Source organism: Ahaetulla prasina, chromosome 2 (assembly GCF_028640845.1).
Source record: "Ahaetulla prasina isolate Xishuangbanna chromosome 2, ASM2864084v1, whole genome shotgun sequence".
Taxonomy (NCBI): domain Eukaryota; kingdom Metazoa; phylum Chordata; class Lepidosauria; order Squamata; family Colubridae; genus Ahaetulla; species Ahaetulla prasina.
In genome coordinates, this window is record NC_080540.1 from 179,106,501 (window position 1) to 179,583,669 (window position 477,169).

The 477,169-nt window shown below is 40.9% G+C and overlaps 3 protein-coding genes across 9 annotated transcripts; 2 read left to right on the forward strand and 1 right to left on the reverse strand.

Moving 5' to 3' along the window:
- Window positions 1-76,829: 76,829 nt before the first annotated feature.
- PDE4A (phosphodiesterase 4A) lies at window positions 76,830-400,324 on the forward strand. Of its 4 annotated transcripts, none has more exons than XM_058166089.1 (15): window positions 76,830-77,507; window positions 336,523-336,708; window positions 338,368-338,404; window positions 339,248-339,321; window positions 343,319-343,368; window positions 346,488-346,600; window positions 375,703-375,796; window positions 380,800-380,978; window positions 384,221-384,319; window positions 385,456-385,620; window positions 386,600-386,699; window positions 389,011-389,165; window positions 393,392-393,514; window positions 394,588-394,770; window positions 396,423-400,324. In XM_058166089.1, exons 1-15 carry the CDS (start codon window positions 77,209-77,211, stop codon window positions 396,780-396,782), a joined length of 2,217 nt encoding a protein of 738 aa, XP_058022072.1. In that variant the 5' UTR covers window positions 76,830-77,208; the 3' UTR covers window positions 396,783-400,324. The 4 variants fall into 4 exon arrangements, with proteins under 4 accessions (XP_058022072.1, XP_058022073.1, XP_058022074.1 ...); XM_058166090.1 differs by lacking the exon at window positions 76,830-77,507 and adding an exon at window positions 306,677-307,164; XM_058166091.1 differs by lacking the exon at window positions 76,830-77,507 and adding an exon at window positions 334,687-334,958.
- An 8,527-nt stretch (window positions 400,325-408,851) lies between these two features.
- KEAP1 (kelch like ECH associated protein 1) lies at window positions 408,852-424,801 on the forward strand. Of its 4 annotated transcripts, none has more exons than XM_058169533.1 (6): window positions 408,852-409,070; window positions 415,922-416,585; window positions 420,199-420,884; window positions 421,556-421,761; window positions 421,986-422,162; window positions 422,992-424,801. In XM_058169533.1, exons 2-6 carry the CDS (start codon window positions 416,043-416,045, stop codon window positions 423,156-423,158), a joined length of 1,779 nt encoding a protein of 592 aa, XP_058025516.1. In that variant the 5' UTR covers window positions 408,852-409,070; window positions 415,922-416,042; the 3' UTR covers window positions 423,159-424,801. The 4 variants fall into 4 exon arrangements, with proteins under 4 accessions (XP_058025516.1, XP_058025518.1, XP_058025519.1 ...); XM_058169535.1 differs by having other exon boundaries at window positions 408,946-409,019; XM_058169536.1 differs by lacking the exon at window positions 408,852-409,070 and adding an exon at window positions 409,080-409,470.
- SPC24 (SPC24 component of NDC80 kinetochore complex) lies at window positions 424,783-430,590 on the reverse strand. Its single transcript, XM_058169537.1, has 4 exons — window positions 430,343-430,590; window positions 426,342-426,434; window positions 425,523-425,599; window positions 424,783-425,058 (listed from the first exon to the last, which is right to left on the reverse strand). Exons 1-4 carry the CDS (start codon window positions 430,576-430,578, stop codon window positions 424,952-424,954), a joined length of 513 nt encoding a protein of 170 aa, XP_058025520.1. The 5' UTR covers window positions 430,579-430,590; the 3' UTR covers window positions 424,783-424,951.
- Window positions 430,591-477,169: the final 46,579 nt, after the last annotated feature.

Consider the following 477,169-nt stretch of genomic DNA (forward strand, 5'->3'; position numbering starts at 1 on the left):
CGATATCTAAGGGGCTGCCACAAAGAACAGGGAGTCTGCCTATTCTCCAAATAACCTGAAGCAATGAGGCAAGAAGCAATGGCTAGAAATTAACCAAGGAGAAAAGCAACCTAGGACTAAGGAGAAATTTCCTGACAGTTAGAACAATTAATCAGTGGAACAAGTTGCCTTCAGAAATTGTGGATGCTCCAACATGGGAGGTTTTTAAGAAGATGTTGGATAACCATTTGTCTGAAGTGGAGTAGGGTTTCCTGCCTGGGCAGTGGGTTGGACTAGAAGACCTCCAAGGTCCCTTCCAACTCTGTTATTCTGTTATTGTTAGGCTTCCTTTCACATACCTCTTTCTACTTTAAATTGGCAATTGCATTTTGGAATTAGGACACTATCTTCATTGCAGTTTCCAATTTCTCACCACCTTTTTAGTACTTAATACACTTTAGTATAATGAACATCAGAGCAAGAAAATAATAGAAGAAATGGGTAGTCATCACTATTGACAAAAAGTGTTCAGATGGAACCTCAGAGATGGTAGTGTGACCTCAATTCAAATCCAATGCAAGACTATTCAGTTCTGTGCCCAAATTATGGATACAAAAGAAATGGAAGCTAAACAGTTCTGTAGTGATTTGCAATGTCTTGTTGACACAACACCCTAACCTACCAAAAAGGCATCATTACTGATTATAGGAGATGTGTGAGAGACTGTGGAATGGAAGCAGAGGAGGAGGAGGAGTGTGATTTAAATGAGAAGAGGCAGCAGAACCCAATGTGAAAGGGCAGGAGAAGGACAGATTCCAAAGATACTCCACCTTAATTAATTTCTAGAAGTCTGACTGAGAATTTACTTTTACATTTCCAAAGATTATATTTTTACCCCGGGCTATCTTTAAGGATGCTTTTCTGAAATCTGTGTAGCTCTAGCTTCTGTGGTTTGCCAGATGAAGGGGGCTCCACACTAGAATGCTAAAGTTGCAGGTTAAAAAACAAGTATCTGGAATAAGGAAAAATGTGCCTTAGTGTTTGAAATGAATCAGGACCCAACAGGTAATAGAGTTTTGATTTATGGTAAAAACCTTCTTCAGGAACCAGAAAGATGACCCTGCACATGAAAATGAATGGATGGACAACACCAAAATCAAATTGATTATATTCTTTGCAAACAAAGATGGAGCGCTTCTATTCAGCGAGCTTCAGATTGTGCTTCAGATCGCTAATTTTATTTATTTATTTATATGGCCACCCATTGAACAATAAGTGAGTCTGGGCAGCATACCATATCACACAAAACATCAACAATAATGATAAAAATATAAACACTCATTATTAAAATTATTTTTAAAAATTAACATATACAGGTAGTCCTGGACTTACGGTCACAATTGACCTGAAAATTTCTGTTAAGTGAGACATTTATTAAGTAATTCCCCCCCCCCCCCATTTTATGACCTCCCCCATTCACTTGCCACAGTTGTTCAGTGAAATCACTGCAGTTGTTAAGTTAGTAACCTGGTTGTTAAATGAATCTGGCTTCCCCATTGACTTTGCTTGTCTGAAGGTCGCAAAAGCAAATCACATGACCCGGGGGCATTACAACCATCATAAATACGAGTCAGTTGCCAAGCATCTGAATTTTGATGAACCGACCATGAGAATGCTGCAATGGTCGTAGTGTGAAAAATGGTCAGGCATGACTTTTTTCAGTGTCATTGTAACTTTGAATAGTCACTAAATGAACTGTTGTAAGTTGAGGACTACCTGTACAAGAAATAAAAGAAGTGGTAGATGTACCAGGTGAATTCAGAAGAAGGCAGAGAAACCCAAAATCACATTTAATTAATAATACCAAATGTGCAAGGGAATTCTGAAATGTATTGAAAGATATAGATCTCAAAGATTGGATAGCTTTTAAAACTCTTCCTTTTAAAAGAATTTGTATGATGACCAGAAACAACAGTTGAAGTAGAATATGAAACATCTATTTGTTTCATAATTGAGAAAGGTATTGTGCCAAAGTTATATACTGTCATTTTGTTTATTGAATTTACACAGAAAATATATTGTGAGAAATGCTGGACTAGAGAAATAGAAACTGGAATGAAAATTACTAGAATCATTGATGATTTCAGATATTTGGATGATAACATTTGGTGCCTGGAAGCAAGGCAGATTTAAAGAATATAGTTTTAGAACAGAAAACAGTACAAGCCACCAGATGCTCATATTAAAAAGAATCCATAAGATTACATCAAAATGCAATGATAACCTAAATCAAACAGGCAAAGAAGTTAAAGTGGAACAGATTTTATCTTCTTAGCCTCAAAAATTCACAGAGATGGACACAGATATTATTTATTCATTTACATTTGCTATAAAAATAATTGCTACCAACCTGCCTTCCATTGAGGACCTGTATACTGCATGAATCAAGAAGAGGGCCATGAAAATATTTACAGATCCCTCACATCCTGGACACAAACTGTTTCAACTCCTACCCTCAAAATGACGCTATAGAGCACTGCACACCAGAACAACTAGACACAAGAACAGTTTTTCCCCGAAGGCCATCACTCTGCTAAACAAATAATTCCCTCAACACTGTCAAACTATTTACTAAATCTGCATTACTATTCATCTTCTCATCGTTCGCATCACCCATCTCCTTCCACTTATGACTGTGTGACTGTAACTTTGTTGCTGGTAATCCTTATGATTTATATTGATATTATTGTTTCCTGATTTCTTATTTGTAGCCTATGATTATCATTAAGTGTTGTATCATTAAGTGTTAAATTTGTACCCTATGACCATTATTAAGTGTTGTAAGTGTTGTACCTTGACGAAGGTATCTTCTCTTTTATGTACACTGAGAGCATATGCACCAAGACAAATTCCTTGTGTGTCCAATCACACTTGGCCAATAAAAATTCAATTCTATTCTATTCTATTCTATTCTATTCTATTCTATTCTATTCTATTCTATTCTATTCTATTCTATTCTATATAGCTGCCCACTCTGAGACACTCAGGGCAATTTATAATAACTAAAAACAATAAAAAACAGTAAAAAAATCATCACATGAAGATGTTTGCTATTTAAGAGGAAAACTATATCAGAGCTAGAAAAAAATATTAACACGCAGAGACATTACTCTGGCAGCAAAATTGCATATTTTTAAAGGGGGCATGCTTTTCTTGGTTGTAACATACAGCTATGAAAACTGGATCAACAGAAAGACTAAATCAAGAAAATGGATCACTTTGAAATGTGATGTTGGAAGAAATTGTTGAAAATATTTCTGACCGTAACAAGAGTTAATCATTCAATACTAAAAACAGACTACTTAAAAAATACGTTAAAAAATACACTAAAGCTTAATATTTTGGACACATAACAAGAAGAATAATTGGAGAAGACCCTGATATTTGGAAAAAACAAAGGCAACAAAAGACTTATGATACATTATCTCTGATAATATTAGCAGCATCTTAAAGAATTCTGTTCATGCTGGGAGGACCTGGCTGAGAAATGGTGCGTATGTAAGTCCCATAATAGTAAGTTTCTGAATAAAGATTGTCTTCGACTTTCAACCACTTGTTTAGTGATTGTTTGCAGTTACAACGGTGCTGGAATAAAGTGACCTGCAACCAGGCCTCACCCTTGGCAACTGGCATGTATTTATAATGGTTGCAGAGTCCCAGGATCCGGTAATCATCATCTATAATCTTCCCAGTTAGCTTCTGACAAGCAAAGTCAAAGGAGGAATCTGGTTTCACTTAACAACTGTGACAAAAGGTTGTTGGGCCGGGTTATTTACGGGACCGCCTACTGCGACCGAATACCTCCCACCGTCCCGTGCGCTCTCACAGAGAGGGTCTCCTCAGGGTGCCGTCAGCGAGGCAATGTCGTCTGGCGACGCCCAGGGGAAGGGCCTTCTCTGTGGGGGCTCCCACCCTCTGGAACGATCTACCCCGGACTTCGTCAGCTGGACCTTGGACCTTCCGCCATGGGCTTAAAACATACTTATTTAATTGTGCAGGACTGAGCTAGATTTTAAATTTTGGGTTTTAAATTGGGTTTTATTTCTATTTTTAATTGGACGGGCTTTAGAATAAGTTTTTTAAATGTTTTATATTGTATTTATATTCTATTTATCTGTTTTTAGTGCCTGTAAACCGCCCTGAGTCCCTTGGGAGATAGGGCGGTATATAAATATGATTAAATAAATAAATAAATAAATAAATAAAATGAGGTGTGATTCACTTAACAACTGCCTTCCTTAGCAGCGGAAATTATAATCCAGTTGCCATAAATTGAGGATTACCTATATCAAAGGGCAAAGTTGCTAGGTCCCAAGTTGTTTAGAGTCTTTATTGCCAGGAGCAAAACACTAAATATTGCTTTTCGGATAATAGCTGAACCATGCTAGGTAACTAACCAAGTTACTTCAACAGAGGTATAAAATATACATGACCAGGTGTAGCAACACATATAATCATGCAATTCTGCAGCAGCAACAGGTTCTGGCCAAACTTTATCAGATTACTATATTGCAAACATCATATATAATAATCCAAATATGAACACATTCATTACAATACTCAGGTCACAGACCATAACAGAATGTAGCTGTTATATCAACTTAAGTTGGTTAAAAAATGTTCTTGACCATAGAAATCACTTGGACTTTCAGCATGATATTGACTGTACTTTAAATATCAATGTATCCAGTATACAGTTCACCAATTCAGCATCTCCTTATTCAAATGTTATGGAGAAATAGAACTAAAGGTTAGCCACATATTGATGATCTCTCATCCTGAAATCACTAATAGCTGCATAACAGCTTCAGTTGTGCACACTTAAAAAGGCAAACATGTAAGACACAAATAATTGCTAGACTTAGTAATTTGGATAAATTCAGTATGAAATGGTGATGATGATGGTGGTGGTGGTGTTGATGATGATGCATCACTAACACTGGAGTTACTTACAACTATGATTACAAGTTAGATCTTATGGATAGAAGAGAATATTTATACCTCAGGGTCAAACTAGGAGGTCCTTGGTATTCTCTGAACTTGTTGGTTTTATTACAGACATTTCATTACCAAACTAGGTAACATCATCAGACTTGCAGATGAGCGAAGGAGCCATTTGTCTGACTTTGGCATGGTTTCCCTCCTTTTTTTAATTGCTTTTAATTGCAAAAGTTTCAACAAAGGGACAAAAGCAAAGAATAAAGCAAGAAAACAAAAATAAATAAATCAAACAACCATAGTTTTAGACTGATTAATCACCTAATTCAAATTATCTTGAATTAAATGCAAATCAGATCATAATTTCATGTGGTGTGTAAATCCAGAACAAAATCCTGTATACAGTATTAACAAATTTACAAACTTTTTGCTCTCATCCAGCAATATTAAATATTGACAAAGTCAACAGAGGGAGGGCAAAATGTTCCATCCCCTGTGGGGTTATTTATTTGGTGAGGGACAGTGGGATTGGTCACTGCTGCTTTTATTACACGGGAGGTTCATGGAAATGGCTGTATAAGTATTCTAACCAGAGTGCAACTCTAAAAAATAAAAAATAAAGCCTCCCAGATCAAGCTGAGGTCCTGGAGGCTTCATGGGGATGCCCATGGGGTTTTCTTGGCAATGATATGGTTTATTGATTTAGTCATTTGACCATATCAAAAATATAAAATAACCAGTGCAGTCTTAACTAATGATATAAAAAAAGGTTCATTCCCTGCAAAAAAAGTAAGACAGTTACTCCCAAGTGCCCCAGAATTTCTTAGTTTTTAAATACGAATCTAAGTAAGCAGCCTTTTCTGCAGAGTACACTTTGCTGTCGAAAAAGAATGTTTCCAATGTCTTCCCTCTGAATTGTGCGAGTTTATTTTGTCACTGTATTGACCAGCAGTGACAAAGTATTGTCCAAAGCGGATTTTCAGTGCTATTCAGTGGTTTCAGAGAAGGATCAATCTGAACTGAGAGTACAGGTATTGGAGGAAGTGTAATGATTGGGGTGGGTGGTGGGTGGGGTTGTCTTGTTTGCAGTGGCTTTAAAGGGTCTTACTTTTGTGAATGTATAATAGGAATATCGACTGCAAGTGTACATTAGTACATATACTTTACTGATTGCCAATGGCTTTGCGGCCATGCGTGTTGATTTCTATTGACGGTTTATATCTTCTTGAATTGCTGCATTACTTCAGGGGATCTCTGCTTGGTTTTCAAAAAGGTGATGGAGTAGAGGTCAGTCTCACCCCTGTATGGGATAAATTAGGTTAAGAGAAGGCCCCCAGGCATTCAGAGTTGAGTAGCAACTCTGCCTCTCCAATCCTAGTCCAGCACTTTAATTGTTACATATCATACTAAGGTTCATATATACAGTGCATACTGTATCATATACAATAATAGATTCATGTAAATAATTGGGGATGGATAGATTCCTACCCATTCTGAGAAAATTGAAAATGATTGTAAGTGTTCATAATGAGTTCATTTTCCATGCACCTCTTCTCCCACACCCCTTCCATCCATGATGATCCCTTAACTTCAATTTCACTGTCTGTGAAGCTTTTCACAGGTTAGCCAGCCACTAAGTGGCATAAGTGTTTGAACCTTCAAAGAATGGGACATGAAAACAACAAGGCCCTCAGACAACCTGTTTCTTTTTGTCACAGATTCATTTGGTGGCTCAGAGCAGTGTTTCTCAATTTCAGCAACTTTAAGATGTGTGGACTTCAACTTCCAGAATTCCCCAACCAGAGTTGAAGTCCACACATCTTAAAGTTGCTGAGGTTGAAAAACATGGGCTTAGAGCAGGGGTCTCCAACCTTGGCAACTTTAAGACTTGTGGACTTCAGCTGGGCACAAGTCTTAAAGTTGCCAAGGTTGGAGACCCCTGTCTTAGAGCATGCTCTACATCCTTTTGATCTCAGTTTGTAAAATGAAAAGAATACAGCCAAATCCAGAAGGCTACTATTAAAGAGAGCAACTAGTTTATATATCACATTTATGTTTCAAGTCATAATTTACAGAATAGTATAGTTGAATCCCTTTCATGGATTACTGCCTTGTCGTGGCGATGGGGCTTGCGTAGCTCAATGAAGCTATGAGCTATGCAGTACAGGGACACCCAAGATGGACAGGTCATAGCAGAGAGTTCTGACAAAACGTAATCCACTGGAGAAGGAAATGGCAACCCACTCCAGTATCTTTGCAATGAAAACCCCATGGACAATACAAAAAGGAAAAAAGATATGACGCCGGAAGATGAGCCCCTCAGGTCGGAAGGTGTCCAATATGCTACTGGGGAAGAGCGGAGGGCTAGTACTAGTAGCGCCAGAAAGAATGAAGCGACTGGGCCAAAGCCGAAAGGACGCTCAGCTGTGGATGTATCTGGTGGTGAAAGGAAAGTCCAATGCTGTAAAGATTTTTTCTCCATAGGAACCTGGAATGTAAGATCCGTGAATCAAGGCAAGCTGGATGTGGTCAAACAAGAGATGACAAGACTGAACATCAATATCTTAGGAATCAGCGAACTAAAGTGGACAGGAATGGGTGAATTCAGATGACTATCAGGTATACTACTGTGGGCAAGAATCCCTCAGAAGAAATGGAGTAGCGTTCATAATCAATAAAAAAGTAGGAAAAGCAATACTGGGATACAATCCCCAAAATGACAGAATGATCTCAGTCTGAATCCAAGGCAAACCATTCAATATCACAGTAGTTCAAGTCTATGCCCCAACCACTGGTACTGAAGAAGATGAAATTGACCGGTTCTATGAAGCCCTACAGCACCTGATAGAATTAACACCAAAAAATGATGTCCTTATCATCATGGGAGATTGGAATGCTAAAGTAGGAAGCTAAAAGATAACTGGAATAACAGGCAAGTATGGCCTTGGAGTACAAAATAAAGCAGGGTGTCAAGGTTCCAGAAATACCTCTTCTGCGTAAAAGAAACTCGGAGGCATTTCTTTTCCAGAGTTCTTTACTAGCATGAGGAGACTGGCACACGATGAGTGCAATTCCAAAACTGAAGTTCCGGATTCTTTTCCCAGTTATACAAACCCCAAGAGTCCCACCCCCCTGACCCCTTTGATGGTCACATGGTCCCACGTTCTTCCAGTTCATTCGAATATCTTCTTGCCACTCTTCCTGCAGATGTGAACACCATCCGACCTTGACCGCTTGAAGAATGTTACCATACCCCTCAACCCCCCTCCTCCCCTCAGGGGAAAAATGTGGCAGCGTCTGGAACCCTAAAGTCTAATATGGTTTCCAGGCCTGACACAGGGCACAGGCTGATAGAATTCTGTCAAGATAATACGATGGTCATAGCAAACACTCTTTTCCAACAACCTAAGAGACGACTCTACACATGGACATCACCAGATGGTCAACACAGAAATCAGATTGACTATGTGCTCTGCAGCCAAAGATGGAGAAGCTCTATACAGTCAGTAAAAACAAGACCAGGAGCTGATTGTGGCTCAGATCATAAGCTTCTTCTTGCAAAATTTAGGCTTAAACTAAAGAAAGTAGGGAAAAGCACCAGGCCACTCAGGTATGAACTAAATCATATCCCTGATGAATATACAGTAGAGGTGATAAATAGATTTAAAGAATTAGATCTGATAGACAGAGTGCCTGATGAACTATGGATGGAGGTTCGCAACATTGTACAAGAGGTAGCAACTAAAACCATTCCAAAGAAAAAAAAAATGCAAGAAAGCCAAATGGCTGTCTGAGGAAGCTCTGCAAATAGCTGAGGAAAGAAGGGAAGCGAAAGGCAAGGGAGAAAGAGAAAGATACACAGTTGAATGCAGAACTCCAGAGAATAGCTAGAAGAGATAAGAATGCATTCTTAAATGAACAGTGCAAAGAAATAGAAGAAAACAATAGAATAGGGAGGACCAGAGAGCTATTCAAGAAAATTGGAGATATGAAGGGAACGTTTCATGCAAAGATGGGCATGATAAAGGACCAAAATGGCAGGGACCTAACAGAGGCAGAAGAGATTAAGAAGAGGTGGCAAAATTACACAGAAGAACTATACAAAAATGAGCTTAACATCCCTGATAACCATGATGGGATGGTCACTAACCTTGAGCCAGACATCCTAGAATGTGAAGTCAAATGGGCCTTAGGAAATCTGAGCAACCACAAAGCTAGTGGAGGAGACAATATTCCAGCTGAGCTATTCAAAATCTTAAAAGACGACGCAGTAAAAGTGCTACACCCAATTTGCCAGCAAATTTGGCTTGAAACTCAACATTAAGAAAATTAAAATCATGGCATCCAGCCCTCTCAATTCCTGGCAGATAGATGGTGAAGAAATGGAGGTAGTGACAGATTTTATTTTCCTGGGCTCCAAGATCACCGCAGATGGGGACTGCAGCCAAGAAATTAAAAGACGCTTGCTCCTGGGGAGGAAAGCTATGGCAAATCTAGACAGCGTACTAAAAAGCAGAGACATCACCCTGCCAACAAAAGTGCGTATAGTCAAGGGTATGGTTTTCTCAGTTGCAATGTATGGCTGTGAAGGTTGGACCATAAGAAAGGCTGAGCGATTGTACTGTACACTGGTCAAATTGTGGGAATTATTATGGAAAATAAAAAACTTTTTAATACAAAAGAAAGGCTGAGCGCCGAAGAATTGAGGCCTTTGAACTCTGGTGCTGGAGAAGACTCCTGCGAGTCCCTTGGACTGCAAGGCGAACAAACAACTCAGTTCTAGAGGAGATCAACCCTGACTGCTCTTTAGAAGGCCAGATCCTGAAGATGAAACTGAAATACTTTGGCCACCTAATGAGAAAGAAGGACTCACTGGAGAAGAGCTTAATGATGGGAAAGATTGAGGGCAAGAGAAGAAGGGGACGACAGAGGTGGCTGGATGGAGTCACTGAAGCAGTAGGCATGAGTTTAAATGGACTCCAGAGGATGGTAGAGGACAGGAAGGCCTGGAGGAATGTTGTCCATGGGGTCGCGATGGGTTGGACACGACTTCGCAACTAACAACAACAACATAGTTGGAAGGGACCTTGGATTACACGAATTAGACACAATTTGACAGATTTCACAATATGCTAGGTATAGATGATGTGTACAAATAACAATGGCTTAGTGTGTGGTGTGAACCCAGAAATTGTAATTCATAAAATGTAATTAGTGAAGATTTTTCAAATTCATGATTGGCCTTTCAGACCACATTTTAAGTACACAAGTTCTATCTGCCTGATTATCTTTCTGTCCTTGAATTCTGTTTCCTCTGCCCATTTTTAAAATTCTTATTAGAAACAACAAATTTAGAATTGTGACACGATATGCTTATAAATCTCATCTTGTTAGTTAAAGAGCAGTGACATAAAAGATTAGAAATAAAAAGAGTTCTTGTCCTGGAGAAAATCTTATTTTAAAACAACACAACTGATTAGCATTAGGAACTGGCCCAGAGCAGTGTGCTTGCCAATTTCACAACACTTTTGGAGTGATTTCGCTGTCTTGCATTGATCTGATTTAATTGACCAGTTAAAACAGTACAGTGTTCAAGAACACTTAATGGAGTTAACAGCTCCACTCTGACCATAGTTTATTGTTTAAAAATAATTTCCTGAAGTATACAGCTTGGTCAGGGAGGAACTAATTTTTGAGGCCCATTTCTTAAATCAAAAAGAGAGGACGCTGTAGAAGCAAGGCAACCATGCAGAAGTCTGGCAGTGACAGGGGCAGGAGACAGCTGTTTCAGACTGTCTCCTGCCCCTGATGCAGCTGTCAATCCTGGAAGCCTCATTTCTTGCAGACACCTTTCTCCATACAAAAGGAAGGGTGCTTTCTTGCTTCTTACATTTGCAAAAGTGGTTCCATTCTTGCTTGTAGATGAGTGATGTTATTGTCAAGGGGAAAGGATTGAACCATAAGCAAGATACTAGGGGGAATCTCCATGCCCCTTCAGCAAAAAGGTTGACTCTTGCCTGCATAGGATTATGCATCTCCTTCTCTCTCTCTCTCTCTCTCTCTCTCTTCCTTGGCTCAGCAAATTATAGTAATAGTACAACAATTTGAAAACATTGGGTGGGTAGGTATGGGACACTGGTAATGAGGCTCAGTTGGGCTTGAGTTTTTCCTTTCAGAAAGGGCAAGTTCTACTTTATGGACTTTTTAATAGACTTTCATCAGTCTGTTTTAAATCAGTGGTTGAGTGTTTGACGTAATAACTGTTCTCATAATTGCCGCAAAATGACTTTTTTAACAAGAGAGGTGTTAAGGGTAGAGGGAATTTATCAGGAAAATGACCCACACATCCTATTTCATTGAATACAGCTTCTTCTACTCTAGAACCATTCCTAGTGTTAGCTGTGAAATGTGAATATTCAATTCTCGTCCCTTCAAAGACCATTCTCCATATGCGAAGTTCTAAGTGCCTTACTAGAGGGCTTAGTTTTCTTTTGATCCAACATATGTTACAATTATAATTATTTGTGTTATTTGAAATGTACCAGCAGATATTACAAAACTGAAAACAATCCCTCTTTTGTTACAGGCCCCAAGTATTTGGGGAGAAGATCTGTTGTCAAATCCTCTTTAGAATTCAGATCAGAGATCTGAACAGAGATCAGAGCAGAATTCTATAACCTCATTTAATTCACCCCCCTCATCCCCTCCCTCCCTCCCCTCCTCCTCTCACCCAGAGAGAGAAACAAAGAAGCTTAGAAACTGTGTACTAGCAAAATGAACATACCTATAACTGGAACATTCCCCCATGCAAAGGTTGTTATAAATAGAAGCTCCAGACCCTTGACATTTGACTGATTGTCCTTCCCCAACCTATCCTATTTGTATTTGGTCATCAGCTCCTCTCAACCTTAGCTCAAGTGGGAATAATTGGAGGTATAACATTTTAGCACATTCAGAAGACATTAAGTGGAGGGAGGATGATTTTTCACGCGTAGAAGAATTTTTTGCCATGCTGTGTTCTAACCACAATTTAGTGTTGGCACATAAGTTGCACCTCTCTCTCTCTCTTCCTTGGCTCAGCAAATTATAGTAATAGTACAACAATTTGAAAACATTGGGTGGGTAGGTATGGGACACTGGTAATGAGGCTCAGTTGGGCTTGAGTTTTTCCTTTCAGAAAGGGCAAGTTCTACTTTATGGACTTTTTAATAGACTTTCATCAGTCTGTTTTAAATCAGTGGTTGAGTGTTTGACGTAATAACTGTTCTCATAATTGCCGCAAAATGACTTTTTTAACAAGAGAGGTGTTAAGGGTAGAGGGAATTTATCAGGAAAATGACCCACACATCCTATTTCATTGAATACAGCTTCTTCTACTCTAGAACCATTCCTAGTGTTAGCTGTGAAATGTGAATATTCAATTCTCGTCCCTTCAAAGACCATTCTCCATATGCGAAGTTCTAAGTGCCTTACTAGAGGGCTTAGTTTTCTTTTGATCCAACATATGTTACAATTATAATTATTTGTGTTATTTGAAATGTACCAGCAGATATTACAAAACTGAAAACAATCCCTCTTTTGTTACAGGCCCCAAGTATTTGGGGAGAAGATCTGTTGTCAAATCCTCTTTAGAATTCAGATCAGAGATCTGAACAGAGATCAGAGCAGAATTCTATAACCTCATTTAATTCACCCCCCTCATCCCCTCCCTCCCTCCCCTCCTCCTCTCACCCAGAGAGAGAAACAAAGAAGCTTAGAAACTGTGTACTAGCAAAATGAACATACCTATAACTGGAACATTCCCCCATGCAAAGGTTGTTATAAATAGAAGCTCCAGACCCTTGACATTTGACTGATTGTCCTTCCCCAACCTATCCTATTTGTATTTGGTCATCAGCTCCTCTCAACCTTAGCTCAAGTGGGAATAATTGGAGGTATAACATTTTAGCACATTCAGAAGACATTAAGTGGAGGGAGGATGATTTTTCACGCGTAGAAGAATTTTTTGCCATGCTGTGTTCTAACCACAATTTAGTGTTGGCACATAAGTTGCACCTCTCTCTCTTCTCTCCCAAATCTTCCCAATGAGGATATGTAGCTGGTGGAAGAATACCAGAGCACCAATAGGTAAGATCAGAAAATGGGCTTGCCACCAATTTTATAAGACCAAGTAATTAAAGAAGTACAATTGGAGGGCAAGGAAATGCTTAAGGGAAATCATGCATCTTTGCTTTGAATATAGACAGTCCCTCAGGCAATGCTCTCACTTCAATGTGCAGTGAAACAGAACAGATGAAAATTGGAAAAACACAAAGCACCTTTAGAACCAGAAAGGAAGGCAACACGAGTAAAGGTGAAGGTTAAATACAAAGTCAGGCTTCATTTTCTGGAGTCACAGATTTTGTTATGCATTGTAAATATTTCCAGGCACAGAAGAGTTTGCATCATTGGATGTCACCATTGTTAATGGAATATTATTTAAGAAATTTCGATCTGACTGTCACAATTCCTTCTTTCATCATTTAGTTAATTTATAAAATACGGGTGAAGTAGACATAAAAATAGGGCCTACTACTTCAATCAAAATAGAGCAATTCTTAATGTGAAAGTATAGCATAGGTTTATCCATATTAATTAGGAAATTATGGAAGCACTATAATGTCTGATGTCTAGTGGCGCGATCCCATGAATTTTCATTTGAAGGAGCCCTTTTGGACAAAATAGGTTGGAATACTATTTTGAGAATTGTGCTATTAAATTATTGTTTATGTTTCAGCCCATTGGCTCCCTAACACTGTAACTTGGAATTGCAGCTGCCTATCCAAGAGTAAGTGAGAAGGCCCCTGCTTAAATTGCATATATTTAAGTGCTATGATTATACAGTTTACTTTTAGGACCATAATATGTTTATACATGAATATTACATCTAAGGTTAATTTAAGATAACTCTGTACCATCCTTTAGATGTAGCATCTAATTGGGCAAGTCCATTGTGGCAATTATCCGAATAGTTCTCTTAGTATAGTATCACAAGACTTTCTTGTTTTGCTGCAATAGATGGACATAATTAGTCCCCCGGATTTAGAATTTTTCATTGATTATGTGTCATCCAGTCCTTATAACTACATAGTCAGACTTTCTCCATGACAATGTGTCCCAATGTGTTCCAATGTGACCCCAACGGTCCTTCTACAGTAGTGTACCATCACCACTGTAACAGAATCTATTTACCTAGCTGAGGGATTCCCTTTTCTCTCTCTCCCTCCCCAGAGAGCTACGACTTCACATAATAATTTGAACCTGATCATTTATGCCCAAGGGAATTCTCTGGATTGATTTATTCAATAATCCATTTGTTTGTTTTCATGGCTGTTTGTGGTATTTATCAGTAGTCTCCAACACCAAAGTTCAAAAATGTTCAATATTCTTTCTGTCCTGCTTTAACTTTCGTTTCCATAGAAGATCATAGGAAATATGATTGCTTGTATTAGACTGATCTTTGTAGACTTAGATACTTCATTCCATCTTTTTCAAGGCTTTAAGGCTGCTCTACCAACTGCTAATATGTGGTGTGGGGTGTTTTTTTTTTTGGCAGCTTGTTTCTTTACTGCTGATGGTTGATCCTAAAAGGCAGAAGTTATCCACCACTTCAATATCTTCATTGCCAATTCTACAAAAGAAAAAAGACAGTTGCTGCTGGTTTTGGAGTTGCATCTCAAGCAAAAAGTGTAAAATTAAAACCAGTTCCTAGACATGCACTAATAGGCATGCAAAATGGTGTTCAGTTGTGTTTAATGACTTCCAATTGTGCTTCTTCACAGAAGGGCTGCTCTGCTAGATCAGCAATCATCAGGGTGGGGCTCGGAAATAAAATATTTAAAATGCTAATCTGATCCCAACTATATTTCCCCTGCTTGTTGTATTCATCTCTGGAGGAAACTTAGCTGAGGTTTGCTAGGGCTCTAAATATCTGAAATCCCATCAAAAAGTATAAACTTCTTTCTTTCTTTCCTTCCCTTCCTTCCTTCCTTCCTTTCCTTTATAGAAGCCCAAGGACACTTTGGATCCCAACTGGTGCAGCCGTTCTTATACCTCCTCCAGCATGTTGGGCTCTGATTTACGTCGGGGACGGAGACGCCTCTCCTCCAGCTTGCAGGTCCCTCCATGGAAACCCATAGACAGAGCACGCTCACCAGAGCCAGACAACATCCAGAGGCCAACCACTCTGCCACTCCGCATCCCTCCCCGCATCTCTATCACCCACGCTGACCCAAACAGGTAAGACAAGACAAGGGGAAGAAAGGCAATGAAGCCGGGGCAGTATGGCAACCGGAAGGTGAACATACCAATAATATGCCACCTGGAAGACAGAGAAAAGCAATAGCTTTGCAAGTAGAAGAAAGCTATGAGAGAAATGATGTAAGGGGTGAACCAGTGTACAATGAACCAAGAAGCTGATTCCCCCCCACCTTGCATTGTGTCAAATTCATGACCACAATCTGGTGTTCATGTGATCCTCCGTGTCTGCAAATGGCTGTGAGAAGGGCATGTAGATAAGAAATTCAAAGGCATGTTATGGCAGAAATATTGACCTATGGCTTGATTGTGGTAATAAGGGTCCAAAATGTTGTGGCTAACTGTCCACTGCACATCAGTAGGTTTTCTCTAACTACAGGTAAGGTAGGACCTGGGATGCTTGGAATACTTTACCTGACTCTGTGGTCTCTTCCCATAATCCTAACAGCTTTAACCAAAAACTTTCTACTATTGACCTCACCCCATTCCTAAGAGGACCATAAGGGGCGTGCATAAGCGCACAAACGTGCCTACCGTTCCTGTCCTATTGTTTTTCTTTTCTTCTTCCTATATATGTTTATATGTGTATATACTATATAATCTTTTTGTATGATGTTGTGACAAAATAAATAAATAAAATAAAATGTTAAGACTGCCTTGATTTTCAATATCAGTAGTGGCTCATGCTTGCAAAGGAGAAATCCTCTGAGTTGCTTCCTCCTTTTGGGCTAAGTTATCCATCACCGAGAGTAGATAGGGGACTTTCTATGGAGAGTACTGAGCAGTTTGGAGAATGAGCCAGAGAAGTTGCGGAGTTGAAGGAGAAATATTTTGTTCCTGAGAGAAATACAAGGCACTAGGACAGGGGTCTGCAAACTTGGCTCTTTTAAGATTTGTGGACTTCAACTCCCAGAGTTCCTCAGCCAGCTTTGGGAGGCTGGGAGTTGAAGTCCACAAGTCTTAAAAAAGCCAAGTTTGCAGACCCCTGCACTAGGACACTATCACCCATGACTTGGGGATGAGATTGGGGAGGGATGTTTTTAATGCATTGTGCGTATGTTAGAGTTTACACTTGCTATGTTTCCTTACCTGAAAATGATAGAAAGTGGTATTTTCAGTTGTCAGCAATTGTGGCCAGAGGGGTCTGCAAAAAAAAAAAAAAAAAAGAACAGGGAGTACAAGCTGTCACTTGTGCTGTTGTGTCTTCTTCTGTGAGCCTGGAGTGGTTTTCATGGCTGCATGAGCTCCTTCTTGGGCTGTTATGCTACTTCCTCTACAACAGGGGTGTCCAAACTTGGTCCCTTTAAGACTTTTGGACTTCAACTCCCAGAGTCCCTCAGCCAGCAAAGCTGGCTGAGGAACTCTGGGAGTTGAAGTCCAAAAGTCTTAAAGGGACCAAGTTTGGACACCCCTGCTCTACAAGATAATAAAGGTAATAGAAGCTGTGATGCTGTTTAGCCAAAGTCAGGTTCAGAATCATTTCTATAGTCGGACACTGTTATTCTCCCCTATTGCACATGGTAGGGTTTTTTTAATTCAGAAAAATATTTGCATTTTGAATTTATTTTCCCCTGATTATTATTCAATATCCACTGAAGTGCAGACTTGAATCTTGCATCAACCTAAAATCTTTGAACAGGTAGAGATTGTCTACAAGAAAGTAACTGCAGGGCATCCTACCTTTTCCAGCTGTGCTATTTCTTGCCATCATTATAAATGTAGATAGATTTCATGTTGCATAAACATTTTTATAGTAACTGCCATCTGCTAATAAAATCCAAATAAATAAAATAATACGTCTGAAGTTTTAATTTCTAGTTAGGTATAGATGCCTAGTATTCTCAATCTGGCAAAGCATTAGTTTTGTTGAGCATAAACCTTCAGCTTCCAACTCTTTTATAAGTATCTGAAGGCAATAATATACAATTTAAAATATATTTTCAGGTGTTCAGGATGAAAAGGCCTATGAATGTTTGTGAAAGAGAGATTTCTGTCCACTCTTCCAAATATATGTATCATTTCAGACTGCTTGGAGGTTTAAAACCCATGCAAAACTTTTTAAAATGATTAAATTATAGTGCTGAACACAGACAAACCCCAAAAATCTCTCATTATTTTAGGGATCATACAGGGTGATATGGCAGGAGGCAGTCCCTGAGAGATCTTGAATCTCAGCCTTTTCAAGGTGAAGATCAACAGTAATTCTTGAATTGTGCTTAGAAACAAGAAGCCCAGAAGTGGGGTAATATGAACATTATATTATTAGTAATTATTAAATGTCTCAATTATAAGCCATGAGTGTTTCAGGGGTGTGAAACTCAAGGCCTGGGGGCTGGATCCAGCCCGCAGGGTGCTTAGATCCGGCCCGCATGTTGCTTAGATCTGGCCCGTGGGGCTGCCTTGGAAACAACGAAGGACTGGCCTGCAGTGCCTCTGCCAGTGAAAACAGAGCTCCGTTTTTGCTGACAGAGGATTGCAGGAGGCCGTCACAGCCGAAAATGGAGCTTAGGAGCCTGTTTTGTCTGGCAGAGCACACAGGCCACCACAGGTGCCCCCGATATGAGTGACGTCAAGCTGGCCATGCCCACTCTGGCCCCCCTAATGTGGCCCTCAATGAAATCGAGTTTGACACCACTGTTCTAAAGGGACTCTTCTTCCTTGCTCTTTTGGAGAATGCTGATCTGATTTAAAAACTACTCAGGGATTCTTTGAATGAATATTAGAAAGGACATATAGGCTTCCCTGCAATACAAGTCTGCTACCTGTTCACTGCAGTGTTGAACAGTGGTGTGCATGGTGGTTACTGGGTGGTTGCTGGCAAGGATTTTGGACCAAGGCCAAAAGGCAGGCAGAACTCCCTTGGCACTGCTTGCCTCTGTAGTAGAAGAACCTTCCTGCCCCATTCACTTTCTGGTCTACGTAACTTCCTAAAGTTTTGGCCCATATCTTATAAGACTGCTGGGCCCTGTAATAATGTAGGGGTGAATCTTTGCTTCTGTGATCCACATATCACTTTTCAATAGCCAATAGCGATAACATCCCTTCGCAGGTATAGTGGATGCATGCATCCTATGCTTCATTTTGTGGGTGTAGTAGTTTGATGTGTTTGCTGGCATTATTGTAGGTATCTGCCCATTAGGCTTCACTTCCAACTTCCATGGTGCAATGGTGCTACCTAATTGGCCAGCTCAATACACTACATGTTTGAAGGAGGGGACATTAGTATGCTCCAGCAGCTTCTGCAGTCATAGTAATTCTATGGCAGTTGCAGGAGAGGGAGATGACAGGGTTCCCTTGAGCATCCTTGCTCCAAATCGTAAGTATTCAGGCTAGACAGGGTAGGAGCTGTTTGGTTTGTACTGATTATAGATGCAATATCACTGACATCTTGGAAGACAAAATGAGATTGACTGCAACAGGATGGCTGTCTTGCAGTGAGTTGGCAAATACAAATCCCCCAATTTCAATTCAAGATGGGAAGGGATTAAGTTGAATATCAGATCTCCAAATGTTAAGCAGAGAACTCAAGCTCTTTAAGTACACTTTCTGATAATCAGAGAAATGTTGTTTTCATTTTATCCCATGGTGAAAGGAAATGGGAGCCAAAAAATATTTACATTTACATAATTCAGTGGCCATCCTGACATTGATATTTTAAACTGTTGTTACATACAAGTGGACTTTAATTTTTAAAGACCGAAAGAGATATGTTGCATAAGTATTCCCCTTGCACGACATATTTAGTCTCAATTTTTTAGTTTCTTGTTTAATTAGTAATTCATTCTCATTTTCCATTCTCCCTCTCCCCGTTGTTTAGGCATTTAAGGATATACTCTTGCTTCTCTTTAAAAAGTAATGTGTAATGCATGTTCTCCTGTATGCAAAAGAGATATTGGTGGAGTTATCAAAAGGGGAAAAAACGAACTGGTTTGAGCTTTGTTATTTTTTTTCAGCCAGTTGCTAGGGAAAGTAAGATTGTGTGGTTTTCTTAGCGTTTTAATGATTGTTCTCCTCCATTCTAGAAAGTATGGGATGGAGAGTAACAGTAACATAGTTGGAAGGGACCTTGGAGGTTGTCTAGTCCAACCCTCTGTTCACGCAGGAGACCTGTTCTAGGGATTCGAACTGCCGAACTGCTGACCTTTCTGATCGACAAGCTCAGTGTCTTAGCCACTGAGCCACAGGTCTGGGGCTCTAGTCAGGATGGGAACGTCTCGTTTTAGGAACAGGTTGGTATCAGCTCTTTATTCCAGAAGAGCAGACAGAGGGGCTACTGCATTGGATTCTTTGTGCAATTCATTGTAGCCAGTCTCAATCTTAGTAGGGCTCCAAGTAATTTATTGAGAAGGAACTTATCTAGAGAAAAGGAGAGCCCCACATTCTTAGACATGGGGATAGTCTTAAATCAGGATTTTTTCTGGGTAATCCATCAATGGCTCTTACAGGCAGACATTCAGACCAATTACATATGAGCTAGATTAAATACCTAATAACCTGAGCCTACGTGCATTCATCTTTGATTGTGGCACGATGGTGCAGCCATACATTTACTCCAAACATGCTTCGGTTTGTTGAAGCCCATATTTATCTCTTCTTCCTCTTATCATTAAACATGTATCAGAGCCTTACAGTTAATCCAGGGGGATTTGTGATGAAATTGGGCTCTGAAGTCCCAAAGCACACCATCTGGATAAAGTGGCTTATTCAGATCAGAGATATAAAATTCCTTCTCATGGAAATCCTCTTTAAAACCACCTTCATCTCTTAACCAACCTCTCCTCTTTTTCAACCCGCCTGCAAGAGGGGCTACCATAATCCTGTTGATGTTTTTCCCAGTATTGTAGATAATCTCCCCGTTTGCCACTTTCCTGGCAAATCGGAACAGAGGCCAGGAGACTTACAGGAAAGTCACAATCAGTTTAAAGAACTTCACATTATTTCTGAATTACAGAGCATCCTTCGACTTCTCCAATGTACATTGACTTCTGTGAATTAGAATTGCAGTGCCAGCAAGGAAGACTGAATTTTCTGAAGCACATTTCTGTATGTCTGTTGATTATTTCTGTGTTATAATGGAAAATTGTCTGAAACACTGGACTTTCCACTACATAAATAGAATGTATATTAGTAATGACACTTGGCATGTATATCACATTGCAAAACAGTCAGACAATGTATACGTTCAGGTATTTGTTAAACACCTGAAACCCCCACTCCCATTCCATTTTCACATCTACTTTTAAATAGTGGCAGTTGCTTGTCTGTTAAGGAAAAACAACATGCTCAATAGAGAATCACACTGCAGTAATGGTGCTGGTCACCTACAATGTTTAGCACAAATCATTTAGGAGTATTTATTGGAAGTGATTCTGAATTATGAATGAGGAAGAGCCCACTTTAAACTCGCTGTTTCTATTAATTCACCAGGTGACGTAAGTCCAGTCAGCATTCTCTCATCCCATCTGCAATAAACAGATAAAAATAATCTTACGGGATTATTGTGCAACTATTGTGGAAGTGTATCTTGAAGTTTATGTATTTCCTCATTCATCTTGAAATGTCTTGAAGGTAACTAAAGCAGAAAACCTTTCTGAGTTGCCCCTTTGTGTTGAACCTACTGTTGTTAAGGTTTAGCCTTACTTATAGGAGCTGACCAGTCTGACAATCCAAACCTCTTGGCTCACTGGAATGACATATTTCTAAGTAAAAGTAGGATGCCCTTGTCTGAGATAGATTAAAAATCCATCAGTGGAGTATGCATATATTTATCTTTGATTGTGGCATGCTAATCAGGGGTCAACCTATTTTCCAAAGCACCAGAAGGCAAGACAAGAAACAATGGATGGAGACTAATCAAGGAGAGAAGCAACCTAGAACTAAGGAGAAATTTCCTAATGGTGCGAACAATCCATCAGTTGAATGGCTTGCCTTTAGAGATTGTAGATGACCCATCACTGGAAGTTTTCAAGAAGAGACTGACAGCCACTCATCTGAAATAGTATAGAGTCTCCTAGAGGTTGGACCAGAAGACCTCCAAGGTGTTGTGTCTTGCCCGCTCTCACCGCAGCCGGGGTCTGCTTATCTGCTTCCGAACGCTGAAGAATGTCCTCCCGGCCCCAGCCCTGGCTCCATGCCCAGACAAGCTGAGGAGGGGGCATCTCCCGGCCCCAGCCCTGGCTCCATGCCCAAGCAGGCTGCAGAGGAGGGAGCACCCCCCGGCCTCAGCCCTGGCTCCATGCCCAGGCAAACGGAGCAGCTAGACCCCTCCCCCTCCTCCACAGCATGTGAGCCTGAGGAAAGTTTATTTCCAACAGCTGCTGATTGGAGTGACCCTCGCATCAGAAGACTGGATAGGCGGAGGCAACAGAAGGAAGGGAGGGGCAGGCCTTAATGAGTGCTGAGTCATGGAGCCACACCCCATGGCCTATATAAAGGATCTGCTTTCTGGCAGTCTCTGAGTCAGGCAAAGTCGAACTTATCTTGCTGAAGTCACTTTCTCGTCTCCTGCCTGCTCTGAGGACTTTGCTAGGACTTTGGGCAGAGCTGCAGAGGCAAGCCTGATTCGGATTTCCCTGAGCCGGCCGTCAGCGGAGGAGTGGGACACGACACAAGGTCCCTTCCAACTCTATTATTCTATGTTCTAATGCAAGCATTTATATATGAATGACTATGGCTCTTCCTCATTTGAGACCTCCCCCTGATTGGTTGCATCTCAATTAGAAATCTTCATTGGTCTTTTAGCCAAGAACTGAACTGAGGAACTGTGCCACACATTGGTAGCTTCAGAAAGGATTTAGACCCCAAAGCATGTGCAGGATATGTGTTCTTTATGAAAGAAGCATTTCCACACCTTGTGAAATGTACTCTATGAGGCCAACCATCGGTGCCATTGTCTTGTTAAGTGTCAAAACTCCATGTGGCAGCAAGCTCTATTTGCAGCTTCATTCACAATCTTCACATCTCTCTTACACTGCAGATGTTGTTGTCTGATCACCCATGTCACGTTTCAGTACACAGAGATGGATACTGCAGTTGAAATAGCTCAGTTGGAACTATTTCTGGCTTTGACTCCTCCAGTGTTGACAACAAAAAAGATAGCATTCCGGTCTAGTCAATAACAGTTCCGGCAGGATTCGTGCCTCTTGATCCAATACTATTCTTTAACTGTGCTGAGGCATGAAGGTTTCACGGTTAAGATGGTGATTAGGAATAGTGGGGTGCATTTGAATTCCAGGTGTAATGCAATAGAGCTTGGGCCTTAATTCAGCGCAATTAAAGTAGGTAGCGGCTGCTATCTTTAGTATTCCCTAGTGTGCTAGAGGAGGGATATTAACGAAAAGCTTATTTTTAGCAGGTTCTTGGATTTTTGAAAAACCATATAAATAGTTTTGTTTAGGGGGAGTTGTCCCCAAGAGCCCTATTAGGTGAGGCAGCCTGATGTGCCTAAGGAGAATGGCATTCATCTGCAGCCCAAATTTTAGGCTAATCCAATAGCGATGAAGTTTTTAGCACCAGGGAAATAGAGTCTGGCTATCACTTTTTGCAACAGGATAATTTCCCATATACAATATAACTACTCAAAAATTACAATGAATTAAGTCAATGTGATATATTCCCATGGAACCGGGCACAGTACAGCACTTCAGCCTAAAACTGCTAACTTATATTCACTGCCTGAGGATATACGGTCATTTTTAAGATCATGAATTATTAGCATAGGGTGACATTTGCGTATCTGATATACAAATATAATCACACACACAAACACACAAGCGTGTGTGTGTGTGTGTGTGTGTGTGTGTGTACACATACATACGTATATAGACTAGAAGATTTATTGGGAGAAATAGATCTTCGTTGCTTGGGTATTTTTTAGAATGAAAGTGGTATTTCCAGCAATAAAATAAGAAACTGATTATAAAAGGTTAGTGTTATATTGATAGCTACTGTAGAATTTTCTGTCAGGCCGTTAATTTCAAGGGCTCCCCCCCCCCCAATACATAGGCAACTATTCTTTTTTTAAAAAAATCATTTTTATTTTACAGGGTCTTTAAGATCAATATGTTAGAGCCAGTTATCTATTGTAAAAAAATGGAAGATGTACCGTATATACTCGAATATAAGCCGATCCGAGTATAAGCCGAGGTCCCCAATTTTACCCCAAAAAACTGGGGTAAACTGGGGACTCGAGTATAAGCCGAGGGAGGGAAATGAGGCAGCTACCGGTCAGGGAAACCCTCCCTCCCTCAGCCGAGAAGGCTGGCGGCTCCCCCGCCCCGCCCTCTCACTGCACCGGCAGGGCTTCCCCGCGCTAATGCAAAAGCCCGCCAAGTTTGCACCATCCGGTATAATGTGAAAAAAAGAAGAAAAAAAAAAAAACTCGAGTATAAGCCGTATATACTCGAGTATAAGCCGAGGGGATGTTTTTCAGCACAAAAAACGTGCTGAAAAACTCGGCTTATACTCGAGTATATACGGTAAGTTATTTTGGCTTAGCAAACACAAATAATGTGTATTTATCAGAAGTATATAAAACCATTTTATGTGATACAGGAAAAAAAATGAGGTGATGCTTTCTCTTCTCTTTCATAATCCTGGAACTTGAAGTCATGAGATGAATCTGGTAGGACAGGAGATTAAGTACAATATACAGTGGTCGTTGCTGCCAGAACAATATATTCAGGACCACCATAGTTCGTTGAATAAGCCATAATAACCTTGTTTAAATAAAATATTTAATTAAAAGAGATAGATTCCAACTTCTTACTTACCCAAAAAACAAACCAAATCCATTTCTGTTGTATTTAGTGTGGTATTTGAACTAAGACTTTAGCCTAGGTAAAGAATATTAACCACAATCTATAGTCATAGCTTCTTCTAGTAATCTAGTCTGGCTATGGATGTATCACAGTTTGGTCTGAACCTGGAAGAATGGCTGTCTAGAATTAGGTGCCTATTAACCCTCTCAGAAAATGATACTGGATATAAGAATACAGTAGTTAAAATGTGTCCTTCACTCCTGGACTGTGTGCACTTAGTCTTTTAAAACCTCAAAAGATTGATTGTGTGTCGTCAAGTCATTGTCAACTCCTAGAGACCATATATGCTGTTTCCCTGAAAATAAGACCTATCCTGGAAATAAGACCTAGCATGTTTTACACATGTGCCTAATATAAGCCCTATCCACAAATAAGCCCTATTTAAGAGGCTGTGTAGCCAGCTGCCCATCTATTCCATCTGGTTGCTCGCAGTGCTGTGGTCACGAGGCGGGGGGTGGTGAAGCTGCCCTAGGCGCCCCGCACCAGCTTACCTCAGGGCCCCTGCAGCCAGGCTATCCACGCTCTGACACCTGCCTCACATCCCAACACCTGTCTCACTGGGAGCCATGTGCAACAGGAGCCCACCTGGCCACCAGCCCACTTCTTCTGCTTGCTCGCAGCCGCAACGGAGCTGGAGACTGAGTTGTGTGCTGGTGCCGCGGCTGCAAGGTGAGGCAGGTATCGGGGCATGGGTGGCCTGGTTGCAGAGGCCCTAAGGTAAGCCAGTGTAGATCACGTGGGGCAGCTCCACACACACACCCCTACCTCTTGGTGGCTGCACTGGCACCCATGCGGCCTCCTGTCCTGCCGTGAGCAAACAGAAGTGGATCTCTCATACATGTGAAAACAATAAGACCCCCCACCAAAAATAAGCCCTAGTGCTTTTTTAGGGGCCTAAAAGAAAATAACATCCAGTCTTATTTTTGGGGAAACATGGGGTAGATATATATTCTCTATGACAATCTATCCCTAGCCTGCTACGGTCACTGAGTCCATCCACCTTGCTACTGGTCATTCTCTTATACCTTTCCCAGCATTAGAGCTGGTGGTGGTGGGGAATCAAAAGATCAGGAAGAGAATTAGTATTCTGTCCCTCACCTCAGCATGCAGGTGATCTGATCCCAACCAGATACTGTACATGCTTCTACTTTTTGTTTAAACACCAAAGCAAGCCAAATGTTGAAGCGTTAGCCAGTAATTCACCATAACAATGACTGAAATGTTGCCAGCCACTGCTAGCAGTGATTTATCACATCAGGTGGCTGAAGTAAGAGGTTTCTTTTTTTAATCCATTGAATGCGGCTTGTGTTTTTAGTCTAACCTGGCATACAGGATGATTTTGAGGTTAAAATTAAGCATGCCTTGGAGGAAGAGATAAAAATGTTAATAACTTTAATAGATGTCATGAGAATGCCAGTGCACTTTCTTTCCAATTTCCTGAGCTTTGTCTTCCTCCCGCCCCCATAAGTCTCTCTTGTCACAAAACTTGCTCTACTTAAACTTCTGCTAATAAAGGTCCTTGGTAAAGAATGCCCCTCCCCCCCTCCCCTTTCCTGTTGAGAGATCGGGGCTGCCTTGAAATTATAATAGTGATGGATTAAATAAAGCATTTGGTATGCAAGGCCATATGAGATGAAATGTATGACATCACCTTTTTTCACTTGCTTTTCTGGCAAGTGTACTCATTACTGAATACAAAACAAGCACATTTTTCTGAGTAGCAAAAGTTACCAATCCTGGCTTGCTTTTGGGGTTCTAGGGTCTTCCTTTTTAAAATAATAATGTTATTGAACATTACAATTAAAAAGAGAAAGAACGAATGCAAATTAAAAAAAGATAAAAGAATAAAAAGAAAAATTAGAAAGTGGAAAAAAGGAAAAAAAATAAAAATAATATATTAAGAAAAAATGTATAAAGAAATGGCTTTCCCCTTCATCATAAATATGAACAATTTTAATAACTTATCACCTTCTCTTAAAATATAATAAATGATCTCTTCTTCCCACGTGTCATCTCTTATCGATAAACAAAATTATAAGTCTTCATCATTTAGTCATGGTTAGCAAAAATCCATTAAGCATTGCCCCAAGGCGAGATGGCAAGCAAACAAATTAAATAAATAAGCATAATAAATAAATTAAGTTTTAGCATATCTATTAGAACTTTGGTCAAATAAATCACCTTTATATTCCTTCCTTTCATTTTAAAAAATCTTGATCCTTAACCCCTCAAATAATGTCCTAAAACTTGATTTCTTCTCATTTTTTCTTTACCCATCTCACAAAATTCTTCAAAACTTTAACAGAACTCTTTTGAAAATCCAATATAATTAAACTATATCAAAAAACTTCAAAATTATGTTTTGAAAACCTTCAAAATACATACATACATACAAACAAACATACATACATACATACATACATACATACATACATTATTCAAAGTGGATTGGTGGATGATCTCTGGAGGGCCAGGGATAGGGGTTGTTCCTCTGCCCTGGTCCTATTAGACCTCTCAGCGGCTTTTGATACCATCGACCATGGTATCCTGCTGCGCCGGTTGGAGGGATTGGGAGTGGGAGGCACCGTTTATCGGTGGTTCTCCTCCTATCTCTCCGATCGGTCGCAGACGGTGTTGACGGGGGGGCAGAGGTCGGCTCCGAGGCACCTCACTTGTGGGGTGCCGCAGGGGTCGATTCTCTCACCCCTCTTGTTCAACATCTATATGAAGCCGCTGGGTGAGATCATCAGTGGCTTCGGTGTGAGGTACCAGCTGTACGCTGATGACACCCAGCTGTACTTTTCCACACCGGGCCACCCCAATGAAGCTATCGAAGTGCTATCCCGGTGTCTGGAAGCCGTACGGGTCTGGATGGGGAGAAACAGGCTCAGGCTCAATCCCTCCAAGACAGAGTGGCTGTGGATGCCGGCATCCCGGTACAGTCAGCTGCAGCCGCGGCTGACTGTTGAAGCAGTCATTGGCCCCAATGGAGAGGGTGCGCAACTTGGGCGTCCTCCTGGATGAACGGTTGTCCTTTGAAGATCATTTGGCGGCCGTCTCCAGGAGAGCTTTTTACCAGGTTCGCCTGGTGCGCCAGTTGCGCCCCTTTCTAGACCGGGATGCCCTATGCACGGTCACTCACGCCCTCGTGACATCTCGCCTAGATTATTGCAATGCTCTCTACATGGGGCTCCCCTTGAAGGGCATCCGGAGACTGCAGTTAGTCCAGAATGCGGCTGCGCGGGTGATAGAAGGAGCCCCTCGTGGCTCCCGGGTGACACCTATCCTGCGCAGACTGCACTGGCTACCTGTGGCCTTCCGGGTGCGCTTCAAGGTGTTGGTGATCACCTTTAAAGCGCTCCATGGCATAGGGCCGGGCTATTTACGGGACTGCCTTCTGCTACCGAATACCTCTCACCGACCCGTGCGCTCTCACAGAGAGGGACTCCTCAGGGTGCCGTCAGCTAGGCAGTGTCGTCTGGCGACACCCAGGGGAAGGGCCTTCTCTGCGGGGGCTCCCGCCCTCTGGAACGAGCTCCCCCCAGGACTTCGCCAACTCTCGGACCTTAGAACCTTCCGCCGTGAACTTAAAACACACTTATTCAGGTGCGCAGGACTGGATTAGATTTTTTAGCTTTTAAATTTTAAATTTTAAATTTTATACTGATTTTAATTGGTTTTATTATTTTTAGTTCAATTGGCCGGCTAAATATTTCATTTTAAAATTTATTTTAAATTCATTGTCTATCTATGTATTTTAATATGGCTGTACACCGCCCTGAGTCCTTCAGGAGAAGGGCGGTCTAGAAATTTGATTAATAAATAAATAAATAAAATAAAAGCAACATTTTTCCATGGAAAGGATTTTTTATAATTAGCAAATACATCTTGTTTCAAATCCATCTGGAACCTATTTGTAAGTTTCCAAAATCAATATTCTTTTTTTTTTTAATTCAAAAAGTTTTACAGAAATTTTTTTTTCATGCTTTCCCCCCCCTCCCCTCCCTTCACAACCCCTTCCCCCGACTTCCCGGAACGAGCACAAGGTATAGTTAAAAATAAAACAAACATAAAAAATTTATGTATAGCACAAGGGTGTAATAATGTATTTTCTTTTTGTTTGTTTGTTGCAAAAAAGTAATAAAATAAAAAAAATAAAATAAAACAAACATATGCTAAAAAAATTTTGTCCCAACTTAATTATACCCCTACAATCATCAATTCCTAACTTCCGCCGAAAACAATCAAAAATAATACATCATAATCATTCAAAAACAGTCTGATAACTTTTAGTCTGATATCTACTTTGAATATAGTCAATCCATTTTTTCCATTCCTTTAAGTATCTTTCTTGCATATTGTCTTTCAAAAAGGCTGATATCTTCGCCATCTCAGCCAAATTGGCAACTTTCAATATCCATTCTTCTATTGTAGGTACTTCTTTTTTCTTCCAGTATTGTCCTATTAGTAATCTTGCTGCTGTTATTAGATTTAAAATCAATTTAGTCTCAATTACTGTACAGTCTGTAATAATTCCCAACAAAAAAATTATGCAGGAACTTTATCTTCTTTTTCAAAACATTTTGTAAAATCCACCAAATTTTTATCCAAAAGGCCTTTATATCCTTACAAGTCCACCAAATATGATCAATATTCTTAATCACTCCTCTGCTATTTATTCTCCCTAAAAAAGATTTTTTAAAAAAAATCTTCCAATTGTACTTAAAATTTATTTTACTAAGGATTGAGAGAAACTCATCTAATTTAGCTGCCTAAGCTGCCTTTCTGAAGGTTCCTAATATCTGAAAAGCATTTTACAAGCAATTTCAAAAAAGCGATTAAGAAAGTAAGTATGCGAATCCTGTTTCCTTAATTTCCATAAATTGCCAACTGCAATTTAGACAAAGATGGCAATCCTTAATCTCCCAGAGCTGAAAAACTGCTGGAGGCTGCTGTCATGTAGTCTTCTTGTGAGGAGCAAATCTCTGAAGCACTTGTGGGTGATCCCAAGTCCTTTCCTTGTTGGAGCGGAACCCCGAAAAGCTGAACCATTTGCTGTTTCTTTATTCACTACAGTTGTTGACTACTTTCTCAACATTTGCCATTTCTTTATTTTTCTCTATTTTCTTTACTAAATTTATTTTATATTCATTGTCTATCTATGTATTTTAATATGGCTGTACACCGCCCTGAGTCCTTCAGGAGAAGGGCGGTCTAGAAATTTGATTAATAAATAAATAAATAAAATAAAAGCAACATTTTTCCATGGAAAGGATTTTTTATAATTAGCAAATACATCTTGTTTCAAATCCATCTGGAACCTATTTGTAAGTTTCCAAAATCAATATTCTTTTTTTTTTTAATTCAAAAAGTTTTACAGAAATTTTTTTTTCATGCTTTCCCCCCCCTCCCCTCCCTTCACAACCCCTTCCCCCGACTTCCCGGAACGAGCACAAGGTATAGTTAAAAATAAAACAAACATAAAAAATTTATGTATAGCACAAGGGTGTAATAATGTATTTTCTTTTTGTTTGTTTGTTGCAAAAAAGTAATAAAATAAAAAAAATAAAATAAAACAAACATATGCTAAAAAAATTTTGTCCCAACTTAATTATACCCCTACAATCATCAATTCCTAACTTCCGCCGAAAACAATCAAAAATAATACATCATAATCATTCAAAAACAGTCTGATAACTTTTAGTCTGATATCTACTTTGAATATAGTCAATCCATTTTTTCCATTCCTTTAAGTATCTTTCTTGCATATTGTCTTTCAAAAAGGCTGATATCTTCGCCATCTCAGCCAAATTGGCAACTTTCAATATCCATTCTTCTATTGTAGGTACTTCTTTTTTCTTCCAGTATTGTCCTATTAGTAATCTTGCTGCTGTTATTAGATTTAAAATCAATTTAGTCTCAATTACTGTACAGTCTGTAATAATTCCCAACAAAAAAAATTGCGGCAGGAACTTTATCTTCTTTTTCAAAACATTTTGTAAAATCCACCAAATTTTTATCCAAAAGGCCTTTATATCCTTACAAGTCCACCAAATATGATCAATATTCTTAATCACTCCTCTGCTATTTATTCTCCCTAAAAAAGATTTTTTAAAAAAAATCTTCCAATTGTACTTAAAATTTATTTTACTAAGGATTGAGAGAAACTCATCTAATTTAGCTGCCTAAGCTGCCTTTCTGAAGGTTCCTAATATCTGAAAAGCATTTTACAAGCAATTTCAAAAAAGCGATTAAGAAAGTAAGTATGCGAATCCTGTTTCCTTAATTTCCATAAATTGCCAACTGCAATTTAGACAAAGATGGCAATCCTTAATCTCCCAGAGCTGAAAAACTGCTGGAGGCTGCTGTCATGTAGTCTTCTTGTGAGGAGCAAATCTCTGAAGCACTTGTGGGTGATCCCAAGTCCTTTCCTTGTTGGAGCGGAACCCCGAAAAGCTGAACCATTTGCTGTTTCTTTATTCACTACAGTTGTTGACTACTTTCTCAACATTTGCCATTTCTTTATTTTTCTCTATTTTCTTTACTAAATTTATTTGCTGACCATCTCACTTTCATGTCATTTCTTCCCCAGAAAGTTGGTGTTCTCAGGTTTTCCTGTGTAAAAAACTGGAGAAAATTCTGAAAGGAGCTATAATAATTGGTACAGGCTTGCTGAGAAATAGATGTATAAGTAGTACTCCTTTAGCATGTACCTGTATGAGCTATTTGTTAAACAAGGACTATCTTTAGACTGCCTCCTTATAGGAGTTTAGGGTGAAATCTTCAAGGTCAAGTGTTAAAAATAAGCATGAGGACATCCAGCACCCAACAAGGAAGGAGTTCTTTACACCACACATCTAACTTATAGAACATAAAATTAAATGTGCGGCTGCCAATTGAGGTGTCGGTCACCAATTTAGACGTTCCAAAAGAGGAGAGCAATGTGCTGTTTGAGGAATACTGGAATTGAAGTCTACACATCTTAAAGTTGACAAGTTTTAAAAACACTAAACTTGATAAGTTAGCAGATGATCTGGTTGTCACTATCTACTAGTTTCAGTGTTTACTATATCCTGAAGATCAGATGCTGGGAACCAAGAAGTTACCTAACTTAGACAACAGCCAGTCCTGACCAACAATTCATCAAGTTAGCTTTTTAAAAGGAGAAATAGCTGTTGTGACCCAGGCCCAAGTAGGTAGTAGTAGAGGCAATCAGTTCAAAAATAAACAGACTTTATTAGAACCGCTGAGAATTAACTCCTTCTCAGCGTAGTCCAAACTAAATCAAAGCAAATTCTTCACAACACAATTCTTCAGTCTTATCACCAACCTTGGTCTAATTAGGCAGACTGCCAAAGGCTTTTCTTGGGAAAAGTTCAAAAGCAGAAGACACCAACAAGAAATAAATGCAGTAAGACAAGAAGCAATTCTATCAACGTTGTTTTCCAGCAAAGAGCCCAAATGCCGTTGCTGGTCTTTTAAGCCTTATGGGAGGGGCCAGTCATCTCTTGGCCCTACTCCCGAATCATCCTCTTTGCTTTAGCTGCTCTTGCCTTCTGGCAGCTCTTCTCATGCGTGCATTAGGAACAGGCTCCTCCTGTTCATCTGCCTCACTACTGTCACCCTCTGGAAGCTCTGGAGTCCACATATCACTCCCAGATGGCCCTGGCCCCAACTTTGCCTCCGACGTAGAGCCCTCATCCGGGCCTTCCCCAGCCTCCAGGACTGGCCCATGTTCTTCCTCAACCTCATCGCTGTCCGACTCTGTTGCCAGCTGCACAGGCTGCTGGCGGACCACAACAATAGCGAAGTAGTTACCAATCAGGATGTTACCCACACATCTTTTTTAAAAAGTGATTTTTCCCCCCGAAAATTGTTTCCCTAAGAAAAAGATAGTGAATCGCAATAATGGTAATAAGACAGAGGTTCTTAAACATTGGGGCACTAAAATTTCAAGCAAGGTTGAAGTTTTCCATCATCCTGATACCAAAAACTCAGGAATCTGTCCCAAATAATACAATTTAACTAAAGTAAAATGGAAACCTTTGAGAAATGCAGTGCTTTTTGAATGGAAGACTGACAGGAAAAAAATCTTCCATATAAAGAACTTTCTTTGAGCTGTATGACATTTCTGGATTACAAAAGGTTAGAAAATGTGGTACTTTATGCAGAGAACTGAAGAAATGGGGAGAACGTGCATAAGTGCACAAACATGCCTACCGTTCCTGTCCTATTGTTTTTCTTTTCTTCTTCCTATATATATATATATGCTTATACCTCCTAACATTTACTCATATATATGTTTATATACTATATAATCTTTTTGTATGATGTTGTGACAAAATAAATAAATAAATAAATATCCCACTTGAGTATTGATAACAAAAATACGAGTGCTTAGAGATTATTTTTTCCTTATAGACTTTCTTCCCCCTCTTTTAACATTGCTGTTGTTATAATTAAACCAGTTTTAAAGACAGGGTAAGGGAATTAGCTACAATTCTATACAGTATAGGTAAGGGTCAGAGTTGGGTTTTCAGCAGGTTCTGACCAGTTCTGGAGAACCGGTAGCAGAAATTTTGAGTAGTTTGGAGAACCAATAGTAAAAATTCTGACTGGCCCTGCCCCCATTTAGTCTCTTCCTCCCAATTCCCAGCTGACCAGGAGGAAATGGGGATTTTGCAGTAACCTTACCCTGGAGTGGGGTGGGAATGGAGATTTTAAAGTATCCTTCCCCTGCCACGCCCGCCAAGCCATGCCCACCAAGCCATGCCACACCCACCAAGCACACCCACAGAACCAGTAGTAAAAATTTTTGAAACCCACCATTGGTAAGGGTGCTTCTGCTTAGAATTGAAATGATATTTTGTACTCAGCATCCTACTGAACTAACTAGTAATATGCAGAGATAATATTTGAGAGAAAGTTAAATTCTTCACGAATGAAGGCAAATTCTTCGTTAACTTCTTCATTTAAGTGCTTCAGTCCCAGTATTTTAAAACTACTTTGAGCTGAGATATAAACTCACATTTTAACTCATTCTGCCTATATAGGCTGGCTGTCCAGAAAGTCAATACTCCAGTCCCTTCAAGCTCTGCTTTTTTTGCACAATCAAACCTGATTCCTGTCATTTGCCCTCTTGAGCTTTCCTTCCAGCTATGCCTGAATACGCCAGCTTCTCCAGGAAAAAAAGAGAGGTCTTGGCTTAGTTGTGTGTGTGGGAGAATTTAACAAGCAGTTCTCATGACCTGGCTAGATAATGCCACAATGGGGCAGTGCTGTTGCCCTCCTCTCTGTGTTGGGGAGTTTTCTGAATACACCTAGTTGGCCACTATGTGTTCCAAACCAGGAAGAAGTCAACATCCGGTTGTCTTTTTCCCAAGACGCTCAATTTCTGCCAGACTATAGATTGATAATACAGGTGCAGTGCAATTCAGGGGACTTTTCTTAGCCAAAGACAGACAGTACACTTTTACATTTAAGTTGCAGGCTCATTAAGCAAAGTTAGCATTATGCTAAGTGCCACTGTAGAAACGAGGCCCAAGATGCTACTCAAAAAATAGAGGCAAGCAGCAAAATGTGATGTATACGAGTCACATTTGAGGTGCTTACATCTTGTCAGCACTTGTTCCAAATGATAAGTTGGAGTAAATGGGTGGTGGATAATAACCAGGATTTTCAGAAATTTCCTTGTACCTAATTACAAAGCCTTGCTATCTCGTTTTACCAACGTAACTCTCCCAGAGACAATGCACACTTAATGTAGCCCAAAAGTTAATTTAATCATCGCTTGTGAAGTATCAAGTTGTAAAGGGAAACACAAATCCCAATGTGTTGAAGAAGAAATGGATTCTACCAGCTATTGTGTCTATCTTTTGATAGATAATTTGTATTTGGAAGCTGAAATCCATCCATCCATCCACCCATCTCTTAAGACCTGATTGTGCCAGCAAGTCTGGGAATTCTAGGGCACAGAGGAGCTTATGAGATGGCTCCATTAACATCCCTTTCTTGTTTCCTTGTTTGTTTTTATATTTAATAATGATAGTGGGTTGTGAGTTGGTTGTTATAAATTGTTGTGTTCTATCACTGGAGATTTTTAAGAAGAGATTGAACTGAAAAGTTTGTCTGAAAAGGTATAGGGCAGTGGTGGTGAACCTTTTAATCACCGAGTGCCAAACAGGTCTGTGCTTTGCGTGCACACGTGCCATCCGTGCTAACATGCGGTTCCTCCCCATGCACTGAGTGCACAACTGCACCATCTGTGCATGCGCACAGCTTTTACACCCCCCCACCATGTGCTGCGCATGCAACCACACCATCTGCACATGCACACAACTTTCACGCATGCGCCCCCACTGTGCGCTGCACAAGCAATCGCACATGCACATGGTTTTCACACAGGCAATGCACACATGTGAACACCATCTGTGCATGCGTGCACTGCACACCAGTACTCTCATGTGCATGCACAAATGCGTGCGCATGTGCAGAAGAGCTCCGAAGATCAACTGGATTCCCTGAATTGCGTACATGCACACCGGAAGCACCAGCTGGGGGCACATGCATGCACAGCTGCAGGTGAGTTGGGCGATAGCTTGGGTGCCTGGAAAAATGGCTCTGTGTGCCACTTCCGGCACGTGTGCCATAGGTTCGCCATCATGGATGTAAGGTCTTCTGCTTGAGCAGAAGGTGGGATTAGAAATCCTCAAGGGTCCCTTCCAATTCTATTATAATTCTGGTTTTATATATTCATTTATAGCTTTGTCATAGTGTATGCCACCCAGAATTGCTCTTGGTGAGATGGATAGATCAAATAGGCATGTTGAGTCTACTGGAGACTTATACATTAAAAAAATATATATCCAGAATTCACTGATACGACCTTGGGCAGATCTAGGTTCTGTTAGGAGGAAAAGGGGCTGTATGCCAACTGTAAGTTGCCTAGGGAGGCAGTGCGTGCTCTTTGCTCTATGAACACAAATTATGCAGTGAGAAAACTGACTGGTAATTGTTTGTTTGCAATGTGACTCCCAGTTTTTGTGGCTAGTTTTATATGGATCTGAAGTAACTAGCTCCCAGGTTCAACAAGCAGGCACAAGCATTAGCCCCATTTAAAGATGAGAAAAGAGTCTGGGAAACTGTTGCCCATTTCAGAAGTTTGCCCAAGGAACAGTGATTTATAATGGGCTTGTGACTGTTTGGATAACTGCACAAATGTGACAAGTCTCCTTGAACATGACAAATAGCTTTGTGTTGCAAAGCTCTTAGAAATGTTGGGCAGGCAAGTGAAATACAAGCTCTGTATGTTTTCCCCCCTTTCTCTGGTGAACTTAAGTGGAACCCAGGAGCACCAGGACCCAGATTGTTGGGGGCAATATGCTGACTCTGTAAACCGCTTGGAGAAAGGACGGTAAAGCAGTATGTAAGACTAAGTGCTATTGCTGTTGCTATCTGATCAAGATAAATCACGTCTTTAAACCTGCAACAACTCCAAGAACTGTGGTATTTACTCCAGAAGGGCTGAGGCAACTGGCCAGGAGAATGTTGTAATCTTATTGGCATGCCTCTAAGATTTTTTTAAAATCATAGTTTAGCGTAGCACAATCTGTAAGCCCAATCTGTTTGACAAAATAGGCTTAGGTAAGCCATGGTTTTACACAACATGTGGACCCAGCCTTTATGCCTTCAGGATTAAAGGTAATCATCCTACTATGCCCTTTTAGATCTTGTGAGTGATGGAGAATAAGCACCCCCTGGATTGTGAAGACCTGATTAACATACCAGGAGCCTGGCACTCCCTCTACGCCAACAAGGGAGCAGGACCTCCTGCCTGCTGATAATTAAATTTGCCTACCTGCCAAATTCAGAAAGTTCCTCTGGACAATGTAAGCCTCAGAGCTGGAATCAGCATGGTTGACCAGGCTCTGGCCTGGATTTGACCCGTATTTGGCACTATGGTCCACTCCATGTAACCAGTAACATTACCTTTCTCTCCACCTTTTGAAAATAGGAAGGGCTTCTACTGAATACAATTTACCAACATGATTTACATGATTTATTTATCATGATTTACACATGATAACTGTGTACATTTATGGCACAGGAGATTGGGGCATGCGAGCTGCAGAATGCTACAGAAGGTGCCAGATCTAGCTGAGGATCATAAGCCAAAGCCAAAGCAGTGCAAGATATACTTAGATTGCACTGTTTATAAGGAGGCAAAATGCAGGGTGTATCCTGTGAGTAGGAAAAACTCAAGGCAAGCAAACAGAGTTATACCTAGGAGACCTGAAAGGTGTAATAAAAGTATATCTTCTGAGTGGTTCACTGCAAGTGGGGTTGGAGTAGGTAGTATTTGTAATGAACCCAGTAAGTACCAAGAGATATGATCATGGTCATTGCCTAAAGAAAAACAAGATAAATGGAGGAAGTTAAAGAGAATGTCAGGCAGACAGATAAACCAAACTGAGGAAACTGAACTAGTGAAAAGAGAAAGTGAAGGTATTCAACCAAGAGATGGTGAACAGGGTGTAAGGTAGGGGTGAAATGTAAAATTTGTTACTATTGATTCTGTGGGCGTGGCTTGGTGGGGGGTAATGTGACTGGGTGGGCATGGCCCCTGCCCCCTCCACCCCAGCTGAGCTGCATGATTATTAGAGGTGTTTTTTTTTTAAAAGCATTTTTTCTACAACCTCTTTGGCTGAAGAGGTTGTTAAAAAATGCTTTTAAAAGCCTGTGAGGATCAGGCAACTCAGCTGGGATCGCCAGAGGAAAAAAAGCTTTTAAAGGGTTCTGACGATCCCAGCTGAGTTGCCTTATCACCAGAACCTTTTAAAAACATTTTTTTATAACCTCTTTGGCAGAAGAGCTTGTAGAAAAAATACTTTTAAAGGGTTCTGACGATCCCAGCTGAGCTGCGCAATCATCAGAGGCTTTTTTCTTTACTTTTAAAAACATTTTTTCTACAACTTCTTCAGCCAAAGAGCTTGTAAAAATGCTTTTAAAAGGTTCTGGCGATCAGGCAACTCAGCTGAGATTGCCAGAGGAGCCTTTTAAAAGCTTTTTTTTACAACCTATTCAGCGGAAGAGGTTGTAGAAAAAATGCTTTTAAAGGGTTCTGATGATCCCAGCTGAGCCCCATAATCATCAGAGGCTTTTTTTTTTACTTTTAAAAGCATTTTTTCGGCCAAAGAAAAAATGCTTTTAAAAGTAAAAAAACCCAAAACCCTAATAATCACGCGGCTCAGCTGGGGCGGAGGGGGGCAGGGATTTTTGCTACTGGTTCTCCAATCCACCCGCCGCCATCGCTACCGGATTGGGTGATCCGGTCCGAACCGGGAGCATTTCACCTCTGATGAAATAATGAGACAGAGTGTACTTACGTTGATTTGATTCAGAGGCCTGAAACCTGCTTGTTTGATGCTCAGTCAAGATTCCCTTAGAACAGTTGCATTGATTGTTTTGTTGGCTCAGAAACATGATACTTCCTCCCTCTTGAAGGCCTGCAAAAACACCACTCAGAGGGAGAAAGTATCAGTAAAGGCTTGGAACTTCTCCAATGTTAATACTTATAATTTAAAATAAGGCACTGAATGAAAGTTATATTTCACATATTTTTGATGTAGGAGGTTGTGTTTATGTGTTTCATCAAATACAATCAATGCTTTGGTAGGGCCAGGCCTTGGTAGAACTCCCTATCCTATCTTCAGAAGACTTTCTGCTTTTGGCCTGCATTTTATTTTTCTTTAGCATCTGGAGATATTTCACTACTTAGCATTGTAAGAAGCCATCTAAGAATATGCTTCTGAAGTACGTACTGACACTGAGAACATCTTATGTTTTGCTCATTAGCAGCCAATTCTATACAATATATATTTTTAAGTCTTAGATGGCTTAGTTTGTACATGATATAAAGGCTTAGCAGGACTGGGTTCTTTTTCTCTAAACCTGATGGGGAGCCTCGCCATTGTGATTTAGGTCAGATGTCTCCGAGGTCACTGTGACTTATTCTAGGTACCATGGTTTAAGAATTCAGCTGAGCAGCCACTGAATTCCAATTATTCATACCTCTTCTGAGATTCATGTTTAAGACAGCAGTCAGAAGAGGAACAGAACTGGATTTTTGGGGCATAGGGAGAGGCAAAGAGAAGAGTATGGTTTCACCTTTGTTCACCAAAGCATTCATTCACCTTGTGTGGTCAGATAAGGAGAATAGAAGCATGACGAGTGAAACTGAAGGTCTTGGGGAAAGTGTATTTATCTCAGCTTTATGAGAATCAGAGCCAGCACATGCTGGTTCCAGGATCTGGGAGATCTCAGATCAAGATTCTACCATCCGCAATTGCACCAAGCTCAGGCCAAGACAGGAAAATAGCCACCAACATAATCCTATAACATCTACCCTTAAAGAGCTTCATTGGCTGCCCATAAACCACCAGACCCAAATTAAGGTACCGAGTCAAGAATAGTTTTTAAAATTTTAAACATCTAAGACCCAAAAGCTGAAATGATCGTCTTCTCTAGGACCATCCCAGATCAGCTGAGGAGACTCAGCTCATGGTCCCACCTAGGAATGCAAGTAATCCGTGCCTTATGCCCAGCATTGAGCCCAAAATTTATGTTGCTAAACAAGATAGTTGTTAAGTGATTTTTACCCCATTTTATGACCTTTCTTACTACAGTTATTAAGTGAATCATCACAGTTGTTAAGTTAGTAACACAGGTGTTAAGTGAATGTGGTTTCCTCATTGTCAGAAGGTCTCAAAATGACCTTCACATGACCTTGGGAGACTTGCAACTGTTAAAATACATAAAATACAGTTGCCAAACACCCAAATTTTGATTGTATGTCCATGGTGATACTGCAACAGTTGTTGAAATGACCTTTTTAACATGGATTTGTGGTTTTGTTGCTTTGTTTAGCAAGCTGGTTTTGATTCTGAGTGCTGAAATACTTATTCTTTGATTGGAATATTTATTTCATTGTTACTTCTGTGTATGCTTCTGGACATCTGATGTAAAAATATAATTTAACACAATATAATCTTCATGAACTCCCAGTAGTCTGCTATCCAATAGGCTTGGTGATAGTGCAAGATGAATGCTCTTAAACTATTCATTTAATTGTTAGGTACAGGAATTGTTGCTTGCCTTTGCCCTTGGATGAAAACTGGGTATGTCAGGTCAAATGATAAATCTTTTCAGAAGCTTTTTCATGCCATTTTCACACCTGTGTCACATAGTCAAGAAATGCATGGAATTATCCCACGATATTTGACCCAAAGACATCAGCCAATGCTACCCAGTTTATATTATAGTCATAATGACATTGTCATGCATGTGTCATTCTTTTCCCTCTCTTACCCCCCTGCAGCTATCCAGGGGGCCTTCAAATGTGTTGGAGTAGAATATTTGTCACTCCTGACTGACACTGATGGGTTTTTTAGCTGAATCCTTCTGGAAACCTTGAACCAGACTGATTCTCACAGATGGATAAGGAAAGTTCAGCTCCAAGCTCTGATGAAAGGCTTTCTGACCAGGAGCATCTATTTAAGTGCCACATTCTCTGAGTAAAGAGATTTTGTTTGGGTACCAGCTCAGTCAGAATGATGAGATTGTTGTGTTCCCCATCCTGGCTGTAAAGTGCTGTAAAGATTTCTCATTTTAAAGCAGTCCTGGAAGAGAAAGATTGGGGTGAAATACATCTACTAGCTAAAAGTCACTCTCTGAGCTCCCTAAACTGATTGGGAAGTGAAATGTCCCCATTTCTTTCTAGTCTAATCCTTGAGTGAACCATCTTGTCTCTTGTCTGTCACACGGTTGATAAAAACTTTCTTGGTTTTATCCAGTTGTTTGATCTCATTTTCCTTGCCGTCTGTATATTCATTTATTACTCTGGATAATTCAAAGAGCTTGATCTTCCCAAATGAGGCAGATAATTCCTACTATTTCCTGAACTTTATGCACATACCAGAAATTCCTCATTTTTGCATTCCAGCACAGCAGAAAACCATTGATTTTGGCAGCTGCAATAACATGCGTCCAGTTATGTATTGTGTCTGGAGAATTTAATGGGAAAATGTTTTTATTTGCCAACATGCATAGTGAGGATCAATGGTGGGTTGCTACTGGTTTGCCCCGGATCGGGCGAACAGGTAGCGGTGGCGGTGGGCTGCTCCGCCCATCCATCCAGACGCTTCTGTACATGTGCAGAAGCGTTGCGTGCACGAGTGAACCGGTAGAAAACTAAATTAAAACCCACTACTGGTGAGGATGTGTGTGCTCTGTTTTATTAGATAGTGCAGCTTTGACATAGAGTGGTCTTTCTTAACCTGTGTTATTGGATCAGGTGGCTGGGGGTGATGGGAGTTATAATTAGACACATCTGGGCAGCACTAGGTTTGAGAAATAAACTGGGTTGAACTTTCAGGAAAACTTGGGAAGACTGTAGTTGTAAACGTATAAGTTCTAAAACCATATTAGTTTAGGAGTACCTTGGGCCAAGTTGAGAATGAACAGTTGGGGAGGATAGGAGTGAACAACTATGGCAAAATTTGAAACCTGCAATTTTTTTCTGGCAAATGCAGATTCTGTTTCAAGCCCAATTTCCTTGCCAGCACTCTTCTCATACAGCCCCCTATGGATATTTAACTGAATCATCAACCACATACCCCAAACAAAGGGAATGGGTTAAACTTTTATTTCAGTGCTGTAAGAAAAAAACAATTGTTAATATGGTGAGCAGCTGTTAACTCAGCTTGGCTGTCTTCCGGACATGAAGTAATAACAAGAGAGCAAACAGGTTTATTCTGGCATTAGCTTTGATAGACTGATCCACTTCGTCAGCCAGATGTAGTCAGCTTGCCACAACAGAGTTGTTAGCCTTTAGAAAAACTTTTTTGATTATGTTGCAACAGCTTCCTGTTTGAAAAAATTAAGTCAGTAAGGCTGCAGTTAAAGGAATGTGTCCTTTGGATTTCCAAGGACCATACTTGTGAACAGATCTATTGAAGCTGGCACTCGAAATAGCCCACCGAGTTTGAATGCATTTTAAAATTGGTGATTACAGATATATGTCATACAATCAGTGGTGGGTTGCTCCCGGTTCTGTCCGGTTCTATAGAACCGGTAGTAAAACCGGCGGGAGGCTCTACCCACCCACCCCGACATCATCAAGGGGCTTCTGCACATGTGCAGAGGTGCATGAGCGCCCGTTGTGCACCGGTAGTAAAGGTAAGTAGAACCCACCCCTGCATACAATGATTATTAGTATTTGTATATGTTGGTGGGTTTGACTATAAGCAAGACTGCCATACATTTTATGCATAATAATTAAGCTATCTGCATGTGGTCCCTCTTATTTGATTCGTCCCTTTTGAACACCTTGGCATCCTGTTTCCCTACCTAATATTAGAGCTGTACAAATGCTATGAATTTGACTCCAAAAAGATGTTTTGAAGCATGTGGGAAGATGAACATAGCACAGATGTTCACCTCTTTAAAGCAGCCATCTTTTTCTCCAGAATTGCCTGGATGCCTTTTGCACAATCCCAACAAAAGATGTGGCTGATGTAACATGTGGCTGACACGTGTCCTCGTGTCCTTTTGGAGACTGAATCCAAAGCATTGCATAGTTACCTAATATGCACTGTTTTACATTGCATATCTGTATTTTGTTGCTGAATTGCCATGCATTACTTTGGATACCATGTCAATGTAAGAGATTGTTTGTATGTTCAAGCTGACTTTGTTTTTTTGCTCCTCAGTTCATTTACATTCTTTCAGGGGGTGGACCTTGTTTTTCTGAAGCTGAGTCAGAATGTTAGATCATCCAACACAAAATCATCAACTGTTTGGCAACACTTTGCCATTTTGTCTCAAGCATAATTTTTCCTTAGCACTGCTACCTAATTTTCCACTAGGTTTTAAACTTGAGCGTTTGCAGGCAAGCACATGGTCTACCTACTGCTGAGTTCAAATGGTCATCCAAGAAAAAAAAAGTGTTTATATACCGTAATTTGGATTTCTGTATCTCACTAAACTATAAATATACATGGGGGGATGAGTCATATAAAGCAGGGGTCTCCAACCTTGGCAACTTTAAGACTTGTGGACTTCAATTCCCTGAGTTCCTCAGCCAACATAGCTGGCTAAGGAACTCTGGGAGTTGAAGTCCACAAGTCTTAAAAGTTGCCAAGGTTAGAGACCCCTGATATAAAGGCCTCACAGATTGTATTAAACGTTACTTTATTAACCATGATCTGTTGACTAAGCCACAATTGATGTGAAGTATTTGATAGATGAGATCACAGCATTATGTATGATCATGGTTATCCTGAATTCAAAAGAGATAACACTTCAGTTGAATTGCTGTGCCTATATTAAGGCCTACAGTTTATGGAATGAAATTAAGAGGGTGAGTTTTCAGATCCTTATTTTAATTTTTCAAAAGCTTCCTTAATCTTCTTGAATGCCAAAGTCTGCATGAAAAACATAAACTGCAAGAAGTGAAAATCTTAAGGATATGGCATTCTAACACCCTAAGCAACTGGATTTTTCTTTAGAGTTGTATTTATATTAAATTATATTATTATATCTGCCACTTATAATATTAAATTATATTACTATATCTGTCACTTTTAAAAAAAAATATTAGTTTATCAGAATATAAAATACAAAGGAAAACGAAAATAATGAAAACTAAGGGAAGAAAAGGGGAAGAGAAGAAAATGTGAGGTAAAAGCGGAAAAAGAAAGAAAAAGGCATGGACTTCTGACTCTTTAGCACAGTAGAAGATAATAACATTCCAATCTCACCATATATACCAGCTAGTTCTCTAACAATCAACCTGTCTAATCAGCAAAACCAAAACCAAACTTTCAAAGTCTCACAGGTTGGTTATTGCAAGGGTCACCTTATTTCCAGGCCTAAAGAATTTTTGCTAGGGAGGGGTATCTTATCCTGGATATAATAATAATAATAACAGAGTTGGAAGGGACCTTGGAGGCCTTCTAGTCCAACCCTCTGCCTAGGCAGGAAACCCTACACCATCTCAGACAGATGGTTATCTAACATTTTCTTAAAAATTTCCAGTGTTGGAGCATTCACAACGTCTGCAGGCAAGTTGTTCCACTTATTAATTGTTCTGTCAGGAAATTTCTCCTTAGTTCTAAGTTGCTTCTTTCCTTGATCAGTTTCCACCCGTTGCTTCTTGTTCTACCCTCAGATGCTTTGGAGAATAGTTTGACTCCCTCTTCTTTGTGGCAACCCCTGAGATATTGGAACACTGCTATCATGTCTCCCCTAGTCCTCCTTTTTATTAAACTAGACATACCCAGTTCCTGCAACCGTTCTTCATATGTTTTAGCCTCCAGTCCCCTAATCATCTTTGTTGCTCTTCTCTGCACTCTTTCTAGAGTCTCAGCATCTTTTTTACATCGTGGCGACCAAAACTGGATGCAATATTCCAAGTGTGGCCTTACCAAGGCATTATAAAGTGGTATTAACACTTCACGTGATCTTGATTCTATCCCTCTGTTTATGCAGCCCAGAACTGTGTTGGCTTTTTTAGCAGCTGCTGCACACTGCTGGCTCATATCTAAATGGTTGTCCACTAGGACTCCAAGATCCCTCTCACAGGTACTACTATTGAGCAAGGTACCACATATACGGTACCTGTGCATTTTGGTTTTTTTGCCTAAATGTAGAACCTTACTTTTTTCACTGTTGAATTTCATTTTGTTAGATAGCGCCCAATGTTCAAGTCTGTCAAGATCCTTCTGTAACTTGAGCCTATCTTCTGGAGTGTTGGCTGTTCTTGCCAGCTTGGTGTCATCTGCAAATTTGATGAGTTCCCCATCTATCCCCTCTTCCAAGTCATTGATGAAGATGTTGAAGAGTACTGGGCCTAAAACAGAGCCTTGGGGTACTCCACTGCATACTTCCCTCCATGTGGATGTAGTTCCATTGAGGACTACACGTTGAGTGCGGTTGGTCAGCCAGTTACGAATCCATCTGTTGGTGGTGCTGTCTAACCCACATTTTTCTACTTTATCTAGTAGTAGGTTATGGTCTACTTTATCAAATGCTTTACTAAAGTCCAAGTAAGTTATATCGACAGCATTCCTCTGGTCTACTAATTTTGTCACTTTGTCAAAGAATGCAATAAGATTGCATATACAGAGATTGCATATACAGAGCCGCGATGCTCTAGCATTCTGCCAAGTGATGAACAGTTTCTCCCTTTCCCCCTTTGGATCTGCTAAAGGACATAACAAAACATTACAGACTTTGTTTAGAGGCAAGTCCATTTATGCAACTGTAGTCTCAGGCTTTCTCTGTGCTGTGTTTCAGGCCACAGAACATTTCTTTTCCACTGGAAAAGAGAAACAGCTGCTGTAGTTTGTTCAGAGGACTGATTGAGTCATTCCAAAGCAGAAGCTCAGGCTCCAGGATAAACGTTGCCTCTGGCCCCAGAGGGACAATTTAAAACAATTCCCGTTAGCAGAGAAGTGGAATGATGCTAGAAAGCCAGCAACTATATTTCTAAAGCCAATGAATTGCTATTGAAAAAAAACCAAACAAGCATAACTAGTTTTACTTCTTCAACAGTTTTTTAAAAAGCAATTCAGTATCCAGTTGTAGAGTTGGGATGGCATTCAAAGGGCCTTCAGCTTTTTTCCTAGCATAGTCACTCCACTTAACTCATGGCATAATCATAGCTTATATTTGCACATCCTGGAGGAAACTGTTGTTTTCCTTGTTAACAGGCGTGCAGTCATTTTACTTTTGATTGTGTGTGCTGCAAATGGAGAGGTAGCTGTGTCGCTATTCAAGAAGTGAGTTTCCAAGAATTACTGTGCCCTGTGTTATGTTGGTTGATTTGCTGTTTGTCTGTAGCAGTCCACTTGATCTCTCCAGTAGGAAAATAGCATGTGTGAACCATGCCAATTGAGGTATGCTTCCTTGTCATTTAACAGTGCCACAGTTCCCACAATACATTTAATAGATCAATATGCTAATTTTAACCAGGATTCATTTTCTTGCATATTAGTCTATCGGAACCCAGCCAATTTTGAAGTTCATGATTATGGAGACACAAAAAATGTAAGAACTCAGCCAATGTGTAAATTTAGCCATTGGGATTTGGACCATTATTTATGGATCAGCATAAAGCGAATTGTAACTTGATTAATCAACTGAAGAAGGTCTTAGGTGATGTGTAGATCCAGTAATAAAGTTAGTGATCGGGTTCATATTTTGCACATATCTTGGGTTTGGATCATTTGCTTAATCATGATTTAACTAAACCAAGTTCACGAAGCCAGCTTAAACTAATGTGTGAACTCAGCCAAGGTGATACAGTGATTAAAGAAGGAGGGGAGTGTCAAATTGCCCAACAGCTCACTGAATAAACTTTAGTTTATCAGACTTTCTGTCTAATGTGCCTGACAGGATTGTTATGAGGATAAAATAATAGAAAAACATAAATGGTACTAATTGTATTTTTTTTAGAGAATAATGGCAGGATGTGTGTGTGTGTGTGTGTGTGAGAGAGAGAGAGAGAGAGAGAGAGAGAATACAATAAAGCAAATAAAATGGCAGCAAAAGTTTGCAATTGAAACTTTATTATATTCTAAGAAAGCCTTTGAACTTCACCACAAACCTTAAATGGCATCCCTGCCATTGGCAGAAACAAACGTTCTAATGCCAGAGCTGTTAAAAAGAAATCCAGATGGTCCTTTAAAGTTAATTAAAAGAAGCTCTGGAATAATTTGTGTTGCTAGTTGAACAGAGCTCCTTCTAAGAGCTTAACTTCCTTGCAAGTTAAGTCAATAAACAATGCATGCCCTGTAAGAGCTTGGATGAACTTAATTAAACTATAGATTTCACAAAAACAATGTACTACCAGTGTACATTACATGTCATTATAATACCAATTTGATTTAACTCTAACCCGGAAGTCATATGTTTTAGTTTCAATTTTCCAAGTGGAAATCTGACGAAGCTTATTCTTTTGCTTTTAGCTTTGAATGCCCCATCTCACTCGAATGCTGCAGGAAGTAAACAACATTTTGGCAAGATTTGCTGGCTGCTCAAAAAAGAGCCGTGTGGGGTCAGGTCAAGACTTAGTTGTAACACAAAGAAATTATGGGTTTGTCTGATGTATAGATGTTTGAGGATGAAATCTTTAGAAATCACACACCACTTAGAGAAACTGCCAGTTTATATGTAGTAGCTTGCCCTACCAATGTTGGTGGGGACATAATTTTTCTCCTTGGTAGTTCCTTGATTAGGATATTGTTTTCTGCTTATTTGTCAGGTGTTAATCCTTGCTTATCTGGCTGGAGATGATTCCCTAGTTTTTTGGAGAATACAGTAGTAGCTGTATATTTTCCAGGAGGGGAAAATATCTTCAGTGTTGCAAGCTCATTTAATGTAGCCATACAATAAAGAAAGGACAAGTACGCTTGCCTGTACTACCTCAAAGGTCTAACTGGATGAAAGTTCACCTAACTGGCTTCCCATCTACCTTCTGCAGGAAATGCCTGACATCCAAGGAATTTCTTGCACTAGGAGAATACTGGTAAGACTTTGTGGCTACAGCAAACCTTTTCCCATTGAGAAGGAAAAATATTACTTTCATTTTGGCTTCCTGTGTCAACTTTCGCTGTCCTGTCTAGAAATACCAAATACGATCTATGTCCCTATGGTGCAAAATCACCACCTTCCAAACTGCCAACAGAAGAGGCAGAGCTATTACATTTGGCTGCAAAATAATAGGGTGCAGCAAAAAGCACCTCTACTGCCATCTAGAGATGTTTGGATTTTTGAGGCCCTTGCCTGGAGGACCTAACAGAGAGTAGAATACTGTACCAACTGCCCCAAGAAGTGTTGAAAAGCCCCCACCAGTCCACCCCCAGGAGAAGGAAATGTTTCATGATCCTGACAAAGGAAACAAAGCCTTTAATGAGGGAGAAAGGCAGTCATTGCCCTCCACTACAAAGCTTTGCACAGGGACATAAGGGGAACTCAGGAGAAAAAGGGATGGGGTGGAGTGGAGTGAGAGGAACCCCACCAATAACCCAGGAGATGCAATCAATCTTCAGAAAACAGGGCAGCAGTCTCTAGAGCAGTGATGGCGAATTTATGGCACGCCTGCCGGAAGTGGCACACAGAGCCATCTCTCTGGGCACGCCAGCCATCGCCCGTTGCTCTTTCGGGTTCTGGCGCGCAGATGCTCACTAGCCAGCTGGTCTTCGCATGCTTGGGAGTGCCGGAAACCAGAAAAGCAGTTTCTGGTGCATGTATGCACGCTGGTCAGCTGATCTTCATGCAAGCATGCGTGCCAGAAACCGGAAGACCAGGTGACTGGCGCGCATACGCACACCAAAAACCAGAGGCTCAGCTTTTTGGCGCTCCTGCATGTGCGTGCCAGGGAGCTGCTCTTCCAATTTTGGGTGTTCCCCTGTGCGGGTGCTCCCGTTTCGGCACTCAGTTCCAAAAAGGTTCGCCAATGTTGCTCTAGGAACCCTCCATCCTCAGCAATGCTCGGCATCCATGGTATGCTGCCAGATAGATTTGCTTGGAATTGGTTGCATTGTATGTGGAAAGATGTGTGAATGTTTCAACAACTTAAGCCCTAAAGCTGTGTTTGTAGAGTATGCTGGCTGGGGAAATCTGGGAATTGGAGCCCACCCATTTTAAAATTGCCAAGTTTGAAAAAGACTACCTTAGAGCAGGGGTCTCCAACCTGGGTCCCTTTAAGACTTGTGGACTTCAACTCCCAGAGTTCCTCAGACAGCTTTGCTGCCTTAGAGGTTCCACTGATAGTTTCTTCTCATTTGTGTCACTGCTGGCTGTAAATGCTGGCAGGAGGGACATATGCAAGCAGTTAGATTGGCTTCTGCAGCCAGCCGGAATTAGGAAGGCTTCATCAAATGGCTGCCAGGATTCAAGAGTGGCGAGCCAGTTTTCCCCCTCCGCCAGACATTATTTGTAATCCTTTCTTTTCCTCTTTCCTTCTGCGGGATTGGGATGTTTGCACAATATGATTGTCAGGAGGGCATTTTAATCCAAAATAAATCCGGGGGCTCTGGATTAAAACTGTTCTTCTCTACCTGCACAACTGATAGGTATGTTCATATGACACACTAATCCCTCTCATAAGACCACACCTAGAGTACTGCATCCAGTTTTGGTCACCACACTATAAAAAAGATGTTGAGACTCTAGAAAGAGTGTAGAGGAGAGCAACCAGGATGATTAGGGGATTGGAGTATAAAACATGAAGAATGGTTACATGAACTGGGCATGGCTAGTCTAGTGAAGAGAAGGACCAGGGGAGACATGATAGCAGTGTTCCAATATTTTAGGGGCTGCCACAGAAAGGAGTGGGTCAAGCTGTTTTCTAAAGCTCCTGAGGGCCAGACGGAATAATAGATGGAAACTGACCAAGGAGAAATTCAACCTAGAAATGAGGAGGAACTTTCTGGCAGTGAGAACAATCAACCAATGGAACAGCTTGTGTTCGGAAGTTGTGGGAGCTTCATCACTTGAAACTTTCAAGAAAAAATGAACTGCCATTTGTCAGGAATGGTATAGGGTTTCCTGCTTGGGCAGGGGGCTGGACTAGATGACCTATTAAGTCCCTTCCAACTCTGTTAATCTATTAATAACCCAGTTAACCATAACATGTGAATGCAGTCAGTGGACCTGTTCACTAGACCTGTTCACCTAGATTGAAGAGGTCTGTGGGTGTCATAGAGACAGCCTACATCAGTGAGGAAACCTTGGAAACTGAAGGGGTTAATTTTAGTTCCAAACTAGCTTTCTCTGATCTATCAATTAATCTGAGGTTAACAGTCTCTTCTCTCTTCCATGTGTCTCTTTCAAAAAGATAGTGTCTGAAAGCCTCCCAGCATAAATGGGCTTCCCTAGGCCCTCCAACACTGCAACGTTCATACAATGTGCTGAACCAGTTAGTTAAACTAGGAGCATATTGAGGTTGTGCTAAGCCAGGGGTGTCCAAATTTGGCAACTTTAAGATTTGTGGACTTCAACTCCCAGAATTCCTCCTTTGCTGGCTGAGGAATTCTAGGAGTTGAAGTCCATAAGCCTTAAAGTTGCCAAGTTTGGACACCCCTGTGCTAAGTTTTGATAATTCTTCATGAGGGTGAGCATATTATATGCAAACACAAGCAGTGTGCTTAGATTACAGATCAATGTATTGTGCAAATCCAGAAAAATATTGTGTAAATACAGTATCTTTCTTTTTGTACATTTTGTCCATCCTGAAAACATACGAAGGGTGACTAGAGAATGGTAAATTCCCCCAAATCTGCCTGTGTCCAGACTGAGCCCGGCTATGTTTTAGGAGGAGGCAGCACATCAGACTATCCCAGCTTCTTTTTTTTTTTTTGGAAAGCTTAATGAATTAAACAATGACATCCTAATTGACCGGGCTGTTAATTAGTGCTGAATAAGCTAAATTGAAGAAAAAACAGCTTCTTCAGTCAGCTGTGTCACACAGTGTCTTCCTGCTTTTGAGATTCCTCCATTTACATGCATTATTGTCTAATAATGGGATTAAAACTTTATTGGAGTCTTGTCATAAGTGTTGTTGATATCTGGTAGCTGCACGTTCTTTGCATGTTAAAAGGGAGAGAGAGAGAAAGCGAGAGATGGATTCTGCTTGGAGTATAAGTGATAGCCAAAGAATAGCTCTCATGGATCAGGGGTGTCAAACTCGCGTTGTCATGGCAGTGTCACATGATGTATTGTGACTCCTCCCCCCTTGCTAAACTGGGTGTGGCCAGCATGTGACGCATCGGCCCACAGGTGGGAATCCCTGCGTCAACTTTTTTGTAGATACAGGATATCCTATTGCAAGTAATGATGGTGACTGTGAGTATAATTCAGGATCTGTCAGTCTCCCATATCTGAGGATGTAATGCCAGCAGCCATGCCCTCTTAATCTGTTGTGTTCCTTGTCATCCCATATCATTTGGAGTGGCGCAGAGTCTTGTATTTGTATGAAAAGAAGAAGGTTATCTATTTTCCCCAGCTCAGCAAATGTCTGGGGCAATGAACCATAAGAAGTTAAAAAGGGGAAAGAATTTAGCTATTCTTAATATAACTCTTTTCTATAAAAATCAGATGTTACTTGGCTTTATAAGCAAATGCGGAAGATCCAATTAAATAAATGTCACTGATGTTATTTGTTTCTCAATGGTCCTGAACAGATTGAGGCTCTAGATTGTCGTGTGACACTGCAAATATCCCAGGCCTAAGCTTGTTTTCCTGATTTCTGCAGTTCCCCACCAAAAAACAAACAAAAAAAGTTCCATGGGCTGAAGACAATGGTGGAGTTCTACAGATAGGGAAAATCTCAATTATTCCCCAAAATGGATCTTTTTTCAAGAATGGGCTGTTCTCTCCACTATCCCTTGCCCAATCTTTCATATTCATTGCTAGTCTCTGGCCATCTCCATCCCTCATTCTCAGCATTTATATTGATTATTGCAAGTTGTACGGATGTCTCCAATACTACTCAGGTAGTACAAGATCAAGGAGCAATACATCTGTTGTGGCTGCATTTGACTGAATATCATTCTTTTATCCACTGGTGGCAACAAACAAACAGCTTCCATTAGCTTAGCTGCACTTTTACAAAGCCATTTGTTGGCTTCTTTGTCTACCAGATGTTGCATTGGTTGAAGTGAAGATATGGGGGGTGCGAGAGAGAGAAACTCACAGGACTGAATACCTGGCTCAGGAGCAAAGGCTGTTCTTAATGAAAAATTGACTGTAGGTAAGGGGGGGCAGTTTCTCAGGCTTTAGTGCAGGGGTCGGCAACCTTAAACACTCAAAGAGCCACAAGATTTTAACTGGAAGCCCCCGTTCAATTCTGGAGCCAACTGGAAGTCCAGTTCCTCCATCATAGTCTCCTCCTAGCGCAGCATCCTTTTTCCTCTGCTGATTGGAAGTCCAGTTCACCCACCATAGAGTCTTCTCCTAGCATGGCGTCCTTTTTCCTCTGCCGACTGGAAGTTGGTTTCCCCACCATAGAGTCTCCTCCTAGTATGACATCTTTTTCCCTCTATCTGTCCTAACCAAAAGCCTTATCAATTGTGGAGCCGACCAGCAACAGGGAGCCGCAGCAGAGGGATGAAAGAGCCACATGTGGCTCCAGAGCTGCCGGTTGCTGACCCCTGCTTTAGTGTATCTGATTTCTTTCCTTTAAAAACATTTTTTTTGTTTCCTTCTATTTTCTTTGATAGACATACCTTGAGAAAACTGCCCAGTACCTAACTAGTTTGGACTCATCTTGGAAATTAAGCATAGTAGCACTGATTAGTACTTAGGTAGATCTCCAGGAGATATCAAGACTGTAGGCTAGATGTGGGTCTTGAAAGAGCTTCTTATTTGAAGAAGGAAATGGCAAATCTCTTCCATATTATTGCCAAAAATCCTCACAAGAGCCTGTCCGTGAAGTCTTTGGGAGATTCTAACCCTTGTCTCAAAGAAGATTTTAATTTATACTCAGGGAAACTAAATTTGGAAGAAAAAAACTTTTCTTTGGCCAGGTTTTGGCCATCGTGCCTGCTTACAGCGCTTCCATTTGGATTATAAGTGACTTTTTCTGCAAATTGTGAGTGATGGTCCAAGGCTGGATCCATGTTGAGTAGATCCATGTTGAGTAGATCTAAGTAGATCATGTTGAGAAGTACCTTACTACTTCTTTGCATCAGTTCCATCTTATAACTCCATTCTGCCTAAGCTGTATATCTGACTTGAGAAAGAAAATTCATAATGCATTTCACTGACTCATGACATACACTCTTTTGTACATGGAGAGTTATCTCCAGGTTAGAAATTGTGATTAACACAATAACCCTTGGCTGGTCCTGCCGCAGCTGCAGCTGAAGTGATAACAAGAAAATTGATTTTAATATAACTTTGGCGAGGTAGATATTTTTCTTGAAAGGCCCTATGAATAGGAAATAGATTTTCCTTTCCCCACTCCCCAGTAGTGTTCAGCTTCATTTCTTCTTATGAGTGATATTTCTTCCTAACGTAGTTGTCTTTTTCTTTAACCACAACTCTTCCCTTTGACTATTTCAGGTTATAAAAAGCTGTTTCAAGAGTTTTCCATATGATCCTTTTTGATTTTCTAAATCACTTCTGTTCTGACCTAGGCTTCCTTAGAAAGTATACAGCACAATCTTAAGTATACAGCAAACCTCTTTTATTCAGACAGCTGTGAATTATTGTCATTCACAGTCCAAAAGGCTTCTCAAACAGTCTTTCAGGGGAATGTTTATAAACACCCACCTTATATCCCTTGGAATGCTGCTGGAGAACTAATTGCCAAATGCAGGGCAAGGCCAAACTTAGCACAGAATCAAACAGAACTTTCCAAAGCTTTAACCAACCAGATGAACTAATTGCGTCCTGCAAAAGCTCATGTCCCGTTCGCTCCTCTTTTATGTCTTGTGGGAGGGGCCAATCATCTCCAACCCTTACTCCCAAGTCCACCCTGTTTTTTTAATTATTCTTATTTTCTGGAAGCTCTGCGCATGCGCACACTGGGAACAGGCTCCCGCTGTTCTGCCTCGCTGATGTCAGACTCCGGAGGCTCCAGAGGCACCAAAGAACTACCAGATGGCCTTGTCCCCTCTCTGCTTCCAACTCAGAGCCCTTGTCTGAGCCTTCCCCAAACTCCAGGACTGGCCCATGTTCCTCCCCAACCTCCTCACTGTCCGAATCTGCTGCCAGCTCTGCTGGCTGCTGATGGGCCACAACAGTTTCTAGGATCTAAATTCCCCTCCTTCAGAGCATCTCATTTTTGCATTAAGTATTAACAGCATCTGCTGCTCCCCATTTCCTGCATGGAAGAAGTATAATAAAACTGCAGATGTACAGGACAAAGGGGAAGGTAAATAAATCCTTGAATGAAGCTTTATTCTTGGTGACTACAAGAACACCTCCAGATAGTTAAATTTCCTTGGCACTATAACTTCTTTCAGAATTCTTGTGTTGTCTAGTTCTTAGCTTACTGATCATCACCCATCCAAAAACTAATCAACCTGGCTTAATTAATTTAGAAGCAGTTAAGGTTGCCTAGGCATTTCCACTCATTGTGGCCATAAGAGCAAAGATACTACACCAATCCAACCTGGCCACACGTTAGCAACATTGTTTATTCAGAAACTTTCCCCTACCATTCTAATTTTATGCTAAAAATATCACACTACGAACATCTTGAGAAGAATGCTGCTTAATGTTCTTAGCAGAAAACTTGCTTTCTTTTACATTTTCAATACTACTGAAAAAACCCACCCACTTTTGATACTCATTTTGCAACCTTTACAGAAAATGTTTTTTTTTTGCTTATTTAAATTACCCTTATAAATCTTCATTTCTCTTTAATTACCTTAATTTGCCTTCATGTCTTTCTCATTATTTTACCATGTGGCCGATTGCTTTTATTATATTATTGGTGTTTTTATAGATTTTCTGGTATTAACATGAATGTTATACAATTCTAAGTTGGAGAATAATGGCTAATTCAGGAAGGAATCAAAAATAACAAAGCTGAACAGTGTAGAAGAAAGTGACTATTCACACAAACAAAATATGCCAAGTTCTTGTCAATCATCCCAGTAGACATCGTTCCCAGCAATGGAAGGCACCAATAAGTTTAGCTACTGCATATTTTCCTTCATAACTCACGTAAAAGTGGCAGAATGACTTTTAAGAATAATGTAAAGCTGGCAGATAAAGGATGAGATTTAGAATATTTTTGGAAGTCTGCTCATATTTTTAGAGGTATCCTGAAAAACAGAGGCTGCAACCAACTCTGAACTCTGCTGGAATATGATCAGTCATCAAAATAAACATGTCCCCATTTCAAGCTCTTTGCTCTCTCCCCTAATGGAAGCACGATATTATTAAATCCGGTTATTATTTATTCATTCTTAGGTGATGTCTGAACCACGGCTGCTAGAACAACTCATTTATAAGGGCAGATAAACTCTGCAAATATTGGATGTATTCAGCAGTGATACCTCCCTCACAGATATTAAAGCTAAGGGCATGCAGACTTAAAGCTCTTTTTTCTCCAGTTAGTTTTATAGGTACTGTCTAAGATTGTGCTGTCTGCACCAAATGGCTGCCTGGATTTTAATATTTTCAATTCAGCCTCCCACATCTGGCTCGGTATTAGTTTGCAAAGGCCTCCGAGCTATCAGGCTGCCAAAGCTATATGCAAAACAGTGCCTCTTGTTCTTTCAGAAAGCACTGCTTTTCTGGTGTGCATGTTTTAAGGACAGGCAAGGTAATTTAGAAATGGAATCAATTCTCACATCATAATTGTTGGAAGCTGCTGTTAGAAGTTCAGCAACAGCTAAAGGGTCAAAATCGATCACATCTCGTTTAAGAGAAAATTAATATAGATTGCCAATGTACAAAGTAGGGCAGCCATCACTGGGCTGCAAAAATCCAGATAGCCACTAGATGGCAACAAATGTGAATAGAAAGCAGTAAAGAATCTTTTGGACATAGAGGAGTGATTCCTCCTCCATCCACCTCCATCCCCCACCCCAATTCTGGAATCTTCTTTTTGTGCTCTATATCTTGGCTTTGACTTTTCCTTTCCTTCCCTGACCTCTGAGGAATCCTTCACCTTTCTAAAATAATGGAACATGTACCACACCCTAAACCACAATTATTTGTTTGTTTATTCATAACACCCAGAAACTTAGTTAAATTTCTGCGCTAGTGGTTATGGCAGCACATATCACTGCCAATCTTATGGGGGCTAATTCACCAGCTGAAGAAAAGAGTCACTTTCTTTTGATAAAGTCTTATAGCAGTAGAATGCTTGCAAGGCTTCCTGAATGCATTGGAGAGACAGGTGGTGTTTGATCACTGCAGATAATGAATGGACCCCTCCCTCCCTCCTTCCCTCCCTCCCTCCCTCCCTCCCTCCCTCTCTCTTTCTCAAAATAAACAAAAGATGCCAATCAAGATGTGTTCCTATGACATGACTGAGTGGAGTTAGTTTAAGCCTCAGCATGACTCTGTTTGGGGTTACATCTAACTCCCAGAGGTTATTTGAGGAATGGAATAATTAACTTATTTTGGGGGGTTCCCGCAACACATTAATACTGACATCGATCCAGTTAAGAATATTGAGGAACAAGCCACTGTAAATCAAGAGAGTGCTGTGGCGCGACAGCTACCCCAATACCTGGATGAAGATGTCTATCTAGACCCATTCCAGTCTGGCTTCCGACCCGGATACAGCACGGAGACAGCTTTGGTCGCATTGGTGGATGATCTCTGGAGGGACAGGGACAGGGGTTATTCCTCTGCCCTGGTCCTATTAGACCTCTCAGCGGCTTTTGATACCATCGACCATGGTATCTTGCTGCGCCGGTTGGGGGGATTGGGAGTGGGAGGCACCGTGTATCGGTGGTTCTCCTCCTATCTCTCCGACTGGTCACAGAGGGTGTTGACAGGGGGGCAGAGGTCGACCGCGAGGTGCCTCACTTGTGTGGTGCCGCAGGGGTCGATTCTCTTGCCCCTTCTGTTCAACATCTACATGAAGCCATTGAGTGAGATCATCAGTGGCTTCGGGGTGAGATACCAGCAGTACGCGGATGACACCCAGCTGTACTTTTCCACCCCGGGCCACCCCAATGAAGTTGTTGAAGTGCTGTCCCAGTGTTCGGAAGCCGTACGGGTCTGGATGGGGAGAAACAGGCTCAAGCTTAATCCCTCCAAGACGGAGTGGCTGTGGATGCCGGCATCCTGATTCAGTCAGCTACAGCCGCGGCTGACTGTTGGAGGCGAGTTACTGGCCCCAAAGGATAGGGTGCTCAACTTAGGTGTCCTCCTGGATGAACGGCTGTCGTTTGAAGATCATTTGACGGCCGTCTCCAGGAGGGCCTTCCACCAGGTTCGCCTGGTTCGGCAGTTGCGCCCCTTCCTTGATCGGGATGCCTTGTGCACAGTCACTCATGCACTCGTTACCTCTCGCTTGGATTATTGTAATGCTCTCTACATGGGGCTCCCCTTGAAGTGCACTCGGAGGCTTCAGTTAGTCCAGAATGCAGCTGCGCGGGTGATAGAGGGAGCTACTCGTAGCTCCCACGTAACACCGCTCCTGCGCAGACTGCACTGGCTACCTGTGGCCTTTCGAGTGCACTTTAAGGTTTTGGTTATGACCTTTAAAGCGCTCCATGGCTTAGGGCCTGGGTACTTACGGGACCGCCTGCTGTTACCACATGCCTCCCACCGACCCGTACGCTCTCATAGAGAGGGACTTCTCAGGGTGCCGTCCGCCAAACAATGTCAGCTGGCGGCCCCCAGGGGAAGGGCCTTCTCTGTGGGGGCTCCCACACTCTGGAACGAGCTTTCCCCGGGTTTACGCCAAATACCTGACCTTCGGACATTCCGTCGCGAACTGAAGACACATCTTTTCATTCGCGCGGGGCTGGCTTGAATTGAATTTTATCAATTTTAAATTTTTCTATTAATTAATTTTAAATGGGGTTTTAGTTTTTTATATATTTTAACTTTTCAGGCTAGTTTTAAAATAAGTTTTTTAATTTGCATTTTAAATTGTACATTGTATTACCTGTTTTATTTTTGCCTGTACACCGCCCTGAGTCCTTCGGGAGAAGGGCGGTATAAAAATCAAACAAATAAATAAAATAAAATAAAATAAATAAATAAGATTATGATTAAGGTTGAGTGGATGGCTAAGGATGAGTAGTCATCACTCATCAGTCAAATTAATCAGATTGTAGTTGATAATTAGTTTGGCAGGTTATCTGAGCCCAGTTACCCAGTTTAGTCTTTTGGGAAATGTGGAATAGCACAGGAGCTTTGGCAGAGCAGACCGTTCTGCAGCAATGCTTGTGCTGCAAACCCACTTGCTTTTTCTCCTCCTTGGGTGTGTTTTGAATAGATTGTGGAAATGATTGGCTTTTCCACCAGCTGATAGACAGAATTATTTTTGTCTTACCATTGTCCAGTAGAAAATGTTCTCCAGTGCAATTTGCCAATATTCTGACCAAAAAGAAGGGGAACCAAGAAGCTAAAGTCTGATTTACCATGACATTAGGGGTCTTGTTTAAGGCATTTGTTTGGGGAATGCCTTATCCAAGGTTACTCCTAAGCCAAGCTTCGTTTGTTGTGCAAATGCAGTTTTATAGTTAACAGTATTCTCCCCTGACAGAAATCTGTGCAGTTCAAGAGAGGAACAGAAACTTCTATCACACTAGCCTTTGAAGACCTGTTCCATATCTGTTCTATATGAAGCCAAAGACAGATCCAGTTTTCTGACCTTCTTGTGGGTTATAGCATAAGATATGTAAATCAAATCAGCATCATAAAAGAAGAAATGCTGAAGATAAATCCATGCAGCAGTTTCTGAAATCTCTTTAGCTGTTGGCGATAGATCTCGTATGTTCCATAGATTGAAATGAATTTCTTAGCACTGGCTCAAATGCTGTGCAGCTCTGAATATGTATTAATATTCCAACCTCTTCAAAAAGGTTATTTTAAAAAAATCTACCCTTATACAAAGCCATAATGTGGTTTAGAGGATTATTCCCCCTAGTTTATTATATGGAAAAACCTATCACTGCTGGCAATTTTTAAGAGCATCATTCCCCATTGGCATATTGTCCTTCAAAATTAATAGAAGCCATTGTGGAAATCCATTCTATTCCTGCATGGTCTTCAGGTACAAAAACACTGTAAAGTAAAAGATCTTTGCTGTTTGAGAGTATTTCAAAATTGGTAAATATACATCTTGGTTTTGGAGAGCTGCCTTGATGATTAATCCCTTAAAAAAACCCTGCTGTTTGTCCTGCATTTTCACTGTCACTTGGCTTCTGTCCTGTTATCTGCAACTTGTTCCATTCTCTGTGATGTATCAAAGAGACCTTTTTTAATTTTTCTCCTCTCCAGAATTTTTTTTCAGTCGGAAATCAGTATTGACCAGCAGCTGTTTTTGTTCAATGCTGCCTGTTTATCATAAAGGATCCATGGAGACCACTTGATGGTCAATATCTTCCAGTCATATAAACCTTGATACAGATAAGCTAAGAGTCACATTTTAGCATGGAAAACCAAAGCTGAAAGGCAATAATGATTCTGAGTGAAACCAAGGGAATCTTGAAAAATGCAGATTTTGAGACTGGAACTTGTGGAATAATTAGTGGCGATTGCTATTTGGGACAAGGTGAAAAGAAGACTGCCCAAGAAATCCCCTGCATAAAAGTGCCTTCTGTTCTTTTTAAAAAATAAACCATGTTTCAATTTTTGCATTGTCCTGTTTTTAAGGACCATTGGGTTATTGCTGGTAGTTCTAGTTAGGCTTTCTATTGTTATTTGTAAATTTCTCAATATGACAGTATAGAAAGAGAATACAGTAAATAACCAGCTATGCCTTTCCAACCATAAAACTTGTGTTAAGCCAACTAACCATGTTATGACCTAATACAATGAATCTGAAAGCACGTGGACAATATGTGCTGGAGTTACTACTGACTGAACAAGATCTCTAGCATTTGGGAGTAGCTGTCCAGGTTGTAGTAGCCCAATAGTTTTAGTTGCTTGAGGAAGAGGAGAAGATAGCATTCATCTTGGAATCCCATTGAACTGGCAGATGTATCTTGTCTTGTTGAGACTGTTTGGGATGAACTTGACCCTGTGACTCCTGAGGACATGGACAGGTTGTTGGGGAGGTTGAACGCCACCACATGTTTACTGGACCCATGCCCCTTCTGGCTGGTGCTGGCCAAGCAGGAGGTGACACGAGGCTGGCTCCGGGGGATTATTAATGCTTCTCTGTTGGAAGGGGTTTTCCCTGCCGCCTTGAAAGAGGCGGTGGTGAGACCCCTCCTCAAGAAGCCTTCCCTGAACCCAGCTGTTTTAGGAAACTACCGTCCAGTCGCCAACCTTCGCTTTGTGGCGAAGGTTGTAGAGAGTGTGGTGGCACGTCAACTACCCCAATACCTGGATGAAACTGTCTATCTAGACCCATTCCAGTCCGGCTTTCGGCCCGGATACAGTACGGAGACGGCTTTGATTGCGTTGGTTGATGATCTCTGGAGGGCCAGGGACAGGGGTTATTCCTCTGCCCTGGTCCTATTAGATCTCTCAGCGGCTTTTGATACCATCGACCATGGTATCCTGCTGCACCGGCTGGGGAGTTTGGGAGTGGGAGGCACCGTTTATCGGTGGTTCTCCTCCTACCTCTCTGACCGGTCGCAGACGGTGTTGGCAGGGGGGCAGAGATCGACCGCGAGGCGCCTCATGTGTGGGGTGCCGCAGGGGTCAATTCTCTCGCCTCTCCTGTTCAACATCTATATGAAGCCGCTGGGTGAGATCATCAGTGGTTTTGGGGTGAGGTACCAACTATACGCTGATGATACACAGCTGTACTTTTCCACCCCAGGCCACCCCAACGAAGCGGTTGAAGTGCTGTCCCGATGTCTGGAAGCCGTACGGGTCTGGATGGGGAGAAACAGGCTCAAGCTCAATCCCTCCAAGACGGAGTGGTTGTGGATGCCGGCACCCCGGTAGAGTCAGCTGCAGCCGCGGCTGACTGTTGGGGGCGAGTCACTGGCCCCGATGGAAAGGATGCGCAACTTGGGCGTCCTCCTGGATGGGCGGTTGTCTTTTGAAGATCACTTGACAGCCGTCTCCAGGAGAGCTTTTTATCAGGTCCACCTGATTCGCCAGTTGCGCCCCTTCCTTGACCGGGATGCCCTATGCACGGTCACTCATGCTCTTGTTACCTCTCGCTTGGATTACTGCAACGCTCTCTACATGGGGCTCCCCTTGAAGAGTACCCGGAGGCTCCAGTTAGTTCAGAATGCAGCTGCGCGGGTGATAGAGGGAGCCGGTCGTGGCTCCCATGTAACACCACTCCTGCGCAGACTGCACTGGCTACCTGTGGTCTTCCGGGTGCACTTCAAGATTTTGGTTACTATCTTCAAAGCGCTCCATGACTTAGGACCGGGTTACTTACGGGACCGCCTACTGTTACCGATTGCCTCCCACCGACCCGTGCGCTCTCACAGAGAGGGACTCCTCAGAGTGCCATCCGCCAAGCAATGTCGGCTGGCGGCCCCCAGGGGAAGGGCCTTCTCTGTGGGGGCTCCCACCCTCTGGAATGAACTTCCCCCAGGGCTTCATCAACTACCTGACCTTCGGACCTTTTGCCGCGAGTTGAAGACGTATTTATTTATTCGCGCAGGACTGGCATAGAAATTTTTAGCAGTTTTAATATTTTGATATAAACTATTTAGGGTTTTTATGGTTTTAAATAGTTTTAATCTGGCCTAATATTGAATAAGATTTTTAATAATTGTTTTTATTATGTATATTATCTACTGTTTTAGTTTGGCTGTGAACCACCATGAGTCCTTCGGGAGAAGGGCGGTATAAAAATCTAAAAAATAAAATAAATAAATAAATAAATAAAATCTTACTTCCACGCTGGAAACACAAAAGGCCAGTTGGGAATGGCTGAAGAAAAGCTGTCTTCTCCAAGCCAAATGGTGGCTGAACAGAATAAGCAGAGATTGTGCAGACTCTCCTAACAGAAGTGGTTACCTTAGTCTGGCAAATCTTATATGTATTGAGGTACTGATGTATTTATTTAAATTTAAAACACCCATCCATCTAGCATAAGCGACTTTGGGCGATGAATGATGACTACCAAAAAGGTCAATATAATAATAAAAATGTGTATGTATAATAATAAATATATATGTGGGCTTGCTTGCAGCAGTTCTTTCACTCCTGGCTGAAGACTATTCCCTACTGCTGAATTATAAGCATCATCCATCCTCAGTCGACAGCATGAAATTTGCTGCCTCTGTTCCCTCTCCTGTCTTTATTTCTCTGTTCATAGTCATCACCAAATGGAGCTTCTGTGCAGCGTGTGGAACAGGCGAAGTGATTGGTTGAATCTGCTCACTTTAGCAGTGCTGTTTCTCCATTCTCCTCATCCTCCTCATCAACTGGCGGGACAAACAACCACTAACTTCACTGCTACAAAAGGAACAGGAAAAGTTTCTGTCAATCATCTCCTGTCTTTTCCTTGTGCCCTCTTCTCCTTCACTCCATCCTGTCACAACCTCAGTTGTACAAAGTGATTTTTTTACAAAATTCTATTTGAGCACCAGCATAATTAAGACTGGTTTACACACGCCTCTTTCGTGGGTTGGAGATGTGATGAAGAAAAGATCATGAGGATCGAGCAGAAAAAAGATGCTGCCAGGGCATTTTGAGCCATAATTAGGTGCAAATGGAAAAAGGCCATTTCCCCAAATGTGATCCATGACATCATCTTGAGTTATTCAAGATTGTGTTATCAGTGTTATCAAAATAATCAGATTATTGTGTTATCAGTAATGAGGGCAGATGATCGTCTCAGCAATGACTGGGTGATGCTATACAGTAAATGACTCTTTGGGAAATAGCCACATCAAAATAAATTTGATACTGAATAAGAAATCATCTGTTATTTCTATAGTTTATAGAATTTTAAAAATTATTTCTCATGGAAATATTCCCATTCGAAACGCTGGTTAGATTCACATAGGCCGTTTTCCCATGATCCACTTATTCATGGTTGACATATCCATGACTTGCTCAATAATCACATGAGCCGAATGTAGACTAAGTTAAATGCTGGCTAGTTTGCATTTCAAGATAAATATGGTTTGTATGAATTCTGTCAATTGCCTTAATTCAGTAAATCAACAGTTATGTGCATGCAAGCATTGTACTCTGTTACTTAGAAAATGTGTGACCCCAGCCAAGTGTCTGTCAACAAAACCCCAGGCAAGGAGAATTTATCCCATTGATCGTAAGTTGCTTCAAATTGTTGCCATGCAAATTCTCTCAGCTACTATTGCTGCCACCTTTTGCTTCATTTCCCCTCCACAATGACCTTTGCTGGCATCATAAAACTTGGTTAAGCATTCAACAAACAGCATTTCTTCATTTGTGAGGAGAGATTTATTACTTGCCTGTATAAGGTGCCTATATAAACAAATTCTCAAGTTATCAAATACTTAAAAGAACAATTCCATGCAAAAAAAACCCTAAAACTATAGTAGTGAAGCAACTTGGTAGAAATACAAAGAATAGAATAGAATAGAATAGAATAGAATAGAATAGAATAGAATAGAATAGAATAGAATAGAATAGAATAGGAATTTTTTATTGGCCAAGTGTGATTGGACACACAAGGAATTTGTCTTGGTGCATAGGCTCTCAGTGTGCATAAAAGAAAAGATATGTTCATCAAGAATCATAAGGTACAACACTTAATGATAGTCATAGGGTATAAATAAGGAATCAGGAACCAATCAATATCAATATAAACCGTAAGGATACAAGCAACAAAGTTACAGTCATACAATCATAAGTGGGAGGAGATGGGTGATGGGAACAATGAGAAGATTAATAGTAGTGCAGATTTTGTAAATAATTTGACAGTGTTGAGAGAATTATTTGTTTAGCCGAGTGATGGCGTTGGGGAAGAAACTGTTCTTGTGTCTAGTTGTTCTGGTGTGCAGTGCTCTATAGCGTCGTTTTGAGGGTAGGAGTTGAAACAGTTTATGTCCAGGATGTGAGGGGTCCGTTTGAGGGGTCAAAGATTAAATCACTTTGATAAAATGTAATATAAAGTGTATCCAAAAGGAAGAACAAGAGTGAAAATCACCAACATGAAGGAGGCATTTGGATTCTAAAAGTTACATAACTTTATTTAAAGGCCTTAGGGTGGGGGGTTGGAAGCGGGACCAAAAACTCTCTCAACTTCATGATAGAAAAACAACATTGATGCTGATCTAATAAGAGAACCCTCACTGGAAAGTTCTTTCTTTATTAATCATACTTTGGCTTTTTTGAAAATAATTTCTGGAGAACACTTGATGGGGATGTCCACTACATGTAATCCTTGCTTAATGACCCTAATTGGAACTGGCAACTCCATCACTAAGTGAAGCAGTAATTAAATGAAAAATGACGTGCCATCTACCTGTTAGCAACAGTAATTCCGGCAGTCCCATTAAGTGGGACTTATACATTGTAAGCCGCCCTGAGTCTTCGGAGAAGGGCGGGGTATAAATGTAAAAAAAAAAAAAAAAAAAGTGAGGCCTCACATGACCATGACTTGTGACCTCCTTCTGGCTTCCCCATTGATTTTGCTTGTGAGAGAAGCCTGCTGGGAAGGTCAGAGATGACGATCATGTGATTGCAGGGATGCTACAATGGTTGTGTGAGGACTAGTCATAAGGCACCTTTTTCAGTGCCATCATAATTTCAAACCGTCACTAAATTCTAAAGTCATTATGTGAAAATTACCTGTGCATAATGAGGTATCTATATCGAAAGGTCAGCAGTTCAGCGGTTTGAATCCTCATAAAGCCGCATAATGGAGTGAGCTCCCATTACTTGTCCCAGCTTCTGCCAACCTAGCAGTTCGAAAGCATATAAAAAATGCAAGTAGAAAAATAGGGACCATCTTTGGTGGAAGGTAACAGTGTTCTGTGCGCCTTCAGCATTGAGTCATGTCAGCCACATGACCACCGAGATATCTTCGGAAAGCGCTGGCTTTTCAGCTTTGAAATGGAGATGAGCACCGCCCCCTAGAGTCAGGAACAACTAGCACATATGTGCAAAGAGAACCTTTACCTTTATATATGGAAAGCTTTATAGATGACAACAGATATTTTCAATTAGACTGAATAATGCTGAATTTGTATCTGAGTTCAGATTCTGTCCGAAATTTTCCAAATATCCTTAAATAATTTGTTACCTTTCAACCACAGATGGGAATATCACTAACCTCTTTCATGCTCTGTGAATTGCAAGGCATGTCTACATGAAGATTGCAGCTCTAGGCCCACTTAACTGGGAGTAAATCCTATTGGATTCAGTAATTATTAATTCTAAGCAAGTATGCATGCATTGAATTACCAAGTCTTCTACAGATAATACATAAACAGCTAACAATAAAACAGAGTTCTCAAAAAGGGAGTATGTTAATAGAGGAGTGATAAAGGAACTCAAGAACAATGTTGAGGAAGAAGAGACAAATTGTGATAGTTGATTCCCTGCTGAATGAAACTAAGGTCACAGTAGAGGGACCTGATACGATATTGCAGAGGTCTTTTAGGTATCCATTTCCAGGATGTATTGACATGCTGCTGAGATTCTTCAAACTTACTTATTACTTCCTATAGATTCATGTGGAATATACAACTTTGCCCAAAGAGACAATGAGGGTTTGGACAAAAAAGTCAATGAACTGAGAGGATGAATAGTTTTTTTTTCATCTGTTCTTTCAGATGGAGGTCCCAGCATCAGAAAAGAGAATGGGGTCCTAGAAGTGAACAACTGGCTATGTAGATGCTGGCATGGCAAAGAGTTGGGACTCTTGGTCTGCATTGTATTTATATGAAGGTTTTCTGTCAAGAGGTGGGCCATATTTCATCAAGAATAAGAAGAATGTGTTTAGCAGTCATCTTGCCAATTTTATCAGTGCTAAAAAGAAAAGGTGGCAAAAGCCCCAAACTGTACACTGCCAAAAACTGGAAGCCAACAACAGAGCAGATGAAAATAGAAGCATGAGGACTGAAGAGGAACTTAAAGATTGGCAGGAAATTTCAACTCAGTGGTTGATACCACTCACTACCTCAGACATTTCTATTCCAGTGCAGAGAATATGGAAATCAAATTGGGAAAACCTGAAAACCTAACTCTGAAACTTGGTGAAATGATGCAGATATTCAAATACAGCTTTGAAAGGCTACAATATATTCAAAAAGAATGTACTTCCCAGAAAGGAATGGGATGCTGATGTACACATAAAGAAAACATGTTTGCACAGAAATTCATGAATCAGAGCATGGAAACCTTGTTGAAAGAGAGTGGACAAGAATAAAAGGCAAAGATACAGAAGGAATATTGTTACAAAGTTTATCATAAGCTGCTTGGGCAGATGGAGGATATGGAGGATACTTTTATAGCTCTGATGACTAAACGGTTAAAAAGATACGTCTCAACTCCCCTGACATATGCTGGAAATCTAAACCTTCCAAAAGTCTAAGATCCCACTAAATTTCCCCTCTCATGCCAACAAATTTGTTTGATAGAAGCTGGAAAGGAGGAACAAAGGAATCTGCTGTCCTGGATCTAATCCACACTAACTGGGAGAAATTAGTTCACTAAGTGAACATAATTGAAATCTTGTGAGAAAGTGAGCTTGTCATCCTTCAAGTTCATGCAATCAAAATGAGTAAGTCTAAAGAACAGTCAGATTTGTGTACTTTATTTCAGAAGAGCGGATTTTAATGAACTGAGGTGGAACATAGGTCAGGTCTTGAAATTACAAGAAGGGAAAGGAAACCTTGCAAAAGTCCAAATAGAAGAAAAATGTGGACATCTAAAGAGAGAGGTGTGGGTACACATAGAGCCTTTTAAGATGCTGCAAAGGAAATATATGTGAGAAATGCTCAAAACAACAACAAAAGGCTTTTTCAGGTACATCACAAAGTGAAGGAACAACAACAAAAGGCTTTTCAGATACATCATAAACTGGAAAAAGAAGAAGCTGTGGGTCAGTTGCAAAAAAAAATGGTGAATTAGTTGATGGATGGTAGTGAGAAGGCACTACTCTTTACTCGTATTTTATGACTGTCTTCTCTCAAAAGGAAACAACCCTATCTGGTTATCATTGTGCCACTAATAGAAGGAGGAAGCTGAAACTAAAACAAGGTGAGGATAAAAGAATTGCAATTTGAATGATTGAAGTCTTCAGGCCAGATGAATGACACCTTAGGGCACTGAAAAAACTAACAGAGGTGAATACAGAACTATCAAAAATGATCACACCATAATCTTTGAAAACTCCTGGAGAATTGGCAATGTCCTAGAAGACTGGAGGAGAATTTGTTTCTACCTGGAAACAAACAACCTACTTTCTAATAAACAATTTGGTTTCAGAAAAAAATTATCATGTAACTTACAACTTCTCCACTGCAAAAATATACGGACTACTAATCTTAATCAAGGCAAAGCAATAGATGCAATCTACATAGACTTCTGTAAAGCTTTTGACTCAGTAGTACATGATAAACTTCTCCTAAAACTAAAATCCTACGGCATTTCAGGGCCTCTTCACAATTGGATAACTGCTTTCCTGTCAAACAGACAAAAAGTGGTCAAAATTGGCAATGCTCTATCAAATCCTGTTCCTGTCAAAAGTGGCGTTCCTCAAGGCAGCGTTCTTGGACCAACGCTCTTCATACTATACATAAATGATCTCTGTGACCATATCTCAAGTTATTGTGTTCTCTTTGCTGACGATGTCAAACTATTTAACACCACCAACAATACCACTACCCTTCAAAAAGACCTTGACTTTGTATCCGATTGGTCTAAAACTTGGCAACTCCAAATCTCAACCAGCAAATGCTCAGTCTTACATATTGGAAAAAAGAACCCAAACACTAAGTACAAGCTTGATGGACACTACCTTACAGATGACCCCCACCCTGTTAAAGACCTTGGAGTTTTCATATCAAATGATCTAAGTGCCAAAGCCCACTGTAACTACATAGCAAAAAAGGCTCTAAGAGTTGTAAACCTAATTTTACGCAGCTTCTTTTCCAAAAACCCTACACTACTAACCAGAGCATACAAAACATTTGCTAGACCTATTCTTGAATACAGCTCACCTGTCTAGAACCCATACCACATCTCTGACATTAATACAATTGAACGCGTCCAGAAATACTTTACAAGAAGAGTTCTCCGCTCCTCTGAAAATACCAAAATACCTTATACCACCAGACTTGAAATCCTGGGATTAAAAAACTTAGAACTCCACCGACTCTGACAAGACCTGTGTTTAACACACAGAATCATCTATTGCAATGTCCTTCCTGTTAAAGACTACTTCAGCTTCAATCACAATAATACAAGAGCAAACAATAGATTTAAACTTAATGTTAACCGCTTCAATCTTGATTGCAGAAAATATGACTTTTGTAACAGAGTTATTAACGCTTGGAACACACTACCTGACTCTGTGGTCTCTTCCCAAAATCCCAAAAGCTTTAACCAAAAACTGTCTACTATTGACCTCACCACATTCCTAAGAGGACTATAAGGGGCGTGCATAAGAGCACAAACGTGCCTACCGTTCCTGTCCTATTGTTTATAAAAATAAATAAATAAATAAATAAAAAACAAAAACAAATATCATCTCCATCCTCAGAAAAAAAGAGGAGAAACTGACAAATTGCAGTGTTGTCGGCTTAATGTCTGTATTGGTTGAGGTTTTCAAACAGAATTAAATAGAATGTTTGTGCATTTGGGTAGCAATGCAACGATTATGTGTCACACAGTCACTTTTCAGAGTGATATGGGCAGCATATGAATTTAATAAATACATAAAATTAATAAGAGTAGCACATATTTGTTACAAATAAGTCACGCCAGAGTAACCTTATCTCCTCTGACAGTTTCTAGATTGGGGGAAAGTTGTGGACATAGTGTTATTTGCCAGCAATATGGGCTATTTAATATCTAGTTAGATGGGTTATCACTAACTGACTGATTGCATCCAGGGAGAATTCACAAATGGCTCCCCATGAGTATGAAGGTTAGTATCTAGTTGTGTGCCATGGGGCACTGTCCTAGATCTTGGGCTGTTCAACGTTTTGATTAATGACCTGGATGATGAGTTTGAGAGGATTAGTATCAAGTCTCCAAGTGGAACAAAACTAGGAGAAGGAATGGATAACACAGTTTAGAAAAGAAAAATAAACATTTAAAAGAGCTATACTGGCTTGAATAGTAAGTCCAAATGAACAGGATGAGGTTTAATAGGGAGAAATGTGAAGTCCTGCACATGTATAAAATATAGCATTGGCTTGGCAGGGGTACATATAAAGAGGACCTGGATGTTCTAGTAAATCACAAGTTGATTATGAGCCTGTAAATGTGATGCAGCCGCTAAAAAAAAAAAGCAAATAATATTTTTTAATGTATTAGGAGAAATAGTCCCATTCTATCCATCCTTGGCAGGTTTATTTGGAACAGGAGACCTGTTCCAGACACCCTAATTAAAAAAATAAAATCACATGAACAAAATGAAGTGAATGCAGAGGAAGGCTACTAAAATATGGTGAGGCAACTGGAAACCAGGTCCAGCGAGGAACAGTTTAAAAATCTGGGCATGTTTTAGTTTGCAGAAGGAAAGACCTAAGAGAGGTTTAATAGTCTTCAGATATCTAAAGGATTGTCACACTGAAGAATGTGGGTTTATTTTTATTATTCCCCAACCGGAAAGTAAATTCTGTTTTGATATTACGAAGAATTTCTTGACAGATAAAACCAGGTTAACACTTGCATCATAATGTACAGGTAGTCCTTGGGGATTAGGAACTCTGTTGCTAAGTGACAGGATCATACAGTGAAAAAAATCATGTGAAAATTTTATTTATTTATTATTTATTTATTTTATTTAATTTTTATACCGCCCTTCTCCCGAAGGACTCAGGGCGGTGTACAGGCATAATAAAACCAACAATACAATATACAAGTTTAAAATACGATTTAAAAAACTTATTTTAAATTAGCCCCATGATTAAAATTTACCATGCTAAAAAACCCCGTTTAAGATTAATAAATTTACAATTAAAATCCCAATTTAAGCCAGCCCCGCGCGGATAAAAAGATGAGTCTTGAGTTCGCGACGAAATGTCCGAAGGTCGGGTATTTGGCGTAAACCCGGGGGAAGCTCGTTCCAGAGTGTGGGAGCCCCCACAGAGAAGGCCCTTCCCCTGGGGGCCGCCAGCCGACATTGTTTGGCGGACGGCACCCGGAGAAGTCCCTCTCTATGGGAGCGTACGGGTCGGTGGGAGGCATGTGGTAACAGCAGGCGGTCCCGTAAGTACCCAGGTCCTAAGCCATGGAGCGATTTAAAGGTCATAACCAACACCTTAAAGTGCACGCGGAAGGCCACAGGCAGCCAGTGCAGACTGCGCAGGAGCGGTGTTACATGGGAGCTACGCGTAGCGTAGCTCCCTCTATAACCCGCGCAGCTGCATTCTGGACTAACTGAAGCCTCCGAGTGCACTTCAAGGGGAGCCCCATGTAGAGAGCATTACAGTAATCCAAGCGAGAGGTAACGAGCGCATGAGTGACTGTGCATAAGGCATCCCGATCAAGGAAGGGGCGCAACTGCCGAACCAGGCGAACCTGGTGGAAGGCCCTCCTGGAGACGGCCGTCAAATGGTCTTCAAACGACAGCCGATCATCCAGGAGGACACCCAAGTTGCGCACCCTATCTTTTGGGGCCAGTAACTCGCCTCCAACAGCGGCTGCAGCTGACTGAATCGGGGTGCCGGCATCCACAGCCACTCCGTCTTGGAGGGATTAAGCTTGAGCCTGAAAATGTAGACTTACGATGGTTACTCTGGTTGCGGTCATTAAGTGAATTGTGCATTGTCCATATTTCTGATATTGCAAATAGATTGCATGATTATGGGACACTGCAACCATCATAATTGCACACCGGTTGCCAAGTGCGTGAATTACAATCATGTGACTTTGGAGATGCTACAACGGTTGCAATTTCAAGGACCAATCACAAATCTCCTTGTTCAGTATTGTGACAACTTTGAATGGCGACTCACTGAATGAATAGATGCTTAATGAGGTTTACCCTTAATATGTTCCCCTGTGCCAGGGACCTTCAAACAGAGACAGGATCACCATGTCTCACTTAGAATGCCCTTCCAAACCTGGAGTGTGAGAGAAATGGAGTTCACAACCTATGTGGCCTTTCTGGAAACGAAAAGTTTAAAAAGCTGAAATAATTTCAGTAATGTGACTGGCTGTATAATGTCAGGGCATGTCATTCCGTCTGTGAGATTTCAATAGCCACAATAAAGTGAGGGTGAAGGAGGAAGATAAAATATAGGTCTCCTTTTAATTTGAAACTTTAAAATTTAATTGAAACCTAATGACTTTTATTGGACAAAGAAATGCTCCAGGTGGGCACAAGATGGCACCAAATAAAATAATTCTGTCACGTGCAAAGAATCAGGTCCACACATTAAGTTTTAATTGAACTGATCTATTGCTTCTGCCTGTGCACAAGAATCTAGTCAACTAACTGTCAATACTAAATTGGTGCTAGTTAAGAATTAGCAGAATTCAAAAGGGGGCTGGATTTGGATCGCTGATGGGAACATAATTACTCTAGCTCAGTGATGGCTAACCTTTTCCAGACCGAGTGCCTAAGCATGTGCAGAAATGCGCGCATGGACCCCCAAAACGCAATGCCTGCAGAGCCCCGTTCATGTGCCTGGCCTGGGCATGCGCAGCAGAGATCCAAAGACCAGCTAGCCGGCAAGAGGTGCACGCTCATGCACGGTGGAACTGAACTGGGGTGACGGCTTGTGTGCCCACAGAGAGGGTGCCTCCATGCCACTTCTGGCACACGTGCCATAGGTTCACCATCATGGCTCTAGGTTGTTCCTCTCGACTCCGTCCCCGTGCTCTGCCTCCTCTTCCCCTACAAATTCTGTGTAAAGTGTTAGACTGTAATTATGTAGTTCATGAGAAAATCATAAATATCTTCTTGTGTAACCTTAGTAACCTAAGGTTTGATTCAAGACTGATACATCACAGTATTTTCTAAATCTGTATGACGAAATAAGAACGTTACATTGAGTTTCACCCAGAAAAAAAGGGGAAAAGCTAATGCAAATTCCTACTAGTCTTTTTTTTTACTTATTTTATCTTATGAATGAGTAGTTTACATTAACAATAATCTGATTTGAAGTTACAAAAAACTAGTACCGGTTTGCACCTGTTAGCTCGTTGAGTTTAACACTTGCAAGTTTCTATTCTTAACTCAATATAACACATATTTTGGATAGTCTAGAAGTTTTTCTGTGCTGCTATGTTTTTTTTTCCTTTCTGAAGGAAACAGAACAGTATTGGGAGGGACAGCATGCAGGAAATGAAATTGTTTTTAAGTGCATTAGGCCTTGGCAGGTTTTTTTTTTTTTTTTAACCAAAGCATGTAATCAGAGGGTGGGGTATTCTGTTTTTCTTCATTGACAAAAAAAATCACCCAGTTTAAAATTAGCTTTTTCTCAAGCCGTGTGCTGTGCAAGATGCTTCTCTAACTGTTGGCTTGTGAGACAGCTTAGCAGGCTGCGGGCTCTACTTATAGATCTTCCTAGCTAAGTCAAGCTAGGTTGCATCTGGTTTCTCATGTAGTCTGTGTGCAGTGATGCTGAACTAGGCAATTAGCTTCTTATTCCACATCTGCATGAAACTTCAAAACAGTTCTGAGGTTTATAAAATAGACCTTGAATAAGCATTTGGCTGCCATGGTCCATCAATGCCTTGGGAATGCAAAACAGCATTGGGTTTCATACCATATAGAGGACCTGTCCTGGACATTTGAATATATTAGTGCAGATGACCCAAAGATGATATTTTTTTTAATTATAGGACTTGATTTCTTTGTCAGTGCTACTGTGCATTGTTTTCTGCAATAATATTTTTATTTGTGAGAATAATTAAGATGGGTATTACAGAAAAGATAATTGTTTTACCCTATTCTGAGATGAAATTATCCACTAATGTTAAAAGAATTTTCGGCCCCTTCTACTTCTACTTCTGTCCATTTTCTACAAGGCTTCTGGTTTGTAAATGTTCAGTGTAAAAGTCAAAAAGTCACATTTTTGGCATGGGCTCCATTTTCCTTTTCAAGCTCCCATTTCTGACGTCACATTTAAGAAATCCAGGAAGGCAGGATGTACATTAATCAGTTCATTCACTAAGGCATGGAGTATAAGGTTCAAAAAAGACTTTGTGAAAGCAGTAAGTGTTAAAAGGAAATGAAAAGCAGTACTCTTTACATGCTCAAGAGACAATTCAGTTGCTCCACTTACATCCTTTTTGCAAGCAGCCTCCTGACTTATTTCCAGTCCTCTTTACTCCTTTTTCTCTTTTTAGTCCTTTTCCCAAATTTACTTGTAGCTGGTTTCACCTCATTTTGTAGAATTTATACCTATTGATTGTCAAGGCTTGAGTCGCATCTTGAGTTACATGCATTGGTTATCATGAACTCTGGAGAACAAAATTATATTCTCAACATCTATTTTTGTCTGGAAGGATAAAAATAGCTTCCATAAAGCACATTCTGGAACAATTTATATTGTCCCCTTACCATGCAAACCAGCTATCCTGTGTGGGCTCTTCTTGTCTAAAGACAAGCTGAAAATGAAGCTTTGGGTGTGTTAAACTGCCATAGTAGTGCTATGTCTGTTGGGAGTGTTACAATAAACCAGTGGTGATAGGAAACCGTCTTTTGCTTCCAAGCCCTTAAAGCAGAGACCAGTTTGCACAATTGCGAGAAAGACTGCCTTTTCTTTAGAAAATGCCTTTAATCAGGATAGCGAGAGAGAGAGAGAGAGAGCTTTCTTATGCTGGATAAAGGCTTGAGTACATAGCCATCTGTATGGTCTGTAGAAGTAAAAACGGAAAATCTTCAGAAGGGGTATAAGAGATGCTAGAAACAAATAATAGAGATGGTTCCCAGGGGTGGGGAATCTATGCTAATCTGCTGTTGTAGGACTAGAATTTCCTGCAGCCCCAGCCAGGATATTCAGGATTATGCAAACTGTAAACCAGCAAAATCTGTAGGAAATCAGAGCGGAGGCCTCTTCTTAGTGCTTTCCTGCTCTGTGCTTTCCCACAGGAAGATCTGAATGGCTGCCCTGGGAATAATCTGCTGGGTGAGTCAGCTTGATCGGCTCCATTTTTCTTCTGCCCATGTATAGGCATGAGAGTGATCAGATCCATGGATTTCTCTTGGCCAGGGTATTTTAGGAAGGATGCTAAAAGAGAACTTTCCTGTCTGGTGCCATAACACCACCACCACCACCACCACCACTCCTCCTCCTCCTTTTCCTTCTTCTTCTTCCTTTATTGTCATTGTATACCCATACAATGACATTCACATAACACCCAAAGACCAGGCCCAACACACATAACAATCCCAAACACACCCACCCATACAAATTCCCTGCCACTGAATCACCCAAACATCCACACAACAGACCAAGTAATGCTGTCCAACAGGTGATGGTGGCCCTTTAGTTCATTGTTGAGTGCAATTATAGCTCTGGGATAAAAACTATTCAGAAGATGTATGGTCCAAACTTTAATTGTTCTGTATCTTCTACCAGAAGGCAACAGTCCAAAAAGATTGTAAGCAAGATGGGAAGAATCTCTGAGAATGTTATGCACCTTCCTCAAACAGCAAGATGCAAAGATGTCATCCAGGACTGGTAGCTGGAGCCCAATGATATTCTGGGCAGTTTTAATAATTTTCCCAATTTACAGTTTGGGAAAAGGTGGTCCCTAGTTTGATCTGCTGGAATAGATATTGTAATCCCAAGAAACCAAGTACAATTTACATAAGTTTCCTTTTTTGTTTGCTTGTTTTTATCCTACAGGAAGTACTGCATTTATGGTTACAAATATAAAACATATATTTATAAATATAAAAGAGTCATAAAGAGATGTTGTGCTATTAGCAGCCATTTTTACCCTATAAAATAGTTATGGTGCAACCATCTACTGCAGGATGCCTGCTATAAAGTAGCCACTGATGTCACCACAGAAAGCCACAGCCCTCAACTATTTTAGACGCTAACAAAAGGAGTTTGGAGTGATTCATTTTAAAAGAAAAAGGAGAGTGTGGCTGAGTTCACACACAGCATAGTTCACACATCCTAGTAGTAACTAAGTTCTCAAAGTAACTAAATCAGAAATACACAAGTACATTATACCTCAACATCCTGAGGGAATAGAGTCCTAAATAGAGTCCTAAAATGGGCAGCTTTCTCTCTGTCGCCCTCTTCTGTCTTTGTTTGGTAGAACAGATTTTCCTCAATGTGGTGCCTTCCAGGCACTTAAAACAGATGAGCTGGAAGGGACTTTGGAGGTCTTCTAGTCCAGCCCCCTGCTCAAGCAGGAAAACCTATACCATTTTAGGTAAGTGACTGTCTAGACTCTTCTTAAAAAACATCCAGTGATGGAGCGCCCACGGTTTCTGCAGGCAAGCTGTTCCACTGGTTAATTGTTAATTTAGGAGTACAGGTACCAGAATTTTTGTTAACTCCGATAACACATATCCGACATTCCACAAACGAACCAGCAATGACTATGATGATTTAACTCATATAGATTTCACAGAAGACAACGGTGGAAAAGCTCTTCACAACTTAAAACCATCGCTTTCTATTGGACCGATGGACTATGTGCATACTTCTTAAAAAACATCCAGTGATGGAGCGCCCACGGTTTCTGCAGGCAAGCTGTTCCACTGGTTAATTGTTAATTTAGGAGTACAGGTACCAGAATTTTTGTTAACTCCGATAACACATATCCGACATTCCACAAACGAACCAGCAATGACTATGATGATTTAACTCATATAGATTTCACAGAAGACAACGGTGGAAAAGCTCTTCACAACTTAAAACCATCGCTTTCTATTGGACCGATGGACTATGTGCATACTTCTTAAAAAAACTTTCCATTAATACAGCAGAACCCCTAAGTATTATCTTTGATAAAGCTTTCACTACCAGTTCTCTTCCCAAACTTTGGTCACTAGCCACAGTCATCCCTATCTTCAAAAAAGGAGACCCCAGCTTAGTCGAAAACTACAGACCGATCTCCCTTTGCTGCATCACCTGCAAAGTCATGGAATCTATCATCAACCAATCATTACCTCACACTTAGAAACTAACAACCTACTCTCCAACAAACAATTTGGTTTCAGGAAAAAAATATCATGTAACTTACAACTTCTCCACTGCAAAAACATATGGACTTCAAATCTCGATCAAGGCAAATCAATAGATGCAATCTACATAGATTTCTGCAAAGCTTTTGACTCAGTAGTACACGATAAACTTCTCCTAAAACTAACTTCCTATGGCATCTCAGGACCCCTCCACAAATGGATAACTGCTTTTCTGTCTAACAGACAACAAGTGGTCAAAATTGGCAATGCTTTATCAAATCCTGTTCCTGTCAAGAGTGGCGTTCCTCAAGGCAGCGTCCTTGGACCAACACTCTTTATACTATACATTAATGATCTCTGTGACCACATCTCAAGTAATTGTGTTCTCTTTGCTGATGATGTCAAACTATTTAACACCACAGACAACACTTCTATCATTCAAAACTACCTTGATCATCTATCCGCTTGGTCTAAAAATTGGCAGCTCCAAATTTCAACCAGCAAATGCTCAGTCTTACATATAGGAAAAAAGAACCCAAAAACTAAATACATACTAGATGGACATTACCTTACAGACGATCCCCATCCCGTTAAAGACCCTGGAGTTTTCATGTCAAATGATCTAAGTGCCAAAGCCCACTGTAACTACATAGCAAAAAAAGCTCTAAGAGTTGTAAACCTAATTTTGCGTAACTTCTTTTCCAAAAACACCACACTACTAACCAGAGCATATAAAACATTTGCTAGACCAATTCTAGAATACAGCTCGCCAGTTTGGAACCCTCACCATATCTCTGACATCAATACAATTGAACGTGTCCAGAAATATTTTACAAGAAGAGTTCTCCATTCCTCTGAAAACAATAAAATACCCTATCCCACCAGACTTGAAATCCTAGGCTTAGAAAACTTGGAACTGCGTCGCCTTCGACAAGACCTAAGCTTAACTCACAGAATCATCTATTGTAATGTCCTTCCTGTCAAAGACTACTTCAGCTTTAATTGCAATAATACTAGAGCAACTAATAGATTTAAACTTAATGTCAACCGCTTTAATCTAGATTGCAGAAAATATGACTTCTGTAACGGAATCATCAGTGCTTGGAACACTTTACCTGACTCTGTGGTCTCTTCCCATAATCCTAAAAGTTTTATCCAAAAACTTTCTACTATTGACTTCACCCCATTCCTAAGAGGACCATAAGGGGCATGCATAAGCGCACAAACGTGCCTACCGTTCCTGTCCTATTGTTTTTCTTTTCTTCTTCCTATATATATGCTTATACCTCCTTATATTTACTCATATGTTTATTTACTATATAATCTTTTTGTATGATACCTACATATATTGTTGTGACAAAATAAAATAAATAAAATAAATAAAATAAATTGTTGTGCTGGGAACGCTGGGAGTTGTAGTCCCAACGCATTTGGAAAGCAAATGCAGTTTTATACCCGCGTAGACGGCGCTTTTGGAATGAGGAGTCTGCAGTTAAACGCCGCCTGTAGACGCTCATGGGCACTCTGGTTCTTTCAAATATTTCCCTGCCATGTTGTCCTAACTTATGAGGGGGAAATGAACGTGCAAGCAGGGGGAGAAGAGGGGGCGACGCTTTGCTTTTTGGGGCAAGGGCTGGGTGAGAGCTCCTTCGCCAAGAAGCACCGTTCTTCCTCGGGGAATTGCGGACGTCTAATAAAGCGCACGCCCACGCCTCTTCAGCTTTTCCAGGCGGGTGGGACCAAGCGGGCGATAGGCGACCCCCGGTGCTTCCCCTCCTTCTTCGCTAGTTCCTCCCACCGCCTGCACGCCCCACAGCCCCACCGGCGGCGCGCTTCCCCCTCCCTTCCGGAGGCTCTCGTTGGTGGCGTAGTCGCGCGCGGGGGAGCGGGAGGGACGCTCCGTCGGCTCCAGGCGCGAGCGTCTTTTGCCACCGCCGCAGCCGGAACGCCAGCAGAAGTCGCTCCGGAAAGGCTGCGAGTTGCTCGCTATGAAGCGGGCGCCCGGACAGAACTCGAGAGCGGCTCGGGACTCCCCCAGGGAGCCCAACTAGGCATGAGGGCGATATTCTGGCGGAGTTTGTAACCTGCCGCGCCGCTTGAGGGAAAGGGCGGCTGTTCGCTGTCAGTCCTCGGTCGGGGTCTGCAGCCGCGGCTTAGACTGCCTCCTGCCTGTCCCGGGCGCGGTTTTCTTGGCTCGGACCGAAGCCTACGAAGAGGATGGAGGCGCCGCCGCCGCCCTGCTCGAAGAAGAGCCTGTCCCTCTCGCTGCCGGTGCCGCGGGAGGGTCAGGCCACCCTCAAGCCGCCCCAACACCTTTGGAGGCAGCCCCGGACGCCCATCAAAATCAAGCACCGCGGCTATTCGGACACGGAGCGGCACCCCCACCGCCAGATCGAGAGAGCGGACGCCATGGACACGAGCGACCGTCCCGGCCTGAAGAAGTCTCGCATGTCCTGGCCGTCTTCGTTCCACGGGACCACCACCACCAGCGGCGGCCACAGCCACGGGGCCAAGCGGTGGGTGCAAAGCGCTCTTACCACGTGCGGGTGGGGGGTGGCGGCGGGGGAGGAGCCCAGGTACTCGGGAATAGCCAAGGGCTGAGCCCGGAGAGTGCGCCGCGCTGTGGGATTTGTATCCGGATTGAGACGCCTTTTGCTGCTGTTTATAACTAAAGCGGTTCGGTTGTCTTCGCTTGCCGATGCCCTTTCCTTCACCGCTCGCCGCTCTCCAGGTATAGCCAGGACGCTGTTTCCTCGGTCCCGCAGCTTGCTTGGCAACTCTAAAGCACGCCCTTCCCTCTACCTGGAGAGCTGGCCCGGCCGCCTTCCCTCCGTCCTCTCGACACCCACAGTCCTCGCAGCTGCCGCGGGCAGAGCAAACAATGTAATTGCTTATTGAGGCGGAAAAAGCACTCTCCGGTTGCTTGGAAAAGATACGCATGGGACAGTTTGCAGAGCCTGAGTGAGCTTAACCCTCTCTGAAGTTAGCAACCTGTTTTGCTTCGGAGTTTGCCAGAGTGGCCCGGTGCTTGAGGTTCCCACGCAGAGCAAATGAGATGTTCCTCATTTGACTATCTTAACACATAGAGACATAGATCCTCTCAAGTTCCCAATCTTTCATTCACCTGTTCAGGAATCCAGCAGTTCATAAGAACAATAAGGTGCTGTTTGATAAGGGTTTTCTGTGGAATGGAAAGCTCAAGCTCACTTTCTCAATCCAATTGCCTGTTGATGTTTGGGTAGAAATTGGTGTGGAGGCTTGGAAGGCAAAAGATTGCTGTTTTGGGTTGTAATACATCTTACAAGCCCAACTTCATGATTTGACTGTGAAATGCAAAGAGAGAGAGAGAGAGTGTGTAGCAACAGCAAACCTGTAACACATTTTTAGAGAGAACTGTGGGTATTATTGAAGTGGTGCTTCCCAGTTATTAACCAGTGCCTTGCGGCCCTTTTTCTATGTATCGAGGCATCGTGTGATGGGTCATTTTAAATGCCTTACAGGGATGTTAAATGCACCTCAAGTTTGGTTTTCCCAATTTTTGTCTTCCAGCATTCTGAGTTTTAAAAGATAATATGCTAAATCCTGCCTTTATCTATGTGTCAGAATTCTTGCTGGTTTGGTTCACTGACTGCCCTCTCCCACAATATGCAGTTTCCTTTTAAATTCTAATTAACATTTTGTAACAGAAAGCAGAAGGGTGGGGGGGAAGAATGCTGTTAAATAAAATTTAAATCTGAAGGAACAAGTTGGTATTACTATTGGTTGAAGCATTATGTGAGGTTTTCAGCTTTATAGACGGTTTATAATAAGTTGACTATTAGTGTCAGTGAATGTAAGTGTGCTGGTTAAATAAGTATAATAAGTAGATATATTGTTTGGCTTACAGTTGTGCTGAACTCAGAAAGCAAGCATCTTTTCACTTCATTTCAACATGCTAATCTTCCTAGATTGAGCAGCTGTAAAGATCTGTTTTGTTTTGTTTTGTTTTGTTTTCTAGTCATTTTTGGATGCTTGGGGGATTACTAAGGCACACATACTCACCAGTGGTCCTGAAAACATACTCCAGACTTCTTTACAAATCCTTGGGTTTCTATGGCTGATATTTAAGAATCCATCAGCATGTGGGCGTATATTGAAGAGGTAAAAGATAGAAACTTCAAAAGCCTAGGCTAGATCTATAAGCTAACAAGCTGAAGCAATGTTGCTCAAGTGTACTGTAAGCACCAGGTAGCCAGAAGAACAGTTATTTGACTTATAGCATATGTCTTTTTATTTTAGGGTGTGTTTTTTTTAATGAATTCCTATCTTGTTTGATTTCAACAAGTTCCATTTATATTCCCACAAAATCGGTCCTGTGAGCAGTTTATGTTGAGAAAGAATAACTGGCCAAAATTTACTCACCAAATTCCATGTTTCAATTAGGACTTGAAAGTTGATTTCTCCTAAAAGTGCTACATCTGAGCTGCAAAATTCGAGGCATCCGCTAGATGGCAGTAAAGACATAATGCTTTCTATAGCTCTTTCCTGACATCTAGTGCCTATCTCAATTTTTATAGGCAAGGTCTTGTAGTAAAGTAAGAGAACTATCATATTTCCATAGAGATTTACATTCAAAGGTGAGTCTTGGAGAGAGTTCTCCCAACCTATTTCTCCTCAATACTCTGAGGACAGTTGCCTTCTCCTTATATGTAAGCAAAGTATGCATAATTTGCTTAAGTCTGATCTGATGAGTTTCTCATAGAGACTCTGCTTCAAAGAGTCCTTGATCTAAGGATGAAAAACTTCTTAAATATGTTCAAGCATCTTTTCCATACAGGCAAATAGAAGCTTCTGGAGTTCTATGGCCTTTAATTCCAGTGATACAAAGAAGTCAGCCAGCCAGGCAGGCATGTACCCAAAACTAACTTCTATGTAATCTGATTGTAGTAGTGGGAGGAGATAAGACATAATTTTGTAAAAAGCCCAAGAAAATTATTCCATTGGTCTCCATGCTTCCTTCCTTTCTTGAATTTCTTACTGAAAATATTTACTGCATGTTTATTCTGCTTTTAAGACAGTGTTTGTGCTTGTTTGCCTTTGAGTTAGTGATGACTCCTGGCAACTATAATTCACTGCAATTTCCTTGGCAAGATTTTGGAAGTGGTTTGGCCTTGCCTTCTTCCCAGGGCTGAGAGAGGGTGATTGGCCCAAGTCACCCAGTAAGTTTGGTGTCTAAGGCAGGACTAGAAGTCACATCTATTGGTTTCTAGCCTGATGCCTTAACCACTATACCAAACTGGTTCTCATTAAGTCAGTTACTGCTCCAAAATTAGCTAATATTAAAAAGATAAAATGTCTAGATAAAAAAGCAAGATGCCACAAGGTTTCTTTTTCTCTGATATTTCTGCAAAATTTTTGTAAGCATATAGAAAGGATAGACTCTAATAATAGGTTTCAGTAACTTTTTGAATACTAGCATTCACTTGTAAAAAGGTTCTACAGGTAGTTCTTATGTTTACAGAGATACACCTGAACATACGAAGACAATGCTAATGTGACCCAAAATAGATGTATAAAATTCACCAGCCATTAGTGGATGGAGTATAGGATTATATGTAAACCCCCCCTAAATTAGCAAAACAATTACATTGTTCAAAATGTAACTCAAACATGTGCAAATTAGTTACTAAAATCCAGTTTTTTTTTAATGTGGATTGACTTGGTACATAACTTATTTTTTTAGCATATCTACATACAGGTCACGTATCACAGTATAATATTAGACTGCAATTGCTTCACTTATATTTTGGAATGCCTTAGGCATTTTGCTAGACTTTGCAAGCTTGGAAGTACTAAAACAAAAAAAAATGTTTGTTTTTTTTTAATGTGGTTCTGTCTTCCCTTTCTATCGCCCTCTTCAAGCAGAGATCTATTTTTCCCTTTTCTCCTATATCTTTCCAATATCCTTTTAAGCTACCCACCTCTGCTAGTACATCTCTCATCTATGTGGGGATTGGAGGTGGGAGTGGGAAATGGAGGCAACAGTATGGTCTTTTGGGGGGGGGGCGGTATATGTAAAAAAGTCTTTTGAAGCAGACTGCTAACTTCAGACATCCATTGCCCACAGACAATCATTAGCTGTAATAGAACAGCACTGGCATTATAAATGTATGGCTGTGAGAGTAAAGGGAAATTAAAAATCCTTGTAAGTTTCTTTTCAAGTGAACTTCATTTCAGATCTCAAATGAAGCCTATCAAAAGCGTTCTCATTCTGCTATCTCTAATAACCTTTGATTAATATTTTTAATATAATTAATATGTTATTTTCTAGCATGGCTCCACCATTTTAAAGAATTTGGGGAAAGTACAGCTCTCTGAAACGTTCACTCTTCTTTATTATATTAAGTTTAGCATTCAAAATTCTCAAAATAAGATTTCTTGAATAGCCTTCTATATATATCTGATCTGTATAAACTGGTACCCTGACATATAGAAAGAAATATATATGAAACCAAACATGAAATCTGATAAAAGCAGTATTGTTATCATACGGATTTTGCAAATCCTTCCTTTGTTCTCTGTTTTTTTAATACGTATAGGTAGAGAAGGCGAGAGAGAGAGAATTGCTGAACACTAACACATTTACCACTCATGAAACTTTTTAACTATGTGACACCTTGGCTGAATCATACAATAAAACTGCAGTTCATGAAATTGCAGTTTATTTTTGAAGAATTAATTAAAGCTGTCACCAGTGCTGATGTATTCCAAACGGAGATTTAACAAAACTTCTTCCAACCCCTGCAGTCAGGAAAAGAGCTATATAGGAACATGAAATGGCTAGAATATCATGGAACAACCATTGTCGTTCCCTATGAGTCATAGGGAGTAAGGGGAATCCAGTTAGCCTTTTGCAAGACCTGTTTGTTTCCTCCAGCATTTGGGCCAGGCGGTTAGGTGAGCCGGGCTGCAGATGTGGTTTTTTTATGATTAGGACTTATTGTGTACCTCAGGCATCATGAATCAGTTTTGTAGCTGCTGTTCCAGTCCTTGTACCCTGCCCAGAATTAACTCATGTGAGATGGGGGTCCGTATAGTTTAAGCAATAAATTCATCCAGAAAGCTGTTGATTTTGATCTTAACAGTATCTGCAAAACTCCCAAGATGCTTTTTGAAGCTTTTATTGAGATGCTGCTGTTCACAATAATATGGCAGGAGGTTACCCTGAAAAAAAGCCTTTATTGGAGTAGCTTTTTCAGCTGTGAAACACTCTAAGAGATCTACTGAACATGTTCATCAAATGCATTTAGTCTAAGAACTTCTCCCAGCTAATGATTTTGTTATTGCAGTATTTTCCTCCTTTCCCATCTAAATTCTTGGGGCATATTATTTACTTGCCCATTTGTCTGTCCAGTTTGTGAGATGGCCTAACAAAGGTTCAAAATATGACAATATGGGAAAAAAGAATAAAGCATTAAAATAAGCCACCACAGGATCAAACAAAGATCTTATAGCATTACAGCAGGTCCAACATCTGGGAGAAGAACCACAAGTCCTCAGGACTTTCTTAAAGGGTAGCAGGGTGGAGCTATTAACATCTTTGGGGGAATGGGATCAATTGTGGCATAAATTGAGGATTACCTATAATATTCTTCAAATGTTTAAATGTCTGCTTTATCACATATTCTATTTTCTAGCCTTTTTTTTCCTTGTAGGCCTATGTAAATTTCCAGCCGTTGGCTGTAATAAGAAATGTATTCATTGAAAGTGGAGCTCTGAACGCAGAGATATTGTATGAAGAAAATGTCTTCTAGCAATGTACAGTATGCTTAAAATAATCAAGCATAATTGCTTAAAAAATATCTGCAGCAGTATGATAAGAAATTTTTGTATTGCCCCTGAATTTGTAAATGTGGACTGAAAGTGACTGAAAGCTGTAGCATTCACATCATTGAATTGGACTTCTCAGTTCTCATACTTTAAGATACAACTTCTGATCGGCTTTATTGCAATAGAAGGTAGCGATCCCTTGGTAAGACATCTTATGTGGTTATCTATCAATATTGCACAATATCTTGACGGATTACTTGTTGGTCTACGGAGGCTGCAGCTTTTCATTGCATTGTTATATAAAGTATGATTCATGCATGGATGAAGACTATTTTAATACCTTTGGCCTGTAGGGAAAGAGAGAACATCAGATATTTTATAAACCTAGTCGATGATTGCCAGTGGCAAAGCATTTTTTTTGTGACACTCTTAAGGACTTTGAAGAATCCACGGTTCTGCTTGCAAAAATTGTAGTATTCCCACATGCAAATTCAGAAGCTGTTGCTTGATTCCAATATTTTACAGAACAATGAAAAGAGTCTGGAATAGTCTGTTACTTTAGTCTTTGAGTTGGAAAATATGTATTTACTTAAAGTTGTTTTATGGAATATAGAAGCAGTCCTTGGATTGGGGAGCTGCATGAATGTTGGAGAAACCAAACAAAGAAAAACAAATGCTTAAGAAATTGAGGGAAAAAGCATTGAACCTGCGGTTTTTCTTTTCCTTCCTTGTTACCTTGAACCTAGGGAGATTGAAAGAGTGTTGGTTCTTCCATTTTTAGTGCCCTATACACATTACCTCTGCCTCTATGGAATTGCTTTGTTATTTTACATTAACCAATAGTAAATCACTCTGTGTGGCTCCTTCGATAGAATTCTTAATTATTGATAGGTTGATTATATGCCATTAAGTTAATGTCGACTCTTAATGATCACATAGATAGATTTTCTCTATTGTAATCTGTCCCTACCCCTGTCCTTCAAGTTTTTCAATGGTGCAGCCATCGCCTCTTTAAGGGAGCCCATAATATAAGGATAATTTAAGCCTAGACATTTGTGCCTCAAGAGAAAAATGGATTGATTTCTTCAATTATGAATTTGTTTGCTTCCATGATGTTCCATGGTTCTCTTGTATTCTAGAGTTCAAAAGCAATTTGAAGTTTGCTTCTTCAAAGTCCAACTTTCACATCCATAGAATGTCACAGGGAATATCATTGCTTGCATTACTAAGTTATAAAATACAGCAATATATTCAATTGAGTGTAGAGGTATGATCCCAGTACTGGATATGAGCCATTTATTAGTGTGATACAGTAAAAGAAATATGGTTTATTAACAGGTTATTTAGCAAGGGATTGATTGGAATGACGAATGCTTAGATCAAAGGCTGGGAGTATTCTAGTGCTTCATTGTTGTTTTTTGTTTGAAGGATGAAGGTGAAGGTTGTACATGATGATTAGAAGGAAAATTATTTGATTTCCTGCCTCAGACTCTCAAATAGCTTATGCCAACTTTTGAGGTGCTGTTTCATATAATGTAGTTTAAACCTTCTAGTTGAGTCACACTTTCTTCCTAAAGATTCCCTGTGTTGAATCTTTAATATGGAATGATAATTTTTTTTTACCTACTGACATATACTCATTTTCTCTCCAGCTATGGAAATTTGACACTCACCAGGACATAGGCAATCAGTGCTGAAAGAGGTAATTAGGTGACAAAGCTGTATGGTTGAAGGAAAATGACAACAACACATGAACTGAAGCTGGAAGGAAGATAAGAAATTGATTCTCTGTAAAGACTTTGGTATTTAGGACTCAGGTTTCAGGCTTGCAAGACACAAATTTGTGTGACATTTGCAGATTTAGACATTATTATTATTAGGATTTATTCAAATTTCACAGAAATGAAATCCAGCTGGTCAAGCCATTTCTAGATTCAGGAGCAGTGAATCATTTCTAGTTTCCAAGGTATTGTGCCCCTTAAGATCACAAAGCACTGCCGTCAAAACTGTTGCTTTAGGTTAGCTATTTACCTGGTTTTTAGTATCTTTCAGGTTGGAAATATTGTTGGGTGTCTTATTCCAAGTCCCTTATGTAAAAGCTATTAGCCGAGATTAATTTAACTCTTAAGCCCTCCAATGTGAAAAACCGCACAGGCCCACAAATTGAAAAATGAATTCAAGCTATCAAATCTGTTCTTCCTAAAGTAGTCTGGAAACTGAATAAACTTCATATCTATCCATTCAGATCACATTTTTTAATTTAAAAAAAAATTAAAATGCACTTTAATGTATACACAAGCCTACTGTAATTAAAATCTATTTCAATTTAAGACCACAAGTAGAAGAGTCATAATAATTCATGTAACTTCTTTTTTGCTATAAATGGATAAGATTGGTGAATTGATAAGACTACATCTATTAACTTTGTTATGATGTATTTTGCAATTTTAACCAGACACTACACAGTATAGAGTAAAACTGGTTTTAGCAGTGAATAGTGGGCAAAATATGCCAATGTCATATGGCACTGCTTTATTTGCTGTATCAATACAGAGACGGTGTGATTTCTTCCATCCTTGATTTTAAGGAAAGGTGGTCTGGTATTCAAAATTAAGAATTTGGATTCTTAGAGACTAAAATGAGGCAGAGTTCAAAGGCTATTGTACTTTTAGATAGGATATTTCAATTCAACAAGTTAATAATAATAATAATAATAATAATAATAATAATAATAATAATAATAATAATAATAATAATAATAATAATAATAATAATAATAATATTATTTTAATTTGTATACCGCCCTTCTCCCGAAGGACTCAGGGCGGTTTACAGCCAGAATAAAAATACAGCAATACATACAATATTAAAACAAACATTAAAAAACTTATTAAATTTGGCCTAATATTAAAATACAAGTAACACTAAAAATTAATATAAAATTAAAACCCCATAAAATCAGCTAAAAATTGAAATTAAAATTCAAGCCAGTCCAGCAAGACGAAACAAATAAGTCTTAAGTTCGCGGCAAAAGGTCCGAAGGTCAGGTATTTGTCGAAGTCCAGGGAGAATCTCGTTCCACAGGGTGGGAGCCCCCACAGAGAAGGCTCTTCCCCTGGGGGCCGCCAGTCGACATTGCTTGGCTGACGGCACCCTAAGGAGTCCCTCTCTGTGAGAATGCACAGGTCGCTAAGAGATACAAGATGGCAGTAGGCGGTCACGTAAATATCCCGGTCCTAAGCCATGGAGCGCTTTAAAGGTGGTAACCAATACCTTGAAGCGCACCCGGAAGACAACAGGTAGCCAGTGCAGTCTGCGCAGGATGGGTGTTACATGGGAGCTCCGAACCGCTCCCTCTATCACCCGCGCAGCTGCATTCTGGACTAACTGGAGCCTCCGAGTGCTCTTCAAGGGGAGCCCCATGTAGAGAGCATTGCAGTAATCCAAGCGAGAACTAACAAGAGCATGAGTGACTGTGCATAGGGCATCCCGGTCCAGGAAGGGGCGCAACTGGCGAATCAGGTGAACCTGATAAAAAGCTCTCCTGGAGAGGGTCGTCAGGTGATCTTCAAACAACAACCGCCCATCCAGGAGAATGCCCAAGTTGCGCACCCTTTCCATCGGGGCCAATGACTCGCCCCCAACAGTCAGCCGCAGCTGCAGCTGACTGTACCGGGGTGCCGGCATCCACAGCCACTCCGTCTTGGAGGGATTGAGCTTGAGCCTGTTCCTCCCCATCCAGACCCGTACGGCTTCCAGACACCGGGACAGTACTTCGATAGCTTCGTTGGGGTGGCCTGGGGTGGAAAAGTACAGCTGCGTATCATCAGCGTACAGTTGGTATCTCACCCCAAAATCACTGATGATCTCACCCAGTGGCTTCATATAGATGTTGAACAGGAGAGGCGAGAGAATCGACCCTTGCGGCACCCCGCACATGAGGCGCCTTGGGGTCGATCTCTGCCCCCCTGTCAACACCGTCTGCATCCGGTCAGAGAGGTAGGAGGAGAACCACTGATAAACGGTGCCTCCCACTCCCAACCCCTCCAACCGGCAGAGCAGGATACCATGGTCGATGGTATCGAAAGCTGCTGAGAGGTCTAATAGGACCAGGGCAGAGGAATAACCCTTATCCCTGGCCCTCCAGAGATCATCCACGAACACGACCAAAGCCATCTCCGTACTGTATCCGGGCCGGAAGCCGGACTGGAATGGGTCCAGGGAAGGCTTCTTGAGGAGAGGTCTCACCACTGCCTCTTTCAGGGCAGCGGGAAAGACCCCCTCCCGCAAAGAAGCACTTGTAATCCCCCGGAGCCAGGCTCGTGTCACCTCCTGCATGGCCAGCACCAACCAGGAGGGGCACGGGTCCAGTAAACATGTGGTGGCATTCAACCTTCCCAGCAACCTGTCCATGTCCTCGGGAGTCACAGGGTCAAAACCATCCCAAACAGTCTCAACAAGACAGGTCTCGAAACTCTCGCCTGGATCTACCCAATTTTGATCCAATCCATCCCGAAGCTGAACGATTTTATCGTATAGATAACCGTTAAACTCCTTGGCACGCCCTTGTAATGTGTCCTCCCGCCCCTCCTGTTGAAGGAGAGAGCGGGTAACCCGAAACAGGGCGGCCGGGCGGTTATCTGCCGACGCAATGAGGGAGGAAACATAGGAACGCTTCGCATCCCTCAATGCCACTAGGTAGGTCCTACTATAGGACCTAACTAGTGTCCGGTCAGCCTCAGAACGGCTGGATCTCCAGACACTCTTTAGGCATCTTCTCCGGGGTTTCATCTCCCTCAGCTCCTCGGAGAACCTGAATCCTACGACCCCACTTAACATAGAGGGATTCACAACCAGCTATCTGAGGCACAGTGGTCTCCCTCGGTTCCAGGCTTTCCTTGATAATGACCGCCACCCCCCCACCCCTACCTTGGGCCCTTGGCTGATGGAATGCTCGGAAACCTGGTGGGCACATCTCCACTAGGGGGACCCCCCCTTCCGTGCCCAACCATGTCTCTGTAATGCCCATAACGTCCGTGGTCCCCTCCTGAATTAGATCTGAAATCAGGGGGGCTTTGTTAACCATGGACCTTGCATTGCATAACATCAGCCGGAGGCCCAAGTCCTAAGTACTCTGGCCACTCGGGGAACGGGAAAAATCTGGGGGGCCAGAGCACGCGATCGCTCTCAAATAGCGAGGGCGTACCCCCAAAATCTGATATGACCCCCCCTTCCGCCATATCTGCCTCTCCCGCTTACCATATTGATAGAACAACCCTGATAGACTGGAACAGAACCCTCCCCCGTCATCTATTTTAATATTTCTTTCCCTAGTCATTACTCCTAGTAGCTTTTTTTCTATTTTGTTTGCTATGAATCCATAGTTTAGTAACTGACGTCTCCTCTGACACTCTAACAAAATAGCCTTTTAATTGGTGTCATTCACCAATAAGTCTCATTCTGCAAATAGTGAATTTTCTGAGGCTGAATCAATGAACCCTAATTAAACACTTTATTGATAATTTCATATGTCAAAATGAGTCTTGAGTATACAGTTGGCTTCAGGTTATTATTCAACTGTTGTAAGTTGATTATGGAAATGTTGGAGAAGGGAACCTATAAAGTGGAGTTGCTGTCCATTCTTACAGATTACATTTCTCATGATATCTCTTTGGAGATGAAGAAAGCGGTAATCAAAATCCATGTGGACATCATCTTATTCATTCTTTCTCAGCCCTCAAAACAAAACAAGCCATTGCTCTCTTTGGGTACATGTTTTTCTAGATGTAATGATTCCTATCAAAAGCATTTTTAGTCAAGTTATATTTAAGGTTAAATTGGCAAAACAAAATAAAAGGACAAAAAAATGGAAATCTTGATAGCCTTGAGCTGTCAAGGTGATTAAGAACCAAAGGCAATTATTTCTGGAAAAACAACCCTTTTTTAACTTTTAAAATTAAAAGGGAGTTAATTAGGAGTTAATTTTCCCCTCCATTGGAATGTTCTTCAGCCAGATTCTAAGCTCATTTCTGAAACAGACCCAGGGGGGAATCTAATGGAGTAATCTGGAATTAAAAGACATTTTGTATCAAAATAATATTATTAAAAACAAGGTTAATATGATTTGATTTGAAAGAAATGGATAAAAATCAGATAATTTCTAATAGCGGTACTCTGAAAAATGGACTATAATCAGGCTGTCCTCCTCTGAGTTTAGAACCTCTGAATCTGATCATCCTATTTTTTTATCAGGAAAGAGAAAATACGGAATTTAGCTCCAGGACTGAATTAAAGCTTTCTCCACTATGGAAGTATGTTCAGGAATGGGGAGAACTGTGAATCCACTGTCCATCCCATCATGGGCAAACCATTATTGAGGATAGCTAAAAGGAAGATGTGCAACAATGACTTTCCTCTTTTGATGCTGGAGCTCTTTCTCCAATCTCAAAATAAGGTATCAGAAATGCAGATGGACTTTTTTTTTGGAGTTTTTCCAAATGACCCCTAGAACTGCAAATCTGACGTAGTATGAAAGAATAATGCAGGTAGTGCTTGACTTGCAACCATTCCTTTAGTGACTGTTTGAAGTTACAATGTCACTAAAAAAAGGGATTTAGGACCATTTTTCACACTTATGACCATTGCAAGTGTTGTGGCCTGTCGGCCACCAGCCCTTCCAGCAGCCAAATCAGAGGAGAAGGTGACGTGGGAGGCAGGGTCAGCATTAAGGCAACCTGAGAGCTCCCAGTGGAAAGTGGGAATGGAGCTGTCAGAGAGAGAGAGAGAGAGAGAGAGAGAGAGAGAGAGAGAGAGAGAGAGAGAGAGCGCGAGCCAGGCCATCCATCAGCCCTCAGATGGAGAGTCAACAGCCCCCAATTGAAGTCAATTGTCATAAGCTGAAGATCATCTGCACTTGGAAATGCAAAATATGTTTTCTGAAGTATAGGATGACTCTAAAACATGATGGGAGCAGAACAAAAGGAGTAGTGTTTAAATAGATATAACATGGACCAAGAAGCATTTCAGTATAGATATTGAAGATTCTACGAAATCAGAAATACAACTTTTAGTACCTGCTTTAATATTATGGCTGAATGGTATATAAGTCTGGATAAAATAATAAGAATTAGATGGAGATGTCTCTCCAAAATGGAGATAATTGTCGCATCTTATAGAATTGCCCATTCACAATATATTAGAAATTAAGAAACAAGAATAAAAAATGCTCTCATATTTTTTATAATTGCAATTACTTAGCAAATGAGTTGTATAAGATCATTAGACGGAATTTGATAATAATATCGGACATTAAAAATTATACCTATCACTCTACCATAAAAAGAATGCATGAATAAAAAGTACAATTTTTGTAACAATATATATATATATGTTTTAAAAAGGAGATTCTGTAAAATGGAACAAAGAGAAAATTGACTACCTTTATGGATTCCTACAAAAGAAATATAATTTACAGAAAAATACAACAATATTTTTCAACAGTTTGAAGATGCTGAATTCATCTTTTTGCTGATTTACATGAATGTTAATATGCAATTTCTTAATCGTTGTTTTCATTTTCTGCATACATCTATATTTACAGATTTGTGCTTTTAGTATGTGCTTAACAGTGATACTCAATATGTAATGATCAATCATACTGTAAACTAGACAGCTCTCCTATCCTTTACATCTTTTCCATGCATGCTTTTATGGTACAGACCCAAGCTAGTGTTTGCTATTTAGGAAAGATCTTAATACTTTGGGATTTAACAAATGTTTCTCTTATGGAATACTTTCCATGTGAATGTATTTTCTGAGAACCATTGAACATCTTCTTCATTGCAGAATGGGTTTCTATATAGTATACATCCTGATCAGTAGTGGGTTCTTCTTACCTTCGCTACCAGTTTGGAACCAGGACCGAACCAGGACCACTGCACCGAACCGGGGCAAACCGGTAAAAACCCATCATTGGTCCTGATCTTGCAGTTATTGCAAAGTGCTCTACCAACATGCCTTGGATCTTGTTTTTATATGTTCCTATTTCCATATGAATAAATATGTTGCAGAGAGGTAAATAAGGTGGCAAGCTAACTGTCTTTAATTGCAAGGGTTCTGCAGACCACAATCCTATTTACAAACAAAGCAACAAACTGCATTTCAGCAAGATATTTGTCTCATTACCTCTGCAGGGGTAGGTGTTGTCTTAGGCCTTTTTGTTCTGCCCATTCCACTATACTTAGTTTTGGCATGAGGGTAAACTAATATTTTAAGTTGGGGTCATTCACATTTCTTGAATCTTTATTGATTTTGTGAACAATAGGCTGCAGAACAAGAATAATAAGGCTATTTTAAAAACCTCTTAACTCTTAGAACAAATTGACCCTTTCTTCCTGGACACAGGAAAAGAATTTGGTAATTGTTTCAAGTTCTGACTCTTTTGCATTCTTTAATTATGGAGTTGGGGCGGGATTTGCTTCTCCAGGTACTTTTCTTGCAAAGGTCACAAAATATGGGCAAGTATGTTTCCTGCCTCTGGTGTGTGACAGGAACACTTTTTTTAATTGCAGGAAGGGTAAGGTTGCTGAGAAGAACATACATTTGCTACATTATTGCTAAGTGTTCTAAGTTCTGCACCTCTTTCAACTTCTCGGTATTGCTGTCAACGAAGGCTAAATCACAGGAAGGTGGAACTGTAGTCTTATATTCAATATAATATATATATTCAATATAAAATAATATATTTAATATAAAAATAATTCAACACAATTTTAATATTTTTTTTTTGTTTTCTGAATATTAAAACAATAAAATACTTTTAAGGGCTGCACTCGAGCTGCAGAAATCTCTATGACCAGTAGATGGTGGCAACGTATTAGAAATGTCTGTATTGCGTGCTATCACCTAGTGGTTATCTGGAAATCTACAGTCCACAGATGATATTTAGTATTTACCCATGTAAGGCTATATGTTGCATTGTGTTCAACTGTTTGCAGAGGTGGGCTGCTGCTGGTTTGCACCAGTTCAGGCGAACAGGTAGTTAAGATTCTGTGCAGTTCGGGCGAACTGGCAAATCCCACCACTGGCTGCCCCCACCCCTGCTCTTTTTTCGGCCTGTTTTCTAGGCTGTTTTTCAGCCATTTTGGGGCCTTTTTCAGGCTGTTTTTTGGGCCATTTTCAGGCCATTTTTGGGGCCAAAAATGGTCCTGAAAATGGCCCCAAAATGGTCTGGTTTGGGGCCACTTTTTGGGCTGCTTTTGGCTGTTTTCAGGCCATTTTCCTGGCCGTTTTTGGCCCCAAAACAGCCCGAAAAATGGCCAAAAAACAGGCAGGAGTGGGGCCAGCCAGTGGTGGGATTAGCCCCAACCGGCTGAATCCTACCTATGCCTTTGAGGCGAGTGGCCAGGAGAGAGGGGCTGGGTGTGTTGAGTGACATCACCCACCCAGTCACATGACCAATTGGCCATGCCTACTGAGCCAGAGAACCAGTTGTTAAGTTATTCAAGTCCCACCACTGACTGTTTGGTTTTAAGAGCTGACCTAGGCCAAAGAATGCAGCTCTGTGCAGGCAGTTCTTTGGGGTTCCTATGGAGGCCCATGTTACACTCCTGTTCCACGAGCTGCACTGGTTGCCAGTTTGCTTCTGAGACCAAGGTGTTAGTTATTACCCTTAAAGCCCTGCATGGCATGGGTCCAGGCTATCTGAGAAACCATCTCATCCCAATGGAACTAGTCTGCCCCACCTATGCTATAAGAGGCCTGTTGCAGACTCCATGAACCAAGGAACTCTTCTGGCAGGATCCACAATAAAAGCCTTTAAATTATTATTATTATTATTATTGCTGTGGTGCCCACCCTCTCTGCTCTAATGGGTGAGTGGCACCTTGGAGGTGGTTAATGCATTGGACAAATCACATCTCTTCCCCATGTGCCCTTCGCTCTCTTCCTCCCATGTTGGTTAACTGAATTTTAACTAAATCTTAAATTTATGATTTTTATTAAGCATTTTATATTTAATTATGTGACTATACGCCACCTAGAGCACCTCACCAAGATGGGCGAGATACTCATTTAATAATAAATAAATCAAGTAAAGCTATAAATGCTTTATATAAAGCCCACTGTAACAACATTGCCAAAAAGGCATTAAGGGTTGTAAACCTAATCTTGACCAGAGCATACAAACATTTGCTAGACCAATTCTCGAATACAGCTTGTCTGTCTGGAACCCCCACTGCATATCAGACATGAATACAATTGAACGTGTCCATAAATATTTCACAAGAAGAGTCCTCCAGTCCTCTGCTTGCAACAAAATATCTTATGCCACCAGACTTGAAATTTTGGGTGTAGAAAATTTAGAACTACGCCGCCTTCGGTTTGACCTAAGCATAGCTCATAAAATCATCTGCTACAGTGTCCTACCTGTCAATGAATCTACAGCTTCAACCATAACAATACACGAGCACACAATAGATACAAACTTAAGGTAAACCGCACCAAACTCGATTGCAGAAAAATGCGCAAGCACCAGCTCAGATATATTCCTGAGCCAACATTAAAAAAAGATGCAAAAAGTCTTAGGTTAAAATGTATGATGAACCACAGCAGCCAGTATCCTTAGCTAGCACAGTCAAAGGAGGGAGATGCTATTTCAGAAATCAGGAGAGCCCAAGCTTGTCATTCCTTGTTAAAACCAAGCATTAAAGGATGCAGTTCTATGGCCACTGAAATATAGGTGAAACATCATTCCAAGCCTCGATTTTTAAATAATCCACACTGTTTGGGTTCACACTTTATAAGGATTGACAACATGGCATTCATGAGTATCCCAGCATGAGGGGTCCTTGGTGCTCTCTGAGCTTTCTTGTTTTCTTGCAAATGTTTCTTTACCCAACTAGATAACATTGTCAGTGCTAGTCTAATGATGGTATCCAGTTTGGTTATTGAAAGTCTGTAAGAAAACAACCAAGCTGAAAGAGCACCAAGGATCCTCTTTTTCAAGGGTCCTTGGTGAGCTACAAATATTCTCTTTTATGGGTATCCTTGTGTGATGGCAACCCCAGATGGTGTTTATGGAAACCCATAAGAGGTTTTCTGAGGAGTGTTAATAGCGTTGTGTAAAACTGCCCAATATCTTTGAATCCCTGACTCATATCCAAACTTATATATCATCATGAACCATAATATTTCAATAGCATATGGCAGTGATTCTCAACCTTTTCTTCACCATAGACCCCCCTTTAAATACCTTTTGTGGCCACAGACCACCAAGACTCAAGATTTAAATCATAACATTTCTTCAAGCCTTTGCAGATCTTGTGATGACATCATGGAACTGTGGACTACAGGTTGAGAACCAGTGGCATATGATATTTCCCAACCAAAACACATTATGACATAATATGATGTGTGCAGTGGTGGGATTCAAATAATTTAACAACCGGTTCTCTGCCCTAATGATTTCTTCCAACAACCAGTTTACCAAACTGCTCAGAAAGTTAACAATCAGTTCTCCCGAAGTGGTGCGAACTGGCTGAATCCCACCACTGGATGTGTGGATATAGGATTGGAGAGACATTTCTCTTTCATCTGGGGAGGGGCAGGGGATCAGATCTGCAGTGTCATCCTCTGCCAGCTTCCACATCTGGCTGTTCTAAACTGGGAGAGTCCTCCAGGAAGACAGAGTGGGAAATGCAGAGGGTAGCTATGAGAGCAGCTTTGGATCTCTACAACATCAAGTTTTAAGAATCCCCTCTCATGCCCCAATTATTGAGCTTGCAATAGGAAGAAAAATTCCTAAACCAAAATAACAAAAATCTAGAAGAGGGTAACAACGATCTTTTCTGACATTTGTCCTGGTTTGTTCATGATATTCAGTGGATTCCTCTTATGGAGCACTTAGGCTGTTTTACAATGTTCTTATGTTACATAAACCACATGTCTTTGATCTGCATAAGGACAACATTAAGCAAATCTGGGATGGATTTGTTGGGAATGATTTGCAGATGGAGTAGATGATAGTGTGGTGGAGTTCAACATATCCAATATGCCTCATTTCACATTTGACTAGCTAAGTGGAAAACAATGTTTATTTGTTTTCACATTATTTTTGCAGAATAAAGGACTGTCTTTAAAAAACATCAGGGGTGAGAGAAAGTGAGAAGCAGATGTTATCTGCTGGGCATTCTTCAAGGTTTTGAAGTATTTTTATTGCTTTTCCATCTGATTCTTGAAATACACATACATACACAACTCTACATTCATTTGTCATGGCTAGACCACAGTTAGCTGGTTGCCTTGGAATTTTAGGAGAGCAGGAGGCTGTGTTGGGAGGTGTGTAGTCACCTCATCATTGTTAGTATTTCCCACACATTGTCTCTTTTTTAAAAAAAAAAAGCTATGGAACCTACAGGATTTTAGGCAAATAACCAATTGTGGAGAGACCCAGCAAAATTAAGCACTAGTTAAAGTCTTGTGTCAACGTGCTTCTTTCACACCTTGTTTACAACTAACTCTGTGCTGAAAACATTCAAATCAGCATTAACCTATAGATTGGTTCATGAATCATGTTAAACCACAGAATATCTTGACCACTGCTTGATCAACAAGCCACAGTGTCCTAGTTTATATGTAGCACTAAATTATAAAATAAGGTTTACACAAGCAATGATTGGATTCATGCATCATTCCAAGTCAGACCGTAATTAAGTTTTGGTTTAGCATGTGTGAACCAGCCATGATCTAAATTGGTCCAAGTAGGAATATCTTGGTAGAATCTTAATTTGGCCATGTCATTGTCCCAGGATTGGCTCACAATTCAAGACAAAATCTCAAATGGCAAATTCTACTGAACTATTAACTTTTGTGTTTTGCCTATTTTCTTAATAAGATTCAGCCATCCTATTCCATAATGTAGTTATTTGATGTACAGGACAAATACTCTATTGAGAAATACAGTTTCTTAAAGTTCATGCTGCTCTAAAGGGAAGCCAGATAACCTGGCAATTAGACATTTGTTTTGAGGCTTTCAGATAAAGACAAAGAGGTTAATTATCAGCATGCAATTCCCACGCCAGTTATGAAGAATTTTTTAAAGAAGAGATTGTACAGCCATTTATCCAGAATGGCATGGGTCTCCTGTTTGTGCAGGGGGTTGGACTGGAGGACCTCCAAGGTCCCTTCCAACTCTTTTATTCTGTTACTACGTCCAAACCTAATTTAAAAGTAAATGGCTGTAAGCATATTTGCTTAGTCCACATACATTAAGCCACAATACTATTCATCTGCATGGAGACAACCATCTGTTTATCAATCATGGTTTATGACTTATTATATTATGTGAACATAGCCATCTGGTGTTAATTTAATAAATTAAGAATAAAACAATTCACAGTTTAGCATGTGTCAATCTAGATCATATTTCCTATTTCAACTAGGCCAGAGACTATTCAGAAAGTAACCAAATTAGAGAGGGTTGTATTTTATGTTTATCCAATTAAGCCAACCCATTATACACCTGCACTCAGAAAAGCAGGACCCAGCATAAACTGGAACAATGAAGGAAAAACAATACCTCCTTCAAAGAGCAATTAAAGAGGAAACAATAGCCTAATCTAGGTTGATAGGATAGTTATCATATATAAACTGCCAGCAAACTATACCACCCCATGCACCAATGATTTACCCAGCCTAGTAATAAAATCTTTGCAAGAAGATTAAGTTCAGAGATACAGACAACCTAACAATTCAATCCTGAGCTACATGTATTCACCACTATTGTAACCAAACTCAATTACCAAAGGCCCTCAAAGGATTACATTTTTCAAGCTCATTTTTATTTTCAAATGAAACTTCGCATGCATGAAATCGATATTAATAAAAATTTGACCTAGCCCAGTACAAAATGCAGGTTTCTGGGAAACCGATTCCGTCTATTTTGTTCTTGTTGTATCGTGTCCCTTTTGGCATCTGCAATCAGTGTTGCTTTAAGAACTGACTTCATGATGAGGCATTCTATTGAATTCAACTACTTTTTTTCCCCTATTCTTTGAGGTTACATTAGTTTTTCCCTATATCAAGACTGCAGAAGCGGCCTTGTGGACTTGAGGAAAAGCCTAACTAGTGCTGTGATTTTTGTCTCATGATAAATGGGCAAAGGCCTCAAAATATTAAGAACTGGCAATCTTCCCCAGTCTGGTGCCCGCTACAGATCAGCCTTGCCAGGCATTTAAGATGCAAAGGCGGAAAACCTTGCTTATGTTTTTAAGAATTTAAAGTTTTATTTATTTATTTATTTATTTATTTATTTATTTATTTATTTATTTATTTATTTATTTGTCAAGTACATATTGGATAATATATATATGTAAGCATGAATTGAATAATAAAATGAATACAATTAAAGGGAACATTAGGACAGGGAGGGTAGGCACGCAGGTGCACTTATGCACGCCCCTTACAGACCTCTTAGGAATGGGGTGAGGTCAACAGTAGCCAGTCTAAGGTTAAAATTTTTGGGGTTTGGGGATGAAACCACAGAGTCAGGTAGTGCCTTGCAGGCATTGACCACTCTGTTGCTGAAGTCATATTTTCTAATCAATGGCTCAATGGGTACAAGTGTTAATTGGCTCCCCTCAAAGATATTGTTTAGTATAACCCCCCCCCTTTTTACAATTTTGTATATCCACTATTATTCTCAATGAAGAATATCCTGAACAGGCTTTAAGGAATCTGTCTTGCAATATCTTTTGGAAACTGTAAATTTAACAATTTGCCTGTGAATTAAGGAAAGAATTAAGGTTGCCTTCCTCAGTCCTACTGTAGTGCTCTTCAGGCTTAGGGTTATAGCAGGGTTTCCTGACCTGGGCAACTTTGAGATGGGTGGCCTTCAACTTCCAGGATTTTTAACAATGGTCATGCTAGGTGGGGAGTTCTGGGAACTGACATTGATACAACTTAATCTGTCCAAGTTGAAAACACTGGGCTACAGGAATTGAAGCCCAGTACTTCTCAGGGTTTCAGATTGGGGGAAAATTCAGGTATGAAGCCTTATCTTAAGACAAGGTGAGAGTGGTATCTACTGGAGTCACCATTGTTTTTCTGTTGGTAATAACTGTATTCATGAATGGAAGTAGTAATGGAATTATGTATGTGGCTGCAGGTAGTCCTCAAATTTAAACCACAACTGAGACCAAGAATTTATGTTGTTAAGCAAGGTGGGTGAGTCGCACCTAATTTTATGGCTTTTTTTGACATGATTGTTAAACAAGTCATTGCAGCTAAGTGAATCATGTCATTATTAAGTGAATCCAGCTTCCCCCCATTACTTGCCAGAAGGCAGCTGGGAAGGTCACAAATGGCCTTGGGGATGTTGAATTGTTTGAAAGTGAGAGGACCTGTTTGTTTGTTTATTTATTTATTTATTTAGAATCGAATAGAATCGAATCGAATTTTTATTGGCCAAGTGTGATTGGACACACAAGGAATTTGTCTTGATGCATATGCTCTCAGTGTACATAAAAGAAAAGATACGTTCATCAAGGTACAACATTTACAACACAATTGATGGTCAATATATCAATATAAATCATAAGGATTGCCAGCAACAAGTTATAGTCATACAGTCATAAGTGGAAAGAGATTGGTGATGGGAACTATGAGACGATTAATAGTAGTGCAGATTCAGTAAATAGTTTGACAGTGTTGATGGAATTATTTGTTTAGCAGAGTGATGGCCTTCGGGAAAAAACTGTTCTTGTGTCTAGTTGTTCTGGTGTGCAGTGCTCTGTAGCGTCGTTTTGAGGGTAGGAGTTGAAACAGTTTATGTCCAGGATGTGAGGGATCTGTAAATATTTTCACGGCCCTCTTCTTGATTCGTGCAGTATACAGGTCCTCAATGGAAGGCAGGTTGGTAGCAATTATTTTTTCTGCAGTTCTAATTATCCTCTGAAGTCTGTGTTTTTCTTGTTGGGTTGCAGAACCGAACCAGACAGTTATAGAGGTGCAAATGACAGACTCAATAATAATATTTATTTATTTATTTATTTATTTATTTATTTATTTATTTATTTATTTATTTATTTATTTATATTTTTATACCGCCCTTCTCCTGAAGGACTCAGGGCGGTTTACAGCCATATTAAAAACAATTTTTACAAACACTAAAATAATTTAAAATGAAATATTTAAATTTAGGCTGACTCCTTAAAACCCATTTAAAATTCCCAATTAAAACCGCTGAAGGCCACTTTTTTCAGTGCTGTTGTAACTTTGAATGGTCGCTAAACATATGGTTGTAATCCAATACCTGTATTATTCACAGAAAAGAAAAGCTGCTCTTTATTGGGAACTAAGTATTTATAGCTAAATTCCAGCAGGGAGACTTCTGGTTACACGCAGAGATTTGTAATTTTGGAAGAGATTAGAAATCAGTTTGGGTTCTTTTTTTTTAAAAAAAAAATCCCTTTCTGAATTTGAAATAATTATGAGGCCAATTATAAGATCAATTATAAATAAAACTAATTATAAGACAGCACCATCTTGTGGTGTCTGCCATAGCACCAGACATGTGCCAGTTTTGCTAAAAGCACAGAGAACTTGTTCTTGCATAGGTGAGAAGCGCTGTAAATGGTTCAATGTGGTCTACTCATTAAGAGATGCAATATATCAAACAAAAGGTTTCCTAGTTCCATTTTCCTTTTCATAGCCTTAGGCTATGCTTCTTGGCTGAAAATGCCAAGCAGATTTATTTTGCTTTGATATACTGATGCACTTTTCATTAAAGTAGCTGCAGAATTAAAAATCAAAGCAACACAGCCTTTTATATAAGATCTGGATGGAAACTTTCAGAAAACTGTGATCATGCTGTTCCCCTGCCTCACACTCAGAATTTTACTGGAGATGAAGAATTGATAAGTAAAATAATATTGTGTTTTTCACTTTGGGGTGGGGGTTGGGCTTATGCTCTCTCCTCTCAAAAATCTTTTCAGAGGGAAAAGGAAGAAAAGCTGCACAATAGTTGGTGATTAGTAATACTCATCCTGGAAACACCAAAATACCTTGTGAAGACTCAGGGATGGATTAAGTAAAAGCATTCAGAAGCACAAACTGCTATCAGATCCTTTCTCCCTGTTGGTTAAGTTCTTTTATCTGGTAGAGCATTTATTAAAGCAAATTCACACCCTGACTGATTCAATCTTCAGTGTCAATAGTGTAATCACTTGCAAGTCATGAAATTCTAAGTATGTTATAACTATACTTGTTCTTTTCTTTTAAAAAAAAATGAGATATTTTTCTCTCTCTCATAGAAAGACCTAAACAGATCAGATCCCTTAGAATTTACAGTTTGGCTGTAGAAATTTTATTTCACTACCTCACAAGTTGGGGCAGAGATCTTTTTAACTCCAGACTCATGGTCCAAAACACTGTTCCCATCCAGCCCTGCTTTCTGGTATCTTAAGTACAGGTCATCCCTGATTTACAACCACATTTAGGGCCAAAATTTCTTTTTGCTAAGTGAGTCGTGCCTGATTTTAAAAACTGTAGTTATTAAGCGAAACTAGTTTCCCCCATTGACTTAGGGCCGCGGTGTGGCTCAGGCTGTAAGATAGCCTGTTATTAAACACAGCTGCCTGCAATTACTGCAGGTTCTAATCCCACCAGGCCCAAGGTTGACTCAGCCTTCCATCCTTTATAAGGTAGGTAAAATGAGGACCCAGATTGTTGGGGGGGGCAATAAGTTGACTTTGTATATAAATATACAAATAGGATGAGACTATTGCCTTACACAATGTAAGCCGCCCTGAGTCTTCGGAGAAGGGCGGGATATAAATGTAAAAAAAAAACCAAAAAAACCAAACAAAACAAAAAAAACCTTTGCTTGTTGGAAGCCCGCTGCGAATGTTACAAATGGCATACACATGACCTGTTGTCATGTATAGCAACATGACAACATGTTGCTGCAACTTGTTGCTGCAACTTATAACATGCAACTTGTTGCTACAACATGGTGCTGCAACTATCATGAATACATCCCAATTTCCAAATGCCCAAATTCTGATCACAACCTGGGATGTAGCAACAGTCATAAGCATGGGGATCAGGATCTTTTTCTATGCCATTGTAACTTCGAACTGTTATTAAATGAATGGTTGCAAGTCAAGAACTATCTCTAGTTGGTTTACAATCTTCATAGATAATTCACTTTTCCTTGTCTTCCAGCCAGTAATTTTGGAATTTGATTTTTAAAAACATCTAGCTAACTTTTCTGGTTAAATAAAAGCTAGAAAGGAATGCTGCTTCTTGCTTTGGGGAAATGGAAAATGATAAGTGTATTTCATCATAGAAAGTAACTGTATAGCCATAATATAAATCAGAAGTGCATCAGTGGAGTGATACACATTTTTCTTGTGAGTGGGCTGTATAGTGTAGAAATTAGCAAGAACTGCAGAAGAAAGATAACACAATTTATGGAAGATAATTGAATTGTAGGCTTAAAACGGCCAGTGCTTTAAAAAGGAAAGAGGATAAACCTTTGCCTTCATATAAAATCCCATGCAAATTGAAACAGTGGATATGGAGATGGGATTAGTATAGGAAGATAGCAGATTCAGCAAGCCTTAGGAACAAAGAAGAGACTTTGCACCGGCAAGGATCATTGGGCCTTCAGAATTCCCCTTCTCTGAACCCCTTGTGATGTTTTTCTCTCTCCCTCTGCCTCCTAAGGGAGGGGATTTGCTGTTTCAAATTGACGGCTGAGTGCATTTTGTCGATTTGACCTGTGATTGCTTGTATTGATGAAATGTTTAGCACCAACAAAGCTAGCAAACCATAGCACATTGCTGGTTGACAGTGTTTTCACCTTTTGCTAACAAACTTCAGTGTGAACTCTAAAACAGTTTTAGGTCTTTCCATTTATTTATTTTTTTGTCCCCTCACAAATTCATGAGCATTAATGTTTCAGGATTTCATTAACACTTGCAAAAAGCCATCAGAACTATTACCAGCCACCACGTCTTACCTGTGACCCCTTGGCACCAGATGGCTTACATATATATTAGAACGAATTGGCATAAATTAAACTCAGCCTCAAAAAGCGGGTGGGATTTTTCTAAATTTGGAAGAAACCTTTGGGGCAGTTAGTAAATGCTATGGTGCCAACCCTGAAAATGCCCTGTGTTATTTGGAGCATGGGTCTCCAACCTTGGCAACTTTAAGCCTGGTGGACTTCAGTTCCCAGAATTCCCCAGACAGCTTTGCTGGCTGGGGAATTCTGGAAGTTGAAGTCCTCCAGGCTTAAAGTTACCAAGGTTGGAGACCCCTGATTTGGAGGGTGCAAGGGGGAGGTTACTTGTAGAGCAGAGCCATCCCTTGCCTATAGATTCACTTATGTGGAGTTTTGTGTGAAAGGATTTCTTAGAGGATGAAGATGTTTAACTGTGGGTTTCTGAGGACACACTGGAAAGGAACCTCATAGCTTGCCGAGGAAGCAAGGCAAGAGGGAAGATCCTGCTCCAACCACTGCCATACTCCACATCAGTGGTGGGTTTCAATTTTTTTTACTACCCGTTCTGTGGGTGTGGCTTGATGGGCATGACTTGGTGGACGTCGCAGGGGAAGGATACTGTAAAATCTCCATTCCCATCCCACTCCAGGGGAAGGATACTGCAAAATCTCCATTCCCTCCCCACTCCAGGGGAAGGTTAGTGCAAAATCCCCATTTCCTCCCGATCAGTTGGGACTCGGGAGGCAGAGAATAGATGGGGGTAGGGCCAGTCAGAATTTTTACTACCGGTTCTCTGAACTACTCAAAATTTCTGCTACCAGTTCTCCAGAACTGGTCAGAACTTGCTGAAACCCACCTCTGACCCACATGCTCAAAGGCAGGAATATGGTAGCAAAGCTAGGACTTTCCTTTCCTATATAATCCTATAATGTCAATTCTTCATGCTGTCTCACTGTAAATTGCTTGGGCCTCACTGATTCTCTTAGTTGTGGTCCTTTTCAGACATGTTGGTATGTAGATTGCCACATTTCCCTCAAGCTGAGAATCAGTGAAAAGCCTCTTTTGTCCAAATTGTTCCAGGGTAAACAGCAAGAACAGATTCGATAGTAATGATCAACAAAAAACAAAACAAAACACTCTGAACTCTGTCCTACCTTCCTTTCTCAAAACATATGGATGAAAATAAAATTGGATTTATCAACAAAAGGTTTTTAAAAATACAGTCCTGCTGATATAAAAAATGACTTGTGAGCTACCATGCTGCCATCAAAATGAAAATTAGAACTTTTTAATATTTTTGGAGAAGAGTTTAAATGGAAAATATTGACTTTTATAATGTTGATGTGAAAGAACCACCAGAGAAGCAATTGGTTTAAAATTGATTTTTTTACAAAGCATGCAGAGTAGTAGTAAATTAGTAGCTTTATTAGAAGTTTCTGGTAAAATTTGTGAAATGGAAATTAATATTGTTCTAGAGAACTGACCAGCCAGCAGCAGCTGCTAGGTCAGTTCTGTGATTCTAATGCTTCAAAGATTGCAGTGAAGAAGGACCACAACTCAAGAACAAATCAAGAGGACCTAGGAATATCTGGATTCCTGGCTGTCTCCTACTTTCCCCATTTGTATGGCAGATATGCAACGCAATAAGAAATGTTGGCTCAGCCTCTTCCTTTCTCCAGTGCCTGGGGTATATATAACTTATACCAGGGGTCTCCAACCTTGGTAACTTTAAGCCTGGAGGACTTCAACTCCCGGCTTTCTGGGAGTTGAAGTCCGCCAGGCTTAAATTTGCCAAGGTTGGAGACCCCTGACTTATACTGCTTCTAGCAGCTCCACCAGTGCTGGTAACAGATCGCTGCATGTTACAGCTCAGTGACTTCTGGAGGCCATTGCTTTCCCTCACCTGCTATAAGCTTCTACATTGCTTACCTTTTTAAAAAATGCTGGTATTTACGATTTATTTGAAGGAGATGTTTAAGAAGTTTGCAGGGATATTTTGACTACGGGCACTATTCAGAGTTGGTTTTTGATGGGATTTTATGGGCCTGTGCTTCCTATACTGCTGGCACTGAGCTTCGTCCTTGGGATGAACAAAAGCCCTTTGTAGTGAACATAGGAAAAGTGCTTGCAAATCATCCAGTTTCATGGCCAGTGCTACATTCTACCTTCAGGAACCACGGACATTTGCATGTGTAGCAACTAATCAGTGGGCCAGAAAGTCGTAGGACCAGTGCCAATTCCTATGTACAGTAGTCTGTGCTGCTCTCCTTCTGAAGTACCAAAAGCCACATGATAAAGTCAGAAGTCACTCTTCATTTTCCCTCTATCCATCCCACGCTTCTTTCCAACGTAAGACTGAAGAGGTTAAATTCTTATATCTCTGTTGATATAAGAATAAACCAGTTGGATACTCTGCAACAGAGGCTGAGCAAAATGAATCATTGAACTGTTACTGAATGAGGCAATTTAGACTTCTGGCTTTTCTCCAGAGTTGAAGAGTCACGGAGTTTGTAAAACCTGGAACAATCTGCTTATAAACTTTATGATTACTTTCTCTCCCCCCCTCCCAAAAATGAATATGAGTCTAAAGAAGACAATCCCCTGATAAAAGAAAATAAATGTATAAGACACTCCCTCCCCCAAAACACACACACACACACATACATACATACATACATACATACATACATACATACATATATACATACATACATACAGATACATTCCCTCTCCAAAAAGGGGGGACATCTAACTTTTTATTCTAAAGCTTCAGCTAGAGCAGGAGTGTCTGTCCCATAGGGTCGGTTATATCAAAGGACCGGCCTGTGGTGCCTCTGCCGGCCAAGTCAAAGACGCGTTTTTGGCTGGTAGAGTGCTGCTGGAGTCTGGGGAGGCCGAAAACGGACCACGCAGAGGTACTGCAGGAGGACTGGATTGGACTGGATTACAATTATGTGGCCTCAAGTAAGTGCCTGATCTGGATAGAAAACAAGCAATATCCTATGTTAATACTACAGTTTAATGCCAGATTTTATATATTGTAGGTCCATTCAATCTACAATCAACAATCTATAATTGACAGCCATTTCTATTTACTATCCTGGAAATTTACCTCTGCTATTAGATCTTGTATTATCATGTTATTTATGCTAATGCATTTTTATTATGACAGTGTTTCCCCGAAAATAAGACCCTGTCTTATATTTTTTTGAACCCTGAAATAAGCATTTGGCCTTATTGCCATGCACTCAAAAGCCCTATTGGACTTATTATCAGGGGATGTCTTATTTTGGGGGAAACAGGGTAGTTGAATAATAAAAATACAATAGTATAAATAGCTTTTCTGCCTGGAAAAGCAATTTACTATTAAACAATAGAATATACATTTAGAAATAAAAAGTTTAGTGGAGTATGAAGAATAAGTAATAAATGTTTGCCAGTAATATCTGGTAGAAGAGACAGGAAAATGGTTATAGTAAAGAATTGTGGAAAGAAGGCAAAAAAGTGCATCTCTAGCCTGTGTCAAATGCCCACCATGGCCACACCCACCATGACCACACCCAACCCAGGTCACACATAACCTGGCCTTCCAAGGTCAAACACAACCCTGATGCGGCCCTCAATAAAATCAAGTTTGACACCCCTGAGCTAGAGTAATTATATCATGAGATTCTCTTTCCCCAAAAGTACACATGTAACACACTTACATGTGTAGCTTTAGAGTAAAAAGTACATACAGCTATGTATATACATACATATATGTTATGTATGTGTTAGAACCCACATTTCAAAAAAGGCAAAGTTAGTATGTGAGAGAGAAGAACACAGGAAAAATATTAAACAGCAATTCAAACAACTCAGAAGTCAATTCTCTGTAAAATAATGCATCCACTTTTAAAATTTTTTAAATTTTAAACTTTTACACTTTTAAACTTTTACACTTTTTTTTACATTTTTTTACACTTTTAAACTGCCGTTCCTGTCTTATCGTTCCCTTCATTATATCCAATTACTATAGTTGATGCATAATTTTAATTATATATATATAATTAAATATATATATATATAATATATATATATATATTCTTCAAGATATGCTGTTTTATCTATGACATTTGTTTTTGTATACTGTTGTGACAAAAATAAATAAAAAAAATAAAAAAATAAAAAAACTCTCAATCCCCCAACTGCACATACCCACGTTCCCATCAGACAAGCTACTCTCAAATGCAGAAGCACGCTAATACATGTGTGTCCATACACACATAGGCACACCCTCCTGTCTCTTTCTAGTAAACTGCAGGAAGTGTTGTGGTCCACTAGCAGCCTGCGGAGCTGGCAGCAGAGTCGCACAGTGAGGAGGCTGGGAAGGACAATGGAGTCCTGGAGTCAGGGGAAGACCTGGATGAGTGCTCTGCGTTGGAGGCAGAGATGGGGCCAGGGCCATCTGGGAGCAATGCGCAGACTCCGGAGCCTCCAGAGGCAGACAGCAGAGAGGCAGAGGAACAGGAGGAGCCTGTTCCTAATGCACGCATGCGAAGAGCTGCCAGAAGGCAAGAGCAGCTAAAGCAAAAAGGATGACTCGGGAGTAAGGCCAGGAGATGATTGGCCCCTCCCATAAGGCTTAAAAGAGGAGCAAAGGCTCTTGGGCTCTTTGTAGGAAAGCAACGTTGCTACAATTGTTTCTTGTCAGCGTCTCCTGTTTCTGAACTTCATGGGGTTCTTGCCAAGAAAAGCCTTCGGCAAGGTGCCAAAGAAGACAAAGGTTTGTGATAAGGCTAAAGAACTTTTTCTGAAGGACTTTGTTTTGGAATTAATTTGGACTAAGCTGAGTAACTCTCAGCTGTTCTAATAAAATATGTTAGTTTAGGACTGATTGTGTCTGGTAATAACTACTTGGGCCTAGGTCACGACAGGAAGTAAGAAAAAAAAAGATGGAGATAGATTGAGGGGCACCTGCTCTGAGAAAACAAGAGAAAGAGGGAACAAAACCGGAATGGAGATAAAGTGAAGGAAGAAAGAAGAGGGATGTTAGAAATTATAAAAAAGATTATGGAACAAAGGTTTAGCAAGCTGTGGTTATTCTCTGTTGGAAGTTTAAGCTGATAGAACAAGAAGTTTTAATTAAATATTCCAAAAGCTAGAAAATTCCTTGCACTTTTGGTAAGCACTAGCCATTTTATTTTGTTTTGTTTTTTAAAAGAATATTCCATTTAGTTATATAACCTTTTAGTTGTGACATTTAAAAAGTAATATATTAGAAACAGAACTGTCCTACACATTTTATCCTTGATTTCTTTTGTCAGAGAAATCTTAGTTCAGGTTTTACTTCAACATTGCTTTTGTTCTTGGGTTGCCTGTTGTATTATTCAAAGGTCTTCCAAGAAAACATATTCTTCATAATTCAGTGATTCTTCATAATTCTGATTGCCTAATTAGGCCATTAGGAGCTGCCCCAGCAAAGCCATTCTTTTGTCTTTGCATCTCATAGTTGTATGTTTTGCAGAGAAATTGTATATTTTGATACTTGGTACATCCTGTTATTACAATGTCTCACTTTATAAAAAATTAATTCTATGGAACACATTAAAATGAACCAGAAAAAAGTTTGGTTAGAAACTAATGAATTACATATTAATTAATCCTTCAATTCATCATGAATACATAATATAACTCAGAACAGGTGTGTAATATTTTGGAGGCCAGGAGTCATAATTGGCCATAAATTAGAGATGGCGGCAGGAAGAACCTATTCAAAAGAAGTAAATGATATCAGGAGAAAGACTAAATTTGATTATTAGAATTTCATATATTTATTATAATATAACTTTTTAATTAAGTTTGGTATGATTCCATCCCGTGTATTACTTCCTTCCAGGCATTTTTAAATTTGCAATTTTAATTGCAAGCTTTAGGGAAGTTGAGTGAGCTGTACCCAGAATTTATTATCCATGGAATCCAGGGCTAGAGGCTGAGCCGCTTTGTTCTGATGTAACCAAGTTTCTTTATTGCTTCAATAAGGCCTTTCCAGCTTTGTGTTATACAGGTGTCTCCAAACTTGGCAACTTTTAAGACTTGTGGACTTCAACTGCCAGAATTCCTCAGCCAAGTTGCCAAGTTTGGAGATCCCTTTTCTAGTATATTGAAATTGTTTCCTATCAGCATGCTTTAGAAGTACCTAGTTAATCCAAAATATAATTTCCACTAACCTACCTTTTGAGTAATTTTTGAGTTCTGTATTTAATCTAGCGCTACCTGCCTAATTTAATCAATAGATTTATTTTTGGTATCTAATATGGCTTTTGTCAGCCTGATACCCTTCCAATATGTTGTAATTGTTGGTGACACCTAATGTGTCACCTAATAATGACACCTTTAAGGCTGCTGCACCCCTTTTACATCCTCCTGGGTTTCATTTCAGTGTCTTCCCCTCTCCATCTTTTGCCCTGCTCTAGGTGGCAAATGCTATTTATGGACCTTTTCAGCATTCCTGTCCTAGAAAGCTCTGCCTCTTGATGGATGTCTGGCATCTAAAGCTGTTATCTGTGTGGTTTTAATCTAAGTGTTCCCCGTGCCACCTTTAAGCCTTACAATATTGCTGCTGTCCCTGCCATAAATTTGTATGAAACACGATGATGATCAGAGAGAAGCTAGATTTTCTTTAGCAGATACAAACTAGGTAATTACCTTTGGATTTTACATAGCTCCCTAGATTCCTTTCAATGTTCAATAAAATACAGATTAAGATTTATTACCATTCCTTAGATAAAAGCATGTAATCAACAAATCTGAGTTGGAAGAATTGTAGAATTCAAATGTTAGACTTTTAGTCATACAACAGAATTAGAAATGACTAGGTATAATTCCAGCTGTTAATGATCTAATCAGTAATGCTGGGCATATATAATACAGAACATCAATAGCTGCATAGCTGTTTTTGCCTAATTTTAAGCCATAGGATCGGTTTGAATCCCTAGTGCCGCGTAACGGGGTGAGCTCCCGTTACTTGTCCCTGCTTCTGCCAACCTAGCAGTTTGAAAGCAAGTAAAAAATGCAAGTAGAAAAATGAGGACCACTTTGGTGGGAAGGTAACAGCGCTCCATGCGCCTTTGGCGTTTAGTCATGCCGGCCACATGACCACGGAGACGTCTTTGGACAGCGCTGGCTCTTCGGCTTTGAAACAGAGATTAGCACTGCCCCCTAAAGCCAGAAATGACTAGCATGCATGTGCAGGGGAACTTTTACCTTAAGCCATAAGATGTTAATTCACCAATGCATTATTGGTATTTTATATATAGCCATCAGGCTTCAGCATAGTTATTTGGGTTTTTTGTTTTTCTGGACAAGCTGCAGAGTTTACTAGGTGAAATAAAGTAGCATCAACTTCAGAATATAAATAGAACTACATAAATTCTCCTAAATCTGTTTCAGCTACCTAAATTCTGTTTCCCCGTAAATAGCATTGTGGATTCTCCAAGCATGAATCAAAGGGGCACTTGAGAAGAGCAATGGCAAACAGGAATGCTTTCACACGTTTTCTGTCCCCCTGTCCCAGGATAGTCTCCAAGAGAGCTGTAGGTTGGGTTCATATGCAGCACATGGGTAGAATTCTTGAATTGGCCATAGTGATTAGTTCATAATGCTAGGCATCAAAGGCTAGTTTACAACCCACATTTGTTGGATTCATAAGTCATGCTAAATCAATCACATGATAGTTTAATGTGATGGTTCATCTTTGGAATGGATAATTATTGATTTGTTTATGAGATTTATTAACCTCCTCATGCCAGAGCTCAAGGCAATGTTCCAAAAAAAACACAGTGTTAAATAATAATAAAAACATCATTTTAAGCACAAACAGAAAATAATGGCCCAGATTTTCTTCTAGCCACTTAATCGCCAAAGGCCTTCCAGAAAATCCACCCTCATAAACCTATAGAGGCTATAAGAGGGGGATATTTTTCCTCGGGTTAGCTGACTCGAAGGAAGAGAGTAAGGCACTGAGAACATAGGCCTCTGCCTCCCTTCACATCATATCTCTTGAGAGGAGGGGGCCTTCAGTAGGTATTCCCATTCACCCAGCACCCAGCAGATTCACTTCAATCCATGGTGCCATGGTTAGAGTACAGTACTACAGGCTACTTCTGCTGATCACCTGCTGCCAGCAGTTTGGCAGATCGAATCTCACCAGGCTCAAGGTTGACTCAGCCTTCCATCCACCCGAGGTCAGTAAGATGAGGACCCAGATTGTTGGGGGCAATATGCTGACTCTGTAAACCATTTAGAGAAGGCTGTAAAGCACTGTAAAGTGGTATATAAGTCTAAGTATTACTACTATTGCTATTCTCTCCCTGTATGTATAAAAAATGAAGCTCACAATAAGATATACTTAGTCTAAAGGGTTAGAAAAGGCATTGTGGACACAATACTGTTATCTGCTTGTTTCTTGAAAAACACTGAGTGGTGTGTGAAGGATGCAGGGTATGTAAAAAGAATAAAATGACAGCAGGTGCCATGTGAGAAGCAATTCAAAATTACCGGAAAAACTTTCAAGATTGGATTTGGCACAGGCTTTGAGAGAACAGGCATTGGGAATGTAAGGGATAGTTGTCTTGGCATCTGTGCTTGACTGATATTATGGCCAGGTGTTTGGATACATGAGGATGAGGGGGCTGCAGTAATGCTTATGGAGTCAAGGGGTGCCACTGAGGCTGTGTCCACTTTGCACACAAGAGTACATTAAATTGAAACCAGGAGGTCAAGGCACAATGTTGCATGATGTCCACATCTACCCCCTTTCCTGTGATTGTAATCTGTACCTGTATCCCATTTTACAAAAAAATCGATATTAGGGCAATTTTTTAAAGTTGCAAATATAAACAGCAGTGCAAAGTACCCATTTTGCTGGCAAGATATTCCTCATAATTGCACAATAAAACATTTTGGGCAAGCACTAGGGGTACTTTGCAACAAGACATCTAAATGGGTTTTCTTTGATTACTTATTCCTGGAGAGGTGTTCCCTCTGAATTTCCTTTCAAATTGGAGACTTTTGGTATTTTCACATCTTCTGAGTAAGAAAGGTAGATGTTAGTAGGATTGTTTAGGATATTACTTTGACTCAGGCTGTTTGGTGACAGTTTGATTTTAAGCAGTGGATCAGATGGTTCTATAGGGCTCTTAGATTCTGCTCCATTGGTTAGTGCTTGATAAGAAGAACAGTAACATTAAATAAAATATCTAAGGCAATTTGTGACTCTTCTCATCCCTAGTTGGTGTAGGAGCACAGTCATCACCCTTTAAGGCCATGCTTAATGATACCTTCGGAATGTCTACCAGGCAATAATATTCTTTGTAGACTTTTATGAAAAAATTAATGCTGTTGAAATAAAAGACTAAACAGCATGAGTGAATGAATGAATAGGGAGATCCAACAAGAGTTTGAAATCTTTTATTCATAAAACTGAGAACACAGGAATGAAGGAAAGTTCTCTCATCATCTACAGTGGATATACCATGCTTATCTTCCTCCCAGAGGAGGGTACATATAGGTGGATTGTCTTTCAGGAAGAGAAGGTGAAAGTAGTAGAATCAAAAGGGCTCAAGAAAAATGTTGCTACAGTGTAAAACATCAGGGAAGGTAAGATGTTCCTGAACAGGATACCTGAAGCCTCTCAGGAGGGACAGAGAAGTGAAGGCCAGATAACACAAAGAGAAAGATAAGTGGAAACCAATGGATCAGATACTTTTTTATGGAACTGAAATTCTCTTTCTAGAAGATAATATTAAGCCTCTGAGCAAAGCCTTATGAACACCAGCTTCATGGAATGGACTAGAAGATACCAAAGCATCCTTGAATCAAAGGAGCCCAAGAACCCTTTTGAGGAAGCGGAAGCTGGTTGTGGTGAAGGAACAGTTCTTTCAGTGTATAGATTCAATATGACATCAAGGGAAGCAAGTTATCTTCCAAGAACTCATATGCAGGATAGACTGCCAAGACTCTTCAAACCTTCCAATAACTATTCCTTCATCCTGATTCAGGTTGGACAAATTATACTGGAAGAAACTATGAGGACTTGGGAAGAAAGGTGAAAGAACTGCACGTACTTTCATCAGCCCTTCTAGCTGAGGGCCATGTTGCAAGAAAAGAGAACAGGATCCTGAAAGCAAAGAAAAGCGTACATAGAAGATGCCACTGGCAAAGAAAAAGTTAAAGGTTAAATATTGAGGCTTCCAAGAAATGCCCAAAGCAAGGCGGGGGGGAGGCTTTTTCAGGTGTTCCAGAAACAAAGGGAAAACAAGAGAATGTAAGTCTCTTGCAAAAAGAAAGAGTGAATTGGTCAGCGGGTGATAAGGGAAAGGCAGAATGTGTTGACTCATAATTTATGTTTCTCTTCTCTTAGAAAGGAAAGTAAAATCCCTAGCTGGCCATCACTGTACCGCCATTAGAAGAGGGAACTGGAGTTCAAGATAGATCAGGTAAGGGCAACTTTGATAATTTAAATGAGGGCTCCAGGGCCAGATGAACTGCACCTTAGAGTACCAAAGTAACTAAAGAGTTATATAATCTTTGAGAGCTCTTGGAGAATTGGCAATATCTCAGAAGATTAAAGGAGAGAAAATGTCACCCCAATTTTTAAAAAAAAGGAAAGGGAAAGGCAGAAAAACAAGGAAATTACAGACCGGTCAGTTTGGCATCTATACCAGGCAAGAATTGCCCCATTGGAGAGATGGGCAGCATATAAATCTAATAAACAACTAAAGATCCTCAAACAGATTATTAAACAGCATGTTTGTGAGCACTTGAATAGTAACACAAAATGTGACACAGTGTTTAAGGCACGAGGCTAAAGACCGGGAGAGTGTGAGTTCTAGTCCCATCTTAGACATGCAGGCAGCTTGGGCCAGTCCCCCTCTCTCAACCCTGGGAAAGTGGCAATAGCAAACCACTCCTCCCACCAAAAAGTGCCAAAGAAAACTGCTGAGACTAGGCAGTCACCAGGAGTCAAAAAGCTCCACAAACTGTCAACTAGTGGAAAAAGTTGTCCCATTAGGTTCTCCTTCAGTGGAGATTTTCAAACAGCGTCAAGACCTGGAAGAGACTTCAAAAGCATTGATCTAATATTTTCCATGTGTGGTTGTATTAGGAGGACACAATTGTTGAGTTGAATTTGAAAAGGATTATCCTTTGTACTAGGATTCATTAGATGCCTTTCTTTCAGGTGTAAAAATTGATCAAGCTGCAGTCGCTTTCAATTGATCTGAAAACACTGAGAGCTCACAAAGAACATCTTGATCCACCAATCCACAGCTACTTTCCATTCAGCTGAACTATAGAAGAATGGAACCATTAGAAGAAGCAACATTATCCAGTCGATGCCCTCTCTCCCTCTTATTGTAGAATAACAACAATCCATCTGCATTCAAAAGAAATAAAACAAATATCTAACTAACCTGTCTTTCCTCCATGTTTTTCACATAAATATAAATTTGTCTGGTAATTTGCGGGGAAAAAACTTGAGAGATTGTTATAATCGGAAACTTCATGACAGAAGATTGATTATAAAAGTATAAACAAAAACATGAACATCCTCCAAAGACTCTGCAGATATTTTGCTGCCATTCTCAGTTGCATTTAAGTGTTTGTGTTAGTTGTAAAGAGGAATTGCTAGCATGCCTGCAATTTTGCAATGGAGTGCTTTCCCCAGTAATTATGAAAATAATTACATGTTGCTCAGATGGCTAGTTAATGGAATGGGAAAAAGTAAGCTCCTGATGATAAATGTAGAACTAGGTAAGCTATAACAGGTTGCTGAAATATCTGGGACGGTGGGGGAGTAGTGACTGGCTTGAATCCAAGAGAAGGGCAGAAGCAAGACTTTGTATATAAACACATAATCTGCAGAACTAATGCAAAAGAAAAGACCAGCTTTGCTATGTTTCAAATAAACTCTAGTAGAGAAATAAATTGATTCCTTTCCCCCAAATAGACAATGAGATAAATCAGGTCTGGAGCCAATCCCCAAGGGATACGGAGCTCCCCTATGTATGAGAATGAGAGGGAATATATAAACTTTGACAAGTTACTTCTGCAACATTTTCTGTTGGACTTGAATTTTCATTGCCACCTCCTGTTACGCCTAGAAACTCATCACCATCTACCCCAAGTCAAGCCTGTACAATATAAATAAGCTTCATAACAGGATAGCATTCTTCAAACTGTATTCCCTTACAAAGTTACTTATAAGAATGGATGGCAGAGTTAGCATATGCCCCAAGACCGACGACTCAATCTAGGAACAGCTTTATCGCAAGAACAAAATTCTTGAGGGTACACAAGAATGAAATTGAATTAAAAGATGGAGGAAGGACATCATTGAGGAAAAGGAATAACATTAAAGGAGGATATGGCTGAAGGATATGACCTCCCTTATACTACTTGAAGGACTCTGAATATGAGAGTTGAGAATTGGAGTGCCTAAAAGTAAAACCAATATGTGGAGACTCTTAGTGGATAACAACCACTATGTAAATGTGGAGAGATACAGAGCCTGGCCTGGAAACATGTGCCCATGATGATGATGATGATGATGATGATGATTTTTGGCTAATGGCCAAGAAGGTGGCTTCATTCTGGCATTTTAAAGTTTGATCTAGGAGGAGGCATAAAGTATTTTATAGTAAAGAGATTATTTATTAGAACTGCAGAAAAAATAATTGCTACCAACCTGCCTTCCATTGAGGACCTGTATACTGCACGAATCAAGAAGAGGGCCATGAAAATATTTGCAGATCCCTCGCATCCTGGACATAAATTGTTTCAACTCCTACCCTCAAAACGACGCTATAGAGCACTGCACACCAGAACAACTAGACACAAGAACAGTTTTTTCCCGAAGGCCATCACTCTGCTAAACAAATAATTCCATCAACACTGTCAGACTATTTACTGAATCTGCACTACTATTAATCGTTTCATAGTTCCCATCACCAATCTCTTTCCACTTATGACTGTATGACTATAACTTGTTGCTGGCAATCCTTATGATTTATATTGATATATTGATCATCAATTGTGTTGTAAATGTTGTAAATCTTTTCTTTTATGTACACTGAGAGCATATGCACCAAGACAAATTCCTTGTGTGTCCAATCACACTTGGCCAATAAAAATTCTATTCTATTCTATTCTAAACAACCCTATTATAAAGGCTAAATACAGCAGCCAACCATTTAATGAAGTTTTCCAGATTCTTGCTTGCAAATGTAGCAAGCCCTAAAGATAACCAGCATACCATTTTCAACCTGAGGCCACCAATTGTATCACTCATTATATAGAGTTTAGTCTTGGCCTTCTTCTTTTTGAAGAACAGTTCTTCAAATAAAGGGCAGGATAAAACTCTACATACAGGAGAGACAAGCAGAATAAATGAATGAGGAAGTTAATTCATCATATCTATTGTGACACAGAAGAAAGAGCTAGAAATTGCAATTACCCTTTAAACCAGGGGTGTCCAAACTTGGTCCCTTTAAGACTTTTGGACTTCAACTCCCAGAGTTCCTCAGCCAGCTTTGCTGGCTGAGGGACTCTGGGAGTTGAAGTCCAAAAGTCTTAAAGGGACCAAGTTTGGACACCCCTGCTTTAAACCAAAGTAAACCATAGCACACAGCACCTCTGTAGCCAAAGAATTCTAATCATCAAAACCCAAGGTTAAAATTTCATTTATTTCAGTTTAAGCAAAAAAACCAAAAGTGGTTTCCAAGTAGAAGCTAGATAGTCTTTTCTTTAATCACGGCAGTCAGTTTTGCAGTCAAAGCAGCCATTAAACTCACCATCCATTCTTCCATTGTTGGTATTTGTGAGTCCTTCCATTTCTGCACATAAAGAAGTCTTGCTGCTGCTAACATTTTTAAGAACAAAATTCCTCCCCCCCCCCCCATTTGTCCATAAAACCTAAGAAAAAAAATCTCTGGTTTCAATTGTATAGTCATGCGTTTCATTCAGTCATGCATTTCTTAATTAGCAATTAATCTCCTGCTGCAATTCACAGGCGTTAGAGATTCAGTTCTAATCAGAAATGGTTTTCCTCTAATAATAAGCTGGAAGTGGGAGAAATGTTCACGATGCCTGGTTTGCATTGTAGATGTTTATGTTCGTGCCCAGACTTTACATAGGCATATTTATGTATGTACATATGCAGTATATATATATTTCCCTGTTTCAATATAATCATGTAAACTCTGATAAATGGATATGCAAGTCTCCTGCATTTAGAATTCTAAATGCACTTCCATAGCACACTCAGGTGTACCTTTTCCCACCCACAGAAGCCTTGAAAAATCTATTTGGCATCCACATCCTCTAAAGCAGACAAGCTAGCTATTGAAAAGAAAAGCAGACAAGAGATCTCTGCCTTTGCCACAGGCAAACAAAAGTTATAGGAGATCCAAGGAAATGTTTTCTGTCTTTTTCCTCCCCCTGCACACTCTCAGCAGTACTACTCCCCCATGTTTGCAGCCTCTTTTCCTCTGGCACTGTGCTCTTGTTGGCAACATGGCAGTAGTCATAAGAATAGTCACTGATAATAACTCCTTTACACTGCTTTATATTGAACCGCCCCCCCCAATCCAGTGTTGCTGAAAGATTGTGTACAATTGCTAAAATATGCCTTCCCAACCTGCTGGATCAGGGGGTTGAAGGAAGCCTTCTTTATTTAGCATGGGCTTGCCATTATTTGTTAATTTTCTTTAAAATACTTGCACTCAGTTTTCCCTGTGAGCCATCTTTCCTGTTTACCAGACTTGATCTTAGACATTGCTTGAAGTGGCTCCAGCCAGACACCAGGCACTATGAAGTGGATTTAATAAACTTTGGGTGACCAAGCAAAGAGCCGGTTTTTCTTCTTCCAGCTCTGCAAAATGACATCAGTTATGAATAATGCATCTTAACTTGCTTATCACTAGAACCAAATACACAAGGAGTATAGTTCTGAGGATTATATTTTTGGAACTAAATATTCTGGGAACCAGTTTAACAAATTTCTCACCTTTGGTGCCCCTTTATCTTATTACCTCCTCTTCTTTCTAGCTCTGTTTTTCCTCCAAGCTTCATCTTAAAATCTTCACTTGTTTACCATCCATTTATTTGATTTTGTTCCCTCCCTGTATGTGTCCTCAGAACCGCTAAAAACAACTTTTTGTACACACGCAGTGGTGCTAAAAAGCTGTTTGCTGCTTTTCTTATTTGGAGGACAGAACCCTGCATATTGATAGATGGAAGGTGGTTGAATAATGTGAATGGACAGCTTCTGATGTGATCTTTATTTATTGATGCCCAGCTAAGTATCAACACTTGTCTGATTTTCAGAAACTAAGGAGGTGTCAGTCTCTTTGCAGCAAAACACAGTCAGGGAGGCAAGAGACACAGAGTTTCTTCAATTAGGTTTAATATCCAGCAATAAGGTACTAGGAACCAGAATCCTGGAAATCGACTGTACAGTCCCCCTGCTTTCATTTAGGAGCAAATTCATTAAGGTGGGGTCTGTGCTTTGTTTTAACCTCTTTTTCCCCACTAAAGGACTGAGAGCCCCTTTCCCAGGCGGATCTGACACAGAAATATCTGTCAGTGATGCTTTGAAATATTCTTTCTTTCTCTTCCTCAGCAAGTTCCCTTATAGAACGTTTGCTGTGGTTAGTCCAATATTGTGTAGTTACCAAGAAAACTAGAGGGGTATGTGCAAGAAATCACTGGGAGTCGAGCATGTTTCAGCAAAGTCCATCCTTTTAATGTATTGATAATGGAAGTTGGAAAACAGTTAGGAACTATAGTTGAGTGGAAATATGCACCAAGGCAAATTCCTTGTGTGTCCAATCACACTTGGCCAATAAAAAATTCTATTCTATTCTATTCTATTCTATTCTATTCTATTCTATTCTATTCTATTCTATTCTATTCTATTCTATTCTATTCTATTCTATTTGAGTGATTTGGAAGAAAGAGGTTAAACCAGAACCAGATATATTTTTTTCCTTTTCTTTCAGTATTCATAAAAACTAATGAACTTCAAACCATTAGAAGCATGATGGTGTCGTATTTTTCACTTATAATTTTATTACTGCATAATAGAGTCCTTTATGCCTCTGGGATATATTTGAAATGATTGAATAGGTTCATGACTCCCATGGAAAGGTAGGAGTTTTGTTTTGTCATATTCAAGGACGACGGTTCCAGCACAGTCTCTTTTTTGATATGGGAATTTTCCATTACATGAAGTGGTCCACCCCAGCCTGCAATTCAAAGGATGCACTATAGGGGGAAAAAGTTTGTCTTCAGAGTGCTTTGAGGACCCTGATAGTACTATGAAACTTCAAGCTGACAGTGTTAAATGAGTCTTGGGTGCAGGTATAACTGGATCATGCCCAGATCCCAGAGCATTATGGGGTGGAACTGTGCTGGATTCTGAAAACAATGCAATTTCTATCTTACTCTTCTTACCCTCTATAACAAGGGTCTCCAAACCTGGCAATTTTAAGATTTGTAGACTGGCTGAGGAATTCTGGTAGTTGAAGTCTTAAAGTTGCCAAGTTTGGAGAGCCCTGCTCTATTAACAATGAATATCACAACAGAAAGGAGAGTCCAGGAGGTTTCTTGCCCAAATCTCAGATGTTTATCTTCACCAAGCTTCCCAGTACACCTTCTTAATAAATCAGTCTTCCCTGCCCTGCTGGGAATTTGTTTCTTTATCAAATTTCTATGCCACCAATCCAGTAAAGGCAACTCGGGTGTGGTGGTAAAGACTCAGTTCAAAAACCAGCAAAAGTGACTTACTTGGTATTTTTCATATTGAAGGCAGACAAACTCAATTCAATTTTTAAATGTTCCACTTTACCTGATGGCATGGGGAAATTGAGTTTCATGAACATCCCCTTTTTGGATACTGACAAAACTAGATAGCATTGGCCATTATGTCTCTGACATGGCTAGGTAACTAAATAATGAATACGGGCTGGAATATTTTTTTTTTTTTAAATTGCCAAAATAATGTCCCCACTCTGCAAAATCTACCTATAATCCAAAATAGATAATTAAAGCAAAAAGCTAGCCTTTCATAGCTCTTGAAATGGGTTGGACAATGTGTGCAATGTGAATTTTGGGATTTAAGAGCCGAAAATTTTATTCAGGAAAAGTGGTGTCAGATAAGCCTGGAAAATAATCATATATTGCAGGATAAATGAAATAGTCTTCCCCTACGCCTTGACACGCATCTCTCTCAGTTAATATTGTTGATCTTATTTGTGAAAGGTACTATTTTTTTCTTCCTTATTTAATTCTTTCTTGCTGAATCCCAGCAATTCTCTTGAAACAATAAGAGAACAATCAAAAAATTCATACCTTGTAAGGCAAAATCAAATCCTGTTACGGAGTAGTATGCAGCCTTGCTTCCTTTTCTATTAGACATTATCTGTTACATGTGAGCAAATAATTCAGGTCAAGCTAGCAAAGAAAGAATGTAATCCAGGCTGTTTTATGTCTGGGTAAATAAAGGTTTAACATGAGTGAAACAGCCACTCTGAAGCTGATTATTAAATTTCCTTCCTTACTCAAGCACTCAGATCACAGAGCTGGAAGAAAGGGTCCTAAGGGGAGGAAGTCAAGTGAGGTCCCTGAACTTTTAATGAAACCTGAAAACTCTTGTTGCTTACCCTTCCTCCTTTCATCTGCCCCCAACTGCATCAGCTGAATTGCTTTGATGTCAGAGAATGCCAATACGGATTTCACCCTATCTGTGGATTGCTTCCGTTGGATTTACTAATGGAAATGTATTTTGGGTTGCAGGGAAAACTCACACATGATAGCATGCTATTGCCTGGCAGAAAGTGAAGGATAAGAAATGAAAGACTGGAGGAGAGGCCACTAAAATATCTGATTGCATATCTTATTTTCTGATTAGCAATTCCCTGTTCCAGTGGCTGTTACCATAACTTTGGCCTTTTACAACTTGGTATGTGTATTTTCCCCCCCAGTTGACTAAGATCAGGGCAAGTTGCACTTAAAAAAGGGAAACAAACATACATACATTTTTTCTAGATTGAAAATTACTCCTCCCGTGCTTTTTTCCAAACCTGTGCACATTCCCCATCCATCTGGAGTGGGATAGTCCTGAGATTTTTCCTTTTCTCTTACCCATAGCAATGCTTGCATCCCAGTCTCATAATATGTAGGAAGGTATCAATGCAGTTGGCCCCTCCTTGTTCTGATAAGCAGTTTATGTATCCAGGATAGCAGATGTATTGTTCCTAACAACCATTATTGGTGTCAATCTCTCTACAAAGCTGGGAATCACCAAGGTGATACAATTGTATCCCTAAAGTTGTGAGTGTCCTTTACTTCTGCAATAGTATAGTTACGTTTTGCTATATCCTGATCCTTATATTGGTAATATCAATTTTATCAATACACTATTATCCTGATAGTGTAATTGAGCCTTTTTATTCTGTCTCATGGATTGGCAGAGGTACTGTGTTGTGTTGGCAGACTATCAAAATCAGACTCTATACTGTTGGTTTCCTGTTGTGCTCTGAAAACGTTCAGTGAACATTTCAACAATTTCTTCTCCCACTACATCTGCTTTTTTATTTAACTAGATTGCATTTGGGAAGATGAAAAAATTACGATGGATCTGACCTGTGCTTTCAATTAATACCTTGTGTGTCAAGGGGTATTATTTTTTCTCTTAGCTGAAACTGACAAATCACTAGAGACCGACAGCCAATACCTTCTTGCTTGGAACTACGTGACCATTTTTGAATGACAGCATAAACATAAACCATGTTTGATGAGTTTGGGACTCTCGTGATTGTGATGAAGGGTGCCATGTCATTTCTGTTTTAATTGGATATCCCTGTTGCAGGATATGTTTTGCTTAGCAGCCAGATACATATTAAATACCTGATTACATGGTAATTAGTGTGTTTGATGAAAGACACACATTAAGAAGCTCTAAGATTAGTTGGCTGTTAGCAGCAGAATAAAAACTCTTCCTTGGAGTTTCCTCGTTTGTAGGATTGGTAGGAAAACAAACATGACAGAGACTGTAGCTTTTGATTAACTGATGGTGTCAAGGCTTAGCACTGTTTTGCTATATTTATCTCTCTAGCTATAGATGTATCAAACTAATTAACAAATGTATACATATGTATACAAATGTATACATTGCTGCAATAGTAATTTTGCAGCAATGTAATAAAAGAGAGATGGAAAACAAGTCTGGAAAATCTGTGATAAGCATAAAACAATCTCCCAAAGTTTGATTATATTTTTTGAAAGATTTCTTTTTTGGATTTCTGTCAAACTACCTGACTGCCTCAACCTTAATTCAGAAACTGACAAATAATAGGTATTGACAATGCCTTGCTGTAGATGACTATAAATGTCTCTTTTAGTATATGTAATTCTTTGTCAGCTTGATGTCTTGATAAATTGTAGCTAGAGATGTGTCCAAAAACAACCTGATTTAAAGTATGTTTAAATCAGATTTATCCAGATTCAGTTTAACTATCCTGTTGATCTTGACCTATTATTGCCTCATTTTGGATTAAATCTGAAACTAATGATTTCAGGTTCTAGCTCCAGGGATTGCAAACAATTCTCATTAAACATACCCTCCAATGTATGCAAAATGTTGTTTTTATATTAAAGTCATTTTAAGGTAGAAGAAAACTAATTTTACATTATTGAAATCAATCATTCACTGTCCACAAGAATCAAATATTCAACCTTATGGTGCTAGTAATCTTATAAAGAGCCAATTCCAATTTCATCAACTTCCTCTAAGACTATTTATTGGCTAAGGATCTACAATTGATGTTTCCAAAAACTCCAACACTATGCAACTTAAAAAACAGCAATGGCAGCTGGAGCATATTTATTTATTTCACACACACTCACACACAGATACACCCACACCTCTATATAACTCCGCCCATCAAATTTCAAACGTTTGAACTGAATAAATTATTAAGAAACACTCTTGAGACAAAAACAAACTTAGTTCTATGAAAGTTTAAAAATTAAGTTTCTGGTTGAATTGTTCCAAAACATTAATATTAAGGGGGGGAGTGCCTAGTTTCCTCAGAATAATAATAATAATAATAATAATAATAATAATAATAATAATAATAATAATAATAATAATAATAATTATTATTATTATTATTATTATTATTATTATGTGTGTGTGTGTGTGTGTGTGTGTGTGTGTATTATTTAATTTCTATACCGCCCTTCTCCCGAAGGACTCAGGGCGGTTTACAGCCAGATAAAAAACACAATGTAAACATACAGTATACAGCTAAAACCAATTTTAAAAAACCTATTCAATTTGGCCCATTAATTAAAATATACCTTAAAACCATAAAAAAACCCATTAAAATTACTAATAGTTTTTTATTTTATGCCAGTCCTGCACGGAAGAATAAGTACATCTTCAGCTTGCGGCGGAAGGTCCGGAGGTCAGGGAGCTGTCGAAGTCCTGGGGGAAGTTCATTCCAGAGGGTAGGTGCCCCCACAGAGAAGGCTCTCCCCCTGGGGGTCGCCAGCTGACATTGTTTGGCTGACGGCACCCTGAGGAGGCCTTCCCTATGGGAGCGCACGGGTCGGTGGGAGGCAAACGGTGGCAACAGGCGGTCCCGTAAATACCCCGGTCCTAAGCCATGGAGCGCTTTAAAGGTGGTGACCAACACCTTGAATTGCACCCGGAAGACCACAGGCAGCCAGTTCAGCTTGCGCAGGAGAGGTGTTATATGGGAGCCACGAGTAGTTCCCTCTATCACCCGCGCAGCTGCATTCTGGACCAGCTGGAGCCTCCAGGTGCTCTTCAAGGGGAGTCCCATGTAGAGAGCATTGCAGTAGTCCAGGCGAGAAGTGACGAGGGCATGAGTGACCGTGCATAAGGAATCCCGGTCTAGAAAGGGGTGCAACTGGTGGATCAGGCGTACCTGATAAAAAGCCCTCCTGGATGTTCTTCAAAAGACAACCGTCCATCCAGGAGAACGCCCAAGTTGCGGACCCTCTCCATTGGGGCCTATGACTCACCCCCAACAGTCAGCCGCGGCTGCAGCTGACTGTACCGGGATGCCAGCATCCACAGCCACTCAGTCTTGGAGGGGTTGAGTTTAAGCCTGTTCTTCCCCATCCAGACCCACACGGCCTCCAGACACCGGGACAACACTTTGACAGCTTCGTTGGGGTGGTTAGGGGTGGAAATGTACAGCTGTGTATCATCAGTGTACAGCTGATACCTCACCCCAAAACCACGGATGATCTCACCCAGCGGCTTCATATAGATGTTGAACAGGAGAGTCGAGAGAATCGACCCCTGTGGCACCCTACATATGAGGCGCCTTACGGTCGATCTCTGCCCCCCTGCCAACACCATCTGCGACCGGTCAGAGAGATAGGAGGAGAACCACCGAAAAACAGTGGTTCAACACAAACTTACCCATTTAAAAAAACAACAACAGTTCAACAGTAAACTTCTATTACAGTAAAAGAATCAAACTTAAATCTGTGCCAGTAAATAAGTTTATTGATGTAACCGCAGGCTATAACATAGGAATGCCATAAAATACCAATAAAAGAATAAAACAGTGAAATTAGAAGAAATAGAAGTATTAGATGTATACAGGTTACAAATAAGTAAAGCCAAAGCTACAACTAAAAACTTGAGCATTTCTGTCTAAGTTTAAATGACCGCAGAGCAAAAGTATTAACTTGGTTGATGACCGATGAAAACACATCTCTAAGAAGATAGCTCAGTTTTTCAGAGTCAGAGCCCTTGAGTTCATCTACCATTAAAAACCTGATCCCATTGTAAATGAGTCAGTGGAGGACATAATGGATAATGTCCTCCATTTGACCAAAACCACAAGGACAGAGGGAACTTACAAAATCTCCCTTTGAAGTATGCAGAGGCCAGGGTCTGTTTTTTATGATACAGGTATCAAGATGAACATGTGAATGATACTAGATCTGTGACTCAGTATTTAGTAATCATGCAGCATTAAGTGCAGGTATTGAAATTGATCTCCACTCAATAGAATAACAGAACTGGAAGGGACCTTGGAGGTCTTCTAGTTTAACCTCCTTCCCAAGCAGGAGACCCTATATCATTTCAGACAAATGGCTGCCCAGTCTCTTCTTAAATGCCTCCAGTAATGGAGCATCCAAAACTTCAGAAGGCAACACATTCCACTGGTTAATTGTTCTCACTGTTAGGAAATTTCTCCTTAGGTCTAGGTTGCTTCTGTCACTGAAGTCCTGTACAGTACAGTGATTTCAGTGGGCATCATTGTTCTGGTGTATGATTACTTGAGAGATAGAGGTTCCTTGCAATGGATCCTTTTTAAGCCATTTTGTGCCCCAGCAAATAATAATACCTACATGATTTGGTATTTTAGGACTTCTTGATTGGTTCCTAGGGTGTTGGAGAAATCAAAGCATGTATCTTGTCCTCCAGCTCTCGGTCATCATTTTATCTGTAAGCCTTATCAGCTGGAAATTTAGTTGAGGAGCCCCTTACTTCACAGTATTTGCTGGTGTCAGATAAATAAGTTACAGTCTTGTAAACCCCAAAGAAGATTAGCTTCCGTTTTCATTGATGGCCATTAGCATGCAAAGAAAATGTAGAGGAAATCAGTCTGTTACTGGTTCTTTAACTCTGTGGCTTATCAGTGAGGCGGACAAGGGAACTACTAGGTTAAAAAAGAAATACAATTTTCTCCTGTTCTGTTTGCTGTGCTCAAGTCAGAATGCCACCTCTTCATTTCAACAACTTATTTTATGCTGGTAAGTATTTGTATTTAATTTGTTAAGTAGACTGTATACATCTTCAGTACCGTACTACTTTACATCACTGGTGAGCTGTTGCCAGTCGCTCTTGGGACTGATGTTTTTAATAATATTCTGGAGGTGCCAGGACTCTTCTGCAGACAAAAACATAATATTGCAGCACCAAGCAATAAACATCCCATTTTAAATTATATTTGTGATATTTTTACAGTATCCCACCACCAGTCAAGTCTCCAGCTGAGTAGCAGTTTCATTTACTTATTTCGTACATCTCTGCAGTTTGCTGTTCTGTCTTGCTGAGATGGTTTCTGAAGATTATGAAATAAGCTGTTGGTCAGCTCCATCGCCTTGTATACTTTATAAATCTCTCTGTGTGAGAAATATCAGGTGCTTGCCTAGGTTTTAGCACTGCAAATTGAGGGAAGGTTTATGAAACGAAGGGTAATATGTTGTGATTACATTAATTCTTTTCTTTATGGATGTTTAAAAGCAGCACAGAAATTTTCCACAGTCCCTCCTTTGGCATTCAGTTGTGTGGACATGGATGTTGTTTGTTTATCTATTTAATCAGCAATATATAGGCTCAAATTATTACAGTAATGGAAGAAAAGATCCAGGTTACTCCTTTACAAAGCAGAACTGAATCTTCATGAATGTCTGAGATTTTCAAAGCATCTGTCAATTGAGGCAGAACTAGCCTCGGTGTCAGGGTCTAGTACCTGGCCAATGCAGTTGAATAAACATGAAGTTCACCTAATCCAAGCATGAAAGGACAAGATTGGTATTTTCCTTTCTTGTCACTATGAATCTTGATACACGGTCAGGTATTTTTATACAGTCAGATGTAGTCCTTGATTTACAACAGTTCATTCAGGAACCGTTTGAAGTTACAACAGTACTGAAAAAAGTGACTCATAACCATTTTTCACATTTACAACAATTGGCGCATCCCATGGTCACATGATTAAAATTCAGACGCTTGGTAACCTACTCATATTTATGACAATTGCTGTGTCCCGGAGTCATGTTATCCCCTTTTGCGACCTTCTGACAAGCAAAGTCAATGAGGAAACCAGATTCACTTAACAACTGTGTTACTAACTTGAAAACTGTTGTGATTCATTTAACAACTATGACAAGAAAAGTCACTAAATGGGGCAAAATTAACTCAACTGTTTCACTTAGCAACAGAAATTTTGGGCACAGTTGTGGTCATAAGTCGAGGACTACATGTATTGCTCTCTGCTATTGTCCTTGTCCTAAATTGCCCTTCCTCCCCAAATCCAATTAATTCTGACTCTCTACATTTCATTTGTGCTGAATAAGTAAAGGCATATTAAAACAAAAATAATGTTAATTGATGTAATCAATGTAGTCTTCCTTTGCTTGCTCATTCCTCCATTAGCCTACTTCTGTACCCTGATTTTAGGCTGTAATCCTCTTGGGGAAAGGATCTGATACACTTGTTGTTTGCGACGTGTCAGTCTCAGATGCTGCTCCATAAACAAATAATCAAAACAATGTCTTGAATAGCTTAATTAGAATATTCAGTTTATCAAAAGACTGCTTGCATTCTTTCCTTTCATTCATTTATTTTTATTATTTGGAAGGTAAATACAGGTAATTTCAAAGAAAAAGGATTGATATACACAAAATGGATAAAAATAAAAAACAATAAAACACTACAGTAATAAAAAAACTACTTGGTTACAGATTATATTCTTCCCACCTATTATGCCCCAACTGATACAGCAATTGCAGTCAAGATATTTATAAGCATTAGGAATTGCTTCTGATCTCTGTTTAAATTACAAAGAAGAAAATGCCTCAGGAGATTACTCAAATTTTTGCACAAAAGTACATGAATGCTGTTTTAAAACAGCAGATTGAGACCTCTCTGGTTATAGAAAGGAAGCGAATCCAAATATTGAAGATGTATCACCAAGGTTGGCTTTTTTAAAAAAAATAATTTGCATCCCTGACAGCCATATTAAGAAACAAACAAAAAGAAGACACCAAGGAAAAATTTCATTTGCCTTGGAAACAAAAAACAAAACAAAAACATAATTATAAAGACAATATCAGAAGTTTTATATAAAGAATTAACTGCTCAGGACTCTTTGGACAAGGAACAAAAAGACAGTGCAAACAAAGAAGAAGGGTAATTCAACATAGCAGCATTGAGCTGAGTTCCTAATGGAGACTGCACTGATGTGACAAAATGCAAATGGACTAAATTCACCAAATAAAAAAAAGGGGGGGAGGGTTAGGGTTAGGAGAGGGACACCTTCAGCAAACCCAGTGAAGAAAATTGTGATATTATTTGCTTACCAGAAACACATATACAGACAGACCAATTCAGTTTGTTAAAATAGGAAAAAATTAGGACAAGAATACTAAGCTACAGAAAGACTTAAGGGAAATGGAATAGCAATTTATCTGAAGTTCAAGGAAGTATGGTAGCTGCAACACAAGTTTTTTTCCTGTCCTGCTTTGTTTTTGAGGTTTTTTTCCAGAACTTCTAGTTATTTTAGGCAAAGAGAGCATGGCTGAGGGTGCTTTTCCATATGCAGCACCAGCATAGAAGCAACAAATTAAAGATAAAGCAGGAAGATTTCTGATTCTGAAATTAAGAAGACACAATTATAAAGCTGGCCTCCATCTATACCCCAAACAAAAATAAATAGCAATTTTTAATAAAATACTTTTTTCAAATGATCGGATAAGTTTTAGGGGGTGAATATGAAATCATGAAAAAAAAAGTTTATCTCAAGTTATAATTTAGGGGAAAGTTGGTATAATAGTTTTACAGATGGAACTTACTCCATCAATAATCTCAAAAATAGATAAATGATGTAAGAAAAAGGTTACAATGTTTCTTGTTTATCACATTTCCAGTAAATGGTACTTTTGTTTTTTAAAAAAAGTCCTGGAGAGAAATATACAATATTATACAGAGAGAGAGAGAGAGAGAGAGAGAGAGAGAGAGAGAGAAGGAAGTGAAACCTTAACTATGTCTACAAAGAATTGTTCCAGGATATATAAACAAAAAATATATAACAAATATGGCACAACAGGAAAAGAGATACGGTAATTTGTCAGTGATAATAAGACTGGGAAATTTAATATAGAGAACATGCACCAATGAAAAAATTCACAGCTTATATTCTCAATAAAAGCTTACTTAAATTTAAGCAAGAATGTTGTGTGTATGTGTGTCTGGGTAGGCTTAGATAATTACAGTTTCTGAGAAAAAATATTGATGAAAAACATTCCTTTCTTTTGAAGTGTTAACAGCTTTTTGGAAAGTAAACTGTTTGGGTTTCTAAAGGCAATTGGCTGCCTGGCACTCATACACGTTCGACCATTCTGATTTGCTCTGGCATAGATGGGATTAAGAAAGGAAAGGGGAGGGAGGAAGGAAGGAAGGAAAGGGGAGGCATTATTTTTATGCCCTCAATTTAAGCTCTATCATTCTTCAGACTGTTTAGTCATTTATGAAAAGAAATTCATCCAATTTTAAGTTGGACAGGAAAAGAAAATGGGTGAAACATTTATTTTTTTTTGCCTGCCAACAGATTTGCCAGCTAGTAGCTTCACTTCCCACAGATATTATCAGCCTGTGGAATAAACTAAAAATAGATAGGATGAAATCCAATGGAGGCAAGAGACCTCCGGTTTATTTTGTGAATGAATGTCCCAGTCTTGGAAATTGCCTTAGGTCTCTTTGTGCCTTGCTATTCTTCATCTTCAAGAGATGTAATCCCACTCTGAGCCCAGACTGAGGCACCTGCCAAATGACTGAAGCTGCATCAGGAGGGAAAATGCAAAGAGCTGGAACTGTAGCTCAATTTTTTGTTCAAATTTTGCTGTTCGTTGACTAAATGAACAGTGTTTCATTTATTTAGTACGTAGTTTTTCTCCTCTGAGCTGCTTTGCAAGGGATTTGGAGAACCATGTGCACTACTAACTTGCAAAGCAGGTCAGGCTACTAGACGGCTCTCTTTCTCATACATTTCGAAAGTAGATATGCTATTACCATTGACATGTTTTATAATAATTAACAAACCTCAGCCAGGACATATGAGAATCCAGACCTAAATGGCCTTCCTTTAATCTTCTTAAGAATGAGGTAAATCTGTTGATCATGTGGCCTGGCACCTAAGTAAGAAGGCTAGCCAAAGGATTAAATTAATTCCTGCTTTCAGTTCATTGCATTTAATAAAAAATCAAGTAGAGAAGAATAAAAAAAAAGGAAGTTGTTAGAAATAGAACAAATTTAAGCTTATCAAGAACTTTAATCTTTCAGGATGCTTTCAGGAAGAACAGAACAACAACAAGAAGAAATTAGGTCTGGACCCGTGACCCTTGTTCATGCAGTAAGAAGGAATGCAATGTTACTTTCTGCAAACTGATTTTTCCAGTTGTATTGGATTATGGCAATCATCCTCCGGTCATTAGTGAAGGCTATCCCAATTAACCTCTTTATGAGTTGTTACTGTACAGCAGCGAAGGAGTTTACCACCCCAATGACTTTCTGAGCCATTGGGAGTATATATTGAGTTTGTACCATGATAAGCAGACCCAAGACAAGGTCTCAGACTAATTCACTGAAGAAGGAAATGGCAACTGACTTTTGAGTATTCCACCAAGAAAACCAAATGGAGTTTTGCAAATGGGATAATATTCACTTGTTCTGGAAGATAAGCCCCTGGGTTGGAAAATCTCCAGCAAGCTACTGGGAAAGACCAGCGGGCAAGTTTAAATAACCTTGATGCTTATAGTGTGGTTGGATTTATACCAAGAATACAAAAAGAAAGTCTGATACTGCGAATATATGTATGCTATTAATAGATGGAATGTCAGAACCATGTACCAAAGCAAACTTGATGTTGTCTGAGAAAAAAATGTCACGACTGAACACTGACATTCTAAGAATCAATGAATTGGAATGGACTGGAATGGGTCACATCAAATCAAGGAAGCATATGATTTATTGTAAAAAAAATGAAGAAGTCATTATTAGTAAAAGGTTGTCAAAGTCATTGCTTGTATACAAGCCACAATGGGAGTCCAAGGCAAACCAATCAATTATGATGATTCGTTTGTATGCTCCAGCCATAAATGCAAGAAGAAACTGGACAGTCTGTGGTGAACGTCAGCATCTTGTTGACACTACAACAAAACAAGATCATTACATTAATTATTGGAGACTGGAATATTAAAGTTGGAATTGAAATAGAATCTGGAAAAATGGGGAAATTTGCTAGATGAATGAAGATACAGATTGATAGATTTCTGCCAAGAAAATTAAATACTTATACCAAATGCTTTCTTCCAACAATCTAGGACACAACTCTACACATGGAGATCACCAAAATCAAACAAAGCTTGGAAGCAAAGATGGAAAAACCATTTCTAGTTAGCAAAAACCAGGAGCAGGTGCTAACCATGGACTTCTTGAAAAATGGCAACTGAAGAGAACAAAAACAAACTAACAAGGTAGAACTATATCAGTATTCCACACAATTATTCAGTGAAAGTAATTAATAAATTTAATATATCAGATCGGTCTGTGGAATGTCTGAAGAACTCAGCTGAATTTTGGGGCATCAGCAATGATGAAGCAAATAAAATAATGCAGTAAGAAAAGAATATCAAATGACTATTTGCTGATTCATTGATAGCTAAAATAAGCTATAAGCTAAAGCTTTTTTTAATAGCTAAAAAAAGCCAGAAAGCAATAGAGGCAGAAGAAATTTCCCCCCAATTTAAATGTGTCCTAGAGAAGAGCAAAAAGAGACGAGGAGTTATATCTATATTGGTGAAGCAATATAAAAAAACTGCCCAAGGAGCTGCTGATCCAATTCTACAGAGGAATTATTGAGTCTGTCATTTGCACCTCTATAACTGTCTGGTTCGGTTCTGCAACCCAACAAGAAAAACACAGACTTCAGAGGATAATTAGAACTGCAGAAAAAATAATTGCTACCAACCTGCCTTCCATTGAGGACCTGTATACTGCACGAATCAAGAAGAGGGCCGTGAAAATATTTGCAGATCCCTCGCATCCTGGACATAAACTGTTTCAACTCCTACCCTCAAAACGACGCTATAGAGCACTGCACACCAGAACAACTAGACACAAGAACAGTTTTTTCCCGAAGGCCATCACTCTGCTAAACAAATAATTCCATCAACACTGTCAGACTATTTACTGAATCTGCACTACTATTAATCGTCTCATAATTCCCATCACCAATCTCTTTCCACTTATGACTGTATGACTATAACTTGTTGCTGGCAATCCTTATGATTTATATTGATATATTGACCATCAATTGTGTTGTAAATGTTGTACCTTGATGAACGAATCTTTTCTTTTATGTACACTGAGAGCATATGCACCAAGACAAATTCCTTGTGTGTCCAATCACACTTGGCCAATAAAATTCTATTCTATTCTATTCAAAATAATAGAAGATAAGAGCAAGAGATTTATTTAAGAAAATTATAGAAATCAAAGAAAGCTTATACACTCAGTGCTGGACCCAGTGTGCAGTCTGGATGTCCCCCTGGACTCATGATTCCTGCTCAAAGAGCAATTAGCAGTCATGACTAGCAGGAGAGTCTTTGCTTTTTGTTGTGCGCCTGTTAGGCCTGTTCCTGGATTGGACAGTTATTCATGCCCTTGCCACCTCTCAATTGGATTACTGTAATGCATTCTACATGGGGCTGCCCTTGAAGAGTGTCCAGAAGCTTCAGCTGGTGCAAAATGCAGGCAACTGTGTGCTTCTAAAACAGCACAAGTTATGCCTCTGCTCCATAAGCTGCATTGGTTGCCAGTCTGAGTCCAACTCATGTACTGGTTTTAAACTCTAAAGCCCTTCGTGGCACGGGTCTGGGTTATTTGAGGGACTGTCTCTCCCTGTTACATCTGCCTGTCCCATCAGATCTAGCAGAAGAGGCATCCTATGATTCCTGTCTCTCTACACTTGGTGGATCTGAGAAAAAGGGCTTTCTTTACTGTGGAGCCTGCCTTATAGAACATTCTCCCCCCTGAAATGCTCTGAAAAGCTCCATCTCTCCTTATTTTTGAGAGGTCCCTCAAGATTTGGCTTTGGCATTGGGCCTGATGTTTGAGAAGACTGGGGACATCTTGAAGGTGGATCCTTTGCTGATCTCTTGTGTTTATCTTTTTTGCTTAATACAACTGTTGTGATTATTGTTTTGATACTTTTTTTTTTGCTGTACTCCATTCAGGATGACTTCTAGTGAGATGGATGAGATGCCATATAAATTTGATAAATAAGATGATGCAGTTGGAAGTGCTACTTGCAGTCTGCAACAGGATTGGAAAACATGCTAGTCTGCCCAGGAGACTGGAAAAGACCAGTTTATATTCTAGTGCAAAAAAAAAAAAATGATTTCTAAAGAATGCTCAGACTATTGAACAAGTGTACTTCTTTTTCACATGCTAGTAAGAAAATGCTTAAAATTCTGCAATCTAGATTTCAAAAGGACAAAAAATGAGAACTGTCATATATGCAAGGGGGATTCAGAAAAGGCAAGATCACATTACTAATATCCAATGTATTATGGAAGACAAGATATTCCAAAAAAGTTTTTTTGCTTATTGATTATATTAAGGCTTTCATTTCTATTCTATTTTCTATTCTATTCTATTCTGTTCTGTTCTGTTCTGTTCTGTTCTGTTCTGTTCTATTCTATTTCATTTGGATAAATCATCATAAATTATGCATAGCTCTTACAAATGGATATGTACAGGTAGTCCTCGGTTTATGAGCATTTGTTTGGCCACTGTTCAAAGTTATGACAGCACTGAAAAAATGGTTTATAAGCAGTCCTCACACTTAGGACCATTGCAGAGTCTCTGGAACATGATCAAGATTTGGGCACTTGGCAACTGGCCGGCATTTACTGCCACTGCAGTGTCCTGGAGCCACCAGATTGCCATTTGCAACATTTGCAACTGCTCCTGACAAGCAAAGTCAATGGTGAAACCCCGATTCACTTAGTGACTGTTAGATCCGAGACCGGCCCAATAAGGACAGAGGCGAGGCTGCCTTAAACTCCAACTTTATTGGCCATTAACAGAACAGAGACAACGCTAACCTTTCAACAACTCGTTAGAACGCTTCTGAGGAGAAACGCAGGCAGTTGACAGCTACATAGAAGTAGCTGTCAAAATGGGGAACCAATGACGGCTCTTCCTGGTTCCCGCTCTTCCTTGTTGCTTGCGCCTCCACCAATCAGCACGCGGCTAATCGGCTTTGCTGAGGCAGACAGGACGTAGCCGCGAGGACTTAACACCCCTCAACCCCCGGATCGCGCATGCGTAGTCGGCCAGATACGCTGGCCGGCGTCGGCTCCGCCCCGAACGCCTCAGTCCTGGGAGCGGAGTAGTTGAGGGAGGAGCTGGGGACCAGCTCTGAAGGATCGTTGGCGCGGATGTCGGCGTAGGAGGAGCCGGGCCTTCAGAGGTTGGACCCAATGGATGAGCAGGTACGTCAGCCGCCGAGAACGCCCCGGGAATGTGTGTCGATGGCCGGTTTGCCGGGAAGTTCTGGGGATCGAGTGGCCTTATTATCGGCGAGGCCTGCTCGATTGGTGGCTCGATTTGTGTGGTGGCCTCGGCCTGAGTGGGCGGCTGAATTTGTTGTCGTTGTTGGCCCACCTCCTCGGTTGTTCTGCATCTTAATTGGTTGATGTGTCGCCGCCACACTCGTCCGTCTGTGAGCTGGACCCTATAAGAGTATGGTCCAGTCAATGTAATGATGTGCCCTGGTAACCACTTTTCATCTTCCCCATAATTCTGCGCAAATATAGGATCCCCCAGACTGAACGCTCGGGCCCTTATATTGGGCTCTTGGAGCTTCTCCGGCATGTAGGTGGGGTGCAACCGGTCAAGCACAGTTCTCAACCGGCACCCCATTAGCAACTCTGCCGGGCTCATCTTGGTGACCTGGCACGGGGTGGTATGTTGGGCCATCAAATACCTATTTACATTTTGTTGCCAGTTGGAGGTGCCTAAACGGCCTAAAGCCTCCTTGGCTGACCTTACGGCCCGTTCTGCCATTCCATTCGCCGCCGGGTGGTAAGGGGCCGTGGGGGCATGCCGCACCCCATGGATTGCTAGAAATTGGAGGAACGACGCTGAGGAGAATTGAGGCCCATTATCCGTGACTAACACGTCTGGGAGACCGAACGTTGCAAACAACCTGTCTAGGATCCGGACTATAGTGTCTGTGGTGGTGGATTGCAGTAGGAATATTTCAACCCACTTAGAATACGCGTCCACCACCACCAAGAACGTTTTTCCTAGAAAAGGACCGGCGAGATCTAAATGGATCCTTGCCCACGGTCCCCGGGGCATCTCCCAATCCCGGACCGGCGCAGCAGGGGCTACAGCCCTGGAGCCCTGGCATTGCTGGCAACGTCCAACCCAAGTTTCTATGTCGTGGTCTAGCTTCGGCCACCAGACATAGCTGCGACCTAGGGCTTTCATTCTCCCTATGCCCGGGTGGGCCATGTGTAGGCATTCTAACACCTGAGATCGTAGAGCCGGAGGGACCACCACTCTGCTCCCCCAGAGTAGGCACCCCTTATGCACTGACAATTCCCCTTGTCTGCGGGTATATGGTAGAAACTCCGGCCCCACAGCTCCTTGCGGCCAGCCCCTGCGGGCCCAGTCGAGGACTTGCACCAGTACCGGGTCCTTGGCGGACTCACGGGAGACATCCTGTGCGGAGATGGGGGAGTTAGACTCCTCTATCAGAAGCACCGGCAGGGCTGGGGCTGGGTCGACGACCGTTGCTGGGAGGGGGCAGCGGCTGAGGGCGTCTGCGTGTCCTATGGCGCTGCCTGGCTTGTGCCTCAGTTGGTATGAATACGCCGCAAGGAATTCTACCCACCGCGACATGCGCGGTGACAATATTTGCGGGGTTGCGCGGTCACTGGCTAGTAACCCTAACAGGGGCTTATGGTCAGTGACCAGGGAAAAAAATCGGCCATATAGATAGTCGTGGAATCTTTTGATTCCTGCGACAATTGCAAGAGCCTCTCTATCCAGCTGACTATAGTTTCGTTCAGCTGGAGAGAGAGTGCGCGAGTAGAACGCTATGGGTGCCTCCACTCCATTTGGGAATAGGTGGCTGAGAACAGCCCCAACCCCAAATGGCGAGGCGTCGCAAGTGAGCGTTAGGGGGAGCTTCTCATTGTATTGCACCAGGACAGCGGAAGATGTTAGGAGCCGTTTGACAGCTTCGAAGGAAGCTGCTGCGGCTTTAGACCAATTCCAAGGTGAGCCTGCGTCTAGGAGGCAATGGAGTGGCTCGGCCACCGTCGCTTTGTGGGGAAGGAATATAGCGTAGAAATTTAGGAGGCCTAAGAACGCTTGGAGCTCGGCCTTAGAAGTGGGCGTGGGGGCATTTCGGATTGCTTCGACCTTGAGGCTGGCGAATGCATGAGCATCCACAAGGAACCCTAAGAATTCAACTTGGGGCACTCCGATCCGGCATTTGTCCCTCCGTAGCTTCAACCCGCCTGGCGGAATCATTCTTACAGCCTTTACCTTGGTGACTAGTTCTGGGAGATCCTTCCCTGACACCAGAACGTCATCAAAGTAAGGAATAACGCCGGGGAGGCCATAGAGCAACCGCTCCATGAGTCCCTGGAATATCCCTGGTGCCACACTGACTCCGAATTGGAGTCATGTACACTTGAAAGCTCCCCGGTGGGTGACGATTGTCTGCGCGATGGCTGTCTCCTCATCCACCGGAAGCTGTTGATAGGCCTGTGCCAAGTCTAACTTTGCAAAAACTCGGCCCTGTCCCAGGGAGTGGAGCAAGTGTTGCACCACTGGGACAGGGTACGGGTTGGCTTGGAGTGCTTTATTGATCGTCCCCTTGTAGTCCGCACAGATCCGTATGGATCCGTCCGGCTTCAGGGGGATTACAATGGGGGTTTCCCACTTAGCATGATCAATGGGAACCAAAATGCCCTGGGCTATCAATTTATCCAGTTGTGCATCTACTCTCGGTCGGAGTGCTAAGGGGACCCTTCTCGGCTTCAATCGAACTGGCTGCACCTGGGGGTCAAGCTGAAGGGACACTGGGGTTCCATTATATTTACCCAGGCGTCTTGGCGTCAGCGGTCGCTGGCCAATGCTGACGTCACATCAAGGAGTGTGGTATGGACCCCTGCCACATTTAGGCCGAGGGCAGCGAACCAGTCCAGCCCTAGGAGGGTTGGCAGGTTGCTTCTGACAACGATCAGGGGTAAGGTGCCCTCGAATTTCTTGTATGCCACCCTGAATCTGCCCATGCCCAGGGTTGGGATCAATTTCCCCTGATAGTCTCGCAATGTCACTTCACAGGGCTTGAGAGTTCTCTTTTCCAAGCGTGGAGCGAGACGTTTCAGGGTGGACCAGGCGATGAGGGAGCGCGACGAGCCGGTGTCCACCTCCATGTCGCATGGTGCCCCTTCGAGCCGCACCGTCAAGTGTATTTTGTTGGTTGGTGCAGTGGAGGCGGCAAAGCTGACGACTTCGTCAGTAGACTCGGAGGCGGTGAAACAGGCCCGTTGACGTGCCATCGGCTTCCGGATTGGCTTTTGTGACTTGGGTCGCTCCGGGGCATCGTTGCTGGATGGCAGGGCTGCCCTGCACACTCGCGCTAGGTGGCCTCGTTTCCCGCAGTGGCGACATACAGCTGCTTTGAATTTACAGTCGCCTCTCGCGTGGTCTCCTCCACACCCCAAACATGGGTTAGGCAGGTGCTTGTCGGGGACGTCCCCTCGTCGCCTTGGCCGTAGATGTAGGCGGCGGACGTCTGCTTCTTCTTCCGACGAGCTCCCTTGAGTAACATCTTCGTGGTGGACGCCCAGGGGGCGATCGCTCGTTAGGGATCCCCTTTGGTGTCGCTGGAGCTCTGCGGCCGAATCATCGGCCAATTCCGCAGCTCTGGCCTCAGATAGGGCTGTGGAAAGGTCGACATCTTTTCGCACCAGGAGACGCCGTTGGAGTCTCACGTCCCGGACGCCACAGACCAACTGGTCTAGCAACATGTCATCCAGAAAATCTCGAAACTCGCAGTGGAGGGCGGCCGATCTTAAGGAAGCCATGTATGCGTTAATCGTTTGCCCTTCCTTCTGTACGCAATGCGGAACGCGTGCGGCGGGCAATTCGGGACGGGGCGGGAGCATAGTGATTTTTCAATTTTTCCACTAGTGCTTCCCAAGTCAACTCAAACACTAGCTGTGGGGCGGCGAGAGCTCGCGCGGTACTAAACACTTCGCTGCCGCATGAGCTTAGGAAATAGCCCCGTTTCCTCGCGCCGGACAGATCCGTGAGGTCATTGGCGTGGAGGAAACATTCGAACCTCTCGATATACTCGTCCCACTTCTCGGAGGAAGGGACGAACGGAGGAAAGGTTGGCAACGCACCGGCCATAGCTGTTCAAGTCGTGAGGTATTTTGCTCTGTCTGTAGCTCGGATTTAATGTCGGGATGATCCCATCCTCGTCGCCAGTGTTAGATCCGAGACCGGCCCAATAAGGACAGAGGCGAGGCTGCCTTAAACTCCAACTTTATTGGCCATTAACAGAACAGAGACAACGCTAACCTTTCAACAACTCGTTAGAACGCTTCTGAGGAGAAACGCAGGCAGTTGACAGCTACATAGAAGTAGCTGTCAAAATGGGGAACCAATGACGGCTCTTCCTGGTTCCCGCTCTTCCTTGTTGCTTGCGCCTCCACCAATCAGCCACGCGGCTAATCGGCTTTGCTGAGGCAGACAGGACGTAGCCGCGAGGACTTAACAGTGACCACAACAAAGAAGATAATAAAATCAGGCACAGTCATGATAACTCACTTAATGACCATGTCACTTAGCAATGGAAGTTCTGGTCCAAATTGTGACTGTAAGTTGAGGGCTACCTATACTTTGGCGTCTCCTTTGCCCATTGAAGAATTTGTATGATGACCAGGAAGCAACAGTTGGAATGGAACCTTGTGCAATTAAATGTATTTTCATATTACCGTGTAAATTAGCAATCTCAGATGCTGTTGTGTCTTCTCTTTCCACCATATACATCTGGCAGTTCTTATTCCATACATGGCTGAAGTCTATACAAAATCCTGGGCATTTTCTTACTAGTAAGATAAATGTACTGGCCTTTTTGGTATTGGAATATAAATCGAACACATCCATTCCTTTGATCCATTCCCACTGCTATGTTTTTGAAACTGATTACAGACTGCTAGTAACACTTAACTGCATCGTGATTTTACAGAGTGTGGATTGGAGGCTATTATAAGGATTTTGGAAAATAAGGTTCATCGGATTTGGGGAAAGGGGAATAAAGTATTTCAGATTGGCTGGGAGCTGTATAAATGATAACTTTTACTTGTTCCTTTCCGTTACACAGTGTTTGGAAACCTGTCTTTTGATTGTGAAGATTGTGCCATGTATGGTTACAGTAGCTGCAGACCTTTGTAATTCTTTAGAAATCTTACGTTTCAGGCTTCATGGTAGCTTCAAAAAAATATTGTTTACATGATACCTTTCATAGTATTAGTCGTGGTTTACTCCATTCTTGTATATAATTTTCCCCTAACAATAATTACCATTTAAAAGAACAAAAAACTGCAGCCGTTCGCAGTCTGCTATATGAAGATGGTGCAGAAACCTAGTTTTGGAATCACAAATTTATGAAGAATCTACAGATTTTTTTTCCAGATTATGTTGCGGAAAAAAAGTACCTAACCAGTACCTGCTTGAAGGATAAATCAGGGGTGAAATTCACTTACCTTCCCTACCCGTTCACAAATGTGTGCACGCCACATGCGCAGAGGCTTAAAATCATTGCAAAAAAGTGACACCATGACGTTCAGGTGGGTGGGCGGAGCCTCCCACAGCCTCCGCTACTGGTTCGCCCGAGCCGGATAGAACTGGCTGAATTTCACACCTGGGACGAACCCCATTCCAGTGCCAGAATTAAGTTAGTGAGGAGGTAAAATCCCATCAAACTCCATGCCTTCCAGACCCATATGAAGACAGAAATAATTCATTGGTACTATACCATTGCTGCCCCAAAGCATTGTATTATATTCTTAATCCTGATTATTCCCTTTCCTAGGAAGCACTTGGAATAAAAGCATATGCAGGTCTGAGGTGGAGCAAAGGAAAAGCAATCTCTCTTCTGAAAGGGAAGCACATTCCAGCTGCGACATGTTCCACGAATTAGCCAGAAAGTACATCATTGTCATGCACCTACCTGGACATAATCCAAGGGCAATTTACAACTACAAAATGTACTTATAATGTTGCCTTGCAAGGTAGAAAATAAGCGTCTGAATAATTAATTATTTTGTGCCACCTAAATGATTCAAAAGTGAATTAATTTAAATAAGTCAAAAATGAATTCCCTCACTCCCAGCAGTATCCCAACATCTATAGATCACATATTTCTGGCCATACCTGCTGTGTTGCTAACCTGCAGCACTGGAGTAAACATCTGATTAAATATGCTTAAAATATTTTGCTTACAAATTCTTTTTGCAACTGAGAAAACTAGCAGCCTTTAATCATTGCTCCCAATTTATCCTTGCCTGGATTGGGATTGTAGTAGAAATGTACTTTTTAAAAAAGCATCCCAAAGTTTCTAAATAGGAGGGGATAGAAGTGATCCAGAGAGGCCACTATGTGGAATGGAAGGAGTTGCAGTTAATGAAGTTTTGGGGACAGCATTTGGAGTTTAATAAATGAAATTGCATTGCATCTTGGGAATAATCAAGGTGCAGACACAACATATTTTGCTTCAACTCCTTTTTTTGCTTTCCACTTTGCCATTCTTTAGAGCTAATGAATGTACAGTTGAGTTTCAAGCATATATACCTTTGCATCTTTTAAATAGGTAATTAATTTTGCGCCTTATAAAGTGCTGGAAGAAATGAAACACGCTACTGACATACAATACCTAGCCTTATCATGCCTTCCAGCAAACTTCTGTTCCTACACAGTTTTGTTAAGGTTTGTTTTCAAAACACAGGAAGAGGGCTCAGTGTTGAATAGTAATGCTAAATAATGTATTTTCCTACCATTCTATAGATGTATTCCCTACATTACAGGTGGGCCCTTCATCCATTTAAATTGTTCAAGATAGTTGTTTCAGCAGAGCCACTAGCTACCTTGATAACCTTGGAATTTAACGGTGGTTCTCTGCTAACAATCCTGGTATTGTATATTAAACATAGAACATTGGTTCAATTTTGGTAGTACTATTTTCTCTAAAAATGATTTGAGCAGTATGCTCAGTTCCAGGAGAGTAAAGCTGGAAAGCATCCTGGAAGTTGAAGTAGGCAGTATGTATATATTTTATTTCAAGTGTTTCATATAAGTCACATCCATAAAGAGTTGAAAGTCAATACAATTCATTTAGTGACCGTTTGAAGTTACAACGGCAGTGAAAAATGACTTATGACCATTTTTCATACTTACAACTGTTACAGCATCCCTGCGGTCACATGATCAAAATTCAGACCCTTGGGAACTGACTCACATATATGACCACTGTAGTGTCCCGGGATCCTGTGATTGCCTTTTGTGACCTTCTGACCAGCAAAGTCAATGGGGAAGCCAGATTCACTTAACAACCGTGTTACTAATTTAACAACTGCAGTGATTCACTTAACAACTGTGGCAAGAAAAATCGTAAAATGGAGCAAAATCCACTTAACAAATGTCTCACTTAGCAACAAAAATTTTGGCCTCAATTGTGATCGTAAGTTTAGGACTGTATTATCCCCAAAGTGTAAATGGAAATAAGGACAGGGAGGCAACTAAAAGTGATAAGAGAGAAGGTTTACTAAAATGTCCTTTTTGCATTAGAACTAAAAAATGATGAGAAACAGGGAATTCTGATCTTGCACACTTAGTGGCTACATTGTGCAGCTCAAATGTGTGCCTTGAGCTGGTAATGATTCTCTCTGCATCTACATCAATCAGACTTATTGATTCTTGAAGTTCTGGAAACTGCAGTTGGTTTCAGCTGTCCTTATATAGAATAGTGTGAAATTCTATGCCTAATGCATGAACATATTTATCTGGGAGGAATTCTAATTTTTTTCTATCTCTACAATTTTGCAGGGATAAAAAAAAAAATCCTGCTGCATAAAGTTGCTTCTAAAGGGGAAGAGACCCAACTTGGACTTAAGCAGATACTTTACACAGAAAAAAAGGTCACTTGTTCAGTCCCTGGCCTTTCTCATTTTAAAAGAGTAGGAACAAAGAAGATGTGGAAGAGCTTTGCTAAAGTTCTGAAGAGCTGCAGCCAGGCAATAAAAAAGCCAGAAGTGGCATAAAGTGGCATAAAACATATTTTGCTAGGAGTGTATCTCATGCTCTGCAAGAAGAAACATACATACTGGCAGGGAGTTATGGGGAGAAATCACATACTGGCAGTAGAGAACACAGAGGCAGCTACTCCTCATTGCCCCTAGCTTCTATGGGTCACAATAAATACTGTTCATTTGTCTCATACAAATGACATTATCTTTGTTTGACAAACATGGGAGAAAATGTAGCTACCAATAAGATAACACAAGTTTTTTTTTTACATTGTATCAGCATCAAATACCTGCTGATGTTACTCATTCAGAAATACGTTGGCTTCTAATATTTTAAGAAGTTTTGTCTGCATGTTTTTCCCAGATTGTGCTGGCAAATAGTTAGAAAAGAAGTCTGTGAATGTGAGGAGTTAATTTTCCCGAGTTTCTATTATTGAGGAAATTCTACTTTATACTTTTCACTTTGTTTAGATATATTTTCTTTTAACAATTATTCTATTCAAATGCAGCAATTGTTTATTATTTAATAATGGTGTAAAGGGGAAGGTAGAATCTATTTATGTTTGCCATTGTTCTTGATAAGATGCAGCTGACTAATTTATTCATAAATATAGTAGCATTTTTATGGAGGCGTCATAAGAAGTTGGTGGTTGTCTTCTTTTTCTTTTTCTTTAAATAACTTTTCTATGAAACAGTTGCTTGTGGGAATGTTTTTCTCCTAATCTTCCTCCTGAAAGGGCCCTCTCCAGTGTTAATGATTAAGCTCTGCTTGCTTTTTTCTTATCATTTTACAACAGGACCAGGAATTGCAAATGAAACTCACTTTTTAGCAATTACAACTGGAAAAATAGCTTCTCATAGGGCTAACCTGATATCTCATCATTTTTTGAGGAAAAAAGAATCTGAGAAAACCCCTGTAAGCTCTGAATGAAAAAAAAAATGAAGCTCAAATTGATTGACATGTCACGGAGTATTCCTTAAACATCCAGTATAAGGCTCATGGAATCTCAGAGGAGGAATAGATGTGATATTTAAATATCAATTTAAATTTAAATTTAAATTTAAATATCAATGTGAATATATTCTGAGTATATGCCAGTGCACTGTATGTACTTCCTACAGAATGGGAATGGAATAGCATAGCATAGCTCAAGCTTACTTGGCATAACCTGGCTTTTGGTCCCATTTGTGATATATTAGTGCAAATGTGTCAAACCTGATTGTTACTGCCCTTACTGATAGCAGGTCATGCTGCTTCTGGAATGGCTGCAATGTAGTTTCTAATTTAAAATGTTATACAAATAGCCTCAATTGACTAAAGGTAGGATGGATGGCAGAGGTCAGTCTCTATGGACTTATCTTGTGACAACCATGTCATACAAAATATTGCAACCTGACATGTAATAGAAGTAACTGCAAGTTTAAATCAGAAACAAAGAAATGAAAAAGATGCATTCAATATGTTTCTGAAGCTAAAGTGTGTGTGTATCATAAATTATGAATTGGTGTCATCTAAACAGTGGGTGCATATGAAAATAGGAAACTAGTTTATTGTTTTTATGTCATGTCTTGTGAATGGTGATAATGGAAGAACTAAGAGAAAAACTGCAACATGTAGGCAATCCGTGGAAAGAAATGATTCTGCTTTGTATCATGACTTTTTTTTTTATTTGCATTTATATCCCGCCCTTCTCCGAAGACTCAGGGCGGCTTACACTATGTCAAGCAATAGTCTTCATCCATTTGTATATTATATACAAAGTCAACTTATTGCCCCCAACAATCTGGGTCCTCATTTTACCTACCTTATAAAGGATGGAAGGCTGAGTCAACCTTGGGCCTGGTGGGACTTGAACCTGCAGTAATTGCAAGCAGCTGCTGTCTTACCAGTCTGAGCCACCAGAGGCCCTAATGGATAGAGGACTTAATGGGTAGGAACAAAATGAGAGTCCACAAAAAGTGGTTGGGCCACTTGGAGCCTCAAGAATAAATGAGAATGTTTACAGGAGAACATATAAAATGTTCTTTAGTGAAAGAAACTGTAGCTAAAGTAGAATAACTGCAGGAAGAGAAAGAATGAGTCCTGTATAAAAAAGTATTAGAAGACTGACCACCCAATAAAATGAATAGAAAACGGAGAAATGGAAGAGAGTTAAAATGAACTGTGTTAATGTTATATAATATGCATATCGAGAAAAAGATAGAAGAGTAAGAATTCAGCAAGGGAATGAGAGTGATATGCCAAAATACAGAAGTGAGTACTATAAATTTTGGTGTCCAAGAAAATTTGATTAGAAGGAAGTCATGAATGCTGCAAGATTTTTAAAAAAAAAAACAAAGTTACAGATGCAGACATTGCAATTGAGGAAATGTTAAAATAATGGATACCTATTTATCTGGAAACTGTGTAACATTTAATGTGTGAAAACTCCAGTTATCTTAACAATTTTAAGAATGCTGTTATTCTGTGTTCAAGGAAAAGGTAGAAAGAGTATACGCCAAAACTATAGTGGTTAGTTTGAGGGAAGTTATTTGGCTGAATTTTGAACAAAAACTACCAAGAGATAATGAACAAAATTTGAGAAATGGAGTGTAATTTTACGCCAAGTATAGCATTACAGAAAATGTGTTTGGCCTTTAGCAGGTCATTGGGAATGAGTGAAGTTTATGTTTGATGATTTGCAGAAAGTGAGTTAATAGATTGGATTTTGGTATGTTTTATGCAAACATGGAATTGAAAATCGGGTGCTGCCATAAGCATAGTATATTAAAGCATGCATATAAATAAAGGAATGCTTAGTGAATGGTTTAACTTGAATAGAAGATAAAGATAGAGCTGTGAGATGTTCCCTTCATTGTTTTCATGTACTGTATAAATGTGTAATGAATGCTTATGATATTATAGGTGTGCTGGCTTGGGAGGAAATGCGTATGTATATCTGCATGCAGGTGATGCCATGTTGTTGTTAGAGAATACAAATGATTTACAGCAAATATTATGTTATATGATGCAATGAAGAGCATGGCTTGGAAAGTTAAATATATATCAGTATCCAAGGTAGTTGTGCTTAACACAGAAGTAAATTATGTGTTATATATAAATAAGGAAAAACTAAAGCAAGAAGATGCATCTTTGTTCTTTGGTAGAATATTTAATGAAGATGAAAAAGTGGATTGAGAAATTGAATAATGGTAGTAGAAAGGTAATGCATAGTTTATGGTCTATTTCAAGGAATGAATGCTTGTTGAAAGAAGTAAAAGTGGCTATGCCTAAGTGCATGCTTCTGTCTATATTGTTGTGTAGAAGTGGGATTTGAGTGTGTCAGGAGACACATAAAATAAGTTGAAATGCAGTGATAATAGGGCCCTTAAATTGTGTATACTGTAAAGCAAAGAGACATACAGCCAAGCATGAATAGATGCTGAATGAATGTGGGTGGCACGCAAGAGTGACCAGCACAAAAAAAGTACACTGAATGTAGGATTGTTCATATAGAGGTAATCAAAGAAGAATCAGGTTGCAAAACGAATATTTGAAAGAAAAAGGAAGGATTGATAAGGAAGGAGAAAACTGAAAAAGTAGTGGATGGATGGAGTTGGTGAGATCCTGAAAAAGAGAATCGTGAAAAGCTTAAAAAATAGAACGAAATGTTTGAAGTACTTTATAGATGTGGTGTAAGCAACATTTGTTAGCAAGGATAAGAAAATATGGACAGGTATAGTGAAATTATTGTATATAAATTTATTCCATTTGTTTAATTTCATGTTGTTTCCTACTTGAGGAGTCCTTGATGTCTGCTGAGCTTGATTTTCTATTTGGAGATGTTTCATTACCCAACTAGGTAACATCATCAGTGTTTCTTTGGTGAAGCTACCTAGGTGGGTAAAGAAACATCTGCAAATAAATAACCAAGTTTGGAGAGTACCAAGGACTCCACAATTCAACCCTGAACTACAGATACTTTTTTCTATTGCTTCCTATTTTTTATTCTTTTTCTACACTTTTCATAATGTTGCATATCGCATAAGGGAATAGCATGATGGATATCTATGTATGTATGAAAAGATTCTTTTGAATAATTAATGTGAATCAGCTGAGTGGTTTGGGAAGGGTTTTTGCCTCTAGTGGCTCCCAAGCTTCCAGGCTGGAGATGTTGATCTTAGTCCTGGCATTTGCAGAGGTTCTTGCATTTGAGTAGCCATCTGCTTTACTGACGCAAGTGCCAAGACAGGTTGTTCTGTGATTCTCTGTGTATTGTTGGGTTGCCTTTTTGGAGATGCAAAATCTTCTGTGTTCTGCATCTATCAATTTTTTTATAACAGATGTTGCAATGTGGCATTAATCCAAATCTTGACTGTATGGCAAATGGATTTGTTACTGATTGAAATTCTGAGGCACAATGGAGAAGCTACATTCAAGGGCTGCCCCAATGATTAAGTAATTGAATAACCTTCCAATAAAATTAATTCTATTATTTTAATGCAAGCTTAGTGCAAGTGGAGGAGGGAAGCTGGTACATAAGCATCTTTAGGGGATATTATTCAGCCAAGCAATTAATGTTTATATTTATCATTTTGTTCCACGCATAACAGCATCTTGACTCAAGCAAACAATATGGAATTCAGCTTACAGGGAATAAATAAGCATGATTTCTAAGGTAAAGCTATACTGCTTATATATCCATTTTATAAAAAGCACGTACCACCTCTGTCTTTTGAAATGTGCCCTTCAAAAATCCAAGAGGAAGAGAGGTTCCAAGGTTGCTTGTATTGTACATGTTTTATGGATAGGTAAGAACTGTCATAATACAATAAAAACATACAGAAGTGTCCCTTCAGTTTATTAAACTCCTATGGCATCAATAATATCTAATCACAGAATATCCATCAATACTAACTGAACCTTCCTGCAGAAGACATCCAAAAGCAGCCTACTGACCCCAACCCAAAGGCCTCTGATGTGGAAGAAGCCACGGGTGAGTGGGCAGAACTTATAGGAACATATGAGTCAAGCTTTTTGAAGGAGAGGGGATCCCAGAGGAGCACATAGCCATGGGGCTGGTTAGTTCTCTGAAAGCCCTCCCACTGCCTTTTAACTAATTTTTGCTTCTCCCTACATTTTTAACTTTTTTATATACTGTTTTATATTTTAACATTTTATTATGCAACACCCAGAGTCCCTCTTTGAAGGAGAAAGGTGGTTCAGAAATGTGAAAAATAAATAAATAAATAACAGTATTGATATTTTTGAACTTTGGTGTTGGTGAGGGCTCCTGAGAATACCACGGGCAACCAAGAAAACAGGCAAATGGATCATCAAACGAATGAACTCCCTTGAGGCACGAAGGGCAAGGCTCAACTTTTCCTACTTCAGACACATTGTGTGAAGACCTAAATCTCTAGAGAAGGCTCTAGAAGTCAACAATGACTTGATGGCACACAATCAATTAATCAATTTAAACTGAAATACCAGTGCTTGGAATTACGTATAGAGGTCAGCAAAATGGTGCAATTGCTTAAGAATAAGAAGTTACTATCTGTGGAGTCATTCTACATTCTCAGTCCAGCAGTTATTTTCTCAGCTTAGAAATCATCAAATGCTACTCCAAATGCAATACTGTAGTACAAAAATCTTGAGTTTACTCAGATATTAAAACTGTTCCTAGGTTATTTCTGTATGGGTAGGATGTGATGTGATATGATATATGGTGAGATGATTTGAACTATTATGATAGGCCTCGCTTCATGACTCAAATTGGAATTGGCAACTAAGCAAAACAGTTGCTAAGTGGGAAATCATGTGACTCCACCAGAAACAGACAAAAGTAGCTAGTTTCAAGAAGGAAGGGGAGAGGGAGGTAGAGGTGCAAGGGGAGAGGAGAGGAGCTTTGGATTTCTTTTGCAGCAAATATAAGTACAATTACAAAACTATCTCTTGTTCTATGATTACAAAAAGTAAAACTCACTTTTTTTTATTATCCAAGCTTTTTTCTAATCATTAAAATTACAAATCATAAGTGCATTTTTTTCTGTTTCACGCAGAAAGTCTATAAGGAATATTTAGGACTTCGCCAACTTCCTGACCTTCGAACCTTTCGCCGCGAGCTTAAGACACATCTTTTTATCTGCGTAGGACTAGACTAGAATTTTAAATTTGGTTTTAATGGGGGTTTACTATTTATTGTGGTTTTAATATTCGGCCGTATTTAATAAGTTTTTTAAATTGGGGTTTTAACTTGTATTTATGTTTATGTTTTACTTGGCTGTAAACCGCCCTGAGTCCCTTGGGAGATAGGGCGGTATAAAAATATGATTAAATAAAATAAATAAATAATAAAATAATCAGCCATAAATATTTTTCCTCCATAATAAAATTTAAAACACTGCTAAAAAAGAAAATATTTTCATGATGTATCAGTATCAGACTTCCTCTTCTAAGTTTCCTTTGTGAAGACATTAAAAGTTATTAGTGCCACCACAAAGAAGTACCTACCTTGAAGTATTAAGCATCTGGCACTTCAATAAAATGTACATGGAATAAAGTATACAGGAACCTCAGCTAAGAAAGGTGTCTTTTTATGTTATAATAGCCTGCATCAGTAAAGACTCTGAACAATATTTTGATATTGAGCAAATCCAGGAAAAGCAGTAAACAATGCAATAGTATACACTAGTGCCTCATAGTATACATTAGCACCACTTTTTAACTCAGAAATCAATGCACCAATTTTGGCTTTGTTTAAATACTGTACATTAAAATAAATATTTGTTTATACTGAAAATCTTTGTTAATCAAAGGCTCTTGCTTAACAAAGTTGGTTAGTACTGCCTCACTCTATGGAAGTTTGTCGAATTGAGAAGCAATTATTTAATCCTCAGTTAGGAGATTCTATCCATTAATTGAAGAAAATAGTTTTAAAATGTAGCACAACATGACAGTCCTGTCTGGGGTTAAGGTGCTATCTCTAATCATTGACATTTAGAGTAATAAGGAACTTATTAAATGTTGAGTCTGAATCAGGGAAAGGAAATTGCATTCTAGAAGTCTCATTAATACTGACAGTGTGGTCAAAGAAACATCTGTCAAGAAAAGGCAGAGAAGAGTTCAAAGGGGACCAGCAGAAATGAAGTGAATTGAACATATTGTAGGCCCAAGCCAGTTTAATTTATGGAAAGCTAAATCATCTTCATATTTTCATTTCATATAAACAACAAGTATGGAGCCAGCATGTTTCAGTGGATTCAATTTAGCTTTCCAGGAGCAATACTTTTGAAGTGTAGTGTAAGAAACATACATGCTGCTTATGAATGTATGCATTTGGAAATCAGCACGCTGCAAAGCAAAATGTCAATTCCAAGAACAATCTGAATTTCTATAGACTCGAGAGGCATTGGTAGAAGGTAAAATGATGGATCTTCCACAGTTGAATGTTTTACTTGCAAGTATGCCTCTCTACTCAGCTTTACCACATGACATGCATACGTGCATACCCATCATACTATTCCTTTTCAGAGTAAGCAATGTTCTGTACATCAGTGTTTCTTAATCTTGGCAACTTGAAGATGTATGGACTTCATCTCCCAGATTTCCCCAACCAGCATAGCTGTTGTGGAATTCTGGGAGTTGCAGTTCTCACATCTTGAAACCACCAAGGTTGAGAAACACTGCTGCAGAGAATTAAGAAATACTGTAGTATGAATAAGCCAAAGAAATTAGAGACACAAGATAAGAAAAAGACACTTGTTGAAAATGTGGCCATACAAATTGAACAAATAGATAGATAATAGATAACTACTGCTAATTTATATCAGCACTACATCTCTCCACATTTTTCCTAACAAGCTATTTTTGCTTCTGTTATGTCCCTGTGCTACTTCGTACAATGCATTCTGTTCCTTAAACTTCACCTCGCTCTCTTTCAGGATTTCATCAAATCTATCTAATCACAATTTCTTTGTTTTTACCCTTTCTTCTTATGTTTGTTTTGAAGTTCAGCCCTCAATTCATTCTCTCTGTCAGACTTTACCCAGACCAATTTTTCTAATTTAGGAGGGGTGCAGCCAGAGAAACAGAACTCTTGATAAAATAATTTTATTGCAGATACTAGAAAATTCAATAATAATGCAAAAAAAACAAAAAAAAAAAAACACAAAAAACCAAGCTGTTGCAAAGTGTAAATTTGTGTGTGTGTGTGTGTGTGTGTGTGTGTGTGTGTGTATCTAACTATCTATCTATCTATCTCAGCTCTAGGGTTCAAATCTTAGTTTAGCACCAATTGAGATCTGTTCATTTCTTGTTATGAAAGCCAGTTGATATTTTCCTCTTTCTAGACCTTATACACTCTATTATACCACATTTGCTACTATTATATAATTTGCTGAATTTCTTCATTTAATTATGTGTTTAATTTGTGGTACCTATTCATTTGAGTCTATCTTGCTTTATAACATATCCTTCTATTTCTTCATTGGTTTATTAGAATTTTTATATTCCTTAACTGCCCTATTCCCATTTTTATGAAAGTGTGTTTTAAAAGAATAAAAACAGTACAAATTCTTAAAGAGAAAGGTAAGGAAAGTAAAGAAGTATAATAAGTAAGTGAAAAAAGTACAAAGAGATAAATAGAAAAGAGAAATTAAGAAAATAAAACATTATAAAGAAGAAATTGTTTCCAATCATCTTAAAGCAGTTACATTTGTATTGTACCTTCTTTCTCTAAGGTTACAACACAATTTCCATTTTTAATAGTCTACTCTTTCTAATCATCAAACACATAAATCACAAGATCATTTTTTTTCAGCAAAAAGTCCATAAAAGGTTTCCAATCACTATTACAAGTAGTCCTCGACTTACAAAACAGTTCATTTAGTGACCGTTCAAATTTACAACAGATCTGAAAAAAGTGACTTATGACCATTTTTCATACTTGCAACCATTGAGCATCCTTATGGTTACATGATCAAAATTCAGATGGCTGGCAAGTGACTCATATTTGTGATGATCACAATGTCCCGGGGTCATGTGATCGCCTTTTGTGACCTTCTGACAAGGAAAATCAGTGGAAGAGCTAAATGTGGGGTCTGCAAACTTGGCTCTTTTAAGACTTGTGGATTTCAACTCCCAGAGTTTCTCAGCCAGCTTTGCTGGCTGAGGAACTCTGGGAGTTGAAGTCCACAAGTCTTAAAAGAGCCAAGTTTGCAGACCTCTGAGCTAGATTAATTTAAAAACTGCAGTGATTCATTTAACAACTGTGGCAAGAAAGGCCATGAAATGGAGCAAAATTCATTTAACAGATGTCTCACTTAGCAACATAAATTTTGGGCTCAATTGTGGTGTAAGTCGAGTGCTATCTGTCTAGTTATTGTCCTTTGTCTAATCAAATAAATCAATTTTTGCTAATTCTGTCATCTTCATCCATCAATTTTGCCATTGTGGGGTATTTTATAATCTTTCCATTCTTTGTGTATATAATAGTCTCGCAACAGTCATCTTATATAAAAACAATCTTCCATAGCTCTTTTCTAATTGTCTATCCATTAGAGCTAGACCCCAAAAGAAGAGCTCTAGTTTCAATTGAATGTTAATCTTCAAAATTCTTTGCATCACCGTATGTATTTGAACCCAACATTTTCTGGTTCTTTTGAAGGCCCACCAGGCTTGATAAAAAGACTTAATGTTTTCTATATCTCCAACTCTTATTCCATTTTTAAAAGGCAGTGGGCAAAATGCTACTCTTACATGCAAGCAATGCTCAGACAAGATACTGTCTACAACCCATTGCCTTTCTGCTAGTATTTGCATTTCTATTTTGATTTTCTTGCCATTTATAAATACATGCATTCTATTTTCCCTTTCACAACTGTTGGATACATTAAATTTCTGTTTCATACTCTTTGTTGCATCATACCACAACCATCTGTTATTTGCTGCAAATTAATTTGGTTTTCTTCCAGTCGTGTGGCAGTATTTGTATAAACAAGTACACCTATGTTAACGTTCCCAACCAACATACATCTGACTTACCCCAAACATTCTTTATAGTTGTATCCACAAATACATTAAATATTTAAGAAACATTGCACATTCTTATTTGGTTTCTTGCTCACATTTGTTTCAGTGCTCACATTACTTGAGCATTCCATTGATTCTTGTTCACAATTCAGGAGGAGTCTGATACCACCTTTTGGGGTTGATAGATGTTAATAATTGGCATAAGCTTTCATGAGTTACACTGAAATGAAAGCTTATGTCTTTTAATAATATTTGTTAGTCTGAAATGGTGCTACTAGAACCTTTGATTTCTTCCTGTTCAGATTACAGCTATCTTATTCACACATTCCCCCACCACCACACTTGGGGGATCTTTTTTCTCATAATTGCGATATCCATAATGAGTAGAAAGTTTAACAAGAAGGGAAAAAACACAGCAAACTTAGACTTTGGAAGGTAAATTCTGTGACTGATATCTATCATGCTTAAAGACTGGAACTTGTAAAACTAATTATATATTTGTGCATGTATAAGAAGGAGCATGGGAAAAAGTTGTGTTCTGCATTAATTTGCATTATGGTGCATATTTGGGGGGGTGTCTTTTCTTGCCATAATTGTATATGGTTTGCTGTATGCAGTTGTTTCTTCTCTTGTAGCAAATAAAGCATTGTGAACATGTTCATATTAACTTTCCAAAGCGTTGCTTGGGGAGAAATATTTGCAGATTGATTCTCCTTTATTCAGGCTGTTTGAGAGAAAAATGTTGACGCATTTCCTTTATAATATGCAATACTAGGAGCCATTATCCTGATCTTGTTTATAAGGTGTAACCATGGGTCAGTACCTATGTACCTATTCATTTGTCTCCAGTGTACCAGTTTCACAAAGAAGCTATAGTTATAGCTATAGATTGCTTATTCTAGATATAAGCAATCTCGAACAGTTAGAAATATATCTGATTAATTAGGTTACACAGGCTATTGCAGTTTGTCAGCTGGGTTTGCTAACCATTCTGCTATGGTTTTTCTGCTGATTTTTCCAGGCCATGTCATTTTAGTGAGTAAATCCTCCTTGACCTATGTTGACTGAAAAAGCTAGCAAATAAAAATATACATCTCCTGTTGACACTGTTGGTCATAATCATGGCTAGGTTCTTTAGCCTGGTATGCTCATGGCCAAAATAGCCAAAAAGGTAAATAAATATCTTTTATTTATGAATAAGTAAAGGGTAGGTGTTCCACAAGTACAAGATGGAAGACCCTTAGGAAGGGAAGAGATAACTTTATATACAGTTTGAACATTGGAATGGGTTTGGAATGCTTTATTTCATTGCATAGCATAATATAAGTCATAAACCATCTAGAGAGCATGCTAACCCATTATATGCTTGGCAGGATCATTTAAATAAACTTCCCAAGAACTGTGGGTGGAGAATTTGGAATGTTAATGAGAAAAAAATGTCATAAGGTTACTTAGAGTCCATGAAGAGACAAACCAGATATCAATCAACACTGAAGAGTTCTCTATCTAATCAGAAAACAAACACACTCCTATCCTATTCTAGTCTGGAGAGCAAAGATAGTTTATCTTGCAATTTGGGAATGTTGTATCAATCAGTCCATCAGTAGTAACAGAGTAAAATGTTTTCTACATTCCATTCTACAATGTTTTGATAAACTATTAACATTACATTTAAAAGTGAGGAAAAATAAGTCAAAATAGAAGAAAACCCACACTGCTTATCAAATATAACAATACTACAAAGTCCATGTGGTGTAGCCCTCAATATCTCTTGATTCTTTGTGAAGCGAGGTGAAAACCCAGCTGGATGGGTAGACTTTTTTCTAGCTTTTTGATACCATGTATTTATTTTGGGCTTTGACTGCTATTGCTGGCTGGGAGATGATGGCAGTTAAAGTATGGATTCCAAGCATGACCCTAATAAATAACTGGGAAAAGAAACTTACGTGTTTCTTTAAAGGGTAAAAAAAGGAATAATGCACACAAGCTTTTCTCTGAGCTCATTTTGAAAGGACTGTGAAGCTGAAGGACAGCACAAATTCTATGCATTATTAAACCAGCACTTTACCCAGGGTAACTGACTAAACTACAGCTGGTTAGATTCATATAATAGGCCTAAACTCTGACTATAAACCACAGTAATTAGGTTATTACAATATTCTTTACCAAAATCAAATTAAAACCGTATGTCAGCTTAACCTGTGTGGCAAACGAAATCAAAGCCTGTACTCAGAAAGATTAAAAAGAAAGAAAAGAAATCAAAATAGATTCCCATTTCCACCTAATGTGTTCATTCTCTTCTGCTAAAAAGAAGCAACTTGAGCCCTCTGTTTTACTTGTGCAATATATTGTCTTTAGCATGTCACCCTTTGATAGTGAAGGTCCAGGTTTAATCCCTGTTTAGGAATGAAAACTTGTTTGAATGAAAACTTGTTTCCTAACCAATCTCTATCTCTCATGCAGATGGTTCCATAAGGGGGTCCCAGGGATAAAACAGTGAAAGGAAAAGGAAAAAAAGATAGAACAACTTAAGCCTCTGGAAAAATGGCAGGATATTAACATATGAAGTAGAAATCTACACTGCTATTCTACCCATCTTTGAAGTGAGGACTTAGGTACATTTCCTTTGCTTTTTTCCCCTCAACATTTTCTCCCTATTCTAGGCAATCATATATTTTGGGTACTTCATGCTTCTGTTCCTCACTTTATATTAAAATATCATTAACTGCAGTAGATTTTACATGTCTGATTATTTTCCTTCACATTTGACAAAACTGGCAATCCTTTGTGTTCTAAAAGAGCTCTGCAGAGATTTGACTCAGCCGTTGCCACAAATGGAGCTCTGCAAAGATTAATTGTCTTCCTCTGCTTTTGATGGATGTAGAGGAGGTAATTTTGGTGCCGTTATAGACGTTGCTTAATCTCTCTCCCTCTCTGCTATTCCAAGTGTTGGATGAGTCACCTGCCTCTATTAAAAGTGATTCACATTTGTTTTAAAAACGCCTGGATAATATCCAGTTTACTAGAAAATCCCACACCAGCCGGCATGATGCACTCTCATAGCCTTCCAAAAATAGCTGCTGACAAGAAGGCCAGGCACTGATATTTCCCCAACGCCCCCGGCTTTGCTGCTGGCCTGTCAAAAGTGCCGGAAAGAGATGGTGTTGCATCCTATGGATTTTTATCTTTTTTTTTTAAAAAGCCTTTCTTTTACAAAAGTTCCACTGTCTCAAAGGGTTGCTAATGCTATTGACTGATTGTGTGATTTTCGCCAAATAAATTTTTGGTTGAGCCTTCTCCCTACAAAACTTTTTTTCCCTTCTGTCTTCTTTTAAGGACAACCATAGCAACATAGGAACAAGTCCTGTCATCATTTCAAATCAGGGAGGGGGAAGAGAGCTGCCATTCTGTTTTTTGAAAAGTGTGGGATGCATTATCCTTTTGGAGCCTCAGCCATATAATTGTATCAAGTAACTGGGCTGCTACGTGCTATTCTGCTGGTACAAAAACCCAGTTTTGAACTTTAAAGTTACCTTATTGTTGAACAGATTTTCATGGACAGTGTCCTGTTTCATTTCTTAATAGAGGCATGATAGAATTATATATTTATGGAATTGAGGCACTGTGGTAAGAAATTAACATCACTGTCAAAATGAAGAACATATTGGCTGAGTTCGTGTAAACCAGAATATGGTTTATTTGATGTTGACTTAAAATGCTGTGTGAATCTACTCTTTTTTGGATTTGGCATGTGATGCTGATCCAGGAAATTAAAGTTTATTCATAAATCAGTAAATCCAAGCACTGACATCTGGGAGAGTGCAGTTAGTTTTACAGCTCGACTTAGATTTGGAACCTAATGTTTTGATATCTGCAGTTTTATATGGCAATAGCGATAGCACTAAGTGTTGTATACCGCTTCATAGGGCTCTCTAAGTGGTTTATAGAGTCAGCATATTTCCCCCTAGAATAACTAGTCAAATCTGTGTCTCTTCCATTTTGCTTTCTTAAAGGCTGCCCCAAATTGGTGGAAGATGTGGGAAGTTCATAGTCTTTATGGTAAAATTATCCTCTGTTCCAGTTCTACCAATTCCTTGTGGATTTGCAAGAAATTGGATGGTACAATTGGATTGTAGGTCCATTATAAATGTACACAACACATCTACATATATTTTATTTTTCCCTCTCCTCAGATAAGCTTGATTAAAATATTGTGGCAGGTTGTAGACAAGCTGGCTGGGTGACTCTGTGCCAGTCACTGTCTCTCAGCTCAAGCCACCTCAAAGGGTGATTGATGTGAGGAAAATAGGAGGTAAAGGAGTATTAGATTTCTTTGCTGCCTTGAGTTGGGCAGGATAACCCTCCCCCCTTAAAAAAAAAAGCCTTACACAGGGTGTTTGTCAAACATAACTGGAAGAAACTCAGCCACAAACAAATATTTTGGAGGGGTTCATCCTCCAGCACTTTATTGGCCCCTTGGAGAGAGATGAGTAGCCCAGTGTCTTGTAGGAGAAGTCAGCTTCCACCAGATTATGGATATGGAAAACAACTTTCTCTTTTTGCTAGTGTAGCTAGAGGGAAATAGAGAGCAAAATCTCAAAAGAGTAGATGGAACGTGCATGACATTGTAAGGATAAGCAGATGTTATCAACAACTCAAAAGTTACTGTTGAAAATAGTCTTGATTGTTGAAAAGCTCTGTCAACATTGAAATTTTTGATAGTGGATCAGGGAAAGGGGGAAATTGTTTAGTACTTAATTTCTAGCCTCTCCTTTCCATTTGGGTGGTTATTAAGTTTACAACTAATAGTACTTCACTCATACTTTTCGTTAATATTGTTGTTTATTTATTTAACAATATTTATTGTTTGAAAGTATAATACTTATACTTTCTTCTGTTAATTTTGCACAATAAAATTATTTTTAAATGGTTTTTATTGCTCTTTGACTGTTGGAAATGACAGTGTAAAGCATCATGTATGGTGCTACTCTGCAAGCAAAACTTCTAGAAAAGTGCTTACTAACAACTCCATTTTGGTAGAATTCCAGTTAATATGTTTGGGGTTACAGTCTAAAAGAGGCTGTGGATTTCAGCGTATACCAACCCATATAAGAACTCTTGTTATCTCCATGTGTAGCTGAAACTGCACTCGGTTTATGCTTTAATTCCAAACTTCAGCCAGGGCCTTCATAGGAAAAGCACATTGCTTTGCCCTCACACCTATTGATTTTAGCATTTAGCTGCATATTTTAGTCATACCCAAGTTCCACCACCTTGAGTTATTTATAAAAATAATAAAGGAAGGATATGGATGGATGGATGGATGGAAGGAAGGAAGGAAGGAAAATGTTATGGCGTCAGACACATTATTATCATCCTTTAAAGAAAGAATAAGTTTATTTTCTCCAAAGTTGAGAAACTGAAGTGGTTTAAACTATCAGTATTCAAATATTATACTTCTCACTATAATTTGGATGTTAGCTAGTTTTTGTAAATGGCATATTAGTTACTTGTTGTGTTAGCATGTTTTCACTAAATTTCACCATTGTAATTGTTTTGCTTTCATAACTTTTCTATTATTATTATTATTATTATTATTATTATTATTATTATTATTATTATTATTATTATTATTATTATTATTATTATTATTTACACAAAATGACAGTATACACAGCGAACGAGATAACTATGCTGGATTTCGTATCACAGATCACTAGTCAAACACTTCCCAAGCGTTTAGGACTGCGTGATGTATCGGCGAATTATGCGAGCAGATCCCAGTATTATTATTATTATTATTATTATTATTATTATTATTATTATTATTATTATTATTATTATTATTATTATTATTAAAATGTACATGCCACACAACTTGTAAAACTCTGGATGGTTACAGACAAAAATGCAAATACAAGGGGAAAAAATACAACCAATGAAAAAATGAAAAAGTAAAGATAAGAAAAATTGTACTATCTTGTGATATATAGCTAGGAATAGCGCTGAGCAAAATTTGGCATCCATTTTTATTAGACTCTTCCCTAATAAACAATGTTACACATGTTTAAAATAAAATCAGTAAAAATAACTTAAAAATTTAAAGCACATATCCTCTAATTTATGTTTGAGTAGCTCCATTTAGTAAGTTTAAATACCTTTTTGCCCCCCTTTAAAAACAGGAGGATGAGAAGAAATATAGAACATAGAATCATGGGGCTGGAAGGGACCTTGGAGATCTTGCCCTCGCCCAAGGCAGGAAATCTTATTCCAAAAACAAAATCAGGGAACATGGTGCTTCCTGATGTTGTCTCTTGAGGCTTGCCAATCAGTTGTCACAGGTGTCCTGGAGACACCATATTTCTCAGAGCGCAGTCTCTCAGCAGAACCCTTCCCTCAAAAAAGGGTTCAGTCTCCTTCATGTTGAACTCTCTTCCTGATAGTTTCATGGACATGTTTAGTTTTTTGTCAGTGATATGGAAATATTTTCTTTTATTTCACTTTTTTTTTTTTTACATTTATATCCCGCTCTTCTCCGAAGACTCAGGGCGGCTTACACTATGTTAGCAATAGTCTTCATTCTATTTGTATATTTATATACAAAGTCAACTTATTGCCCCCAACAATCTGGGTCCTCATTTTACCTACCTTATAAAGGATGGAAGGCTGAGTCAACCTTGGGCCTGGTGGGACTAGAACCTGCAGTAATTGCAGGCAGCTGCTGTTAATAACAGACTGCATTAGCAGTCTGAGCCACAGAGGCCCAGAAGTAAAGAAGGATTCACTGGCAATTTTCCATTTAAGTCTCAGCCTTGCTTACCTTTCTCTGATGAATCAAAATCAAGTTGCTGCATGCATTTTGAGACCAAATAACCAAAATAATTTGGTTTTTCCTCTGACACTTTTCCCCCCTACCCATAGAAGATTTCTTTTGGCTGTGTTCCTTAATGCAGATTTTCATTTTCTTCCTGTTCTGGAAGAGTAAATTTTATGGAGCCAATTAAGGGCAAAGGTAATAGATGATGGCAAATTAACAGCCTTAGCCAATTATCTTTCACTTATAGGATCATATTCCCCTATATGAGAGTTTTTATTATCCTTATCCAGGACTTTAGGAATATATTATTTGCTTGAGCGAATGGTCAGGAGCTGTAATGGAATGTGTGGATGGTCCTGGGGAATGAGGGGAAGAGATGCTGCCTAGAACAGGGGTCTCCAACCTTGGTCCCTTTAAGACTTGTGGACTTCAACTCCCAGAGTTGAAGTCCACAAGTCTTAAAGGGACTAAAGTTGGAGACTCCTGTTCTAGAAAACAACCAGATCAGAGAGTCAGGAGCCCCCAGTGATTTAATGGTCAGAGAAAGAAACTTAGGAAGGACTCGTCTTAATGGATCAAGCAGTTAAAAGTGGTGGCGGGAACTTTCTACTTTCAGGCTTGCAAGTTTCTATTAATGTATCCTTGCGTTAAAATAGAACTAATTCATCAATTGTGCTTCCTGTCTGGCTTACCTGGGAGGCTGACAGGAGGAGCATTGCAGAGAGATTCAAGCCTTTCTAAATTCATTTGGATTCACATCAGAATACACATGCATCTACAAATAGCAATTTATTCAAATGATTCAAAAATGATTTTGCATTAACCAGAAAAAAGAAGTTGATATGAAGAACCTGCTGCTGTGTTACTTTTCTTGTTTAGTTCTCTGTATGAAGGCTGAAATCTTTCATTTGCTTGTCTGAAAATAGTTAGATCTGTGAAATTGGGCTCCTGAATGCATGGATAAAATGCTTGGCATCTTGACCAGTCACATAGCTCTTAGAACGGCATTCCAAAATATTTTATCCTATTTATTTATCTTATCAATTATCTTCTCTGCTTTAGTTTCCCTCAACCTTGGAAAGTATAATCATCTTTTCTACTCCATCCTCTACTCACACCATCATGCCCCAAAGTATATGATATTTGATTGCTGATTGGCGCCTTGTGGGAACACCTGGCCTTCATTGGATTTTAGCATTTAGCTGCATATTTTAGTCATACCCAAGTTCCACTAGGTTTGTTTGCCACCTTGAGTTATTTATAAAAATAATAAAGGAGGGATATGGATGGATGGATGGATGGATGGATGGATGGATGGATGGATGGATGGATCAGCTGGTGGTTCTCGCAGTCAATAATACTCTTAGCAGTTATCTCCAAATGCATAAACCATAAGATTTCTATCATTCTTTGAACTCAGTTTTCATAGACATGGATTAAGATTAAATCATTTACTTAAAACTATTTAGAATTTTCTTGTCATTATTTTTAAAAGTACTTCTTAAGGAATTATGCTTTTTAATTCTTATCCTTGATCTAAGTTTGCCATTGCCCTCTTCCTGCTGTTCTTCCTGTATCCAACACATTGTCCATTTGTATCTATTCTTGAGCCTAAGAAGACAAAACCATCTACCATCTTTGCCAACCATTTTTATTACATTACGTTTGCCACCTAGGTCTTCTTAATATTTAATGATGTAGATAAACTTTGGTAAGAAGCTTTTCTAATTCTTTCTAAGTGGATTTGTCTGAATATCCCAAAAGTGATTTCCTCTGTCATCTTTTCCAATTCTGCCATTTTTGTAGTATATTTTCTATATCAGTTAAACAGATACACTCCCTTTTTGGAACACTTTACTTTTCCCAGATTCAGTTCTTTCGGATACAGAAGATCAGAAAGATCGTTGTTCATTTTAAAGATGCCTCAGAATAATAAACTGTTCTTGGACCACCCATTAGACTTAATATATTCCTCATTCTGGTGTGATTTGTGGTCTCACTGTAATCTGTTGGCTATATATGGTTCTATTCTTCTTTGCAATCTTTTTAATAAAACTTGATAAATACAATATGAGAAATTAAGGCAATGATTTAGTAAAGCACACATTCTCTTACATCTCCCTTTTTCCACTTTTTTTAGATGCACCATTCTTTTCCAAACTCTGGGCCATACAATCTTATTCTATAGAGCTGCTAGTGCTTTCATTGTCTCATTGCCTACTGCTTTAAATATTTCAATGGGTGCTTATCTGCCTTGGCTTTTTGTTATTTGACAATGGTCTTTTTGGTCTCTTATCGGTCATACCTCATTTTCTAGTGAAAATGATTTTTGAACATATTATTTCTTAGCAAAAATTTCTGTCTTTAATTCTGTTTGTAATGGGTTTTCATCTTCCTTTAACTTCATATCCCATTATCCTTGGAGGACACAGATGAGTATTCCTAGCTTAGATTTAAATGTAATTTTGTTAAAAATATCTCTTATTTTATTTTTCTTATTATATTCTGTGGGGGCAGTTGGGCTACTTTTAATAGCTTTAGATTACCGTCACCTTTGTTATTTGTTTCTGTCATGCAATGTCTTGCTATTCTTTTGGCCTTTGATAGCAATAGCAGTTAGACTTATATCTTCACTGTGCATTATAGCCCTCTTTAAATGGTTTACAGAGTCAGCATATTGCCCCCCAAAAATCTGGGTCCTCATTTTACTAACCTCAGAAGGATAGAAGGCTGAGTCAATCTTGAGTCGGTGAAAATCAAACTGCTGGCACTTGACAGAATTAGCCTGCAGTACTGCATTCTAGCCACTGCACCAGCTTGATGGTAAATTAATGAAATATTATTGGTAAAAAGTTATTTTCTGTTCTTGACTTAAGATGCTTTTCTTCATTCTTCCTGGCTTGATTTTGAAAGTATGTATTTGGTCATCCTATGTTTCTTTAGTTGCCCAAGTCTAATTTTTTACTTCAAAATTTCCTCAACTTTTGTAATAGTTTGCTTTGAAAACCAGTCGGATCTACATCTCTCTTCATCTCTTTCCAAACTCTGTAGGTTGCTATTTGCCGGTTGTCCATACATCATTGTATCTGTTCCTTCTATATCTTTCTGGTATATCTATTCTCATTATTTCTGAAAACACAAAATATATATTTGACACTAAAGCTTAATGTTGTGTTTCATAGTGTGCCCTTGGAGGTGCCATGGTTGATAGTTTACATTTCTCCATCATCTTTCACATTTTGTGGTTGATTGATTTTGATGTCCACCTAATAATGTACATGTGCAGAGATTAGATACTGGGCAGAAGTTGTCCAGTTTGGTGGACAATAGACTTAAGTTGATATTACACCTGCATAACATTGATGTTTATGGGATAACTACTAATACTAATAGATACAATCCAGTCATTAACTGGCTGTAGGGTCTCCTGTTTGAGCAGGGGGTTGCACTAAAAGACCTCCAAGGTCCCTTCCAGCTCTATTCTGATTGATTGATTGAAATTATGATTCTGAAATGCCACTGGATGTTTTAGAGTTGCTATTAGATGCACAGGTTTCAGAGAATCTAAAAGCTCATGCTCAGTTCTTGTTCGGGATATATGTTCATATGAGACGAGCTTCCCTGCAGATTTGCTTCTCCCAGGTCTGTTCTTCATCTGATAAGTATTGGAAATACAGATAGTCCTTAACTTACAACCATTCGTGGCACTGGAAAAAATGACTTATGACTATTTTTGATACTTATGACCATTGCAGCATCATGATGGACACATGATCAAAATTTGGGCATTTGGCAACTGACTCATAACGGTTGCACTGTCCCAAGGTCATATGATCACCTTTTGCTACCTTCTGACAAGTAAAGTTAATAGAGAAGCCATGTTGCTAACTTAAGAACTGCAGTGATTCACTTAACAACTGTGGCAAGAAAAGTCATAAAATGGGGCAAGATTAACAAATGTCTCACTTAGCAGCAGAATTTTGGCCTCAGTTGTGGAAGTAAGTCAAGGACTACCCACAGCTGAACAGGCCACCCATTGGTGTCTGTTTCTTCTGCTGTTCAGAGCAATTGCTGGGCTGGATGGTTCATTTCACCATCTCCATGCAGTAAGTGCACTGAGAAGAGAATGGAAGGGTAGCTATCTTTGCCATAGTAAGATACTGAGTAGAGGAAAAGAGAATGGGAAGGCCTTGAGGTAAAATCATTTTTGCCTATCCTTCTTCAATCTAGACCAGTGTTTCTCAATTTCAGCAACCTTTAAGATGTCTGGACTAACTCTGAGAATTTCCCAGCCCCCCCTTAAAGTTGCTGAGATTGAGGAAAACTAATCTAGAACTTCTCTTCGGAATCTAATCTAAATAAACACCACAATAATGGTATCTCTCATCTTTCCTTCACTTAAAGTACTGAGAAAGCTCTCCCCTTCTGCAGTGTTTCCTGAGTGAGAGATTTGCTCACTACATTGTTTGCATGTTGCTTAGAAACCACTGTGCTTAATTTGAAGCGAAGGAATATGGAATTTCGCCCTGTGTTGTTCAATTTGATCTGTGATGGCACATTTATAAGGGAAGGGAAGATCTTGTCTTCCTCTTGCAGTGGTAGCCTTTGTTTGTGTGGTTTTGTAATGAAGACAAATTACCCTCTAGCACAACATCTATTCAATTAGGCTAAATGATACTTGGCCTCATTAACTTCCAGGCTCAACCGAGCTCTGAACGATGCATATAAGGAAAGCACTCTTTGGTAACTTTCCTGGGCAGCAGGAATCTCTACTCAGTTGTTGCTTACTCAGAAGAAGAAAATTTATGTCAGGTTTGACCTGAGTCGCTCTCTTTTAGAAAGCAGTATTAGAGTTTAAGGCTTTTGATGTTCCTTGCAGACAAATGGGCACAATTTATTTAATGCCATTCACTATTGTAAAGGGTTTCACTGTTCTGGGAAACGGGATTGGAAAATTGCTAGTCAGGGTGCAGCCAACTCATGTTCTCATATTCCTGCTGCTGCACTTTCCTGCACTGATTGCAGTCCTAAAACAGACTTTGCCCTGAAAACTTTTATGATACTTTTATCACCAGAGGCATGAGCAGATATTAGTACTTTCGTGACCACAGTTAGGACTAGCAACTCAGTCATTAAGCAGAGTGGTCACTAAGTGAAACCCCAACTTTGCTTATGATCTTATTTCAACTTTCCTGTGTTTTACAGACCTGTGAAGATTGTAAATGTGAGAATTTGTCCTAAAATTTCTTTTTCATCACTGTGGTAACTGTGAATGGTTGCTAAACCAGGCAATCACTAAATGAGGACTTCCAGTAACATAAACCAGACACAAAAATATTGGAGTCACATAGGCCCCCCAAAGCCTTTCTACCTCAATGTTTTCTTTTTAAATGGACAGAGAAAAAGAAGTATTAAATCCCATATGGAATAATACTGTGAAGTATGTCTAATTAATTGAATAAGATCTTAAATACAATTACATGTAACCAAATTAGGTTTTTATTCTAGATTCATCCTCTTTTTTTGGCATTACAGTCACCACAATTATGTCACCCAAAACCCATGATAGGCCTCAGCTTGAAGAAATGTGCAGATTCTTGAGGCTCATTTCCTGACTCACATTGGTGTGTCTGTTTTTTGTTTTTTTTTTAAATATCAGAGCAAACTTTATTAGTCTTTGCTTTAAGGGTATTAAATGTTGAAGGAAAGCAGATTGCTTATTTCAATTTATTGCTCTCATCCTTAACAATAAACTAAAACAGAACACAGCATTTAACAATAGGAAATTCGCTATTTCAAGAAGCCATGTGTTTGAAAATGGATTGCCAACCCACTTAACAATGTTTGTATATCCAGATTCACAACTACATTTGGCAGCAGATATTGCAAATGTAACCACCTTCTTGGTCCCCCCCCCCCAGTTCTCATTTTACAATATTTGAGAACGGCTAGTTCAGAATTTTCTTTATAGTGGAATGGGTGGGCTGTTTCTAGCAGAGTTGGAAAGATGACAATGCAAGCAGTAATTGCAGCCTTAAAATATAAATTATATTTTATTAATATATTGAAAATTATATTGTTCCTGATCATTCATAGCAGGCTGGAACAATTTTAAATCACCACTCAATACAACACTATAAATAAAAATGCAGCTCTCGTTCTATATATACTCCTAATGTTCTTCCTATGTCACAGCTTGCATCATCTGAAATGCAAGAATAAAAAAAGTCTCCATAATTTGGATACCAGAACATACCTTTCCCTTTTGCACACAAATGCCTCTGAGTCTATTAAAGCTGTGGGTTAAAAGATCCTCCAAAGTGAAATGTTTCCCAAGTATATGAATAATTCAGAACAGGGATTTATCCAGTTTGTAATCCTCATTTGTCAATTTTGCAAATCTATACTACAAACTGGGTGCTATTTTGCCAAAAATTCTTCAAACGTGAAGTGTTAAACAAGGGTCTGCATATGCTTGTATGTCCTACCAGATGTCCACATCTTCTTTATAAATGTGTACATTCACATGTAAAAGTGCGCATCCTTTAATAGGGTTGTGTGCAATTCTTGGAGAGTTCTGATCCACAGAATGGCCAACTGTTGGACACAACTGAATGGCTGATGATGATGCAGTTTGTCCAAAACAATTCTGAAAACTATTTGCAACTGCACAGTAGCACACGCATAGTATTTATTGGCAGCTCTTTTCAAGTATACTGGTGCTCCATTTGTATGCTCTATGCTGTGAAACAAATTTTCTGAATTATTTCCAAAGCATTGTCTAATCCTACTGACAACTAAGTCCTTGATCTGTCTTCACCCATTATCAGGCCTCCAGATAAACAACCTTTTGAACTATTTGTCTTCTCTATGCCTGAGAGATATCTCCCAATTGCAGCAGGTGATTGTCTGCCACCCAGATGTAAAATAGTCTAATAATTCCTGTATATATTTGCTTAAGAAGCGGGGCAGTTGTTCATTTTTTAAAAAGTGGTTTCCTATATGGGTAGGTTAATTCAAGGGCAGGTTTGGCTCAAGGTCAGGTAAAGATAAAATACAATGCCCTTGAAACACATGATCCACAAGCATGTAGTTCTATTAGCGATTCAGGTGCCAGCAAGCATAAGAGGGCTGTTAGAAAACAGATTGATTTTTTCCAAACAGTTATTAATATAGTAACAAGTACCAAATTAGCTGAAGACAGTTTGACTAATAACCTCATTTCTGTTTTTGATTAACAAACATTGATCGACTCAGAAAATGTTAAAGAAAAACAGAAGAAAAACGTTTTTCAAAAGTGAAAATCAGAAAATATACAATAAAAGCAAAACACAGTTTGACGTGGCTTTACTAAAAACTAAATATGTTGGTGATGATTTGTTCATACAGGATTCAATCAGGATTCAAGCCTAATTTGATGGCACCTAGCTATGGCACATCTTCACTAGCAGAAAAGTTTGTTTGACATGATGCAAAGAGAGAGAGAAAGATGCCCAAGTGTTCAGAGATTATTCTCCCTCTCCTCAAATTCACTAGGTCTGATACTTGCTTTGTCACTATGAGCCAACCAAGAATTGTGGACTGAAATAAACATTGGTTTGATAAAACAACATTAATATGATCCAGGGTTGATGTCTGACTGGCTCTCTTAATGGTTAACTAGAGTTTGCTTTGCAGAAATTTGCAGGAAAGATTGAAATTCATGCCTAAAAACAAGCCACTTCTGTGGAAAAAGCTAAAGGGAAGGGAGTATGAGACTGTGGATGTATCTTTTGGACTTTGCAGCTCTGCTAATGCAGGAATTCTCAAATTGGAAGTGGGTTACAGAACTTTTTTCAAACTGTGCAGGGGAAGCAGGAGTGCTGTCAAAACCCGCTTCTACTTTGTGAAAAGCCATAAGCATAGAGCAAAGCCCAAGGCAAGTGTTGGCAGCACTCATGCACTGCCAGTAAAAACCTGGTATCTTGTATAGGAAAATGGGGAATAAAGCCTGCAGCAAATTTTAAAAGATTTCCGATCCCTTGGGGGTAGCCATCTGCCAAAAGTTCCACCCGTCTTAATATTCCTGTAATTGGCAGATAGCTGGTGACTTCCACCATGGTGTCTAGAAGCATATCCAGTCTTTGTAAAAGCCAATATGTCATTGTTTTTATCCAAATTATCATAAGTATCTAGCCTTTCAAAATGGATTGGGGTTGCCATGTCATGAAGTTTGAGAACTCTGGTGCTGAAGTATTCTGTGAAAATTCAACTAGTATCTTAATCGGTTTCCCAAATCACTAAATATAATTTGTTTGGGTGCCCTCCAAATTCTTCCGAGTACCCTCTCTGCAGTATGGGGGTCCCTATTTCTTAATGCAGCCTTCCCATTCCTGGCCCTTCACACAAGTGGCTCAACCTTAAGAATTCCCAGCCAGCATGTTATTATCCCCTTTGGGAGGATAGTTTTAAGTGTAGATAGTAATCTGTATGTTCTCTCCGCATTTTAAAAAAAATAACAATGACCTAGTTTTCTTCCTCTTTAAGATTTTGAGGAATTAATGTAGCCTGCTGTTAAATGTTAGAAAAACCACTATGTATAGATATTGTCAAAACTAGGATGCTGTGAAGTCTCTAACAGACTATCACTATATAATAATACATCATTTCTCCAACCTCCAAAGACTAAATCATTAAAAAATAATCTGCTAGTAGGTGTGTTTATTAGGAAGCTCCACTGAACATTGTAGAATTGGCTCCTTCTGAATAAATATTGATTGATTGATTGATTGACTACATAACATAACATAACATAACATAACATAACATAACATAACATAACATAACATAACATAACATAACATAACATAACATGGGCCGTGGTGTGGCTCAGGCTGTTAAGAAGCTGTAAGAAGCCTGTTATTAAACACTGTGTTATTAAACACAGCTGCCTGCAATTACTGCAGGTTCTAGTCCCACCAGGCCCAAGGTTGACTCAGCCTTCCATCCTTTATAAGGTAGGTAAAATGAGGACCCAGATTGTTGGGGGGGCAATAAGTTGACTTTGTGTATAAATATACAAATAGAATGAGACTATTGCCTTACACAATGTAAGCCGCCCTGAGTCTTCGGAGAAGGGCGGGATATAAATGTAAAAAAAATAAATGAATAAATAACATAACATAACATAACATAACATAACATAACATAACATAACATAACATAACATAACATAACATAACATAACATAACATAACATAATAACAGAGTTGGAAGGGATCTTGGAGGTCTTCTAGTCCAACCCCCTGCCCAGGCAGGAATCCTACACCATTTCAGACAAATGGCTATCCAACATTTTCTTAAAAATTTCCACTGTTGGAGCATTTACAACTTCTGCAGGCAAGATGTTCCACTTATTGATTGTTCTAACTGTCAGGAAATTTCTCCTTATTTCTAAGTTGCTTCCCTCCTTGATTAGTTTCAACCCATTGCTTCTTGTCCTGCCTTCAGGTGCTTTGGAGAATAGCTAGACTCCCTCTTCTTTGTGGCAACCCCTGAGTTATTGGAACACTGCTATCATGTCTCCCTTAGTCCTTCTTTTCATTAAACTAGGCATACCGAGTTCCTGCAACCGTTCTTCATATGTTCACATTTAGAAGCTGCCCATCTCCCAAACAGAGCAACTGTAAATATGGTATATAGAGAATTACTTTGCCAGTCATTGGAGTGCAACATCATGACTTTCTTTTTAAAAAAAGACCTTCAATGTTTTAGTACAATATTGTTTAGATTCTACTATGTGACAGCACTCCTGTATTCCTATTTTGCTCACTATGAACTGTCTTGAAATTGTTATAGTGCTTCACTTTCTCTATATTGATAAAAAGAGGTATAATTCCATTACTCTGTTTCTCATTATTATTAAACTCAGGCTAGTCAGTTATGAAAGAAGATTCGAAAGCAGAAACCAAAAAGCACTTCAGAACTTTGATTTTCCCCACCTTATTATTATAATTTCATATGGCAAAATAATATCCCACTTCTTGGGATGGGAGTGAGGAACGCATTCTGATTACATACTGATGTGAAGGCAATTTATAAAACTAGTTTTCTTTGCTACTCTCTGCTTGCACTGTTTTCTCTCTCATTTCAAAGCTGTTCAAGATGGTGCCTTTTGGTGTTGCTGAGCCTATTATGGTGGATAGTTTAGGGCAGGGGCCTCCAACCTTGGCAACTTTAAGCCTGGAGGACTTCAACTCCCAGAATTCCCCCGCCAGCAAAGCTGGCTGGGGAATTCTGTGAGTTGAAGTCCTCCAGGCTTAAAGTTGCCAAGGTTGGAGATTCCTGGTTAGGGAAATGTAGGGATGGTAAGATAGGAATCACATTCAATCCAAAAAGTCATCCCTAGTTAGTGTATATTTATTTTTCACTGGAGGGACTATATTGGGTGGGTTTTAATTTTTTCTACTATTGGTTCTGTGGGTGTGACTTGGTGGGCGTGGCAGGGGAAGGATACTGTAAAATCTCCATTCCCACCCCACTCCAGGGAAAGGATACTGCAAAATCTCCATTCCCTCTCCACTCCAGGGGAAGGTTACTGCAAAATCCCCATTTCCTCCCAATCGGCTGGGACTTGGGAGGCAGAGAATAGATGGGGGTGCGCCTAGTCAGAATTTTTACTACCGGTTCTCTAAACTACTCAAAATTTCCGCTACTCGTTCTCCAGAACTGGTCAGAACCTGCTGAAACCCACCTCTGAACTATATCTGAACTATATGGCATAGGGCCGGGCTATTTACGGGACTGCCTGCTGCTACCGAATACCTCTCACCGACCTGTGCGCTCTCACAGAGAGGGACTCCTCAGGGTGCCATCGGCGCGACAGTGTCGTCTGGCGACGCCCAGGGGAAGGGCCTTCTCTGTGGGGGCTCCCGCCCTCTGGAACGAACTCCCCCCAGGACTCCGTCAACTTCCGGACCTCCGAACCTTTCGTCGCGAGCTTAAAACTCACTTATTCATCTGCGCTGGACTGGGTTAGTTTTAAATTTATGGGTTTTTATGGGTTTTTATCCTAAATTTTTAATCTTGGCCAATTTAATAAGTTTTTTAATTGTATTTTAATCGTATTTCTTTTGTATTACTGTGTATTTTTTATCTGGCTGTGAACCGCCCTGAGTCCTTCGGGAGAAGGGCGGTATAAAAATTTAAATAATAAATAAATAAATTAAATAATAAATAAATATCCTCTATCTCAGGGGTCTCCAACCTTGGCAACTTTGCAACTTGTGGACTTCAACTCCCAGAATTCCTCAGCCAGTGCTGAAGTCCACAAGTCGTAAAGTTGTCAGGAGACCTCTGCTTTATCTTTCATCTCTCAAACTAGCATTTCCTTTTGCCCAGTTTCAAACTGGGCTATCATGATCTTATTTCCTTACTGAGGAAATGTTTTGGAATACAATTTTGTTGATATGTTACTTACTATTAAGGAATTTCTGGGATGCAACATTTCATATTGCCTTCACACAATTTATTCTGGAACATGGATCAGATTTCGTGGTGCAGAGAACTTTTCTTGCATTTACCCCCATTTCAGCCCACCAGAAGGAATGTTTTGTAAGTCAACAAATGTACACAATTTGACTGATCATGCATCATCATGTCAGGGGGACACATAGCTAGATTTTCTCCAGGATAATTTGTCTCCAGTCTTGTCCTTCAAATCTTCCAGTGATGTCCTACCTTGAAACAGGAAGCACTGAATGGCTACTGCTCTCTGCATTCAGTATTGGTTACTTGAGATATGGGCCGTGATTGCCTCAAGGAAAAAACCTGATGGTATTGCAGACCTCCAATTTCTATACTGACAGGTAGGATCGTTCTTTAAGGCAAAGTCTGTTAGCCTCTTATCGTAAGCATTACATGAGCAGGAATAAGAAGAAATGACAGTGCGGTGCCTTAGAAATGTAATCATTCTGCTTTGATGAGAATGGTTCAAGAAATAGTAGAAGAATGGGACTTTTCAGTCCTAAAAAGTAGCAGGATCTACTCAGCTTTAGTTTTCTCTTGCAGAAGGGCTTCAGAGACTCAGAGAGCATGTGCAGCTTTTTGCTTAGCATTAATAGATGACTTATGACAGCCTGGCATGTGTTTTGGTTTCCCTATTAATTATGCACTTTCTTCATGCACGACTTCTTTGTCTATGAAGAGGTGAGAACAGAAAGGTGTATGATGGGTGCTGGCAGCCTTTCAGTTCTGGGAAAGGTATCCTGAGTTTTGTCTCCCATCCTCTGGCTTCTTTCTCAACAGGACTGCTCTGTTAAAGGTAGTGAACTTTGTCTTTGATGCATGATATCCTAGCTAAGGTTACATGATTAACTTTTGTTACTATCGCTAAAAGTCCACAAGAAGCCTATGGCTGAGCTATTAATACCAGTTTAATTATGACTGAACATGGATCAGTAAAACAGGTATGGGTTTAATTTTCCCCTTGTTTAATCTACTTCCCTTGAAGAAAAAGTTCTTCTCCCCAAATATCTCTGTGAATTGTGTATAGGTGTAAATCCTTTGTATATGAGTCCTGCTGAAATTTAACTCTTGTTGGGGGCAATAAATATACTGACATTGTAAACAACCCAGAAAGTGCTGTAAATTAAAGCAATGTGGAACAATATATAAATCTAAGGGCTATTGCTAAATGCTATTAAGCATTGGTAGGAGTTCCCATACTGTCACCTGATTATCATCCCATTCAATGGAACAGCTAACTCTAATTTCCCCTTCAAATGAACTGATAATGTTAAAGTTCACATATTTTCATCACATACAAACATGTACCTTTGGATAATTTCCCCCAGTAAATAAATAAAATGTTTTGATTTATTTGTTTAACTGGATTCTCTTAGGTTCTTTTTATCTAATTTTAAAAAGTGTGGAAAATAAATCATGTTTTAAGGCATATTTATGCAGAAATATTGAAAATTGAAAAAGGTTCACAAACACTTTTTCAAGCACCATTGTACTAACAGTTTTCATTTTTCCTCTCTATATTTTTCTAACCTTCCAAACCATCCTGCTTCCATTGCATCCATATATCACTTCATATAGTGTTTTCTCCAGCCACATATTCTCTATCCATATTCCCATTTTAAATAACACACTGCCGATATAAACAAATCCATATACTTGCTCTGTTGTTTACCATTTATTTTTAAATTGTATTGCATTTTCTATATCACACAATCACTTTAGTCTGGGATACATTAATTTTCAGGTCCAATATCCCTTGCAGTATTATACAGTCCATCTAATTTTTCCTGCAAATTATTTGAGATCTTTGACAATAGCGCAACATTCTCTCTCTCCCTCTCCCTCTCTCTCTCTCCCTCCCTCCCCTTCTCTCTGTGTCTCTCTCTCCACAGCTTGTCTTGAAATAACATATCTCTAACATCACCAGTCTTCCTTTTATTACATTATATGCCACTAATACGTGAAAGATATAAATGAATAGTTGTCTTATTCCCTGCACAATGCTGAAGCATCCCATTTATTCTCATGCATCTTTTATCCCATGATATGCTGCTTGTTTCAGCAGCAAACATTCAGCTTCATAGTCAAGTAAAAAATTTTCAAGCCTATTAGTTGTATTACATTATTTTTTAAAATCAAGACATTTACTATATTTTTTCATATTCATAAATTTCTCAGTAAAAAGCCCAAATCCTTCCTTTATAGAAAACTCTCTTCCATAAAGCCATAGAGTACAACATTTCTCAAATGTTGTTCTTTGTCACCTTTTGTATCTTTTCAACCAGAATTCTGTCAGACAACTTCTCACATGTGTTTTCAGTATTCTTACGTTTCCCTTTCAATATATTGGAACAGCATTTGTCCATTGTTGAGTCTTCTCAACCATGTTAAAAAAGTCACACAGCCTCTCCACAAGCAAACCACATCCATATTTTAACATTTATCGAGGTACAACTGCTGCCACACAAACTTTACTGTATTCTGAGAGCACTTATGTTTTCCTTTTAATCACTTTTTCACTTATAACATTTATCCAGTCTTGAACATATAGTACTTCTACCATTTCTAGTCAAATCTCTAAATTAATCCTTCTATCACTTCAGTTTTGTCCCAAATCATTTCATTTTAACTCTTACATTACAGTGAGAGTTAGGAGTGATTCCCATACATCATCTGATCTCCAAATGCTCTCTTAACAGCTGTTTCCTGCATTTGCTTTGTTCATACCTGCTGCACCGAAGTATTTGTTGACTGAGGCACAACTTTTGTTTGGAGCCCAGTTGGGACCCTACAATTCCTTCACTCTTTTAAAGAGGCTGCAAACAGAATTCTTAAAGAACGTAATTCCCTTTAAGTAAGTGAACTGCTATGGTTTCTGTGCAATCCTATTGATGGGAAATGAAAGTGCATGCATAGCTCTTAAATAGCACAGCAAAGATTTGATGTATTGACCTTTTTAAAGTTGACTAGACATTGATTTATTTAGTTTATTTATTAATCAAATTTATAAGATTGCCCTTCTCATGGAAAGCAACTCTGAGCATCATACATACCGTAAAACAGTAAATAAATAAGACAATAAGTTAGTTTAAACCATGGTATAATCATTTTTAAAAAGAATTAAAATTATAAAATAAATATCTAAGCTCAATTATGTTTCCCAGCTCAGAAGAGTCATAACCAGGTTAAGATTTAATGTCCTTCCAACAGCTGCTCTGTAGGATGTTCTATCTGAACAGAGATTTTCCTGAGTGGAAAAGGAGTTTTTGAAACATTAACCCACTTTGTTTATGGCGGTTCTCAGTATCCAAGCCATTGTTGTCCCAAACATGCTTTTTCAAGAGGGAACTGCACTTTCTTGTTATTCTTTGAAGACGTTTCACTTCTCACCCAAGAAGTTTCTTCAGCTCTGGCTGGATGGTGGGGAATGGAAGGATTTATACTCCTTGCAGACAGCTAGTCATTTGCATTCTTTTAGAGAGTTGTTGAGGACATTTGGAGGTTTATCTGTGTCTTCAGGATCACCTGAGTAGTGCAAATGGGTGTGGAACAGGGGTGAAATGCTCCCGGATCGGACTGGCTCGCGCGATCCGGTAGCAATGGCGGCTGCTGGTTCGGAGGACCGGTAGCAAAAATCCCTGGCTCTGCCCCCCCGCCTCTGCTGAGCCGCACCATCAGCAGAGGGGTTTTTTTTTAACTTTTAAAAGAAGTTTTTGCTTCAGCCGAAACATGCCTTTAAAAGTAAAAAAAAAGCCTTTGAGGATCCCGCCCCTCAGCTGATATCAGCAGAGACTTTAAACTTAAAAAAAAAATAAAGTCTCCTCTGGCGATCTCACCTGAGTTCCTCATCAGCAGAACCTTACTTGTACTCTTACTTGTAGAAAACATGTTTTCTACAAGTAAGAGTAGCGATTCTAAGGCACTTACCTGATTACTGATGAACGCATGGCCACAGCCCGAAAGCAGTTTCAGTTTCAGCCAGACAGAATCAATTGCTAAGCTAATCTATTTCCTCGGTGATCAACTGGCTGGCTTTGCTGGCTGAGGAACTCTGGGATTTGAAGTCCAAAATAAAATAAATAAAATAAAATAAAATAAAATAAATAAAATAAAATAAAATAAAATAAAATAAAAAATAAAATAAAATTATAATATAATATAATATAATATAATATAATATAATATAATTATAATATAATATAATAAAATATAATATAATATAATAAAATATAATATAATATAATATAATATAATATAATATAATATAATATAATAAAACAAAACAAAACAAAACAAAACAAAACAAAACAAAATATAAAAAAATAAAATAAAATATTTGTGCAGCTTTCTGAGATTTGGTGTGTTTCTGTAGTGTTTCACTCTAACTACACAGACACACAAAATCTCAGAAAGTTGTATGTGGCATTTTGTGTGTGTGTGTGTGTGTGTGTGTGTGTGTGTGTGTGGTGTGTGTAAAGTGTGAAAGTTGGTTTTTGAGTTTTTTGTGGTTGTGTGAAGTATGAAGTGCAGCTGCTTTTACATTGTGTGTGAGTCAGTTGTGTTGTGTTGTGTTGTGTGCGTGTAAAGTGTGAAAGTTGGTTTTTGGTACCTCTTAATTGTTTTTTATACTTTGTTTATTATTTTTATTATTTATTGTTATTGGCCATGCCCACCCAGTCATCTGACCATTAAGCCACGCTCACCAATTAAGCCACGCCCACAAAACTGGTAGGGAAAATTTTTAGATTTCACCCCTGGTGTGGAGTATTTATGAAGTGGTTGTTTTGTTTCCCCAATGTACAGATCTGCAGATCAGTGAGATGTCTGTATATTGGGGAAACAAAACAACCATTTCATAAACACATGGCACAACATCAGAGAACAAACCCATCAGGACAAGATTCAGCAGTCCATCTAATTGTCCATTTAACAGACAAAGGCCACTCTTTTGAATATAGCAAAGTCCCTATTTTGGACAGAAAGGACCGCTGGTTTGAAAGAGGGGTCAAGGAGGCCATCTATGTCAAAACTGAACAGTTCTATCTCAACAGAGGAGGAGGGATACAACATCATCTATCTCCAGTCTACAATACAATCCTTTCAGCAGTTCCAAGAAGACTGCACACCCATTTACACTACTCAGGTGACCCTGAGGACACAGATAAACCTCCAAGTGGCCTAAACAACTCTTTAAAAGAATGCAAATGACCAGCTGTCTACGAGGAGTATAAGTCCTTCCATTCCCCACCATCAATAAGAGCTGAAGAAGCTTCATGGATGAGAAGTGAAATGTCTTCAAAGAATAACAAGAAAGTCCAGTCGCTTTTTGAAAAAGCACCTTTGGGATGAACCCCCTTTCTTTTATATTACTCTTGCTGTGAAGATTCAAGGTTGCAGTTAGTAATATCCCATGTAGTCAGATTTCCAGGCTATCCAGTATAATTCCTACTGTCCAAACAATGTGATTTTATTTCTCTTAATGCAGCTAAGTTTTGTTTTATTGTTTATAAAGCATGTCACACTTTAACCGCATCAGTTTTATGATTATTGGGTTTTACTGTGGCTTTTATGTGCTGTCTCACAGTTTGTTTTGTTTTTCTGTTTTTGTGTGGATCTATGACAGCAATAAAGTATCTGATTTTCCCCTGTCTAGCTTATAACCACCTTTGTTTTTAGTAAGGTGACATCATTAGCCAAGTAGCCTGCTTATGGTTAAGTGGCCTATTAGGTGGACTTTTCCTGAGCAAGCTTGCAACTTAGTGCTCATTGAATCAGATATGCTGCGCTTAGCTGTGATAGATAGAGCCCACTCTTCTTGTGGAACCTCAATGAATAGTACTGCTATCTGGCATACTTGGTGGATAAGCAAACAAACTGTAAAAGAAAGCACACTTTTATCAGCAATGTCAAGGTACAAGAGGTAAGATAGATTGTCACTTTGCTGTCCATTACCATAAAACAGCATCCAATTCTCAAACTGATTATCTTATTCAGTACAGTACCGAGTCTTGTATTGTTGATCAGGCAGGAGGGAAGCCTTGTTAGCAGTCCCTCTCTGGCCTTCCTGTGCCTTATCAGTCTCACCGCTTCCAGAATAATAAGAAATCACATGCTTAGTTGCAGGTTAGACGTAGCATCCACAATTCTTACTGTAGATTTGCTTGTTATTCAGAGCCACTATTTTCCTTTCTGTGTTCAGTTCCAGCTGAACTGTTTACTTTGGGTTCCTATTCCCAGTTTTTTGTCATGTTTTGTGGTATTAGCCTTTTATAGAGCATGCTACTATTAAAAAAAAATATAACTGGATATATTCTACCTTCCTTTTTACAAGTTCCTATGGAGAAAGAAGCCAGGAAAAAAAATCCCTTTCAAAAATTAAACTAGATTTAACATGTTAAATTTCTCCCATAAATACAACTTTCCCTCCTTCATTGGAGCAAATGCTACAGAAACTGAGTTGAGAGGCATGAGCTGTAATAAAGCCGCTTGGAAACAGGGAAAAATTACCATCCTCTCTGTTGTAGCCTGGGCAGCATTGGAAAGGTTAGCAATTTGTGGCATGTAGCCCTGCCCAAGCAATTTGCAACGAGCGTTGTGCTGGCTTTCTATTTATATTTCATATTATCAAGTCCATTTTGCTTTTCCGCTCTCCTGCTCAAGAATGAAGAGAATTAACCCTCCGAAAAGGCTGTTTGGTTGTCTGCAATTTCTTCTCTCAGACACTTCCCAAATAAATGCCCACTTTGGCTGCCTCCTCCTGCAGTAGGCTGTGATAGCACTCAAAATACATCATTTTGCTGTGTGGTATCACATTGAGGCAATCCGCTGATTGCAGTGTAAGCACAGGAGTGAAAAGGCAGGGTATATGACTGTTGATGATGGAAGTGGTTAAATATGATGATAATTCAAGAAACAGAAGGGCTGAAATTGTAAAATTGTGTCTTGGGCAGCTAGGATTAAAACAGTACAAAAACAATCTGCAAAGTAAAAACATGATACAATTGAGACCAATTCTCCCGTCACTTCATATCAAATAATTACAGATGAGCTCAACTACCACTTTGGCCCAATGGCCAGAGAATAGCTAGGTCTTCAAAGTCTTGTAGAAGTCCAAGTCTTCTTGGAGGAAGCTGTTCCATTCAACAGGTGCTGCAACACAGAAAGCATGCATCATGGGTCCTGTCAGATGACTTGACATTACGGAGAAAATCTGAAATGTATTTAACTTGTCAAATCTCACTGGCTTCCTTAGGAGATTAGCAGTCCTTGAATTACCCAGCCTGAAGAGCTTACAGATAGTAACTGACACCTTGAATTGCATCCAGAAGCCTATAGGAGCTAGTACATGTCACAGAGCAGTAATATTACATGATCATATCGTGCCACAACCATAGGTATCCTACCTATAGGTAGGCTACATTCTGAACCAGTTGCAACTTCCAAGTATCTTCAAGGTCAGCAATATGCCCTATGTAAATTACAGGGCAATAACCAAATCAGGAGGTGACTAGAGCATGAATGACTGAGACGTAGACCACCTAACTATGGATAGCATGTAAATAGATTTGTCCAGAGGCCTCACAACACCTACTCTTGAGCAGGAGGTAAGATTCCAAGAGGGACCCCAATTGGGCACAAATATTGTCTAGGAAAGTGCAATCCCTCTCCGGAGCTAAAGATGGAACATCTCCAGATCTTCAATACTCATAATCAATCAACATTTTTTAGGTATAAACTGAAGCCTGATTGTCCCTCTCCAGATCTCATAGCTTCCAGACATTTGAAAAAAACCCTTAAGGACATCATTTGATTGGCTGATACCAAGACGTATAACTGAGGATCTACCTTCACTTGTTTTTTCTTTAGGATAAGCATACCCACAGTTTTCCTCATAGGGCTTAATCTCCAGACCATCACCATCTTGGTAGGCTTCCAACTTGGTTTCAATTTGTCGCTGTCTTTTTTGAACAGTGATGTTAGAACTTCAAATAAAACAAGTAGAGTAAAATAATCATTTCCTGTGATCTGGACTCTTATGCTCCTCTTGATGTATCTGAGGTAGCATTTACCTTCTTAGCAGCTGCATTCCAATGCAGATCTCTGCCAAGCCAGATCTTCCCTATTTTATATGCTTCCTTTACATTTTTTTCTACACAAATACAGAACCTAACATTTCCTTCTGTTAAATTTCACCCTATTTCAGCCCATTGCTCAATCCTGTCTGGATATTTTTGAATCTTCTTTTTCTATTCTAAGATGTTAACCATTCCTCCTGTGTCATGCAAATGTGGTAGACATCTCTTTGACTCCCTGATGCAGTTCATCTTATAATTGATAAAAATATCAAACAGCACAGAACAGTATGGAGCCTTATGGGACTTCACTCAATAGTTCTGTCCAAGTTGAAGTAATTAATGAGCACTCTTTGGGTACTGTCATGCTATGTTTCTCATAATAGTATCATTTAGCCTATATTTTATTGTTATACTAAGGAGGGGGTCAAAAGTGAGTTTGTTGAATGCTTTGCAGAAATCCAGGTATACAATGGATGGCATCTATTAAGCTAATAACTCTATCAAAGTTACATGCAACCAACCATGCTGGTTTCTCTTAATTATAGCATAGCTATACATAAAGTACATACTTCTTGGTAATTTGTTTGAGGATCTTGTCCTGAACAGACATTAAATTGAGACATCTGGAGACTCTCAGATCCTTCTCCTTCCACTTTCCCTTTTTGATTATATGAAAATTGTGTGGAAAAACTGCTAATGCAACCAAAACCTGTCTTTCCTCAGTGGAAGTAAAGTTTAAGCTTGGGTTTTCCATGCTAAATTTCAACCTGAAAAGCTTGGCCTGGCCTTCTGTTGACTTTGTTTCATTTATATCATTTGTTTGTTTCATTATGCTTCAGTTTTTTACACAGTTGCTGAATTTATACCCAGCATGCTTAATTCTAAACCTAGTTAACAGATGCTCTGTTTATATATCATGCTGTGCCCAAACAAATAAACTGTACCATCATTTAGTATAATATCCTGGTTGACAAACCATGCCATGGCGATAGCTGAATCCACACAACCTTCTAAACGATAAATCACTTAACCTCCTTTAGAATAAAATAAAATGTGGAAAAGGGTTAGGATTTCCCCATTTTTGCATCACATAGCAAAAAGGTTGTTTTACATGGCCATGTGATAGTTAAGCTGTAAGGTTGACCAAGTCAGTGGCTACATTGCTGCACATGTCTATTTCTGTTTCTCCCAGTTCATGCCAGACGCATAGTCATGTTTCCTAATGTGCTTCATTATTTGTTGTAGTATAATTGCCAACAGAAATACAATGTGTAAGGAAAAAGCACAGGACTGGATACAGATTGTAGCCAGAGCATGCTGGTTGTAGAAGTAATTAGGAAAAGAACAGCCTCCTCTGAGCCAAAGTATCTTGCACATGCTTTATTTTGGAAGAGAAGAGAGAGAGCTGCTAAATTCCTATCTGTCTCTAACATGGTTGCTTTTAAAGGATAGAAATGGGAGCAGTTTGTCTACCGCAGGCTTCCTGCTTCCATTCCCATCTCTCAGGTGGGAAGAGTAAATAAATAAAATGATCCTATCCATTCCTGTGACTCAATCACCCTTCCTGATTGAGAGGGTGTCATGGAAAAGTTGTTCACCCCTCAACCCACCGTTAGGATTGGTTTTGTCACAATGTTTTATATGTGCTTGGTAAGTGTAGCTTGTTTAATCAACCATGCTGAAAGGAATTCACAGCTGGAATTCTGTTTATACCTACCTATAAATCAGCTATAGAGCCCTTTGTGAAAGAAGTCTTGAATCTCAAGAAGCACAAATAGGCTGGGAAAGAGTCTGGACCAGGGGTCTCCAATCTTGGTCCCTTTAAGACTTGTGGACTTCAACTCCCAAAGTTCCTCAGCCAGCTTTGCTGGTCTGGACAATGAGGATAGGATAGATAATTACGAGAAGCGGAAGGGCATTGCTTGCCTGCCAAATAAAGAAGCTATCATTGAATCCACTGCCTAGAATGACACACAATACAAGTTTGTCTTGAAGCCAGACACCTTTTCATTCTGTCCTATCAGGATGTTTGTTTATCACGCTTGCCAAATCTTCCAGTGCAAGAAACAAACATCAATGTGTCCCTTAACTGACATCTCACTCTCAGAGGAGACTGGATATCCTGCAGTGAAGTCATATCTGAATTAGTTTCGATTCCCCAGAAAGCAGCTCTTAGATATGATTTTTTAATGGAGTGAAGAAAAGCTCCAAGGCACTTGGAATAAACTATTTTCAGTTGTTTTTCTTGATTTCTGTGATTGCCATGGAAAATCAATTTGCCCTAATAATTAAGCCCAAAAAGAAACTTGTCTTTCTGCCTTTGTTATTGTTCTTTGCCATCCTGACGAGTTTGACCTTTGTGGTTTATAAAAGGAAACCTGGCAAAGAGATTCAGACAGCACCAATGGGAACTACTGCGAAACTGAGCGTGAACTGGAGCCCTATGTAGATAACAGTTGGTGGCTCCTGATAGTAGCCAGTTTTCTCATCTTGAAGAAATTAACAGGGTCTTTTTTTTTTAAAAAAAATAATAAATCCTTTTACTAGCCCAAATAACTAGATTTCAGTTAGTAAATATATCTCTAATTTGACACATTTCTTTGCTAGCACGGTTGCTGTCACAATTCTGCCTGTGTCTGGTTTCTGTCAGTATATCTTGCATTAAAATTTCTAAAAATACCAGTCATTTGGATGCTTGCTGTGCCTGGTCGTCTCTCGGGAAGTATAGTGCTGCTGTCTGTAGAAACTGCATGATTGTTTAGGCATCTGTAACCAGAGCAAATATTATATATCGTTTTTGATCAATGTTGGGATTGAGAAGCATTCATGGCTTGGCTTCCCAGTTTTAGCATTCAGATGCAGTGAAGACAGCTCTTTGGAGAGGAGGGGCAGCATCTATGAAAACAAATCTAGTGTCTGCCACATGGAGGTGGGCCCCTTTCCTCATGAGTGGTTTTCTGTCTCTTCTGTAGTTTCACAATACAGCAGCGGCCAACAACAAAGCAACCCTGCCCGGTTTAGATGGGACACCCTCGTGTTCACTTCCACAAAGCATGCCAAGAATCATGATAGTGATAGCAAGACAGGATAGTTGTTTGCCCACAACCGCAACCTCAAAGGTCTGAAACTGCTTTTCGTGAAAATTGTTTGGATGGTGTAAAAGCAGTAGGGACAGTTTTCACTCCACATTTGATAACTGATTGGTTAGGAAGAAGCAGTGAGAAAGAAAACAAAATGGCAATAGACAATCAGGCAGATCAGCAGGGTGGCAAATAGCCAAATGTGAAACAGATATATAACATTTATTGTAGTTTAACAGTATGGGAGGAGAGCTTTTTGGTTCATATTATTACAAAAAGCATGCGTAATAGTTTGAAAAAAAATTTTTTAGGAGCAAATACTTCTGCAACTTGAAATGTGATTTCCAAAATCTGGATATTTTTTTTAATGTTGTGTCTCTTCTTGGCCTGGAGTTGGAAAACTGAATATAAGCAAAACTTTGCTTCAATCTCTATTACAATTGCCATCCAATTAACAGTTCCAGATTAGATCTCTCACTATCCTCTCCATTATTTTCCTTTCTCATAAGATGGTGGTTATCAAAAAGAGTTGTGTGCCACAGCTCCTGTGAAATTCAGAGGGTGGGCTGTTGTGATTTCCAGGCAGGACAAACTTTGCACCTCTTTCCAGCCAGGTCCTGTCTAATGTCTTATGAATCCTCACTGATCCATATTGAATTTGGCTGCTCCTATTTACGTTTGCCTGGTTGTTGGAATATTCAGTTCAGAACAGGGCTGGCCCTTTGATTTCATGTGCTTCCCTTGCGTAGCATAGCAATCTGAAGTGCCTTGCATCATTTTGTTTCTAAATCCAATGTACATTATGTAACATTATGTAACATTAATATGCATTAAATCCCTAAGTTTACTACTGCATCCTTATATATACTTTTATATGATAAGTCCTATAAATTAGTGGTTGCAGTGGCTCTGTGTTCCTCAGCTGTGGAACTGATGTTTGGTCAAGATTTGTGGATCAAAGATAGAATATTTTTTTTTAAAAAAAGATGTAGTTAAATTTATGTTTATTATGGCAGAGAATCAGTCTTAGCATCCTCAAAACCAGTAGTCTGCCTTAGATAACAGACAAAGTCCTCTTAATAGGTAAGAACTGCTTCTACCTAGGATCCTTGTTCATTGTGATCTGACACTGATGACTGCTTTCTTCTTCCTGTTTTCCACTTGGCACCGAGTGAGGTTTCCATTAATTGCTCAGGCTGATAGAACTAAAGGCAGGACTGGGCCACTTTGTATGGGTATAAGGCCATGATGGCAAACCTATGGCATACGTGCCCAAAGTGTCATGCAGAGAGAGCCATGTTGGCTGGCATGCGCGGCGTCACCTGTTCCTCTTTCAGGGTTCTTGCACGCAATGATCAGATGGCCTTTTTGCATGCAGCAGTGCCGGAAACTGGAAGAGCTGGTCTTCCATTTTCCTGCATGAGCATGCACACCGGCCAGCTGATCGTCATGAGCGCATGCATGCCAGAAACCTGGAAGACAAGCTGGCCAGCGTTCATGCGCTCGCTGTAAACCAGAAGTTCATTTTTGGGTGCACGCATGCGCCATTGGCAGCTCCTGTTCCAGGTTGTGGCCCAGACGTGCAAAGCGCTCTCTCTCCATTTTTGGCACTCGGTGCCGAAAAGGTTCGCCATCACTGGTATAAGGCAATTCTTGCTTGTGGAATTGTATCCTTGACACTAACATTGTATTCTTGACATCCTTGTATCAGTTTGCTTGCTTGCTGAGTACTGCTCCTTGACACTATAGTTGCTTCCGTGAACCTGCTTAGAATCTTTACACTAGCCTGGTTTCACATTCGTTGTCTGTCAGTAGGCAGAAGAGACTCTGAGTGATAAATGCCACCAGGAGAGAAAGTGAGAAAAGAGAGAATATGTCTTTTCAGTAAGCAAGGGGCTTTCTTGCCCATGACTGATTTCTCAGCAGAGCAAGGCTGCATATTTACCATCGCTCACTTTGATCAATGGGGCACCGCTCTGGGAATTTGTGCTGTAGAATTCACTCAGTGTGACTTTTAGCATCCCCAGATGCTCACATGCTGAGAAATCTGAATCCATCACCAAATAAAGTTTTTTTAAAATGTTTATTTCTGAAGGCTAGCAGAAGACATGATTTTCTTTTTTCTCCCCTTGTAAATGACCATATTAATAATGGGCAGGCTTTCCTTATCAATTGAAACTGGGGAAACCCTTCCTTCCTTCCTTCCTTCCTTCCTTCCTTCCTTCCTTCCTTCCTTCCTTCCTTCCTTCCTTCCTTCCTTCCTTCCCAGAGTATACATAACATTTAAGCAACCATTGAGGAAAGAGGATCAAGTGCGTAGCTTTTCTCAGTCTCCTAAATCCTGGAAACAAAATCCTGCTCAACTTCAGTAGTGGAAGAAGGAATGGCTCTGAATGATGGAGGCATTCCTAAACTTCCTTCTGATTTGTGCAAGTTAGTTTTCGGGGAACCAATTTCAAACCTGAAAAGAAAAGTCACTCTGAGACAACATGAGTTTGCTCACTCAAGTAAGATTTTAAATGTGCAGAATTGGTAATGCTGTAATCATCAAGTATGATTAAGTATGTAATCATATTACTAACCTAGAGATATATCTTTGGTGGGGAGCGGAGCAGGGGCTTTGGAAAGTTGCACCGATTAAATACAGTTTGACTTGATTGACTTGATTCAAAAATTGTGCAAAGCCATGTTTTGTCCACCATAATTCAGTGAATACATTACTGTTGCCTGAGTCAATGCAAAACATTAATTCAAGGTTTACAAACCACACTGACTGGGCTTAGACACTACCATATGCTAAGCCTAACCTAAACAAAGCATGCAATGACTTAGTGCAGAAATGCCCCATCATTTGGGGCAGAGAGACTATTTAGAAATTTGAAAACTAGTTGTGAATGCTATGGCTGCCATGGAGTCAGATGGACATGCATTTAAGATGACTGTGCAATGGTGACTCCATGTATAACATGATATATGAAGCAAGCCTCTATATAATTAATTTGCTTTTCAGTCACATGAAAAATTACAGCTTGGGAGCCATTTTTTAGAGGGCCTCTGGGGCTGCAAAATATTCAGGGGAAGAATATAGCCCTGAGTCCTGACAGTATGTAGCTGCTGTAGATCCTGAATCTAATAGCCACCATTTGTTATGCAGAAGAAAATAATAAGATTAGCATTGTAATTTTTTTTTTAAAAAGTTATACAGTGATTTTAAAAAATAAAGAAAAAAGGTTGTTTCTCAGGAGTTCCATATTAGGCTGAGACGTCACTGCAGTCAGTCACCCGCTGCTACTCTCTTGGAGATCCCTTGAGGATGGATAGAAGCAGCTGAAAGGAAAACCAGGGGAAGGAGGACATAAAGAGAAGGCAATCATTGCAGCTGCAAGTGGGGTTAGCTTTTGCACCTATTCATGGATTCAGCTCGGTCTTTAAACCGATGTTACTACAATCCATAATTTAAAATTGAAATTGATTTGAGGGCTTCAATGTCCACTGTGGTTTAGAACTACCGGTATGTTGCTTTTCAGTGTCTATCACTTTCTTGCTCTCTTTTCAAACTCAGAGGCCTCTGAAACTAAATCAACCATTTGAACAGAAGTGTTAGAGCAGGGCTGTCAAACTCGTGACCTGCTGGCCGGATACATCACACATTGGCACGCCCACGCCCGGTTTAGCGAAGGAGGGAAAACTAGTCATGATACGTCACGTGACACCGCCGTGACAGCATGAGTTTGACACCCCTGTGTTAGAGCAATTGTAGCATCACAGTTAAGTATAGTTAGTACAATATGGTCTGCCGACTCTCCTCAAATTTGTTTGTCCACCAATTATACAGCATAGTAAGGCATTGCATTTAACCAAGAATAATGCTGTTTGGCATATTGCATCAGATGAGCCCAGCCACAAATGGGTTTTTCAGAAACCTCTCTAGATAGGAGGCCTATCCGATTTAAAAGCAACTTCTGTAGATACTATAAGTGAGCTATTGGGAAAATTTAATTAGTGTCAACCTAGTGCAACTCAGAATGCTGCTGGCTCTTAAGATAGCAACCAAAGTTGGATTAGATACCAGATCTTTAATGGCTGGAAGTAACCTTGTGCCCACCAACAAATTACTAGAGTCTAATCTATTTTAAAGAGAGCCAGTGTGGTGTAACAGTTAAGACTTCAGGCTACAGACTGGGAGATTGTGAAGTGTAGACCCGTCTTAGGCACAAAGCCAGCTGGGTGACCGTGGGCCAGTCATACTCTCTCAGCCTTAGGATGTAGGCAAGGGCAAACCACTTCTAAAAATGTTGCCAAGAAAACTGTAGTGTAAACCACTAATTCAATGTCACTCCCCCCCCCCCAGCAAAAATATCTATTTTTAAAATTAAACCAAATCTAGTTTATATTTTAAACCATGCTTCTGGGAACTACATACTGTAGATCCTAGAAGTATTTTTGATAGAATAAAAAAATTGGGAGGTGGCTGCAGACTATGTCTTCACTTTGGGGCAATCCTTGTTTTGTGATTGATCTTGCCTATCCTCTCAACAATTCTGGAAGAGGGCTCTCACAGATCCAAAGTTACCCGCTGGCTCCATACGATCTATGTTTTGGACTATCCTTTGAAAGCTGGTAAGAGTGTTTAGCTCTACTCTTGGTCTTTCAGTTAGAACAAGCTGTTCCCTACAGTTTCCAGCCTTCATCTGAGACTAATTGTCAATTAACTAAAAGAGAAATTAGGTACAACACAGACGGTCAGGTCTGTGTGTGGTAGTAATCACTAGAGTATGGACTGGAATAGACTGTTGAGGAAAGGAAGCCTTATTCTGACCGTGTCCAGGTTAGCATAAACTCTGTGCTTCCCTTTGGAGAATCAACATATTCCTCCGTAAAATGAGGAGGAAATGTAAACCTTTTCAACACCTTTTGCAGGTATTTTGCAGGCTGTCATTGTTATATTCTGAACTTTATTACCTACATTGTACATGGCCAATATAGTTTAATGATAAAAGGCTCTGTGCCCAAGCCACTTAAGTCCTTTATCAAAAAAGCCATGTTTCATTGTTTCTAAACCAAGCAGTTTTGCATATTTTGCCTAGTTTGTCCATATCATTTTTATCTGTGTTGCTCTATTTATCACACTGTCTGCGGATGTTCAGTCACTTCCATCACTTATACTCAATTCTCTTGCATTGTATAATCATTGCAACAGTTTGTCTTTAGAAGTTGTGTGTGCTTCATCACTGAAGGTCTTTAAGAAGAGACTGGAGAGCCATTGTCTGAAATGGTATAGAGTCTCCTACTTGAGCAGGAGGTTGGACTAGAAGACCTTTAAGATCCCTTCCTGCTGTATTCTGAGTGATGACCTGATGGATATCATTTTTCCAGGATGGTCTGTCAATTACTATTTCTTTCAATTCTTGTAAATTTTTGAGCATCAGCAATAATGGTATCTAGCCTCCTTATCTTCTGTCTCTTTTTTTAAAAATTGCCTTTGATTTTTCCAATTTTTAATACTGCTGTTTCACAGGCTAACTATAGATAATCAGGATTCTTTGTATGATTGCAAATATTCCAAGGTTCAGCTCTGATAGAATTCCAAGCTGACATCAGACACAAATGAACCTGTAGAGCATGGGTGTCAAACTCGTGGCATCATGTTGCCACCACATGACATTTCACAATGTTTTTTCCCTTCACAGAGCTGGGGTGGGTGTGGCCTGTGCGTGATGCATCCGGCCAGCGGGCCACTGATTTGACATCCCTCCCCTAGAGAAAGAAAGACTATTGTCCACCATTGATTAGGAAATATAAGCTCTTATTTTTTTATGCATTTTTATGCATTTTTTTTCCCCAAATTCAAACACTCACAGGGGAGAAATTGAAAAAGTTGAGAATTTAGGGTTGTTTTTTATTCCTTATGGGGAAGAGACAATCTGTGTGAAAATTTCTCTTGTGAATCCACATATTTCATTTGCTTTTTATGCCATAGTTGAAAGATTTCATATACTGAAAGATTTATATGACTCATTTTATATGAGTTTTACATGCTTTATACGAAAGGTTGTGCTTGTTTTCTTACTCCTTACTCCAGGCAACATCCATGTTTCTTAATATGGATGAGAATTACAGTACAGAATCAAACTTTGTTTTGCTTCTTAGTTTTGAGACAAAATGTTGGAATCTTGGCTCTCAGGTCTTCTTCTACACCCGCTCTCTTATTTTTAGTTGCCTAAGTTTCTGTTATAACAATCTGTCACATTTCAGATCATAAGACTTGGGTCTGTATTGATGCCTGGTGCTTTCTTCAAATAGCACTCTCTTTCTCTCTCTCTCTCTTGTTCTCATGTTGCTTGTTACAGAGGAATCAGTGAGTTGCTAGATGTTATTACAGAGACATCTTCTGATTATACCAGTAGAATAAATTGTTTGGATTTGAAAGGCGGCATAACACTATATAAAACATCTGCAGGAACTTTCAAGATGGACAGTTTCTAACATTAATATCAGAACATTCTGCCTTTTCCTACTTAATGGCTTTTTTCCACCAATAAGAAAAGAGACATAAATAGTAATGGGAGTATCTGGGCCAAGCTGTCTCTTACAATTATATGGACAAGGCTAGGTGATTGCTCAATTAAACCTTCATTTTGGAGTTACCTATATACCTTGTTTATATGCTCAGCACTTCAGGCTTCTGTTAATTGTAGCTTTTAACACATTTTAATTAAAGCTAGAAGAAATGTGTTCCATTTCAGTGTTTCCATTTCTCTTCTCTTCTAAACTGCTGAGGCAATGATCAATACATCATTAGTTAGTGTCTGGAGTACTGGGGAGAGTTTGGTGGGGGTGTGGAAGGAAAGCCCGACTGTGAATTGATGGCTTCTTTGCAGATATACCCTGCCCTCTCTTTGTTGCCTTTATCTAGCCTTAAAGCCTGTCATTCTGGGATGGGAAAGCTATTCATTTTTTATGGCCTATACCTCTGTTTTCGGTCCTGACTCCTGAAGGTGATGCCCAAGTTCCAGGTGAAATTTAAGTGTTGCCCCTCTAGCAGAATGGAATCATAAATGATTTGCTGGATTGTTTGAGCAAGAAAGTTATTCTTCCCTTTCCATAAGAGATCCATAATTTTCTCTCCTGATAATGAGTAAGGTAAGTTCCATACCTTATTCTCATGAATATTATGAATGTTTTATGAAAAGAATGGAATTATAAACTTTTTGAAGATGCTGTGGAATTTCAGATCAAGTGGTCTGAACAGTGTGCTGGACTTGAGTTTTGAGACAGAAGAGCCTAAAAAATATGCTTTAAATCTGCTTGTTTTCTCATTGCTTTGCACATTGGTTAAAGTACCAGGGGTGAAGTCTACTTACCTTCCTTACCAGCTTGGAGGTGCACACGCCGTACGCATGTGGTGCACATGCGCATGCGGACCTTCTGCGCATGTGCAAAACCTTCTGCACATGCGCAAAACCTTCTGTGCATGTGCAAAACTTTCTGCGCATGTGCAGAAGGTAAAAAATATTACTTCCTGGTTAAAACCAAGAAGTAATGACACCCGGGCGGGTGGGCGGAGCTTTGCTTCTCCATTGCTACCAGATCACCAAACCACTGGTCATGATTGCTACCAGATTGCGAGATCCAGTCAGAACTAGGAGCATTTCACCCCGTTAAGTACACATTTTTCGATGTTTGTGAATCTTTACTAGGAAGAGATGGGAAGAAGTAGAAATTAGAAGCAGGCAAGGGCACCTACTGCCAACGATTATGAAACTGTCTCATTAGTTCAAATCGATACTCCAAATTCACTCGAACCCCTTAACTTTCCTTGTGCCTTTAAGCATGTGAACTCACACTGCTAGCAATACCAGTAGAAGCCCAGTTGGCAGGATCCTTCTTTTATGCAACTCTTACAGCTATAATTTAATGGTCACAGACCCCTTGATTTTCTGTCTGGTAGTTTATTTCTATTGAACTACCTTTTGTATTTATTCTGCTCCTCTACTGATAATACATCATGACTCATTGTTAGGGCCTGTGTGAGCTTTCAAGATAAAACCTCTCTCACAGTCATCTTCACTGCTAGTGACTCCATGGATGTTTCCCTGTTCATTTTTGGCAACAGCTGAGAAGGGCTTTGCCAAGGTCTTCTGGAATATTTTTCGATATCCCAATCTTGTTTACAGTCCCTTTTGGACTCCAATCCAAACACTAACTCACCCACCCTAGTGCTAAAGAATATTTCTGCTTTACATCGCTCACGTCATCATTTTTTTAAAAAAAAGAAATTCCTGTTCACAAATCCATTACTTACTTGTCCAATCTTTTTTAATTCTACAGTTTCCTGACATACCTGGTTTCCTTCTTAACTCAAAGAATATAGTCTTTCCGGAGCGGATAAGAATTCTTCTATTAGATCATTTCCTCATTTCCTGTATTTCTACTTCAACTCTCTGCCCTTATGATCCTAATTTTCCCTCATGCTTCCCTTTCTTATCCCACTGACTGCTTTTGCCATTTTCTTTAGCCTGTTGAGCTTTCTACTGCACAAAGAACCTACCCTTTTATTACCCAGCCTCCTGCCCAAATCTTTTTGTCCCTAGGGCTTTGGTAAAATTTAAAGCATAGGTGAATGATACTATTCTTTTCCTTGCAGAAAATGAATCCCAGATATTCAGACTGTTTGTTGGGCTCAGTCATTCTCAGAGAGGTTGTTATTCTTATCCAGCAGTAATGGAGCCTAGGCAATAAATAAATAGACACTATTCAGAGGTGTTAGTACAGTCTGGAGATAGGTATTCCATTTAGAGTCCAGTTGCATAATAATAATTGCAACAACTAATACTACAATTGCTGAGCCTTATAACAGCAGCCCATTTTTGCTTGTCAGAATTTAAATTTCAGTATTCATCCACAGCCAGAACAAAACATCATATAAAACATAAAAACATAACAATTTCTTCAGAACGTTTGGTGAAAATTGGCTCCTCCACATGGCAGCACTAAAGTGCTGCTATCCCACACAGGAGCTGGCAGAAAACTAAAATGGCCTGAAGAAGTGCCAATTGCTCTTCCAATTCAAACTCAGCCTCAGCAGTGACATAGGATTAGTGGTTCTCTCTGCACTGGAAGCAGGGGGAAGAGAGCATTAGAGAGGAGGATGTCTCCTTTGATGCCAGCAAGTGGCAACAGAAGACCCATAGATTTCTGCTATGCCAGTCTTACAGAGCATTTATTCCCTGGGATCAGAAAATTGGAAGCACCAGAGCCATTCTCCATATTTTTCTCTCTTTCCTTACCCTGACACCTATGGGTGTAAGAAACAGCAAGAGGAGAAAATAGAGAAAGAAGGTTGCTACTAATTCTCCAGGCAATAGAAAATATCTGGTTTACCTCACTGAAGTTCCAACCATTTTTCATGCTTTCAGACTTCCAGAGAAGAAATGCTGTTTTGATGACATCTCCATGGTAAATGGAACGGCCAAGTACATCACAATAAAGAACTGGCAAATAGGCTGGCTCTTCAGAATACCTCTCTGGACAAGGAGAGGTCTTGAGATTCCCCATAAATGCTCCAGACAGCTGCTCCTTATGAGGAGACCACAAAACAATGGTTTCTGAGAAGATTTAAGAGTTCTGGAAGATGAGGGAATGCCATCTTCTCCCAAACCATGATCGGCACATTTGAAAAAACAATAAGTTGGCATACTTATTTACTTATCAAGTTTATATGCCATTCATCTTGTGGTTCAGGACAGCACTGAGGGTCTGATGCTTCTTTTTCTAAACACTTTGGGAAATTGCTTGTTAAGTGCATTTTAGCAATGTTTGGATCAAGAGACTTTACAGGACTGGCTGAAATTCTTCAGTCCTCAGCAAGAGAAGTTTTAAATTTTAAGTACAAGTTTAAGAACACAAGATTTTTTTAACAGAGCAGAAGGGTGGTTAAAACCTTGATTTCCAAAAGTTGCAAATGGAGTAAGGGTCCAGGTAAATTTGAAATAAGACTTTGGAATTAAATACAAAGAATCTTTCCCATACACACAATATCAACTCTGCTCCTTCAAGGATGTCTCGTTTACCATGAATCCTCACTGGACATGTCTCCCCAGAGTAATGTTTTAAAACAGGGGTCTCCAACCTTGGTTACTTTAAGACTTGTGACTTCAACTCCCAGAGCTTTGCTGCCTGAGGAATTCTGGGAGTTGAAGTCCACAAGTCTTAAAGTGGCCAAGGTTGGAGACCCCTGTTTTAAAATATCTGAAATGAGCCTGATAACAGCCTTGGTTTTTAGCACTTTCTTCATTTTGCCATTTACTTCCTTTAAGCAGTAATGAACAGAGAAGGGATCACCACCTGCAGAGCTTCTTCTTTTTTTTAATGACAGAAATAGAAAAGTTCATTCATACCAGCACCCCTGAAATGTCAACTCCTGCTCATTGTTATTCAGAGGAAGGAGTTCTTATCAGCTTGATGTCGCTACTGGCCACTTGTGTAACATTTATCAGGCATAGAGCAATCTGGCTGTTTTCTTCAGTCAGTATTCAGTCAGTATTACAATTGATCTTAGCTCACTGTGACAACAGTGGCCAGCGTTCTGATTAGATGGCAATGGGTACTTCAGTAGTTATTTTCCAAACAGAAGGGAAGCTTAATATTTGAAACTTCCAGATTTGCTCATTTGCCGTGGAAACTGGTGGAATCTGTCAGCTGGGATGCTTTTCTGTTTCTACATGGGGCTGTGTAAAGTCCCCTTTTGTTTATGGGCTGTACACTTTCCTTGTGTGACTAAAATTTGAGGTGACAATAATTATTTGCAAAGCTGTCTGTGGCCTGGGACCATGTGAGGATCTCACTGTGCGTATATGAACCTGCCTGGATCTTTCTGAAAAGCCTCACTTAGTGTTATAAGGTTTCCATGAGGAAAGGAGATGGACTTCTGTGTGATTGATCTATGGGTGCTGCATAGGACATGCATGTATTTTTAATGCACCTTAGTCAGAATTTTCTGTTTTAGAGAAAGGGATGGCCACTTCTAAATTTTATGCTTTACTTTACCTGTTACTTGAGGATTATATCCTATTGTTGTACACTTGTGCTTTGTATAATATTATTTTAATTGTTTACGTCATGAGAAGATTTTTCGCTTCAAAACAAACATCACATTATTTTAATCAGAGAACTTCTTCTGCACTTCTATTGACTTTTAGAGGAATCTGCCAAAGTTTCTACAAGCTACATCTCAGCCAATTGTATGAAAATTGCATCTGAAGCAGTGAAATATTTGCTGAGCTTTCAAAGGGACATAACTCTCCCCTTTCCCTTCCTACGCAATCTATGTCCTATGCAAACATGCTTTGTTTCTGAGGATGCTTCAGACAATCTGTTGCCTCTTTCTTCTTGCCTTGCTACCCCTTTGTACTCTCAGCTTTTGGATGGTTGATTTGAGGACATGGTGAACTGGCACTTGGCAATTATTTCTGTTAATGTGGAATTGCTGATTACATGGTTTTGGATCCTCTCTCATACCGAGGGGTTGTTGGAAGAGACACTGCAGAGGAAAAGGAAACAGTTTGTTTCAATGTGTACCAGGTTCAGGAATGAGATGAAGCTCTTTGTCAAATTAGTCTTTGTATCAACTATTGTATCCAGGAGAGACAACAGTGCCACAGCCAGGGGATGCAAGTGTTCCAGGTCCCTGCTTAAATTTTTTTGTGTTTTGGATTTCAGCAGAACAGAGTTCAGGATGGTCTTTGTGAAGATACTTAAACACCTTCCTCTGATCTGTACAGACTCAGAACCTTTACAGTTTTGTATATTAAAACTTGGGGGGAAATGTTGCTTTTGGTTGAGAGGCTGTCTCAAGTAATCTTTTTGTCATTTCCAAAGGTGTCAGAGAACATGCTTTTGCATTGCTCTCTGGACAGAGTATCTGCAGAGCAGATGATGTATTAGTACATCAATACAAAGAAGGAAAAATGAAATTTTGAATGAAAAGATTGAATGCAGTTCCAGACTATACAGCAAAGATTTTGCTGGATCATAGGGTGCCTGAGATGCTGCTAAAAACAGATTTGTCAGAGGACTCGAACCTGGGAAGAAGAGCGGGGGAAGGAGGGAGAGAGAAAGAGAATAGCAAACTACCAAACCCCTAAATGGCAGTGACTCATGCTGCGCCATGCAGGGAGTGGGGAGGGAATGAGCTTTTTAGTTTGGATTCTTTTCTTTTTTTCCCCCCCTGGTTAGCTAAATAGCACCCAGTGGCTTATGACAAAACGGATATTCAGAAAGAACACGTGCTAAAAAATATCGCCCATTTTCTGGGCTCAGGTGTGCCTTTGCTGGATTTAGGGGATGTGGAAAAGTGAAAGCTCATTCTGTTGCACAATGAAATATTCACCAGCATCCATCTTTTAATGGATTCCTGTAATCACATTTGGAAGGACACCAGTAATATTCATTTGCACACTTCAACATGATTAAGAATGCCATAACTGTAAGTCTATAAAATTCTCAGAGATAATCTCTCTATTGCCATGAGAAGGTAAACCAGTGCTGGTAGCTATTCTCTGATTAAACGTTTTCTGAAGTTAGTTATATAGCCCTATTTGAAACAGTATTAGAATACCACAATGATGTGGCTATAATAAATATTGAACTGGTTGCCTTGTTTCCATTTGCAATTCAGAGCCAGACTAATATTCTGTTTGCAGTTGTGTCCCACCTGATGTGTGAAGACATCAGTTCTAGTTTGATAACTTGAGCTCCTACTCCTCCTTCTAGCAACTTGTATTCAGAAAAAACATAGTTACAACCTGAATATTCCATTTATGTAGCATTGCTAAAACATCTGCTGTCTTAGGTGACAATTTAAAAAAAAGCTATCATTCCATTTGCAGCACATGCAACGTTAGAGGTTTTTTATTCCATTTTTTGTTGTAGTTCCTTCAAGTGTTATTGTCATGAAAAGGGAGTGAGTTTAATCTGAAAGAAAGACCGATACCTGAGTTTTTAGTAATGTCAGTATTTTTGTTAAAATTATTTATTTGGTTCTTCTTAAAATCACATTTATGTAGAAACACAATTACACATCTACCTGAAAATATCCTTAAGGGTTTGATTTTATAATATTTGAATTAATCCTAATTCTGTTATTTCCCTAGAATATGGACATGAGTTGTTGTTGGGGCTATTGTGGCAAATCACTATTGTTTCAGCCAGGGGTTGAAACAATGAAGTTTATTCTGCCTCATCATAGCTACAGAATTACTGATATTTGATGAATTTGTCTAGTCCCCAATCATATCTCAAGAGTGGGTCCTTGGTGCTCTCTGAGCTTGGTTGTTTTCTTGCAGACCTTTCATTACCCAAAGTAAGTAAAATCATCAGCACTGACGATGTTAACCTGATTTGGGTAATTAAATATCTGCAACAAAACAAGCAAGCTCAGAGAGCACCAAGGCCTCTTCATTTCAACCCTGCGCTACAAATATTATCCTTTATTGATTGGTGTATTGACTATGTATAAGAAGCATGGATTCTTACTTATCTGAACCCATGCTAATGGCATGTGTTTATGTTGCATTGTATATTTTAATAGTGCTACACATGACTGTGAATGTGTAGTTTTCAATGATGGGAGTCACATCATGCTCCTAGGAGACGAAATGGCAACTTGAGAAGGCTGGTGGGCAGCAATATGATTGTGAGGAATAGGGTCAGGAGTACTTAGTAGGTTCCAGAGGCTACAGAACTTCAGGCAGCACCAAGGACAGCTCCAGGACATACCTGCCGTTTAACAGCATTGTCATCAAGATAGGGGTATTTCTTAATAACTTGCTCAGAAATCTAATTTCAGATTACAATCCAAGGATGATTTTACCTGTGTCAGAGTGGGGAGTATTCAAAGACTTGCTTCTCTTCAGATGGGCTTTGGAGTGTGTGATGTTGCTGAATCGTCACTGGCAATGCCTGACTCAAGCGATGTGATTGGGCAACTTCAGACCTTTTGTATTGTTGATCCATGTTCAATATAATTGGATCCATTCATGAAACATGTACATGCTTGTATTGTCTAATTTAGAGTTACCAAATAAATCATCATTTGTCTGGAATGTTATAGGGTTTTCTGCTTGAGCAAGGGGTTGGAGTAGAAGACCTCCAAAGTCCCTTTCGACTCTGTTGTTCTGTTATCTATGAGAAAATGTTAAAGCAATAATCTGGACTTGCTACTTTAAAGTATTAGATCTTGTCAGAGCTTATAGAATAATTTGTGAATCAAGTATGCATCCTAATCTGTTAGTCTTCCATGCAAATCAAAATAGTGCCCCAAATCAACTACTTGATATCATGCAACACATGCAAAATGCATAAGGTGAGCAGTAATTTTCCTGGATATGTATATTTTTTAAAAGTAACCTTTGTGGCTGGAGGCTGCACTTTCTTCTCCTATTATTTTTGGTGGCTGGAGAACACAAGGAGTAATAAAGTCATACAAGGGAAATTCCAATTTTTACTCTATTTTTTCAGTGAGGTTTTTAGCAGTTTATGTGAAGGTTTAAATTTATTTATTTAAATTGATTTCTTACTGATAATTGGCAGGAAACCATGACATTTGCAAGTTACCACCAAGTTTTTGTACTACAGTCACAGGAGTGCTTTGAAAAACATCAAAAAAGGAGGATTTCAGTGGTCACTTGAGGTCTGCAAATTGTTTTCTGTCCAGAATATTTCATAGATCGGAGGGTGCAGACATAACACAACAGAGCCGAAATAGTCTAGTGGCTATCAGATGGGACCTACAGTAATTGTTCTAATTAAGTTTTCATTGAAACAAGTACTAAAAGATTTAAATAATGCTGCCAGTTATAAAAGACTGAGTGGTAAATGTTAGTTGTTGATGCAAAACCCTGTTACATAAATATTGGAATAATATATTACAAGTTTTAAATGCTAACTGCAAATTACAGTTTTATAATTGCTTTAGAACTCTTTAATTTGAAGTTTATCAAATATGTCAGTGAATTAAATGCACACACTTCTCATTTTTATCAGCTTTTATCATCTTGGTTTAATTCCAACTCCAGTTGTAACTCGGTTGTTGAAACAATTTACTTCTTGAACATCTGTGCTATATCTCTACGTGAATTGTGTACAGCAAGCATTCCCAAGTATGTTTTTATATCAGAAGTAGAAAGTCCAAGTGTTAACCCTTGCTAATGAAATTGCACAAGTCATCTTCGGTTTAGGCAGAAGAACATTTCAGGGTTGGTCTCTGTATGTTCGGAACTTGATTCAGCATTTGTGCTGCTTTGTTATTATCTTGTTAATTTTCTCCCTTTTATATAGGGCTTGTTGCTTGACATGGTTTGAACATAAGTCTCTCTCATTGGCTGGAATGTAGGACAAGAATCTCTTTTACAAAACCAAAGAATAATAGTGAAAGAAACATTCTGATGAAGAACAAGCTCAGTATTATCCCGAAATTGCCAGTGTATCTGAGCTTTATTGAATTCCATTGCTTTCCCCAAATTAAGGTTGAACAGTAGAAGTAGCCATTCTCCATGTTTTCACATCCTATATATCACATTGCTGTAGTGCTCAGATCCCAATAGCCTTAACACACAGGAGCATCCACCATTGCAGAATTGTTACATCATCTTCTAGGACTCCTATGCTGCATTCTGTACGGGGACACAGAGATACTGGGTTTTTAACATTTATGTCTCATTTATGAAGGGTCCTTTGTGCTCTCGGAGCTTAGTTGTTTTCTTGCAGACCTTTCATTACCCAAACTAGGTAACATCATCAATGCTAGTCTAGTCTAGCACTGATGATGCTACCTAGTTTGGGTAATGTAACATCTGCAAGAAAACAAGCAAACTCAGAGAGCACCGTGGACCCCTCATTTCAACCCTGAGCTACAAATATTCTCCTTTATTGATGTCTCATTTAATATAACGCAGTAGGAAGATTTAATTCCTAATGGATTAGTTTTTGGGCAAGCCACATCATTTTATTGTCTTGTGTGAAACTTAGCTCAAATCCCACTGACCCTTCAAATCATATTCTTGTGATGTCAGTTTTGTTAATTCTCAAGCAATAAAATTGAGACTAAACTGTGTAATTGTAGACTATTTGACTATAACTTGACATAGAAAAACTCCCTCTATATAGAAATCTAATATGTCAAGAAAAAGGTTAAAATCTTACTTCCTTAACAACAACACATGCATGCATAGACACACAAATACACAATCTGAAGTGGTACAAACCGGCACATTTTTCTCCTTGGTGTGAATTAGTTTCTTATCTAGCCTTGCTATCTCAGCAAACTATACCTCAGCTGAACTTTTTCATTTTTGATCTCTCAGTAATTTCAGATGTCCCTGTTTCTCTTCCATTGTATTAGATTGGTTGTTTGAGGCATAGATAGTCATCAGAATTTCTGGGATGTCTCACACACCATCAAAATACGTTTTGCAGTTTCTTCAGTAAGTGATATTTCCATGTACCTAACAACTATTCTCTTCAGTTTGGAAATACCAACTTTCTTAGAAACAGAGAGCATATCTGCATTTGGAGAAGAATGTAATTGTATTTCTGGGGCAGGAAAACCCAAGAAAACAAGATTTTCAGCAGCTAATAAATCCGAAATCATTCTTTCTGGAGAGATTTATAATCTTTTGAATTACTTTTTAACATTTTTAACAGCAGAGGTGTCCAACTTTGGCAACCTTAAGACTTGTGGATTTCAACTTGGTTAGCTGGGAGAGTTCTGGGCGTTGAAGTCCACAAGTCTTAAAGCCGCCAAGGTTGGACACCCTTGGTTTATAGGACCATAAGTTCTGTTCATGATGAACAGCCAATAGCAATTTAATTGGTGGCTCCTATATATTTTTAATATCTTACTCTGAAACCAGAATGTTAATACTTGCTATTTTTTTTATTTGCATTTATATCCTGCCCTTCTCCGAAGACTCAGGGTGGCTTACACTATGTTAAGCAATAGTCTTCATCCATTTGTATATTATATACAAAGTCAACTTAATGGTCTGAAAAAGTCTCCAAACTGTTTTGACTTTGAAAGAGTTGTGCACCTCCACAAGAATTTAAACAAAGCTATTTGAAATGCAACACATTTGGAATTCCTTAGATTAGAGTTATTGGGTAAATCAGTCTTCCCTAATTAGCTGCCCTCCAGAAGTATTGGATTATAACTGATTTCATTTCCAGAAATTAGAGCTAATGACTATGCTGGTTGGGGGATAATGGAAAACCAAGAAGAAAAGGCTGATGTAAAGGATAGTAAGAAAGACAGGTGAAGATTGTAGAAGATGGAGAACATGTTAGTTTATAAGGCTCAAAAGATTGGCTGTTTTACAGGTGTGCATCCTGTCTGCTGCTTCTTGCCCTTTTGCGTATATGCTGAATAACAAGTATATTGTTCTCTTGCCTTTAATCAGCTAGACAATAATTCTCATTCTCATTCTGACTTATGCATTTCTGGGGGTGCACAGTGGTTGGTTCCAAAGATCCTAGCCAGGAAAGAGGCATGGTATTGTTTTTAAGAGTTTTTCTACTTGCCAGCTCTCAGCAGACATGGACATTCAGTGCCTTCCAAAGAGCCCTGAAAGTACTTTTGCTTCTCTGAAGTTGCCTCTGGAGTTACTGAGCTGAAGTTGTAAGCAAATTTGCCTTTGGGAGGCTGATTTCTTGGGGAATTTCAAACTGTGCCAAGCAGCTGTGGGGAAGTTGGCTCTAGGGAATGGTTGTTCCTCACAGAATATGCAGTGCAGATCTTGGAAACTTCAGGAAGGAGAAGAGGCGTTCTTCCTTTGTGGGAGAAGGGGGGAGGGGAACCTGTCTGCTTCTCATGGCAACAGGCAGGGATCAATTGCTGTGCAGCAAGCTGAATATTACATACTGTACATTTTAAATAGATTAAAGATACCTATAATTTCTGATTTGAAGGCCTAACTCCCAGCCGTTTCTGACTCTGTAATAGCTGGCGATGGGGCTTTGCTGTTTCTCTCCCACTCCAATGTTTGATGGCTTTCTACTCAGGTTCCCTTAGGCTGCAATAGTTTTGTGGTGAGATGTCATTTCTTCTAAGTATTAGCATTTTGGCGTGGGAAATTTGTTTCTGTATCTATTCCAGCCCTATGGAATTGTGAGCTCTGAGCAGAATGAATTTTGAGCATACAAGCATACATCAAGCATACATACAAGCCCTGGTGAACTGTGCCTATGTTGTTACAAACAATGATCAGCATAAATGCCATACACTCATCCAGGTTGCCCATATCTATAGTTGTAGGAATTGCTTTGGAAATAATGAACTGGGAAAACACAAGGAAAAACTGCCTTTTGCCATGAATCAATAGGCTGTTTCATGGGCAGCTATTAATTGTTGTGTTTGAACACTGAGATCTTGAGCTTCCATCATGTTACATATACTTAATTGGTTCAGTGTAGTTAGATGGTACCTAGTGCAGTAACCTTACTCAGTGCCTGAATGATGCTGTGGAGCCAAGAAAGGATGCAATTACAGTAATAACAAAAGCATAAGTGATAATTTCTAAAAAATCTGTGTGTGTCTATTTCACTTACTCAGATAAAACTGGGAAATGTATTTGTAGAATAGGAAAAAGAGAAGTGACTAACAGGACTGCCTCCCACCCCACCCTTACCCATTCTATCTTCATTTATTGGTATGCTAGGAAATAAGCAAGGTTTATTATAATCTAAATCACTGTAAACAAGTTTATTTCTCAGTGGAGCAACATGTTTATAGTATTCTATTAAATCATTTTAATAACTAAGTGAAATTGAATAATGCTTATAATAAAGAATGGCACTCATGTTCTGATTAGGGCCCACCCTTCTAGATGGCAATTTTCAGGATTTATAGTGAAGAGCTGCATTACCCAGGTAGATATGCTGGGGTTATTTCAGAAGGTCCTTTATCACATATTACAGTTTCCACTTCAAAAACCAATGCTGAAATTCTGCAGCATAGAAGAAGAGGATAGGAAAAATGAATTGAAGGCACTGAAACTGCAGGTAGTCCACTCCATCTTAAAAAGTCTGCTGTTTTTGATTCATTTGGTAGCCATTGGCCCAGTTCCTAGAATCTATGTCTTCTTCCAGATGAGCTGGAACACATCTCCATTTATAGTATCATCTGGCAGATTGGAGTACATGGATTGCCATTACCTTCTTCCAAGAATCTAGCCTACAACCTGGATATGTTCTGGTGGTCTCCTACCCAATTCCTAACTAAATCCACCACCGCCTTACCTTTCAGAGATCAGCTCAGGTTGGCTGGGCTCTGCTACCTAGCTAGCTAGATTGAGCAAAGAAGTTCTTAAGAAGGAAAAACACTCACTGCTCTTTAATACCCCATAGGTTCTGGCTTAATGGATGACTATTGAGATATAAAAAGGTATAAGATAATTTCCTCTCCTGGTTTGTGTCCAGAGCTATGGACTTGTTGGCTTTAAAACTTTCAGGGAGAGATCCATGCACTCCTACAAGTGGACCGCGGTGTGGCTCAGGCTGTAAGAAGCCTGTTATTAAACACAGCTGCCTGCAATTACTGCAGGTTCTAGTCCCACCAGGCCCAAGGTTGACTCAGCCTTCCATCCTTTATAAGGTGCGTAAAATGAGGACCCAGATTGTTGGGGGGGCAATAAGTTGACTTTGTATATAAATATACAAATAGAATGAGACGCCTTACACAATGTAAGCCGCCCTGAGTCTTCGGAGAAGGGTGGGATATAAATGTAAAAAAAAAAAAAGTGTTTTTCCTCCTTCTTATCTGTATTGCAGACTTACCTGCCACATGCAGATGCAGGATTATTATCCCCAAACAATATCTTCATAAACGACTTAGATGAGGGAATAGAAGGGGAACTTATCAAATTTGCAGATGATACTAAGCTGACAGAAATAGCCAACACCCTAGATCAGGGGTGTCAAACTGGTGGCCCATAGGCTGGATGTGTCACATGCAGGTCATGCTCACCCAGGCTCCGCAAAGGCAAGAAACATCACAATACATCGTGATACGTCACATGACATGATCAAGTTTGACACCCATGCCCTAGATGATAGAGTGAACATGTTGTGACCCAGGTTCCTGGACCCAGACTCCTGGACTCGGATGATTCAGAAAATGAGGGAGAAGACCTGGCAAGCCCTGTTTCTCTTGAGCCCTCTCCCTCCCTGGCACCCACTCAAAGGGAGGGGCCGGCAAGGCCTGATTCTCCCGGGCCTTCTTCTGATTTGGCAACGCCCCAAGAACAGTTTTGGAGGGACGCAAGATTACGAAGGCTTGATCGACGTGCGCAGCAGCGGAAGAGTTGGGACAAAGCCAAGTCATAATTGTCATGCAGTGACATCTGCAGAGACTATAAATAGGAGGCGGGACTTCCTGGTTTTTTGTCTCGGACAAAGCAATGAATTTGGCGCGAGCTAACTATTTCATGGAGGGAAGAATATATTCGTGAGTAATTCTGGCCTTATCTATAATTTCCTCGTTATCTCCAGAAACTTGGCAGGCCCGTGGGTAGACGTGGCCAGGACATGTATCTATGTAAATAAAAGGAAAAAAGGAAGGCCTCTGACGGACTCTTTGCTGGGAGTATTGGGGAAGGAAACAGAACATTTTGTCCAAGACCTGACTAAAACATCTTCCACCAAAGATGGATCAGCAGCAGGTACAGCAGCAGTTAGAGCAGCTACAGCGGCTAATCAACAGCTCCAGCAGCAAGTGGCTCACTTGGCAGGCCAACTTGCTGCCAGGAATGTGCCTGCAGCCCCCCATCCTCCCACCTCCTCCTCGTCGCAAGTGCCCGATAACCGTGCGGATAAGTTTTCTGGGCAGCCTGAGATGTTCCCGACCTTCTTGGGACAGTGCCAGCTCTACATGGCTATGAGGCCAGAGGATTTCCCAGACGACCGGGCTAAGGTGGCCTTCGTGATTAACCTTCTTTCCGGCTCGGCTGCTCGATGGGCCACGCCCTCTTGCTCCAGGACAGCCCCTGCTGGCGGACCAACAGCGTTTTGGCAGCACCTCGCACCATGTATGAGGACCCGTTCAATGCTGACGGCAACCAGGCGCCTTAAGGAACTCCGTCAAGGGAAACGCCCCTGCAGGAGTACATCGCAATTTCGTCTTTTGTGCCAGGACTCTGACTGGAATGATGCAGCGCTGGTGGACGCGTTCCAGGAGGGACTCTCAGAGGAATTGCAAGACGAGCTGGCCCGCGTGGGCGCGCGGACCCTCGACAACTTGGTGCCTTTGTCTCCGCCTCGATGCCCGTCTGCAACGGCGACCGTCCCGTCGCACCCCGGGACCCTCCGTCGACATCTGCACCCCACTTCCTGCACCACCAGCACCCAGGGTCGCCCACGTTTTGTAACCGCTGCGGAAGAGCCCATGGAGTTGGGAGCGCCAGACCTCGCCTAACAGCCCAGGAGCGGAACCGAGGCGCCAAGGGGATTGTGCCTGTACTGTGGGAGCCCGCCACCGCCGCTTCTTGCCCCAGAAAGCGGCGGGCACGACGCCGTCCCCGAATCACAGCGTGACCAATCGGAAGCGGGCAGGCCCGACCTCGGGAAACCCTAGGTCGGGCACGTACTAAGCCCCACTGGACGTTGCGGAAGTAGACTCTGGGCCCCTCGGCATCTGATTCTGGACACACGGATATGGTTGGGGAACCAGTCGGACGGGCTCCAGGCGCATGCGCTGGTGGACTCAGGGCCACAACAAACTTTATGGACCAGGCCTTTGTGACCCAGTTTGCGGTCCCGTGGTTCCGTGGACCCTCCGATGCGGTAGAGACAATTGATGGGCGAGAACTGGTGTCCGGCCCCATTAAATTCGCCACCCAGCCTTTGCGCCTGGCTATTGGGGACCATGAGGAGGCGATCCAGTTTTATGTCACGGCGGACCTTCATTTTCCCTTGGTCCTTGGGTTGGCCTGGCTTGGACCCACGATCCTCAGGTGGCCTGGTCGCGAACGCCATCTCTTTCCCGAGTCTGCAGTGCGTCGATCACATCCGCCACACCTGTGCCGGCCAGAACGCCCCACCGCTGCCATCACCTTGCCTCCTGAGCTGACGGACTTCGCCCGGCGTGTTCAGCGAGAAGGAGGCGGACCGACTACCCGCGCCGGCCCTACGATTGCCCGTGGACCTTCTGCCCAACGCACCACTGCCTGTGGGACGCCTGTATTCCATGTCGGAGCCCGAGTTGGCCGCCTCAGGGACTTCCTGGACAAAAACCTGGCCCGAGGGTTCATCCGCCTTCAAAGTCCCTCTCGGCCCCGGTCCTCTTTGTGAAGAAGAAGACAGGGACTTGCGCCTATGCTGTGATTACCGCGGCTAAACGCCATTACGGTGCGGAATCGCTACCCCTGCCGCTCATCCGGAGCTACTGGAAAGGTTGCGGAGGCCACGATCTTCACCAAGCTCGATCTCCGGGGCCTACAACCTGGTGCGGATACGAGAAGGAGGCGAATGGAAGGCGGCATTCGGCACCCGATACGGACACTACGAATACACTGTCATGCCATTTGGGTTGACCAATGCTCCCGCCGTTTTTCAGCACTTCATGAACGACGTGTTCCGAGAAATGTTGGATCGGTTCGTGGTTATCTACCTCGGCGACATCCTGATTTACTCCCGGTCCAGGAAAGCCACCTTCGACACGTCAGTCTGGTTCTGCAACGCTATGGAGCAACAACTCAATGCGAAGCTGGAGAAATGCGTCTTCTTCCGGACTTCCATAGAATTCCTCGGGCATATCATCTCGCCCGAGGACATAGCCATGGACCCATGTAAAGTAGAAGCTTTGTGTAGCTGGGAAGCCCCTCGTCGGGTGAAGGATGTTCAGCGCCTACTGGGCTTCGCCAACTACTACCGGACCTTCATCCCGGGCTTCGCCACACTGACAGCTCCACTTACCCAGCTCCTCAGGAAGAAGGTTGCATTCCGGTGGGGTCCCCCGCAGCAAGAAGCATTCACAGCCCTCAAGAAAGCCTTCGTCACGGAACCCGTCCTGAGGCATCCCGACCCGCTCCGGCCTTTTGTGGTGGAAACAGACGGGAGCGGCGTGGCGCTGGGAGCGGTGCTGCTACAGGCTCCGACGAATGGTGGCACACTTTTCCCTGCGCTTACTACTCCCGGAAACTCAACCCTTCCGAGCGCAACTACACTATCTGGGAAAAAGAGTTGCTGGCTATCAAGGCTGCATTCGAGGCTTGGCGACACCATCTGGAGGGGGCCCGACATCAGGTGGAGGTCCGAACGGACCATCGGAATCTCGAGCACCTCACCACAGCTCGGAAGTTAAACCAGCGGCAGATCCGGTGGTCGTTGTTTTGCCCGGTTCAACTTCCGCGTGACCTACATTCCCAGCGGTCACAACCGGAGGGCGGATGCCCTGTCCCAAGCCAGAGTACCTCTGCGCCAAGGACCCCTTCCTCCACGGACAGTGCTGCGGCAGAAGCCTTGGCGCAGCACGGGAGCCAGTGGACTTGCGGGCCCAGGTGCGAGGCGCAGCGCCAGGACGCCTGGTCGCAGCAAAGGAGAGCGGAGGTGGGCCCCACGTCTCCTTGGACCTTGGAGGAGGACTTACTCAAGTTTCGGGGGCGATTATATGTGCCCACAGGACCACTCCGAGCCCTCGTCATGACCCAGTGCCACGACAACCCTGCAGCAGGACATTTTGGGTTCTTCAAGACCCTCCACCTGGTGACACGGACCTTTTGGTGGCCCAGTGCGGCATGATATACATGCCTACGTGACATCCTGCGTGCCGTGCCGGCAAGCCAAGACCGCCACGGGGCCCCTCCCGGCTCCTCCAACCCTTGCCGACACCCGACAGACCCTGGGGCGATCTCTATGGATTTCCTGACAGACCTGCCGCCGTCCTCTGGGTTCACCACGGTGCTGGTGGTGGTGGACATGCTCACCAAGATGGCACACTTCATCCCATGCCGCGGACTGCCCACAGCCGCAAAACGCCCGCCTCTTTCTGCAGCACATCTTCCGCCTCCATGGTCTACCGGACAGGGTGGTTTCGGACCGGAGTTCAGTTCACAGCCCGCTTCTGGAAGAGCCTGATGGCGCGTTGGAGGTGCAGGTATGTCTGTCGTCATCGCACCATCCGGAGACCGACGGGGGTACAGAGAAGGTCATCGGTATACTGGAACAGTATCTCCGTTGCTTCATCAACCAGCAACAGGACAACTGGGCCGACTACCTGTCTCTGGCGGAGTTTGCTTTTAACAACTCTCAGCACACCTCTACTCAGATGTCCCGTTCTTTGCCAATGTGGGGTACCATCCGCGGCTCTTCCCTCTGGCACCACCGGACTCTCCTGTTCCCGAAACGCAGACCTTCCTGACGGAATTGCATGCGGTCCAACAGTTGGTACGTCAGCAGCTGAATCGGGCAAAGGAGGACTACAAACGGTCCGCTGACCGCTCCCGACGGGCAACGGCCCGCTGGCAGTTGGAGACCGGTGTGGCTCTCACCAAACACCTCCCGTCCGACCGGCCGGTAAAGAAGTTGGACCACCGATTCATCGGCCCGTTCCCTGTCGAGGCAGTCATCAACCCGGTAGCCTACCGACTGACCCTGCCACGATCCATGCGGATCCACCCCGTTTTTCACCGGTCCCTTCTGGTTCCTGAGGCCACACCGAGTCCCCTTCGGTGCCCAACAGCACCCGTCACTGTCGCCGAGGACGGGTCGGAGGAATACGAAGTCCACAGCGTACGAGACTCTCGCTGGCTAAAGGGTCGTTTCCAATATTTGATCGCGTGGAAGGGATACGGGACTGATTTCTCCTGGGTAGATGCCTCCGACGTTCATGCCCCTGACCTGGTGCAGGCCTTCCATGAGCAGAACCCAGCCCGACCGCATCCCGATCGTCAGCCCCGGGGGAAGGGCCCTGCGGTGAGGGATAGTGTTGTGACCCAGGTTCCTGGACCCAGACTCCTGGACTCGGATGATTCAGAAAATGAGGGAGAAGACCTGGCAAGCCCTGCTTCTCTTGAGCCCTCTCCCTCCCTGGCACCCACTCAAAGGGAGGGGCCGGCAAGGCCTGATTCTCCCCGGCCTTCTTCTGATTTGGCCACGCCCAAGAACAGTTTTGGAGGGACGCAAGATTACGAAGGCTTGATCGGCGTGCGCAGCAGCGGAAGAGTTGGGACAAAGCCAAGTCATAATTGTCATGCAGTGACATCTGCAGAGACTATAAATAGGAGGCGGGACTTCCTGGTTTTTTGTCTCGGACAAAGCAATGAATTTGGCGCGAGCTAACTATTTCATGGAGGGAAGAATATATTCGTGAGTAATTCTGGCCTTATCTATAATTTCCTCGTTATCTCCAGAAACTTGGCAGGCCCGTGGGTAGACGTGGCCAGGACATGTATCTATGTAAATAAAAGGAAAAAAAAAAGGAAGGCCTCTGACGGACTCTTTGCTGGGAGTATTGGGGGAAGGGAAACAGAACAGAACACTGGACCCTAACTAACTTGAACCTTAGTGACTTGAACACTGGGCCCTAACTAACAAAATGAAAAACAATGTGGTTTTGCACTTAGGCAAGAAAAACCAAAAGTACACATATAGATTGGGAGAAACCAGATTTCATTGCATCTGCCTTCACTATGGGGGATATCTGACAGCTAATGGTGCCTAAACCAATCTTTTTCAAGGTGTGAGTGTGTAGTTGAGGCAGATCGAATATCCTTTCTTGTTACATCTATACAGAATATATTGAAAAGCTCAAAATATTGCCAGGGCCAGATGGCATCCACTCAGGGGTCCTTAAGAAATTAGGATGCTGATCTCCTGGCAAAAATATGTAACTTAAAGGCTATCATTGTGCTTCAGGATTGGAAGATAACCAATGTAACTCCAATTTATAAAAGATAATCTGAGGGGAATTTTGTAAATCACAGGCTGGCTAAATTAACATCTGTTCCAGGCAGACTGGCAGCAATCGGAATCAAAGATAAACTCTGAAGTAGATGAGCATTTCTTTTTGAAGTGGAATCGCCATGACTTAAAGGAGTAGATCTTATCTCATTATAAAGCAGGGGTCTCCAACCTTGGTCCCTTTAAGACTTGTGGACTTCAACTCCCAGAGTCCCTGGCAAAGCTGGCTGAGGAACTCTGGGAGTTGAATTCCACAAGTCTTAAAGGGATCAAGGTTGTAGATCCCTGTTATAAAACCCATTCAAGTTGTTTGGATGTATGAAAGTTAGGTGAGAGGAGATGATTCTGTTGAGATTGTAGACCTGGACTTTCAAACATCTTTTGACAAAGTCCCTCATCAAAGACAATTAGATACCCTGAGGACTCGTAGCATTGCAAGAAATGTCCTCCAATGGATTGGTGAAGGTCTGAACAATTGAAAATAAAATATAAAAATAAACAGGCAATTTTTTCACAATGAAGGGATGTAAAAAGTGAGCTCTGGCAAGGATCTGTTTTGAGCAAGTGCTATTCAACTCATTCATATATGATTTGGAGTTGGGTATATCCAGCAAGGTAGTAAAATGTACAGATGATACAAAGTTATTTAAGGTTGTGACGAGCCAAATGAAATATGAAGTATTCCAAAGGGATCTCTCCAAGTTTGGTAACTAAATACTGAATGGCAAATACCATTGGAAGGCCAGTCAGTAAGTATGAAACAAAGTATGTCGGAATTAGACATCCACACTTTGCTTAGAAACTGAGGGGGGAAGAACTGTAAGTTCAAGTAACTGCCCAACTGAAATCATAAATGAAATCATCTACACAGTGTGCAGTGGATGCAAAAAAGGCAAATTCAATTCCATGCCTAGAATCTTTAGAAAAGAGATAGGCAGCAAATCAGCTAATGCACGTACAGTATGTCAGTGGTGCAACAACATCTAGAAAACAGGTAATCCTTTGTACAGGTAGTTCAAAGTTACAACAATGCTGAAAAACTGGACTTATGACCAGGCCTCAAATTTCTGGCCATAGCAGTATCCCTGTAGTCATATGATCAAAATTTAGGCCAGTCCACATTTGCCTGCGCCCCCACCCCCACTGGTGGCATCACTTGCCAGCACCCTAATGCCAGCCCATGGCACCCACTCCTGCCTATGGTATCCACCCATACCCTCTAGCAACTTGCCTGTGGCAACTCTCCCACCTTTAGTCCCCCCCCCATTTCTCACCTGCTGGCCTGCTTGCATGAGATTCCTGCTTCTTCCCAGACCACATCACATGAGTCCTCAATGAGCCATGCAGGTTACGATAGCAACTATGACTGATGTGCTTGCTGTTGCTAAACAATGCAGTCACATGAAGTCACGCTTTACAATTGCATTACTTAGTGACAGATATTCTGGCCCCAATTGCCACTGGAACCAAGCACTACCTGTACTATGCACAGTTCTGGCCTATGAGCTGACGAGAGAGCCATATAAACATGCTTCATAAATAAATACCGTGATGCTGGAGAAAGAAGAGAAAAGGGCAAATAAGGTTATCTGGAGGACTGAACATTATCCATATGAGCACAGAATGTAATGGCATAGAGGAAAGACTCTTATGAGAGATATTATAGAAATTTATAAATTATGCATGGGTAAAGAAAGAATACAATGAGAAGTTTTTCTTCATCTCCCGTAATACTAGAAGAAGAGGTCACCCAGTGAAATTAACTAGTAGAAGTTTGAACACTGTTGAGAGGAAATATTTATACAGTGTGGAATATACTGTCACAAGATGTGGTGTTGGCTAATTTAGATGGCTTCAGAAGAGGTTCAGACACATTCACAGAGGGCAGAGCTACTAACTGATCCTCAACCCTATGATTGGATGCTTCCTCCAGACAAAGGGACAGTCTATCTCAACATAGATGCATGCATGCATTTTCATCTCTATTTGTGGGCTTCCCTCATACATCTGGAGGGCCACCATGTGAGAAAGGATGCTAGGTCTGATCTAAGAGGTCTAGTCTTATAGCTTTAAGTTTTCTCCACCCCTGGAAGACATTCACAACTCCATGTCACTCTTTTCACCTTTGGGGTGACTGTTGGAAGGCGACAGGATACATTTCAGCAATTGTCCACCTGCTTGCAGTTTTCACAGCTGAGGAAGAATTGAAGAGATGGAGTTCTACTGCAAAAAAGACTAGGTGTTCGGTTGTAAGCATAGAAAAAGATATAGAGAGGGATGGGTCAGATGAGACTGCAAACCCTGGTCCCTTGATTTAATATTATCATTATGAAATGTCTACCTTGGTTTCTCACCGGGTTATAGATAATCCATCCATCATACCTTTTATGTCCTCAGAAATCCTTCCTCAGTTGTTTATAATCCCTTCAGCAATTTATTTAGATAGCTCTGTTGTAAAGCAAGAAGGCAGGCTATAGATGAAAAGTCCTTTGGGCTTAGTAAAAGGGAAACAGGCCATAGACTGGGGGTTGAAACTTAGCCTTTAGTACACAGATTTTAAGAATGATAGCTTTGGTACTCAAGAAATACTTTGTATGCAAGGTCCTCCACTTGGGGCAAAGGAAGATTAATGACAGAGATCCTGGACGTCCCTTTCTGATCCATATACAGAACTCAAAAAGATCATTGATCCAAGACTGTTTTGAACACCAGGACAAACAACCTGGTGTCCTGATTCCCCTCCCTCTCCTTCAATCTTTTTCTGCTGGACATGCTGGCAAATATTTTGAGGAGCTGAAGACTTGACTTTGGGCACTGGGAACTGACTACAGATGAAAGCTAGGAAGACAACACTATTGGCCAGCACTGCTGTTGTCAAGGTGTGCTCAGATTTATGTGTTGTTATACAAACAACAGCATCCTGCAGCACTTGAAATCTGACTGACTTAATGGGGCATGCAGAGTCACGGATTGACTCAGATGTTACCATGCACCCCCTTGAATTTTGCAGTGAAAAGACAAGGGCCTCCAGTATGATTAAATTTCATGGCCTTTTGACTGCATGGATTACAATTCTGCTTCTGTTTATCTCGTTCTCAGATCTATGCGCACACATGCGTATGTGCACATAGTATCCTCCAGCTGAGGATTACATTCCATGCTTGGGTTGAGATTGCTCTAGTTCTTCTCGTGTGAGTTTCTGCCATATAAAATGGTTAATTTTTAAGCAACATCCTTGGCTCCCTTTACCGCAGTACCTTAGCGTTGCTACTTCCCTTTGCTTCTCTGATGATGAATTATAGCATCCTATACAGGTAATCCTCAATTTACAACAGTTCATTTGGTGACTGTTCAAAGTTACAACAGCTCTGAAAAAACTGAGTTATTACTGTTTTTCACACTTCATTGTAGCATCTCCATAGTCAGATGATCATAATTCGGGTGCTTTGCAACTAGTTCATATTATGATGGTTGTAGTGTCCCGGAGGTCATGTTATCAGAATAGAATAGAGCTGAAAGGGACCTTGGAGGTCTTCTAGTCTAGCCCCCTGCTCAAGCAGGAGATCCTATACCGTTTCAGACAAGTGGCTGTCCAATCTCTTCTTAAAAAACTGCAGTGATGGAGTGCCCACGATTTCTGGAGGCAAGCTGTTCCACTGGTTAATTGTCCTCACTGTCAGGAAGTTTCTCCTCAGTTCCAGGTTGCTTCTCTCCTTAATTAGTTTCCATCAGTTGTTTCTTGTCCTGTCCTCTGGTGCTTTGGAAAATAAATTGACCTTTGTGATAGTCCCTCAAATGCTGGAATACTGCTATGATGTCCCCCATTCCATCTTTTCTCTAGACTAGCCAAACCCAAATCCTGCAACCGTTCTTCATATGTTTTAGTCTCCAGAACTTTAATCATCTTAGTTGCTCTTCTCTGCATTTTTTCCAAAGTCTTAACATCTTTTTTGTAATGATTATCTTTTGTGACCTTCTGAAAGCAAAGTCAATGGGGCAGCCAGATTCATATAATAACTGATTTACTAACTTAGCAACTGCAGTGATTCACTTAACAACTGTGGCAGGAAAGGTCATAGAATGGGGCAAAACTCATCTAACAACTTGCTTAACAACAGATATTTTGTCTCAATTGTGGTCGTAAGGATTACTTGTACTTGGTACCAGGCTGGAAACTGGAAGGCAATGAGTTCTAGTCACCTTTTAGGCTCAAAACCAGCTGGCTAGTTTTGGACCCATTACTCCCTTCCAGCAGTAGGAAGCAGGCAAGGGCAAATGACCTCTAAGGAAATCCTTGAAAACTGTAGGGGGACGTTCACAGGACTCAAAACTCAAAGGCTCAAAAATCAGGACTCATGATTCAAAGGCGCCCCTCAAATGTGGGGCGCATAGAATTAGGTAGCTAGACTGAGACTCTTTCTCACACTATGCTTTGGTGACTCTTAAAACAGACTTACATTAGGTGAAGCAATCTTGGTAGTTGTCAAGCTCCATGAATATGGGAAGATTGAGGAAGAAAGAACTATAGAGACTTTATTAAGGTACCTTTAATGCAAGAAAAGGACAGAATCAAAGAAACTGCAAGAGAAATGCCAACCTTTGTTTGTGGTAAATTCATTAAGGTGGAGTCTGTCAGAGCATTTTGAATAGTTTTATTTCCAGGGTTTTGGCCACTTGATAAACTTGCTGTTTAAATCCTAAGGTGCCAACAGATTCTTCTGCTATCTCTTGATTGTTTAGTCCTACTTTTCCTTCCTAGCCTCTTCAACGTTTCTCACAGTAATTTTAGGTAAGTTACTGAATGGCTGAGTTGGGGGCTATGGCTATTTTAATTGCAGCAACTCATAGTATTAGATTCTTCCCTTTTCTGATATACCCCATCTAGTTGTTAAAACAATCACCTGCTTTCCTAGTGCCATTCTTGCAAAAGCACAGTAAGAGAAACTTTTAAAATCATTTGCAGATAAAAGGAAAAAAAACTTTTAATTTCATTCCTGCTAATTACTGTATTCACCAAGAATCTCTTCGTCTTGCTTGAGAGAAGGGAGGGGTAAGAACAGAGAACATAATGTTGAGTTTGACACTAGAAAAGATAGCCTATTCTCTCCTGCTGGTTAATTACTGATTTAGCTGTATTTGTCTCTTGTTCTGAGGAGGGAGAAACAGGACAAAGGGACATAGAATTTATGCTTTCTGTCTGATTGCTGGAATTAAGAAAAAATACAACAGGAAGACCAATAAATTTAGTTATTTGAAGGATTATGTATTCTGTATGGGAAAAATTGGTGCAGTATTTCTCTGGCAATGAGAAATATATTACAATCACACCACGTAGTAAGACAAAATGAAAACGCACCAAGAATATGCCTGCTTGTGCCTGAATGGTTCAGCTAGGAAACATTGCTTTGATATATTGCGTATTGCATTATGTGCAAGATACATCTCAGGCTGCCTAAAAAGCACCCTATAAACAAGATTAGCCCAAAACATGGATTATACTTTCCAGAAGTATAAATATAGCATTAAACAACAGTTCTTTTTGTGGGGGGGGGGGACACAGGGCCAACATGGATAAGTAGGCTTTACTTCAACAACCATTGTGATGCTGAATAAGGCCATAGAATATCCCAGGAGCCTGGGTTCTATAGAATCCATTTTGAAACTAGATTTTTAAAGGAATCTTTCATCGGCTCTCACATCCTGCCGCAAGAGTCTAGCCAAGAAGGACTGATCCCTGGAGGTAGGTTTCAGAGCTTTCGGTAAATGGTAAAACAGGTTTGTTTTAGATCCGAGACTTCCCTGATTGAAAGAACTACTTGGGAAGCTTCTTGGGAAGCTGACTGAAAGAGTTTGCCCATGAACCCCTTGGGTGTGTCTCTTGTTTAGGGGACACAAAAGAGGGATAGGGAAGCTGAGGTTTCAAGTCGCCTTGTACCTGTTTCCTCAAAACAGGCCTTCCAAAAAATGCTGAAAAAAAGAAAAAAAAAGTCCATCCCCTTGACATTTCTATTTCTATTGGTGATGCCCATTTTGCTTGACATTAAAAGATTTTGCAAAGGTCTGCCAAAATTTAAATCCCTGACTCCCGAAAAGGCAGAGGGTCAGCACCACGATTAAACAGTGGCTTTTGATGGTGCTTACTACAACCTCCCACTTCAGTGAGGTATTAAAGTCATTTCTCAGGGCTGCCAGACGCTCCATTAATAATGGATTGGCAGCATGAAGAGTCTGTTTAGGATGGATGTGCCAGTGACAGCGGCAAAAACAAACAGAGGCAGAACTGGGAGGAATATGTTTAACTTCTTGATTCTAAATGTACAATGGGGGGGGGCAGTGAAGATGCTGGGAGGACAGCCATGATTGTTAATGTGCCACACTGAAGTACCAAGTAGCAGGTGGGAGTCAGAGGTAGACTTCAAACATCTGAACATGTTTTTAGTTATTAATATTTAGCTAGCAACGTTACTGCTTGTTCAATGCTGTCAGTTGCTCTTGACGGTTCTACATATTGCAATTTTACAATGAAAATGATGTAAAAGACGGCCTAAACATAGATTGTGAAAATTGTGCAGGAGCTGAATTTTCACCATGCCCTTTAAGTTCAAGCTGTTCTGTCAGGCTAGTTTACTTCTGATTGTGAGAGGATGGATGGTTTGAAAAATGCCTGGCATGAGGAACTCTGGGGACGTAAAGAGATTCTGCCATTCTGTCGCCACACCTTGTATGTTACCAGATCAAATAACTTATGAGATATTTCATTACCAAACTAGGTAACATCATCAGGGCATTGATGATGTTACCTAGTTTGGTAATGAAACATTCACAAAGACACCACCAAGCTTAAAAAGCACCAAGGACCCCACAGTTCAACCCTGAGATACAAATATTTTATTCTATCAGTACTTGCACTTATATTGGGTTAGTTTGAGAAATTAACCCATGCCAAGGAGGAAGTACTAATAAGCAACTCATATTGGACTTTAAATTGAAAATATTTCATTTTGCCTATCAGCTTCATATTGCCAGTCAAAATTGTCTAGACTACTTGGGAATACATAGATTATCTGGGGGAAAAGTCTGAAATAACCAGAAAGATGATACCTTTTTTTTTTCAAGTTCAGGGGTTACTCATGAATACATTTATATACCTGGATGGTTTTAGCTAAATACCCATCAAAGCATTAGTCCTTCAAATACACCTTCCAAAATAATTTTGGCTGCTTACACTAGACAATATCTAGTGTTCCTCACTCTCCTGAGCTGTTAGAAGGGAATTGACCATAAATATATAAAGATAAATTGCAGATCACTGTCTGATTTAAGAGCAGTTTAGGATCTTAATTAAGACTTTCAATTTTCACACAATTATAGGGAGCGTGAGGGTATATTTTCTGTCCCATTAGCAACTAATACTATCTCTATTTATGAGCCAATGTAATGTTTGTCCCTGTCAGAATATTATTCTAATTCTACTAATCTAATTTATCTGGCTATGAGGCAGGAGTCTGGTGAAAGATATAGACATCCACAGTGTATCCTTTTGGTTCTGGGCAGTCAAAGTTGAATTAAAAAAAATGTTTTTAAATTCATTATTAATTTTTTAAAATAACATTTTTAAACCATCCATCTTCAAACATATAGAGTCAATATTATAAATAAAATAAAAAATTACGTTCTCATCAAGTCAGAAAGAATTCCACCTGTTTTCTCCTGCATCCTTTCTCCTTTCACCTCTGTCGCCCTCCTTGGTATTTTTTCTTCTTTTGTTTTCTTCCTTCTGAGAGCATTTAGAGACTGCACATGGAGGTTGCAGAGGAGGAGTGGCAATTGAGGGAGAATTATGTACCTCTTGCCCACCAAAAGTTCCCTACAGCTGTCTTTCTCTTTATTACATCTCATTCTGCCAAAATGGCGTTCGCTTAAGTGGCAAGCATATTAGGATGAGGTTGGTAACAGAGATATAATGATTTGTTGAACAAGTAAGTTTATTGTTGTAACCATAACATAGTGTCATAACATAGTGTGCCATAAAGTGCAATAAAGATAACAGTAAAATAGTAAGATTGTAAAATAAAGTAATGAAAGAGTCATAAATTACTTTGTTGTTGAAGACTCATTCTACCATTATGTCTGATTTTGCAAAGATGTAATTGCTTAAAAAAGAAAGAAAGAAAAACTTTCATATATTTCTCAAATGTGTATCTCATTCTAGCAAACTAGATGGCCCTAATTTTGATTTCTTAAGAACTCCTTCCCCACTGTGTGAATTATCATATGTAACAAACTCATTTACTGTGTTAGAAGGGCATTTTTATTATCATGTATTATCTGGCATGTCTGTCTACTGCATTTTGCAACCTTAAGGAGCAGAATTGTTGTTGTTATTATCCTGTCTCTAAGTGCTCTTGTGCTGATCTGACAGAGATTACTTAAGTAGTCAAAACATCTAAAGCACTTTCTATCTGCAGTAGATCAGATTAAAAAAATATATCTTCCCACTCTTTCCCTGGCAAGGCAAAGTGGCCATATTTGCTTACTTGTATTCTGGCATGCTATGAAGCAGCCAAGCATGGGCAGATAAACTTTTCTTTTTCTTTAAAAAAGCAGAGTTTTGCAAACAGCAGAACAGGGGGTTAAGAAATCAACCCAAATATCCTAGTTGGATGATTGGACCAATCAGGATGATAAAGAAATTGGAAGAATAGCAGTAGCTGTCCAATGTGGACAAAGTTACAAACCTGGTGAATAATAATGCTTCTCCCAAAAAGTTATTCAAATGAAGTTTCTCTCTTGCTTAAATGTAGTATCTGGAACAAGGAGTCACACTGCATGCTCCTGCTGACAGATTGGCTAAATTATTTGCTAAAATCTCACATAAAACTCAATCCATTCTTTTCCAAACCCATCTACTTGTCCTTCTTTTCATGGTATCATATATCCCTCCTTTGTTTGATAAGCCATTCCCCTCAGTTCCACATGGAATCAACTGAGAGAAGGTCTTGGAGATATCGAGGGAATAAAAGAACATCTATCTTTGTGAAACACACAGATGCACCATTCCAAACAATGAAAACTTAAACTAGATCAGTAGGAACATAAAAGAGTTCGTGAAAAATATGCCACAGTAAAATACAGAGGAAATTCTTTCTGGAGAGGTATATCATATCCTTTTTCGAAATATCTGAAAGTTAAATTTAGCTTTCAGCCCATTGTCTGACTGCAAATAAACTTGCATCTGAATCTGAAATACCAGATTTGTTGTGGAATGTGTTTAACAATTAACAGTAAATACCTTGACAGAGCAGTCTCTTTGGCTAAACCTGGCAGATAAAATACATCCTTCTGTCAGTTCCTGTGAAGTGTGCGGAGGTGTAAATTGATAGAGGATGTTGGAAATAATTCAGTTGCAAGATGTTCAAGGAGCTGCAAGTTCATATTTTCCCATATGTTTGGAAGAGCAAAGAGCCTCTGGCTGTTTCCTCTGAGAGTTTTTTTGTTGTTGTTGTTTTTTCTTAGACAGGTAGGAACAAGCGCAGACTTAAATCTCTGGCTGTCCACCTTCTTTTAAACAGATCATAAGAGACAGAAGGGATGCTATCCACAAAATTTCTCGGCTTTGGCTGGGATTTGATTAATACAGGAAGCAAGGATTCTATCAGAGAATGCAGTCCTTTAATGGTGAGAACTAGATGTTGCAGGAAGACAGCTGAGAAAGTTCTCATGGACTCTTACCAGCAGTTCGACAACACCAAGGCTTAGTACTCCATAAAGAACTTTTATTGAGGGCTTTATCTGTGAACACTGAACTACCATATTCCATGATTTCTTCTTTTCAGATGGTTAGTGTTGCCTTCATAGGCATATTATGTTTGTTTGTTTTTTCTTTTGAAGAGTATTTTATTGGGTGAATTATTTCCTCTGCTTTGAAGTGGCATAACCTGGGCACTTATTACCTTTAGAAAAAAAAATAGATTTAGGGAGTCGAGGTGAGCAGATGTTTAAAAGTTTGTACAGTGTTAATAAAGCAGATAGGAAGATATCAATCAATACAAGACAGGATTCCTGGCAATGCTGAATAGTGGGGTAGCTTCAGAAAAAACAAAAGGAGCTGCTTATTGATTCTGAATTTAATAACAGCAGCAAGACTGTTGATTGGACAATACTGGAAGAAAGAAGAAATACCTACAATAGAAGAATGGATACTGAAAGTTATTAATTTGGCTGAGATGGCTAAAATCTCAGCTTTTTTAAAAGACAATACGCAGGAAAGATATTTAATTGAATGGAAAAAATGGATTGATTATCTACAAAATAGATATCAGATTAAGAAATATCAGATTGCCTTTGAATAATTAGAAATTTTATGTAATGGGGAGGGGGTCGGGAGATGAAAAGCTTTGGATGTGGTTACTTGGATTGGAAGGGAAAATTTTATTCTATGTTTGGTTTATGTACAACAATACCTTGTGATTGACCCGGGAAGCCGGGGGGGGGGGGAGGGGGGAAGGGGTTTTTTTGGGAGGGAGGGGGGAAAAAAGGGGGGAAAATGTATTTGTTTTTTAAAACTCTTTCAATAAAAAAAAAAAAGGAGCTGCTTATTCACCCAGTTCTTGTCCTAAACTATGGAGTTAGCTGTCATAACACCTCCAGAACAATAAGGAAGTTATTTCAGGCTGTTGAGTTTGACTTCTTATCATAGTGAAAAAACAATGAGATGTAGCATTAATCTTCCTAATAACAGGTTCATACAAAAATTAGTTGTTCAGGTTTTAAATCATATTAAAATAACAGAAGCCAAATAAATAATTGAAGCCTGGAAAAATAAAATGAACATGAAAAAAGAACATGAAGAAGGCACCAGATGAAAGGTGGGGGGAGCTCCTACTTGGTAGCCTCTTTTCACAGCCAGGGTGCCTCCTGCTCCTTCTAGAAGGCAGAAGCTGAACAGGAACTTTAGATCCAAGCCTTCTCTGAATATCATCCCTACAGAGATCCGATTGGCCCCAACTCTGCCAGCCTTTCATAAGGCCTGGAAAACATGGTGTGGTAAACCTTGCAGTAGCTATACTGATTGTTATTGATGAATGTGACTGCCTCCCTCTGAGGTTTATGAATTTGTAACTTTTATTATGGCTTTTTTACACTTTTTATATTGTTTTTGATTGATTGTATTGCTTTTTTTCTATCTGTTAATTGCTTATAAGTAATTGCTTATAAGTTGTCCAGAGTCTTATAGACAGTAACTATATAAATTGAAAATAAATTTGTACTCATTCCTTCATTTACTCATTCACAGGGTGAAAGTGACATGTTAAATCATCAAGCTGTCTAACCCCTTGCTCAGTCAAGGAATCCAAATTAAAGCATCCCCCACAAATGATAGTCTACCCTCTATCTGAACACTTTGAGTAATTGGTTTCATTGTCCAACTGCTTTTGCTGTTAGGACTTTTTCCCCCCCCTATCATTCCATTAAGAATGTGCTTTTCTGTGTCTTAAATCCATTATTCTGTGTTCTACACCATGGAACTAAAGAAAAACAGGTCTTGATCTTTTTCTGTGTGATCCTCTTTTGAGTATTTCAGAAGCAAAGTATTCCCAATGCCTTCGGTCTTTCTTCAAAGGATTTTATTTTTAGTCCCTTGATCATTTCGGGTGCTCTTTACCAACCTTTCCTTTCACCTTATGTTTTAATCCTACCGCTTTCTTTTACTCTTCCCAGCTGCCTTGTGAAACATATAGACTCTTATTGGAAAAAGATTCTTTTTCTTTGTGGCCTGTTAATATTTTGCCATCTTTTACTGAGAAACTGATCTAGTAATTATTTTTTCTTCTCTGAATTCTGAACCCTTTTTTGCTTTTCCTTGCCTCTTTTGCCAACCTCAGCGCATTCTTAACTTTAGCATTCCAGATACAATTTCTGCAGTTCTCCTTTTGTTTTGTTTTTTAACCTCCTCTATATCCATTTTTTAGTTCTTTAGTAGCCTTTTCATGTTGCCATGTTAACTTCTATTAACTCCCATCCATCTTGAGCTTTTTTCCTCTTATGCCAAGAATCCCAGTTATCATTGCTGTGAGTTTATTAAAATCCACCTTTTAGTCAACCAAGATACATATTTGACTCTATTCCTATACTAGCTTTATTTTTTTTTTAAAAAACCCAAAAGCAGCCTGACTTAATCACTTTCCACAAGGTTTGTGGTACTTCTATTGCTTCAACTTTTCCTCATGACCATAATAATGGGCCTTGTTTCTGTCTTTGAGTCAAAAGGAAAATATATTGTCATAAATTACACTGTCCTCACAGGCTATCTTTTCTGTGCATCAGCAGTTCTGTTGTATTACTACCCTTCCATAACTTAATGCAACAGTTTGAGGTAGTGCTAAGGCACCAGGCTAGAAATGAAAGACCATGAATTCTAGTCCTGCCTTAAGTACAAGGCCAGCTGGATGACTTCGATCCAATCATGCTGCCTACGAAGGTGGCAAGGGCAAAGCACCTCTGAAATCTTGCCAAGAAAACTGCAGGGATTTCTGTAATCTCACTACATCAGAAATTCCAGCCTGTAGTAACCTAGATGGCCTTGAAATGGCAGCACAATAGAAAATGGATATCAAACTTCTCCCCTATATTCCCCCACCTTCAAATGTCTGCCTAAGTGATCAGAAAAGTCAATTTACCGAAGAATTCAAACCAAGGAGCTGGCAATGCATCTAGATATTTCTTAGCACAGTAAGTAAAACTTATTTTAAGAGGGATGAATGAGCCCACAATTTTATGTGTCAGTTAATATTCATCCAAGAATGGTCAGTTCACTTGACCCTTCCTCCAGCCTCTGAAGGAGAAAGTTAGAAGGATTGTGCTGGGCAGAGTTTGTCTGCCAGCAAATTTGGGGTTAGTCGAATTCCACATTAGTATTACTTCACATTGGAAAATGTATAGTTTGGTTTTAGAAGCATTTCAAAATATTTTTTTTCATTGGTTGGTCAGTAATATATACCAACAACAATATTGTTTTTACTTGTTCCTCCATCTATTTTTAACCCAGATGTTCTCTACAACACTGCCAAATTCATTCACCTGGTTTTCTAAGCAAGAGTGAAATACTTCTAACAGTTCCTCTTTCCTCCCAATTGCTTCTGTTCTTTTTAAATAGGTTGTATCTTTCAACTCTATTATCACGCCAAAGGCAGTGGAACATTGTTCTTAAACATTTCCTAAGGTATAACTGCGAATTTAATCCTACACGAAACAGGACATAGGAAAACTCTGAATTCTCTTTCAGTATGTATTGGAACATGTTTGCCCACAGCTAGGAGCTTCTCTCCTCTGGATGCAATGCATAGGCAAGCAACTATTTGATTTTTGTACTTAATTTTTATAACATTCTATCAAGCATCTTTTTATAATCGAAATCCCAAGCCGTTGTTAAAACAACTCTATTTAATGGATTAAATCAAGCCGGATTGGCTTTTCATCTTTTCGATTCCTTCTCTCAGTGCTTTATTCTTTTCTGTTGAGCAGATGGTTGCATTTAAAGCTTAAAATCCTGCTTTTAGGGCTGCACCCAGATCTGATGGAAAGATGTGTGTGTCCAGTAATGCAATGATTGAGCCAGATTGGATGCCTCAGTGCTGAAGAATTTTGAAACTGGACAGCATGGATTAATTTGTAACATTTTGTAACTTTAGCTTACATCTGATTTAGCCAGTCATTGTGCCTGGGGAGGCCATTTTAATAGCTGTGCTCAAGTGAAGCGGAAAAGACATTGTCAATATGCAAACACTAAAAAGAATTTCCTAAGAAGGCAGAACCTTCTGCAGTGCAGAATTGAGGCTGCAGGCTCCCTTGGGCTCGTTTCAGTTCTCTGAATTTCGTTTGGATGTAAGAACAGGGAGAGGTCTGAAAAAGAAAAGAGTGTGTCAGATGTGGATGGGCACCTTATCCATCCTCCTGCCTTATTTTCCATGTGTCCCCAAAGGAAAGAAGCCCTCAGCTGTAGTTCATAAATATGCTAAACAGGGAAGGGAAACCAATGGGGTTATAATTCCTATCAAGAATTAGGGCCAATCATTTAGGGAGCTCACCTATTATCTAAATAGCCTTCATCTTACTTGGGGTCCAGTTTAAAGCATTGTCAGGAAACGCTGTAGACTTTCCTTGAATACAGTGATTACAGATCTTATCAATTCACAGGCATCTGCTTTTAGTGTGGAGTCATTCTGACTACTTTGAATGTTTTTCTAAAATCTGACATCTTAGAGATTAATTCTATTTTTCTGTGTCTAGAACCCCGAGACACTGAAAACAAGTAACAGATTTCTGTGTTGAAATTTTTCTTCAGTATAATATCATTTTCCCGCTAATCTATTTTACAAGTCTGCTGTGGATAAATGATCTGAAATGTTTCACCTTTATAGTATCATCACATGAAAATTTGCATCTCTCACAATCAAGTTATTGGGTTGGTGTGAGTTAATTTTAATAATTAGATTCCTTTCTAAAAAGATACAAAGCAGAATAAATATCCCAAAACATGTGAATGGATAAACTCATGGACCGCACTGCATACTCCAACTGGGCTATCCTTTTTGCATGTGAGAATTCAAGTATGAGATTGTCATGATGTCTGCATTCAACCAACGTCCTTAAACACCTTTTAATATTTTTTCTTGTTAAAATGAATGGTTATTTACATATGAATTGATTTTGTGGTTCAGTCTGTATGACCTTTCATTCTTGTTTGAAATCTTTCAGTCCTATTAAATGGTAGAATATCCTTAATAATGTTGGGGGGGAGGAGGGGTAAATTACATAAAATGTAATGTTCTAATTTAAGCCCTGAAGAAGAATAGAGTATTCTAAGGGTTTAAACATAGCGCTGTTAAAATGTTGACTGAAGCAAAAAAACTATTTCTCATTTCATCTTTACTCTTATTTTCTTTATGATTTGAGCTCAGACAGAATGTGCCTGGCAATGCCTGTGTCTCTGGTTTCTTCTGCAATTATAAGGAAGTCTTTGTATGCATGATTGAGTTGCTGACACATATATTCTGTTTGATTCTATATTGCAGTGCATGCAGATCTTCTGCATATATTTATCATGTACAGTTAAGCAATGTATCTAGCTGTATCAAGTGTGGCAATTATTGAATGCACGCTTGAGTTTCTGGAAAGTTACGTTTACAGTGCTGAGCAATCTAGTGTGAAGTGTGACATATGGTGGTCAAGGAAATACCTGTTTTAAATCTCTATCTGACAATGGAGAAAAAGAGAGAAGATATTCCCAAAGACTGGTTGAACCATTAAGAATGGACTCTCATGCTTTATTTAGGTAGCATTTAGAAGTAACCGCTAAGAAAAGGCTTTTCAGTTTTCTCTTTCAAACACTTCAGCCATATGACCAAAGTGGTATTGAATCAAATTGTTTAACACCCTGGCACCAAAGTGCCCATGCTGCCTAGAGCTGGAATGGCTGTAGTTCCAGTATGGGCACCTGGTCACTGTGGGGAGGATAGAGAAAAGCATTTGCCCGCTTCTGAGATTCTCACTACACTACTCTTGCCAGAATTGAGAAAAGGTTTTCTACATCAATCCTCTCCTAGTGCTTCTTATTGTTAACTCCCCATAAAACTTTAAAGGCAGTGGGACAGGTTGCCTAGGTCAGCAATGACAAAGGAATGGGAGAGGTGGAATGGGACTGTCGTACACTTGACCATGCCTGCTTGGCCACCTTGACCATGCCTGCTTGGCCACCAGGGTTCCTCCTCCGGCCATTCACTCCTAATGTTTCTCCTTGGCTGACACATCCCTAGATGTTCGCCCCAGCCAGTGGGCCCCAACACCCCCCTCTCGGATGACATACTGTTTGTCCTGGGCTTTTAGCCCCCCAAGACACTTAGCCATCAGCCAATCTGGCTGCCAATGCTGGCAGCCAGAAGCGCCCGTGTAGAAGGGGAGGGGGTGGAAGCTCCCCTGTACCTGATCGTGCTTCCCTGATAACAAACAAATGGGAAGGGAAGAGCAGGGGTGGGGGCAGCAGGCTTCATCCAAAGGAGTTTTTGTTTCAGGTGGGAGAGGGTATTTTTTTATTTATTTATTTATTTATTAATCAAATTTCTAGACCGCCCTTCTCCCGAAGGACTCAGGGCGGTGTACAGCCATATTAAAATACATAGATAGACAATGAATTTAAAATAATTTTAAAATGAAATATTTAGCCGGCCAATTGAACTAAAAATAATAAAACCAATTAAAATCAGTATAAAATTTAAAATTTAAAAGCTAAAAAATCTAATCCAGTCCTGCGCACCTGAATAAGTGTGTTTTAAGTTCACGGCGGAAGGTTCTAAGGTCCGAGAGTTGGCGAAGTCCTGGGGGGAGCTCGTCCCAGAGGGCGGGAGCCCCCGCAGAGAAGGCCCTTCCCCTGGGTGTCGCCAGACGACACTGCCTAGCTGACGGCACCCTGAGGAGTCCCTCTCTGTGAGAGCGCACGGGTCGGTGAGAGGTATTCGGTAGCAGAAGGCGGTCCCAGAATAGCCCGGCCCTATGCCATGGAGCGCTTTAAAGGTGATCACCAACACCTTGAAGCGCACCCGGAAGGCCACAGGTAGCCAGTGCAGTCTGCGCAGGATAGGTGTCACCCGGGAGCCACGAGGGGCTCCTTCTATCACCCGCGCAGCCGCATTCTGGACTAACTGCAGTCTCCGGATGCCCTTCAAGGGAGCCCCATGTAGAGAGCATTGCAGTAATCCAGGCGAGATGTCACGAGGCGTGAGTGACCGTGCATAGGGCATCCCGGTTCAGAAAGGCGAACTGGCGCACCAGGCGAACCTGGTAAAAGCTCTCCAGGAGACGGCCGCCAAATGATCTTCAAAGGACAGCCGTCCATCCAGGAGGACGTCCAAGTTGCGCACCCTCTCCATCGGGGCCAATGACTCGCCCCAACAGTCAGCCGCGGCTGCAGCTGACTGTACCGGGATGCCGGCATCCACAGCCACTCTGTCTTGGAAGGATTGAGCTTGAGCCTGTTTCTCCCCATCCAGACCCGTACGGCTTCCAGACACCGGGACAGCACTTCGATAGCTTCATTGGGGTGGGTGTCATCAGCTGGGTGTCATCAGCGTACAGCTGGTACCTCACACCGAAGCCACTGATGATCTCACCCAGCGGCTTCATATAGATGTTGAACAAGAGGGGCGAGAGAATCGACCCCTGCGGCACCCCACAAGTGAGGTGCCTCGGAGCCGACCTCTGCCCCCCTGTCAACACCGTCTGCGACCGATCGGAGAGATAGGAGGAGAACCACCGATAAACGGTGCCTCCCACTCCCAATCCCTCCAACCGGCGCAGCAGGATACCATGGTCGATGGTATCAAAAGCCGCTGAGAGGTCTAATAGGACCAGGGCAGAGGAACAACCCCTATCCCTGGCCCTCCAGAGATCATCCACCAACGCGACCAAAGCCGTCTCAGTGCTGTAACCGGGCCGGAAACCGGACTGGAACGGGTCTAGATAGACAGTTTCATCCAGGTGCAAGGGAAACTGATATGCCACCATACTCTCTACAACCTTCGCCGTAAAGCGAAGGTTGGAGACCGGACGATAGTTACTTAAAACAGCCGGGTCCAAGGCAGGCTTCTTGAGGAGGGGTCTCACCACCGCCTCTTTCAAGGCGGCCGGGAAGACTCCCTCCACCAAGGAAGCACTGTAATTGCCTGAGCCAGCCTCGTGTCACCTCCGGGGTGGCCAGTACCAACCAGGGGGGGCACGGGTCCAGTAAACATGTGGTGGCATTCAACCTACCCAACAACCTGTCCATGTCCTCGGGAGCCACAGGGTCAAACTCATCCCATAAAATATCACCAAGACCACCCTCGGACGCCTCCCCTGAGTCACTGCAATTTTGGTCCAGACCGTCCCAAAGCTGAACGATTTTATCGTATAGATAACCGTTAAACTCCTCAGCACGTCCCTGCAACGGGTCATCCCGCTCCCCCTGGTGAAGGAGGGAACGAGTCACCCGAAACAGGGCGGCTGGGCGGTTATCTGCCGACGCAATGAGGGAGGAGGCGAGCAACGCCTCGCATCCTCAATGCCACTAGGTAAGTCCTAGTATAGGACTTCACTAGTGTCCGATCAGCCTCGAACGGCTAGACCTCCAAGAACTCTCCAGGCGCCTTCTCTGGCGCTTCATCCCCTCAGCTCCTCGGAGAACCAAGGAGCCGTTTGGGACCCGCGCCGGGTCAGAGGCCGCAAAGGCACGACACAATCTAAGGCCCCGCCGCGCCCGCTCCCAGGCCGCAACCAGTTCCTCAGCCGTGTCGTGGGCCAGACCTTCAGGAAGTGGCCCAAGTCCGTCCGAACCTCTCCGGGTCCATCAGGCGCCTGGGACGGAACCAACGTAATGGCTCCGTCTCCCTGCGGTGTTGAATGGCGGTCAGAAAGTCCAGGCGAAGAAGAGTGATCTGACCATGACAAAGGTTCAATAGCTAATTCCTTCAAATCCAGATCTCTCAACCACTGACCAGAGATAAAAATCAGATCCAGAGTGCCACCCCAATGTGAGTAGGGCCATCAACTACTTGAGTCAGGTCCAAGGCCGTCATGGAAGCCATGAACTCCCGAGCAACTGTCGATGACGAGCCGGAAGATGGCAAGTTAAAATCCCCCATGACTAAAAGTCTGGGGGTCTCAACTGCCACCCCAGCAAGCACCTCCAGGAGCTCGGGCAGGGCAGCTGTCACGTAGCAAGGAGCCAGGTACGCGACCAGCAAGCCCATCTGACATCTATGACCCCATCTCACAAAGAGGGATTCGCACCCGCAATCTGAGGTACTGTGGTCACCATCGGCTCTAGAGTCTCTCTAATCACAACCGCGACCCGACCACCCCTTCCCTGGCCCCTCGGCTGATGAAATGCTCGGAAACCCGGTGGGCACATCTGAACAAGGGGCACGCCCCTTTCTGGGCCCAACCAGGTCTCCGTAACGCCCATAAGGTCCGCGGCACCCCCCTGAATAAGATCGTGAATTAGGGGGGCCTTATTGGCCACGGACCGTGCGTTGCATAACATCAGCCGAAGGCCAGGGCCCTGAGGATCCTGACCATCCGGGGAACGGGAGAAGTTTGGGGGCCCGGGGCGCGCAACCGCCTGCAAACATCGAGCGCGCACCCCCCTAACACGATATGAGCCCCCACTTCCGCCATATCTGCCCCTCCCCTTACCGTGGAAATAGCACCACCTCAACCAATGGAACACCGACTCCCCATGACCTCGGACCCACCAACCCCGCCACGAGCATGCGAGGAACTGACTCCCCGACGGGTTTCCCCAACACCCACCCATTCCTCCCACCCCCAACCCAAGCCCGTCGGTTTCCTCCCCTTAAAATCCCCTTTAAAACTCCCCTTAAAAAGTCTATTAAAACAGCCAATTAAAAAACCCCTAAGCCTCCTATTTTTCGCATGCCACCTCTCGGGACTCCAAAGCCCGTCCTCAAGGTGGGCCCTCGATAATCTGGAGGGCCAAACCCGCGAGAGAGGGGCATCTCGCAGGGCAAGTAGGTCAGCCGCGGTAAATGTTCGCATCACTGAGACGGTCCGGCCAAGGCCATCCTGGGCTGGTCAAGTTGGCAGCAAAGGTCAGAACAGATGGTAAAGTGACCATGACCAGTCTGTCCTGATGGGAAACAGTTCGAGGTAATCCATGTGAGGTAGATGATAAACCGCTGACTCAGTCAGTTCACCACCCCAGACAAACGACCTGGGGTGGGCTAAGGAAGAAGGGGAGAGGAACGATGGTAGAGATGTTATAAAGATGGTAAATAGTGGAGGGGTGTCCGCTAGGCCCGCGGGCCTTCCTCCAGCGCTGCCAAATATCCGCACCACTAGGGCAAGGTCACAGCCACCCTGGGCCTATCGGGCCATCCGCCACTTCAAAACACCGGGGCAGGCCGCCGCCGCCTATCGCCTCCGCCAGGCCATCGCCACCGGGAATGCCCCGTCGCCACCGCGAGCAGGCCACTGGAGTTCCCCTAATTGAAAGGGGACACCAGTCGCCCAACCCGCCAGCAGACCCAGGGCTCACCGGCGCCAACGCCCGACAGAGAGGGAAAGGCCAGGCCGCCGCCCTCGCCACCGCAAGTTCAAAGAGGCCGATGAAGCCCGGGCGGCCCTCTGGATCTTCATTGGGGCGCAGCCCCTCCGGGGCTCCTCCCATCGCCACCGGAGACGCCCAAACTCCAAACCCATCTTCGAAACTGGCCAAGTCTTCCCGGCAGGAGTCCAGGGGGCGCTACCAACGCCCCCCCACCCCCCGCCGCCGCCGCCGCCGCCGCCGCCAGACCGCCGAAAAAGGCTGGCGGCGGCTCGGCAGGCCGCGAGGCCGCCAGGATTACCTCCAAGGCGCCGTGACTCCACCGTGACTCCGGGGCTCCTCCCAACGCCCCCCGGAGTCGCACAGCGCCCAGCCACCCTGTTTTCGGGTGGCTGGATCTTCCTCCATCAGGGCGGGGGGCCTATGATGGTATTAAGGCCCCCCCAGACCCAAAAAGAGCCCGGAAAGGCTCGTCGCCGCGCCCCCGATCAGCAGGGCGGCGCCATCTTGGACATGCGCAGAGAAGCCTCCACTCCACCTCTGACTCCCTTGTCACCATGGGGCAATTATTGATACTCATTCTTGATCTCTCATTGTGAGAGTGATCCAGGGAACCTGTACATTCAGATGACATTAATAAGAAGCCAAGAAAAAAAGATTAAATCTCCCTTAAGTTGAGCTTAACATGCCCATTTTTTTCTTGGTAAGAATATTATATGGCATTGGCAACCATTGCTATTTGGGAGTTGGGTGGAGGGTCTTTCAGACTTTCCGAGCAAGTTCACAACTCTGGAATTTTGGGGGGAATCACCCATCCAAGAATTAATTTTTAGTTGTTTTGAGGTCAGCTAAGATCAACCACAGCACTGAAAATTATTTAGCAAAGTTTGCTAGATTCTGATCTTCGCTGTCTGCTTTTCTGCTATTTTAGCTATTTCAATGTTACTTTGCACTTTTGTTCTTTGTAATTGGCTGTTTTTATTTATTGCAAGTTGCGTGTAGTTATTCCTTTTATTCTAAATAAATATGTATGGTATATATTAATAATAAATTTATCAAATTTGGTCCCGGTGACCAACCCATATTGGATCCAGCGATTTTATTCTAGCACACATATATTTGCCTTCATTTGTAATAAAAAATAAGCTTAGCCAAAGGCTTGAAAATGTTTATTTATTTATTGTTTTCATTTCCATGTCTTCCTCTTCTCAGCTGCTCATATATATAAATGGGCAGAGATGAAATAACCAGTGTTTTTATTAAGCATTTATTCATTGCTCTGGCAAGTTTCCTTATACCGCCATTGTATTTTTGGGACAGAATCCAACAGAATAGAACAATTCTGTAAATAAACATTTTCTTACCATAGTCTTAACCAGATACTTGGAAGCATGAGCTTCATTGTGTCAATTTTGGATGTGAAGCTAGTGTCCTTTTAAAAGTGCTGACTGCATTTGAGTTGAGATTATTTTTCCTTATCTCTCAGAGCACTAGACCTGCTGAAGACTGATATCTTGCAATCTCCTCACAAGGAGCAACTGTCTGGAGCACCTTTGGGTGATCTCAAGTCCTCTCCTTATCCGAGAGGAGTTATGAAGAATTAGTCTGCTCGCCAGGTCTTCATTCTTACGTGGTTGTTGGCTCCACTTTTTACCCAGGCTGTCTTCGGTTTCTCATTTCTTCTCAGGAAATTCAAAATTATCAATATATATTTATACTGTTTATATGAGAATGCTAAATTATCAATATATATTTAGGTCAGGGTCACATTCCCTCTAATTCAGGGGTCTCCAATCTTGGTCCCTTTAAGACTTGTGGACTTCAACTCCCAGAGTTCCTCAGCCAGCTTTGCTGGCTGAGGGACTCTGGGAGTTGAAGTCCACAAGTCTTAAAGGGACCAAGGTTGGAGACCCCTGCTCTAATTCTACAGAGCCCTGGTAAAGAGACTTAGGAAGTCAAAAAACAATACACCAATTCCTGATAGCATGTGCTCACTTAATAAGCACAGGAAATTATTATAATGCCTGTTATAATTTATGAAATGTTACAACTTACCTGTGCCAACTTTTCAGGGTTTAAAATTCCATTCTTCTCAGCTGGGCCTTATCTCCACAGCAACCACTGTGAGGTGGAAGAGGCATCTGGAAGCCTTCTGAGCAAAATGAAATAAGAACTCTCCAAGCATGTACCTCTGAAAAATGTTTCTTCCATTTATAATGCAAGTACTGTACCCAAGAGATAAATATTCTTGGGGCACTGATTTGATTAATCTTAAGACTTTTATTTTAACCAATGTGGGGTTTTTTTCCTGAGCCCTGAAGCTGTTGCTTCATCTGTTGGGGCTCTTTGATGCATCTTCTTTTAGTATTCAGGTGCCAGCAGTCAGCCTGTATCACAAACACAGGAAGTCAGTGCTGAAGAGGCAAAGCTATAATGCTGTTTGCCATGTACAGAATATGGTCCTTAAATCTCTCATAGGTTCATGTTATTATGCAATCAAAATAACCACTCTCTCTTAGGCTCAATTTTTGTCAAAATCCAATCCCTTATTCGTTTTAAAAGCAAACTCTTTGACAAGGATTAGGGGACACATGATAACTGTCTTCCAGTTCTTGAAGGGCTGTCATAGGAAAGAAGGGACTGACTTATTCTCCAAAGCACCAGAGGGCAAGGTTAGAAGTAGTGGGTAGAAGCTTGTTAAAGAGAGATCCCACCTAGAAGTAAGGAGATATTTTCTGACAGTGAGAATGATCAATGGAATAGCTTGGCTCCCAGAGTTGTGGTGCTCTGTTACTGGAAGTTTTCAAAAATAGACTGGACAAACATTTGACCTGGATGTTATAATGTCTCCTGCCTTGAGCCAGATGTGGGACTAGAAGAGTTCTGAGGTCCCTTCCAGGTCTAGGATTCTGGGTTCTATGAGAGAAACCTTTCCCAGCATGGCATGTTTGTTTCCAAATATTTTTGAGCCATAACATTGTTTTATGCAAATTAAACACTGCCACAAATGTTTTTATGTACTGCATAATAACTATTTGAGATGCACCAAGCTGAAAGCTTAATCTCATTCCATATAGAAAATAATATATATGCCAGATCCAGGGGTGGCATTTTACTGGTTCGGACCTGTTCGGGTGAACTGGTAACTCCGACAATCAGCTGGGACCAAACCGGTTCGTCCCAGTGATCAGATGTGCCCACCCGCCCACCCGTGCTATTTTCCTAGCTTTATCCTCTCAGCTGATTCGCACAGCAGAGCAAATTGCTATGCCTCAGCTGTGTTTCTCCTCTGAAGAAATGCGGAAGTGAAGATTTCTTTAAATTGTGCACACACATAAATCACGCTATCACTGAACTGGTTGTTAAAGGGGGGGGGGATCCCACCACTGGCCAGATCTCTCCCTACTTTCCCCTCTCCTACTTAGCAGCTTTTGTTTGCCCTTAATAGTCTCACATGAAGCTTATAAGGTTAAAAAGGTGAATTTCTGTGCTTGGGATCTACCACTTGCAATTTGCCTATTGAGTGCCACAATGCCACATGCAGTATATCAGATGTAATTCACACAGGACTGGAAGAGATGCAAGCCAACATTGGAGATAGCTCACCCCCTCTTGACAGGTCTGACTACAGAGCAATAGCAGAAGTTTTGGTTTTGTCAATCTGTCATTTAAATTTAGAATAGAATAGAATAGAATTTTTTTATTGGCCAAATGTGATTAGACACACAAGGAATTTTTCTTGGTGCATATGCTCTCAGAGTACATAAAAGAAAAGATATCTTCATCAAGGTACAACACTTACAACACTTAATGATAGTCATAGGGTACAATTAAGCAATCAGGAAACAATATCAGTATAAATTTCCTAAACCACCAGGAATTATACTAGGTTGTGATGGATAGGTCCATTATTCTGGCAAAATTAAAAGTTTGGAATCTCTTCCAGCCTGCAGCAGAATCTAAGTTGCTCAGGCAATGGTTGAGATTCTTCCTAAATGAAAGAGGTTCACCCTCCTCCGCCTTTAATATTTTATTAAACATTATTTAATATATAAAATATTAAAATGTCTTAATAATTAATAAAGCTAATTGCTTTACGATTGAGCCCAATAGTTGTTCAAATCTTTTTTGAGGTTATTGTAACAGATTGCATGACTGTTTCTTTCATTTGAAAACATTTGAATGTAGCAACTAGTAGTTAGTTACTCAAGGGCTTTGTCTACATTAAAGGAACCAAAGATCATGGAAATTACAGTTTGTTAACCATAGACTGTAAGTGTTAAGGAGCTTCAGGTTCAAATGCCATAGACACAAGGCTCATCGGTTTATTTTGAATCAATTCTTCTTGGTTCAAAACAATACCACAAGTAGTGTATAAATGAGCAAATGTGGAGTTAGGAAAAAATATGTGTGCCAGCCTGAATTCTGTGCAGGAAGAGAAAATTAAACAATAATCAACAGTTTTCAGAATTTCTTTGGCATTTTTTAATCTCTTCTGATCCTTAGAGAGAAGACCCAGAAATCAAGGGAAATCTTATTCTTCCCATTTTGCAGTTTTGAATAACAGCTGTAGCTGTAAAAAAAAAAAGTCTTGCCTAAGGCTACCTAACCAATTCAGAGCAGAGGTAAGACTGGAAGCCAGCATTTTCTGACTGATGGCCCATTCTTGTTCCGCATGTTGTGTCAGCCCTCCCAAAGTTAGCAACCTTTAGATGTGTTGGATGACAACTTCTATAATTCCTAGCCAACATATTATTTAAAGAGCATCAAGTGGAGAAAGGCTCCACCAGTTCTCTCGGGGAACTTCATACAATTCAATGCTAACTCTTGGTGTTCTCAGCTCTTGCTCAGACTGAACTCTACGTGGGCTTCTGCAGCATTCAGTCCCGGCAACTTTGTGCTTTCTAAATAAGGACCAGAGCCAAATGTCTACACAATACCTTCTTGTTAAAAGAGCGATTGGGACACTGGCCTTGAGGGACCAGGTCAGACCTGAAGTATCAATAATTTATGCAGAAAAATGCCAACATCCCTATGTTTCATTTCATTAGCATTCTTTCAACTGCCATATGTAGCTCTGCATTGGTCCAGGGGGATCTATTGCTTTGGTAAATTGCGCCCTCAGCATCAGGATGGGCAAAACCTTTTGTATGTTTCATGCTGTTTAATAGCTCATTAGTTCTGCAAGGTAGCAATTTTCTTTTTTAGATGCAGAGAAATATTGGGGGAGGGGATGGAAAGAGAGAAGAGAGAAATCACTGATGGGAAAATCATCCCCTTCTTATCCATTCTTTTGTATTTATCATAATACTTCAGAATTACTTGCAAGCAAGGAAGTTAAAAAAAATATGTGCCAAGTAAAATTGTTGCCTCCCAGGCAAAATTTTCAAAGTTCCATTATGATGGGAATGCCCTTTGTTAAAATACAATTACTCATGCCTCCAAACAGGTGTTTCTTTTAATTTATCCGAGTTCTTTTTTATTTTTCTTTGATTTATCCTACCTCTGTTTTTAAATGAACTTTTCTGTTTGGCTTCTGCCATTCAGAAAAAGTCTGCCACGAATGTATTAAGGCATTGTTTAGAATCTAATTCTGCCAGTCTAGGAAAGGAAAAGAAATGTTCACAGGGTTTAATTTTACTTCTAGACTCCGATTCAGCAGAAGTCTTGTTAGACTCACTCCAAAGGACAGCTAAAGAAGAATCTTTATTGCTAACCAGAATGGAGTCATGATGAACAGCTGATTGTCAGTTCGAGGGTGTCTGCAGCATTTTACGCCCTATTATTGCTGCCTCCTGGTTTTCCCATTTTCAGTGAACTCTGCCTGGCCTTCATGCCCTTGAAGGCAGAGCACTGGTTGGTCATTGACCTGACATCTCTGTCGTGAGAACTGCTGCCTCTCAGATTAGCTTTCACAGATTCAAGGGAACTTATTTTCTTTTCGATGTTATTGACTAAATAGATATATTTGCATTTGTTACACAGGGAATAAATGCAGGATTTGAAGAGCAACAGCTAAAAGATGATAATAGGCCTTCATCGCCATTTTCCTTGCAGAACCGTCCTTAACTCTAGACTTTGTTATGAAAGCATCTGAAACATGTAATATACAATATCCATTCATCTGTTTGTGTTAGCAACTGCTGATTTCCTTCCAAACAAACACATCAGAATTCAATCAGTCTAATGTGTGTGCTGAGAAGTAAGGGTGGGAAATTATGAACAGCCTACTGATTTTTTTTTTTTTTGGGTATGTATCCATCTCATTGATCTTGTTATACACATATTTAATAGCAGCAGCGTCTATAGATGTTAGGATGGATGACAAATGTCAGAGCTGTATTGTGTTCGTCTTTGTCATTATTTTCACCAGCTTTTCCAATGCCAAAATAGAATAGAATAGAATAAAATTTTTATTGGCCAAGTGTGATTGGACACACAAGGAATTTGTCTTGGTGCATATGCTCTCAGTGTACATAAAAGAAAAGATACGTTCATCAAGGTACAACATTTACAACACAATTGATGATCAATATATCAATATAAATCATAAGGATTGCCAGCAACAAGTTATAGTCATACAGTCATAAGTGGAAAGAGATTGGTGATGGGAACTATGAAACGATTAATAGTAGTGCAGATTCAGTAAATAGTCTGACAGTGTTGATGGAATTATTTGTTTAGCAGAGTGATGGCCTTTGGGAAAAAACTGTTCTTGTGTCTAGTTGTTCTGGTGTGCAGTGCTCTATAGCGTCGTTTTGAGGGTAGGAGTTGAAACAGTTTATGTCCAGGATGCGAGGGATCTGCAAATATTTTCACGGCCCTCTTCTTGATTCGTGCAGTATACAGGTCCTCAATGGAAGGCAGGTTGGTAGCAATTATTTTTTCTGCAGTTCTAATTATCCTCTGAAGTCTGTGTTTTTCTTGTTGGGTTGCAGAACTACAAGCCTCTGTAGAGTCTAAACAGGATTTTGTTTATTTTGGCATTGAGAACTGGTATATCAAAATAATAAACGAAATTATGGTACAAATGTCTGATGATCCCTCTGCAGGCCTGTGAATCTTTGCGGTTTCCTCATTTGTGGTCCAAATATTAGAATTTTAATTAATTTTTGTCCCATTTTAGATGCATTGCAAGTTGGTCTTACGATTTCACGTTAAAATCTCAATCCTCTGCTATTTAGCAATATCACTTTCAGGGATTTTCTGTCCCCCCACTCCCCCCATCAACATGTAATTCCTAACTGTTTTATTGCTTGTAAAAGGAAAGACGTGACAGAAAGCAAGGGGGGCGGGGAGACATTGTGTCACACACTAATCTGCCAGTTTTCTTCTTTTCTGTCTCTACTTCCTGGGTGAGACACCCCAATTCAGCCAGTGTGGTTGGAAGAGTTTCTGCTTGCCTATTATTAGCATCAGTTTGGGATCATTCTCATAGATCTATATCTGGTTTAGTGGTGGAAGTTAAACGAGGCCATACTTCAAAGCATAGGCAAGTAAGAGGCAGTTTCTGATTCCTTAGTAAGTTATTGATTCCCATTTGCTTCATTTCAGCCAATTACATTTTGCCTCCAGCAAGAGCATGTGGAGAGGGAAAGGGAAAAACACAGAGGAACAAAATGAAATTTCTCAAATTTATAATGAGGTAAATTTCAAATGATTGACTCTTCCATTGGAAGGAGAGTGTTATGTTAGCTGGAGCAAAACAGCAGCACTCTATAAACGGGAGGAAAGGATTATAAATAATTCTGTTATTCAGTTTTAGTACCTGCATGGACAATGTCATGATGAAGCTTAGAACCTAGATGGCACTAAATTTTAATTGTGTCTGGGTGGAATGTGGAGTTTCTTGTTTTTCTTGTCTTATTTAAATCAGACTGTAAAATTTTAATCTAGTTTATTTATGTATGTATCCTAAAGCTAAATTTTCAGTGCTACAGAACCCCTAGCAACTGGAGGTGGGCATGTTTTTGATGCTGGAAACATACTTGATATCTTTGGATTTCCAAAGACTATAGGAGTGGGAGCAGGATTTTAAGAGGATTTTTCCCCTTTGGAGAGATTTAGGAGCCAGACTTACTTTAATTTTTTTTAAACTATGTTAAGGCTACTTTAGGATTTACAACACAATTTGCTAATATTTATTTATTCTATTTATTTATTGAATTTCTATTACCGCCTCATTTTTAGGAAAGATTTCTTAAAAGGAAGCCATTTTGTAGCATCTGTGAATAAGTGGACTACAAACGGGGCTTTATATCTGTGAAATATATTTCTATGGAGCCGGAAAGAAAAACCTGCTTGCCTTTAGTGTAGCAGTTCAAACCGTAATCCATATAAGTAGTCATATTATCAGTTTCTTCAAACAGGATATCTAGCATAATAGGAATGCAATGATATTGATACAATAGCATTATTAAAAATGGGCAATCTTGGTGACTGGGGCCACATTTAACAATTGGGGAGTGGAAAGGACCACAGTAGATAAGAATATGCAGAGCAAGGATAGTCATGTTATTCATGTGAGTCGAGCTGGGATTTTCTGTTTAATTCTGTGGGTTTGGAGAAGTTCTCTTGTGGGAAGGATAGTGTCAGCATTCCCGAAAAACCCCTCGCCAAGTAAAAACTCCAAAGTACGCATCTTTAAAGTTTTTTTACTAGCAAAGTTCTTTTGCTTTATCCCCCTTCCAAATATCGTTTTCACAAGAGTCCTGACTTCAAATGGCATCAATTGCTTGAGTGCCACATACTTTGGGGAAAAGGAAGATATGATACTATCTAGGTCAGTGATGGCTAACCTATTTGCCATCATGTGCCAAAAGTGGGAGAGTGCAGGGGTGCAAGCACATGTGTGCCCACACCCATAATTCAATGCCCGCCCATGCCCGCCCCCACTGGTTTTGGCATGCATGGTGGGCCAAATAGGCCCATTTTTTGCCCTCCCCAGGGTCCAGAGGCTTTCTTGGAGCCTGGGGAGGGCGAAAACGGCCTTCCCCACCACCCCGGAGAGCCTCCGGAGGCTGGAAACAGCCCATTTCCCAACTTCTAGTGGGCTTGGAAGGCTCATGCTGGAGCTGAGCTAGGGCAACGCTCGTGTGCTCACAGATATGGCTCCGTGTGCCACCTGTGGTTCGCCATCACGGACCTAGGTGGTAGTAGTGGTAGAAAAGAGGCATTGGCAGGATATTCAGCATTCAGCATATAATGCCAGCCTTAATGGTCCTTCAGCTTTAACGTTCCCAAGCCTTTATCTACCTTCATCAATTACTTGCACTGATTTCAGTTATTTGTATTGATCTACATTTACTGATTCTGTAGTTAACTAGTGATGAAATCAGAAGCTCAAAGGTTGCACATAAATGCTTTGAACAAAGGTTCTCCATCTGGATGAAGAAAAGGTCACAAGAAAATCTGGCAACAGAAGCTGGAAAGAATGAAAAATAAAATACTGGGTCCATAAACTCCTTGTTATCACTGCAATTCCAGACACTCTGCAATGTCCTCTACATTTCACTAAAACTGTATAGTATTTCAAATATACGTCATTTGTCTGGCACATCATTATCCAAGCTTTCCAGAAGAAGAAAAAATCTCCCAACAACCTGATTCCAAAGCAACTAGCAAAAGGAAACAACTTTTACTCTGACTGTATATACTTTGAAAATGAAACAGAGGGCTTGTGCATAGCTGGATTCAACATCAGGAGACCCGTCATTGGTTCTCCTGGAGACTTTTTGGTTTAAAAAATATAACAGAAACCAAAGAGTGGGAAACTGAACTGAGACTTTCGCACTGAGGTAAACTGCTGCTTTGGCATTTCTTCCTTGTGGTGTTTTTCCAGTCAACATCCTCCTTAAACTACCCACCCACCACATATTTACCCCACAGAAGAAACGTATCAGTATTGATTTGCTTTGATTTGAATATTGCTTTGTGACAAAGAATGTTCAACTTGACGAACTCTGCAGCCCAGCATCCTGTTGGGGAGGCAGGCAACCTCCAGCAGAGAGCTCTACTTACCCTCCTAAATATTCAAACTAAGAGAGGTTTGAAAGCTGCTTTCAGCAGATCGGTATATTTCCTTTTTTATTTATTTGTATTGCACCTTTACTATTTTTACAAATAACTTAAGGTGGAAAACATTCCTCCTCCTACTTTTGTCCCAACAGCAACTCTATGAGGTGAGTTAGGCTTAGAGAGAGTGAGTGACTGGCCAAAATATTATGATATATTATGGTATATAATGTTATGTTACGTCATGTCATAATATGATGGACAAAGCTAACTCTCCAGTTTACTGGCAACAATTGTGAGCACTGGGCACAAAGACATGTGTTGCATCCAGCTGTGTGGTGCAAGGGTGAAAAAGACGTGGATTTTTCCAAGGGAATCTTTTGCATTGCTGCAGGAGCACTGGGGGAACCACCAATTTTAGAGACACAGTATTCTTTGCGTAGAGTTCTGCTCAGTGCCTCTGACTTTTAAATATGCACACTCCTACGCATAGAGTTTTAAAGTTATCATTGTTCAGAAGGAATCAGAGTACAACTTACTAGTGTGTTTCAATCAACTGTTTTCAAATACAATAAATTCACTGCTTCCTACGCAAAGCATTAAAGAAGCTTTAGAGCTGCTGCTTCAGGTTCTGTAGCCTTTCCTGTCCCTACAGGGCTTGTGATTTATGGGCTCAGCCTCAGCTCCATCCTTAGGATCTTTCAGCCACTTTGACATCAGTAAAACAATTGATTGCCTTCCCTTCAATGCAAGCATAAAGTCATATTTTTTGTACTGAAGATGCTTTGAGAGGATGGCTGTGTTAATCACTGCATGTCCTCCTCTGCTTCTGTTCCCCTCCTCCTGCCTTGGAGTCATTCGCTGTAATGAAATGCCTGGCATTGCCATCATTTTGAAAAAGTGAGAAGGCAGGCAAGAAACACGAGCAGGACAACTGGGAAATCCTGCTCTAGGAGATAGGAGGAGAATGCCTATTAATTTTTTCCACACAAACGTTCACCCTTCTTGCATAGCTTGACCCATAATTGGGGATGTCCACAAGGTGTGGTCAAATATGGTGGCTATGGGATCAAAGCCCTGCCTGTTTTTTATGTGTGATGCACGTAAAAACCAGATGGCACTTTGATTACACCATCACGACTTCCATCTTGACTGTTTGGGACACATCCTGAGGATATTTCTGACCATAAGGATGTCTGTATGAACTTCCAGGGCCCCCCTCTTGAATATCTGTCTATCTTGCCTGAGCTGCTGGCCTTATTCGTTGTAAAGCTGGCTGGTCAAAAAGGCATGGAGGGAGCTTGCCTTCTTTCAGTCCCACAATCACAAATCATCCCTCAAAATGACAGGTTCTCATCTTGACTTTGGAATGGCAGAAGTCTAATACAGTCACCTTTGGTAGATTGCCTTGTTTATATCTGCTCTTTTAATCCTATCCTTTGTCAAGGCAGAAAGGGTGGGAAATCCTACTGTATCCTTAAAAGGTAAAGGTAAAGGTTCCCCTTACACATATATGCCAATCATCCCAGACTTTGGGAGGTGGTGCTCATCTCCATTTCAAAGCTGAAGAACTAGCGTTGTCCGAAGATGTCTCTGTGGTCATGTGGCCGGCATGACTCAATGCCAAAGGCACACAGAACGCTGTTACCTTCCCACCAAAGGTGGTCCCTATTTTTCTATTTGCATTTTGTTTATATGCTTTCGAACTGCTCAGTTGACAGAAGCTGGGACAAGTGCCCCGTTACACAGCACTAGGGATTCAAGCAGCTGAACTGCCGACCTTTCGATTGACAAGCTCAACATCTTAGCCACTGAGCCACCATGTCCCTCACTTTATCCTTACAGCAGCCTTATAAAGGAGATTAAGCTAAGAGGCTGAGTAACAGTCACAAGTACTGATAGTCTTCGATTTACAACCACATTTGAGCTCAGTTTAGGTTGCTAAACAAGATAGTTGTTAAGTGAGTTTTTCCCCATTTTGAGACCTTTGTTGCCACAGTTGTTAAGTGAATCACTGCAGCTGTTAAGTTAGTCACACGGTTGTTATGTAAATCTGGCTTCCCCGCTGTCTTTCCTTGACAGAAAGTCACAAAAGGTGGTCACATGACTCCCGAGACCCTGCAACTGTCACAAATATGAGCTAGTTGCCAAACATCCAAATTTTGAGGGTGCTGCAGTGGTAGCAAGTGTAAAAAACTCATTTTTTCCCTACCGATGTAACTTTGGTCACTAAAAGAATGGTTGTAAGTCTTTTGGTCCAGTGCTTCCATCTCATGCCCTTCAGCCACGTTGGATGAGAATTCTGGGAATTGTTCTCCAATCAACTTGAAGACTAGTGTGCTCTTGGTGATCTTTCCCTAATGCTGCCATTAGGTCATAGTGTTACTTGAACTACCTGCAATCAGTTCAAGATTATTCAATCATTAATATATTGTTTTCTAATATTTTATTTGAAATCCCTTCTCCTCCTCTCACCTTCTGTCCCCCCCCCCCACAACACACTCCAATGGTAGAGAAGAGGTTTTGCATGCTGAGTTGAAAGATGACAAAGATGTCCTGAGGGAAACCAGCAAAACCTGTTCCATTATTTAGGGCTCAAGCACTTCTCTCAAGTGCCTGAACATCACAGAAGCCATCACTGAGTGAAATGTCAGATTCTATCCCCAAGAACAGTGATTCTTAACTGTACTCTGAAGACCACAGAGGTCAACCAGTTCTCTGTTGCAAATTCCCCATGTTTATCCCCAGCCTGTTTTCCCCTCAGCTTCCTTCTCTCCAAGTTCATCATCAGTCAGCTGGTTCACAAAAATGAATCAATGGCTGAAAATGAGTTCTCTGTAGGATATGAGGAGCAATGGCAGAACTAAAATTCAGAATATTGACAACTATTGACAACAATGGTCTTGACAGTAGCTACTGACTGTGAACAGACAAGTACTGTGCTAAGTTGAACTGTGATCTTTCAGAAGCAATCTAAAAAGAAAAGTGTGAATATGAAATACAACACTGACTTTCTAAAAACAGGATTTCAGATTGATGATCCTCTCAACTCTAGCACCAGAGAGGTTTTCGTTGAAGAACATTTTTACCACAAGTTTATGCTAACTGTTGTTATTATTATAGCATGAGATGCATAAAATAATTCAAATGGTAAATAAATATCAGATTTCTGATTTTTTAGGAGCGGTTTAAATTTAATTTAAAAGGATCTTTAAAAATGGAGATGAAGGGAAGGCATATTCAAATACAACTATAACCTGTTTAGGAAGGAACACAATGTATACTTGACATGTAATGAAGTAGGATATATGTACATTTGTATATAGATCCAGAAATACATTATATTATTTATTAATTTGAATTAGACGTAAATGTTAGAAACCAGAGCTATTGAGCAACGTCCATTGTTTTTGTTTTTAAAACTTGAATTATTAATAAAAATCTTTTTTTTAAAATACAACTATAACTATAAATGTGAACTCCTTTGTACTTAAAGACAGGGGTCTTTGTCTACCGGATGGCTCCCACAATTTCTGAGTGTTTATTTTGTGGTCCCCAATTGCAGAAAGTGTGAGAAATGCTTCTGGAGAATCTCAAGTTTAAAGTAGATCTTTGAGAGCTATGTGGGAAGAAAGTCTTTGAAAGTTAGCAAGCAACAGTACTTGTCCAAGCTGACATTGGATAAGGCAGTAAGTATTCCAGCTGTCTTTCATGGCATGGGAGAAACATTGTATAGAGACAACAACTGGGTATCATAGTCTGCCTAAATTCATTTACGTTTCCTGACCAACCAGAAGAAGAGAATGGCTGGGCCAGAGGAAACCTCCCCATTCAGCCCCTGTCCTGTGCGGAAGTTATAAAAAAGCTGCCCCTCAGAGCCAAATTTTTCACCCTGGTTGCTCTTAGGGGAAAGTAGGATGCTAGCTGTCTATGACTGATGAAAGAAGGATTAACAACTCCTTTCTATTGCTCATATCTTTTTACAAACTCTCATCTCCTTATGCGCAGCAATTAGGCTTGCAAAAAGGCTTCCATTATCTTTTGGGATGGTTTTGCTTACTGTTCTCTGTCTATATAAATGGATGGGTACATATAGTGAAGGAGAGGAAGGAATTGCCTTGCCCACTTCGTGCTTTAACTAATCCATCTTGGCACTTTGTCCCTTGAATTCCAAGGCCCGTTTCTTCTGGCTCCAGAGGCTACAGAGAGGCACTTGGGCTCCTCTTGGAGATCAGGCTATATAAAGATAGGAGAGGCCAAGCAGGCTGGAGGCATGTCCCTTAAAGCAGGGGTGTCAAACCTATGTCACAGCAGCTTCACGTGATGTATCAAGACTTTTTCCCCCTTCACTAAACCAGGCGTGGGCATGGCCAGTGCATGACGCATCCGACCTATGGGCCAGGAATTTGACAGCCTTGCCTTAAAGGAACAGTCCTGAGGAAGGTTTGTGAAGGTGGGTGGTAGCTGTTAATAGCGTACTGGAGCATTTTATGAATGCTGAATTTGTGCATGTTATAAAGTTGACTTGACTGTGCCTGCCTGCTCTGAAGTGCGCATAATGCAATTTGTATGACTGTCAAGCAGTTATAAGAACTGTGAGCTCCAGATGACCCCTTTAATGCCCAGATTTCACAGCTATTAAGTCACTTGAGGCATCCATCCCATCATGTGTTATTTCTCCTGTTGAAAGTAAAAGGCTGTAATGTGTGACTCCCTCTTCACACTTTGCCACACATTCATCATTTTTTGCATTTATAGATTCCTTAAAACATTTGAGTTGCCTCTGAAACATGCATCTCCAAGATCTACTTGACCATTATACACGCATTGACTTAAGCATTTGTTTGGCATCTTCTGTTGCCCAGGTGCCATTTCATTGCAAGTAATTTCAAGGCAAGTGATACCATTTCAAAGCAGCTTCCTCTTAAGAGAAGGCACTAGAAGATCTAAATTGAAAATGAGCAGGTAATACTCTAGTTCACAGGTGTCAAACTTGCGGCATCACATTGCCATCATATGACATATCACAATGTTTTTTCCCTTCACGGAATTGGGGTGGGTGTGGCCTGCGCATGAGGCATCCAGCCCAGGGGCCGCCAGTTTGACACCCCTGCTCTAGTTGAAACAAGCACACTAGCTTCTATGCTGATAGGCCAATAGAACACAATCTTTCACCATCCAGCTATCTTCCAGATTTATTGGATCAGAACTCCCATCCATTATTGGACTGTTGGACTGATCTGGAAGGCATCAGGTTGGAGAAGCTACTTTGAAAACTAAACATTTTATGCAGGACAGTCAAATCTAAACTACTAGTTTCCAGCAATCTTCCCGTAATGGAATGTGTGGCGGACAAGGGAAAGAAATGCTGCCTAGGAAACAATCAGACAAAAGAGAGCAACGAGTTCCCACTGGTTTAAAAGTCAGAGAAAGAAACTTAAGAAGGACTTCTCCTAATGGTTCAGGAAGTTTAGTGGCAGAGGGAAGTATGTACCTCAGACTTGCTTTACAACAAAATAGAATTAGCTTATCCAATTGCATTTCCTATCTGGCAGGGCTGACACTATCCAATAAATCCAACTGATAATTAGGCAACTGGGAACAGGTGTGACTGGCTGATAGGCAGCAACTGTTTCTTAAAGCAAGCCTCTAGTTATCTCAATGCTAGCAGCTAAACCGATATTGCTTATCAAAACTGGAAAATGCATGGGAGCCATAATAAAAGGTGGAACTTTCCTATCACAGTGCCTTCCAAGTATATAAATGGCCAGACAAAATAGTCCTTCTGTCCAAGGTGCTGATCAGGTCTACATCAATGTTTATTGACTTTCTAACCAAAATTGATCTTTTTATCTTAATGTTTACAGACAGGAATACACTTAAGAAGCAAGCAAAACTGATTGGTGCAACACACCAAGCTCAAGCAAGGCACAGCTTGCCAAACTATAGACATAGTGGCTGTAACTGGCTATATAACTATTTCTGCACAGAATTTGTAGGAGGAGAGCTGTGTTAGTCTATGGTGGCAAAAAGAAAAATCAGGAATCTGATAGCACTTTTTCTGACTAATAATTGTCATTAAAAGGCATAAGCTTTTGGGAACTGCATCTCATTACATCAAGTGCATAGAATGGCTAGACTGAGGCAGGTCCTAAATAATAAATGGGATAATAATCACTGGTGTGCCGGGGATGGGTATTAAATCCAAAATACTCCAGAGCATCCAATGTTTAAATCTCTTATAGTCATAGAGCTTTCTGCAAATATGTCAGAATGCTTTGAGGGAGATGGGCTTGTCCTCCCAGGAGAGCATCACCTGAGCACAGGGGAGAATTGTTTTATTAATTTCTAATGGTTTTCTGTGGCTTCCTTGAATTTGATTTGTACTTTTCTCAAGCTGCAGGTGCCCATTAATGTACAAAACACTGTTTGAGGTGCTTCTGGGTTGAAAGAATTAACCAGTGACATCACCATTTCTAGGGGGATGTCCTTGGGGCCTCCTTTCATGTCCCTATCAAGGAGCTGGAGCAAATGACGGGAACTCACCCTGCCACATAGCAGCACTCAAGTCTCAAATGCAGTTTTCCTAACCTCCAGCCCAGTGTCCTAACTCATATGAGCCACTGTACTGCAAACTGCAGATTAGATATTTTGGCTAAGGAGGATACGAGTTGTAATCTTACTACATCTGGAGACTCCAGGCTGGGAAAATTTGGGTTTACAATATTTTGGTAGTTCACAATACATTTAAGAACAACACTTAAAGAAATCTAGATGATGTTTGCAGACTTCCTACACCAGAAGCTCCATTCTTTTCCTGTAGTCTTGACTGCAATATGTAGCAATTTGGTAAACGTAATCAAGCTTAATAATAAAGACATGTACTTGAGCACAGGCTTGTCATTATAATCATTATTTTTTGTGAAAGAAAGCCAGACTGATTTCTTCTTTGTTTCTGTTTACTGTTTTCTTGATTCTCAATTCAAGTAAAAGCTATTTATAGGAACTTGCATGTTTTTATTCTAAGTATTGCTGTTTACGCACTGTCTGCATGAAATTAGCACAGATTTACTAATTTCATTGTAGGGCCTGCCATAAACTGGCAGCTCAGTGCAAATCAGGATGTTTTTGTTTCAGTCAAGCGGTTTCTGTCCGGGAGATCCAACACCTGAAATAGGGCAGGCTTTCTTAATCAGGTATGTTGTGACTCCCACAGCTTCAGACAGCTCTAGGCTGGGAAAGGTTGCTCTATTATTAAAAGAGGTCAACCCTAATTTAATTTGGAAAAGTTGGAATGTGTAGAAAAGGAGAAAGGGACAATTTCATTCATTCCTACTGCCTGGAAGAAAAAAATTCAACTTTCTTAACTTGTTTGAGCCAGGTTGCCTGCTTTTCTTTGAGGAGGTTTGTTATGTCTTGCTATTATTAGCTCAACTACTCCACAACCAGCAGAGCCAATGAAAATGCAGTTCCAAACCAGGTACACAAATAAAAGTTAATGATTGAAATAGTTAGCGCCTGTTGTTGGTCTCTTGCTTTGATTAGACTCTCTTGTCCTGTCAGTCAGGTGAGTTGTCCGTAGTTGACGACAGAAGATGAGTTGTATTAGTAATCTGTCAGCCTACGCAGCTCCTTTCTCCTTCCTGACACCTTGTTACATATTTCATCCAAGTGTTAAGGATTTCATAACTTAGTTTAATTGGACTCTTTCTATAAAGTAGAAGTCACTAATTTTGGGGGGCCCTGGGCACATTTGGGATTTCGAGAGGAGTCCCATGAAATGGTTATCCTCATGGTTGTCTCTATGGGATCCAGAGGCATTGATGGGAATACAGGTCATGCTCAAGGCTGCTCTTCTGCTTTGCAGCAGTCTAGATCCCCATTCATGTTTGTTTCCAGATGAATCTATAAAAAGTAAAAATAAGCATGGCAGGCAGCTAGGCAGACATCAAGGAACTCAGGAATTGATACAATATACTGCATGTTGGCTCCAAAGGAGTGTTCTGCTGAAATCATAAGCCCAGAGACATGTTTTCACAGGGAGTTAGCATTCCTGTGGCTGAAAGAACTGGGAATGTCCTAGCCTTTCCCCAAACACCATGTGCCTGAGGGAAGCCGCTCTATTGCTTTACAGTCTAGAAGTTAAGGCCTCCTGGGCTCCTCACCAACTTTAAGTCATAAGATTCAGGATGGCACAAGGAAAATAAAATCTTTCCTCTTAGCTTCTGAATCCAGGGATTGGGCTGAACCTTACATTGTTCTTGGGTGAACAGCATTATAAGCCTTTCCATAAAACTCTTTTTAAAGGCTAGAAACAAAGTCCACTTGGGATTAATGCAAATATTCAGACTCTGAATTCTTGGGGAAGAAGAGGAGGAGAAGGAGAAGGAGAAGGAGAAGGACTAGTACCTTTGGAAGCCCAATCAATGCCTTGCCAAGAGAGAGTGCATGCAGGAAGAGAACCATAGATGTCATTGAAAATGTAGATAACTTGTCTGTCTCTTTCCCTCAGTTTTATAACTAGGAGTTGTTCAGTATAACTAATGGGTAAGAGACTCAGGATTGGTAAAAGAAAACAGCACAGAGTTCAGTTATGGAGCTTGCAACCACTAGATGTAAAGAAAATTGGACAAATCCATAGAGGAAAGAATTTATCAATGCCTTCTGAATCATATGTTGTTTCTTCACTGCTAGCTGGTAGAAAGCCACTAGATATTACCATACTTACAAACAGCTTGAGACTTTTTACAAGTCTATTTTGTTTGCAAGTCCAAACGAGTGTAAAAGTAGTCCTTATTTTACATAAGTGGCAACATTGCAGTAAAAATTGATGGCAATACGGTTGGCCCATTCTCCAGAACTGATATGACATGTTTCTCCATCTTCCCAAAGAAGCATTCCATTGAACTTTGGGTGGTGGCCTTCTTCCTTTCCTTATAGATAATATGGTCATAGCAGTGGATTGCACCTTGGATAACTGCAACACTTTGGTAAAACGCTTTATGTTAGGGTCCTACATGTCAAGCAATGAAATTGCTTTCTCAGTCAAGCTCTTCCTCTTGTTTTCACTGGCTTTCCAACTCCATGATGTCTTTGTTGGAGAGGTCCTCTGAGTGTGCAGCTAACAGCTCATCAAAGTCCTTCCCCAAGTTGAACTGAACTGAACTCCTCGATGAAGGCAACCAAGTTGTGACCACCCCCTGTGACTATCTGTCCCCCACTTCAAACCTTCATAGGTGATGGACAAACTGAGGGTATTAATGTTTCCACACCCCATTTAGGTTCACAGGGGCAACCTCACACCAGACTGCATCAATGTTTTTGACAATCTTGTAGATGTCATATGACTCCTGAGGTCATCTGGGAATCTGCTTCTATCTACCTGCTTCTATCTACCTGTCTAAATGTGGGTGTAGATAATGGTTTTTTTGAAAGTTGTTATCATCCCCTGTTCTATAGGCTGCAGGATGGAGATGGTATTCAAACCTGATACACACACTTTACATGTGAGTGGAAATCATCCAGATAAGATGGATGACCAGGATATTATCCACAATTAGCAAAACCTTAAACTTGATGTTTTTCTCATGGTAATAACTATTTCTGGAATGAAATGGTGGAAGAATCAGACTTCAAAGATGAGAAGGGTGATCCAGCTTTCTTGTTAGCCTTCCACACAACAGGAAGTGAGCTCTTTCAAGTGTTCTTAAAAGCTCATTGATACTCAGAGTGGTAGACTAGCAGCAGTTTTAGTCTCAGAACAGTAGAAGTATTGTTGCCTAGCATCACAGTTAGCTTATCCTTCACAGATTCGAAGCCTGGCATCATCTGAGCCAAGGTAGTGCAGTGGTTAGAATGCAGTACTGCAGACTACATCTGCTGACTGCCGGCTGACTGCAATTTGGCAGTTTGAATCTCACCAGGCTCAAGGTTGACTCAGCCTTCTATCCTTCTGAGGTCAGCAAAATGAGGACCCAGATTGTTGGGGGCAATATGCTGACTCTGTAAAACGGCTTAGAGAGGGCTGTAAAGGCACTGTGAAGCAGTATAAAAGTCTAAGTGCTATTGCTATCTTCTCCTCCTTGCTGATGTAGGTTCTATCTAGCATTTCTCCCAAAAATATTCTTCCAGTCTGAATATTTGTTGGGGCAAATACACTTTCATTGATAATTTCCTTGGCTTGAGGATTTCCAGGAACTCCTTGGCTGCATCTCCATCTGCACTCACCATATCTCCCCTCACTTTCATATTGTGCAAGTTCATATGAGCCTTAAAACACAGGAACTACTCATTTCTTGCAACAAATATGTCTTCAGCAGTGCTTTCACCAGCTTTCTGTTGCAAATCATGAAAGAAGCTCTTAGTCTTCTTCTGGATTGGCATTAGACTAAACGGCACACATCACTGATGCTAATATTCAATCCACATGGTGGGCAGCATCTCCCATCCCTTTTCCTGTTCTCTTGCCTATTATCATGGGAAGACACTGAACTTTTCCCATGTCCCATCATCTTTGTTTTTGCTCTTAATGATATTTCCAGTCATGGACTGGTTCATGCCAACAGAGCATGTCATCTTCACCATCTTCTCCCCACCTCTGTTCTCTTCAATATTCCACTTCCATCTGCATTGTGATAGAGTGGCACTTCCTTGAGCTGCCACTCTCCCTATTATCACTCTGGAACTTTATTGCAAACATTCATAGTTGTCAAATACTATGCATTTATTTATAATTTATTTATTATACTTATGCGTGCATAAGCGCACCAGCGTGCCTACCGCCCCTGTCCTAATGTTTCCTCTATTTGTCTCTATTTTATGTATCCAATCCATGCTTATAGTTATATATATTACCTAATACATTCTTGACAAATAAAATAAAATAAAATAAACACAGCTAAAGGGTGAACATTACTGTTCTGTTTGCAGGTAGATGAGAGAAGGTGGGAAAGACTTTCCAGGGTGCTACACGCCAGATATTAACACTTGCCCACCTTTTCCTGATTTCTGGACCTTCTAGGATGGACTTGTGGACAGATTTGTTCATATCAGTGAAACTCAACAGTTTTAAAGTAGAATAATATCTATATATAAGGTTATCTTCTTGGAAGCTTTCTGAAAGGAACTTGGTTGGCCACTGAATGAGACTGAAGGCAGGAGACCCATCAGCCTGATCCACCAAATCTCTGTCTCAGGTCTTACTATTAGCTAATGAGGTTGTAGCTGCCTTGAAGAAGAAAAACCACCTCTCTGCATGTTTGTATGTCTTCTGTGACTCAGCCACTGCAGGTTGGAGCCTAAGAAACAGCTGCAGGGTCTACTCAATAAATCATCACAGCAAGTTGTACCCTTGGAAAGCAATGACATGACCTTTGTAGTGACAAGACAAACAGGAGCCCCAGTTTTATCTGTCAAACTGCATCATTCTCAAGGGAGGCAGCAGACGCGGCTTTTGACTGCAGTGGAGATGCTATGCACGATGTGTTTGTTGTCTACAATGGAAAGGCGGGGGGGGGGGAGAGAGAGAGCCTGAGGCCCTTGCTTCTCCTGACCAATCTGCATTTATTGATTACTTGAAAGAAGAGGGGGGGGAAACCCACAAAGCTATTGTAGTGAATTGGAAGACAGTCTGCTTCTGGGGACTTTGTCTTCCGAGAATTTTGCATTTAGATCTTTTCCTTCTTCCCACTAACTATGTTCAGTTCCAATAAAAGGTCCCCAGTAATAAGTTCGGCAAGTGCAGAGATTTCCTATTCATCAGTGCAGAACATCCTCTGCTAAACAATACGTGTCTTGGGAAAGCATCATTTGAGGAATAATTTTTTAAAATCTCTTTTCATTGGTCTTTGTTTAATTAGTTGGAGAAGACAAATGGGTTGAATCTTGCCAGAACCATGAGAGAAATATTTGAAGAAAGACTGTAAAGCAGTATTTAACCACATGCTTTATATGGAAAAGCATTTTCCTGGCATTTTTAGTTTCAAGAATTTTCAAGAAGGGCTCTCCCTTCTACTCCCAATCAATCTAAATTAATTCCGATGGTCAGATTTGGCATGCAGTTTCTTCCTACTAATGATAGAAGTTAGAATATATAAAGTTTTAGATGGAGAGTTGCTGAATTCAGAATTCCCAAATCTAGATGTGATGCCTCTTGCCTTGTAGGATGAATCTGGGGTCAACTAATGGTGGGATGACAGGTTAATGACATAAAAATGTTCTTTTACCTTACATAGAATAAGCCCTTAAGAATGATTGCCAATTCAGCAGGAGGAAAACATTTCCTAACATTCATGGGTAAGACTATCATGAGTCCTACTTGCAAATGCTTTGTTTTACCTCCAGAAAGCAGTTGCTGGAGCACAAAACTAGCGGTGTCATCCCCTGCTTCTGGGCTTCCCACAGGCAGATAAAATATAGCACTGGTCTGATCTGTCAGGACTCTTCTTCTTGAATAAGCCAATGCAGAAAGTCTTCTTTTTCCCACATGACATGGATCTGTGTCATGAGAAGCTAGATTTTTTCCCCCCCTGCAACCATTAAATGCAGATAGCTATAAGAGTAAAGTCATTTGTCTCATTGTGTCGATACTGAGCATCACTGCTCACCTTCTAAGCCTGATGATAAGGCCATGCATGCAGGAGCAATAGAAGGACAAATGTCCATTACTGATCAGGTTGGCCAACCATTTAGTCCTCTGCTTGTTCCCTCTCCCTTGTTCCTGTCTACTCACCCGGAATTCCCCTGCAGTGACCAGATATCTATCAGTTCTTTCTTCTGGCTGTCCTTAAACTCCAGACGAGCTGTGAGCTGAGAATGGAAAACTGCTATTTGTGCTAGTGATGAGTCAGAAGACTTGTAGATTTGTCAGCAGCTGCCAGTTCGATACCTATATTAAGAGTCTCTTTCAATTCTTGGATGCTGTTCCTATCAGCCCCTGAAAATATTGGACGCTGCTGAGAAGATCGTCAAGTGAGAAGACTTGCACCACAGAGGTAGATGGCCAGTGGCAGCTGCCTAGACCTGCACACCGCCTTGCAATCATTCTTCCCCATTGGAATTAGAGTTGGGATTGCATATGCATTTCTTTCCTCTGGAGCTCTGCCATAAAACGACTGCCCTCAGCCTGTAGTTGCTGCTTCAAAAAAAATACTGCATTTAAACAGTAGCCCTTGCCCATCCCTCTCCAAATAGAGGAATTACAGCTGGCTTTCGAGGAGAGATCAGGTACTGGGAACCACCCTCTTCCCTTTTTATATCTGATTAGGTGACTATTGCTTAAGCAGGAGTGAAAAATAGTGTCTGACTAACCTGCCAACAGGATTGCATCCTGTCAGAGGAAGAAAGAGGAGGAAATCACTGTAGGTTAAAGAAAACAATTTGTCTTTTCCATGCTACCTCAGAAGAGAAAATATTATTGTTCATGGACTGGATATTCCTGTACTTAAGAAACATTTATATATCTGCTTTCCATGACAAGCCAGGGTACGGCTGAAGCCACAGATATAATAAAGCCCTTCTATTTTTCAAACAAGCAGAGCTTATACATATGAGGGCCTTCATCACATTTGATGTAGAGACTGAAGCATAATTAAAGACCTTTTTATTTTCAATTTTGTTATTTACTTAAATTTTAAGAACTCTTTGGTTGCAAAATACATTTGGCATATTACTGAAGAACACAGAAAACAAAGTTATCCAGGAAACCATTCATCTATGTAACCAGTATCATCACATATGGACAATGCAGAGGACATGTATGTTGGGCCATCCCAAGAGGCAAAATCTGACAGGAAGTTAAGCCTTGGAAGGGTTAAGACTATTTTTCCCTCACTTCTAATCAACTTAATGGGGTTTGTGCAAACTTTCAAGTCCCATCACTGTCTGGTTAAGGCTTTTTGTTCACTATATTTAGACTCCTAGTTTACAGTTACTAAAACTGAGTCATATTTGACATTTTGCTGCTCACTCACTCAACTTTGAGAAGTCCTTCTGGAGTTTTTATGGCAGTGAATTTGCCAGTGCACTATTCACCCTGACGCCAGATAATTTATTAACAAATATTGAATCCAAATAGAGAGCCTTCTGATATACATCTAAAATGACCAATAATCTTGTTGGGTTTTTTTCTGTTCTTTTCTGCTCCTGTTTTCCTGTTCTTTAAATGCCCATCTACAAGAGGATCTATCCACAAGCTATGGTGCTAAATTTGCTTAGGAGTCTTCAGTGAAGCTCTTTATATGAAATTACATTTGAACAGGTTACAGACAAGATAGACAGGGCAATTATGTCCACACGCATTAGGAAGTCTACAGGAGGGTTCATGCTGCAGTTTGTTCAAGCGAAATTAGAAGCCTGCTAACTACCAACTTTCCCAATCATAGAAAGATTTTAATTTACAATCAGAATAACAGAATGACAGAATTGGGAGGGATATTGGAGGTGTTTTAGTCCGATTCCCTGCTTAAGTAGCAGACCCTATGCTATTTCAGACAAATGACTGTCCAATCTCTTCTTCAAAATCTCTAGCAATGGAGCACCCACAACTTCTGAGGCAAGCCTTTCCACTGATTAAATGTTCTCACTCTCAGGAAATTTCTCTTTTGTTCTAGGTTGCTTCTCTCCTTGATAAATTTTCATCTGTTACTTCTTGTTCTCCTTGTTACTTTAAGCTTTGCTGGCTGAGGGACTCTGGGAGTCCACAAGTCTTAAAGGGACCAAGGTTGGAGACCCCTGCTTTAGAGCACAGCCCTTTAGATTTTGGAAGACTGCTATCGTATCACTTCTAGTCTTTCTTAGTCTTATTACATTAGATACACCCAATTCTTGCACCCATTCTTCATGTGTTTTAGTCTCCAGCCTCCTAATCTTGTTTCTTGCTCTTCTCTGCACACTTCTAGAGTCTCAACATCTTTTTTTGTATCTTAGTGACCCAAACTGGATGCAGTATTCCAAGTGTGGTCTTACCAGTGCGGTATAAAATGGTACTATCACTTCATAGGAGCTTGATACTATCCCTCTGTTGACACAACGTAGGACTGCATTGGCGTTTTGGCAAATGCAGCACATTGCTGGCTCATATTTAAGTGGTGGTCCATTAAGACTCTTAAATCCCTCTCACAGTTATTGTTGTTGAATCACATACCACCTATTCTATACCTGTGCATTTGGTTTTTCTTGCCTAAGTGGGAAACCTTATTTTTCTCACCATTGAATTGCATTTTGTTGGATAGAGCCCAATGTTCAAGTCTGTCAAGATCCTTGTGGATCTTGAGCTTATCTTCTAAAGTGTTGGCTACCACCCCCAGCTTAGTGTTGTTTGCAAATTTGATGAGTTCCCATTCTACCCTATATCTAGATCAGAGGTGGGGAATGATGGCCCCTTTATGACTTGCTGACTTCAGCTCTGGGAAGTTAAAGTCCACAAGTCATAAAAGGGCCGTCATTCCCCACCCCTGATCTAGATCATTTATGAAGAATTTGAAGAGTACTGGGCCTGAGACAGAACCTTGGGATAGCCCACTGCTTACTTCCCTCCGTGTCGTTATTTTTTTAAATTATTATTTATTTGATTTTTATACCGCCCTTCTCCCGAAGGACTCAGGGCGGTGTACAGGCAAAAGTAAAAACAGACAATACCTTATAAAACTTATTATAATTGGCCTAAAACTTTAAAATATATAAAAAACTAAAACCCCATTTAAAAATTAGTAGTAGAAAATTTAAAATCAATAAAATTTAAGCCAGCCCCGCGCGAATGAAAAGATATGTCTTCAGTTCGCGGCGAAAGGTCCGAAGGTCAGGTATTTGGCGTAAACCCGGGGGAAGCTCGTTCCAGAGTGTAGGAGCCCCACAGAAGGACCTTCCTGGGGGCCGCCAGCCGACATTGCTTGGCGGACGGCACCCTGAGAAGTCCCTCTCTGTGAGAGCGTACGGGTCGGTGGGAGGCATGTGGTAACAGCAGGCGGTCCCGTAAGTACCCAGGCCCTAAGCCATGGAGCGCTTTAAAGGTTGTAACCAAAACCTTAAAGTGCACTCGAAAGGCCACAGGTAGCCAGTGCAGTCTGCGCAGGAGCGGTGTTACACGGGAGCTACGCGAAGCTCCCTCTATCACCCGCGCAGCTGCATTCTGGACTAACTGAAGCCTCCGAGTGCACCTCAAGGGGAGCCCCATGTAGAGAGCATTACAATAATCCAAGCGAGAGGTAACGAGCGCATGAGTGACTGTGCACAAGGCATCCCGTTACAGTTCCATTAAGGACACATACTGAATGTGGTTTATCAGTCAGTTATGAATCCATCTGGTGGTGATGCTGCCTATTCCACATTTTTCTAGCTTAACCAGAAGTAGGTTGTGGTCTACTTTGTCAAATGCCTTACTGACATCCAAGTGAATGTGAAATCAGTTCTACACATTTGATCTTAGCTAAAAGGCCAAGAAATGATATCAATTCAACATTTCAACAGAGTTACTAAGAGTTGGGTGGCCATAAAATTCTTCAATAAATAAATAAATAACATAGGCAAATCAGAATTAGGACAACAGAAGTAATACAAGCAGCTAGCATGCATGGCAGTTTCTTTTATACATTGCTCTTATTCAACTTAGGTTTAATGCCCAAACAGAGGTTATGTTGAAAGTTTTTGAAAGCTCAGTGATAATCATGACAACTGGAATGTTTTAACAATTCAGAAGCCTGAAACAATTTCACTTTTCTTCTTGGAGATTAAATTTTGTTTATTTTGTATTTCTCTCTAGTATATAATTTTTGAAATATTTTTTTTACATACAATATCTCCAAATATTGTTGTATTTGTGGTCAAAATTTAGACCAGTTTTATTTCTTTTACTTTTCTAATGATGCTTTTTCAGTTTTCAGTTCCCCGGAACTTCATACTTAATGTTGTGCACAGACATAAAGAAAACAATTGTACACTTCATACATGTGTGAGCTGTGAATACAATAGAATAGAATAGAATAGAATAGAATAGAATAGAATAGAATAGAATAGAATAGAATAGAATAGAATTCTTTATTGGCCAAGTGTGATTGGACACAAAAGGAATTTGTCTTGCTGTATACACTCTCAGTGTACATAAAAGAAAAGATACATTTATCAAGAATCATAAGGTACAACACTTAATGATAGTCATAAGGAACAAATAAGCAATCAAATCATATTAGGAAACAGTCAATATAAATCGTAAGGATACCAGCAACAAGGTTACAGTCATACAGTCATAAGTGGGAGGAGATGGGTGATAGGAACGATGAGAAGATTAATAGTAATGCAGACTTAATAACCAGTTTGACAGTGTTGAGGGAATTATTTGTTTAGCAGAATGATGGCATTCAGGGAAAAACTGTTCTTGTGTCTAGTTGTTCTGGTGTGCAGTGCTCTATAGCGTCGTTTTGAGGGTAGGAGTTGAAACAGTTTATGTCCAGGATGTGAGGGGTCTGTAAATATTTTCACGGCCCTCTTTTTGACTCCTGCAATATACAGGTCCTCAGTGGAAGGCAGGTTGGTAGCCATTGTTTTTTCTGCAGTTTTTTCTGCAGAAAAAATAATTGCTACCAACCTGCCTTCCATTGAGGATCTGTATACTGCACGAATCTAGAAGTTTGAAGGTTTCTACTGTTGATACTGTGTTTTCTAGTATTGTAAGAGGTGGTAGTATGGGAGGGTTTCTCCTAAAGTCCATCACTATTTCTATGGTTTTGACTGTGTTGAGGCTAGTCGTTCAACCTCCCATCTATATGTGGATTCATCATTGTCTCAAATGAGACTGATCACTGTTGTATCATCTGTGAACTTCAGTAGTTTAACAGATGGATTGCTTGAAATGCAGTCATTGGACATTAGAGAGAAAAGAGAAGTGGAGAGAACACACAGCTTTGTGGGAGCCCTGTGCTAATTAGCTTCACCTGCTGCTTCCTGTCTGTCAGGAAGCTTATGATCCACTTACACTTACTAGCAAACCTAGGGGATCTCTCTCTTTCTCTCTCTCCCTCTCTCTCTCTCTCACACACACACACATTGGCCAAAAGTGGTGAGGCTAAATTGGCCCAAAGTGGTGGCCCAAAGGAGAGAAGAATTGGTTAGGAACCCATGGCCTAGTAAACCAAAATATTTATATTCACTGACCATATCTCAAGAGACAATAGGGCTAGCGTGCTTATCTAGTAGGAAGGGATAAATAATAAATTAATTCCAGATGAGTTTATGGAAAGTATTCCAATGCCATGCTATCGTTTTTACTGGTTCTGGCTTTTTCTTTGCAATGGTTTGCAATGCTGTAGGCCAAGGATATATAAACTCTGCTTCTGCTTTTGCTCAGAACTGCCCAACAAGATGCCATTGCTTTGCTGGCAGCCCATTGTTTTTTTACCTGATTAGCAGTGAAATCATCAAAAAGAAAATCAGCTGATATGAAACTAACATATAGTGAAAAAGAGTTACCTACAATAGAAGAATGGATATTGAAAGTTACTAACTTGGCTGAGATGACTAAAATCTCAGCCTTTTTGAAAGACAATACGCAGTAAAGATATTTAATTGAATGGAAAAAATGGATTGATTATTTACAAAACAGATATCAGATTAAGAGATAACAGATTGCCTTTGAATAATTAGGCTGTATTATTTTATGTAATGGGGGGAGTTAGGAAATGAAAAGACTTGGATGAGGTTAATTGGATTAGAAGGGAAAATTTTATTCTCTGTTTGGTTTATGTATAACAATACCTTGTGATTGACCCGGGAAGCTGGGGGGGGGGTGAAGGGGGGGGAGGGGTTTTGAGGGGGGAGGGGGGAAAGGGGGAAAAATGTTTTTGTTTGTTAAAACTTTTTCAATAAAAAAAAGAAACTAACATATAGTGCTACAATTCTAGGAATTTAATGCACAGAGCAGTATAACATTTTGCCCCCTGCTGCTCTGGATTTTGTAGAATGAGGTAGGTGAATCTTGGTAATATATGAAAACTTTAACATGGACCCTTTTGGTAGACTACAGGGAACTTTGAATTTTGGGAGACAGTATTCCTTTAAATCAGTTCACCACAGATGATGGATTTTGTTTTTGTTGGAAGGATGGTCTGCTTTCTTATATGCAGATGGAAGGATACTCTTGGAAGGCAATTAAAATGGTCAGAAAGTAACATATATTAAGCTGGAGACCAGTGCCTTCAGGACAGCGTTCTTTGAATCTGCTTGAATTCAGAGTGGAAAATGCACGTATCCTATTTGGACAGGCTGGGTGGACCTGCAAAGAATGGGGAAGATGGGGTGACCATTCATGGTGAGCTTGATAAACTAAAGCAGAAAATTACTTTTGAAGTTCAGCAGATTTTCTATACACGAACAATCTGTACATTGGAGCTGAGGAGAATGGAAACACAAAAGGACAAGAAATTGCTCTCTTCATACGCCATTGGAAAAACGTACTGGGATGGACAAATTCAGTCCCTTTTGTCGTGATCATCCTGTCATGCGTAAAAGTAAACTTTGGCTCCCCAGCAATTGCTTTGTGCTGGCAGAAGCCAGCTGTCGAACAAAGCTGCATTGTCTGTGTTTCCTCATCAAGGATTGAAGCCTGGGCTGAAAGAGCCCAATGGGAGACGTGTCTCAGGATCTCCTGGAGGCTAGCCCTCCTTCCATAGGGGAAAGCTCTTTAACTGACACTTTCTTAATGCTTCCAATTGCTTCCAGAACAATTGCACACCAGAACAACTAGACACAAGAACAGTTTCTTCCCGAACACTGTCACTCTGCTAAACAAATAATTCCCTCAACACTGTCAAACTATTTACTAAATCTGCACTACTATTAATCTTCTCATCGTTCCCATCACCCATCTCCTCCCACTTAGGACTGTAACTTTGTTGCTTGTATCCTTACGATTTATACTGACATTGATTGTTTCCTGATTGCTTATTTGTAGCCTAGGACTATCATTAAGTGTTGTACCTTAGAATTCTTGATGAACGTATCTTTTCTTTTATGTACACTGAGAGCATATGCACCAAGACAAATTCCATGTGTGTCCAATTACACTTGGCCAATAAAAAATTCTATTCTATTCTATTCTATTCTATTCTATTACCACCATAAGATTCATGAAGGAAAAACAATGTGCAGCGACTGAGCAGATACAGCTACGCTTGCTTTGGGGAAGAAAAATGAAAGAGAAAGAAGTGGGGCAGGATTGGATGGGGTTTCAAACATTTGTTTCAAACCTGCTAGCTAGAGGCAGTCTTCCCTCTCCCACCTGCAGCATTCTTCTCAAACCTTCCCACTTCTCTATAGATTTGTTTATCACCCCATCCTCCTTTATTTACCCCAGCTCTCTTTTTACCCCATCCTCTGGAGGGGAAAAGGGAACCACGGAAATAATCTGTAATTTAAGAAAGGATTTTTGGATTTGCAGCCAATCCACATAGAGAGAAAACAGTGTTTTGTTACAGAAGAAGGAATGGAAAATCTATGTGAGGTTTGTATGTTAAAGTCAAGTCCAAAGCACCCTCTGCTGGTTGATAATTTTACTTCTAGTAGTCCAAATCCCTGCTTCCATACTCTGACACAAAATTACTTCTCAATGTTTCTGGACTGCCCTTCATCCAGGTAGCCATTCTGTTTTATCCTTGTTTATTTTTACTGAATGTTTAGATGATATGCTAGTTTACTTTTTTGCTACAATGGATGGTGCTTTGATTCTCCATTTGTTTTCTTTTTTTAAAAAAATCTATGCTGTGGTGTGGTTTATCTCTATGTGTGTATGTATTTATTAATCAAATTTATATAGCCACCCATCTTACTGAAGTGATTCTGAGCAGCAAACGACAGTGGATAAAAAGATAGAAAAACAGAGAATACTACTATGAGCCACCCAGAATCACTCAGCAATGAGAAGCTCACCATATGAATTTAATAAATAAAAAATAATCGTATAAAATGTAATCAATATCCTTAAAACCCAAATACAACCAAGGCAGGGGGAGAATATGAAATAGCTATCTCAGCAGTTGGAGCCACCTACACCAGGGGTCTGCGACCTTAAACGCTCAAAAAGCCATTTGGACCCATTTCCCACAGAAAACACCAGGAGCCAATAATTTAACAACCAGTGTGACTGGGTGGGCGTGGCCAACTCAATATCACTTAGTCCCACCCAGTCACATGACCCCCCTAGCCACACCTATCCAGCTGGTCATTAGGACAGAGAACTCCCAGCTACCTCTTGCCACACCCAGCCTCAGGTGTGTTGTTCACCTTTTCTGCACCCTCTCTGTCTGTCTGTCTCTCTGTTTCTCTCTCTCTCTCTCTCTCTCTCTCTCTCTCTCTCTCTCTCTCTCTCTCTCTCTCTCTGTCTTTTTTCTCTCTGTCTTTTTTCTCTCTCAGTTTCTCTAATGCCACTGCTGTTGCCAGGGGCAAGTGGGGCAGAGTCACATTGTAGCTCCCCGTAGTAATGGGCTCCACGAGGAGGTAGGGACCCTGTCTCCCCCATTGTGAAGTGCGCTAAATTCCACTGTCTGTGCAAGGCGCTGCGAGAGCAGCAGGCAGGCCATGCAGGTGGCAACAGCTCCGAGCCTGAAGCGGTGGGAGGCAAGGGCTGCCTTGACCGCAAATATACCACGACGAAGGCAGTATGCTGTTGCCGCACAAAGGCAAGTACAAGGGCACTTCTCTCCCACTCTGAAATATGGAGCAAGTCTCCATCCCCTGCCATCACCCTTACCTTCTCAGGCCAGGTGAGGAGTGACTGGGAGGGGAGGAGGCAGCCAGTGGTGGGATCAGCTGAGAGGGAGCCGCAGCAGAGGGCTGAAAGAGCCACATGTGGCTCCAGAGCCACAGGTTGCCAACCCCTGACCTAGATTAAAGTTTCTGGTTCCTTGGGAGCTCTGGGCATAGACAGATCATATAGCATATAGCCAGATGGGCCCAGTCTAATTTCAGAAGGAAGGATGTTCCATAAAGCAAGCATAATACTGTATGTAAGCCTCAATGGGATCCATACATTTCAATTACCACCTGTAATTTATTTATGTACCTGTTTGCCTACATACCTACCTACCTGTTTTATATTTCTCTCAGTTACAATGTCAGAGCATCAGGCGATGTTAAGATGTACTTCATCAATCATAAAATAATTAAAGCTGTATATTTTAGTAGAAGCGAGAGAATCTAAAGGTCTGCAATTCCTCCATCTGCCCCCTTTTTTGAAAAACAATCTTGACCTGATACTACTACTACTTCTTCTTCCTAGTGTTATGCCCATGCTCTGGCTCGACCTGATACTAACTATGTGAATTATTCAGATAAGGTCACCTAATGCTTATATAAGTCTAAGCAAAGTACCCAAGGGAAATGTTGTGTTCTTCATCCCCAAAAAAGCATTGTGAAGAAATCCTCCCCAGTTGGGTACTTTCTAAATGCTTTGGATTGATGCCAGTTTTCTGCTTCCCTAACAATATGGCAATAGGCATCTTGGCTGAGGCTAATGGGGATTATAATGTAAAAGGATCTGGAAGCCACCTAGTTAAGAAGAACTAGTTTAGAAACTTTCCAAAATTGGTCAGCCTCACACTCTGGAATCATGGTTGGATCACAGCCTGGATCCTGCAAATCTGAAGCCAATGGCTTCCTTTGTTGTGACCCGCCAGCTGCCAGACTCGGACAATGAGGTTGGGGAAGAGCTTGGGCCAGTTCTGGGGCCTGGGGAAGGCTCTGATGGATGCTCAGCATCCTACACTGAGATAGAGCCAGGGCCGTCAAACATTTTCCAGCCACTAGAGGGGCCTTTGGAGGCTGCTATGAGGGAGGAGGAAGAACAGCTGGGGCCTGTTCCAGATGTGTGTATGCACAGAGCTGTAGGAGGGGAGAACAACTGAAGACAAGGAATTGACTCGGGAAGCAAGGCATATGTGGATGCTGAATGATCCCTCCCTGGGTGGGGAATAAATAGAAAGAAAGGGGAGTGATTATCGTAACAGACAACAATTCAGATTTCTGAAGATTTTGCTCATCGTGTTTTGTGCCACAGAGACTGCTTGCCAGAACTTAATTTGCAGTCTTTTGGCTGGGAGTTCATGGCCTGGCAATTATCTCAAGGAACTGATAAGGTCTGTTACTGCAGTTAACTCGTTGAAGGATTATTGCCTGGACTTTTCGGTGTTAATTCACAGGAGATAAATAAAGAGGGTTTTTTTGTGACAAGGAGTCTGTTTCTTGTTTCTGCTAAGGCTGGGTCAGAACATCCTTGTTCCTGTTAAGAAAAGGAGAAGAGGGAAGCTTCATAAGGAAGCAATGGTCTCCATGTGCCATTTCTTTTTTTTTAATGGTGAGAATTGAAGGCCATAACAACAACAACAACAACAACAGAGTTGGAAGGGACCTTGGAGGCCTTCTAGTCCAACCCCCTGCTCAGACAGGAAACCCTACACCATTTCAGACAGATGGTTATCCAACATTTTCTCAAAAATTTCCAGTGTTGGAGCATTCACAACTTCTGCAGGCAAGTTGTTCCACTTATTGATTGTTCTAACTGTCAGGAAATTTCTCCTTAGTTTTAAGTTGCTTCTTTTCTTGATCAGTTTCCACCCATTACTTCGTGTTCTACCCTCAGGTGCTTTGGAGAACAGCCCCAGTCCCTCTTCTTTGTGGCAACCCCTGAGATATTGGAACACTGCTATCATGTCTCCCCTAGTCCTTCTTTTCATTAAACTAGACATACTGAGTTCCTGCAAGCGTTCTTCATATGTTTTAGCCTCCAGTCCCCTAATCATCTTTGTTGCTCTTCTCTGTACTCTTTCTAGAGTCTCAATATTTTCTTTACATCGCAGCGACCAAAACTGAATGCAATATTCCAAGTGTGGCCTTACCAAGGCATTATAAAGTGGTATTAACAGTTCACTTGATCTTGATTCTATCCCTCTGTTTATGCAGCCCAGAACTGTGTTGACTTTTTTAGCAGCTGCTGCACACTGCTGGCTCATATCTAAATGGTTGTCAACTAGGACTCCAAGATCTCTCTCACAGGTACTACTATTGAGCAAGGTACCACATATACGGTATCTGTGTATTTTGCATTTTTTTTTAAACTGAATACACCTAGCCTAGATGATGAACAATTGAGAAGTTGAATTCTGTTTAATTATTTGAACAGGACTACCTTTAAGAGGTCGTTCTTGTGGCTTTATTCTATGGAGCACTACAAGGAAGGGAATAAAAATTAGAAGCTGTTTTTTAAATCATTTGTTCATTTAATGTGTCATATTTTGAAGCCATCTAACTCCCACCTGACTTTACAAACTATAAAACGCACATATACAAAAGAAAAAAATATGCAGCAGGCAGTAAAATATAACTGGCATGTGGAAGGAAGCCACAATAAACACTGCCTGTTTCCAGTTCACCCATTATTTAAAAAAAAACAAAAACTATCCAAACAACCTAGTCCCAGGCCTGGACAAGCAGCCAGATCTTTAAGGATTGCCTGAAGGGAAGCCAAGTGAGACTGTGTGGATCTCCAAGGGTATGCTGTTCCACAGTACATACGTACCTACAGAGAATGGCTGCTTTCTGGCTCCCAATAAATAGCACTGTTTAATGGACAGGACCTGGAACAGCCAGGTCCTGTTGGAGCAAATAGGACAGGCAGAAACTGCCAGAGACAGACTGTCCCCGATGGGTAAAGAAGAGTTGTAATGAATGGTGAAAGATACCACACCAAGAAATCACTAGTGAAAGTCATTCAAAAGTAACATACAAGCTTAAGTTTGATCTTCAATTAGGCTGGATTATAAATCTGGATAGGGAGCATTGACAATCTGTGCCAGGGTTTAAAGAGTCCATCAAGAGTCTGGATGTTTTCCTTCTTAGCTGAACTATTTAAAAAGAGAAGGGATAGCTCTGTCTTTTTTTCAAATAGGTAGAAAGTTATTTCCTGACTGGCTTAGAGCAAAGTAACCAACACTCAGGACTTTGGCCCTGGAGATCCAGAAAACATAGACTAAAAATTAGTGGAAGCTAGATGCAAACCAGAATCTAAAATGTTTTAAATTGAAAATTATATGAATTGTGGTACTTTGGTAATTGAATTCCTATTCAATCTTCAACTTCTTTTAATTCCCTAAACTTGATATACACAATAAAAACTTGCTTTTTAGCTGAACACGGCTCTCCTTTTCATTCTGAAAAGGATTTCAACTTTAGTACACCTCCTACACTGGTAGGTTGCTCCCGGTTCTCTCCAGTTCTTGCGAACCGGTAGTAAAAGCAGCAGGAGGCTCCGCCCACCCACTCTGATGTCATATTTGGCGATCTGCACATGCACAGAAGTTTCTGCGTATGTGCAGAAGCGTGTGCGCGCTCCCATTGCGAACCAGTAGTAAAGATAAGTAGAACCCACCCCTGACCTCCTTCCCTTTGATTAAGCGGAAGAAGAAAAAAAGCCGAGGCAGGAGGCTTGCAAACTTTCTTCTCAGTAAATCAATGCAAAGAGGACTTTCTCTAGAAAAAAAAGTGGATGGTGGCATTATAGCATTTTCCAAATAGATCTCCCCAAGGAGTGGTAGGAGGTTACAGGAAGGGTCTGACTGGGTGAAGGATCTAGAGATGCCTAGGAAAAGCTAAGGGGCCCAGTCTACCACAACTCTGTGTTTATGGGTAGGCATGTGCTGCAACCACACTCCATTAGATGTGGCAATTTTTCTGGAATAGTTTGCAAGGTGTGGAAAGTGGGTGGAAGGGAAATGGGGGCCTGACATGATGAAACACTTGATTTCTGCTTTGAGAGCTCAAGGGGATGCATGTACCATTCTGACAGCTTCCAGCCACCATACAATCTTTAATCCCCACTTCAAGTACATCTCCCTTCTTTTACATACTTGCAACTGAAGCTTTCCTCAAAAGAACTTCATCTCTCTTCTGGTTAGATTTAGAAGGAAGGTAGGCTTTTGTACTTCATCAAGCTGAATTTGCATAACTTCACAATTTATAACTTCTGATGGGGAGCTAATTATCTGTTTGGATAGAGCACATCTGCTCCATTGATTCTATGACAGCAAATTTGCTTGGAGGCTGAAAAAGCAATAAATCCTGTATTGGCTCACAACTGACCAGGAAAAAAAACCCTAGCTTTTTGCCTATGGTAGCCTCATTCATGACCAGCCATACAACTTCCGTCTGCAGGGCTGACATCAGGATATAATTCAGCCCCTCTGGATCTGGCTTTTGCAGGACCCAAGAACGTCCCCTTATTTATCTAACAGGAAAATTATTCTGAATTTAAGTGTCTTGCTAGGGTTGATTAGAATGATTAGACAAAAAAAGAAAAAAACATTAATTTGCTGGGTTTCCCAGACAGCTAAAGAGAGGTTCCAATTTTTAAAGTTAAAAAATTGTAGGGAATGAAGAAGTTCGGCTTCTTCAGAAGAACATGACCAGTGCCCTGCTGGATCAGACTTCTGGTCCCTGTAGCCCAACAGTCTGTTCTCGTAGTGGCCTACCAACTGCAGAAGGAAGGCCACTAGTCTCTCAGCAGATGGCCTTCAGAAGTAACCATGCTGCCAGCAAGGCTAACGATCATTGATCCCCATGACTTCCCCAGATTGGTCCCACTCTTTTTGAAGCCGGTCAAGCTGGCAGCCAATACCACCTCTTACGCTGTCAAACTCCGATCTTGAATTATGCCTTTTGTTAAAAATATAATTTTGTCTGTCCTGATTCTTTTTCCTTCCTTTCAGGTAGACTCATTTAGACTCAAGACTAATTTCTACTATGCAAAGCATATATGAATGAACATGGTGCCATTACTTTAGGGCTTCTGAATTGGTAGAGCCCAAACTCCTGGGAGATGACAAGCCCTTTTTAGGGTGTCACAGATAAGACAGACTGCTAGTCCATGAAGAGAAGATAGGAAGAATAACTGGCTTGGATAGGCTGCTCTTTTAAAGGAGGAGAAGTCCAAAGGTAGCAATAGATTTAAACTTAAAGTAAACCGCTGCAATCTTGATTGTAGAAAATATGACTTCAGTAACAGAGTTGTTAATGCCTGGAATGCACTACCTGACTCTGTGGTCTCTTCCTAAAATCCCCAAAGCTTTAACCAAAGACTACCTACTATTGACCTCACCCCATTCCTAAGAGGTCTGTAAGGGGCGTGCGTAAGAGCACCAGCGTGCCTACCGTTCCTGTCCTAATGTTCCCTTTGGTTGTATCCAATTCATATGGTTATTTCATGCTTATACTTATATATATTGTTGTGTTTGACAAAATAAATAAATAAATAAAAATAAATAAATAAATAGCAATAGCACTTAGACTTATATACCGCTTCATGGTGCTTTACAGTCCTCTCTAAGTGGTTTACAGAGTCAGCCTATTGCCCCCAACAATCTGAGTCCTCATTTTACCCACCTCGGAAGGATGGAAGGCTGAGTCAACCTTGAGCCTGGTGAGATTTGATTTGGCAGCCAGCGATCAGCAGAAGTAGCCTGCAGTACTGCACTCTAACCACTGCGCCACCGTGGCTCAGACAGAGCTGCAGGCCTGCCCAAGCAGTGCAGGACTTGCAATCACCTTCAGATCAGTGCTGAAATCTTCCCTGGTTTGGCACCGGTTTGCTGCCTGTGCATGCACGGTGTACGCCAAGCACCTGCTGTGCACGTGCATGTGCAGTATGCACCAAATGCACGCTGTATGCACATTCATGCTCACTGCACACTGAACGCACACTACACATGGGCACATGCACAATAAGCGCCAACACGTGCTTTGCATAGAAAAAGGAGGCTTTGGAAGGTAAGTAGAATAGCGAGCGGAGGAATATCTGTGCCACACGATTCAGATTCACTAGAAAGCAGAATTTCCTGCTTTTTAGCGATTTTAAATCACGTGGGACAGCTGATTGCCGGAAATACCGATTCAGAGGAACTGATAGCTTTTTTTTTACTACCAGTTCGCCCAAACCGGTAGTTCTTATCACTACCGGTTCACCCGAACTGGTGAGAACCGGTAGAATTTCACCGCTGCTTCAGATGTTCAACCCTTCACACAAAGCTGTCTGAACTCTGTCCAGTTCTGCCTGACAAACCAGCAACTACACCACTGCGCTTCCACTTCTTCTGATGGCCAGTTTCTCTTAGAGTTCAGAAAGGCAGAAGGCAGCAGCACTCAGGGAGTCTTCCTGAAGCCTAAGCGCTGGAAGTTTTTCTGTCCTGCCACTCGGCACCATCGCCAGAGACACACACACCCCTTGGATCTGGTTCTGTGGTGTGCCTGCCTATTCGCATATTATGCAAATCTAGGAAATGAGTTTTCAGTAATTGGATTACGAGTGTTACATAAGCACAGTAATTGTGGCCATACCAGTCTACATTGCCAGAGATGAGTTCTTTTTTCAAAGAACCCATAAATTGCAGCAACTTAGTTTGCCAGCACTCTTGGGTGGGAATGGGGTTTCCCCCCACGCACCCCACAACTGTGTGGCCTTAGATCCTTTAGCTGCAGGTGTTGCAAATGAGCACAGCAAGAGCTGTGAAGAGGCTAGACAAAATTGGAGGGCAAGAAATGAGCTTAGAGTAGGCAATGGTCTGGCTGTAGTGGGTGGAGCAGAAATCCCTCTGTACAGCTTCCTTACCTCTGCTGGACTTCTCTTAGGACAGAAAAGCTGTGAGGAAGAGGAAGGAAATGTTTGCTTGACAACAGAATCTCGTTTTATAGGCATAGCAGCTTTCTGGCTTCCAGTTTTCTGCACCAACTTCTCCTGGGCTCCATATGGGCTACCAGGAACTGGTTTCTCCCTCCAATCTGTTCTTTCCCAAATTCAATCTCCTCCCCTCCCCGCCCACCCACATATCCAGACCATTCTCTCTTATCAGCCAGGTGTTGCATACTGGATCCGTGTCTCCAAAACTCAAAGCCCATATAGCTCTTGGAATCTTGCAGGCGGCCAGTCCCACTGCCTGGACAAGCAAGAAGTAGAACAGAAGCTTTGACAGGGCTCCAGTTTTGTATTTGCAGAGGAGATTTAAAGAATACAGTAAGGAAGCCATTCAGACCTTAAATATAAATTGGTTTATTTCTACTAGAGCATCTTAGTTTTATTTATGGGGGAGGGGGCCGCAGACGTATCATTTTAGGGGATCTGGCACTACGAAGTTGAGAACTCCCTGCATTAGTTAAAGAGAATCCTCTTTAGCATTGGAGCTGAAGGAAAGCAATGGTTTAAGCCCGAGGCTGATGAAAAGAAGAGCAGCCAGACTGACTGCAGAAAAGGGTCGAATCGTGGTAAGAGCAAAGTCCAACGAGGGAGACAGGATGCTCAACAGTCATCCCTGGGGACATATTCAAAGGATACCATTAAATCCATTTCTTCCTTTCTGCCCCCAGCTTCCCCCTTCTTTTTCCCTTTTACACAGAAACAGCTTTATTCTGGTGGCTCTAGGTTTGTAAAACAGTCGGCACCCTGTGACAACAGTGGCTCAGCCCTCCCATTCCTGGGTTAGATGCTACCTTTCCTGTGGTTAAAGATTTCTAGGGTCTCTGCCTCCCTAATCGTGAGCTGTGTTCCTAATTAAGTCACCAGAAAGACCGAATAAAGAGAAACAAAGGAGACACCTGTTTCTCCTAAGCATCTGTGGAGATGCTAATTGGAGGGAACCAAGAGTGTTAATTGTAGAGTACAAAGCATCGTCAGCTTGGCACAAATGCTTGCTTTGTTGCAACACCCAAAATCAAGTTTCTTAGCTGGATTTTGACAGAGCTGCCTTTGTGCCTGATGGAAAGCATGATCAGTCACTGCTGTCCTGGTGACCAAGAACTTGAGCAGTCACCATTTCCAGTGAATGCTTGTGCCGAAGGAGTGAAATCCAGGAACTGGTTCGAGTGCCTTAGTGAAAAAAGAGCGAATGTGGGGTGATCAGGATGGACATAAGCACACAGAGAAGAGGACTAAAGCAGCAAAGAAGTAGTTATAATGGAAAAAATCTTGCAGTTTCAAGTACAAATAGTTTAATATAAGGAGAAATACCTCAGAAGAGCAAGCAGCCATTGGCCACAGTTTCCTCTGCCAGCTATGTTCACCATGCTTCAAAGTTTTGTAAATTTGGCATGAAATGTTTTTCCTCCTTAGAGGCCAAGAAGACGTAAATGGGGGTCACCTCTTATTTTATCCCTATGGGTCCAATCCTACAAAGTTGGCTACATTGAGTGAGGGTGACTAAAATTATCCAGTGAATTTCATGGTGATCGAATGGGGACTTGAATCTCACCCCAAATGTGGCACAGGATGGTTCTGATGACCAACCTCTAGATTAGGGATTAGAATAAAAAACTCAGCAGTTTCAGACGAGGACTGGATTTCTGATGTGATGTGCATAATACAATGCCTTCTGTTTACCTTGTCCTCTTTGGACCAACATGCCTGTTTTAGCATCTGGTTTTATTTATTTATTTAATTATTTGATTTTTATACCGCCCTTCTCCCGAAGGACTCAGGGCGGTGTACAGGCAGAATAAAACGAACAATACAAAATACAATTAAAACGGAATTTAAAAAACTTATTTAAATTAGCCTGAAAAATTTAAAAATTTACCATACACTAAAAAAACCCTTTTAAAATTAATAAAATTTAACATTTAAAATTCAATTTAAGCCAGCCCCGCGCGGATAAAAAGGTGTGTCTTCAGTTCGCGGCGGAAAGTCCGAAGGTCAGGTATTTGGCGTAAACCTGGGGGAAGCTCGTTCCAGAGTGTGGGAGCCCCCACAGAGAAGGCCCTTCCCCTGGGGGCCGCCAGCCGACATTGTTTGGCGGACGGCACCCTGAGAAGTCCCTCTCTATGAGAGCGTACGGGTCGGTGGGAGGCATGTGGTAACAGCAGGCGGTTGATTTTCTCCTTTCTCTTGCTCGACATGGTGGTACTGCTTGCCCTGCTCCTACATGTTAAATGATGTCCCAACTTATATCAGAAGCGTAACTTAGTTCTCCAAGTCAAAACCTACTTGCTTGATCAAATACAAATCAAGTAGCTCGAAAATACGGAAAGCTTGGAAAGAGTTCGTGGGTTCAATTTAGTGCCTAGATTCAGATGAAGCAGATTCAAGAAATCCACATTTATTTTTCCTAAGATTCTCTTAAACATTAGAATGCTTGACTGATAACTAGCCTTACACATTTCCCGTCATCAACTTAGCCTGGCTACTGCCGTGCGGGTAATACAGAGAGACAATCATAATGAGAAAAATTAGTCAAGGGTGATTTAACTACACCCAAGGCTCTTGGGTCATTGGTTTCTTTGCTTCTTCAAAAGATGCTTCCTTAACAAATGAACTACTTCTGGCTCTCCTGGGAATCTGTTCTAATGTGTAATGCATTAGTGTCTTTATTTGGCTTCCTATAATTTGTTATCACTTGAGAAATTCAGTTTAAGTGCTCATTAAAAAATGTAGCATAGACTTCAGGTTTTCCCAGGGTATCTTTTTAACTGTTAGAAGGGTGCTCCAGGGTCCATATAAATGTGGAGGGTGGGGATATATGTCAGTTGATCTGATTAAAAAAAACCAGAATGGTGTTACTTCCATAACTGTAAGCAAAAGAATGGCATGCAAAACCCATCATCTGACTTCATTTTTTAAAGGGAATAAAAATAAACATGCTCAACCCTTAATGCATCAGCTTCAGTATTTCACAAAGGAAAATAAGGGTGCTGTTATTACAATTATCATCCACCTAAATAGCTCAGTCTCTTACCACCACAAACTAAATTTTCTTAATGAAAATCAGTTCACAGTCTAAATTAATCCAGAATGCATGGCTGATACCTATGTGAAAGCTTTATTATGTGTCATAACAAAGGTACTACATGACTTCAGTATTTTTGTTGCAACAGCCTAACGCCATTTTCATTTTATGTGATGTAAAATGAGATTATTGTTGTTCTTACTGTCCTTCAACAGAGAGAAAAGAAGCAAACAATACTAGATTATCCTACTTACCGAATTTCTTAGGGCATGGGTTGGCATCTCTGAGGAGCAACATGCATCTAATTCCTCATCCTCTTACTACAATGTATCTGTGTATCAGTGTCAGGATTCCAAGTAACATACCCATAGCAAACAATACTCTGAGGCAGGTAGATTCCTCAAAGAATATGTTTATTGGATATGTCAAACTGGTACAGGCTGGTGAAAACCAACTCTGAACATTCCCACAGTTTTCACCTAATTGAAAGTAAAAGTTGTCACTTTTCCAAAACAACCAGTCACATGGCCCAATCAGGATACAGTCCAGTTGCTAGGTGACATCAGCCCCCACCTTCCAAACACCTCCAGGAATGTCCTTGGTTCCCAAGAGAAAATATTTTGTTTTGATTATAATACCCCAACTATCTCTATTCCCACCTCCCTATCCCTCAGCTGCAGTGTGTCAGCACTGATGTCTAAAAATGGCCTCAGTCAAACCAGCTTCACAGTTGACATTAAGATCCAAAATAAGAACTCTTTAACACTCTTGAATGTTTCTTAATCTCCACTCTTTTAAGATGTGGGGAATTCTGGAAACTGAAATCCATACTTCAAAGTTGTTGAAATTAAGAAATACTGCTTTAACCTGTAAACTAATGGCTGGCAAATTGATAAGATAGAAGGCAAATGAAACACTGAGCATTCCTCTGAAGGGACAACTTTTCCTTCCTTATTATTCCATCAGCTCCTGCCTCCTAGATGCCAGTACAGTTTTCAAATTATACCTGACAATACCAGAAATATCCCTTCCTGGTTTTAACCATGCTGAGGGAGGGTTAGGCATGAAAAGAGAGAGGGAGAGAAGAAAGGCTGTCTCTTTCTTATGGGTTGTTTATCCAAAGGATTTGTTTACATAGATAAGAACCTTCTTACTGATCTTTTTCAAAATAAAGCCATTATCTTCTTGACCTGCTGTTTCCTTTCTTCACACATTTAATTGGCAACTTTTGCTTAAGAGTGGCAGACTAGATGAGTTTTGTGCCTGATCGAGTACAAACCATCTTAACAGTGTATCTCAGGCAATTAGGTGAAACAGAAAATGTGAGCTTTCTGCGAAGTAGAGAAACCCTCAAATAAGAGAAACGTTGGGTTGATATCTGGTTCTAGTCCCTAAAATGGTTGGTTTGTTTTTCACAATAATAATAGCACTTAATAAGTGCTATTTCACAATAATAATAGCACTTAAACTTATAAATGTATGTGGAGATTCTCAATCATCCAGTTGTCCCAAAGGTGCTTTCTTTCAAAAGGCAACTGGACTTTCTTGTTTTGCTAGAAAACGTTTCACTTCTCACCCAAGAAGCTTCTTCAGTTCCAACTGAATGATGAAGGATGGAAGGGTTTATATTCCTTGCAGTCATGTGGTCATTGGCCTTCTTTCTGAGAGTCATTGAGGCCACTTGGAGGTTTATCTGTGCCCTCAGGATCACCTGAATCCTGTAGTCTGCTATTTTTTCCTGGAAATCCTTTCATACTCCTGCATGATTCGAAGGGCAGTCATCCCAAAGTGCATAGCTAAATGTCTTCTAGCAAAACAAGAAAATTCAGTTGTCTTTTGAAAGAAAGCACCTTTGGGTTAAATTTATATACCACTCTACAGTGCTTTATTTACAGAACTCTCTGAATAGTTTACAATGTCAGGATATTTCCCCCAACAATCTGAGTCCTCGTTTTACCGACCTTGGAAGGATGGAAGGCTGAGTTAATCTTGATCCTCTTGGGATTGAACTGGGCAGAGTTAGCCTGCAATACTGCATTCTAACCACTGCGCCACCAGGGCTCCAACCCAGCTCATGGTGGGTAACTTTCTATTGATTTTAAGAGACTTTGGACACCATGTAGGTGTAGATTGCCTATGGATTTTTGTGTGTGTGTATATTAATAATTTATATTGCATTTTAGGTGCAATATTGAACCTCATTATTTCAATAACAATAAAAATATCAATCTCATCAGCTTTCTTCAATATCGCTTTAAAAACGTGTGGCTGATTTAGAAAACAAATAATTTTTCCTAAGCCTCAAACTGTTCTTAAATTTCAGGAGCAGGATTCACAGTGATCAGAAAAATCAGCTAACAAACGTTTTAGCAACAAATTGTTTTAAGAACAGATTTTATTATAAGCAAATGACCAGAAAAACCAACAAATGTCAAGCATTCTGGGATAAATTAAACTATTTTTAAACATTTTGCTGATGTTAAAATTCATAGCTGTAGTGAACTAAAATTATATTATTACAAGAGGTCCAGTAAATGCCAATGCTTAAATTGAAAATATGAAAAGTTAAAAAGTTGTAATTAGCATAAGAAAAATTGTACAGATGTTGCTTTATTTCTTTATTAAAGTGATTGATATGATCATCCATCTCAAAATGTCACTCTGGGCTGCTAACAATGCAATACAAACAAACCTACAACAGTCACCAAGAGCAAATCCAATAAACCACAATAATAACCTCCCAGCAGCCCCTATGTGTGGAGAACCTCCAGGGCTTCACGGTTTTACAAAAGGCCAATAGGGCTGGGACCAATTAATCTTGCCAATGTAAATGTGTTGAAAAAGATACGATGGGATAAATATGGGAAGTCCTTTGAAAATCAGCCAATTACATTAAGGGTTGTTTTTTTACCTACTTATGCATAGGAATACTAAATCATTAATTTAGATCTTCTTTTGTCTGCATCAAAATGGATTGTGTTAAGAAGGGCATCTGAAAATTTCTTTGCCAAGATAAACAGGGAAGTCAGAACATAACCTAAAATACAGTACTTATACCTTTGTCACTATGACCCTGTGCCATCAACTCAAGTTTTTCATATTCATAAGGTGAACCAGACAAGATTCCAAATTTATGTATTAAGTAAGATTAAGGATAAAGTGTTCTTTGGCACTGAGTTCATTTCCAACTTGGTTGGCATTGTAATTGGAACAGAAGGATTTTTTTTTGTTTTGTTTACATTTATACCCCGCCCTTCTCCGAAGACTCAGGGCGGCTTACAATGTATAAGGCAATAGTCTCATTCTATTTGTATATATTTTTTTTTTTACAAAGTCAACTTATTGTCCCCCCAACAATCTGGGTCCTCATTTTACCTACCTTATAAAGGGTGGAAGGCTGAGTCAACCTTGGGCCGGGCTCGAACCTGCAGTAATTGCAGGCTCTGTGTTCTAATAACAGGCTTCTCTATTGCCTGAGCTATCCCGGCCCGGATAAGGTTACTACCAGCTCAACAGTGATTTTCCCTTTGAAACAATGGAATGAATTATTGATACCGTACAGTTAGGGAAGGCAGAATTAAATTATGTATTTTTGTTGAAGATGCTGATACAAATAGGACCCCCCCCCAATTACTAAATAAATTGTAAAGTAAATAAAGTGAAGTAAATAAAGATGCTGCTAGCTATATGTTTAGCTGACAAACTGTCAGATTTGATAATCCAGGTATGGACAGTGCAGATAAGGCTGAACAAGCTACGTCTTGTTTCAAGTTACAGATAATGATGACAATGAAGTGCCACGAAGCCAGTCTGATCTCTCCTCAACCTGGTTGTTCAGGTCTTCAAGCGAAACACCCATTACTGTTGCAATTGAGTCCATCCACCTTGTGGCTAATCATCCTCTTTTTCTTTCTCCTTTCACCTTTCCCTGCATTGATTTCTCAGAAGAGCTAGATCTTCACATAAGGTTTCTAAATTGTGATAGTTGGAGCCTGGTTGTTTGTGCAAGTAATACCTCTGAACTGATTTGTTCTACGATCCCTTTATTTTCATAACTATCCATAGTATTTTTAGAAGTCATCTTCAGAGTTTAAAAGCGTCAATATACATTTTATCCTACTTTTTCAAATCCAATTTTTACTTCTGTAGATATCACAGAAAAAATCTTTGCCTGTATAACTTTGAGCATAGATATAGACACATCTTGGTATCTGAATATCTTTTCTATCTTTTTTTTTTTTTTTTGGTACAGAGGAAATTCTTATTTCTTCTGTACCAAGTGCTAGTCTGTGGTTATTTCTTGATTTCTGGTTCCTTTACTATTGACAGTCAATCCTAAAAGGCCAGCGCTACCTACAATATACAAGAGGCATGGTGGCTGAGTGATTAAGATGAGGGCTTGTTGACCAGAAGGTTGGCAGTTTGAGACCCAACTACCATGTGACAGAGTGAGTTTCCATTACTTTACTCAGCTGCTGCCAATCCAGGAGTTCAAAAACATGCAAATGCAAGTAGAGAAATGGGTAGCAGTGTACTTATCAAAGGTAACAGTGTTCCATGTACCTTTGGTGTATAGTCATGCAGGGGAAACTTTTACCTTTACCTTTTTAATCCACAGTATTGTTATTATCAATTCTATTGCTGCTTGCTGTTGTTATTAGTTTAGGCTTAATTTTAGTTCCAACTTTTCCTGTGCTCTTTGACTTTCATTGCTAGAACTTTTTTAGATTATTTGCATGTTCAGCTGTCAGAGTAGCATAATCAGCACAACACAAGTTATTAATGTTTCTTCCCCCAAATTTAAAATCATATTCATCTTCTTCTAATCCATCCTCCCTGGATTAGAATGCCATGGATAGCTCTGAAAACAACTGTATAGTTAGCATGTAGGTTAAATAAATAAGGAAAGTGTTTTCAGCCTCATCTCACTTCTTTACCAATCTGAAGCCAGTCTGTTTCATTGTGTTCCACTTGGACTATAACTTCCTGACCTGTGAGTAGATTTTACATGAGGACAGTGAGATGTCCTAGAATTTCCATTTTCCTAAGTACATTCCACAGCTTGAATGTAAGCAGCAAGTATGTAAGCAGCAAGTAGTCAAAGGCCTTTAAACTGACTTTAAGATTCTTGGGCCTTCTATTATCCAGCATGCACCAATGATAATGTCTCTTGTTCCTTGGCTTTTTCTAAAGTTGCCTTGAATATCTGACATCTCTTTTCCATGTAGGAATCTCCTCTGCATTAGATCAGGGGTCTCCAACCTTGGCCACTTTAAGACTTGTGGACTTCAACTCCCAGAGTTTCTCAGCCAGCAAAGCTCCTGCATTAGATAATTGTTAACGTTATTTGGTAGCAGGCGAAGTTAAGGCTCTTGTACAATAATTTGCATATAAACTAATATTTTCATTTTTCCAAATGTTCTGACATAGTATATAGTTAGAATTGCATATATTCTTTTTCTTCTTCCCATATTTCCATAGATAATCTATCAGTACCTGCAGCCTTCCAGCTTGGTAATGACCAGACTGATGATCTATCTTTGTGTTGTACTAGAACTAAACTTCAGCTTTAAAGAATTGCAGTGTAGTCTTCCCCTCTTTGTTTGATTTTTTTTAAAAATCAGTAACTATCTGTCAACTGGTGTCTCTTTCTGTAAAATTCAAGTTGGAACCTCCCTCTGAATTTGGGGACATTTTGGAAGACTTTGCTTGTTTTTTCGTGTCTCTCTTCATCGTTGAAGTCTTCACAGATGTCATTCTAATACTGCTTCTTGTCTAAAAGCTTTCTGAAATTTCTTTGTTAATTTTTTTCCTAAGACTTTTATCTTTTTTGTCTGGCTTGTCTTCTATTTTTGACAGTTTCCACTATTTGTTCTGACCAGTTCCTTTTTTTCTGCTTCATAGAATGATCCTCACAAGAACAGGCCTCAATCCCTTAGTATGTGTATTCTTCCTGTGTATGGTAGAAATGTTCTCTTAATGACAGGATTTGGCAGGAAATCCAAAACAATATTCCTGTTATCATGATTGTTTTTTGGATCCGTGGAGGATTCTAGTAGAAATGGAATAAACCCTCCCCCCCCCAAATTGATTTCCTAACCACAATTTCTGTAGCAGATTGTGGTTAAATATTGGAAAGACCATTCACATTTGTTTAAAAGTCCTTGCTCTTTGATACATTCTTTGGAACATAACCCTTACAGAGAAAATTACATATCACCTGGAGATTATTAAAAGCTCATCTACCAAAGATGTTTTTGAACAAGTTTTCCAAAAAGTAGTTCAAGATTATAAGAAGTTTATCTGCCTTGTCTATTTTTAAGAGTTTTAGACTTTTTAAATAAAGAAAAAAAATCATTGGGTTGGAAGAAATTGATAAATCAGTATCTTGCTTCATTTCATTTTCCTAAATCATATAGTCCAATTACCCTTTCCTCCTTCATATTTCCAGCATTAGCATTCTGGCTTCCAGCCACATCTTGCTTGCATGTTGTGTTGATTTCAGGCTGAACTTGGTCATAAAGCTCATCCATTTCCTCTTTTGCTTTACTGGTTGGAGCAAGAACTTGGAAAAAAAATAAGGGCTGCCCATTTACATATCTTATTCAGTCACTGATCACATTGTACCCAAATACAGTCCTCCCTTTATGCTTCCTGACAATGAAATAGCAATAGCACTTACACTTATATACTGTTTCATAGTGCTTTACAGCACACACTGAGTGGTTTACAGAGTCAGCCTCTTGCCCCCAACAATCTGGGTCCTCATTTTACCAACCTCAGAAGGATGGAAGGCTGAGTCCACTTTGGACCAGTCAGGATCGAACTCCTAGCAGTCAGCAAAGTCAGCCTGCAATGCTGCATTTTAACCACTGCGCCGTCAGGGAATGACATTCCCTCTTTCTTTTTCATGTCATAAATAATGAAAAGTATAACATTCTGATTGAAAGTGTCCAGTCAATTTACTTTATTGGCACCTAAGGTATTAATATGTAATCATTTTAGAATAGAGTATAGAATAACAGAGTTTGAAGGGATCTTAGAGGTCTTCTAGTTCAATTCTCTGCTCTCGCAGGAGACATTATGCCATTCTGGATAAATGAGTGTCCAGTCTCTTCATTTCATTTTTCACTGTGTTGAGTTTTCCTATGTCCATGTTTCTTATGTGTCCCCCGCTGCCTCTGCAACTTCAGATTTTCTTTTCTTGCATGGCAATATCATCAACTAGACATCTCAAAGGCTTTAATTTAGCCACCTCATAAACACCATTAGTACACTGAGAGATCCTCAGCTTTTTTTTCAGTAGCTGTCAGCACCTCTAGAAAGAACAGACCAAGGAATCAACTCCACAGGAAGGCTGTAATATAACTCCATAGGAGATTGGCTATAATAAGAAAATCTTGCAAGTGTTTACCTCCTGTCCGCCTTATGCTCCAGTGAATCAAGGAGGCATCTGCCTGAACCACTTCCAAATATCATCTTTTTTGTCAGGGTTTAAAAGAATCTTTCAACCTCCTTTGCTTGCATATTTATACCAAGTCATCTCCCTTACTCTTTAGAGCAGCGGTCACCAACTGCTGTTGGTGGTCCGCAAGAAAATTTTGGTGGTCCGCAGAAAAATTATTTGCATTTTTTTATATTGCACTAAATCAGGGGTCCTCAAACTACGGCCCCTGGACCGGATACGTGTAATGAGCATTTGTGTTGCTGCAGAAAGTCTCCCCCTTTGGGGTCTTTTTGTGAGGGTCAGAGGGGGGCATAAATTCAAACTTGGGGTCTGCTTCAGCCTCCTGGTGCAGGGCTTTGGCAAAGGCTGGAGGGAAGCGCCACTCGTGGCGAAGAGCCGGAGGGCCTTGTTCCAGTGGGACTGCATCGCGGCCTGGAACTGACTGACTATCTCAGTCCACTGAGCCTCCAGGCGCTGGTACCTGGCCTTGCACTCCCGCACGTCTTCCCTCTGCTTGGAAAGCCTATGCTCCTAGTCCTCAGTGAGGTGCTTCTGCTGAGCCTCCTTCTCGGTCAGATCCAATTTGAACTGAGCCAGCTGTTTTGCCAACTCTTTCTCATGGTGGCTGCTTAGCACCAGCAATTGTTTCCCAGGTGGGGAGGCGAGGAATGGCTGGGAAGGGTGAGTAGAGGCCAGCAAGCCCCACCCTCAATGTGAGTGACATCAAGTTGGCCGCGCCCACCCAGTCACTTGACCACCTAGCCATGCCCACCCAGCTAGTCATTAGGCAGATCATATTAGTGGTCCATGGGATTTAAAATTATGAATTTAATGGTCCTTGAGGTCCAAAAGGTTGGGGATTCCTGCTCTAGAGTAGCATGTTGAGTGCCATCAGACCTCAGGACCCCATCATCCACCAACATATTGTCAATCATTTTATATTTCATATTTTATAAATATTATAAATATCTGCGCGGAAGTTCATTTGTTTCTTTTTATTGAAGCACAGGAGGGGTTCACCATTGCCTTCTCCCATGCAGTATGAATTGATGCCTTCTCCATTTTCACTGACGCCCAACATAAGTGCCTCCTTGCTTTAGCTGGACAGTCAGGATGACCTTCATGCCTTGGGTGACCCTGCTGGGAGTAGTGTCTATACCCTTGTTGTATACTTCCAATGTTCTTTTTCCATCCTCTCAAGAACAGCTGCTTTACACCACAATGGGACAGCACAGCAGGACTTAGAGGGGAAGGGAGTTGTAAACACAAACATCTAAGTGCCTAGCATCAGCAAATCACTATCATTGTGCTCTTGTTGATCTGCTGCTGATCTCTCAGAAATCCACAAGCAGATCCCTTTCTTCTTTTTGCCTAACCCTAATAAAAAAATAAAAGTTACATTCTATAAATTAGTTTTTTCCTGCAAACAAGCAAAGATTGTTTGGCTGCTCCTGCCCAAACTACAAAGCATTATTTCCTCCTCTCCTTCTGATATTCCCATTGACATGTTTCAAATTAGAGGCTGTCATATTGATTCATCTGACAGACCCATCTCTGTAGCTATAAAGTGCTTGTAGATTTAAACTTAATTTACAACCATCACGATAAGCCAGGCTCTCTTTAGTTTACAGTAATGGAAAACATAAAACAAAAACAATTGCTAATAAAATGTGCATGATGAGAACTAAAGCTATTAAAAACACAGTAACTCAACATTGGTCAATTGTTGAATCTCCCATCAGTTACCAAAACAGTAATTTTTAGAAGAATAACAATTTTTGGGTCAGTTTGATGTTCAAGGAGAAGCTATTCAATAATGTAGAACCTGCCTTTGAAAAACAGTGGGTATATAGTAAATCTCTTTTCGATCTACGTTACAGAGTGATGAAAACTTGATAAACTGATTTCCCTTGCTCACTGACTGAATTCATAATAACTTGCATTAGGGTGGTAGAGACATTTTTGTAATCAGTTAGATATGTAAATTTGATTCGTTCAGTTTAGGCTTAGCATATGACATAAAGTAACTGCAGTTTATTTCATAAATCATAATTAAATAAACTATGATTTATCTTGTGTAAACCCAATCTCTCTTTCGCCTTCTCTGAGCCAGAACCATAACATTACTTGTGCATAAACATGTGATGCCACGGTTGAAGTTCTGAATTATAGCTGATTTCAGCATGAAATCCATGATCCCCTGCTACACACATAAATTGGCTTGGGTTTAGTTACCATCTCTCAACCCAAACTATTCCACAAGAAGGCAGGATTGTATATGTAGTATAAACCTAGACAGTAATGGACATTAACAAATATGTATATTAGCCATTTTCTCTAGAATTCTTTAAATGGAAGGGAATTACAAAAACATTACTATAGCAAAAGTATTGAGTCTGAATTGGACTTAGACATTGAACTAAGCATGGTTTGTTTTCTTTTTTGTTGAACAATCTTGCTCATACATAAACAATGCCTAAAGCAAACAAATCACATTACACCTTAGCGTGTATACAAACATGCCACAGAAACTTAATAATCTGAGGCAGAATCATTGATGGGGGTGGAGGGGAAGAATCTATATAGATTACCAACTGGAAAGTTTTCATTTTATGAGCTCACCTTTTATAGCCTTTCCCAATATGGTGTTCGTTAGGTTTGCTAGGGTTTGCAACCACAATTCCCACAATTGGGTATTCTGGGATTTATAGTAAACAGATAGTACAACAGACTTGGAGGGCATTCCCCACTCACTATGCTTCCAAATACTTCAGAACAGTTAAAATACAAGCAGAAATTCAGCAGGCAAAGTTGTACCACTGTGATAATGGTTAAACCTTTTGCATATCAAATAAGTGTTTAATGCACAGAAGCTTTCATCAGGAAAATAAATCATCCAACCAAGCCACTCCGTTCTACTGGGTTTGAACCTTAGATTGCTTACCTGCTATGAGAGTGCAGTGGTGAAGATGTTGAACTGGGAAAACCAGGCCCACGTCAATCTGGCTGGATGACCTTGGGCCAGCCAGCCTCTCTCAGCCCAGCGTACCTTCACTGGGTCACTGCTGTCAAAAACAAAGAATTGGAACAAAGAAATTAAACACATTCTTGCTAAGAGCCACATGGGGCCTGATTTGTTGGTTGGTTTCTTTGAGCCCATAATTTAACTTTGATTTCTTTTAAGAGATCTTATCTGTCTTCATTTTTAGTCATGGTTTGCCGTGTGAAATTAAGTTATGCATTAAGAAAGGAAGGAACTGAAGGAGAAAAGAAAAGAAATGAACTGCTAAAGAAAATAAAGATGGCTACCAGTTGTTATCTCTGTATTATTGTTATTCAGACATTTAGTTGGACTAGAATCAACCGTTTTCCTTTCACCACTTCACAGTAGCAAAACAAGTTATCTATCCCATCTAAAACTCCCTTAGTGCCTGCCAAGTCTTTGCCCCTTTACAGTTTCTAAAAATTATTTTAATTAAAAATATATTAAAGCTGCCAGGCTATAAAAAGGAAAGGATAATTAGTATTATATTTATTTGCAGCAATGCCTTTGGTTCCACCAGTATGGTGAAGAACATCCTGAGCTCATTGGTTAATTTCTGATAAAGATCTGTTTTGGAAGGATGATGCCCACTATGGTAGCCATTTTGTGAACCATCCAGTTTCCAAGGTGGGTTGTTTTGTTAAAGTTTGCTCTGAAAGTTTCCCTGAGTCTCTGTCTCAAAGCCTTTGCCTCTGGTTGGAAGGATTGCCTACCCTACAATTTCAAGCCATTGCTGTGCTTTTCTCAGAGATCGAGAATTATCAAATAGGTTTTTGGATAACAAGATGACTCACATGAAAGAAGAATATATAGCCTTTAGAGTTGCACAAAAGCTTTCTGCAAGATCTAATTAAGATTTCTGGATGTCTAGTTATCATACCTGGCATTATCACCAGTCTAACTGTTGTAAATTGTATTTTTTTTATAATTGTACACACTTTTTGTGCACAAAATGATCTTGAAAGCATGAGACAGTTTTACTCTCATACAAGTACACCATATCTCCAATCGAGCCCATTCCAGGAATTTCCTTCAGTGACTTTCCCTGAACATTTCTGGTATCACACCTGTTGCTTCAGCAGCTGTCTGAACCTTAGTGACAGCACAGTGGACTCACAATAGCAACATGTGATGTCATAAAGTGGAAACAATCCAATACCCTAGCATAAATAATATACATTCCATGCGGGAAAGGATTCTGGACTCAAGCAATCAGGTAAAAACACAAACGGGGCAATGTAATAGTTTAAAAATCTGCCTGAGAGGGTGAAGCTCAAAGGAAATGGAGCTGTCCTTTGTTGTCCTATTTAAGTTGGCAAGAACTAAACACCCTGAAGGCACCCAATTCACCACAGATTTGTCTTTTCCAGAATTGCATTCATAGGATTGGTTGGCAGAATGCACTAGGCCAAAATGGTTTGTTTGCTTAAGGCGGACTATGTAGTGTGAATCCAGCCATTGTAGTTTATAAATTATATCTTATACATTTATACAAGTTATTGTCTGATTCTTTATGAACCCATAAACCATAGCACATCAGGCTCCTCCTGTCCTCCGCTGTCTCCCAGAGTTTGCCCAAATTCATGTTCCTTGCATTGATGACACTATCTAACCATCTCATCCTCTGCAGTCCCCTTCTCCTTTTGCTTTCAATTCTCAACATCATGGTCTTTTACAATGAGTCCTCCCTTCTCATTTGGTGGCCAAAGTACTTGAGCTTCAGCTTCAATATCTGACCTCCCAAGAAACAGGCAGGGTTGCTTTCCTTGAGGATTGGCTAATTTGATCTCCTTGCTGTCCAAACGATTGTCAAGAGTCTTCTCCAACAACACTATTCGAAGCCTCAATTCTTCGATGCCTAGCATTCCTTATGGTCAAATTCCCACAGCCATAGATTGCTACTGGGAAAACCATAGCTTTGACTACATGGACCTTCGTTAGCAAGGTGATGTCTCTGCTGTTTTAATATACTGTCTATGTTTGCTACAGATTTCCTCCCAAGGAGCAACCATCTTTGCTTAAGCTCCCCGAACTATGGTTTATTCACTAAACCATGGTTAAAATGTGCATAATACAATATGTGATCCAAGTCCTAATCATTCTCCTATTGTTACATTTGGGAGATTCGAGTTATTGATGTGGTATATTTCTACAGTGCTTAGTCTAGAACAGTGCTTCTCAATTATTTTCTGTCATGCCCCCCTAGGAAGAAGAAAACATTTTTCGCGCCCCCCGCGAAAATATGACGAGGCATATGTAGCGCTTGACTTCACTGTGACCACGGTGGGAGACGAGGAAACGCGCCCCCCTTTACGGAGCCTCGCGCCCCCCCGGGAGGCGTGCCCCACTATTTGAGAAGCACTGGTCTAGAAAGCCTTTGATAAACACTAACTGAATTTGCATACAGTTTCATGATTTCCCCAGTACTTATGCATGGGACTGAGTTCAGAGAGATGTGTAACATACTGCACATCACAGAGCACATACAAATTTATATGAGGTCTGACTGCACCATCGCATAAGGGTCAGTAGCAGAACTCTTCCTGTTCCCATTGTCCTTGCAGTCAAACTGAGGTCTGATCTTTTCTCATGCTGTTGCCACTTGGAACGAGAAATCAAACTTCTGCCACCTCTGGATCTACATCAGTGGTGGGTCGCCATGGATTGGGCGAACCAGTAGCGGTGGCAGTGGGAGGCTCCGCCCACCTGCCCAGACGCATCTGCACATGTGAGAATGCAAACGTGCACACGCCCACGAATGAACCGGTAGCAACGGGGTTTGAAACCCACTACATGCTCAGAGTGTATTCAGTCCTTTAGCTCCGAGCTAAAGTTCTGAAGGAGGAAAGCTTGTCCTCTTGCCCCTCTCAATTGCAACCAGCCGTTGTGTGGCTGGCCGGCCTATTGTGCTGGGAGGGCCAGGAGATCAAGATAAGCCTTAGTGATTAGTTCAAGTGACATATCAAAGAAGGTGAATTTGGTACCAGTCCCCCTGGCCAGCTCTTTCTGCCTCTGGCTGTTTTAGGCTGCTGTTGGGACATTTGTAATCAGCTGAGACTCTCTTGTGCAGGATTGCTGGGTCTCTCTATTTTTGGGAAGCCTCCTTTCATTCGCTCAGGGAGTCAAATGATAAAGCAGCACTGTGCTATCGAACAAAGCAATTTTTTTCTTTGAGAGGCTGGAAGAGGAAGGCGCGTATGAGACAAGCTGGATTCAGAAAACAGCAAAGAAGAAAACTCTGCCATCTGAGGCTCAAAAGCCTGCAGCAGAGGCGGGTTTCAGCAGGTTCTGACCAGTTCTGGAGAACCGGTAGCGGACATTCTGAGTAGTTCGTAGAACTGGTAGTAAAAATTCTGACTGGCCCCGCCCCCATCTGTTCTCTGCCTCCCAGGTCCCAGCTGATTGAGGGATTTTGCAGTAACCTTCCCCTGTCACGCCTACCAAGCCATGCCCACCAAGCCATGCCACACCCACTAAGCCACACCCATAGAACCGGTAGGAAAAATTTTTTTGAAACCCACTGCTGGGCTACAGCTATGATTGTACCTTCTTGTTCCTTTCCCCCAGCTATGAACTGAAACAAACAAACAAAAAACATATGTCTGCAATGCTCTCTCCTGTTATTGCTACTCCAACATGACTTTGGGTCTCAAAAGAGAGTCTCCTGGTTTATTGAGTCAAATAGGAAAGCCAAGGGAATTCCACAATGGGGTTGATCTACACCAGGGGTGTCTAAACTTGCCAACTTTAAGACTTGTGGACTTCAACTCCCAGAATTCCTCAGCCAGCTTTGCTCCAGCTGGCCTCTTTCTAATCCAGCTGCACAACGATCCAAAGTTGGGAACCTGACTGGCCTGTCTGTGAACTGTGGGACTTGCAGGAACATTGCCCCAAAGACTGAGCTGGGCTATGAAGAAAAGGCAGAATTGGCCTAGTATTCCTGAGACAGACATTACAGAGGATGAGGAGGCTTTTCTGCCCAGCAATTCCGGCGACTTCAATGGAACCCAACTTGCCCCTGGCAAACTGTATCCCTCCCACCCAACTCACCTCAATTCCTTAAAGTCCATTCTCCTTCCAACCTTATGAAACTAAAGCTGAGCAGAGGCATCTGGGAGTTTCATCGGAGGCCGAAAGTTGTAATAGGGTAAGGAGTTCCTTGCTGCTAGGGAGTAATGGTTTCATGTAAGGCAGGAAGTCTGGTTGCCCAGAAATTTAAGCAGAGGCTGCCCTTGCTAACATTTAGAGGGAGAAACAGCTGGGGATTCCAGCGCCATTAATTAGACTGCGATGTAAAAAAAAAATCTTTAATTTTAAAAAAGAGCCATGGCGGCGCAGTGCTGCAGCCTATTTCTGCTGACTGCCGGCTGTCTGCAATTTGCAGTTCAAATCTCACCAGGCTCAAGGTTGACTCAGCCTTCTATCCTTCCGAGGTCGGTAAAATGAGGACCCAATTTGTTGGGGGCAATATGTTGACTCTGTAAACCATTTAGAGAGGGCTGTGAAGCGCTGTGAAGAGGTATATAATAAGTGCTATTGCTATTGCTATTCTGAGAATACTGCAAATCGCTTTGTTATTGTTGCCAAGAAAAGTGCATGGATAAGTCCTGGGCTCAGTTCAAAGGTGCTTCAATTTGTCTGAGTCCAAAGGCCTCTTGTTATGTGTACAACAGCACACCCAAGATCTGCATTCAAGAAACCCAAAGGCTCCACCCATCCTCATCTCCACAAAAGCCCTCCACATTGTGATTCTGGCCTCAAACAGAAACCCAGAAACTGGTATCAGTGTACTTAGCCTTGGCTTTGTTAGGCTATCTTGTTTTTTGAAGGGGATGTGATTTTTATTGGCACAGGTTATTTCCTACAGTTGAATTATTTGATTATTTAAGAGAACCGGGGAAGAGAATTCAGAGAGGGGAGTTGCATGACTTCCATTATTTCAGTTTTAGGGTTTACCACTATCCAGACAATACAATCTATTCAAGGGTGCACCCAGAAAGAAATGAATAGGAAAAGAAGGATAAGAGTGGTGCATTTCAAGGCACCCATTCACTGACGCAGGTTTCTGTCTGGTGTGCTTGGTTACCTTCAACCTTCTGCATCTGTAGTCAAGGAAGAGCCTTTGACATCCTTCTCTACACCTTAAGAGGATGCTGGAAGCATCATGTACTTCGACATGAGCAGAGAAGTGTTTCCCAGCATTGCAAGTTATAATAGTCTATCCCTGAAGCTTAGAGTGCACGTTCCTTTAATGCTACATCTATGGACTGCTACTTTCTCTTAAGCCAACCCTGCATTATTAAATCGTGTGATTCAGGAAAGGCACTTGGAAACAGAAGAAAAACAATTATAGTGTTATTGGAAGGGCATTGCCTGTATATTTCAGATAAATGCTAACGAATGTAGGAGAGATGAGGATCGGCAGATACTGATAGCCATGAAAAGACAAGGGAGACTTGTAGATTTCAGTCATGTCCTTCCCCAAAACCATTTTATAGAGGTCCCAATGGGTGCAGATATTTCCAGGGGAATGAATGCTGAGAGTCGGAAAGCCACTTTTTTTTTTTTACAAGATTATAGAAATAACCTTTGTAGAGAAATGTTGGACCTGTGGCATGCACTTAGATACCAAAGATGCTAAATAGGGGGGAAATTTTGACTGAGGGAGGAGGGGGATATCGCAAAGAAGAGGCAATGTATTGCTGATCTAGTCCTGTGTGGCCATGAATGCATCCTGTCTTGCCTGCTTCTAACAGCCCAGTCTTTCTGTAAGATATTCCTCCAATTATACATCAACACCCCCCCAGAAGGATTGAGAAAACTCTTGATCGTAAGAGCCCTCTTGAATAGATGGGAACTTTGGAGCTGAGATTCATGAGGACCTTTTCCAAAAGAGAACCACAGATCAGCCCAGAGATAATCTGTATGGGGCTAGAGGGACCTGCACAACATCCTTGTACAGTCATGTGACAGCACAGTGTTTCTTTGGAGTGGGAACGAGAATGAAAAATTGAGACTTTTTCTCTTTTTTGCTATAATGCCGATCTTTCTGAAAATGCTGTTAAAATAGGCTTGTATCAACACACAACTGGATTTCTGAGTGTCGCCAAAAAAATGCTTGGTTGGATACACCGAAAACATTACAATGAAAGTGTTCCTTTACTTTCAGTTCACAGTAGCCTGGAATTCTGCTTGGTTAGTGCATATTTTTCAGTATATTTTCTCTGTAATGTTTTCAGGGTCTGTGCTTATGCTTTTCTGACAAAATGCAGTATATTATCTTAATGATGCCTTATACTGAAACATAGTTGAAGAATTAGTGTGTGTGCACTAAATAGAACATTCTTAAAGCCAGGGGAATCAGAATAATCATCTTTAGCAACTCACCTTTTCCTTCTCTTTTTTACATGAATATGCTTTTGCTCAAAACTGATGTAGCTCTTTCTCTCCAGGACAACAGTAAAAATTGCCCACATCTGAGTTCTCTGTCCTGTTACTAATAGGTAACATCACATCCTTTGATGGACAATAGCACTGACTTTGTGGAAGAGTCTGGCCAGTAGTAATCTTACCAAGGAGGACTGGATTCCTGTATCAGTTGTGCTTCTAAGAAAAGGTGTAAAATAGCACTTCAGGCATTGTGTTGAGACAAGAGAGAGTCTCAACGCCAGAGTTGTCAATGCCTGTTTCATATGTTCAAGTACATGGTATAATATTTAACTTATCCGGTTATTCTTCACTTAGCTTTCATCCCACTGTCTCACTGCTCTTCAGATCTTTTCCCAAGCTGTCCATAGCTTGTTCCAGCCTTCCTTCCTTTACCTTTTCCTGGGCTACTCTAACCTCCCCCTCTCACTTGCTGTCTATATTGCTGAACTGCCCCTCTTTAGAATATATCAGCAAAGTTCCTCACAACTTTATTTATGCTATTTTCCATATTCCCCCCCCCCCCCGTTACCTTGCAGTCAACAAACAGCATGGTTATACTAACCCAAGTTTTTGGAAGCAACATCTCTCTTGAAAGTTCTGGGTCAGCCTTTCCCAACTTGATATCCTTCAGAAATGTTGAGGTGGCAACGTCTAGAGTTTCCAATCATCATGGAAAAATCTGGAAGTTCTGAACTCTAGAATTAATGGTGTTTCTCTGCTTCATCTGGCCGGTTCTTTGCTGCCCTGAATGAGTCATACTGCTTTCCAAAGTTATTCATATGCCTAGCATTGCTGAGAACAGTGATCTTAAAACCCAACAGCAGAATGAAGTTGGGTAGCTGAGTAGGTCATTTTCCATCAGCTGTTTTTAAATCCTTCTGTATATACTGTATCAGAAAGTTCAGAGGTTTCAGGATGGAGTATTGTGATTAAAGAGACTCTCAGATAGAGCATCCGTAATCACATATTTATTTTCTAGTTCCCAGTATGTGAAATAGCCACAAAAGTGCTCGGTTCACAGTTATATCACAAATAGCAGTACAGCTGCAGCCTCCATATAAGGATTCCTGGTGTGTATGTTATAACATGTTCCTCAACGCTGTCAGTGGTGAAATTCAAATTTTTTTACTACCGGTTCTGTGGGCGTGGCTTGGTGAGCTTGCTATGGCTTGATGGCTGTGGCAGGGGAAGGATATTGCAAAAACTCTATTTCCTCCCCCCTCTGGGGCCAGCCAGAGGTGGTATTTGCTGGTTCTCCGAACTACTCAAAATTTCCGCTACCGGTTCTCCAGAACCTGTCAGAACCTGCTGAATAGCACCCCTGCCTCAGGGTTTCTCTAAACATAATTTATAATAATACCAGGCTGCTTGCTTCATAGAGGAAAGAAATCTGAAAATACAACTTTATCGCTAGTATTTGTCAACAGCAACTTCAATTGATGCCTTATAATTGAGAAGGATGCCTCACTGAACTGAATGGCACCAATTCATAGGTTAACTTAAGGATACAACTTGGTATGAAGAGTTTACATTCCAGATCACCTATCACTCTGCCATTTTTTTACTGCTATTTTTGTTCTCTGTATACACACACACACACACACACACACGTCCAAAACCATAATGGAGAGAAAGATGGAAGAGCCATATAAGGATTTTGAGCAGGTAAGGACATCAAGCATTCCCTGGAGGCACCTTATAAGCCTATTCTCTTGGAGCTGGTAACATTGTTAAATGCCTCTTTCCTTCCAGAATATTTCAGTTCAGAGCAAGGTCCTTGTGTTGTCAAAAGCAAAAAACCCTGTAAGATCGATTGTTTCTTTAATGAATGGTGAAGATGCTATTTTTCAACAGAGAGAAATGTCACTGGGTTTCTTGCATATATTTGCGAGCAATTTTTCACATTTATTTCAAAACTATAATCTTTTCTAAAAAGTTGGCTTTTAAAATGTAACTCGGACGCTTTATTACTGCCTTGAGAACAACACTACAAATGCACTACTAAGCAAACAACACAGGAACATTCTCCTTGCTCTAAAGGAGGCACTGCCACACAACCTGAATAGGAAAGGCATGCTTTAAGCATTGATGTAATGAAAAACACTGCCCTTAATAGCATCAGGAACATCAATGGCATTTAAAGTTCTCATCTGCAAATACATAACAAAGAACATACACATTCTGAGCTGTTCTACTGTGGAAATTGATATAAAAGTATTATTTTGCCATTGTCTTTCCTTTCATGGACCCCAGCACTAAAACACAAATTAGTGCCTTTCAGAAATGGCTGGCTGGTTTTCTGCCCATCCGGAGTGGGCTCTATTAAAAGGGGGAAGGAGACAGGGGAGAAATGCTACTGGTTCAGGGTGGTTCTCCCAAACCGGTAGTGAAAATGCTACTGGTTCATTCAAACCAGTAATAGAAAAAATGTTTTAAAAAGTAAAAAAAAAAAAGTTCCCCTGATTGCGCAGCACCGCTGATCATCTGAACCTTTTTTTAAATACTTTTTAAAGCGTTTTTTTTTTACTACCTATTGCCCGAACCTTTTTTTTAGTGTAAAGTGTGATAGTTTGTTTTTGAGCTCTCTGTGACTCTGTGAGGTTCCTGTTTGTTGCAGGGGCCATTTTGTGAGAAGTCCAGCTGATTTTGCATTGTGTGTGAGTCAGTTGTGTAGCTTTTGTGTTATTTTTGTGTAAAGCGTGATAGTTGGTTTTCCCAGTCACATGACCACCAAGCCACACTCACCCAGTCACATGACCACTTAAAGTCTTGGGAGTTGGAAATTTGGTAGCAGCTTCCGAGAATGTGTGCTATGCATTTACATAGCCCTGTGCATCCCAGAGGAGTCCTATTAGTCCGGATCTCATAAGAGCCACCTACATAAAACCCTTCCTGGGTAACCCCAGGAAGTAACCGTGCCATGGCCACTTTCCTTCAGTTTCCTCCCCATTGGGCTGGGCTAGGCCTGTGCAAGAGGCATCTGAGGAGTATCTCCCCCACACCTTCTTCAAGAACTAGACTGATGACAAACATTGGTGGGTAACACCCATGGTGGTTTCCACAGGAACAAAAGAAAAGTTTGGGAGAGAGAGAGAGAGAGAGAGAGAGAGAGAGAGAGAGAGAGAGAGCGCACAGCCCACTGGTTACAGCCACGTTGTTCCATGCTGATGCTTCCCCCACAATCATTCATTATACAAGGCTGAGAAATGAGCTGAATATTGAACCAGTGGAGTTTTGGGAAAACTCCATCACACCCACTTCCCCACTTTTTTACCCCAAGGACTTGCTAATAAGATTATAAGAGCCAATTCGGTGCAGTGGTTAAAGACACCAGACTAGGAACTGTGAGCTCTAATCATGCCTTAGATACAAAGCCAACTGGAGGACCTTGGGCCAGTCATTATCTCTCAGCCCCTGGAAGGAGGCAATGGCAAATCACCACTGAAAAACCTTGCCAAGAAAATTGCAGGGACTAAAAATTGCTAAGAATCGAAACTGACTCAAAGATGTGCATGCATGGGCATACCCGCGCGCGCGCATACACACACACACACACACACACACAATTTGTAATGTAATCTTCTTTGAGTTAAGCTTAGCTGATCACTTCATTGGCACAGAAATCATTTACAATTGTTGGATGATGTTTTAGTGGTCTCCTATCTTGATACTTTATTTTTTATTGTAACAGTTGTCTAATGTCAATTACCCATCGATTAACAAGGTCCAATGATGCTTACCTTTCAGAGATTAGCCAATATCAATTTTGTGCTACTCCAGCTGTAGATACCCCTGGTGTAGGATAGCACCTTCTCATCATACATCACATAAAGCCTTCATGTGGTTTGGGTTTGACTTAAAGTATTAAGTGAATCCTGTTATTATGGTCGATAAATGTAGAGAGCCACAAAGATGATTTTGGAAAAACTATGCAGCGGCATTTATTAAAATATATTTTAAGCCTGGGAAATGAAGGCAATATATATCTTTTATTAGAATTTTCCAAACAATAAAGGATCCAAAACAAAAAGATTAAGAAAGAAATGAAAAAAGAAAGACTAAAAGAGAAGAAAACATAAAATTATTCCTCCCACTCTTCCTTCTGTTGAATGATTTCCATCTTATTCTTTCCTCTTCCTCTATGGCTCTTTTTAATCCCCAAACTTAGAAATAATCACTTCAATCTTTTCTCCTTTCAACAAAAAGTTCATATAAAGTTCTCAGTCTTTTAAAAAAAAGTTTTTGACATTCTTTTCTCTGACTAAAATCCTCACCTTTGCAATTTCAGCCAAAATCCAACCTTCTACTGTGGGAGTGTCTCAATTAACTACTGTAGAATTCCAGCCATTCTTGGAGACTCTTTCTCCAGACCTGCCCTGCCTCAAAGGTCTGGTAGGAGACAATGATTATGGCTCACTATTTTGTGTGAATCCAGCCATGACATTTCTTTAATAGATCACAGTTAAATAAGCTATGGCCCAGGACAAAATGTGAACTGAGTGATAAACACAGCATTTGACTGAAAAAATCCTTTTGGTCTCACAACAGGCTGAAAGGAAGCAATTTAACTATTAAAAAGTGCCAGTAGAAATTTTCCTCTCAAAGAAAAGGAGAGCTATTCTGGGAACAGGGAGAAATTTGGAGGTTTAAAAGCAAGATATGTCCATCTGGAATCACTTGTGGCATACCAGCAGTATTCATGCATTGCTTACTTGGATCTAAAGTACATTCTTGTCACCTGTTTATAAGTTATCCTGAATGACCCTAAGATGTTCAGCAGATACAATAGCAAATTCTACTCTAAGATAATGAAATACAAAGATTAGGGATGTCCCCTAAGTGCCTAACCTGCATTTGCTGTATGAGTCACTCCAATCAATTTCTTGGCAATCATTTACTCCTTATGGCCACTAGATGGCAGTGGTACCCTTTCTCCAGGATATTTGCTGCTTTTCTTAAGAAATTTTCTTAGCCATTTACTGCTCCAGAAACAAGCAAGGGAAAGAACTGTTTGACCAATAAGGTGTCGAGAACGGATGGAAAGAATATACAGAAAAGCTGTATGCCAGCAACAAAGAGGCTCAGCCTCCTCAGGATGATGTGGAAATGGAAGCAGTAATAGAACCAGTCATTTTTCTGAGGAAGAAGTCAATTGCCAAGCATGGCCCCAGCTGTTGATAGTATCCCTGCCAAATTGTTGAGGCCTGTACCACCCTTTTGCCAGAAAATTAGAGAAGCAAACACATGGCCACAGGATTAGAAACAATCAGTATTAATTCCATTTCCAGAGAGGGTAAGTTCAACTATTGTCCCTCACACTAGCAAGATCCCCATTAAGGTCATACAATAACATCTGGCCCAACCATCAAAAAGGAATTACCAGACATTCAAGCTGGCTTCAGAAGGGGTCATGGCATTTGGGACCATATTGCAAATCTATGCCAGATCATGGAAAAATCTCAAGATTAAAGCAAACTGCTTTATTGCCTACAAGAAAGCCTTTGATTATGTCAATCATGGCAAACTATGGATAACCCTAGAAGGCCTGGGGGTGCCAGCACATCTGGTCAAATTGGTGCCGTCACTGTACACAAATCGGGAAGCCCCAAGGCTCACACCATATGATAGCAATGATCGGTTCAAGACAGAGAAAGGAGTGCAGCAAGGTTGCATTGTTTCATCTTTCTTATTCAACCTGTATGTCAAAGTGGCCGTGAGGAAGCTGGAACTTGAAGAATAAAAAAATCAGAGTAAAGATTGGAGGAAGGAACATAAGTATCTCTGATAACGCTGACAACACAACTCTCGGAAACCAACAAAGCCCTGGAACATCTGATCAAAAGATTGAAAGAAGAAAATTAGAAAATTAGACAGTTCCTGAACATCAAAAAGACCAACTCACAACCACTGTGAGGAAGGGAAAAGATATTAAAATAACAAATTGACAGTAAAGAGATTGAATGCAAGCAAGAATCACAGATTGATCAAAGCAGGGAATGCAATCCAGAAAAAATGCATCAACACAGTGGTGAAATTCAATTTTTTTTACTATCGGTTCTGTGGGCGTGACTTGGTGAGCATGGTGTGGCTTGGTGGGCATGGCAGGGAAGGATACTGCAAAATCCCCATTCTCTCCCCACTCCTGGGGGCAGGAAATTCCAAAATCTCCATTCCCACCCCACTCTGGGGCCAGCCAGAAGTGGTATTTACCGGTTCTCCAAACTACTCAACATTTCTGCTACTGGTTCTCCAGAACCTGTCAGAACCTCCTGGATTTCACCCCTGATCAAGTTTTACTGGGCCGCAGAGCAATGATGAGATTGAATCTAATATGGAAAAACCTGGCAACTTAAATGCAGATTAGTTTGTGCTGTTGTGTTTCCCATAGCTACCTTCAGTTGTGAAAGTTGGACCATGAAAAAAGTAGGCAGGAGGAAAATCGACTCATTCAAGCTGTGGGGTTGGAGAAAGCTCCTGCGCATTCCCCGGACAGCAAAAGGTGGCAAGCAAGCAAGCACTGGAGCATATAAAACCAGACATATCGCTGGGAGGCAAAATCTCAACATTCTGCCTTACTTATTTTGGCCATTTCATGCAATCAGACTCACTGGAAAAGACAGTCATGCTTGGAATGGTCAACAGTAAAAGGAAATGAGGCTGCCAAAAAATACAGTGGCTGGATGCCATCGAAAATGACACCAACCAGAGCCTAAAACAACTGAAAAGAAAAAAAGAAAACCATAGGAAATCAGAAAATGTGGAGAGAACTGGCCCATAGAATCCTGAGAGTTGGACATGATTGAATGGATATCATCATCATCGCTACCAGTTCACTCGTGGTCATGCACATGTGACGCTTCTGCACAGGCGCAGATGTCTGGCTGGGTGGGCGGAGCCTCCCGCTGCCGCTACCAGTTCAACCAATCTGGGGCGAACCAGTAGCAACCCACCACTGATCATCATCATTTCTTAACAAAGCTGGCCTTGGAGAGGATTTAAGGGGAAAAGGCAGAAGTGGGTTTCTACTGGTCCGCCCACCCACCTGGACATCATCACGGAAGCTCTGTGCATTTGCAGAAGGTTCTGCGCATGCACAGAAGTACCACGCACAAGAGAAGCAAGCGCACACATGTGCGCACTCACAGCTCCAAACCGGTAGTGAAGGTAAGTGGAACCCATAGTGGGAAAAGGGTACATGGATTCCTTCTCTGCCAGAGTTTCTTCACTTCTCTCCCCCCCCCCATAGATCTGACACCTCTTGAAATTAAACAAAACAAATAAAAACTGTAGGTGTTTTGCTGCAGACTGGAAGGAATGTCTGAGCAATGGCAGACAATTTTAACCAAGCCCAGAAGTGGGCTGTGAAGCTGACAATCTATTTCAGAAACAGCCTTGATCCTGAAATGAGATTGATTAGTTTGTAATGAGCTCTGTGGCTGAAGGGGAACTTGAATTAGTCCAAATCCAGCATTTTAGGATCCTAGTCAGCACATGACTCTCTTCACTTGCTTGCATACTGCTCTCTCTCTCTCTCTCTCTCTCTCTCACACACACACATTTACCTAAGTTGGCAGCCCTATCCCTGATAGACTAGAAGAGGAAAAGGGATTATCATTTTTTCTCAAAGTCCTCCTCCAACAGGACCCATTGCTATACAGCTGCATGACATTTAAGTGTGAAAGGGAATGTAGTTTTAAGAAACATCTCGATTGTACACTCAGCCTTTTGCATCAGAAGAGAAAGCAGCAATGCATAAGCCTAACCCATCTGCCCTTTATCAGCTCTTAAGCTGCAGTTGGAGCTCTTAGTGGACAACCAGTTGAATATGAGTCAGCAGCGTGCAGCAGCCGCCAAAAAAGCCAATGCAATCCTAAATTGCATCAACAGAGGGATACAATCAAGATCAAGCGAGGTACTAATACCACTCTATAAAGCCTTAGTAAGACCACACCTAGAATATTGCATCCAGTTTTGGTTAGTTTTGGTCAAAAAAGATGTTGAGACTCTCAAGTGCAGAGAAGAGCAACCAAGTTGATTAGGATCTGGAGACTAAAACATATGAAGAATGGTTACAGGAATTGGGCATGGCTAGTCTAGTGAAGAGAAGGATCAGGGGAGACATGATAGCAGCGTTCCGATATTTGAGGAGCTGCCAAAGAGAGAAGGTGGGTCAAACTAATTTCCAAAGGACCTGAAGGCCAGACAAGGAATAATGGATGGAAGCTGATCAAGGAGAGATTCAACCTAGAAATAAGGAGAAATTTTCTGACAGTGAGAACAATCAATCAATGGGATAGCTTGCCTTCAGAAGTTGTGGGAGCTTCATTACTGGAGACTTTCAAGAAGAGACTTGACTGCCATTTGTCAGAAATGGTGTAGGGTCTCCTGCTTGGGCGGGAGGGGGGGTTGAATTAGATTTACAAGGTCCCTTCCAACTCTGTTAATCTGTAATCTCTGCAGGTTTTTGTCAGTCCTTATTTCAGTTCCGTTGCCCACTTTTGAGAGGTGATTTTCTCTTGAGCAATTTAGTAGAGTGAATGTGTTTGTATTCATTAGATGGCTTTGAATTCCTTCTCTGTGCTTCCCAAAAAGTAGTAATTATGGTAGGCAAGATTGACAGAACAAATAAACAGCCAGTTTAGTCACTGAATTTGGAAAGCTGAGAAATTCCAGTTGGTAATTTCTGTCTTGGTATAATTGTTAATTATGTTTTTTATGTTTTATTTGGAGAGCTTTGGCATCACCTGTCAAAGCTCATAATTAGATCCTAGCTAATTTTGTGCATTTTTACTGAGGTAGCATAGCAGTTATAAGTATGAAAATATGCTAAGGTAAAAGAATATTTAGTGCTGAAATTGTTCAAATGTGGGAATGAAATCTGTGCATATATGTAGCTTTCAACATTTACCAACATATAATGGAATCTTTTCCTGTAGAGATTTGCCTGCTTATAACAAAAGTCTTGGGACTGTTGTAGGCTTCATATAGATTTCCGGGTGGTTGGCTCCTGCATGTAGTGAGCTGTTTATTGCTGGGAGGGGAGGGAATTGTCATTGCAAATCTCTTTTCTTCCTAGAGAATGTGTTCTTAAACAAACTTTCTAAGAGGAAAACAGGCTTGCAACAACTAATTTTTATTTTTCGAATAATAATTAAAATTGATTTTTAGTCTTGGTTAGTGTGTAGTAGTAGACTATGTCCATTAGAGGGCAGTACAATCTCATTTGTGTACCAGACCTCTGGTATTTTCCTCTTCTTTTATTCTGTTCAAAATTTGAAAGATCTGTGTTATGAGATATGGGTTTTTGGGAGTGTTTTCCTTCAGGTGTCATTTCAAAGGAAACCCTAATACGTCTCTGCCAGAAATTCGGTTTTTTTCTGTCTTCCACTTCCAGACATTAGGGGTGTGGGTGTGGGTGTGGGTGTGGGTATGGGTATGGGTGAGAGAGAGAGAGAGAGAGAGAGAGAGAGAGGCAGAGAATCCCCTTCTAAGTACCCCATCCCTGAGAACTAAAGGTTACTGCTGAATTTCAACCTCAGGATGAAGGAAATGCTCCAAAGCAAATATTTTGCAGCTCTGTAGAATTTGTGGAATGGTAAACTCATCCCAGGCTTCTCTGTGGGTGTGTAAAACCATTTGTTAGATTTTTAACCTGCTTTTCTCTAGGAGGAGTAGAGCACTTTCAGTGTTGTTTTGTTTTATCCCCACAACAATTTTGTGGCAAGGTAGCACTGTGAGGGCCAGAGTCATCCAGTGACTGTCCATGGCTGGATTAGAACCTGGCTCATTCCTGTCCAGTATCTTAATTGCTATGCCACATTGGCATTTTCTTCAATTACCCCTAAAATAAGGTTGGTTTACAAGTTCTGGTTATTAAAAACTTGAACCTTGCTCAGCATTAACTATGAAGAGAACTAAGTTCTGTCCTAAAGCTTAAGAGTTCCCAGATCTCGGCTGCAAAATGTACAGAGGAGCAGTAGGTGGCAGCAAAGAGTATTGTATTTTGCTTTTTAAGAGTGTTTTATTGAATGCATATTGTTGTATTGTTTTGTTTTTAACATTGCAAGCTGCTCAGAGTCACTTTGTAACAAGATGGGTTGCAAAATAGAGAGAGAGAGAAAGATGATGGCTGGATGGCTGGATGGCTGGAATAAAGAAACATACTGTTGTGTCTTGCCCGCTCTCACGGCAGCCGGGGCCTTCTTATCTGCTCCCGAACACGGAGGAATGTATGCCTCCCGGCCCCAGTCCTGGCTCCATGCCCAGACAAGCTGAAGAGGAGGGAGCACCTCCCGGTCCCAGCCCTGGCTCCATGCCCAAGCAGGCTGCAGAGGAGGGAGCAACCCCCAGCCCCAGCCCTGGCTCCATGCCAAGGCAAACGGAGCAGCTAGACCCCTCCCCCTCCTCCATAGCATGTGAGCCTGATGAAAGTTTATTTCCAACAGCTGCTGATTGGAGTGACCCTCGCATCAGAAGACTGGATAGGCGGAGGCAACAGAAGGAAGGGAGGGGCAGGCCTTAATGAGTGCTGAGTCATGGAGCCACACCCCATGGCCTATTTAAAGGATCTGCTTTCTGGCAGTCTCTGAGTCAGGCAAAGTCGAACTTATCTTGCTGAAGTCACTTTCTGGTCTCCTGCCTGCTCTGAGGACTTTGCTAGGACTTTGGGCAGAGCTGCAGAGGCAAGCCTGATTCGGATTTCCCTGACCCAGCCGTCAGCGGAGGAGTGGGACACGACACATATCTTATTAGACTCTTTGCTGCCATCTGGTGGTTCCCCCAAATTCCTACACCCCAGATCTGGCAGCCCTAATAAATGTACATTTATTGAGCAGTATTTATGAAGTAGCCCAATTAAAAGAACCATAGTCTATAGACTGACTGCATGCAGGCTGGTTATTTATAGCACTATAGGGGCCTGATGGTTATGGTGTCCTATGAGCAAAGGTGCCAGAGTACAAGATATAGAATTGTGTTTGAAACTCCTGTAGTTGAGTTAAAATCTGTGAGGTTGTGGAGCTCGGGGAGGAGTACTCCTTTTAAACCATTCCTACCATTGCTGTAACAAACAAAAGAAAAGGGTGGGGAAAGAGCTTTGGTCAAGAACAAAAAAATGAAGTGTCCTTCAGTCCCATAGCAATGCTTCAGTTCAGGCGATTTAGTCCAGGACTATTTCAAACTTATCCACAGGTGTGGGAGGGGCTACCCCGCAAACCTGCTACCTTTCAGTAGTTGGTGACAGAAGAGGACAGGATTAAGAATGAGGAGCTACAGCTGGGCATAGTGCAAAGTTTCTAGTCCTGATGTTTGCTCCCGTCCCCTTTTTTTTTAGTTCAGGAAGGGATGCTGTATACTGTATATATACTCATAGAACCATAGGGCTGAAAGTGACCTTGGAAGTCTTCCAGTCCAACCCCCTGCTCAGGCAGGAGACCCTGTACCATCCCAGGCAAGTAGCTGTCCTGTTCTTTTCTCGAAAGCCCCAGTGATGGAGCACCCCACAACTGCAGGGTGCAAGTCGTTTCTCTGATTATTTGTTCTAGCTGTCGTGAACATTCTCCTTCATTCTAGGTTGAATCTCTTTTTGTAAGTTTCCTCTCATTACTTCTTGTCTTACACTCGGGTGCTTTGGAGAAGCTGACTTTTATGAGCTGATTTTTCAGTTATTATTAGCTATTAATATTAGCTGTTAGCTGGTGTTTTTTTTTCCAGGGGCTTCAGGTGGAGCTCTTAAAAGGCCGTCTCCTGATGTCCTTATGCAGCAGGGTTTGCATACGGAGGGCTCCTCTGCTTTCCTTCAGGGTGCTTTTCGTTCTATTCCAGGACATTGTGTTTTCATCAGTGGTGGGGTTCAAATTTTTTTACTACCGGTTCTGTGGGTGTGGCTTGGTGGGTGTGGCAGGGGAAGGATACTGTAAAATCTCCATTCCCTCCCCACTCCAGGGGAAGGTTACTGCAAAATCCCCATTTCCACCCAATCAGCCGGGACTTGGGAGGCAGAGAATAGATGGGGGCAGGGCCAGTCAGAATTTTTACTACCGGTTCTCCGAACTATTCAAAATTTCCACTACCGGTTCTCCAGAACTGGTCAGAACCTGCTAAAACCCACCTCTGGTTTTCATTGTTAAGTGTTATTTTGCAAGCTGGGCATTTTCCTATAACCCTCACAGGTGCATACATTTAATCATGTCAACTATGAAAAGATCTTGACATGAAGAACGGAGAGATCTTTGAATATCTCAGGATCTGTGACTATCTCTTATTCTATGTGTCTAGAAAGCCAGTTAATTTTGGTGCAAGAAAATGCACTTTCTCTACATTTACGAAGGCAGAACTTCATTGTGATCCCATCTCATATTTCTATGCTACTAAAACTATCATTATCATGGTTTTTACCTGGGCAAAAGTTTCCCAGACAATCTCACAATACCTTTCTCCCAGCAGCAACCATTTACCTGAGAGAAGGGAGGGAGGGGAGGGGAGGGGAGGAAGATTTCTGATGCTCCCTGCCAGTTTCCCACAAAAAAACTGGAGAAGCTGGTAAGAAATCAGAAGTTGCTCCTGCTCCCCCTGGCTTTTTGCCCACCCATGGTTATTCTGTGTCTCTGTTTGTATAAAGAAATATCTCTGAAACAATGACCTCATGGGTCATAGGTTGTCTAGTACCCTCTAACCTTCTTAATGGCTTTAGTCAGTTTCATGCATACTATCGTTGAATACCATTCCAGCATGGATCGGATAACCTTTGTGATGGTTCTTGACTTGCCTTCAATGGCGATGATATAGGAAGAATCAGATTTGATCTAACGAGCAAAGACCACACAAATGTTCTCCCAGAAACAAGTGAAAGCAAATTTAGTCCAAGACATGTTTTTGTCAAATAATAATTATTAGCAATGAAGGACATCATATTTTCTACTTTAGTTTAATTGTTCTTGCCACTCCCTGGTTTTACTTTTATGACTTTTAACAGAAAATACCCTATCTCTTGGCTATGAGATTTAAGAAAACAACTGCAGTAAAATCATCATGTTGTGTTCAGCTAATATATGAAATGAAGATGTTGTTTCATTCTTCCATCTCCCATGACCTATGAGGTCTCAGCCAAACAGATGCTGCTGTGGTTTGCTTTTTCCCACCCACTGCAGCTGGCTATCTTTGGGGACCACATCAGAAATTTCTTCAGGAAGGCCAGCCAAATTGGAGGTTTTTAGATGCTGCCTTCTGCAGTCTAATGGAAACAGAAAGGAGGGGTCTGTGGCTGGGTCTTTACATTAGATACACCACACGGTTCATGCTTCCATGCAAGCAATCTTGTATTTTTCAAAAAAACAAAACAAAAAAAAACATTGCTTTTCTTGGAACATTAGTTTTTATTTTGAAACAGAGAAAATTATTTCTGTTGATTATAGATGAACATTTAAGAAATATGTCTGAATTCTGCAGCAAGATCTTTGAAATGTCTATGGAGATTCTCAGTAATCCAGGTCGTAGTTGTCCCAAACGTGCTTTTTCAAGAGGCAACTGGACTTTCTTTGTTTTTCCTTAAAGACATTTTGCTTCTCATCCAAGAAAGCTTCTTAATTCTCCTGGCTGTAAGGACAAGCACATCACATAGCAAATCATTTTGGCCCACCAGTGTTTCTTTGTTTAAGGCCCTTTATGGTGAAAAATATATGCAAATCAGTCCCACAAGCAAAATCAGTGCTGCAGGCATGTAATAATTGATTTCAAACATACAATACGATCTTGAAACAGATGTTCCAGTTCTCAGTTTTTCTATTCATTCTTTTAGAAGGAGAATTGGATAACATTTTTGGAGAGAAATTTGGTGCACACGTGTGTATTAGCTTACTACTTTCTACCTGGGAATCTTGAGGACAACTCTGAGACCTTGCAAGCAAAAAATGTTGTTGTTGTTGTTGTAAGTGAGGGATTCCGCTGATTTTATTCCTGCAACAATCAAGTGGATTCAGAAGAGTGGCTTTCCTAGTCCTCCAATTAAATCTGTGGTCAAGAGAGGATTTCCCCAGTCCAGTTTTGATGCATTTGTAGCAAACATGGAGAAGAAGGACCCACCAAGCATGACATCTTCACGATGCTCTAACATCTAAACATTCCATGCCTGTACTAGCTTTAATGGCCCTTATTCCAAGCCTGTGTGCACCCCAAACTAGAATCCCAAGGATTCCCTCTTACAGGGGTGCTATTGCTGCCTTTAGGGTGTGAGCATTTCTCTGGCAACCTGCCAAGAAATTTCAAATAGAAATGAGTCAGAGAGGCCGTTTGACCTTGCTGTTTGTTCTCTAATGTCACACAGAGATCCATTGGCAAGTCCTAAACTAATCCAGTATTGGTATTATGGCTGAAATATTTGAAATGGAAACAACGGGTTTGTTTGTTTTCTACACTGCCGGTCTCACCAAAATGAATCTTAACATATGCTGAGGCCAGCCTCTGACCTTTCCCCAAGAGTGGGGGAATGAGGCACGGCATTAAACTTGGTTCATCCAAGGTCAAGGGACAGCAGCCACTATACCTCCTTGCGACCTAGAAAGGGTTTCTTCCTTCTGCCGAAAGATGACGGGGAATTCCAGAAAGGTTGAGCAATTTAAGAGAACTTACAGTTCCCCTCTACCTGATGTTATCAAGACTGTTGAGCACATTGGCAAGGGAAGAGATTGGATGCTTTAAGCCAGCCATGACCTGATCCCTACCCTCCTACTCACTCATTCCAAGACCCATGTAACCTGCTGTGGGCCGAAGCTTCAGTGGGGGTGGATTAAGGAGCCAGAAGTTTTGTATGTTTTTAAGGGAGAGAATTATGATGCACAATGAAAGGAAGTGACTCGCTAAGGTTCACAGAGTGACTCAGGGGCAAAGCCAGGAAGTGGAGTTAATGCTGATGAGCCGGGGGGGGGGGAATTGCTTTCATTTTTTGTTCTTAGAATCAGGAAATAATTCTCACTCTCCGTGACATTTGACCCTGAGTTTAGGGTTACATAACCCCTAACATAGATAACGTTAGATAAAGGATATCTATAATCAGCACACATTAAGAATTTGGAGAGCTCAGAAAGAGTCCCCTCTGATCACCTCCGCTGTCCTGTTTCCTTGTGCCACCCCTTCCCATCTGCCAAGGGAAACTTCACAAATTATTGCCTTAGACCTGGACCCGCATTGCCCCTCCCCGCCCTGCTGTCTTCCTCCCGGTTGAGGAGGAATCTCAATCTGCAAGTTTTCAGCTTTGCAGGGATGGGGCTTCAAGGCTTTTTTCCACAGAGGGTATAAATTAAGCGGCTTGCATACATTCACCCACACACTCCGGCTAAGCCAAGCCAAGGGCACTTCCTGTGTTTCAGGGGCCAAGTCAGCTCTGAGCATAGAGACACCAACCTCTGAGCCAGCCCACCCAGGTTGTCTCTCTCTGGCAGGAGTTGCAGGATGGACTACGGGAGTGGGAGCTCTGAGTTGGGTTGCTGCATCCATTGTTTGCCTCTTTTATTAGCAAGCCTGCAATCTGGATGCACAAAGTAGTAAGAAATAGAAGCCAGTAAAAATGATGCCTGCAGGGCAGCCGAGTAAAACGGTGTGCTAAGCGGAAAGTGCTACCATTAGCACTTCTTAACTGCCTAGGAAAAGAAGAAGAGTTTGGAGGCAGCATCAGCATCAAAGTCAGCACACGATAAAGGTATAAAAGACTTGGAAAGGACCTTGGAGGTCTTCCAATCCAATGGCCTGTTCAAATAGGAGACCCTACACCAGGGGTGTCCAAACTTGGTCCCTTTAAGACTTTTGGACTTCAACTCCCAGAGTTCCTCAGCCAGCTTTGCTGGCTGAGGGACTCTGGGAGTTGAAGTCCAAAAGTCTTAAAGGGACCAAGTTTGGACACCCCTGCCCTATACCATTTCAGACAAATTGTTGCCCAGTCTCTTTTTAAAAACCTCCATTGTTGGAGCGCCCACAATATCTGGAGGCAAGTCGCTCCATGGGTTGATTGTTCTCATCAACAGGAAATTTCTCCTTGGTTCTAGATGGTATCTCTCTTTAATGATTCCATCTGTTACTTCTTGTTCTGCCTTCTGGTGCTTGGAAAATAGGTTGACCTCCTCCACTTTATGACAGCCCCTCAAATATTGGAAGACTGATATCCTGTCCTTCTCTTTGTTAGACTAGACATACCCAGTTCCTGCAACATTCATCATACAATTTGGCCTCCAGTCCCCTGATCTAGAAAACAGAGAATCCTCGACTTACAATAGTTCATTTAGTGACTGTTTGAATAGTTCATTTAGTAGCTATTAGAAACTGAAAAAAAGTGGTGTATGACCATTTTTCACACTTACGACTGTTGCAGCATTCCCTGGTTACATGATCAAATTTCAGATCCTTGGCAATTCATATTTTATGATGGTTGCAATGTCCGGGGGAAACATGCTCCTCTTTTCCAATCTTCTGACAAGCAAAATTGATGGGGATGCTTGTCACTTAATAGAATTTAACAACTGTGTAACTAACTTAACTGCAGTGATTCCCTTAACAGCGGTGGCAAGAAAGGTCATAAAATGGAGCAAAACTCACTTAACGACTGTCTCGCTTAGCAACAGAAATTTTGGGCTCAATTGTGGTTGTACGTTGAAGACTACCAGTCCTCATCGTACCATGATCAGTTGTAGAACCATGATCAGTTGTCTTATTAGAATGCGGGTTTAGGTGGTTACAGAGTCTAACTAGCAACATTTGAATATCTGAAAGGCTGTTATCTGTGGCCAGCCATATATTTTCAGAAAACTTAAGAGAAGATGAAGATCTCCAGTTTCTGTTACTGAACAGAATTAAATTTACAGTTAGGACATGAGGATCTCCAACGTTGGTCGGAGCCAGGCAGGTTCCATTTATTTGTCACCATTGGATGATTGATATCTGAGACACCCTCCTCCTTCCCTCCGACTATTTATTTATTTATTTATTTATTTATTTATTTTGTCCCACAGTATATATAAGCATAAGCATGAAATAACTATACAATATATAAGCATATCTATATATAAGCATAAGTATGTAATAACTATATTAATTGGATATAATGAAAGGAAACAATAAACTACACAGAGTGGGGATTTGCTGGTTAGAACAAAGTGTCACTAGGATGTGATTTGACAAAGAGGAGGCAAAGAATCTAGTGTTTTTGTCCCCGTGTAAGGGAAAGGTGCACCTTGTCCCAAGAGAGTGGGTAAACTAACCCTGTAAGGGCCAGCCTCATCCATGTACTCGCCTCCATAACCGGAGGCACAGAGGGAACCTTGTGGCAGATGGATTCCTCTTGAGGAAGAACTTGGTGGTCACTCTTCAGTAAATAAGTGGGTGGGACATAAGGGAGGTATGTTTCAAAACATGAACTGGAGTATTTCGTTCATGACCCCAGGAAAACAGGAGACATTCCTTCCTTTTCTTTTTCTCTGATGCCTTTTCTTGATTTGCTGTTTTTCCCATGTGCTTTTCTGGGTTTTACTTCATAAAGTATATGCATTGTGGCAAGGAGGATTTTTTCTTTTGCATCAGGATTCTGGATTACATGTGCAGTTTCATCTCTCTGCCAACAGTTGGGTGCTTATTTATAACTATTGTTTTCATTTACTGATTATGACGTATGCGATTCCATACATAGAAAGCAGCACATCCAATTCTTAGCTGCGAGACTGGCCATGGCCTTAAGTGGCTTTTATAAAAGATAAATCTATGGAGGACAAGGACCTAACAATGCAAGAATTCTCCTTTTTGGAGATGGCAGAATTCAGAATGCCAAGCCCTAAGGGCACAGCTTTCCCTTTCAGCTAGACACTGCCCACAGAAGTATGGCCAGTTAATGTTCGAAACAGATTATGAGCTACGTTCTCACTCCTCTTTATTTTTAATATTTGTAGGCATACTTTAAAATAAAGCCTTTTCTTATTGTCTTTAAGCTCAGTAATATTCCAAAGCATAAAACAGCAATAAAGATTGCATCATTATTGCTCTTTCAATATTCTGACTGTGCATATATATAAAAATATAGCTATTGTGCTAACTAATGGCAATTCAATGTTTAACTAATAAAGCTTTGCAGCTTTGTGCAAAGGCAAAAATATAGCATCTGTCTGTAACTATTTAAAGCAGCCAAGTCCTGGGAAAAGATGTGGCTGTTTTAAAGTGCTACAGATTTAGAATAGAATAGAATAGAATAGAATTTTATTGGCCAAGTGTGATTGGACACACAAGGAATTTGTCTTGGTGCATATGCTCTCAGTGTACATAAAAGAAAAGATACGTTCATCAAGGTACAACATTTACAACACAATTGATGGTCAATATATCAATATAAATCATAAGGATTGCCAGCAACAAGTTATAGTCATACAGTCATAAGTGGAAAGAGATTGGTGATGGGAACTATGAAACGATTAATAGTAGTGCAGATTCAGTAAATAGTCTGACAGTGTTGAGGGAATTATTTGTTTAGCAGAGTGATGGCCTTCGGGAAAAAACTGTTCTTGTGTCTAGTTGTTCTGGTGTGCAGTGCTCTATAGCGTCGTTTTGAGGGTAGGAGTTGAAACAGTTTATGTCCAGGATGCGAGGGATCTGCAAATATTTTCACGGCCCTCTTCTTGATTCGTGCAGTATACAGGTCCTCAATGGAAGGCAGGTTGGTAGCAATTATTTTTTCTGCAGTTCTAATTATCCTCTGAAGTCTGTGTTTTTCTTGTTGGGTTGCAGAACCGAACCAGACAGTTATAGAGGTGCAAATGACAGACTCAATAATTCCTCTGTAGAATTGGATCAGCAGCTCCTTGGGCAGTTTGAGCTTACTGAGTTGGCAGAAAGAACATTCTTTGTTGTCCTTTTTAATGATGTTTTTGATGTTAGCTGTCCATTTGAGATCTTGCGATATGATAGAACCCAGAAATTTGAAGGTTTCTACTGTTGATACTGTGTTGTCAAGTATTGTGAGAGGTGGAAGTATGGAAGGGTTTTTCCTAAAGTCTACCACCATTTCTACGGTTTTGAGTGTGTTCAGTTCCAGATTGTTTTGGTTGCACCACAAGGCTAGTCGTTCGACCTCTCGTCTGTATGCGGATTCGTCATTGTCTCGAATGAGACCAATCACTGTTGTGTCATCTGCGAACTTCAGTAGCTTAACAAATGGATCATTGGAGATGCAGTCATTGGTATACAGAGAGAAGAGAAGTGGGGAGAGCACACAGCCTTGGGGGGGCCCTGTGCTAATTGTACAGGTATTTGATGTGATCTTGCTTAGCTTCAGCTACTGCTTCCTGTTTGTTAGGAAGCTTGTGATCCACTTACAAGTCTGTAAACCTTTAGATGGTTTAGCTTAGTTAGAAGAATGTCTGGAATGATGGTATTGAATGCTGAACTAAAGTCTACAAAAAGGACCCTTGCATAGGTCTTTGGAGACTCAAGATGTTGTAGGATGTAGTGCAGAGCCATATTAACAGCATCATCTGTTGATCTATTTGCTCGGTATGCAAATTGCAAGGGGTCTAAGAGCGGATTCGTGATGGTTTTCAGGTAGGAAAGCACTAGCCTTTCAAAGGTTTTCATGACTACAGATGTTAGAGCAACTGGTCTGTAGTCATTCAGTTCCTTGATGGTGGGCTTCTTGGCACTGGGATGATGGTAGAGCGTTTGAAGCAAGAAGGAACATAGCACATCTCTAGTGATTTATTGAAAATATGTGTGAAGATGGGGGCCAATTGGTCAGCACAGACTTTTAAGCAAGAAGGAGTTATCTTGTCTGGGCCTGGAGCTTTTCCTGGCTTTTGTCTGTGAAATAGGTCCTGCACTTCCTTTTCTGTGATCACTAGGGGTTGTGAACCCAATGAAATGGGGTCAGTTGTAGGAGGCTTGGCTGTTGTTGGTGTGTCTGAGATGGGGTTGTGGAGATAGGTGGCTGTAGTTTCCTTTCAAACCTGCAGTAAAACTCATTCAGGTCATCTGCCAGTTGTTGATTACCTTCAGCCTGGGAAGGAGGTTTGCCATAGCCGGTGATATTTTTAAGAGTTTTCCACATGTTTGCTGGTTCATTTGCTGAAAATTGATTCTTTAGCTTTTCAGAGTAGCTTCTTTTTGCTGCTCTTATCTCCCTTGTTAGTGCATTTCTGGCCTGATTGTACAGCATTTTATCACCTTTTCTGTAGGCTTCCTCTTTGGAATGTCGTAGCTGCTTAAGTTTAGGTGTAAACCAAGGTTTGTTATTACTGTGTATTCGCAAGTTCCTTGTAGGTACACATAGGTCTTCACAGAAGCTGACATATGATGTTACAGTATCTGTGAGTTCATCCAGGTCTGCAGAGGTATCTTTAAAAATATTCCAATCAGTGCAGTCAAAACATGCCTGTAGCTTTAATTCTGATTCCTCCGTCCAGGTTTTCACTGATTTAATTATTGGTTTTATGGCTTTAAGTCTTTGCCTGTAAGCAGGTACAAGGTGAATCATGCAATGATCAGAGTGTCCTACAGCTGCACGTGGTAAAGACCGATAGGCATCTTTTAGTATTGTGTAGCAGTGGTCTAGAGTATTCTTGCCTCTGGTGGGACAATTGACATGCTGAAAGTATTTTGGTAGTTCTTTCCTTAAGTTTGCCTTGTTTAGATCTCCCAAAACAATGGCCAGTGAATTAGGGTGTTTGGCTTCAGCCTCCATGATTTGGTCAGCTAGAGTTTGTAATGCCTCGTTTACGCAGGCTTGTGGTGGGACATAAACAGCAATTAGAAGAAATGAGGAAAATTCACGAGGCGAATAGTATGTGCCCTGTTTGCATTCTCAAATGTTGCACAGTGCCAGAGATGGCCAGAATGCTCACCCATCAGTTTTAAAATGTTGAGAGAACCTTCCTAATTTGGGGAAGAGCAGATGGTAGGTCTCTCACTGAAGGGTTGATTTGCTGTAGTGCAAACTATTAAGAATGTTTATATTCTTATATATATTTATATTTTCCTGATTATCAAGTTGGATACTGCAAAAAAAAAAAAAAAAGAGGAAAGAATGACCTTATTCTTTTTTCCAAACCAAAATATAGAGAATTGGAGTTACTAAGTAGAGAGCAGTGAAATCTGCACATGCTTAGTGGCATTTTAAGCTTGGTATCAAAAAAACAAGTAAAGAAAAGGAACTGATAAGCTCCATATTCAACTTTGGCTGTAACAGTTGGCTGTGGAATCTGGGTCGAAGGAAAGGGGTCCCACAAGGGGATTTCTTTCCAAGTAAGAACAAGGAAATGTGTCTTCTCACCTATGGTCTGTTTATGGGGACCAAGACTGCTTTTCCGGTATGCCAGGCTTAAGTTGGAAGGGGAGGGGGAAAGGGATGGGCCTCTGTAGGCAAAACACGCGCCGTCTCCTGAGTTTACCAACTTTCTCCCCATAGCACCCTGGCGGAGGACAGCGCGGGGACGCTTTTCCCGCGGGAGGCAAAAAGACGATTGCGCCTTCCGAGATCCGGGAGTCTGGCGCTCTCTCTGCGCTTCTGACCACTTTTTCGTATTCCTCAGCAGGACCCTGCGCTCCGGCGCCGGGCTTTCGAGATCGCAGTTCCGCCCCCTCCGCCCCAAATACAGTCACCGCCACTGCCAGCGCCTCCTCCTCCTCCAGCCCGAAGTCCCAGGCGCTGGCGAGCGCGTTGGGGATTTTCAGGAACCGCGGCAGCCGCTCCGAAACCTGGGCGACTTCTGGGCTCCGGCACCGACTCTCCAGGGCTGCTTTTCTTCCTCTATGAGCGGCTTCTCCCTCGTGCTCTTTCATGCCAGCCAAGGCCTTCGCGCCGCCTCGGTTCCTCGGGCTCCCGCCGGGTCACCAACGTGCCGCCGAGGTGGACATGCATTTCTCCTTCAGCGAGGAAGACATTAAGCGGCACCGGCTGTTGGCAAAGTCGGTGAGGTGGGTCAATTCAGCCTTGGAGTTTCCGGGAGGAGGGAGAAAGGCTGCGGTCGTGCGGCTTGCGAGGGTCGTGGGTTGTGGCAGATATTTGTGCAGACGGGCTCTGCGGACAGCTGGCTTCCTGGCCAGGGGATGGGGGAGCAGAGCTCCCGTTCTCCGCCTCCCTCAAGATTTTATTTATCCCGCTTCCAAAAAGGGCCTCGGTAAGGTTCTGGATATGGTGGATCGGACCACCTCGCCCGAAGCGGAGTGAGACCTATTTTGTCTCTTTCTTGGGGATCCTGGTCAGAGTGTCTGGTGGTGGTTGTGAATTTAAATGCTGTTTCTGACACCGACAAAGTTTTCTATTGTCACTCAGTCTCAAGCAGTGTTGTATACAACCACAACTGTCCAGAGTTCTTCAGGATTGCAGTAGTTTATAAATGTAATCAATAAACTATCCAGCCCCATTTAACTTGCCTTGTTGTGGTTACTTTTTATTTAATCTTTGATACAAAAGGATACTGGGAATAAATCAAGATTCAGTTATGGTCTTGTAAAGTAAGCTACTGTTGTCTCTATTGGGACCAAGGAAACTCTGAAAAGCTGAGTTGTGAAGCACAGTTGTCAAAGTCCAATCATTTTCATTGCTATTTTGGATAACTGTTATCTTTCAAAATGAGTTTGTGTTGCCCATCTGGGCAAGGCAGCCAACTTTTGAACTTCAGAAAGAACTGAGTCCTTCTCTGAATGTCTTTCCTGTGTATTGCTTACCGCTTTTTGTATGTCGTGATTGGTATGTTGTTACCTGGAACATATGTTGAGAAGTGACATAGATAACAAAGAAGATACAGTAATTTCTTTTTATTCTGGTTAGAGGGTTGCAGGTTCTCTGGTGCCCTCCATGCCACTAAAGGCCCATTCAAACTTGGCTACTCTCAAGATTCATTGGAAATAAACCCATTGAGGTCCTGGTGCTTCTTCCTTGTCTTGACCCTAGCTGGAAGGAACAGCATTCGTGAGGAGGGAAACATATCTATCCATGAGGACAGGAACATATCTGTTGGTGTTTGTGGCTGCTGGCTTTAGCCCTTCTCAGCGAAGCACTGCTGTTTTTTGCGTGCATATTGAACAAGAAAATCTCTGGGCCATGTGCCAAAAGGTCTGCCTGTCACCATCTGCCATAAGATCTGACTGGCTCTGTCCATCTTGAGAAAGTCGTATCTCCCTTGGGCAAGTGGTCAGTCATAGCTTACCTTCTCTCCCCTTTGGGATCACTCTTGATCCTTCCTTCCTGATTCCCTCCATTTTCTTATTATGCCTTTGAAATGTGTGCAATTTCCCATCAAATTTCTTTTTTGTCTCTTGCCTTGCATAAGATGTAATTAGGATGTTTAAATAGTACCGGAATGTTACAGTATTAAGTATCTGTGACATTTTTATGTGGGATATGCTACATGATAAGAAAGAGGGCTAGTGGGTTACAGTAGGGAGTCACAGGAGGATAAAGGATAAGCTCAAAATTCCTGCAGCCATGTACCCAAGCGGGCCAGGCCCATGTCTTTATGGAAGAGAATACTGTAGTTTAGGGTTAAACTCTGCAGTCCTTGGGTTCTCTGAGCTTGATAGTTTGCATACAGATATTTCATTACTCAACTAGGTAACAATTTCAGTGCTAGTGAGTGTAGGGTTTGCTTTCTAAAAACAATACCCTAATCAAGTTATTACCAAGGAGAAAGCTAGACTCCCATCCACAATGGCAGCACAAACTAATGTATATAAATAGGAAGCAAGCCCCATAAACTACATTGAGGATGTTACCTAGTTGGATAATGAAACAGCTGCAAGCAAAGAGTCAAGCTCACATGGTGGCTCTGTGGTCAGGGAGTCAGACAGTTTTAATTATGATCTAGACAAGGGGTCCCCAATTCCCCGGCCATGGACCGATACGAGGCCACGGCCCATTAGGAACCGGGCCAGGCAAACAAGCAAAGATTTATCTGCACCTGGCAGGATCTAAGTATACCATGTGAAACCATGCCGCCACCCCCTCAATCTGTGGAAAATTGTTTTTCCATGGAACCAGTCCCTAGTGCCCAAAAGGTTGGGGGGGGGCACTGATCTAGACAACAGAACAGAATACAAGTTCTAGATGGTCTCTTTGATCTGGTATCTGTCTCTTAAGTTTGGTCCTCCAGAGAAAATAATAAAGCTCTCTCTTTTAGCATCGGATTTGAACAGAATCCAAAAAGCGTTCTGTCCCCTATCTGTGAATATGAATATACCACATATCTATCTTGTGACATGTTTATGTGCTGTACTTGGAGACCCATAGAAACCAGGTATGATAAACATTTAGCTGAGGCTTCCTCAACTGTGTCTCTTCAGGTTACATGCACTACAACCCCTGTCATAATTAGCCAGCATCATTTTATTTATTTATTAAACCTGTTTATAGGGCGCCCAACTCACATATAGTGACCCTGGGCAGTTTTTAACATTAAAAATCCATTACATAAAACCCCACCTCACACACACACTCACGCATCGTGGCAGCAGCAGATATAACCGCAATTGATTTATTAAACAAATTTATATAACCGCCCAATTCACCAACAGTGGCTGTTGTTGTGGCTGTTATAGTCCCATAAATATCAAGAGTACAAGAAGCCCTAGAAATATGTGGATGTACAGAAAAACCCTACTCCAAAATAAAATATTACTCCTCCTGTTAAAAAACCCACACAGCAAAGTTTCAGTCTTCTATCTTGGCAGCTATTGTCCCTGTTTTCCTAGCAGCTTAGGGATGATTTTTCCAAGACTTCGGTGCCATAGGCAAATGTAATCATAGCAGATGACAGCACCTAGCCACTTTGGCTGATCTGGAAAACTCTATGCCGAGTCCAGCCTGGTGAGTACTTGGGGGAAGTAAAAAAACAACCCAAAACCAAAGGATTATGGAATGTTGTGAAGTCACCAAAAGAAGTGAAGTCAAGTAAGGTCTCTTGGTCTCAGCATATACAGAGCAGTGCTATTCATGGTGACAGTCAACTTGGCATAGTGATTAAGGCAATAGGTGGGAAACCAGAAAGCACCGTGTTCCATTTCTACCTGAGGCACAGAGCCATTTTGGCCAGTCACTGTCTCTCAGCTCTAAAAAGGAGGCAAACCATTTCCAAAAATCTTGCCAAGAAAACTGCAGGGCCTAGTCCACGTAGTCACCAGGAGTCAACACTGACTTGAAGACACACAATTACCACAGCATTCATCAAGGAGTCTACTTCAGTGGGGAGGCCCTGTTTTTGAATTCTTACCCGTCTCATAAAAGCCTCCACTGACTCCTGATAATTATTGTAGTTGGTTGCATAATCAGCCAGATGTTTGGACTGGATTTGGCATTTTTATCCACCTATCTAGTCCTTCTCAAGAACCCCAGAATAGACAAGCTTTATGGGGTAGGATGTTCACTGCTCCAAGTGAAGCCATCTTTTGCTGTGATGGTGATTTTGTCAGTGCTGAGGATGTTCAAGTGGTGTTCCAGATGTTTTGGGATTGTACCCAATATGTCTATTACTATAAGAACTCTCTTTGCTTCCTTTTTTCATGGTCATTCTACAGGTTTTGGTAGTCTACGATTCTCTCCAGTTCTTTCTCTTCCATTCTGCTTTCTCTGGATATTGCAATATCCACTATCCAGACTTTTTTGTCTTTCTTATCTCAGTTGTTAAGTGTGGGGTGTTTATGTGTTAAGCACTACTCTGTTTAGATTCTAAAATCCCAAAGCACTTTAGCTTTTTCATTTTTTATTACTTTGTTTATTTTGTGGTCCCGACAGTTCTGCTTGAAGATAAATGGAATTTTTTTGCAGATATTCCAATGCACCATTGTTGTTACTTGGTCATACCACTTTACCTATACCAGATCAATTGTCTCCTGACAAGAAAAACAATGCTAGGTGTTGGTGTTCTTGGATATTTAGTGACAAGTGGACTACACAACTTGGGAATGTTGGCTGAGGAACCAGGGACAACAAGTGTGGAATTACTGGAAGAAAAGTTCACAAATACATGAAGATTGAAAGCAAATAATTTTTGTTTATATTTATTTATTTATTATATCACATCAATGAAAACATGAGATCACAGCTGCCAGTTCTTCAGCTGGTACTGGCCTTCATATGCACCAAGTTCTTCTCAAAAACCTAGGATATTGTAATGTATTGGTGTTAATCCAAGTTGTGTGGCCTTTTGTAATTGACATTGTCAATGCACAATTTTTCTAACAGCTGCCCAACATTTTTTAGGTATGGCACCCAAGGTGCCAATAACCATTGAGATCGCCTCAGCTGGTTTATGCCATAATCTTTCAGTTTCAGTTTTCAGACCTTGTTACTTCGTGATCTTCTCCATTTCTTTATTTTGTATTCTACTTTCTCCTGATGCTGCCACATCAATTATCCACACTTTCTTCTTTTCAATCAGAGTTATATCTGGTGTGTTATGAACCAAGACTTTATCACTGTGTATTTGGAAATCCTACAATATTTTAATTTGCTCATTTTCGACTATTTTTTTCAACTATATGTTGTCACCAATTTTTCTTTTTTTTTTTTTTATTCAAAAAGTTTTACAAAAATTTTTTTCCCCCTTTCCCCCTCCTCCCCTCCTTCGCAACCCCTCCCCCAATTTTTCATTAATGGTACATGCTAATTTTTACAGATGTTCCAGTGAATCATTTTGGCGACTGTATTATGTCGTCATTTATATTCAGTTTGTGCAATCTTCTTTCACAAACTGAGTATATGATCTACTGTTTCTTCTGTCTCTTTGCACAATCTTCAGTTTGAATCATATGATGATTTTTCAGTTCTGGCTGTGATTGCATTAGTTCGAATTGTTGATCTTGCACAGCCAAGATCAAGTTTTCAATTTTTTTATTGTTCCAGTTGTAAGCCATTGTCAGGTTTTATCTTTATCTACTCTGCCCTCAATCTTTTGCAGAAATTGACCATGTAATGCTTTTCCTTGCCAAACGTTCTGTTCAAGTTTTTAATTACTTTATTTTGATATTCACTGTACGTATAATAAATTCCAATTTTATTTATTTATTTATTTTGTCAAATACATATTAAATAATATATATAAGCATGAATTGAATACATAAAATGAATACAACTAAAGGGAACATTAAGACAGGGATGGTAGGCACGCTGGTGCTCTTATGCACACCCCTTATTATTTTATAATAACCCAGACAACATGATGTTTATTAAGCACTAAATAGATGTAATAGACAATTAATAAAACTTTATTTACAAATTTTTTTAAAACATTCCAATTTTAATTTGGATTAATTGTTGTTCTTGGCTATATTTTACATAATCACTCAATGCATGGTTTTCTTCTTTGACATTTTACTTGAAGGAAACTAACGGTGTGTGTGTGTTTGTGTGTGTGTGTATGTATATACACACATACTGTGTGTGTATGTATGTATGTATATGTGTATACACACACACACACACGTGTGGATAGATGGATGGACAGAGAGGCAGACACTGATTGCCATACCAAAAAATCTTGAATGTCACTTAGTAAATCTGTGTATTGACAAAATTTCCATCTGTCAATTGCAAAAGGCCACACTGCTTCAATCCATACAGATACTACACCAATACATTACAACTTCCTAGGTTTTGGGGATACATATGAAGGCCAACACCAGCTAAAGAACTGGCAGCTATAACTTCACATAGTTGTGAACGGAGTTTAATAATTATTATTATATCCTGACTTTTTAATATATAACTTAGGAAGCAAACATACCTAACACTCCTTCCACCTCTTATTTTTGCCACATAAACATGCTGTGAGGTGTTGTGAGCTGAGTTGAAAGAGAATTACTGGCCCAAATTCAGCCAACTGGCTTTCTTGCCTAAGACAGGACTAGAACTCTTTGTCTCCTGGTTTTTATTTATTTATATATACAGCCACCCATCTTATACCATGGTGCCTTAATCAGGAGATAAAACCACATCTATGTACAATAAAAAACATTAAAACCAAAAAACCTGGCACCATAACTAAACTTAGCTCACCTTATCCTTATATGGTTTCTGGACCAGCACTAGCCTGCTGTCTATGTTAGTCTCTTCCCTAATTAGATTTATAGGACCAGTAACTGTGACCCTCCTACTGTGAGACCCACTGGGCTCCTTATACTTTTCAGATTCCTGCATTAAGCTGCAGCACTATTCATTCTTCAGACCCCGAAAGTGAGGAGTTAAGGCTGCTCCATGTAACTGGATGGGCTGTGAGAATTCGATCCTCCCACGCCATGCTGGGCCCCATTGTCTGTGGTTTTTCTTAAAGAAACGTCTGATACTGATTTCAACTTTTTGAACAGCACAAGCAAGCCCCCGTTTGTGTATGCGGTTAATTTATGGTAGGAAACCTGTGTGATGCTTGACAAATAAATTGATATGTCAAGAGCCTACTTCTGTAGATGCAATTTTGTAAACTGGGCAAAATGCTGAGCACAAATAGCATATATGCCCAGGTGCAGAATAGGTTTCCATTTTCCAAGTAGGAGAACAAAAGAACACAGTAGATGCCTGAAACTTAAGCAGGCAAGAGAAGAATACAATCATATATCCTGAACTTGGAGATTTTGTTCCATCAGCTGTGAACCATGGAAAGATCTGTGGAACATTTATTCCTCACATGTCTTCTCAGGATTAAATCTCAATTGAATTCGGTAAGGCTTTTGTGTGTGGTTATAGCAGACTTCCCCCGTCCTGGATATCTTGCAGATGTCTGAAGTACCATTGTTGAGAATTCTGGGAATTGAAGTTTACATATCGGGATATTTAGGAAGGAAGGGTGGGGTGAGGATTGGAGATTAAGCTTGCTTTGGGGCTGTTCTTCTAGTTTTGTTTTCCATCTACAACTTGAAGGTGTTCTAGTTGAATATATATATGCTCTATAATCAGTGCTGAACTTCTCATGCACAAACCTAGAAGGAAGTTGCGGAAATGCGAGTAATACATGTCAGTAAACCTATTTAAGGATCTGGTGCATAAAAACCCTTCTTGGTGGATTTTACTCATTGCTTTGCTTATTGTCCAGTTTCCCTAGTTTCCATTTGTGATGATGTAGACCAGTTCCTGCCTGAGACTCCATCAAGCCTCTGTAACAAGAGCTAATTTTCCTTCTTGAATAGATTTGTGCCCCTGTGGCTTATGCCATTACAGTTTCATTTCCATTGCATGATTCTTAACTATTTTCTGAAAAAACTGAAAAATTCCATAAAGCCTCAGCTTTACACTGCATGCTTACTAGAGCATAAGCCCAGGTGAGCTCCACATATTTAATTTCTGAATAAATACATTATCTCTATGTTAATAAAAGAATGGAGATTTCTTTCCATGGTTTCCTGCATCCAGTTGCTACAGTCTCTCTTCCCTTTTTCTTTTCCATCCATTTTCTTTGGCAAGTCCCTCTGACGAGTTTAGAGAGAGCTGTCATTAGAGTGCTGCCTGCTTAGCTGGGCTGGACAGAGAAATGTCAAAGAGGAAACCAGAGAAGAGAAGCTATATTTAAGTTCTGGGGAGGTAGCCTGCTGTGTGACACTGCATCCCATGTTGGAGACTTTTCCTTGAATTTCAGAAGCTCAGTTCCGAGTTCTTTATTTTTCATTCTCCTACTCTGAGCAACTTGAGGAAATCTTTTCTGGATGCTTTCAGCTAGACCTAAGCATCTATGAAAGGCTTGTGCAGATGTGGGAAATGGATCCAAGCTGGAGTAGGCGCAAGCAGGAGTTCGGACATCCCAGCCACATGAGAATGGAGCTCTGATTCCACTTGGATGATGCCCAGGAGAATTGATGACGCACTCAGATGGGGCTGTTGTCTCAATTCTCTGTGGTCTCCCATTAATGAGTTGGCCTCTCACCAACGAGGAATAGAAGGCAGGGAGCACAGCCCCGCAAAGGCAGCGCAAAACCTAAAAAAAGAGAAAAAGTTAGAATGAGGGATGGCTAAAGACTTTAAGGCATTGAAAGTGGCAGGAGAAGGGATTGGCTCCCTGTGGTGGTTTTTAGCTCCTTTAGTCTGACAGGCTTTGGGAATGGTACAGATGTTTGCCAAACCTGCTTAAAAGGGATGAAAATGGGATAAGCATAGAAGCCAACTGCCGAAATCCCTTTTAAAACATGCTCAGCGGTTGGAGGAAGGGGGAAACCTACTGTCTCTAGAACTTTGTTTCAGTAACATATTATTTAAATTGTTCCATAGATTGAGCAACAAATGTTCCCATTCAGACTAGAGTCTTTCTAATTGCTAAGTGGCTAGAAGTGGAAATATTTTTCTCTCCATAAACCTCCCCCTCCCAAATTAAATGGCTAGAGTAAGTGGACAGTCTGATCCTCCCCCTCATAACTACAGAAAAAGGGACTTAAATTGTTTTAAAAGTCATTTTAAACTTTTAATGGGCTTTAGGTCAGTGGCAAGCTTGAGCTATAGAATGGCCCAGTTCAATGATTGAAAAAATATCACCCTATAACACTTGGTTTTAACGGTAGTGATCTGTTGATCTGTTTGAATTGTGGTTTTTTCCCCCCAACATTGAGCCCTGGACTGGCACTTAATGTAAAATACATATTTACATGCTGAAGATTCATGGTTTATCACCTGCTATCAACCAAGGTGATTCCTATTAGAAATTTTGGACATTTTTAGTCTTGAAGCTCGTGGTCTTTTTAATAAATTTTATTAAGATTACTTGTAAGATAAAAATATAGGACAAATAGTTAGAAAACTAAGAGAAAGAGAGAAGTGCAAAGAGAGAGGAAAAAATAACTTCCAATTTTTTTTGAGTGCAGTAAAATACAAAAAAAATACAACCTCAACCTTTTGCTTTACATTTCATGACATTTCAAGCTGTTTCTATAATAACAAAATCATTCTAATCATCAAAATCTAAAATCAAAGTTTCATTTTTTTCAGTTTCGAACAAAAAAGTCCAGAAACACTTTCCAAGTAGAAACAAAACTAGATAAATTTGTCTCTTTCAATAAAGCAGTCTGTTTCACCATCTCTCTTAATACCCTCACCTTTATATACCCCCCATCCCACTTCTATTGTGGGAATTAGTATGTCTTTCCATTTTTGTGCATATGTGATTCTCACCACTGTCAACATGTATAATAACAAAGTTCCAAATTTTCCTTCAAGTTCTTTATCCATGAAACCTAAAAGGAAACCCTGAAGCTGGGTTTAAAACAAACATGAATTTCTTCAGTTTTTTGTCGAGGATTTCTAAATAGCAATGCCACCAATACTATGACTTTCTGAAAGTTTTTCCTAACCTACCAATTGTAGACAAATGCTTGTGCTTAGAGTAAATCATCTGAAATCCCCCTCATTGACGACTGACTGGATGGAAGGGCAGTGCTTCCTATTTGCTGAGCTGGCTTGTAGATTCAAGAGAATTGATGACGCTGAATGAGGTTTCAGATTTTTTTTCCAACTTATTGTTTGCTCAGTAAACATCTGTCATCCCTATTTAACATCGAAAGAGAAATAAGCGTAACTGAAAGAAGAAGGAAATAAGATATCCTCAATTCTTCCTTCTTTGAGTCATGCATTGAAATTTGTATGGTTGTCGCCTTCTTAGTCTGATTCTGCCAAACTGCATAGTTTGGCGGCGGCATTGGCAGCTAGAAAGCACAACTCAGACCTTTCAGTCTTGGGTTCAGCCTGTGTTGCTCATCGTGATCTTTCTTGCTTTCTGAGTTTTGGACTCAGAGGGCTCCAGCAGATTATTGTCTGATCTGCTTGCCATACATTTGCAATGGAGATTTGCCACCGTGTAATGCTTCTTTTGAAGAACATCTCCTGTTCTGTATAACATAACTCCCCAGGCTGAGAATATATGTTTTTTTAATTAACCACTGGGGTATTATTCTGTCAAGCAGGCGGCAGGATCAAAAGTTGCCCAGAAGGATAAGGTATCTTGCAATCTATTGGGACAACTTTCCACTCGTCCTTTGCTGAAGATTTATTTGTCATTCTGAAGAATGTCCAGTGTATTCATTAGACGGTGTTCATTAACCGGTACTCTTAACTCCCAGTTGTACAGTTGATACTCATAAGTACAATTATTCAAGATTAATAACTTTCTGTTCAGACAATTTTGTCTTATTCCAGCACCAACATACACAGTAAACACTCCAGTGTCCCTCTCTTCCTTTCACATGTATTGCCTTGCTTTTGGTTTCTGGCGCAGTGTTTGGGCTGATACGTCATGTTATAGAGCAAGTCTAATGCTCATTTCTGATTTAGTGTGATAGGTAAACCCAGCTATTAAGGCTTGCGAATAATTATTTGTGACAGCATTATGCGTGACCCCCTCCAGCCTAGCTTTAGTCAAGGAACATGGTTAAACCATGGATTGGCAATACATGAATACAGTCACTGAACCAAAGCATCATTCTTCCTCTCTCAGTATAACTTTTCCCTAATTGGTTAATCTGTTTGCACTGACAAATTTCCTATTAGGAGTATTCACTATGAGAATGTATTTGCTTTGGATTAAGTGCTGGGAACATAATAATGGGAACAGCTGTTTATTTGCAGAAACTGGCTAGTCTGTTTCAGCAGTTTCCAATACTAGAGGTACTCTAAAGAGTCATTTCCCATTTACAGTGACCTTCCTGTCTGGTGGTAATGGGACAGTAATTTCGGGACTTTTGAAAGGCACTAGCTTGGGGCAGGCTGACTTTTTTTTATAGGAGAGCTATCTGATAAATGCTTAGTTCTCAGTAATGGATTGAAGATTTCTTGGTTGAATGTGAAAGCTATTTGTGTTTGCACACTAAAAAGGCTACTTGGAAGCTCATCATAGTGCTGGTGTATCAACCAAGGGACCCACTAACTAATTGGTCTCTATGGGGACGCCTTGAGCATCAGAGCGTTGATTACTCATGCATTACTCTTTGAACAGTTTCTCTTCCCAAGTCTTCTGAAATAATGTAAGAATTGAGATCCACTATTGGCACTTCTAGTTGGAGAAAGTAGATAGGAAACTCAAGAGCCATTGCCCATGTTCTCAGAAAGTGCAGTGCAGAGAAGTTTATCACTTCTTTTGTATTGCATTTAAGCAGTTCTTCTCTTTTTAATCCAGGGTAAACATTCTTTGGTAGCCAAGGGCTGTATTAAATATATTGGGGAAGTTTCAGATTAGATGGATCCACATCACTTATGTGGAGCAAGTGGTACCAGCGTTGGGGGAGGTCTTTGTTTTTTTAATGTAATATGACTTTTGTTGGGTTTACATGTAAAGTGTAGTATTTCCCAACTGAAATAGGTCATGAAAGGAACACATTTGGTTTTCACCAGTCTTTTCAGAGCAGGATCTGCTGATTGCATGAAAAGGATTTTAAACCCTAAGGAATAATAATAATAATAATAATAATAATAATAATAATAATAATAATAATAATAATAATAATAATAATAATAATAATAATAATAATAATAATGTTTTAATTTGTATACCGCCCTTCTCCCGAAGGACTCAGGGCGGTGAACAGGCAAATAAAATACAAACAGAAATACATCATAATTAAAACAACCCTTAAAAAACTGATTCAAATTTGCCAATAATTTAAAATAACCTTACACCCCATAAAATTACAAAAATTTAAAACCCATCAAAATTCCATTAAAATTTAAAAATTTAGAATTTAAAATCAGGCCAGTGTAGCCATACGAAATAAATAGGTTTTAAGTTCGCGGCGAAAGGTCCTAAGGTCAGGTAGTTGTCGAAGCCCGAGGGGAAGCTCGTTCCACAGGGTAGGAGCCCCCACAGAGAAGGCCCTCCCCCTGGGGGCCACCAGTCGACACTGTTTGGCTGACGGCACCCTGAGGAGTCCCTCTCTGTGGGAACGCACCGGACGCTGGGAGATAGAAGCCGGCAGTAGACGGTCCCGTAAGTAACCCGGTCTTAAGCCATGGAGCGCTTTAAAGGTGGTAACCAATACCTTGAAGCGCATCCGGAAAACAACAGATAGCCAGTGCAGTCTGCGCAGGATAGGTGTTACGTGGGAGCTCCGAACCGCTCCCTCAATAACCCGCGCAGCCGCATTCTGGACTAGCTGAAGTCTCCGGTGCTCTTCAAGGGGAGCCCCATGTAGAGAGCATTGCAATAGTCCAGACGAGAGGTAACGAGAGCATGAGTGACCGTGCATAGGGCATCCCGGTCCAGGAAGGGACGCAACTGGCGGATCAGGCGAACCTGATAAAAAGCTCTCTTGGAGACGGACAACCGACCATCCAGGAGCACGCCCAAGTTGCATACCTTCTCCATCGGGGCCAATGACTCGCCCCCGATAGACAGCCGCATCTGCAGCTGACTGTACCGAGGTGCCGGCATCCACAGCCACTCCGTCTTGGAGGGATTAAGTTTGAGCCTGTTCCTCCCCATCCAGACCCGTACGGCTTCCAAACACCGGGACAGTACTTCGACAGCTTCGCTGGGGTGGCCCGGGGTGGAAAAGTACAGCTGAGTATCATCAGCGTACAGTTGGTATCTCACCCCAAAGCCACTGATGATCTCACCCAGCGGCTTCAAATAGATGTTGAACAGGAGGGGTGAGAGAATCGACCCCTGCAGCATCCCACACATGAGGCACCTCGGAGTCGATCTCTGCCCCCCTGTCAACACCGTCTGCGTCCAGTCAGAGAGGTAGGAGGAGAACCACCGATAAACGGTGCCTCCCACTCCCAACCCCTCCAACCGGCGCAACAGGATACCATGGTCGATGGTATCAAAAGCCGCTGAGAGGTCTAATAGGACCAGGGCAGAGGAACAACCCCTATCCCTGGCCCTCCAGAGATCATCCACCAGCGCGACCAAAGCTGTCTCTGTACTGTATCCAGGCCGAAAGCCGGACTGGAACCGGTCTAGATAGACAGCTTCATCCAAATACTGGGGTAGCTGACATGCCACCACACTCTACAACCTTCGCCGTAAAGTGAAGATTGGAGACTGGCCGGTAATTCCCTAAAACAGCTGGGTCCAGGGAAGGCTTCTTGAGGAGAGGTCTCACCACCGCCTCTTTCAAGGCAGCGGGGAAGACCCCCTCCCGCAAAGAAGCATTTGTAATCCCCCGGAGTCAGCCTCGTGTCACCTCCTGAGTAGCCAGTACCAACCAGGAGGGGCACGGATCCAGTAAACATGTGGTGGCATTCAGCCTACCCAGCAACCTGTCCATGTCACTGGAATCTTGTTCATTTCTCTTTAAACCTTTATAGTAACCTTTTAAGGTAGGCCTAGTAGATCTCAGCTCTGAAGTGCACCTTCAGAGGTTTATGGATTACCAAAAGCTACATTGTGTGGGGAGTGAGGTAGGGGGAGGAGAAGTTGTAGCTAAGAGGAAATTCATATGGAGAATATTCATAGTTTAGAACCTCAGTAGCCTATACCAGGGGTCTCTACCCCTGGTCTGCTGACCAGTACTGGCCTGTGGTCCCTTGGGGACTGGGTTGCACAAGCTGCGGGCAAGCACCCAAAGCTCCATTTGCATGTGTGATATCATCCCCTCCCCTTCTACCGTTGCCAGTGCTCACTGCTGGTGCTGCTGAACTGCAGAGCCAGAAAGTTTGTGGACTGCTGGCTTATTCCAATAAAACAGTTAAGTGTTGTTTCCCACCAAAGCAGGGCTTTAAACTCAGGAATTCTGGCCTTTTATTCCTATTGATTTCACTTGTTCTCCTAACCATTGTGTAAAATGGTTACAGTCTTCAGTTGCGGCATCAGTTTTCAACATTTCAGTCGCAACACCTCTAGAGAATACCAGATGGGGAAACACTGCCCTAACCCTGTCCTGATCTCGTCGTCTTGGCTAAGATCTCAGGACTTCTTTCTCTATCTTTTTCACCTTTACTCTTTTTCTTTCTTTTCTTTTTTTTGCAAATGCCTATGTTGAAAAGTGTCCACCGTACTGATTTCCTTGCCCTGCAACAAGGACTTTCTTTTACTTTATTTTTGATTATTTCTAAGCACATCTATAAAAATGTGAATTTTATCAAATTTATGTTTGCAGAAATACAAATCTCATTCAGACACGTATTGGGCAGCCAGGATCACTTATTTAGACTAAGCAACTCTGAATTTAGTTCTAGCTGAGTTTCCAACTTGGCAATGGTGTACAGGACTTCAGCCTAGTACAATTTATGGATGAGGAAGCTGTTTTTGTAAATCAAGGGTGTCAAACTCAAGGTCCAGGGGCCGGATTCAGCCCGCGGGGTGCTTAGATTTGGCCCATTGGAAACAGCAATTTCGCCTCTGCCAGCGAAAACGGAGCTTGGGAGGGTTGTGTGTGGCCCCTCCCAAGCTTCGTTTTTGCTGGCAGAGGGTTGCAGGAGGCCGTTGCAGCCGAAACGGAGCTCCGGAGTCCATTGTCACTGGCAGACTGCTCGGGCCACCACAGGCACCCCCGACATGAGTGATGTCGAGCTGGCCACACAAACCCTGGCCACGCCCCCCCCCCCCGCCCACAAGGTCAAACAGAATCCTGATGCGGCCCTCAATGAAATTGAGTTTGACACCCCTGTTGTAAATGAAACACAGCAAACTAAAGAAAAATACAATCGTTTTAATATCTCTCCTTGCAGTAAAAATCTCTGGATAGCATATTTTTAAAAATGCTTCCCTTGGATTAGTTTTCAAATATTTATTTCTGGCTGTTGATTTAAGGAGCTTTGTGAAGTTTTAGAGCTGATGATGTCTCTACACCAGACTTCCTTTCTCCCTTTTGCCCCACCACTTTGGATTGAAGCTCCTCTGGGCCCAGCTGCAAAAGTGACAATCGACTTTGATGCGTAACCTTACATGAACTCTGTGAGCGAAGAACCTCTCCATATCACAAAGCTGCCAAAGAAATAACCGCACCCATTTTGATTGGAAACAGAGAGGTTGCTATGGATTTGTAATCAACATCTTGGAAATTTATTCATTTCCCATTTTCGGAAGATACCACCACAGAATCAGCGATCTTACATTTTTAAAAATGTCTTATGCATTTAAGTAAACCAAGGCAGAAATTACTTTCTCTGAATTCTGCCAATGAGAATAAACCGCATTCAGAACTTATGGCCCAGGATAATTGTGACTAGCCAGTCAGCTTCCAGTACAGATGTTCTTACTCCCCTTAATTCCACATAAGGGGAATCTCCCATCTGTGTGCTCTTTCCCGGTTTAACAAGTTTTGTTTCTCTCACCGTCAATGCCGCATGCTCAGTGAGTGCTATGACTAATGTAGAAATCCAAGATATCCTGGGGGCTGCACATCTGGTAAGGAGCTTTAGAAAGCTACATGTGACGTTTCATGGCAAATGTTTCCATTACTAGCATGTACTGTATTTTCAGCCAGTCCCAGAGAATCTGAGGCCCCCAAGATAAAGCTGAATTGTAGCATAGCTCATTGGTGCCCAAGTTGCCTGATGTTGAAGAGTCGTACTTCAGAAATATTTAAATGTCCACATATTTCCTATGCCTGGATTAAGAAATATTTAAAAGGGACTTGAACATCTGATTCATCTAGCCTATTATTCAAGTTTTCTTGAACTACATATCTCCAGATGTGATTACATTACAAATCACGGGAGGTGTATTATTAGCATTGTGGCTAGCACACTTTCAGATCACCAGAAGCTTACTGGACATTCAGCCGATAGTGATTCAGTAACCATAACAGTAACAGAGTTGGAAGACACCTTGGAGGTCATTTAGTCCAATCCCCTACTCTCATAGGAGACCTATACTATTTCTGATAGATAGAATAGATTGAGGATTCCATTGAGGACCTGCATACTGCATGAATCAAGAAGAGGGCCGTGAAAATATTTACAGATCCCTCACATCCTGGACATAAATTCTTTCAACTCCTACCCTTAAAATGACGTTATAGAGCACTGCACATCAGAACAACTAGACACAAGAACAGTTTTCCCCCGAACGCCATCACTCTGCTAAACAAATAATTCACTCAATACTGTCAAACTATTTTCTAAATAGCACTACTTCTCATCGTTCCCATCACCCATCTCCTTCCACTTATGACTGTATGACTGTAACTTTGTTGCTGGTAATCCTTATGATTTATATTGATATTGATTATTCCTGATTGCTTATTTGTACCTTATGATTATCATTAAGCGTTGTATCATTAAGTGTTAAATTTGTACCCTATGACTAACATTAAGTGTTGCAAGTGTTGTACCTTGATGAAGGTATCTTTTCTTTTATGTACACTGAGAGCATATGCACCAAGACAAATTCCTTGTGTGTCCAATCACACACTTGGCCAATAAAAATTCTATTCTATTCTATTCTATTCTATTCTATTCTATTCTATTCTATTCTATTCTATTCTATTCTATTCTATTTCTGATTAATGGCTGTCCAGTACCCACAACTTCTGAAGGCAATTTGTCCCACTGGTTAATTGTTCTCATTGTTAGGAATTTTCTCTTTAGTTCTGGGTTGCTTTTCTCCTTGATTAGTTTTCATCCATTGTTTCTTGTCTTGTCTTCTGGTGCTTTGGTAAATAAGTTGCCCCCCTCTTCCTTGTGGCGGCCCTTCAAATATTGGAAAACTGCTGTCTTGTCACTCCTGGTCCTTCTTTTCACTAGACTAGACATACCCATTTCCTGCAATCATTCTTTATATGTTTTAGCTTTGTATATGTTAGATTCTTGTCCGTCCGTCTTTCTTTCTTTCTTTCTTTCTTTCTTTCTTTCTTTCTTTCTTTCTTTCTTTCTTTCTTTCTTTCTTTCTTTCTCGCCCATCTCCCTCAAAGAGGGACTCCTTGCTCTTGCTTTGTTGGATTCTGTTATAAAAAGACACTGGAATTTTTAAATATTCCAACTCATATTGAGCTATGGATTATCCATGTAGCTAAGCGGTGAGTGGAGGGAACTTACATTAACATACAAATAGTTCTTGGTCTGCAGCCATTGGTTTAGCCAATTACAGCAGTTACAATAGCAATGAGAAAAATGACTTATGACTGGTCCTCACATTTATGACCATCACAGCATCTCCATGGTCATGTGATCAAAATTCAGCGGCTTAGCAGCTCGCCGTATGTTTACAATCATTGCAACATCCCAGAATCATTTGATCACCATTTGTGACTTTCCCAGCTGGCTTTCGACCAGTAAAGTCAATGGAGGAAACGATTAATTTAATGACTGCAGCGAGTTGCTTAACAATTGTAGCAAAAAAAAGTCATGAAATTGGGCATGTCTCACTTAACAATCATCTTGCTTAGCAACAGAAATTTTGGTCCCAATTATAGTCATAAGTCAAGGACTACCTGTACGAAAACTACCTTATATGCTGCCCATAGAGTACAGTGCTTGCCAGATGCTGCTGTGAATCGTAATTTTCAGCCTTCCCCTTTTGATTTTGCCAGTTTGATCTACTGGGAGTTGTAGTTCAGTAACATCAAAACTGGATGCAATAAGTGATTTTCTTTCCCAGTCCTAAAATATTTACTTTGGAGAAATTGTTTTCATTTGTTTATGGGATTCCAGATTTAGGCTACAATCTAACCACCAATGTCTGAAAAAGGTTTTAAACTGGGCAAGTAGTATACTGTTCTCTTTATCTCTTACCTACCACGCTTGTTTCCATCCTGGAATGACATGTCAGCAAGCAAAGGAATACAACCTCACTTAATACTTATATAATGTAGTTTGCAGTTCATGTGTTCTTCGATTACATCTTGTTGTTTGTTAATCAGCAATATTGGAAAAGCAGAAGAGAGCAAAGTACTGTAAACAAATGTATTGAAGAGAAGCTAGTGGAATATTAAGGCAAAATACAAACTGATCCAGTTTCAGCTTTTGGGCAGTTTAATTTTTTTAATAAATAAAAATTCACCCTGCTTGATATACTAAAAGAATCCCAAGCCTCCAATGCTTTTAATGTTGCCTGTCCTAATTCTCCACCCTAAAATACTTTCCCTAAAGCACCACCCTTCTTTTCACATCCCTGAAGGCCCTTTTCTGCCAGCCAAATTCTTTGTTGTTTTTTTATATAAATGTCTTATGTCCTCTGCTGATTTCAGAAGCAGATTATACCAGTAACTTTAACCTTACATTATTGAAATGTATGATCTGCCTCTGTCATCTAGACACAAAGAGGGAACTTGGATGATGAAGCTCTCTAGCCAATTAACTAGTCTTGAAACTCTTAGTAAAACATAGCTGTAAGACAGGACAGAAGTGGCCTGTCGCATCTCTCTTATTTAGTAATGATTGGTAGACAGAAACTCTGTGCTCATAACTGGGTAGAATCCCAAATGCAATGGAAAGGTTCTCTGTTTTCTGTTAGGTCACTAGATGTCAATCCTATCAGGAAGGGAGGAAAATCCTGACTACATGGCCAGCTTAGAAACCTTGCAAAATGCTGGAGATTGGATGAGTCACCGTGGTACGCCAGCATTTACTTTGGAGCAAATTCAGTGCTGATATTTTTATTCATTCATTCATTTTATTTGCCCCTCCCCGCCCCATCTTGCCACAAGGTGACTCTAGATAACTTACAACATTAAAAACAGTAAAAACATAACAATAAGAAATACAAAATTATAATTAAAGATGGAAGGGGGACAGAGAAAGATGCTCAGGTGAGAGGTGAGATCTGCTATCTTCAACATCTCTAGCCTCCAGGTATTCCTTCTTGGAGCCCCAGGCCGACTGGCACAGCCAGGTCTTCAGGCTTTTATGGAAGGACAGGAGGGTGGGAGCCAATCTGACCTCAGGGGCAAGATGTTACAAAGTACCAGAGCCACAGCAGAGAAGGCTGTTTTCCTGGACACCATCAGACAGAATTCCTTGACTGGTGGGATCTACAGCATGCCTCCTCTGCCAGCACGGATGGGACAGGCCTGCCTCATAGAGTTGTTCTGGCCTGCCTCGTGGTTATTCTGAAACAAATGTCCATAAAACTAGAACCATAGTTTCTAATCCTGGGAAGGTTTACTTAGTTGAAGTAATATGGAGTTCAGTAAGTTTTAGTCTTGGCTAAGTGTGTATCATTGTGCAACATACTAATTATGCATATACGTATATATTCAAAAGTAGCGCCACCAGTATTTAATGGGCCTTACCCTCTCCAAAATATTTGCACCTTTTCCTATTTGCTTTATCTTTGGAGCATTAAATAATGTGGGGAGAAGTCATTTGAAGGAACACTCACATTTCTATCTATGCACTTCAGAGATCCTGCCTCAAAGCTGTGAAAGCCACTGGCCTTGTGGTCATGAGAAATGGCTATAATCCCCACACCTGTGGAATTCCGATCCAACTTGAAAGAATAAATATTTATTATAGCAGATCTTTTAAGAGTCACTAAAGCTACTATTTTATATATGCCTTCTCTTAGGAATGTGAAAAGCGCTCCAGGCTTGAGGGCTGGGACAGAGCTAGAAGTTTTGGCCAAACTACAGAAGTTTAAAGCATCTATTTTACCTCTGAACACAGTTCCCCCCCACCATCCAAAAAAGAATTTGCTAATTTAAAGGGAGATATTTCTAGGGTTCACTGTTGCATTTGGCTGATATTGCCTTTCTTGGCTGGATGATGCTTATAATTAACACAGTTGCTGTTTGTAAGTTATTTTGTATTTGACTGATACTTGTTATTTGTGCATTTATGGCATTCTGTGGTAAAATTGTTTAGTTTGTGTATTGATGCGGTTGGAAGTTGCATTGAGGGGATATCACTTAAAAAATAATTTAACTAATATTTTCAACAGATAGACTGAGGATAGGTTCTACACCTATGAATGACATTATATAATTATGGGAACCGTTTTAACAGAAATGTCCCGTTAAAATAAGACACGCATAAACTGTATTTTTTCTGCTCCGAGAGAATGAAGTCAAGAGAATTAAGAAACAAAAGAAAGGCAGGAAGAAACTCCTCTTTTTTTCTGCTAAGTGAGTGACACGGTTGAAAGTATGGAAAACTAAGAAGCCCTCAGTCCCTGGGAGAAAAAATATTCCATACCCCAAATTGTGGGCAGGACCGACAATGTCTAAATTCTTATTCTTATTACTCCTGTGTCCTGACGCTGATAAAGCCACCATTACTTTCCTCGCCCCTCCCTTTATATCCTTAATCTTATCTGTTGCCCTGGAGTAGAATGTCGTCAGCAGCCCTCAACATCTGTGCACAGTGATCCTTCAGAAGGAGTTGCAACTAAATTGACTACAAAAACAGCTGTGTGCTCGGGCACACATACACACACACACACACACTCCCACACACACATGCCAGATAAAGTGCCATGATATATGCAGAGGTACAGCCAAGATGAATTGGATGTATAAAAACAATGCTTAAGACGCTCTAAACTATTGACGCAAATAGCTTGAGAAGGAAATTAAGCTGGTATTTGGTCTGATGTAAGGTTTACTGCGTAAAAAATAAAATAAAATCCAGGAATTGCATTCAGCAAGTGAGACAGGGATAATGTCCTGAAGGTGAAGTCTAGGGCTTTGTTCAAGAGGCTCAAGTGCACTGGGTCCCTTTACCATAATTTGAAATTCTAAAAAAATCTAAAAATGAATTGTAAAGCTATTTGGTCCAAGGGTAATTTGTCCATTTTCCAAGCAAGTTGTGCAAAAGGCTTGCAAAAACGATGAACCTCTGGCACTGTCCTTTCTAATTTGGTTTTAAATCTCTCTTTCTCTCTCACGCTAAAAACATCATATTGAGATAAATTAGTAAAAAAAAATAGATATTTAAACCTGCTGCTGCTGCAAGGTATTGCTTTTTCTAGCTTTGCCTTATGCGGCAGCTGTAATGTTCTCATCTCTAGCTGTTGACCGGAAGACGCCAACAGTGCTCCCCTTTGAGCTTCCTCCGCTGTAACAGAATGAGAGGCTTCCTAAGGCTTTTTCTGCTGTTGACAACAGGTCTACTCCCAAGCACCAAAGGGCTCAGCTGGAAAAACCCGTGTGCTGATCCAACCTGGTTTGATAACGTGATGGGGCATAGGAGGGGCATGTTTGCAGCTGTACTGATTTAGATTCACAGTGATGCTGATTGTGCTAGAATGGTGTATATAAGGATACCAAAGAAGGAAGATAACACAACAATTTACACTGAACTGTTATTACTAGGGCTGTATAGTTCTTACACTAATAGCCATGCACATACAACACGTGTCTGGCCAAATGGTTTACTTTTCTCACTGCTTTTTGCTTTGCCATTTTGCATTGATGCATAAAACTATTTTATTTTATTTTATTTATTTATTTATTTTGTCACAACAATATATATAAGTATTATACAGAAAAGATTATATAGTGTATAAACATATATATGAGTAAATAATAGGAGGAATAAGCATATATATATATAAGAAGAAGAAAAGAAAAACAATAGGACAGGAACGGTAGGCACGTTTGTGCTCTTATGCACGTCCCTTACAAACCTCTTAGGAATGGGGTGAGGTCAATAGTAGAAAGTTTTTGGTTAAAGCTTTTGGGATTATGGGAAGAGACCACAGAGTCAGGTAAAGTGTTCCAAGCACTGATGATTCTGTTACAGAAGTCATATTTTCTGCAATCTAGATTAAAGCGGTTAACATTAAGTTTAAATCTATTGGTTGCTCTTGTATTATTGCAATTAAAGTCTATTCTTCTGACAACATCGAATTTGGAATGTTATGAAACTATTGTAAGGATAGGACCAATGTGGAAAGTGGACTATGAATGGTTGTCAGGAGTTAAAAGGAGACAAAATAGCCCCCCAAAAGATTCACACCAACATTGAAAAATAACATAGATATTTTATAGGTATTCCTCTGCCACTATTACACATCTCTCATCCAAGATGGGGAATTATTTGGCGGTAAAGAGACTGTAGATATGGTAGATATGGTAGTTACAATAGAAACCAGGTAGAACAGAACAAAATCAACAGATTCTGTTGATATTTGGGGTATTTGCTGATTACAAATTTTACAGAAAGATCAAAGAAGGGCATCCTGGAAGAGGTGAGAATCTGTCAAGGAAAATAAAAAGCCTAACATGCTAGAGAATATTGGAAGACCAAGCATCTCTCTGGGGGGCAATATCTGGCCATAAATACATATTAGACCGAAGAGTATGCTACCACCACCTGATCAAAATGCCAAGGGTCATTTTGCAATGGTGAAATATATCAGGGCAGAATACAAATAGAATAGAATAGAATTTTTTTTATTGGCCAAGTGTGATTGGACACACAAGGAATTTGTCTTGGTGCATATGCTCTCAGTGTACATAAACAGACAAGATACACTCATCAAGAATCATAAGGTACAACACTTAATGATAGTCATAGGGTACAAATAACCAATCAAAGGAGATCATTGTAAAAATATCCGTTGTTTAGTCACTAAATACTTTCTGACTCTTTGTGCCTTGAAAAACATTATTTTGCCAGGATGGTCAGCAACTCCTTTGACTTCTTACCAAAATGGAGAACTTCAGATACCCTTAAATAGGGTATCCATTCATGCTCAGACTATAACAATGATATTTCATTTCTGAATGACATCTGTGCCTTGGAACTGACGTGAGAGGAAGAACTGTAGATTTAATCATAAATAGTAACAGTGACCTGGTGGAAGATGCAATTGTTGTAGAACAGACTGGAAAACAGCAAGTATTTTGTTATTATATTTAGCATACATGCAAATGAGAAAAGTCAAGAAATGATTTTGTATTTCCTTGTGGATATTTAAAAATACAATAATTGTAGCTCAATTGGAATGTAAGAGTCAGCCAAGTTCAGAAAGAAGCCAGCACTGCTTTCTAGTAGTATCCAGGAAACTGTAAAAGTTAAGAAGACTTCCTTCAGGAAATGGAAAGTCTGTCCTAACACAAAGAATTCAAGTAGGACAGCCTGTATTGACTTTCACATGGAGGGGAAAAATCACAAAAATTAGAAATAACAAGAAAAAAAACTAAACATTTTGAAGGACTCCACAGCACACTCGGATCTGATGACATCAATCCAAGATTATCCATCCTTCTGTGTCTGTCCGCCTATCTGTCTGTCTAACTATCTAACTATCTATCTATCTTGGATGATGTCATCAGAACCCAGAGTTTTAATACTATGCTGTATGTGTATGTATATATTGATCCTTAAATGTTGTATCATTAATTGTTAAATTTGTACCTTATGACTATCATTAAGTATTGTAAATGTTGTACCTTGATGAAGGTATCTTTTCTTTTATGTACACTGAGAGCATATGCACAAAGGCAAATTCCTTGTGTGTCCAATCACACTTGGCCAATACAAAATTCTATTCTATCCTCAGATCAGGCCCAGTGCCAGAAGACTAAAAAGATGTGAATGCTTATTTTTAAAAAGAGGCCCAGAAGACACCTGGGAAATAATTGACCAGTCAGTTTAATGTGTGTTCCTGAAAAATAGGTAGAAACAGTAATCAAAACAAAAAATAATTATGTGCATGGAAGAACGAACCTTGTCAAAGGAAAATCAGTATGGATTTGTAAAAATATCCTGCTTCAAATGTCTGGCAGAGTTCCTTGTCCACGACTTTTGAGTAAACTTATCCATGACAGCTATGGAAAACGCAAATTCCATATTAAGGGTCATTAAAAGTGATTGAAAATAAAATTGGCCACTTTGTAAAACCCTTTTACAGATCTTCAATATGTGCTCATCTGGAATATTTTGTAAAGTTCTGATCACTACCTTTGGAAAAAGATAGTAGAATTGGCAAAAGTACAGCAAAGGGCAATGAAAATGATCAGAAACCTTAAATACTTTCCCCATGAAAAAAGACTAGAGGGCTTGGGACTCCTGAGTTTGAAAAAAGAAGGCAGCTGAGAGGGCACATGACTGAAAAGTATAAAATCATGGCTGGCATGGATTGAGAGAAGTTCCTCTCTTTCTCTCTCTCTTAATAATAGAACCTCAAGTCATCCGGTGAAGCTGATTGGAGGGAGATTTAAAACAGATCAAGTAAAGCACATATTCATCTACCACATACATTCATCAGAATTAATTTACCACAAGATGTGGTAATGGTTACTATCTTGAATGGCTTTCAAAGGGAAATGGGTTTTTTGTTTGTTTGTTGGTTGGTTGGTTTATAAAATTTATAGGCTGCCCATCTTACCTCAAGGTAACTCTGGGTGGCTTAAATATCATAGAGGACATGTCTGTCAAGGGATATTGGTCTTGAGGACTAAGCATTACCTCAAAGTTGGAGTCAACATGTCTCTGTATACTACAATTAATCTTCTGTGACTTAATTTAATTCAGTAATTGGTCTCATTTGAGACAGTGATGACTCCACATACAGATGGGAAGTTGAACAACTAGCCTCGTGGTGCGACCAGAACAATCTGGAACTGAACACACGCAAAACGGTAGAAATGGTGGTGGACTTTAGGAGAAACCTTCCCATACTACTATCTCTTACAATACTAGAAAACACAGTATCAACAGTAGAGACCTTCAAATTTCTAGTTCTACCATATCTCAAGACCTAAAATGGAAACCCACATCAAAAACATCATCAAAAAAGCACAACAAAAAATGTTCTTTCTGTGCCAACTCAGAAAGCTCAAACTGCCCAAGGAGCTGCTGATACAGTTCTACAGAGGAATTATTGAGTTTTTCATCTGCACCTCTATAACTGTCTGGTTTGGTTCTGCAACCCAACAAGAAAGACACAGACTTTAGAGGATAATTAGAACTGCAGAAAAAAACAATTACTACCAACCTGCCTTCCATTGAGGACCTGTATATTGCACAAGTCAAAAAGAAGGCGGTGAAAATCTTTAGAGACCCCTTGCATCCTGGACATAAACTGTTTCAACCCCTATCCTCAAAACGACGCTATAGAGCACTGCACACAGAACAACTAGACCCAAGAATAGTTTTTTCCTAAATGCCATCACTCTGCTAAACGAATAATTCCCTCAGCACTATCAAACTAGTTACTAAGTCTGCATTACTATTAATCTTCTCATTGTTCCTATCACCCATCTCCTCCCACTTATGACTGTATGACTGTAACCTTGTTGCTGGTATCCTTAAGATTTATATTGACTGTTTCCCTATGACTATCATTAAGTGTTACCTTATGATTCTTGATGAACGTATCTTTTCTTTTATGTACACTGAGAGCATATGCACCAAGACAAATTCCTTGTGTGTCCAATCACACTTGGCCAATAAAGAATTCTATTCTATTCTATTCTATTATTAAGAAGGGATTCTTCAGAGGTTTGAGATTAATAAGGTATCTTTCTAAAGGAAGGTTAGTAAATTATTTGCATTCGAACAAAAGGCAAAGTTGGTGGACATCTCCAATTTACATATATTACATACATATGCACTTTCTCATCAATTCACACCCATCAAAACCATGGTGTAAGGGGTTATGTGGTAGTCCAACATGACAAGTTGAGAAAGGCAAACATTAAAAAATAGAAAAATATTAATACTAAAATATAATCAGAAAAATAATTTAAAAATAGATAACGAGCCAGGGAGAATAAACTGAAGCAAATTATATTATAAGTAGAACAGCCTCACACAAATTGATCAAATATTCTTCCTTGTCCTAATGCAAAGTTTAGCAAACAATTCTTATCAGCAGTCCATTGATGCAGATCAGACACAGATTTCTCTTTCATGTTCATAATAATTCTTTTAGCGAGCGCCCTTGCTTCCCACACAGCTTCACAGTTACTTATTTGCAAAGGGATGAAATAGGAGGTATAGAGGTAGTCCTTGTACAGCAGTTCACTTAGTGACCATTCGAAGTTACAACAGCACTGAAAAAAGTGACTTATGACCATTTTTCACATTTATGACCTTTGCAGCATCCCCATGGTCCCGTGATTTATATTCGGGCTTGACAACTGACTCATATTTATGACGGTTGCAGCGTCCCGGGGTCATGTGATTGCTTTTTGTGACCTTCTGACAAGCAAAGTCAATGGGGAAAGGTCATAAAAAAGGGCAAAACTCACTTAACAAATGGCTCACTTAGCAACAAAAATTTTGGGAGCAATTGTGGTTGTAAGTTGAGGACTACCTGTATAGGCTTCATAGAATTACCATACTTTTCAGAGTATAAGACACACTTTTTTCCCCCCTGAAAGAAGGTGGAAATGTTGGTGCGTCTTATACACTGAATACAGCCATTTTTGGGTTCCCAAAGCCCTGCCCCACGCATCTGGTTTTTGTAAAAAAACTGGCCCGTTTTTCTCAAAACGCACGCAGAGGCTTTGGTAGGCTGCAGAGTGCTCCTGGTGGCTGGGGAGGGCAAAAACACCCCCGTTTTTCACAAAAATGGGCAAAAAATGGGCCCGTTTTTCACAAAAATGGGCCCGTTTTTCACAAAAACGGGGTGCGCAGAGGCTTTGGGAGGCCTGCAGAGTGTTCCTGGGAGCTGGGGAGGGCAAAAGCGCCTCCGTTTTTCGCAAAAAGTGCATGAAAAATGGACCCGTTTTCCACAAAAATGGAGCGCACAGAGGATTTGGGAGGACTGTAGAATGCTCCTGGGGGCTGGGGAGTGCAAAAACATCCCCAGTTTTGTGAAACGTGGGCCCATTTTTGGCCTCCCAAACCCCCCATGCACTCGTTTTGCCTCCCAGCCCCAGGAGCAGTCTGCAGGCCTCCCAAACCGTGTGCGCACCCCATTTTTGCAAAAAATGGGACGTGCAGAGGATTTGGGAGGCCTGCAGAGTGCTCCTGAGGGCCGGGGAGTGCAAAAACGTTTTTTTTCCCCTTGCTTACCTCTTTGAAATCTTGGTGCATCTTATACACCGGAGCGTCTTATAATCCGAAAAATACGGTAAATAGGATTTGACTTGGTAGCATCTTCCTTCCTTCCCACTGGCGGTGCTGCTAATTCCAAAGAAGAAGAAGAAGCAGCATACAAATTATATACAGTATAGCTGGCAAACTCTCAAGAGAATGATGCGTTGTTGTTATCCAGAATTTTTCCCTGCATTTGGAGTTGGACTGTTACCTTACGGAGCTACACCAGAAAAAAGTGATTTATGGAGCAAGTGTTTATAGCAGGGAAAGGCTCTTTGAATGTTTGCCAATGGATAGAATGAAGCAACCTTTTGTTGTTGTTGTTGTTGTTGTCACTAGGCTTTTAATTTTTAACTTTCTTTTTTATTTCATTTCTACTGCTCCCTAGACAATTAGACTTGGATATATTGAAATGGACAGCTATGGCCAAACAAGCGGAGGGTTTTATTTTTGTCCCCTCTGGGTTAGACAGGAATATTTCAAGGGTGGAATGTGTGTTTGTGGGGGAAAGAAACGGGTAACTCAAGGTGAAAGCCTCAAAAGCTGAAACCACACTAAAGAGGAAGTCCAGCCTTCCGAGGAAGGCAAGCGCACTCCCTGGAACCCTTCAGGGCATCCTCTTGTTAGATTGGCTGGGAGAGATCCTGTCATTTCCACCCAGCCATAACCAAGCCTTGGTTGTCATGTGATGAGTCAGCCTGTCGGTCTAGTTGCATTTCTCAACTCGATTGCACCAACATCTCCCAGCACAACATAGGGTGTGACAAGGGAGAATAGCGGCTTGATTCCTGCAGATATCTGAATTAGACACCTTGTAACCCAGACTTCTTACTCTACGGCAACCCAGGAGGATGGCTCATGTCCACACGTCAAACGGCATTGATTACAACCGGGTCATGTCTCTGCCCAGCCTCCATTTATCCATCCGAAGGTTAGTTGGGCAATGTGTTGTCTGCCACTGAGTGTTGTGTCTGGGGCACGGGTGCTGCTCATGACTGCATGTTTCTAGTCAGGCTAGAGAAAACTTTTTAGTTGCCTGAGTCAGTGGTGAGAGGTAGGGTGCAAGAATTGGGGCCCATGGAAATCTAGAGTTTGTGACTCTTGAGTTGATGAGAAGCTAGCATTTGCTAGTATTTGAGGAATCGCGCATTGTAATAAAGGGTACTAGTGGTGTGTGGTTGAGGATACACAGGGTTGGAGAATAGCACTGAATCTTGTAGAAGAGCACCATGGATGCTGTCTTTCACCATATTTCCGAAGAACTTTTAACTCACTGAAGGGTGGGGATTCTGTTGATATTTTTGCATAGCTTGTTAATGCAAACATCTTATGCCATTGTTTTGTTGAGACTTTAGGAGGAAGCTCCCAAAAGACAGAATGGGGCTTATGTCAGGGTCCAAAGAAAAAGATGGCCTCCAGGGCTGACAGTTTACTTCCTATACATATTGTGCTGTCGGTTTCTTACAGTCCAGGAATGCAATTGGAACAATTAACCATTATATAGAAATATGTATATGTTATACAGGAACAGTTTATTGACCAGCAGGGGGAGTAAAAGGTAAAAAAAAAAATGAGGAAGGAAGAGAGTGATTCTCTAAGGCGTCATTTATGCCGGTTACTAAACAGTTCCACTTTTGCATAAAGTAAATTTTACATGCTCTGTTGTGAAGCCTAGTATCTATGTAAAATAAATAAACCAATATGGCCGGTATAAATTGGCTGGTTTTATTTACACATGCTCCATTTACAACTTCAGTAGAACTCTTTGTTTGAACTTTAACTGGCTTTGTGGATTGGTGGAAAGATATACTGTGGGCAATATACGGAGTGCAGTAGAGTGGCAGTGAGACCCAGATTCTTTCAACATTTAATTCTGAAATTCCAGTTCACATTATTTCTAAAATATTGCTCCAGTGTGGGATCAGTAGGTTGGGGGGTTTTTTTTAAGTGGAAAGTGGGAATCTAGATTTTGAAAATTAATTTGAGATTATGGTTTAATCTTTATGTGCCTGCATCAGATCTGCAAAGAGTGAGGAACAATATACCTTTTTTAATCCAACTGTAAATTTGGTGTAGGTTTAGTATACAGAGGATTCTAGAAGATAATCTGTATTAAACTGTTTTGTGTTTATGAGCTGTTTTTTAAAAAAATGAACTTAACCCAAGTAATGTACATGATTTCCCGTATAACTGTTTAATACGTAATGTATTGGTGTGTTGTCTTTTATAATTTATTAAACATGCTTATATCTTAATATAATCTTTGAATCCCGCCAATTATGGTTTAATCAATAAACCATATTTAAGTAATCCATGATTTAGCCCAGGATACAAAACAGATCTGTGAATAAGAGTGGATGTTGAACAGAGCTCCCGAATACTCTTTGAGTTGGTTATTCTTCCCACATTAATACACTCTCAGAGGTCCTATATTTTTAATATTGGGTGAACAACGTTCTTGAATTCCTTGACATGTTTCTTTTTTCCTCTGGCAGCTTTGAAGTGGAAAATGGCCCATCTCCAGGTCGCAGCCCCCTGGATTCCCAGGCCAGCCCTGGATTGGTGCTTCACCCCAGCTTTCCGCAGAGCCAAAGGCGTGAGTCCTTCCTGTATCGTTCGGACAGTGATTACGACATGTCACCCAAGACCATGTCACGCAACTCCTCCATTGCTAGTGAAGCGTAAGTCCCTCTTCTTTCTTCAGTGGGGTTTCATGGAGATTATAGAGCAATCAGATAAAGCCTCAGGTCTCTTAAATGCCCAGGCAGGTAGACCTTGGGCTGGAAAACACACAGGTCCCATGGGTGGCAGGTGGGTTGAAAGCCAGGCACCTTATTGCATCCCCTTTCTCAGCGACAAGCTCCCTGAACCAAAGGAAGACTAGGAATCAGCTTATTGACCACAGCACTGGATCAGCCGTAGACTGGGAGGCTTATAGGCTCTCTTGTGAATCTTCCATCAGTACCAATTAAGTCTTTCCCTATGTTAGCTGGCAGTCCTGAATGAGTGCAGAAATGTGGCCTCTTAAGACATAGTTATTGGTAGTCGCGAAGGAACTACATTTTCTTTTCGGAGCAGAGCCAACACCCTTTGCATGAAGACCTGTTCTCAACATTGCAGCCTAATTTTCTTGCAATCACAAACAAATTCTGCAACATAAAGTAAAAAGGCACCTGCAGCACAATTGAGAAAGAGAGCAAAGCTCACTTTTTGCATGAGTTTTCTTAGCTCCTTCTGTCAGGGAATTTCTACGCCCCTTAAATTGGAATGCTGGAATTTGGAAGCAAAAAGGAAAAAATGGTGGCTTCCTTTCCTTTCCTTTCCTTTCCTTTCCTTTCCTTTCCTTTCCTTTCCTTTCCTTTCCTTTCCTTTCCTTTCCTTTCCTTTCCCTTTCCCTTTCCCTTTCCCTTTCCCTTTCCCTCCCCTCCCTCCCTCCCTCCCTCCCTCCTTCCTTCCTTCCTTCCTTCCTTCCTTCCTTCCTTCCTTCCTTCCTTCCCTTTATTTATTTATTTAGAGTTACCCAATTTTATTTGACTCTAGGCTGCTCACAGCTCATTGTATATGTTTTACAAAAATACCATGAAAAATAGCTGTGTTATAAGACCATTCGGTTTAACAATACTGTTTTACATAACATCACACACACTATCCATACGCCAAAAAAGAGAGAGGTCCAGATATTTTATTAACCTCATGTTTACATTGCTGCTATGTCCCCTGTAACATTTAAGCTCATGAAAGTATGATAAAAGTATTGGGATGTTTTCATAATAAAGTTAGGCACCCTTTCTCCGGATCAGTGTTTCTCAATCTCAACAACTTTAAAATGTGTGGACCTCAGTTCCCAGAATTTCTCCATCCAGCGTGCTAGCTGAGGAAGTTCTAGGAATTATACATTGTATAATGTATGCATTATATATCTTAATGTTGCTGAGGCTCAGAAACACTCATCTAGATGCAGATGGGTGGGGTGAAGCCATTCCTTACCTTTTGAGAAATTGTTTTTTTGGACAGCAGAAGGTAGGGCCAGATATTGGAAAAATAGGGATGACTCCATCCCCTTCTATATTAGACGTGAAATGAAAGAGTTGGGAACATACTTGCAGAGTTAAAGGAGAAAGACCGGAACTTTTCTGTCCCTGCCAATGTAATGAGTCTTTAGCTTGGGGTGGGGGGTGGGGAGACCAGAAAAAATAAATGAATAGAAAAGAAAGGGGATAAATTAAGGAGGGAAAATAAAACATCTAACATGCCCACATGCAAGCATTTAAAACTTTTAACTTCAGGTTCTGTTCCCTCCCTTCAATGTAACACAGATCTGTCATTTTTCTCCTTTACAGGCATGCCGAAGACCTAATAGTGACACCATTTGCCCAGGTATGGCTCAAGCCCCTGAGAAAAATCTGCTATACATAGGAGGATCCTATCAAAAATCCCACAAAATACTTTTAAGTTCTCTAGAGTTTTTCTTCAGATTTGATGTTTAGCAACCAAGTAGGGAGGAGTCAATGGCCAAGAATATGTTCTTTTTCATATGCTAGCTCTCCTTGCTTCTCTTCAAAAGAACCTTCCCTCCTTCCTAGAAGGAATCAGTCATAATTCAAACTTTGAAGCAGCCTTAATTTGTAGTTTGCAAACTCTTGTACACTACGGGGAGGGGGGGTGTTGATTGGTCTTCATTATTTTTCTTTATTTCAGAATTGTTCATAAAGCTTACTACGCTACAGTAGATCTTTCATTTCACAATGGACTGTGACAGAATAAGCCACTTTTATTAGAGGCTAACCACATTCCTTAAAACACACTTCTCAGTAGCAGTATATGTGTAGATGAAAAGAGTTGCAGACGATCAGGTTGATAGCATCCTTTGTATTTCTATCAGGCACCAATCAGTGTGGCCGAGTTTTCTTTTTTTCCTTGTTTCTATTGATGAAAAATGTATCGAACCTCTGATCATTTAGAGAAATCTAGAGCTTTTCTCTCTTGGAAGAATGGAAAAGGAAGTTAATTCTTTTTGTGTCATATTAGAAACAACATACACTTTTCCACTTGGGCCTGGAAAGAACTTTCTTGGCTCAACTCTCCCTCTTCCCTTTACAGCCCCTAATTCTTTAAGGGGAGGAAGACTCCTTTACTTTGCTACTTTTTAATTGTTAATTGTAATTATTCTATTGCAAGCTTTTGCTCTTAACATTCTTGTTCCATATGTACTTTCTACAGGTCTTGGCAAGCTTGAGGAGCGTACGTAATAATTTCTCCATCCTGGCAAATGTTCCTACGCCAACATCCAATAAGTAAGTGTCCATCAGACCTGGCGAGTTAAACTATTGATGACTCCTTGATCTTTTATGAAGCCAAGTTACAGATACCAGGTCTTCAAGTCTATTGGATAAGCAGCTTTTAGAGGACCTAGTAGCCACTCATGTGCAAAATTTCAGTATCTTCCAGATTCCTGAGAATCTGTTGCATTATACTCCCTTTTTTGTAGTCCACATAGCTGATAAAGAGCTATTGGAACAGGAAATTGTATGCATCTTTCACTGCAGTAGCTAAATAAACTCCTCAGGTACAAGGATTGTGTTCCTCTGAATACCAGTTCCTGGAGGGCAAAAAGTCAGTGAGAGTTGGCTGTTGCTTGTCAGTTTTCTCTAAGCACCTCCAATCTAGGACTGGAAAAAGATTGTTGGACTATCTAGATCCTTGGATAATGCCAACAAGGCATTTTTGTTTAATATTCATATGTGATATTATTGGAAAGGGACAGAAGTTGCTTCCCACTATATCCAGTATAGTGCTAAAGTGACTTCCTGACATTGTTGGACATCTTTACTTTAATGCTTTAACAGACAAGTATTCAAAAATTTATTTCACATGTATTCATTTAAACCCAGGCAGCATATGGATTCCAGAAAGCTTTGGAGTCTTCGTTATCCCCACACAGAATGGATAGTGTTGAAGGATAGTTAGAGTTGCACTCCAACAACATCTGCTAGTGGACCAGAAGTTTTTGGCCACTTAAGTTATTCATGAAAAATAATAATAATTTATTGGACCTTTTTTGTGAAATCAACATAATTGTAACCTTTGCTAGCTAGACCACAGATGGTAACATATTTATGAAATGGGAGGGGGGGAATCCTGTAATATTGAGTATGACGGCATTCATTCGTTCCTTTCTTTTCAATTCATTCCCATTTGTCAAACTCCTGTCACTGACTAATCAATGCCAGAGACAGAATTCAGAACTTTAGAACACACGACAAGAATGGAATGCAGCTCCATTTGAACATTCACAATACTATGATACTAGAAGGGGCCAGTCCAAGGAGAAACTCCAGGTCTCCAGACATTGTTGGCTTGTAACACACATCAGCCTCAACCAGTATGGATATTATTGGGGGTTTTATGAGTTAGAATTCAACAATATCTGATGGGCTCCATTTCTTCTTGACCCTACATTCTGAGTCAAATGTGTAGCCGTTTGAAACTTCCTGTATTTAAAACATGAATGCAACTGCTGCTCCTTAGAGGTAAGAGAAACAAGGGAAGAACCTTAATTTCTCAAAGGCTTATAGAGAAGAGGTTGCCCCAGTTCCATGTTTAAAAACCCTTATATTTCCACCTTATAGTAATAATTTCTAGAACACAAACTTGGTGCTGTGGTATGTAATATTTTATTTATTTATTTATTTATTTATTTATTTATTAAATTTTTATACCGCCCTTCTCCCGAAGGACTCAGGGCGGTGTACAGCCAGAATAAAAACAAAATATATACAATTTAAAACAACATTTAAAAAGAGCAAATTTTAAAGGCTGATTATTAAAATTTAGATTTAAAATTTTGAAAATATTAAGAATACCCAATTAAAATTCAACACTAATTATGCCAGTCCCGCTTTAATAAATAAATATGTTTTGAGCTCACGACGGAAGGTCCGAAGATCAGGCACTTGACGCAGGACAGGGGGAAGTTCGTTCCAGAGCGTCACTGCCCCCACAGAGAAGGCCCTACTCCTGGGGGCCGCCAGCCGACACTGTTTGGCGGACGGCACCCTGAGGAGACCCTCTCTGTGAGGCGTCTGGTCGGTGGGAGGCAAAGGGTAACAGCAGGCGGTCTCGTAAGTACCGGGTCCTAAGCCATGGGCGCTTTAAAGATAGTTACCAAAATCTTGAAGCGCACCGAAGACCACAGGAAGCCAGTGCAAGCTACGGAGCAGCGATGTCACGTGGGAGCCACGAGCGGCTCCGTTACTACTCGCGCAGCCGCATTCTGGACTAACTGCAGCCTCCGGTGCACCTCAAGGGCAGCCCCATGTAGAAACATTGCAATAATCCAGCCTAGGCGTAACCAGGCGTGGTGACCGTGCATAAGGCATCCCGGTCAAGGAAGGGGCGCAACTGGCGAACCAAGCGAACTTGGTAAAGGCCCTCCTGGCGGCGGCCGCCAGGTGTTCATCAAAGACAGCCGTCCATCCAGGAGGCGCCCAAGTTGCGAACCACCTCCTTTGGGGCCACTAACTCGCCCCCAACAGTCAGCTGCGGATGCAGCTGACTGTACCGGGATGCCGGCATCCACAGCCACTCCGTCTTGGAGGGATTGAGCTTGAGTCTGTTTCTCCCCATCCAGACCCGTACAGCTTCCAGGCACCGGGACAGCACTTCGACCGCTTCGTTGGGGTGGTCCGGGGTGGAAAAGTACAGCTGAGTATCATCAGCGTACAGATGATAACTCACCCCGAAACCACTGATGACCTCACCCAGCGGCTTCATATAGATGTTGAACAGGGTAGGCGAGAGAATTGACCCCTGAGGCACCCCACAAGTGAGGCGCCTCGAGGACGACCTCTGCCCCCCTGTCAACACCGTCTGCGACCGGTCAGAGAGATAGGAGGAGAACCACCGATAAATGGTGCCCCCCACTCCCAATCCCTCCAACCGGCGCAGCAGGATACCATGGTCGATGGTATCAAAGGCCGCTGAGAGATCTAATAGGACCAAGGCAGAGGAACAACCCCTGGCCCTGGCCCTCCAGAGGTCATCCACCAACGCGACCAAAGCCGTCTCCTTGCTATAACCGGGTCGGAAGCCGGACTGGAACGGGTCTAGATAGACAGTTTCCTCCAGGTGCCGGGGGAGCTGCCATGCAACCACACTCTCTACAACCTTCGCCACAAAGCGAAGGTTGGAGACTGGACGGTAATTACCCAAAATAGCTGGGTCAGGAAGGCTTCTTGAGGAGAGGTCTCACCACCGCCTCCTTCAAGGCGGCGGGAAAACCCTTCCATCAAAGAAGCATTTATAATTCCTGGAGCCAGCCTCGTGTCACTTCCTGAGCAGCCAGCACTAACCAGGAAGGGCACGGGTCCAGTAAACATGTAGTTGCATGTAACCTCCCAGCAACCTGTCCATGTCCTCGGAGCCACAGAATCAAACTCATCCCAAATAACCTCAACAAGACGTGTCTCTGTCATCTCAGCTGGATCATCGCAATCTTGGTCCAAACTATCCCGGAGCTGAACGATTTTATCGTATAGATAACCGTTAAACTCCTCAGCTCATCCCTGTAAGGTCATCCCATCCTCTTGATGGAGGAGGAACGGGTCACCCGAAACAGGGCGGCGGGCGGTTATCTGCCGATGCAATGAGGGTGGAAACGAGGAACGCCGCCTCCTCATTGCCACTAGGTAGGTCCTAGTAAAGGACCTCACTAGTGTCCGATCAGCCTCGGAACAGCTAGACCTCCAAGTACTCTCTAGGCGTCTTCTCCGGCGTTTCATCTCTCTCAGCTCCTCGGAAAACCAGGGAGCCAATTGAGATCTACGCCGGGTCAGAGGCCGCAAAGGCACGACACGGTCCAAAGCCCCAGCCGCGGCCCGTTCCCAGGCCGCAACCAGTTCTTCAGTCGTGCCGTGGGTAAGATCCTCAGGGAACGGCCCAAGCTCCGTCCGGAACCTCTCCGGGTCCATCAGGCGCCTGGGACGGAACCAACGCATTGGCTCCGTCTCCCTGCGGTGATGAACGGCGGTCCGAAAGTCCAGGCGAAGAAGAAAATGATCTGACCATGACACTGGTTCTTTAACTTTAAATATACTGTCCAGAGTAGCCCCATGATGAGATGTGCAAATATTTTAGCACATAAATTTTTTTATTGAGATAATCGATGTTACTTGCAAGCATATTAAAGTGTTATCTTGTTGAACAAGGTGAGCAGAAGAAAATGCTTAGCTCCTTTTATGTTTTGTGCAGCAAGGAAGATGCTGAACTTTTCCCTATTTTTTGCTCCCTTAGGAGATCTCCCTTAGGCGGGCAGCCAGCTGTTTGCAAAGCCACACTCTCAGGTAATGCCATTTTGTTTTCTATGACCAAGAAAATTCTGATTCAGACAAGAGAGCATACACACAACCAATCTTGCAGACTGGCATTGGATCTCAGCATGAAAAATCTTAACAAGTACAAAGTGCACCTATGGAAATGTATGGAAAGTGTCCCAGAAAATTCCTCTCTCTGTGAAAGATTATTGCTTTGGATGAGTCTCTACATCATCTTCCTCTGGGGAAAAGCAAACACGATTGAATGCATTGGGTACCAATGTGGAATCATACTTTGAGGCAAGTTAAGGCAGCTCACTCTGACATCAGGTTTGGAGGAAATAAACCTGAGGGCTCTAAGCAAGGGTTGTGCAAAAGTTGTGGTAAAGGACACATATTCTTCACAGAAACGCCAATCTTGTGTTCAGTTCATTGATGCTTGTGTAGGAGGGTCTACAGACAGGCGGTGTCCATATTAATTAGGGAACTCTTCAGAATGTCTTCTTGGCTAGGCCAAGCACACACTCTTAAGTACAGCATGCTTATAGAAAAAGCTATGCATCAGTATTTAGCCCTCCGGTTTTACACTTTAGATAGCATTCATTTTTAAATGTGACATTCACTTTTCCTCTGGAGATGTGTCAGAATGGGAAAAATCAACCCAATTTATCTTTCTTTGAGGAAGATTGAAACACTTTGATAGCTCTTCAAGTTCTTGCCTCAGGAGGAATCTTCTCTGTTGTTTAAATGAAAGGGTTTAAATGAAAGGGAACCTTCCAAGTAAAGTAGTATTATGTAGTTATGACATTTGAGGAGTGACCCACATCCAAAAATTGACCAAAGCTCCTACAGCTGTAGAACCCTATAATCAGTGGCACCTTTGAAGATCTGCTGTGGGAAAGACTTACTTCAAAAGTTGGGGGTTTGTGGGGAGAACCCCTCTAGGTGAGATAGGACTACAATTCCAATCCTTGCTGATCATAGACCATGCTGATTGGAATGATGAGAGGTGAAATTAAACATCAGTAGAGCCACAGCTTGCTCAGCCCCTGTCTGGTGAGTGATAATGTGAATGGTGAAATGAAAAAGAGTCAACTTCAGAAAACATGCAGCACCAGCTGCCTGATATTAATGCCAGGAGATAACACTGACTACAAATTACTGCTGTCTAAGATGCAAAAGATGCAGGTTTAGAGGGACAACTGCTTGGTCTTTCACAAAAAATGCAGATGTAAATGCAGCAAGTATGATATATAGTATATAATATATGCTATGTTGAGAAACTTTAATTAAATAACCCTCAGTTAATTCATCAGCTACTGGAATTGTGGCATGATATCTGCTTATATCTATGTGCAAGCATATGAATTGTTAACAGATGCAAATAAGTTGTAATCTGAGCTCTGACCATGTTTGATGCCTGTATGGTTGTTGAAAGGGGCTACTTTGAATGGATGTGGAAATTGATAGGTTGATAATACGGTGCTGTGCTAGAATATGCCAATTTATTGATTGTGGCAACTAATGGGCTGCCGAGATTCATTTTGTTTTTAATTTGTATGTAAATGGAAGCTTTCATTAGGATTATTGAATAGGCCATAGAGAATACTTGTAGTTGACAATTAAAACTATAGGGAGCTTCTGTGTGGATGTTCAGTTATCTAGAAATATAACAGGCCAGAAGCAGGAAGTTCCCTCTTGGTTTCTCTTTCTCCTCCTCCTCCCCCACCCCCCTTCCTCTTATAGAAAATTATCTGTCCCAGAGCAATCCACTCTACCTACAGTAAGTGGGTCATGTGAATTGGAAGGGATAGTTGTAGAGGCAAATAAGGGAAAGTTATCAAACTATGCCACACCTCTCAATTATTGTTCTGCCCTTGGTACAACAAAATTAAGTTATGCTTCTCATATTTGCAGGGATCCTCTTCTTGCTGCCAATGAAACAGGTGGTATGTGTAGATTTCAGCATATTTCTCCCGTAAGCACATTTCACCTGCTATAAGGAGGTAGCAGAATATAACAAATTTATCCCCAGGATCAAGCACTGCCTGACTGAAACACAGCTTTGTTAGCTCCCTGTTGAGGACTGCTATTTGTCAGTCATGGTGTAGGGTATCCTGCTTGGGCGGGGGGTTGGACTAGATGACCTACGAGGAGGTCCCTTCCAACTCTGTTGATCTGTTATCTATTAATTTTAGTAATTTTAGTAAATAAGGAATATACTATGGGAAAATACGAGCCTTGTAGGATTGGTTTTACTATTAGAGAAGTGGCTGTTTTAAGTTAGCTGATACTCATGCCATGACTTTAGTTTATGACTGGGAAGAGATCCTTGTGGAATCCTATATTGGAAGTGCCAAAATAACTTGCATCGTGATTAAACAGAGAATTCTGTGCCATTTGCTGTTCTGTCTCAGGAAGCAAATTGTTTTGGGCCAATCCTAAAGTCCTGAGTGCAGAAGTTCAATCCCAATTCCAAATGTATTGTTCTTACACTACACATGTACCACCTGTGGCTGATTGCAGTATTTGTATCCTGACATGTATGTCAAAGGGCCGGAATAGCTCAGGCTGTTAGAGCCTGTTATTAGAACACAGTAGCCTGCAATTACTGCAGGTTCAAGCCCAGCCCAAGGTTGACTCAGCCTTCCATCCTTTATAAGGTAGGTAAAATGAGGACCTAGATTGTTGGGGGGGCAATAAGTTGACTTTGTAAAAATATACAAATAGAATGAGACTATTGCCTTATACACTGTAAGCTGCCCTGAGTCTTCGGAGAAGGGCGGGATATAAATGTAAACAAACAAACAAACAAAAATTTGTCACTCACCTTTCCCCTGTGTGTTTTTGCAACCTAAAGAAAGTTGCAAAAATAGAAAACATATTGGACCCTGGTGAGTTACCTTAGATAATTGGTTGGGTTGCTGAGTGGCTTTGACACCATCATCTTCCTTCCTTCCATTCTAAAGATGATCTTCTGGGCATGACTGTCTAGTTTTGCTTGCATTATCTCAGTGAATCTGATCTTCACATGCTTTTAGCAAGGGGATTGAGAAGAAAATTATAGAGGTAGACATTCAGTTCTTTTGGAAATGCTTGAAAGATCCCTTGAACCTAAACTGTGATTTCTTTTCCCACTTCTTCTGTAGAAGAGACATACCAACAACTAGCCAGAGAGACCTTGGAGGAGCTAGACTGGTGTCTTGACCAGTTAGAGACCATTCAGACCTATCGTTCTGTCAGTGAGATGGCATCTAACAAGGTAAGGAAGAGTGTTCCGCAAATGCAGCTGATGCACCATAGTATCCAGGACGATGTCAATATTTTGTCTGTTATTAGTTCCACCCAAACATCTGTCAACTTTGAAATGTATACAGCCCATATTTGTCTTCTCTATTTTTATTCTATATATTACAGCATATATTATGTAGTATGCATCGTATTTGTGTTACAAAGCCAAAATATTGCTGATCCATATTGTCCTCTGAAATATTTCAGCTCCTTTGACTTTTTGTTATGGTCTATTCTCCAGTAATCAGTCAGCATCCATGGCAGCTAAGTTTATGTAGTCACATCTTCGAGTGTCCTTTTTTTCAGGTTTCCACTCCAAACATTTGTTTACACCCTCAAAATTTCCTTAAACTTATTGATGTTATGTTTGGATGATTTGTTTTAGCTATGTAAGCTGTGACATGCTCACTGCCTGAGCATCAGGAAGACAGGGAAATACAAAAGATATTTATCTGAAAGTGTAATAGTGCTTTCGACCCCTCACTGGTGTTTCCAAAAGCATTTAGAGGATCTGATTGTCTTGAAATCAGGAGTATAGTGATTTGTTCTTTATCATCTGAAAATGGAATTTATGGATAAAAAAACCATACTCTTAAGTGAAGTTATAGTCATTGTTGGTTCATCCTCTGGAAAGTACCACTATTTTTTAAGAAAATCTCTCTAGATGTCTCTCTGAGGATTTGTAAGATGGTTTAAAGTGGTTGAATAGTGGCCACAGAATTGTAAATTTTTAATGACATTGCACATTAATTCATTTTTATTTTAATGAAAGTGAATTAAATAAAGCTATATTTTGTTCTGTCAGCATTCTCTTTTTGGTCATTAATAAATTGTTCAAGTCCAAGGATGGCACACTTTACCTGGAGAAGATTCATAGTCCTAATGTATAACTCTGATGTGGAGTATGATGTCACTTACTCTGAAGCAACTTGTTTTTCTTCTAGGAAAAAAAAAAGAATTGGAAGACCATGTTTATTTTGGATTTAGTTTAATCTTGAAGTTAAATAAATTTCCCCAGAATGTGTTTGCTGCCTTTAAGTCTTTAAACTTGTTACTAGCCTAATTTAAACAAATCTACGTGAACTCTTACTGTATTGGCACTCCATCCAGGCAACAGGGATGCCTGCCAGCAAGTCTCAGGCAGACCTCACTAACGCGGTAGGATGTTAGCTTTTCTCTACAAATGATAAATTAATATAACTTGGCACTAAATAACTGACTCTGCTGCCAGCCCTTCAGGGTAGAATAGGTCAGGAACAGACACCACAAGAAATAGTAGAACACCATTATATCAAGCTATAATAACATATTCTTAAAAATCTCTCAAAGTTTGTCTTTTCCTTCCTCTTATTTTTTTTTTATTTGCATTTATATCCCGCCCTTCTCCGAAGACTCAGGGCGGCTTACACTATGCAATAGTCTTCATCCATTTGTATATTATATACAAAGTCAACATATTGCCCCCAACAATCTGGGTCCTCATTTTACCTACCTTATAAAGGATGGAAGGCTGAGTCAACCTTGGGCCTAGTGGGACTTACGTTCTTATACTGAACAGAATCAAGACAGGCCATTCTTGTGTTTCTTCCTCACCTACTCCTGTCTTTCCAAGCTAAGCTGATACTTTTGTAATGGTTGCCATATAGTTTCTTTGAAGTTTTCTCTGTATCCTCTACATCTGCCATTAAATGTTTTCTTTGCTGGATTATAATTTTTAAAAATATCTCCTTTTCCAACTGGGATCTTTCCCATTATATTGAGATTGAAGCTCCAGAATTCCTGTTCATGCTTTTTTGGAATCTAGGGATTTGCAATTCCTAATACACCTGAAGGATCTCATGTTAGGAATATTTCCACTTCCTAAATAAGGCTCATGAATCTTTGGAAAGTTTCTACACAACTTTCATGCAGTTTTTTAAAAAATCTTCCAAAACGCTATTCCTGTTTCCAACACTATCTCCCTACTTGATGTCCAATATCAAAAAGATATCAAAAAGAAGTTTGCTTTTCAGTTATCACCCAGATTATTACTACATGGGTCTCCAATCAGAACATTATTTCTGGTATCTTTTTTGTAAATTTGCAGTGGCTATAAGGAAGGAGCTAGATAAAAATAGCAATATCAATAGCACTTAGATTTATATACCACTGCACAGTGCTTTACAGCACTTTTTGAGAGGTTTACAAATGTCAGCATATTGCCCCCAACAATCTGGATCTTCATTTTATCGACTTCAGAAGGATGGAAGACTGAGACAACCTTGAGCCGGTCATTATCAAACTCTAGGCAGTGGGCAAAGTTAGCCTGCAATACTGCATTTTAACCACTGCACCACCATGGCTCTTATAGAAATCTAATAGATAATATAAGTTTTGTTTCCTGCCTCCCTACACAGATTCATATTTGAGAGAACCAGCATTTTATTCCTGTTGGCATATTTATGTTGAAATAAAATAAGCATGTTAAATAAGTAGACTTTGCTTCAAATTAAGCAAGTGAGAAAGAGACAAGTGGCCTAGGACAGCCAAAACAATAGAGGAAGCAGGTTGGGATGCAAGAAGAATTGGAATAAAATTTTAAGGCAGAGTATCTGGATTTTGTTCTCTTGTGGTGTAAGGAGTGTCCTTTGACCACTTTTGCTCAATGGGAGCATGCAATCAAGTCACGGATTTGTTGTGCAAAATCAAAATAAGATAGATATTGGGAATGCGGAAGGAGGTGCTCCACAATCTGATTCTGCAGAATGAGAGATCAGCATATCCTGTTGACGGGCATCATGTCCTACCTCTGTGGCCTATGATGTTCTTGTTGACATGTTGCAGTCATGGAACTGATGCTGTAAGGCAGTTGATGGCAGGTGGTTCCTTTGCTGCCAGCATTGTTTAAATGTAAAAGCTACTTCCTGTTAACATTGCCATGTGGTTCTTTGATGGGCTAGAGGGGTCATTGCTACATGTATGAATAGGCCAGTGAGTATTTATAGGTAGAATACTGAAACGCAGCTACTGCACACCTGATGTAACCATCTAGGTCAGTCAATGACAACATTGGGTACGAAATTCTTTAGACTCTTGTTTCATTGGGTAATACCAGTTGTTTTCAAAGAAAGGGCAGTGTATAATACTCTTTGCATGCTGCAGCAGTTTCTTCTTGATTAAAAAGTTAGCACTGGATACTTCTGAGAAACAAATTCCAAATCAGTAGCTAGTCAGGCCAGCTGGTATTCACGGCATAGATATATAGGAAGAATATAACTAAATGCTGACAGCACAGTGCTTAGGTAAATATAATATGTGTGTAGCCTAATATATTAGGCTACAACCCTTACTTCTGTGCCTTCCTCACATTTTTAGTGTGGACAGAGATTCTTAGCTCCTTCCTATGATCTTGTCTTTATTGCTCCAGCTTGAGATCATTAGAGCTATGTTTTACCATGTCAGACCTGGAAATAATGCTGCTAATGGTTGGTCTGGTAGCTCTTGGTCAAAATCGGTAAGCGGAGACATCCATGCCTGGCAATAAACCCATGCCTTTTCCTCAGATCCACGTCATCCCCACTTTGGTTGCAGAATTGGGGAGGGAGAGACATGGCCTCTTGTCTCCCGGTCTGCTCATCACCTTACTTCTATTCCCAGTCCTGACAATAAGGAATGCCTGGCTGAGAGGCAGCTGCCCAGAATATTAAATCTGTCCCTTTATGCCTGGCGTCCATCCATTTCCTCCTTGGGCAAGAAGATATGGGACCTCGAACACTGTCTATGGGGTGTTGTGGGGAGAAGCCCACAACAGTTCTGACCTCTAGAGGTCCTGAGTTTTAAAATCCATCTAATTTAGATCTTTGTAGAGTGGCCCTTCCCCTGCCTCTTCTTGCTTCCCCCTGCTATGCCGTTCATTTCTTTGCCTCCTCCTTCTTTGGCCAGCTCTTGCTTCTGTGCGCCTCTAACCACCTCCTCTCTCCTGCCCCTCCTCTTCCCTCCCTCATTTCCACTCCCTTTCTTCTCTCTTTATCCCTCTCTCCCTCATCGCCACCTGACATCATATCCCATGCACCCATTGCTGCAGTGAGAGAAACGTGCATACACACACACACACACACACAGAGGGAGGGAGGGAGGGAGAAGTATACACACACACACACAAACACACACACACACATACACACACACACACACATGCATGCCAAGCCATGGAACAAAGCTGCAGCTGAGGCCATACTAGGAGTTACCGTCTCCGTGGTGACCGCTGCCCTCAAACGCACACCAAAGAGATGATGGGGACGTGCCTTTTAGCAATGCAGCGTCTGCCTTGCTAGCTGGATGCATGCCATGTGGTACCCAGAAATGGCTGGGAATCTCCCTCCTGCTCCACCTGGGTGAAACCGTTCTTCCATGCGGTGACTGCCTGCTGCCGTCTTCGCTTCTTCCTTCTGTCTTTCTGAACTGCCGCTGGATTGTTTCTTCTGAAGATGTGACCGGAGGAGACAGAGCGGGAGGCACATTGACCAGACAGTTGAGGAGGATTGTGCTTACTGATAGCCAGAGCAGCTTTGCACTGTGGGTATCCGCCTCCTTATCGGCAACATAGCCAGAGACGTGAGGCTTTCAGGTGTGGGCCTATCTGGCATATCTTCTTCAGCCACGGCCCCCTGGTGGGGAGGACCAGAGGAGGCGCAACAGAGATGTGAGAGTTCCTGTGCAAGGCAGGTTGGCCAGCAAGAGCCATGCAAGGCCCAATCCTGCATGTGGAAAGAACAGCTTTGAGGAATTAACCCCTGCCTTTCTTGCCAACCCCAAGGAAAGGGGACACCACTAATCAGCCACTCGCCTAGAGAGGAGGAATACCACTTTGGTGGGCAACCCAGAGAGCCCTCGCTGCTCACTGGCCAAGAACAGAAGATGCCCTTAGTGGATTTTTTCTGTGAGACCTGTGCAAAACCATGGCTGGTCGGCTGGTGGGACCAGGTAATCTGGATATATCTGGGTTTTGTCTGCTTTGTTTCTGTGGATAGATACAGTTGGGAAGGGGAGTATGCATGAGCTTTTGGATAGCCAGCATCTTATCTGATTTCACTGGCTTGGGGAGATAGATTAAGGGGAACCAAGAGGGAGCTTTACATCAACTGCATACTTAATGTTACTGAGAGGACACGGGGCATGTCTCGTGCTGCAAGCATCTCTCTATAAGCATGCATCCTGACAAAATCAGACATGGGCACAATCAGCTCAGGGTCCTGCTTGCAACAATGTACGGAGTGCTGTGTCGGTCAGGGAGACGAGAAAAGACCTGTGCCCTTCCTGGCAGCCTACAATGTCACACTGGAATTGCTGCCGTGTGCCCTGTCCTGTAGCTAAACAGACAGGCAGCCCTCTGTCTCCAGTACTCCCTGATTTTCAAGCAACATAGGTGGACCCTCATATAGGGTACCTTCTGTCAAATACAATTTGAGTACTGCTTGGACTAGCAAAGGCTATCTCTGAAACAAGGGTTGTAGTGCTGTTTTCCCTGAGCTTGTGGGATCAGCCAAATAGAACATGTTTGGGATCTGTTCTTATCTTTGTGGACATACTTGCCTTGTGGCCGCCTATCAATGACTTTGGTGATAGTTTTGCTTGTTATGATTAATGCAGCCTTTGCAGACTTTACCTAGCCTGAAATAGTGAAAATTTTCGTGGTTGACTGTCAGATGGGACTGTAAAGGTCAGCAAGAATGTAGGAGTTTGCCCTCTGTTTCCTGGGCTTGATTAATTTGCTCCATGTATGAATTTTTAAAAGAAAATGGTATCTGATACTTTAGAAGGGATGCTACAGTTTGTTTTGGTTTGGGGAGCGTATGCTTACCTGAATAAGATAGAGAGCTTTAGGAATGAAACGCTACTGTGATCCCGTAGAGGTCAATCTCAGTGTGGTGTTTTTGTCTAGGATGATGGGTGCATGACTGCCGGTGCCTGCACGTGTGTGTGCTTCAGCAGGCTGTATGTTATTAAGGGTTATCAGTGGAATGGTACATATTCATGTGCTAGGTTGTCTGTATAAAGAGCTCAGCTAGAACAGTGTGTCTGCAGGAGAGGGCAGTATGCCAGAAATTTGTGGGTGTGTGATATTGGGCGTGGTGGGGTAGAAATGTTTGTTGAGCTCCATTTCTTTATACTGTGTGTAGGTGTCTGTTCACGGACATTGTTTTTCTATGTTAATAGCAGAAAAACACTCTTTGCAATAAATCCCTGAACTGATCATTGGAGACCGGAAGTTGAGATTTGCCTAGTCCATAGAGTTGGATACGCTGGGTTTTAAAGGCAGTCCTTTACTCTAGGCTTTGAGCTGGGCTTATATATTCCTGTTTTCCTATTTTCCTCTATTCTGCCAATCTGTCTCAAAATGGAAGAAGTTGAAGAAAGACACAGCCTAAGAAAGCTTTGGTGAAACTGTCACTCGTGTTACCAGTGCTGAGCAACTGGGCATCAAAAATCTTATTCCATAGGCACCTTGTCAATGACTGCTACCCCCAAGCCTGTCTTCCAATCCTTAGGGATTCAAGATCTCCTCTTCTCGCAAACATCCCACAATAACTCTTAATTTGTCAGATTAAGTGCCGGGTCCGATACCAAACTATTGTGAATAAATATATTGTCTTTTCATTCTGTGATTTGTACCCTGACTGAAGGACTTCATTTTCCCTTAATTTCTTAGGTTTTAAAAAATATTTTTAAGTACCATATATTATATAGTAGTCAGACCTTGAACAAATCTGACCACGGTGGCATTTTCCCAGGCTATCAAGCAGACCTGTTCTGGAAGTGGTAGCAGCTGTAGTAGAGCTGAAAATCTTGGAAGTTTTCTGGTGTTCTGGTATTTCTGTTTTCCCCACTCAAATTCCAATGGAGAGATAAAAAGGTTTCAAAAGGGCTTTCCTTTTAACTGCAAAACATTAATGAAAAAGATACATGCATGATTCAGAGCAGGATCTGTGCATCCAGTGACTCATGGGTAGGTGCAGCCTGTGATAGCAACATACACTTTAGTCATTAGCCCATTTCCTTTCCTCTTTACCCACCATCACTCAGCATCTCTGCAAAGCTTTGTCCCTTTGCTGTTGAACTTATAATCAGCTTTTGCCTTCCGAAGTCCTCCACGTGTGCTGGAATTGCAACTACATAATTGTCAGCCAGCTATTATTATTAAAATTATTAATCTTTGCAGGGCATTATTTCTCTCAATATCTTGATAGCTATTGATCATTACAGATCATCAGGAAGTTCCTCTACATTATTATTTTCCAGTCTAGCATTCTTACTATCAAGCTGCAGAGAATTCTCAGTAGAACTTGACAGAAAAATCTTCCCTTGGATTCTGCCTGCAAGCCCATTTGTGGCATCTCATGTCAGTTACATATTGTGAAGTCCAACACCTGAAACAAATCTCTTTCTTGCCATGTGGAAGGATTGTGGCTGCGGTGTTCAGCTAAATTAAAATTGAGGCACCAAATGGCTATACAAGTTGCTTTAAATTTAGAGTTAAAAATATACATCTTTATAGACTTTCTAACTACTGAGAGAGCAGGGCCAAATGCAACTTTTGAGAGAATGTGTTGAAGAACCTGGGAAAGTGCAGGAGAAAGCCCTCCCTTGTGTACCACAGAAATGGGCCTCCGATAACAGGGATACCTTCAAAAGATTCTCCTGCAGATATTAAGAATTGTGGATTATAATGAAAAGGTGATGTTTGGACTTTAAAGATCAATTCCAACATCTTAAATTGCATTCAGTAAGCAATTGACAACAGTGTAGATCTATCAGCATACACTCCCCGTCCTCTATTCCAATGAATAGTTTAATTGCCATAGTTTGTACTAGCTTCAGTTTCTGGACATTATATTAGTCAAGGGTTGAGGTTATAACTGAGATGCAAATATGTATTGCTATTGGACTAGACATAAGTACAGAGGGCCTCTATCGCTCCCACTTCCTATGAATCCAATGAGAAATGCGGATCTACTGTTTTCAGAGAAAATTCAAGCCCCGGTTCAACTTTAGTCCCCAAGGTTAGTTTTTAGTTTACTAACTGCACCTTGACTGAATTTCAGCATGGTCTCCCTTAGCTGGCTTCAACTTTTGAATTCAGAGTTGTGACATAATGGAGAATTAAAAAAGTGAAATATATTTTGCCACTATATAAACATCTTACTGTATAAAATATGATAGGTTACATTGTTAGGTCTGTTTTTCAGTATCATTTTTGTATTATTTTTTCAAGTGGCTCAAGACAACATTCATGACAGTTACCTTCCTAACAATTAGGGAGGTTAGTAGGTTGTTTAGAATGGGAGAAATTGATTCTAGTTCACTCTATGTATTTCAAGACTGTTCAGGGATTCAACCTATCCCTTCTCAGCTAGGATACAATATCTGAGTAATAAGGGCTTCAACAATCCATACAGTTAAATAATAATTCAAGCTCAACAGTAATTTTAAACTCATATTTTATTTCTTGTGATCCAGCTGTTTCTTGTCTACTAAATCTTTTCTTTTTCTTTGTTTTCTTATTTTTTGGTAATAAAATGAAATCCCTTGACTACAATTGATATCATTTGAGTGACTTCTCTGAAGAAAAAGACTAGTATTGTATCCCATGCTATTGTTTACAGTAAAATTTTCTCACTTTGTTTTGTCTACCCCCATGGTGGATGGACATCTGGAAAAATACATTCAGATGCCATGACCTGTTCATACCTACAAAAATCAGGATCATGCAGGCAGGGAGTAGTTTTTCCTATGACACACCATGGAACTTAAAGTTGGAATTTGAAAAAGCAGGATAAAGTGAGTATTGGTGTTTGGGGAAGATTTCTGAGGATACTATAGATAGCCAAGAAATTAGAAATTGGATTATAGAACAATCAATCAATCAATCAATCAATCAATCCATTCTCCCTTGAGGCAAAATGACTTGGTTCAAATTATCATATTTAGGATACAGTATACACCAGATACAGCTTATGCATCTGAGACAAATTCCTTGTGTGTCTGATCACACTTAGCCAATAAAGAGAATTGTATTGTATTATAGTATGCCAAGCCCAGCTCCTTGAGAAGTCCATAATACTGGGAATAAGGGAAAAAGAAGGATGTCCAGAAGCATAGTTAATACATTTGATTATAGCGGAGAGGGGTGGCTGCTAACAGTTGACACTGAATTGATGACACATTGTCAGACCTTCAAAGCAGGCTAGGTCAAGAAACATGCTGTAGAAATTTCAGGAATTCTACTTTATTACAATAGGATATAGTAACAGAATCTTGAAACCCTGGCTCATCCATGGCAAGCAAAATCGTGGCAGATTTTTAAGTGTCCTTTGCCTGCTTCTTTTTATCTCTGGACTGTATAATTTCTTGTCCACGGCCTTCCTTGATGGCTGCCTTATACCTTCCCCAATGTGATCTCCATATTTCTTTGGTCACATAATCAGTCAAATCTCCTCCTGTCCCCAAAGGTTGTGGAGTGGGAAAAGATATAGAGTAAGGTGCTTTTATTATCTAGCTTGCCCATAGTTTCCTGGGACCCTTTGACTTTACCCTCCAAATTCTTTTCCCAGGGTTCAAAGAGAATATTCAGTGACAAATAACTGCTGTATTCAAATTCCTTTTTATCAGACCTGCTTTCCAGGTTTGGTTCCATTCCTCTATAATATCTCTGGGTCATGATTTAGTTGAGAGCTCTTAGAGTCTCCCTTTTCCCTGTGCAATGAGCTCTTCTCCTAAATTGGGTTTTCCAGGAAAAATGTTGGCACAATTTGCTTGTGCAGTATCCAGCAAAGGTTTGTGTCTCAGATTGCACTGCCCTCCACTTTCCACTTATCCATATGTTCAGATCCACAAGTCAGGAAGTCTGCTTGTGTTTCATTTACTAAATTCATATTTTGGAGGGACATATTATCTTTTTCCAAAATTAAAAAGGTTACACTGCAATTTTTGAACAGAAGTTATCCCTGATAAATTTTGGCCCTTCATAACTAGGCTACTCCTGATTCTGAATCCTTGACTTTGTCAATTATTCCAGTAAAGGAGATGTATCTCCATGCACCTGCATACGCATAATAGCTGTCTCTTATACCATTCTCTTTTTGACTCTGCTGATACTGGCTTGTTTTTTTAGGTTCAGCTTTTCAAACTAGCAGCTCTCCAGTTTAGTGGAGTGCAGCTAACACAATCCCAACCAACATAAATATTTCATTTAGAGTCCAACCCATTTGAAGGGCATAAACCGGAGACAGCTGTGATAGAGGTTTGCGAGCTGAGCACTGACTTCCACAGATGCATGGAGGCTGGTATGTCTTTGTCTTGTATTCACATCAGCACCTCTATGGGAATCATAACTCCTTAAAAAACTCTTCTGCAACACATACTGTGTTAAGCATTTGTGGGAACTGAAAGAACTTCCATCTCCTAAAATAGGATGCTGAACTCTGAGGAAATATAATACTTGAAAATCACATCTTTGGCATAGCTGGCTTGTTGTTAGTTGCAAAGTTGTGTCTGACCCATCAGGACCCAATGGACAACTTTCCTTCAGGCCTTCCTGTCCTCTACCATCCCCCAGAGACCATTTAAGCTCACGCCTATTGCTTCAGAGACTCTATCCAGCCACCTCATTCTCTGTCGTTCCTTTCTTCTTTTACCTTCAATCTGTCCCAGCATTAGGCTCTTCTCCAGTGAGTTCTTCCTTCTCATTAGGTGGCCAAAGTATTTGAATTTCATCTTCAGGATCTGGCCTTCTAAAGAGCAGTCAGGGTTGATCTCCTCTAGGACTGATTGGTTTGATCACCTTGCAGTCCAAGGGACTCACAGGAGTCTTTTTCAGTACCATAGTTCAAAGGCCTCAATAGCTGACTAGGGGAATCAAATAATATCTGGGCATATGCAGGAAGTCCTTGACTTGCAACAGTTCATTTAGTGACAGTTTGAAATTACAACAGCCCTGGAAAAAGTGACTTGATGGTTTTTCACACTTACAGCCATTGCAGCATCCCTTTGGTTACGTGATCAAAACTCAGATGCTTGTCAACTGACTCATATTTATGACGATTGCAGTGTCCTGGGGTCATGTGATCACCTTTTGTGACCTTCTGACAAGCAAAGTCAATGGGGAAATTGAATTCACTTAACAAGCATGTTATTAACAACCTCAGTGATTCACTTAACAACTGGGGCAAAAAAAGGTCCTAAAATGGAGCAAAATTCACTTAACTTATCGCTTAGCAACATAAATTTTGGGATCAATTGTGGTTGTAAGTCAAGGATAATCTGTATATAGTTTCAGCACTTCTGGTCCTGAAAATATTCAGTTTGCCCTGATTCATACTGGTGTCTACTCTTTGGGTACTGGTCTTGAATTAACAGAGCAGATGCATTTCTCTCTAGAAGGCTTTCTGCAATGATGTGGTAATGCCCATGAGAACAATACACTCTTGGTTATCCCTGCCTGCTGGTTGGGACTAGAAGCATATTTGTAGAAGCTGACTAGACACAACAGCATTTGGGGAGCAGGCTGGAGAGTCACAAGGTACTTGTGTTTTTAAAGGTGTTTTTAAACTTATACAGGTTGGTGTAAACAAAGTGAAAGTGGCAGTTCCACAAAATTTGAGAATTCCTCTGATATACATTGAAGTGTAATTATTAAAACTAAATGGTATATTCTTTCTTTCTAAGCCTTGACCCCAGTCGAATTATTAGTCACAAATTTCATTTACCTTATAGGGTAATAATACTGCAAAGAACCCACAAGAGTCATAAGATATGGTTATGAATCCATTAAATAAATAAATAGTATTCCTATCCAAAGAAAGAGATTACAGTATAAACAGTTATTCACTGTAACTGCTGAAAAGCGGTCCCTTCCTTCCTTCCTTCCTTCTTTCCTTCCTTCCTTCCTTCCTTCCTTCCTTCCTTCCTTCCTTCCTTCCTTGTGTTTGTCCGTCCATCAGTGTTAACTCTCATGGCTGCCTGGAATAATCCCTACATGTGTTTTTTGTTTGTTTGCTTGTTTGTTTGTTTGTTTTGTAACATTTCAGAAGTAGCTTGTCATTGTCTCCTTCTTGGGACTAAGAGAAAGGGATTGACCCAAAGTCACTCAGCTAGCTTTGTTTCTAAGGCTGGACTAGAACTCAAAGTCTCCTGGTTTCTAGTTTAGTGCCTTAAGCACAACACAAACTGATTCTCTTTCTATATAGTCACTTTATAAAGCAGTAAACATTATATTTTATTAACACATATTCTTTCAAGGAAGCATTTCTGTAATGTATCTTTAAATGTTTTGGCGGGAAACAAGCACGTTGCTGATTGGTTGAAGCCGCCGGTTAAACTGTATATAAGGAGAGGTTTTTCCCCAGCCCGGTTGCTGGGTTCACCATATATTAAAGAGCTGTTGTCACTACCCTGGTCTCCAGCCTCGTTACTTCCCGAACATAACACTGGCGACGAGGATGGGATCTCGAGGCTAAGAGCACCAGGAACAAGCTGAATGCGCGAAAGAACCGAACCCAGCAAACTCAGGGCAGAAACGCGGCGATGGCCAGCTACACTCCGCCCGCGCCGTTTGACCCATCCAGGGAGAAATGGGGAACGTACATGACCCGTTTCGAGAGCTTCCTCGAGGCAAACGAACTGCAAGGAGTTCCAGACAACCGCAAAAGGGCGTATTTCCTGAGCCACTGCGGTCCCGAGGTCATCGACATCGCGGAAGCCCTGGCAGAGCCAACGCCGGTACAATCGGTATCGTGGCAAACTCTGCAAAATCTATTGAAGAACCATTTCACGCCAACACCAGTTTCACGAATACGTCTTTGGGAGAGACTTTGAAATTGTTACAGACCATAGACCACTGTTAGGGTTACTGGCTGGCGACCGCCCAACGTCTGTGGCACTTTCGCCCCGATTGACCCGATGGACTATCTTTTTAGCCGCATACTCCTATAAACTGTGGCATCGGCCAGGAAAAGAGTTGGGGCATGCGGACGCATTAAGCAGATGCCCACTACCAGGGGCGATCGAGGACCCCACTCCGGGGACGCCCATACTGTTAATTGACTCTCTGGACTCTGGCCCAGTCACGTCCAAGGAGGTGGCTCGGGCGTCATACCGGGACATTATTGTGAGAACTGTACTTGGTTGGGTACAAAGAGGGTGGCCCGCTGCGCCGGGCGAGCGTTTTAAAGAGTTTGTAAAGAAACGTGGGGAACTTTCAGCTCAAGGGGGGTGCCTGCTATGGGGGGATCGAGTGGTGATCCCAGAGAAATTGAGGAAAAGGGTGTTGGATCTCCTCCACGAGGGTCACCCAGGGATCGTAAGGATGAAGGGTCTAGCGAGAAGCCTGCCAAGAGTCCAGACCGCTACCCCCAACGGCCCCGGTTCGGGAATGGGAGAGACCCCAAGGGCCCTGGTCGAGAATCCACATTGATTTTGCCGGCCCCTTCCACGGCCAAACCTTCCTGGTAGTAGTCGATGCCTACTCCAAATGGCTGGAAATCATTCTCATGAGATCCATGACAGCCGAGGCCGTGATCTCAGTCCTACGGCACCTATTTGTAACCCATGGGTTGCCCGACACACTAGTTTCCGATAACGGCCCGCAATTCACGGCAACCCAGTTTGAGGAGTACTTGGCAGAAGAGGGCATCCGACATGCCCTCTCGGCGCCTTTCCACCCTGCGACGAATGGCCTTGCAGAGCGTTTCGTCCGGAGCGCAAAAGAGGCATTGTCCAGAATCAAGCCAGGCGACTGGCAAACAAAAATCGATGTTTTCCTGGCCGTCCAACACAGAACCCCCTGTGTCACAACCGGCAGAAGCCCAGCAGAATTATTAATGGGCCGCAAGCTCAGGTGCCCACTAGACCGTTTAAATCCAAACTATACACCGGAGGGTTACAAGGGGGGACTCGAAAAAACAAGAGGGATGGAAATAGGCGACCGAGTGTGGGCACACAACTATGGTGAAGGCCCAATCTGGGTAGCAGGACAAATCCTAAACATAACAGGTCCAAAATCATACTTGGTGGAGTTAAAAGACGGCCGAGTATGGAGGCGCCACATAGACCAAATACGAAAACGCATAGCCGCACAATCCGAATTAGACGAAACAGGCCCTGACTATACAATGTTTGAATCCACAGCTGACTCAAACCCGGGAAAATCGCAGGACTTATCTGAGTTCCCGGAGGTCCAGCGACGCCAACAGGTTCCATTAGAAAACAGCAGGGACGACTCTGCAAATAATCCAGGGCCGGATGGCCTAGAGGAGGAGCTGAGAGGAGCAAACAGCCCCTCCGGTCAGCTCGACCCACTCCCAGGGAATGAACTGCGCAGGTCCGAAAGAGTCAGGAGACGCCCAGTCTATTTGCGTGATTACGTTGAAAAATAATATGTAAATATCATGTAAATAGGGGTAAAGTGTTTTCTGGGAGGGAAGGAGTGTAATGTATCTTTAAATGTTTTGGCGGGAAACAAGCACGTTGCTGATTGGTTGAAGCCGCCGGTTAAACTGTATATAAGGAGAGGTTTTTCCCCAGCCCGGTTGCTGGGTTCACCATATATTAAAGAGCTGTTGTCACTACCCTGGTCTCCAGCCTCGTTACTTCCTGAACATAACAATTTCTGTTTCAGGGTTCTTTTATTTTCCATACTTCCTATTATAGTGATGTATTGATGAATTCTCATTCATCATAATATTTTGTCCAATATGTGTTCTATGAAGGCCAGAGGCATTTGTTGCATTATTGCTAATAAGAAAACTGCCCTATTGAAAATACTGGGTATTTTAAACACATCTTCACGTGCAAAGAAAGACTCTTACTATCAACGGTAAAGCTATTTTTAACTGTTTATTTTCCATATACAGTCACATGGCACTTAGTGTCCAGTCATCGTTCTGAGGCTTGTGGAACTTCCATAAGGTGAATAAAAAAGGGATTTCTTGCAGATTTATATATCAAACTTATTAACTGCCCATCTCTCTCACAGAGGGGCTCATTGTTGACATCTGCTTGTTTAGGTATTCTTTTATTCCAGTAACACATCAAATTGAAAATATGCATCAGTTGAAGATTCATTTCTCTAATAAAACTTTTCCCAGTTTATTGTTAGGTGTGCCCAATTATAAGCCCCATAATTCACAACCAATATTGCCTATCTTTTTTTTTACTGACATCAAGAAACAATTACCTGCAGTTTTTCAATTCCCTTTTTAAGCTTTCCAAAATGTTTCTAGTTTCTTTGTTCCTATAGCCCTTTATTTTCATTTTTTCAGTGTGGTGATAGTGAGGTTGCAGGGTAGCGGTAGAATAGGATTTGCCTTTGAATCTCTTCCAGCTTGTCAATAGCTGTATTTTGTTGAGCTATGTACATTGGCCTTCAGATAAAACCTACCCATTTTGAAAATAGCGGTTTTAATGCATCCTAAATCCTTAAAATAATGTTTTTATTAATGGGATTTAAAAACGGCATTGACAAGCTCCCTTTTGACCCAGTTCATTCTTTTAGCAGAGACAGATCATAACATTTATTCCCAGCTATATCACTTCAGGCTAAAGTTGCAAGAATATTCAATTCTCAAACAAAAGAAATATTCAACAAAGATGTTGAGACTCTAGAAAGAGTGCAGAGAAGAGCAACAAAGATGATTAGGGGACTGGAGGCTAAAACATATGAAGAACGATTACAGGAACTTGGTATGCCTAGTTTAATGAAAAGAAGGACTAGGGGAGAGACATGATAGCAGTGTTCCAATATCTCAGGGGCTGTCACAAAGAAGAGGGAGTCAAACTATTCTCCAAAGCACTTGACGGCAGGACAAGAAGCAATGGGTGGAAGCTAATCAAGGAGAGAAGCAACTTAGAACTAAGGAGAAATTTCCTGACAGTTAGAACAATTAATAAGTGGAACAACGTACCTGCAGAAGTTGTGAATGCATCAACACTGGAAATTTTTAAGAAAATGTTGGATAACCATTTGTCTGAAATGGTGTAGGGTTTCCTGCCTGGGCAGGGGTTGGACTAGAAGACCTCCAAGATCCCTTCCAACTCTGTTGTTGTTGTTGTTGTTGTTCCTGTCTGTGAGAAAACGTGGGTGATTCTTACAGCAATCTTTACTATCTTACCACTTGCTCTGATTAATAAATAATTTTGCTGTCACTGCTTCACATTCCATTTCTTACCAACTTTGCTCTTAAAATGTTATCAGAAGTGTTGCCCTATAACCAGAACCCCTTTTTCCTGCATGCAAACATTTGTGGTCATCCTAAAATAATCTCATTTTGCTGCTTTGTGTCTAACTTTCTGGGTTCTGAGATTATTTTCAGTTGTTAACCTCTTTCCAAGTCTATTTGGTGGCATCCACAAATTCAAAAAATACGTCCAGCAATCTTATGATTCTTGCCTAAAAAAATCAGTTGTTTTTCTAAAGAAGAAAGTCTAGGTTAATTTAGGATTTGTTGCTTTAAAAATTCTAGCGGCTGCTAAGACTATTTTTTTCCTAAATGTTTCTGAACATACTGTTTTTCCATTCAGCATTGACGTTTGCAGGACTGTGATTCCATTTGTTGTCCTCTTTTCCTTTTTAAAAAAAACCCTGAATTTTACATTTGCTTTTCATCCCAATTGGCCCACAAACATTTCCATGGATTTTAAAATATGTGGCTATTATTTGTAAGATTTCTCTATTAAATTCCAGGATTTGCGTAGAAACTCCGAATTCAGTCCAAGGGTTACTTTCTCAGACCATTAAGGAATAATGGTCCTTAATGGAGTAAACACTGCAAGAATGGTTTATCTCTGCAAACTTCATTGACATAAAAAAGAAACTTTGAAAAAATACTATTCTGTTTTTCCTATTCATTTTATGCAGTAAAATATGTATTGTCTCTTGGTCCTTCTGTTACAGATTTACTTCTGGAGATCTTTGGATCAAATGCTACATGGCTTTACTAATTTCAGTTGACTCTCCCAATTATTTTGTGATCTTTTCCTGTATTTTTTTGATCTGTGGTCTTTCTTTTAGTTTCTTTTTAATGAAATTGATGTTCTTGTTTTTTTACCAAGATTGAAGCCAGGTTGGCATTGGTTGCTTCGGTTTTCTTTCAGTAATTCTGTGAGTTTAAATGGTTTGCATAAGCCAAATTGTTATTTATGAATGGACCATTCAGAAGAAGATAATCTGTTTTGTATACCTAGATAGCTCCATTCTCAAGAGCAGTCCTCCCCAGCCCGAAGTTTCCCTGTTATCTTGAAACTCCAAGTCTCAGAATACCCAGCCAGGATAGTCATTGACAGCAACTTGAAAATGTTGTACTACTCTTGGTCTAGTATTTGGTCAAGCAATATACAGCTTGGAACAATTATCTGGCCAGTTAGCTAGAAATACTTGCTTCTGTTGAGTGGAAAGTTAATATTTAGCTTCCTTACCGAAGCTGAGGACGAAGCTAATATGGCTAAGTATACAGACAGTAAGGGACACGGTGGCTCAGAGGCTAAGACACTGAGCTTGTCAATTGAAAGGTCGGCAGTTCAGCGGTTGAATCCCTAGTGCCACGTAACGGGGTGAGCTCCGTTACTTGTCCCAGTTTCTGCCAACCTAGCAGTTTGAAAGCATGTAAAAAATTCAAATAGAAAAAATAGGGACCACCTTTGGTGGGAAAGTAACAGCATTCTGTGCGCCTTTGGCGTTTAGTCACACCGGCCACATGACCACAGAGATGTTTTCGGACAGCGCTGGCTCTTTGGCTTTGAAACAGAGGTGAGCACTGCCCCCTAGAGTCAGGAACGACTAGCACATATGTGCGAGGGGAACCTTTACCTTTAAACAGACTCTTGTTTGTGTGTGTGTGTACGCATATGCATGGGGCTCTACAGCTGGAACAGCTCCATCTGCCTGCTTTAGACTGAGCTTTACCAAGGTGCTTTGTCTGAAATATTACTCCCTTAGAAAGGGGAATGATGGAAATGAGAAGGAGGAAGGAAAAAGTGAGGTCATTCAGTCTTCTTGCCTTACAGTGCTCTGCATTGAAAAATATGAAAGGGGCAGGTAATAGACATGGGAGAGCACCAGATTTGATCCAGCCTAATATAAATATCTAACTATAGTGAAGGCAAAAGAAGATCATGAACACTTATCTCAGATTCAGATTGTGATTACATTTGGCATAATCAATCTGTGGAATTCTGGGCTATGGGCAAACAATTTCTCCAAAGATCAGTCAGAATATATACATGTTTGTCTCTGGATGTAATGTGTTGCATTCAAGAGACATGGTCCTCTCATGGAGGGTTTCCCAGACCCTATCCTTTGCTCTGAAGATTAAGGCTGTTGCTAAGGAGATTCTTGTTGCTATGGAGATAGCTATAAGGCATAGCTGATTGGCTGCTGGAGGTGATGAGGTTGCCACTTCGATTATATTCCCCTTTTCCTGGCTGCTGTCTCCCCCCATTACAGTTTCACTTCATTCAGCTTTTGAGGAAGTAGACTATGGCAAGCAAGCATGAAAGAAGAGGTAGCTAACTTGTGGGGCGGGGGAGGAAGCTGAAATAAAAAAATCAAGGATGAAAAGAGATTGAACTGGTAGGCACAGTGTGGAATTGGGCCCCAGCTGAGATGACATAAGTCATGAACTAGTTACTGGTGCTAATAACAAGCCTCAAGTAGATGCTGACTCCAAGAAAACAGAAATTGGAGCAAGAGAACTATGTGACGCTAGAATACGTTTTCCTATTGCCCAATGATAATTCTGACTTGAGCCCAAAAAGATATAGTTGTAGTGGAAATCCATTCACACAATTCCCATGATATCTGTAGCAGTCACTCTTTCCTGAACACAAGCCTGATGATAGGCTAAATTATTTCCTACAGAACAGGAGTGACACTAATGTACTTAATGGGCTATATATAATGGAATGGACCCATACAAAACCATTTCTACATATTGAAAAATAGCATATTAGGGGAAAGGCTTAATTAGAATTCTCATAGCATTTACATTTTCTTTGTACATTCAAGTCTGTTCTGCTAGAGGAAAGAATTCCAACAGCTTTGTTTCATATTTGAGAGCACTAGGAAATACTAGAATTTATTTACCTTGTGATCAGTCAAATTATGCATTCAATAAAACAGTAAAATGGTTCCTGTAGTGTCCTCCCATTACCCTTTCATCAAAATAGAGAACCACTACAACTCTTTTTTTTTCCTGCAATTTTCTGAGTAGGTGTTACTTTATTATTATTTTTTCTTAGGGATTACACAAATAGCACAATGCTCACAATCGTGCTATTTAAAGAAATTTACAGTACAGACATCCGTGGTAATTGCTTCAGAAGATTAGGAAACCAGAACTCTTAATTTTGGAGTTCTTTTTGAAATCATCAAAGACTGAAAGTGAGGGTAGTGACTGGTAGCTTTGACACAAATCAGTGACAGATATTATCAATTTTATCCTCTGACTGCCTAGCCCACAGAGTGAATGGCTGAGGCTTCTCTGTGATTGCACACCAGGCCAATATTTCAGAAGGCCTTGAGCCACTTGCTGAGCAGTAGGGAAAACCCACAACCAGGAAGAAGAAACTTTGCTTCTTCTTACAGCCATAAGTCATCTTGATAATGAGCTTTTAGTCATATTCAGTTAGAAATAATTATATTGCCCGCCCAGATTCCACAGGGTGACTGAACTTCAACAAAAGCACCCACCATCGGGAAATCCTCCAGAGCAGGGGTCTCCAATCTTGGCAACTTTAAGACTTCTGGACTTCAACTCCCAGAATTCCTCAGCCAGCTGGGAAGTCCACAAGTCTTAAAGTTGCCAAGATTGGAGACAGCTGCTTCAGAGCCTTGTGGAATATGTTGGAATTCTGGGGGCAGACCTTGCTAACAGTTCCCACACTCCTCAGAGGATAATAATTGTTATAAGTCTAAACCACAACAGGAAATGGTCTGATCATGACAAGGGAATATATTTAAAACTTCTCAGCTTTGGATCATCCTTCCCCTTCCCAGGAGAAAAAATATACATCCATTGTGTAACCTGCCACATGTTATGGCTTCCATGAAATAGGGTAACCTCACAGCAATATTGAAATTCCTTGGGATCCCGTTTCTGGGAATTCTTAACCCCATGAGAGATCCCTTCCTAGCTTCCCTTCCCTTCCTAGCTTCCCTTCAGAAGCCTAGATGGTACACTAACAGAATTTTAATCTGTTCTGAGTGCCCAACACACATCTAAATCTTTGAGATTGCCGCTAGAATAAACAGGGAGCCTGGAAAAAAGTAACCCTGGATAAATGATCACTCTGCTCTTTCCTGGGGAGATTCTCTCATGCTACAACAAATGGGAGGGGATGTTGATTTTAAATATACTAAAAGTGTACTTAAATATACTTTTAAATATACTAAGAAACAAATATTCTGGCAGCTGCTGCTTTTGTATGTTTAATGTTGCATAATTTAATTGTTGCATTTTATGGTACAATTTCATTGTTCAGATTTATTTGCTAATTTTTCACACAAAAACCAGCAAATGAATATGAACAATAAAATTGTAAGCCACCTCGACCTGGGAAACTTAATTTTGAAAGGAATTCTAAAGATCCCACAAAAAAAGTAGCATTTTATATCAGGGTTAGAATTAGACAATCTTCTTCTGGTTTTGCATAAGTTGAGCTCTCATGTTGGAGAATCAAAATTATCTGAGATTGGATATAGAATAGAATAGAATAGAATAGAATAGAATAGAATAGAATAGAATAGAATAGAATAGAATAGAATTTTTTATTGGCCAAGTGTGATTGGACCCACAAGGAATTTGTCTTGGTGCATATGCTCTCAGTGTACATAAAAGAAAAGATACCTTCATCAAGGTACAACATTTACAACACAAATGATGGTCAATATATCAATATAAATCATAAGGATTGCCAGCAACAAAGCTACAGTCATACAGTCATTAATGGAAAGAGATTGGTGATGGGAACAATGAGAAGATAGTGCAGATTTAGTAAATAGTTTGACAGTGTTGAGGGACTTATTTGTTTAGCAGAGTGATGGCCTTCGGGGAAAAACTGTTCTTGTGTCTAGTTGTTCTGGTGTGCAGTGCTCTATAGCGTCGTTTTGAGGGTAGGAGTTGAAACAGTTTGTGTCCTGGATGTGAGGGATCTGTAAATATGGTCCTTGCTGCACTGAATTTTCCTTTGCCCCCCTCATCAAATAACAATTGAGTCAGGAGAGAGCAATATGTGGTAAATATGTGACAGTCTAATTTCAAAAGCTATCTAGAATCAAATGAAACCACTGAGTTGATTAGGGTGCTCAGTCCTCCTTGGGTGCGCTCACTGTAATATGTTGTTTCCAGCAAATTCCTCACGAAGTCTGAACTGTGACCTGAACATTTCCTACCACCTCCAAGATAGTTTGGTAGCATCAGGATATTATTTATTTATTTATTGAATTTATTTGCTGCTCATCTTGTAGCAAATGACTTTAGGCAGCTTCCAGTATTAAAACATTAAAGTCCTAACAAATCAATGTCTTTAAAAGAGTAAAAATAGAAATCCCAATCAAGTTATTGCTAAAACATGTGGAGGGAGGGAACAGGATGCAGGAGGGGGAGGTGGGATTGCCTCTTAATTCAACAACCACCTCCAATTGATGTTCCACCATTAGTTGATGGTGATGTAAAGTTGGCCTTTAATTGCAATATATGGAACAATTACATATATGTTACAAGAAGAAGTCAGAATCACACCATTACTTTAAACTGCATTGATTATTACTTGGAAATCTTTTCTCACTTTAATTATTACATATTTACCAGCATTCACAGTTTATACTTTTCCTGGATTTAATAATAATACATAAAACACTTCTTGACACAGAGACGGCAGAGGCTGAAATGTAACCTTGGTATTATACTTTTGCATACTGGCAGTAGATTTAAAAAAAGGCTAATACAAAGATGATTTAAAAATTGCTGTCTTTAACATTGACACATCAACGAAAAAAGGATGCCCATAAGAGCTTGAAGAAGTATAATCAGCTTAATTGTATTAACTATGTTTGATTTGGGAAGAGTAAAGAAGCTGTACAGATGTTTTATAATTCAATTCCTAATGCAGCCTTTGATCTGCCTGAACAGTTAGATCAAGTCCCTTTCTCATAGCTTCTCTTCCTGTTCTAAAACATGGAATTGTAGTAAATTGCAGAACAATTAGAAGAGATAAATGTCATAAATAATGTTTCCCATGTGTGCCTGTTCATCATTGCTTCCTAGCATATTTTTGGCTGTAGATGTGAAGCCCTCCACATTCCTATCACAGACGAGGAAAGACCTTTGCAATACAAAACTCTTCTCTTTGCTTTCGGAGGGATGGAGAGCAAATAATAGAAAGGAATTGGAAATGGAAAACCACAGATGGGGTAACTGTTGATGTAGCAGTTTCTCTTATGTGAAACACTTAAATATGTACACATGAAGTCTAAAGATTGGTTACAAAAAGTTCTGTCTCTCAAGTGAAGACTTCTTCATTGATTAATCTTTTGTTTGCCTGACGAAAGGCAAGATTTTTATGAAGTTATTTCCTCAAAGTCTTCTCTAGGCTTCATGGATTGTTGTTAGCCAGATTCCCTTAATCTGAAAATATGGTCTAGATCAGGGGTCTCCAACCTTTGTCCCTTTAAGGCTTGTGGACCTCAGCTTTGCTGGCTGAGGAACTCTGGGAATTGAGTCCACAAGTCTTAAAAGAGCCAAGTTTGCAGACCCTTGGTCTAGATGTATGGCATTTCATTATTCTAGTTCTGTTTCACCCAACTTAGGACTCTCTGTTTCTGTTACAATTCCTGTCATCCTCAGTTGTTTCAGGATGATAGTTATAGTAGCCCAGCACATCCAAAGAATAAGGTCAGAGAGGTCTACTAGCTGGATTCTGACCAGGAAATGGTACATTATTAAAAAGACGGAGGCCTTTCTCCCTCCTCCTTTCTTCTGTGGTCTCTGGAAAGCTAGCCAGGCAAGCTTGCATCATCATACCAGTCTGTCTCAACACCTCCATAGAATCAGATTCGCTTAAACAGTATGTCTGGTCTTTAAGACCCATGTAGACCTGTTCCAAATGCCCTGTTTTGCTTTTTTTTCCTGTACCTGTTTCTTTTCTTTATAAAAATATTTTCTTATCCCAAAAATAAGTAAAAATGTTAAGTCATTCATGTATCAGTTCATCTTTTTAGATTGCCATTCCTGGTGAAGCTGAGGGTAACATTTTGATCTCGCATAGGTTCCTTAAGGACAGACAGAACATTTAAATTGGAAAACTGAGCAGGATTGTCACATGGAGAGTCCTGGCAGGGGAAGAAGTTGGTTGCCCTAGAATGAAAAACACCTGGATTTTGAATTAGGATTCTCCATCGAGCCATCTTGCCCTTAATCAAGGGCAGTTGGAGCATTACTGAAAGCCTTCCCATGTCTTAGAAGGTAACTTTTCCCTTTCATTCTTCCTGAGGCTGGCTGCTGTGATGGAGAGGCATGTTTCGGCTAATAAGCCTAGTTGATGACTCACCTCAGCTCTCCTGCCAGGGAGCAGCATCCGGGAGTTTTCTCAAGGACAAAAGGGTTTTTAAAAAGAGAACAATATGAAGCATCAAACTGTAAAAGCAAATCTGTTCATTTATCCTATATACTTTCTCTTTTGATACAACTTTGGAAAGCAGAATTTGTTTCGCTTAGAGTCAAATAATGCCAAATTCCTGAATAACATTGGGTAAAAAATTGCAGAGTTATACATACAATATACATACAAATCTTTGGATATGTCCATGCTTAGAACTCACATTGGTGAAGGTGAAGATCTGTCACTTACTCAACTCCAAAACTGCTCTGTGTTGATTATTATTATTTCCACCCACACCAAGCAAGTTCAAATTTCTCCTTCTTCTCCGATTTTGTTAGGAGGGTCTCACATCAAAAATCCTCAGCTGTTTAGACTTCAGGTTACCTCTGATCTGGGAATGGTCTTCCATTTTAAGTTTGCAGCTAGATTTCTATAAGAAAAGCTGTGGCGAATAGTACTAAAAAACAGTCACAGTTTTTACAGGAGAGAATGGGAAGAGATGGAATAATTCAGCACCTTTGGGTCATGGTTCTTCACAAGAAATATCTATAATGATAGTATCCATAGTACAATCTAGGATATGATAGTGCATCTTTGTGGTCTGCTTATTATATCATATGAACCCAGAAAATTGGGCCAAGAAGCCCATGGTTTAGTTAAACTGCTTCCAGGCCAGTGGTGAGTTTCAAAAAATTTTACTGCCAATTCTGTGAGTGTGGCTTGGTGGGCGTGGCATGGCTTGATGGGTGTGGCAGGGGAAGGATACTGTAAATTCTCCATTTTCTCCTGATCAGCTGGGATTCCGGAGGCAGAGAATAGATGGGGGCAGGGCCAGTTAGAGGTGGTATTTACTGGTTCTCCGAACTACTCAAAATTTCCGCTGCCAGTTCTCCAGAACTGGTCAGAACCTGCTGAATACCACCTCTGGTCCAGACACTGTCAGAATGCTAGAATTTAGTGGAGCCAATAGGAATTTCAACAGTATTTGCTCTCATTTTGCCTACATTTTGGCAGGGAAAAGAGAAAACACAAGGGAGGATGTGGGCTTGGCAAACTCAAGGATTCAGACAGGAAAGGCAATGAACAAAAAGTACCTTCAAAAGATAGAGAATGATGGCAATTTCTTGCAAACCACAGAGAGAAGCAAAATGTTGTACCAGTAAGGAGGAGGAGAAGGAATACTGAGCTAGATCCAACCCAAGTTTTTTAAAATTCTGTTTCATATGAAAGAATCAGAGAAATGACAAAGTGAGCAAATATAGAAGGAAAGAACTACCTGAGAGCCATGCAAAATGGTGGTGTGATATGAACATAGGTTAATTTTGAAAGCAGCAGAGGCAGCAGCTTTTGGTCAGTTTGGAGCAAAAATTACTTAAATAGTATTAATGAATGAGCAGAAATTCCACAGGTAGAATATGTTGAAGATGAATGAAAAGTTGAAACAGACATTTTAAGAAATCCAACTTTTTTCTACTAGCTTCTCCCACTCTTAACTTTTTATCAAATAATTGTCTCAATAATATTCATTCACAATAAGCCACGTGCTAATGAGTTATTGGCGTTATGGGGATGAAACAGTCTTTTGAGCTGTTTGCCTTCACCTCCCTCTGTAAGGAAAAAGCCAGCAATTATTTCACCCAGGATAAAAAACAGAGGTAGCTTTGCAGCGTCAATAGTTACTTCATAATATACAAAGAAAGGAAAGCAAATCCTGCCTTATTCCTTGAAGGTTATTTCTCAATTCAGTAATTGCATTTATAAATCACTGATTCTTCAGTGTTTTTGAACAAACTTGTCATAAAAGCATTGATTGGGGGATTAGGCAGAAGAGCTGAATACCTTTTTTGGCTCATTCTGATCAGAACATGTGAAAAGTTACCTCGGCACATGCGCAAAGCGCACCATGCATCAAATGCGAGATGCTTGCATGTGTGTACAGTGCATGCCAAAAGGAGGCATGGGGTAAGTAGAACAGTGCATGGGGGGGGGGTGATCAGCTGTGGTGCACAATCTTTTTTTTTACTTTTGAAAGCCTTTTTTTTACAACCTATTTGGCCAAATAGGTTGTAAAAAATGCTTTTAAAAATTAAAAAAAAAAAGGCTCTGACGATCACGTGGTTCAGCTGTGATCGTCAGAGCCTTTGTTTTTACTTTTAAAAGCATTTTTTTCCCGGCCAACTAGGTTGTAAAACAATTCTTTAAAAGTTAAAAAAAGCTAGCTCAGCTGTGATCATCAGAGACTTTTTTTTACCTTTTAAAAGCATTTTTTAAAAGAAGCAGCAAGTGGGCGACTGGGCAATTGGGTGGGCATGGGGGGTGAGGGCAGGGATATTTGCTACTGGTTCTCCGAACCACCCACTGCCATCGCTACCGGATCGGCCGATCCAGTCTGAACCAGGAGCATTTCACCCTGGTTTGGTCTTTTAATTTGTCAAGAGCTACTGAAAACTCAACTCTTTGTCTAATTTAGGGCGAGGCTGCAAAAATCAAGAGGACCACAAGAGAGTAGGAAAGAGTTTGTTTTCTGTTATCTCGTTGCTGCTTTTTATTGGTCGCCTGTATCCTGGCAACCAAGATGCATATAGTAGGGGTGAAGGCAGAAGTGCTCATGGATAAATAATCAGGGGTGAAATTCTCCTGGTTCGGACTGGATCGCCCGATCTGGTAGCAATGGCAACAGGTGGTTCGGAGAACCAATAACAAGAATCCCTGCCCCCCCCCACATGCCCAGCTGAGTCACACAATCATCAGAGCCTTTTTTTTTTTAACTTTTAAAAGCATTTTTTAACAACCTCTTCGGCTCTGATGATCCCAGCTGAGGTGCCTGATGTCAGAAGTTTTTTTTTTTACTTTTAAAAGCATTTTTTAAAAGGTAAAAGAGCTGAAGCATGCTAGGCAAAAATTGGGGGGGTCGGGGGTTCGTTTGAGAGAGAGAGAGAGAGAGAGAGAGAAGGAAGGAAGGAAGGAAGGAAGGAAGGAAGGAAGGAGGGAGGGAGGAAAAAAGAGAGGAAGGAAGGACTACAAACCTGGCACTAGACGCAGCTTCAGAGGATAATCCATGGCTGGAAGGCACCTGGAGATCATCTAGTCCAACCCTGCTCCAGCAGGACATTGTTAGTCAGTTTCTGTCTTTTGATTCCCCAGTCATATAGCCATGCCCACCCCGTCACATGACCCCACCAAGTCATGCCCACAGAACCAGTAGGAAATAAATTTAGATTTCATCACTGTAAATAATGTAGTTACATTCATAATAAGATTGGTTTTAATGGGAATGAGTTTGTAGTGAAGTTGACACTTGTGGAGACCTCTGTATAACACTGAGACATACATATGTTCGATATCTTTTAAATAGTTATAGTATCATTTCACTTGGATAAATCTCAAGATTTTTTAAAATATAAAGATATGGATATGTAATTAAAATCAAACTGGAAAATAGTGTATTTTAAGAACATGATGTGTTTTTCCTAGTTGTTTATAATAATATATTGCCTTCTAAATGTTTTAGATTAACCAATCGCATTACCAAGTCAGTTTAGCCATATGTGTTGTATAGAAAGATGATGGAAATCATAGCCCAAAGGTTATGAAAATCTATTGTATAGCAACATATCCAAAATCCTCATTAGGATATTAACCAAAATCATAAGGAGGCCTCAAAATGCACCAGAGATTTTCCACTTTTAGTTCTATTACATCAGTCATACCTGGTGTGTAACCTAGGCATCCTACATTCATGACTCCTTGAAAAGCAGATGCAGTCATGTGGGCTGTGGGCTACTGTTCAAATTCATATTGGGTGGCAGTTGTATTCATTCCTTGATCAGGAATCCCTACTCCCAGTCATTCAAATTTGGATTATCTCGTATCTGGATTACTACAAAGTGCTCTAACACAGAGTTCCCCCTGAAGACCACTCAGAATATACAGCTGGTCAGGAATGCAGCACTAAGGGTAGTTATGTGTAGACCTCAGTACACCCATGTAGCACTTTTCTGGGACCTGTGTGATGTGATACTATACTATATGATACACTATATACTGTACTGTACTGTATTACACCACAGTACACTACACTACACTATACTAGTGGGTTTCCAGGTACAATTGAAGATTCTGGTTATTAGCTTCAAAGTCCTTCATAGCCCAAGGCCTACTTACTTGGTTAGGCACCAGGCTAGAATCAAGGAGGATGTGAGTACTAGTCCTGCCTTTAGCATGAAAGCCGGCTGGGTGACTTTGGGTCAGTCACTCTCACTCAGCCCAACTCACCCCATAGGGTTGTTATTGTGAGGAAAATTAGAGGACGGTGTGTTGGATATGTTTGCCACCTTGAGTTATTTGTAAAACTAATAAAGGTGGGATATAAATAAAATAGACACTCTGGGATTGTCAATAGCCAATTATCTGTGTCCATCTGAAAGAAATCTGTCAGGATAAGTGTTCTGTGGATCCTATTTCTCATGCAATGTCATCTTACAGGAGGGCCAGGAAATGCGCCTTCTTTGTCATTGCATATGCCCTATGGAGTGCTAAATTTGGGTGTCCCCAACTATGCATATCTCTCTCTTATAAGATCTTGATAACCTGGTTTATCACCAGATATTAGGTTAGGAGGGTTTGGGAAGGCATCTGGATGGATTGTCTCAATTACTACATTGCCTCTGGTATACTTTATTATATTGTTATTGTTTTTGGTGTTATTGTTTTGATACTACTCTGCCCTGAATCATTTGGGATTATTGTTCGCTGCCCTGAGTTGTTTGGGATGGGAGCTATAGAAAATCCATCTTCAGATGTTGAGAATTGCATAAATCATCAGAAGACAGCTCATATCTATGTTCACAGATATGGCAGAATATATACATTCATTAAAATGTGCGCATTCTCATGGTTGGATAAATAAATAATTATATGTCTAGAGAAGTAACATTTTTACATCTGAGGCAGTTTGCAACTGCAGGCACATATGGCACTTCTAGATGCAGAAAAATCTGAATCTGAATGTATAAATTTATGCAGGCATAAATACAGCATCCATAAATTGTAATAGAAATTATTTGAGAACTTCATGCTATTAAAGAAAACCTTTTTAGGCACCATTCTGTTGTCCCTCGGTTGTCCCTTGCATGTTAGTAGAATTCCCAGGTTACAGAGTGTTCCAGCGTGCACTGAACTCACTGATTCAAAGTATAGCATGTATGTTTTATTAATGTACTTTGACTCACCAGTAGCAGCTTGTAGCCATTCTTCTGTTAAGTCTGTCTCCATGCCCATGTGCATTGAAGCTAAGTGTCAATTTATCCTCATTCATGAGATTGCTCTTGTAAATGATTGCTTATTCAAGAAGAAGTATACAGTCATGCACTTCCATTCTTACCAGGGCATGGACAGAAAATGTATATTAATTATTTCATTCTCTTTTTGTGTGTCTCTTAATAGTTCAAAAGAATGCTGAACCGTGAATTAACCCACCTCTCTGAAATGAGCCGTTCTGGAAACCAGGTGTCTGAGTACATTTCCAACACCTTTTTAGGTGAGTGTATGGAAGTGTGTTTTTAACATTGCCATAACCCTACTGTACCTATAACCCATGTACATTTAAAAAAAATAATATTATGCAATAGTAGTATCAATATCTATTCTAAATTATTTTCAATCAAATACAATCAGGCAGTTTGCTAAAAAAGGAAACATTCTTTTTAGGGTTCACAAGTTTTTGTAGAGTAAGGCAGAACAAGATTTAAAGAACATAATTGGCATTAACCTTTCTTCTCATTGCTCAAAGCGATATAGTGTGATTCTCAGTGTTTCATAAACTGTTCCCCAAAGAAAAAAATCATATGAATAAATAAGTTAAATAAGAAAGTGCATCAATACCTAATCTTGAAATAATATAAACCTATTTATGAGTAAAAGTTCTGGTAAAGGTTCTATGAAGATTCAAATTTTGTTGAATAAATACAATTTTTTTTATCCATTGCATTTAAAAAATTGTAGCCGTTTTTATCATTAAAGCAAATTTACCCTTCCAAAGCAGGAATGTAATTATACTCTATTGTTATAAACACTGATGGCAATGTCTATAGTTCTTTAACTATAATTTGATAATTTATCTGGAGTATAATAAGAAAAACATAATTACTAAACCTTATATGCTCTTCTGCATCTAACAATGAATGATTCTCTGAAAGCTATCTGCCTTTCATTCTGGGCTGTTATTATATTATTTCCTTAGAGATAAGCCAAAATAAGAGTTTGGTTCCATATATCATGATTCTTCGTGCATATCCCCAAAGTCCTCCATCTCAGAGGTTGGGAGGAACAGTTTGGACAAGGACAAAAATATTCACCGTGGGAGGAATAAGTGATGGTCCCTAGCCCCAGTGCAGTTTGTTTCCTCGTGACTCATCCTATGCAAATGTGCCTGAGGTTGCGTGTTCCAATGCACGTCCCATCGAAAGTAATATCATGAGAACAGAGAACGTCTACAGGCAGGTGTGCTTCTGTGACGCTTTCCGCAGTATGTGAAGTGCTGTAGACAAGGAGCATCCCAAGTGCTGAGGTAGTACAGTTGCCTTGGCAACAGGGAGATTCCCACTCCTCCCTTCACCAGCTTAAACTGAGGGCAAAGATTTCGCTTTGTTTGCCCTTATTGATGTCATCTTACAGCCAAATCTGATTGGCTGAAGTCATTTGAAAAGAAGAAAGCCCACTGAGGGAAAAACCAAGCAGAGACTAACTGCAAATTGTTACTACAGTAGAGTCCTTCCTCTCCCACTGCTAAGGCAGTGTTGGGGAAGGGATAGATAGCACCAGGCATATTCATGTGATGAAGCCCAAACAGACACAGCTCTTCCCCAGCCTCTTCATATACTGATGGACACAGAGATTTTCCTCCAATTTCCAGGAGGAATTAAATTCAAATTCTGCTGCTCTGTACAGGTTCATTTATATCTGTCTCAGAATGCCAATCGCTGGATATTGGGCAAGAAGAAAGACTGTGCTCACAGGTTTCTCCTTCCCCTTTCAACCTGCTCTCCTAACAACCTGCTAAGTAAATGTTTGATAAGATAGAAAAAATACACAGGTGTTTGGGCACTTGGATAACTCTTATACAGTACTCCCTCCCAAGCACACTTGTGGCAATCATATCAGCATCAGTAGGAAATTGAGGGTGGGGCTGAAACTGGCTGGGAATTCTGGAAGGCACCACATTGGAGAAAGGGTGTAGGCATAATGTAAATATTAGAATCAGAAAGTGATGGTGGTTCCTTTGTGGTCTCTGCTTAATATCAGATAATCTGAATCTACAACACATTTTTTAGTTTCCAACTCGTATTTGATACGTAATTATGTCCAGTAATTCAGGTTCCTGGATTTCACAGTTGGATCATGCCATGATTTTTCTATTCAGAGACAAACAAGCAATCTGGAAAAGGTTTTCTCTGAAATAAGCTCCACTCAGATTAGTGGGATTTACTGTCATATAAATGAGCATAAGGTTGCTGCCTGTAGCTTCATTCTTGAACATATTTACTTGAGAGCAAATCTTTACATGACTTACTCTGCAAGTAAACCTAACAGGATATAGAATTAGCCTGTCAGGCAGTTTTATCCTCTTATGCACAAATCATCGTACTGTATGCACAAATCTAAGCAGGTTGTTCTACTCCAATCTCTATAAATATGTGTAAACATTGTGTTTACATAAAAATAAAATAAGTACAGCATGTGTGTGCTGAACCATTCGTGATTATCTTAGTATTTGCAGAATCAGAGGCCTTGTCATGTATGTCTCCCCTAAGAGCTGCAGACTCCCTGAATCAGACAGGATAGCTGAGGACTTCAGTTATCTGAAACAAACTCCTGGGTGCCTCCTGTCCACTGCAAAGCAGGCCTCCCATTGACGTCAGCGGATGCAAATACCCAGCCCTAAGCAAATGTTGATGCAAACTACCACTTCAATGGAGGCCTTGTGTGAGAGCTGGAACATGGGCTGAAAACGCAGGCCAAGTATCGGTTGAGCAGGGGCCAGAATTCACCCTCCCTGCTCCTCCTGAGCAGCTGTGGCATGGTCTGCCAATGTCATGTGATGAGGCAGTGCCAGGCCACAGTGGTGCAAAAGAGGTGAAAAAGAGATAGTGAAATCCTATTATTGAGCTTAGCTGGTTGACTTCACATACACACACACACACTCCTCACCCCATGAGAGATCTTCCCAATATGGAATTGCTGTGGAGAGAGGAGTTTTCAGATAATGAACAGATGGGGAGGACCCATACCAGTGTAGCTAGCTTGGCCCCATGCATTGGGGCTTTGGAACTGTTTCTATGTTGGCAGAAGTTTTGTATGGTAGGCCAGCCTGGGAACTGCTTGAGTACTTGGATTTCATTCTTGGCTCTGGCACCAAAGCAGAACCAAGTGATTGGTAGGAAATGGCCAGAGTGACTGGTTGTTTGTGGCTGAGGGCTAGAAGCAGAGCTTGTTGGTTGAGGTGAGGAAAGGAGTCAGAACTCCTAAATTTATTCCCAACTTTTTATTTTGAATTTGCCTCGGCCATAAAGATTCAGACAGACGCACAGACGCTCACTTGCCTCAGACTCAAGAGGTGCCCTGAGATGATAGAATTCCACAATACTGAGGCAGCCTATTCTTCCAGATTCTCAAGCTCCCAGGCAAACCCTTGAATCTGTTTGATCATTTATGAAACAGGTGAAATTGCAGATGTACTTGAGCTGTTTTGTTGCCACAGGAAAGCTAGTTCTTCCTATAGGACGTCTTCCAGAGTCTGACCACCATCTTAGTCTAAGCAAAGGATGTCCCCCTGTATTTGCCAAACATGGTAGAACTCTGGCTCCAGAGTTATCCAAAGCTTGGGGGAGGATGGGAATATTGGGGACGCTGTTAGGGGCAGTATTTGAAAGAGTTTGGCTGCATGGCAGTTAACTTGAATATTCTCTGTTGTCACAATCCTTCTTCCTAGTAACTCAGAACCCAGCACTCTAGAATGGTACCATAGCTTATGCCCTGCTTCCTCCCGGGGCCTGTTGCCCGCCCCTTCTACTCTGCCATGAGGCCCCCCTGCCGCTGCTTCTCCCGCAGGTACCACTGGGGCATAGCTCTGCCATGTCATGATGCGACTTCCTCCCAGTACCCTGTCACACTGCGCCCTCCCCATTTTCTGCCTCCCCTAGGCTCCCCCAGTGTACGCCACCTCCCCCTTGGCAGGCTATCTCCTCCCCCTGCTCCATACTCCCAGTGGGTGCCACCCACACGTGACTTCTTGCCCTTGGAGACGGTCCTAGAAGAAGGTGGGGGAACAAGACCCTCCACTCCTGAGGGTGAGTCTCCCCCTCCTCAAACTGCTCTACGTTGTACTTCGAGTCTTCCCGTCTAGAAACCTAAACTGAACAGTTTTCGTTCCATCTTTATGAACCTGAAGTATCTACAGGGGATGGAGAATGAGCAGGATTGTTTTCACCACTACTTTGGCCTAATGGCCAGCATTATATTTCTCCCTTTCTTTCTCTAAAGGAGTAATAGCAACTATTCATTTGTCTGGGAAAAATAAAAGACTAGAGTCAAAATTAAGATGACGAATAAATCCTGTTTGACTGGTTTGTTTATTAGAAAGGGGGATGTGCTGTATCATTCCGATAAAAGTGCACTTTTTTATTACATCTTTAATTATATGTGTATAAACAGAAGTCTTCTAGAAGATGGAATGTATGTTGATATAAGAAAAGAGTCTCAGAATGGCGTTGTTGAGAACATTTATAAAAAGTATAAGAACTGAACAATATCACTGCTCATGCAGATTAGCACCATTTCATGCTACTGCTATTGCTAATAATAACCATTTTATTAAAGTAGTTAAAAATAAATAAAGATAGTTGTTTAACTGCCCAGTTTTTGGGTAGTGTCCGGTAGGTACTTATAAGACACACAAAAAGCATTTGGATGGTTTTCTTATCCCTTTTTGGGTACTGCAAAATTGGAACAGCCTGAGCTCATGATGAGGCAGAACTAAATATCTCTGAATTATAGGAAACCGGAGTCTGCATATACCTTGAAGAACAATCATATCCTGAGGCTATTCTACTTTGAAAATAAGGGGGAGGGGGAAATGTATGAGGGCATCAAAGAAGGATGAAAAATCTAAAAAGACAAATAAAGTAGGGCAATTACACAATAAATGCACCTCCCTAGACTTTAATAAATATTAAGACATTTTAGGATGGTATCCAACCCTAGTCCCAATATTCCTGCAGTATCCTGATTTACTTATGGGAACTTTAAGCTACCAGGAATTAGGTTAAAATTCCTTTTGCTCCATAAATTCTGAGCTTTCATTCTTGGCATCTTTGAGACAGTAATTAAATTCATCTGGGGAGCAATGTCATTTGGAGGATGGATTGATGGAAATAAATACTCCAAATGACAAATCCTGACACTTGGTCCAGAGGCTACTTCTTAGATGAGGTTTTTGCCATTGTCCAGTTTTTTGCCATTGTCAATTCTCTCTCCAATGCACAGACAAGCAGAACGATGTGGAGATCCCATCCCCAACACAGAAAGACCGGGAGAAGAAGAAGCGGCAGCAACCCATGTGCCAGATCAGTGGGGTCAAGAAACTCATGCACAGTTCCAGCCTGACCAATTCCAGCATTCCTCGCTTTGGGGTGAAAACAGACCAAGAAGAGCTGCTCAGTAAGGTGAGCATTTAGCAAGATGAAAAAAAAGCAGGGAAGGGAGTGAAGGAAGACTGTGCCCATCTTTGCAAAGGATGATTTGGAAATTGTGGGTCACACTTTTAACAGTCTCTAGACTCTGAGAAAAGTGCCAGCCTTAGTACATTTTATTTAGATTGATTTCCAGAGGCAACTTCTGCCTTTGACGAGATACAAAAGTATTTTCATCTCAGATTGTTTTGTTTTTGAGGCAGCATTTCCCCCCAAACAGGATATTGAACTGGTTCACTAGAGAGTCACTTCCTCATAATTTTAGCACATTTGACAAAAAGATTTAACTATCACTGAGTGATATTCCTATTCCATTTGGATTGAAACCTTTTGCATATTTCTCCAACACAAGAAGATATATTTTTTATTTTTTTATTTTTTTTGTGAATTATCCTAAACAAATTACCTGAGCTAGTTTACAACAAAGGAACAAACATAACGAACCATGACTGCAGAAAAATAAACAATACAAACACTTGTGTGCAGAAAAACAAATACAGAATTAAGTGCTCATAGCCAGCAACGTAGATGTTTGATAACATGTAAACAGTTTAAATTTTTGCTAAAGAAGGTGCCATTTATTTATTTAAAACATTTATATAGTTGAATGTCTATCAGTCACCCATGGTTGTCCCAAATTTGTTTTTTTCAAGAGGCAACTGGACTTCCTTGTTTTTCTTTGAAGACATTTAGCTTCTCATCCAAGAAGCTTCTTCAGCTCTGACTGGCTGGTGGGAATTTATATTCTTTGGAGACAGCTGGTCATTTGCATTTGACTACAGGAACCATTTGAACTTCAGTTTGAGATGCAAACAACACAGACTCATCCCCAATAGCCTGTGCTTGGGACACAGGGCAGTAAACATCCTGCAGAAAGCACAGCTCCACAACACAGTCTTTTCAGCAGTTCCAAGAAGCCTCCACACCCATTTGCACTACTGAGGTGACCCTGAGGACACAGACAAACCTTCAAGTGGTCTCAATGATTCTCTAAAAGAATGCAAATGACCAGCTGTCTGCAAGGAATATAAATCCTTCCATTCCCCACCATCTAGTTAGAAATGAAGAAGCTTCTTGGATGAGAAGCGAAACGTCTTCAAAGAAAAACAAGAAAGCCAAGTGGTCTCTTGAAAAAGCACCTTTAGGGCATTTATAAAGTTGCCCATCATCTAGCCTACTCTGGGCAGCTCCCAATCAAAGATTCCCTTTGGGAAGCATATCCCATAGCAGAATCTATGAATCATATCCCATAGCAGTTTCTATGAATCTCACAGACAAGGGACTGCCAGGTGACCTTGAGATAATTGGGCCAGACAAGTACAGTTGACTTTAGTAAGGTGGTGCCAGATAAATCCCAGGGCTTGATCGGGTCCCATCAACATAATACTCATTTGTTATCCTGAAATGATTGTAAAAGACCAGTTCAGAAATAACTTTCTTGGCTTAATAAATCATAATTCATTAAACAAGTAACAATCCCTTCCATTCTTGTCTTTGTTCTTTCAGTCCCAGTCAGTTCGCTGTAACTGCTAGTGACATCCAAAACTGCGAATATTATCAGAATTCTAAACCAAGTGCAGGGTGAGCAAAAGAGTATAGGCTTGAAACTTGCAATCCAGAAATATTATGCATGAACAAGAGAAACACTTATTTCCAGAAATTTGAAGTCTTGATAACTGCTTCACCGATTTCCACTAAATGTCCTCTAAAAAAACTGATCAGTACTGTCACGTGGCAAGTCAATAGGGTTATTAGGCTGCTAGCTAGCTTTTAGTCTTAGGTAAACTAATTTGGAATGGTGTAGAATCTCCTGCCATGGGGAAGGGAGTTGGACTAGAATACCTCCAAGGTCCTTCCATCCCTATTATTCTATGTTCTATGTTTTAATTATATTTTCATATTCCTATAGATATTGTTCATATCTAATTAGTTATATAATTAGATAATACCTATTTAGATTCACATCAATTATTTTTGCAATATTAAATACAAAAATAAAGATAGACTGCCACATAGAAATCAGTTTTATTCAAGGAAATTGTATTTTATGAATTGATTTTGATTAATCTTGATCTTTTCTCTGTATTGCCATAGTCTATAAGTCTTCATTTTCTTATTTTAATCTGCTTGTACTAGCAAATTATACTTTATACTGATACTACATCAGTATTGATAGCTGGTGACCACACCTAGATAACCAAACCTTGTATTATTGAGAAAAAGCATTATAAGTTGAATGAAATTACTTTGTTCCTTTTTCTATACAAATAAGTAATTAAACCAGGAATTGTTTGTTTTGGTTCCTCATGTTCTTCAAACCAAGAAACTGGTTGATACTCTCTAAGCAAACCAAAATATGAAGCTAAAATTTATTTTTAGCTTAATGTCTTGACTTGTTCAGAAAAAATCTGCATTTTTTAATATATCCATTATTTGTATTCTGGAATATTTCTGAAATGTTTTGAACTGTAGATTTAGCTTTCCATCTTTCACAAAAAGGAGATGAAACAATTGTTCATTCATTTCTCCTTTTATTAAGTTGAGAATTGATTGCTCAAATGTAATCCAGGAATAAGCAAGACAGAACTTGTTAACTAAAGGAACTCTGAATAATGTCCGTCTGGTGCAGAACAGACATGTGCTACAATTATAAAGAATACATATTTTTTAGAAAGCATTTGCTGTTAGGTGGTAATGCACTACTACATAATTAAAGGTTATCAGAAAAGTGTGTTCCATTGAGAGAAATTGAGATAGATGATAGTATTATGTAATCTAGGTTTTTGGTTTTTGTTTCCTTCAGAAAAGATTCTTGTTTTGCTTTTGAGCCAAGGGAATATTTTAGAAAATCATGGTGGAACTGGACTATTTATGATTCTTTTATCTCAGCATTCGAGATCAATGAAAGTAAAAGAAACATTGCCTGGTTTTATGTCCAGACATTTAGGCTGAACTTAATGGTCTCACAGAGTATTCACACTAGATGACATTCTTAAATGCTATGGACTTTCCCAGTGGGTTTTCTCGATTTTACACTTGAAGAATAGCCTTTGAGTTCCAAATCTGAAATGACATTTCAGATTCTAGTGGCATAGCAAAGAAAATATAGTAGGTTTGATTTCTTCATCTGCCATTCTCTCTGTCCTCCTGGATCTTAATCTTGACATGCATTATGCCAGAAATTCACTGACTTCTTCCCCTGTGGCTCCCTCTAGGAACTGGAATATCTAAACAAGTGGGGCCTTAACATTTTCCGGGTTGCTGATTATTCCAACAATCGGTCACTCAGCTGCATCATGTATACAATATTCCAGGTAAGGTTTGCAGAGGCCGCTATTCTCTCCCCTGCTAGCCATCCACATGGCCACCTGTCTGGTTTGGTCCAGTGGTACTGTTGAGAATAAACATGAGAATGCTATACAGTCTTATCAGTTTGAAGCCTGACCATTTTTTAAGAAATTCACTCTCCAAATTATTTCAACGAAATATTGAGTTGGATACAGAAATGAGTCAAAAAGCAACATGTGCAACAATATGAACAAGACTAATTTGTTATGTAGTTCGGCATCCTGAGCATTTTAATAAAAGAAAGAAAGCATTTTGTGCCTTGATTTGAGGTTCAGCTGCAGCTTCTGAGATCTATCACCCTGTATTCTGAGGTGTGGGACTTCCAGGTTCTTTTCCTACAGGCTATAGGAAAAATGTAATTAGAAGTGTAACCAGTACTGCTTGTCCTCTCTGTAGAGAGAAAGTGCCTTCAAAAAGTAATTCATCTGTTCATCATTAATTGTTCAATCTGACAACCCCCTGAGACCAAAACTACCATCATTTCAGCCAGCATAGCCAAAGTACTGAAAAATCTACGTTTCAAGAGTTTTACCCTAGAGATTTTGTTTTTTCATGAATCTGCAAAGGTGCTAACTTTGCACTAATCTCCCAAAGCACTAGCTGGCTGGAGGTTAGGATTAGAGTTGGAGTTAGCAAGAGATGGCAGGACTATTTTTGCTTGTATTCATGTACAGCACCTTATATAATGTGGGTGGGGTGGGGACACGACTTGAATACACACAAAGTAATAATGATGCCTGGGAAGCAAGTCCGCTGTATCCTGTGTGGTTTCAAAGCATGGAAAGGGCAGGTTTAGATTCATGGTGGCGGTAGAGGAAGCTCTTGTTCTTTGCTTCCTGGTATATTTATTGCTTAGGAGCTAGAGCAGGGGTCTCCAACCTTGGTAACTTTAAGCCTGGAGGACTTCAACTCCCATAATCCCTCAGCCAGTATATTGCACGGTTCTCCTATTCAAGTGAGGCTGCCATTTGTTTGTCAGCCGTAATTGGGGAGGGCAAAGATTCTGATGCTCATTTTTCAGGAGCCAGTGTCCATAGAAGAAGCTGTGAACTGTCGCTTTACTATTTCAACCACTGAATTCCTTTTCCTTCTTTCCCCATAGGAAAGAGACTTGCTGAAAACTTTTAAGATCCCTGTGGACACATTAGTCACTTATATCATGACACTAGAAGACCACTACCATGCTGACGTGGCCTACCACAACAGTCTCCACGCTGCTGATGTCACTCAATCCACGCATGTCCTCCTCTCTACACCAGCCTTGGATGTGAGTCGTGATCTGCTGTAGTTTATGAGTAGAAAATTTGGGGATCCAATACCGCCATTGCTTCAGCCTCTCTGAGGGGCTGGTTGCTGCCGCCTCCTATCCCTGCCGCCTGGGCCAAAAATGGGATGCACGGAGCAGGGGTGGATTCTACTTACCTTTACTACTGGTTTGCAACGGGACTGCGCTTCTGCGCATGCGCAGATTGTCTATGATGACGTCCGGGGGGGGTGGGCGGAGCCTCCCCTTGGTTTTACTACTGGTTTGCAAGAACCAGACCGAATCGGGGGCAACCCACCACTGACACGGAGTCCAAAAATGGGGCGCATGGAGGCTGTAAATGGGAAGCCTGGAGGCCAAAAATGGGGCGTGCAGAAGTAGCAATAGGTGGCAGCGTCAATGGGTGGTGGAGATCCCCGCAGCCTGGAACAGCTGATAGGAGGTATTCCAAGAGGCCGATCCAACTGCCAATCAGCTACTCGTGCTAAATCAGGCTGTGCTGAAGCTGACCAGGCTGTTTGCTGTTTGCTGCAAGGAGCAAATTGCTGGGAGGCAGAGGCCAAAGGGTGGGGGCTGGCCGGTGGGTGGGACTTCGGTAACATTCACTGTATAAGGTACACAGACATTTCCACCCACTTTTGGGGGTGGGGAGTGTGTCTTATACTCCGAAAAATATGGTATATGCCGCTTCACAGTGCTTTACAGCCCTCTCTAAGCAGTTTATGCTTTATAATATCCATAATACTGGGTATTATGCTTCCATTATAAAATTTTATTATGCCTGTCGAACACGGAATCTTGCTGAACTTTTATAAATGCTTACTATTGTTTTGAGCGGTAGTGGCTCACCATCCAGGGTGGCAACACTCATATTTTGGAGATCCAAATTCTAACCCCAGTTAATTCCTTTTTATTTGCTGGCAACAGTTCTTCCACGAACAGGGCAGAGGCACAAGGCATTAATTCCTTGTCTCCTTTACAGGCTGTCTTCACTGACCTGGAGATCTTGGCTGCAATCTTCGCTGCTGCCATTCATGATGTGGACCATCCTGGTGTCTCCAACCAATTTCTGATCAACACCAGTGAGTGAAGGCCACACTGAACATAAGCACAAGGGGTGGTGTTGGCAAGGAGTGGTGGGTGCATGTAGACACATGGCCAGGTTTTATGTGGCTTGCATACAGGTTAAGCTAGATAGAAAGGGAATTGCAAAATGTCTTCCTTTCCTCCACATAATTGAATATTGTCTTCTCCAAATTAATATTCTCTGGATAGGCTAGACATACCTTGTAAGACAACATGTACACATAGGAGCAATCATAGAAAATTCTGCCCTATTTGGTGAAGATCTTGTGGGCTCTTTCTATCAATTAACCGACTGATCTTAATGCTGTCTTGTGTTCATGCTCAGCTGTTGACTTGAGATAACAGCCTCTTCCAGGGATCCTAACATCTGAAAAGATTCACTGTGAAACAGTGTGGTCTTTCAAAAAGCCTGATCGTAAGTCATACAGCTATTTACATTGTCAACAGGGACTCTCAACTGTGCCCAGAAACATAAACCAGTGGCCAGTAGACATAATGCAACAAGAGAGTTGCATGCATATTATAACAGGCCTTGACTAGTTGTCTAGCTATGCTGGACAGTATTCTGGACTAGATATCTGAATATTTATCACAAATAGCTTACAGTATATTAGCACAATCCTAAACAGGATATAACTAAGGCATCTGGTACTGTAGTCAAATACGACATTTCCAATAATTGGTGAAAATAGCATATTAGCTTTTGCAGTGCACTTCAGATCATCACTGAAAACTAGGCATCCAAATCCAGCATTGAGTCCAGTTTTAAACTTCTATTTCTCTTGATTTCTCTTCTATACCTTCACCTTAACCTGGACTGAGCTTCTGTTGGCCCTCATCTAATCCAGCTAAAAGTCTAATGTCTTTGCACTTCTAGCCTGTAGATAATAGTCCTATGGAATTTGCCTCTTTTAGCTTCAGACTCAAAGAAATATCAGATACAAAAAATGTCAAGTGGGTTCTGTGCCCTGGAAAAGTCAGTCAAAAAACAGATGAGTTAACTCTTAAGAGGAATTAGTCCATGTAATAATTCTGATACTATTTTTCTAGCTTAAATGTTTACGTTCTATGTAGATGGAGGTCAGTGAGAAGCATCAGATGGAAGGAAATCATTTGAGGATACAATATAATTCATCTTTCTTTATCACCAGGTCTTTCTTATCCTACTACCCAAGCACAGCTTGTTTTTGCTCAGTACTTTCCCAAAGTGCCAATGAATGAATATTATAGACTAATATAGAATAAACTCAGTTTAGAACTTTGGGGTACTCTAAAGCACAGGACTGTGTATACGTAGAAGAAAACATAAAATGGTAAAACTGGCATTCTTATGTCAAAATAGAATATAATACCTAAGTCATCTGTATACATCTGTGCAAAATGACTTTTTCATTATGTTACAGATGAAAGAAGTACTAATATTGGGAGTGAGGAAGGGCACAAAGTGCCAGCGGTGAGGATGGGAAAGAAAAGAAAAAACTATGGTTTTCCTAGTCTGTTGCACTGAAACAGGAAACTGCCCTAAAATGACAGAAAAACAGAAATTACTTAAACTTTATGAAGAACTTCTGAAATCAAAGATGCTACTGTTTTCCCATCCGACGATTTCCCAGCTAGAATAACAGGACAAAATTGTTTTGTTCTGCTCTCTTCGGTAGAGGTAGTGCTTAATTAGGATTTGTCTGATCTTTGAGTTGTGCAGATGTGTTTCATCAAGCCACAACAGAGTGCAAAGGACAGACAGAAGAAATGAAAGGGTCTTGAGACCAAAGAGGTAGAAGTGTATAAAATATATGTATGTAAGAGAGAGGGGAGAGAAAGGTCAGCTACTGAATGTAATAATTCTATGAGTTATAGTTATAACAAATGTGGAATGCACTAGAATGGAGAAAATTGTTCAGTAAAGGGTGTTCCATTTTGTCAGGCCTTTGGATTCAAAAGAGGTAGTGATTTTTCATGGAACGCTGTTAAATTTTCAAAGACTTCCCTGCAGTTTTCTTGGTAATGTATTTTAGAAGTGGTTTGTCATTTCCTCCCACCTAGAGCTGAAAGTGACTGCTCAAGATTACCCAGCAGCCTTTGTGCTTAAGGTGGCACTAGAACCCATGGTCTCTTGGTTTTTAACCTAATGCCTTAACCACTATACCAAACAGGCTGTCAGATATTTTTTTAATTAGACAGATAGACAGGCAAATTACTTGGATGTGTTCCGTCTGCTGCTTGAACACCTTTGGCCATACTTCCATGAGCAAATAAAACCCTCCTATTCTCCCTAACCCCTTCATCGTCTATGTCCCTTCCTTGCAGATTCAGAACTAGCATTGATGTACAACGATGAGTCTGTTCTGGAGAACCATCACCTAGCTGTGGGTTTCAAGTTGCTGCAGGAAGAGAACTGCGACATCTTCCAGAACCTGAGTAAGCGACAGCGACAGACCTTGCGCAAGATGGTCATTGACATGGTGAGCTTGGGATGGAGGTGGGACTGGTTCCTGTGAAAAACTTGCCTCTTATTTCCTACAGCATTTCCAATTAGAAGTCCCATCCTCCTCTATTGCGAGAAACCTAATCCTTCTTGGAAGAGTCTGTATGATACTGTCAGGCCTGGAAACCATACTAGGCCTTAGGGTTCCAGACGCTCAAAAGTTTCCGGGAGGTCCAATAGGGATTGGGATTTCAGGGGGTTTCTCAGGTCCCAATCCAGTGACTCTCTCAATTCTCCGGTTTTTACTGTCCTCCATTGAGGTTGAGAAGAGGGAGGGGGCTCTCCATTCCGCCCCGGGGAAATGTTTTCTCCCAGGGATTTCACTTCTTGCAATTGATGGGGTGGGGTTTGGCCGGAACGACAGCTTACCCATGAATCGGAGTCTAGGCCGTGCACCAAGCTGACAAGCAGGCTCTACCACTTCGGGTTTTTGAGTCATATCTTCCGATGGGAAGTAGGTGATTTTGACCACGTCCTCAGATTCCAGCCTTTGTGCTCCTTCCACGCTTTCAGCTTGCTGCCCTTCCATCTTCGCTGGGTCTTTGCACCGCTGTGGAGGTTGCGGAGGCTGGGGCCCAGCACCCCCCTAACGGGGCCCCCCTGAGCGGAGGAGAGGGTACCGTTAAGCAAAAGAAAGTTATGAGTTTTGGAATAATGTCAAGGTTCCAGAAAACCCTCTTCTGCATAAAAAAAACTCAGACACCATTGTCTTTCAGAGTTCTTTACTAGCATAAGGAAACTGGCACACGATAAGTGAAATTCCAAAACTGAACTTCCGGATTCTTTTCCCAGTTATACAAACCCCAAGAGTCCCACCCCCCTAACCCCTTTGCTGGTCACATGGTCCCACGTTCTCCCAGTTCATTCGAATATCTTCCCGCCACTCCTCCTGCAGATGTGAACACCATCTGACCTTGACCGCTTGAAGAATGTTACCATACCCCTCAACCCCCCTTCTTCCCCTCAGGGGAAAAATGTGGCAGCGTCTGGAACCCTAAGGCCTAGTATGGTTTCCAGGCCTGACAGATACTTTACATGGAAGAAATGTATTTCTGGCAGACTATATGTAACATGGGAAACGGATGGTTTTCTCTTGGAGGAAAATAGTTACCATATTTTTCATACTATAAGATGCACTCCCCACCCCCCAGAGTGGGTTGAAATGTCTATGCATCTTATAGAGCGAATATTGTGGCGGGGGAGGGGAGTTGGTGTAGCAGTGACATTTGCTGCTGCCGCCTGTCACCTCTGCTGCCATTTGCCACCACTAGGGACTGCTGGAGCCTTTGCTGCTGAGCAGCTGATTGGTAGTTGGATGGGCCTCCCGGAATGCCACCAATCAGCTGTTCTAGGCAGTGGGGATTGCTGCTGCTGCCGATCACAGCCGGTGATCGGCAACAGCGGGGATTGGCAGCAGCCACAAATGGTGACAGCGAATGGCAGCAGCAATCGGCGGAAGCAATCACCGCCGCCTAGAACAGCTGATGCAGCACTATTCTGGGAGGCCGATCCAACTGCCAATCAGCTACTTGGCAGCAAAGGCTCCAGTGTTCCCCAGTGGCAGCAGCAGCTCAGCTCAGCTCAGTTGAACGGTGGTGGGCGCCACAGAGTGGAACCCTGAGCTACATGCTGGGGCTGCAATAATGTGATTTAAATAGGCGCTATTGATTTTTATTCCATCTTTTACCCAGTTTAGTTTGCAAAATCCTTCCTCAAGGCAGGCAGAGAGAAAAGGATAGATCGTATTGTATTTTTGTCATACACCTCATTCTATGTTGATTTCCACTTTAAGATCATTAAAGCAAATTGTTGCCATTGTTTTTTTATATATTGATTGAAGTAACTTTATGTAAGCAGTGTCTACACCTTGGTTGAGCAATGCATTAATTATTGCATACTGGAATACAGAGTCAAACGCCTTTTCATAGTCAATGAAAGATGCACAGAGGCATGGTATATTCGTTGTGCCTTTCAATGACTTGCTGAACAACCTAGATGTGATCCATTGATCTATAGCCACTTCTGAACCTTGCCTGCTTCTTTGGGTGTGCATCATTTAATGTTTTCAATATTCTTTTTGTTACTTTCTTGGTGAATACCTTGTAGATGACTGAAATAAGGCTTATTGGATGATAGTTCTTTAAATCATCTTGGGCCCCTTTCTTGTGTAAAAGAATCACTTCAGCATTTTTCCATACATTGGGTATTTTTCCTTCTCTGAGGCATCTCAAGTATAGTTTTGTTAGTATTTTGTGTAAACTATGACCACCATCTTTCAGCATTTCAACCATAACATGGTCATTTCCTGACGTTTTCCCATTTTTTATTAATTTTATGGCACTTGATACTTCCTCTTTGTAGACTTAAGTTCAGCATTCAATACCATCATTCCAGACACTCTTCTAACTAAGCTAAACCAGCTACAGGTACCTGAACAGACTTGTAAGTGGATCACAAGCTTCCTAACAAACAGGAAGCAGCAGGTGAAGCTAAGCAGGATCATTTCAGATACCTGTACAATTAGCACAGGAGCCCCCCAAGGCTGTGTGCTCTCCCCACTTCTCTCTGTATACCAATGACTGCATCTCCAACGATCCATCTGTTAAACTACTGAAGTTCGCAGATGACACAACAGTGATTGGTCTCATTCGAGACAATGACGAATCCGCATATAGACGAGAGGTCGAACGACTAGCCTTGTGGTGCGACCGAAACAATCTGGAACTGAACACACTCAAAACTGTAGAAATGGTGGTGGACTTTAGGAGAAACCCTCCCATACTACCTCCTCTTACAATACTAGACAACACAGGTTGTCCCTTCATTTCTAGGTTATACCATATCGCAAAATCTAAAATGGACACCTAACATCAAAAACATCATCAAAAAAAGCACAACAAAGAATGTTCTTTCTGCGCCAACTCAGAAAGCTCAAACTGCCCAAGGAGCTGCTGATCCAGTTCTACAGAGGAATTATTGAGTCTGTCATCTGCACTTATAACTGTCTGGTTTGGTTCTGCAACCCAACAAGAAAAACACAGACTTCAGAGGATAATTAGAACTGCAGAAAAAACAACCTGACAACCTGCCTTCCATTGAGGACCTGTATACTACACGAGTCAAAAAGAAGGGTCTGAAAATATTTACAGACCCCTCGCATCCTGGACATAAACTGTTTCAACTCCTACCCTCAAAATGACACTACAGAGCACTGCACACCAGAACAACTAGACACAAGAACAGTTTCCCGAACGCCATCACTCTGTTAAACAAATAATTCCCTCAACACTATCAAACTAGTTACTAAGTCTGGAAAAACATGTATATTTAAGCTTGCATTTTGCTCTATTAATCCCTTTGTTTCCTTCAATTGTCTTTTTCACAAGCTTCACTTTAAACCGACATGTTTCTTCTTGGATACATCTTCTTATGGTCTTGCAAAGTTCAACATAACTCTAGTTTAATAGTGAAGCTTCCAGTATTCTTCATTGTGCATCTTTTTTGTATTAAATCAATTGTTTTAAGACATATATGAGGATTTTTTTAAAAAACCAATTTCTTTCTGAACTACATTTTGAAGAGATGGGAGGAAGGTGAGGTAGAAAATTCCCTTTGTTTTTTAAGTACACAAATTCATATAACCAAGAATAGCCAGGTGAAACCATGAAGATTTTCCCCCTTGCTTACTTTTTATTCTGACAATCAACTGTTCATAGCAATTTCTAGTGACTTTAATATCAGAATCTCCAAATTGTCTGATTAGCACCTTTTCCTAGTTTCTAATAGGAACAGGGTTTTTTTTCAAAATTTTGGAAAGGAGGTTCTGAACTATATCCTCTAGGAATTTTTCTAGGAACCATGAAATGATTTAAAAGAGTCAATATATAATATATTGAATGTGGTGATTTTTAAGGATCTTGAAGTTTTCTCATGAAATGGATATGAGATAGGAACTTGCCTTGGATCAGGAGCTAGGCTGTGTCCTGGGGTGGCATGTGATCTTCGTAGACTGGTCTTTGAAGTATTGAGAATTTCAAAGTTAGCTCATGTACCACAACCTCTGGCTTACAGACTTACGAAAGCTTGCTAAGAATCGTACCCATAAAAGTGTCTTTATCAAGTTGGAAGGTGGGCATGTATGAATGTGTGGTGTGAAACAAGTGAGGAGCAACATTTCTGTTTATTTCAGTGATTATTTTACAGGTCTTGGCCACTGACATGTCCAAACACATGAGTCTCTTGGCTGATCTGAAGACAATGGTGGAGACCAAAAAAGTGACCAGCTCAGGGGTGCTTTTGCTGGACAATTACACTGACAGAATACAGGTGAGTGAGGTCCACACACCTTGAATTAAGAGAAAGGAAAAAATATCATCTATGGACAAGGTAGACAGCTGGGAGCTAAACTTTTCCCAGACAATCTAAGTAAGGATGATGCAAAAGTGGCATTGAGCTTGTCTGAAATGTTATGGGGTTTCCTGCCTGAGCTAGAAGACCTCCAAGGTCCCTTCCAACTCTATTATTCTATTCTATTCTATTCTATTCTATTCTATTCTATTCTATTCTATTCTATTCTATTCTAAGAAGTTGGCCTAGGGCTAGGCAGTCTCTAAAGAGTTCAGTTCCTTCAAAAGAAATGTGGTTTGGGTTGAGATCCCAGTCCATCACTTAACGTTTTATATTGTCATGGTTAATATTTTTAACAGTGCTCTTTTGTTCAAAATGCTTCTGTTCCAACATAAAACATGCCTGAGTATCACAAAAATTTATCAGTGGTTACACTGTAACCTCCTGGCCAGCTACATTCACACCATATATTACAGCATTTTTCCTAACTGTTGAGATGGAACAGGAAATGAATTATGATAACTTTATAGTTAATTTTTTGAGGTGATTTGCACATGCCATTCCTGGATTTTTCATTTGCCATTCTCCTATTGTAAGGGTCTCCAACCCGTGGGCTGCAGCCCACTACTGGACCGTAGACCAATCCGGAACCATGCCACCCAAGCGGCAGGCCAACTTGTGCCAGTGGCGAGCAGCATGCATCCACACAGGCACACAGCTCAACTTCCACAAGTTAAACAGTGCGCACATACTCATGCACGTTGGCCCACCACTCGCACAAGTTGAGCTGTGAGTGCACTCGCAGTGGCCCGCCACTTGTGCGGCCCAGTTCGCCTCTCCCCCCCACAGGCCTGCCAAGCCACAAAGGTTGGGGACCACTGTCCTATTGGGTTCTGTGCCAGAGAGATGTTCTACTGAGGCCCTTTAATCTTATTCACACATATCCCACAGTGCTGAGTTTTTAAAGCCTTGATACTCTGAAGTAAGGTGCAGGCAGAGGTGTCACACACTGAAGCCTCTGACTGGCTCTGCATTTTTGCCAATTTCCTCAGGTCCTACGGAACATGGTTCACTGTGCAGATTTGAGCAACCCCACAAAGCCTTTGGAGTTGTATCGGCAGTGGACAGACCGGATCATGGAGGAGTTCTTCAGGCAGGGCGACAAAGAACGGGAGCGAGGCATGGAGATCAGCCCTATGTGTGACAAGCACACAGCCTCCGTGGAGAAGTCACAGGTAGGTGTGGTAACCGAATGGGATCATAGCTCAGTTAAGGAGAAAGAAAGATTCTGTTCCTATTCTCCCTACTTCTTCATTTCTGCCAGCATTCAGAGCAGGAATAGCCTTGTCTGGAGGTGAGTATTGGTTGCTATAGAAACCTTAGCTCCATTACAAGGCAGCTCCACCCCAAAGTTGCAGTAGAGGAACAGGGGAGTTTCATTATATAAGACGCTTGCAACTAAGAATTTATTGGAGATTGTGCTATGTGGGTCCCTTGCACACACACCCCATAAAAATTGTACCTAAAGAAAGTAGCAGAGCTTGATCATTGAACCAGAAGTGCCTGATATTGATGCTCTCCACCGTGACAGCATCTTAAATGGCCTTTCGGACTGAGCCTTTTTTAATCAGGAAGATTCACCCTGGACTCTTCCCTTAACCAGCAAGCTGAGCTCCCACTCCATGGCTCCTTGGATTAAATCTGCCCTTGTTTACTAGGAATACATATTTTCACCGCATCCCCCCTTATTATTTCGGCTGTTAAAGTTATACGTTGTGAAATTTAACTGGGTAAAAGTGAGGAGTAAATCCAACATTACATTTAAAAATATTCTACACCGTTTTAAAATATTTTAAAAACTCCCCACTATTCAGAAGTCCATTCTGGTATGAATGGGGATTGCAGCATTTTAAAATGCATGTGATCATGTTTCTTTGTGGGGTGGGGGGAGAATTTGCCCCGATCCAAGATCACCTTTTCTCTTGTAGGACTGCTTCTTCTATATCCTGTTGCTTTTGAAATTTTAAAATAATTCTTATGTAGTTCTGAAGAGCAAAAGCATTTTCTTTGTATGTACAATATGGTTATTCCACTTATAGTATTAGTGCTAATTTTACCATTTAAAAATATATTTGTGTAGATAAGGTGCAGAATTTGCTCTCAAGTAGGGGTCTCCAACCTTAGTAACTTAAAGGTTTGTGGACTTCAACTCCCAGAGTTCCTCAGCCAACAAGCTGGCTGTGGAACTCTGGAAGTTGTAGTCCACAAGCTCTAAAGTTACTAAGGTTGGAGACCCCTGCTCTAAAGCCTTACTCAACTTAAGGTTTCTCCCCCTCTCCCAAGTTATCAAGACAGGTTGGCAAATTGGAAATATTCAGATCATAAAATAGAATTCACCCTGTTTGAATGCTAAGTATCAAACCAATGGAAATACTCCATTTGAGATGTTTGCTTTAGATCCCCAAGCGTGCTAAATTTGGAGATGTCAGAGCAGGCAATGAATTCCACTTTATACTTGCAGTCATGATACAAATTTACCTCTTGAGTAGGGAGGAAGTTTTAGGGGGGAAAACAGGTTTCTGCATCTACCTGTTCTAAAATTCTATTTGGCAAATTCTTGACTCATACTTGAGAAACTCAGATGAAAGCTTTAGTGGTGGAAGGATGGACACATCCACCTTTTTCCTCCATTGCTGACATTATTTAGGGACTCTCTCTCGCTTTCTCTCTCCCCCCCCCCATTTCTTTTCTCTCTCTCTCTCTCTCTCCCCCCCTCTTCTCTCTCCTCTCCCTCTCTCATTTTGCGAGTGATTCTTTGCTGGGTGTTCTTCAATAGTTGGATGGGAATGGACCAGTCTAACCTCTTCTCCTCCCCCTTCTCTTTCAGGTGGGATTCATTGACTATATTGTGCACCCATTGTGGGAGACATGGGCCGACCTTGTCCATCCTGACGCACAAGACATTTTGGACACTCTTGAGGACAACAGGGACTGGTATCACAGCATGATCCCCCAAAGTCCCTCCCCACCTCCAGACGATGCCGAAAAGGATGAGGAGGCCTGTCTAGAGAAATTCCAGTTTGAATTGACCCTGGAGGAGGAAGGGGAGGACTCAGAACCATCCGAGAAGGACCACAGCAGTCCTGGAGACGAGGACAACAGCTACTTCACAGCCACAGAAGAACAACACGAGTCCCAGGATGGGCAGGACAGACGAACGGACAGTACAACAGTTGGCACATCATGACTGTGGGAAGGGACAACTGAAGAAAGCAAGATCACCTACAGACACACACACGGAAGTTTTCATGAGGGAGGGGTGGGGATAAAAAAAAATGGAAAAAACTCATTTTTTATTTTTATTGTATTTTTTATAAAATGAAAACTAAGAAAAAAGGGGGGGATGGGGAATACACACAACAACTGTAGAACCAGGTTGGCCCCAGCAGAGGGTAGTAGCCTGCTGCTGTAGTGACTGGCCCAAGCACTCCAGAAATAATTTTTCATTTCTTTTTTTTTCTCCCTTTCCTTCATTATTTCTGACTGGTTGTTTTTAATTACTTCATTTTGCTAACTTTTTCAAACTTCTGCAACCAGGAAAAGGAAGAGGGGACTGATGATGTGAGGCATGTATGTAGCAGCAGAGAGGCAAAGCCAATAGAATTATTTTTAAAACAGTGATTTTGCCTATTTGTAGTAAAAATAGATGCAAGTGCAAGGAGCTTGACAACAAAAACTGGTAACCATTTGACATAGATACACACAGAGAGAGGTTCCTGTAGGTCAGTGTTTTTCAACCGCGGCAACTTTTAAGATGTTTGGATTTCAATTCCTAAAATTCCCTACTCAGCCATGCTGGCTGGGGGGATTCTGGGAATTAAAATCCACAAAGATGCTGAAGTTGAGAAACCCTGCTGTAACTCCTTTGTTCCAGATATGTCCTCCCCATTTAGCTCATGTATTTGTGCCTTTATTTCATAAGAGGGAAACCTGAAGCTCTTCAAAGGGTGTCAGAATCTTAACTCCTCTCCTCCAGTGTTCCTTTAGAATAGCTGGAGGTTAGAGTCCAGCGCCACCTGGAGGCCCAGATATTTTTCTCAGGGCCCTTCAGAGTACGGCTCTTCCAGGTGGACATTCAAATATTGGGGAAGGGTGAGAGGAAAAGTATTGTTTTTATTTTTGTAAGTTATTTTTTAAGCTAGTGGTTATTTATTTTTGTGAATTTACATAGATTTGATTTTTATTATGGACTGATAAGAAAGTTTGCCTTTGAGGATTTTGTTGCTGTTGTTCATGTTTTTTCTCCCTTCTTGGAGCAATTCTTTCTGTTTTCTATTTAAGTTTGCAGGTGTGGATTTTTAATTTTTTGCCTACAATGCCATAGATTTCTCCCAGAGCAAATGGGAGAAAATACTATTTTACAGAAAATGAAACTAAAAATGGAACAAGAATCAAAAACATTCTATCCATGTTTCCAAATAGCCGAGTCTTCCTCCGCTCCTCATTTTGCACAAAAATAAAAAGGCAATACGGCCAGGGTCAAATGTTTATGCTGGCCAACTTGCTTAGACAGCTCTCAGCTGGGGATCTCAGGTGTGAGTATTCCATCCCCCAGGTTGGGGACGGAATCAGCAGATATGAGGACTGGAGAGAGGGGTGATGTACGCTGAGTGGCGTTTGTTTTATCAGTGATTTGCAATTTTATCTTCTTTATCTGTGTCTGGATGCTGCTTGATGAATCTCCGAAATGCAGTGCTTACAGATTTCTCAGCTACAAAAAGCAGGTGTCTTCCCCATTTCCTACCCCCCCACCTCAAGAATAGAAAATTAGCAGCCTTTCCTAATGAACTTTCTTTTTATGAGATGTGATACAAATATTGATTTATGGAGTTGAAACTGGAAGAGGAAAGATGGGTTTGGTTTTAATCTGTTATGAATTTCAGAAGAAAAAGCCTCTAACGTCCAGAAATGGGGATCTGTCTCAGACACCCTCAGTTACATAGTAATAAAAGAGCCCATCTGTTTTATTGGCTCAGAAAGCCCATCACTTAGCTATAAAGTAGGGATAAAATTGCTTGCATCAGATTTGAGACCCCACTCTAAGAGATCAGGATAATCAAATGAAAAAGTCACCTGCCTTGAAATCAGATTTGGAGACAATTTTGCCAACAATGTTTTGCCAAAGGGAATCTGACAGGTTTCCTTGTTCCTGTAGAGTAATCCAAGTGAAAGTAATCCAAGTCTTGCTCCACACCTTACCATGTCAGATCCTTCTTTCCTCCATCCTGGAGGTGTCTGTAGTGGCGGTTCTTCCCACATGTACCTGCTCTTGATTATCGTTTCCCACGAGAAATCTGTTTGGCTGCTTATTTTCTTTGCCTTAACTAGCAAAACAGTTTGATTTGCTAAATGCAGCATCCTTGCATCTTGGCATTGAAGGGAGAGCATTTTCTCATTCCCAAAATGCTTACATCACATCAAAAAGGATATTCACTACTAGGCTACTAGTCTTTCAGTGGACAAGAAACACTGCAGGATCCAGTCTTCAAAGTTGCAGGACCATGATCCTCTTGGCATTGTTTCTCTGCTTCTGTGGACTAGTCTTGGGCTGGTTGACGTGTGGGCATATTCCCTACCCCTTGCTAAGCAGCATGCCGCCTGCTGTTTACTAGTAGGAAGACAGCTGTAGTTTTGGATTTGTTGAGTTTCTTGGTGGCAGAGCCATTGAGTGTTGTAGCCTAGTTCAGCTTCTCTTCCAGACTCCTGGGGGAGAAGATATACTGCCCCCCTCCACTTTTGTCCCTCTTATATGGCTACCCAGCATCAGTGCACGACTCCCATAAAACCCCCACACACACCTTGCAAGAGGTGAGGGTGAAGCAATAACAACTAAGCCCTTTTCCTGCCCCCATTGCTACAACTGAGCTGTTGAACCAAAGCCAAATCTCCTCTTTTGCAAAGGTCTCATTCCACACATGGACACCACCCACTTTGCATTGGCTGCTCCTTAGCCAGCTCTCTTAGCATGCAAGCTTAGCAAAGTAATGTTTCAGGCTTAGGCCAGCCCAAGCTTGGAAGAGGAAGTTGTGGGATATGCGCTGGGGCTGCTGCTTGGATAGACCAGAGCATTTCCAAGGGCTGGCCTGAGACCATGACAGCTTTGGTTAGCCACACATCATACCCTTGGAGAAGGCCAGCTGCACAGAGAGCCTTGGCTAGGTTGCTGTCCCTTGGTGGCCCGCCTGCTAAGAGCTGCCATTCCTGCATTGCCAGTCTTTGGCAAGGAGGCCAGCGTAGGGCATCTCCTTTCCAACCCAAGGGAGAAAACATGGCCATTTCTGAACACAGTACTGTAGCTATTTTCTTTGTATTTTTACTTTTCTTTCTTGAAGCCTCAATTGTAAGGGATAAATAAGAAAGAGAATCTCTTTCTAATTTTCTGTATAGCTTTTATTTTTGTATGCAGTTCTGTTCCACAAGTTTGTTGGGTCAGGTTTGGACTGTACATAATTGTGAATAAGCAGATTGTAAATTATTCTAAAAAGTAAAAAGAATCTTGCAAACAAGATCCCCTTTCCCCCGCTGCCCCTTCCTCTCCCACCTTCCACTCCTGCCAGGGGTCACGCTGTGCTTGAGAGCATCCAGGGAGAAGAATGAGAGCTCTGGGAGACTCTCCAGCTGCATTCTCTCAAGGGCTCTAGGGCACAGACCCCATTGCACCCCCTTCCTCCTCCACCACCACTCCTTTCTCCTGTCTGTGTATTTATGGTGTAATATAGACACACTCGACATTGTAGACTTGTCATTTTTCCTTGCAGTGTCGTTAATCAGCTGTTGCAATGTTCTCTCTCAGATGTTACCAAACCGTTCAACAGCCAAGCTCACAAATAAATCAGGAGGAAGGGATTCTCTGTGCCTCCAAAGATGACCTGGCTTCTCTACAAGGCTGGGTGAATTGGGGAGGGGAGGGGAGGGGAGAGTTGGGAAAGGAAGAAAGGTGCAGCTGCAGCCTTTGCTAAACTGGCAACTTCTCGAGGTGTTTGACTACAGCCCCCATCATTTTGACTCAGGGTAATAACCCCATGGATGACAAAGGTCTGTAGTTGGATGCATAGGGTTGAGCAAGCTATGGCAGTAATTTTCAGCTGCCCAAATCATTAACAGGACAAAGAGAAATAGTACTTAAGCTAAAGAAAAGCTATTTATTTAAGCTAAAGGAAAGCTCCAGTGGATTCTTCAAAGACTTTTGAGCCTTAATGCTAGAAGGCAAGAAGGTACTAAACTCATGAATGGAATGTAAAACTAATCAAATAATTCCAAAAGATTAGGCTAGATCAGCAGTTCTCAACCTGTGGGTCGTGACCCCGTTGGGGGTCGAACGACAATTTGCCAGGGATCGCCTAAGACCATCGGAAATATGGGAAGTATACTTGCAAGTCGAAGAATCGCACTCCAATGGTTGACTCCACAAGCCAGCTGCAGGCTCTTCAAATCGCTAGCCGAATTCGGCTTCAGGCGCGATGAATTAAAAAAGAGAGAAATCTTTGCTCTGATGTCTCCCTCTCAAGCCAGCTGCAATCACTCCCAATCGCTAGCCTAATCTGGCTTCAGGCGCGAGAAACTTAATAGGGGAGGAGTCTCCGCTTTAATGCCTCCATCCTCAAGGCAATCGCAAGCAGTTCAGATCGCCAGCCAATACGGCTTCAGACGCGATAAATTGAAAACGAAAATAATTTTACGGTTGGGGTTGCCACATTGTAGGGAATTGTATTAAAGGGGTCGCCACATCGTGGGGTATTAAAGGGATTGCAGCACTATAAAGGTTGAGAACCACTGGGCTAGATAAAAGAAGAGGAAAAATGGTCCTACATGTGAAGGATATGCCTTCATATATTGAGACTCTGAATAAGCAGGGGTCTCCAACCTTAGCAACTTGAAGACTTGGGGACTTCAACTCCCAGAGTTCCTCAGCCAGCAAAGCTTCTGGGAGTTGAAGTCCCCAAGTCTTAAAGTTGCCAAGGTTGGAGACCCCTCCTGGATGAGGATCCAACCGAGACCCTGTAGGTAAGAATAAAAGAAGGCGACACAATGAAGTTATTCCTGGGGAGTGTGCTATAGACACAAACATGGATTATGTTTTCCTGGGTTGAATTGTGGAATCTTTAGGGAGGACAATTTTATGGGAGACTTTCCCAAATTCCTCGGTGTTCTTGTTTCATCTTCCAGAAGCCTGAAGAAGACAAGGGGATTGACTCCGAGATCTGATCCTGAGTCCTGATATATATTTGCAGGCTGTACAATAAGAGGAAAAAAGGGGTGGGAGGAGCAGTTTTGGGAAATTGGATGCACAGGGAGTTTTCACTTCAATTAAAAGTGAAATAGGACATGTGTAGGAAAAGGATGGCTATAATAACTAAGGAGATTAAAGTTAAAAAGCCTGCAGCACAAAAGGAACTTGGCCTTAGCAACGTAACAGGCTTTTTGGCAAAGGATCCATGCATACAGTCTGGTGCAAAGATATACTGTCTCAACTGCACAAATCCCAGATGAGCCCTAACAGCTAACAGATTTTTTTGTTAGAAATCCGCTTAAACTTTTGCTGCCTTGAAATGGCCAGTAAATCAAATTCTATGGTTAATAATACAGTATTACTACATACTAAGTTGGGAAAAAATTAGATGGATATATCTGAGCATTCGCCCACAGCGAAACCTGGCCAAACAGAGTCGAAAACATTCATGCAGCAATGTCTATGGAGATTCTCAAGTCATCCAGGTCATGGGTGTCCCAAAGGTGTTTTTTTTCAGTCCAGTTGCCTCCTGAAAAACCATTTTGGGAGATTTATGCAGCAACTGCCTCCTGGTAGGACAAATTTGGGTGGCTACTACATTGCAAGAGAAATGAGCCTTCTGCTATCAGTTACTGGCTATTAGGTCAACAGGTCAAGCATTCTTTGGGGGGGGGATAATGGATAGAGTACTTGGGCTGTGCAAATACTGTCTTGTAGGCTCAGTACAATGATTGCTGGTTGCTTTTCCTGGGGTTGGTGACATTTGCATGTCAATGATTGGTGATCCTATCCTCTTCTGGAGGCACTGTAAGGATATCCTTTCACAGGGCAGCAAAACATGTTGTCATGGGAATCTCCCCTGGTTTGGGGATAGGAGGAAAGAATTACAAGAGCAGCTGTGTGGGTGAGACAGTAATAAAAAGGTGCTGGGTCCACTGATAAGAAAAGATAGGATAATAAGAACTGATGGGGAGAGGACAAAACTACTTTCAACTCCTACTTTGCTTCAGTCCTTTCCCTAAAGGATTTAAGGAAAACAATGTGTAGCTTAAATTAAATCTGGCTATCATGAAGTCAGAACCAAAACAAATACATCCCAGACTCTTGAGTTTGCAGATGTCATCTTGAGTCTCACTCTATGATCCCTGAGAAATCATGGAGAACCAGTGAATAATGGAGAACTAGTGTAGTTCCAAAGGATGAGCAAAAACAAATAATCTACTTATCATCAAAGAAAAGAGCTAGTGGAGAAGGATTTAAGTTAACATATTAAGTGTTTTACTTAACACTAAGCAAATTAAACTTTAAATGGTTTATGAGCATTTAAAATAAAACACATTGATTGGCAAAAGATAATCTGGGTTTATTAAAAGCAAATGTTAAACCAACCTATATCTTTTTCTGATAAGAGTGACATATTCTGTTGACAACAAGGATATATGTCCCTTGATTTCAGCAAAACATTCACCTCCTATAACATTAGCATGGAAGGTGACAAATGTAACTTGGCTTATGCTCAAATTATTTGGATATGGGTGTTAAATATATGATCACCAGATCTGAGATGGCTAAAAGTTAAGAGGGACTGCAAACATCTTAATGGGAACTAATCAAGATTTAGGACAGTGGTAGTCAACCTGGTCCCTACTGCCCACTAGTGGGCATTCCAGCTTTCATGGTGGGCAGTAGGGGTTTTGTCCGATACTGAAGCAATTTCCTTTTTTTTAATTTAATTGACTTTTAAAAAATATTTCATAGCATTATTTAAAAACATTTTCATTAGGTTTTCGTAAAAGTCCCTGTGACAATTTAAATTTCTGAAAATATACTATTTGTATTACCCGCGCATAAGTTTAATTCACGTTACGTCAGTGAAACTAATTGGCGCTATAGTGTGACCGCAAACAAGAGCCTCATCCCAGAATAGTTTGCGCATCTCCCCCCACACCACCCAGGTGTAACAGACAAGCAGAGCTGGTAGCCAGCACCCCCCTCAAAACCCAATCCGCAATGCGCGAGAGGCATGCACAGATGATATATGGTGCATTACTGTGGAATCGGTGGGTGGTTAGAAATTTTTACTACTAACAGAGATACAGAAGTGGGCGATAGGTATAAAAAGGTTGACTACCCCTGATTTAGGAGGATCTTGAAAAGGTGGAACAGGCAGAAAGCTATAAAATAAATTTCAACTGGGCAAATGCAAAGTCCTTAATTTGGATAGGAAAAGAAAGTAAAGCCTATACTCACTTGCGGTACATTCCTTGATATTCTTTACCATATGTCCTATTGCCATTTTTCTTTAGAGGTTTCAAATGCAAGATCATAATCCATTTAGCATAGCACATGCTGATTCATATGAAGTACCTTCACTCAAGACCTTTTCATTACTGTCAGTTTCTCAAATTTCTAGTACTCAAGCTGCATTATGCGTAAGAGCCATGGTGGCGTAGTGGTTAGAATGCAGCATTGCAAGCTACTTCTGCTGACTGCTGGCTGCCTGCAATTCAGCACTTCAAGCCTTACCAGCTCAAGGTTGACTCAGCCTTCCATCCTTCTGAGGTCGGTAAAATGAGGACCCAGATGGCCGGAGGCTGATTCTGTAAACTGCTGAGAGGGCTGTAAAGCACTGTGAAGCGGTATATAAGTCTAAGCGCTATTGTTATTATTACTTCTATGCTTCAATGAACCAGTTTTAACCCAATGATCCATTTTCTTGAACCGTTAATTTCCCAGCAAGACAGTTGACAGTAAAAAAAAAGTGTAAACTCTGCTTGTTTAAACTGGATATTGTACAAATGAATGGCTGGCCTACTATTTTGCAAAAAAGGCTGCCAACTCCTACATTTCCCTGTTGATAGTATGGTCTCCAGAAAGCACCAAGCAAAGTTTCCAATTAAGTGTACCAGTTTGCAATCTCCAGAATGATTCCTTGGTGAAAATGGAAATCCTTCACTGTCACACTGAAAAATCCATACAACATCCTAGGAGGTTACTGGCAGTAAATGCAAGTGTGTGTGTTGGTGGGAGGGGCGATATTAAGTGAGAGAGCAAGTTTGACAAGAAGGCTAATGGGTTTCCATGGAGCACTGGCATTCTACAAATCAGACTGAAAATCATTGTATAGCCTAATGGATGCTCACTGGATACTAGTGGCTACAATTGCCTTTAGTACCCAAGTGAGTCTAGCCTGTCATTAAAAACACAAGTATTCCTGTAGAAGTACACATACAACCTTGCCTGTGATTAGACAGAAATACTGTTGTTGTGCATGGTGAGAAGACCTGCCTTCACTTAGCCCAGAAGTCCAACTACTCTATTCTTCCTATGTTCAACCTGCTTTATTTTTACTCATTCTGCTAAATCAAGCATTGGGAAAAACAGGAAAGGATCTACCGTAGTCAAAGGTTATTTTGCAATTATTAGCTATTCACTTAGAAAAGAAATACATATGTTCTGTCAATGTACATCATAGAAATGAGGGGCCACCAGCAGTTTCTCTGGGATGCATGGGTTGATTCTGGCTGAAGGAAGCAGTCCTGCAAATACCTTACTGCCAAGTGAGGCAATGTTTTAATAGCATTTTGAATTACACTCAAAAGCTGACAGGAAGCTAGTGTGTAGATCTGCAACACCAGCATAATATGTTCATTGCAATAGATGCCAGCTAATATCTGGGCCCTCCCATGATGAACGCTAAGTGAAGCCTTTGAGTGATCTTCAGAATGGCCATGTAGAGTGCAGTGCAGGATGAAAGGCATGTAATGACAGCATTAGTTACAGCTGTGAGGTCCTCCTGCTCCTGGTAGGACTGTAACTACTGTGGCAAAACATAGGGAAAGGCCTCCTGGCCATGCCTCCACCTGCCAATCTATCAATAGGGCTTTATTGCATTAACTCTGTAGCAGGTGGAAGGAACTTTGCTGTTAAAGGAGTTGCTCCATTTTTATAGAAGACCAAATAAGACTGAGATCTCAAATCTAGGATGATGCCCCTATGAGCCCCTTTTATGAGGGAGATGAGCGATTAAGAAGTTTAAGCGATTAAGAATACTACAGATCTGTTCCTTCTGTGCTACTCCATCCAGAGACAACACTAGGGCAGTCACAACACCTCAAGGTACAAATGGCAATTCCATCTCACTTGAACTCGAGATGCCAAAGGTAAGCTTGGTGTAGCTGAAGAGTCATGGTTTTCAGCAATTGCTTCAGATAAAAAAATTGACGGAAAGAATCTGGGAATGGAGGCATCAACATAAGAAGGAAACTTCATCTTGAGATAACCTAAATTGCACTGGGACGGAAAGGCGTCAATACCCTTAGCACCATTCAGATGGATGAATAGTGATTTCACAGCATCATCCCAGATTTGGAGATCTCAGAATGATCTTTATTTGGTCATCTGTAAAAATGGAACAGATCCTTTAACATCAGTGCCTCCTGCCATCTGCTACAGAGTTAATGCAATAGAACAGGGGTGTCAAACTCAAGGCCCGCGAGGCGTATCCGGCCAGCGGGATATTTAGATCTGGCCTGCAGGGCCAACCTGGAAACAGTGAAGGTCTGGTCCACAGTGCCTCTGCCAGCAAAAATAGAGCTGGGGGGGGGGGCACATGCAGCCCTCAGAAGCTGTTTTTAGCCTCAACAGCCCTCTGCCAGTAAAAACGGAGCCCTCCCGAGCTTCATTTTTGCTGGCAGAGGGCTGCAGGAGGCTGTCCCAGCCGAAAATGGAGCTCAGGAGCCTGTTTTTGCTGGCAGAGCGCTCAGGCCACAGGTGCTCCTAGCTCCCACCACCCGCCCTGAGGTAAAACACAACCCCTGATGCAGCCCTCAGTGAAATCAAGTTTGACACCCCTGCAATAGAAGAATCCTTCATCATCTCAATTCCTCCTTTCTACAAGTGAGACCACTAGAATCACATTTAAACACTTTGCCTCTACTGTCATCTCCTGGACACATTGTGCAACCACAAGTCCCAGGAAGGTGGGTAAAGCCCAGTCAACTGGCTGCCTTACTTGCTGCCCCCAACTGAGCTATCCTTGCAGCTGCAAGCTTTCAAACTCTGCAGCAGAGATGTGTTTTACTGCTTACTGAGGCTGAAATCAATTGCAGAAATAGAATTCCTTATTGTGGTATAGCAGCTTTCCTTATGGTAGTGCCTCCCTCCCAACTAACCTTGGATTGGGATTATGGTGGAACTGACTGGAAAATTCTCAGTTATAGACCCAAAGATCTCAAGGGCATCAAGTTGGGCAAGACTCTGGTACCCCTGTGAAAACAGTTTGAGCCCTATGTAGATGAAGGACGTAGGTGGAGATTCTAATAAACTTTGCCAGTGGAAACTTTGCCATTGGAAACAGCAATTGGTCCTGGTGCTATTCATCTGTGTGGCAAGGACTGCAGTGTTCCACCAGTCAAGCAGGTAAACCATGGAACCACATACATGAGTCATGCTTTCAGGCTCTTTGATAATTAACAAAAAAACAGGAAAACGGAAAAGGGATCCAGACTCCCAGCCACTATTAATTATCAATGTTCCAGGAGAACAGTCACGTTTATGAACTAGGATGGTGAGTTCAAAATGGAAGTACAAAGGACTGCAGAAGAATCTGACCGTAAAATTTTAAATAAGCAAATTAAATTCAACAGCCAATGAATGGCATATGGCTGTCAGAGGCTTTGGAGAACCCACGTATACATTAAAAAAGACACAAGCTTCCCCGCTAGAAATGCTTTGGCAATGTCCTCATGGTCACTTGAGTCCCGCCATTTAGCACTGCATGAAGATTATATGAGATTTCAGATATTTGGCAGGACTTTTGTAAAGGATATGGAAAGTTTAATCTACTATTCATTCACTCTGTTGATGGGAGGCAATATTACAGTAGTCTCTTTTTTAAATATCCCTAATGACTACATACACACACAAATCTGCTGGATTTTGGAAACTTCTGTGTAGCTGAATTCCAATTATAACCACATTTCTTTAAACCAAGGTTTCTCAATCTTGACATTTTATTATTTATTTTTTACATATTTCAACCACTGGTCACCTTCAAAGAGGGCCTAAGATGTGTGAGCTTCAACTCCCAGAATTCCCTAGCCAACATGAATTCTTGGGAGTTGAAGTCCACCCATTTTAATATTGCTATGACTGACAAACACTGCTTTAAACAATTGGGAATCAGAACTGACAAATCCCTAAGCCCAAATCTCCAAAATTGAGTAGGTTTCCGTCCCCCACAAATTATTAATACTCCTTCCAAATTCACCTCCCTCCCCATGTCAAAAGAAAAACAACTGTAACTTTTTACTCATTTCTTCTTCCAGAGAAACCCAGACTGAGCTCCGCTTTCAGCAATGGAAGCTCGCCGGGTGGTTTAGGCCAAACTGGGGGTGGGGGAGAGGGAGAGGGCAGCACCAAAGGCTCCTGGAGGAAAATTGGAGTAGCTAAATCTCGCCAACTCAAAAACCGCTGCAATTAAATGAACCGCCACAACCTCGTCAAGTTCCTGTCGTCAGCTCAAAATGCTGATGGGAAACCCGGGAGCCGTCTGGTTGGGATCGGATTTTATTTATCCCCACCGCCCCCACCCACTACTGGAGCGCTGCAGATTCCCCTCCTCAATTTAAAACGTTTTATCGTCCCGTAAAGATTGTCTCGTCCCTAGGCCGGCATTGAAACTAATTCCTGCAATCCGAAATTTTTGCAAACGTGTTTGAAAGCCTCCGCCGTTGCCGCCCGCTTTCCTTCTCGGGCCAGATCGGGAAAGCCAGCCGTAGCCCGCTCGAGGCTTCCAGTCCCAGCGCGGCGCAAGAGGAGTGGAAGCGCTTTTCCGCGCGTTTGCAAAGGGCGTACCTCCCTCTTGTCTTGGCTTTCGCCTTTCCCCACCGCGGAAACTCCATTCCCTTCCCCGGGTTGGCCTCGCCTTTAGATCCGCCTCCGCGCCCGCCCGGCCCCGCGCCTTCCTTTAGCGATCCGCCTCCCCTGAGAGCCGACTCGGCCTGTGCTCGGCAAGCCGAGGGACTCTTATTCTGAAAGCGGGGCGGCTAGTGCTCTCACTTGCTTAGTCATGGTGACTTACACCCCATCTTCTTCTCCTCCTCCTCCCGCCCTCCCCGCTTTCCCCACCCGCAGTGGCGGCTGCCTGCACTATGGAGGAACAGAGGAGGTGGGGCGCTCAGCTGGACGGAGGTGGGGAAGGAGGCGGCGGCCGAAGCGGGCATCAGGGGCAACCGTGGAGGGGTGAGTGGGACCCTCGCGCCAGCGGTTCTGGACCCGTGCGCGGGCGGGAGCTTGCCGCGCGCGCTCGGCTGCGCCTCCTCCTCTCCATCCCTTCCGAACAACCGAGCGCGTAGTTAGGACAAAGCGGTTCGGAGCCACCTTTTTGCCGGAGTTGGAAGGCTGCGCCGGGGCTGCAAGGCTCCCCGCTCTCTTCTCCCAGCAGCTCCAAGGGGCGACCGGTGGTCGATGGCAGGGAGGGAGAATGACTCGAAATCTTGCGACCGGCCGCGAGCGGGACAGGTGGCTCGTTCTGGGCTTCGGAGCGGCGGAAGCCCGAGCGCCTTCTCCGCCTTTGTTGTGTGGTGAGCACACCACGGCGGCCGCTCGACGAGGCGCTGTTGTGATTGCGAGAGGGAGTAAGGTACGAGGGGGGTGCAGACTTCCGGCCTTGGCAGTTGGAGCGGGAGACGGGCGAGCTTGAGGCCTGGAGGTGTCGGCTCGAAGTTGGAAGAACGCGATTTTGAACCGTGTCAGTAGGATTCCCGGGTGATGTCGGTGTCGCTGCGCATCTGGTCCGAGCGCGTACAAGGGATCTCGGGCTGGCGTCTTACATTCTGTGAAAGAAATGAACGGCCCGCATTATGACTGGGAACGTAGTGAGGAAATCGGAGCACGCTGGGCCAAGTTGTCCTTAGTGGAGGAACACGTGTGAGCCGTAAACGAAATGTCCGAGTTTGTATGTGGCCGCCGGAGAGCTGCACTTAGATATTGGGCAGCAGTTCCGTGCAGGAAGGCTTGTCGTCCAGCCCGCTGGGCCTACCACAGTGACATCAACCAAGCTTTCTTCAGCGTCTCCTTTAGGTGACCTCATCCTTAATTGTCAGCTAAAGCTTGGGGTGTGGAGAAGCAGGGAATACAGAGTTGTGTGTTGATGGAGTCTTAATTGATAATCTGTAAAACAACAACACACAATTCAAAATATATTGCAGACTCTGATTTTTGGAAATTCAAGACTTAAAAAAGCTTTCCCCCCCTCCATTTCTTAGGGCCCTTCCATATCTGTTGCATTCCAGAAATGTTTCATAGGAGTTCCAGTCTCCTACAAGCCCAGGTGCCTGAGCTAGTGCTAACTTGATGCTATCCGAAAAGCAACCAAAGAGATGCAACTTTCTGTCTTGAAGAAAAATTGTTCATCCCACAATGGGCTTGCATTTACTGTATTCCAAGCTTCCATGTTGTTATGGCTTCTATGTTCTGTTAAATGGTATGGAAGGAAGTGCTTCCTGATTAAACAAGGCAAGCAAAATTGAGAGTAAAGATTAACTGTCATACTTTGGTTTTCATTCGCAACTAAAAGAGCAAGCTGGAGCTTTGTGGTGGTCAAACTGTTTTTTGGTGGTGTGGTGTTTTTTTTGCTGATCCAGTAATACTGTATTTGATTGATCTAGCAACTAAAGCAGGAGGATTGTGCTGACTACAACTTTCAGCTGTCTTTGCCTGTATGGATAATAAGGGTGCTGGGCATTGTATTTCAGCAACAGGTATTTGAGGACCACAGGTATTCCATAGGAAATAAAGTTAGGTCTCCTTTAAATTGAACTCAACTCTGGTGACAACCAGGCATTTCCCTATAGTTTTCTTGACCACATACAAGTAGCTTGCTACTGCTGTTGTCCTAAAGTGGTTTTCCCCCCCCCAAATGTTTCCCAGTCTAACCTTTGTTTTTCTGGAATTTTTCTATGTAAGTAATAACCAGGTCCAATGCTGCTTAGAACCTTTTTTCTATTTAAAAGAAAAAATATTTTGGTACGATTTAATAAGATTCCTAAACTGTAAAATGGAGTATGTTAGAAAGAAAGAATTCTTGTCAACATTTATGTAAAAATACAAGTGACAATTATGCAAAAATTAATAATGATGTTTTGGGAAATGGAGGGAAAGATTGTAGAATAAACTGGGATAAGAGGGAAATGAGTATTATTATGCAGAGGAAAAAGTTACTCTTTTTTTTGCTTTTAAGAATAAGGTAATAAAAATGATTGGTGATAAAAACTTATAAGGAGACAGTTAAACACAACGGAGGAATAATTGGGGGAAACAAGTAGTAATTACCCTTTTAAAATGTTAAATTTTTTGTTTTGTATCAAAATTGATTAGATGAAAAAAAATTTTTTAATATATGTTATTTAGAGGCAGAGGAAGATGATAAGAGGGAATGGTCTTTGCGAGTTCAGGACTATCCCTAAGTAAGAAAGAAATTATCTATGTGATCGCTGGGCAGTTTTAAGAAAGAGTTGTTAGATGGTCTGACCTGATTAAGTAATATAGATATAAGGTTCAGATTTGTGAAATCTAAGAAGTTAATAGAAGATTGATTAATGATGTTTTTGGGGAATTAAATATGGGGACTAGACGTCATTTAAATATCTTTCAGAATGGGATGGAATTGATTTTTCTTTTTTATTACATATGTGCAAATAATTAAATTTAAGAAGGAGAAGAAAATATATTGTATTAATTAGACCATAATGGGGAGTGAAAATTAATATGTTCAAGGATGTACCTGACCAATAATCTGTTCACAATGGTTTTTTTTATTATGTTTATAAAAAATAAAAAAATTCCAAAAAAAAAAAGAAATAATTCTGTTCTCTAATAAAGGTTGCACCAAAGATTGATCACTTAATTTCTATTACCAATGTGAGCAAGCCTAGAGAAGCTAAATTGGGAAAAAATCCTAACAAGGAATTAGATCAAACTGTTGTAAGTTGGAAGCAGGCAAATACTCATTAAGAAAGATACATTGCTTAATTGTCTTAAAGGTGGAAGGTGTTTTTAACATCTTCCAAAAACTGATTGATAGATACATGACAACATAATAGCTGGACTAGCTATAGAATAAAACTAGGAATGCAGGTATAAAAGATTCATCAGCTTCTTTCTTGGGATTCTCTGCAAGTGCAACAATTTTATGTTATTCTCATTGGGATATGGGAAATCCTTGGAAGAGGCCTTCCGACTTCCGCTGGGAATTCAGTATGCAGAGGAAGCAACTGTTATAGAGCATAGGTGACAATTGGCATGATTTCTTGGCATGGTTTTCAACAACTCTCAGCCTATTTCTGCTCTACTTGCAGTTGTCCTCTCCTTAAAAAAACTGTTCCTCAGCAGGCCCAGAAGTAATACAAGAATGGGGTGTTTTTGTCTTATTGTTTACAGAGAACAGCTGAGTGAGGCTCTTGTATCAAGTTCTAAGGTTGACCTCTCTTCCTGAAAGCACACGACTTTGGAAGGAGGACGGCTTTGTTTACCTGTAGCAGTAGATAGGCATCTGGCCTTCTAAATTATCCTCCTGGGCTTCACAACATGGTCAAAGTGTGCTTACTTAGAATGATTACTGCTTTAATTGGAAGTACTTGCAAGATTTAAAGAAATATGCACATATGTCCATTTTATTATTTAGTTCACATATATTTATTTATTTTTAGTTAACATGGGTTTTTTTGTTCCAAACTCAGATTTGGAAAATAATTAGAAAATAGCAAAAACTTTGATGGCCTGGCCAAACATAATACTGATATGATTGTGATTTTTTTTTTACTTTATTTTTATTTATTTTATCCCACCTTTATTATTTATACAAATAACTCAAGATGGTAAACATATCCAATAGTCCTTTCTCCTACCATTTTACCCACAATAACAACCCCATGAGGTAAGCTGGAGTGAAAGAGAGTGGCCCAAAATTACTCAGCTGATTTTCATGGTTAAGACAGGACTAGATGGTCTCTGTTTCTAGCCTGATGCCTTAACGGCTAGGCCATTTTGTTTTACATTTATGTGGAGGCTGATTGCACCAGTGGAGATAGAGTGGAATCTACCAACTGGATATGTGGGATCCGTCTTCTTTTCTGATATTCTTAATGATACTCATATGCTATCTCTGCATAACTAACGGTAGGGTAAGTTCTGACATATATGTGTTTTTTTTTATGTTATAGCCAGGATTTCAAACATGAATGGCAAACAGTTCTTGACTACTCTTGCTCTCCTGCTCTTGGGGAAAAATACAGGTGCTACTTCTAAGGATGTATCATAGACACATCCTTAGATCATAGATGCATTCACAAGCAACCTTGACTGGCTTCTAACAAGTCAGAATCAGAAGCCATGATTTCTTTTTGGCATCTATTCCCTGAGTTGTTTGGGAAGGAGGAGCCATGTTTATAATCCATTTATTAGAAATACAATGTTATAGTCAACTCTGTTAGTACCTCACTTATTTTATTAGGCGATAAGCCCATCAACACTGGAATTATTTTGATAGACTATTGGATTTACTACTTGTAAGAAAGAGTATCCTTCCCTTTCTAATCCATCATAGAATATTGATACTGGAACTATGGTAGACAAGAGTTCTTTAGAACCCTACTAGCACAGTAGACTGTTTGAACAAAAGTAAGATGTAACCATATAGCCTTGTTGTTCCAGAGGCCTTTAATGTGCTCACCGAGTTGGGTTTATCAGTGTTAAGATGGGTAAGTTTTATTTACCCTCTAACAAATTCAATAAGCTGATATTAAAGCCTGATAACTGCTGCTATATTTGGTCCATACAGAGAAGATTCTGCCAATAAAAATTTAATTTTATATTAAGGCAGCAGCTGTAATTTTTTTAAAAAAAATAATTGTTGGGCTGGGATCCTTGCACACCTAAATTTGGGTATAGGTGAGCAAATTGATGTTCACAAGTACAACAGTGAGAAGCCCTGGTACAAAATTTAAATTCCATATTTTATATTCCAAATTTATATTCATATTTTCCAACTTTACTATATTTTTGTTATATTATTAGAATGTTTGCTTCCTCAAACCTCTTTCAATTTTTCACCCCTATCCTGAGTGCTTTGTAACCCAGGGGAAACAAGATACTTCCTTGTGCCCAATTAGATGACTCCGTTAAGACCACATTTCTGGCTTCATAATTCATTTCAGAATTATGCATCCTCTGGGCACAGTTTCCATTTCCAGTTAGAAAGAACAAGCCTGTATTTGTTTATGTTGGGCTCCTGCTCCTGGTCCTCTCATCCTGGTCTGATGAATTCTTGATCACTTCTCTTCCAGCATGAGAGGTCAGCCATGAGAGCAGAGCTTTGAATCAGAGCAATGCCTATGGGAAAAATGAGGTTGTTTGTGAATTTTGCTCTGGCTATTCAGGAAGGACATCAGGAACTGGTAAGACCAATCATCCATAATGGGGTATATCCATCCTAAGGACCCTATCTACATGGAAAGCAGGAAATGGGTATTATTGAAGAAATTCAAACTTAAATATCTATCTCCTTGGCAACTTGTAGCTTGTTTTCATTAGGTCATGGGAGGTGAGTCAAGCTTGAAGAAACAGGGCAAAATGTCAAAATCTTCCATTTACATTCCACACAAAGGTAAAGAGATCTCAGGCTGCTTGAATTTAATTGCTTCTGTGCTAAAATTGCTGGATCCACCTATCAGATCAGAAGCACATACAGTACAGTACATTTAAGAGCAACCTGTCCTTTAAGTCTGGAGCCCATTTTGAACCTGGGGTTTATGTTCATTAGCGAATAGAGTCTTAAGTATGCTGATTTGCCACCTGAAAGCCTAAAGATTCCTGCTATATGCTGTTATCTTGTCTCTTGATGGAATAAGCCTGGATAATTTTCACTATATGCACCAGCTGTACTGGTTTCCCCAGGCATTTGTTTAATCCCTGAACATACAGCAACTGTGTATATAGTTGTGTATGAAAACACCTTTCTTGTTGTATGTGACCATGTGAACTGAGTCTGCAACTGCTACAATAATCTAATCAAAAACACATAGCCCCCAGTCTCAATGCAATGCCATTTTTAAGAATCTTCATCGGAGAGGCATAATAAATAATTGCCGCCCATCTCGCTGCAAACACTACCTCACCTTCTGTTAAATTTCAAGGGGCTTTTTTTTCTTCACTTCATTGGATTGATTTAGACTTTTGATTAAAATGCCTTTCATGAATAAGCCACATCTGTGGATTAAAAGAAATGGACAGGTGGCAGTGAAGGGGTTTACAGGGATGTCTTATCCTTCAGAGCGTCATCCATTATGACCCATCTTTCTCATTTAGTCAAAGTTTCTCTTGGCTTCCAGTTTGGCCTGAATACAAGGGCAAGCCATTTCTGAAATCTTGCCAGGAAAACTTCAGGGACTTGTCCTGGCAGTTGCTAAGAGTCACCACTACTTGTAGGCACCCCAAAAAACCACAAACTATTGTGAAGGAAGAATATGAATTAATCTTACAATTATATATTGATTCCAGTGCAAATAGTGGAGGAAATACCTACAAACTTCAGTGTCCCTGGAATGACTAAGCAGTCCTAGGTTATAGCCTGCTGAGTCATAATGACTGTGTTAAATAGCACAGAGTGGCATTGTATGGTGCTCTCAGTAGAAAGTTATCTGTGCTTCTGGTTGACCTGAGGGAATCACACAAAAAGGACATCTTGCTCCCTCTTGTAATTGAAAATGGTGGGGGGGGGGAGGAAATACTTAATCTGCGCAATATTCCCTTGTAAGTATGTTGATTTTTAAACTTTTTAATTTTCTCCATTTCAAGGGTACCTGATACTCTTTGGAGCTAAGATTGCAGGTTCTTTGTCTGGCAAACCTCACATATATGCACGCCTGGTTTCACAGATGTGGGGAGGTTAAAGATGATCTTCTGGAGGAAGGGTATATTCATTGAGCAAAGGAGATGCCTCCTGAGTGAGGCAGCAGTGCAAAGCCAGAATTGAGATATTGCCTTGGGTTGTATATTACCTAACTAGATGTCTTGCTTCTTTGTCCCCTGTGCAGGTATCAAGACTTTGCTGCATGCCAGGCCTCTGTAGGAAGGTCCCCCGTTTAGCTGCCTCTGCTGGTGCTCCTTCTCTTTTCCTGCATTCCTTCATGCAATGACCACGCAACTGCTTCTGTGATGTATGCCCCAGAGTGCAAGGCGGAGGTGACTCCTTCACACAATGGCAGTCGCACCTTCAGCTACACCCTGGAGGATCACACCAAACAAGCTTTCAATATTATGAATCAGTTGCGCCTAAGTCAGCAACTTTGTGATGTCACCTTGCGGGTCAAATATAAGGACATTCCCCCGGCCGACTTTCAGGCCCACAAGGTGGTGCTGGCCTCCTCCAGTCCAGTCTTCAAGGCCATGTTCACCATGGGCCTCCGGGAGCAGGGTATGGAGATAATCCCCATTGAGGGCATCCACCCCAAAGTAATGGAGCGCCTCATTGAATTTGCCTACACCGCCTCCATTTCCGTGGGTGAGCAGTGTGTGCTGCATGTTATGAATGGGGCCGTCATGTACCAGATAGACAGTGTGGTGAAGGCCTGCTGTGACTTTTTGGTGCAGCAGCTGGACCCCAGCAATGCCATTGGCATCGCCAACTTCGCTGAACAGATTGGCTGTACTGAACTGCACCAGCGGGCACGGGAATATATCTACATGCATTTTGGAGAGGTGAGACCCTGTGCGAGGAAAGGGCACCAAGGGGAACAGGAGCGGCCTGCGTATACTAGTGTCCAAAGAAGGTCTGAATTAGAATATGGCTTTGCTTTTGACTGCCTTTCACAATTTATCCTTGATTATGAAAGAACAGCTCTTCTATCTCTTACAAAGAGGCAAGATACTATTTCTTCCCCACCCCCCACCCCTTTTTCTGTGCTGCAAATCTTTCCTAGTCACCACCTGGATGTCTGATATATACTCATTGTATTTCTGCAGACATAAGGGGCTGGAAACTTGGTTACTTTGTGGTGATTGCTTAATAAACACTGAAAAGTTGGAAAAATAATTCTGTAGCCATTACTGGCTTCTGCCTCTTTTCTAAATTTGCAAATAGAATAAAGCTAACAGGTTGGTTGATACTTTTATTCAATTTATATCCTGCCTTTCATTCAGGAGTCCTAAATGGCATACCTAGCACTATTCCTTCCTTTTTTCCCACAACATCTTCCCTATCAGAAATTGGACATAGAAAGAGCATAATAGACCCAAAGTCACCAAATGAGCTTCCATGGCTGAGGGTGGTTAAGAACCTGGAACTCTATGTGACTAGCAGCCACTAAAATTGCCCATTGCAGTATTTCTGCTGGGAGAACCAATCCTCTACTTAAAAAGTGCAAAATACAAATAGGGAGACTATATCGCATGAAACTGCAGGGAAGCGGGTGTTTCCTTGTCCTTATGAAAAATCTGTGCATAGACTTCATCTCAATGAATGTAGTAGCGCTGCTCCATGTTTGTTCATAAATATTCAAAAATATCCTCCCTCTTTTTTTTTTTATTTTGTCACCTTCAGAAGAGAAGTTGGCAGTCTTGTTGCTAAGATCCCAACAATAACTAGCCTGTAAGAATTTTGCTTGCTTCCTTCTTAAATTATAAGAGTAAATGCCAATCTCTATTTTGGGGGGAAGAATTGAGAATACTGTGGACTGTCAGGGGAGGTATGGCTTCCTCTTTCCACTACGGGGTTCATTTTCCAGCCATTTCAGAAGCCTAGAGGAAGCAGGGAGTGGTCATGAATTAGCTGTTTCTGTGCTAGATCTGCCACTCCCTGCTGATCCAGCACAAAGTAACATGGATTGGCAAAGGACCCTGGCATTGCTTTCTCCCTGCTCCAGTAGCCCCTTTGATTTCTATGCTGAATACACCAGAAAGAGTTTTGTCATCAGACACCAATAAAGCTTTGCTTTGTGTGATTAGTGAAAGCCCATCCAGAAGGGCTGACCAAGTAGAACAGGATTCCTAATTTTATAGCCCATCTGTCTTCCTTGGGTTTCCTTCGTTTGTGAGTCCCAAACCTGAGTGACTGGATAAAGGAGGGCCAGGTTGTGGTTACTCCCCTTCATCTCTCTGCACAACCTTTGTTTTTTTACACACTAACTTGGTTAGAATTCCTGGTTGCTGTTGGCAAAAGATTTAAAGGCAAAACTGCAGCAGAAGCATGGGAAGAAATCATGAGATAGAATATCCAGGCACACTACATGTTCTTTTATGTATGAGAAACATTAGAAATGAGAAAAAATATTATAATTAGTTTGGGGGTATTTTGTGTTGGACAGTTGTGCAGTTTAAAATGTTTTGGACAGTTGTGCAGTGAACAAGTCACATTTGGGTTTAGGTTAATATAAACATTCAACCTTTGTGACAAAGATGGAGCATTTACTGCTTATAGTCAGTCTAATGAATTAACCTGATCAGGTGTTCAAATGTAATGACAACCTAAACCTCCTACAGGGAAACCTTTTGTTAGAAACAAAGTTAATTCAATACCTGGATTTTATAAGGGAACAATTGTTTTCCTGTTTCTTCATCCTAGCAGACCATAAGAGAACTTGTATGTAATCTGACATCCATTTTGGAATGCTTCAGAATTTAAGATTGGGCTTCATTAGATACAAAACTCTTACAAAAGTGGCTTGAATCCCTCATTTGAATCCCCTTCCAATCTGATTGTCTGATTGCCATGTTTCCTGAGGAAGAATTCTTCTAAAAATTGGAAACTTGCATGCTTTATTAAACTTCATTTGGTCTACTAATGATATTGCCTCAAATGTATTTTGCAATAGGCATAAACATTGCACACTGTTTCCATTCATCGGTGGACAGTCTGGTGAGCCCTGATAGCAAACTGAGAATGAAAAGTCTAGCTTCCTGTTGGCTTATTTGTAATCGTTGCATTAGTACCAAGAACCACATTCCAAGCTGTGGGGATTTTAATTGTCTTCCTGCTGCTGACTTAAACTGTCATCCAGGAAAGTCATTTCCTTGATTTGCCTGTCATGTATTCCCAAGGGATATATACATATGAATACATATAGACACATATATACCACACAACAGCCACATATGGGGGAATGATAGATAGAAAGAAATGAGGTGTAAAATTAAAATACAAAGAAATGAAGAGATACGTTAGAAAGTACCTGATGTGTCTATCTTAAAAATGCCTTTTTCAAACCCAGTTCTGTTTGTTCCATTTCTTATTTCTACTGTACTGTATTTATCCTATGAGATGTCCATAAGTTTAACTCATGTTTTACTTATTCATGATATCCAGAGTCTTGCCCATGGATTGTCACTTACTCTACCAAATTATAATTTAATATTCCTGACAGATTGAGTTGAATTAAAAAAAATCTGTTTTGCTCCTCAGAGATGATCTGCTTTCCTTGGGGATCACATCTGATAAATTGAGTTTAGAAGGTGCTGTGTGGGAGTTAAAATACGCAGGGTGATTATTTCAGCCAGTTGTCAACAACAGTTAGAATAATGCTATACTAATAGTTAATAATAGTATATAATATATATTATATATAATAGTATATATAATAGTAATAATAGTTAATAATAATAATAGTATAGTATAATAATACTATACTAATAGTTTAGAAGGTGCTGTGTGGGAGTTAAAATAAGCAGGGTGATTATTTCAGCCAGTTGTCAACAATAGTATTGGCGCCTATATCGACCCTATAAGGATCCACTCATTCTCCTTTTAGGATTTTTGTTAGTCTAGTAATTATCAGTCCAAAATCTTTTATCTAGGCAACAACCTTTTATGACTGACAAAATAAAAATATGTTTATAGATTCTGGAATGCTACTAAATCATCATACTGATAATTTCAGAGGCTAAAAATTCTATTTTTTTCCAAAACTTTATTTATATTCTTTAAACTTAGGGCAGTTCTTCATAGCAGACTTTAACTACTGGTTGAATCTGGCTGAAGATGAACCTGTTGGTCAGATGTTCTGTTTTGAACTTGTTTTTTAACAGGCCCTGAATGGTGGATTCCTCTGCTTCTTTATCCCACCTGCCCGTGCTAGAAAAGCAGTTGTGTTGCTTTCTTTTCTGTGAGCAGATCTCTGCAGGCATGCACTTTCCCTCTGTGTGACATGCAGCAATCATCCAGTGATCTATGCAGAAAGAGTCCTAGGGCTCATCTAGAGCAGATTTTGGCTTGCTTCTGATGAGCATATCATCCATCTGGTGTTGCCATCATTAGAAGGGGAAGCCGCCCATCCAGACTTTTGTGGTTTTGCTCATAGTCCCTCTTCTCCTCTGGTAGGTGTCGAAACAGGAAGAGTTCTTCAACCTTTCACATTGCCAGCTGGTGACCCTGATCAGCCGGGATGAGCTGAATGTGCGCTGTGAGTCAGAAGTCTTCCATGCTTGCATTAACTGGGTGAAATATGACTGTGAGAACCGGCGACTCTATGTCCAGGCCTTGCTGAAAGCTGTGCGCTGTCATTCCCTCACACCACACTTTCTCCAAATGCAGCTCCAGAAGTGCGAAATCCTCAAGTCGGACTCCCGTTGCAAGGACTACTTGGCCAAGATCTTCCAGGATCTCACCCTGCATAAACCCACTAATGACATACCCTGCCGTGCACCCAAGGTGGGTCAGCTGATCTACACGGCAGGGGGCTACTTTCGCCACTCCCTGAGCTACCTGGAGGCTTACAATCCTTCTGATGGCTCCTGGATCCGATTGGCTGACCTGCAGGTGCCTCGCAGCGGCTTGGCTGGCTGCGTAGTGAGCGGACTGTTCTACGCGGTGGGGGGGAGGAACAACTCTCCTGATGGCAACATGGACTCAGATGCCATTGACTGCTATAACCCCATGACCAATCGATGGTCTCCCTGTGCCCCTATGAGTGTGGCTCGTAACCGAATTGGTGTGGGAGTAATTGATGGTATGATCTACGCGGTGGGCGGCTCATTTGGGAGCACTCATCACAACAGCGTGGAGAGGTAAGGGAAAAAGAAGCACTGAAATAATCCATATTCTTCCCAAATCTGGCTTGTATATTCTGCTCTCTTGCAAGGGCAGCCTTCACAAATGCAAAATGGTCTTAATAAGACTCTAGAGACCTGGGTATTGTTTTTTGCTCTGGTAAATGGTGTATCCTCTTGAAGATTTCGCCTGTTTTTTAAAAATTACATTTTTATTCAGACTTGGCACGAATAGACTTAAGCTAGTTTATGAGAGAAGAGATGTCTCAATGTGATTGGATAGCTTGGGCTGTTCCCATGTGGAGGGAAAGAGTTAGCTGCTGACTTTCCCATCAGCCTGTCCATAGTAATATCAGAATGAGGCCTTCTTGGCAAAGGTAACAGGGACACCTGGATTTTTTTCTCATGTATTTTGAAGGATTGATAAAGGAAGAAAATGCATAGAAGAGTTAATGGTGCAGATGGGGAAAAGATTGAATGTTTTGGAGAGCCTCTAAAATGGTAGTAGAGGCCTAAAGAAAATCCATCATGCTTCATCTCCTTCCTAATTCATCCTTCATCCACCTTTCTCCCTTCTTCAGTGGCTGCACAGAACTGGCACAGTAAATTAGCAACTGTCAGTTAGCATCCTTGTTCAAACAACAGACAGCAAAAACAAGTACCTGATGTAGCATCTCTTTTTCCTCCAGGTACGAGCCGGAGCGTGATGAATGGCAGTCAGTGGCTCCTATGCTGACGCGGCGGATTGGGGTCGGCGTGGCTGTGCTGAACCGTCTCCTGTATGCTGTGGGGGGCTATGATGGCACTAACCGCCACAACACTGCCGAATGCTACTATCCAGAGCGTGATGAATGGGAAGCGATTGCGTCAATGAAAACTATCCGGAGTGGAGCAGGTATGGGCAGTAGCAGGAATTCCATACTTGGGACTACAGATGTAAAATCTCCAGGCATTGCTAAAAGGCCCTCCAGGCATTGCTAAACTCTAATCTAGCACTAAATGCAATAGACTTTCTGCTGCAGATTAAGATTGCAAGAGATCCTGATCCTGAGAATGTTTTTATCCCCTGGATGTTGGAATAAGTCATGCCTGTCTTAATGCTGTTCTTTCCTAATGCAGGCGTTTGTGCTCTGAATAACTGCATATATGCCATGGGGGGCTATGATGGAACAAACCAACTGAACAGTGTGGAGCGCTATGATGTGGAGGTGGGCACCTGGTCCTTTGTTGCACCCATGAAGCACCGTCGGAGTGCCCTCGGGGTCACTGTATATCAAGGCAAGATCTATGTGCTAGGTACGTTGGCTAAGGACTATAGCAAGGAGCTCTTGGCTGGATGTGGGAAAGTACAGACAGCAGTCACACAAGCTATGGGCATTGGGTCCAGGGCTGGCTTAGCTCACTTTGTTAATGGGGTGGAAACAAAAGCCATAATTTATCTGCTACAGCTAATAATCTATTCTTGTACATATTTGCTTGGATGGCTTAGTGAGCTCTTGAGCACATTATATTGAGATGCACTTGATTGAAATCAGTGATGCAGATGCATGTAGAAGTGCTCTTACTTATTAGTGTGCACACTCTATCCCCAAATAGCAATTTTAGTAATTTTCCCCCATGTAAGTGTTGAAGTGTTTCCATCTGCTGAAACACTGGGCTCTTGGAAATCTTGAACAAAAAACCAAGGACAAATAACATTACATAATTATAATTCAGGGTCATTTATATTCTTATTTGTATGATGCCATCAAAGTTTTGCCCCAGTCAGCAGAGTAAATACATGTTGTCACCTTTTAGAACACACAATGGATGTAGCAAAGCAACAGGATTTATGCTAGCAAGAGGCAGAAGTTTCCCAACTAGAAGTCTTACCTGCTAATTATGGCTAAGACTCTTCTACCCTCTTTTCCTTGTTGCTGAGATTCCACATGGCTGGCTGTTATCTTTTGCCTAACAGAACTACTTTCTACCCAGGGAATTAGAGCTGTACTGAGTACAAAGCTGTCCTGCACGGTTGAAAGTCAAGGCTTTGGGAGTGTTGCTTCTGATTCAGCCGAGTTCAGTCAAGGGCCTTCAAGATAGCCTCTAGCATCTCTTGGTTAATTCCTGATTGTTTTTCCTGTAGGTGGCTATGATGGACAAACGTTTCTGGACAGCGTTGAATGTTATGACTCCGCCACAGATACCTGGACTGAAGTAACTTGTATGACATCAGGCCGCAGTGGGGTAGGCGTTGCCATTACCATGGAGCCATGCTGCAAGCAAACTGAGCAGCAAAAATGCCATTGTTAATGGTAGCATGGAATGTGTTCCACTTCCCTTCAAATGGAAGGGGAAAACAAATTGGAGAAGATTCAGTATTATGAAATACCTGTTGCCAAGTTATATTCTGCCAGAATAAAGGAAAAGTGCCAAAAAGATGAGAAACACTTTAAATCCCATTTGAACCAGCCTTGAGGCAACAATGAAGAACAGATCATGCTCTGTACTTTACAAGGATAGCTACAGCAAATCTGTGGTTGCCTCTCCATGCTGCTCCTGCCTCAATTTGGGATAAATGCATCAGTGAAGAAGGAAACCTCTGGGACAATTACAGGAGAGCTCGACTCGCACTGGGCGTCTCTTTTCTGGCCCTAGCAGGGAATGGACCTTCAGGAAATGACTTCCAAATCAGGATGGGTGGAAGTATTTTGTACATAGTGCAGCCCTGAGCCCTCCTTAGAAATGTGTATTATAGTTTGACGACCAGTTCAAGGTTAATTTTTTGCTTGTCAAGTTTGTCCATGTGCAGGTGAGGAAAGGGGAAAAGTTGTGGGACACACTCTTCTGTGACTGCTGATCTGCAGGTACGTTGCATTCAGAAAGTATTTAGACTTTCTTCATTTTTGTCAATTTTGTTACGCTGCAGCCCGATTCTAATTAATAATTTTTTCTCATTAATCTACACTCAATATCCCACAATGACAAAGTGAAATTGAAAACAATTTTAAATGTTTGCAAATGTATTAAAAAGAAAAAACTGAAACATCACATTGGCGTAAGTACTGAGACCCTTTACTCACCTTGTTTAAGCACCTTTGGCAGCAATTACAGCCTCGTCTTTTTGGGTATGACGCAACATGCTTTGCAAACCTGGATTGGGGGATTTTCTGCCATTCTTCCTTGCATTCTTCCTTCAAGCTCAGTCAAGTTGGATGGCAACCATTAGTGGACAGCCATTTTCGGGTCCTTCCAGAAATGTTAAATAGGGTTCAAGACAGGGCTCTGGCTCGGCCACTCTAGGACATTCACAGAGTTGTCCATAAGCCACTCCTGTGTTGTCTTGGCTGTGTGCTTAGGATCATTACGTTGGAAAGTGAACCTTCGGCCCAGTCTGAGGTCCTGAGCGCTGTGGAACAGGTTTTCATTGAGGATAGCCCTGTACTTTGCTCCATTCAGCTTTCCCTCAACCCTGATCAAGCTGTAGGAACATGTCAGCAACCATCAAGAGAAATGGGAGGCACCAGAGCTAAATTTCAAGTGTTGTTGCCAAGAGTCTGAATACATATGCCAATGTGATATTTCAGTTCTTTTCTTTTTAATAAATTTCAGATATTTCTAAAATTCTACTTTCACTTTGTTGTTATAGGGTACTGAGTATAGATTAATGAGAAAAATGAATTTCAACAACTATAATTAGGCTGCAGCATAACAAAATTGACAAAAGTGAAGGATCTAAATACTTTCTGAATGCACTGTAAGTGAACACTGATCACTACAACTTGAAAACCTCAGGTGGACCTTTGCCTATGCTGCTTTTCTATTCCACAAGGAAGGGCTTACCCAGATGGCTAACTGCGTTTTTTTCCCCTTACCTGTGGGTGGTACATCCTCTTAGGAAACTGGTTTTGAGATTCTTCTCACATGAATAAAACACTTTTTGTGATTAGTATTAATGTTTATTTTGCTTCAGTCTGTGTTATTCCATTAATACTCTTCAGAATACTGTTCTGCCAAAAAGTATAACATAGAATGAGCCACTGAAATATATTTTGCTCCTAGGAATATCTACTATATTATCTACTGTGTGCCAAAAGCTGCTTTTTTCACCAAGATGTATTCACCAGGTTCCAGAGGTAATCACTGATAAAGCAAGGAGAATGTTGGCTACTGTCAAGGTTGATAGATTGAGCAATATCTGGTCCATAATGGGCTGAGAACAAAGAAAACAGTTAAGGAAAAAGTTGCCTGAGTTTCATCCCTGATCCAACCCCCAGTTCCATGGAATGGAACATCAGGCTCCACAACCAAGAAAAACACATTGAGATTCTTCTAGGCCGGGAGTGTCAAGCTTGCATCGTCACATGACTTATCGGGACTTTTTTCTCCTTCGCTAAACCAAGCATGGGCATGGCCAGCGCGTGATGCATCCGGACCACGGGCCGTGAATTTCACAGCCCTGTTTTAAGCAGTTTCCTTTATGTTCCTGACTTATAGAAGAAATCTTTCCGAACTAAAGCAAATTACTTGCATTATAAAACATAAACTCTGGGAGCTATTAGGGAGGAGTTGTCTTCACTCTCTTTCGCCCTCAAACTATTAACAGTGGGGTGTCCTGCTTCTCTGGAATACGCTCCGTCTCTCCCTCCCAGAAATCCAGACATTACAGAAGGATACTTCCTTTGATCAGAGGTGGTTCACAAGAATAGTCCCAGTCAATCTGGCAGATCTGATAATAAAGATGTACAAGATACCTGGCAGACATAACAAAACATGAGTTGCTTGTTCTGGTGCAGATCCTATCAATATCTACAACTGCTGAAATCTGTTCATAGGCTAGGTTGGCTAATGATTCACAGGCCTCGTGTCAAATGAATCTGGAAAATGCAAAGCAAGGAAAAGCTGGCTGTGCAGTGATTTTCTGGAGTGCTGCTTTGCTTTTTGTTCAAAGCAGGATGTCTCAAAATAGTCAATATCAATTCCCAAAGGGAGTAGTAGTAGTCTAAAGTAGTTTTTATTAAATTATCTTCATAAAATAGATGTTTGAAGGCTGATTAATCTGAGGTTTCATGAAGGGGTTGTTAAATTGAGGAGTTTGGGGACCCTGATTAAAAACCTACTTCTTTTTTCCATTGTCCCATTTAAAAAAAACATGCAAGCATTCCAAGTATACTGCATGCATTAACTAGTTACAAGTGTCCACAAATGTATATTTTTACATTTGACGTTCATAACTTCAAAGTAAGATTGTCAAACTACATGTATCCTCTTGATAAATCAAAAGGAAATTTGGGAGTAGGGGGAAGTAACATATATTAATAGCTAATAATGTAACGTATGGTTTGATCACCGTTTTAATAATTTAGAATGTTTATCTAGTTGTCCAATTCAAATTACTTGCATAAAGGAAATAGATAACCAAGATAGAAGACGAGTAGCCTAATCTTTTAATTCACCTTTTGCAAATGAAAGAGATTAGGTAAGATTTTTACTCACGTAGCTGACATAGATCTGTCAGCTTCTTCTGTGGTTTTCTGCTGCTGCTGCCTGCTTTCTTCTCTCAAAGTCTCCAGCTGTTTTCTTAATTCAGTATTGTGTGAGTGAAGGAATCCAAGTAATTCTCCAAACTAACAGAGCAATAATAATAACTAACAATAATACTCCATCAATAATAGTTTCTATATTGTGGGAAATGATGCTGTGTTACCTAAACCATGTTTCAAAATAAGTGCCTGGAAAATTCTGCCCTTGGTATCCAGGCACCAGTGTACACTTCCGTGCCAACTAATCCATTGGTTGTCCCGTTTTCTTTTGCATCAATCAGAATCACAGCAAAAGAGTTAAGTGAACTGCTCCCAATGAACAAGTACAAACTGCCTAGCATTTTTGAAGAGGCCATACATGGAATTGCTCATTGGTTCACTTTTATTTTCAAAATCCAAATTAACTAATGCAAAATCTAATTAGTTTATAGAACAATATGTCATTGTTTTCTTGCCCTGAGTAAACTTTATAGATGGCAGGTATGGTTGGAATCCTGTTTAGAGCACCAATTTTAACAAGCCAGGAAGATTCTTAGACAACATATTACTCAATGGACAAAACATGGAGAGGCACTTATTTATACACATACACACCATATTATTTTATACCAACAACAGTTAAGATAGGTGGCTAAGGGGCCAAAAGCAACTAGACCAACAACAGGTAATCCTTGCTTCATGGTGGCAATGGGACCAGCAACTCCATCATTAAGTGGTTGTAAAGTGACATCATGAGACACCGACTTATGATGGCTCTCTCCCAGCATTTTTAGCTGCTAAGTGTATCCCACAGTTGTTAAGCATGAAATATTGTGGTAGCCATTGCGATTTCCTGCCTGACTCCCCATTTAACTTTATAGGAAGTGGCAGGGAAGGTTATGTTTATGTTATAAAGATTGTAAAGTGTTGGTTCTGACTGTTAAAGCCCTGTACTGCATAGGTCCTACTACTGCATAGGACTACTTGATAAACCGTCTTGTCCTGCTAAGACAAGCTCGCTCTACTCATGCCAGCAGAGGAGGTCTGCTGAGGACCCTATCAGTCAAGGAGTAGATCACTGGAGATGGTTGATGACTAACTTGCTGACCCCACCTCCCTCCTGAGCTTCCTGCTTCCGCTCCGCTCATCTTTTTAACTTCATATTACTGTACTTCCCATTTATTTTTGTTTCATTCCTTTACTGTTGTTATTTTTAAAATCTTATCTTTTTTTCCATTTTATTTTTGTACACCACCCTGAGTAACCCCACAGCAAAATGGGCACCAAATCACAAAGCCATTTGGACAAAGCTCATTTTTAGCTTGTTTTTGCCTGTGCTTCTTAGCACTTATTCCTTTCTCTGCCAGTACTTTATTCAATATACTTGCTATTATATCAGCTTCTGACTAACAGAGTATAATAGAGAGGTGTTAAATCATATAAAACTAGACACATCACTAGAAGCTAAAATCATAAGATTGCTTTATTTGACCTTGTTATGCATGCAAATTCATAACAACGGAAAGGCAACATGCTAGGAATGGTTAGTGAACAAAGAAGGGGCAAGCAGAGAACACACTGCTTTGATAAGGTCAAATCTGATACAAAGTTTAACATACAACAATTGAAAGCAGCTGTGCTTGACCGGGTAGCATGGAGAGCACTTGCCTATAAAGTTGCCAAGAATTGAACGTGACTAAAAGTTAAAATATACAAACATATCAGCTTGTAGTGTATTATGTTTATTATTCTAAATTTTGCTGATGTCTGCCAAAGTACATTGACTTTGGGATCCAACACAAATCTAAAGCTCAAAACATTTGACTTATTGGATATTAGTTGAATACTAAAAAGAAATCAAATTTTCCCTCACAGATGTTCTCAAACCACCTCTGACTCGGGCCAATATTTTACAGTATTATATATGGCTTAGAAAGGAGATAATATTTAGAGTAAGGATGTGCAAAATACATCATCCTACAGTATTACTCTGGACCACATCAGTGCAGCTATTCTGGAGATGGTCTGGTAATTTTCTAGAAAGTAATTATCTCACCCAAAAGCAGTTTGTTTTGTTCCAGATATGAGTTTCCAGTTAGAAAAATAAGCTTCTAGAAAATCACTCAACCATGTCTTGAAAGGTACAGTCCAGAAAAAATAATTAAATGTTAGATTTCAGACCTACCAAGTCTGGAGAGGGTCAGATCATCTTAACTCAAAATAGAAAAATGTAGGTTAGACAGCATCACCACCAGATGGATTTGTAACTGGCTGACCAACCACACTCAACATGTAGTCCTCAATGGAACTGTATCTACATGGAGGGAGGTATGCACTGGGGTACCCCAGGACTCTGTTTTAAGCCCAGTACTTTTCAACTTCTTCATCAATGATTTGGACAAGGGGATAGATGGGGAACTCATCAAATTTGCAGACGACACCAAGCTAGCAGGAATAGCCAACATTCTGGAAGATAGGCTTAAAATACAGAAGATACAGAAAAATCTTGACAGACTTGAACATTGGGCACTATCTAACAAAATAAAATTCAATGGTGAAAAAAGTAAGGTTCTAAATTTAGGCAAGAAAAACAAAATGCACAGGTACAGTATATGTGATAACCTTGCTCAATAGTGGTGACTGAGAGGGATCTTGGAGTCCTAGTGGACAATCACTTAAATATGAGCCAGCAGTGTACTGCAGCTGCCAAAAAAGCCAACACAGTTTTAGGCTGCATAAATAGAGGGATAGAATCAAGATCATGTGAAGTGTTAATACCACTTTATAATGCTTTGGTAAGGCCACATTTGTAATACTACATCCAATTTTGATTGCTACGATGTAAAAAAAAATGTTGAGACTCTAGAAAGAGTGCAAAGAAGAGCAAGAAAGATGATTAGATGACTCGGGGATAAAACACATAAGCATGGTTGCTGGAACTGGGTATGTCTAGTCTTATGAAAAGAAGGACTATGTTGTGACTCCGGTGCCCGAGCCTGTCCTCATGGAGGAGGATGGTTCTGAGAATGATGGGGAGGAGCCAACAAGGCCTCCCTCTCCAGGACCTTCCTCTCTGGCACCGCCCCAGGTTCCAGCTGCAGGCCAGGAGGAGGAGCTGACAAGGCCTCCCACTCCCAGACCCTCCTCCTCCCTGGCAACGCCTCAGGTTCCAGCTGCTGAAAATCAATCGTGGATTGACCCGAAGCAGCGACGAAAAGATAAGCGTGCGCAGCAAAGGAGGAGGTGTGGCAGGCCCAGAGATTGCTGAGTCACTAAGCCACACCCCACAGGGGATAAAAGCGGGTGGAGTTGCCATCTGGCCCTTGTGACAGACAAAAAGCTACCAAGTGTGAACTGCAGATCAGTCGTTTGGGAGTTAAAAGGCCTGGACTGTGCAAAGGATTTTTCTGTGAGCTCTTGGCAACGGATTTTGGACACGTGGGCTGTCTCCGTAAGAGATAAGGAACTCGGAACTTGGCAGATCTTTGCACTGTCGCTGCCAAGTCTGTCATCCACTACAGAAAGTCAGGTCTGTTGTAAATATAAAGGACTGTGGGACATGCCTCTCTGCATCTTCTCTGTGAGGTGGGGAGGGGGACAGAACAGACTAGGGGTAATATTATAGCAGTGTTCCAATATCTCAGGGGTTGCCACAAAGAAGAGGGAGTCAAACTATTCTCCAAAGCACCTGAGGGTAGAACAAGAAGCAATAGGTGGAAACTAATCAAGGAGAGAAACAACTTAGAACTGAGGAGAAATTTCCTGACAGTTAGAAAAATTAATCAGTGGAACAACTGGCCTCCAGAAGTTGTAAATGCTCCAACACTGGAAATTTTTAAGAGATTAGATAACCATTTGTCTGAAGTGGTGTAGGGTTTCCTGCCTGGGCAGGGGGTTGGACTAGAAGACCTCCAAGGTCCCATCTAACTCTTATTCTATTCTAATTCCTCACCAGAAGCCAACATGAAAGGATATTTAATGTTGATCCTCAATTTTTCATCCTTTTCATTTGTCTGAAGCAATTCTTCTTCAATTTTCTGTAGCTTTTGGATACTCGCCTTCAACTCCTCTTCCCTGTCAGAAAGTCTCTGTGCCACTTTCTCCTCAGTAATCATGAGCTCTGCATTAAAAGCAGAATACAGTATATATTCAGTTAAAATATAGCTGGTTGGCAAAACTGAATTTTCAGCAATAGTTTTCTTTCTCATCATCTATTAAAATTCTCGACAATTTTCTACAAATTCTATCATTTATTTTAATTGCAGCCAATGATTTTTGAAATATTTTATCAGTTTTCTTCAATTTGATGATCTCCAAAACATACTAAAATTTCTCATAATCCTTGCTAGTATAGCAACAATTCATTAATTTGACAACCTTAGTTTGTGGAAAATAATCCATAAAATATACAACAGGGGTGTGCAGTATGCACCATGCACAAACCATTCTCTTTAAAGAATAGGTGGTTTCAAACGACCCATATCCAAGCTAAAATATATCAGTTTGATTTATGTGACAAAACGGATCTTACTTGTTTACAATGAAAATTAAAATACAGATTTCCGGCATGAGGGAATAGTAAAAAAAACCAAAGTGGATAATTTCTTTGATGGTAGTGTTTGCAGTGATGATAAAGGCAATGGGGGAAAAAATGAAAAATGAAAAGAACATGAGAAATGAATGACCATTATTATTTGGTGATTATTCATTATTCATTGGTTATTCAGCTGCATAATCATTGTTATATTAGGAGGCTCTTTAGTGCTTCCTATAGACATCAATGGCTGCCTTCTCTGCTATTTTATTACATTAGGCGGCTCCCTAGGTGGCTCAGTGGCTAAGATGCTGAGCTTGCCGATCAAAAAGGTCAGCACTTCAAACCCCTAGTATAGGTCTCCTGTGTGAGCAGGGAGTTGGACTAGATGACCTCCAAGGTCCAACTCTGTTATTGTTAACTCTTACATACAGTTCAGAGTGGAAAGGAAAGGCATGGGAAAACCAGTCAAATAATAGATGCTGAGAGATGCAAAATTGATAATGATGGAATCACAAAAAATTATCTTTTTTCTGAATAAACCAGGGCAACATACATCAACCTTGCACTATTTGCCCCATAATATCTGTCAGGGATGTTCCTACAGGTTTTGATAAATTGAAAGAGGAAACAACCAAAACTTTCCAACTTTTTCCTTGCCAAACTGTGACCATTTCAAAACAGTAGAATTTCCAAAACTGCAATTTGATTCATGTTTGAAACAACATATTTTCTCCACTGAGTGCATAGCTGTAATCCAAATTCAGTGGGCTATAGTAGAGAACTGAAATACTAAAGAAAGGTCAAATAAGCACCTCCAGATCAATTTAGTCTTTGAGTTTAGCAATGTGAGAATGGGTAAGCTGTGGCCCTTTGGCTTACTTTTAATCCTACCATGCTCAGTTTTAACTCTTTGACTTGAATTCTTAGTAAACTTAAAAAAAAAACAGAGACAAATCTTTTTAACCTAGTAATATATAATTCAAATATGTTAATTTTAATTATATATGTGACTGCTTACATATATCAAAGTAAGACTGTTCTATTTTCAACATACAAGACTTCAAGAGGCACTGTTTTCCAAAGTAGTATAAAATTTAATTTTATCTCTGATCATCACTGGAGGTTTTTAAGAAGAGACTGGACAATCACTTGTCTGAAATGGTATATGGTCTCCTGCTTCAGCAGTGGGCTGGCCTAGAAGACCTCCAAGATCCTTTCCAGCTCTATTCTGATTAATTTGACCTTTATTATAACAAATGTTGCAAATCACAATATATTTTAAAACAATAAATTTTAAGCAGGATCTCTCTCTCTCTCTCTCTCTGTATATGTTTATGTATAAAACCAGTGGCTTGTCATTGGTTGCACTAATTATTACAGTCAGAATATTTAAAATGATCATAGAACCAGAAAATTGAGCTGTGATCCTAATTACATTAGTATATTTTATTTTATTTTATTTAAATGCCATCTAATATCACACAGCTTTACAGTGACATTGGACTTAAATCTTTACTTTGTCAGTCTATGCAATGATCTTTATTTCCATTTTTTAAAAATAACTGCTTCATACTAAACAATTTCCTACTTTTTAAAAATGCCACACAATTTACATGGTTAGGAAAGCCCTGCTCAGATTTTTAGTGGTTACATTTAAATTTTCTTTTTTTTTTTTATTCAAAAAGTTTTACAGAAATTTTTTTTCCCCTTTCCCCCCCCTCCCCCCCCTCCCTTCACACCCCTCCCCCACTTCCCAGAACAAGCACAAGGTATAGTTAAAAATAAAACAAACATATGCTAAAAATTTTGTCCCAACTTAATTATACCCTACAATCATCAATTCCTAACTTCCCCAAAACAATCAAAATAATACATCATAATCATTCAAAAGCAGTCTGATAACTCTTAGTCTGATATCTACATTGAATATAGTCAATCCATTTTTTCCATTCCTTTAAGTATCTTTCTTGCGTATTGTCTTTCAAAAAGGCTGATATCTTCGCCATCTCAGCCAAATTGGCAACTTTCAATATCCATTCTTCTATTGTAGGTACTTCTTTTTTCTTCCAATATTGTCCTATTAGTAATCTTGCTGCAGTTATTAGATTTAAAATCAATTTAGTCTCAATTACTGTACAATCCGTAATAATTCCCAACAAGAAAAATTGCGGCAGGAACTTTATCTTCTTTTTCAAAACATTTTGTAAAATCCACCAAATTTTTAACCAAAAGGCCTTTATGTCCTTACAAGTCCACCAAATGTGAAAATATGTAGCATCATCACAATTACATCTCCAACATTTTGCTTGCATATCTGGATACATGCACGATAATTTTTTAGGATCTAGATGCCATCTATAAAACATTTTATAAAAATTTTCCCTCAGATTCTGTGCCTGCGTGAATTTAACATTTCTAACCCAAATTTTTCCCCAAGTTTCCAATAATATTGGCTCCTGAAAATTTTGTGCCCACTTTATCATACAGTCCTTTACCAAGTCCCTTTCAGAATCTATTTCAAGTAACACATTATACAATCTCTTTATATGCTCCTGAGACTGATTTCTAATTTGCTTTACCAAATTTCCCTCATTCTGCTCTATACCAATTGTCTGATCTTCCTTCCATCTAGCACGTAGTTGCTCATATTGAAACCAAGTATAATTTTTCCCTTCTTCTTTTAGTACATGCAGAGATTTTAATTGCAAATTACCTCTTTCAGTATACAAAAGATCTTTATATGTAATCATTTCCTGATTCTGTTGTTATATTTAAATTTTCATCCCAACTTAATTATACCCTACAATCATCAATTCCTAACTTCCCCAAAACAATCAAAATAATACATCATAATCATTCAAAACAGTCTGATAACTCTTAGTCTGATATCTACGTTGAATATAGTCAATCCATTTTTCCATTCCTTTAAGTATCTTTCTTGTATTGTCTTTCAAAAGGCTGATATCTTCGCCATCTCAGCCAAATTGGCAACTTTCAATATCCATTCTTCTATTGTAGGTACTTCTTTTTCTTCCAATATTGTCCTATTAGTAATCTTGCTGCAGTTATTAGATTTAAAATCAATTTAGTCTCAATTACTGTACAATCCGTAATAATTCCCAACAAAAAAATTGCGGCAGGAACTTTATCTTCTTTTCAAAACATTTTGTAAAATCCACCAAATTTTTATCCAAAAGGCCTTTATGTCCTTACAAGTCCACCAAATGTGAAAATATGTAGCATCATCACAATTACATCTCCAACATTTTGCTTGCATATCTGGATACATACACGATAATTTTTAGGATCTAGATGCCATCTATAAAACATTTTATAAAAATTTTCCTCAGATTCTGTGCTCATGTGAATTTAACATTTCTAACCCAAATTTTTATCCAAAAGGCCTTTATGTCCTTACAAGTCCACCAAATGTGAAAATATGTAGCATCATCACAATTACATCTCCAACATTTTGCTTGCATATCTGGATACATACACGATAATTTTTAGGATCTAAATGCCATCTAATATCACACAGCTTTACAGTGACAATGGACTTAAATCTTTACTTTGTCAGTCTATGCAATGATCTTTATTTCCATTTTTAAAAATAACTGCTTCATACTAAACAATTTCCTACTTTTTAAAAATAACTGCTTCATACTAAACAATTTCCTACTTTTTAAAAATAACTGCTTCATACTAAACAATTTCCTACTTTTTAAAAATGCCACACAATTTACATGGTTAGGCAAGCCCTGCTCAGATTTTTAGTGGTTACATTTAAATTTTCTTTTTTTTTTATTCAAAAGTTTTACAGAAATGTTGGGCTCAAATATGGTCGTAAGTAGAGGACTACCTGTAAGGGAAAGCAGGACTGCTAGTTCTGAAAAAAAAAGGGATATATAAACCAAACAAACAAACAAACCAAGTTAAAAAAGGGACCTCTTATATACAAAGTCAACTTATTGCCCCAACAATCTGGGTCCTCATTTTACCTACCTTATAAAGGAGAAGGAGAAGGAGAAGGAGAAGGAGAAGGAGAAGGAGAAGGAGAAGGAGAAGGAGAAGGAGAAGGAGAAGGAGAAGGAGAAGGAGAAGGAGAAGGAGAAGGAGAAGGAGAAGGAGAAGGACGAAGAGAAGGAGAAGGAGAAGGAGAAGGAGAAGGAGAAGGAGAAGGAGAAGGAGAGGGAGAGGGAGAAGGAGAAGGAGAAGGAGAGGGAGAAGGAGAAGGAGAAGGAGAAGGAGAAGGAGAAGGAGAAGGAGAAGGAGAAGGAGAAGGAGAAGGAGAAGGAGAAGGAGAAGGAGAAGGAGGAGAAAGAGAAGGAGAAGGAGAAGGAGAAGGAGAAGGAGAAGGAGAAGGAGAAGGAGAAGGAGAAGGAGAAGGAGAAGGAGAAGGAGAAGGAGAAGGAGAAGGAGAAGGAGAAGGAGAAGGAGAAGGAGAAGGAGAAGGAGAAGGAGAAGGAGAAGGAGAAGGAGAAGGAGAAGGAGAAGGAGAAGGAGAAGGAGAAGGAGAAGGAGAAGGAGAAGGAGAAGGAGAAGGAGAAGGAGAAGGAGAAGGAGAAGGAGAAGGAGAAGGAGAAGGAGAAGGAGAAGGAGAAGGAGAAGGAGAAGGAGAAGGAGAAGGAGAAGGAGAAGGAGAAGGAGAAGGAGAAGGAGAAGGAGAAGGAGAAGGAGAAGGAGAAGGAGAAGGAGAAGGAGAAGGAGAAGGAGAAGGAGAAGGAGAAGGAGAAGGAGAAGGAGAAGGAGAAGGAGAAGGAGAAGGAGAAGGAGAAGGAGAAGGAGAAGGAGAAGGAGAAGGAGAAGGAGAAGGAGAAGGAGAAGGAGAAGGAGAAGGAGAAGGAGAAGGAGAAGGAGAAGGAGAAGGAGAAGGAGAAGGAGAAGGAGAAGGAGAAGGAGAAGGAGAAGGAGAAGGAGAAGGAGAAGGAGAAGGAGAAGGAGAAGGAGAAGGAGAAGGAGAAGGAGAAGGAGAAGGAGAAGGAGAAGGAGAAGGAGAAGGAGAAGGAGAAGGAGAAGGAGAAGGAGAAGGAGAAGGAGAAGGAGAAGGAGAAGGAGAAGGAGAAGGAGAAGGAGAAGGAGAAGGAGAAGGAGAAGGAGAAGGAGAAGGAGAAGGAGAAGGAGAAGGAGAAGGAGAAGGAGAAGGAGAAGGAGAAGGAGAAGGAGAAGGAGAAGGAGAAGGAGAAGGAGAAGGAGAAGGAGAAGGAGAAGGAGAAGGAGAAGGAGAAGGAGAAGGAGAAGGAGAAGGAGAAGGAGAAGGAGAAGGAGAAGGAGAAGGAGAAGGAGAAGCAGAAGGAGAAGGAGAAGGAATAGGAGAAGGAAAAGGAAAAGGAGAAGGAGAAGGAGAAGCAGAAGGTGAAGGAGAAGGAGAAGGAGAAGGAAAAGGAGAAGGAGAAGGAGAAGGAGAAGGAGAAGGAGAAGGAGAAGGAGAAGGAGAAGGAGAAGGAGAAGGAGAAGAAGAAAGATATGAAGCCAAAGAGTAGGAAGAGGTCAGCTATATTTTTGTCAGAGGAGGAAGAAGTAAAGCAGATAAATTCTGGCTGGAGGGCAGACCCAAATAAAAGAGCTTATTACAATCTACTCTAAAATGAATAAAGTAGCAAAGAAGATTTGGAGTGCATTTTGCACTCCACTTGTGTCTCAGTGCTGCACAGTGCAATTTGTTGTATGCTTTGTGTTTGTTATTTTTTTTCAGAAGGGCTATTTTTTCAGAAGGGCTATTATTATTTTTTTATCTGTGTTCTCTATGAGTCTGACTTGTTTGTGAAGCAAATCATCTTCAACTGGATAGTCTTTAAAACTAAAACTGTTACCTGTCTGCTTAAGATTTCTTCTTTGCGGTCATAATATCCAGCTGGAAGGAGCATGGGAAATCATCTGAGCAAGAGGGAAGCATCCAAATCCCCTGGAAAGAAAAGGATTTAAGTCCACCTTCCTTAAACCAAAAGGCTGAAGTACAAAATGCTATAAATAGAAGTTGTCCCCCAAAGCTTTTTGTTTTTTGATGGTGAATTTTGTTTTGTTTCTTTGTTTTGCAGCAAATAGTCATAGGCCACCAAATTTTAGTGAGGAAATTGCAAAAAAAAAAGGAATGATGAGATTCCCAATGATTTTTAGGTGGACAACCTGATTGCTTAAGCCCTAAAATAGACTAACATCTTTTTTTAAAAAAAAGTAATATCCCCCAAATTACACCTTCTCCCCTTCCCCAAAAAATAAAGAAAAATCTCCCCTGTGATTTTGCATTTAATTCTATGTCACGGCTTCACATTATTCATATAACTGGCCCAGATAATATAGCCATTTGCCTTCCCCTCACAATTAAATATTGACTCTAGCCTTGAAAAAATTACCCCTTTGAGATTTAGAAGATCTTCCTCTCTGCTCTTGGAGGCTGTTACTTAGGAAATATCATTTTAAAAGGACAAGGAGAGAAAGAATAACACTTCTGGGGTCATTGCCACATCTGGACCATGTTAATTTCTAGATGGAGTGTGAGAATAATTGCAAATATATAAGGTGTACAAAAAGTCTTCTTAAGGTTGTATTAAAAATTTGTCCATGACTTCCTTAGAATTAGAATTAACCAAAAGAAGAAGTTGGGTAGACTTAAATATGGGACTCTCTTCTAGGCCAACCTCTTTGCCATTATAACGTGAACCTATCCAGTGTGTCAGGATGATAGTTTAGTGCATCTTGCAAACCAGAAAATACCATTAATTCAGTGGAAACTTGCTACTACTGGTACTTAACTAAGGGCAGGTAAAAATGTCAAGTAAATATTACATATGAAAATACAAAATGAGTAAAGAAGAAAATGCAGCCGTGTGAGCAATTATAGCATGTTTCAGTATACCCATGTAATTAGCACCCACCCTTCATGAGCAGCATTGATTACCAATTTGCTTCCAGATGCAATTCAAGCTGCTGGTTGTTACTTCCAGTATAAAGCCCCATATTGCATAGGGGCATTTTACTTGTGGGATTGCCTTTCTCCCATAATAGAGGTCGGCAACCCACAGCTCTGGAGCCACATGTGGCTCTTTCATCCCTCTGCTGCGGCTCCCTGTTGCCAGTCGGCACCACAATTTTGAGAGGAGCTTCCGTTTAAGAGGGGGGGAAAGCATGATACGCCAGGAGGAGACTCTATGGCAAGGGACAGGTTTTCTGTTCGGCTCCACAATTGATAGGGCTTTTGGTTAGGACAGGTAGAGGGAAAAGCACACTGCACTAGGAGGAGACTATATGGTGGGGGAACTGGACTTCTGGTCAGCTCCAGAATTGAATGGGGGGCTTCTGGTTAGGACCTTTGTGGCTCTTTTGAGTGTTTAAGGTTGCCGACCCCTGTCCCATGACATCTGCCCAGCTGATTCAATCCTGCAGGGTACCTTCAAGTAAGTAATGCTCTCTATTCAGAACCTGGAAGGCCCCCTTCTCTGTAGCAGTGCCTGCCCTCTGGGATGCAGTTCCAGTCCCTGAGGTCTGGGTGGCCCCAACTCTGCTCTTCTTTATAAGAGCCATGAAGACTTGGTTCTTCACCCAGGCTTTTGAAGTGAGAGTGGAAGGTCCCTCACTTCATCCCACTTTCTGTCTTTTATCTTTATTTTTATATTGATTTTATTGCAACTCTTTTGTTTGTTGTGAGCTGCCCAGAGTTGTTGAGAGTGCAGTATATGATTATGACAATATGCTGAGTAAGTGACAAGGGCAGGCAGATCAGGAGCATCCCTAGAAAAGTATTGTAGGGGAAAAATTTATTCCTGCTTTAAGAATCTGGAGAAGGAGCTCAAAAGAGGATGAATCAAGGATCCCTCCTGAATGCTGAAACTGATAAGAGAACTGTGAAGAAAGAAAGATGGTCAGAAATCAGATTCCAAGAGATCTCTTGAAACTTATCAGGGGGGAAACTGACAAATAATTGCCATTTGTGCAAAGAGAGGCAGTAAGAGGCAAATAAGGATTCAGAGGAAAGGGAGATCCCTCAAAGGAGAAAATCAGTTTTCTCCTCTGCATAAGGAAGGGAGGGAGAAAATGAGTAAGGGCAGATTTGTGTGTGACATTTTCATAATATATTTTAGATACCGCTATTTAAAGTTCAGTGACAGGTTGCTTATCAACCCTTCTTAGTGCAATATTAATGCAATATCAGAGGTTTTCAATTCAATTGTATAGAATGTGAAGGATATGTGGTTTTGTTTTACTTTTTTATGTTTAATGTACACTGAAGATGGCGTTTAATTTCGTTGTACGAGGTGCAATGATAAAGTAAACCAACTAACTTAGCTTCTATCCTTTTGCAAGAGAGAGAAACCCCCAAGAAACCCCCACTCCCACCCGGGCCTTTCCCTTTCCCTTTTCTTTTTCCCGCCCCGACAGCTTCCCTGAACGTGGTAACGAGCACTAGACCTCATGCGGATTCCCAGCACGCGTCCTTTCCAACCCTCTTGTGTTTCTTCTTGTAGAGACAAGAGGCGCCTGGTTACCATCCCAGACGAGCCGCTTCTGCTGCGAGAGGCAGGCGCAGCTGCACGAGCCAATCGCCGTTTCTCGCTGGAGACTCCCGGGTGGGGGCGGGACGAGGAGACGTCAGTCACCATGGACAGCGCCTACAGTAGCCCGGCCTCGCTTTCTCACACACACCCCCGCTGTAAAACCTCTTCCACACCACCATCACCCTCATCCCGTTTGTCCCTTCTCTGCCTGTCCGTCTGGACTTGTAAACCTGTAGTATGCTTGCTTTTGCAAGGAAGGGTTACTACGAAAGAAATCGGACACCACATTATCCAAACAGTGCCGAGACAGGGGAATTTTCACAAGTGACAAAGATCTTTAAGCTAGACTTTTAGAATAGAATTTTTTATTGGCCAAGTGTGATTGGACACACAAGGAATTTGTCTTGGTGCATATGCTCTCAGTGTACATAAAAGAAAAGATATTGGGACTATATTACTTGGGACTATATTACTCGTAGGGGGACAATGGGGGGTTTACTGGGATGGCTGCAATGGGGGAAGGTGACGCTTTGGCCGAGATTTCCCTTTTAGAATATTTTTATGTAGGGCTCTCTTTTTATTCCCACCTCCCTTAAACTTAAACCACAACCACATTTTACAAGTTTCCTGTCTCAAAATACCCTTCACCAACATTTTCTCATCTTTTTTTTTTTTTAAAGAGGAAAAGAAAAAACTAAGTAGGGTCAGATCTGCCTCACATTTAAGCAATCTATATTTGGCAACAAGATCAAAAAGGATTCCGAGGATCACACAAATGCTTGGATTGCAGTCCTGGGACCACAGGCAGCTCTCCTGTCAAAGGAAAGAAAAAGATCAATCTTGCCTAAACATATGAACAATTGCTAGGCAATGGATTACAAAAGAAAAGAAATTAATTGAAGAATGAAGATACATGCAGGCTTTATATTTGACAAAAAGGATTGCTGGGGATCAATTTAAATATCAGTTTTGAAAGTGCCTGCCAAGTTTGGATTTCTCCGTACAATGAAATAAATAATTCTAATTAGCTAGGAATGTAAATTCTTTTAGTTAGTCTACATGAATATTACTTGCACTAATGCTGAAAAGTATTTTTCCTCAACTACTTCCAATTTACTTGAAGAAAACCAGAGCTCAGCTTCTTCCCTTTCTCCTCTAGTCATCTTCAAGCAAGTATATACTGAATGAGAGCGTACCCTTGAACATAGCTTGGCAGTGTCAGGTGATCAAACATAAAAAAGGCAGCTGTATAAATATTTACATCCTGATGCATTTTAATAAATCAATCACATCCTCAGGAGAGTTTTGGATGACAAGATGCTTCAAACAGTCTGCCAAGCAGCACTGGAGGAAATCTCTTTGACAATAAGACAGATTTCTCTGAACATGTCAAGATATAACTTCTGTTGCAGCTCTGCATATGTTTTTCTGTATTGATGCACGCATATATACCGTGGCATTTTCCTATGTGTATTTTTGATCTTCATGTCTCTGCAATCTTCAGTTCAAAATGCAACCACCAGAAGAAGGTTTCCTAAAACCAGGCAATCAAGATTACATTATTATTATTATCCTAAATTAAATATTATTATCCTAAACCAGGCAATCAAGATTACATTATTATTATTATCCTAACAAATAGGAAGCAGCAGGTGAAGCTAAGCAAGATCACATCAAATACCTGTACAATTAGCACAGGGGCCCCCCAAGGCTGTGTGCTCTCCCCACTTCTCTTCTCTCTGTATACCAATGACTGCATCTCCAATGATCCATCTGTTAAACTACTGAAGTTTGTAGATGACACAACAGTGATTGGTCTCATTCGAGACAATGACGAATCCGCATATATTTATTTATTATTTTATTTTATTTATTTTATTTAATTTTTATACCGCCCTTCTCCCGAAGGACTCAGGGCGGTGTACAGGCAAGATAAAACCAACAATACAAATATACAAGTTAAAATACCATTTAAAAAACTTATTTAAAATTAGCCTGAAGTTAAAATTACCGTAAACTAAAACCCCATTTAAAATTGCTAAAATTTCACTTTTAAAATCCAATTTAAGCCAGCCTCGAATAAAAAGATGTGTCTTCAGTTCGCGACGGAATGTCCAAGGTCAGGTATTTGACGTAAACCCGGGGAAGCTCGTTCCAGTGTGGGAGCCCCACAGAGAAGGCCTTCCTGGGGCCGCCAGCCGACATTGTTTGGCGGACGGCACCTGAGAAGTCCCTCTCTATGGGGCGTCGGGTCGGTGGGAGGCATGTGGTAACAGCAGGCGGTCCCGTAAGTACCCAGGTCCTAAGCCATGGAGCGCTTTAAAGGTCGTAACCAACACCTTAAAGTGCACTCGAAGGCCACAGGCAGCCAGTGCAGTCTGCAGGAGCGGTGTTACATGGGAGCTACGCTGTAGCTCCTCTATCACCCGCGCAGCTGCATTCTGACTAACTGAAGCCTCCGAGTGCACCTCAAGGGAGCCCCATGTAGAGAGCATTACAGTAATCCAAGCGAGAGGTAACGAGCGCATGAGTGACTGTGCATAAGGCATCCCGATCAAGGAAGGCGAACTGCGAACCAGGCGAACCTGGTGGAAGGCCCTCCTGAGGCGGCCGTCAAATGATCTTCAAGCGACAGCCGATCATCCAGGAGGACACCTAAGTTGCGCACCCTATCCTTTGGGGCCAATAACTCGCCTCCGACAGCCAGCTGCGGCTGCAGCTGACTGAATCGGGATGCCGGCATCCACAGCCACTCCGTCTTGGAGGATTAAGCTTGAGCCTGTTTCTCCCCATCCAGACCCGTACGGCTTCCAAACACGGGACAGCACTTCAACAACTTCATTGGGGTGGCCGGGGTGGAAAAGTACAGCTGGGTATCATCAGCGTACTGCTGGTATCTCACCCGAAACCACTGATGATCTCACCCAGCGGCTTCATGTAGATGTTGAACAACAGGCGAGAGAATCGACCCCTGTGGGACCCCACAAGTGAGGCCCCTCGCGGTCGACCTCTGCCCCCGTCAACACCGTCTCGTCCGGTCGGAGAGATAGGAGGAGAACCACCGATATCGGTGCCTCCCACTCCCAATCCCCCAGCCGGCGCAGCAGGATACCATGGTCGATGGTATCAACGCCGCTGAGAGGTCTAATAGGACCAGGGCAGAGGAATAACCCCTGTCCCTGGCCCTCCAGAGATCATCCACCAATGCGACCAAAGCTGTCTCCGTGCTGTATCCGTCGGAAGCCGGACTGGAGCAGGTCTAGATAGACATCTTCATCCAGGTATTGGGGTGGCTGTCGCGCACGGCACTCTCTACAACCTTCGCAACAAAGCGAAGGTTGGAGACTGGGCGATAATTACCCAAAATAGCTGGGTCAGGAGGGCTTCTTGAGGGTCTCACCACCGCCTCTTTCAAGGCGGCAGGAAAACCCTTCCAATAAAGCGTTGATAATCCTCTGGAGCCAGCCTCGTGTCACCGCCTGAGTGGCCAGTACCAGCCAGGAAGGACACGGTCCAGTAAACATGTCGTGCCGTGCAGCCTCCCCAACAACCTGTCGGCGTCCTCGGGAGCCACAGGGTCAAACTCATCCCAAATGGACTCAACAAGGCGTGCCTCCTCTCCCTCGCTTGGATCATCCCAAATTCGGTCCAGACCGTCCCTCAGCTGGCGATTTTATCGTATAGATAACCACTAAACTCCTCGGCTCGTCCCTGCAAGGGTCATCCCACCTCCTGATGTGGGAAGGCGGGTCACCCAAACAGGGCGGCCGGGCGGTTATCTGCCGGCGCAATGAGGGTGGGCGTACGCCTCGCTTCCCTCATTGCCACTAGGTAGGTCCTAGAATAGGACCTAACTAGTGTCCGATCAACCAGAGCGACTGGACCTCAGGTGCTCTCCAGGCGTCTTCTCCGGCGTTTCATCTCCCTCAGCCCCTCGGAGTACCAAGGGGCGGACGAGATCTCGCCGGGTCAGAGGCCGCAAAGGCGCGACACGGTCCAAGGCCCGGCGCGGCCTGTTCCCAGGCCACGACCAGTTCCTCAGTCGTGCCGTGGGCCAGTTCCTCAGGAATGGCCCAAGCTCCGTCAGGAACCTCTCGGGTCCATCAGGCGCCTGGGACGGAACCACCGTATAGGTTCCGTCTCCCTGCGGTGGTGAATGGCGGTTCGGAAGTCTAGAAGAAGGAGAAAATGATCCGACCATGACATTGGTTCTGTTACTAAATCATCTAACACCAGATCATTAAGCCACTGTCCAGAGATATAAATCAGATCCAGCGTGCCTCCCCCCGTGTGCGTAGGGCCATCATTTACTCGAATCAGGTCCAAGGCCGTCATGGAAGCCTGGAACTCCCGAGCTGCCGTCGATGACAAGCCAACTGATGGCAGGTTAAAATCCCCCATGACTATAAGTCTGGGGGTCTCGACCGCCACAGCAGCGAGTACCTCCAACAGCTCAGGCAGGGCTGTGGTCACGCAGCAAGGAGCCAGGTACGCGATCACCAAGCCCAACTGATTCCTATAGCCCCACCGCACAGAGAGAGAAACCCCCAAGAAACCCCCACTCCCACCCGGGCCTTTCCCTTTCCCTTTTCTTTTTCCCGCCCCGACAGCTTCCTTGAACGTGGTAACGAGCACTAGACCTCATGCGGATTCCCAGCACGCGTCCTTTCCAACCCTCTTGTGTTTCTTCTTGTAGAGACAAGAGGCGCCTGGTTACCATCCCAGATGAGCCGCTTCTGCTTCGAGAGGCAGGCGCAGCTGCACGAGCCAATCGCCGTTTCTCGCTGGAGACTCCCGGGTGGGGGCGGGACGAGGAGACGTCAATCACCATGGACAGCGCCTACAGTAGCCCGGCCTCGCTTTCTCACACACACACCCGCTGTAAAACCTCTTCCACACCACCATCACCCTCATCCCGTTTGTCCCTTCTCTGCCTGTCCGTCTGGACTTGTAAACCTGTAGTATGCTTGCTTTTGCAAGGAAGGGTTACTACGAAAGAAATCGGACACCACATTATCCAAACAGTGCCGAGACTGGGGAATTTTCACAAGTGACAAAGATCTTTAGGCTAGACTTTTAGAATAGAATTTTTTATTGGCCAAGTGTGATTGGACACACAAGGAATTTGTCTTGGTGCATATGCTCTCAGTGTACATAAAAGAAAAGATATTGGGACTATATTACTTGGGACTATATTACTCGTAGGGGGACAATGGGGGGTTTACTGGGATGGCTGCAATGGGGGAAGGTGACGCTTTGGCCGAGATTTCCCTTTTAGAATATTTTTATGTAGGGCTCTCTTTTTATTCCCACCTCCCTTAAACTTAAACCACAACCACATTTTACAAGTTTCCTGTCTCAAAATACCCTTCACCAACATTTTCTCATCTTTTTTTTTTTTTTAAAGAGGAAAAGAAAAAACTAAGTAGGGTCAGATCTGCCTCACATTTAAGCAATCTATATTTGGCAACAAGATCAAAAAGGATTCCGAGGATCACACAAATGCTTGGATTGCAGTCCTGGGACCACAGGCAGCTCTCCTGTCAAAGGAAAGAAAAAGATCAATCTTGCCTAAACATATGAACAATTGCTAGGCAATGGATTACAAAAGAAAAGAAATTAATTGAAGAATGAAGATACATGCAGGCTTTATATTTGACAAAAAGGATTGCTGGGGATCAATTTAAATATCAGTTTTGAAAGTGCCTGCCAAGTTTGGATTTCTCCGTACAATGAAATAAATAATTCTAATTAGCTAGCAATGTAAATTCTTTTAGTTAGTCCACATGAATATTACTTGCACTAATGCTGAAAAGTATTTTTCCTCAACTACTTCCAATTTACTTGAAGAAAACCAGAGCTCAGCTTCTTCCCTTTCTCCTCTAGTCATCTTCAAGCAAGTATATACTGAATGAGAGCGTACCCTTGAACATAGCTTGGCAGTGTCAGGTGATCAAACATAAAAAAGGCAGCTGTATAAATATTTACATCCTGATGCATTTTAATAAATCAATCACATCCTCAGGAGAGTTTTGGATGACAAGATGCTTCAAACAGTCTGCCCAGCTGATTCAATCCTGCAGGGTACCTTCAAGTAAGTAATGCTCTCTATTCAGAACCTGGAAGGCCCCCTTCTCTGTAGCAGTGCCTGCCCTCTGGGATGCAGTTCCAGTCCCCGAGGTCTTGGTGGCCCCAACTCTGCTCTTCTTTATAAGAGCCATGAAGACTTGGTTCTTCACCCAGGCTTTTGAAGTGAGAGTGGAAGGTCCCTCACTTCATCCCACTTTCTGTCTTTTATCTTTATCTTTATATTGATTTTACTGCAACTCTTTTGTTTGTTGTGAGCTGCCCAGAGTTGTTGAGAGTGCAGTATATGATTATGACAATATGCTGAGTAAGTGACAAGGGCAGGCAGATCAGGAGCATCCCTAGAAAAGTATTGTAGGGGAAAAATTTATTCTTGCTTTAAGAATCTGGAGAAGGAGCTCAAAAGAGGATGAATCAAGGATCCCTCCTGAATGCTGAAACTGATAAGAGAACTGTGAAGAAAGAAAGATGGTCAGAAATCAGATTCCAAGAGATCTCTTGAAACTTATCAGGGGGGAGACTGACAAATAATTGCCATTTGTGCAAAGAGAGGCAGTAAGAGGCAAATAAGGATTCAGAGGAAAGGGAGATCCCTCAAAGGAGAAAATGATCCGACCATGACATTGGTTCTGTTACTAAATCATCTAACACCAGATCATTAAGCCACTGTCCAGAGATATAAATCAGATCCAGCGTGCCTCCCCTGCCTTCAGACAAGATGGAATAGTGTCGCGAACTAGCACAGGGCCCCCAAGGCTGTGTGCTCTCCCACTTACCGCATAGATCGAACAACCTCTAAACCTGGAACGCCCTCCCCTGCCTTCAGACAAGATGGAATAGTGTCGCGAACTAGCACAGGGGCTGGATCCTCCCCGACGGGTTCTCACCCCACCCGCCAAATCCCTCCCCTTAAAAACCCTTATTTAAAAACTATTTAAAACCCCACAACTTCTTCTTAGTCAGATGCCACCTCTCTGGGTCCCAAGACCTTCATAAGGTAAGCCTCGATAATTTGAGGCCATTCCATAGGCGGGGAACCTCGCAGTCGTCGTAGTTCGGCAAACGAGTATCTCATGGGGGATAATCAATAAACAGCGAAAAGATGTCCATCCCTGACCGGCGGAGATGTTCCGGTCGTACCAGTAGATCGTCGGACCCGATATTAGTCATATTACTGGCCACTCGGGCAGTGATATTGGTCATAGTCCGTAGTAAGTCCAAAAGGGTCCAGAAACAACCAGGGCCGAAAATCCGGTTCCGATCTAATGACCTCCCTCTCGGAGATTGGCATAATAGCCTCCCCTTGGTTGTTTCCTCGGCTACAAAGATGGAAAAGTCAATAGCCGGAATAAAAGTCTTCATCATCACGGGACAAACCCGTGTGGTACGACAATATATAGACAAGAGGTCGAACAACTAGCCTTGTGGTGCAACCGAAACAATCTGGAACTGAACACACTCAAAACCGTAGAAATGGTGGTAGACTTTAGGAGAAACCCTTCCATACTTTCACCTCTCACAATACTAGACAACACAGTATCAACAGTAGAAACCTTTAAATTTCTAGGTTCTATCATATCGCAAGATCTAAAATGGACAGCTAACATCAAAAACATCAAAAAAGAACAACAAAGACTGTTCTTTTTTTTTATTGAAAGAGTTTTAAAAAAACAAAAACATTTCCCCCCTTTTTCCCCCCTCCCTCCCAAAAAAAACCCCTTCCCCCCTCCCTCCCCCCCCCCAGCTTCCCGGGTCAATCACAAGGTATTGTTATACATAAACCAAACATAGAATAAAATTTTCCCTTCCAATCCAAATAACCACATCCAAAGCTTTTCATCTCCCAACCCCCTCCCCATTACATAAAATAACTTTCTAATTATTCAAAGGCAATCTGATATTTCTTAATCTGATATCTGTTTTGTAGATAATCAATCCATTTTTTCCATTCAATTAAATATCTTTCCTGCGTATTGTCTTTTAAAAACGCTGAGATTTTAGCCATCTCAGCCAAATTAATGACTTTCAGTATCCATTCTTCTATTGTAGGTACCTCTTCTTTCTTCCAGTATTGTCCAATCAACAGTCTTGCTGCTGTTATTAAATTCAGAATCAATTTAGTCTCAATCCCTGTACAATCCGTTATAATTCCCAAAAGGAAAAATTGTGGCAGGAACTGACGCTACATATTTTCATATTTGGTGGACTTGCAAGAAAATTAAGGTCTTTTGGATAAGAATTTGGTGGATTATTCAAAATGTACTGAAGAAGAAGATAAAGTTCCTGACTGTTCTTTTTTTTTTAATTTGAATTTATATCCCGCCCTCTCTGAAGACTCAGGGCGGCTTACATTGTGTTAAGCAATAGTCTCATCCATTTGTATATTATATACAAATTGTATATTGTATATTATATACAAAGTCAATATATACAAAGTCAACTTTTATTGCCCCCAACAATCTGGGTCCTCATTTTACCTACCTTATAAAGGATGGAAGGTTGAGTCAACCCTGGGCCTGGTGGGACTTGAACTTGCAGTAATTGCAAGCAGCTGTGTTAATAATAGACTGCATTAGCCTGTTGAGCCACCAGAGGCTCTGCGCCAACTCAGTAAGCTCAAACTGCCCAAGGAGCTGCTGATACAGTTCTACAGAGGAATTATTGAGTCTGTCATTTGCACCTCTATAACTGTCTGGCTTGGTTCTCCAGCCCAACAAGAAAGACACAGACTTCAGAGGATAATTAGAACTGCAGAAAAAATAATTGCTACCAACCTGCCTTCTATTGAGGACCTGTATACTGCACGAATCAAGAAGAGGGCCGTGAAAATATTTAAAGATCCCTCACATCCTGGACATAAACTGTTTCAACTCCTACCCTCAAAACGACGCTACAGAGCATTGCACACCAGAACAACTAGACACAAGAACAGTTTTTTCCCGAAGGCCATCACTCTGCTAAACAAATAATTCCCTCAACACTGTCGAACTATTTACTAAATCTGCACTACTATTAATCTTCTCATTGTTCCCATCACCAATCTCTTTCCACTAATGACTGTATGACTGTAACCTTGTTGCTGGTAATCCTTATGATTTATATTGATATATTAACCATCATTTGTGTTGTAAATGTTGTACCTTGATGAAGGTATCTTTTCTTTTATGTACACTGAGAGCATATGCACCAAGACAAATTCCTTGTGTGTCCAATCACACTTGGCCAATAAAAAATTCTATTCTATTCTATTCTATTCTATTCTATTCTATTCTATTCTATTCTATTCTATTCTCATTGCTGACCATCTAGGTTGGTTGCCAATTTACTTTGGAATGTTGTTTTTGATGTTTTGGATTCTAAGGAGCACAGAGACATAATATTCTCTCCTTTCACAAGAACTTGCCGGAGAACTCCATTCCATTAAGGGCATCCATTATGAATGCCCTCCTTTGCATTCTCCTAACATTTGAGGTTCAACAAATGGACATGAAAAAAGAGCACTTTACCAGTTGTACCAACCATTTACTCTTTTGTTGCAACTATGGAACACTGGACAAATCAGTGAGTCTCAAAATGTAGTCCACTAGCCTGCTGCCAGCTCACCATGTTTCCACACCAGAGCACATTCATCTCTTCAGAAGTTGCAGAGCAATGGAAAGACATTGAAATAAACAGCCTCCCTGTTAAACCAAACACTCCTCCCTGCGTTTTTAATAGCACAAAAGTTGTGCTTTGGAGTGAATAATTTGAAGATTGTTTGCATTGCCTAAACTTTTAAAAGTCTAGTTTAACTAAGCATTGGCTCCAAAACTGAATCCAAAATTATTTACCATATTTTTTTACCTCTATGACACATAACAATAACCCTTAGTACAAGCTTGCTCTTCAAGCATGTTCTTTGGTAGAAATCTGAGTTCTAAGGGGCTGGGGTGGCTGGATCTCTGGCCCAATGAAAGACCTTGTTTAGTTACTGTATTTTCCATCAACTTCTCCTATTTTCACTTTTGTTTGGGGACCTGTAAGTTTTGTGACCCAGGCCCAAGTAGGTAGTAGGAAACTCAGTCAGTGTAAAAAGAAACAAACTTTATTAGAACAGCTGAGAATTAACTCATTCTCAGCGTAGTCCAACTAAATTAAAGGAAATTCCTCCCAACACAATTCCTCAGTCCTATCACCAACCTTGGTCCAAGGCCTTTCTTGGCAAAAGTTCAGAAGATGCCAATACAAAACAAATGCAACAAGACAAAGCTATCAACGTTGTTTTCTGGCAACGAGCCTAAACGCCGTTGCTGGTCTTTTATGTCTTATGGGCCAATCATCTCTTGGCCCTACTCCCAAATCGTCCTCTTTGCTTTAGGTGCTCTTGCCTTCTGGCAGCTCTTCTCATGCATGCATTAGAAACAGGCTCCTCCTGTTCTTCTGTCTCACTACTGTCAGCCTCTGAAGGCTCTGGAGTCCACACATCACTCCCCAGTGGCCCTGGCCCCACCTCTGCCTCCAACGCCGAGCCCACATCAGGGCCTTCCCCAGCCTCCAGGACTGGCCCATGTTCTTCCTCTGCCTCATTGCTGTCTGCCTCTGTTACCAGCTCTGCAGGCTGCTGGCAGACCACAACAGTAAGGATCTAAACCCAGCTTTTCCTTTTTTTTTTTTTTTTTGTTCAAAAAGTTTTTATTAGTCAAAAAAGGTTTATACAAATACATATCAGGTATGGTAAATTTTCATTTTTCTTATCTAAAATAAGAATTTTACTCAAATTTTTTAACACATACAACAGCCATAAGGCAAGCAGGTGACACGAAGTAGCAAAGTTTGCAAATTTTAAATACGTAATAAAGAAGAGTCAAGAATAAACAGAATATCGTACAAAAGAGAATAAGGAAAACCAACACAATCCCAAATATCTTTATCACTTCCTAGTTTTGGATCTCAGAACTCTGGGTTCAGCCTGACCCAACTCCAGGGCCGCAACAGCGGCAGCCGCTTCAGCCCCATGATCTATAACCTCCCCTTCTTCAATTCCTGGGTCATCTGATTCCAGGAAGGCTTTGTGTTCCTCCACATAGGCCGTAGCCTCCGCAATTGTACTGATTTTTTTCGTAATGCCCTCCCGGAAAATCATCAATCCCTCTGGCATCAGCCATCTGAAGCCCACTCCTTCTGGTACAATTTGCTTGACAAAAATAATATTTCTTTCTTTTTCACGTACCTGTCTGGGAATCTGCCTCAGAATGGCTATCTCCTGCCCCTGTAAATCAGTGCCCCACTCCTATGTTTTCTAAGAATTTCATCTCTCGTCTCTCTTCTCACAAATTTGACATGAACCTCTCTGGGAACTGCATGCGTGCGTGCATATTGCGAATTAACTCTATAAACTCGATCCACATCCCAATTCATGAAATCAACACTTCTCCCAAGAAATTCTCCCAACAATTTAGTCACAACATCTCTCAAGTCTTCTTGGTCCACTTCTTCCAAATTTTGAAACCTAAGGAAATAAGACATTTTATCCATCTGTAGTCCAAGCACAGCATTGCCTGTCGCTCCTCTCTTTTCTGCACTGCCCGCATTTCACCCTCCAGACCTTCCACTTTCTGCTTGTTTTCTGCTGAGACTTGTTGAGTATCCTTTAAATCCTTTTGGATAGTCACAATTTCTTCTCTTATTTCCGTTTGGCCTCTTTGCAAATCATCCAGTTTCTTGTCCATATTAGATAACTTTTCCAGAATTCTTCCATCTCTCCAGCAGTTGGTCTCTGACCTTTGCCATTTGAAAAAAAAGAATCAAAATCCTCAGGCAAGCACAGTATCCTTGTAATTTCCTCCGGATCCACCAGGGGCACTCACAGGAGCAACGAGTCCAGAGTACAGTTAGTCAACCAGGAAGTCAAGGGAAGTGATGTCATCAAAATTCTCATAGTGAAGGCGGAAGCTGGACGCCACCACTGTTCCCCAGAAGGAGGGGCCTCAAACCTTCCCTCCTAAATTTCTCCATCACCTCTTCTCCAGAGCTCCACAAAACCGTAATCTTCTTATTTTAAGTTCTCCTCTCTCCAAAATAACTCGTGCTCCTTCCAACCGCAGGGGAGAAAACCCCCGCACCGGAGCACTCCACCACGCCACCGATATTCCCTTCCTTCTCCTCCTCAATTCTACTCCGTGCCCTGTTCACCACCAGGCTGCTGCAGTTATAAATCCAATGCCCGGTGTCACGGGCACAGCGCCCAGGCGACGACCAAAATAATGGCCGCGGCCTGTGGCCTCCGAACCCCGCCAAGCCTAGGACGCGCCAGCATCGGTCCCCACAGTCCTGTATGTCGGCTGGGAGACCCCTGGCGAGCCGTCCGTACGGCAGGTGTCCTTTTCGGAACACCTGGCCCCTGAGGGCCTCGGCGGCGGCCGGATTCGGGCGCTGGAGGCAGGAGAAACCTTCCAGACGTCCGTTGCCACTGGATACCGGAAGTCGTCTCCTAAACCCAGCTTTTCCTAATACAAGTCTAGAACTTTAATCATTGCCCTACACTTGTTGCTGCAATTGTGTGTATAATCATGCAAATGGCTGGTATCCCAGACAGCTGCCTTTCCAAAAGGAAGCATTGTCTGTGGCTTATTTAGGGGTTATACCTCGATTGCACCAGGATATGCGCACTCTGCAATATGCCCCCATGGAAAACTGGATTACCGCCTGTATATCTGCTAAAATGGGACTGCTAGAAAATTGCTCTAGGCAGCTAAGCTAGGGTTGGCTGTGCTTTTTGGATTCATCAATGCCAACTGATATACTTAAATGCTCTGCATTAGACTTGCTCTTCTCACCCCTGTAATCCCCATTCAATATATTGATCTTGGCCATCTCCTGGCCTTGTGTCAAGGCTGAAAAAATGGGCTGGATGCTGCTGGCCCATACAGTGCACTTTACCAGAGATCACTTCTGGAGCCCTCCTGTCCCTGACCACAAGGGGCCATACAGGATTTTTTTTTATTGAGAAACCTCCAGGATAAAAGTGAAATTGGAAAGTAACATAAGTGAGCAGGGATGCCAAAGCAATTCATGCTCTAAATTTATCTGGAAAAAAATCACACTTTTATTTTTGCAGATCTCCAGTTAAGAAAATCTTAATCATTTGGGAGTTACCTCCTGCTCTAATTAACCACAATGTGTGGTGACATCATAGTTTATTGAATTAAGTCTAGTGGGCTTCATGTTTCCCCCGTGGGAGCCACAATCAATTCACATCACTTAAAGTTTTCCTTGCCCCCCCACCCAGAGTAACTTCGAAAAGGAACATATGATATTCTTTCGGGGAAAACAAAGAAGCAGACTCCAGCTTTGTTAGTGATTGCAGCTTAAGCCCAAGGAAATCCTGCATCCAGACATAATTAAAATGGAAAACTGAATCTTCTGCTGGTTTAAAAGCACAACTCAAAACACTGGCATCATTTTATTATGCAAGTTGCATTTTCTAGTTAAATAAACCTCTATTTTTAATTATTATTATCTTTCTGTGGGCACGGAAAGATGCTGTAATAGAATCTGTTCCTGGATCAGATTTGCCTGCTTTCTAATGATCCTGCTTCCTTTAATGCTAGTCATTTTCCTTTTATTTGTTTTATGGATGGTTCTGTTAATAGATTGATATATTTTTCTTGGAATCCATTGATTTTCCTGTTCAAATTACAGCAATGGGCAATGTCTGAGCTGGCATGACTTTTATAATTTGTGTCACTCTCATATCCAAGATAGGCAGACGAAACATTAGGGGACTTTTGCCTAAGACATACCAGCCAGAATTTGAATCTGTCTCCCACTTTCACAGTAGTTTGATGTCACTCTACACTACTACACTATCCAGCCCCTATGCATATTTTGTTGATTAGTTTTTTAATGGTCACATGCATTGCATTTTCTGTAGTGTTTTTGTATACTATCAAGTAGAAGTACTTAAAAACTAACACATTCATATGCAAATGCTTCCAATGTAACACCCTTTGTTGGTTTTTCTGTGGTTGACAAGTTCAGCTACCCCCTTCTGCATTCTTTTAATTAACATAAAGAACAGGATTCTGCCTGAACACCAGACAGATCCAAATGCTGGCCAAACAGGAGGGTAACAGGCAGCTCCCCACAGCCCTTGATGGTGTCAAAGTAACTGATGTGTGACCATAAAAGATATCACTGCTCTGAGTCTGATGTCTGAAGGAGCTGCCTTGCTTTAGATAGCAGTAAGGCTATCGCAATCTGTGACCCTGGATCATAATAGTCTATCAGTGTATCAGAAATAGGATGACCTGTTCCTAAGAACATTAAAGAACAGCATTAAGCTGTTCTAAAACTGATTCTACAGAGACTTCAGTGACACAGCTGACTTCCTTCAGGGTAAGTGGATTGAGGATGTACCTTGTAAAAGACTAGAAGCATAAAGCTCTACATAACAACAGAGCTGTGGTCTCAGATGTCCCTGGCAAACCTATTACTGTAGTTATTTTCCCTCGGGACAAGAGACTGCCTGCAAGCAGATACACGTCTAACTTTTGTCTCCTTGGCAATGGAAAACCCATATTTGCAAATCTACTCCCCAGCTGGAGACCATGGTTTTGAATTTCCATGACAACTAGACCTCATGTGTTGGAATATCTTGCAAAAATGTGTGGGGAAAATTTGACCATGGCCACATAAAGCTAAGGCTTCAGTTTTCAGTTTCTGCCTCCATAGCAACATGCTGGTGTTCCAGCATTTCTTACCTTAATTATGCCTTGTGGCATGGAAGAGACAGTTCAGCTCAGCCTAGGCAAGGGAAGCCTAAATAGACTTCAAGGAACTGTTTCCTTCTTTCTGCCTCCTTTTGTTCTATTTATAAATCTTCACCTTATCTTCAACCTCTTCTACTGCCACGTACAGGCAGTCCTTGATTATCATGTTCGTTTAGTGCACGGGTGTCAAGCTTGTGGTGTCACATTGCCGTCATGTGATGTATTGTGATGTTTTTTCCCTTCATAGAGCTAGGATGGACGTGGCCTGCATGTGACACATCCAGCCCGCAGGCCACCATTTGACACCCCCTGGCTTTAGTGGATAGTTACCACGGAAAAAGTAATTTATAACCTGTCCTTGAAGTTACAACTATTATACTACCCTGTGATCACATGATAACAATTTGGTGCTTAGCAATTGTCTGATATTTGCACCACTTGCAGCATTCTGTGGTCACAAGGTCACAATTTGCAACCCTCCGAGCCAGTTCCCAATAAGCAACATCAGTTGGGGAAGCTGGATCCACTTAATAACTGCATGATTCATTGTGATAAAAATGGTAATAAAATTGGGTCCAATGAAATGATGATTTGCTTAACAACTGCATTGCTTGGAGACTAACATTCTGATCCCAACTGTGGTCATAAGTCAAGGACTACCTGTAGCCATCATTCTAAATGGCCATCAGATATACCGTATATGCACATATAATTCTCAATAGTTTCCATTTCAGCAAGATAGTGAGGCACTCAAACATAAGTTTCGTAGCTTCACTGGTGAGTTCTAGAAAGGAAGTCCTTTGGTTGTTATTAATACAAGAATAATTTTGAGTAAAAAAAAAAAGTCGGTTTTCTCGGCAGGCTTACCAAGGTACAATCTGGAAAAGAACATCTTTTTAGTTTGGCATGTAAAAAGGGGGTTCAGCAATTGTAAAATTAATTACAAAACTATAATCATCCACCTTTCGTCTTCCCTAGGAAAGCAGAAGTAATTAGAACCATTCATAAGTGTTTGATGAAAAAACCAACATCAGAATTTTACCACCAGAATTGTTTTATCTTATACCTGGAACTTGTTTTTAGCTATACTTCACATCTTATATTTATGGGAACAATCTCTCTGCTAATTGGGGATTTACCTGAAGTCTCCTTACTCTAGGATGAACTCAGTCTGTGATAAGGTTGCTTTAAAGACCAGGTAGAACCCTGTGGATTTTCAAGATCTCCTGATTCTGATGAGTTGGGCAGCTGCTCCATCTGCAGGACAGCACATCGAAGAAGTCGCCAGAAATTCTGTCCTGTAGCAGGTTACATCACAGCTGTCCCAAGCAGCAATGGTCAGGGCTAGTCCAAGACAGCATTGAAGGAAAAAGTGGCAGCTTTTTTTTTTTTACTTTATGTGTAAAGCTACTTGGAATGGCACTTCAATCTAATTCCACTCTTGGTGAGATGACCCTGTGCCTGAAAGCACAAGGTTAAACTTAGAAGTTGGGCCATACCGAACTTGTAGCAGTTGCCCTTATTCCCACTTGCTGCAGTCAGAGATAACCATGTCATTCTGCCACATGTTAGAGCCAGTTATAGCAGTGATATCGTTAGCCTCTTGAAATACTGCCCTCCTTCTTAGAGGAACTCTGGAACATAAGATGGGTGAAGAAATACTTGGAGTGGTGATGGCAGAAATTGAGAAGTGTAACAAGACATGGGTCTTAGCTCAGATTTCAGCCTGTTGTGCAAAGGAGAATGGCAAAGGAGAATGATTTCCCTGCCTTTATTGCATTTGTGAGGTGTTGGCCTACTGCACTATTCAAAATACCCAGACGACCCTTTTAGGGATAAAAGCACTCACATTCACTGAGAGGCAGAAATCGATAGACAGGACTCGCTGAAATGACAGAGCCAACATTCGCAATGTTACCAGAGAGGTTTTTGAGCCTGTGAAGAAGTCTGTAATCTTAGCTCCAGCACATTTATTTATGAATTTATAAACCACTTCAAGTCAACTGAAGAGAATGCAAAAGCAGTGTATCGATTGGAGGCAAAATCCTATCCCACTGACTGTAAAAATGGCTAGGAAGTACACAAGGAATCAGATCCAGGAGATGATTAATGCCTTTTTGAGAGTGGAAGATATTTTAATAGCTTTGAAGCAAGTGCTGCTCATCTGTCTTCAAGAAACCAGTCCTGGATCCTGTAGTGGGATTCAAATTTTTTTACTACTGGTTCTGTGGGCGTGGCTTGGTGGACATGGCATGGCATGGCTTGGTAGGCATGGCAGAGGAAGGATACTATAAAATCTCCATTCCCACCCCACTCCAGGGGAAGGATACTGCAAAATCCCCATTTCCTCCTAAATATCTGGGACTCGGGAGGCAGAGAATAGATAGGGGCAGGGCCAATCAGAATTTTTACTACCGGTTCTCCGAACTACTCAAAATTTCCGCTACTGGTTCTCCAGAACTGGTCAGAACTGCTGAATACCACCTTTGCCTGGATCCAATGGTAATGGACAGCCAACATCTGCTCTCCAATCTCCTCTTTTTGGGGAAAGTTATTAAGAAAGTGATGGGATGGCAGTTACAAAGAGTTTGAAAGATAGAGATCCGTGATGGCGAACCTACAGAGGAGGCACGCAGAGGCCTCTCTGGGGGCACGCATGCCATTGCCAGCTGCTCTTCTGGTTTCTGGCGTGCACATGCACGCTGGCCAGCTGGTCTTCATGGGTGCCAGAGCGCCAGAAAACAGCCTGAAAACGCCCAAAAAACCAGGCTGTTTTGGGGCTGTTTTTTGGGCCAAAAACAGCCTGAAAAACGTCCTGAAAACGGCTCCAAAAACAGCCCAAAACCAGGCATGTGTGTGCCGACTAGCCGGTCTTCGTGTTGTGCCTCGTCTGCTTTCCCCGCAGCCGGGCCCGTCTTATCTGCTTCCGAACGCTGAGGAATGTCCTAACATGCCTCCCGGCCCCAGCCCTGGCTCCATGCCCAGGCAAACGGAGCAACTAGACCCATCCCCCTCCCCCACAGCATGTGAGCCTGAGGAAGGTCAATTACCAACAGCTGCAGACTGGAGTGACCCTCGCTTCAGGAGAATTGATAGGCGGCGGCAACAGAAGGAAGGGAGGGGCAGGCCTGGATAAGTGCCGAGTCATGGAGCCACACCCCATGGCCTATATAAAGGATCTGCTTTCTGGCATTCTCTGAGTCAGGCAAAGTCTACCTTATCTTGCTGAAGTCACTTTCTGGTCTCCTGCCCGCCTTGAGAACTTTGCTAGGACTTTGGCAGAGCTGCAGAGGCACGCCTGACTCGGATTTCCCTGACCCGGCCGTTAGCGGAGGAGTGGGACACGACACTTCGGGCTTCCGGAACTCCGGCATGCACACATGCACGCGTATGCACGCAGGCTCCGGTTTGGGCACTCAGTGCCGAAAAGGTTCACCATCACTGATATAGATTGTCTGGATCCATGGCAGTCTTTCCTCAAGCCTGGATATGGGATATAAACCACTCTGGTCATTCTCTCTAATGACTTTTGGCAGGATTTGGGTTGTGGGAGCAGGATCATTCCAGTCCTGCTGAACTTCCCTATGGCTTTTCGTAATAACCATAGTTATCTCTCTGGATCACCTATGCGGACTGGGACTTGAAGGTTCTATATACAGTTTGATTCCATTAGTTTGGGATAAGTTATCAATGAGCAGAATACATCAGTTATACATCTCGACACTGAGCTAAGCAGGCAATGTAGGCAGTAAGTGTTCTGACCTGGTGCATGAAGCTGCCGGGGTTTGGATGGGTAGAAATAGCTTCAGACTCAATCCAACTTTAACTTTGGGTTCAGAAGACCTTTGCTTCCCGAACATTACCAGCAGTGGCTTGTGCTTCTTGAGTTAGTGAAGGCCAAGACATGGGGCTCATGCTTTTCCTGTAACCAGTTTTACAGAGGTAAAAAAAATCCAGAATATTTTAAATATAAAGAACATCTGATGAACTATTTTAAGACAAAATTGGTTCAGGAGTAGGTTCCACATGATCTTTAGTTTTTGTTACGTTTTGTTCTTTCTTTTGTCAAGAGCGTCCTTAAACTTTCCGGGTGGTGGTGGTGGTGGAGAAACAGCTATGGATGTGGCCTTAGACTGAGACCCTTGAAAGACAGTAAAGCAAGAAAAGGGGTCATTTTCACTGTGAAATACTTATTGGATCCTGATCTGGGGAAAGAAGGCAAGGACGCCAATTGGATGACTTCATATCAGTCCCTTTCTCTCATCTCTAGGTAGAAGGTGAGGCAAACAGCTTCTGAAAATGTTGCCAAGAAAACTGTGGGGACTTGTCCATGTCACCAGAAGACAAAATTGATTTTTTAAAAAAAATCTACAAAACACCGTTTTATAACAAATTGGTAGGTTTTTTAAAGGGCATAAACCTCAGTGTAATTCTTCTCCTCTTCCTATGCTAAGAGTGTCATGGCAGCTACTGTAAGTTCTGATTCACTCAAAGGGATCGCCAGCTTGCTGCAGGAAATACAGATATGCTAGAATGTTCTTTATGGTCCTTTGTTGCATGTAAATGTCTTCCTTTTTAAACCAAAAACCTGTTGACCAAATCAAACTGTACTCTATTTTGCCAAGTAACATTAGTTAAACTACTTTCCTAAGGCTTTAAATTGTTCTTTGTTAGATATGTAATCCTGTTGTATGGGTGAATTTCTACTAAAAATTGTTATAGTTTGGAAAAGTAGTACTCAAGATCCTTGAAGCAGACCATAGATTGGCTAGAAATGATGTCACCAAGGTTGTTTTTTTTTTATTGCTGATTCTTCATTCCCCTGAAAGAAACATTGGGTTTATGTCTTTGAGTGAGACCTGCTCTGTGACTTGTTTTGAAGGGAAAAGAATGTCACTAACTGACATACTTATTATTTTAATAAAAGCTGCCTAGTTTTATTAAAATATACTGGAGCTCCTCTGGACCAGCCATGTCAATCTCTATGCTAATTTAAGAAAAACGCTGAAATGCTAGAAATCTGATTGATCCTTACGCATATGACGCTTGAAAATGACATTGTGTTCCTACTTCTATATTTTTCCTGTGGAGACAGTCATTCTGATGGATTTGTATTAGCTCAGGCTGGTGTCCGCAACACAGAGGGATGTTATTCTTTGAGCAACTGCCCTAGCCACATTAAATACATATGTGTGTCACAAGAATTAAACAACATTCCATAATGAATGCTGGGACGCAACATTATAACAGAAAAATAATGCCTTGGAGCATGTGACAAGTTTATTTCATTTCGCCTAATCTTTCCCCTTGGCAGACTCATTTTAGATTAAGAATGTCTTAACCTTAACCACTGAAAGTGGACCGAATATAATGCTGTGTTCCTGTCCTATTGTTTCCTTTTGTTATATCCAATTAATATAGTTATTACATACTCATGCTTATGTATATACTCATATACTGTATAGTTATGTCATGCTTATGCTTATATATACTGTGTGACAAAATAAATAAATAAAATAAAATGAAAAAACGTTACTAAAGAAGGTTGGGGTGAGGAAGTCAACAAACACTGTGAGAATGGACTTGGTATAGAAAATGAACAAGTGGTTTTTTTTTGGAATTGCTTATCTCATTCCGTAGCTTTGGAAATAGGGAGAAAACAATGTTGGCTATATGGATCCGTTCCAATCAAATCTGTACTCCTTTTCAGAATCAAATTTGTCAGTTGTCCATCAGCCTTATTCAAAACGAACATGTATAAAAACATAGCTTAAAGTAATGCACCTTGCCTCCAAGGAGGTATGCTGTACTTCAGTGGGCCCCAACCTTTTGGGTACCAGGGACCGGTTTTGTGGAGAAAGAAATCAGGGGACATGGTTTCTCATGCTGCCTGCATCCCACAGATGGGGCTCGGTTTCTGGCATTCTGCGGCCCTGTGCTGGGTCACAGACCGGGGGGGTTGGGAACCCCTGCTGTACTTAATATCCTCTCAAACCTGGAAATCTTTGCTGTATAGGGTACATGAATCCTAGGTTCTTCTTATCTACCCAGTCCAGCATGAAAACACAAACAGGTTATAAACATTTTATCCTTCCTTCTGAAAAATATCCTGTCTAGCCTACAGAATGCCTGCAAAATTTCAGGAGTGAGCTTGGAAGGTAAACAGCATCTGCAATGATTTTTGGGTCTCCAGCATTAGAGAACAAGCTGTAGCCGCCAGCAAGCTGGCCTAGCTACCTCTTTGTCTGCTTTCTTTCTCATTTCCTCTAATGGTGGGTCAGAGGCCAAATTCCCTTTCTTTCATTATGGAGCCTGCCTTGCCTGCGCTTCTAACTTTAATAATAAATCACCTGCATGAATATTTTATCAAAGCTAATTTTTGAGTTGGGGGCGGGAACATCTCCATTTGCTTTCAGGCTTAATTTTTCTGGGCATAGAAAAATCATTGGGCACAGAAGAAACAAGAGATGGCTGTATTTCTGCCCCACCACTGCTCTACTCTGAAGATAAAAGAAAACTGCATTATTTTGTCTGTTCATCTAATATACTGGGTTGGGGGTTGGGGTATAGTAGGCAAGAAATGTTACAGATTCAAATCTCTCCCCTCACTTCTCAGACACAGCCAGTCAATTAGGTTGTAGTTCTCCACTTGTCTCCAACATTGGATGTGTCTTGAGGCAATATTGATTGGCCTTACAGAATTTTCTCTGAGAGGTAGCTTGAAGTGTTTTGATTATTGAAATGTACTCTTTTGGATCTTAAGTGTATAGCCTATGCAATGTGCCAAAGGCCATTGTGGTTTTGTTTGTATGTAAGTTGTGCCTTTTTGAACAGTATAGGATAAAACTATATTGCATTCTGTGGCAACCTGACAAGATGAGTGAAGAATTCCACCACAATCAATACCACTCTGACCTTACCAGGCTTTTTAAAAAAATCTAAGCAAATGCAAGAAGGTGACAAAATAACTCTGTTTACAAGTAGTCCTCACTTACTGGCCATAGCAGGGAACAGCAACTCCATTGCTAGGAGGAGCAGTTGTTAAGAGTGATGTCACATAACTACACTGACTTGCAACATCAGTTCCAACTGCAGTTATTAAGTGAATTTCCACAAGCGGAGTGACATCATGTGACTGTGACTTGCAACTTCCTGCCAGCTTTCTCACTGACTTTGCTTGTCAGAAGCTAGCTGGGACTGTTTGTCTGTGGAGATTCTCAGTCATCCAGGTCATAGTTGTCTCAAAGGTGCTTTTTTTCTGAACTGTGTTTTTTCTCTTTGAGGAAGAAGAAGAAAACATTTCACTTCTCATTCAAGAAACTTCATCAGTTGTGATGGTGGGCGATGGAAGGATAGGTACTGACAGTTGAGACTAGATGGTGGTGGGTGGGATGGATAGGTTCTGACAGGATGTCAGGGAGGGAGGTGAATGGAAAGACTGCGAAGAATAAAATCCATGTCCTAGTTTCACAAGCCTTCAGCTGTCATACTGGGGGGGATCACTAGATGGTAGCAAATAGTCCATTTTTTCTTTATCTTAACTACCTTAACTATCTTAACTTTTCTTTATCTTAACTCTTTATCTTTAACTACCTAGTAGTTGCTGGGATTTTTTTTACCTCAGGTATGGTAAATGTATACATGGCCAATACTACTGCTTATTTTTGTTCTCTGTAAATGAACCCTGAAAAAGGACAACTGATCTGTCACAAAGCAGAAGATGATGTCCTATGCCAAAGCATCCTTCATTGTGTGGTCTTTTCTCCCATTCATATTTTTAGGATTTTAGGAATTCTTTTAATAATGCAAAGAAGGCTGAAACTTGGTATAAACAAATAAGGAGCATATGCATCCAGACTGCATTAACCTCCTCTCTGCAATGTGTAAACATAGTTGAAAATCTCACCACGTTCTGCTCAAGTTTTCTATTGAAGCCCTTTAGATCAGGGGTCTCCAACCGTGGCAACTTTAAGACTTGTGGATTTCAACTCCCGGAATTCCTCAGACAGCTGGCTGAGGAATTCTGGGAGTTGAAGTCCACAAGTCTTAATGTTGCCATAGTTGGAACCCCTGCTTTAGATCATGGCCAACATCAACAGCACAGCCATGCCTTTCTCCTCTTGGCTTCCACTCTGTAGCTTCTTCACCAATATTTTTTATCTAAATCTTTTGTAATTCTACCCTTTGCCAAATCAGGATGTATCTGGATTTATCTTGCACATACAAGGAACCCTGAGAGAATCTGGTAATGGGGAATAGTGAAATAACCATCAGACTAATCCCAGGATTCCCTAACATGGATAAGGAAAGCCAGCTTGCCAAGACTTTGTTCTCCTTCTCCATTTCCTATGGGGCAAGAGATCCATTTCCTATGGGGCAAAGGAAAATGCACAATAATGCAAGACAGCTCTGAACCAGTGGTTCAATTTTTTTTACTACCGGTTCTATGGGCATGGCTTGGTGGGCGTGGTGTGGCTTGGTGGGCGTGGCTTGGTGGGCTTGGTGTGGCTTGGTGGGCGTGGCTTGGTGGGCGTGGCAGGGGAAGGATAATGTAAAATCTCCATTCCCACCCCACTCCAGGGGAAGGTTACTGCAAAATCCCCATTTCCTCCCGATCAGCTGGGACTTGGGAGGCAGAGAATAGATGGGGGCCGGGCTAGTCAGAATTTTAACTATCAGTTCTCCGAACTACTCAAAATTTCCACTACCGGTTCTCCAGAACTGGTCAGAACCTGCTGAAACCCACCTCTGCTCTGAACCTATATCAAGGTACTGTGACGGGGATAGCATAGAGAAGGACTTCTTTAAATTTTAATGTTTTTATTACAGTTGCCTTGCTCTCTGTATCTTCATTAGCTTCTTTTATTCCTCTTCCCTCTCTGACTTGTAACTGTGACGATAACAGGTAGTGGGTGATCAAGAATGAGAAAAGCCAGAGAAACAGAATATTAATGGCAGGCTTAACCAATGGTAAAAAGGCTAATGATTAATCCTAAATTAAGGCAATTACTGGCTTGACAGAAACTGTGCTTCATAAAGGTGGTAATTGGAGCTGTCCCTCATCTGATTGCAGGAGGACCGTGCATAATTAATGGTTGGATGAGTCCCCTCCAAAGGGAAGAGCAGAGGCTGCGTTAGAACCATTTTCTTGCTATGCGCTTTTCTATATGAAGGGTTTAAAACTATTATATTCACAGGTAGTCCTCAACTTACAAACTTAGGACCACAATTTTCATTGCCGAGAAGTCAGTTGTTAAGTCAGTCATGCTCAATTTTGGCCACAGTTGTTAAGCAAACCACTGCAGTTAAGTGAATCACGCAGTCATTAAGTGAATCCATTTTTCCCCATTTACTTTGTTTGCTTGTTTGTTGGAAGCTGGCTAGAAAGGTCTCAAATGGCAATCACATGACCCCAGATCACTGCAATCATTGTGAATACATGCTGGTTGCAAAGGACCCAAATTTTTATCATGTGACTGTGGGAATGCTGCAACAGTTTGTAAGTGTAAGGTGTTGCACATTAGTTTCCTCCCTTGTTCATTGTCCCCCTTGTTCTCTCTTTTGGAGGATTTCATCAATTTCATTGTAGAATCATAAAATCATAGGACTGGAAGGCACCTTTTCTAGTCCAACCCTCTGCCCAAGGCAGGAGTTCTTATTCCATCCCAGACATCCCAGGCTGTCCAAACTTTTCTTGGAAGCCTCCAACAATGGAGCACCTCCAGAAGGACAGCTGTTCCATTGGTTAATTGTTCTCATTTTCAGGAAATTTATCCTTACTTCAAGGTTCGATCTCCCTTTGATGACTTTCACCCATTGCTTCTTGACCTGCCCTCAAGTGCTTTGGAGAATATGTTAACCTCCTCTGTTCTATGACAGCACCTTAAGTACTAGAAGATAGCTATCATGTCACCCCTAATCTTCCTTTAGACATACCTAATTCCCTATACCATTCATCATATGATTTACCTCCAGACCAGGGGTGAAATCCATTTACCTTTGCTACCAGTTCGCAAATGGGAGCGGGCATGCGCACATGCTCGCTTCACTCGCGTGCAACACCTCTGCACATGCGAAGGACCTTCTGCACATGCGCATAGCATCAAAAATGGTATGTGATGATGTCCAGGCAGGTGGGAGAAGCCTCCTGCTGCTGGCGCTACCAGTTCACCCGAGCCAGATAGAACCAGCTGCATTTCACCACTGCTCCAGACCCCTTATCGTCTTTGTTGCTCTACACTCTTTCTAGGGTCTCAGCATCTTTTTAGTATCATGGCAACCAGAACTGGGCACAGTATTCCAAGTGCAGCCTCACTAGTGCAGTATAGAATAATACTATCACTTCTCATGATAGTATTGAAGATTTCCCATAGCCTAGGACTGTGTTGACTTTTTTGGCAGCTGTACCATACTGCTGGCTCATACTTAAATGGTAGTCCACTAGGACACCTAGATCTGTCTCACAGTTACTACCGTTGCCAGTACCATCTGTTTTGTACCTGTGCATTTGGTTTTTTGTGCCTAAGTGTAGAATCTTATTTTTTTCACCACTGAACTACATTGTTGGATCAGGCCCAATGCTCAAATATGTCAAGATTCTTCTGAACCTTGAGTCTGTTTTCCAATGTGTTGGCAATTCCTCCCAATGTCATCTACTAATTTGATGAGTTCTCCTTTTATCCCCTCATCTAGAATCTAGCTCTAGATTCTAGATCCTTTATGAAGATATTGAAGAGTACTGGGTCTAAGACAGAACCTTGAGGTACCCCACTGCATGCTTGTCTCCACATGGATTGAGAACTACACATTGGGTGTGGTTAGTTAGCTAACTGTGAATCCATCTGGTGATAGTACTGTCTATCTCACATTGCTGTATCTTGCCAAGAGGTAGACTGTGGTCTACTTTATCAAATGCCTTACTAAAGTCTGAGTAAATTATATCCACAACACTTCCCTGATTCAATCATTTAGTCACTTTATTCAAGAAGGTAATAATGTTTTTCTGGCATAATCTGTTTTTATCAAACCCATGCTTTTCGTGATTGCCTTGTTCATTTTAGGTGCTTGCCAATCAAATCCATCCATTCTTCCTCTTCACTTTGACCCATTATTTCCTCCTTCATATACTTGTTTTTTAGTTCTGTCATCATTCATTCTCTCTATATGATCAAACCACCTCAATATATTTCTTTCATACTTGTCACTCTCTTTTACAGTCAATCCACTTATATTCAGCACCCATTCATTCTTGACCAGATTTTTCACAGTTCTTAAGTACTTCACTGAGGTACTTCAACTTCAACAAAGCATTCAACTTTTAAATTTCCTCTGACAGACTGATATTCTATTAACATATTTCTTTTGCATAGAAAGAAGAAATATCATATTCATCCATTTTTACTTTGTTCAATAAAAAGCATTCCTTGCAAAACATCCACTACTATCTGCTAACTTTCTAACTTCTCCACCCATTCTTCCAGGTTTGGTGAACATTCAACCAAAATAAAAAAAATCATCTACTTATTCTGCTGTTTTTTTCCTATTTATGCATATCTTGCAACTGCTTGCTTTATTTTCCCTGTCAAACACAACTACTTTGGTCTTAATATTTAGGTCCTGTTGTGGTCTGCCGGCAGCCTGCGGAGCTGGCAGCAGAGTCAGACAGTGAGGAGGTTGGGGAGGAACATGGGCCAGTCCTGGAGTCTGGGGAAGGCTCAGACGAGGGCTCTGCATCAGAGGCAGAGAGGGGACCAGGGCCATCTGGGAGTTATGTACTGCCTCCGGAGCCTCCAGATACGGACATCAGTGAGGCAGAGGAGCAGGGAGACCCCGTTCCCAGTGCATGCATGCACAGAGCTGCCTGAAGACAAAAGGGACACCCCGGGAGTAAGGTTTGGAGATGACTGACCCCTCCCATAAGACGTAAAGGAGGAGCAAAGGCACGTGAGCCTTTGCAGGAAGCAACTTTGTTCTAGTCAGTTTAAATTCTGAAGCTCTGTTTTAACTCTGTGCTCGGTGTGGCCTTGCAAAGCTAACTGCTAATTAGGTCTTTGGCAGTATGTCAAGGGAGATAAAAGTGAGTGCTTATCAGCCTTATCCTGAAGGGCTGTGGCAGACTTCTGTCGGACTCTTTACAAACTATTTGTGACTCATTATGGGCTGTGAATTAACAGAATTCACAGCCATTGAAATAAAAAGAGGGTTTTGGGGACTAATCCTGTGCTTTTTACTGTCTCAGGAAGCCTAGGTCAGAACAGGTCCATAATGCTTACTGCATCGGATAAACTATTTAAAGTTCACTGCAAATAATTCACATTCTCTATCAACAACCTAACAAAGCTGCATACATTTCCCCAATTAACCCACCTCAAAAGTCACTTACGCCTGTCTTCATAAATACATTAAACAACCAAAGAGACACTGCCTAGCCATGTTTGATTCCTTGCTCAATATTGAACTTTCCATTTATTCTTACACATGCTTCACTTCTATCATGCGCTACTCTTATTTTCTCTGAAACAATTAATATATAACAATCTTTCTTTCCCACATTAGTATCTTTCTCAATGATCTGCTGAAGAGCAAGAATGTGGTCTGCATGGCCCTGCTCAGCTTATAGCTCATTGTATTGTTGTTCCTTTCAGTCAGGATTTTGCCAAACACCTTCCAAGTCATAGTTTTCAAACTAATCTCCCTATAGTTTTACACTATTTACAGGGGGAAAATAATGGGATGTTCCAGTCATCAGACACAAATGTAGTCTTCAAACACACACACACACACACACACACACATTGACCAGTGCACATCATTCCAATAATGCTACCCACACCTTCCCCTTTTTATCATTTTCATAGCATTTATTCCTTCTTTTTCATTCACTCTTTTGGGCATTAGCAGTTATAGTGTTTGTTTCAATTCCATTCTGCAATATACCTCTAAAATTTCAATTCCAATCCCTAAAATATTCCTTCAGTTTCACCCTAAGCAAATTCACTGTTTTTACTTTACCTGGATTCACTCTGCTGGCATTCCTTGTTTAGCCTTCTTCATCCACTTCAGAAACAATCCTGTACTTCCATCTAAACCGTTCTACACTTTCTCTCCTAGCAATTCAGTGTAGATATTAAATACCATAGCAGGGAGACAACTGGATTCTCCGGCACCTCCCAAGAGGATATCGACCTGTCCTTTCCCACTGCTGAATGGAACTCCCACATCCTGTATGTATCCATCAACTCCATTTTATTTAGAACTATTACAATTTTCCTGCTCTCTTAGTTGCACACATAAGAACTACATTTATTTTTGTTTCTTTGGTTTCATTTAATCGGTCATATTCTTTAATTTACTTTCCTTATATTGCAAGTCATAACCCTCCATATTCATCATCAGATACTAATATAGATGTTGCCTTCTACTACCCATCTTGGCTTTGGTTAATCAAGGCCTTCACATCACTTTTTCAGCAAGTAAGAGAAAATGTAGGATGGGTTATTAGCCTGAGTTATACCCATCCTGCATTAAGTAATAATTCATCAATTCAGATGTATTTTGACTAATTTGCCATAACCACAATCAAAGCCCAACCACACCTGCACTATCCTGTGAAGACTAGGCACTCTAGAGATTCTTATGGTAGAAGCCAATATGCTTGTCAGGCTGCCTCTGATTATAACTAGGAAAGAATACACCTTGACTTCATTTGCAAATAAAGAAAAGTACTTTTACTAATTATATCTGGATAGCAGCAGGGTTTAAGTTGAATCTGAGACAGAATATGGCTGACAATCTGTATCACCCTATTCCTCCCTCCTCTTTCTCTAAAGGTCATCAGGTCTGGTCCAATGCCAGCTCCTTCCTGGGGTCCCGTGGTAATCTTCTTCCGCAGGTCTCTGGTTGTCAATCAAATCAGGAATGCAATGTCCGTTAGCGTTCGCGCTCAAACATTCCTGTTGAATTCAAAACATTAATCTCTCCTCCCACCTTAATTATGTCAGACCGACACTCTTAAAGGCCCCTCTCTTCTTAACTTGAATCCAATAGCTATTTACATTAGAAATACAATCCCATTCTATCTAACAACTGAAATACAATCCCATTCTATCTAACAACTGAATATAAGGAGTACAAAGAGATACGAAGTTTGGAGTGGAGGCTGACATTGCTGTTGCCCAGGTTCCAGCTGCTAGCAGATCAGTAGTGGGTTGCTACTGGTTCCCCCAGTTCGCAAGAACCGGTAGTAAACATTTTGAGTAGTTCGGAGAACCGGTAGTAAAAATTCTGCCTGGCCCCGCCCCCAATCTATTGCTGCCTCCCGACTCCCAGCTGATCGGCTAGAAGGAAAAAATCAAGACTCACTACTAGAAAGAAGAGGGAAAAAAAACAAGGCACCGTCCCTTTAAATTGAGAAGCCAAGAAGCCTCCCAACTGATCGGCTCGCTTCTCAGCTAGGAGATCGCTTGGCAAAGAAGAAGGCGGGGGGGGGGGAAACACTGTCGTTTTAAATTGACAGAACGGCTAGAAGCTCTTTTCTGGGTCAGCTGAACAACAAATTGGATAAGAGGAGGAATTCTTATATGGTTCAATGTTTTTGAAGTTTTGGGGTTTGTGCAACATGGGCTTTGTGTTTCTAAGAAGGTTTGGGCGATTTCCATTGTGAAGTATCCTGTCTTGAATGAGTTTTCTGCCTGCTTGTAAATGGAGCCGAACTTCCGGCTTCCACTTTATATTATCTGTAAGCACCCGTAGCTGTTTTCTGCTTACAAAGTTTCCTTTATGCAGCTGGCAGGAATGTGGAATTCCAGGCAGGCTGCTTGCTAGCAGCTTGATTATTCCTTAATTATCTGGGATATTTTATTTGGGAAATGAAGAGGGGGGAGTTTGATTCCTTCCCAGAACAGATTAGTGGGGTGGGGAGGAAATGGGGATTTTGAAGTAACCTTCCCCTGGAGTGGGGAGGGAATGGGGATTTTAGGCTTGCTGTCAAACATCAGCCATAATACTAATGATTGTTTTGAACAATATGCAGGTTGCATTACATGAATGGCTATTTTATATGTGAAATTATGACTGAAACCTATATAGGTTCACACTGTCAGGAAGTTTGTCCTTAGTTTTAGGTTGCTTCTCTCTTTGTTGAGTTTCCATCCATTGCTTCTTGTTTTGCCTTCTGGTGCTTTGGAAAATACTTTCCCCCCCTTCTTTCTAGCAGCCCCTTAAAAGACTGTTGCCTTGCTTGGGCAAAGCATGTGAGCCATTTCCTCCTTTCAGTGGTCCATGAAAGTGCATCTATAGCAGAGGTCTCTAACCTTGGCCACTTTAAGACTTTAAGACAGCAAAGCTGGCTGAGGAATTCTGGGAGTTGAAGTCCATAAGTCTTAAAGTGGCCAAGTTTGGAGACCCCTGGTCTATAGTATGTAGATAATAAAGTTGAAAAAAGGTGAACAACATTTTTGCAGAACTATAGATACATTGAGGCTGGGTGTGACAAGGAATGGCTGGGAGGGGAGGGGCCAGGCGAGGTACCCCTTGACATGAGAGACATTGAGTTGGCCACGCCTACCTAGTCACATGACCATCAAGCCACACCCACAAAATAAGCCATGCCCACAGAAACAGTAGTAAAAAAATTTAGAACCCACCCCTGTAGCAGATATATGCAATGTACTGACACATTCAGGATGTGTAAAACAAAATTAATAATTAAAATAGTAGGGAGTAGGGGGGAAACCCAAAACTATATAAACATCACTTACTGTTACAACCTGCTAGGAAAAAACCACACAAATAAAAATGTTTAAAGTGCTTCTTTTTCTAATTCAGATAAGTCTAATTTTCTAATTCAGATAAGTTTTAAGGGTGAAAAGGAATACTTAACTTCTTGAAGTGTCATTCCTACCTTGCACACCCACAAAATGAGGAAAAAAAGAAAATTAGCCGTATGCCTTTTGATAATGTCACAAATTTACCTGAAGGCCTTTTACACTCTTCTACATAAACAAAAATTGTTGCCAATCCTATCTCTCAAAGATTGCCCAATCCTGTCATCAGGCCCAAGCTCAAAGATGACCCAGCAAAGTCCAAACGAGTCCTATTCTTTCACCTAATGGACAGAATCTTGCCAAACATAAGCTATAATCTTCTAACCTACTAGAAATTGTAGAGTATAGCTACCCTGAATGCTCAGGACCATTCAGTCTATTAATCTGGGACTCTCTCTGATGAGATTTACTGCCTCCTTCCTGGGAAAGCTGTGTGTTGTGTCTGCGTCATCGCTTGGACGGAGGCGAGGGGGACAGAACGCTGTGTATGGCATTCATGGAGTTTAAGGAGGTAAATATATTTATTTAATTTATATGACTGCCCATCTCAAATCTATGACTTTGGGTAATTAACAATTTAAAACCCAATAAAACAACACATAACAATAAAAATAATGCTTACATAATTGGTAGCCAATGTAACAACCAAAACTGACGAGGAACAAATCAACACAACCATTTCACAGTCTCTGGCACACATCCAGATCCCCAAACTCAGTGACACAACTATATTTTGAAGGCTTTATGGAAAACCAGCTGAGTTGGGGCCAATCTAATCAGAGGGATTTTGCAAATGTGGGTGCCAGAGCATCAAAAGCTTTCTTCCAGGGTCCTTCCCTGGACAGGACCCCCCCAGGGCATGCCTTTCCTGGCAGACGTGATGGAATGAGCAGGCATAATTGGGGAGAGGACGTCCCATAAATAAATCCCACATTTCCTCCAAGAGCTCAAAGTAGAAGCCCACTATAAGAAAAATAACAGATAAACTGATAAATGGTTCATGGAAAGATCTTGTGCAGCTTTAAACAATTTAAAATCAAGGATAGTGTCAGGTTTCATAGCAAAGGACACTTGACTGGTATTGAAAAATGAAATCCAAGATTGAAAAGGAAGGTATTTTTAGTACTGGAAATATGAAAGTCATTAATTCAGAATTCAAATTACAGTAACGGAATTTCTTACAACCAACTTTGAAACAAATAAATTTTATAAAAAAAGATGGTTTTCCAGAGAAGTTTTGATTTAATAGCAGACAGTAACATCAGTTAAAAAATACGATACTCCTTTAAAAATGTATTGACAAGTCATGAATTCATTGATGTTTGGATCTTTTGTAGAGAGTCCATAGATACGGAAATTGATTATACTTCTATTTTGACACAATGGCTATTTGCAACTCACCTAAGACTCTATGAAGGCACATATTAGTGAAATAAAAATATGAACAATGAATAGAGCATTAAGATACAAACCACAAAACAAGAAACAATGGCACTAAAAGAGAGATACAAATGAACAGAAGCAAAGGAAATATGAGTAGAATTAAGGGAGGAGATAAACAAGAATTGTTAAAAGGGGAAAAACAGATTCAAATGAACGCAGATAGTTTATTAGATGTACATGTAACTTTAATTTGTTTAGATGTCAAAAAATTACTGATACATCAAAATTTGTTAAAATACAGAGGTTGGGGACATTTAATGGCCATTCATACAATCATAATAACTGGTATGCAAATAAAAATTAACAGTTGGAGTTTCAAATTTAAAATATGCAGAGGGATACTAACCATTAATGCTCCCATCATTTTTGTTATTCCTCTGCCAATCAAACCTCTATCAAATGCAATTAGGAAAAAAAGATTAATTAAAAGCATAACAATAATGTTCACTATAATAAAGATACATTCATATTATAAAACACCTTTTCAGTATGTAACTGCTAAAAGTGTAGATACAACTGAAAATTACAATGTTGGCCCCCTCTGTTCCCAATGGGAAACAATAACACCTACCTTAATATTCAGTGACCCAGAAAACAATTTCCTTATAAGAGAGGCAGGCATATAATAATAATCTGAATGCCAGTTGACTGAGAAGAGTCATCTGAGGGCCATTTAACTAATTTTAAGGACTTGATATTCTTTTCTAAAGCAGAAACAAAGGGATTATGAATAAATATATGTAAATGATTAACCAGATACCTGGAAGGAAACTAGATGACCTTAGAAAAACTTGGACAAAAGAAGTAGCAGAAAATATAAATAATTATAAACACAAAGAAAATATCTATTATATATGTATAGATTGGGATACGTGTAAGAGAAAATCCCCTGAAAATTGTTGAAGAATGGTTTTTTCAGTACTAGTAAGCTGTATTTATAGCAATATTTTGTCAGCTGAGAATGCAGAAAAACTGATCAGTAATGGAAAGTGATTATTAAATAATATTGGTGTTGTATAGTGTTCATAGTTACAAAGTTGAAATAATAGAAAATGCAATATTAGTTACTCTCTGAAGGACCATATAAGTATATTTGCAGGTATACTGCAAATATAGTTTCCCCGCCCTCTTTTTTTTTACTGGTGGCAGCCAAACAATTTATAGTTAATATCCATAAAAACAAGTATGGAATCATGTTTCCTGAAAAAAATAACTAAACAATTAAATCAGAGGAAAAGGATGGGAAAGTTCTGTTTCTGTTTCACTAAACATAGAAATAAATTGAATTAAGAAAATAATACTTTAAAACTGCCCAGAGTTCTCTGCTCCAAAATTATTTTGACAGCCCTGTCATCAGAGGCATACTTTCTGATTTCCCAGTATTCTCCCCAGCCAACATCACTTGGGGACCCTGAAGTACCTGGTAAGATCTAGATATTTCCAAATTAAATAAACTATTGACAACCCCTTAATGGATTTTTACCTATTTATGCTTTTCATGAATCCATTGCCTTATTAAATGCTAAATATATACAATAAGAATCGAGTGTTTGGGAAATTTCTTTAGGAAGCCCTTTAGCAATGAAGTTGATTCTTTCTCTAGGGAACTTGAGCTGTTGTTAGCCTGAATTGCTTTGACTCTGGTCAGGGAACTTCATTTAGTTCCTTCTGCTTCTCTTGGTGTGACTTGAAATGAATGAGCTGCATCCAGGAAATGGGGAGGGCATACTTTTCAAAAAAATATATTTAGATTTTTATACATTACCTTTATTCTTACTTTCTCTTGATATATCTTCAAGTAGATATTTTTCTTTTTTTCAAATAATCTTATTATACAGAGAGAGAGAGAGAGAGAGAGGGAGGGAGGGAAAGAGAGAGAAGTATATTAAATCTTCATGATGGTCATAGAGCAGCATAAATCTATGCCTTTCATAAAATGGTGATACTCTGCTTATCACCTTTTTTTTTATTTTTATTTTTTTATTTTTTTAAATTTTTTTATTTATATCCCGCCCTTCTCCGAAGACTCAGGGCGGCTTACAGTGTGTAAGGCAATAGTCTCATTCTATTTGTATATTTATATACAAAGCCAACTTATTGCCCCCCCAACAATCTGGGTCCTCATTTTACCTACCTTATAAAGGATGGAAGGCTGAGTCAACCTTGGGCCTGGTGGGACTAGAACCTGCAGTAATTGCAGGCAGCTGTGTTTAATAACAGGCTATCTTACAGCCTGAGCCACACTGCGACCTTCTCCAAACTTTTTCAGCACTTCTTCCCTTTCAATCTCTCCAATGCCCCCCTTCAGAAAAACCAGAAGAGAAATCACTAATAAAATTATGTTTCCCTTGGCAGGAACATAAATGTGGGAAAGCTTACATTTTTCCAATACAAAATCATAACCTACTACTACTAGCTGGATGCCCATGCTTTGCTAGTTTTGTAAATTGACACTTAAAGCTTGAAACTTAATGTAGAATGTGTAACTCCATAGCATCAGAGTGTGTTAATATAAGGCAACTGGCAGTTGGAATAGAGTGGGAAGGGGAATAGAATGTTCCAACCCGCAGGTCAGATGAGTCATGCACAGGCCATGCCCACGCCCGGTTTAGTGAAGGGGTAGCATCAGAGTGTGTTAATATAAGGCAACTGGCAGTTGGAACAGAGTTCCTTTCGGGTGGGGAGGGGGAGTAGAACGTCTAACTCCTTAGCATCAGAGCTTGTGAATATAATACTGTATATGAAATACTAATGATCTAATGGTCATTTTGAAAAATCCTTTCTTAGCAAGCACCTGGAAGCCAAAAGGAACATACTTGCCAAATTTCAAGTTTGTAGGCTTTACTGTTCTGGCGATTTCGTGATGAGTGAGTGGTATTTGGCTTTTATATATATAAGAAGATTGCATCCACATTCTGTGCAGTAAATGAATATCCTCATATTGCAGATTAAAATGTGTATAATTTTCATTTGGTTTGGGCAAAATTAAATGCATTTTGCTGTGTTTTTGGTATAAACCAAACAAATTTTCCATTTAGAAGATAAGTCCACAAGAAATTCATCTCTACATATATTTATACAGTTCATTCTTTCATATCATGTAAGACTATGAAATGATATCCAAGGTTACCATATGATGCTCGGGTTACAAAGAATATTACCGGTAATAGATCTGGTTTTAGTGCTCAGGGTCCCTTCCAGCCCTATGATTCTAGGTCAGCTTTAGTTAACGGTGTTTTTAATCCCGTTAGACTAGAACATGTATCAATTCCTAACATGGTTGTATCTCATCATGCTTTACAGACCTGCAAAGGTTGTAAATACAAAGATTGCAAAGTTACTTTTTAATCACTATTAAAATTGCAAATGGTGACTAAAATTGCTAAACAAGGACTATCTCTAGCTTCATGGCAGAGCCTGATTCTCATGCTGTCAGTCCTAATTTCTATTTCAATCTCTAATGAATCTGTCAGACAGTTAAAAAAACTGGACTAATAAAAGCAACATATAAAGCTGCTTTGGGCAGAGGAATGATAAACTACTGTGTGATGTTACATGACACAAATATTTTAACCTGTACCCCAAAACACTTGCATGTAGTCCTTACACCAAAATGAAGATCTTGGAGCTTTTAGGAACTATGGCCACTTTTGCATCAGCATGACACCAGTCCTCTGATTCCTGTCAAGTAATAGGAAACGGATTGAATATGAAGTGCCAGCCTCACTTCATGAGGACATGTTGCATCCTTCTTCCTCCCAAGGCCTAGCTCAATATTCTTGATAGCAGTAGGGAGACCAGAGATGTTGAGCAACAGCCCTGGGAGATGGCAGACTAGGCTCTCTTCCTGCTCCTTTCTGCTGTCCTGCTCTGGGTCATTGGAAGAACAGGCGTGCCTGTGGAACAGACATATAGAGCGAAAGAATAGAATAGAATAGAAATTTTGTATTGGCCAAGTGTGGTTGGACACACAAGGAATTTGTCTTGGTGTATATGCTCTCAGTGTACATAAAAGAAAAGATACGTTCATCAAGAATTCTAAGGTACAACACTTAATGATAGTCATAGGGTACAAATAAGCAATCAGGAAACAACTGTTCTTGTGTCTAGTTGTTCTGGTGTGCAGTGCTCTACAGCGTCTTTTTGAGGGTAGGAGTTGAAACAGTTTATGTCCAGGATGTGAGGTGTCTGTAAGTATTTTCACAGCCCCCTTTTTGATTCATGCAGTATACTGGTCCTCAATGGAAGGCAAGTTGCTAGCAATTATTTTTTTTGCAGTTCTAATTATCCTCTGAAGTCTGTGTCTGTCTTGTTGAGTTGCAGAGCCAAACCAGACAGTTATGGAGATGCAGACTCAATAATTCCTCTGTAGAACTGGATCAGCAGCTCCTTGGGCAGTTTGAGCTTTCTGAGTTGGTGCAGAAAGAACATTTTTTGTTGTCCTTTTTTGATGACGTTTTTGATTAGCTGTCCGTTTTAGATCTTGCGATACGCTAGAATCTAGAAATTTGAAGGTTTCTACTGTTGATACTGTGTTGTCTAGTATTGTGAGAGGTGAAAGTATGGAAGGGTTTCTCCTAAAGTCTACCACCATTTCTACAGTTTTGAGTGTGTTCAGTTCCAGATTGTATGTGTGTGTGATGTGTGTGTGAGAAGCATTCACAAAAGAAAAGAATATTTTCATGTAATTGTGTGCTTTGTCCATCAAGGGCTGGGTATTAGGCAGGAACCACTCAGCTATTTGGGATAGCTTTGTGAACAGGCTGTCCTTGGGAGAAATGGCCTAGCAATAAGAAAGTAACCTCAGGATAAGTGCTTAGAGCAAGTCCACACATTCCTTAGTATTTCTTACTTTTTGACTCAAGTTTGACATTGTAACCTTACATAAGAAATGCACTGTCCTTCCAGGTTAGATGATTTTCTAAGCCGTTTGCTTGACACCAGGATGCCTGCAAGCTGTAGGCAAAAAAGTCAAAATATCAGCCACTATAGAGCAATCTAAGAAGAGATCCTTTCCTGCTGTGCTGGAATATCATCCACCTGAGATTACATTTGCTCCAAATCTACTAGCCTTTCGCAAAGAATTAAAAACCTGGCTTTGCCATTTTGTCTGGGGCTCTGGCAGCATGGCGAACCTGTTTCATGGCTGATCTGAATGGGAGTCGTTTTGAATGTTCTTGGCAGCTATTTTATGTTATTGATTTTTTTATGGCTTCCTGTGGAGTGACCGAAGGGGTCTGAGATTCAATCCAAGGAAGCAAAGTTTTCATGGCACATCGGCTGTCATAGCTGCTATTTTGTGGCAGAGATTTGCAGAATAACAAAACCTATCAGACCACGTCATTTCACCAGGAAAAAGAGCTTGCCCTTTGCCACATGAATACAACAGGGAGCTACAACTGAGGCTCTTCCCCCTGAATCAGTGTTCCAAAAACATAACAGGATCCCACCGTTCCCTGAAATAGGGTCTGGTTCAATTGGGTCTTGTGGATCTGATGGAGGCAGACTGCTGCTTACAAGGCTCTCTGCAGTAATCAGATTGTATCCAATTATTTCTATGGAAATAGAGTCCACTCTGAATTAATGTCCTGTAACATTAAGGACAGGCAAGGATCTGTTCTAACATCTTCCCTCCTGTCACCAAAGGAAAGAAAGTTTCTGGTTCTCACTGA

Excerpts from the sequence above, each read along its gene's own strand:
- SPC24 (XM_058169537.1), bottom strand. The coding sequence starts at position 430,578 with ATGATGAGAAAGAAAACTATTGCTGAAAATTCAGTTTTGCCAACCAGC. Across the intron at positions 425,600-426,341 it reads GACAGATCTATGTCAGCTAC|GTATCTTGTACATCTTTATT; the intron begins GTGAGTAAAAAT and ends TATGTCTGCCAG. Across the intron at positions 425,059-425,522 it reads ACCACCTCTGATCAAAGGAA|CCCATTATGGACCAGATATT; the intron begins GTATCCTTCTGT and ends CTTTGTTCTCAG.
- PDE4A (XM_058166089.1), top strand. The coding sequence starts at position 77,209 with ATGGAGGCGCCGCCGCCGCCCTGCTCGAAGAAGAGCCTGTCCCTCTCG. Across the intron at positions 77,508-336,522 it reads CACAGCCACGGGGCCAAGCG|CTTTGAAGTGGAAAATGGCC; the intron begins GTGGGTGCAAAG and ends TTCCTCTGGCAG. Across the intron at positions 386,700-389,010 it reads CCAATTTCTGATCAACACCA|ATTCAGAACTAGCATTGATG; the intron begins GTGAGTGAAGGC and ends CCTTCCTTGCAG.
- KEAP1 (XM_058169533.1), top strand. The coding sequence starts at position 416,043 with ATGTATGCCCCAGAGTGCAAGGCGGAGGTGACTCCTTCACACAATGGC. Across the intron at positions 416,586-420,198 it reads TCTACATGCATTTTGGAGAG|GTGTCGAAACAGGAAGAGTT; the intron begins GTGAGACCCTGT and ends CTCCTCTGGTAG. Across the intron at positions 421,762-421,985 it reads AACTATCCGGAGTGGAGCAG|GCGTTTGTGCTCTGAATAAC; the intron begins GTATGGGCAGTA and ends TTCCTAATGCAG.